Source organism: Caretta caretta, chromosome 14 (genome assembly GCF_965140235.1).
Source record: "Caretta caretta isolate rCarCar2 chromosome 14, rCarCar1.hap1, whole genome shotgun sequence".
NCBI lineage: Eukaryota > Metazoa > Chordata > Testudines > Cheloniidae > Caretta > Caretta caretta.
The window spans coordinates 7,039,695-7,520,059 of NC_134219.1; the positions used below are offsets into that span (position 1 = coordinate 7,039,695).

General features: G+C 40.5%; 3 protein-coding genes and 2 long non-coding RNA genes across 12 annotated transcripts; 2 read left to right on the top strand and 3 right to left on the bottom strand.

Annotated features, from left to right (window-relative positions):
* The first annotated feature begins 4,771 nt into the window (after positions 1 to 4,771).
* LOC142069239 (uncharacterized) lies at positions 4,772 to 29,539 on the top strand. The gene is made up of 3 exons (XR_012665038.1): positions 4,772 to 4,859; positions 5,985 to 6,045; positions 27,451 to 29,539. It is a non-coding gene; the product is annotated as an uncharacterized LOC142069239 (long non-coding RNA).
* A 17,036-nt stretch (positions 29,540 to 46,575) lies between these two features.
* On the bottom strand, positions 46,576 to 73,397 carry AXIN2 (axin 2). 2 transcript variants are annotated; one of them, XM_048817470.2, is made up of 10 exons: positions 72,574 to 73,397; positions 65,917 to 66,057; positions 58,760 to 58,862; positions 56,431 to 56,571; positions 55,644 to 56,131; positions 55,253 to 55,432; positions 54,709 to 54,939; positions 53,922 to 54,017; positions 52,481 to 52,648; positions 46,576 to 48,378 (listed from the first exon to the last, which is right to left on the bottom strand). In XM_048817470.2, exons 1-10 carry the CDS (start codon positions 73,395 to 73,397, stop codon positions 48,252 to 48,254), a joined length of 2,499 nt encoding a protein of 832 aa, XP_048673427.2. In that variant the 3' UTR covers positions 46,576 to 48,251. The 2 variants fall into 2 exon arrangements, with proteins under 2 accessions (XP_048673427.2, XP_048673426.2); XM_048817469.2 differs by having other exon boundaries at positions 55,253 to 55,435.
* A 24-nt stretch (positions 73,398 to 73,421) lies between these two features.
* Positions 73,422 to 435,362, bottom strand: CEP112 (centrosomal protein 112). Of its 7 annotated transcripts, XR_007352397.2 has the most exons (28): positions 434,740 to 435,356; positions 432,833 to 432,951; positions 428,792 to 428,982; positions 427,111 to 427,280; positions 412,822 to 412,918; positions 409,930 to 410,004; positions 394,023 to 394,070; positions 393,816 to 393,893; positions 367,057 to 367,143; positions 361,118 to 361,217; positions 359,168 to 359,286; positions 356,277 to 356,420; positions 344,740 to 344,894; positions 344,249 to 344,378; positions 342,419 to 342,511; positions 341,325 to 341,384; positions 333,504 to 333,583; positions 285,040 to 285,175; positions 276,598 to 276,705; positions 256,612 to 256,794; positions 219,216 to 219,446; positions 186,283 to 186,345; positions 181,368 to 181,517; positions 151,850 to 151,939; positions 135,972 to 136,073; positions 132,364 to 132,428; positions 130,874 to 130,928; positions 73,422 to 73,551 (listed from the first exon to the last, which is right to left on the bottom strand). XR_007352397.2 is itself a non-coding variant. In XM_048817463.2 (27 exons), the coding sequence occupies exons 1-27, from the start codon at positions 434,796 to 434,798 to the stop codon at positions 73,524 to 73,526; spliced, it is 2,961 nt and encodes a 986-aa protein (XP_048673420.2). In that variant the 5' UTR covers positions 434,799 to 435,356; the 3' UTR covers positions 73,447 to 73,523. The 7 variants fall into 7 exon arrangements, 6 of the variants coding, with proteins under 6 accessions (XP_048673420.2, XP_048673422.2, XP_048673424.2 ...); XM_048817463.2 differs by lacking the exon at positions 130,874 to 130,928 and having other exon boundaries at positions 73,447 to 73,551; XM_048817465.2 differs by lacking the exon at positions 130,874 to 130,928 and having other exon boundaries at positions 73,447 to 73,551; positions 434,835 to 435,355.
* Positions 435,363 to 435,831: 469 nt separating this feature from the next.
* Positions 435,832 to 443,096, top strand: LOC142069019 (uncharacterized). Its single transcript, XR_012664873.1, has 2 exons — positions 435,832 to 436,778; positions 442,387 to 443,096. It is a non-coding gene; the product is annotated as an uncharacterized LOC142069019 (long non-coding RNA).
* A 4,559-nt stretch (positions 443,097 to 447,655) lies between these two features.
* On the bottom strand, positions 447,656 to 462,947 carry APOH (apolipoprotein H). Its single transcript, XM_048818103.2, has 8 exons — positions 462,878 to 462,947; positions 460,193 to 460,369; positions 459,265 to 459,361; positions 453,940 to 454,016; positions 451,545 to 451,733; positions 450,678 to 450,857; positions 449,458 to 449,655; positions 447,656 to 448,497 (listed from the first exon to the last, which is right to left on the bottom strand). Exons 1-8 carry the CDS (start codon positions 462,936 to 462,938, stop codon positions 448,433 to 448,435), a joined length of 1,044 nt encoding a protein of 347 aa, XP_048674060.1. The 5' UTR covers positions 462,939 to 462,947; the 3' UTR covers positions 447,656 to 448,432.
* Positions 462,948 to 480,365: the final 17,418 nt, after the last annotated feature.

Sequence of the window (480,365 nt, forward strand, 5' to 3'; positions counted from 1 at the left end):
ATCTAGCACTGCTAACTGTCCAAGTAATGATTAGCCAGAGAGACAATGATCTAATACCGATTGATGTGGAGGCCAAGATAATGTAATTGAAAAACTGAGTCAAAGGTGCCGCAGTATTTCCCCTGGTGCTAAACAGCATCTTTTGGAAGACAGTCTGTTCTGACTGTGACAGGCATGCATAGAATTCCAGAAAGAAAATCCCTCTTCTCCAACAGAAGGGTAAGCATTGTATTTCCAAGCTGCTTTCTTCCAGCACTTCTAACCAGCAAGGGCTGAGATCAATTAACTTACACTGTGTTTTCTGGCCAAACTTCTCAGCTGTTACGGTGCTGTGCAGTCTACAAAGTGTGTGTGTGTGTGTGTGTGTGTGTGTGTGTGTGGAGGGGGGGGATATACAAGTTCTGTCGGGATAGGAGAAATGGTTCTGAAAAGAAATAAATCTGACCCAAGTCTTCACCCAAACCTGAAACCCAAGCCACTTTCTCTGGAAATCAAGGAACCATCCAGAGGCATTGTGCCCATATGATAGCTCCTCCACCACCTCCTGTTCCAGGCTCCAGTGGAAGGGGAATGCCCAACGGAAAGGGTGTGTGGCTGGGGTAGCCCTACATTCTGGCAATCCCCGTATAGCCAGGTGTGACGTAGTACTGCCCTGACGCTACCCTGCTGTAGACTGGAGACTGCTTCAGCACTTGGATTGGCCCCAACCCTGAGGTGTGGAGGGGCCTGTAGTGGTGGCTTACAGCTACTCTTTGCATCCTCCTCTAGCTCCTGCCATAAACACAGCTCCGAGGGATCAGAGAAGGTCCTTATTCCTGGCTAGGATAGGATGAAGAACAATGATGGGTTTAGGTCAACATTTTTGGGGCAGGATAAAACTCACCTTAGCTGCAGGTGTGTTCAGTTTTCTTCTGCGGCTGCTGTGGCTTTGCGGCTCCCTAGTGGAAGCCCCATACGTGTTCCCTACTGTCTGGGGCTTCAGACAGCTGACCCTGCATGCAGCCTGCATCTGACAGAGCTAGGCTGGCACCTGAGCAGGGATTTTTGAAAGTAAACCCAGTTATATTCAGAGTTTGTTCTCTCATTTTGTGGAATGGGGCAGACTGGACCTGAGGGGCCATTTTAGCTGATTCACTGAGTTGACAGTGCAGTGGAATTACCAGCTGACAGTGGGAAAAGCTGCTCCTGATGTATTTCTAACCTGGGTGGATGTCGGAGGTACTAGGAAGCTCGTAAGGGAGCCGTTTTTTGTGAGCATTCCAGCCCAGTTGTGCAACCACTAGAGGTTTGGGTTGATGATGACTGTAACTTGGTGCTTTCAGTTTGCTACAGAGGTTCATTCAAATACTTTCAGCAGTTTGGACCTACATGGATGGCAGAAGCTCCAGAGTTTTACAATAACAATAAGGCAGAAGGGAGCGTGTTGAATGGTTTTGATACAGAGCCATAAACCAATCCCAGGGTCCACTTCACACCAGCCCCAAGGTTCACTCAGAATATTCACAACCCTCAGCAAGTCTTTCAGTGAATCTGGATGAAGCTTCAAGTTTGTAATGAAACCCAACATTTTGCATGGCTTGATTGCTACATTGCCAACATTTTTGCACAAGTCTTGCTTGGATAAATGTCTGAAACTTTTACCGTCGTATTAGCACTGGCTTTTGAAGTTCACTCTCGGGCAGATTAATTCAAGATGCTTGGGATCTGGATGCAATGGGTTGGATGGGGCTCAGATGCAGCAGTGAGAAAAGACCAGTTTGGGAGATATCAAGAGAGAGAGGTGTGCTCTTCTCTATCTTGTTCATTGAGAAAGAACATGGAGCAACAACCCATCTGTCCTGGATGGACTGGGCAGTTTGGGTTAGAAAGACCAATACATCTTCCAAGGGCAGCCCTGTGTGTAGCAATAAGATCTAGGAGTCCATGGGACAGGGCTGAATGGAAAAATCTATTCAAGGGGATTAAAATGCTTTGAAGTTTTAATAGATCAGGGCTATGTTTTGGTTTAATTCAATTCACCCTTAAATTTGCCCCTAACTGATATAAAATAAAACCAAGAAACCCACCTGTGGTATGTACGAATCAGCTGAGAAGAGATTATATATATATATTTTTTTCACAGCCTTGACCTTCTTTAGTGTGTGTGCTTATTTGTACTGCTGAGCAGAACTATACAATAACAAATATAACAACATGAAGGGGGCATTTCTGAATGGTTAGCAACATCTGCAGCCTTGCAGGAATGTGTCAGAGAGTTAATTATTGTGTTCAACTGTAATTCTATCATCCCTGAACATAAAGTAGTTTGTTTGGGGTTTTTTTTTTCCCCCTTGCTGAAGATAAAGGAGTTAAGTTTAATCATTAAATCTCCATCTTGTTCCATGTAGGTCAGGCACTGAACCTAAGTCAGACATTATAGCATTTAGCAACCTTATCTCCTTTACAATAAAGAGCAAGCAGGAAGCTGACTGTGTTGTATACTTTATATATATAAAATTTATTTAAAGAAAAGCCATCTTAAAAATGGCTGGGAAGGAAGGAGATCCTCCAAACAGCTGCTTCGGTAAACAGGATGAAATCAGATAAAGAAATTACTGTACAAATATTGCCTCATCTCCAAAGCTCAGAACTTTTTTTTTTTTTTTTTTTGCTTTTGCTCTTTTTTATCTTTGAGAAAGATAATGAAAGAGGAAGCTTGAAACCACATTTCCATTGATGTTTGAATACACAACTGCTGGATTTAAGAACTGGAGGAGATCAAAGAGAATGGTTTTCATTCCGATAAAATTATACCAGTTCTGGTACAGGGTGATGGGCTCATTTATGAACTCTGAGTCAAACAGTTGTTAAGGAACCTTTCTCTACGTTTTTTCTTCTTTCCTTTGCTAAGCACTAAATGAAAAATGCCTGGAATTCCTAAGAATTAATTAGGAGTGTAGCTAATAATGTTATAATAGATACATAGTAACATTGTTCATCTCTTTTAGAATACTGTCTCGGAGAACAAAACATCTGTACAATCGAAGGGGAATAGGAATGTCTGTTCTTTTGCTACTGTGTGTTACAGTTCACATGATATGAAAAGTTAAACAGTACTCTATTATAAAAGTATATATTCTGAAACCATGCTGCAGTGATTTAATTTTTTATTAACACATAATCTTACATTGCCAAAAATATGGTAAGGTTTAAACTAATCAAAATGCTTTCCCTTTTTTTGGTTCCACAGCAAATGTGTTTATTATTGAATGTTTAAAAAAAAATCTCAGTTAAGATCTATATAGTATGCAAAAATGACATATCCATGGTGGAATGGGAATTTTAAGAGCCTCCTCTAATATTAAACAGGCAGATATCCCACGCCTGTGCAAGGCTTTGTTGACTGCAATGGAACCCCGTACAGACATGGGCCTTTGTCAGCATGGAGTTCATTGTACAACTGGGGAGTAAGTCTTATATCGGGGTCCCTTATATTGCAGTCAAGGTAAAGTGTCATTTTGATTGAAAGCCTCCTTTATAATAACTTCACATTTGTATGTCCTTAAGGATCTGGAAGTGCATTAAGAGCTTTGCTTACTCAGGAATGACTTCACCCACCACTGCAATGCAGCCACCTTTGGAGTGGAGTCTGGCAGCTGTTGGTAAGTGTGACGCTACCAATCAACTTAAGAAAAGTAAAGAAGATTACCCATATACAATTTTACCCATATACAGTTTTAAAATATAGGGAGAATTGAGGAAGGCAGCTTATTATTACTTGAATTTGACCAAAATTTATGTTCTCAGTTTTTCTACAATTGCACTATTACTGGAAGAGTACATGCCTCCAGAATGCCCCCTGTAAATTACAAGACAATCAGCCTTACCCAGGGTTAAGCTGCTCATGAATGTGGCCCACAATATTGGTGATGATATATTCCTAATATGAGATTTATTTAGAATATGTATAAAAATACATGGACATAACTTTAAACATGAATCAGAGTGGAGACTATGTGAAGCTCTTACCTCTTTGTCATGGGGTTCTGTGTAGAGTGTCCCTCTACTGAATGTTGACATTGCTAGCAGGAGCAGCAGAATCCTATACTGGGCTCTGGTAACTTGAATGGTTTAGGTTTCTCCTTCAAAGTAGCAAAATAAAAGTCCAGAGATGATCGGGGGGGGGGGGGGGGTTTGAGATAATATCTTGTGGAAATTTTCTTTCCCCCTTCTTAAATTTCAAAATATGAAATTTCATAAAAACGTCAAGCAGCTCTATAGCTGGTCAAAAAAGTAGGGGAGGGAGACTGAGAATTTCAGCACAATTTTTCTAAACTTTGACATTTCATCTGGGTTTTAAAATTCAAAAAATTTTGACTGGATCCTATGAAAGGTAAAATGAAGAAGGAACCTGGTGCTAAAATGTGATGATCTGAGGGATCTGTCTATGTACAGCTTATGAATTCTGGTTCATTTCATGAAATTACTGTATCATTGAATGCCTCAAAGTCTAGTAAGTCAACCATGGGCTGACAAGGTCTCTGTCCAGTGTCACACTAGAAGAACCTACGGCACTAACAAAAGAAATTGTTAACCTTAACGCTTGTGCTCTGGCAAGGCAATGGATATGCTAAGGATAATGTGGTTTCGAGAGGAACAAACGCACAGGCTTTTGGAGGGAGACGGAACTTTTTTCACTGTGGGACCAGTCAAAGTCAAAGGAAACTGGCTGGAAGAGAGCAAGCAAGAGAGAGAGAGAGAGAGAGAGAGAGAACGGACTCATGTTCCAGAGGAGAAGCGTCCGAGAGGGGGGACTTGCAATCCTGAAAGGATGCTAACCCAAATCCTGAGGAACACTCCAGATTGGTGAGGAAGATAAGGTAGGGAATGACATATAGATGTTCTATTGCTTTCTCTAGAGCTGTACGTTTCTTCTTTGTCTGAAGTAAAGAGTGATCTATTTGGGAACCCTGTTAGCAAAGTCTGTGTATTATGTGCTTCAACTATCCCGTGTCCCCGGAGAGGTTAACTGTAACCCAGAGTGCCCTGGGAAAACATGTGATTAAGCTACTGAGGAGTCTGGGGGAGCTGGCACTAGTTTCAGGATCCAGGCAGTTGGTCCCTGAGGTCTCAGCTCTCAGAAATGGGGGGCTAGACAGGGGATCTGCACCACAGGAATGTGCTTAGAGCGGGATTCAGCTCAGACTCAGGAAGCTTAAAGCATACGGGTCCAGCATATTGGGACCCATACACAGCAGTCTGGTAAGAGTCCGGAAGGGGAACTCGACTAGAACTGTGACATAAGCCTTTCTCTTCTAGGTCACTACTTCAGAGCCAGCCTAGGTCTGGAGTCAACTGTTTTGTCCACTGAATGTCTGTTCAAAGGCTTGTGTGAAGTGAATTAGTGGTCTTCACTCTGTATCAAAATGTGCCATAAGCAATCAGCACCCTGGTAGACTCAGAGAGGCCAAGGGCTGAAATGGGCCATGGAGAAGGAATATCCTCTTACCTTTCGAGGATCTGAATTAAAGAACATTCCCAATTATATCAGGATGTAAATGTATAGAGATATAATGTCTGATGCCTGAGGGTGTAAACTGACTACTAAATGTTTATGATTCGGAAGAAACTTCTTCAGTAAGCACTTTCTGACGCATCTGGCATTGGCCACTGTCCTTGACAGAACACTAAACCAGATAGACTTGAGTCTGATCCTGTCTGGCAATTCATGTTTCTATGTCCCTCTAATGCAGGGTTAAGGAAGAGATGCAGGGAAAAATTTGTGCTCGCCTACCTGCTTCTGTGAATAAACAGGGTTTTCTGATGGTAATAAAAACAAACAGAGCATTTTCTTACATTAACTTTAAATTTTCTTGATGTTCCATTGTGGAGAATCTGGTAAAAAATACCCTGTAGATGCAGCCCTGCTGGTCTGAGCACCTTCCTTTAGTTTTTCTGTTAGTTTTTTTTTAATTAAAATCTTAAACAGAATTTGTTTCTTGCAGTTTTGCTGCTGCCAAGATACTTACCAGATGTGGCATATGCCTCAAAGGAGCTCAGAACTGGGTAAGCTCCTAACCCAAATTATTTTACTTGCCATTTCCTTTCTTGGCAAAAGGCCCCATATGAGAGCATCTTAAACCGTCCACTAGAAAGGAAAATGTTATATAGCTTTAAAAATAGTTTGTGTCTGGGCTGGGCATGGAGGGCAGCTAGTGTAATTATAAATGGTGATTAACAAGATCATGCCTGCTCAAGTCACTTGTGACTTGCTGAATTCAAGTTAATGACCATGAAATGCATTATTAATAATACTCGGGCCAGCTGCTAGTACTATGAGTGACATATTTAAAGTAGCCAATGGAAGCCAGTAAATAGTATCATATGTTAACAGTTAAGAGCTTAAGCCCTTCGTTGAAAACTTTACCCCCATGGTGAGTGTTTGAAGTTTGCATTCTGCCTTTTTAATGTTTTTAGAGGCTTCTTGCATTCAGCTCTTTATAGCTTCAACTTTCCAGCTTATTTTTGGAGCTTCAGACCAAGAACTGGGATTTGGAAATAGCGTTTGAGCCTGTGTGCAGTGACCATTTTAAATGGCAGATGGGTACATTCATTTTGCCTAACTTGGGAGCCAATTGAAAACTGTGACTCAAACTTGGACCTGACTAGGCTTGGATTCCGCTCAATAGAAGGTGAAGAAAAGAGCAGCAAAGTGATAAAAATTAAATGGGAAAACCATTTGGCTGAAAGAGCTGACAGAATGAAAAATCAACAAAATGTGTGGAGCAAGTACAATTCATATCGTATGTTAAGACACCACCTAACAAATCCATCAGGTGGTTACATTACAGGTGGGAAAAGATTCACAAGCTAGAGTTTTGCAAAAAATTAATTTGAAAGGTTTGCAGAAAGCTCTGACTTCACAAGATTCACCTCGCCCTAATTGAGCTTGTGTCTTCAATGACCTACTCCTGTTTCTATCTCCATGTATATCATTTTAATGTCTGTCTCTTCAGTTCCCCCACATCTTCTTGAAGGTTTTTGTCCTTCTCCTTCCTTTGTGTTCATGCAGCTCTCTCTGTTTCCCGGCTTACGTGGGTCAGAAGTACCAAAGCATCAGGAGAACGCTTATTAATGAGACCTTTCTAGCTTGATTTTCCTTTTAGCAATGCATCTGAACTTCAGAGTTTAATCTGAACCAAAGTGCCCCCAGCTGAGGGTTGTCCATCATCACTATCCTGGCCAACACCTGAGTTCTAAGGGACCCTATCTAAAGCAATGCATGTGGCATCCCATCCAGCTCCCTCCCTCTTTTGAGCATGTCCAAACATCTCCAACTCTCCATGAGCCTGACACTGCCCTTCTCTCCACTCCACATCACCTGTTAGGCTGCAGTGAAACACACTTGCCCGCACCCTTTTTGTGAGGCCCTAGAGTGCCCTACATGGAGACAGCAGGTGCTCGGATGTCATGACGGATAGATGAAAGACAAGGTGGGTGAGGTAATGTCTTTTATTGGACCAGCTTCTGTAGGGGAGAGAAACGAGCTTTCACGCTCACACAGAGCTCTTCTTCAGCTCTCAATGGGTGGACAGATAGCAGGTGGAGCTGAGACCCAAATTTCCAAGGGCAAGAAAGGACAGTTGGTGTCTGCAATGGCCTGCTATTGTCATTGTATTACAGCCAGCCAAGATTAGGGTCCCATTATGCTAGGTGCTGTAAACCTCGTAAGAGACAGCCACTGTCTCTCACGTTAACAGACAATGGGCAGGATTGGAGGGAAAGAGGTATCGTGACTCATCCCCTGTCACACAACAAATCAATGGCAGAGACAGAATTAGAGCCTAGGTGTTTTGTCTCCCAGTCCTGTACACTATCCACTGAATCATGATTCCTCTCAGAACCCCCTTCAGGCTATGGCTGACTGGCTTGGCTGTAGAATTTGCAGGGTAAGAGAGAAAGAAAGAGTAGATCCCTCCCTCTGATAAGTGCTATACTTTCATCTTCTCTTTTTCCTTTTCCTCACATTCTCTCCTATTCCTTTCTTCTCTCTGCCTTCCTCTTCACTCCTTCATCTCCCCTTCCCTCGTGACCACATTATTCATTCCCTCTGTCACCACCTCTCTCAGTGTTCTGCCTTCCGTTTGTTAAGGCCAGTCCTGTGCAGAATTTCACTGGACTGCTTATTCTATGCAATGCAGAATCACGCAGGATGCAGTGTAAAATATAGATGCACAAGTGGACAGATTAATTCTGGTGAGCAACTCGACATGAATGCTACAGGGAAGCTTCATAAGTCTGTGGACCCGTTTGTTCTTACGAATGGTCCATCCTGGTTCACAGCTCTTGTATAAGCTGTTGTTAATGGTAAGAGCTTAGCTCTGAGAATGAAGGAGACTCAGTCGATTGCCAGCTATGTGCCAATGAGCATAGACTAACTCAGTGAGAATTTCCTGGACCTCTAGCTTCTGTTGTGGCCCCATTGCCAGCTACCATCCCTGATTTTGACCTATTGCTGGCTGTCGTCTTGTCTGGAAGGCTAGTTCTTTGGAAGCAATGATGAATCAACAACATGGGTAATTTTCTGGAGCTGTTACAGCTCATGAAAAGATATTGACCTTCCAGTTGTGCACATTATGATCACTTGCCAGAGAATGCAAAATACAGTCCCTCTGAAATTCAGTATGAGCTCATCAACATTAATGTTGCATGAGTTTGCAAGCAGATGGCAGGGGACATTCAACTAGTTGGAATGTACTCTATAGTAGTAGACCAAACTTGCATGTGGCAAACAGCTGAGCTTTGGCCTGAGGTAGGGGATACCACTCCCAACTTAACAGCACATAAAGAATGTGTTTACATCCACGGCTATAACTGAACATGACTCAGCCCCACTCTGCAATGACGTAGGTCAAGAGCTAACTTTTTGGGGACTGTAAAACTGTATAATATTAACATCTAATAACAAACACCGTATTTTTACATTCATGATCGCACTTTTCATCTTGAAGGATCCCAAAGAGCTTTACAAACTGTCCAGCGATGTACATTATTACATATAGTACTGTGTATACAATATTGTTGAAGGGTGATAGCCACTTAGTTAAGAGTGCAACCAGCCTCCATTATATACCATTATTTTAGCCCCCTCTTTGTCCTCACCCCCTCCAACTATGGCTTGGGAAATTTGTTTGACGTGAAAATTGTCATTTTCTACTTTGAAGGTGAAAAATAATTTTTCTACAAAGTTTGAGGAAAATCTGTCAAGCCATTTTTGAGTTATTGGTCATTTTAAAATACCCTGATTTTGACTATTCATTACCGATTCTGTAGTGTCTCTGTGTCTCCTCCTTGCTCAGAAATGCCCCACTACCACTTCAAACTTTGCATATAGTGAAATCTTTCCTTATAATTATGTATTTAAAGAAACTGGGTTGCACCTGAGCAGTTATTCGTTACGCTTGTTGTGGCTGGTATTGTGATGAAATATGCATTTCCTTGCACTTGATAAGAATGTGCCTGTGTTTATTATGTAGGCCAGCGGCTCTCAACCTTTCCAGACGACTGTCCCCTTTCAGGAGTCTGATTCGTCTGGTGTACCCTCAAGTTTCATCTCACTTAAAAATGACTTGCTCCCAAAATCAGACCTAAAAATACAAAAGGGTCACAGCCACACTGTTACTGACAAATTGCTGACTCTCTCCTTTTTACCTTATAATTATAAAATGAAACAATTGGAATATAAATATTGTACTTTCATTTCAGTGTATAGTATACAGAGCAGTATAAACAAGACATTGTCTGTATGAAATTTTAGTTTGTACTGACTTCGGTCCTGCTTTTTATTAGCCTGTTGTAAAACTAGACAAATATCTAGATGAGTTGATGTACCCCATGGAAGAGCTCTGTGTACCCCTAGGGGTACTCGTTCCCCTGGTTGAGAACCACTGAATTAGGCAGTGTAATTGCTCACTTCTTTGCTTATAAGAGTTGGGTTTTGTAGTTGATGCAGTAGATAGATGATGTAGTAAATAAACACTTAGCAACCTTAACTGGTTGTCGCATTGGTAGCTTTCATTTTTGGAAGGCATGTACTGTATATATTCATCATAAGGTAAAATGCGTTCTTGGGCAGAAGGCTAGCACAAGGACTATATGTACTGTGTGCATTTATACGTGTCCATATAAAAATCACATTGAAGTGCAGCCACCTCTGGGGTGGAACAGAGCAGCTATTCAGCCTCGCAACATTGCACAGCAGTTTAGGACACAGAGTAAAGAAGATTGTGGTATTCCATTGAAGTTGCAAACAGGATTGTAAATGGATAGCTACTCGGGGTGGTATTATCATTGACCCATTTAGTTTGTGGTAGCACCAAGAGCCCTCATAAGGCCTGTACAAACAGATAGTAAGACATTAAACTCCTACCTAATGCAGAACTATTTTAACCCAGAATGTCTGGACATTGGCTTTACGTCTCAAACACCATTATTTTCACGGGCCCCTAACACCAGGCTGAGCTTTTGGTTCACTACCAGCACAAGTGGAGGAGTGTCATCTACAGTTCTGAATCACCAGCACCATTTCCTTTGCCCCTTCTCCACCCTATCCCTCCCCCCCCCCCCCGAATATTTCTTGGAAGTCTCCCAATCATGCTCCAGATGCAGCTGTTCAAGGGAGCGCTAGGCTGGAATCCTGCCCAGCTGACGCATAGCTGCACAAGGAACTGGAGTGGGGAAGAGAGCCCCCTCCCCCATCGTGTACCATTTCCACTGGACAATACAGTGCAAGACTTTCCCCTCTAAGTCTAGCTGGCAATGCCCTTTGCAGGGGCATCATTTGCTTTGGGGCAAGAGGGGCAGTTGCCCTCTGCAACCTTGGTTTGCACCATCCCACCAGATTTTTCATAGGTCTATATGGTCCATTATGTTGTCCACTCCTCCCCCTTCCTCCCCCCCCAACATTGGGGGATATAATATAACCACATTAATGTTCTATATGCTGACACAGTCCCCCTCCGCCCAGAATTTTTCTAGGACGTGAGCCCTGCCCCTGTGCCATCCAGTGAAGTGGTATTTCTGAGCTTGCCCAATATCCTTACTGGCCAACCCCCATGTTAGCAAACAAGGGATGCATGAGCCACAGCTTCATCTCCCCTTCTCACCATCTTCTTCCCAACAAAGGGACGGGGGGGACTCATTTCCTTCTATCAGCAAACGCCTCCAAAAATTCATTGCAAGGGGGAAAACATCAGACAACTTGCCCATTCTTAGCCTTGTCACCCCCCCTCCCTGACCCCCTTCTATATCAAACACATTCCAGCCATGCCTGTCTGCTGCTACAAAGCCGGCCAGCTTAATAATTAATAGCATGGAGGGTTTACAATAATTAGCCACTGGGATGTTTGCAGTACAAAAGGGGGACCAAAGGCAGCATGGGTTCCTGCAGCGTCACAGATGCCATGGTGACGGGTGCAGTATAAAGATATAGATGGAATAGAATAGCCTTGGAGAGGGGCATGCCAAGAGCACAGCCATGGGACACATGCACAGCACAAATTCATGCAGGAGGGGAGCAGATGTCCACTGTTCCCCACCTCAAACCCAGCACTAGTTGGACACAGGCGCCTCTGGAACTGGGCTCAGACCTTGCATCCAGGTTGGGCATGAGGAATCCATTCCTCACATCTCCCTCACAGTTTCTGTGGGACTTGGCCTTCCGGTCCAGGCTCAGGACTGGGTTATATATTATTATTTTACCAGGCTTGGCACCTCCCGGCTCTCACCAGATATAGGGCCTTAGGCTCAGGAGCACAAGAAACAACATGGACATTTTGTTACATTCCTTGGGTTTGCCTCAAGCTCGAGTAGAAGCGGTGCTTGGCACGGCAGCATGCTCTTGCTTTCTGAGTCTAGTTGGGACGAGTTGGTCATTGACGCATTGGGGGAGGAGCAGGAAGCCCAAACCGTTTGTAGGCAAATGGCAACTTAGACGACGTTTGAGAAGCACTGAGCTTGATTCGCCCCATGTTGCTTGGTTTAAGTGCAGTTACACCAGAGTAACGCAGAAGTCACGGTGGCGAGTCAGACCCACTGTTTCCATGGAAGCCCAAAAGCATGGTAAGACTACACGAAAATAGAGGTTATCAGTATCACCATGGTTTGGATTAGTTCCTGTCATCACTTCTGTGTCCCCTATTTCAATGAACCAAGACTCCTTCCAACCACCGATGCTCCAACAGTCCTTATGTCACCCCTGATCCCAGCTGCTTTTTATCCAGCTGGTTAATAAATAGGACAATCTTAACATTTCATTTATTTTAAAATTATTTGAAAGGTTGCCCTCGCTGTGGGAGAAGAGGCCCAGATGTCCTCAGTACAGGCTCTTCCAAACCTCTTAAAGACAAAAAAAAAAAAAAAAGTGTATGCCAAGTGAGCCTCATTAAAGTACAGACCTTGTCCTGTTTAGTACAGATCTTACCATTCTCATTTACTCCCTTACTGTATGCTGGTCCTCACCTGCTCTTCCCTGTCCTCCAAAGACCTAATGTTCCCCGCACCAACTATCCCATCGAGTATCAATGTCAGATCACCATTGTGAAATCAGATAGCGCTATCCACACCATGACTCTGGATAAGCCCCTCATGGGGAAGAGATGTACAACATTGTTAATGTTAAGAGAGGCTCAGCCCCTTGCCTGTAATCCCTTTATTATTATAGATTAGTCTTGAAATACTTACCATGACTCTTAGAACATGGATTCTCTACCTGAATGTCTCAGAGCTCTTTGGAAGCGTTAATTAAGCCTCATTCTATGAGGCAAGTCAGTAATGTTTTGCATATGGGTAAATTGAGGGCACAGTTCAAAAGGTCAGTCCAAGATAACACAATATGTCTGTGGCCGAGTCAGGGAACAGAATATAGGAGTGCTAATTTCTCTAGACAATGTTTCCTCCTAAAAGAAGAGAGACCAGTTCTAAAAATCAGGAACCAAAAAACAGCTCAGAAAAGAGGAAATAAAGTTTAGAAAATGACACCTTGAACAAGCTATTTGGAAACAAAGCACAACAGTTAGTTTAAAATTAAAATCTGCTGGTAGGAATACGTGGAATAGGTTCTGTTTCAAACAATGGAGTTTGAAATGAGGGTCAGCACTCAATGTTAAAAATGACCAGAAGGATTTTCAGTGCAAAATTATAATCACCAAAGGTCACAGAGCATAAATAGAAAGACTGTAGAAAACGTAAGAGAGGGGATGAGGAAAGGGCACTTAGAAAGGGTGTTGGCTGTGTGGATGCCGATCTGCAGCCGTACTCCGAAAACAAGTTTTGTTTAGTTAAGCCCCAAGCCTAACAAAGCTGAAGGTTCAGGGTTTTGCCAGTTCCAGGTTAAATTGTGACCATGTCTCTATTGCCCATGCAAAGCGTGACTGGGTTTCAGAACTACTGGGAAGCAAAAGGATGAATCTGGCTCCAGTGAATGAAAAAACGCAGCCTAAGCTGGGAATGAAGCTGCTAACCTAAATGCACCAATACTTACCTACAATAAACAATGTCACCCAAGGCCCCTCTCTCTAAACAAAAGATGGTGTTTTTCTTTCTTTCCACACTTCTTTTCTCTCCTGTTGATCTGTCCCGTTCCACCAGGTTTCCCAATAAGCCCAAAAATTTAGGGAAAGGAATGTGATCTGTCTATGAACTAAAGACCAATTGATGTAACTGATTGTTTTGATGAGGAACGCACACGCTTTGAAGTGGAATCTCTGCATGCGGATTTGTAATCCGCTCTTCTTCACTGAGTAGCTTGGGGGGTACGGATGGGGAGAGCTGCAGAAAGAGAAGTGTGTTTAAAACAAAGTGGAGTCATCCTCTTCCAGAAAAATGAGAAATCTTCAAGACCCAGGCAACAAAGTTGTAGCACTGAGGGAAAATAACATGGCAACTGGCAATGGTGAGAACCAGGAAAACAGGGTAGTCCACCAGTAAGGTTTAAATAATTACTTTCAGGAGATAGGAGACCTAAGGGCATGGAGGAAAAAGAGGAGTTGGTAAAGGTCTGGAGTGAACCACGGGGCTTTGGAGCAGAGGGGACAGGGATGCATTGGGAATCTAAAAAGAGAGAGAGATTATGGGTCTCAGTAGCAAAATAAGTGCTTATTTCATGGCACTGGCTTTTTGTTCCCTCACAGAAATCTAATTATCTCTCACACCAACATGCTTAATGAATGAACTTGTACTCAGGTTGCTAACCTGTGTTGAAGCCCATAACACCACATCTACGCTGCTATTGTTACCCGAGCTAGCTAGATTAAAGCTACAATCACACTGACAATGTGGATGTAGACTCTGGTTGGGAGCAGGGAACTTTGACTAGCTTCTCTAAGGTGCCATACACAACTACAACCCATTACGCCTACTGAGCTTAAGGTACTTATTAACCCTTCAAAAAACCGAGATGCGCCCCAACCAAAACCCAAGATGTGACCACCCCTGATTTTGCATCTTAGGGTCTCTTCTTAAAGGAGATAGGAGAGAAAAACAAAGACATGAAAATCCTAGACAGTGTGAAATATCCTTGGGTAAGAAAAAGGGGTTGGGTGGAATACCTGTCAGCAGCCAAGCAGGGCTTTTTATCCCACTTCACTGCTTCTTGGTTATGTAGGAGCCTGAGTGTACAGATACCAGTGAGCACATGTCTATATGTGAGTGGTCTATTGACTGACTCTTGCCTATTTACACTATTGTAGTACCACCCTAAAACGCTGCTGGTGGGAGTCGTATATTTCCAAGCGTAAGAACAATAATAACCATTTTGTATTTCTTTAACTACTTTAGGGCTACCCTTGCACAGTTACCACTCTCATTGAGTTCAGGGACTGCATAAGGGCAGAGTTTAGCTCTTGGAATTAAGGGCAGCTGTGCAACCCTTTGATTGTTGTTTAAAATTGAGTGAACAGGCATTATAGGAAGGAATGCTTTGAGTAAATGAGTATTTTGATCTGTATTGTAATGATGATGCCAGCACAGGCACTAAATGCCTGACTGGCCCCAAAATTACCATCACCTTCCAGACTTAATTTTTAACAACATCGTGACTTTTATAACTCCCTCCCAAAATATATGTCCACTGAAATCACACCAATAATGGTGGATTACAGGGGTGTGACTATAGATAATTCATGTCCCAAGAAAGCTAGTTCTACTGATATTGTTCAGAAATAGTTCATTTCCTTAGCTAAAAAAAAGGGAGAGGTGTGTGTGGAAAGAAAGCAGTAATTGAAAGTCGAGCCCACTTAAAATAGCTTAGATCAAAATCGAAGAATTGAAGCTTTTTTTTCCATTGCAGAAATGATTTGGCCTTGAACCATGCAGACCTTGCTTGCTATTCTGCAATTGAAAAGAGTCTTTTGTGAGGATTTTTTAAAATAATTACTACAAAGCACTTCAAGTGGAATTCTGATTGTTGTCTCTTTCTCATTTCATGCTTTCATGATACTTTTGTTCAAGGATGAATCTTTTATGAAATGTCTGTTTTAGGTTACACCCTCCAGAACCTTATTATTTGCGTTAAAAAAAACAAAACATTTATTTGTAAGGTTTATGAGACATGTTTACATTTGGGCCATTCGGAATAGCCCTGTGAGTTGATTGCAGTTTCAGCTGATGTTCAGCTGGATTTGCATCACCAAGCTGTATGCGCAAACAGCAGTGAGTGAATACATGGGCTTGTTCACTAGATTTCCAACGCTGAGTGACCTGCTCATGACAGCACTAATTAAGAAGCAGTTGACTCTCTCTTTCAAAGTGAAAATGCTGTCAGCAGGAAGAGGAGAAATATCTTTCCTCTGGTAGACAGGTGGTTAGCAGGACAACTGCTGGACAAAAGCTGGAGGAGAACACAAAGCACACAGACTGCCTCTTTACATAAAATGAGACACAGATCTTTGAAATGTAAAAGTTACGCAGCGATCACCTTCTGCAATGAGTGGCAGAAAAATGCCTTTAAGACAGAACCAAATCACACTTCCCTGATTTTTCTAAGGCATCTTAAGGACCTTTTGATCTCACTGAGGTATTTATTATCATAGTCTATTTGTTACGAATTGTGGCGTTGTTGAGAGCCAAAGTGAATTAACTTTGTACTAAAGGCTTTATAACAGAAAGCCTTTTGGCTTTGTAGCATATAGTGCCTTGGAATGCAATCTCTCATCAGAAGGGGTAAAAAGGAAGTAGGATCATAAACTTGGGAAGAGTCACACCTCCTTAACAATGCCTCAGAAGAACCCAGTACCTAAATAATGCAGCTTTGGCTAATCCATTTATAAAGGTGTAATCAGCAAATTAGTTTTTGGTGCCAGTCACAGCAGTGGCTTCTTTTAGACAATGTTTCTTAGCTACTGGCTGTGATCTGATTCCCTCCATCCCTGTTTTTCACACCCACACACCATCTCCTTTCAACCCACCACTGACCCACAATAAAACGGGGGAATTGGTCTGGCTCCACCTCAAGAAATGCTGACTATGGGGCAGGGAACGCAGGGCAAAATTCTCCCTTTGAATCTGCATTGGTTCAATGGATAGGATGCAGCAAGCACATACCGCGCGTACACACACACACACACACACACACACACACACACACACTCACATCTTTGTGTTCAACTCAATGGCTTCCATTGACTTTGTGTGCAACTCCCCCCACCCCCGCCCCTCCTACATCTCTATACACAGAACTTCAATGAGAGTTTCAGGAAGCTGGCAGAATATGCCCTTGAGAGCTGCAGTGTGGCTTGGAGAGGAGAGTCTGGCACACGTATAGGGCTGTGCAAACTCTGCAGGGTTCAGTTCACAAAAGGGTTCGGCCAAATGACCTCTGCGATTTGGGTTTGCAGGGGCTGGACACGCGACGTATCTTTGCAGCTTCACCTGGCGGCTCCAAGATCAATTCAATCCAAACTTCAAGGGGAGCTCTTCAACAGCTAGCCCTGCTTTATCCTTTTCCCGCCGCAGCCAACCGTCAGCAAGGCCCAGGACCCACCCTTTTTCTTAAATATCTTGATGGGGCTGGTTGCTGGGGGAACCATTTGAGGCTTGGGGAGGGGAGGGGGAGAGAAGATGGCTGAGGGAAGGTTCACTGGGTCCCCAGTAGTGGGGGCAGTTGCCCTCAGTCTGTTTTCACTGAGCAGGGGCCGAGGTTCAGGCGTGTGTCAGAGCTGGAGCCCCTGACGCGGCTCCACACCGCTCCAGCCCCAGGAGGCCCGTGTGGAACGAGTGGGTGGCTTCAGTGCCTCCTGGATACGCCACTCGGTCATCGGTGCTGGGGGCCAAGTGCGACATACAAGGGGGTGTGGAGGCTTCTGCCAGAGTCTATGACCTAGGTAACATGCCCAAGGAAGTAGGATGCTTGGGCGTTGGTGTGCGGGAAGGGATGTCAGGCTGGGATGCTTGCCGTGAGGGGCATGTGGGAGATTATGGCAGCTGGGTGGTGGTATCAAGGATCTTGTCACTTCTGAGGGGTCAGGAAAAATTAAAAGAGGAGGTGCCACCATGTCAAGGTTCCTCCCCCACTCTGAACTCTAGGGTACAGATGTGGGGACCTGCATGAAAAACCTCCTAAGCTTATCTTTACCAGCTTAGGTCAAAACTTCCCCAAGGTACAAAATATTCCACCCGTTGTCCTTGGACTGGCCGCTACCACCACCAAACTAATACTGGTTACTGGGGAAGAGCTGTTTGGACGCATCCTTCCCCCCAAAATACTTCCCAAAACCTTGCACCCCACTTCCTGGACAAGGTTTGGTAAAAAGCCTCACCAATTTGCCTAGGTGACTACAGACCCAGACCCTTGGATCTTAAGAACAATGAACAATCCTCCCAACACTTGCACCCCCCTTTTCCTGGGAAATGTTGGATAAAAAGCCTCACCAATTTGCATAGGTGACCACAGACCCAAACCCTTGGATCTGAGAACAATGAAAAAGTATTCAGTTTTTTACAAGAAGACTTTTAATAAAAAATAGAAGTAAATAGAAATAAAGAAATCCCCCCTGTAAAATCAGGATGGTAGATATCTTACAGGGTAATTAGATTCAAAAACATAGAGAACCCCTCTAGGCAAAACCTTAAATTACAAAAAAGATACACAGACAGAAATAGTTATTCTATTCAGCACAATTCTTTTCTCAGCCATTTAAAGAAATCATAATCTAACACATACCTAGCTAGATTACTTACTAAAAGTTCTAAGACTCCATTCCTGGTCTATCCCCGGCAAAGACCCAGCATACAGACAGACACAGACCCTTTGTTTCTCTCCCTCCTCCCAGCTTTTGAAAGTATCTTGTCTCCTCATTGGTCATTTTGGTCAGGTGCCAGCGAGGTTACCTTTAGCTTCTTAACCCTTTACAGGTGAGAGGAGCTTTCCCCTGGCCAGGAGGGATTCCCAAGGGGTTTACCCTTCCCTTTATATTTATGACACACCTCCAGGCAGCTAGGCCCAAATCAGTCTTCCACAGCGAGTGTGTCGCCAGAAGAGGAGTGGACTGGAGGCGTAATGGGCATGCGATGGGAAAGGGAGGAAGCTGACTGAGCTTGGCCCACTGTAGGAACCCATTTGGCACATGCAAAGGACTAGATCTGCTGGGGGTGCCCATCACGAACACCATTGTCCCCTCTTGCAGAGCAGAAAGAAGGAAGGGCTCCTGCTCTGGTGAAGGCTCTGCAGCGTGGGTGTTGTCCATCCAGCTTAGTCAGGTGCAGTGTGGTCTGGTCCTGTAAACTGATTCTGAGCACACGTCTGGGTCAGTTTTACTGACTTGTTTTCCTGGGTCACCTGCCTCCACTGCTCTGCTGTGAAGCAGCACCAAGCCTCCCACTAAATCACAAAAGAGAAATAGTAACTTTCTGTACTAACACAATTTAACTTTGGCCAAGTCTTCAGTGGCAAGAGTTGAGGCAGTGTATTCTAGTGGCTAGATCAGAGGTGGGCAAACTATGACCCACAGGCCACATCTGGCCCACAGGACCATCCTGCCCGGCCCCTGAGCTCCCAGCCAGGGAGGCTAGCCCCCGGCCCCTCCCCTGCAGCCTCAGCGCATGGCCAGCACTCTGGGAGTTGGGAGGTGGTTGGATAAGGGGCAGCAGGTCCCGGGGGGCAGGGAGAAGGGGGCGGTTGCATAGGGTGGAGGTTCTGCGGGGCGGGGGGCAGTCAGGGGATGGGGAACAGGACGCATTGGATAGGCATGGGAATCCCGGGGGGGCGCGGCTGTCAGGGGGCGGGGAGCAGGGCGGGTTGGATAGGGGGCAAGGTCCTGGGGGGCGGTTAGGGGCAGGGGTCCCAGGAGGGGGCAATCAGGGGACAAGGAGCAGGGGGGGTTGGATGGGTCAGGAGTTCTGAGGGGGGCAGGCAGGGGGTGGGAAGTGGGAGGGGGCAGATAGGGGGCAGGGGCCAGGCTGTTTGGGGAGGCACAGCCTTCTCTACCTGGCCCTCCATTCAGTTTCTCAACACCGATGTGGCCCTCGGGTGAAAAAGTTTGCCCACCCCTGGACTAGATAATGGTACTCAGGAGACATCCGTTTTCCCCCAGCTCTGTTACTGACCTTCTGCAATTCACTCCATCTCTGTGTACAACTGTTTCCTCTTCTGTCATGTCTATTTAGATTGCAAACTCTTCATGGCAGGCATGAGTATGTACAATGCAGCGTCTCTAGGGCTAATGTAATATAGCCAACATATAAATAATATTAAACAACATAAGGATCTCAAATGAGTTCGTTCTGTTCTATTAACTGATTCCTGCTTTTAACACATTAATTAATAAATGTTGGTCCAGATTCTGCTCTCACTTACACCAATGTAAATCTGGAGTGATGCCAATGGCCTGCATGGGGTTATTCCAGATTTACACTGGCGCAAAATCTGGTTCATCACCTCTGTTATTTGGACCTTAAATGCAAAAGTTTTTTCCCTGAGCTCACTAGATGGGCCCCTCGGCTGTCTTTAAAATGGCACAGGCGTGACTGCATTCTTTGCATTTTTTCATTTAGTTTACAACACATTGTTATTAGAATAGTGGTTATTTCCTAATACCCTGCTCAGAATTGTGAAATTTAAAGTGATTACATATTTGCACTTGCCAACTATGCAGTAGCATCTTATGTGAAATGTTTCCTAGTCACTGTCTGCTGCTATGTTAGAACGGGGAAGGGGGGAGGAGGGGAAAGGGTAGAGGGGGAAGCAATTGGGGTGGGGGAAGAAGGGGGAGCTAGTGCAAGAAATTGCTAAACTAGGAACAGGGTCACAATATGCAATATATCCATGTACATCTCGGGTGGGGTTTAAATGGTGCCTAAGGGAGTTAGGCACTTATACCCACATTCCCCAAGGTATTCAGGAGTTGCTCCATCAGTGTTGCAAGGCCTAATGACAATATTTTTCAAGGTATTTAGATGCCTCAAGCTGAAGACAGGCACCTCATCTTTCAGGACCTAAATACCTGTACAAATCTGGCCCTAAGTCTCTTACGTGGCTACGGCCCATTTCCAAAAATGACAAAAGCACTTAGTGGGACGTAGGTGCCTCTCAATGAGACTTGGACTCCTAAGGCCTATGTCCTCAAAGGCATTTAGGTGCCTAAGTCCCACTGAAATATTTTGGAGGATCCGGGCTTTAGGGCTTACAGTGCCGAGTGAAGCAATGGCTAAATACTTTTTAAAACCTGGGCCTTAAAATCCTTAGGCTCCTTTCAAAATCCCAGCCCTAGAGGGTACAGTCTTGGGAATTTCCTTACAATAATTCTCCCAGGTGTATATAGCCCACTTTGACTCTGAGCCCCGTAACCCCTGTCTAGTTATGTTTTGGGTCCTGACCCTCCAGTCCCACAGGAGTAGTGATTACTCACATGGAGCCCAGGTCTGTCACCCATACTTACTGAGTTTCCCTTTGGAAAGAAGAGGCACAAATTCCTCCCAGGGCTTTATGGAGTGCAGCACATTCCCTGCTGCATGGCTAGCGTGTAGAGGTGGTGGAGCCATTGCTCTGCCTATCCCTTCCCTGCCGGCTGTCTGACACTGTTGGTCTCAGAAGGCATGTCTACACTGCAATGCAAGCCTGGGCTCAGACTCAGGCATGAGGCTAAACCTCCCCATTCTGTTTACACACCAAGTCTCTCAGACTTGGGCTTGGATCAAGGGCCCTAGGACCTTGTGAGGCTGGATGGTTTGAGCCAAAGTCAGACTGGGACCCAAAGTTCAAGCCCTATTGCTTTGCATGATACACACAACCCCCATACCCTCGACACAGGTCCTGGTCATTCCCCAAAAGTATCCCACAATCCCGTGGGCCAACTTCCTTTGTCCACTCTATCCCAAGAATATCCCGTCGACTTCAGGGAAATGGAAGCAGCCTGCCGTGGTATAGTACAGCAGCTCAGTGAGTCAGTGTTTAACCCTCTCAGAGTCTTTTGAACACCCAGCTGCAAACACACCCCCATCAGAGAACCATCTGTGTTTGCAATGGAGACTGGACAGAAGAAGACTTTTGCAAAGCACGTAGCTTCATGGACAGGGAGCACAGCCAGATTTTGGTAAATCTCTGGTGCAAGGTCAACAAAACAGTGGACTTTAGTAAACATACCAGAAATGACCATGTTTGTGTACCAGCACATAGCGAAGAAGCTGGCAGCACTGCAAATTTACCAGACCGGTGACCAGTTCAGGGAGCAGATTAAGCAGTTCAAGACTATGTACAGGAAGACCCGGGGCCAGAACCTCACCTCAGTGGGTGGTGCATAAGGACATGATCAGCCGGATTGGCACCTTGCTGGCCCTAGAAACCAGCACGGGGCCTGATGGGAGCTAGCAGTAGGCTCCGTGTGAGGACAGTGAAGTCACTCTGTTGCTGAAATTGGTCCCAGAGGTGGCTTTGGAGCAAAAGCAGTAGGGGCTGTTTGATGCTCCCCCTGATGCGGTTCCTGAAGAAGAAACAGAAGGGGCAGCAGCCAGGCCTAAGCCTAGTAAGTTTCTGGCTCCATTTTAATGTTTATTAATACGATATTGGGAGGACTGTATGCCACCAGCAACTTGACTCCCCCGTCACCTCCCCACCCCCACCATGTGAAGTTGACAATGGTGACTAGGAAATGCAAACAGTAAAAACACCTGGAAAGTGAATTTTTAGTTGAGAACGCACAGGTTTTTGCTATGGCATTCCTTAAAAATAATGACCTTACGTTGCCGTGCCTGTAAGGACGGTGCTTTTTAATCACTCAATGGAGTAATGAGCTGCCTGGAAACAGTGAACTGAGTGGGAGAGGGAAATGCTCTCCATTTAAGAATCTCGTCCATTTCAGTTAAAGGCAGTCCATGCAGTCCATAGGTGACAAAATCATTTGTGCCAAGTTTGACTGGGATTTGAAATTTTGTCCAGAAGTGACTGGAGAGGCGGGCAGATGATGGAGAGGAGGAGAAGGGGGGTAAGGAGGATGGCTGTTGCGTTCTGTATGTTTGCATGTAGCCATAACAGACCATGTGATTTCTTCATGAATTCTGACCCAATCCCAGGTGCTGATAGCTGCAGGGCTTTCCTGATGTTGGAGTTCCTGATAGGTAGTCAGATTTTGGGGAAATGCGTATTTCCCCCGGCAGCCTCGGTGGCTGATCAGCCCATTCCACTCACAGACGTGCTGTTCAAGTTACTATATGTTGGAATACTTCAGCTGCATACGCTGCAGGTTTCCCACTGGCAGCTTGGAATAACATCTCCCTTTGCCAATCGGACACCACGAGAACTGTTATGTCCCCCAAAAGGAGGAAGGCCTGAAGTGATAGAAAAAGCTTTGGTAGCATGGGAACTGATGGCACTCCCTCTCTTCCCTCCCCCAACCCAAGAAGTTCTGCAATTTTTAGAGAACAAAAAACTGCTTTGAATGTATAACAGACCGTTGTCTCAGCACGTCTTTCACTGTGATTAACCAGGCTGTGTCCAGGGAGTTTCTGTGGTTTGTAACATCTCTCTCACAATATACTGAAGGTCAGTTTGGAAAAGCAACATTTTGTGTCCTTGAAATTCCACAAGGATTTTTTCTGTGCTCCTGCACTGCACTATTGGAGACAATAACCCTCCATGTCTTGTCCTGTTCCAGGCCCCTCTGCCTCTACTGGCTGCAGTACCTCTAGAGCTCACCCATACTGCAGCAGAAGCCTGGACCAACATACTTTCATGGACCAACCCAAGAGGAAGCGTTTCCATGATGAACTTATGTTTGAAGTTCTGGTCAAGGCCAACAAGCAGGTCCAGAACCAAAGACAGAGGACTTACAGATGGAGGAAAGGCTGAGGCTGGCTGCACAGCCTGAGATCAGGGTTTCAGGCACTTGTTTTGCAGTTCCTGGAATAGGAATGGTGGCCAAGGGAGGAGGACAGAGTTCAGCAGAAAGAACTGTCTGAGCTAATCTCACCAACAGCTGCAACAATACCAGCTCCTGCTGCATCACTTACGCCACAGCCTGAGTCCCCTGTGCAGTACCCTGGGATGCAGTCCAGAAACAGCTTGGCAAACTCCATGGCAGCTTGGCCCATATAGTTGGGCCCCCTGAGGGGCCAGACAGGGCAACTTTGCCCCATGCAGCCCTCCATATCGACCTCCTCTGTGGATGCCTCCACCCTCTGCTCCTGGTGCCAAATGTGCAGCAAATGGGGAAGGAAAGGGAAGGAAAATGGAGGGCCAGGAGACGTGCAATGATAGAACGTTTCTGTCTCGTACGTGGTTTCACTGTTTGCACTTGTTCATGCACATGCCTGATTGCCTCAGAAACCTCTGCCGCCCCTTTACCCACAGTCAAATTTCCAGCACCAAACTGGTTGGCAATGGACTGGTAGCAGTCTGGGGGAGCCAGATACCAGACAGTTATAACAACCCGCTTCTGGACTGGGATGGCTGCCCTAGTGTGTATTGCTTTAAGCTGGAGGGTCAGGGCAAGCTGCTCACAAAACTTGAGAACTGTAGCTTTCTTCATGCTAAACATCTGGGCCAACTGCTGGTCTGCATGAAAATGTGGTCCCACCAGTCTGTGCTTGTGACCCTGCTCCAGAAGTGCCGGCCCACATAGGAGGCATCGGCGGATATACTGGCTGTCACAAACAGCATCAGCCAGGCCAAGACTGCTGTGTCTGTGTTCTCCTCATCCTCTTCCTCCTGATCCATGATAAACTCTGTCAGTTGCCTTTGGAAATGCCACTGAAATGCCCACCAGCATCTTCCAGGCGCTCTGCCCGTTTCCTGACACAGGAGTGAAAGCACAAGCAAAAGACGTTCTTCAAAAGAACTGCACGGAGTGTTCCCGGTGTGGGCATACGGTGGATTTATAGTGGCATTATGATATTTACTGTCTTATTACCTATCCCTTTGCCAATGGTTCCTAAGGCTATGTCTACACTACGCACCTTTTAACATCACAGCTGTGCCGCTAACAGGCGCACAGTGCAGCCACTGTTTGTCGGAGAGAGCCCTGCCGCCGATAAAAAAACTTCCACCCCCAACGAGCCGTAGTAGCTTGGTCGGCAGGAGAGTTCTCCCACCCACAAAGCGCTGGTCACACGGGCGCTTTTCATCAGTAAAACTTTCGTCGTTCGGGGGGGGGGGAGGGAAGTGTTTTTTTCACACCCCTGAATGACAAAAGTTTTACCAACAAAACTCCAGTGTAGACAAAGCCTAACATTGTTAGCTTTTTTTGACTGCCGCTGCACATTGAGTAGATGTTTTGAGAGAACTATCCACGTTGACTCCAAGATCTTTTTCTTGAGTGGTAGCAGCTAATTTAGACCTCATCCTTTTATACGTATATAGTTGGGATTATTTTTTCCAATTTGCATTACTTTGCATTTATCCACATTGAATTTCCTCTGCCATTTTGTTGCCCAGTCATCCAGTTTTGTGAGATCCCTTTGTAACTCTTCACAGTCTGCTTTGGACTTAGCTAGCTTGGAAACAGGCTGGAAACTTTTACTCGTTCATTAGCCCAAGTGAAGTTAGTGGCCTACTAGTGTGAATCAGCACTACTCTCATTGGTAAGGATTGTAGAAGCAAGGCCCAGGCTGCTAAAAATGACTGAAGCTAATTGGAGTAAGCCTATTGTTTTAACTTTGCAATGATACTGCCCCATTGGTGAGACTTCCTCTGAAATACCCATTCCCTGGGTAGCTAAATACCAGAACAATGTCAACAAATTGGACAAGATTCAGAGAAGAGCAATAACAATGATGAAAGGGCTAGATTGATTTATGAGGAAGGATTAAAAGAGCTACATATGTTTATCTTGGCTAAATGATGACTAAGGGTGGGATATAATAATCATCGGCAAGCATGTGAAGGTATAAACACTAAAGGGGGAGAGGAATTATTGAGAATGGTTCAAAATGGTGTGGGGAAGGGGGGTGATAATGAGGAGTAATTGGATTAAATAAAGGAAAGGATCTTTGTGGCTGAAGAGTTGGAAAAAATTCTTCACGGTTCCATCTATTTGTTGTGGAATAGTCTCCTAGGAGAAGCAGTGGAAGCCCCCTGACTTGAGTCATTGCAAACTAGACAGGAGGACCCAGTACTGGGGAATGTAATGCAGGGAACAGACATGGGGGATTTCCAGCTTTAATTTCTATGCTTCCAAACATGCCATAAAAGAATATTTAGAACATTTGTATCCAGTAATTAAATGACTCTTTGATGTGGGGAAAAATAAGGGGGGAAATCATAATTGTACAAATTATCTACATGCAAAAATTAGGAGGCAAGAAATAGAAACCATTCAACAAAGCTTCCCAAGGAAAATCGTTATGGAGCCCTCAAAGATTGTCATGAAATCCCTTTTCATGCAGCAGGAGCATGAAGCATAATATAACTGACCTTGTGCATATGATACTGCTTATGAGTCACAATCTCTACTCCCTTCATGACTAACAGTGGCTCAGGATTTAGTGGGAATCAAAACAAAGCAATTAGCAGATTTCTTGTTGCCCTAATAGCCTATTATTTGTATGACACGTTCTCTAACAATAATTTATACAAAAAAAAGTTTTCTCCATCATAATTGTGAAAGAAAAAAATCATAGCAATCATATGAAGAGCGCAACTCCACATTACAAACAAGAACCATATGTTGACTTATCATGGGAAATATGTAAATACAAGCCTGAGCTGATCCGGAGCACATGTTGTTAGTCATGAAGCAGCTATTTAAAATTCCACGGCTGGATCATTAGCTTCACAGTATCCTTTGTAGAAGACAACAGAGAGCAAGTAATCAGAGTGGCACTGGAAATATTCTCCTCCAAAGACATTACATTTAACTGTGTTTTATGGGATCCATCATTTTTGTGATCCATCAGCTGAGTCAGACTGAGGTGTCCTCTGCCTTGGTTAGCAAGATGAGTTTCATACCTTCTGAGCCATGGAGTAAGAATGAAAGCCCTGGATCAGAAAACCAAATGCTCTGTGGGTGATTAGATTTTTAAGAACAGCCAGCCCCGCTTGAGTGTGTAACTGGGGGGAATGGGCTAATTCAGGGAATTGGTAATAGGCCTTTGACCTCTAGCTCATCAGTTCAAATCAAGCCTATGTGAAATAATGTGGTGACTCTGAGTACAGGCTCAGAGGCAGGATGGTCCAGTGTTCGAGCACTAGCCTCCGACTTGGGTTTACATCCCTGCTCTGTCACTTAGCCTTGCTGTGCCATATTTCCCCATCGTCCAACTGGGGAGAACAGCATGTCCCTTCTTCCCGGGGTGTTATGAGGATAAATGCATTAAAGATTCTGAGTCACTCAGATGCTGTGGAGGCCATGCAAGTTGATCAATAAAACCATTCACCTGTATTCACAGCTAGCTTCTTTGTGGACAAGATTCCACTTTACAAGCTCTAACTGGCACCATGGTTGCCTGTCTCAGCCAAGTAAAAGGGCCACAGAAGCTGTGTTGCCCTTCACCCCCAGAGATGAGGTCGGGGCTGAGACCTGTTCGCTGAGTGGCGTGAGGGCACTTTTGCTGCTGCTGCTGTCTGTGCGCTGCATGAACTGAGGCCGCCAGTCTCCAGATCTGTCCGTCTAGCATCTCTCCCCAATATGGAATTCCCTTTTGAAAGATCTCGGGGGCAGTTCAGATTTTACAGCCCATAAGCAGACATCAGTGAAGCAGGCGAGCAATCTGTGTCTGAGGCTAGGGAGATTTGCTGTGTGACAGCTTGTGGTAGAGTGAGTCACTGTCATTTTTTAAGAAAAACTCGTATTTTTTGTTTTCAGACTTTTTTCACCAAGTCAAAATGTGAACACAATTCACTTGAGCCCAGATCCTCCAAGGTATTTAGGCTCCTAACGCTCATTGATTTCACTGGGAGTCAGGCACCTTTTGAGGGTCTGGGCCTTGGTCCAAAGATCAATTAACTAGAACCCCACTCACCCACTTTCTCTCCCTCCCCACTCGCAGGACACAAAGTTGAGGATGACGGAGGGGGAAACTACTGCCAACAGCTCAAACCTCGGAGAGGAACTTCAGAGCAATCATTCTGACATGCTGAGCCCCTGAACATTAACAAGGCACTCAACTGATGACCTCTTCTCTAAGGCACAATCCTGCTCACCTTACTCTCAAGCAAGTGGTGCTATTAAAGTCAGCAAGCCAAGTTCAGTCCTGGTATAAGTGGGCGTAATTCCATTGAATTCAATGGCCTGGATAATCTCCCTGGGATCTAAGCACGAAGCCTCACGCTGGGTGAGTCCTACCTCCATAGCACTTTCTCCACCATCTTGAGTATAAGGCAGAGGGCCCTCTGTCGTGGCGCCCTGAGTGCAGGGCCAGGGCTCACTTTGTTCTGTGCCACTGGCACTATTCCCCCTGAAAAAAAAAAAAAAAGTTGGGGAGAATTGAAATTATCAAAATCTTGTCGGAAAGAGTGAGAGCTAGGAAGAAGCTTAAAGGAAGCCATTGCTATTGATTTGGGGAGATAACAGAAGGTTGACGGCCATATGAAAGGGGGAGAGAAAATCACAACTCTAAGTACAATAACCAGTGAGAATGAAGGGAGCAGCTCTTATGTTCACACCACAGGCCAGATCCTCAGCTGGTGTAAATCAAGGCAGCAGTGACTGAAATTCTGAACTTTGAAGTCAATTAAATGGTACAATTTACACCTTCTGCAGGTGTGACCCACAGATTGTAGTGGGCTATTTGGCAGATAAGGAGCGCACCTGCAATTTCCTCTCTTCCATCATCAGCTAATTGTTCTTTCTACTGTTCTTCTTTGTTATTTGTATTGCAGTAGTGTCCCCTATATCACAGAATCATAGAATATCAGGGTTGGAAGGGACTTCAGAAGGTCATCTAGTCCAACTCCCTGCTCAAAGCAGGACCAGTCCCCAGTTTTTGCCCCAGATCCCTAAATGGCCTCCTCAAGGATTGAACTCACAACCCTGGGTTTAGCAGGCTAATGCTCAAACCACTGAGCAGATGCTGTCCAAATGCACAGCTCCTGCCACAAAGAGCTCACTGACTAAGCAATAGATGAAAAGTGTGGTGGAGAGAGAGGAATAAAAGATACAATTGAAGACTATTTATTTATGGAAAGTATCAACTATCTTCAACTGGCCCTTGATCCAGACATCAGCCATTGGCAATTCCTTGTAGGCCTCCTCGCAGAAGAGGATTTTGAGGAGGGGGCAGTGGCACTGGGGTCTAGCTCAAAGAAACCATCAGGCATAATGGAGAGCATAGAAGAGAACAGTAAAAAGTTCCAGGTTTAGTTTGGGGCACTCTTGGCAAATTTTCTCGTAAATACGGGGAGATCTTCTTGGGTTTGGTTTTTAACAGAATGATCTTTTAACAATTATTCAAACCAAAGGACAGCGAGAGTGTAAAGTGTGTGTGTGGTATTGATACTTGAATTTATTAAGCATCAATAGCATGCTCAATGCTTTAAAAAGAGAAGGTACGGGCACGGTCTCTAGCCCAAAGAGCTCGCAGTTTAAGGCCTGATCCCGCAAACACTTACACATGCGTTTAATCGAGATGCCGTTCAAGTTTAATCTTTTATTTTCTTTCCAAATTTGTTATTGTGCTTGTCTTGTTTTTTTTTTGTTTTTCTTTTCCCTAATATTGATCTTGTTTGCTATTCAGTCTTGTAATTTATCACGAGTCAATGAGTACAGCTTTATAGTCTTTTTTTTAATTATTGCTTTATAGTGTTTTACAGGGTTAGAGCTGATCAGACAATGTAAAGCTTGGTATAATTGCTGATTCATCATTTGTATTATTACATACAAAAGAATTATGCTAAAAGAATGTTATTTAGGTTGTGAAGTCAACCACCTGAAAAATATGAAATGCCTAGTTTACAGTTCCTGTGCAAACTTAACTTTGTCCCCTTCTGTGTTCATTCTGTGCCCTGTTGGTCCCATGAAAAAACTAGCATGTGATCATGTAATTAAAAACTGTATCATAAGGTATATGAACAATGGGCAAAATTAATACTGATCTGGCCACTGCAAATCTGGGAGCTGCTAACTTTCAAGTGCTTGACTTTGCCATTGAAATAATATCCTTTTAACATCTTTTGTATGTCATTTCCTAGGTTTTTGTTTGTTTGTTTGTTTTAAGAAAAGACTAATTATATTCTGTACAACCCTCTCATTGTGAACCCTTAGTACTGCAGTATCGACTGCTACTATTTGAGATGCAAACATTAGTGGACACCAGGAAAAGGATGCTATCCCAGAGGGGAAGATGGGCCCTTGGTGCCGTATGCTGGGGAGGGGGTCCAGTTCTCTCTCTACCAGGAAGCAGAAGCTCCTGTCCCATGTGGTATTTCAAGAGTCGGGGATGGGCTGCTGGGGCCATGTGCCAAGTCTGCAGAAGGGAGTGATCAGGGTATGAGGGACCTTGGGTGGCCTCTCCACACCCACACATACCTGTGTTGCTACACCTGATCCAGCAGCTCCCAGGCATTCCTAGTGCAGTGGGCTGATGCTGCTTTAGTGGCATAATGGGCCTCCTTAAACTGTCCATATTCAGGTATTATTTTATCATGTTGCCAACATTTCATGAGGAATGCAAGCAAGAGAAGGGAAATGGTATTTGTAATAGTCTATAACTCAGTCAAAGGAGAGGGCAATTTCATAGGACAAAGAAAAGGCATTTGTCTGGCCCCAGGGCTTTCTTCCTGCAGAATTTCAAAGGCCAGTTGCAAACAAGGGAGGTGTTAGAGCTTCTCATAAAAAGGTCATAAGAATCTTTTATAAAGGGAAATGTTAGGAAACCTACATCTGGGGGTTGTTGCCAGCTCCCCTTATAATTGTGACTGCTCCGTTAATCCTGAAATGCCTTGCTCATGTCTGTGTGGGTTTTTTAAATTCTATTTTAATGTCATTTGCTTTGAAGAGAAAAACAATGTCATTCTGAGTGAAGAAGTAATTCACACTGTCTTCAAACTAGCAAAAGCAATTAATCTAACCAGACCCTTAATTCATGTAGATAGAATGGTGTCAATAGTGCTCCATATGGCCTAAAGCAATAGCACCTCAGGCTGAGCTCCCCAGCTAATTAGGGTTGGGTGTGGCCAGTACTTGGATGGGAGACTGCCAATGGAAGCTCTGTAGAAAGTGGTGGTGACTCAGTAGTTGATACTCTGCCTTCTGAACCAGCTGCGTTCCACCCAGAGGTAGCTGCATGACCCTAGAAGAAGTGATGTGAGAGAGTATCTGTGTGTGTGTCTATATATATATATATATGTATGTGTGTGTCTGTGTATACATGTGTGTATATTTATATATATATATATGTGTGTACACACACACAAAAACACCTATATTCACCTCTAAATTTACCCACTGACTTCAGTGGGGCTGGTCCACCCTCACCATTCTCTTTGTAAGATTGGGCCATAAACTCTGAGATGCACACACCTGTATATCAGTGTCCAGTGGCCTTTATATTAATTGTAGAAAACAGAGAATTTGAAAATAAATGGTTGAAACTGATCTCTTTTTGATAAGAACAATATATTTGTTTAAATTTTCATGTTTTCTATTGAGAGGAAATAATCATAGTTCTTTCTTTTTTGCCCTCCCTTTTTCTTCTTCCATGTTGACAGCTTTGTTTCACCAGGGAATGTTGTAAGGAACATTGTTTAATTTTACTTTATTTATTTGCATTTTAAACAACCACAGTAAAACCTAAATGCTCCCTGGAAAGCTTTATATTGCATGCCATCCAGTCCCATGACATATGAAATGCTGGGGGAGTTTTGCTTGTACAAAAAAAGCAGGAGTGAACCCTTAGTGAGAAGCAACAAATGTTCCTGGGGTTTAAAAGTAAAAGGTTATTAATAACAAATTTAATTTGGCCCATTCTCAGTTGGGGTGGAGGATAGGAGACACTGATTATGCTTTTTAAGTACAACAGGTATTTGGAGACACTAAGAAATATAGCTCTCCAGATCACCAAGAGTTTTTCTAGAATCTGTCGTTTAAACATCTTTGACAAACTGAGCTACAAAACCAAAAATCTGTGTGCAGATGAAAGATACCCGTTCTATTCAAGTAGACTTGCTTTGTGCACTGCCCACTACAATACCACCACTGTTGTATAATTTTAGAAATATCTCCATTTCTTTCCTATTTGATTATCACATTTGTTAAATGTTTAAAAAGAAAAATACCCATCTTCATTAAAGAAATGCTTTTAGGGAAATCCCTTAAACTCCCCCACCTCACCACTCTGGCATTTGAGAGTTTCTACTATCTGATCTGATCATACAACAAAGGGAGAGGGGCTAACCTTTGCAATTAGCATGTGTCTGCCTCATTTACTGATTTGCCTTATGCTGTTCCAATTTCAGTCTTGTGATGATTATAAAGAGCGGGTGGATGTGGGAAAGGAAAGGTGTCTCTTGCTAGGTTCACAAAGACAGATCTCCAACCCTCAGTCTCCATTTATGACAAACTTGTGCCTGTATTTTGCAGGTACAAATACTTCCATGAGCAACATTTAAATAATCTAATTCCTGCTCATGCACAAGTGTTAACATTTAAAGCCACAGTCCCACTAAATCTGGCAAATTTTGTGCTAACCCTTGCCAATGTGCTGGCATCGGACCGTTTAAAGAGTATGCACAAGTGTTAGAATTCTGAGAAGGTGTTTGTGCTGGCTATATCCATGCAGTCCCCCAGCAGAAGATGTCCCCTAGAAAGTCATTCTGTCCTCAATATTCATGTGGCTCGGTGTATTCTGAATTTTAGACAGAATTGCCACTCCAAAGTGAGAGGCCTTTTCCCATAGTAACTATTTTAACAAAGAAGCAAGTCAAAAGTTTAATAATGCAGAAAGTGAAGCAACTCAAATTGTATCCAGAAAAAAATCCCTGGTTTTATTAAAACATCATTTTTCCTCTTGATTGATATTTAAGGGGATCAGAAACAGGATTTCAAGGCGGTATTTAAAATCATCCTGACTGCTAGCTTAATATATTAGTGCACCTGTGTTTCTCATCAAACGTGCTACCAAAAGATCTGGTTAAAAGGACTTTGATCTGACTTTAAATATCCCCAAACATCAGGAACTGGAGGTATTTTAATCTGATTTTACTGGAGCTGCACTGTTTTAGGGAAAACAGAACCCAAAATTAAGTTCATATTTTTCCATCAATCCCTCCCTGCAGTTTCAGTGCTTTTTTTTTTTTTTTTTTTTCCCCTGAAGTGGGGCTGGCAAAGAGCAATCTCTTCAGCTCTTCTGCTCACACAGCATCAGGTGGGGAGGTGACAGTGAGCGCGGGGCATCTCTGGAACACAGTCCTGCCATTAAGGCATAGATCAGAATAATAACTTTAATTGAAAAGGATACCATTTTACCTACACATACAAAGGTTCATGTTGTAGCCTTCCGTCCTTTCTTAGTCTTTATGTATTTTCTGCTCAGATTGTTAATTCTTTGGGGAAGGAGCCTGCCTTCTTATGTGATTATAAAGCTCCTAAAACACTTTCATTGTGCACTCTTTCTCTATCCACATTGATGTAAATAAACAATATTAATCGTTGTTAGCTGGTCAACAGAACAACATTATACCACTCTCCAATTCTGGGTCTTTGCCTTCTGTGCTAAATCTTGAGTATATAGGGTCGGATCTCACTTGAACCAGTTTTACACCATTATAGTTGCATTGGCTTCTCCTGACTTACTCCTGATTTATATGGTGTAAGAGAAATCAGAACCTGGCCTCAGTACTCCCCTCCCCTCCTCTGCCCCGCCGCCAACTAGCTTAAAGAGAAGTCACAGAAGTGGAGAGACCTTCACAGATAGATCACGGTTTCTTAAACAACATAAATGCTTGCAAGCTATCGTCACAATGAAATTGAGTAGAACTAAACCCAGTTTGATTCAAACTAACATCTGTTCCCTTATTTGCACTGTATTCTCTTATCTCTTTGTTATGCTTACACAAGGGAAGACTGGATTCTGATGCTACCTTATTATCAGCACTTTCTCCTACACATTGTTTAGACAATGACCAGGCCAGAGCCTCAGCTGGGGTAGCTCCAGTGATTCAGGGTTGAGGATTTGGCCTTGAGAACAGACCTTATGTTACCAATGCTACCTGGTCAGCAGATGTTTCAATTTGTTTTGGTTTTTATGTGTACTCTGATTCTTTTCCTAATACACCTTTTAAATCTCTCCTGACATGATTTTTAGGCCTATGCTGGGTGGATGGCAGCCTCTGTCATTAAAGACAACGTTTGGGTGGCTCTGAGCCTTGTTACCTCCAAATATATTCAGTTAGGCTTAAGAATTCTGTGTAACATGTACAACTTGTAAGCTTGTTTTCCAGGACAATGCAGGATATTACCAGGTGCTCATATGACCCACAGTGTTCAGATACTATAGTGATAGCTAGCTAATTAGATACTCCTTTCACTGGTATAACTCCATTGACCTCTTGGTTAAATAACTTTAACTCATACTATTTGGGTTGAGTATAGCTACCGTATAGAAGGTCTAGTTGATGCCACAGTCACAACCCTAGCTCTTAAGCAACCAAAGCCACCATAATCGTATTACACTGGTGCACGGCAAACTCCATTGCCCCCTTTGTCCATTTCCAATCTGAATGAAAAGCCCTGGATTTCATGGAGGGCTTTTTGAGCTAATCAGATTGGCTAAATCAGTGGATGCCAGATACAAGTAGATAATAAGAGGAAAGAGGTGCCTACATATTACAGTGATGAGACAAGATAGGCTGAATGATCAATTCCCACCAGAGACATTGCAATCTTTTCTTTTCCCCATGTCCCATTGTTTGATGAGACAAATGGATATAATGGATATAAACTGGCCACTAGGAAATTTAGATTAGAAATTAGACGAAGGTTTCTAACCATCAGAGGAGTGAAGTTTTGGAATAGCCTTCCGAGGGAAGTAGTGGGGGCAAAAGATCTATCTTGCTTTAAGATTAAACTCGATAAGTTTATGGAGGAGATGGTATGATGGGATAACATGGTTTTGGTAATTAAATATTCATGGTAAATAGGCCCAATGGCCTGTGATGGGTTTTTAGATGGGGTAAGATCCAAGTTACCCGGGAAAGAATTTTCTGTAGTATCTGGCTGATGAATCTTGCCCATATGCTCAGGGTTTAGCTGATCGCCATATTTGGGGTCGGGAAGGAATTTTCCTCCAGGGCAGATTGGAAGGCCCTAGAGGTTTTTCGCCTTCCTCTGTAGCATGGGGCACGGGTCACTTGCTGGAGGATTCTCTGCTCCTTGAGGTCTTCAAACTACAATTTGAGGACTTCAATAGCACAGATATAGGTGTGAGGTCTTTTTTAGGAGTGGTGGGTGAAATTCTGTGGCCTGCATTGTGCAGGAGGTCAGACTAGATGATCATAATGGTCCCTTCTGGCCTAAATATCTATGAATCTATGAATCTATGAATCTATGAGACATTAATCAACAGTTTTGTTGTCAGGGAAGGGGGGAGGGTAGATAGTGACAGCAAAAGGTGTTGTTATGCCAACAGAATTGTCAGTTCATTATTGAAGGTAATGTTGATGTCATCCAAATGTTTGTGTCTCTTGAGAACTTGTAGTGAATTCTTACCAGTGTTTTGTTTAAAAAAAAAAAAGGCAATACTGGGAGTAAAAAACCATATTCCAGGCCTGTTCTCTTCCTGAAACCCTGCTCAGCCGTCTCTTGGATATTGTGCTATACTTTTGAAAGTGATAAAAAAAACCCAAAAGATAAAGCATATAGGTAGAAATCAATAGAGCCTTTAAACATTGCACAGGGAAAAAGCCTGCACTTTTCTGTTTTCTTTCTGAACTCTGTGAAATGCTGGGAAACTGTTTTTAATAAACAAGAGTTCAAACAGTGGGGCTCCATAGCCAACAGTCACGCCTTAAACTCTAAACTTTACATGAAAACTCTCAGATCCCTTTGAACTTTTTTTTTCTCTTCTCGCTGGCAGAGGACTCCAGTGTTTATGCATTTTTTTGAGATTGCTGGTGGGATCATGAGGAGGGTTTTAATATTTTTTTAAACAATCTCCTGCCTTCAGAAACCATTAATGCCCACTAAGAAACATCAAGGCATCGCTTTGAAGTGCCTTCTGGCTACAGCCCTCTTACACTCTTTGGTTACTGTGCAATCAAATAATTAAATGGAGTCTCAAAAAAAAAAATCTTTTACCTGGTAATTAAACACCCCATGTTGGACAGTTGTGAAGGTTTTTAAAGGCAGTGCAAATCTACAAAGACTCTAAACACAAAGGCTCTACATGCTACAATAAGTGACTAGTTGCTTTTGCCTTATTTTGGCAGTCTCACATAGGGAAGAAAAGTCCCAAATGACTTCTCCTTCATCCCCCAATGATGACCAGCTCACTGTAGTAACTCTCAAAGAATACAGACAGACAGACCAATTAATAGTCCCAAATTAACAATAATGAACTTTAAAAAAACCCATTTTCATCAGTTTGTTTTAGGGCTGTCAATTAATCGTAGTTAACTCACGCGATTAACTCAAAAAAATGAATTGTGATTAAAATAATTAATCGCTATTAATCTCACTGTTACATTTCTATTGGCGTCTTATTGTTTATTAAATATTCTTGCTGTTTTTCTACATTTTCAAATATATTGATTTATATTACAACACAGAATACAAAAAGTGTACAGTGCTCACTTTATATTTTTTTACAAATATTTGCACTTTAAAAATGATAAACAAAAGAAATAGTATTTTGCAATTCACCTCATACAAGTACCATGGTGCAATCTCTTTATCGTGAAAGTATAACTTGCAAATGTAGATTATTTTTGTTACATAGCTGCACTCAAAATCAAAACAATGTAAAACTACAGAGCCTAAAGTCCACTCAGTCCTACTTCTTGTTCAGCCAATCACTAAGACAAACAAGTTTGTTTACATTTATGGGAGATACTGCTGCCAGCTTCTTATTTACAGTGTCACCTAAAAGTGAGAACAGGTGTTCGCATGGCACTTTTGTAGCCGCGTTGCAAGGTATTTACGTGCCAGATATGCTAAACATTTGTATGCCCCTTCATGCTTTGGCCACCATTCCAGAGGCCATGCTTCCATACTGATGATAGTCATTAAGAAAATAATGTGTTAATTAAATTTGTGACTGAACTCCACGGGGGAGAAATGTATGTCTCCTGCTCTGTTTTAGCTGCATTCTGCCATATATTTCATGTTATAGCAGTCTTGGATGATGACCCAGCACATGCTGTTTGTTTTAAGAACACTTTCGCTGCAGATTTGACAAAACGCAAAGAAGGTACCAGTGTGAGATTTCTAAAGATAGTTACGGCACTCAACCCAAGGTTTAAGAATCTGCAGTTCCTTCCAAAATCTGAGAGGGATGAGGTATGGTGCATGCTTTCAGAAGTCTTAAAAGAGCAACATACTGATGTGGAAACTACAAATCCCGAACCACCAAAAAAGAAAATCAACCTTCTGCTGGTGGCGTCTGACTCAGATGATGAAAATGAACATTTGTTGGTCTGCTCTGCTTTGGACTGTTATCAAGCAGAACCCATCATCAGCTTGGACACTTGGACATTCTTCTGGAATGGTGGTTGAAGCATGAAGGGACATATGAATCTTTAGTGCCTCTGGCACATAAATATCTTGTGACACCAGCTACAACAGTGCCATGCGAACTCCTATTCTCACTTTCAGGTGACATTGTAAAGAAAAAGTGGGCAGCATTATCTCCTGCAAATTGTAACCAAACTTATTTGTCTAAGGCATTGGTTGAAGTAGGAATGGGTGGACTTGTAGGCTCTAAAGTTTGATGTTGTTTTATTTTTGAATGCAGTTTTTTTTGTACATAATTCTACATTTGTAAGTTCAATTTTCATGATAAAGAGATTGCACTACAGTACTTGTATGTGGTGTATTGAAAAATACTAGTTCTTTTGCTTTTACAGTGAAATATTAGTAATAAAAAATAAATATAAAGTGAGCACTGTACACTTCGTATTCTGTGTTGTAATTGAAATCTATATATTTGAAAATGTAGAAAACATCCAAAAATATTTAAATAAATGCTATTCTATTGTTTAACAGCAAGATTAATCGTGATTAATTTTTTTTAATCACACGATTAATCGCAATTATTTTTTTAATCATTTGACAGCCCTATTTTGTTTGTTTTAAAATAAACAGTAAGGAAGAAAAACATGGAGATGTGATTTGGCTGTTTTGTCATCTGGGTCATTCCTGCTAGAGCTGGGTCCAAGCCCGTCTTGAAAAGCAATGAAGTATAGATCTGGATGTGAATTATCTCCTAACATTTAAGGTGGGTGACTTAATACATTAGAGAGACTACCATGAAATCCTGCATATGAATGTCACCAAAGTTTGATGGTGATAGGATCAAGCCTATTTGTTTAGGCCCATCTCTTTCTAAAGGGCATGAAAGAACTGAAAAGGAATTAAATGACAGGTCCAAAAGATACTGGGGAATGTCAAATATAGAGGGTGTGTTGCTATTTAGAAGGCGTCCAGTAATAGGGGCCTTTCAGGGTGAAAGAGATTCATCAGGAAAATTATTTCTCTTCACATTACCCGTTGAATTAAGCTTTATGAAATTTGCTGGTTTAACTTCCCAAGAGTTTGCTGAGAACATTTTCTCTAGGTCTAGTCTAAACTGGCTCGTTCCTCCCTGAGTTCTGCTTTGGGCTGTGAGTGAATCGTAACACAAAACTCAATCAAAATGTTCATACCTGCTTTTCTGCTTCTGTACCACAAACGCTGCCCAGTTTAACCATTTAATCACATATTCTGAAGTTGAATACCCTCGCCACATAGACAATGGCCTCTCAAAACCTTTTATTATCTTCGCCCTCTTCCATGCACCTGCCAGTTTTTCAGTATTCATCCTGTAAAAATGATGGTGCACAAGAATATGTGGTTACTCGGTTTGTATCCTACAAACCGAGTAACCACATATTCTTGTGCACCATCTACTAGCACTGTATCTATTTACATATATACATCTATAGAATAATCCTATAAAGTAAATTTCCTTTTCTCCTCCTCTGGTATTTTTCTTAATCAGATTTTTGTAATGAAGTTACACTTCTTGTCCCCTGTGTTATTTCTTTAGGATTGTTCATTTCCACTTTCACTGTGTTCAGTTTCGTAAATGAAGTTGATAAGTAAATTCAAATGAAAAGGTAGCCCACTGCTATCTTAAGCATTTCCAACAAAAATGGACTCAAAAAGGGCTGGACATTTGTATAGATAACAAAGAAAATCCCAAGCTACAACAGTACGGATTTTTTTAAAGGCCACATTTTTGGAAGCATTATAAACCTTATGGACATAAGCCATAAGTGACAAGGGTTAGGAAGAAACTTTCTCTGTGAGCTAGTTATTCAATAGCCACCTACTCCCAGGCATACTCTTATGAAGCATCTGGTACTAGCCACTGTTTTGGACTATATGCCCATGAGTCTGATCCAGTCTGGCAATTCCATGTTCCTTAACAAAGCAGGCTAAGCATAAGGGATGAGAATGGTCTGAAGAATTCTGGGTGACAAGAGCAAATCTAGGGAACTTAGCACAGTGCCAAGCTGATCTCAAATGCTGTGGTAGCACGTGGGCAAAGAGGCCGTCTTTAAAGCAGCTGGGGGCCTACGCCATAGAAGCTTTATTGACCAATTTCAACCTTGCTCCCGGGAGTCTTTAGAATCTTGCTGTAATGGTGTCATAGATGCCTAGAAGCTCACATTATCATACAGGTGGGCAGCTGCCCTCTGTGCTAGCTGTATCTTCAAGGGTAGCTCTAAAAGATACTGCTGTATGGGTATCTGGGGCACACTTGCCCACTGAGAGGTACGATAATATGTGCCTCACCCCCCATAGATAAAAAATCCACTTCTGGCCACCAATAGCATCAAGGAATCCAAGAGCAATCCAAGGTCTAAAAAGCTCCCACAGATAGAGAACCCCTTCAACAGCAATGAAAGGCACCATGCCCAACTTATCATAAAAGTTTTCCCCTTACATACAAGATCTCTATCTCACTTGAGCTGAGCTCCAGCAAGCTTGTTCTGCTTTGGCCGGGCATTGAGAGAGCAGGATACACCATGCTGCCAGCCAGGGCAAGATGGCAAGCAGCCATAGAGCTGCTTCTCAGCTGCATAATGTCTGCATCATAGGCCAAACCGTCTCAATATCTCCCACAGCAGCCTCACTGATGGGGTGTCCAAGAGACTAGAGATTCACCTGAGGCAGAGGAGCAATAGTGCAAAAATCAAAATTCCCCAAGAGTTAATTAGCTCCCCGCCCTACCCCAGGCAGCTCAGCAAAACCTCATGAGCAGCTGCGTGACCAGTTGCTGACAGATCTGAAAGAATCAGCATGGATGCCTAACCTATGTCTATCGCTAGGAAGAACTCATCGACCACTGAGAATAGTACAGTCTGTGTGCTATATTATTTATGGGGGCCACATAGACATAGATATAAAATAAAGATCAGGATCAAAGAAATCAGAAGATGCCAGATGACAAAGATGCTGCCCTGCAACCTTCATCAAAAGGAAAAGAGATCAACAGAATCAAGCCTTGGTTTCTTCAGCATAGACCTAGCCCATCACTGATTTGAGGGACAATGGCTCCTCTCCTTCAAGGTAGAGATATTAACGATATCTACCAAAAATGGGCCCAGTGCCTCCTGCCCTGGCTTTACTAGTCAAGAGGGCCAGTTGTCCATTTCTCCCTGCACTTCTAGAACCTCTCTGAAAGAAAATGACCAAAACATAGTGAGCAGGGTTAAAAGGCCATGAAAGGATGGAAAACTCTCTGCCCAGCCGGAGATAATGTATGTTTCATTTAACCTCTTCCAAAGACAGATCCACCACAGCCAGTCAATCTGACCAGAATCTTCCTGGCATTGTCCCCAAAGTAGATTGAAGACTCTGCTCAGTGAGAAATGTTCATCTCGCCTGCCAAGAGAAAGCAGTCCAGATTCTCCAAACACTACACTGCCTGGAACAGGTCTGCTGACAGGGTCCTCACCAGCTGTGGCACTGGAGGATTTTAGCAGCCAATCTCCCTGTACAGCAGCCAATCTGGTTGCCACCACAAGTGGTCTAACTGCCTTCCCATATTCTTCTTCCTCCAAATATACCAAGGTTGCTTCAGAGGATGAGACCACACATTGAGTCATTGCACCAGTGACTGAAGACAATGATTATTATAATGTCCTACTAGGCCTCTAAGGTATCATCCCTTAGAGGACTCTGAAACCCAGTTGGCTTCGTTAACCTCCTTGAGTGTAACAATTAAATAGGACCTTTGCCCTAATCAGAGAGGGTGCCCATGACCTCGTTTTGGAAGGAACAACAGCTATAGATGATCTAGTAAGGTGCTGTTGCTATCTGCGGAAGCAAGTAGCTAAAAGTGTTCTGACTACAGATTAGAAGGATGAACTGGTAGCATGTACATTATGAGTGAACCTGTGGCTCTCTCAAAGATGAATGAACTGTAGGGTTCAGAAGCATTCCAGACTCCTGCAGGGCCCAAGACAAATGTTGAAAGCTAGAAATCCCAGAGGTTCTTTCTGTTTTCTGAAAAATTTCTTCCCATCAAATCTTATCAAGTAGAACCACTGAACTATGGAAGGTGAGAGCTAATGGACTGCCTTGCCAATAAATAGATTCTCTTGTGAAGGAGAAGAGGTGCATTGCCCAGGGAGGTCAGCACAGACTGTCTTAAACTATGCAACTACTTCAACCTGGTGTCCAAAATTAACATCCTCTCACTACATGATTTCTAGATCCCTACAGCCTAAATGTATCAGAGCGTTCACATAATCTCACAGGGGAGTCTGTAATTTTAACGGCGCATGTAGTTTAAAGGTGAGGAAATGCAGGTCAGGCCTTTTTAAACCATTATTATTAATGCCCTAATGAAATAAAGTGTAAAGGAAGAAATGTCTGGGGAGCCAAGGAGTACAATGCTGCCTAGGACAAGAAGCAGTCAGTGCCCACATATTCATCAATGAAATCACTCACAGAAATCGAGGCCATCACCAGTGCCCTGTGGAATTCAAAGAACCCAAACTAGGGCTGATTTCAATACCCATAACTACTCTGATCTTTTTTTTTTTTTTTCTGAGGGTTGGAGGATGGTGGGGCGGGGGGCGGGGGGGGGAAGAGAGAAAGGCTTTGCTTTAAATAGTTCTTCAGCCAGTCAGATCCTCCTTTGTGTGGGTGTTTCCTGGGCTATATGATTAATAGAGAAAATGTTTGAGAGCGCTGGAATATGATTCTTATTTTAAAGACACAATATCCCTGGTATTTTTCTAAAATGAATCCAGGGTTTCTACTGTTGTGAAATGGATGGATGTGTGTGTTTGATTTAGATTCATTAATGTGATTTTAATGGAAAGTGAAAGAACAGAGAATGAAGCTCCTACACGAGCCAAGCAAAATGTGAACACAATATAGCTTTCCTTAGCTTAATCCAGGGATACATCTGAATCATAACTTGAAGGGAATAAACGGCTTTAGAAAAAGACTTAATGAAGGGGCGGAAAAAGAAGGGTGAAGGGTGGGGAGAGTTGCAATGTTATTGGTGGCGGGGGAGGACATTTCCACAGTTAGCGATAGCCTCCAGCCTGATAGTTGCCCATGAAAACGCAGGCAAATTAACCACTACACGCATGGAACTTGCCTATGGGAAGTGGGAGGATAAAGTGAGGAAACCCCCATGCCCTGGGTCATTTTAAATGGGGAAAGGATGCGCTTGTGCGTAAAGCATAGGACAGAAGGCTTGGGAGGTCTTGGTTCTTCTATTCCAGACTCGACTACAGAGTGGTGGCAGGACATTGGGCAGGGCACGTACCCAAGCTGGGCTTCAGTTACATGCCTCATCAAATGGGGTTAGTACTGATCTACCACATAGGGGAGAACTGTGAAGCTTAATTCAAGGGCCTCTGAGAGTGGCCAGTGGATGGTACTGTGGAAAACCTCTAGCAAATGTCCTGCTCCTCCACCTCCCCCTGCTGCCTGCATGATGCTGAACGGCTGATCGTCGACAGGCTGGAGGTGCTGCCGGGGAGGGGGAAGGAGCTGATTGGTGGGGCCACAAGTGGGTGCTGAGCACCCACTATTTTTTTCCTGTGGGTGCTCCAGCCCCAGAGCACCCATGGTGTCGGCGCCTATGCTCCAGAGCTAAAAGCATGCACTCCAGTTGAGCTAGCGAGCCAATGCTATTGAGGTGAGGGGACTGTAACAACTCATAGCCTATGTGGGGTCAGCACAGAGGGAAACCTGTAACACACAGTCACCAGTGGGCTACATAGCCACCTAAAAATACATGCTATTTGCACACGGCAGAACAGATTGGAACACGCGTTTAAATTATACATAGTCACAGCTCAAAGAAGAGCCTGGTTACTCACACTGGAAATACTGTCTAATGCAGTGATCCTCAACCATCACAGACCAAGGTGTTACCATGTTTGTAATGGTGTTGCACTATCATGGGTCAGTTTCATGTGCTGATTTTCTGCTGCAAAGCAACGCGCTGGATCATGATTATTTTATATTTGGCTAGTGCATGTTCTATCCTAGCTGCTGGAAGAGCATCAGAAGTTTTTCCCTCCTTGCCCCTTCGAGGCAGGGATGCTACATTTTTTTCACTGCTTTGCTTCCTGTGTCAAACAGAATGGAGAGCGCTCAGCTTTACTGTTTATCTGGGCCTGCAAGGGAAGGAGCACCTGTCTAATGTGTGAGGCAGTTCATGACGTGCCGGACCATCTATCTCATGGCTGATCATTATCAGCAGCTGTTGCCATTGTCACGCACCTGAAAAAGCAGGCTTCACTGCCAGAGGATCCAAGGAACATTATGCCATCAGTGAGAACATGCCCCCTGTGACCAAAAGCCACTGTCCCAGCATCAACTGACCTTCTTGAAGGGTAACTCCCAACACTACAACCACAAGAGAAGAAAATGGCGAGGCAACACAACTTAAATGGGTAGTGTGGAAAGGCCTTTAACTGTGTTTTAGTACCAGATTAAAGCCTGGAATCATATAAAGCCTAGGATCATAACTTGGTTATTTAGCTCAGCTATTGGAGACCGTTATGGTTCTATCTACACATTTTAATTACGTTGTAACCAAGTTCCTTATTGTTGTTGGAACACAAATCACCTTACAGCAGGATCATAACTCCCTTTGAAGTGCTCTTGAGCTACAGACTGGGACAGTTGCCCTGGCCACACCACCAATTATAAACCACACTGTAGTTTAGCACGTTCTGGTTTTACCTACTTCACTGGGGTGTCACAAGGTTTAATGAATGTTTAATTCTGGCATGAGCTAAAACAGAAAAAAGCTCCGTGAGTTCTAAGTATTAACATGATTTTAGTTTGTAGACCAGTTGTGTCTGCACCATGTATTCTGTTGGCACCATATCTGGGGGATTGTTTGTGTTTGCAGAAAAATGTTTCATACTAGACGCTACCCCTTTGGGAACAACCCCACCCCTCCGCCCCCACAAAAAAATCTGGCCATGGAGGGTGGCTATAGTAAAACAGTTTGGCTAACTAGCATCAATGACTTTTCAAACCAGCCCAGCACCTACTTTGGACTGGCCTTCGGCAGGAGCTTGTTGGATCAGTTTACCAGTCAAATACATTTAAGAATAAGGGCTTTTCTACACAAGAAAGCTGCAATGGCATAACTTGAAACTGCATTTAAACTGATATTGTTAAACTGCAGAAGAAACACCTACTTCAGTAAGAGCAGCTTATTTTGATTGAGTTAAACCTGTTCTTAATAGCCTTCTTAAGCTAAACCAATGTAAGCCACTCTTATATCCTGAGAGCATCTGTCTTTGGTATGTCTATAAATCAGAGGTGCGCCTGCAACATGGGTAGGCAGCCCCATGCTAGCTCTACTGGTACTAACATAGCTAAAAATAACAGTGTTTACAGCAACGTGAGGTGTACACACCCACCTGGACCCTAGGTACATACTGGTATTGATTGTCCACATCTTCACTGCTGTAGTTAACCATGATAGCTAGTTTAAAGCTAGCATGCAGAGGCCAACCTGAGTTGCAATCACAGCTTTGAAGGCAGCACAGACAAGGATGGATGGTTCCATCATTAGGGCACTACCCTAGGACTTGGGAAGGTTCGGTCCCTGCTCTGCCACAGACGTCCTGTGTGATCTGAGGCAAGTCACGTGGCACCTAAATACCGTTAAAAATCTGGCTCTTATCAGTGCCCCCTCTGTGCCATGGGAATAGCATTTCTGTACTTCTCAGTGGTGTGGTGAGGTAAAGCTTGTATGGCACCCAGCGGCCAGTTTAATGAGATTGACTTAATTTCACCCATTAAGTTAGAGCAGTGCAACTTTCTCATGTAGACAGCCATGTCTCATGCTGGTCTCTCATTTCATGGTCACCTTTGCGGCTTGGTTCTCTGCACCCCATGACAAGTTAAAACAAGGTTTCTGAACAAGTCAAAGTAGCTGAACACTTTCAAAGTGTCACATTAAGGTGGTGTCTAATGATCTCCACATCCCACTTATAATTGAAACAGAAGAGTGTTCACTTTTCATTCATTTTTAAAAGACTATTCAAATACCCTTTCATCTCCGCTAAACAGCCTGCCATGTATTTGAAGCCATTTTATTTTTTGTGCCTACAGACATCTGGAAAAAAAAAAACGGAGGTGAGTATTTTGGAACATTGATAAAAAGATGCAAAGGCTTGTATGGCAGTGAATGACTTCAAGCAGCCTCAAACACATTTATCTTCCCGAGAAGAATTAGGCACAGTGTGATTCATTTTAATAGCAGAAGAAAAATATTACTGTACCATGCTTAAGTTCCTAACTTTTGATGGTAGAATGGGGAAGAGGAAGGAAAAAAAAAAACCCATCTTTCTTCCCCTATGTTGCTGAAGTCTCCCTACCCATCCGTTATGTCCAGCTTATCAATTAAGATGAACCCCATGAACTTCAAAAAGGTGTTTAATATAAAAGACACCATGCCTTTAAATGTGCAACACCACCTGCAGCTTTTTGATTTTTTTAACTGAAAGATTCAGTTCTTAGTTCTGTGTACTCGGTATGAAGTTGAGCCCTTTGATAGAAGTTTTACTGATGTTTTAAATGAAGTCTTTTCATACACACAAAATAACCCAGATACTTTAAACTACATGGGAGAAAAAAAAAAAAAAAAGAGGGTGGGGGAAAAAGCAATAGGTGCCCCAGGTATATCAAAAAGAAAAAGATTAACACAACGGACCGAAGGCATTCCCATGATCACTCTTCAAGAGTTACTTGTGTGAGACTCAGAGGCCTGTCGGTGATTGCTTGGAGTTAGATTCATCCTTGGTGTAACACGACTGAAGCCAGTAACTTCCACCAGGGATGATGAATAGGGCCTAATGAGGCTTGTTCATCCCTAAAACAAGTTTCTGCACCATAACGTTAGAGAAGAGGAGCTTGTGGTTAAAGCATCAGACAGGCACCCAGGCAATCTGGATTCAGTTCCTGGCTGTCATAGGCTTCTTGTGGGAACATGGGGCAACTCCCTTGGGCTCCTAAATCACTGAGTGAAAATCTGTAGGATTTAGGCAATGAGATTTACCTGGAGGAGGATTAAGTTACAGCAATCTAAGGCCACTTTACTCCTGAATGAGACATCTACACAGGGGATTAATAGGCTTTAATTGATGCAGGTTGACTTCACACCTTTAGTTGATTTGCCTTAACTTTCTGGAGTGTCCTCCCCTCTCCCCCCATAGACATGTCCTTAGACTCCTAAGTGCTCATGTTACTTTTGAAAATGGGACTGTGTGTGTGAAAATTTTAGCCTTTAGCTCTTACTGCATCTCTCATAAGAGTAATAGTTCCTCTCCCTGACTCTTTGTCTGTCTTGTCTATTTAGATCGCAGCTATCCAGGGCAGAGATAGCCCATAAATACAATGGGGATCAGAGCTCAGGCAGAATGGTAGAAGATGCTACCATCATTCAAAACCATAAACCTAATACATTACAAATCAGACAATATTAATTTGAAAAATATAAAATTTTAATAAAGGCTACATCTCTTAATTACAATAATTATTGTACCAAGTAATTTTCTTTAAATGAAACTCTTTATAATGCATAATTTACAGTATAAGTAGAACGAAATGCCATCGCAAAAGTCATGAGTACAGGACTTGTAATAAAAGGCATAAAATATATTTATACATAAACCCCTTAAACAAACAAGGGAAAGCTTGAACCCTGAATATAGGGCAACACATGGCAAAGTAACACCATGCAGGCACAGGTACTGTACTGAATAAATTTTAAAACACTAGAGATAGTGTATTATTATTTCTTCGACCATACATTTTCTACAATATATACAGACGTATTATACAAAATAGCAATGGCAAACAGAATGCACAGATTAAGTTAATCAACACAAAACCCAAATGTAGAAATGCAAAGTCTTTCTTGGAAAAGGGTTGCTTTGTCCCAACACACACACACCCACTCACACGCGCACACCCACTCACACACGAGGAAGCTTTTCAAAGTGTTGCAAGGAGCTTAGCCCACAACTCCCATTGGCTTGAAAGGGTGTCATTTAGGTAAGACGGAAAAAAACCGCATCGGAAAATTCACCGTCATATGTGAATGTAGTTTAAATACAAGATGTCCTATCATTGAAGTAGAATACCAACAAACAAAAAGATAGCGAGCTATGTGGAATACACATCTGGGTTTTAACCTGGCTTTTGCAATGTGTCCTTTTGGTGTGTTAACACGTAAATGAAAACTGTCTGGCTTCTCTTACAGCTTTCCTCCTAGGTTTGGGATTTGCTACAGTCTGCCTTGCAAAAGATAGGCACTGGACATAACATGGAGTCCCACACAATGAGAGTAACAAAAAGAAAAAAACCTCACCACCCAGGGACAGAAACCAATCGCTGTTACTATATTGCATCTAACATATTTAACACTTAAAGACCTTTATTACAAATTAGAGCAGCTTGGATTAAAATGCACCAAATCTCTAAATGAGTGAATGGCAGGACAAATTTTTTTTAAAATTATTTCTTTAGAAAAGAATTTTATCTTCAGTTGGAGAAATATTGGGCACAGTATAATTCCCCCACCCGAATCCCTTTAAAGTGGTAGAAATTATTAATGCACTCCTATAGCTGAACTCCGAAGTTGGAGCTAGTGGGACATAAAAAATAACCCCTTCAACACTTTCCCCTTCTCCCCCCCACATCCCCTCTTTTCACCATTGTTAAAGCAGCATATCCATAAACTGGACTTAAGGGAAAACAGACTGTTCAATAAATATCAATAAGGATTACTGGTAAGGTAAGCTATACACAGTTTCTCTTAGTCCATAGATTTCAGATCCCCAGGAAGTCATATATTATGTATGGAAGTCTCTCAAACGTGGGCTGCATCTTCAATAGCCAACAGTGGTCATGTTTTTAATAAATAGTTCAGGGTTTGTTTTTTTTAAATCATCTCAGTACCCAACTCACGAATAATAAATGCCATTTCCCGCCCCCCCCCAAGGCTAATTTGGCAAAATCTTCATAGGCCTCACTTTTTCTTCTTCATTGGTTCAAAACTTTCCTTCAGAAGTTTTTGTTGTTGTTGCTGCTGCTATTGTTGTGTGTCCAAAGACATCTTTAGCTTAGGGTTGTGTCAAGGAAACACAGTTGCCATCAATCAATCCTCTCTACTTTCCCAAGAATCCTTCCTTCATACATGGGCAGAATTGTGTCGTCTTCCCAAATTTCTTCAAAAACTGCACCACAGTCAAATTCGTCGCTTGCTTTTTTGAAATAATACCTGAGGGAGAAGGGGGGGAAGCAGTTTAAATAATGAAGTGTTACTTTACAATTCTTTTTAGATAAGAGCAGCAAACATTTCCAAAGGGTCCGATTCTCCTTTCACGTGAGTGTAACAAGATAACTGACAAAGAAAACTGGGTCCAATACCATTAAAACCCTCCATAACTCACAAGTGATCTGTTCGCATGCATCTGCCAGTATTCGATTTAGAACGGATGCAACTACAGCCAGCCAAGCAGCTCTGAAGAAGAGCAAAGGAATGGAGTATACTGCTTAATAAAATAGGGCACCACAGGGACAGTGCCTTGAACAAGTTATACGTGTTGGCAGCAGATATTTTTAACAAGAGAAAATAAAAAGCCGAGCAATCTCTGGCCAAACATCTTACTTAACAAAATAAAAAACTAGTTTTTGTTCTCCTTTCTTTCATGCATAAATTCTGGAGCACAGTATGGCACTGAGAAGCTTTTATTACAAAAGGCTTTTTAGGAAAAAAAACCACAAAAAAAACGGTAGCTCAAAGTCTGTAACGTGCTTTCTCCAAAACAAGACTATGTATGTGGCATTTCTCCCTTCGTCCAGTTTGTGAAACAGGGCACCTTGCATTTAACAAAACTAAAACCATGCTTCCACTTTTAAGTTACAGATATGGCTGTGTTTGTTCTCTGATGCTTCGTGCTGGTCGCATGCAAAGAGCAATCTTGGTCAAGCTTGCAATATTTGACACTGGAAGGTCAAGTAGAAGTGTCCTGCATTCCTTCTCTTTTGCTCTGGGTCGTTAGATCATGAAGCCAGTGCTCACCCAGACAAAAAGCGCCCCCACCCCTCTTGTGTCAAACAGTAAGGACCCCTCTATTATCCCGAATTAGACCGTTCAGCTTCTTGATTAAAGGTTCCTTTTATCCCTTTTCTAGCATTCTTCCTTCTAAGGCTGCTTAATTGCATATGCACAAATGAAGGGCTTCCATTCAGAAGGTTAGCATTTAAGGAGCCTGCCCGTCTGCTACCACACACCTCCTCCGATCTGCCCTGCTCTCCAGATCACAAAGTGCTTTTTAAAGAGAGCGTATCGCCAGCAAAAGAAAATCCTCCTCAGATAAGATTTAAAAAAAAAATAATCCCCTGCTCTGTAATTTTTCAAACAAGGTGTTGAAGGGTTAAAGGTCATAAAACTTTTATAGGAGAATCCCCCAAAAATTTGAACTTGGATTTTTCACTTTATTAAAAACATGGATTGGGCAGTTTTAGAATAATGAGTTTGCTATAAAAATAATATTTAAAAACTAAATACCCAGTAACAATACGTTTTTAATTTATTTTTTAAGGTGAGCTAATTAGGTAGGGAGAGAAGAGGGGTGAGTGAAACAGCTATATTTAGTCAAGGTACATTTACTTTTCAGTCATTCCCAGTTGGATTGATGTACAGCATTGTGTTTTTAATGGTTCGGTCATGAAAATGGTTCTTATTTAAGTTCTTCATATACAGCTTGAACCTACACTCACTAAAGTCAATGGCAAAGCTCGCACTGACTTCAATGGTGCAGGTCAGGGCTGTAATTCCATGAGCCAGTAAGCCCAAAACAAAACCAAAAGGCAAAAACTGTGAATGAGTTTTGAGGACTTTCTCCCGGCTTTCCCCATCCCCACCCCTCTTTCAGAGGGCAGCCTGCTTTCCCAATAACTTCCTCCACAAACAAACTCTGCTGGTGTTTACTAATTTTTTTTTCTTTGAACACTGCATCTTTATTTAAGAAAACACGCTATGACCTTTTACATAATTACAACCTTATTTCAGAGACAGAAAGAGAGAAGGGGAAGAGAGAGAAGCAAAGCAATATCCTCCCCCACATCATCTTCAAACAAGTTGCTCTGCCCTTATTTGCTCACAGAAATGGGCTTTCCATTCAAACATGTTTTATGTGGCAAGCTTTGCTTCTTTTTCCCCCCTGACATCTGGCACCAATAGAATCAAGTAGGCCTGTGTTGCTGTTCTGAACTGCGGCCATGTTGAGATTACCCGACACCACCCAGTTTGCGTGTGTGTTTGTTTTTTGTTAACGCCATCAGTATTATATTTATTTGATTTTATTTATTTATTTTTAAGAAAAAGACTGAAACAATGTGCTGGGTGAATATCCCGCTGCATAGTCGGACACATGACTTTGGCATTGAAAAGGGAGCAATAATAGAGCTCTTAGGTACCCATGTTGCAAACTGATTCAATCAATAAAGAATTTTGAGAGTCGACCATTTATGCACGTCTTTGTGCATTAAATGAAAGGCAAAAGCTTCAAAGACATGCTTATTAAGTGTGCCTTAAAAAGAAATCAATGCCAGATGTGACCAAAGCAGTCTACTTACTGACTCCCCAGCACAGAGACACACACACTACTCTGGGTAGTACGGCCCTCTTCCCTGAAGGTCACCTGCAGTTTCACTCAAAGTCCAGCCAAAAGTCAAAGCTTAGATCAAAATGATTCCCTGGAGGTACACACATTTGTGTAATTAGTTTCACCTTGTGTCTGTGCAAGATAAAATACTGGGCACCTACCCAAGTTCCTTTTATAAATTTCTGTATTGTCTTTACCCAGGTGTAAAGGGGAGAGATCTAAGCAAAACATTGTTTCATCCTTGTCAGTCACTTAAAAACATTTTCTAAAGTAATTACAGTCTGACAAGGCACAAATAATTGCACCTGCAGGGGCTTTAAGGCCACAGAAGTTTTAATATCATATTCAAGCACCCTAGCATCACAAGAAAGAATTTCATAGGAAACCGAATGAGATGTTCTGGAGGCACTAAATGGCTGCTGAGAGAACGGGGGTAATAGGAGAGACATCCTTTGCACTGCTTGGTTGCCAGTTCACATCCAGTTGGTAGCAATTACAAGCTGTTGCCATCTGATGGCAGTTGGGAGGGATGGGGAATATGGATGTCTCAAAACCCCAGCACCACTGGACAAGCATCCACATAAAACAGAAAGCCACCAGGTTGAAGATTCACTGGTGAAGCCACCTGGGGAAAGTTGTTGTATTTTGACATTTCTGTGACTTCTGTCTCCAGAGGGCGCCCTCTGGCACCTTGGAGGAGTGCCGAATTCAAAACAAAGTTTAAAAATACTTAAACCTGGCTGTTTCCTTTGTAGAGATGAAAGAGTCTCGTTGACCGACAGGACATGGTCAGTTAATTGCTGATCAGATCCATTTGGCTAGTACAGTAAAAATAACTGAGGACAAAGCCACTGCAATTGGAATGAACGTTACAAGAAGGCAGCAAACGGGAAACCGGCTTCTAAGCTGCAGATACCAGATACAATCTTAGACCATTAGAATTCCTTATATCCATATGGATGGCTATAAGGAGGAGCGGGAAGATAGGGTTTTTTTTAAGTGTCATTCAATGGAATTCATCCTCCAAGGCTTGGTATTTCTAGCTGAAAGGAGTTTAGAAACAGGCCAAGAGCATCTGCAGGTTGTTAACTAGGTTGAAAAGAAAATTCCTGAAAGCAACTCACATCCCCAACCCCAGAATGAATCTACCTTACTTATATGGATGTTCTGCCAAAGGAGGCCATGTATCTCACAAATATTAACGCCCCTGTGAAGCTGAGAAGTGCCATTACCCCCATTTTACAGGTGGGGAATGGAGGCACTGAGAGATTAAGCTCAAGGTCCGGCAGGAAATCAGAGGTAGAGGGAACTGAACTTAGATCTCTCAGAGTCCCAGTTCAGCCCCTTAACCACAAGAGCATCTTTCCTCTTTGCGGGAGTCAGCATGCAGGCAATAGCTGCCTATGACCAATCAGTGTTCTCTTATGCAGTTCATGGGGGACAAACGTCGGGGGGAACATCAGCCAAGCTGACTGATCCATGAGACAAGGCCAAGTTCAGGCAACATAGTACCCAAGCCTGCCTCTCTAAGCCACCCTGGCTTTGGTGGGGGAGTTGGAAAAGGACAGAAGAGAGTTCAGTGAGCCAGTGCAGCCAACCTCCCAGAAAAGGTGCTGCAACTTTTCCCTTGTGGGCGGGTTTACAGAAACATATTTGCTGGTTATTTTAGTTCATAGTCTCAGCAGACAAAAGAAACCACGAGATTCTTACCTATAATTTCCCTTTTTGCTCAGCTGCTCTTTAAAGTGCCCAAGTGTCAGGCTCTGGGCCTTTAACATCCTCCTGTAGGGTATTTCTTCTCCACAGAAAAAATAAGTGACAACCAACTCGCTGGACTGGGAGGCGTGAACCACTGGGAGTTTCTTTGGCTCTTTGTGACTGCAACAAAAAACAAAGCATGTTTCTCATTTGGAAACAAAGACATCACTGCAGTCCAATATTTCTACTATAGACAATGGCAACCAGATTGATGCCGGGATCAATTTGAAAGTCCGATGCAATGAAATCAAACGTATGTGCCATGTTTGTATAGCACTTAACACAACAGGGTCCTGGTCCGCTTCTAGGCGCCACGCTAATACAAATAATAAGAGGATCTCTAAGCAGCTGAGGCACATTCATGAAATATGCCGCAGAGCACACCTGTGCAATAGGGAACTGTTTCCATTTTATGGATGAGGGGCAGCGATGACATGGTCTGATGAGGATCAAACAGTAACCCCCAGTGCTTAGGGCTCTAACCATTATGCTAAACACATTTCCATTAAGCCAAATTAACTATTTGCATGTCTGGTCTTCGAAGGTCACAAAGACAACTCGCACCATTTTCATTCATGCAAACTATATGGCAGAGAACAACAGTTTAGTGTTTTGCTCCTGGTATACACTCGTTAATGGGTGTTGTTGGAATTTCAAAGCCTGCCATTCAAAAACTGCTCAAAGCACTAAGATTACTTGTCCTGAATGCACAGGTAGCATTACTGTAGCTGGGAACAACCAGGCAAAAATAAAGTGGACCTTGTCACTTGAAATGAGGAACACCTAAGAAATAATAAAAAAAACACTACATAACAAAATAGCAACAGTGCAGTGAATGCCAAGGAGCTAAATCCAGAACTACTTCTGAGGCAATGTATACTTGGCATGTCAAAAGGTCACAAAGTGTTAGTCCACAGTAATGTAGTCCTCCTAATTTGTTCTAAGTCTTTGTAGAGTGGCTTCAGAAAAAAAGCTCCTAGCAAAGACAGCTGGTGGATTTAAGGTCAACCAATTAAAAATGAAAGAAAGACTCTAGTCAGGTGGCTTAGTCTGGACTTCAAACATTGCTCATTGCTTAAGATGAAGAGGGTAAAAAAGAAAATTTTAATTATTTAGACCTCTCTGTAGCAGATTTCTTGTTAAAAGAACCATCCTGTAATTAGACTAATCCAATCTTTGTCCACTTTACAGGAACGCAAGTTAAAAAGAATCAGAAACAAGATTTGAAAATATCTTTTTTTTTTTTATAAGAGAGAACAAAAGTATGTTTGAAAGACTAAACTTCAGATATAAAGATGTCTTCTATTTTCAAAGTGCCATCCATTTAATGCAAGTATAATTAAAGGCCATGGAAATACATGTAATGTGTGTATATATATATATATGTACGTACTCTTCTGTAGTTAGACTTGCATTGCAAAAAGGGGCATTTCCCCCCTGAACAGCAGATGTGTGGTTTCGATCCCTCTGCTGATTTGAGGTTGAACATCTGAAGTTGGGGGATAAACAAACAAAAAAAATTAAGTTAAAATACATCTTCTTAATTGAAGTCTTCTGGGGTATTAAGTTTCCTCTTTGCATCAAAACACAATCAAAGGAAGAGTTAAGAATGCTATGGAATAATTTACCCTTCCATATCCAAATGCATGATAAACAACCTAATTCAACACTTGGTATGTAGCTGAGTTAGTTCTAGACAACAAATTATATCCATTGTGATAGTGAGAGGCAGAACGTGGAATTCAAACTATTGAGGACTGGGAAAAAAAAGGTCACTTTTGGGGCTTAGTTACGTTTTGTTGCAATGCGCCTTCCTCACCTCCCATTACAAATCTGGAGCTCTTCCTACACTGGAAGGCAAGGCTACATGCACATCACATAAAATTTCTAGCCATCTGGATGTCTACTGTTAGCTTGCTACGTTCACGTGCCTACCAGCCAGTAATGCCCCTTGGGAGATGGCGAGGAGCCTGAAAGGAAGAAGGAAACAAGCAGCCTGAAAGAAGGCTCCTCCATTCCATTCCTAAAGAAAGCTATATTGGCGATTCACACCCATTCCCAGCAGGGGGCGTCTGCCTATCAGAGAGAACCAATAAAATGAGGCACTCAGGGCTGGAAAAGTTCAGGAGACTTCTCACTCTCACTCCCCCACCCCCCTGCCATTCCCCTTTGTAAGTTACCTTTGTTTCTGAGGCTTGGACACTTCCGCTAGCCTGCGGCAGGCTTCCTCCAGCTGGGCGAGAGTGTTGGGCGGGGTCAGCGGAGGCATGGTGGGATCCTGGACGAACGGGTGGGCAGGCTGTGCCCCGCGTGGGTGACTGTTGTTCCCCCAGAGGTGGTGGCGGGCCATGCGCTCACTGGGGATCCCTTTGGTGGACTCCAAATTGTAGGCCTTCTTTGTGCTTTGTGTGCTGGGGGGCGGAGTGGGGTAGGGGAAAAAGAAGAGAAGAGGAAAGGAACCGGCTTATGAAAGCTGGAAAATATGACTTCAATAGCAGCTCCTATTCTGCTCACTCCCTCCCCAAAGTCTGTCATAACATGAAAAGGGTTTACTGCCAAAAACATGACATTTTTGTGGTTTTTCTGGTTCTGCAGAATGGCTTTTATATTAAACCGGAGGAGCAAAGAGTCTCATTTGTTTTTAGCGATTGTAAAAATAGACAGCCTATGTAATATATAAATATTTACCGGGAGCGATATTGCTGTAGACGGCTGTATATTTACCTATGAGGCTTGTGCTTATTTTGTCTCTCGCTCTCCAGCATCCACTGCCAGACGTTCTGTGACCGATCTGCCTCGCCCCCAGGTAGCTGGAGCCCGGGCATTACGGATAGCCCTGCTTCCCCGGCCGGCAGGGCGACGCCATCCATTACTTTGCCATTCCTCTTCGTCAGCGAGCCGGTTCTGCTAAGGATGAGACACCAGGGACAGGATTCCCCGCCCCCAGCAGGCATCGTTAATATCCTGCACTCGTGTCATGACCACACTTCCCAATGGCCCTGTTTTTAAGGGGCTAATTCCGCATGGTTTTCTGCATCCATCCCACCTCCCTCTTACTGAGAAATACATTTTGAAAAGGACAAGTAGCTCCTATGGAGAAACTCCTGTAACTTACCCAAACTGCTCCAGCGGAAGCTCTGTCCCTTTTGAGTGGCTCTTGCATTTTGAATGGCAGTTGTAGTCGCTGCCCCCAGGACAGAAGCACTGGACCCGCTGTGCTGCCTCGGCTTCTATCTGCTCTTTAGTCTTGGGGATAGTGTGGTGGTGGATGTAGTGGTGGTGGACGTGCTTGGTGGTCTGCTTGGTGATGAATCCTTTACTGATGAGGCTGCAGGCAGCTGGCGAGGCCGCGCTTGGCTGTGGCTTGCCCCCTGGGAGGCGTTCCGGGGAGTGGGAGCGGGGGCTGTGTCGTCCCATGCCGGGTGACTGGCAGCCGGGAGTCTTCAGCACTCGTGACAGATGGTCATCCAGGATCGCCTGCGGGTCCTCCTCATAGCTGCCGGATGGCAGGAGAGTGAGTGGGTGCTGCTGATGCGGAGTGGCTGCTGCCTCCCGATTGGTCTGTGTGTTGGCAGGTAGCTCTGATCCCTCCTTCTCTTCTTCCTTGAAGGTGCAACATTAGTAAGAAATAAATAAAAAGCACGGGGTGCCAGCTGCCCTGGAGCAGGGGCTCTTCCCACTAGGTTAGCAGGGAAAGCAGAGCTTGCATTGCAGCTGGACAGTAGACACACAGGTACTAAGGACAGACCATTAAAGCATGCAACATACAGCTTGCAAAGGAAAGCGGTTTCCCCTTACACGAAGTGCAGGCAGGCCACGCCACTCCCTCCCAACCCCAAGAAAGATGTTGGATCAGCAAGCTACAAGCACCACACAGGCTCCAGAGGGGTTAATCCTCCTACCTCTTTGATTTGCTGTAGCCTCTCCTCCAGACTATCCATCATTTCTTGCTCTTGCTTCAGCTTTTCCAACCGGGATATCAGTTCAGCAGCAAAGGTAGCTGGTTCCACGGGGGTCATTTCCTTAGGAAGACGGTGGGTTCTCTACGCAGAGCGGGGACAAAAGGGATAAACCATGTTTAGCAGGCAGCGCAAGCTGCAGAAGCTTAGCTGGAGCAGCATTTCTGGCCCCGCTATGCTTGTTGTGTCTCCATGTTTGAATGAAGAGACTAGCGCAAGTAGGCATAGCCTGCTCTGGATTTTTATGAGCTAGTGCTGTGGCCTCATGGAGTGACATCCTTCCCACTAGCGTTCGCCTTCGGCGGGAGCAGTTGGTCGCACTCCGAGGAACCCCGCTTGTTCTCTCTGTAGTACAACCAAGCCCATCAGTAGCTACTCTGAAGTAGAAAATCTTCAAAGACTGTTGTCAAACATCAAATAAAAAAAAAAACCCTCTGAGGTGGGAGGGAGAGCCTTTAACTGAAGGAATAAAGTGAGTATAAACAGAAAGGAGTTGGAAATTAAAAAAAAATAAGATGGGGGAGAAAAAGGGAGAAAAAAAGTCAAACGGTTGCAGATCAGAGAAGTGCTGGTAATTTATTTCCTGGCTACACACTGGGCACCTTTGAGGTAGTGTTGTCTCAACAGTGTCCTAGATCTCCCTTCCCACCCCCCCACCTCTTTGTACAGAAAATGAAGAAAGCTGCTGCAGGCTAGTAGTGGTATGCTGCTGAGCTTGGCTGCCTCAAGCAGCTCTATCAAGGGAAAAAGGGAACATCTCCAAATCAAGTGCAGAATACAAAAAGGCAAATGAGAATTGCTGCCAAAAGAAGCAAACATGGGAGAAGAGAGAGAGAGAGAGAGAAAAACCACCCCCCAGAGTTCTTCCTCCTCCTTCCTGTCATCTTCTCCCCCAAAACACACCCCGCTCTTCACCCTCACCCCTAGTTTCCCTCTGCCCTTTTTTTTCGGGGGGGGGGGTGGGGGGAAGGAGGGAAGAAGAGCAGAAAGCTGAACTGCAACTCTTTCACATACTACCCACCAGATGAGGCAGGGCCTCTCTCCGACAACCACTTAGCTCCAGAAATGATGCGAGGGTAGAAAAAGGCCACTCTGCTGGAAATTGTCACTCTTACACAAGCAGGCTCTATTCAGTCCCTGATCAAAGCACTGCCTTACAGAGAAAGTCGATTTGCACGCCCTGGGACAAAATAATCTAATTTACAAGCTCAGGCTACAGAACTTCCTTTATAGAAGGGGGTGAAGAACACCCTCCCCCCCAAAAAATAAAATCCCCATTCAATCCAACATACCCCCACACACACCAGAAACACTATCTAAAATGTCTTGCTGCTTAAGAAAGAAGAATTTTGGAATATTAATCTCAAGACAAGATATGTTTCTACTTGTCTGTGTAAACAGTTTATTCACTGCAAGAACCAGCAGCACCTTCCTGAAGTCTGCACTGAATTAACAAGTCAATGAGTTAGTTTTAGGAGCAACACAACTAAAAGAACTGGATTTCCTCAAAACCAAGGCACAAAGTTGTTTTTTTATTATTATTATTATTATTATTATTATTATTATTAGAAGGCACATACTGGCTACCAATGTTTCTCTTTTGGGAAACCAGTAAATCCTATTAACTGCCAAATGTGTTTTTGAAGTCTTGGGGCAGTACAGAAAAAGCAAAGCACAACCGTCATCAGAGCACAGAAGGTGTGAAAGTGGTCCGTGTGTGTGTGTGTGTGAGTGTGAGAGAGAGAGTGTGTGTTGGGGGGGTGGGGAGGGGAGAAAGTACCCAAGCAGCCATGTCCATGTCTGTACAATCAACCAGATGGGTCGTTCCCAGCTTGAACCTAGAAAGTGAGCTCTACTCAATAATCCAGAGAAAGGCAAAAAAACCTTACACACAACCCACCCAGTGACCTATGCAAGCAAACTTTTCAGGAGTGTTTTAAGCTGATGTTTGGGTTTATATGTTTACAGAATAAGCCCAAAGACCTCAAGCCAATGGCAGTAAGAATAATAAACCAGGTCCCTCTCCATTTCTGTAGCTCTGTTGACTCCAGCTGAAGAGCTGACCCATCTATTAGCTTCTCTTCTTGAGGCTGTCAATCTTTGTATTCAGAGACAAAAGGATGCAACAAGCTGATGAGAAGGAAGTCATTTTCCGGTCTTCCCTGTAAACCCGCAATGATTTCTCCCAGACTCTTCCAGGTGTTGCAATGTCTAGCATTATTAGAGGGCCTTCTCTCCAGCCATTTCTCAGAGGACTCTGCATCAAACTTACCGGAAAATGAGGTAGAGAAACTTGACCATTGGCCTTAACGCTACGATGCATTTCCCTCTGGAGCTGCTTCTTGCTCCCAAGTCTATAAGGAGGGATTCCATCTCTGCAAATGGAAAGATAAGTCACAGTCAACCAGGATATCCTAGGCTTATTTATTTCAACTTATTATTCTGTAAGTCAATGGACCATTGCAAGTACTTTCCAAAACAGAAGACAGAATGCAAAATTATCTGATCATTTTACTGTTCCCAGCAAGCCCCCTCCATGTTCTTTGAAATAGTCTAAACAGACTGAGGGGCCTGATTTTCAGAAGTCCTGAGCACTGAGGATGCCAACTGAAGTCAATAAGTCTATGGATGTTTAATGCCTCTGAAAAAAGAAATCAAGCCTAAGTCACTCTGCCTGGATGTTCAGTAGCTGGGCAAGAGTTGTAGAGCAAGCTACGGCCCCAGTCATGTAGGCAGCTGAATGTGGACAGATCCCTGCAGTCCCACCGACTTCAACAGAGCTCTGCCTGTACACAGACTGTACCGGACTGGGGCCTTACAGTAATAGGTTTCACACACTCATTACACTTGTTCTGTATGTCACCATAGATTGTAGGCAGTTTTGGGGGAGCTTCTTAGGTCTAAAGCACTTCATAGATTGCCAGCATTCTGCAGATAAAAAATTATTGGTCACAAAGGGCTTCCCCCCCCGGGTGGGACCCAAGATGCCTCTTCTAACTTCGGGGTGTCATGCACAACCCAGTAAAGTCATTACAAAGTGCAACAACAGAACACAGGCCCCTAAAGCTATGGGACATCATTCTTCTTCTTGGCTATATCAGCCCATTGGGATAAAGCAATAAAAAAAACCCCAGAACACAAAAAAATACCAGACCAAGTGAGAAGAGCTATGAAAATTGCCATCAAGACAACAAACAATTTTTCCTCTAGCAATGAGGTATGCTGTCATCCAGCCATGCAAAGATTTACCCACATTAGTATTAAGAGTATAAAAACAGCCGTACTGGGTCAGACCAATGGTCCATCTAGCCCAGTATCCTGTCTTCCGACAGTGGCCAATGCCGGGTGCTTCCGAGGGAATGAACAAAACAGGTAATCACCAAGTGATCCATCCCCTGCCACCCATTCCCACCTTTTGGGAAGGGGTGTTTAGGGACACTTCAGAGCATGGTTTTGCATCCCTGCCCATCCTGGCTAATAGCCATTGATGGACTTATCCTCCATGAATTAATGAACTTTGAGCCGGGATAGTCCAATGGCTGAAAAGCATGGCTGCTAATCATGAGTTTCTAGTTTCAGATTTCCCACAAATTTGAGGAGCAACCATAGTTTTTGTGCTCCAGTCTCTCCACCCCCTCAAATCCATAAGAGATAATACCTCCCTATCCAACACGGTACTGTAACACTTAAGTATTAATATTTGTAGAGTGCTCTGAAGTCCTTGGATGTAAGGCCTTATGGAAGGGTAGACTATAAGCTCCACTCAAAACCAGTTGAGAAGACTACACTCCAGAGTGCTATTATGCACTTCTCCCGTTCTGTACCATCTCCCCTCCCACACAACCCCTCTTTTCCTCCCCCCGAAAAAAAACCCCAAACCCTCATATCTCTCTCACACACACCCCATTTTAAGATCTACCACCATTATGGTAGCATGGCACTTCCCACTCTCACAACAGTGAAAGGACTAAGGCCAAGATTTTTCCAAAAAGTGACCAGTGATTCTTTTCATGTGCAGGTGCATGCTTCAATTTGAAGGGGCCAAATTTTCAGAAAGTGCCAAGCATCTACCCACAAGGGGATGGGGGGGAGGGGGGACACGACATGGTGGAAATCAGGCCCCATTACAAAGCGACTAATTCACAAGCGATATGGAGTAGCAAAGACTGAAGAAAAAGGTCAAACCAGTTTATTGTTTGAAACTTTGGAAAATCCAGACAGAACAGAGCATTGGTCAAGGGAAGAGACGTTTGGGGCAATGATTTAACAGGGTGGACAATCATCACTGGAGACGGTTATGTCACAAGCAAAGTGAGTTTAGAGTGCTCCGTTCAGTTCCTAATGAAAATCTGCCCTCAATTCTGCCTCAGGGAGGTCTCTGAAGAAGAGCAGCAGCTCAGGCGCACAGCCCCATTTGGGAACACACTCTGAAGAATCACGCATAGCATCTGTCTGCACGGTTCCGTACCACGACCAGGGTTATCAGTCATTATCGCAAGCAGTAAACGTTTATGCTCATGATTAAAGAAGGGGCAATAAAACTATGAAAATATCTATTGAACTTGGCTTGGAGGCCCTCCCCCTCGCAACAACACATGAGTACGGGTTGGGTTGTAGCCAGGTTGAGCAGCAGTTATGGGGGCAGATGGGGAAGGATGGGAGAAAATAAAAACCCAGGTCAATGCTCGTCACGTGGATTGGATGAGAGGGATTTTGTTTTTTTGAGGGTTACCAAGGTGAGGGTGTTTTAAATGAGACTTTCCATACAGAGGAATTAAAGACCCCTGCATCTTTTCCATCAGGGTAAAACCGTCTGCCTTCGTATTATTAAGCAGCATGTCAGGTATCCACCTGCCTGGGCTAGTACTGTACATAACACACACACGGAAGCCTCCACAAACACTATTCCAAATGCAACAAAATGGATGGAGGCGAGGTGGGGTGGGGTAGGATAGGGTAGAAGATAAGCCTGCCCTGCAACATCCCTGCCTGAAGTCCACGAGTTCAGGGCTCCAATGACAGAGGAGATAGCCGAGGAAGGGAACGGACCCACTGTCTATAGTATTGTTCCCCTCCAAAATCAGCAGAAACATGCAACCAGAACTGCTCACCCCAGTCCTGCTTATCTTGGCCACGGCACTCTGTGGCAAGGGCTAGAAGGACAGCTCCACTGCCATGTCTGACCGATCCCTCCAAACGCTCAGGGCTCCGGTTTGGGGACTACAGCCTTTAAAGGCCAGACCTCCAGCTCCAGCCCTGGGGGCAGTAATGGGAGGATGTGATGGAAAGCCAGTTGGAATTTACAGAGTTGCAGTTGCTTCCCTTGGGGACGTAGCTCCTACCAAACTGGGATGATTTGCCTCATAGTAAACAGGCATCTCTCACTTATCAGCCACAAAAGGGGACTGTAGAGCAGAATTTCCATCTACATTTAGACGTGCCTGGTTTGAGTTGGTTTAAAGTTAACCGCTTTTGAGTCGTGTCATGGAAGCCAGCACCATTTTCAGTCAATAAGCAGCCAGGACTTTCCGAGCATGGTACCTTTGTTCTTTAAGAGCAGCCCAGGCAGCTGTCAGACAACGGACAACAGTGGCTTGGAAACGAGCATACAAACACCTGTCTAGCCACTGTCAGGCTCGTTCAGAGCCGCAATGAGATAGCTGCAGGTGGAAGGCAACAAAGGGGCGGAGGGTGGGGTGTATACGGCATGGGTAACTCCAGAAAAGGTACGGAAAAGAGGACACCAACATGGACTAGGGAGAAGGGGGCCTGATTCTCTCTTCAATGCAGTTGCACGAGTCAGGATCAGCTCCTTGCTCACTTCTGTAAACACAACTCATCAGGAGAATTTTACAGCTTGTAACAAGGTGCAAGATACAGTTTTTAAAAAAGGAAAGACATTTCACTGAGATGGTAAGGTTTCTTAGCAGCCTTGGGAGAATAAGGCCTTCTAAAGAAGGAAGAGAGACAATTTTGTAGTTGGTTTGATGTCTACTTTTAAAATGTAGGCCTTCCACATACAATGGGGAACAGGGGACGATGCCAGGTTTAAGGGGGAAACAAGAATGGGCAATCACTTATTACAGGCAAGACATGCAGCTGGAGTTGGGAGTTTACAGCCAGCTTGGGTGCAATAAGAAAAAGATATTACAGAAAAATCTGAAGCTGAAATGTGTATAGACCACAGTGACAACTAGAAAGTGCCTTTTATTTTAAAGGGTTAGGCTTCGCCAGATGTTACAGTGCATAGCACAGGGTTACTATTTGGAGCGAGGAGGGGGTGTTTTGTTTTGTTTTTAAAAACAGAGTTCCTCAGATAGGTCATTTCAATATAACCTTCTCTTCCTCCAGCAGTAAACATTTGCACTCACATTTCTTGGCTACTAAAAGCTGTGGGCTGAGGAGCTACAGAGTTTAGGCACTAAATAGTATAAACATTTCAGCTACCCAGCCTGGTGCTAAGCCAATCTCTTTCTGGGGGAAACACTAGTTTGAAATCTTCTTTCCAGTCAGCTGCCATTTAAACTGAGCCAATTATCTTAGCCTTTTGACTCAGATGTGCCTGGCCTAACCTGAATGTAGTTTTACTGCTGCTTTGAAATATCAGACTCATGCGCATATGCATTCACTCCCATCTTCATTTGGCAACGGCTCTGAAACAAGCCTCTGATCTTGCCAACATCAAAAGCCTGGTTTGTAAGATAAGGTAATATTTGAAGTTCGCTCAGCAGCATTCCCCTGTGTCCAAAGTAAATCCATAAATAAGATATAAGCAAATAAAAAGAAAAAAATCCCTTTCCTCTTCCCCTCCCCCAATCAAGAAAGGGAAATTTGCATGATGCTTTGTGGCTATTACAAAATTAGATTTATACTTGACATTTAAAAAACAAAACTAAAACACACAGGGTGTGTATTGTTTGGTAATTTTACCTCTAGTTGCAATTCAATAGAAGATTTTTTATAAAATTAATACCTCACTTTACTGGAATGACTGACGTAGGCTTTATGGGACAAATTCTGCTCTTATCAGTATAAACAGGGAGTAACTCAACTAGGAGCTAATTTACATTTTCACTGGTTTAATAGTAAAAGTGAGCCATGTGTTAAAGAGGGAGAGCTACACACTTGCAGCAAGAAAAAACCACCAAGTCACAGCTTGTGACAATGATGGTAATTCACCCAGCAGAACTTTTTAGAAAGACTTCAGAATCTCTAGCAAGGTCTGTTTTCTACATAATCCACGGCAGAGAAGAGAACTAATCCCAGACATTTTATGCATGTTACATTACAATATTGGCAATAGTTGCTGAAGTTTCTGTAGAGGCAGCTTTACTTACACCAGGCCTTAGCTATGGTAATTTTGTAAGGTTAGCTATTCTACCGCCCTGCGCGCACGCACACGCTTGAGAGAAAAATTAAACACCCCCCACACACCACCACTTCCAGTAGTCGGGCCATTCCCACCCCCACAGAGTAAGTATGGCTAGAGGGGGTCTTGCACTTTCAAAGGTTCAGGGCCTGGCTCAGTTTGTAGCAGGGACTATTACTTTTCTAGGTTTGTCTCGTAACACCATGTAAACCTGCATTCTATTGAAATCCACACATGCCCCCTCTACTCTCATTCTTCCCCCCGCCCCCCCAAAAAAACCCTTGAAGCTCCCAGCAGTTTAATCAGCCAAGCTTCCCCAAGCTCCTCACAGTCTGCATTGGCTATTGTTATGGCAGGAAAAAACAGCCAGGCTCCTTTCATGCACTGCTTTATGGGGAGCTCCTATTCACTTGTTCAAGTAAATTTCAAAGCGGCCTGCTACCCTCTTATCCCCTCTAAGCTCCCCTAGACTAACAATAGGCTGAAAGCGATTCAGTTAAGCCTTTCATCCACCATGCACTTTATTTCTCACTCAGTGCTCTCATCTGTATAAGGCCTACAATTGGCATTGCTGTGAAGAGAGGGTATAATCCTAGCCCTGTGAATCCCAAGTGACCCTACATTGGTCCAGAAATGACTAACCCAATGAATGCTCTGTTGACACATGATCACATACAACTAGAGCCAGTAAGATGAAATAAAGAAGTCACCCTATGATTCAGCTCTTTTATTTAATGCCAATATTGCTCAATAAGAGAATCCGGTGGGACAACAAGCTATTTCTTCCATATCATCAGTTCAAAACACACATGTGCGTTTAAAAAAACAGCACATTTGTTTGTGCATCTAGGATGTTTTGTAAAAAATCTGCTCTGGTTTCCATTAAAGCGTGTGTACATCATCAGGCAGCAGACTGGTGACTTTAAAAAGCCAGCAAGCAGGTCGGGGGGGGGGGGGGGGGGGAATATACACTCTACACATCCAACAGAGACATTGAAGGAGTTGCATTTATGAGATTAAGGCCTTGAACACACTATTTTATTTAACAAACACCTTTTCCAGAGGACTTGGTCCATTTCGGTGGCGTGACCTGCACTTCATTATATTGCCTTTCATTAAAGGATCTCAAAGTGCTTTACAGATATTAATGAATTAAGTCTCAGTACACCCCCATGAGGAAGGAAAAGTATCATTATCCCCATTTGAGAAGTTAAGCAACTTGTCCAAGGTTATACAGCAAGTTGTGGCAGAGCCCAGATCTCATGATTCTCAAGCTTGGTTTTTAGCCACAGGACCATCCTTCCTCTCCTCCACAGGCTCTTAAAACTCTTGACATTTTAATCCATAAAGCTCCATTCAAACAATTCTCTGAAAGATCGTAATGTGCAGCTATTGTCCCTGGAGGTCAGTAACCCTGTTAGTGTTCGCAAAAAGGAAAGGAGTTCTTGTGGCACCTTAGAGACTAACCAATTTATTTGAGCATGAGCTTTCGTGAGCTACAGCTCACTTCATCAGATGCATACCGTGGAAACTGCAGCAGACTTTATATATACACAGAGAATATGAAACAATATGTTAGTGTTGATTCTGACATTACTGGTGAATCCTAATTACAGAAAGCAATTCCTGTAGAAAGTTTTGTGTTTGTTTTTTTTTTAAATGACAATGGTTTGGCCTTCAAATAAAAGGTGTGAAGGAAATATAAATACATTCCATGTGTTAGCAGCAGTATTTCTATTCTATTCTTTCATCATATGGGAGAACACACATTTGCTCAGTTGAGGATTAAAATGAGAATTGTTGCAAAGTGGCAACAAACAAAAAGGGAAGAACTACCCACCACTGTTACTGCACCCAATATCTGGGACAACCGAGTAAATAGAGCGATCAGCAATACTTCTGGATGACTTAAGATGCCTTCCAGTGATTTCATCCAATGGAAAAAGTGGAAACAGTATTAAAATGATAGAACCGTCATGCTGGCAAGTCATTGTGGCACATCAGCAGTTAAGTTTTCGAGAGGTAAATTCCAAAGGACTTTGCTAAAGTGGAATACTTACACGCTACTGTCCGTCATTGACATGGAATCATCAGTCAGGGCATCACTAGATATTTCGCTATCATTTGCGCTAGTTGCTGGGGCAAAAACATAGCCAGAATTCACATGGTATGGGTTAATAGGATCGTTCCTCTTGAATGACCTAGGGACAAGCAAAATAGGGGTTGCGTTATTTTTACATCTGAAAAAAGTACAGGTTAGCATCATACTCATGGTTAGTGTGCATGTAAGACACAATGAATGTCTTTAAAAGCTATCCATCCGCTGTTTTACGTCCAGTAGACACTCGGAATGCTTGTGTTCTCACAGTCCACAAGAAGTTTATCTTGACAGCTAACACAGAGTTAAGACTGACCAAGAACTACACAGTCACCAACCATTCTCTACATAAAACACTAACATCAAGCAGGTGGCTGAGCACTCTGGACAAGATTTTCAAACGCGCCTAAGGGATTTGGGACTCTAAGGGTACATCTACACTGTAGTAAAAAGCCCCAGCACTGAGTCTCAGGGGCTTTGGCTGCAGGAATAAAAATAGCAGAGTAGACATTCAGGCTTGCGCTGTAGCCCGAGCTCCGAGACTCCATCCCCTTTGTAGTGTTTCAGAGCCTGGGCGGCATGCCACCCGTCTACACTGCAATTTTTAGCTCCGAAGTCCCACAAGCCCAAATCAGCTGACACAGGCCAGCCTCAGCCATGCTGCAGGTCTTTTTTTGCTGTGTAGACATACACAACATCCCATTTTCAGAAGTAATTTGAGGCCTGATTTTTAAAGGTATTTGGTGCCAAAAGATATAGTTAAGCACCTAGTGGGATTTTCAAAAGAGTGCTTCTGAAAATCTCAGAAGCACCAAAATACCCTTAAAAATCTGGCCCTTAGAGCACAGAAAGTCATTCGGGCTTGAACCACTAAATACCCAAGACTCTTCCAAAAATAGGATTTAGGTGCTTTTGAAAATGTTACCACCTCTTCTTTCAGGCATCATAGATAACTGACTGGAACCATTGACATCAGACCAGCTTTAGAATTACTAATAAATAATAAGCACTTATACAAGCCATCTTAACAATATGATCTCAAACTGCTTTTACAAAAGGTGAGTGGCCTGGTGCCCCCTTTACAAAAAGGGAAACTACAAAGCCAGTTTTCAAGGAGTACTCTAACTTTTGGTGACACCTCAAGGTGCCTAGGAGTTCTGAGTGCTTAGTGCCAATTAAGATCAGTGCACCATTGGGGAGGGATAAAAAACAAACAAATAGCCTTGGGTGTCTCAAGTTGGGTATCCAAAAATGGAGAAATCAAGAATTAGCAGACACTTCCGTAAAGTCTGACCTAACACGTCTGAGGTCACAGTATTGCAAAGCTAGGTGGAGAACCCATGTGCCCTGATCACCTAATCACTGGACAATGTTTAGGTCAAAATGATTCCAACTTTTAAGAGTTTAAATTCAGTTACAAACTTTTCAATCTGTGGTAAGTGGTCTGTGCCAAGGGGTTTTCAGAGGTATATTTGTTTATATATAAATGCAGGTCTTGGCTGTTAAGCTTTTGAGTTTGTGTATCAAAGCAGAACCTCATTATCTGATAAGGTCTACTGATTTTAATAATTAGGGTCACTTACACAGCACTTGGGGGCCTCAGGAACAGGATAGCATGCTCTGCAGGTTTTTAAATGGTCTTTCAAACTCCCCACCCCCACCCCAACGCTTCTGGGATTGGATGAGGCCAGCTTGATTTAAGTGAGCAGCCCAGCTGCCTTAATGGAAAGCAGCACTTCCCCTCCTGCTAGTATCTCTAGTCCCTTTGTTTCATTTGCCCCAGTTACACACTTTCGACCTCTTCAGTGGTCTTAACTCAGTTCTCTCACAAACAACAAGTTTTCCCTACTCCCCTGCTGTGTTGCATTCCTCTGTTTCACTAGCAAGGGGAAAACATGAGCCTCTGCAAAGGCTTAAGCAAAGGGGGTGGGGGGGAGAAGATGGGCCTCTTTGGTATGAGAGCCCTACTGCAAACAGCATGACTGAAGTTCTAGGCCCCGGTTTCAGGCTTGAGCTTTGCAGGAGGCCTTGTTGCAAAGAGTCAGGTATTTAAGCACAGCTGGGATTACATTCTTTTCCAAAGCATGCTAAGTCATTTCAATGGGAAGATCAAGACACTTTTTTCTTAAGTGAAAAAAAAAAAAAATAGAAGATAGTAAGGAATGCCACAGGAAAGAAGTCAAGTCTTAAAGATAAATTAATTCCACATGCTGTGAAAGCCAAGTTATCCTACCACCACCACCACCAAGAAAAAAAAAGAAAAAGAAAAAGAAAAAAAAGTGTCCTTTTAAAATAATACAACCCCCTTGCTAATACAAGTCAGCTTGTAAGGTTCCAGTGACGTTCTTTAGGCCGCTGCTAGTCTTTGGTAGCTCACAGAAAGGCTGAAGGCTCTACTTTTTATCACTCTACTGGAAACTGTTTAATGTCTTGCTTCTACAAAACCCAGACCCATTAGGCTTATTATTGTAAAGTATTCGGTTTCAAGATGCTCACCATATGTACTGAAGCAATCCTGCTTTTAAGTGAGTCTTAAGTACCGTCCTTTTATTTCATGTTCAGTGTCGCTATTTAATCATGCTAATACAGAAGCAATTAATCATTATGCTGCAACCCTATTAAAAATCAGTAGTGCTATCTAATCACTTAATAGAAAGATGGTTCAGTGTGTGTGTGTGTAAAAGCCCTTCTTCATCTCTCTAAAGTCAGCTTTTAATCTACCCTATGTGAATAAAGTTTAACTCATTGATGAGTACTCCAAAACCAACCCCTCCTCCCCCCCCAGACATACTGAACCGCTGTGCAAGTATAATTAAGAATGTCACCTTTCAGAACTTGGTTAACACACACATATACTTTTACTTAGTCTTTAATCATCTTATTAAAAAAAGGCAGAAAAAGATTCAGAATAGCTCCATATAGAAATTCCCATATACTTTAAGAAAACTGATTAGGGCTGTTTTTTTTACGATTAACTTTTTAAAAACTTGACCACACTACAGTAATTGCACCCATATGCATCAAGTTGCCTTCAAGGATTTTAAATTCCTCTGGAAAGTGGAGTTCTCTGATGCAGATTCTGCACATACACAAAAATCTTCAAACTCAATATGCAAAGTGTTTTCAGCTGTCAGGTAGCAGTTGCTCTGGAGCATCAAGGAGAACGACTGATGTTTCTCAGTCTATTCTTATCTCTTATCTTGATGAGATGACACACAGCATGTAGCTCTCTATACATTATGTTAGGCAATGGGTGAAAATCACAGAGGGATTACAATGCGACTAGACTTTATGGGGCTCTTTTCTGGATCCCCTGTTAGAACAATGCAATTTAGGAGCACTTTTGGCTTAGGTGCTGGAACTAGGGGTACTGCAGCACACCCTGGATTGCAGTGGTTTCCATCATATACAGGGTTTACAGTTTGGTTTAATGGTGCTCAGCACCCCCACTATACACATTGTTCCAGCACCCCTGATTTTTGGTGAGCACACACACAGTCAACCTGTGGCTCTCAGAAATAAAAAGCAGTCTGGCAGTTTAAATCAAAGACTTACACACTGAAAAAACACTCAAGCAGTGTTTTTTCAAGGCAAGACTGAATCTTACTAAATATTTTACTGAGACACAAGCATCACGGCACAACAGGGGTACAAAACCCCTTAAAAATATACATATTAGCAAAACAATGTTAATCACAGCTTCCATGCTCGAACTGTAGAACACTGCTTCAAACATAGCTTTACAATGGCATCATTTACTTTGATAATTGAAGCCAAACTTGCTTCCAATAACTTCACACAAAATGAGCTCCATCAGCGAGTTCTTTCAAAGGACAGGAAGCACTTTGAGCCAGCAGAGGGCCATCTGCGAGCCCAAACTTATTTAAAGCAAGGCCAGTCTCACTGATGTTAGAACAGAGAACTTAATGGGAGGCAGATGAGTCCACCTTGGATTGAATAAAAATACATTATAAAGGCAGCACTCTAAAGTTCCATGTACGTAAAACATATGCATGATAAATTCAGAACCAAATACAAATAATGGTCAGATTCCATCTTACATTCCTGGGTCCAACACAAACTCAATGGTTTGAGGGTCGCAGTCTCACAAAAACCATTAGACACACATCTAATACTTTTACAAAGTAGTGCTTCAGGGGAGGGGAAAATTTGAAACAAGCTCAAAGTATTTATTATACATCAGGAGCCCACATACATAACCAATAAATACTTAATACACACCAAATTCCCTTTTTTTTCCAGACTCTAATCCTATATTTTGTCTTATTATTTATACTTAAATTAAAATTTATTAGGAGATAGTGGCAGATGTAGGCAGTTACACAGGATTCAAAGCACTACCCAGACTGTCCCGCTCCAGGATGGAGGTGTGGTTTGGCCACCACTCAGTGAAGACTCTTCTTTACCAAGCTCAAGTTCCAATCCTAAATGCAGTGAATAGTGATACACAACTCATCCATGCACCCCAGAGCTACCAGCTGGCAAGCCGCGCACACACCCACACCTTTGAACAAGGATAACTTGGAGAAGGGGAAGGAAACAGGTTTCCTGGCCTTTGGATTGGGAAGAATCTCAGCTTGACCTCCCCCTCTGCGTTCTCCATGTAGTCAAGAGATCTTGATTCAAAAGCTATTGAAAATGCAAGAGAAGGTGATCAAAGCAGATACCATCACCTCACCTCCGGGGGCAGATTTGACATCTAAGTAGCAAAAAATATGCTTCACTTGAAAGAGCTGCAATCTCAAGGCATGATGGCCATCAGTACTCCTGGCCAGGAAGGCAACACTAGTCATGGTTATGAAAAAGTTCTTGAGCCAGAAGCAACTGGTAGAATGTTAAATCCATTCCCAACCAGGCACTGAATTCCAGTGGAGACCAAAAGATAACAGAACATCACAACTCAGCACAGTTTAGTCCTGGAGAACAGTAGATGCGGAGCTATGACACTTGGGCAAGAGGGCGAGGCTCTCAGCACTTTTATGTCCCCACAAATAGGCTGCCAGTTAGGCTCTCAGAGCAGCAAACTCCCTCAAATGGAAGAGCACTACAGCCCCTTCCCTCAAAAAGGACAGGTTTCAGAATAGCAGCCGTGTTAGTGTTAGTCTGTATTCGCAAAAAGAAAAGGAGGACTTGTGGCATCTTAGAGACTAGTCTGTAAGGTGCCACAAGTACTTCTTTTCTTTTTCCCTCAAAAAGCTGGTCTCAAGAAGAGACAAGGGGCCAAATACTGCTCTCAGTCAAACTGATGTACGATGGAGGATAACTCCATAGATCACAGAGGAGTCGCTCCAAACGTACACAGGTGTAAGAGAAGAATTAACCCCCCAGTCCCTGGATCCACTTTGATCACCACAGCCAGGCTGCTGCAGCCTCTCTGAAGGGCAGGAAAGGAACAGAGAGATGCCCTACAACCACCCTCAGAATACAACTGAAATAGAAGCCTGAAGCCCTTTGATGTCCATGAATCACAGAAACTGCTCTCAACATTCCTGTAAACCAGATGTCAAACACTTACCACACTGAAAAACAAACTCCTTGCATCTGTGCTAGCAGACAGAGCATACAACTGAAAACAGATCACTTTGCCCCAGATCTTTATTCAACAGTTCACATTAATGGAAAGGGTGGGGGGAGGGAAAATAAGTTTTCAGAAGACAATTTTAGTCATTTGGAATATGATCATGGTCATTTTGTAAGGGGCTACTTGCCCCTCACTCCACCTTTTCAACAAAGCATACAGCAAAACGAAGGGCTCAGTATCACAGAAATCTCTCTGCCTAAGTGCATAATGAAGACTTTGCCTCTGGTATCGCATAACAGACACTACACACTCTGAACTTGGCATTAAGACACAGATCCAGCTTTTAATAAATTTAACTTCAAGCACACTGCCAATAAGAGAATACCAGACCTACTATAACCCTATTCCTGGAATGGCTACATGATGCTAAGATCTTATGCTCTTGTATACAACTGACTCAAAGCCATCTGGAACGGCTTTGACATGATACCAGTAATGAATGTGATGCGAGAGAGATTTTATATTACATATACAAACTTTACATGTATTTTACTAGGTAGTAAGTGCATACATTTCCTGCTCCATTCCTACACAATTGCATTCCATGTAACCAATCAACTTAAGTACCGGTTAGTGGTGAAGTTGGTGAACTAAGGTTTCATTTTTCATATGCCTGTACAGATGCTCTTTACCGTTACACATCATATGTTTGATAGTTGCTGCAATAATTAATGCATCTAGTTGCTATGAAGTTTTTGGTGTATAAGAACTGAAAGACAGCCAATAAGTTTTAACAGCACAATACAGTGTTTCTTCTGTTCAGAAGAGCAACAAAAAACCAAATACCTGAATATTTAAGGTTGAGATAAGCATCTATGTTGAATCTACCAATGGCATGCTTAACTAATAGGATTTCTGGACCATTTTTAAACCTTTTTTTTTTTGCTTATGTTGCTAGCTTTCTGTTTTAAAACCATCTAAGACTGAACACCCACTTCTCAAACCTTTTAAAGAATAATAGTCTCAAAGTAATTAAAATCAAAACAAAAGGAGATTTCTGACATAGCGTTTTCTTACCTGTATCCATTCTCAGCCGTTTCTGTAGCTCTGACACTTGCTGTAACCCTCAAAGTCTTGCTGGATAGCCCAACTACAGAAGGCAAGATTTTGTTTTTAAAGTCCACACAGCTCCATTCTTCTTCTTCATTCAAGGTTGGGAGATAGCCACAGACAACTTTTAAGCTCCCCAGTCCATTGCTGTTAATATAAGCAGGATTCTCTCCCCCACTCCTTACATATTCGAGGTATATATCAGAAGTTAAAAACATCTGGTAAGCATTTTCCTCCATCACACTCTGAATTTCAGTCTGTGCCTGATCAAACATTATAGAATCTATCTGCTGCTTCTTGATACTATCTCTTATATAGGTCTTAGTGGCAGGCTTGAGCTGCTTGGAGACAATGCTGTTGTTCTCAATGTACCTTTTGTATATAGCTTTGGCTACTCTTAAAGTTTTGGTATCCTTAAGGTCCATCTGCCTGAAGCCATTGCAGGCAAACCAGAAGTCTAAGGTATCCACACATTTCTCTCTTTCCAGGAAGGTCCGAAAAAGATAGGCACCATCTTGATCCCCCAACAAGGAATGCAGGGATTTGGTCCATCTTGCCAGAGGGGAGTCTGGAGATGCACTGCCTTCCGGCTCTCCAAGACCATCCTCATTCCTCCTTGGGTTGGAAGAAATTGACAGGGCCTTGAAGCTTTGGTTTTTCATGACAAACGAGCTTGCAGGCTGTTGGCATGGTGTCTCTCCTTCCTCGCCTGGCACAGGGGGGCGGGGGGCGTCTTCCCTGAAGCTGCTGCTGGGGTCTGGAAGGTGAGTCAGCAACACAGCACTGCTCATGGCTCCACGAGTTCTTCTGGTAGGGTTTTTCCGCCTCCCTCCCCCTGAAGTTCCTCAGCAATCTGCCTCTGTCTCTGTGTGTGTATGTGTGAGTGTGTGTGTGTGAGTGCGCGCCTCTCTCTCAAGTCAGCAGGAGATCCTCTGAGCCTCCTTTCTGGAAAAAAAAAAAAGAAAAGAAAAGAGTATTGATCTAATCAAAACCAGATCCACCCAACATCAAAGACAAAAAGTAAACAGGCTTTTCAACTCTTCAGTCAAAAAAAAAAAAAAAAGGCAACGCAGCTATCTACAGTGTTAATCAAAAGTATCAGATATGCTTTTCTGAACTCCCAGCGCACTTTTAACTTCGGGGGGGGGGGCGGCTGGAAAGGAAAAGAATTAACCCTTCACTTACACTGCATATCTAATCACAATTTACAAAACCCGTCTCCAGGGAAGACACCCCTCTTTACAAAACTACAGGTCACCTTCTCCCCTCTCAGTGATAGCATCAGACACACAAACTTGGCTCTGTTCTGCTGTCTGCAGGGTAAACCAGTTTTGCGCACACACAAATCCCCCCCCACCCCCCAATTTTGCCTCTTTTTTGTAGATAACTCAAGGCAGGGAACAAGACGTGCCTTTCTCGGCATCTGGTTTCCATTTTACCCCCCTCTCCTCTCACTCCTTAAAAATTTAGATTATGATCACCAGAAGCCCTTCTAGCACAATGCTGAATGCTGTTTTGGAACGGCACGTTCAGAAAGACTTTTTTTGGGGAAAAAAATCACTACAATGTTTCATTTTAAAAACAGTTCTGACTCATTTCAGAAGTTAACTACAACCTTCCAAAAAAAAAAAAAAAAAACACCAACCACACACCTCCCATGGATTTGGAGAAGTTAAGCATATGCACTTGTTAAAAGTTTGAAAGAGAGAAGAAAAAAAAATCACCAACCCATTTGCCTCCAAAGGCTGACTCACTAGTGACTTTTTTTATTAGAACAAGTTTCCATCATTAGAAGGTAAATGTGAAATTAACTAAATCTGGCTATAGGTTTCAAAAAAAAAGATCAATAAAAAGTAAACACTCACTACACGGTTGCAGAATGATTTTTAAAAGCTTCTCTACAGTTTTAATAAAACCTGCTTCCATCCAATAAAAAGCTGGTTTAATAAGCATGTGAAAGGCTCTCAAACTAATCAGAAAGCGTGAACTGAGTTCCTGGCTTTTTTCTTTGCTGCACAAACCCAAGCAGAAATTCACACACACATAAACAAGCAGTTCAATATGTCACCCCTATTATCATCAGTCTTGCAATATCGAGTCCCGTTTGCAGAAAAGGAAGAGAGAGAGAGAGCCTCCTCCTTGTCTATAATGTACCTGATTGCTGCAGGCATCCCGTGCCTGGGCTCTCATCTCCTCCAAGCTCAGCCCCCTGCTCCCCACCTTAAAGCAAAAATAAATACACCCAACCACCCCTCCTGCAACCAAAAAAGAAAAAAAGAAAAAAAAGAGACCCTCCAAAAATAAAAACTAAAGCAGGGAAGAAACAAATCCAGGAGGCGCCAAGCCCACAAAGGACAATCCTGCCAAATAATAATAAAAAAAACCTGCTCCAGAAATGGCGACGGGCAGAGAAATGAGAGGTTGGAAAGAGATCTTAGAGAGAGAGAGAGAGAGAGAGAGAGTCCTAAGCTACTTGCTTCCTCCGAGTCCTGTGCAACAACTGACCCCTAACTAAGCGTGCAGCGCCTCTTTGGAGTTCACAGGGGGTGCGGAGGGGGTGTGGGAGGGGTATGGAGAAGGAGGGGGGGAAGAGGAGAGAGAGATCTCATTCTCACCACATCCACCTTTAACAAAAATGCATCCTACTATGTCTGCCTCCCTTTCCCCACCATGCCCATAAAATAAAAGCTTCGCCCCTCTGGCAGATAAAAAGGCACCGAGATCTCGATTTTTTGCGACATCATTCAAAAATAAAATAAAACCCACTCCGGTGTCAGCCCAGCCCGGCTTGCCCATAGCTAGCACATAAATAGCTTTCCTTAAAACTTCAAAGCCCCAGCGAAGAGCACATCAAAGCGCCCCGGAGAGGGAGAAGAGCGCGGGGGGGCCGCGCGAGGATCACACATACCTTCTTTTGCAACTTACCATTGATCCCCGTAGTTCTCTCCGCACCGCCGCCGCTCCGTTCCTCCTTAAAACAACCCCCCTCCCGCCCCCCTGCCCTTTCCCACCAAAAGTAGCCGCAGTGTTGCGCCGCTTGCCCCCCCACTCCCCCCTATATTTTCTTCTTCCTCCTCCTCCTCTCTGGCTTTGCAATAGCATCTGAGAGCATTGGCAGAAGCAGGCTGCACGGAATGTGTGAGTAAAAGCAAAAAGAGTTCAGTGTGATCCTCTCCTTCTACCAACCCCCCCCTTTAAAAAAATACAAAAGATCTGATCCCTCCCTCCTTCTCCTGACCCCCCCCCCCTTCTTTCAACTCAGGTCCTGTTTCAAGCAGTCATTCCATGCACCAAATGTCCTCCAGGCTATTCCAACAAACACTGAGCTGTGGGTTTAACTGTGCACATCAAAGTGAAGAACCGAGAGAACGGTCCTGCAAGGGAGATAAGCGCCTTTCTGCAACACCTCCCCCCTCCCCACCACCAAAAAAAAAAAAAAACCAACAACCCCACATCACCCACCCCATACACGCCTCAGCTTCCTGTTGCACCATTGCGCCAGGGACTCCCGTGGCAGCCTGGCACACAGCCGGAGATCATTCTTTTCCAAAGGAGGATTTTATTTTATTTTTTTATTATGTTGCGCTTTTTTTTTAAACGAAAGCTTTTAGACTTGGAATTATTTTTTTTCCCCCATCTCTTGAGTTGTTACTAAGTTGCCAGGACCTTATCAAAGGGAAACAATCTCCAGCCAACTCCCCCAGGCTTTGGAACGTCAGAAGTAAGTGATCCTGCCGCCCCAATCGTGTTATCCCTGCAATGCTCCCGGAGCTGCCGGAGCCTTAAAGGGACAGGCAACCCCCCTTTACCACGGCGGCTGCCGGCTTTAACCCGTTCCACGCTCCGTCAGCCTGCCTACCCCTCCACGCGCTGCGTCTCTGCTTTGCCACCAGCCAGACAGGTATCGGTTGTTCTTGAACTCTCGCCCCCTTGGACAATGTCAACCAACAGCTTATTGCATTTATTTTCCTGGTCACCTTTAGTTCGGGAGGAAACTAAATTTGAAATTTTTCTGCGGTATATATATGTGTATATATAAACTTAAAAAAAAAAACAAAAAAAAAAAACCCTGTTTCTATTAAGAGAAAATGGGTCCGTTTTAATCATCCAAATGCCTGTTTTCAGGCCGCATCCTAATTAAGCAATATCTGATTGTAATATAACTGGCACATAAACTGAACTCTGGCTTAAGCTGTGTTCACATCCCTCCCTCCGCATATGTGAAATATTAAACAGGCACAGAATGGGTTTTTTTAACTTTATACAAAAGGCTTCAATTAGAGATTGGACCCCAAACCTGTATTCCTCATCCAGTCCCCCTTCTCTCCCCCAGGCTTAGCTCTTGCATGACACTTCATCAGGAGGTCTCAACACACTTTATAAAGGGAGGTCAAGTAAATCACGACCCTCATTTTGCAGATGGGGAAAGTAAAACGTACAGGGAGGTAAAGGGACTCACCTAAGGTCACCCAGCAGGCCAGGGATAGAGCTGGGATTAGAACTCACGTCACCTGAGTCCCACATTATAGGCTACACTGACTCCTTTCCCCCCTTACTCAGATATGTTTATTTTGGGGGGAAGGGCAGAACCAGAACACCCCTGTCCTAAGTGGAAGGGCCAGTCCCATTTTCAATGTGAACTTTATTGTTGCAGCTTTTAGTGTATTGAAAAACTTTTCCTGTCCCCATCTAGGTAACACAGAATGCATATTTCAGATTTTTTTTAACAGAATGAACAAAAGCAGGCAAAACTTCCCTCTGCATGGCCAAAACAAGGCAACTGGTGTTTTTTCCTTAATGGCATGAAGAAACTTTGTAATCGGATTTTCCTTGTTATTTTTTAAATTATGATTCAGCCCAGAGGCCCCAAACAGGTTCACTCACAGTGCTTTGTCCCAGTACACACAAAGGCAGAGTCCCTGCACAAAGAGTATATGATGTAAAGTCCTCATCCTTCAAATATTTATGCATGTAAGTAACTTTACTCACGTGAGTAGGCTCAATAGGACTATTCATGTGCACTGAGTTGCATGCATTATTACATGTACTTATTTATTTACAGCAGTGCCCCAGCTCTTAAAAAGGACAGTCCAAGGAGCTCACAATCTAAGGAAAATATGTTATGGTCAGAACGTTCCTATATGCATCAAGGGCTGAATTTTGAAAAGTGCTCAGCCCCCATTTGTTCTCAGTGGAAAAGGCTGAACATCAGACCACTTGATTTAGATGCCAACATTTTTGAAAATGCACGTGTGCAGAGAAGTCAGTGTCTAGAATGGTGACTGCTGCAGGGCAGGGCTGGCACTGCAAGGCAATTAAAAGCAGCACATGGGCTATGCTTTTCAAACACCAGCTTCTTTTTTGTGAATGTAATTTATGACAATCCCTTGGAAATGCAAAAGCTACATGCAACCTGTTATTAGCCTTTCAAACTAACTTTTAACTATAAGACTTGCATCTCTCTCTGCTCTGCATACATTCCCCCTCTCCTCCCCAAAGTATACATAGTGGAGGCAAGGCAAATAGCAATTATGTAGAATTTCCATCAGCCTGTCTCCAGGACCCGGAGTCTGGAGCAGTCTTTCTCGTTTGTTCACCATCAGTGAACGCCACTGGCCAGATGTAAACAGTAACTGGTGCATTTTTGGTTAGGTTTGGGAGTAAGTGGGGGAAATACGATGGAAACAATGCTGCTAATACAGAAACGTACTTTGTCCCTGGAGGGTTCTTTCTTCAAAACGACCTTGGGCTGGATGCCCAGCTAGTGCATATCCACTGAAGACAATGGGGCCAGATCCCCACGGATGTTAGTTGGCATAGCTCCCTTGAAATCAATGGGGCCGGATCCTCAGCTGGTAGCTCCATTGAAGTCAAGAGCCACACCCCCAGCTGGTATAAACAGGGAGCCTCCTGGCTGTGTGCCAATGAATACCTCCTGAGGATCTGGCCGCTTATTTCTGTAAAATCAAAGCTAACCAACGAAGCGTGTCATTGAAGGCCACACTAGGCTTTATGGGCCAGGGGAAAGATTTACATTTCATGCCGTGGTGGGAAAGCTGGTGGAACCCTTAAGTTGTCTCTAATGTTTGGGTTTAATTTACAGACCTGAAGTACCAAGTGCAAGGGGCAAGAAAACATTATAGGCAGGGGACTAGTCAGTGGTGCATATTTTGGGGGCTACAATCAACACGTGGCACTGGGGTATTTGGGGGGGATAATCAGCCTGAGGAGCTCCGGCATTTTCTGTGCGGGGAATAATCAGTGAGTGGGGTGGAGGAATGGGGGTGCCATGAGCGCCACGCGGTGGGGGGGGGGGCGTTTATTTCTGAGTTGGGAATGGATGATTACACACACACCCCTCCCCTCCGTGCCCGTGCATGATACTTTATCTTAGTGCCTCTCTGCAGGTCCGAGGGTGTCAAAGAAAAAACCCTGGGGAGGGGGGGAAGGGGAGGAGCGATCTCCCCCAGGGGGCATGAGGTTTGACAGCTCTAGTTGGATCAGGCAGCTGGTGTGTGTCCCTCGGACACTTCCCATTGGCCCCTCGCCCTCCCCCGGCTTCTCTGATTGGACAGTCAGCGGGGCGAGAGCCACATGCCGGCGATTGATACATTTGCAGTCGGGCGTGCGGGGGAGGCGGGGCTGGCGCTCCCTTTCATGAATGAGTCTGCTCCTGGCAGGTGGGGGGAGGCAGGAAGAGGGTGGGTGCTGGGCGATCCCTTGCGATCGGCGGGGAAACGCAAAGGCCAGCCGCTATAAGCAAAGCGTAAGGTCTGGGTGGGTGGAACCTGGAGGGGCAGAAGTATATATGGGAATCCTGCTCTTCTCTGCAGCCCTGTTGCAGGAGGAGTCCCAGGGGAAGGTGTGTGTGTCCCTGGTTTTAAACATCAAAGAGGCACTGCCCATTTCATCCGTTTAAAAAAAAAAGAAGAAGAAGAAGTAAAGACTGGGAAGCAGTTTGAAATAGTGCACCTACCCCTATGCTCCCCTGTCAATTCTACAATCACACCTGTTTCCTTAAGGGCCTGAGAGAGGTGATATCTTTCATTGGACCAACGTCTATCGGCAAAGCTTCTGAGCTCCACCAAGCTCTGCTTCAGGTGTGGGAAGGGTAAGGAGTATCACAGCTAAATGCAAGGTGGAACAGATTGTTCCTTACGGGCCTGGTTTTCAGAAGGGGAGGGATAGGATACAGAAGGACCTAGACAAATTGGAGGATTGGGCCAAAAGAAATCTGATGAGGTTCAATAAGGATAAGTGCAGAGTCCTGCACTTAGGACGGAAGAACCCAATGCACAGCTACAGACTAGGGACCGAATGGCTAGGCAGCAGTTCTGCGGAAAAGGACCTAGGGGTGACAGTGGACGAGAAGCTGGATATGAGTCAGCAGTGTGCCCTTGTTGCCAAGAAGGCCAATGGCATTTTGGGATGTATAAGTAGGGGCATAGCGAGCAGATCGAGGGACGTGATCGTTCCCCTCTATTCGACATTAGTGAGGCCTCATCTGGAGTACTGTGTCCAGTTTTGGGCCCCACACTTCAAGAAGGATGTGGATAAATTGGAGAGAGTCCAGCGAAGGGCAACAAAAATGATTAGGGGTCTGGAACACATGAGTTATGAGGAGAGGCTGAGGGAGCTGGGATTGTTTAGCCTGCAGAAGAGAAGAATGAGGGGGGATTTGATAGCTGCTTTCAACTACCTGAAAGGGGGTTCCAAAGAGGATGGCTCTAGACTGTTCTCAATGGTAGCAGATGACAGAACGAGGAGTAATGGTCTCAAGCTGCAGTGGGGGAGGTTTAGATTGGATATTAGGAAAAACTTTTTCACTAAGAGGGTGGTGAAACACTGGAATGCGTTACCTAGGGAGGTGGTAGAATCTCCTTCCTTAGAGGTTTTTAAGGTCAGGCTTGACAAAGCCCTGGCTGGGATGATTTAACTGGGAATTGGTCCTGCTTCGAGCAGGGGGTTGGACTAGATGACCTTCTGGGGTCCCTTCCAACCCTTATATTCTATGATTCTAAGTGGTGGGCACCTGACAGCTCCCACTGCCTTCAGCTGGACTTGAGGATGCTCATCGTCTGAAATCAGGCCCTGTGTTAAAGATCCCGCACAAACAATGAAGAAACGGGCAAAGGGCCCAGGCCTGCAAGCACTTACATATATGAGTCGTCCTGTGGAAGACAGCTGCGCTACTCCGCTAAGTTACCTATGTGCTTATGAGTTCGCAGCCCCAGGCCCTAACTGATTATACAGAGGAACCTGAGAAAATTATAGCAAGCGTGGTCAAGCCGCAGAGCAAACTGGAGGGAAAAAAAACAAAAGAAATATATATTTTTTTCTCTAATCTCTTTCACTTAATATTAGATGATAGTTGTGACAATAGTAAGTTAAATTATGCTCATTAAAGTGAGAGTGTCCCTGTAAGAATCTTCCCAGACAAGGCCTGCATCTTTTCCTCTTCCCTTTTATACACTTTAAAAACACGTTTTAGGTTTGCAATATCTGTAACTAATTGTATTGCTAAACAAGCTATTTCCCTTGACCTGTGGTTTTGAGACCTTTGCATGGCTTCCTCCCAGCCCTGACCACCACCTCTTGGAAGATTACAAATAAGTCAATGAAGAGCCCATGTTCCAGTGGCCCTAGGCCTGAGCTATAGGTCCAAGGTACTAAGAGATTGGTGCCTCTTGAAGAGCGCATTTGTTGATTAGCTATCTGCTGGCTGAATCTTGAATAGCACAGGAACCAGGTATCTAACACAGTCACATATTAATATATGCATCTCCTGGGCATCATGGGAGGTGGTTGGTGTCATTTCAATTGAAAACAAAATAAAATTTAAGGGGATTTCCAGTTTTTCCACCCTGGAAGTTGGAGTTCTTCTATCCACAGGGGAGGTACAGCAAGCTTCTCTATGGCTGCCCCACGGTTGTGCTTCAACTCTGAGCTGGAGGAACTCTCTCTACAAGACATGTGGTATTATTATTATTATTTGTTGTGGTTAGTGCTGAGTCATGGATCAAGGCCCCATTGTGCCAGGCACTACAAGCATATAATAAAAAGATGGCCCCTTCCCTGAATCGTTTACAACTCTTGTCTCATTGTCCATTCCAGTGGTGAGATTTTCGATGGGGACACCTGTTGATTAGGGATTAGACTGAGATCACCAAAGTCTTTTCACATAAGACACCAAACAACCATCAGAAGGTAATAAGTAGCTTCTAGATACCTATCTCCTGGACTGACTTTGAACCAGAAATTCGGACATAAAAAGCTCTCTCTCCTATTTACTAACTCTTGTGGTTAAATCATTCACAGGGGAAGAACTGGAGCTCTAAGGTCGTACATGGGTAACATCCATTTAATTATCCAGACTATATACTCTAGTCTGATTGGCTGAAACAGCATCACGTGCTGTACTAGAATTCTGTTCTAGTGGGTTCGAAGCAGTACAAACATCTGAGAGACAAGACACACACCCCCTTTCAAAGAATTCTCCAGGCATCATTTTCACAGTTTAGCTTCTCAAAAATGCAATTTTTGTAAAAGTGTATTTTAAACAAATAGTGGCCATTTTGGTAGACAGCCCTCATGTAATAACGCTGCCCTTGCCCTGGAAATGATACCTGGAGGGTGATACAGCACAGGGGCCAATATACAGTAACACAGACTTGGGGTTTTGTTTTTTTTTTATATCACTTGGCGCTACTTGACCATCATTGTCCTCCAAAACAGTCACCGTGGGCCACATTTGCAAAGAGACAAGCACGCTTTTATGCATGCCCAGTTAGGGACTCAGTTCCCCTCCAACCTCAAGCTGGAATTGGGCTAGATGGGCCAGGTAACTTGGGAAACTCTGAAAGGTTTTACAAACATCTTAGTTACCACATCCCTCTCCCCCTAAAACCTGGACAGTTGGACTCATCATAAAGAAGGTAGCTTGGTGTTAAGGACAAGCCAGAATATTGGAACCTGGGAACAATCCTGCATGAGTCATGCATGATTTGCCACTGTTGGGTAATGTGAACATCCCCAAGTCATGTCGATGAAAACTTTGTAACCTTATAATAAAATATTCTCTCATTATCATCTGTGATGTGTAAACATGCTGGGTACATATACTGCTAGCGTATACTTGGAACTAGACTGATTAAATAAATAGGCAATGATGGGTACAAGTAGAAAACTTCCAGAGTTTCCTTCATCTTTACCAGTATCTGGCATTGTGGAAATCCTTGTTTATAGCCTACAGGAAAGCTTCAATGTTCAGGTAGCTACTACAGCTACCAAGGAAACTGGATATCTTTGATTTTTCCTGTGATTCACCAACCTACAGTTGAATCTGAATTCCCACACTGAACAGATAGCAAAATTAACAATTTATATTCACTTCATAGCACCTTACGTCCTGCATTTTATATAACGCCACAGTGAAAGTGTCATAAAGTGACAAAATGGGCTGTTTAAGCAGTGGCAGCCAAACATTCTAACCCCCTCTGACATTATGGACATGGCATTTACATCTAGGGCAAAGAGCTTGAAATCAGCTTATGGGAAAAAAGGGAATTTTTCCAGCAAGCCTCCTTGGAGCAGAGGGGAAAAAATTTTGTAGGGAAAAATATTGTACTTCTTTAGGAACTCAAGTAGTTGATCAAATCAGGTTTCTTCATCTCTGCTTTCAGTGGTTCTGTGTAATGCTAGCAATGAGGCCAAACAACAGTCAGAGGGCCCATTATAACACAAAAATGTTCTAAACCATTGTGTAAACTTTCCCTAGTTAACTTTCAGACATTTGCTCCATCAATGTCTTCTCTGTCCACAAGGCAGTTGCTTCGTTGGTGTCTCACTCTGAAAGAGATGTCTCCAGGTAGTTGCCTTCCCGCATAAAAGTAGGTCAAATGCCACTAATGCTGAATCTCAAAAGACTACACCAGTGCAGTTCTGGTCAGCTCTCCTAACCATAGTTATTTATGGGTATAGTCAAACTAAGAGATCTAAATTTGGTCGTTTTAAAAAACTGTTTCCACCTTGGAATATCCCTGTCTGTGATGACATATTTGATCAAGCTGCTTCTGGCCTCCTAGAATTTCTAATGCCTTGTTGCATTTCTCAGCTCAAACCTAGCTGAAGCTGTGCACCTGCTCAAGGACAACTTGATTAGTTCAGACACCTCCCAGTATCGTTGGGAGGAGCAGTTTTGTGGATGTTTCGCAAGATGCTAAATTAGACCCTAGCTCTGATTTTCACAAAAGCAATAGAGGACAAATTATTAGCCAGACCCTCATCTGGTTTAAATTGTGTCATTCCGTGATTTACACCGGCTGAGGATCTGGCTCATTTTTGTTTAGAAGAAAACACATAACCAGCATCCTAAGCAATTGCCTTTTATGGCCAGCATTCGTTTTAAGTGTTTTGCACCTTGTGCTTCCTGGAAAGAATAATGATGTGAAGAGCACCACTGCACAATCACATCTTAAGGCTTTGAGAAATAATAATACCTAGGTCTTATATAGCACTTTTCATCCATAGAGCTCAAAGTGCTTCGCAAAGGAAGTCAGTGTGAGAGATATGGCAGCTTCCTGCAATATCTTGGACAACTCTTACTGAATTCAGTTCAACCTTATTGAATTAAGTTTACATACCATTGTGGGCCAGTGATTGTACATAATTCCCTGGAGGATGGAAACCACAGCTTCTCCAGGAATTAAGAACAGTGGAGGGGTGATTAGGCAAATTCACTCAGGTTGTAACACCTCTACAAAGGTACCATCTCCTAGGGAAGCTTGCCTAGACTAGTTCAAACTGGATTCTCCAGAGGCCAACAGACAAAGGGCTTTTGGATAAATAGCCTGAGTTTAAATCATCTCAGGGCTTGCTTTCTGATCCAGTAAACGAAGGAGACCTTCTGTTCAAAAGGGGCCCCAATGATTCTGGGAAAGACTTGGAAAAACTTGATCTATTCATGTGGATGCTTGTTCTGATCTAACAGAAAATGAGTCAAAGGGGGCTGGCAGTTCATAAAAGATGTAATCCTGGAGGCTCAACATGAGGCTATTCCAAGGCAGAGGCACAGGAGGCCAATGTGGCTGCCCAAAGGAGCATATTTGAGCTATCTAAAAACCAAAAGGGATACATACAGGGCATAGAAGTAGGGGCATGTCACCAAGGAAGGTGGGACATAATATACCGGGACTTCAGCAAGGCTTTTGACACAGTCCCACAGGACATTCTGATAAGTTAGCTGGAGAAACGTGGGCTTGGCAGAACTACTATTAAGTGGACACATAATTGGTTAAACAACCGCAAACAAAGAGTAACCATTAATGGAATGATGTCAGATTGGAGGGAGGTCTCAAGTGGGGCTCCACAGGGATCTGTTCGGGGTCCGGTGTTGCGTAACATCTTTATTAATGACCTGGATGGAGGACTAGAGATCAACTTTGCAGAGGTCACAAAGCTAGGGGGCTTACCAACACTTTGGTGGCTAGAGCTAAAATTCAGATTCTGATAAATGGGAGAACTGGGATATACATGATAAAATTAAATTAAACGAAGACAAATGGAAGGCGCTGCACTTCAGGAAGACAAACCAAATGCAGAATGGGGGATAACTGACTTGGCAGCACCACTGCAAGGATCTGGGAGTTGTGGTGGATCCCAACCTCAACATGAGTCAGCAATATGATGCTTTTGCAAAAAAAAAGCAAATACAATTTTAGGTTGCATTAACAGAGGCATAGCATGCTCTACTTGGTGCTGGTTAGGCCTCAGCTGGAGTACTGGGTCCAATTTTGGTCACCAATGTTTAGAAAGGATGTAGAGAAACTGGAAAGGATCCAGAGGCGAGTGACAAAGATGATCAAAGGGATGGAATGCAAGCCATATGAGCAAAGGCTGGAGGAACTGGGTATGTTTAGTTTGAAAAAGATGAGATTAAGGGACAACATGATAGCGGTTTTCAAATACTTGAAAGGCTGCTATAAAAAGATGGAGAAAAGTTGTTCTCTCTTGCCACAGGGGGCGGGAGGGACAAGAGGCACTGGGTTCAAACTACAGCCAGTGATTGTACATAATTCCCTGGAGGATGGAAACCACAGCTTCTCCAGGAATTAAGAACAGTGGAGGGGTGAATAGGCAAATTCACTCAGGTTGTAACACCTCTACAAAGGTACCATCTCCTAGGGAAGCTTGCCTAGACTAGTTCAAACTGGATTCTCCAGAGGCCAACAGACAAAGGGCTTTTGGATAAATAGCCTGAGTTTAAATCATCTCAGGGCTTGCTTTCTGATCCAGTAAACGAAGGAGACCTTCTGTTCAAAAGGGGCCCCAATGATTCTGGGAAAGACTTGGAAAAACTTGATCTATTCATGTGGATGCTTGTTCTGATCTAACAGAAAATGAGTCAAAGGGGGCTGGCAGTTCATAAAAGATGTAATCCTGGAGGCTCAACATGAGGCTATTCCAAGGCAGAGGCACAGGAGGCCAATGTGGCTGCCCAAAGGAGCATATCTGAGCTATCTAAAAACCAAAAGGGATACATACAGGGCATAGAAGTAGGGGCATGTCACCAAGGAAGGTGGGACATAATATACCGGGACTTCAGCAAGGCTTTTGACACAGTCCCACAGGACATTCTGATAAGTTAGCTGGAGAAACGTGGGCTTGGCAGAACTACTATTAAGTGGACACATAATTGGTTAAACAACCGCAAACAAAGAGTAACCATTAATGGAATGATGTCAGATTGGAGGGAGGTCTCAAGTGGGGCTCCACAGGGATCTGTTCGGGGTCCGGTGTTGCGTAACATCTTTATTAATGACCTGGATGGAGGACTAGAGATCAACTTTGCAGAGGTCACAAAGCTAGGGGGCTTACCAACACTTTGGTGGCTAGAGCTAAAATTCAGATTCTGATAAATGGGAGAACTGGGATATACATGATAAAATTAAATTAAACGAAGACAAATGGAAGGCGCTGCACTTCAGGAAGACAAACCAAATGCAGAATGGGGGATAACTGACTTGGCAGCACCACTGCAAGGATCTGGGAGTTGTGGTGGATCCCAACCTCAACATGAGTCAGCAATATGATGCTTTTGCAAAAAAAAAGCAAATACAATTTTAGGTTGCATTAACAGAGGCATAGCATGCTCTACTTGGTGCTGGTTAGGCCTCAGCTGGAGTACTGGGTCCAATTTTGGTCACCAATGTTTAGAAAGGATGTAGAGAAACTGGAAAGGATCCAGAGGCGAGTGACAAAGATGATCAAAGGGATGGAATGCAAGCCATATGAGCAAAGGCTGGAGGAACTGGGTATGTTTAGTTTGAAAAAGATGAGATTAAGGGACAACATGATAGCGGTTTTCAAATACTTGAAAGGCTGCTATAAAAAGATGGAGAAAAGTTGTTCTCTCTTGCCACAGGGGGCGGGAGGGACAAGAGGCACTGGGTTCAAACTACAGCATAGCAGATTTAGATTATATCTCAGGAAACACTTCCTAACTGTAAGAACAGTAGAGCAATGGAACAGACTGCCTAGGGAAGTCGTGGCAGCTTCTTCACTGGAGGTTTTCAAAAGGAGGCTGTATAGCCATCTGTCTTCAATGGTTTAGACACATCAAATCCTGCATCTTTGCAGTGGGTTAGACTAGATGATCCTCGTGGTCCCTTCTAATCCTCTGAGTCTAACAGCTGTTATGAACTTGTGACCACAGAAGGACTGACCACTGTCCAGGCCCTTATTGGAGTTGGGCTGATCTCTGTTAAGCTACGTAGCATGTGTGCAGGTTTTTTCTTTGTTTTAGTATGTTTTCTCTGTAATGCTTTCACCCTAAGAATAAATGTGCTTGCTTAGGAAAAGCTGCATGATAATTTACATCTAATGGATAATTATGCCATTTATAGCCTCTGAGGAGAAGGCAGAGCAGGCCTGACTGTGTAGTCAGACTTGCAGGGGAACTCACGGTGTGGGGGGGGGGGTGTGCTGCGCAGCCTGGAAGAATCCATCAGGAGTAAGAGAGATGCATGTCTCCATCCAAAAGAGGTGACGGCTGAGGAACAGGAAGCCTTCAAGCATGTGCCCTTGCTGGATAGAGGGGGAATATTGGAGCAGTTGCCCTATGCACTGTTGCAAAAAAAGCAAACATCATTCTGGGATGTATTAACAGAAGTGTTGTAAGCAATACACGAGAAGTAATTCTTCTGCTCTACTCCATGCTGATTAGGCCTCAACTGGAGTATCGTGTCTAGTTCTGGAAGCCACATTTCAGGAAAGATGTGGACAAATTGGAGAAAGTCCAGAAAAGAGCAACAAAAATTATTAAAGGTCTAGAAAACATGACCTATGTAGGAAGATTGGAAAAACTGTGTTTGTTTAGTTTGGAGAAGAGAAGACTGAGGGGGACATAACAGTTTTCAAGTACATACAAGGAGGAGGGAGAAGAATTGTTCTTCTTAATCTCTGAGGATAGGACAAGGAGCAATGGCTTTAAATTGCAGCAAGGGAGGTTTAGGTTGGACATTAGGAAAAACTTCCTGTCAGAGTGGTTAAACACTAGAATAAATTGCCTAGGGAGGTTGTGGAGTCTCCATCATTGGAGATTTTTAAGAGCAGGTTAGACAAACACCTATCAGGGATGGTCTACTCTAGATAATACTTAGTCCTGCCACGAGTACAGGGGACTGGACTAGATGACCTCTCAAGTTTCCTTCCAGTCCTATGATTCTATGAACTGTGACAGTGAGTATCATTATCCCCATTTACAGATGGGGAAACTGGGCCACAGGGAGGGTAAGTCACTTGCCCAAGGTCATCCAGCAAAACAATGGTAGTCAAGACTTGAACCAAGGTCTCCTGCATCATAGTCAAGTGGCCATCCACTAGACTACTTCTTCCACCTTAACAGGGTTTTTAAGCCTAGTTCTACTCATGATATTTTATTAAATTTATATTTTATTGATTCCCCCCCACTAAAAATAAGGAGAGAACAAACAAAAAAGACTAAAAGAACAAAAATGGAAAGGGAGGGAAAGGAAATGAAGTAAGTGGGGCAAGAGAGTGGGAAGGACAGTGATATCTTGGTTTCCATCCACTAGGAATTAACCAAAGATTTCTAAACAGTTGTACCAAATGTTTTCAAATTTGCCTGAGGTCCCTTTTCTCTGAAACATTACCTGCTCTTTAGCTGCCAAGTCAGCCAGCTTACTCTACCAAGCTTCTATCCATGGAGGCAGTCTGCTCTTCCAACTAAGCTATATAAGTCATTTAGTTACAAGCCCTGCTCTAGAGAAGTAACTCCATTATCAAAAACAAAGAATGATCGAAGTGAGTGTGTGAAACCAAGCAATGAAACTTGTCCCTACTTGGTATATTTTGTGGGTGTATACAACATAGATAGCTATTATTTCACCATGGAATTTGGTGCTATGTATTTTCTACTAATGAAAAATATTGAAAAGTTGGAGTATATCTATAGCAGCTGTTTTTCTTCCCCTGAAAATGCCTTCTGTTATCCCTGTTGAAGAAGGTGTGATGGGGAGTTCACTCCACATCAGCCTCTGAAGGGGTTAAGGTGGCTAGGTGCACTGGGAAGACAGCCAGACCTAACTGAACAAGAAGCACAGAGGAGTAGGAGTAGGTTGGATTATAAATCCAGGAAGTTTGCCGCAGAAAGAGTCTGCAGTTGCTCTCTGGGCATTGTAGGGAGAGGGAGTATAAGCCCTCTCCACCGCAGAGGAGCTGTGGGGAAAGAAAGCCTGAGAGGACCAGGTAGGAAGAAGCCCAGGGAAATAGCAGCCCAGGGTAGGACTATGCAAACCTTGGCTGCTTGTTGGGCTGGAAGGGAACCCAGTGTAGAGGGTTGGCCTGGGTTTCCCTGTGAGGTAGGGAAAGTGGCAAAGGAGTGTTGGAGACCCCAACTGGACAGCTGAACTGGAAAGACTTTGTTACCCTCGAAGGGGACGACTATATAGTGATGTGGCCGGAGGGCTGAGTTGTGAAGAGAGCGAGAGAAGGGTCACAGCTTGAATAACTGACAGAAGAGGGCACCAGACTGGTTGAGAGCTGATCCTTAGATCAGCCCTAAGGAGGTACCACCTGCAGGACATGAATCAATTCACAGAAGGGCATAGGCTGTGGACAATATAGCCGCACTGTTTGTTGTAAAGTTCATCTTGTTAAGAGAGAAGTAGCTTGGCCTTCCAAGTTCTGCAGTAAACTCAGCACTCCAGCCCTTCATCAAAACACATGAGAGACATAAAGTGCCTGGCACGTCCATCAATCACCAGGTCATTTTATTCTCTATTTAATTAAGTCAAAATCTCTGGAATCAGTTTATGTGTTGTAAATAACCAGTGCCTGGGTTAGACAGGCAGCCACCTGGGGCTGCAGACTCAGAAAGAGCAGCAAAATGAAAGCATCTCCCACCCCACCAAAAAGCCACCAGCACAGGTGCTGGCTTATGGAGTCCTTGCTCTGTCCCCTGTGTGACTCCCCCTTGACCTTTCTCTCCATGATGCCTCCTCTAACCACCTGAAATACTGAGACAGGGCCCAGATGCCTCTGCTGAGCCCCAGGGCTAATAGCATGCCACCTGCTTCCATGGTGTAACATTGAGCATGTTGGCTACCACAGTACATATTGGAAAATTTTAAGCGTACTCTCCTGCCTCTTACTAGCTGGTATGCACAATTACATCCAGCAGCAGGGGGCACAACAGGGAAACTAAGCCTCAGCAGAGGCAAATGCCCCCCAGTTGGGTCATTTCATTGTGCATGTATCTGGAAAGAGTGTGCGACAGAGGGGCACGTGGGAAGGAGAGATGCTCTTCACGAGAGCTGTTTGCATGGCTGCGAGGAGTGTCTACCCTGTTAGGTCAAGGAGAAATGCAGTTGCCTGCCTAGTGAGCTAAAGTCTCTGTTTAGGATGAGAAGTTTTGAGGCTGGAAGGGGAAAGATGAGTGTGCTCCTAGCTGCTGACTGTCTCAGATCCTGTCCATCCTCAGCTCTCTAAACCCTTGTCACCTCGCCTCCAGTGGTGACAAGTATCCTGGCTTTCCTAGGTCCCATAAGGCAGGTCAAAACGCTCCTGCACAATCCCAGTTGTGCCAAGCTTCTCTGTACCTTGTTGTCCCCACCTGACAGAGAGAGAGAGAATGTGTGGGTGTGTGAAAAGGGTAGAACTATTTACTCTTCCCACTTTTGTGAAGTGTATCGGGATCTCTGGATGAAAAAGTGCAGGGTGTGAACCATTATTAAAGAATGGTACATTTCTGCATGAGACTAAAGGAAAAAGAGCAGCCCAGGGAAGAAAAATGACAGTAAAATCTAAACCGAAAAGCTGTGTTATTCACACATGATGTCATATGCACTGTCATATGCTATGCAAGCTTCAGTATTCTGACTGGTGGTCATGTTGATAACAACATCAAAGGCCTGCAAGTAGTTCAACAGAAGTGTTGGGAACAGACTTGATCAAAATAAGAGGAAGGCCCTGTATATAGAAGACATGAGGTTTGCATCGCACATGTGAGCTAATACCTTTGAAGTTATTCCTTCCTTCCTTCCTTCCTTTTTTTTTGGGGGGTGGTGGTGGGGGGAGTTAGTTTCACATCATTAGTTTAATAAGTGCAAACCTGATTATCTGTATGTATACTCTCTCTTTCTCTCTCTCTCTCTCTAAAGCAGTCAGTTTACAAGTGAAGAGCATTAAACATGCAGATAGACATTTACAGCAGAGGAAAAAGGATTATGAAAGAGACTCAAATATAAGAGAAGGAAACACACAACTAGATTTATGGGATTTGAAGTTTGTTTCATAAGCGAACATACCTTTGTTACTGAGTCCTACCAGATAGGTCTGATACATTTTTCTCTTACTATAATCCTTTTAACACTTCCAGCCCCCAACACAGAGACATTTTCCTTGACGTTTTGTTGAAAACATTCCCTGCTATCTGCTCACTCTTGGCCGCATTTTTAGACTTAAAAGGGGCACCGTATCATCATTAAACATTCTATAGCAGCTGATAAAGCACACAAGCCCTTTGCTATCTATTAACATTTTTGAACTGTTTCCTTCACCTGTGTGGAATATTGATTGGAAATGAGGTTTGGGGACAGAATGGGGAACGAAGACATTTGTGACCAAGTTTCCATGATTCATTCATTCATGTACTCCTCCCCCAGACACAGACTAGCTATTTAATACACTTAACCCATTTAACTAGCTTCTTATTTTACAAGTAACTACTATAAGATGAATTCTTCAACCCTTATGACAAACACCACTCAAGTTTTGGCTTCAGTAGGACTATTTGCATAGGTAAGTGCTACTCCACTGGAGAAAGGGGTGCAGAATCGGGCTCTATGCTAATACTAGCTAGCTATGCTACATACTTTCTGTTCACAAGGTAACAACCAGTGACTGAACTCTCCATCTTGGGGCCAAATTTTGCCCTTGAGCGTGTCCACTTGGGTTCCATTGAAGTGATGTGCTCCACATGCATAACCAAGAGCAGAATTTGTTGCTCGCCTGACGTGACCCAAAGGCCTTTGAAGCCAGTGAAAAGATACCCATTGACTTCAACGGGCTTTGGATCAGGCCATATGGCTGCAATGGCAGAGTGGTATCCAGTGATTCTGTTCAACAGGATAAATAACTGAGTCTTGCCTAATTGGTGGCAGGTACTATGAGTTAAACCTTTGGAGACTACAGACATTCCTGGCCACTTTAATTCCTGGAGGATCTTCACTGACTCCAGTGTATTCCCATGAGGCATAATTTTGGCTCTTTGGGTGCAGATGTGCAAAGGAGACTGTCTCTTTGAGTCTGGATCCAGAACAGTTTTAAGCTGGGTTATTGGTTAGGGTTCAGTGCCCACCAAAACCTCACAAGTTGTTTTGGAGAGATTACAGCCCCAACTGGCAACTAGATCATTAGGCCGGGCATCTCGAGTGGAGGAAATCTCATGTAATCAGCGCTTGTGAAATTTCCATCATGTTATGAGGGCTAAAATCATCTGTCTTTGTTAGGTTTCCGATGTATTCAGAACCAGAAAATAGATCCCTAGCTATCTGGATCTGACCTGAAACAAAACCATGAGCACAGTTTCAAATCTGAGGTTTCCCCTTGATATTCAAAGGCGTTTAGATCCACATACCCTGTTCTAACAAGAGGACACCGGATTTTCTGCTATTAAAAATTAATACATTTTTAAAATAAATCTGTGTTCCCATTTTATCCTGACTTAATGGAGCACTTCATGAAACAGCGAGAATTTGGCAAGAGAATTGCAGTAGGAGAGCAATGGCAAGTCTAAAGATCAGAAGGTAAAGGGAATGCCATTGCCAATGAGGGGCAGGAAGGGACTAAGGTAACATTCCATCCTGTTTGTTCATGGAAACAGGAACATATTTTCCATGCATGTTAAGGGAAAGTGTTCTTATGTGCATAGTGCAAGCTGAGGCCTGGCTTTCCTTCTGAAAGGGCTGGACACCCTGCCTTATGGAAGGGTGAATTTGTTCTGTTTGGTAACAAGAAGGGTCTGATGAGATCTTGGCAAGATTATGGAGGAAGCGAAATATATGATGTGTTACTAGCCTTAACTGATGTGATTTGATGCTGCACTATAATCCCTTTTGTTTGCCGGCTGGCTTCTATAGCTGTGTAAAAAATGGTTACTTAAAAATTCAGCTAAGTCTTACTGAAAATCACAGAGAGGAAAGGAAATCCAAATGTTTTGAGTTTAACTATTAAACATAGTTTCCAGCTCGTGTGCTCAGAACTTGAAATTAAACAAATGAAAGAAACATGTTCCAATGGTTTTATGTAGGCAATAATGTCATTAACAGGAAATAAAGAAATTGGGCTTTGCAGTTGCAGCATAAAACTTAACCCTTCCTGTGCTGGAACGGGTGTGTTCACTGCAAAGAATCAAGAGGCCTTTTTTGATCATGAATAGTACTTCTTTAGCACCATCCATCAAAGTCTTTTACAGGCATTAGGGCAAATTTCACGCCTGTGCAAAGGACCAGCACAATGCCTATCCTCTACTTAAGTGCACAAAATAGGGCAAAAGTGGGGTTTAATGGGTCCATAGACCTGTGCGGACCCTCTTCACAGGGTGAACTTCACCCATCATATGATTTCGATCTCATAGCATCCAGATACGATAGGTAATCCTTTGTAGACAGGAAAACACACACTGGGAGGATAAGTAACTTGGCTCAAAGACATGCAGCCAGTCATTTAGAATTGGGAATGGAATCTAGGCCACCTAGGGTGCAAGTGCTATGCTTTAACCATTACGCCATGCTCTCTGCATCTTTGGGCCTAGGCATCCGGCAAAAAGGCGTGAATGAGATGTAGCTGCGCAAATTGTCTTCATTTCAGTAAGTTTCAGTTTCCAGTTGACTGTTTGATCATTTAAAAGCTCCTTGATTAACTGTGAACCTCACCAAATGATGGCGAGCTCCTGCATGGGTTTTGTAAATTATTGTTTTTCATGATTGAACCATCCAGGTACATTAGCAATGGTCACTGACATTCAGGAATAATTAATAAATAAAATGGAGAAATAGTAAGCCTGCTGAATTTGTTTAGAATGATGGTGGTGAGCTAGCTCTGGCCAGTCTACACAAGACTTGTGCTGATACACTGAGGCGGTCATATGATGGGGCTGATATTTGGTACAGGAAAGCCAGCAACTTGAAAAATTGTGAGGATTTCTAAACGTGCTGGTGCATATCCCATTTTGACTAACTTCTGCCAATGGGCGTCCCAGGTGAGTGCCAAAGAAGATGGAAATTGAAGCATATCTGGACAAACAGGATCCTGACAGCCAAAGGATGATATTGGAAAGATATTGAAAAGATGAGGGGCCAACCATCAAGTTCTATCTAACAGGTTTTACTGACTGCAGGAAGACTTCTGGATGTTAAGGAAAGGCCTTTGCACGGTTGTTTGTAGGGACCCTATCAAATCTCAGAACCCTAAAATTATACCTGCTGTCTGTGTTTTGTTTTGTTTCTTCCTATCTATTCAATTATTGTTAGCTGATATGATATGGAAATGTACAAGGCACCAGCCTGGAGAGCGCCTCAGAGCGCTGGAGTCTTGTCTGATTCCAATAATCTGCCTTCTCACAAGCCAGACCAGCAAGGCATCATTAAGATTTTTTTTTTTAAATTAGGCTGTAATTTTCACTTACTAAGTATAAAAAGGAGTGAGTAGATGACCACTGCAGAAGCAAATCCTCCAAGTGGTTCCACAGAGCAGACCACTGCATGGAGCCCGTTGTACATAGCTAGTTGCAAGATCAGCACCTTTATCTGGAACAAAGCATGTGCTGTTGGAGAGATCACCAGGAGGAATATCACGGGCACCTCTCAATTGAAGGAAGTGCCAGGAGAACAAAGAGGACCTCCCGCCCCCCGCCCCAAAAAAATAAAAGATAGTGGTTGGATAGTCCTGAAAAAATGAGCTGGTAAAATACAAAGTGAATAAACATGAACAGAGAGTATCATATTGCCAAAGGGCAGGTTCTCCCACCGTTGAGGAGAACACGTGAAATGTGCTGAGTTCAGGAATTCTGTAGGCCTGATCCTGGAATCAGAAATATCTTGGCTAATCCTGCTTGCGCTCCATAGAAGTTGAATCTACTAAACACCTCTTGGAATCTAACCTCTTGTGGCTGATGCTATAAATAATTCACCTGGACAGTCTGCCTTAGAAATGATGGGATGACAGCAGCGACCCTGAGTCTGTGCAGACCAGTATCAATTAGTAGGAGATTATTGCTGACCCGCAGCCGGCGTGTGGCCTTACGTAGTATGTGAGAATGTAGTAAAGTTCCACACTAAACAACAGAGGATGGCTTGATTCCACCTTCACAAAATGTGTCACTGGCAGGTAAACCAAAGTGGATTAAATATTATCTCTTCTCTACTTATACTTGGAGCCGAGGGAGGGTCCCTAACTACTGTAAAAACAAAGGCGGACTCTTTTGGATAACTGGCCACTGTTGATGATAGAATTTGTGTTGTAAAAATCTGACACACATACACCCCTCTCCCCCCGAATCAAAAGGAGATGGGGGTCGGGCTAACGAACCTCATTTAACCTAAATCATCACTCATTCTGGTTTCTAAATTTGCATCTTCAGACAGAATGAACTTGGTTAGATCCTGGGGTTAAAATCCTAGCCCTGTGGAAGTCAAAGTAAGTTTTGCCATTGACTTCAATGGGGCTAGGATTTCATCCTGGACCTCTAGGGTCAGAAAACTGTGCTGGCCTTTCATGGCAGTGGAAACATGCTGCTGTGGGGCCAGCTGGCCTACTTCACAGGTGCAACAAGGTCTGGGGACTCAGTTATAAAGCTGCTGTCTCCCAACGGTTACAACATGATGCCATTTTGCTTTCACTCACTACTTGAAATGAGGACAGTCTTACTGACTTCAGTGGCAGTTTTGCCTGAGTAAGAATGGCAGGATTGGGCCCATTGTCAGCACTAGACAGTTCCTTCCATGTTGAAGGACTGCAAAATGGTAACAAAAGGTTGCACAGCACTGGGGTTGCATTTCCCCCACGACCACCCCAGTTTATCTCAATTCTTCATTAATTTCTTACATGGCCGATGCCCTCCCTGCCAAAGCCCTATTGATTATACAGAAGGTATGTTCTTCCCCTGCGGAAAACCTTCACTAAAGTCTTAAAAGCGAGGTTAAATAATTAACATTGGCACTTTTGTTTCACCTTTTCAGTAAAGCTAGGGGAAGCTTGGTAAGTGTTGAGTCGATATATCCCCAGACAGGACACACAGATTGCTGTTTGGACATATCTTTTGTTAAGAATCATCGATTTTTTTTTTTAGTGCAAACCATAATATTGAGAGGGAGAGAGCATCCAAAAATTGTTTTAATACCTTCTTTACTGCCTATGATTTCTAATACATTCTTATAAGGCTGGAAATCATTAACCCTCTGTAGCTGTTCTCATGTGGCAGGAGACTGGGGACTTGATTCTCCTTTGTTACAGACTACAGTAATGTAAATCAGGAGTAACTCCATTGAAGTCAATGGGCCACACACCAACTGGACTGAAGTGATGTAATTCCATTAAAGTCCATGAAGCTACATTGATTTACAGCATCTTAGGATCTGGCACAATAGTGTTACATTAGGGGTAAAACTACAGAAAAATCAGACTCTGGGTTTTTCATCCCTGTGTTTTGAATGGAGTTGAAATTAATACGCCTTTTGTTTTCTTTAAGAGCAAATTTAACCTATGTCTCTTGTTATCTTGCTCAAATAATCATTGTGCTTTGGCATCATTGCTAATACCACTGTCACCACCTTGGAAACCACCAACTAAATGTTCCTGCAGCATTTCAAAGTAGAATCAAATAGGTGTTCCTGTAGGGCCTATAGTAACTTTAAAAACAAACATTCCCAGACTTGGAGTGGTAGATTTTAATTTAAAACCAGATATTTGGAACATGGAGGATCCCCCCCCCCCCCCGACATGGTTTATTTTAACTAGATCTGACCCAGTTTTGATCACAACAACATGCATTTAAAAGGTAGTTTAGCCCTCGCTCACATTGGCTGGTCAAGCAATGTTCTACATTATTTTTTGCTGCAACCGCATTTAAGGTTTTTTTTAAAAATGTGATTGTACGGCATTGAAATCGTAAAATGAGGTCTAGTGGTGAAAGCACAGGACTGTGACTCAGAAGATATCTGGTTTATATTCTAGGTTGGACCATTGACTTGCACTGCAACCTCTGTGTGCCTCACTTCCCTCCTCTGTGCAATGGGGATAACAATAATAATCTCAATCTTAATGGTTGAAAAATGCCCTCAGGCCACCAGACAGAAGGTGCTATGGTCATGCAAAGCATTATTATTAATTATCGTTCTATTCTGCTATTGTAGGTATTACAGTACAGGACATGGGAATTTAAGCTCATCTATTTATAGCCACTAGGTGCTTAACCACAGCTTGCTAGAATATTCTGAGCAATCCAGATGTGAAGAGCTTTGGTAGATCGAGCAAGTGACATATTTGAAAAGGTTGCAAGAAGGGAAACATTTGAAGGTTCGTCTCATTTGCACAGTTTGCGGGCACAATGAATGCATCAAAGACTAGAAAGACTCTTAACATTAATAATAAATTAGTATGTATTTGTGTTGTGGTAGCATCTAGGAGCTCCAGTCATGCATCAGGCCCCCACTGTGCTAGGTGCTGTACAAACAACAAAAAGATGGTCCTTACACAAAAGATTTTACAATCTAATCCCACCACCACCCAGCAAACCCTTGCTACCTACACAGAGTTTACTACCATGAATAGTTCCACTGAAACCTATAGTAGTAATGTTCTATAGATGCCAACAGCTGTGTCTACACCAGCCTTCATTGTGAAAAGCTTCCCACCAGTAGTAGCAGTGGTGAGAGTGCTAGTGTAGACAGGACTTCAATTGGCAGCTGTGGAACTAAGCACCATAAAATCTAAACTGGCTCCACGTAGGTCTATGTGACAGAGTGGTTGAAAGGGCTGACACTTGGTCCCACCATTAGTAAAGCTGCACCAGTGTTAGAAATGGAAGGGTGGTGGGAAAGAGGGTTCTTTAGATAAAAGCCTAGTGTAAAAAAGTCTGAGCCTATTCATAAGAGTAATGAAGGCCCCTTCCAGGCTCCCTAAAACCACCCTTTACCCTCCCCAGATCCCTCCAGTTTCCTTAGTTTGTACAGTATGTAAAATGTTCTCTTGATGGTTTTTAGACACTGGAAAAGCTCTTACGGTGCTTGTTACAAAGGCAAATTCTAATATACGCTCTCCCTCACGCCCACCCCAAAAAAGGTGTTCCTATAAACTGTTCAGTTAATTAGTAATTACTAATTAGAAACGGTTAGATAATACAGTGATGGGCACTGTAGAAAACCCTACAACAGAGGGATAGAAGATGTAACCTCCTAGATCCTAACTGTGAATTTTATTTCTGCAATTTTCTCTTACTGAGAGGCATTTGTTTTGAGAAATGATCATTTATATTTGGGGTATCTCTGTCTTCTAAAAAGCACCAATAGCTAAAACCCTGTTATAAGTAACACCAGGAGCCAGCACCCGACAGGAACAGAATAATGCAGAGCCTAGGGGCTGGAACTATGGGTGCTGGGAGTGCTGCCGCACCCCTGGGCTTGAAGTGGTTTCCGTTATATACAGTGTTTACAGTTTGGTTCATTGGCTCTCAGCAGCCCCGCTGTACAAATTGTTCCAGCCCCCCTGCAGCAGAGGTGGTGTAAATCTAAACTATAATCCAAACTGCAGTTCTCAAGGTTATATTAGTGATACATTTATGGGCTTGTTTTCCTCTGGCTGCACATATAACTTCCATTAATGTTAATGAGAGTTATGCACGCAATTCCCATGCACACTGAAAAGAGAATGCTCTATTGTCTTTATCATGCATGAAAGCTTTAGCTTGAAAATTATGGAAATATAGGTTTCCAACAGTGGAGAAGACGAATGGCCCTTTTCTCATGTCATTTGCACCCCATGTATTGAGGTTTTGCGGTCAATTAAATGAGAGCTGTGTAATATGTCTGTCATTCAAATGACATGGAGTTGTTCTTCTCTGGAAAAACTAGTGCATCTTAGGTCAGACAAGTAAGGTGGTGGCAGTGGGATATACGTGGTCCTTTGGGGTGGGGAATCCTGGATGTCTTGCACCAAACTGAGTAAGCAACCAAAGTTACAGGCACTGTAATTTTCCAAAAGAACTATATTTTGTGCAAATCTAAATTTGCAAGTCAGGGCTTGCTGTGGGCATCTCCTAACATATCTTTTAATGTTGGGTCTGGTTCATTTCCCCCCATCTGTGTAACTGACAATAGACTCATTAAAAGCACACTAGAAATGCTAAAATCACTGCTTATTATTCCAGATGTAACTTTAGACAACAACAAAAATTTCATGGACTTAAGCAATGTGCCATTGTCCTGTCATTACACAAACATGTACCTAACATCAGAATACAGAGCAGCTTATATGAACCTGTTTCCAGTTAATAAAGAATGCACTATTGGTACAGATTAAAGACTAAGGCCTTGTTTACACTCTGGGTGCTACAGGGACACAGCTATGCTGCTGTAACCCCACAGTGTAGATGCAGACTATGGTGATAGAAGGGCTTTTTCCATTTCTGCAGGAATGCCACCTCTCCCTGAGCAATGGTAGCCAGGTTAATGGAAGCATTCTTCCATCAACCAAGCTACATCTGCAGTAGGCATTATGTCTGCATAGCTGTGGTGCTCCCAGATGGGACATAGGTACTATGGTGCACACCCCGGAGCACCGTCACTATGTCAGCCTAAGGCAATGTCTACACTGGCAACTGAACGACAAAACTTTTCTCTTTCAGAAGTGTTAAATCCCCCCTCCCCCGAAAGACAACGCAAATGCCGCTCGTTGGGGGTGGACGTTTTTTGTCGTCAGGAGAGCTGCCAAACAGCGGCTACACTGCGCGACTTTTAGCTGCAAGGCTGTAACAACACAGTCGTGTCGCTGTGTAGTGTAGACATAGCCAGTGTTTTAAGGGTAGATCAAGTCTAAGTTCTTAAAATATATTTCAAAGTACGTCGTTTCCACAGTTCCTACAAGTTCCTATCTGCCATTGAAGTACATTATAATGACACTCCATGTGAGATGTCTCACATTAGACCACCAATTAATTGTTGATGTGTCAGAGATGATTGTTAGTAAAATGGGCCAGATCTTTATCTGGTGTAAATCTGAATGGTTTCATTGACATCAGTGACACAGAGGTACAGTAATTTATACCAGATGAGTATTAGGTCTGTATTTTCAAGCCAGAATGGTCATAGTATGACTAACAACAATGAATACGATATTAGGTCAGTAGAAATATTAACTAGAACAATTGTGGCCATTTATCCTGGAATGTGCTGAATAAGAATCTATGCAAAATATGTACTGGGCCTGATTCTTCTTTCTGGTACCTTGGTGAAAATCAGGAAGTAAAATTCATTAACATGAGTAGAGTTACATCAGCGCAAAACCAGTGAGAGAAGAGATTTTTAAGGCCTAATCCAAAGCTGCCAAAGTCAAAGGACATCTTTCCACTGATTTTTCATGGGCTTTGAACCATAGGCTCTTGGTGTTCCATCATGACAACATAAGGTGCAAATCTTGAAATCTGTGCCCAACTGCAACAAACCCAGTATAGGCAACCACTGGGTGCCATTGGGCAAGTCTTGAAATCTGTGCTAAACTGCAACAAACCCAGTGTAGGCAACCACTGGGTGCCGTTGGGCAAGTCAGTTTCTCTCTTGTCTCAGTCACCCCATCTGTAAAATAGGGATAATGACTCTGACCTCCTTTGTAAAGCCCTTTGAGATCTATGAATGAAAAGTGCTATATGAGTTAAGGTTTGGTTGGGTCTCTTTTTTGTTTGTTTTTTAAATGATAGAGATGGATTTTCTACAGGGCTGATCCCTTCACACTGTTCCGAATGGTTGGGCCAGCCTTCTTTTAAACACCTCAAGCAATGGAGGAGTGTTATCACAGTGCTACATTCTAAACTTCCAGAGGACAGAAGAATGAGCCAAATGGGTTGGTGACAACATTCATAAGAAACATCATTCACCTCAGTAGAAAAGCTTTTTAAAATGTGGATGAACATGGTTGGAATAATACAAATACTTTTTTCTTCTTGTTTTGGTGTCTTAAGTAATCCAAAAGAAGTCAAGTCTTTGATCTTCTCTTGGCAATATTTTTCTTTTTTAAATCTAGGATCTTACAGTTTGAGAAGAGCTGCAGTATACTCACAACAGAGCCTATCAATACGATGTGGGTCTGAACAAAAAAAATTGGTGTCAGGTTCTCCATTTGGAGTGTTACCTTAAGCTTTGAAGTTTGTAATGATTCAAAAGCATCTAGAGCTGCTACAAATGTTAATAAAATTAAAGCCATCTGAAAGTGAGGCTTGCATGGGCCTTTGAAAGCAGGTCTGTGATCAGTTATTACCCTCAATTACCTTGTTGTCCACTCTTTTAGCTTGAGGTTAAACTCTTAACACCTCTCTTTGAAGTGGTTATCCTTTTATCTATGACCAGACTGAGGAATTTTAAGGGCAATAATCAATGAGAGCTTCATGAGAATAGGAGAGACAAGGCAAAAGAAAATAGAAAATAGGTGTGAATGTCTCTTTAACGGCTTGCTGGAGCTTTTGGGGGGAGTTAAGGAGTGGACATTGTTCTCTGTGATATGATCTTTTTTTTTTTTTTTTTTAATATAAAGGGGGCCCAGCAATTTCCAAATCACCACTAAAAATAAAGCAAAAGCAATAATTGGGGGGGAGAACAGAGGTGAAGACCTCATCAAAGGAAAGGGGGGAAAAGTAATGAAGCACAAAGATACAATTAAAGTATTGGCTTAATCAGAGCTTTGATGTCCGACATGGTACATAATTCTGTTAAAGGGGGCAGAGAGAGCAGCCTGATTCTCCACTCACTCACAGCAGTTTAAGGGCCCAATTCAGCAGCACATCTTTATTCAGCAAGGCACTTAAGGAAGTGCTAGGGTCCCAATGACAAATAAAATGCTTTGCTGAAGAGACATGGACTTAAACGTACAAGCTTTACTGAACCAGCGCCTAAATAAGGAGTAACAATTGAAATCGATGAAGTTATACCGGTGATCATTCTGAAGTGAGTCATTGGAGCATCAAGCTATTGAGACATCAAGAAAAAGAGAAATGAGAAAGATCTGTCCCCAGAAGAGGTAGTTTGCATCTTTCTTCCTGGGCCCAACTCGGCCATAGAAGAAAGCCAGTTATCTAGAGAAGAACAACATACAAACAGGTTTCAGAGTAACAGCCGTGTTAGTCTGTATTCGCAAAAAGAAAGGGAGGACTTGTGGCACCTTAGAGACTAACCAATTTATTTGAGCATGAGCTTTCGTGAGCTACAGCTCACTTCATCGGATGCATACCGTGGAAACTGCAGAAGACATTATATATAGACAGAGACCATGAAACATACAAACAGACTCCACACTGTCTCACAAGGGCCCTGCGGATCTGGCAGAAGGACCTTCTTGTGCGCATTATGCTGTTTAGGAAAGAAAAGAAAGCAGCTAACTAATGGTTACACATTTCATTTTTCAGCCCCTTTTCCTTTAATCCCATTTTGAATGCCTGCCTACACCAAAAAGATTAAAACACAGAGGGAAATATCTGTAGAGCTTGCACAGATTTCCCCCTCTAAACCCCAGCAAGATTTATTGAATGATCTGTTTTAACTTAAAAGAGGAGGGGGGAGGGAGGAAGAGCCAGCAGCAGCACTAAATAGGAAGGGGTTTGTGTTTGAAGCATGCTGCTCGCTAGCACAGTGAATCCATTTTGTTGTACTTTTGTCCCCTTGATGAGTGCAGATATTATTACTAATAATACTGGACGAGAGAGATCACATTTTGCTTTTGTTGCTACATCATTATAAAACATTTGTATCACTGTAGCCCCTAAAGGCCAGACCCAGGGACTACATGACAATCCCTGCCCCAAAGAGCTCATAGTTTAAAGGACAAGATATAACAGGTGGGCGAGTAAGCTGGGGAACAGGGGAACAAATAGAAGGGGATGTTGGCAGTTCTCATTCATACAATAGCAATGATCACAACGAGCCACCTTCCTAGCCGTTGTCCCTTCACCAACTCTGTTCTAGTTTCCTCTTTGTCTCAGAGTGGCAACATCCCCCTGTACAACATTTTCAGCTAAACCTCCCATCTCCTAAAATATGTCATGAAGCTGCAGTGGTGCTAGGAATACACCTGTCTGAAGCAGAAGAGCTCATGGAACAAAGATCAGACACATAACTTTGATACTTTTTTTTCTTTTTTTTTTTGCCTGTGCGTTTTTCAGTTATTAATTCTGTTTCCAGCAATGTACATTTTCCCGGTTTTCAGTGAATGATTTTTATAGTGAGTAGGCAGTGATCTGTTAGGTCAAAAAGACAGGCAGAATCTCAGTTTGGTTCATTCTCCCTATGGAGGAGAATGTTCCAGGGCTTGGCCCTATAACAAAAAGCATTCTGGGAAAATTAGCTTCCTCATGTGGGACTGAGAGTGTAGGGTGGAGGCAGGAACTCTGGAGACTCTCCAGAGTCTGGAGAAAATGACTGAGTGACCTGCTGGGAGGGTCTTGGCCATCAAGCCCTGGCCTAGGGAGTCATGTGGGGAGTGGCCTGGTGAAAGAGTAAAGTGAGTCTGGGGTAGAGAGGACATGCTGCTTCATAGTTAAGGGTCTCCAGGTTGGAAACCTCCACCTCCAGGGAGACCAGTGAGGGGCAGATGGGATTACTGAGCCCGGAGAGAGAACAGTAAGAGACTGAGTACTTGGGTTGCTCCCTATGGATGTGTTTTGCTGATTCCCTAAATGGGGAACGACTGTAATATGGGGTTTGGCCGGAGGGCTAAGCCTTAACTCACCCATCTGCCAGGGGGAAGTGACAGACTGTCAACTGGAAGAGGGTAAGCTGAATCATGTCCAGAGAGGTAAGAGACCTGTTTACACAGTCCAAACAGAGTTCTCTGAAAGGAATGTGCATGCTGCAGGCTCCAGCAGCCATTTTGCTTTTCAGGAAGCTACACATGTATTGTCATTTGCTACCAGATTTTACCAGGCAACAACCTATTAGAGTTGAGGAAAAGCATTTTAAAACTGTAGTAAATATGAGCCCAATCCTGCAGCCCTTATTCACCAGAGCACTCTCATCGCAGGTGAAATTCACTCCTGGTTAGAGGGCCTGCAGGTCTACATGCCGCTTAAACCCAACGCGGATGAAGAGGGATTTAAGTGGTGCACAGGCCTTTGTGCTGGCAGTAGAGCGTGTTGACAATGTTGTGCTGAGACTCTTTTCTGACAGGAAATGTCCATTTGACAAAATGGATTTTTATGTGAAAATATTTCCATTTTTGTGGATAATTTGAGGGGGAGGGGTTGTAAAACAACCAAACTACGTTCTTGGGGGGTTTTTTTCCACAAAAACAATTGTAGAAACATTTAGACACACTGCAAGTTTTTGCTTTAGTTGATGTTTTTCACAGGGGGAAGAAATCATTTCCTGACCAGCTGTAGCCAGCGCTCTACAGAGGGGTGAATTTCCCCCCACCCCATGTGTGTAAGGGCTTTTTGCCTGAGTGAAGGCTGCAGGCTCAGGCTCTCCATCAATATAGGGTGTCTCACTGTACAACACATCTGCTCCAAGTTAGAGTTAACGCTACAAAACCCCAAACTTTTTAAAAACAAGTTAATTATTTTACATACATAAAAACTGCTTTATAATGTGATTAGAATGCCCCTGGGGGGACATAGAACAGAACTGTATGGTCCTCATCTACATTCCTGTTAGCAATCTTGCTATTCAGCTTTGCTTTTTTGATACGAAAAAAAATATGGTTTTAAAAAAACAACCCATAGGTTAAAAAACAAAATGAGAAAGTAATTGTAATGTGTCCTTTATACAGAAATGGTTTTGACACATTTAAATAACTGTGTTTCTTGTATTTGCAAGTGAAAATGGTTGATATTTAGGGTGTTTATGACTGAAGGAGGCCTTAAAATATTGTAATTATTTTTAGATTTTGATAATTTTTTAAATCTTTGACATGTCCCTACATGGCCTTTTGCTTGTGGAGAAGGAATCTATGGGGCACAGATTCCCCTCTATTCTGAGCAAACACAAGTGATTGATTGATTGATTTTTAAGACCAGAAGAGACCTTTGTGATCATCTAGCTATTAACACAGGCAGCAGAATTTCACCCAGTAATTGCTGCATCAAGCCCAGTATTGTCGCAAACACAAGCCTTGGGATTGGTGTGGAGAGAAAAGGCTGGCAATCCCTCCAAGGGACTAAAATGAGGTTGTGTTGAAACATGACCTTGCGGAGTGGTGTTATTGAGCATGATGTTAAATACAATTTAGAAGCCAGTGTAGACAGGGGCTGTAGTGTTTGGTTTTAAACATCATGTCTAGAGTGGTCTAGAAAATGGGGGAGGAGAGAGAGTGTTCCCCCAGAAAATTTGGAGTTTTCTGTGAAAAATTCAAAACTGATATATTTCAACTGAAAACATTTCAATTCTGACATGTTGACACGTTGCCTAATGGGAGCTGTAGTCTGGACACGTCATGCTCCCATTCTCCTCTATAGTCAGGCTACCTAATTGGACTACATCTTCCATGATACACCACTGTCTCTCATCTTGGTAAGGAGGGGTCTAGGTCTCCATGTTGCTGAAACTCCCTTCCCTCTTCAGGAGCTGTTTTCAACATGGCTCAGCCAGTGCACATTAGGGTGGGGGTGGGGATGGGGCAGAATCTCTGGCCCAGATTCTCAACAGTGCTTAGGCATTGATCTGCTCTGCACCATGTTGCAACACCTAATGTGACCAGCTGTCTAGTGAGAGTTGGTGCCTAAGAAGGGGATCCAATTCCCCAGAAGCCAGCAAGCTGAGAGGCACTGCCTAAGCTAGCCAGGTGTGAAATGCTGAGGAGAGGCACCTGAGTGACTGATGGGCCCAGGGATAGATACTGCCCTTTGCTTAAGATCCTCAGCTGTGAACCCTCTCCTGGAGTTAGGTACTTAAGCCAAGCCAGCTGCTTGTTCACTGTGGAGAGGCATCAGGGCTTTGGTGGCTTTGCTGAATGCCAACCGGTGGAAACCGAGACATCTAGGGGACTTAGGCTCCAGCGACATTTTCAAAGCTACCACTCAGCGGCCACCTAACCCTGTAGGCACCTAAGCGGTGGACATATGTGCCTAAAGAGGCAGATAGGCACATAAGTACCTTTGAGGATCTGGGCCTACAACAGACTCTGTAAGATCCAGGCAGATTTTAAGGTGATCTGTCAGGTTGTGGGGCCAAACCCCTGATTCTTTCAAGGGGGAAGAAAGCCATGCCACTCCACTGAGAGAGAGGGAATCATGAGGGGAAGCTTACAGAACTTAAGGTGCAGCCATGGGTTTTCCCATGAGATGCGGTGAGGCAATCTGAGCCCTAACGTCAGTATACTTCATTCCCATGCGTCTCAGCATCAGACACACTTAACACTTACCCCAAGTTACGTCTCACTGAAAGAGGGAGAGCTCCATTACACGCCAGGAATCGCACAGCCAGACAGGAGCCGCAGGCTAATGAAGCTCAATCCCTTTCCTTTGAGGTTAGCTTCTTTTTCTCCCCACCCAAAATAAATGGTCTTTTCCTGGGTCTTTCCTTAATGGTTCCCTGACCCCCCAGCACACACACACTTTCCATAAGGCATGTGATATATCTTTTTTTCTTCTTCCACTTGATTTAAAATAGGAGCGATGGAGAGAGAAATCCTTACAATTTGCCTCGGGTGTTCATCTCTGAAATAAATAATCCCGTTCATATCACACCCATACTACAATACCCATTTCCCTCCTTAAGAGAGTCAGTCTTGCTCAGTTGACAACATCTTTACCTCTAGGTCAAATGAGTGTGAGTTCAAGACTGAACTGACCCAGTAGCCAATACAATTCTAGAGGGCAGGTGCCAGGAGATCATCTTAGCCCCAAGTTGCCTCTTGCAGCTCACAAGCACTTGTTCTTTATGGGTTTTATCCCATTTATGTTTTAAAACATCTCTGGGAACGCTGTCTCATTTACCTATTCAGGCAGGTCATTCCACTCTCAAGTTACTCTTGTAACTCTGATATCTGATCCATCAAAGATGCTGCCATTTGGATGAGATGTTTAAACGGAATCCTACTCCTATGACGTCTGTCCTTCTTTTAAAAGAACAGAGGAAGAGGGTGCCAGCCTCCTGAGAAACACCCTGCCTCTCCCAGAGGGATAAGATCTAATGTCCAGGGCTACAGACCACATTAGCTATTACTGAGCATTTGTCACATATTTGCCTCAGCACTCCTTTTGTGAAGGGCTTTGGGATGCCATTCAGGCCCCTCCATTAGGAAGGGAAGATGCATTCATTCTCATGCACCCTCAGCCTTCACCCTGTTCTCAGGATCTGCATAAAGCCTAGGGCCAGCAGGGAAAAACATTCCGCATGTTTCTGACCAGCTCTGATCAAGGATGAATGCAAGAAACTTACCAAGCTCAGGGGCAGTGGCAGCCTGGCACGTCCTGCATCCTGTTGATGCTGAGCATCCCCCTTCCACCGGCGTCTTCCTCTGGGAAGTGTATTGAGGGAATGAGGAATATTCCTGCTGGTGCCACAGCTCTTGCTGACTAAGGAGATCTTTTCCAGGGGAACGGGAATCCCCTCCTCTCTGGAAGCAGTGCTACCCACTGAAGATGTGGAGTGTAGCACATGCAGCTGCATGATTATAACAGTAACTAGCAGCATGGGGTGCGTGCCTCCACTGATAAGTGCGCTGCTGCGCAGCCAAGTTACTCAGGCTGGTGGTGAGAGTGAAGCCTACGAACGACACGCGGAGGTAAGCACGGCACTGGCGTGATGGGAAGAATAACAAGAAGGTGCACATGGGGCTTGGGATCTGCTTCCACCCAGAGCTCAATGGGCTAGTGCTTACAGTACTTATTGCCACAGGGCACCTCCTCTTTCACTTGTGCTGGAGTACAGGGCAACTCTGCTGTGCCCCAGGCGAGAACTTGGGGGGCTCGGGGGAGGCTTCTGCGGATGGCGCTGAAATAATGCTGTCCATTAACAGGACACAATCTTGCTCCTGGTCTGTTCCATGTTGTGCTTCTCATGCCCTCACCTTGTCACTGTTCACTACACACAGGATGCCAATCAGCACTACCAATAAACAGCGGTCCCCAAGAACTGGTGTCTCAATGTGGTATCACTGAAAACTATGCAGATAAATTATATCCATTCGTACCAGCTGGAGCTTTGAAGCAGGAGGATGGTGTTACTCAAAGCTGGGGAGTGTGCTGGCACATCCCAGAAGTGGCTGCATGGGAAAAATGTTTTTTGTTTGTGACCAGCTCTAATAAAGGACGAATGCAAGAAACTTTGGGTGAAGTGATCCTGGTGGCAGCTTGACTTTCAGGGTCTGATCCAGTTCCCATCGAAGTCGATAAAAAATTCCTATATCTAACTTGTTTGGGCCCTCAGTTTGTAATGCTCTTTGACATGATGAAAGCTGCTCTGTTAATAGTGAACACAGAGCATCAGGTTTACTACATTGAGAATCAGAATATACTTTTGGCCTTACCAAGAGTGCAGCAGGGATGGAGCCATAGTTCAATAGTCAGAACACAGTCAGGAGTTCTGTTCCTGGTTCTGCCATAGATCCACTGTGCCCTGATCCAACGGACGTCAAATGGGCTTGGCTCAGAGCCCGTGACTTTGGGCAACTCACTTAGGCACCAATTCACAAAAATATTTAAGCATGTACTTAAATGCTGTCCTGGGTAGAGATACTTTCCTGGACCCAAACTTCCATCCTTTATGGGTAGTTCCATTGAATTGATCGGAGTAAGTGTAGGAAACTCAACCTTCATTTTCCCATCTGTTAAAACAGGGGTGTGTGATATAATATTACTTTGCAGGGCGGTTGTGAGGTTTAGTGACTGTAAAGTGTTTGGGGATCCCTGAATATGGGGGGGAAACATGCTCATAATTGATCATACAAAAATTGTGTTGTGGAATATTTTTAAATGGAAGTGCCAGCTGCTCCTTAGCCAAACTGTGCTACACTGAGTCCCCAAGGACACTCTTCTGAGGCTGGGAAAGGCTGGGGATAGAAAAGAAAATCAGATGTCATAAATGTAACCATTTCCCCCCCCATGGGTGGGTTTTCAAGGGGGGACCCAGGACCTGAATTAAAGAAACCTCGTTAACAGGCTATTCATAATAGCCACAGTGGAAACAGCACAGCTGCAGCCCTGAACTGAGAACATAACCCTAAGAACACAACTAGTGATATGTCAGTGTAGCAACTGGGAGAAGAAGGGGAAAGAAGGTGGTGATGTTGATAAAATACTTTGTTAGAGAGAAAATTGGATTAGTGGTGGTAGTCTGGCCATGAGGTTCTTTGGGATGGTGGAAAACAAATCTTGTTCATTTGCCCCCTTTCCCCCCAGCCCAAAGAAGGCCTTGCAGCCAAAACATCAGTCCCTCTAATCTTATTTTCTTTTTTCTAGCATTTATTTTATTAACCCCTTTTCTTATTTAACTGCTATGAATAGCTCAGTGGGTAGCATCCTTCTTAGAAAGTGAAAAACCTCCTTGGAGATGCAGTGCAAGAACAGAAATGCAGACAAACTTCCAGCTCCAGCGCTTAAAAGAAAAGCCCTTTCTGTAATCCTGTCTGGTGAATCCTGACATTGTACACCAAGGTAGCCATGATTTCCAGGTCCCCTTTTTAAAACACGTACAATCAAGGAATTTATCGGCCGACACGCTAGGGAACTGTTCCAGCTTCTTTTAAGCTCCCGTGGGCACACAGAGGAGATTTAACAACAAAAGAAAATCTGTGCTTTTTGATGGAAGAGCAAAGTGTCAGCTTAACTACAGTCCCACTACAGAATCCATGCACTGTAGTATGTCACCATCACTGAAATGTGATGCTATGGGCCAGATCCTCCAGCAATCTCAATTAATGCTATACTGAGCTCAATAGAGCTATGCTGATTTACACCAGTAGAGGATCTGTCTCTCATGTCTGATGCTGCATTCCTTGAAGTTCATGGGAGTTTTGGGGTGGTCAGAATTGGTCCCTAAATACATGAGCACTTCTACCTTCCCCCCTCCCCCCTGCACAAACGCACACCTATTCCGGCAGTCCGAGCCAACAATCAGCATATCAGGCTATTTTATTATTTACATAGCACTGTATAGCAGGGCTGAATGAGGATGTCCTTTTCCATGATGGCTTCCCTCTGGCATACGTAGAAGATTATATAATAAGATTGCACACGGTAAAGCCAACTCTCTGCAGGCCTTATTCTGCTTTAATACAGGGGATGACCCATTGTGTACTAAGACCTAAGTGTTCTCACTGAAGTCAATGGTAGTTGTGGCTACAACGTGCTTTATCTATTCATGTCAGACTAAAATTATACTTGAAACATTCTCCCCGGTTGTACATATTTGACAATGGTGTGCCATTTATAAGACACAAATGAACATGTTTAGGATTGTACATATCCAAGGGCATTTATGGGACAGATTCTGGACTCTGCTGCAATAGTGTAAATCCAGAGAAACCCCCATTGGCCACTGTGGAGTTACATATGATCTATGCTGGTACAAACAAGAGCAGGCATTTGGCCCTCTGCTAAAGTATCAGGTACAGTGGCCCCGGATCCTGCTTCCATTGAAGTGAATGGCAAACCTGCCCTTGAGTTGAGTAGGAACAGGATCCAGCCCTTTGTGATATTTGTGTGTTTTTCCTGCCAGCTGTGGTGCAGTGGTAAGTGCATGTTTAATTCAGTCACCATTCATGGTGTAAGGAGAACAATGAATGCGTCTGAGAGAATAATTGCCTCACTGCAGGAAGCTGGAGAGTTCAAGTTGGTTGGCACCTGGACGTTGAATCAGGCCTGGCTCCGATTGGCTATTGCCAGCTCCACAATGGTACTGAGCTGCTGGGGAGAGGGGTGCTTTCAAAGACACACAGCATGTTAACGCTGCCCACTGGAAAAGCCTTTTGCCAGGAATTGCTACAGCAAGCTTGAAACCCTGAGATCCAGGGGTTGGATCCCAGCATCCTTACTCCTGAAGGGCTGGCCCGAGTGAAAACTAAGGCCCTAATCCTGTGAGAGGCTGAGTACTTTCTGTGAAAATGTTAATCCTTCCCCTACTTTCATTTACAGCCGAGCATGCTCCCCGCCCATCCATTTCCCTTATCCAGGGCCCCATTCTACCCCCTGGAAAGAGATTCCCCTTTACAAGGTGCAGGGAAACGCCACGTTTCCACAGGCTGAGTTTACCCAGCCTCCTTTTGTCAGAGAGGGTGGGATCTTGCTCCCATCTGGGGGGCAGACATTGAATTTGACTCACTAAAATGACCTCAGAGCTGCATGGAATTTGGGAGGCCCTCAGAGGGCGGGAGCATCCATATGGAGGGTCCAGGATCTTGGCATAACTCCCAACTGCCTTGTGGTCCCTGCTGGCAGCTGTACTGAAATCCCACCCCCTCCACCACCACCGGACAAAAATGTGAGTGGCACAGGCCACATCTGCAATATATAAAAGGCTGCGCCCAGAGAAGGAACCATATTTCGCCCCAAACTTTGTGCACATTACTAATTATTTGTTAACCTAGTACCAGATATCACATTGTCGACCACATGATCGTTCATGCAGGGCTCGGATGGGGTCAGACTTTGAGCCACAATAAAGAGATGCCGACAAACCCGTTGCTCAAGTCCTGGCCTATGCTGTGTAAGGTCTATAATAACCTCCTACAGCTCATGCCTCACGGCATCGAGTGGAAATGCAGATCTATTTTTTGAAATAGGCATTTCAAAGCACTAGCAGCCGATCTTCATGCCATAAACATAATCTGAGGAGATGATCTCTCAAGACAGAGCTCTCTTAGACAGTGCATCTTGAGGGGCCAGGAGAAGCAGACAATTAGGTTTGTAAAAGGCTTTGAGAGTCGCAGCTGGAAGGTGCCGTATAAGCACAGAGGGCTGTTGTTAATTATTATGCTAATATATTGTGGGGTCAGGGCTTCTGAACTACACTATACACCAGTGTGTCTCAATCTTTTCCACACCGGGGACCCCCCCCCCGCAGTATCCTTTCCCCATCTTGTCAGGATCTAGCTGGAACTCTGCTCCCCTTTAGTAATATGGGAAAGGCAGGGTGATCAAGACCTCCACCTTAATCACCTCTGCTATAGACTCTTCCTTACACAGAGCTCCACCAAATTCGCTAGACATGGTTATAACACCATCGGTAGCTGTGTTTAGTATGGATGAAAATTTTGCTATAATATTGTTTGGAAAGTGTTTTTAGGAAGTGATACTGTACTATGGTGCCAACAGCAAGGTGGTAAACTCATCTCAACACAACCAGGTTGACAAACGGTTAATAGTATCTTCCTTTAAAGCCTGGGGCGGGGGGGGGGGGGGGAATGATCAAAAGGACCTAAGTCCAATTTCACAAGTGACACAGGAGCCTAAATCTCATTGAAAGTCACTGTGACTAAGGCATTTTTGAAAGTATACTCACTGTCCGCACAACAGAAATAACGATGGGTTTGAAATACAAGTCTGAGCAAAACATGATAGAATGCAGACAGCTCTTGGCTGTGTAGGCAAAAATAAATATATAAAATAAAGTAAAATAAAATAAAAATTGTAGTCATGTCAGAGAATTCTGTTTTAGCCTAAATATCTGCCAGGCTTGAGCCATGGTTCTCTGATATACTTATAACAGTTTGTTTTTCCTATCTACATAAGCAATAAAACATGGTTTGGCAGGAAAAAAAATGAATTACCATGGGGTGAATTGCTAGTGAGGAGCAGCTTGCATGGTGTGGAATGGCTGTTAATCTTATCTGTGTGTACAGTTTATATGAACGTTAAAGAACCAAAGCAGAGGGCACCAGCTGTTGCATTGTCTCACAAATACTCAGTCCCAGCATGGTGCTCTCTCTAAACTCTACGCTCTCACGTTAAACACAAATACTTTTCTGTGGATAGGCATAAAAAACGAACTGAAACATCAAGTGATCACTGATAGAAAGACCTAGCCTTAAGACACAGTTTTCTCCTATCTATCCAATGTCAGGCAAAATAGACTGACGAAGAGATTGGATGTAGAGATCGAGCTATAAAATTTGGATCTGGATCCAGATTTTGAAATCCCTTCCTGCCTTTGATTCAGGAGTTTTGGCTTATTCCATTTGAGAGGGACAGAGTCAGTCATGAAATTCATATCTCGAGTCCACACGCCACAAAGCATTTGCCTAGGTACTTCCCTGAACTGAGGCCAAAAGTTCAGGAGAATTCAGACCTGGGGTCTGGGTTCAGTCCCTTCTCTCGTACTTAGATGTACCAAGAACCATCCAGCTGACAGGTTTTGTTTGTTTGGATCGTTACCCATCTCACCATTCATACTTGCACTCACTTAATTACTCAAGGTGTTTGGATTTGCAGGAGAACATTAAGTTGTGAAGAGTTTCTATCAAAGAGGCCTTAGGGCATTCAAATCTGAGAGCTAAAAGTACCCAACAGGCATCAAAACCTGTAGCTGTTTTGAAAACACAGCTTCAAACGCACACTGGGTAGGGGAAAGGCTTTAACCTGACTGACTGGTCAACAATGCCCTCTCTGAAAGAATTCACTGTTACAAAGCCAGGCTGGGTGCAAGGTCAAGGACTGTGACCTTTCAGAGCATAAACAACAGAAGGAGCTGCAGGAAGTCCCTTGGCTGACATTTACAATGGAAGGTGATTTCAAGAATATTTTAACCACAGTTTTTGGGTTGACACCATGGAATTACTCACCATACTTTGAACTAGTTCCAGAGAGAAATTCTTCCCCTACAATATGCTTTATGGTCTGATCTCCAATCTAGTTTTAATTGTCCCGAGCAATGGAATAGTATATATACCTGATGCTTTAAAATGGCCAAAACTGGAAACAATTATGAGACAAATCAGCTGGGAGAAATAATCAAAACTCAAATATGTGAAAGATAATTGGGAACTGTTTAGGAACATTTTACTAGATACCGAAAAGCAACAATTTCACAATGTAGATAGAAGGTTACACTGATTATAAAACAGCCCACTTTAAACTCAATGTGAAAGCAGCAATAAGGTTTTGTGGATATATATGTATATACACACACACACACACACACACGCACGAGAGCAATGAATATAAATTAGAAGGTAAAGGTAGAAAATTGACAAGGGAAGAAGGAGAACACAAGGAGAAATCTACAAGTAAGAGGGAGTTTTTTAAGTATATCAGTAACAAAAAGAGCCTTAACAATGGTATTGGTCGATTACTAGACGGAAATGGTAGAATTGTTAATAATAATGCAGAAAATAAGTACTCAGTAAACATTTCTGTTATGTGTGTGGGGAAAAAACACACTGCACTGGTGCAGCTTTGCCGCTGTAATGCTTCAGTGAAGATGCTACTACATCAACGGGAGAGCTTCTCCCATCGGCGTAGTTAATACATCCCCACGAAAGGTTATAGCTATGTCGACAGGAGAAGCCCTCCCGTCAGCAGAGTGCTCTCTACGCTAGGGCTAGGTCGGTATTACTACTTAACTGTTTCAGAGTAGCAGCCGTGTTAGTCTGTATTCGCAAAAAGAAAAGGAGTACTTGTGGCACCTTAGAGACTAACACATTTATTTGAACATAAGCTTTCGTGAGCTACACGACAAAGTATCTGTCCCAAGGGACTACAATCTAAGGGATTTACCATCAGCAGCTGAGGAGGCAGGACATCTGGATCCTATTCTACAGTGCCAGTGACTTGATACATGGTCTTGGAGAAGTCACTTCCATCTTCTATACAATGGGGTTCATATTTACCCACCTTTGTGAAAAGCTTTGAGGTCTATGGGTACAAAATGCTATGCAAGTGCAAAGTGTTATCACTTGCACAAGAGAAATCTCATTGTGTATGGCTGAGGGCTGCAGAATCAAGATTAAAAGATGCTTCCTGGAAATTTGTGATGCAACCAGCATTTACTGTTGTAAGTTGATAGTGTAGGTCTGGCCTAAGGAGGATGCAAAACAGCAGCTGCTAAAATTAGTCATCTTTAAATCAACAGGTCCAGATAATTTGCATCCAAAGAGCTGGCTGAGGAGGTCTGTGGACCAATAATGTTGAATTTTAAGGAGTCTTGGAACACAGGGGAAGTTCCAAAGGAGTAGAAGAAAGCTAATGTGCCAATATTTAAAAAGGGTAGACAGGTTGACTTGAGTAGTATCCCAAATTTGATCCTAGACAAAATAATGAAATGGCCGATACAGGACTCCATTAATTAACATTTAAAGGAGGGTAATATAATAACTCAATCAGCATGGGCTTGTGGAAAACAGATCTTGTCAAATCAATTTTATATAATCTTTTGTGAGATGACAAGTAATGGTGTTGATATAATAAATTAAGATGTCTGTAAGGCTTTTGAGTTGGAACTGAATGACATTTTGACTAAAAAAACTAGAATAATGCAAAATCTATATGGTACGTATTAGATGGCTTAAAATGATGGAGAAATATCAAAATGCAACTGTGAATGGGGAATCAAATGGAAGAAAACATAATTACTCCAAGTTGGCAGATGACGCAAAGAGTGGGGGAGTGGTAAATAATGAAGAGGACTTGTCATGGATACAGTCCAACATGGATCACTTGGTAAGCGGGGTGCAAGCAAACAACCTGTGTTTCAGTATGGCCAAATGTAAGGCCATACATCTAGGACCAAAGAATGTAGGGCATCCAAACAGAATGGGGAACTCTATCCTGGGAAACAGTGACTGAAAGAGACTTGCGGGGGAGGGCTGTTATGGTAGATAATCTGCTGAACATGAGCGCCACTCCCCCATGTGAGGATGTGGCTAAAAGGGCTGATCATAGAATACCAGGGTTGGAAGGGACCTCAGGAGGTCATCTAATCCAACCCGCTGCTCAAAGCAGGACCAATCCCCAGTTTTTGCCCCAGATCCCTAAATGGCCCCCTCAAGGATTGAACTCGTGACCCTTGGTTTAGCAGGCCAATGTTCAAACCACTGAGCTATGAACGTATAAATAGGAAGATTGAGTAAGAGTAGAGAAGTTATATTACCTCTGTATTTCATAGAATTGTAGGACTGCAAGGGGCCTTGAGAGGTCATCTAGTCCAGTCCCCTGCACTCATGGCAGGACTATTATCTAGACCATCCCCTGAAAGGTGTTTGTCTAACCTGCTCTAAAAAATCTCCAATGATGGTCAATTTATTCCAGTGCTTAACCACCTTGATAGGAAGTTTTTCCTAATGTACAACCTAAACTGCCCTTGCTACAATTTAAGCCAATTGCTGCTTATTCTACCCTCAGAGGTTAAGGAGAACAATTTTTCTCCCTCGTCCTTGTAACAACCTTTTATGTACTTGTAAACTGTTAGCATGTCCCCGCTCAGTCTTCTCTTCTCCAGACTAAACAAACCCAATTTTTTCCATCTTCCCTCATAGATCATGTTTTCAAAATTTTTAATAATTTTTGTTGCTCTTCTCTGGACTTTCTCCAATTTGTCCCCCTCTTTCCTGAAATGTGGCGCCCAGAACTGGACACAATAGTCCTGCTGATGCCTAATCAGTGCGGAGTAGAGTGGAAGAATTACTTCTCGTGTCTTGCTTACAACACTCCTGCTAATACATCCCAGAATGATGTTTGCTTTTTTTTGCAACACCATTACACCGACACTGGTGTGACTGCTCCTGGAATTCGGTGGTCAGTTCTGGTAGCCACAATGCAAGGAAGATGTTGAAAAACTAGAAAGATTTCAGAGAAGAGCCACCAGTATAATTAAAAGATTGGAAAGCATGTTTTATATAGTGAGAGACTTGAGGAGCTCATTCTAGTTAGTTTATCAAAGGTAATGTTAAGGGATGATTTGATCACAGTCTATAAGAACCTACAGAGGGATCAGAAATTTAACAATAGAGGGCTCGTCAACATAGCAGACAAAGGTATAACAAAATCCAATGGCTGGAAGTTGAAGCTAGACAAATTCAGACTAGAAATAAGGTGCACATTTTCAACCATGAGGGTAATTAACCATTAAAACAATTTAGCGGGAGTTGTGGTGGATTCTCCATCACTAGCAATTTAAAAATCAAGATGTGATGTTTTTTCTAAAATATACACTCTAGTTCAACTACAGATATTGGACTTGAAACAGGAATTAATTCAGGAAAGTTCTATGCCCTGAGTTATGCAGGTCAGCCTAGATGTTAACAATGGTCCCTTTTTGGTTTAAAAATCTGTGAATCTAAGCTTCCGTCACTTCCCTTGGGGGATATTCCACTGTCTTTATATATATGAAATTCAGGTTACCATTCTAAATTACTTAGGGATTTATTGTTGTAAATTAAAAGAAAGTTGAAGACCTGTACTTCCAGTCCACTCTGCAGCCAGCACTCTGAAAGCGCCTACTCCTTGCATTTCAAAATAAGGTTTTCAATTTCAGTTTGGCATTTCTCAAACTTGTTCCACACAATGACCATCTGGCTGAAAACCAGCATCTTCTCCAACAGCAGCAGTGTGAGGTAGGGGCCCTACAGCTCCAAATCCTCTGGCAGTTTGCATCCTGCTCTAATGCAGGTTTAATAACCAAGTGAATACTTTTCAGTAAAAATCTGCACCTTTCAGAGACTGAACCAGACCAGAGAACTTTCCTTCCCCAGCTGAAGGAGCTAGCTTTTAAGTCTGAAAAGCAATCCAGCCCAGAGATGAATTAGGGACGGCACAACCCTGTATCCTTAGGCATGTCAGCCTAGGGTGGGCAGCCATTTGGACATTTCCAGATGGGAATCCTACCCCTAACGAACACATTTAATGCTCACACATGGTCTCTGGCTGCTCAAACCCATCTGTTAAGATGGCATCATGCCAACTTGCTAGTTGTTTGGATCTTTTCAGTCGGGGTAATGTGCCAGGAAGTGATGGGTTTAGTCAATCTGCTTAACACCGTGAGCGCTGCCTCAGTGGTCCCATCTACACTACAGTTTCAACTGTCTGTGGGCCACACATTACAAGATTGCGTGCATCAAATTTATAACAGGGTTTGGTGTTGCCTGCGGAGATGTGACCGAGCCATACAACAGGTATGTTAGGGAGGATGTGCTACAGCCCTTATTGGTTCCCTATAAAAAGTTAAACACAGTTTGAGCCCATCAGCGTACAGGCAAAACCAAACCATGAGTCCAGTCCTAGCAATACATGTCTATGTGATGTTGTTCCCACCTGTGCAGCCTCCCCTTGACTGGTTGCAGGATTGGGCCTCAATTGTGGGAAAACCCTGGGCATCCCAACACTACATTCCATTTATAACAGATGGGATCTTTGAGGAGGGGCCTTGTCGTGGGGTAAATACAGCCCATTTCCCCCCTTTTGGGAGGGTAAAGGGGGGTTATAGCCCTACAGCTAAGTCCACCTGACCATCTGTAGCCTCAGGGCAGTACGGCCTAGTGGCCAGAGTCAATATGACTGCCATTCCTCACAGGGCTGTGTGGCCTAATGCCAAAATCAATATGGTTGCCCTCTCTCACCAGACTGTTGGCCTAATGGATGGGCCAAGGGTAGTGATGTCCAGGGTAGGGGGACTGGGCCCTCCTTACTCCACTGAGTCCCAGCCCAGGGTCCTGTCAGCAGCAAGCATACTCACGACTGGGTCAGCGGGGATCCGATGGAACACACTGACCTAGTTCATGGTCCTACAACCAGATCACTCCCTAGTCCCCCTGGATTGCTTCCTACTCCATCTTCCAGTGGTGCAGTCCACCATTCTCTGGGGCTCTCCCAGGGTCTCCGGCCCGTGAAGCTTCCGATGGTTCTGACACCTCCGGGGGGTGTCCATAAGTAGCCAGGTAGCTGCCCAGATCTCAGTGGACTTGATCCCTGCAGTCTGTATGTATATAGGTTGCGATGTGCTTTAGGATCTCCCAGGAGGGAAGGTGCTATAGACATGCAGAATGTGGTTATTTGGAGGAGGATTCATTTAACTTTGAGAGAGAAATGTTGGGGCATATACAGGCTCTGGTTTATCCTCATATAAAGGCAGAGTGCCAGTCATGAAATTCAGCACTAGATTCAGAGCCCCTCTCAGGTCCCAGTTCAGCAAAGCACTTAAGCACATAGCTAAGAGCTTTGCCGAATAGGGATGGATTTATGCACAGGCTTAAGGTTAAGCATGTGGATAAGTGGTTTGCTGAATTGGGGGCCAAAGGTGCCCCATTAGATTCAAGCCAGCTCATCCTGCTCTCTTTTGTTTCCTGGCTGCCAAACAGCTAGTCCCCACTTTTATTGTTACAGGGTGGGGGAGAGGGAGAGCCCATGATTCTGCAGGTGCTTATTGTTTTTATAACCCCCAAAGTATTTGTATTACAAACTGTAACAACACTGCTGATTAATGGGATAGTTTATGCCTCCAAAAGAGCTGTCAGGAAGTATCATGTAAAAGATCTGCAGAATGGCTCCAAAGGAGGTGCCAGGGGACACTCTAGCCATAATGAATGGCTTAAAAAATGTGAAAATGGGTGTTTTGTGAAAATTGTTTATAAAATAGAAGTGCTGAGGCTGATGGCCCTGGAGACTGAGGTACAGCATGGACAGAGGCCGTGTAAGCGTCCTCACAGGGCCCTGCTCTGTGGCTCAGAGGGTAGTTCAGTTTCAATCACCCATTCAAATCTCCATTCTCTGAGATTTCAATAACCGGAGGGCTGGTTTGTGCCAACTGTGGTGATGGGTTCCATGACACGGACACTTGTCCAGTAAGGACTGGACCAGCCAGGCACGTCTGTAACAGCTTAGAGCAGAAGGAGTGGTTGTATATTGTTCCATGACAGTTTTCTCTTGTGTGTGGTTTTTTTGGTCCCCTGGTTTTAATGCAGTTTAAATACAGCCACAAAAGAGATGCCACTATGGGGCATATGTGACTCCCAGCTAAACAGAAAGCCATGTTGTTATAGGGGTGTGTATTCCTGTGTCTGATACCAGCCAGAAGGGTTGGCCTACGACCTTATGTTTGAAAAGCTAATCTTACAAGAGAGTTAGAGGCGCATGTGCTTAAAACAGAAAGCAGCAGGCTAGATTTGATGAACGCTGGAGTGAAATACATGCCATTGAACTAAGTTTCAGTGAATTCGCTTTTCTTCTTTGGAGTGAATGGTGAAAGGATCAGCCTGGCACGAAGGAAATGTCAGCATCACCTTGGTCTTGTGTGACGAGGAGCGGAGGGTTGTAAATACGATTCCGTGGTACAGACTCTGTGCAACACACCGCGTTTGTGTGACTTTTATGACAGAATATCGTCACAGCACGAAAGTGAGAATGAAACCAAACAAAGAGGACAAGAAGGGAGATTGCATGGTATGTCCAGTGTGTATATCCACAAAGCCCATACAGTCCTGGGGCCTTAACATTTTAATTATACATTTTACAAGGGCTCAGTATTGTTCACTGGAAATCACGCTGCTGGAGAGGTGACCTTTTAAAGTTAGAAGGATAGTTTTAAGCAGCCTCAGGCCAGGTCTACATTACAATATTTTGTTGGCACAGCTATGTCGGTGAGGGATGTGAAAACCACCCCCCCCACCCCCCCCAGCGGCCACAGATACACAAACCTCCCCAATGTAGACACAGCTATGTTGATGGAAGAGTGCTTCTGTGGCATAGCTAATGATGTTTGGGGAAGAGGTGTTACTATGCTGACAGAAAAACTCCATCTGTTGGCATAAGCTGCGTCTACACTAGGGGGCTCTGCTGGTATAGCTATACTAGCAAAGCATTTGTAGTGTAGACAAAGCCATTATCTGCAGCTCCTCTCTCTTCCAGAGCGAACTTCAACTGCCCACTACTGGGCTCAGAAATTTTTTTTGTATTAAAGCTAATGTTAAAAAAATTATGTTAATACATAGGTTGAGAAAAGAGCGTCTGTACATCTGGGTATAGTGCTTATATTATCCACAAATACAGAGTTTGTTTTTAAAAGTCATAAGATACATAGAGTACATAATCAGCAATAACCCAAATTTAGGTGAATAAATTTAAGAATACAGTTTAGATATTAGCATCCAAGTATTCGGGTGCGTCACTCATGAGAAGTTGTACAGAGATTTGGTTGTGAGTATCGATGACTGGAGATTGTCCCTCATTAATTGAGAATTAGGGTAGGGTGTCCATTTGAATTGAGCTGTAGCTCATGAAAGCTTATGCTCAAATAAATTGGTTAGTCTCTAAGGTGCCACAAGTACTCCTTTTCTTTTTGCAAATACAGACTAACATGGCTGTTACTCTGAAACCAATCTATCAAATAGGGCAGTAGTCCAATCCCTGAATTGGGAGTGACTTCTTCAATAAACTGGACTGTCCCCTTTGACGAATTTTCTTCCCAAACCAAATTAACTCTTGAGGCCTGATCCAAAGCCCATTTAAGTCAATGGAAAGTGTCTCATTGACTTCACAGAGTTGACGAAAGCAGATAAGATATAAACAAGAGACACAGGGTGACCAGATAGCAAGTGTGAAAAATCAGGACACAGGGTGCGGGTAACAGACGCCTAAATAAGACAAAGTCCCAAATATCTGGACTCTTCCTATAAAATCAGGACATCCTGTCACCCTAAACAGAGCAGATGGAGTGGAGGGGAGTGAGACATTAAATGCGTGGATACAATTGGCTTCCTCTACCCTGCTTCACATCGGAAGAGATAGGGTAGAGAAAGAAAAAAAAAATGAAATCAAACTTTCACTCCATGGAGTTCCCAGGGATAGTTTGCAAAAACTGTTGATTAATTTGGCTTCTCTGGGTATGTTGCAAATTGGTGCTGACTGCACTCTCCGTCAAGGACTGGAATTTCAAAACCATTTCCTTGAGAGTTCCCAAAAGACTCATGACAAGGCTGTCAGGCTTGCTCTGCTGGCTACTATCAGTGCTCCATCTTTGTGGTGAGATTTCATGTCTGACTAATGGGACCCACCTCGCAACTTTCATACTGTTAATTGGAATTAAAAAAGAGGAAAAGCACACACTGCACAATTACCTGACAATGAGGTTCTTGGCCCTCTAATTCTGCCATTTTTGAGTGCTCTTTGTAGCTGCTTTTACCACCTCATTACCTTGTAGCTGGGGTGGAGCATTTCATTTAATCTTTCCGTAACTTCTGTTTCCTTTTGGGAAATCTTTAGTTGTGCAGAACTGTCTACTGTTTGTATCCTAATTGGTGCTGGGTTTTTGATGCTTTGTGCTGAGTCATGGAACTTCAGACCAAAGTTGCTCAGAGTTTCTGAGAATTGACTCTACAGACCTGACAGCTGAGAAAACGGAAGACTGTTCTTTCATTATTTCTGGCCTAGGCACACATGGGATGTGCTGGGAATCATTCAAAAAGGCCTGATTTTGTGAAAATTCCACTCGGATTTGGACTCTGTGTGGGGTTTGGATAAATCCACATAAGCTTTGGTGAAGCCTTTGAACTCAATCATAGAAGTTTTTGAACTTCATCCATAGCTACTTTTAACTAGTGGTGTCATTGCAACTATATACTAAATTAACAGGGGCTTTGAAACCCTAAAATACTAACTCCTTAACACAGATTAACAGTTTTGAGCTATTACAGGCAATCATGCTAGAAGAAATAAATTATCAGTGCGTGGCGCTTTCGGAAGATATGTCTACACTGCATTTTAAAACCCATGGCAGCAAGTCTCAAAACCCAGGTCCTACTGACCCAACCCCTTCCCTGGGCTTCAGAGTCGGAGCCTGAACATCTACACAGCTGTTTTTAGTGCTGCAGTGGGAGCCATGCATGCTGGAAGGTAAAGAGTCGGGCTGTCAGAGTCACTCCTTTTAAAATGTAGTGTCGACATACCCTGAGCGTTTTATCTGATTTAAAAAAAAGGAGTACTTATGGCACCTTAGAGACTAACCAATTTATTTGAGCATAAGCTTTTGTGAGCTACAGCTCACTTCATCGGATGCATACTGTGGAAACTGCAGAAGAGATACCGTGCCCTCAATGACCTTTATCTTTCGAGGAGCCAACTGAGGATCAGGTTTCTAACAATGTAGCAAGCCATTCTGTAGTTAAATTTTTTGGTGATTTACCTCCTTTGGTGTTCAGAACACTTAGAAGAAGACATGAAGAAGGCATTTAGCTGAAACATTTGTCTACAGATTTGCTTCATTCATTCGTTTTTAAAATTCACATGGTGGCAGTTTAGTATTTATTTATCTGAACACTGAACACAGGTGTGAATGTCCGCAACTCCCCAGTGAGGTAGCGCAGTGCTATTATCCCCAATGTACAGAGGGGAAACTGAGGCACAGAGTACACTAGACCTCATGCACGTGTATGTATTGCAAAAGTGAACAGGTGGTTGAGCTCAGCTGGAACAGTAAGAACATAAAAATGGCCATACTGGGTCAGACCAAGGGTCCATCTAGCCCAGTATCCTGTCTTCCGACAGTGGCCAGTGCTAGATGCTTCAGAGGGAGTGACAGAACAGGACAATTCATCAAGTGATCCATTCCCTGTTGTCCAGTTGCAGCTTCTGGCAGTCAGAGGTTTAGGGACACCCAGAACATGGGGTTGCGTCCCTGACCACTGTGGCTAACAGCCATTGATAGACCTACCATCCAGGAACTTATCTAAATCTTTTTTAAACCCAGTTATACTTTTGGCCTTCACAACATCCCCTGGCAACAAGTTCCACAAGTTGTGACTATGCATTGTGTGAAGAAGTACTTCCTTATGTTTGTTTTAAGCCTGCTGCCTATTAATTTCATTGGGTGACTCTTGGTTCTTGTGTTATTTACCCATTCAGAAATAACTTCCCTATTTGCTTTCTCCATACCATTTGTGATTTTATAGACTTCTATCCTATTCCCCCTTAGTCGTCTCTTTTCTAAGCTGAATAGTCCCAGTTTTTATACTCTTTCATCAGATGGAAGTTGTTCCATGCCCCAATCATGCTCTGTATGTTTCCGAATTCTAATATATCTTTTTCGAGATGGGACAACCAGATCTCCATGCAGAATTCAAGGTGTGGGCATAACATGGATTTATATGGTGGCATTATGATATTTTCTGTCTTATTATCTATCCTTTTCCTGATGGTTCCAAATATTCTCTTAGCTTTTTTGACTGCTTCTGCACATTGAGCAGGTGTTTCAGAAAACTATCCACAATGACTTTCTGAATGGTAACAGCTAATTTAGACCCAATCCTTTGTATGTATATTATGTTTTCCATTTTGTTGCCCAGTCACCCAGTTTTGTGAGATCCCTTTGTAATTCTTCACAATCAGCTTTGGACTTAACTATCTTGAGTAATTTTGTATCATCTGCAAACTTTGCCACATTGCTAATTACCTGAACAGCACTGGTCCCACTACAGATCCTTCCTGCTATTTACCTCTCCACTGTGAAAACTGACCATTTATTCCTTCCTTTGTTTCCTATCTTTTAACCAGCTACTGATCCATGAGATCCCTCTATTAGTCAGGGGCATGAGGCATTCTTAGTGGAGGGCACCCTGAAACTTACTATCCCCCTTTAGAGCACATGGCAAAACCTGTCTAAAAGTCTTCTTCGTTAGGAGAGGAGTGAGGTGAGGTGAGGTGTGGTGGGGGAAGGGAGATCTCAGGCTTTGTGGGCTGGAGAGCACTTTAATGTTGGCACTGGATCAAAGGGAGTTTGTAATCTTTGAAAGCACAGTATTACATTCTTTATGCACTCAAAGCTTGGGATAGGAGCAGTGATTATGCTAATTTATTTACATATGTAAGTGCACACACACATGTACAATTTAGCACTTCTATCTTCTTTCCATCTGAAGATCTCATTGTGCTTTATAAACATTACTTTAGCCTCTCAATCTCTTGGAAGAGGCGACTGTTCTCATGTTTAAACAACATGCCGACTGAGTCTGTGGCAGTTCGGAACAGGATCCTGCTCTCCCAGTTCTGTGCCTTAAACACAAGACCACCCCTACCTATAAAACCAACTATGGAAAAGTGTTCAGAGTAACAGCCGTGTTAGTCTGTATTCGCAAAAAGAAAAGGAGGACTTGTGCCACAAGTACTCCTTTTCTTTTTATGGAAAAGTGAAGTACCATCTACTATACTGGGGGGAAGCCCAGTCTTACGTATATATTTGAGAGAGGCCTGTTTGGAATATGTTTCCACTGACCTATACATCCACGTCTGTACTGAAATGTCAGCTCATTCAACACCAGTGAAGCAAATTAGTAGAAGACAAGTCAGCGTACCAAATAAATGCCAAGAGACGTAAGGATATTCCTGAATACAATTAAACACAGCCCGCATAAAGATTCAGGCTCCAACTTTTTTGAGGGTGTGTGTTCATGAAATACTAACGGGGCCATTAACTTAACAAACATGAGCCGCCCCAATCATTCTCTTATAAATCCTCTGGCTTATTTCCTTGTTCCAGGAAGCCCTATTTGAAGAAAGGGACTTTATTCCATTTTATGCAGAGATAATGGGTGTCAGTGTCAAGAGAACAAACCGGTTAGTTACGAAGTCCAATTTGTGTGTTGTAGGTTTTGCTCCTTGGTCCACTGACGTTCATATTAAAACTCTTATGGGTCTTCAGCTGGGCCAAGCTTTTGCCCTTCAGAGTAACCATCAATCAATCAGTCCAGTTACCGTGCTGTTTGGAATCCTTAGTATATGCAGCCCAAAAGGCACTGAAGGGATTGTACAAGTACAACTAGAGTATATAGGAAAACTTTACCCTAATGCATAATCTTGAATGATTTCCTTGGTCCTTGAGATACAAATGTGAGTATCTGCAATGTAGCCGCTGTGCTGTGTTGTTGATTTTAAGTATTAGAGCACACCCTGTTGTAACCCTGTGCATTTTACATTGCATTTTGCTGGGCAGAGGATTTCCCGCCTGTTGAAGTAGTGGTGGAGACATTTTAAATTTATATTCTTCCCCTCCCACTGAGCTCTAGGCCTCTAGAACATATGGAATAATGATGAGTCAGCCTAAGAAGGGGCCCTTTTATATACATGATATTGTTTCAGGCTAGCATTTTCAAGTGTCTAAATCTCACTGAAAATCAATGTGGTTTGGCCCCTCACCTCCCTTTGAAAATCCCAGCTTTAATGTTAAATATATATTGGTCCGTGAGAACAGAAACTCCTGGTACTATCAACAATAAAAAGTTCAACAGATGTTGGGAAGTGGAGAGGTAGGAAGGCTAAGCAGTTTATAATGCTGAAGTGTAACTAATGAAGGCCTCAGGCCTGATTCTGATACAGTTTACACTAACACCATTTTAATTCAAGTGTAGCTCCACTGCCTTTAACAGAGTTACTTCTTTACTTTACTACTAGAGTAAATTCTGATTTACACTAGAGTAAGAGAGATAAGAACCAGGCCCCACGCCTCTAATGCCAGTGGCTAAACAACTGATCAGCATGTGCTATCATAGCGTACAATGCGGCACTTATTGGCAGAGATTGGTTCATTAATGGCTATTGGTAGAAATAAATTGATCTGTCTGATGGTTTACCACCACCTGTTCTCTGATTGTTAATATCCCTTTGATTATTTCAAAGATTTTGAGTATAAACGTGTCAAATGAAAATTCAAGTTCCTTTGCTGTGAATAACAGAATTATGAGAAGTCACACAAAATTCTCCATTCCCCCATATTTTATCAGTGTCCCCTTGAAGCAAGAAAAGCACGCAAAATCTGGTAACCAAGCATAGCAGTTCATAGGGTAAAACCTGCATCAAGAGAAAGATGGGGATCTGAAATACTCACAAATAGGAAAGCAGGTGCAGTACACAAGACCTGCACTCCTTTATGTTATGGTCCGCTATAATGAAACATATTGATCATGTTGTGGCAACAAATGGTAAAAAAAAAAAAAGACATTTTGAAATGCAGACTTGGTGGTCCAGCTTATACATTACTCCAAATTCTCAAACTTCACATATAACGACTGTGTAATTGCTCTGTAAGAGACTGATCCTACAAAGTTATCTGCGTGCTCTCATGTGAGAGCACATTTGCAGGATTGGGCCCTTAATCAGTCCCCTCAATGCTTATCATCCATAAAAGTAATTTCAAATGTAGGAAAAAAAGTTTTACTTAATTATCTTCTTTTCCTGGTTTGAACTGACCAACTTTGTGTCTTTCACGGGCTTTATCAAAGAAGCCGCCAGCACAAGAGTACATTTCATTTTAAGTGCGCTTTAGTTGGTGGATTTAAAACTGATCATGCATTTTAGTTTCAGTAACTTGCAATTTCTGCACTCTTTGATAATGCACTTTAAAGAAAAAACCTTCTTTAATGACAAGGTTTAAAAGAAATGACATTTCTGAACAAAATATCAAAGCTGAGAAAAGACCGTTCTTTTTTTAAAAAAAAGAAAGTATGAATTAAAATGACCTTGTGTTCTGAAACTTTTTCATATGATACTTGATGTTCTATCTTCTCTTTCTACCATCAGAATGAGACCTAGTAAAATTCATTAGCGCCTAGTGCCTTCAGTGAATTGTGATTTGCATTAAGATAATTTTAAAAATCAAATCCCTGCTACATTCTCTATTAAGACTGCTTATCACTGCGGCTGTATATGTTTTTTTTAAAAAAAGAGATTACTGTAACTTTTAACACTACAGATATTAGTGACCACAGATATTTTCTTCCGGTCACAGTAAGTCTTCTCTGTTAGGAGCACAGCCACTTCTCAGTTTGAAACAGCATGAAACACTGAAGTTGTTTGCATAGGATATAGGCAAGTAGCAGAAGAGCTTCCGTTATGCTGGGGGAAAACAAAACAAACCCTTACAACTAAAGCTCTGTTGTAGAACAAAGCAAAGGGGTTTGATGGTGCGTGGGGGTTCTATCCCTTTTCTTCCAACTTTAAGAGAAATAAACATTTGTTACATGTATCAGAAGAACTGTAAGCGGCAGTGAAACAAAGTTTCACCTTGATAAGGGCAAGGACTCCCTCACCACAGGTGAATGATTTGATGTCTTTTTTTTTTTAATTATTTGTGTGATTTTTACACAGAATTAAACAATCATCTTTTCTACTGAAAAAAATCAGTAAAATAATTATGCACAAATACAGCCGTAATCAAGCCACAAAGAAGCCTGTTTACTGTGTGGTAATGAAATCAGCCACTTTCAGCTGACAACTCTTTTGCTAGAAAGTGAACCTCGGGTAAAGGGCCTTGACTAGCCAGTCAGCAGTAAGAGTTACAAGCCGTGAAACCAACTGTTACCTGATAGTTAATTACATCCCGGTGTGATACTTCTTGATCATGTACCAATTACAGGGAAGGCACAAACCTCAACTTTTTTTAAATGTAAGAAATGTTTAAAAAAATTATAGCAATTCATTTTATGGGGTGAACCCCAGGACCTGGTTTAGTTTACCGCTGGCCTCCATAGTACTTTCTCCGTAAGGGGAGATCATCTCAATTCTGAAACACTCAAATTGACCACTTTCTGCTTTTCTCCCTCATTCTTAAACTGTTTGTTGAGATCATCACTGATGTTAGCAACCCATTTCCTTAGTACATAATGAAATTCAGATCTGCATTGTTAGTCTACTCAGGGATCCATGTGCAACGGAGGTTATGTGCATTAGTTTCGCTACTCCACTGATTTCAAGAGCCCTATAACCACTCTGATAGGTGCAAAAATATTAGCAGCATGCTAATCATCACTCATCTCATTTCACTTGTGCTTGGGAAAAGAGGTTTCATCACAATAGATGCTTCTATTTCAGATCCAACACAAAGCAATTTACAAAAGCTAATCCACTCAGTTCAGAATCTGCAACTCAGTGAACTCTTGAAATTTCTTCTGAAGAGCTGAATTAATGTTGCCATATGTCTTTCTGAGTAAACAGTTTTTAATTTTTCTACCCACAACAAATTAAATGTATCTTGGCACATCACTCCTAGTAAAACACACCATCGCCCAAGGCAGCGCTTAGTGGCACCTGCTGCATCACTTCTCTGATGATCTGAGAGCTCTGAAGAACCTTTATCCATAAGCAATGGGATCACTAATTGATTCAGAGAAGGTAGAAAACCTATAGCTCAGCCACAGATGGGCACAGGCCAGGACCAGCCTCACAATTAACAAAGCACCAAGCAAAGGTGGAGAGGTGATGTGTGGAACGGGAGGGTGAAATCTGGCAGAAAGTTGCCTCTCCCAATGGTCCTGCTGCCAAGAGGTGAGGGTGGGTGTAATCTGGTCTGCCAACAAGTTTCCTCCCTCATTTATGTAGATGCCAGAAGGGAGATGATACTGGAGCAGCCTGTGAGCTGAGGGCTCAGCATGTATGCCACAGTGCCCCTAGAGGTCAGTTGCATGGCTGTTGCTTAACAACACAGCCCTTTTCATCATCAAATCTCTTTACAAATAGCAATACATTAATGCTCACACCACCCTTCTGAGGAAGGTATCCAAGGATTATCATCACCATTTATCACTGACAGGGAGAAGTTCAATAACTTGCCCAAGGCCATTGTCAGTAAATTCTTGTCTCCATATCCTGTGTCCAGACCACTAACTGTGTCATGTTTGCCAGAGATACACAGAGGGAAAAACAGCTGGTTTCTTATATTCCCCACTTTTCAGTTTGTGGATTAAAACCAGCTAGTAATGGCCATTCTTGAACAATATGAACAACAGAAAAGAAGAACCCAAGTTTACAAGCTGATGAGTGCCTCCAGGTAGGTGCTGTGTGCTCTCAGCTTCCATTACTTTCAATGTCTCAGAGCCTATAAGCACTTAGGCACCTGCTAAGGTTTAAGCACATAAGTAGCCCCAGTGACTTCAATGGGACTACTAAGATACTTAAAGTTAAGCACATATGTTTTTGCAGAATAGGGGCCCTTATTTGCCTCTCTTTTCAAAATACACCACATAATTCAATGCATTTTCATAGAAAAGAACCCTGTCCTGTGGCTGCCTAGCCTGTGTCATGCCTACTGATGGCCATTAATCAGAAGAGTGACTAAAGGCAGCACTTGTGAAGTTTCCATAGTTGGAACAGGATTTTTCCCTGTGAATACATCACGGTATGTAAAACCCTCACAAACATCATGACTATTTCAGCAAATGAAATGTTCAGGGACCACAAACAATGTCAAAACAAAAAAGTACAAAAGAATATTTTAATATTATGTAAACATATGAACATGAAAACAATGTAAAATATGTTTTTAAAATATACTGAATAATAATAATAATAGAAACATGATTTTATCATGTATAAAATTGAATAAAAATGATATTAGGAAGTGATAGCAAAACCAATAGTCGAGGGAATTTAGTTTCGCAGTAAGTAAATTGAGCACACACAAAACACAATATATCAAAATTGTAAATCTGTAATAAGATAATGGTAAAAAATAATTCAAGTAAGATACAACTCAAAAAACTCTAGCATGAATGATGAATGTGCTTTCATGAGCTTAATTACATTTTCTGTGCTAACAAAACAGCCACTGATCTCACAGTTTAATTTACAAGATCCAAATCTTCAAACCTGCTGAAAGAAGTCCATTTGTCACTTGAACAATTTCCTCTGCTCCAGCAGTTACCTAAAATTAAAATGTTCTCCTTAGTTATATCTTACTATTATTTGTATTAGAAAGTGCTCATAGGCATGAATCAGGATCAGGCCTGTTTATGCTACACATTGAACACATATATATATTACATTCAGTCCCTGCACTGAACAGCTTATCAAGTATCCTCAAACACTGCACAACATTAACAAAGAAGGGTCTGCTAATGAATCAGTGTGAAGATAATACTTCCCTCTGCTCCCCCTTGACTCCCTCCAAATGACCATGAATTTAGTCTTGTGAAAGATTCTGGCCTGATTCTCTGTTAACCACAGAACAGGCTGTAGCAGTACAAACTTCTCCAAACTAGGCTGCCAATGTGGTTTAACCTTAGGTATAGCCATTGGAATACAATAGTAAAGTTAATTTTCCTACCCTTCTCCTCTATTAAGAATGGCACTAAAGTCATTACACACAAGCCACATTCAAATGTGTTATTCAACTTTTGGTCAGTAGTGCCCTGGATCTAAACCTATGACTGGATCTATAAACCATTACCAATCTTTTAGCCAGCTAGTACTCTGTGTGAAAACACTGACTGGCTGTCTCAGTGGAAACTTTTGGGCCAAAAGCATTGCTGTGTAATTCCATTGCTCGCAAAAAAAATACACTGAATCAATGTTTATCTGACAATGGCTCCTATAATACCAGGTACAGAACAAAAAATCTCAGGGAAACAATGTGAACACACACACACACACACCTGTACATATTTTATCATCAGTCTCAGTTATAAATATCCAGAATGTTAAGAAGTCCTTTTAACATTCATATTTTCAGACTAGTTTTTATATCTTACATGGTTTTCATTAAAATATCTGCTATTTATATGTGCACATCCTGTTCTTTGCAGAAATCCTGCTGTGAGATATACAATTATCAATGAACCCTATAAGGCCAAAAAAACCTCAACGACCTTGCTTGGAAGTTTCCTTTTTCCCAATCATCCAGGTGAATCATTTACTGTAAGGGCACAGAGAATCTTTTTATTGTTGTTGCAACACTTGTAGTCATTTATTTTGGATGGTGTACATGTCTGAAACAAAGCTAAAGATCCTGTACTTTGAAGCTGTAAGCTGTAATATTCAGAACTGCATCATCGTTTTCTATCTTTAAAAGAAGGCAGCATCACCGCAGACCTGCAGCTGTGCACTGTTTCATCATGAACATGGAGGCAAGGCCCAGACTTGTATTGCACCTGCAAGTTCTCTAATCTTGCTCTAATAGCACTGACTAAGCATTGTGGTTAGAAGAGCTGAGTAACTTCTCAAAGACAGCTTGTTTACTGAAAATAAGGTTCTTTTTAAAGTGCAACCATATTTAAGCATTTTAATTAAGTGGTAAAACTTCAATAGCTGAGACCCACAGGTGTGAAATGGTACAAATTGAGGAGAAGACACTCATTTACCTTCTGGTGTGGTACACATTCAGTTCTTCTTGTAGGACAGATGCTCTCTTCTGCAGAAAGTTTACCTACAAAATACAGCCCATATGAAAGTGGAGTATAAAATCTTAATGAATCAATTGGTACTTATTTCACAGAGGCTGACTTTACTGTCTAAAGCCCAGTTTATGCTGGCGAGAGAAATCTCAATAGCACCTTAGTCGTGAGCTGGATTTAAGCAATGATGCTTGACCGAAAGTTGCTAGTGTGGTTTCCCTGGCCTGTGTACTCACAGCATTAATCCTGCACCCTATACACTCAGTCAGAAGCCAAAACAGCCACGATAACTTTTTGGACTCAGAGCTATACTGGATAATGTAGCATGTGGACTAAACATGGGACTGAGAATCTGAGTTTTAATCCCAGCTCTGACGCTAAGTCAGTTCACTTCTCTACCTCAGTTTCCTTATCTGAAATATTGTGAAAACAACATTCCACTTTCTCACAGGGTGTGTGAGAGAATTAATGCTTATATTATGTAGCACTATCATGTTAGGACAGCTTACAAAGAGCTCATGGGGGTGGGCAGTGAACAATTGTGCAATGCATTTTAAACTTTACTAAAGTTTTAGAAAACTTTGCTGAGCAGTGAATATTTGTTCATTTTTAACAGTTCTTGGTTTGTCACCCCCCCAGGAACAATTAATAATCCTGACAGGTGTAAGGATTCCACTGCCGTTCTCCTCTGATGTTTTCAGACTGGAATTTCAACAATTTTCAAAGACAAGGACACCTGTGCTTTAGAAGAGAACCCTGCTTACTGAATGGTTTGTGACTACTGTATACTGCTGCAGATGAAGCCAGCAGCTACGTGTTTGTGCGTTAACACCCAGTTTTAGGAGTCTGGAGTTACTTTTAGTCCTTTGAAATGCTGCTGATCCTAAAAGAAGCCCTGCAGGTGTATATCAGTTTCAATTTTAAAAAACAATACTCACTGTAAAGTGAAGTATTCTTATATCTGTTCCAATGGAATGCTTCCTACCAGACAAAGTTAACAGTAAACTAAACTTTTAATTGGCCTTTTACTATCACCTGGAAATAGATCATCCTGGTAGATCCTTAACCCTTTATTGGTCTGCAATGACTTTAATCAGATTAAATATCAGTACCACTGGAAATTCCTTTACATGCAATAAATAAATATCTGCAATCGACTATTAACTTGTGTCACCTTTAGCATGTGGGACTATAAAGCTCTCTCTTATGGAAATGTCATATTTCTGTTAAAGACAGACATTGCCAAGGGAAATTCCCATGCATAGCAAAAAATGTTACAAACTAACTTTTATAAACAGAGAATGTAAGTAAATTAAACTAACAACCATTTCCAGGGAGAGAGATGGACGATGTGGTTCTATTTAATATCTTATGTAAAACTATAAGCGGTTTTATGATTTTAAGTAACGACCTCATTTCAAACAACATTTTACCAAATAAATCCAAGCCAAAAAAAGTTGACTTCTGCACAAAAAAAACTCGCTTAACAACTCAGATAGCAGTTTAACCTTTCATTCCCCCCCCTCCCAACCTTTGGCATTTCATGAACATATGCATGTCTTGGCATTTCAAATGATTCCACATGGATTATGAATGGCTCCTGAAGGATTCTGCTATCCAGAGTGGAGTTTGTACATCACATCACCACCATACACAGCGTACCCTTATAAACTCAAAGAAATGTAGGGTGGAAAGGATCTAGAAGTCATCTAGTCCACCCCCGCGCTTAGGCAGGACCTAGTGTACCTAGACCATCCCTGACAGTTTTTTGTCTAACCTGCTCTTAAAATCCTCCAAGATTTGAGATCCACCATCTTCCTTTGTACCCTATTCCAGTATTTAGGATGTTTTTCTTAATTTCTAACCTAAATCTCCCTTGCTGCAGATTAAGTCCACTTCTTCTTGTCCTGCCTCCAGTGGACACGGAGAACAATTGATCACAGTCTTCTTTATAACGACCCTTAACATGTTTGAAGACTTATCTGTTCCCCCCCTCAGTCTTCTTTTCTCAAGACTAAACATGCCCAGTTTTTAAAATCTTTCCTCAAAGGTCAGGTTTTCTAAACCTTTTATCATTTTTGTTGCTCTCTCTGGACTCTCCTCAGTTTGTCCATGTGTTTCCTAAAGTGCGGCACCCAGAATTGGATACTACTCCAGCTGAGGCTTCACTGGCGCCTAGTGGAATGGAACAATTACCTCCCATGTCTTACCTACAACATTCCTATGAATACAGCCCGGAATATCAGCCTTATTTGCAACTGCATTACATCAGTGACTCATACTCAATTTGTCATCCACTATAACCTCCAGGTCCTTATCAGCAGTACTACTTCCTAGCCAGCTACTGTGCATTTTCCTTCCTCAAGGCAGTACTTTGCACTTGTCTTTATTGAATTTCATCTTGTTTCATTTGTTACGTTAATTTTGAAATCTAATCCTGTTCTCCAAAGTGCTAGCAACCTCTCCCACCTTGGTGTCATCCACAAATTTCATATGTATATTCTCCACTCCACTGACCAAGTCATTAATGAAAATATTGAATTCTGCTGGACCCAAGATTGACCCCTGCGGGACTGCACTAGATACACCCTCCCCTGTAGACAGTGAACCATCGTTAATTGTGCTGATTATGGTCGTTCAACCAGTTCTGCATACTCCTTATAGTAATTTCATCTAGATCGCATTTCTCTTATTTGCTTATGAGAATGTCATATGGGGCTGTGTCAAAAGCCTGGCTGAAATCAAGATACATCACATCTGCTTCCTAACTATCCACTACCCAGTAGCCCTTCCAAAGGGGTAAGGGTTTTTTTTTTTTTTTTTAAACATGATCAGTCATTGGTTTAAAAAAATGACATTTAACAGTTTGTCTTCATCTTTACTATTCTTACTTCTAGGGCTGCAATTCAGATTAATTTACAGTTTCATATATTTTAAGACAAGAAGGAACCATCTAGTTTTATCTAACACATAACACAGGTCTTAGAATTTCCTGAGTTAATTCCTGCTGCAAATCCAAACTAAAATGCTGTGTGTACCAAATCAAATGTCTTTGACAAGATATTATATCAACGCTATTACCTTTATCAACCAAACTTGGAATTAATTCAATGGACTTTTGAGGCAGTACCTAAAAAAGCAAAGGGCTGCTTTATTATACAGGCTGCAAAGGAAACAAAGAGTCCCCCAGGGCATGGCGAACAGAGTTTCTTCTGAAGAAACACTGATAATAGATAGTTGCTAACCATACTCTGTCTTCAGCAGCATATTCTTGGGAAAGAAAAAAAGGTAACAGTTGCAACATCATTGCTGACTTTATTTTCTACTTTCAGCTGGCATTTGAGGTAAATCCCGTGGATCAAGAGAGATGACTCTTTCACTAGCGAGATGAGGGAGATGGGGAGAGGGGGATCCTAGCAGAAAGGTGATGGTGTGATAAGCATCTGACTCTTGCCAGTTTATCACTGACCTCAATCCAATATTGCCAAATTTAATGCATTCATAGTTTCCTTTATAAAAGAGATGAGTGTTATTTAAACCCTAGAATTGGAGACAATTGAGTGCTGATATTTTACCTGAGATTTTAAAGATGCAATGGTGTCTTCGAGTTCCTTTCTCAAAGATGCTGGCATCAGACCTTTGAGTTTGGTTTCATATTCTTGTCGTATGTATGTCACCTGAAATTGAATAAAGAGATTTAAATGACACATAACCAATTTGGGGGGAGGAGAGAATCTTCACAGCCAACTTCTTCTTCGAGCAGTGTTTCCCAATTTGGAGGCCAGAACAAGACTAATTGGGGGTGGGGGGCAAGGGAGGGTGAGGACACAGAGGAAGAAAGCTGTAAGAACGCAGACCCACCATTGCACACAGACACTGCAAGCATGCTGCCACCTTTGCAGGTCAAGTGGTAGGCAGCTCCTTAATGTCACCAACCTTCCCTCTCTGCTTCTGCTGTGCCCTTTATGCAACCAGCTGTAGTTCTCATTACTCAGCTCAGCCTTGTATGGCACCAGTTACCATCCCCAGGGCCATGCAGAATTCTGGTGAGTGGAAGAACAGGGAGCGGGTTCTGGGGGGTGGGTGGGGCAGCGCGGAGAGGAGAAAGTGTCCCCAAAACACATAAAAGAGCAAAAGAGAAGAAAGAAGAAAAGAAGTAGAGAGAAAAGAAAACAAGAAGAAAAAAGAGGGTATATAGAAAAGGAGTGAGGAAAAAATGGGCAGAAAAAGGAGACATAGTAGGGGCTCTGTTAAGAACTGGTGTGAGAGGACAAAGGAAGGGCCATGTGGCTATCTCCCTCTAATCCGTCCCTGGGAAGCTTTAACGAAAGCACGGCTGGGGACTGGGCAGAGGGCCTCATGCAGTAGCCACTGAAGTCAATGAGAGCCTTCCTGTTGACTTCAGTGGGCGTTAGCTCAGGCCCACAGGCATTGCTTGTGTCTCACTCCTAATATATGAGACAAAATAACTCTGTATACAGAATTTTTTAAAAAACACTTCGAAGTTAGAAAGTTTTGTAAGGAGCAACATTTTGTGTCTATGGATGTAACTATGTTTTATTTACAGCTTGGCATTTCTTGGACTTCATTCCAGGACTATTAATGCCCTCCAGCTAAGTGATGCACTCAGAATAGTTTAATGACTTGTCAATCCCCATCTAGATATTTTGAGGATCTTGTCTTACTTATTATTACACGGAAAATTTGCAAGACATTCCTTGCCCTCTTCACAGCTCATTTTTCAGTCAAATTCATTGCAGCAGAATCAAAATTGTTGATCTACTATTCTTCTAACCAAGCTCTAAAAGTATTAAATTGAGTAGGACCAAAACCTGTCTCCTGAAATGATTATTCTTTTTTAAAGTAATTTCTAGGCACATTATCTGACACTACAGCAATCTCCATATGCTTTTGCTTTCTGCTTGACCTTTCCCTTTTGGCTGCAATGAATTCAAGACTCTGCTGGAGATTCAAATGCTCAAAGAGATTTCTAAAATGTTTGGACTTGGAATGACTCTGTGAGCATCTTCAAAAGACCAATGTGTGATCTCCTTACACATGATTTTGGGTATATATCAAGGAAATATTACCACCCTAGCAGCTCATCCCAGTATACTTAAAAATATCACTATAAAGTTATGTCTCCATTCGAACCATATAGAGAATCATGAATTGATTTTTGTCTACATAAATGATCACCAGTCACTGAGGGATGGATTCAATACCCATTGAAATCAACAGAAGAACTCCTTATTGGCTTCAGTGGGCATTGTATCAGGCCCTTTAAATATGAAAGGGTGTGTAACTCCCCAAAAGAAATAGCTGCAAGAGTGAAAAAAATTATTTTTGAACTTTCAAAAAGAAAGTGTGATGAATAAAGGCTGAAGTAAAGGAGTTCCATACTATTTCGTTTGGGGTTTCTGACATAGATATGCATTGCTACCATGACATCTTTGGTACCTACCAGCAGTGTCCATAACTATGTCATATGCACTTTAGGACTAATTTATACAAGTTAAGGAAAGAGCAGAACCAGCTGCAGTCATCATTTTCTAATTATTTATACTTAATTTCCCCCTCCTTTTAATTATAAAGTATTATAAACAATCCCCCACCGAAAACTGACTGGGAAAGGGCATTTCAAGAAGCTTGGTTGTAAGCAAAGAATGCAGGAGACCCATGTCTCTCATTGCCTAGGGCATGCTGCCCTGGTGCATTGTTTACATAATACTCTTGAGTCTCAGGGGAGTTTGGTTGATGATTGTTTTATTCAATAGTTTTGGATCATTCGTACTTAAAGACCATGCAACTGGATGGAGGATTACAGCAAGATATCTTTGCAGATGTCTACAATAAGAAGAAAAGTTTCAGGTGAATATAAATAATCATAGAATCTTAGAATCATAGAACTGGAAGGAACCTCGAGAGGAAACTTATCTGAATATCTGCTTTTTTGGATAGGTACCTACGTGTCTAATTCGGATCACATATGTCTATTGTGAATTTAACACATTACACTAGCCAGTCTGATAGTGAACTTCCTTTAATCTTTTGTTTGGGATTTAGCAATCACATTAAGCTGGGGGAAATGTAAGCTTACTGTGTTGCTGTATTGCTATCTAATACAGAGTGTTCATAATAGTCAACTGGCTAACGATGGCTGACTAACAAGAAGTCTATGTCATGACACATATTACATGGTCTCAGCACCAAAAGTAAAATTAAGTCTTTTCCCATAAACTGGATGTTCTTCTTCATGCACCTAACCAGATGAACTTGGAAGGGAATGTATCAAATATGGAGAAGGTGAGTGGACTCTTTAAAATATATGGGAATGCAATAAGGAGTATCTAGGTTAGGCAAACTGCAATGCTCATTCCCACTGCAGTGATTAGGAAAACAGACCTAAGAGATTTAGAACACATTCCTGTTTGAAGATGGGGAAATGGAAAATATTTGAACATTACTGCACTCAAAAGTGAAATATCATAGTGGAGCACCACATGTACATTTGCAAACAGAAAGTAAATGACCCATGGGCTCATTTTATTACAGGGTGGTAGACATTTAAAAAAATGGACATGGTTGTTGTAGAGATGTTACAATTTAGGATTTTTGGGCATGAAAATGATAATTTCTTAAGCACAAGGACTTGTTAATAATCAGCCACCTTTATTCAATGACATCATCACTAAGTGGTATTATATCAACATAGATCAACTGGGAGTAGGATTGGGCCTTATATTTTCCCACTATTGTTGTATTCACTAACATCCTAACGTAGCAAAGCACTTAGACCCTGATTCAGCTTGGTCCTTGAGCATGTGATTAGTCGCACTAATCAATTCAACAGGACTACTCACAACTTTAATTACCTTGCTGAATCAGGGCCTTAAGTCTGTGCTTAATTTTCAACATGTCAATAGTTCCACGGACTTCAATGGGACTAGCCACCTGCTTAAAGTTAAGCAAGTGCTCAAGTGCTTTGATGGATTTGGGGCTGACTTCACCAGTGATGGATAAGAGGAAGTTCACTGCCAGACTGACTTCAAAATTTTCAAATGGAACTTCCTTACTGTGCGTTCACACACCAACACACTTCACACTACTCATGTTTTAGCAACAAAATGCTTTAAATTTGCCAGGAAGTTTTGCCATCAGGACCACAAATCAGATTTTACTTTATTTGAAACTGAGATAAGTTTTGACTTCCAGCTTATTTGCAAAGAACACACATGTTTAAACACTTGACGACTAGATATAAATTAAGGCTCACTTAAAGCACCGATTTTCTCTTTCTTTCTTTCTTCCTTTTTTTTTTCCTTTGGAAAAAGCAAGTCTTGTCAAATATGTATTATACATAATATAACTATCAGTAGAAGGGAATAAAATAGATCTTATGAAAGTTTAGGAGAATTCTGTGCAGAAATGCTTCTCACGTACCAGCAAACGAAGAGACCCCCGCAAAGCCCTTATGTACATAGACAAATAAAAGTTTTTCTTGTGAACTAATTGTAATCTATAGTGTCATGCAAATATAAAGAAATAAAAGAATTGTTTGATATGTTTGTGTGTGTGTGAGAGATCAAGATTTGTATTTTTTAAAAATAAAATAATAGCATAAGTGTATCTAAGTTATTTCTGTGAGTGCTTTAAACATTATGAGGTATATGTACTTTGCCAGGATAAATATCCTTTGAGCCAAGAGCTGATTTAGGGTGGAGTTCTGGATGCAGCAGAACATGCATATTTGTGTTCATCTAACATGTGTTAGACATGTTCTTGGTGAGAGAGGAGAAGAAACAGACAGCTAGAACTGCTAAATGTTTTTATTTTTGGAAGTTAAGAAAAAATAAAAGCTATATTTCACCAATCAGGCAGATTGTGCTGGACAGCTTTTCTAACTCCATATCTAAAGATAATATAATAATGGTGAAATTCATGCACAAAGCTTGTAAAATTGGGGATGCAAGGTCCAGGGAAAGGAATCCCATGGCCCCCACTCTGCAAACAGACTGTGGGATGCCAGTCCAGTCCTTCTGTTACCATCATTTCAGCCTATGGGAATAGTGGCTGCAGAACCTCTATGTCATTCACGAGAAAATTCCTGGTCACTAGATCCATGCAAGTATGGCTACCCAGTTCTATTGCCAGTAGCCTTTTGCCACACTTGCATATTCAGGGACACCCTTCCATTGTGTGCAGGCCCCATTGCAGTCTCCCTCTCCCATCTGCATTGCCACACCATAGATATATAGTGTTGTGACTGGTCTTGCACTAGCCCATGGTGGGGTAAATTTCACCGTACTGAATTCTGGCAGAAATTATGGTCAAATTCTGCGACAGGCCTCTTCCAACCTGCTTATTTTTTACCAGTATAATCTTCAAGTGCAATCTAACTGCATGTTTTCACAAAACGGTTATTCACTTTTCACACTGTAATCCAGCAAAGGCTGAAGAGAGCTGTTCCCTTCTGAGGAAGATAATTCTTTGAAAGTCACAAAGAAATAGGTAGCATGCTTTAGAATCCAGATACACATTACTAAGTTGGCTGGAAGGAAATTCTTGAGTACTATTTAAAAAAAGAGAGCGAGACAGACAAAGAAAGAAACAATCCCTGGTAGCTGAAGGATTGTTTGGGGCTGATTCTTAGAATGATATCTTTCTGGACTTCAGTGAGAAGGTGTATGCACCATTTTGCAGTGAAAACTAATCTGCAAAATATTAGACCCTAATATCATGGTGAAGAGGATCTCCCAATAAATTCATTGCTAAGATAGTTTGTCGAAAGTATATTACTTTCAACTATATTCATTAATAATTGCACAATGGGATGAAAATAAGATCCCAGCTGTTTCCTGTCACATTGTGCAAAACATGCTAATAGCTGTTGGCTGAAGTTACTAACAAGATTTACTGACCCAAGAGATTTAAATAGATCATGGTGAAAGTCTAAATTACTTCTTTATAACTAACAGACAACATATAGCTGAGTTTGGTGTACTAATTTTGATGGGGGGGTGTCTATATTTTTAACATTTATTTTAGACCATGGAAAAAGGACTGAAGAGTGTTTTTTTTTTGTTTGGTTTGGTTTTTTGTCCCTAAAGATTTGTCTTTTCTTTTATTGACTTGAGTTGCTTACCTAGGACCCATCAAAGCTCTGTCTCCTCTATACCCTTAAAAGATTTTTAAAATTACAATTCTTCATCCCTCAGGAGGGCTTTTACTCTGTTGGATGGGACAGCTCCGTTTGATTTGGTTGTGCTAGGTTTTCTTTAGTCATGAGAAAGCCTTTTTTCTTGTTCATTTCGATGAGCTGATTTAATCTTTGATGTCAACAGAAGCAATTAAAAGCTATATTTGCCACAGATAGATAAAGTAACCTTTGGTTGGCCACACAACAAGTTAAGAAAAACATAAGAGCTGAACCATCCCCACACTCTCCAATATGAAATATAGGAAATGCTGAATTGCATGGCATAAAATGATGCATTGTCATAATGAGTCAAGACAAACGTCACAGGAGATAGACATTTTGTTTGGCTGTGTATGTGAATTATCCAAAACTAAGCCCTTCATCCTATTCCAAACCCAGCAACTTTTTCTACCCCATATGACTGCCCACCTCCGACAGACTACACTTAGCTCTTCAGTATCTAAGTGTTGTTATTACAATGCAGCCCCAATTTGCAAAATCCTGGATATGTGAAACTCACAATTAATCACAAGTTGGTCACCTCCCTCCCTGGCTGTAGTGACCGATTTTCTGTTCCTGCAGGGAACAAGCTCTGAGGGAAACAAAGCTGCTGTGCGGTGAAGCTGCTCAGAGTCTCAGTCAGCCTCGGGGAATCCTGCTAGCTCTCTACAATCAGAGGCACCCGATTATCCAGACGCCCGATTTCATTCAGGTTTCAGGTGTCCTCCGACTCTAAAAAGATCTTAATAGAATCTAGGGTCGATTGCAGATGACGATCCCAAATTGCTTGTCTTGGACCTGGGTTGGAGAGTGCCAAATTCTGGGCTACTCAAGGCACTTTTGGACCCAGAGCCAGACCTGATTCACAATGCACTAGAGTACAAACATTCTTCCCTATTTGGTTCACATACTCTCCTATTTCAGGGATAGGAGGTTGGAGTTACTACCTTCATTGTGAAATGCATGCTGAAATGTGGTTCCTACAGATTTAAAGAAACACGACGATATCATTTGACGACACTATTCTTAAGTTTTCGTTAGTAATAAGCATTAACAATTGCATAAATTCAATTCAACGGAAAATAGTAGAGCAAGATCAGACAGTCCTGTTTTTTTGGCAAATATGCACCATGTTGTTCTATGACAATAAAATAAATTCAGCTACAGAACCTACCCGGCTCTCACAATTTCAATAAAGCATAAGGTGATGGCATAGCCAACCTTTGTGTTTTTCTCTCTTTAGCTAGTAAATCATTTGAGAGTCCAAAACATCTTTTGCCTCTCTGTTTTACTAACCCTTAAGGACCACCAGTTATGATGTACTGCTCAATGCACAATCTAAGCTTTCTGCTCTAAATCAGTTTCTTTCAACCTGCATCCAAGAGACCCTATTACTTCAGCGGCTTGTATTTCAATATCTTTCTGTTCTTACCCCAGATCCCCCACCTGGAAAATCCTCTGTTTGTAGTTAAGCACTAAAGGTCTATATAATTCATAACTGCAAAGGAAGAGAAGCTAGGCAAGACTTTAAAAAACAGCCAGCTGCATATGTCAAGAACAGCATTCTTGAGATTACATGAGCTGGATAGGAATAAAAGCTTTTGCTGTCAACACCACAGAATAACAAGGAATGCTGTGGTTAACAAACTCCCTCCACTGCCCCCCCTCCAGCAGGGGGCCTCCATTGTCTCTGTTGGAATGTTCATGATCCCCAATTCCTTAACCCCTCATCCAAAGGACTCTCACTCTGGCAGAGGACTGTTCCCTTCAGCTCACATCCATGCTGTTCCATAAACTGGCTGGAGAAGTCACTGTTACGTGTAAGGGGGAAGCCTCAGCAGTGCTTCCAACACCCGCTGATCCGGGGAGCAGACAAATAGAAGTCGAAACTAGCTCATCTTCCGTGCTACTGACCAGCACCACTGGTCCAGCCCTACAAACAAACACCATTAATTCCTGGTTTTGTTAATAGCAAAGAATTTCTAAAACATTATCAAGGTAATTACTCTGAAATACAGTTTGAATAAGATTCTCTGACACCACCACTGGAATTTATTCATGTGTTACAGCTTTACTTTCCATCTTGTGTTACCTGCTGCATAGTGCTTGCCAGTGTGGAACAATTCAATGGTTTAAGCGTTTGAGCTTGCAAAGCACGGAGAGCCCTCAGGCCTCACTGATGTCAGCTGGAGCTGAGGATGTTCGGCAACATGCAGGATCAGGCTCTATATCTGCAGACTGCCTAAAACTTTCTGGCAAGGCCTTTGTAGATAGTAATCAGAAATTACTTCTACAATCACAATTTCCTCGCCTTTAAGGAGCACGGTTTTTACAAGCAAACATATTGCCTGTTCTTCAAAGCATCACCGTTGGTAAGATTCTGGTTCTTACCTACCTCAAACATTTCACCATTTCTGCTTAAATTCCATGGTCAGTAGAGAAGGTAAAAATTGCTATACTTGTTCTATTTCTCACAAAGGAGACTGATTAAAAAGGAAACAGCGTACGAGGGTAAAAATGTAGTAATATTGAAGGCCAGCTTATGGCTAGTATCTTGTCAATACCAGCCTTTATCAAACATCGGAAATATGAATCTGTACTGCGTTAAACTCCAACCAGGCAGCCCCATCCCCTTGAAGGAAGGCAGACAAACCTTACTAACCTACCACACAACTCTGGGTTCCTACCCTCTTCAAACCACTGGATAGGCTCAGAGGTGTTTCTCCTCACTTCTTTCCTTCTTCTGAACCTAAGCTCATTTCTGCAAGAAATACCATTTCCCCTTTTACTTCCCCTCATTTGACTATTTGCCTTACCATGGAACCTCTAATCTGCTTTCTCTGAAAGAACACAATTCCTTCATTTATTTCTATTCAAGCAATCATCTAAATCACATAAAATAACTTACTTTCCCCACAAAAGGGAAGGTCTCCCTTTGACTCATCATTATTTAACATGCAAGATGCCAGTAACTGACATTTTCAAATACTGTATGTATTTCTTGCATCTGAGCGCAAATGTTGCTACTGTTGGTAAAAATTCTGTCTCCTTTCAACTATTGACACTCATCTCCTATTTCTCTTTTCAGCAGCTCACTTCATTCCAATAGTCTCATTGCCATGGAGTGTACACGCCTTTGTACTTTTCTGGGAGACTGTACTTTTTACCAGAGTTAATACCTGATTATTAACCTCCCCACATATACCATCAGCTTCCCCTTTTCCTTTCCAGAAATGGCACTGTTGGTGCAAGAACCTCCTCCCCTGCAACTTTTGCCATATGAAACAAGTTTCCTGTATCTTTCAACCCCATCGATATACCATCTTCTTTCAAATCCCACCTCTAAGTCTGTTTTCCTGTGCCTAAACTTCACTTTCTTCCCCTTCTGCTCTATAGATATTATGTATAACAGCATAATTTGATAATATTACTATTATCTAATACTTAATTCTGTAATAATTTAACCTGTAAAGTATTTTATGAAACACTGTTATGGGAAGATGCTATATAAAATAAGTTTATTATTTGTTCATATACCAAGTTATTTCTTACAATTGTCTGGGGAGTCATTACAAAATTCAGGGCCTGACTCATTTTGAGCAGACTCTGACTCATGCTGGGTCTTTGACTGCTGCTGAGAGTCTAGGAAACAATGGATGGCAAGAGTACTGATCAACTGCAATTAGCAAAGAAGTTGCATCTTTTACTTTTAAACACAAAACTCGCCATAGTAATCTATAGCTGTGTCACCTTGAGTTTAGATTACTTCAGCATGCTCTATGTAGGGCTATTCCTTAAGAACATTTGGAAATTCAAGGTTCAGTTTTGACCTATAAAGTTCTAAATAGTTTGTATCTGCCATCTACCCAAGGGACCTCTTCCTTCATAGAGTACCAGGACTACTGCAATCATCTGAGGCACTGACAGGTGAGTCTACACTCTGATCACTAAAGCCTCAATTAGTTTCCCCAGTGACAGCTGATTGAGTAAATAGGGAGGATGTAGCTAATCAGACAGGGAAACAGGGTGAGTTAAAGAATTAACTGGCCCACCATCCGACTATCTTGATAAAAGGGAGGAAAGAAGCACTAGGGGGAGGAGGACAGGATTACGGTGCCCAGACTGAAGGAGATCCCAAGGAAGAGAGATCTCTTTTCCTCCTAAGGCCCGATGAAGAGAAACTGAAGATCAAAGGGATTAGCTGTTGTGTTGCACTGTACAGGTGCTGGTGGACGGGACTTGAATAAATTATAGAGTTGACACTAAAAAATGAGAGTCTGAGCAAAACCTGGGCAGGCCAAGGATGGGCAGGGGGGATGTGAACCCCGTCAGACTGACCCTTCATACGATCACACAGGAGACAAAAAGATGAGGTGATGAACGAAAAAGCTGAGTCTTCTCTAGATAAAATGCCAAGCACAGTCTCAGCTCTAACTTGCAAAGTCACTGTTCATCTGCATTTGAATGTGGTTTAGGAAAGAACACTGGTAAGTAAATCATTTGGGTATCGTGAAACTGAAACCACTTTTGACAAAAATTCTGGATGTGGCAACGTTGCCTTTGAAAAACTGCCTATATGGGAACTCTGCCATTAAGATGTGCAGTTCACTTACTCTTCTTGGGCATGTTATAGCAACAAGGAAGGCTGTCTTCTGGGACAGAGAACAGGCTGCCAGGGGCTCAAATGGAGACCCTCTTAGGGTACGTCTTCACTACCCACTGGCTAGGCGGATAGTGATCGATCTCTCGGGGATCGATTTATCGCATCTCGTCTAGACACAATAAATCAATCCCCAAATTAATGCTTGTACTCCACCTCGGCAGGAGGAGTAAGTGGAGTTGACGGGGGAGCCGCTGTGGTCGATTTGCCACCGTGAGGATGGCCAGGTAACTTGAACTAAGATATTCAACTTCAGGTACGCGAATAGCGTAGTGGAAGTTGCGTATCTTAGTTTGAAACGCCCCTCCCCCCCCCCAGTGTAGCCCAGGCCTCAGAAATCTCACTACCATGAAGTTTGAGAAAGATTTTCTTCTCTTGGATGAGAGGATGAAATGCCAAGATCGCTGCTAAGTGGACCCTCAACGAACTGAGTGACATCAAAAATGTCCTGAATGCAGGCTAGCATTGGTTGAATTCTGTGAGCTAGCAACCAAACTGAAAATCACTTCCACTCGGCCAAATGAATGAACCTAGTAGACTGTTTCCTACTATTAAGTAGCACGGGTCGAACAGCTTACGAACATTGTTCCTCCTTGTCATCTAGCCACACAGCACACTTGCTATGCCAAGTCTGACCGTGGTGCTGAGTCAGTAGGTCAGGATAAAGAGGAAGAGATATGGGAGGTCAATCCAACAGATTAAGGAGGCCAGAGAACCAACACTGTCACAGTCAAGGCACTCCATGAGGTGCTGCTTGAGGTGTAAGTCCCTCACCACCTGAACATATGCAGATGGTGCACCTTTCTTTAGTGCGCCCTTTTGCCAGGCACAACAAAACACCACATCTGGGAATCACTACTGAGGACAGCAACCCATGCAATGGAAAATGTTTAAACTGTGGTGATGGCATCATACCAGGATAACTATCGATCATAGCTGACTTCTACTAACTAAAACTAAGGATACTACTAAACTATCTAACTATTAACTATACACAATAAAATTCCAGAAAGACTGAAACAGAGACGCGTAAGGTAAAATACCACACAGAACGCTACAATCTAGTCCTGGGCAGTGAGAAGGAACCAAGGTGGGTCGGGGTGCTGCCCTTAAACAGCTAGGGGAGGGGCTATGGGTCCAAAGTGTGTGAGCGCTGACCCACCCCCCACAGGTACTGCTAAGCTTTGGTGCACTGGGCACGTGCACATCTGAGTGGGATACACGTCTGCAACCACTTGAAGAACCAACATTTCAGAATGGTGCATAATAGCATTGTCTGTGAACAAATACATTAAGTTGGCATGGCAACTGAATGTGGTAAATATCCAGCAGTCATAAAATTAACCAAGTCAGAATAATAAACATTAAACATGAAAAATTCAATAAATGCTGTTGAATCACAGCTCTCAATGATCACTTCTGTTTTCATTTTGTAATTTGGAATAAAATGAAGCAGCTTTGTTTTGTTAAACAGATTTCACTCCAAATACCTCCAACACAACCCTAACTCATCTCATTTCCCTCTGCCTTTATTTTAATCAATTTGAGAAAATGGAAATTAAAGGCTTGGAAATCTGTACTGGCACTCACCCTGACTCCCCTTAATAATATTCATGAATTGTACATAATTGATTTTCTGTCTGAACAGCATCTCTCTCCTTTAAGGCTCTTTTTGCAACATGATTGATGCTTTTACCCTTGAGGATGACTGCTATGGTTTAAACATCTTCAGTGTTGTACAGTAACCGCTGTACTACAGTGCTCACGTAATTGTGAGCATAAGGTGATCTTTTAAAGTTTTTCTTCCTCCTTCCTGGGGTACAAACTTCACCCAATGTCCTTCCCACTCCAAAATCTTTGGGAGTCCTTTCAAAATGAAAAAGTAAATGGGAGCAACACTCTGAAATGGTTTCTGAGGTAGGGTTCCCATGGGAGAACTTCTCAGAGGTCAGTCTACTATAAGCTTTTTGTATATTTTGCAGTGTGGCGGTTGCCTTTTTAAGTTTTTTTTGAAGAAGTGCAGATATTCAAGCCAGAATGTGACTGGGATATCTACCACAGATATTTACATAGGCCCCAATTCAGCAAAAACACTTAAGCACATGCTTACGTCCACCCATATTTAGCAAAGCATTTAAGCATGTGCTTAACTTGAAGTATATGCTTCATTCTCATTGAAGTCAATGGGATTTGAGCATGTGCTTACATCCCTTGCTGAACTGAGGTCATACAAACGATATAGGGACGGCTGCAATAATGATTCAGCTGCCACATTTATAGAAGCAGTGCGATACAAGAAACAGAATACTTCTCCAGTAAAGTGAAGGATGCAGATCTTCCCATTAGAGAGCTTGAATGTATAGGACAATGTTGAAACTATGCATTTATCAAAGACAATTAAATGCTGCAACACAGAACAGACAATATGGGAAACTAATCTAAAATCAGAAGTCCACATATTACTGGGAAGCAAGAAACTTAGAGCCCTGTTTTAGGAAGTGGTTCTAGTTATTTTCTACATTGGAATGCTTCCTGGATTTCCCAAGAACTTCTCTAGGGTTGTTTTAACGGTGCAGGCACTCCTATGAGGAAACCTAGTATCTCCAATATTCTGAGTCAAATTCTACTGACCTCTCATTAGTTGCCCACCAGGAATAAAATTTTAAAATGTCTCAAGTGGTTGGGAAACTTATATTTGGAATAAATGTTCAATATTTCAACAACACAAAAGGTTAGGCATGAGGTGCCCCAAGGTTGCACACGAGAACTAGTGTTTCTTAATGTATTTCTCTGTGAACTGGAAAATGGGGTGAATGACAAAATTTATAGATGATGCAAAATTTCGATTAGTCAAGATTTAAAGAAGACTGAAAACTTTCAAGGAATTTAATAAAAGTAGAGAAATGGGCAACATGTCAGCAGGTGAGAGACTCAGTGTTGAGAAATGCAAGGTAATGTACACTGGAAAGAATAAACTGAAACATTCAGCCACATTGTTGAGTTCTAAATTAAATGTAACCACTTAGGAAAAAGACAAAGACAGTGCATGACAACCTCTGTTCAGTATGCAGTGGTGGTCAAATGCACAAACAAAATGTTATGGTGCACAAAGACTAGGACAGAAAACAATATGGAAAATATTATAGCACTTTAAACAAATCAATAGCTTACCCTCTACTGGGATATTGCATTCAGTTCTAGTTGCCTTAGTACTTTGCAACCGTAATCATCTTTTTACAGCTTTTTTGTGTGGAATGTGTGTGTAAATATTGTATCTGTCTTGACCAATCTAATAAGGAACAGGTTCATTCTTTGTAAGGAACAAAGGGTAAGCTTAGTGAATTCGTCACTCACTTCTGGAGACTGCAGAGTTATAAGGATGTCCCTACTGAAATAAGACAAACACGGAGCACTAAAATGCCACCCAACAAGCCATAACAAGAACCAGCTTTTCATTTTTAATTAAAAGCACAACAAAGTATTTGTTTCATGTCTCATTCACTTATTTGTTGTTGTTATAGAATCAAAACACAGAATTTTCCCTTTTAATGAAAAACAGAAGCCGTTTAACCCCCACCCACTTCCTCCTATTATTTTTTTTAAAGGAGACATGTAATAGCCCAGAAAACTGCCCTTTGTAATGGTGCCAAGGCAAATTTCAACCCTTTATGCAATGCGGCATCGAGACAAGAATATTTGGTAAGCGTAGGAAGAAAGTTCCAAGTAAGGGCCTTGAATATCTCAACTACCTAACTGGCTGATCCTAGGCTGTATACCGTTATTGCCCCTTCTCTGAACATGTTTATGGGTAGTCTGGCCAAGGAATGACAATGAAAAATATATCAAGATATCCATGTTACCATTGAGTTTCTTGGGAGAAAGACTAAATTAAAAAATTAAAAGGAAAGACTCAAAAAAACATTGTAAGATGAGCAACCTTGTAAGATTGAACTCATTCAACAAAGTCTCAATTGTTGATTAACTTACTGGGGCTAAGAATCAGCATCTTCCAATGCTAATATATTAACAAGTTGCAGAAGCAGCTCTGGACTTGACGGTGCAAAAGTCAATGGGAATTTGGCTTCTACCTCAGGTCTGAAAATGGGACTTAGGATCCCAATTCAGACATTTCTGAACATTACCCAATGCTTAGAAGAACAAGTACAATTTTGGGGAACTCTTTTACAAGGAAGATATAAAAGAATTAGAAAAGGAATGGAAGTTAAGAGTGGACATTACTGAGGTGTAAAGTAGAAGATAAATACTGAAGGTGAATGCCATAAAAACTGCTAGAAAGGTATAAACTGAAACTAAGAAAGGAACAGGTATTAAGGAAGTTCCTAAAAAACTTTTTATTCAGGAGGACATGTGTGGAATGAACTAACAAAGGCACCAACAGAAACTGCAACTATAAAGATATTAATACGTTAAAAATGAGTGAAAAACATACTGGAAGAAAAAAACAGCTTAGGGTAGAAGACTAGGCAAACAGTTTGACACATCTAGAAGAGATGCTTGAAAACACTATTTAATAGTCGGAGAGGGACCTAGGACTCAAAAGAGCTGGGTTCTGTTCCAGACTCTGCCACTCTCACTATACCACAGTGGTCAAGTCACCATAGGTCTGTGTCTCAATGGACCAGTCCCCCATTTGTAAATAGAACAATAATACTTGCTAATCATTATGAATTTTTTGAGATATTCTGATGATGATTATCCCGAAATGTGACTATGCTAGGAAGTACAGATATGGGAACAGAAAGAATGAGCCATAGGCACTTTGGTACTAAATCAGGATCTGAAACACTGCACAAGTGTTTACAAGTCAGTACAGAAAAAGCAATAGAGACAAAGGGAGATTCTACAAACTCATCTCTCCTTACATCAGGTCAGTATTCTTTGTGTGAGCACATGATCAAAGACTGGGATATGTGGATTTGTGCAATCTCTACTACTTCTGTATTTTCCTTCATATTTCAATTTACAACATGGTTCTAATGCAGGCACATCACTTTACATTTCAGTGATAATTTTATGTAACAATTCTGATAACAGTATTAGATTAATTTTCCCAATCTGTACATTACAAATAGTGAGCTTTGCTATGGAGCAAACTGAGGAAAAATGAACATTAGGAATCTCTGATTTCACAGACCATGTCCAGAATAACCTTAGCAATGCTAATCATATGGAATCATTTACGTACAATACTCTAACCAGTGAATGCATAAGATCTGCAATAAACATTATATTTATCCCAAGTATTGTCAAATTATAACTCTCTTAACAGAAGTAATGAAATAACAGGTTATAGTAATACCAGAAACCTCCATTCAAAACAATATTATTGCCTAAAAAGCATAATTTAACAGGTAAAGTAGTTGAAACAACATCTTGAAACAAAGAGCATTGGATAAATATTTGCTCCTGGGGTTCAGACAGTTTAATTCTCTTTTATTAACAAAAACAAAAAAGAAAGCTAGAGGAAAATATGGTAGGAGAAGATATGCTTTTCTCTTGCAGCAAGATATTAATGTCAAATGTAGAGTCTGTTTGCCCAAGCAAAAGAAATCTAGTAGGACAGTACTGTTTACCTGTTCCTGTGTCTCCAACTCCTTGTGCTGCAGCTTCTTTTCTGTAGATCGTACCTGATTGCAATAATTTTCCATTTCATCTTGTAAAGCCTGAAACAATATCAATCAATACAACACACACATTAAAAATTAGAAGATGGAAGGAAAAAACCCCATATAATTGTGTTCAGTTGGTAGCAAAAGTCATGGGTATTGTATACTCTTCAATCTTAGTTTTCAACACTATCAAGAGAGCCACTGACAAACTTATTCGGCCACCCTGACTCTCACTTAGCGCCTTCCTACACAGGTAGTTCCACTGATGACAACAGGACTACCAATGTAGGAGTAAGGGTAGCAGAACTGAGCTCTCTCATCTATTTACAAGTATTGCTAATGTTCATCAAGTTCCCCTTATTCTTTTATTTGTACAACCTGTGTTTTGTTTGTAATGATTTCATGGTGCACCAGCACTTTGACTTAAGTAAAAAAAAAAAAAAAAAAAAAATCTGCTGTCTCAGGAACCATGTCTTGCATCTGCAGTGGAAATGGATTCAACGTTATCTGAACTGTAAGCTCCTTGAGACAAGGCTTTACCTGCTAGTAAAGCACATAGCGCATATATAGACAAATGAGAAATACAAATCCAATAAATAATTATTGCTAATAACAATGCTAATTTAGCTGATCTTTGTCTCGCTCTTAAATTATCACAATTTTTAATAAAATCAGATGAGACACATTCATTATTTAAAAATTTATTATTTATTTGTATTGCTGGACCTCAGGACCCAACTCTTAGACCAAGGCTCCAAAGTGCTAGATGATATAGGAACACACAAAAAGACAGTTCATGTTCTAAGGAGGTTATAATCAAAATATGATAATTCCAACAACTAAACAATTAACAAAAAGGTTTGTTAACGTTATCATTAAATGTTTCAATGCACACTGAATATTTACTTATTAAAGCTTAATTATAGGCACCTGTTTGAACCTGGGCATTGGTACCTCAAGAGTCGACTTGAAGCAAAGTGCACAATGCTTATGCTAGAGAGACACCTTCACAGAGGTGGTGATGGGAGTGGGAGAGAAGCATTTAGGGTTATCTGTAGAAGACTAGGAAATGGGTACACAGCTAGTGTATCAACTGAAAAGTATAGAGCAGGGTCAGGACTGTCTCTGAAAATGGAAATTTAGATCTGACGACACATAATAAATATAATTATATTGACTTTTAAAAATCTAAACAGCATGGACATGCTACTCTAAAGTCTGTAGTAAAAGAGAGATCAGCAAACTTGTGTTCCCTTAATGCATTTTGCAGAGCATGTGGTATGGTATCACATGCTACTCAACATGGAATACCGATAAATAAATTGGAATAATTAAAGGTACTTGCAGTACCAAAGATTTAACAGAAAAAAACTCTCTCTCTTTTCCACAGCACTGAAATACTGTAGTTTCAAATCATTTACAGGATAAAATTGCTATTCAGATAAGATAAGAGGACTACTTATGATAGATCTTGCATTGTTTTGAAGTGATGCCAGGCGTTAACTTTAAAGTATTAAAGCTATAAGACCATTACATATTCTGATGCCAAAAAGTTTAACCAGACCCAGGAATGAACTTTAAGCCTGCCCAGTGGCTTTTACACTATCATTTTTGCTAGATAATGTTGAAAACCAGTCTTTGTAGCCAGTCTTCTGTGCTAAACAGGTCTTGGAGTACAATATATATACATTAATATCCTGAAAAAAATTATTCATGTAAGGTGTGGTTTGTTTTTGTATTTCTGATATGGCAATTTAAAAATAGAGCTATAACTTACGATTTAAAAAAACAAAATTATGTCATACTATTACACGAATTTACTGCAAAAAGAAGGGGGTATTTTCATGTACTAGAAAATCAACCGAGACAGGCCATGAACAGGCAATGAACTTAATGAGTATTGTTATTGATTTCAATGGGATTGAGCATATAGAGAAATTTGTTTCCCTTTTCACTAAAATCTGGAATGTCCAATAGCCATATCTGTATTAGCTGTCTGATATCCTACGTACAGGATTCTACCACCATTTTCAATTGAGCAACTAATATCATCCATCTAGCATGTCATGGTGAAAAAGAGAATTAGGGAATTGTTTGTACACTGGAAGGGATCCTCAGCTGTGCTGATGCCACCCACTCACCACATGTATTTCCTTCACTCAGAGCTGCCAACCTTTCTCTAAATGGAAAGTTTCATTCGTTTGGTTTCTGTGGTGTAAAACAGCATGTGCGTGTGTGTGTGTATTGCTTTATTTTATTTTAGTCTTTGAGAAAAATACATCTTTCCATTGGATTCCACTAGGAAAGTCTGGAGCAAATAAATACATCCACCAAGACCGTACTTATAGCAAACACAGCAAAACGTTGGCACCATAGAAGAGAACTTGTAAAGTGCCATCTCATCCATCAATTTCCCCCTTTAGACTTTGTTATTTTTTTTTTAAATGCACACCAATATATTGTGCAGAGGGCGTACAGTGAAAAGTGCATGACAATCTGAGGATATGTGGGTTTAACTAGCATACATTTGCTTCTTAAAATGTTGTAAATTCTATTCTACTCTAGATAAAATTACCATTAAACAATTATCCAACATAGAATGTATTGTGTGAGTTTACTGACCATTCCCATTATCTATTGTAACTGTCAGCCCTTAACATGCTTGGGTGTTGGAGAGACATTTAGCTCCTCTGTGAGAGTCCGGTGAATTCATCTAGCACTTAAGGTTTTTGAGTGGGGTAGAGTGCGAGCCAACTCCAATACTGGTCACTTCACAGCAGCCATTGTTGTGGAGCAAGGCTGCTCTCTGAATGATTCCGTTAGTACCCCACATTGCATGGGAAGTGAAGCATCCAGAAGGAAACACCAGATCAAGATAATCAGCACTATTTCAAAGCCCATCCAAAAAAATTAAAAAAGTGTGGGGTTGGAGGAGCGAGATCCTTGCATACCAATATCTCCAGAGAATAAGAATGACAGATAAATAACTTCCCTGTGCAAGATTCTCATTCCTACAGAGTAAGAACCTTGATGGATATCCCCCAAAAAAACGGAGTGTAAAGCTGCATAAAGGGTCAATGAAAAGGACACTTCCAACAGCATAGACAAGGAGGCTTTTATATCTACTCTTACTTTCCTATGCCAAAGGGAGATGTCTCCAACAATGTTACTCTTGGACTATAGTTAATAAGATTTTTGAGACACGAACACTTCAAAATGCAGACTATCGATGCTAGAGACTTGAAGCCGTATCACCTTCTGATTACCTCATCGTTGTGAACTATAAAATGTTTGGTTTGATAACTGGCAAGGCGACTTTTGTTAAAGTATATACTCAGATATATGCTGCTCCCAAATGAGAGTAATGTCCCTCCTCCTCTGATATTTAGTAATTACACTCAAAATTCCTTTGAATGTCTAAAACCTCATATTTAATGAGAACAGCTTGGATGCAATGTCTGCTATTCAGTGCTGCCAAGTTTGTATTGCATTTTGAAGCCAGCCTGACTGAGTCACAAGGAAGTTAAAAAAAAAAAGGGGGGGGGGAGGAGGACTATCCAAAGTTTTACTGAGTGTGCGACTCAGAGTAGCTATGAATCCAGGGCTCACAAAGCTCTTCAATCTACCTCGCCTCATGCAGGATGCACTTAAAATGTATTAAACAGTTGACAGCTTATCCTGGGAGCACTGTATAACCTCTCTTTTGGAAAATTAAACACAGGATTAGGGTTCAAAAGTCATTATTCAGCCAAAAATATAGCTGTAGTGCACTCACCCCAGTTACTCAGCAACACAACGAGGGATTTGTTTTATGGAAGTATAAACTTTTATGTTACATCTTCAAAATGCAAAATTCTACCCATGGAATACCGATGCCTACGTTTAATGAAAAAAATCCAGTCTTAAGTTTTGAATCACAAAGGCACTTTCCATTTTTTCCAAATGGAAAACAAAAGCATAACAAATTAGGATTTGTCTGGACACACAAAGTTTGCTGCAAACTCGGGTGTGACTCTACCCCACACTAGCCTGCCATGGACTAACTGTCCATGTGGACTCTGTTGACATGCGTTAACAGTTTGTTAATCAGTTAAACTGTTCAAGGTACAAAATTCATCCCCTTCTCAGCTTTTCTGAGTTGGCTTACATCACTGCTGTAAAGACAGTATTTTTTCAGTTATACTGGCTTTCAAATGCAATGTAAACATGTTTGCTGTTGAAAGTCTACACCATACCTGACCTTGGAAGTGCTTTCTGTTGGCCCGAGAACAAAGAAATGAAATGTTTTGCTTTCCAACCCAGATATCCTACACTTTGAAAAGCACTTAAAAATGTAAATGAGATAATAAGCTCTACTGCAACAATGTGGGTGAACTACAGCTGCGGAAAAAGGCACATATATTAGATTTATTGATAAAAATGGGGAAAAAAACTATATATTGCAAATGTTTTTGATTGTTAATTAACTGTTCATAAGATGCAAAGAACACGCTAAATTGATAGTCATGGGCCTGATGGAAGAGAGGAGGGACTGTTTTGTGGTTAAGGTGCTGATCTAGGCCTCAGAAGATCAGGGTTTAATTCCTGGCTCTGGCAAGTCGCTCAGTGTCTCCGTAGCTCAGTTCTCCTCCAGCTGTAAAATGGGGATATTAACACTGCTTTCACTAATACCTGTGAGACACTCAGATACGATGGGGATATAAGCAGATAGATGGAATGTGAACAGAATATTATGGCTTGGAAAGGCTTTTTTATTTTTAACCCCCACGAACATGGCAGAGCCAGCACAGCTCTGAGCTGGATTACACTGTGGCTTGCATGTCACCAACAAAACTTTTAACTAAATTTTCATTTGGAAGACCAAATCCACTCTTGGTAACTGAGAACCGAGTTTGGAGACAATAGGATTACCAATTTGAAAGTAAGAGCAGCACTTGGCCTACTGGTGGGTGACATTTGAGACCAGAAAAATCCAATGACTTAAATCAGAGGTTGCAATGGTGACAGAATTTGCTGGTTTTTTTAACTTGTAAACCATATAGTTTTGACTTGAAGTCACAGACATAAATATGGATGCCAGTTCTACAAAGTCACTTTTCAGACAGAAACACACAGTGAGGCATTAGTTACAAGGTTTAGTTGGAAAAATAAAAAAAAAAAGACCTGGAAGGATCAAATGAACAAGCATACAATGATGATACAAGGAGGTTTTGGGTTTTTTTTTCTTCATTTTTAATACATGAAAAAATGTTCTGCTCGTACTTTAACTATAGGAAATAGTTAAAGAGAAAAAACTGTGCATAAAAACACAGTCTTGGAAGAACTGAACAGGCAGAAACCAAAACTGTTTTGACCTATTTTTGCATAATGCAAACTATTGGGGATTTAACTGCTGCAAAACTATTGTATTTTCTTCAGAAACCTTCAACGAAAATTATTTCCTCCTTTATGTACGTTACTGAGCACACAGGCCTTCTTCTTGCTCCAACTAAAGTCAATGGCAAAACTCAATGATTTCAGTGATACAGAATTGGTCACAGTGAACATGGTATGTGCTGTTCCTCCTCTTCAATATTATTAGTTGAATAAATAAGGAGAGGCTTGCAGGGAAGGGAAGACTTTTAAAATGTTCTCCATGCAAGACCTGCTGGTATTCTAATCTTGAAGAGCAGGGTGTTAAACTCAAAAGTCATTGTTCATCAAGATCAGATTAAGCCTGGTAGGGGCATATTCTCTTTTTGATATACATGCATAACTCTTATTGGCTGTAATAGCAGCTATGCATGCACATCAAGAAGAGAACAGACCTCAGTTCTTATGATCAGTGTAGAGTAATACTAATAATAGGGGTAATCATAGTTAGTCCTTTTCATCTTCAAAGGGCTTCACGTACATTACCCAATTAATATAATTAGTTAATGAAAGATGCAGTAATAAAGACTACTGTAATTACCTACTGTTGTCTTAATTATCTCACTAACAATGCCCACAGAAGAGTGCTTCTACTTTACACCCTCAAAATCTGTGCCAACAACAATACTGGAGTACAGGCCTCCTTTTGAATATCTTTAATTCAGATTAAAATCATTTATGGCTTTTCTCTCCACTAACGTGTGAAGAAAAGCCTAACTCTGGAAGCTTGTGGAAAATCTATACAAACATGAACACAAACTACACAGCATTTTGTTCCAGAACTACAAATGTACTTGTAAACTATCTAAAACTGTGACAAAATAGCAATGACCCAACCCTGAGCCCTGTCATCTGTATGTAGAGTGGTAGGTCAGGAACAGTCTAAAGATCACACAGGCAAGAATTCATCTTCTAAGTTGGGTGGTTTCTCTATTTATTTATAGAGGCCAACTGCAACTCCTGAAAAATAGTTGAAAAATAGGTCGAGTTTATCATCACAAGTAATCTCAGGTACTCTCCAACTAAACTTCTGCCCCATCTCTCCTTTTAAGTAATTTTAGTCTTTGTTAAAATATTCCCTGATTAAATAAAATTATGTGATTCTGTGGGTGATATTACATTACAGCAGGAGTTATCAGACTTCATTGCACTGTGACCCCCTTCTGACAACAAAAATTACTACATGACCCCATGAGGGGAGAGTGAAGCCTGAGCCTGCCTGAGCCCTGACGCCTCAGGTGGGGAGGCCAAAGCTGAAGCCAGAGCCCCGCTGCCCTGGGTGTGTGTGTGTGTGGGGGGAGGCAGGCAAAGCCCAAGCCCAAGGGCCTAGGCCCCGAGCGGGGGGCCTGTAGCCTGAGTCCCGCTGCCCAGGGCTGAAGCCTGTGGGCTTCAGCTTTGGCCCCGAGCAGTGAGGCTCAGGCTTTGGTTTCAGCCCCGTGCCCAGGAAAGTCTAATGCCAGCCCTGGCAACCCTATTAAAATGGGGTCGTGACCCACTTTGGGGTCCCGATCCACAGTTTGAGAACTGCTGCATTAAAGGTGGCTGGGCTTATTATTATTAAAAAAAAACTTGGGAAAATGTCATTACAGGGACCACTGCTGTGCTTCTTGGGTCACAAAAGTATAGCTTTTTTTTTAAAGGGACAAGGATTGAGATTTGGGTCAGATTTTCTGCTGGTGCAAAATTGATGCAGCTCCATTGATTTCAATAGAGTTTTTCCCATTTACACCACCAAAGAATTTGGACCTTGGTTTTTCCCCCTATTGTTCTGCATTCCAGTGCATGATCGTTTCAAAACCTCTGTGCTCAATTTCTGTCTTGTTTTTGGTGTAAAGGAAAGGAAATCTTATGGTTTTAACCTAATACATATGTATGCTGTTCACATATGGCAAAATTCCTTTCTGGTGGGAACTTTTTAGCTGTTGTTGCAACACACCATATATCTAAGAAATTCTGCTTTGATGTTGAACTATTGCTACACTACTCATTAGGCTACTGATTCAAAATGAAAGGCAACATTTCTGTGGTCTGTATAAAAATAATAGCTTTGTTTTCACAAACAAAGCTTCCCCCTCACCCTATATCCAGTGGTTAATATTATTGCAACTGAAAAAGAAACAAAATTCATATTATTCTGCTCTGAAAATAGTTTGTAGGTTTAATCACTTAAGTTATTCTTACAGACCCAGATTTTTAGAAATATTTAGGCTTTGTAGCGCTCAGCGTTGCAATACCTAATTGAGTTAGAAATCTAAACCCCTTTTGAAAATGAGATTTAGGCACCTACATCACTTAGGTGTTGCAACACGACCACAGCAACACCTAACTACCTTTAAGAATCTGAGCCATAGTCTATAAATAAAATTTGAATTACTATTATGTCTATACAGATAGCTCTGATGATTTATTGTACACCAGGGATAAATATTAAAACATCTGAAACAATATTTTACATTTACATAACACCTTTCTTCCATGGTTCTCTCAGCCTTTTATGAGCAATTAAGCCTCATCACCAATGTAAGATAGACAAGGATTACATACCCTTTACAGATAGGGAATTGAGGCATCGGGAGTAACTGACTTTCCCGGGTCCTGCAAGACAGCGGCAGAGCCGTGAATAGACTCCTGGAATCCTGATATCTAATCTCTTGTGCAAACTACTAACTAATACGGCTTCTCACTGATCAGACATCAATCACACCATGGAATGAAAACACAAGTGTTAACCAGTTAATCTATTTTTTTCAAAAATATGCTCTCCATAGTCTTATATGCCTATAAAAGACCCCCAACATATTTTCTCAGTCTCTGCTACCACCATGAAAAACAAATTTCTTTGGTCAAGAATTAGACAGATTTTCAAAAGAGCTCTGGATTCAGCAGCTCCCACTGAGAACAATGGCTAGATTCTGAGCAAATCTGAAAATCTGGCCCCTTTGCTGATGTGCCAACGTGGAAGCGGAGAGTGCTTGGAAATCTGGCCTTAGCTGTGACTCTTGAATGCTTTTTAAAATTAGGCAAGGGCTCTTTTCTGAGCTTGTCAATACTGCTTCTTACATTTGCCCATAGGAATTGCTGTTGTGTAATGCAAGATTCCTCCCCCTCCACTTGATCATACCACTAGTGTGCAGGGAGGGAAAATAATAAGAGCAACAGCGTCCAAGATCATGCTTGTTCTCTGTAGTAGCAGTGAACGGTGAACACCAAACCACCCATGAAAGAGAGAGATTGTTTACTCTAAGTTTTCTTGAATATCTAAGACCACCCTGTTTTTATGTTTCAAGACTTATATACAAGTCATGGAAAGGAGGAGAAGGGATGTATCAACAATACACTATATACTTTGGCTCTTGCGCAGCTCAGTCCATCCTTCAAATTTCATCTGGGAATCCAAAGCGGTGTCTTCCAGAGTACTCTGAATACTCTTGATCAAGATTTTCAACATTGTTGGTTCTAATGATGCAAACTCATGTACCATCGCATTCTTTCTCTCAGATCCTGGTTTGTGTATTTTCAGCATTTTCTGGAAACTTTTTGGTTTTGCTCACCCAACTTTTTAGGCCCTGTTTCAGCAAGGTATTTAAGCATGAACCTAATTCTAAACATGCAAGCAGTCCCAGTGAAGTCAACAGGACCACTGGTACACTTAAAGTTAGGCATGTGCTTTAAGTACCTTGCTAAACTGGGGCCTTAGAGCTTTTCATGCTCAAGGGAATCAGCTTGGAACGTCCAGGGTGAAATAAGGTAAAATACGTCCAGGAAAGGTATGAACTCAAAACAGTAACATAAAACAAGATTTTTTGAGGTGGTGGTGGTGGGGAATGACAGGGAGATTCAAAGAGCAATAATAAACTGGCTTTTACATGTCCTTCTCACTGACCTACAAAAAGCAACAAACAGTGGTATTATCATGTGAAAACACCGTTTTGTCTATTACCAGAACGCATTAGAGTTGTCATGATTAAGATATTCGGAATGCTTGTCAGCGATCAGACTCCAGTTACTGCAGTATTTCTACAGGAATATCTTGTTTGTATGCTTTAAAGCAAGTCTTTCCCAAGCTGCATTAGGATCATGGTCAAGAGTACTCTGGGAGAGTTTGGAGGTCAGAGGTCACTGAAAGGAAAGTCAACTACTTAATTTCTTTTCTGCTTTCATTTTGAGGGATGTAGGAGGAAAACACATGGTTTTTCATATATTCTAGATAAAATAGATCTTTTAAACCCAAAGATACCATGACATCCTTAGCATACACTTATGAAGAAAAAGTTCAAAACTTCCAATTTAAACCACTTAGAATGAGAGGATTTACCAAGATTCTGTTGAATGTTCAGCTGACGCATTGTCAAAAACATTTATCACATAACCTTTTGAAGTTTCTTAGCTTCCCTCTAGTTATTAAAGCTTGAATTGCAGAGTTCGTTATCAACCTCAGAGCACACATGCAAAGGTATTTTTTAAAATCAGCCTTTCAGTTTGATTTCAGGACCATTAAACAAAATAAAAGTGTCCCAATCACGCTAAATATCTAATAAACTATTTTTTATGCTGAATGTGCATAAAGGTAATGTGTGACTGATCCACTAGATAATTTTTTTTTTCATTAAAATCATATAAGTAAAGGAAGCTGCAAGGAGTCTGTCATTTTCATAGCAGATTTTCTGTGAAGCCCCGAAGTTAATTGTAAGCTTTTGGTATATGTCAACCTATGCCATAAGCATACCTGGAATATAGCATCATTGGATATATATCAGTGGAACATTACTATTGAGAATGTTCATTAATAACTCACACTATCATGAGATGTTTCAGCACACGTTGGATTTCTCCTAATATAATTCAAAAAGAGCATATATCAGGCTCCTATCAATGGTTCTGAGGTGCTCCTGCCTTATGATAAAGCATATTTATATACCACTTGCTAAACAATTCATTCTTTAGACAGTGGAACCTGATCTTGCAATATATTGAAGATCCTCAACTTCAACTGATTATAATGGAAGTTTGTGGTACTTAGCAGCTTACACATGGCAATCAGCATGTTGCACTGGCCGCAATGTTCTTTACAACCTTCTTTTAAAAAAGTATTCTCTGCTGTAGATTCATGAAGCCCTGATGTTTCAGAAATTTTCAGGAAGCATCTTATGATGTTTTGCTCCTTTTCTAGTCAATATTAAAGGTTCAGGAATTTCTAATCAATGGGCTAATTTGCTTCTTTGTAAGTATAAAATTAAAATGTGGTACTCTGTGGGGCAGATTATTAAACTATCAATTACCACTTTCATTGTCCCTGTAGCCATAGGAGCAGTATTTGTTGGATAAAATAACACTAGGTTCCACTGCACACACAAAAAGATGAAAGTATGAGCTTAATAATGTTTTTACACCTTTCAAAGTAACCTTAATCAACTACATTAAGTTGCAAGGCAAGCGGCTGCTTTTTGAACTGAACAAGAGCTAGCTTGAATCAACTGAGCCTGCACCTTCAATATATGCTCTGGGATGTGAAAGGCAGCAAAGTAATACCTTTTAAAAATTATATCTTTAAGCCAAACCTGCAATAGTTCTTGGCAGCGTAGGATATACAGGAGTTTAACTCAGAAACTCTTTTCTTCAAAGTCTTTAATGAGACCCAGCCCTATTACATTTGTAACCACACTTGATAATGCAATTGCTCCTATTTAAATAAATGGGTGGAAACAGAGCATTCTGAAGTTTAATTTTTTTTAAATCAGGTTGAGATGAAACTCATTTACTTAAAAAGAAAAAGAAAAAATGAAAAAGGTAAAAAGGTGGCCCTCTGCAGCTGGTCAAATAGATTACTATTATCTAATCTTATTAGCCTGAGGAAAAAGAAAACTGTTTTTCAAGTATACACTTTAGAGAGCATTGGCCGTCAAAATATTTTTTAAGACATGCTAACATATTGATTGGAAGTAAGCTTGTCCCCAAATCTGTCTGATCTAGTTAGTAACACAAAGTTATGGCAGAGATGATTGTCAGCATAAATTATATGAGCAAGTACATCTGCATTTCAAAATCCTTTTTTTGGGGATTTATGTAAAAAAATTAAATGAAGGGGAAAAAAATCTACTACAGATTTTTTAGATTTCTTTCCCAGTATTTCAGCGATATAGAATACTTGCTGCAAAATAAAATAAAAGAAACAAAGAACAAGCCCCCATGAAACGGATACTTTTAAAAGTCCATCTTTACACGGCTTACATCCTAAATATAATTGTGCATAAATTCCAAATTTCCTGTATAATTCCTTTTTTGAAATTTGCCACACCAATGCCAAAAGTATATTTCATTTCTTGACTCTAACCTATCCTTTTTGGGTGAGGTTATTAAGAAGGTTGTAGCAAAGCAAATTTGGTATCACTGGGGTCCTAATAATGTTTTAAAAGTCTTTGCTGATCTGGCTCTGAGCTGCACAAAAACTGCACTAGTTTCATTAGCTGATCTTCTCCTACTGATGGACAAAACTCTGTGTCCTTGCTTATTTGCTTAGATCCATCAGCAGCTTCTGATACCACTGACCACACAGCTTTGCTGACTTCCTTGTAGACCCTGACTGGAATCGACAGGACATCTCTTCAGTGATTTGTTCTTTCCTTTTAAAGAGTTCCCACAAGGTGGCAATGAGACAATTGAGCAATTGCCTAAAGGCTTTCTTATGTGAGGTTGTGCAGGGACCTTTTCACTCATACGTCATTCAATATATATGTAAGGTGAGGTGATGTAGGCAGCACTACTTTATCACTGAACTAAGGTGTGGTGTGGTCTATTTGCTGTGCCAGTGCTTGGCTGGCATAAGGACTTGCAGTTCAGCCAGCTTGCTGTCATCCAACTTCAAGCAGACAGAAATGATACTGGCAAGACGAAGGAAGCATTTTGAAGGCATGGTGGAAATCGTGTCTTTTCACATTATTGACGTGATTCAGACTCCTTTAGTCCAAGAGATCTGCTGTCTGCGCGTGTTTCTGTGTCCCCAACTGGTGGACAAAACCACCTTTTTAATTTGTATCTATTGTGACCATTTCATAGAATAATAGAATATTAGGGTTGGAAGGGACCTCAGGAGGTCATCTAGTCCAACCCGCTGCTCAAAGCAGGACCAATCCCCAACTAAATCATCCCAGCCAGGGCTTTCTCAAGCCTCACCTTAAAAACTTCAAAGGAAAGAGATTCCACCACCTCCCTAGGTAACGCATTCCAGTGTTTCACCACTCTCCTAGTGAAAAAGTTTTTCCTAATATCCAATCTAAACCTCCCCCACTGCAACTTGAGACCATTACTACTCGTTCTGTCATCTGCTACCACTGAGAACAGTCTTGAGCCATCCTCTTTGGAACCCCCTTTCAGGTAGTTGAAAGCAGCTATCAAATCCCCCCTCATTCTTCTCTTCCGCAGACTAAACAATCCCAGTTCCCTCAGCCTCTCCTCATAAGTCATGTGTTCCAGTCCCCTAATCATTTTTGTTGCCCTCTGCTGGATGCTTTCCAATTTTTTCACCTCCTTCTTGTAGTGTGGGGCCCAAAACTGGACACAGTACTCCAGATGTGGCCTCACCAATGTCGAATAGAGGGGAATGATCATGTCCCTCGATCTGCTGGCAATGCCCCTACTTATACAGCCCAAAATGCCATTGGCCTTCTTGGCAACAACGGCACACTGTTGACTCATATCCAGCTTCTCGTCCACCGTAACCCCTGGGTCCTTTTCTGCAGAACTGCTGCCTAGCCATTCGGTCCCTAGTATGTAGCGGTGCATGGGATTCTTCCGTCCTAAGTGCAGGACTCTGCACTTGTCCTTGTTGAACCTCATCAGATTTCTTTTGGCCCAATCCTCTAATTTGTCTAGGTCCCTCTGTATCCTATCCCTACCCTCCAGCATATCTACCTCTCCTCCCAGTTTAGTGTCATCTGCAAACTTGCTGAGGGTGCAATCCAAGCCATCCTCCAGATCATTAATGAAGATATTGAACAAAACCGGCCCCAAGACCGACTCTTGGGGCACTCCACTTGATACCTGCTGCCAACTTGACATGGAGCCATTGATCACTACCCGTTGAGCCCGATGATCTAGCCAGCTTTCTATCCACCTTATAGTCCATTCATCCAGCCCATACTTCTTTAACTTGCTGGCAAGAATACTGTGGGAGACCGTGTCAAAAGCTTTGCTAAAGTCAAGGAATAACACGTCCACTGCTTTCTCCTCATCCACAGAGCCAGTTATCTCATCATAGAAGGCAATTAGATTAGTCAGGCATGACTTGCCCTTGGTGAATCCATGCTGACTGTTCCTGATCATTTTCCTCTCCTCTAAGTGCTTCAGAATTGATTCCTTGAGGACCTGCTCCATGATTTTTCCAGGGACTGAGGTGAGGCTGACTGGCCTGTAGTTTCCAGGATCCTCCTCCTTCCTTTTTTTAAAGATGGGCACTACATTAGCCTTTTTCCAGTCGTCCGGGACCTCCCCCGATTGCCATGAGTTTTCAAAGATAATGGCCAATGGCTCTGCAATCACACCTGCCATCCTTTAGCACTCTTGGATGCAGCGCATCCGGTCCCATGGACTTGTGCTTGTCCAGCTTTTCTAAATAGTCCCGAACCACTTCTTTCTCCACAGAGGGCTGGTCACCTCCTCCCCATGCTGTGCTCCCCAGTGCAGTAGTCTGGGAGCTGACCTTGTTTGTGAAGACAGAGGCAAAAAAAGCATTGAGTACATTAGCTTTTTGCACATCCTCTGTCACGAGGTTGCCTCCCTCATTCAGTAAGGGGCCCACACTTTCCTTGACTTTCTTCTTGTTGCCAACATACCTGAAGAAACCCTTCTTATTACTCTTAACGTCTCTTGCTAGCTGCAACTCCAGGTGTGATTTGGCCTTCCTGATTTCACTCCTGCATGCCCGAGCAATATTTTTATATTCTTCCCTGGTCATTTGTCCAATCTTCCACTTCTTGTAAGCTTCTTTTTTGTGTTTAAGATCAGCAAGGATTTCTCTGTTAAGCCAAGCTGGTCGCCTGCCATATTTACTATTCTTTCTACACATCAGGATGGTTTGTCCCTGTAACCTCAATAAGGATTCTTTAAAATACAGCCAGCTGTCCTGGACTCCTTTCCCCCTCATGTTATTCTCCCAGGGGATCCTGTCCATCAGTTCCCTGAGGTTGTCAAAGTCTGCTTTTCTGAAGTCCAGGGTCTGTATTCTGCTGCTCTCCTTTCTTCTTTGTGTCAGGATCCTGAACTCAACCATCTCATGGTCACTGCCTCCCAGGTTCCCATCCACTTTTGCGTCCCCTACTAATTCTTCCCGGTTTGTGAGCAGCACGTCAAAAAGGGCTCTGCCCCCAGTTGGTTCCTCCAGCACTTGCACCAGGAAATTGTCCCCTACACTTTCCAAAAACTTCCTGGATTGTCTGTGCACAGCTGTATTGCTCTCCCAGCAGATGATTGAAGGGTGATTGAAGTCTCCCATGAGAACCAGGGCCTGCAATCTAGTAACTTCCGTTAGTTGCTGGAAGAAAGCCTCGTCCACCTCATCCCCCTGGTCCGGTGGTATATAGCAGACTCCCACCATGACATCACCCTTGTTGCTCACACTTCTAAACTTAATCCAGAGACTCTCAGGTTTTTCTGCAGTTTCACAGCGGAGCTCTGAGCAGTCATACTGCTCTCTTACATACAATGCAACTCCCCCACCTTTAATGCCCTGCCTGTCCTTCCTGAACAGTTTATATCCATCCATGACAGTACTCCAGTCATGTGAGTTACCCCACCAAGTCCCTGTTATTCCAATCACATCATAATTCCTTGACTGTGCAAGGACTTCCAGTTCTCCCTGCTTGTTTCCCAGGCTTCTTGCATTTCTGTACAGGCACTTGAGATAACTTGCTGTTTGTCCTGCTTTCTTAGTATGAGGCAGGAGCCCTCCCCTCTTGCGCTCTCCAGCTCGTGCTCCCTCCCGGTATCCTATGTCCCCACTTACCTCAGGGCTTTGGTCTCCTTCCCCCAGTGAACCTAGTTTAAAGCCCTCCTCACTAGGTTGGCCAGCCTGCTTGCGAAGATGCTCTTCCCTCTCTTCGTTAGGTGGAGCCCGTCTCTGCCTCGCACTCCTCCTCTTTCTGATACGCACCTTCTTCCAGGTGTCTGAGATCAAGTTTCACTGGTTTTATTGTCACTGTCTTTTCCACTTATATGCACTCCCAATCAGCTAAGACAATGTCATTATTTTTCTATTAGAGATTAATTCGTCAATACTTGTACAATGGTCCTAGAAAAGACTGCTCCTGCTATTACAAACTGGTCTGCTATGACAGTGAATTCTGAGGGTAGGTAGCCTATCTACATGCCCATCCCAAATATATCTGCCTCATCTTCTGAATCCCACCCCGTCACATCGTCTAATGACAGACAGTAAATGCAGTTTAATTTTTTAAAGGAATTACATTTTACATAAATATACAGGGGGCAAAGTGAATGGAGAAGGTGTCAACCTTCATCAAAGGACAAAGAAGATTAGGGTACAGATACTGGGAACAAGAGTTAAGATATGGTGGAAAAGTGCTTAAAAGTAGGATAGATATGTTTGTTGTGGGATGAAGGAGATCGGTGGACAGTAATCTATGAAAGAGGATGGATTTATAGCAGCTCAGATGAGAAAAGAATTAAGAAGAGGAAAAGCGTATTTGTTTACAATAAACTGTATCCTGAGCTAATAAAGGCCTTGAAATGTATCTGCTGTAAGCACCCCAGACCTCTAAATATATTTAGCCTCTGAGGCGTTGATTACCTCCTAAAAAAGAAACACACTCAAGTTACTATCTAAGATTTTGAAAATGAGAAAAAAGTTTCCAAGCCAGCGTCTTCACAAAGGTAGAAAATGTTACAGAGGTTAGAATGTTTGAACAATGTTGGATCAATGCTAAGTGAATTACTGCGAAACCTACTTAGCACATATTAAGCAAAACAGGCCCTTTTAATTTTCTCTTACTTTTTATGTATGTATAGTACCAAATATCTCTAAGATATAGATGTCATTTTTTAAATGCAAAAGCATTAAGAACAACAGAACAGGTCAAGTGCTTAAGCCCCACCAGTTTTTCATTTGTGCAATTACATTTCATAGGCAACTTTTTAAAGAAACAGAAGGCAAAACTGCAACTAAAGAAGCCAATAAAGTTTCAGATCATTAGAGACGTGTGCTGGCAAAGCTGAACTCACAACAGGGCCAAACTCCACTTGCAAATGTGAATTTTATAGTATACAGGAAGGAGAGGTGGTTTTTGGGTAGAGGGCAACAGGAATGAAAAAACAGTATATAAAATAAATGGAAGAAAACACTTAAAGTGAAGAACATTAAGACTGACAACTCAGACCGCACTATAATCTCTGCGCATCCATCTCCTTCTGTTTTCCGGTGTCTTTTTCTGGTTTGCAAGCATTACACTACTGTGGGTAAAGGCTATATGGGTATTCTGGTAGAGCTGAGGAAACACATAATACCAAGGGGTGAGCTGACTATGGCTGTTTGGCAAATAGTCGTGGTCAAGGGTGTTACCAGGTATGCAGACAATTAGAACCCGCTGATATGATTCAAATTATTACATAGCCTCTCGTAATTACTGCTTTTACTCTGGTGAATTGCAAGTGCTAAACTGTAAAGGATATGAATTATATTAACTTTAGAAACAAAAATATAAGGAATCTAAATATATCCCTATAAGGACAAACTGTCACTTCCCCCCCCCCCCCCCCCAAGGCTAGAGGAAACCGTTACATTTCCCAGCTTCTCCCGCAAACCATCTCTTAAAGGTTGGACTGTTCCATAGTGTACAAAGGTTCCAACAGGTGTCTAACATTTGGTGATCTGAATTTTTACTTTACAATTTCATTCAGCTTCTCCCTTACCTGTTAAGAAGCATCAAATGAATTTACTTTTCATATTTTCTCTCATTTGTATTTCTATCTGATCTTCAACATATTATCTTGGAAGTAAACACTAGGCCAGATAGTGCCTGGTGTCTCTTGGCACAGAATCGATGGGGGCAGTCAATTCCGGGGTATCCTCCTCCTCTCAGTAGGGACACTTCCCTTCATGAGACTTTGCAGGGATGAAAACTGCATGTGGAGAGGGGGTGGAGACAGGGTGAGGCTGTCCTTGCATACTTTTTTCCTTGCAAGTACTGTACTATAATTTGGAAAGTGCCTTTATTCTAAACTCCACTCACATGAGAAAGTGGAAGATATATGGCAGCTAAGGCTGCTCTCTTTTAGTATTTCCTTGTAACTAATCCTTTAATGCTAACGGGACTATATGTATTTCCATTTTGTATAGAAAACAGAGCTATATTTATAAAAATAAAGGCAGTGCCTTCCAGGAATGACAAGACAGTGATACTGGCCACTCACTGCTGATATTAATGTTACGTCTTAAAGTACAATGGTCACCATTAAAAATTTACCATTGGTCAACAGTTACCACTCAGTGGCATTACAGATGCAACAGTTCCCCGATCTATACTTAAAAAAAAGAAATTAGCATAATAAACAATAAATATTCATGTTAATAAGGATCATTCTATTCTTCTATGTATTTATCATTTCAAGAAGAATGGTTTGTTCTCTTTTGTCATGTTTTTTGTTTTTTAGTAAGTTGCGACTAAATTCACGAGAACTTTGCATGCACAGAAAAGCCTGCTGTAATACTAGATTTGGTATGTTTCCTGCCCCTTCCTACTAGATCTATTTGAGGTTCAGAATCATAAGCAGAACTATTGTGCCAGCAGAAAATGCTAAAAGGGAATCTGAATATTCCTAAAATCAATAAAAACTTTAGCAAGACATTTTTCATGCATGAAGTTGAAGTCCTCGGTGACCCTCCTCTGCTGATATGCATTCATCAGATACCATCATGATTAGTCAACAAAGGATCACAGCCTATATTACTATGAAAAAGCTTGCAAATAATTTGTTACACAAAATAACATTGTAAATTGTGCATGTGTGTTGCATGTCTGTTTCTCTTTTGGAATACTCCAGTGTAATATGGTATTAGTTTATCTCACCCTTAGGCGGGTACAGTTTGTATATATAAAAAAGTATTGAAGTAGATGTTGATAACTAAACCTGGCCCGTATGTTAATTTGCCAAAACCTATAACTTGTGTTATTTTGCCAAGCTTTCAAATGTACCTATGGAGTAATAAATGTTTGTGACCTTATGGAAAGTTTGCTTTGAAGATGTTTATTTGCTTCAGCAATCTTTTGCTGGTGAGTATACAGTTCATGCATATTGTGTTTCCACCTACACTGCCGGAAGAGCCTCCAAGTTGAGGCAGTTCCAGAAGAGAGAAGGAAGAAGGCAGGATTCCAAAAAGTAATTGGAAATGGAATAAAGAACAACCCTTGGAAAGTCAACAGAGTGCTATGCACAGACTGTTTTACAGGTACCTAGCATTTGGAGAACATTAGATACTTTATCTTTTTTTTTGTAAGCAAAGTCACAGACTTTTGAGCAAGAGTTCTTCCTCTCAGTACCTATTCCTGATACAAAGGCTGTCTGAAACATGGTTTCTGGGTTCCCCCCTCAATTCTTTCTTTCCAAACCTAGCATTCTCCCCAGCATGTGTGTCCCAGTGCTCTGTGGGAGAGCAGATCCTCTCTGAAATGCAGGGAACAGACAATTGACCATTCTATTATTTTCCCCTGAGTGGCAGCTTTTAAGAAACTAATTTCCTTATATCACAATTTTTAAAACACTTTTTTTCTACCCTTCTTTACTGGTTCATTGGTTAAACTGTTACATGTATCTCAAGCATATTATTTTAGTTAGTAGCCATACAATGACTTTTTATTCACATACTGCTAATAGCTTAGGGCCAAAGGCACTCCAATGGTTACACTAAAGGTGAGTTTGGACCACAATATTTAAATCTTATGGTTTTAACTACTAAAAGCAGTGACCTTCTGGGTTCTTTTACCTTTCTTTTCCCATTCTTCCATGGTACAATTAGAGTGTACTAAGCCATTAACTAAAACTGCAACACTAGCTAGGCAGAATTTTATATTTATAGGTCTTTTTCTTATCTTTCATAATCCTTGCACTGGTAGATACAATTTTGGGTCCTCCCCTCCCGGAACTGGCAATGAATGAAGAGAACTTCATGTCATGCAGTAGGAAAAGCAAACATTGAAGACGACAACAATAATGCAAGAGAAAGTGAAAATACAACTTCAAGAACTGCTGGAGAATAGTGGAGTGCAGTTCAGATAGTAGGCAAGTACCAGTTCTAGCCTTTGGTAAAACTTGTAAGTATTATTTCGCTGTTGGCCATGATAAGTTTTTCATTGTGTTGAGACATGAAAAGTCAAGAGAAATGCCAGAGAGCAAAGCTAGCTGCAGGAAAAAAAGATGACTCAGTTCTTTGTCTCAGAAAGCATGTCAATGACATTATAAAGTGCTTACAGATGCTCAGCAATTCAGATTGCCTGATTGGCTGTACATTTGAAACCATGTCATTCTGAAGAGAAGATACTGTGCTGCATGCAATGGAACATTTTCTTTAACAGGAATGTGTATTACTGTGAAAGGGAACAGGGAATTTTTTAAAATTAAAATGTCAATTAAATTAGATAATTGTGCTTTAAAGTGAACTTTTATGTCAACCTGAAAGAACCTCTGTTTTCACTCTGACACGAATCATAGAATTATAGAATCATAGAATGGTAGGACTGGAAGGGACCCTTAGAAGTCTTCTAGTCCAATCCCCTGCACTCAAGGCAGGACTAAGTATTATTTAGACCATCCCTGACAGGTGTTTGTCTAACTTGCTTTTTAAAAATCTCCAATGATGGAGATTCCACCAATCTCCCCAGGCAATTTATTCCAGTGCTTAACCACTCTCACAGTTAGGAATTTTTTCCTAATGTTCAACCTAAACTGCCCTTGCTGCAATTTAAGCTCATTGCTTCTTGTCCTATCCTCTCAGGTTAGAGAGAACAATTTTTCTCCTTCCTACTTGTAACAACCCTTTATGTGCCAAGACAGACTTTTAAGACACCCAAGACAATAGACTCAAGGCAGTCGCATAGCTGAAAGATAGTTCATTCTCCCAAAAACAATAAGCTTAGGCCAAATCCTTAAGTCCACACTCAGGCAAAACTATTACTTATGTAAATGAAAATATTGACTGAGGAAAGACTTCAAAATGTGGCCCATCATAAAGGCGAAAACAGAAAATCCTTGGGATACTCAATAAAACCTTTTAAATTTTACTCACCACTCCATAGGGGATGAATAACTTTCTCTGCTGGGAAAAATATCACTGGGTCTTTTTCTCATGATGTTTTGAAGGATGATGATCACAGGTGAGCAGCAGATAATGTGACTGAGCTGGTAAATTTTATAAGGCTGAGGTTCAAGATTTGATGGTTTTGGGCTTGCAGTCTGTTCAAATACTATATTCCTTGCTTAAAAAACACTGCAATGGTATTATTATTAAAAGACTGAAGTTACAAATTTAGAAATACAGTTCCAGAAAATGATGTGTTATGACTAATAAATATCCTGTACAACTATATGGGGCTCTATGTCAAATTGCTCATTAGGGCAATGTTTAGCTACAAACGTAATTTAAATGGACTTGAGACTCCTTTAGATAATCTTATTGCATATTCATCTCAGAAAGAGACTTCTAATGATTGACAGAATTTGGCATGTTTGTGGATGTAGAACCACTAAAAACAATAAAACATATTCTAACCAGATGGCTTACAGAAAGGAAATCAGTGTCGACTGCAGCAGATGAATTGTTGATCTTTTCTTATGGGTAAAGATAACAGAAACAACAACATTAGCTAACTTACAAAAATCACAGTAAACTTTACACATAAAAATAATTATGAATAAAGTGGTTTCTCACTGGATGAAGAACAGAACAGGTATGTTATGTAGGATACTCAAAACACAGATACTCAACAACATTACAATCCTACTGCATCAACGCACATCAGATAAGAAGGCAACTCAATACTCATTTGACATAAAAGAAGTCATAGGGTACAAAAAGCTGTGATCAATGTTTTCATTTTTGCACTAAACATTGCTTGCATTTAGTAATTCTTTCATAGCTTGCCAGTTACATCATCGTCACAACATTCTGAACCAATGACCATGACATTTTCATCTCCTTAGGCACAAAGAGCATCAGAGGGAATGGTGAACATGTAAAGTGTTCCAGTGTTCCCAACGACATTTTAAAAAAACAAACAAACAAACCACAGTTGGCAAACTTGTTGGCATACTTAACGAAGGGACAAAGAATTGAACTCGATGAAGATTCAACTACCTTCTCACTGCTGACGGTAGACTCACCAAAATAGGTTTGAATCACATTGCAAGTTTCCCCATACAGCTCCAACATTAACCTGAAGAAGGGCTCTGAGAAACATAAAAGCTTGTCTCTCTCACCAGCAGAAGCTGGTGCAATAAAAGACATTACTTCATCCACTTTGTCTCTCTAATTGTTGGTAACTGTGCTTTATCTGTTTCCTGGGCTATTGAATGAGCACCTTTCATGGCTACCTACAGTTCCTTGGCAGAAAAATTTGTGGACAACTGACTGCAGTTCCGATAAAAGTTTTCTCTTAAAAATAAAATGTTCAGACAATTAACCAACTTTTAAAAATAAAAATAGTCATTTTGTGAAAGGAGTAATTTGAGTATGAAGCAAGGAAAAAGTCCTCCTAAATAAGTCTCTCAAAAGTGGCACATTGCACAAGTGTAAATCTACTTTACTAATATCCTCCCAAACCTGATGAGTTTGTCCTCTTCGTTATTGATCATTTGGTATTCTGGAAATAAAATCACTGAAACAGAACAAAGCCAGAGGATAAATGTCCTTCAGCTTTAAAACAGAAAACAGCTCAGCTTACCCTGCCTGAAAGTTTTCTTTCGATAAATGCCTGTTTCACCTCAGCATTTATGTAGCAGCAGGAGATCATTATTCAGACACACCATTTGCTTCCATGGGCTTTCTTACAAAATTAAGCAAAATACTTTGAAAATTTCTTGTTTCTTAACTGTGCTTCCGACATCTAATTTTCAGGGAAAACTTCCAATAGTAGATAACAATTAGTGCTACAGGTGACAAATGTGGCTAACTAATGAATCAACACTTGCTAAAACACTTGGCAGATTATATGATAGAGCAGAAATAGTTATGGCTTCCAAAGTACCCGTCTCAAAACATACAACATAATGCAACCTAGCAGCCTCCTTTCTGAGACACATTAATTTTGTAGTAAACGACCTTGAATATTTTTCCTTTTCAAACCACTGAAGTTGTCACAATTCTCCATTAAGTTTGACTAGATCTACTAGAATTTTGGAATGTGTATATGTTGTTGATTTTATATATTTTTTCTGTTAAAAGGATCCTGACTGTTTCCAAACTCATTCCAATGACAGGACACTACATGTAGATTTAGTGTTGCTTGGTTCCTGAAACTTGCCTCATAGAGGCGAAGAATGCTCTTGGGGTTAAGGCACTGAACTGGAACTCCAGAGATCTGGGTTCATCCCTAATACTGCCACAAACTCACTGTGTATCTTTGGGCAAATCACTAAATTTCACTGCACCAGTTCCCCAAAGCATTAACACTTTCTTTCTCCCATGCTTTATCTTGTCAATTTTAGATTGTAAGCTGTTTGGGGTAAAAAACATCTCTCTGTGTTCATGCACTGTCTATCACAATGGGATGCCAGTTTTGGTTGCAACCTCCAGACACTATCTGGAATATAAAGAAACACACAAACACACACTGGCTTGCCCTGAACCTCTGACATTACAGAGTGCTACAGTGAAATTCTAAGATGTATGCAGAAGACAAATGGACAGAATGGTTTAGGAGGGTTTTCCATAGCTCACTGAGGAGCTTAGACATGTTTCTTATAAAAACATGAAACATTATTTACTTAGCATGGCTGATAAGAAAACAGAACTACAGGAAAAATTAGCATATTCAAGAGGTTTTAAAAAGCATGGCTGTTCCAACGTTCAGTATTTGTGACAGGTTTGTAAATACTACAGGTACATTTTTGCCAACTATGTTCTGGAAATAAGGTGTCAGGCGCCCTAACAAAAATATTCTGAATGCTTTAAATACCCTAAGGCTTAAAATAATTTGTTTTATTTTAAGAAGGAACCAAACATGAAAGGGCAAAGGAGAAGGGAGGATTATCCAAATAAAAAAAGAAGGGCATTCAGCCAGCCATGCAGCCCTGTTGCAGAATGTTATAAGATGTGCAGGAGTCTTGGGCTAGAAGGCAGACTCGGAATCCAAGTGCTAAGCCCACAGACTCAGGGCTTGTCTACATGGGGAAATGTCCGGCATAGCTATATTGGAATAATTATTCCACTATAATTTTACCAATATAAATCCCTCAAATAAAAGTGAACAGTGTCCGCTCAGGGACCTATATCAGTATAACTATAGCAAAGTAATTATTCTGGTATGCCTGGAAATTTTCCTGTATAGACATGCCCTCAGACTAACATATGCATCAGAGACAATTCTTTTCCTGTCCCCAGATGTGACAACACCCAGGAAATAAATAGTAGTGATGCAAACAATATATAATGTGCACAGAGGTACATACTATTTTTTAAAAACGCTACTGTGTTCTAAGTACAACCATTTCTGTCTTGGCCCCATATTTATAACTAAAATATGCTTCTGCATTTTTTTTCCTTAAAGTAGTTAAGAGACACTGAAGGAAAATGGTCTTTTACAATTATTGAAATGAAAAGATAACGCCATAAGACATTATTTCTTAGAAAACCCTGGAGTCCCATTTATTAACAGACAGCAATTCGGTGCAAAATGGGGTGAAATACAAACTGAGTGTTGCCCTGAAATATTTTGCCAACAGATCACAACATGCTAATGAGATTTTGCCCAACCATATGAATATTAATTCAGGTGGATAGAGTTCTCAACAGAAACCCTGAGTCAGTGACAAAAATCTACATAAAATAAACGTTCCTCCTTATAAGGAAAACAGAATATATTTTTTATTCAATTCTACCTTTCCCACTTTGTGCTTTCCAGTCTTAATGTATGTTTAGAGCCAATTTTGTGATGTGGAGACTCCACCTAATCATTAATTGCCCCCCCTAAAATCCTTGAAAAACAATTTTGCAGCTCTAAAGCACTTTCCTTAAAAGCATCCCAGAGCATTTCACAAAACATAAGGAATTAAGGCTCGAATTTCAGAAGTAGCCTAAGAAAATAAGGTGCCCAAATCCCACTGAAATTCAGTAGGAGTTAGGTGCTTAACTCCCTTAGGCACATTCTGAAATCCCAGCTTAAAGCCTCACAAAAACCTTTGCAAGGTCGGTATTATCCCAATATATATCTGAGCATAAGCTTTCGTGGTGTTTGTAACTCTAGAATTCAATTTCTTCGTTAATCTGCCAGAGCCCAAACTAACTGACTTTAAGGGCACAGTGCTTAGGTTTTTTGGGTTGGATTTTTTTTTTTTTTTAGTTTTAGCAAGGGTTAAAATAAGAGTTAGGAAGTTTGGGTTAGGAATAAGAGTGGTCCTAGGAGAGTATCTGTGCTTTATTAAAAAGAAAAGGAGTACTTGTGGCACCTTAGAGACTAACAAATTTATTTGAGCATGAGCTTTCGTGAGCTACATCCGATGAAGTGAGCTGTAGCTCACGAAAGCTCATGCTCAAATAAATTGGTTAGTCTCTAAGGTGCCACAAGTACTCCTTTTCTTTTTGCAAATACAGACTAACACGGCTGTTACTCTGAAACCTGTGTTTTATTAATGGCAATCCATTTTTTTGGATTGGTATTAACATATGATTCAAGCAACTGGTGATTTTCCCAGTTTGTATATTTTTATATTATTTTTATATAGTACCTAGAATTATTAGGATGGAAGGCTTTTATACCTCATGTGATATACACAACACACATCCACACAGGCTGGGATTTTCAAAAGGGCATAGGGGGAAAAATACAAGCGCATACACCTATATAAAATGCATACATCCCTTATACATGTAAAGATACATACACAAAGTTATCATTGAGGAGATAAAAACACGACAAAACACAAATCACAAAAGACAGTAAATGTTTTATGTGCAGACTGAATTTAAGTTCTTTGCACAATAAAGCATCAACAGATCTTTGATGAAGCTATTTATGTCAAAGTTTAGGCCAAAATTAGGCCAATACATCGATAATTAGTCACCTAAATATATAGTCCCTATTTCTCAGATATTCAATATCTTATCAGGCCCCTTTCATTCAGGTGCTTAATGTTAGACACTGAATTCTGAAAATGTTAGCTTAATGAACTTGATTACCCTACAAATCATAGGATGTGAACATGACCTTGTAACAAGCTGGCCAAAGGACTCTCTGCGACACCCAGAATTTACTGGCAGTCGATTTCCCAGTATAGGCAAAACAAACAAATAACAGTTCCTCAGTCTACTTTGGCTTACAGCTCCCAGGGTCTTCCTCCCCCTTTTTACCTCTTCTCACTGCTCCTGGTTCTTGCAGCTCTCAGGCTCTGAGGAGTCTCTTTCTTCCCCTCTAGGCCCAAGTGCCCTCTTTTAACCCTAACTGGGATCAGCAGACCAGGCACACGGTGCACAGGTTCTGCTTCCTCTTAAAGGGCCAGTGGCACCCTGTGACAGACCTAAAGGTGAATTGCGCTACTATGTTGATGGTATAAAGAAAAGAAGATTGATTAGATGGATATATTTATAAAATAAGGATATTTTGGTAGAAACTTGGTAGGATAGTAGACAATCTAGAATTTAAGGAGAAATGCAGAATCACTCCATAAAAACCTTTTGTTTTTTAGACTGTGGGGAAGGTACATATAAAACTTTACTTTTAATGACGGAAAATGTTTTCTCTTTCTCTGTCAATTTCACTTAATTTCTTATTTTGTGTGTCTGACCGAAGGTTTTGTCATCATCACTGGAAGCAAATTCATCTACTGTGACATCCCCATTTGGAAATCACTCAAGTGATCACTCAAGAAACATCTCAGAGCAACTCAGACTCTCTTCAAGAATGTTTTTCCTTTAAAAGGTAATAGTAATTGAAAGGTCTCATGTAATTCAATTCAAAAGGGCATAGGGGGAAAAATACAAGCGCATACACCTATATAAAATGCATACATCCCTTATACATGTAAAGATACATACACAAAGTTATCATTGAGGAGATAAAAACACGACAAAACACAAATCACAAAAGACAGTAAATGTTTTATGTGCAGACTGAATTTTCAGCAAATTACACTGTTAAACTTATGGCAAGATCAAGTAATTTATTTTACCAATCTAGTAAAAATGGAAGGATGGGAAATAATTGAGTGACTACTAAATATCAAACATTAATAATTGAATAATTGTATGACCTTCTTAATGTGAATCCTTTACTGTGTGTGCATTTATCATATATTTCATGTTTCATCCTCATGAGCAAAAAATATAAAATGAGAAAAGTATGGATAATGTAACCAAAAGGGGCCAAAGGGGAGTTCTGCACTGTGCTGCAGCGCTGGTCACCTAATTCCGATAAAGGAGATTGCAATATGTCTGTTCCTCAATGTTTGTTTCAATCAACAATGCTATTTGTAGCAAATACCCCTGTTTCTGACAAGTCTTCTGAAAAATTTATTACATATCATCTATAAAATGCTTCTTTATCTCTCAAGCTCTTCTACCTCACTATATATTATAATGCAGGTGAAGTGACAAAGGCTAGATTTCTAAGAGACCCACTTTCGCAAATGAGCAACTTTATGCTCTAAACACAAATTGGGGGCTAGGGCCTTTATCCAGCAGAACACTTGAGCACATGCTTAACCCTAAGCATATGAATAGTTCTGAAATGTGCTTAAGTGATCAGTGCTTTAAAAGCCTCTTTTCTATGCCTCCAGGCATGTTTAAAAGCAGGTCTCCTTGATAAGAAGTCTCTGTTTGGACATCTGCCCTCATGATAAGGCTCCTTCAGTACAAGGGCTTTAAAAGAAGGACTTGTTTCCAGTGCAGTATTAGTAATGCTAAAACAGACCTACAGAACTCTTGGTAACACTTGGAAACTTTTCTCGCAAACCAAAGGACTCTCATCTCATGGAATATGCTCGCAATGTGAGATCCAAAAAGTTCCTGAGGACCCAGCGCTGCAGCACAGTGCAGAACTCCCCTTTGGCCCCTTTTGGTTACATTATCCATACTTTTCTCATTTTATATTTTTTGCTCATGAGGATGAAACATGAAATATATGATAAATGCACACACAGTAAAGGATTCACATTAAGAAGGTCATACAATTATTCAATTATTAATGTTTGATATTTAGTAGTCACTCAATTATTTCCCATCCTTCCATTTTTACTAGATTGGTAAAATAAATTACTTGATCTTGCCATAAGTTTAACAGTGTAATTTGCTGAAAAGTAACAGATCCTCAGAAGAAAATAGATAAGCATTTTGGGAGACTTTTTTTTTTTTTCAACATATGCCATTCTAGGGCACATAATACATGAGAATTGTTTAATATATGCATATTTCTGATGATTTAGAGCACCCTTTGAAGTCACAGGGTTTCTTGTACATTCAAAAAGTCACTTTTAAGATGAGAGATTCTTGATTAGACTACTACTAATACATAGTTTTCTTCATTTAAAAATAAATTATGTTCCAAAAAATTGTAACATGTGCCTTAACTATACTTGGTTTGGGGGTCACTGAGCTAATAAGAGCTACTTGTAATAATCAGATTTACGTAAGAGATTACAATCAACATCTATATACTAACACCATTAACAGAAGAGACTAGAGAATGATAGCAAAGAAAACTTTCCTCCCTTTACACAAACATACAGGAAAAATATCATGAAACAATTTATGAAAACAAAGTGAAAGGGAACATTGTGTAGACAAGATAGCAATGTCAATGAGAATTTCATTACGCAAATTGTTAAAATATGGAGTACAAGATCAGCTGTAGCCTGGTTCTGATAAGTAAACTTCTGTAGAGCTCTCTCATATAGCCCAAGCCCCTTCCCCTAGCAAAACAGCTTTTTTGTTTAATACAAACAAAAGCCTTTCTTACAAACATAGGAAGAAGAGGTTTCTCCTTTTAAACTATGTTTATTTATGAATTTTAGGTGCAGACCCTCACAGATTAAATGTTGCTAGGTTCAGAAACTCATCTGCTGTACTCTGTTCTAAGGGGAGGAAAATGCTTTAACTAGAAACTTCCTACCATCTGAGCATCAAAAACCAGGAAAAATGCACTTCTGCTTATGTAAACATAATTTCTGAAGTCACTGGGAATAAGGCTATGTCTCAAGATCAGATTTTCAAAGCTTAAAAAAGAAAAGAAAAAAGACTGGAGAATTTAACTATTATTTTTATATTATGCAGAAATATAATGAAAGAGTTTGGTACAAAAGAATATATATTTAAAGATGTGCTTAATTCCATTCCTATTCAACAAACCCCTTAAGCATGTGCTGAATTTGGCAATGGATATGTTGCTGAACCAAGGCCCTAATTCAGAAGTTGAGCAAGTGGGCCAGATTCTGAGCTAGTGCAAACTAGTATAGCTCTTCTGAAGTCACTGGGGCAGTGCTGATTACAGCAGCTGTAGATCCGGACCATTTATAAATGCATACAGAATCATGCTGAAAACATGCTTAAATATATGAATGAGTTTATATGAGAATATCTTAAACTAGGTCTCCAAGAAAAAGAACAGGGTAGTTTCAAACATTTGCTTCATGTAAATGGATTGGACTTGCCAAAAAGTGACTTTTTATGCAGGCATATGAACTGCTAGAGGAAAGTTAGATTGAGTCACTGGATACATCAAAGTCAAAGTCCAGTGAATGTAATTACTAAATGCTGTATGAACAAGAATGATACCTGCATTCATTTGCCTACTGCCATGATTTCAAATTTTAATTACACAAAAACAGCTACTAGCATCAGTGACTGAACTCCGCAGATTACCTTGATTGCTCTGTCATTATCTCTAATCATCTGCTGCTTCTCATCTTCAAACTTTTGTACAACATCCTGGAGCCGCCTTTCTGCAGCAAGCTGCTGCCGGCTGCTCTCCTCTGTCAGAGAGGAAATGGTTGTCTTAAGTTCAGCTACAATCTAAAAAGAAAACAGCATGCTAAAACTCCTTGTTCAGTGAGAGGTATGTATTTTGCATGTATTTATACTTGACACAAGAATGGAGTTGGCAAACTCCACTGTGCAAACTAAATATTTTAAATTAACATATTACACACTGGCAAGCATGAAATTCCACACAGAGGAAAGGAATATAATAAAACTGTGAATGGCATAAAACTGCTGAACACAAAATATTTGGAAGAGTTTTCCACTATAACATTCCATAATATTTACTCCTCAGAACAAAGCACATCTGTGATCTCAAACATATAAGATGTTTCCAGTTTTCCACTTCATTGAAATGACTTGTTGGGATTTTTAGCAGGGCTTCAGAACTTTCTACAATAACAATATAAATAACAATATAACAATCAAAGAACACTGAAATAAACATGCTAATAGCTCTTTGTCTGTTTGAAAGGTATATCATAGTTGATACTGTAGATAAGAAAAAGTTGTACTTTACATACTTCACTGAAATGTTAAACTCGACAGGGCATCCCTGTGTTGTTGGGAGTAATGTATTTTATTTAACAATAAATTTGAGGTCTGGTTCAATGCCCATGGACTTTTTACATGAAACACCCATGATTTGTTGACTATCTGAAATCTAGTTGTTTTACCCTTTTTATCACTGTAGAAAGCCATATTAAGCCACACTTTGGGGGCATATATTATAGAAAGCTATGCTTAGACACACGTGGCCTGATCCAGCAAAGCAGTTAAGCACATGCTTAACTTTAAGCATGAGAGCGGTCCCATTGACATCAATGCAACTACTGATGTGATTAAAGATAAACTGCTCTATTAGGGCCATAGAGTCCAATCCTGAAAACACTTAAGCATATGAATAGTCCAGTGATAATATGGTCCAGTAGTACTGTACTACTCACACATGCTTCAGTGTTTGCAGGACTGGGCCCCTAGACTGTGAAGAGACACAACTATTTTAAGGCCACACTATTTAATTTATTTAGGAGAAAAACTGGAGCTTTCAGATGTATATCTGATAGGATTATAAATAATGTTATAAAATATTTTTAAATAAAAATATTGGAATCATGGGGAGAGGCGAAGGGAAGTAATTTTTTGAATGAACGTATTGTGAATTCATTTCCCTACAGTTTGCTAATGGATGAAAACCAGGAAGTGAGATAGACTATAAATAAAAAGTGAAACTGATCCTGCCAGTTTCAGTCACAGTGGACAGAAATGCCAAAATATACAAATGACATAAACTGCAAAATTAACACTTCCTATCTTGTTAATAATCTAAACTTTTATCAGTATCCAGTTTCATATGGACAGTATCCCTTTGAACCCTTATTTAAGTGACAACTGATTAGACTTAATGCTTTCATAATTTTTAAGGGGCAAACTAACTTGTCCGTAAAAACATAAGGGCACGGATATTGGAGGAATCTCTAATTCCTGCATCTACATGAGCAGGGAACATTATGGGGTATAAATATCAGTAACTTCTGTAAAATACAAATGTAAATTAAGAGAAAGGCAATATCTATCAAGAATGATAAATGATCAAAAATGTTCTCCTTTATGTGGAAAATTAAGTTTTACATTATTTGGGTATTATTAGGTGCCTGCAGTAACAAGGAAATTATCTTTGAAAAGGTAAAAAAAGATTATAAATGACCAGATGATATGGAGCAATATAAGAACCTACATAAGAACTTGCTATCCAGTCCTTTAGAAATGTTCAATTCTATATTTAAATACTGAGATAACGTTTTCTACCAGTAAAATCAATGGGCACAAATGTAGAGCTAATTTGAGCAAATACAACTCCACTAAAAGTTTACAGTCTGAATTCAGCAGCAATATAAATGGTAGAGTGGGTCAGAAAATTAGCACCAAACTGGCATTTACGGGGTATTTAAAATGGAAGAAGAAGAGGGTGGTAACAAATGTAAATTGCACTCGTTTGACAGAAAATACCAAATAAGTATAAATTATATTATTTTGCCATTTACAACCAATGGGTAGTTATATCACTATGTATCTGCTGAATTTTGTCCATTTTATTTTGGGTAACAAAAAATAATAAGTTGGTTAAAATGCAGCAGTAGGAGAGGAAAGCACTGACATACTGGTAGACTTCCTCTACTAGAAGTTTACTGGATTAAGAACCTGGACATACATAAACATTTTAAAAATGTTTTAAGAAAATCTTGACAAAAGTTGACAGACAAGGAATGGCTTTGGGCAGTAATTCTCAGGGAAAAAAATCTAATTGTTTATTCTGTATAAACTTCAGAGAGAATTTCCGGGAATATCTTCTTTGTGTGGGTGTTAAAAGTGAATATTCCAAGAGGCCACAGAGAGTAAGATTAGGCTGATGTCAGCAACATAACCAAATGAAAGTTACAAATGACCTATTATTAACATTAAGCTACAAAAAATATATTCAAACAACACTAAGGGTCTGATTCAAACCCACAAAAGTAAAGGAATTCAGAATGAAATCCCATCTTTAATTCTACCATTGTGTCAAATAACTGTAGCATACAATGTACGGTCTGTAAAATCAGCCACTGTTTAGAAACCCCTTACAATGGTTGTCACAGAATCACCAAAAGTAGAAATGTAAAAGATTGATTAGGTCATCTAGTCCAACTCCCTGTAATAAAGGACATTCCTTATAGTATATTTGTTAATGCAATGTCCAGTCTCATTAAATGGGTCTCAAACCACTTATCTTGGGAGACTATTCCATAGCCTAATAAATTTCATTACTATGAAGTTTGTCCTGATCTTCAGTTTAAATTTTCATTATCTTAGTTTCACAGTTTTATTCCTTATTACTCATATACTCTCTTTGTAACATCCTAAGCTATTTCTCTCCCTCCTTGATGTTTATACCTTTACATATTCAGAGCTGTTTAGATATCCCCCACCTGCCATAGACATAGCAAGGTATTACAGAGTTAGTAGCTAATGGAACTTTAAACTCAGGCCTGAATTTCTTTACATTGATGTCAAACTTTCTGGATTATATCTATCTATTTTTGAGGTTTTCTTTTTATTTCTCTTCGTGGTGACATAACAAATGCAAGAGGATTTTATAAAAAGACTCTTAAGGAAGTTTTTAAAGTTGGCATTCTAGTCATTCATCCCACTTTCATGTAAATGCATGCACAGGAAATATGCATTTAGATTATATTAGAAATGCATATTATTTATCTAGACATAACTATATAAAACATATTTACAAAGTTTTTTGATAAATGTATAGTGCCCTAAGTTTTTAGTGCAGCAGACTTGAGAGTCCTATCATATCCCACCACGGTATTTATGTCCACAGTTTTGGTGATGTTACTTTGAAAAGAAAGACTTTTGAAGGTAAAAATTCAGACTCATTATTATTAATAAACTGCAACATGTTTCTGGCTTAACAGTAAAAGAGATGATTTGAAACTTCCATGTTACTGCCTAGTATGTGGAACCTTGAAACATTCCTTATATTTGTTGGCATTAAGGGAATATTTGACCAATATTACTTTTGCTGAGAATAAACCTTTATAACCAAACAAGTCTTAATTTGTAGTTGTGAGACTCTTGCTTCTCAGAGAAGAATGATGGCTACATGCAAATCCTCATGACAGTTTTTACACTATTAAAATTTTAACCTTCAATTGCATCTACATATTCTATCATTGTCTAAAACCATGCACTAGGAGCATTTTACTGGTATGCTGTACCAATATACTACACTGGCTAAGTGCTCCTACTGTTGGCGCAGCTTATACGGACAAAGCTGTGCTTTTCCTGGTATAGTTTATTCTACCACTACCTCCTCCTGCACCAAGCAAAGGAAGCTATACCAGTAAAAGCGCAGTTTTGACTCTGTAACTGCATCTACACTAGAGGGTTTTGCTGGACTAGCTATCTCAGTCATGGGTCACACCTCTTCACTCCCCCGATCAACCTAGCTGGTCCAGCAGAAGTCTGCAATGTAGATGTAGCCTAGGTTTCAATTCCATGCACAAGTTAAAATGAAGGTTTAAAGTTCTCAAAAGCAATTGTGAAGAATTGCTTACGACTGCCATTTTTTTGATTGACTTTAACTGTAAGGGTAAATTGAATATATATTTTCAGTTCCCACGTCAAGGGTCATCAAAAAACCATTTTACATTAATGAACAAAAACTCCCTCCATTAAGAAAAAGCAGTTAGCTTTTATGTCATGATGTAATCTAGAATTCTTTTAAAATGTTTTGGATGTTAAAAAGCTGTGTCAGCATTCAGCAAAATGATTGGATTGGTTAAAGCCCTACAAACGGTGAACATCAAAACTGCATAGTTGGGCTCAAATCCTGTCATCAGATACGTGGCCAAGAACCACCTTGTAATAGCCTATACACTTTATGATTATGCAAGCAACCTTTGCTGTTTTTACAAGATGCATGGTTATGCAGGCCTGCATACAGGGCCAATTTTACCTGAGTTCTCATTAACTGGCAGTGGGAGTCAATGGTGCTCATGCTCCCGGCAGGATCTGACTCCCAATAGCTAAGAAACAGCAAGCTTAAAAAAAGGCTTTAACTGATCCATTTAATTTTCTGTTTTTTTTTTTAAGTAATAAAATTTGGGAAAGGCAATTGATATTTGATTTTGGGGGAGTAGCAGGGACATAAGAAAAATGAAGTTCCAGAATAGAAGTAAATACATTTTTCATTTCCAAACCAAGCTTACTAATTTGAGGTTTTTGTTTTCATGTTGCCTACCTGTGAAGATTTGGCCAACTTCTGACTGTATTCCTTTTCAATCTGCTTCAACCTGCTGTTGGCCTGAAATAGACACACACACACAAAAGGAAACCAGATTAGCTCAGATGAAGAATGTGTACAGACACTTTGCCACTGACCCCTACGCTTGGCACCTCATCTACATGCCTATCACTAAGCAGCTGGGATCTGTGCCAATTCCAACGCCCTTTTGTGGCAGCCAGAAAACCACAAGGGCTTGTCTTTGATCTAGGGCCAACTATTCATCACTTAAAAGAGAGGAAAAATTGTACCTCTGCTGCCAATTATTAGAAAAACATAAAGGCTTCTACGGATAAAAAAAAAAGGAGGAGGAGAAAGAGAGAGAAGTTTATCAGGATGACTTCATCTCTGTTTGAGGAAAAAAGGGAAGAAAAAAGCCACAAGTTCCAGTGGAAGCTGTGAGGGTTCAGTGTGACATGTATTATATGATTTCATGTGCCAGCTGATGTCTGCAAGCTCCTTTTGTCAAATCTTACATTCTTTTTTAAGACTGCTGCTATTAAACTGAAAATCAAACCCAAGATGCATCAGAACCATTTGGGCCCTCTGACACACAGCTCTTTCCACCTTCTGGCATATCTTTCATATCTCAAAGATAAGGAATAAAACAAAATTGGAAACAAGGCCACTCTTTTATCACAGGTAATTGAGAAGCAGGTGTAACTGTAATCTAATGAAAAAAAAAACACAGCTTTTAAATTCACCATTAGTTTTCATCCAGACTAAGGACACAATTCTGAAATGGGTTGGAGTTTTAAAAGCCATTGCTGTACTATATCCAATAGACCTGTCTCAAAATGTTTCCTCATAAATGTTCTGTTAATGGTTCTCGTATTCTGGGTTCTAAAATCTGAGGCTAAACATCTGAGAAAAATGTATCTTTCAGTAAAAGAGTACTCTGAAAGCTGAGTTTTGAAGCAAGACTACGGTGAGCAGCCTTTCAAAGTGATCTTATGCAAAAAGCTCTGTTCACAACACGACAGAGAACAGAATCCATCACAAAGCCCTAATGCAGCAGCTGGCTCTGTGCAGGCAGACCCCAGTGTCAATGTGGAGCACTGCTGAAGCCAACAGGGCTCTGTATGGGCGTAGGGGCCCTGTGTGGATCCAGTTGCAAGACTGGGATTTAAGGCTCCAAATCCTGTGAATGCATATGCATGTATCTTCACTCAAGTGAATTGTCTGATTTACTTCAATGTGACTACACATGCTTAAAGTTGCAGACATGCGTAAGTCTGCAAGATCAGAGTCTTAATGAATATACATTAAAATAGTACAGAAAATGTGAAACAGTTATTCTAGTAGAATATGAAACCTTTAAAATCAATGCCCTTCTAAATGCTATTTTTAATGTAAAATATATTAGTCAGTTAAGAAAATTTATATTTCACCAAAATATTTCATTTTTAAATCCCAAATTTCTTCAGATTTAACTAGTTCAAAGTTCTAAGATGCATAGATGTTTCCATATTTAACTATTGCATGGTATGAAATACCACTGCTCTAAAGGACCATCAGAAACACTTTTCTAGTGAATGAGTATAATTTTTAAGTCCAAGGGAGATGAGAATGTTACCATTTAATTGAAGGACTAATCAAGTATTCTATATCATGATTGGATACGCTACCTCTACATCTGTGCCTAAGATCCTATTAATTTCTCTAAATACTGTACTGTGTTCCTGAAGTGAAGTAAACGAAGATTCTGAAATAACAGGTGAATTACATTTAAAAGTAATCTGTTTATCTAATTTAGGTCATCTACTGAATATGGGGTCCGCTCAGTCCTAGTCAATATATGACATAGTGATAGGTTAATTGTAGAAGAATTTGTTGTGTGGAAGCATCTACATCACACAGTTTGTTCCAATCTACACTTTTTTCTGTATTTAACACTTTTTTCCTTAATAGTCTTCTGGTTTCAGATCACTTATTGCCACACTGTGCATCATAAAATTATTGTAACTGGCTGTTTATCTTTAGGGCAAATTAAAAAAAATACTTACAGTAGTAGAAAGATTAAGTTACTTTTTACTCTTAAAGATTTTTCATACATACATACATACATATGGATAGTGTGTGTGTGTGCGCGTAGAGAGAGAGAGGTGTTAGCAAGACAGTGCAAAGAGTGTCACATTACTCTTGTGTTCACTCTTAATCAGCCTGAGACTGGAGGACTTCATCTCTCATACAGTCAACTTTATAACCTCTTGAACCCAAAGAAGAAATCTTAATAAATAACACACACAGCCACACATACCCATAACCTTCACAAACATATTAGAACTTGTTAGTCCACACTGAACCGAGCTGGGGCAGCCAGTTTGACAAACAATGACCAAAAAGATCTGAAAAAGAAACTTGCTAAATGTCAAGGCTTTACTCCTAGCAGAGTAAACCTCTATAATACTGTTTATAGTAACCTGATTTAAAATTAACTATTGTATTTAATTTTTTAAAACTAAAGACATCCTAACAGCTTTAATAAGATGGAATCAGAAGTGAAAACCAACCCTTAGTAGCTCATTTACTGCTTTTCTTTAAATTCATCAATTTACCCCACATTTTTATATCCATGTTCAAGCCTAAACTTTCTCTGAGTTTTCCATGTTGAAGCCTAAACGTTATATCACACTGGTCAATCAAACTGATTTTTTAAAAAAACTTATGGTGACACACTGGGGATCCACTTCAATTATCTTATGTTAGTCCAGAACATATGACACAACCCCATGTTGCACAGAACCTGCACCCATACTCATTTGAGATCTTTGACTATGGGATGTTGCTTTGTAGCCTGGGAACGCAAATCTATCCCTTGCCAACACATGGAACATGGCTGTGCAAAAGCGCTTTTACTTAGGCTTTGTGCAGGGTAATTTTACTATGAAGTGCTTACATATAACTATATGTAGAGAATATAGTTTAGGATTGAAATTAAATGTATTGTGACAAATGAGGACACTAAAAATGGAATGGTGAAAACAAGCATCAGTTTTCACGGATTGTTTCAAAACTGGGTCCAATTGTCATAATAGCCCAGTTCTATCATGTACTATGTGAAACATAAGCTGCTTCTGTATTTAGCATATTTTCTCACTTTCAGGTGATATATATTTCAGAAACAATGATGAAGAGGAATCAAACTGGGTAACAACCCTTTGGACGGTCAGACTGTATTCATTAAGGTCTAACTTCACAGCAATGGACAACAGGGTCAATGCAGTTAATGGCCCTAAAACCTAAGTTTTTATGTGCTTTATATAACTTCTGTAATTCACATCTGGCTGAAACATCAGCTATTATGTGCATTTTCATAGTAAAAGGGCTTAAATTCAATAAGCCATGGTAGTTTTTGTTTAGTTTCACATGTTTTAAGACAAACTTTATTTAAAAATGACTTTATTATGAAAACGTTATATGCACTTAGTTTATATTACCAGTGTAGAGTCTTGCAGTAAAACAAAATATTTTATGGCCTTGTTATAGTTTTTCAGCTTTAAAAAGCAACTGTAGGTTTGTAACAAGTTTTCATACATCTATAATCCATACTGTTTATATCCAAACTATAGATGCTACGTAAACCTGTACTGACTTCAATGGAACATCGAATACAAACAATTTAATAGTATTAGAACCAGAGCCTCCATTATACGATGTTTAAAATATTGGATACTATGTGAATGAAAACTGAATTTTCTTTTCTTTTCATGAAATACAATAGTACTATTAAAAATAAAGGAACTTAAAACGTAGCAACCAATTATGGGAACATACTCCAGAAAAGTCCAAAAAACACTGTGCGTTACCAAAATCTTTCATCTACTTTTCAGTAACATCATTGCTGATAAACAAGATATTTGTGTGTAAAGAGAAAACAACTTTTAATCATTCCATTCTTCCTGCCTAACTCACTCAATAGAACTATGGTCCTGTTTTAGTGGCATTATAACCACTTACCTTGTGGTCCATTCTGATTAGACCTAGGTGGACTTTTTATTTTTTTTCGCAAATAAATGAGAGAATGAGAATGAGAAAATAAAAAGAGTGAGACACTACAGCCTGACAGTTATGGCACTCACCTAAGATGTAGGAGACCCAAGTCCCTGCTCCAATAACAATTTAATTATTTATAAAATGTGGTACAGCTTCAACAGGAGAGATTGACAAAGACTCACACCAAAATATCCTATAGATTGTGTGGCTTGGACACTCTTATGCAATATAGTAAATCCAAGTTCAAATCTCTTCTCCATATTAGGCAAAAGGGGGGGACTGAATCTGTGTCTACCACATTCCAGGATAGAACCCTAACCATTGGGCAAAAGGTTATAAAGGAGGTCCCCGTCCCAGAATTTTATGAATTACTCCTTTGCTTTCATAAGAATGTCAGTTCAAAAAGAAACGTTTTGACCTGACTTGATATTGTTTTTTAATTCACCAAAACAGTTAGAAAAAAATGTTTGTCATTTGATCCAAAATGAAGCTTTTTGCCTATATTTTGGCATTAGCAGCAAACCAAAAAATCCATTATTTGCCAGCTCTAGTTCTGACATCATAAACACTAGATTATAACTCTCCTGAATGAGTCAGCAACAGAAAGTTACATATGTACGTCAAAGTTTCTATTTATAAACAAATATCTTAATGAGCAAAAGCGGAGAAGAAAGATAATAACAAGTAGAGTTGGTTCTGGTAAAATATATCTTTTAGTTTTCAAATGTGGCAGGGTTTCTATGAAATGTTAAGGCTCCTACCTCTGCCTATAACAGCAAGAAATTCCAAGTTTATGATTTTGTCCTTAACTCACCCTGTTTTGCCTGGTTACTGCAGAACATATGGCATTCAAAATCTCCCACTGTTTGGAGACATCAACAAACCACATGCAAAACAAGGTCGGTTAACGATCAAAAGATAAGGTATACAGGTGTAGCGTGCATACTTAGGGTCATATACTGCCTTCAATCCATGGAAGTCATACTGATGCCAGTGAGAGTGGCACAAACAGATTAAAGGATATATATTGCCTACAGGTTTCAGAGTAGCAGCCGTGTTAGTCTGTATTCGCAAAAAGAAAAGGAGTACTTGTGGCACCTTAGAGACGAACACATTTATTTGAGCATAAGCTTTCGTGAGAATGTATCTGATGAAGTTAGCTGTAGCTCACGAAAGCTTATGCTCAAATAAATTTGTTAGTCTCTAAAGTGCCACAAGTACTCCTTTTCATATTGCCTACAGTTTTTTCCTTCATCCTCACAGACCCAAAGATTCTACTTCTAGGCAAAGAAAATGAGGTGGATAAACACTGGTTTGTTTACTGCTAGCATGGCTAAGTTATTCAATCATCACTCAGATAATATTTCAATGGTGGAATAAAGTGCAGGACCTCACTGCATATCTATGTCTGCTTTTTAAAATCTATTTTCATCCTCCTTTAAGATTCCTGTGCCATGCAGCAGGTGATAGTGTCTGGGATCATCTACACTAGCAACTCTAGCTTTTTAGCTCTGAAATTGATCTTCCCCATGATGGCATGTGAAGACTGGCTGTAAGCACCCAACCCTGCCGCCAGAATGTTCAGATTGTCACCAGCAGAAGACAAGCAGCAGCTTTTAGAGCAATCAGAAGAGGCAACATAAGCATTAGCAAAAGCAAACTGCATTGAGGCAATTCTCTTGCATTAAACTATGAAATCAATCACTTATTACATCGAACATTACAGGGATTTATTACTATATTGAGCGATCCTATTCCTCTGTTACAAACTCCACTGTGAAGTACATTTATGGGCCCTAATTTTCCATTGTAGCTAAGGAGCTCTTGATGCAAGATTGGTGGGGGCAAAGGAGAAGGCACTGGGGATGCAAAGACCACCCTGTCACCTTTGCACTCCCTCATTCTTTCTTTCCCCTCATCCCCAATCCTACGGCTGAAGATTACTCAAATTTATGTGGACTGCCAATGAACCCCAGGGATCATTTCAGAACCTGTGGACCTGCTGAGAATAAGGGAACCCAACTAGATTCCCCAAGTCAGCAGCTGGGAGGGTGAAGAAGAAGCCACTCTAGCAGCCACAGATTTCCCATATCCAGTAAGAAACCTTCGCTAGGGCTGCTTTGCACCAGTACAACTGTGCAAAGCAGCCCCAATGTAGCACTATGACATTCGATTAGATAACAAATAATTGGGGCGGATGGGGCAGAGACAGCAAAAGGCTATTTGGTGAGAGCTTAGTATTTATATTTGAAATACACATTTTTCTAATTGTGCAAAAAATCCTATCCAAACATTAATGCGTCGTCATCTGTTTAGAGCAGTGTTTCTCATATGTGGCCACAAGGGGCTTTTCGTGTGGCCACAGCCTCCTGGGCAGTGATGGGGGCGGCGAGGAAGCAGTGTTAACAAACATAAAAATATCACTTTTCACAGAAACAGACTTATTACCTAGCAAGTCTTTAAAAAAAAAAAAAGCCGCCCAAAAGCACAAGAAACAACAACAAAGAAGACAAGAACATGCAAAACACATTATTTGTTTATATTCTGTTTAGGTCCAGTAAAGAACAAAGACAACTGTACGTTATTTTTATTATTGAGTCTGCAATAAAAACCTACATAAGAAAATTACAATGATTTGGACATGTATATTGCATGTTTTTTGTTTTTCCTAAAGTTAATGAAGTATTTTAGGAAAAATTGTCAGAGCGGCCATCAGCAAGAATTGGTGGCCACACTCTAAGGGCTCCAAAAAAATTCTTGAAACACCCCTTGGTTTAGATGGTCTTGAGGAAGTTACAATGTGGACTATCCTAAGGGAAAGGGAGTCATTACTTCAGATAACAGGGACTACAGACTTAAATATTATCGCCTTAACAGTAGGACTAAAGTAAAATTCCTTTGTAAAGTTGCCTGTAGCTTTATAGTATTCGAAATGTAAGTAGTATGAATATAACCAAATAGACTTTCATCCTATTAATTTGCACCTATCATCATGGTCACCTACTAACTGCTTCAGTCTGCCAAATACTGTTTACTGGAATGACATGACAGAAATCTGCCATTCATTTGCCGTTCTTTGTAGCTTGTAAATCTGGTCACTTGTAAATATAGTCTAATTTGTACATGAAGACAAAAGTATTATTTGAAATGGTCTCTACACAAAGAAAATCTGAAATAATTGGCCCACTCCTTCTCTTACTTGAGTGTAAAGTAAGAGTAACATTACCGATGTCAAGAGAGTTACACAGACATGAATCTCACGTGAGACAATCTGACCTCAAAACTGTATTTAGTAAATACATGGCACTTGGCATCTTCACAGAGCTTTCTGAATACTAACTAACTGATCCAAACCCACATGCTTTCCCCAATTTATAAACCTGGAAACTGGACAAGAAGGTAAGTGCCCCAAGGCCATGGAGTGAATCAACGTCCGAAAGCATCTTTAGGTGCTTCAATACCTTTATAAATCTGCCCCTAGATCTCAATAGCTCCTGGCTTCCACTCCTAGACTATGCTTCCAGCATCTATTTTACAATATCTCTTTACAAAACAAATTATAGCTAGATAAAAGTGAAGTAAAAAAAAGGGCTATGCAAATGACTATCAGTTAAGTCACCTGTTGGTTTTCATTGAACTATTAATGACTCAAAATCCATATGTTATTGCTTTTATGAAGCATATTTCATTTAATAATTTTCATTGCCTAACTTTTACTTTTTTAGTCACTGCCAGCAGAGCAACTGGTATCTTTCTATGAAGAGAAATAGATGTCAATTAATTGATTGGCTGACATACCATCAAATTATTACAAGTCACTATTACGCCAAGTCAGACATAAGAACAGCCCATTTTCTTTAATTCTTCCCACTCCATAAGTATTCTTGTGGACATCCATGCCAAGAGGTGTCAGTTTCCTGGGATTTGATTTTCTAGCATTCTGCAGAGTGGTCTGTCATTAATGAATGCACTGTAGACAATCAGAGTACAGAATCTGTCAGAAATTGGCCTTTTCCAAGGTATAAGGATATCGCATTCAACCGTACAAGCAATTTCGGCAACACCTACAATTAAGAACAAATAATGAACTGCTGCTAAAATAATAATTTGCTTTATGCTAGTATTTCCTATTTACTTTTATGAAGAGTATGATAAACCACAACTTCCCAGTGGTTATGGGCTCAAGGAACTCAGTGAATTCTGTAGGGGCTGAGCACCTTCAACTTCCACTGAAGACTATATGAGCTGAGAGCACATAGCACCTACAGGACTTGATGGAACACACTGCAGAATCAATGTATGTTAGAGCAATGATTTTTTTGAATTAATAAAAAAGAGGTCAGATAGGCATAAACAATATCAATGCAAATCTTTCAGCCTTCAAATAGTGACTTCCAGATAAAAAAAATAGTGGTATATAACTGAAGTTTTAATTACTGTAAGTCAATTTAATGGAAAACAAATTAGTTGCTGCAGTAAAAATAAATACGATGGCTAAGAGGTTATGATATTTAAAGATTTAGGGTGAAATCCTGCCCCTCTTGAAATACATGGGAGTTTTGCCATTGATCTGGGCAAAGATTTCATCCTTAGTCTCTCTTTAAAATACAGATGATTTAAAAGGACAGCTCCCCTGAACTCTAGAGGGTGTTTTATGTATATATATCCCAGTGCACTGACAGAGAAACAGGTTTAATTAACTAGTTTAATAAACTAGCTTAGAACTAATCACTTTTCAAAAACTAGTCAAATAATGGTCACATACAAGTTGATGCTCACTAATTAGCTTGACAGAAGTGTAAGCAAACTTAAAACAAGAAAAAAGAAGTGGGGGAAGGGAGGAAGGGGAGAGAGAAAATGAAAACTTGCTTCAGGGAAGAAGCAACTGTTCTCTGATGTGCAGCAAAGAATTTAACATCAAAGAACTAATGTAAATGGGGCCCATTTACTTAAAAAAAACCCCTCCACCTTCTGGAATATTTCTATGAGTCTGACAGCTCTATGCTTTATACCAAAATTCTATATTGCATAATTTGACAGACGTTAAGGGAAAATGACCCTATGATTGGTCAACTCAAGCAATTTTGGTTGCTATTAAGTATATTAAAACACTTTGTACATGATCTGTTTAACTTTTAGAGATTAGCAGATCAGCTCTCAAATTCATCTCACTTGTATGTAAAACTTTACTTCAGTTTCAAACATTGGAAAATATATTCTCTCAAGTGTTTTAGTTGTTATAGTAGATTATTTTCTACACTAATTTGCGTTTCCTTTTTACTCCTCTTTCCACCAATCAGATAACATATGATATGGAAAACTGAACATCTGTGTAAAAGTGAAGATAGCAGACCCAGTTCAAATATGTAATTTGAGCTACCAAAAAGACCATTAAAATTGTTCAATATCCAAAACGATGTTAACAGAGTAATTAGTCAAGTACCAAATGACCTCAAGAGCTCTGAAAGTGAATGATAGAAATCCCAATCTGTCATACCCACAAATCCTATTAATATTCTACTGTAATTCCACGTTAGCAGATCTATAAATCCTATGGCATTTTCTTAATATATTTATGGAGGGAAAAACCCCCTCTCGTTCATGTGCTAAGCACTTTTCATGAGGAAAAAACAAGAATGAACAGAAAAGAATTTGACATTCTACCTGTTCTATGAAGAAATGCCTTTCTGCACCAAACTACAGTTCCACATTTAATGGGGGTCAACTAAAAAAAACAAAAAACCTAGTGCAATTTGTGCTTAATGAAAACTCAACTTCCTCTACTGAATTCTTTCCAGTGCTTTATGCCTGAAGAGTCTATCTGACCCAATAGAGTATTTCTAACCATTATGCAATTAGAGGGGGAAAAATAGACATTGAACCCTTTCCTAATGCTCATGAATTACACGCTTCTACCACAGTCCAAATGCTTCAGGTATATGAAACCAAGTTAATATGGTCACCGGAGTTTATTACAGACTGATCCCCAAAAATTAAATGCTGTACTGCTAAAATGAGAATACTATGTCCAAAATTTTAGCTTTTTTTCATTTTTTTTTAGAATAGTTAAAGAATCATTCATCAAAAAAATCACAATTTTATAGACCATTCTCCGCCTTGAATCTGAATAGTAAATACTGTAATATACACCTTCTTAAGATTCTAAGATTTCCTTTAAACACAGTAGAACTGAAAAGTAAGGAGAGGACATTTTCCTAATTTTTCTGAGAACAGAATACAATCAAACAAATCAACAGTTCAATGACAATGCCATTAGTTCTTTAGGAAGTTGGCATCCATATGAGTTAATCTTGTCACCTCCATTTACATGAGTTGTCACATGGACTTTGATTTGACTCCTTGAATGAGTAAGCAGCACATCTCATGAATAAGAACTAAAGGACTGGATCTAAGTTCTAAGCAGTTTTAAATGAAAAAATGTTTTTTGGTATATTCAGAGTTGTGCAATTTTAATGAGAAATTCAATCCCATCAACTCTCTGGGCCTCTCGGAATTGATGAAGCTGATTCTGATTCAGTCTGACATTGCTAGCTTGTTCACTTAGCTGATTCAAACATGCCCTCTTTATAATAATACCCTAAATTAGTCAACAACTGCCATATATTTACTTGACACAACAAAACAATACCCAGCATGTCTATATAAGCAATTTAGTGAGCAAACAGCAAATTACATTTACCTGAATCATTTGAAAGACACGATCTTCTATAACTAGACTGTGCCAAAAATGTTATGGAGGTGGTTTGTGCATTATAAAATACTTTCCCTTCTTCTCGCCAATATCCAAATAAGATGAATGGTCAAACACTTTGGCTTCTTCCTTACTCTTCAATGAGTGACAATAAATCAGGAACTGCCAGGAAAATAATTCCATCGCCATGCTAGAACTGCACTAGTAAATTCTGAAAAAATGGACAATAGCAGGAGCCTAGGGCATGACGTCCCTTTATAAAATGGGACATCAGGTGTGGGTGGTAGTACTTTAATTGCAGACACAGAAACGTCTTTCCCAATGCTTACCAGTGAAACGACCCTTAGATGACACCCCCAGAAGATTGACAGATTTCACAGTTACTTTACCTACCACTGAAAGACCCTGAAACAGAAAAGAAACCTATATAGGGAAGTCCAAGGCCCTTTATCATCCATAGCCCCCCAAAATAGGTAAAATAAATGTCCAAGCTCTCCCTACCATATTGAAAGGCAAACCCCTGTGCCTGTTCTAGTTTATGGAGTATACCAAGGGGGTTAACCTGAGCCTGAGAAGGAACCAGAATTTATCAATATATATTGCCAAAGAGCCACAGTAATACATCAGCAACCCCCCATCAGCTCCCCCACCCCGCTCCCAGCACCTCCCATGCACTGGCAGCCCCGCCAATCAGCGCCTCCCTTCCCGCACCTCACGATCAGCTGTTTCGTGGCATGCAGGAGGCTCGGAAGGCGGGGAGGAGCGAGGGCACAGCAGGCTCAGAGGAGGGGGCGGGAAAGGGTGGAGCGGGGGCAGGGCCTGTGGCAAAGCCAGGGGTTGAGCAGTGAGCACCCCCCAGCACACTGGAAAGCTGGCGCCTGTAGCTCCAGCCCCGGAGTTGGTGCCTATACAAGAAGTTGCATATTAACTTCTGAAGAGCCGCATGTGGCTCTGGAGCTACAGGTTGGCCACCCCTGGAGTATACTATCAAACTACTCTTCCTCAGATCTTTATTCACCATTTCACAGGATAAGCCTGTAACATGCCAAGGTCCTTAGCAACTGAGAGCATGGAATGCTTTGGCAACAGATTGTAAAATATGGTGAAACAGTGTACTGAACTGGAGTCAAGTTTGGAAGGGAAGGATTATTATTTTTATTTTTAAGAGTTTGGGGTTTGTTTTCACTGAATAAACTGTGAGAGAATTAGAGACTGAAGTGGCTGTCTACCTGAAGTCACTGCTGCGTATCTTAACTGTACCTAAATCTCGTACAGTACAGTTAGTGTTTTCTTACTTTATTCATCTCTTGTTGTAGACTATCTAGACTCTAGTAGAAGTATAAGAGAGTTTACAGATAGTATGGTATGTTTTCTATTTGAAAGTTTTAAAATAGGGCTGTCGATTAATCGGTTAACTCACACGATTAACTAAAAAAAGTTAATCGTGATTAAAAAAATTAATCGCGATTAATCGCAGTTTTAATCGCACTGCTAAACAATACAATACCAATTGAAATTTATTAAATATTTGTGGATGTTTTTCTACATTTTCAAATTTATTGATTTAAATTACAATGCAGAATGCAAAAAAAGTGTACACTCCTCACTTTATATTATTTTTGATTACAAATATTTGCACTGTAAAAATGATAAATAAAAGAAACAGTGTTTTTCAATTCACCTCATACAAGTACTGGAGTGCACTCTCTTTATCGTGAAAGTGCAATTTACAAATGTAGATTATTTTTTGTTATATAACTACCCTCAAAAATAAAACAACGCAAAACTTTAGCACCTACAAGCCCCCTCAGTCCTACTTCTCGTTCAGCCAATCGCTAAGACAAACAAGTTTGTTTACATTTATGGGAGATAATGCTGCCCACTTCTTATTTACAATGTCACCAGAAAGTGAGAACAGGCATTCGCATGGCACTTTTATAGCCAGCATTGCAAGGTATTTACGTGCCAGATATGCTAAACATTCGTATGCCCCTTCATGCTTCGGCCACGATTCCAGAACATATGCTTCCATGCTGATGACTCTCGTTAAAAAAAATGTGTTAATTAAAATTGTGACTGAACTCCGTGGGGGAAAACTGTATACCTCCTGCTCTGTTTTACCTGCATTCTGCCATATATTTCATGTTATAGCAGTCTTGGATGATGACTCAGCACACGTTCATTTTAAGAACATTTTCGCTGCAGATTTGACAAAACGCAAAGAAGGTACCAATGTGAGATTTCTGAAGATAGCTAAAGCACTTGACCCAAGGTTTAAGAATCTGAAGTTCCTTCCAAAATCTGAGAGGGATGAGGTGTGGAGCATGCTTTCAGAAGTCTTAAAAGAGCAACACTCCGATGTGGAAACCACAAAACCTGAACCACCAAAAAAGAAAATCAACCTTTTGCTGGTGGCATCTGACTCAGATGATGAAAATTAGCATGAGTCGGTCCACACTGCTTTGGATAGTTATCAAGCAAAACTCGTCATCAGCATGGACGCATGTACTCTGGAATGGTGGTTGAAGTATGAAGGGACATGAATCTTTAGGGTATCTAGCATTTAAATATCTTGCAACGCCAGCTACAACAGTGCCATGAGAACACCTGTTCTCACTTTCAAGTGACACTGCGAACAAGAAGCGGGCACATTATTTCCTGCAAAGGTAAACAAACTGAACAAGAAATCAGGACTGAGTGGACTTGTAATTGCTGAAGTTTTACATTGTTTTATTTTTGAATGCAGTTTTTCTTTTTACATAATTCTACATTTGTAAATTCAACTTTCATGATAAAGAGATTGCACTACAGTATTTGTATTAGGTGAATTTATTTAATCGTGCGATTAATCACAATTAATTTTTTAAATCGCTTGATAGCCCTATTTTAAAACATTTTGGTATGTAACCTATTGCTTAAATCAGCCTCTGTACCAGATGATTGGAGGATAGCTAATGTAACTCAATTTTTTAAAAAGGCTCCAGAGACAATCCTGGCAATTACAGGCCAATAAGCTAACTTCACTACCAGGCAAATTGGTTGAAACTATAGTAAAGAACAGAATCGTCAGACATGTAAATGAACCAATATATTGAGGGAAGAGTCAACATGGGTTTGTAAAGGGAAATCATGCCTCACCGATCTATTAGAATTCTTTGAAGGAGTCAAAAAAGCATGTGGACAGACATGATTCAGTTGATATAATGTACCCAGACCTTCAGAAAGCCTTTCATAAGGTCCCACACCAAGGCTCTTAAGCAAAGTAAACAGTCATGGGCTAAGAGGGGATGGATGGATCAGTAACTGGTTAAAAGACAGGAAGCAAAGGCCAGGAATAACTGATCAGATTTTACAATGGAGAAAGCTAAGTAGCCGAGTCCCCCAAGGATCTGTACTGGGACCTGTGCTGTTCAACATACTCATAAATCATGTGGAAAAGGGGGTGAACAGTGAAGTGGCAAAATCTTCAGATGATATAAAATTACTCAAGATATTTAAGTCCAAAGCTAACTGTGAAGAGTTACAAAGGGATCTCACAAAACTGGGTGACTGGACAACAAAATGGCAGATGAAATTCAATACTGATAAGTACAAAGCAATAAACTCTGGAAAAACATAATCCCAACGACATATACAAAATGAAGGCGGTCTAAATTAGCCGTTACCACTCAGGAAAGAGATCTTGGAGTCATCATGGATAGTTCTCTGAAAACATCTGCTCAATGCACAGCAACAGTCAAAAAAGCTGACAATGTTAGGAACCAGTAAGAAAAGGATAGATAATACGACAGAAAATCTAATCATGACACTACATAAATCCACGGTATTCCCACACTTTAAATACTGCATGCAGTTCTGCTGCTCCATCTCAAAAAAGATATATTAGAACTGAAAAAGGTATAGAGAACGGCAACAAGAATAATTAGGGGTATGGAACATATGAGGAGACAGTAAAAAATAATTGGGACTGTTCAGCTCAGAAAAGAGACAAATAAGAGGGGATATGATAAAGGTCTACAAAATCATGAATGGTGTGAAGAAAGTGGATAGGGAAGTATTATTTTCCCCTTTCCATAGCACGATAACCAGGGGCCACCTAATGAAATTAATAGGCAGCAGGTTTAAACCAAACCTGTGGAACTTGTTGGCAGATGATGTTGTGAAGGCCAAAAGTACAAATTAGATAAGTTCCTGGAGGACAGGTCCATCAATGGCTATTATCCAAAATGGTTGGGGATGCAACTGCATGTTCTGGGTGTCCTCTAAACCTTCAATATGCCAGAAGCTGTAACTGGATGACAGAGGATGGATCACTTAATAGTTGCCCTGTTCTGCTCATTCCCTTTGAAGCCTCCGGTACTGGCCACTGTCAAAAGACAGGATATAGGGCTGGATGGACCACTGCTCTGACCCAGTATGGCCATTCTTTTGTTCTTATATTAATCTTTATGACTTTATAAACACATGCTATCTGTGAATACTCTTAGAGCTTCCCAAAAAGATTCTAAGTATCTTTATTAATGCAAAGTGTGAGAAAACCTAAATATAAGGGTCACTGCCAGCTCCACTTATACCACCAACACATTTCTAGAGTGAATAAAGTCACTAGCTCAAGTCGTTTTCTTAAATACTACATGTTAACACTAGGTAGTAATGTCATTCAAATAAATGAAGCCCATCACTGGCTCATCTAAAAGCTAACCTGGTATGAGTTCTACAGTAGGCAGAATCTGTCAGAATTTGGGGACACATACTCATCTGAGATAAGCTGCCATAGCCACACTGACATCAATGAAGCTATACAATTTACATCAGCTAAGAATCTGACCGTTGGTCTTTATTAACATATGGTACATGAGTGAAAGGCTATTGGAGAGAGTACAGAAAGATTACAATATGTTTTCTAGATGAGTGTGACAGACTCTCACTTTCAGCTACGTTTTGAGGCAATAAAAAGCAACTTTTAACTAGAAGATAATGATTAAAATAAAAAATCACAAGTCTGCATCATTCTGAGAGGGGTTTTTATTACATGAACTGTAAGTATTAAAAAAGCGGGGTTTGATGTCACAGTGTAATAACAGGTTTCAGAGTAACAGCCGTGTTAGTCTGTATTCGCAAAAAGAAAAGGTGTACTTGTGGCACCTTAGAGACTAATCAATTTATTTGAGCATGAGCTTTCGTGAGCTACAGCTCACTTCATCGGATGCATACTGTGGAAACTGCAGCAGATATTATATACACACAGAGATCATGAAACAATACCTCCTCCCACCCCACTGTGGGAGGAGGTATTGTTTCATGATCTCTGTGTGTATATAATATCTGCTGCAGTTTCCACAGTATGCATCCGATGAAGTGAGCTGAGGCTCACGAAAGCTCATGCTCAAATAAATTGGTTAGTCTCTAAGGTGCCACAAGTACACCTTTTCTTTTTACAGTGTAATAAATAGCCATGTAGAAAAGCCCTACGGTTGGGAAGCAGAGCCAAAACCCCCCAATGCCCATGATCTGAAGTAACCACTGTTCCTTAGTGAGATTACCTTGGATTACTTTTAATAGTTTCAGATAAAACAAAAGCCTACAAAAAAGAACAGTAAAACTTCATGAGCCAGAAAGTGCTGCACATGTTTAGTCATTGGGGCTGTAAGTCCAGCAAAATCCTAATTAAAAGTAGACTGGAATACATTGCTCAATCATGAAAGCAATTAAAAAACACAAACAAGACTTTTGGAGACATTCTCAATGTTTAATTATTTATCTGTGTTCCGTTCTGCAGCTCTAGGTCAGAATTAACTCCTCTGAACTAAATACTAAAAAGAAAACTCTTTTGGGGATTTGTACCTCATTCATTTTCAATCAAACACCCAAATTCATTTCAAATTCACACAAGAACTGCAACAGTTTCACCTAAATCAGATTTTCTACAAGTTAAACACCCCTCCTACACTCAGATGTGATTGTGAAACTACTTTGATCTCTATTCCCAAATTTATTGCTCTGTGTAATCCATGACAAAATATAACGTGATTTACTGTATCTCTGTATGACAGCCCAGCAGCTGAGAGAACTTAATAATTTAGCATAAGAAAAAAAACCTTCTGGCACCAAAATATACAAATCATAATTGAGTCACTTTAGTATCATATTACAATGAAGCATATGCAGGCTGATCATAAGAACTTCAAAACAATTATAATTCTTTCTCACCCATTTAATAACGGTGGTTTTTATTCCGTGACATGTTCTGCAGCTGCAAGCAAGTCATTTTGGAACACTTTTGTTTTTTCACATTAAAGACTATGTAGGGCTAATAACATCATTTTACCCACTCCCTATTTCTCAACCATCCGCTTCCCATCCTCCCGCTTCTAAAAACAAAAAACTGCAAAATTTCTCAAGTTAATTCCAAAGAAATGAAGGATATCAGTGACAGTGGAGACAATGCATACAAATGCTGCACAAATATAAATGTATGGGGCAAACAGATGCTTTGCATTAGTGTTCACTATTAAATAGAAAACTATATTAAAAAGAAAACCACAGTGAATAATTTAGATAGCCAAATGAATATTTACCAAGCAAGAACACATTGTACAAATTCCATATGATAAAATGAAGAGTTATTTGTTAAATATCAAATGCAGAAAGCCTAAAAGATTAGTGTGCCTGCTACATTACTCTATGGAGTAAAGGCAGCACTCAAGAAGAATAGAGAGATTGCAGAAAAGCTAAATGACATGTGGGTTCACTGAAGTTTTGTTGCAGCCATGTTGACCCTAGGATATTAGAGAGACAAGGTAGGTTAGGTAATACCTTTTATTGGATCAATGTCTGCTGGTGAAAGGACCTGAAGAAGCTTGAAAGTGTGTCTCTTTCACAAACAGACATTGGTCCAATAAAAGATGTTACTTCACCTACCTTGTGTGTTTATCGTAGAGGATGTTGGGGAGATATCTACCCAGACTTATTTATTCCACGTAATAAAGATGAAAGATTGTCAGATGGTGAGATGTCAAAAGAAGAGATGTTGAAGCAAAATGATAATTTATCATCAGATCATTCATTTGCAAGATCTACACTGAAATCTGTGTGGCTCCATACAAGCATGGGGTCCACTCACAAGGAAGAAGTTACAGGACCTGTCCTCTAAATTACACTACCATCAGTTGGTATTCATTCAACAATTTTGAAGGAATTTAAGAATGAACTGGCTGAGCTGCTAAAAAGAACAATCTTGCATCTCAATCAGCTACTACACTGGAGAGTAGCCAATGTTGTCCTTATCTTTATAAAAAGAACTAGGGTGATCTTGGGAATTACAGACCAGTAAACCAGGCAAATTACCTGAAATAATATATTATAAATAGAGAAAAATGGCAAGACAGGGTCAAATCACCACAGCTTCTGTAGATGAAAACTGCACCTCTCCAAACTCTCAGACTTCTTTGAAGGAGACAACAAAATAGTGAATAAAGGAGAAGTTACAGAAATAATTTATTTGGACATTTTAAAAGACTTTGATAAAGTCCTTGATAAGAGACTCTAAAGGAAGTCAAATAGTCATAGAATGCCAGGTAAAGTTAGTGTATTAGAGATACTGGTTAAATAGGAAAGGAAAAAGACACAGGAAAAAGTAGGAATAAATAGTCATTCTGCAATATGAAATTATTAATTGAAAATCAGCAGTGTAATTTGTGATTAGAAAGGTCAAGATTCATATATCAACCCTAATATTTTCTGAACTGAAGTGCTTACCGATATATGTAAAGGATGGAGTTTTGAAATTTCAGACTAGATTTCCAGAAAGGGCACCATAGGAAGTGTGTAAAGATAATGCAAAGAATTGTGAAGAATGTGTTCCATGATCTTAATATTAACAAATCAACAAATTTAGACCAGGTTGCTACTTGTTGAGAACCCCACCCTCCCAAAACCAAACAAGTTGAGTAATATGAGATGGAGTATATTTAAGCATGTTGAGAGAAAGGTCCTATGATAAAGTCATAAGGCTATGTTCAGAAGTGAAGCATAAGGTAGTGCAAGTTAAATTCCCGTTAACACTTGCTTAGACTTAATTATAATCTGTTGCTCTGCAAGTGAGTTTTAGGCTTTGTCTACACTACCACTTTTGTCAGTACAATTTTGTTGGTCAGGGGTGTGAAAAAACACACCCCTGAATGACATAAGTTTCATTGGCGAAAGTGCTGGTGTGCACAGCACTATGTCAGCAGGAGAGCGGCTACACGGGAGACCTCACAGGAGCGCAGTTGCAGTGGTACAGCTGTGCCGCTGTAAGGTCCGTAATGTAGACATACTGGCACAGGACTTCTTGAAGTGTATCTTTTTGGCTTAAATATTCTCTCATACTTGTTCATTTAGTCTTACTGTTCTTTTTCTTGCTTCTTCCTTTTTTCCTTAGGGGTAGATATGTCTCTTGAGATGCCAGTATGGTAGCTTAAGTGGTTTCATTCTCGTTCTAATTATTTCATTTCTTTTAGGGTACTATTTGGCTTCCTTTTTATTTTTTTAAATCACCCTTCCTAAAATTTAGCACCATAATGCTAGCTTTTGGCACAACTCTTCTCACCTGGGTATCATAACTGTGGGGTGGTCTAAGGGCTCAACTTCTTGAACAAATTCTTGTGTGTGCATTTTAGAAATAAGTAAAGAGAGCCTCTCCTTGTGTGCTCCACACACAGGAAACATCCACTGAAATTAATTTAAATGTTATTTGCTTATTCCCATTATTGTTAATTACACCTCCTTGTAGTACCCTAAACAAGTAAATGCTTTACATCGACAGAAATGAAACCTTATAACTGTCAACGGTTCCTCCATCTAGCAGCACGTTTTTGACAATGGTCCAGACAGAATATAACAAAGTCCCAGAACATCAGTGTAATTTTCAGTGCTGTGGTATCATTTGTGAATTTAAAGTGCTGTTTGTCCTCCTGCCTAGATCAGTAATGACGATGTTCAATAAAACTGGCCCTAACGCTGATCACACAGTACCCTAGCACACAACCCAAATATAAATTATTACAAATGACATTTATATCATTACTCTTTGTTAATAGCTCTCCAGCCAGTTTTAAATCCATGTGGCAGTGTGAAGTAGGGCAAAAAATGATTTTTTTTTAAAAAAAGAGAAGAAGGTATTGAAAGCACAATCCCACTATGTATGAACAAACAAGACTACTGCTCTGAAATATCTCCAGTAAGTCTTTGGGATAGCGCCATAAATGTTGTTTAGTCTCACTTGAGTCAAGTACCACTGAGAGATTATTCTCTAATATTATTTTTGAAGTTTGGTGCAGATTGAAGACTTTTCCAAATGGCTTCCCTATGGTATGATGTAATTTCATTTTTAACAAACTTTTTTCCCCTAGGTCTTTTAAGTTTTGGAAAAGACACTTTCCCATCAAAGCCAAAGCTTCATGCTCACTTTTGGTAGTATAAATGTGTTAATTCATGAATCACTAAGCTAGTATGTTGGAATTGCTCCAAGGCCATATTTAAGTAAACATACACGGATTGTGCAACACAACTAAAACAAGAAAGTTATTGCTCAGGAACAGTAAGGCAGACAAAAAGAAGTGATGTACTCAAGAGATATTACATGTTACAGAACAACAAAACAATAGGGTTATACCCAACTCCCTTTGGTAAGAGTTACAGAACATTTAAATTCCATATGGACAGACGCAGGCAACAGCATCTATACAATGCAGAACCACTTCAATACTTCACTATATTGAGAGGGAATATATATATCTTCAAGTTATGTGACTGATGTAATTGCCCCCAAGAGTAAAATCAGGGTGTCAGTGCAATGAATGGTTAATTTGGTTACTCATATCAAGGGAGATTCACACTACATCTTCATTATGGTCACCAGTGTCTCATTTATAAAATTCCTTATATAACAGTCTACTGATCTTAAGGCCACTCACTGTAGATGATGCCATCTCTAGTCTCTGCCGAAGCCACACTGCTCTGATTTGGTTGCTCGGAGATGCCCCTCCCTGAGAGCGAATGGTAAAAGAAATGGGAAGGTAGGAGGGCTATAAACCCTATTTTCGCTAATACTCTAACAAGTTCTATCACATAATATCAAACGACATATATCCATTTCTAAAAATCTTTTTGCTAAAAGGTATTAAAGGAGCTATTTAAACATAAATTATGCCAATGATAGATAAACTGCAGCAGAAAAATACCTAGGTTACTTAACAGTAGCAGTTTATGATTATATTGCCTATGCAGATCTATGCTAAATAACAGCTGTTAAAAGCAGTTACCCCTAGATAAATCAGCATATGCACCAATGCTTGCACCATCTAGTGAAAAAACTGCTTTTATAAAGGAGGTACAATGCCCCATCCTCAAGAAAGTCCTGTCCAGCATGCAGTCTCTGAATAACAGGGACTGGTTGAGTGGCGGTGTGCAGGCAATATATTTGGGGAGCTTCACTCATTGGAAAGCAAACCTATTTTTCTCCTCCAAGAAATTGCGTCTAAGTATCCTTATTCTTGGAGGCTAAATTAATCTGGGGAGAAGGAATGCTGGAGATGCAGAGATTATCTGGAGATGTACCTGTTCATTGTCTAACTCATACATAATTGTGGCAATGAACTGGCTCTTAGGCAGCTCCAAGCATTCCTCCTTAGAAGACTCAAGGTTGTGCTAGAGTGCTGGAGAAGATGAAAAAGCCACGTTAGGTTGCTCATTGCCTAGATGAGGGACAGCTGAAAAATATCAGAAAATGGCTACCGAAGGAGATGAAAGAAACAACCAAGGACAAGCCTGGCAGAGGTTAATGGCTGCAGGACCATAGCCTCACTATGCTAAAAAGGAAAATCCCATCAGTCACTGCAGATTTTAGAGGTGTCCAGATAATAATATGGCTCAGAGAGGAAGTTCAGGAATTTTTTGGTGGCTTATGGATGCTTTGAAGTTTGCCCAGAGTAAAATCTCATCCTTCTTTTTGCCTAATAATTACTAATCACACCAAAACAGAGAGGTATCGTGCTTCATTAAGAAGTAATGGAAGAGATGCCAATGACATAAATATTTGACAGGGAGAAGTAAACACCAGAGAGAAAAAATATCCATAGCAGAATGTCAAGAAGTTAATGCTAAAGCAACTAATGACAGCAAATGCTTATACTACTGTTCTCCAGTACCTCCCAGTGCAGAAGGGGCATAAGGTACTGGAGGGCCATCATCAGGTTGGCCAAGAGATGTCTATGAGAGATGCAGTACTCATGGGTATTGTGGTCTCCCTCTGGCTGGTACCCTACAAAACTGTTCACCAAGGTGACCCCAGGGATGCCAGTAAGCCCATTGAGGGGACGGATTGGGAAGGGTCCCCATGGATACGCATAACTCCTTGATATAGGGCATCTGGTGCGGTCTGGAAGATCCTCTTCAGAATACTGGCTTAGCGGGGTGTGATGGTATGGTGCCAAAGAGAGCCCTATATCCCGCTGAACCAGTATTCTGAAAAGGATCTTCCAGACCCCACCAGATGCCCTATATCCAGGAGTTATGCGTATCCGTGGGGACCCTTCCTCATCCTGGGCTGAAAGGGGGAACATCAGCTGTAGGCTAGATGCCAGAGGTCCAGTCAGGGTTCAGTCCTGGAGGACTCTGGTTGCAAGGTGTCTGACCTGTACCAAGGAAGGGGCTTTCACAGAGGTCTGTAACAGGGGAAATGCTAGTTCCTCTGGAATGAAAAGGTCCTCTGGGGAAGAAACCTGGATGGAGCTGGAGAGCTGTGGTATCCAGAAGCCTGAGTTCTCAGGACTGGAGTCTGGAGAAAGGGTCAGTGCTGAGATGTTGAGCACTGTACGGGAGAGGCGTGTAGAGGAACTTCTCTGACCTCAGAGCATGTGTGCATCTCGGTGCCAAAAGGTGTCAGTTGGTACTGAGTTAGACAACTCCTTGTGCAGTGTATTAAAATACCTCTCTGCATGCTACTTCTTGTGCAGTACTGGTGGCTCAGTACCAGAATTGGGTGGTGCCTCAGCTATACCTCTTAAGGGATGTGAGGTCTCCTTAGGGTGGGATTTAAGTGGTGACTTACTCCTCTTCCTTGCTTCGCTAGTAGGGGAAAGAGGCTTCTTTTTTTTTTAAGCTGTCCTAGCCTCTGAAGGTGCTCCTGGAGCTGCAATAGCCATCAGACTGACCTGGGATGTTGAGGCCAACATATGGGGAGGGAGAGAGGAAGTGGACCTCACTAGGGCTAGTGAGCATTCCATTAGAAGGAGCTTCAGTCTAGCCTCTCTCTCTTTCTGAGACCTGCCTTTAAATCCCATATAGACCTTCCATTTTGACAGTAGTGGGTGTCTCTAAGGCAGTGGAGGAAGCTCAAATGCCTGTCACTACAGGGAAAAGACCTGTGGCAGGTCTGGCATGTCTTAAACCCTGGGGTTTTCGGCATAACCTGGAGTGCTAATACACCAATAACAGAACTGAAAGAAAAAAGGGAGGGGGTAACGCCCGTTCTAAACACAACTGTGTAAAACTAAGAGAGAAATAAAATAACTGAACAAAATGCAGGAAAAACTAAGAATAAATCATTATATTAAGGAAGGTGGAAAGCTGAGATTCAGTGGACACACAATTGCTCTGTCTCAAACCACAGGCAGTTGAGAAAAAAAATGAACGCTGGCAGGTCCACTTCTCCTTATATGCTGTCGTTTGGGGCATGAGGTGCTGCTCTCCGCAGGCACAGGCCCACAGACACTGCTTTGCATTCCCCAGTCAAGAACACACAGGTGCATGTAAGCCCCATTGTGAAGCACCCTTAGGGACTTATATATACTCGAAGAAAAAACAAGAGCTGCCATTCCATGAAAGTTTTTTTCATCAATGACGCAATGTTTTTGGAAAAGGACCTTAAAATACAAATATCATTTTTGTTTGAACTTTAAAAAGAGAATGGGGGAGGATGCTGATGGGGGGAGCTTCTCTCTGCCCAGAATCCCCTTCTCAAGGATCAGAGAGCTGGAGGAGCAACGGGGGAAGAGATCTTTGCTCTCTCTGACCCCCACATTAGGGAGCAGCAGCAGCAGGAGGGCAGCAGAGTAGGGCAGCAGATTGTTCATTTCCTCTGATACCTTGCAGGAGCAGCAAGAGGTCAACTGAGAAGCAGAGGAGGAAGCAGGTTGCAGTAGAAGGGGCAGGGTTGGGGATTTTCACTGCCTAGGGCTTGCTCAATTGGGGCTAGGGGTTAGCAGCAGGAGGCACAAGGGTGTAGGAAGGGTTTTTCCATCTGGTTCTGCTGTTCCCAAACTACTGTGCTGATGCATTTTCCCCCACCATCCAGCAGATTTCAGGAGAGACCAGTCCAGTGGCCATTAGATTTCATGGCCAGCAAACCAAGGTGGCATTCCCTCTTCAGTGAGCCATTTACGGTCTGGGGGAGGAATAGCTCAGTGGTTTGAGCATTGGCCTGCTAAACCCAGGGTTGTGAGTTCAATCCTTGAGGGGGCCATTTAGGGATCTGGGGCAAAAATTGGGGATTGGCCCTGCTTTGAGCAGGGGGTTGGACTAGATGACCTCCTGAGGTCCCTTCTAACCCTGATATTCTATGACTCTATGCTGGACCAGGGTTCCCTCTTGAGGAACTCCTAGGATCTGCAAGAGCAGAATTTGTCTCCATTAGACATTAAGGCAACTAAAAGGAAAGGAAAATCCAACGCAAAAACTTTTGTTAAGGTTGAAATTATATATCTGTTTTGAATGCATATTACCTTAAAAGATTAGTGCTTAAAAATAATTCTAAATTTCCTGAGTATCTAAGTTTAAACATACATAAAATCCAAACATTTGAAAGTATGGAAATTCAATAAAATTTCCAAAACTATCTTAAATGCATCCCATTAGCAATGCTCTGAAGAAATCAGAAAGGCAGTGTACACTATCCACCATATACAGTTTCATTTTATCATTGACCACATCGGCATACTTTAATCATAATGTTTATACCAACTATGGCCTTTTTTATGGTCAGATACACTCCACAGGAAAACACTGATGTACAAATTCTGTATTAGACAAATGGCATATTCCCTGGCAAGGATTTCTCTTTCCATATAAATGGGACAATCCTGTAAGGTGATGAAGGTGCTCAGTACCCAATTGGATTTGGCTTTACAACTGAATGTGCGAACCCAATGATCCAAGTGTCATTAAATACAGAGCTAATAAGTTAACAAATAGAGAGATGAAACCATTTATCTGTGGTGCACATTTCTGAAACTCCACCTGCAAATTAAACTGCACAGGAGCAAAAGCTGTTCAAAATGTAAACAGCACGCTGTACACCTCAAAGTTCTTAGAGAAAATCCTTTTTACAAAAACAGCATGTTACAAAATAATTATAAAAGAACACAAAGATCGGAAATGGCCATCTCTAGGGACAGAGTTAAGTAAGTATGGCATCTTAGATGAATTTACATATGTTCAATGTTTGTGTTTCTTGTAAGCTTAACCTTATCTCTGAATTTCCTGGGTATCTAACTTTTATTTAAACTCTACCATTCTTGACAGATAATATGAACTCAGAACACTGATATGTGCCTACATCCTGAACTTCATCTTAACATAGTTTACAGAGTTAATCCTGTTGGAGGTATATTTCATGATTGTAATAGCTATAAAATACAGGACTTTATAAGCGTACAAAAGAAAAAAAATTCCAAACAACTGTTACATCATTTAAATCAATAAAACTGAATTGTGCTGCTTTGGCTGAGTTACCTGCCAGCTCACATGCCCAGCTCCACAAACTGAACTGTTTCATAACTGTATTGAAATTATAGCTTTGGTGCGAGAACCAAGCAAAACATATCTCTGTTTTTCCTGTGCTTTTCTAACAGACTACTATAAAGCAAGCATCCTTGAGGCAAAAGTGATAAATTACGTCTGATTTTAATGAAGATACATGTTCCTGCCTCATGATATCTATCAAGTAAACAAAAAGTAACTGTGAATAAGGATACATATTTCACCAGATCCTCAAGATACATACAACCAACCATCTGTCATCCGTGAAATCTATTTACTTAACTACTCACAATTGCCCCCAGCAGTGTAGTATCTGAATGGCTCACAATTTTTAATTTATTTACCCTGCAAGGTAGGGATGTGCTCTTATCCCTTTTTACAGCTGAAGAACTCAGACACGGAAGCCCACATTTTAAAAGGTATTTAGGCATTGCTCTGCTCAGCATTGCCAGGTCTAAGTGACTTAGACCCCTATCCCCCATTTTCAAAAGTGAATTAGGCTTTTAGGAGCTGACGTTGCATTGATTTTCACTTTCTCCAGAGTCCCAGGCTAGCACTTTACTGGACTATTCTCTCTCTTCGTGGCTCTAACTTCATCTTATCATTTTAATTATCATATGTGTTACACAGGGTGTGTGCACACAGACACATACTTCCATTCTGGAATGAAAGTAGCAGTGAGAAAGAAACAGATAGACAGTCCTTAAACCTGAATACATACTTGATAAAAGGAACCAAAATGTCTATTAGACTCTAGGAACGCAGTCAACAAAAATCTCAAGATGGAAATTATTCAAATGCAGGGGGAAAAAACCCTTCAACTCCACACTATATGTATTTTTATGTGTATCAAACATATAAATGTTTTATGAGTTAGGTTCAGTGTTCCAAGGTTGTTTCCTTAGAGTATTGTTAGCATGTCTACTGGTCTGTTAGGGTCATGCTTTCTGAATGCTCATTTTCTTTGCCAAGAAAATACCACAGATGAACGTTACAAACAGCTATGTTAGCCAAAATTCACATCTGCACGCACTTAGAAATGCAGCTTGCCTCTTTCTTTTAATAATTTCTGGCAAACTTGAAAATATACACAAGCTTTCAATAGTATGTTACACCTGGCTGACTAGTGTTTATGCCATAAGTGTTGTTGATACAACCTATAACATCTGTCACCCTATTGCTGAAATTAGTCATTAGTGCAGCCCACACAACGGTAGTAAGCATCTCTAATGTATTTATTTTTAAACACCCCATGTCGAATATTTTTCATATGTGGGTGTAATTTACAATGCAAAACAGTCATCATATACTATAATAATATAATGAACTGACACATAAAATATGTTCAAGAGGAAGCAAATAAAATCTGTACCTTAAAACTGTGTCTGCTGGGTGGCGGAGCTGTTTAATTTTTTAACCAAATCAGTACAATTGAAATGGTCCACTTCCCAGAAACAATCTTTCATTACTTTTGATTACAGAAATTTGGGTAATCTTTAAGGTTGTGTTATGTTTGAGTGTAACAATGGATGTCATGAAAATAAACGAAGCCACAAGTACATGACAAGCAAGTAACCATTTCAGCTCTCCATGCTAATGTCTTGGACTCCTTGCCTGATTTATGTGTAACATGGCTATTCAGATTCTAACTGCAGTAACACTTTCTGTCCTGAACTATTATGGTGGTGTTGTGCACTGCGATAAATGGCTGCCACCTTTCACCTCAGAGGTGGCTGAATTTCAGTAATCCATTATGTGTATGGTTAGATTGTGCCTATTATGCAAAGGCCTGTGTTAGAGGTGCCCCAACAGAAGCTACTGGGAAGCTCACCTGCTTCAGTCCCCCTTTAGGAAGGAACAGTGTGAGCCTACTCCTGGTCCTTTTTGCATGGTTACACTCATGCTCTCAGGATAGTAAGGGACTGAACTCATGACTGCTCCCACTCATACAGCAGGAAGGGGACGAGACTAGCTGAGCAGAAGTTCATGTGTCCTCCCCTTAACTTGTGCAGCTCTGCAATGATCAACCGCAGTTTAACCCCTGCAGCGAACAGGACTTTCAGAATCTTGTGGGGAAAAGGCCCATATAACTAAGTGCTCAAGCCTGAAAATCTATTTTTACACCATTGTCTTCAATATTACTACTTGTCTGAGTAAGGGTTCACAGGATCAGATCCCAAATTAGCAAGAGCACAAAAAGGTATTAAAAATCTCTTTCCAATTTAATAGAATAAAAGTAAATTACATAATTAAAATATTTTAGAGCATCTTCAGGCAAGAATAAATATAACAAAAGAGCCTCAGAAAGGGCCTGATTCTGACCAGCTACTCCACAGGTGTGCGCAAGCAGAGGGGATACAAGTTGCTACTCCTCCTCCTCTTACTGTGCTGGGGTTTTACAAATTTAGGCCACGTCTACACTACCTGCCGGATCGGTGGGTAGTGATTGCTCTATCGGGGATCGTCTAGTGTAGATGCGATAAATCGATCCCTGATTGCTCTGCCGTTGACTCTGGAACTCCACCAGGGTGAGAGGCGGAAGCGGAGTCGACGGGGGAGCGGCGGCCGTCGATCCCGCGCCACAAGGATGCAAAGTAAGTGATTCTAAGTCTATAGACTTCAGCTATGCTATTCTCGACTCCTTCACAATGATCAGTAGAACGAGCCAGTTATAGAGGAAGGAGCAGAGATGGAGGGTGCTGCAGCAGACACACTGACAGGAAACCCCAGGCAATGCAAAGCACCCTATTCAGTGCTTTTAATAGTGCATAGAGCAGAATTTCCCCCAAAGAGAACAGGCATGGAAATGTCAAACAGAGCTGTGATTTCTCTGGGATAGAGATGGTAAGCCAGTTCCAAAACATTTACATCTCTAGTCGCTCAGGTTTCGGAAAAACACCTCACAGCGGGGTTACATGAAAATAATGCCAGCTACAGAGTAAGGTCAGTGGAAAATTATGGACTTTTTTTTCCTTTTTGTTCCATAACAGGTGACTTGTTTCTTTTCTTTACAATGTGGGTTACACAGTTTCATCTGGCTGCCGATAAGGACTTTTTCCAGGAAGCACAATATTTTATCCTTCCTATTGATTAATCTAATTTTAAGATGAAATAATTATAAACAGATAGTTACTGTCAGCTTCCCACGTTTAAAATTTCACTTAAGTACTATTCCTGAGCAACCCTATAGTCATCAGTGGCTAAAATACTCTAATCATGAATTAAATACTTCTAAAATACACTGAAATTAAAATATTAATTTCTTTATCTTGGAAGGTAAGATGAGACTGTATGTGACTCTGAGTAATAGAAATACCAAAATCTATACAGCCCGAACAAACTAAAACATGTTTACTTAATTATAGAGGGCATCATTTAAAAAAAACACATAATCAGAATTACATATGAGGGCCTGCCATGTACAAACTAATATAATCTGTATTTAGACCTTCCCTATGCTAATAAAGTGCCATCATCACCCCCCATTTAATCAATACAGAGAAACTGGCAAAATCCCCTGCTTGTTTAAGTTTACCATCCATGTCTGGTTTGAACAGTAACATCTCATTAATTCCCAGCCTGGCAATTTGCAATACAAAGTTCAATGGACCTTAAGTATCAATTAATCATCCATCCGCAAGAGGAGCCTGAAAAATAAAGAACGTAACATCTCTTCTACATGAAAATCTTCCTGGTAGCAAGCAACATCAAATTAATCCCACATGTTTCATTACAAGGGATCACATCTGTTCATTCTCATGAGCAGGGTGCTATCAATAAAACTTATTCTCTTAGACCCTTTTTTCCCCATTCTGCATCATTGTTACTGAGAAAGCAAAAGTATGTGAATGAAATGCCTCGATAAATTCTCTTTCTTCTTTAAGGTCTTCTTCACTGAAATTTTACAAAACTTTTCCTATTGTGATCCTGATCAGGTGAGTGCCAATCCATAAACCCCTGAAACCAACACACAGAGAAATCAATATTGCACAGTATATAAGGCCACATGGGAATGAATACCTTCACCTAGGAAAGGAATGAGCCTCTGACGGTTTGGATGTTCATATGATCTTTTCCAAACCAAAACCAGACCCACGAAACCTTCTGAGGTTCACCTAGCAGTTCCTGGCACCATATATAATCAAGTAAATGGAAGAACATAAACCTTAGAAGACAAAACATGAACAAAAACAAACAAACTTTCCTTTCATTTTCTTCCATAACAACTTAAAGGTAACAAGAATTTGCTAAAAAATTCAAAACCTCAGAAGAAAAGTTACTTTTTAAAAGAAGCAGCATGTGGGCTATTATTAAAGTTGTTTTTCTTTTCTTTTATAAAAAGATCTCCAATCCCAAACCCCCACTTGACTTCAATTGTGTCAAAATTTCATTTCAGTTCAGTAAACACTATCATTTTCACTTTTCAGCTGAAAATGGAGATCTCCTCCAAACTCCTTTGGGACCTGGTGGCCTCTTTGCAGAGCCCTGAGCTTGGGAGATGTGCAAAGAGGTGAAATAGGGTAAGAATGAGTAGAGGTAGTTCATGGTTGCTTGCACAGGAATATGCAAAACTTCTTTTCCTCAAAAAATAATTTTGGTCTTTGTTTCCCCGCGCCCCAAGCACATTATCTCCTGATCATAAATTAGAAATGAAGAAAATAGGCTAAATGATACAAATATTCCCTTAAAATTTAATGCCATCTAATGTAAATTAAAATTAGAAACGTCTACATGTAATTTTATTTGGAAAATGAAAAAAATTCAACTGAAAGTTTAAAAAGAATATTTTTGACAGTAATGATGATTCAAGACTATTAAATATATTTTCCTCTGAAGTGTTTAAGGATTATTTGTAACTTTAATTTGGGGATGTAAAGAAGTTAACTTTTTTTCTTTTGCTATACTATTAATGTAAAAAAAGATCAAAGAAAGAAAATAATTGAGATTCAAATTCCATTTTTAAGCAAAAATGACAACGTCTTCATGAGTTAATATTAATCCTTTAATTATGAATTTCAAAGGTTTAAATACTTTCTGTGACCTTGGCTTTAAATAATTATGCCAAGTGGAGCTTTCCTTAAATTCAAAAAAAGATTCTGAATTGTTGATCATAGCCATTTAATGGCTTCAGGCTGGCAGATTTCCAACATAATCCTCAGAATGCTGTTTAAAATTACAGACCAAGAACCTGATGCAGGTAAATGAAATGTCAATATAACAAAAAGACTGTTTGAACGGTATATGCATAGTCTTATTTTTTGTTGCTGCATATCATTTTGTAATAAAATGTGGAATTTATCACACTAATACATGTTAAAATATTTAAAACAATTGTATGCTTACATACACAAATGGCCTATTTTAAACTTCAAGTAGTTTTCATTTTAGTTTAGCACAATGTTTAAACATGTCCTTTGATGACAATTCTTTTCTTTTCTAAGGAACTGAAAATATTATAAAATAAAATTTAAAGGCTGGTGATCTTTTCTAGAGAACTGTATGCTGATTACTCCATTAAAAGCTGCAGCAGCCTAGGTAAGAATTTATTCCTACTAAATAAGAATCCAATAATGGTGATATTTTTAAAACAATAAAAAAACAAACCTCATTACAGAATAAGACTCATCTTGCAAACCCTTATCAACAAGCTTAACAATACTACCACAAATAAGTGACAATTTAGTGAGATTACTCACAGTAGAAAAGTTAAGCACATACACAAGTGTTTAAAGGAACAGAGCCATAGTTATTTAAAAGGCCAGGCTCATTAGTTACTACTCCATCTGCATTAAACACTTAATCCTACAAACATGCACATGAATAACTTTAATCATATGAATAGTCAGATTGACTGCAATGGACCTGAATGAAGTTACTCACATGCATAACTGTTTGCAGGATCAGGCTCTATATTTAGGCTGGGATGTGCAAAGGAGCTTAAAGAAGCTAGTCACCCATATCCCATTGAAACTTGGTCACCTAGCTTCTCTCCTTTGAAAATTTCAGACTTCAGTGTTACTCCTATGTATACTTAAATATCTAGCAATATATATTTTCTGACTTGGTTCTTATGACTACATACTGGCAAAAGATATGAAAGATTCTGCTTTAATTTGGAAGTACAGTCACCAGTACTGTGAACTGAATATCTTCAAGATTTGTGATTCAGTCTGTGCAGCACCAAACAAACTGGACCACTCCCATGAACAGTCTAGATTTCACCCAGGACATAGAGGTTGGATCCAATCTCAGATGAGTAAATGGATACAAGGAAAGCTGAAATATGTATATGTAAGTTCCTTAGTGCCAACGAACCAACATCCTAAGGGAAATGGTGATGATGTTAACTGACAACACTGGTAAGCGATCACATAAATACGTCCAAAGGACAGGAAATAGAGAAACGTACATAGCAATTTTAAAAAGAATTTGTAAAAATGATATTGAGGAAATTCAAAATACCATCTTTTTAAGCATTACATTATTTAAAATGTCCAGAGATTGTTGAATACAGTTTTCTAAAATATTAGTATCATAACATATAATTAACCATTTTTATTTCTAAATCACATAGCCGTGAGGTTTTCACACTTCTATCAGATTCCATTTCTGTGTGTTCCTTTCCTTAAGTATTCCAAATCTTGCTGATTTGTATCAAAAACACCTACCCAATGCTGAATGAAAGTGAACCCTATAAAAAGGAGTCAACATTCAGCCAAAAACATCCATACACTGAGTCATACTGTGAATGAACTGGTTGAGCATAAGGTGGGAGAAAGCACCAGTGTGTTTTAAAACATTAATCCACATACTTAAACATTTCATGCACCTCTACCCAACCTTCCCTCCTCCCCACCCCACAAAATTGATCTCCCCTTAAACTGTATTTTGACAGAGCAAAGTACATGGATTAATAAAGTAGGATCTCCCTTGTCAACCCCGTCCTAATCAAGGAGAAGTGATAAACCCCATCCTGGATTGAAGCTGCATTTCAAGTCATGCTGTTATTCTGGTCTACCATTTCCCTCTCCATAAACTACTGTATACTAGATTGGTGTTCTGATCCTACTGCTACTTGTGTTAGAGTGTGGCACTCTGCTGGGGAAGAAGTCTAGTCAAAATAATAGTAATTATCATCATGAAATCAGCATTTTGTTATCATAGAAGCCTTTCATTCAAGGACCTCAAAACTCTGAGCCCCTCCAGCCCTAAATGCCACAGGACTTGACAAATTCTGATCGGTAGCAGTTTCCTTTATTTAAGTGACATCACAACTGTTATTGATCTGTATAATTTGTTATAGTGTGTGTCACTTCGGATACATTGTCCCTCACTTGCTATGACCTAGCCAGGTTTGTGTAGTAACATCATGTGAATCTCTTACCTTTTCCAATGTCATCTCTGTCTCTGCAGCATGTGTCCTTTTCAGCTCTAAGGCCATCTTTTCCGACTCTGCTTTAAGCTTATTCACTGCAGTCTCGTGATCCCGAGCAGCCCGCTGCTTTTCTTCTTCCCGCAGAAGACTAAGCTCTACCAACTGTTGCTTCCGCTGAGCATTTACCTGAATAAGCTCTTCTCTCAGCTTGTGGATTTGGGCCTCCATATCATGGATAATCTTAAATTAAAAAAAAATAATGGAAAAACACTTCTCGTATGACTTCTTTGATCAGACTGTCAGCTAGGATAGGGAACAAGCTAGTAGAATTCCCTTTCTCCCCTCCCATCAGCATTCATCTGCACTTTAGCATTCTCTTTCTCTCTTTTACCCTGCCTTTGCCTTCACACACAAATGGGAAAAGCTTCCTTCTGGCCAAAGTTTGGATGGAGGCAACAATGCCACAGCAGCCAGCAAGAAAAGCCTGCTTGAGGGCCAAGGCAGAGTTCCAAACTTAGTACCCACTCGCCCTCCCTTTCACTCCACCAGAGAATCAACTTTACCATTCATTTTGTTCATTCTTCCAATCCTGGCTTTGCATCTTCTCCTATACTATTTCCTCTCAATCTCAGTGTGCCAAGCTCCTGCCCTCTCCTTATTAAAATCCCTTCTTAAGACACTTCTTCAGTAAAGTCTGCACACACAGGATGCAGCTCCAGGGCTAGCTAACACTGTTTGTGAACCTGTCAGGCAGCTAGAGGATACAAACATGTGATGCCCAAGGCAATTTTTTTTAGTGTATTGAAAACAAGATTTTTCTGTATTAACAGGATTTGGGTCAACCAGTACTTCACCCACCATAAATGAAAATCACTTGTAGCTGATAGCTGCTGAGTGTAAACCATATTCCTGGGTAGGGTAGAGCATCTAAAAGTGACAATAACTTGTATCAATTTGAAACTGACAGTCTTTGGCAAGGAAATTGTAGGAAGATGGACCTGGATAGTATTCTAGATTTAGTTATGATCTGATAAAGTGCTCATGACAAAGGTTAGCAAGGGCAGCACAATTAATAGAAAAATACTGAGCTCAAAACTAAATATAACAGTCCTACCATTCATAAAACCACCCTCATTAAAGACATCCAATCCAAGACAAGAAGAAGAACAAAAAAAGGTAGATATCAAAAACAAAGTAACGCTCAGTCAAAATCATGACTGACCAAAGCAGCTTTGGTGTATGATATGAAGCTTGGTAAATTTGAGTTCTGATGAAAAGTAAGTTTGAAAAAGGAGCATTAACTGTGAGAACTCTGCCACTGATTTCCAGGCACTGAGAGGCAAGACAACCCAACAGACCCCAATTGTCATGAAAGAACACAGACACTTAAACAACAGGGCTCTAGCCCTTCTAAGACTTACAGCATGGTCATCAAGGCCTAAAAATGAAATGAACAGGTAGACAGTGCAGACAATGTAGCTAAGTATATTGACTTTCCTGAATTTGAAGACAAGCCATTGTGTTCTGAACAAGATGAAGCACCTAAAGGTTCCTCAAGGGCCACATACAAGAGAGTGCATTATTGTAACCCAGCCTGGAGATGGCAAAGACAGGGGTCTGCATTTGAGAGGAAAAATGACTGTCCCCCTGACCAACTGCTAATAGAAGACGACACTACACAGGACCATCATTATCTACATACCAAGAAGCCATAAAGAATTTAACAAAACCCCAAGGCTCAGAACTACATTGATAAAGGTGCAGGTGCAGTCTTTCTTTTCTCTGTGAATTCCCCAAACTAGCAGCAACACTTCCATCATGGCCAGATTCATTCCCAGCCAATTCATTCCCATGCATCTCCAAATCTTGGTTAGACTTTAAGAATGCACAACAACAGATGACAGAGGTTGATGAACTGCCAAGACTCTTCTAACCATGTCTCAGGCAAGGGATAGCTTTTTCAAAAGTAGCAGAGTGACTTAGGAGCCTAAGTCCTATTAGGTGCATTTGAAAATTTTACAGAAGAAAGGTCCTCAGATGCAATAACAGACTACCCTGATTATAACACAGTCCTTACAGCCCAGGATTTAGGCTTTGCGCAGCTCTGGCATTCAGAAGATGGAAATTACAAAGCCATAGTACTAACAGTCTTGTAGTATTTACTGGGAGGCATTTAATATGCACCTCTTATACGTAAAAAGAGAAGGAGTACTTGTGGCACCTTAAGAGACTAACCAATTTATTTGAGCATAAGCTTTCATGAGCTACAGCTCACATCAGATGCATCCGATGAAGTGAGCTGTAGCTCACGAAAGCTTATGCTCAAATAAATTGGTTAGTCTCTAAGGTGCCACAAGTACTCCTTTTCTTTTTGCGAATACAGACTAACACGGCTGTTACTCTGAAACCTTATACGTAACTTATTTAACTAATGTTTGGGGTCAAATTCAGATGTGACATACAAAGGGTGCAGGTTATATGTCTGTAAGTAGGCTTTAGGGGTCTAAATTGTTCTAACTTACACTTGGGAGTGGCTGAAGGTATAAGTTACGGTAGGAGTTGCTACTTTAGATTTACAATTTCTTACACATTCTTCAGTTGTTTTTTCAACAATCCTACTCTTTCCCAGCCCCTCAGAATGTAAGAATGTATATTACTATGATTTTTCAGTGTGAAAAGTACAAATAGACTTACTGTAATCATCTTGAAATTATCTATTTGAATTCAAGATTCTACAGCTAAAGTTTGGTGAGAAGCTTCATAACAAGATTGTATTATAAACTGTCCAAACAAATTCTGAATGGCATGGAATGCAAGTTATTTCTTTTAGATCTCTATTACTTTTCAAATACTTAATTCCCAAAAGGTGTGTGTATGTTACAAGTTTATACTGTAGTATCTACAATCATCTAAATAAATTATGATTAACATTCTTTCATAATATCTGAGCTCTATGTTAGCATGTAACAAACTCTGAAGAAAAAGGAAATGCTTCATTCACAAAAGTACTAGACAATCTAAGTACATTTCTATCCAAAGTTGATAATTACATCGTAAATACTGCATTGTGCATTGGTGTACGCCCCCAAATTCATTATGCTAATATAAGTATTAACCTTTCTTGGAAAGTTGCTATTCAAGACCGTTTTTTGTTTACACACTTTCTTGATTATTCATTGAATTATTCCATATGTCAAAGTTATAAATTTTCTGTGCATGTGTGGAGAGAGAAAAATACATCGCGCACGTGCGCGTGTGTATAGAAAGTACTTATCTGTGTGCAAAAATATGACCTACTAGCTACACATGTTAACTACATCAGCATTATTTCAAACACATGATCAATATAATGCAATCTGCATCCTTTTCTGTTCTTTTCCTCTGTACATGGTTAACTTTTTAAAATTAAATTTGTATATATACTAAAACAGTGTACAATCTATCATATGCCATTTATAATTATTTCAGAAAATCATTATGGCTTTGAGCTAAAGCTAAATTTTAACAGAGTACCTGGCTTTTATTTGAATTAAGAAATGTTACATTGACCAAAATAGATGGTTTTCATTTCTATAGGATTTTGGTCTTTGAGTTCTTGATAGACATATGCAATGTTTATTTTTAAATGCACTGCTCTATTATAAGGCCTGCCTGGAATTTTATTGATTATCTCAATGTATTACTTTTTTCCCCTTAAAAACAAACGAAGAAAAACCTTTAAAACATTACATCTTTCAAACAGCTCCTAAAAAACAAGAAAGTGTGTAGGATTAGAAGCCAAGGCTAACCTGGAGGATTCCAATGAAAATATATTCATAAAACATACTGGGAGCCAAAATGGAGGCCTGGCAGGTTCCAGTGTCATGTGTGATTGTTCCCTGTACCACGCGGTCCTATATCCGATCATTCGGAAATAAAGGCATCAGCCAACTTCGTGGCACAAACCAAACTTTTTGTTCTACAGGGAAAGTAATGGTAGTTAATATGCGAAGGAGCATTAACGTTGGATCGAAGAGATGACAAAAGCAGATTTGGGTCTAGTAGCATAAAAAACTGGAGACGGGGATGAGGCAGAGAAATTAATTAGATTAGAGGAGATTTTTGGTGCAGTGTCACTACTAGTAAGATGATTTAAAGCAACATCTAATCTCTCCAAACTGACTCAAAAATCTTAGATTGACAAGAACTGTCTGTGTTCCCACAGTTGCCTTAAAGCAACCCACATCCTCAAGCTGGGGCTCTTTCTCTCTCACATCAACAAAGTCACTGGCAGTACTGGATTACAAGAGAACCACTTGCTATGAGAGAGAGAGAGAGACACACTCATGTAAACACACGGATCTTAAAACTATCGCAGGAAATGAATGCAAAATTTTACAGCTTTAAGGAACATTTAGCTATGGTTTGATCAACTATTATCAAATATTAAGCATAAGGAGATTAGCCAAAGTTAATAGAAGCAAGAAAAACTAAAATGACAGAGAAAGGTATCTCCAGCACTTTCTGCATTCAAAAGACCATGAAGGGGAAAAATTCACACAGCGCAATCAGCTCACTTTGGCAACAGCAGAAAACCAACAACAGTGCAATTATAAAATCTTATCCCTCAAAACTAAAATCTGAAGCCACACGGTTTTCTCTCTTGGTTTGCCTGTAAGATTTAGTTGTGGTTGGTCCTGCTTTGAGCAGGGGGTTGGACTAGATGACCTCCTGAGGTCTCTTCCAACCCTAATCTTCTATGAGTCTATGATTCTAAGATCAAATCCTATATTCTGAGTACCGAATTTCTAAACTATTAGCCTAGATGGTCAGGCCTATGTCCATCAACTGTGCCTACAGAATTATTTGCAAGGCTCAAACTGTAAAGAGGATGTAGTTAGAACTCCTATCAGAACTACAACAATTAAGATATACCATTTATTTAAATATTTTTGGATGTTTTCTACATTTTCAAATATTTTGATTTCAATTACAATACAGAATACAAAGTGTACAGTGCTCACTTTAGATTTATTTTTGATTACAAATATTTGCACTGTAAAAAACAAAAGAAACAGTATTTTTCAATTCACCTAATATAAGTATTGTAGTGCAACCTCTTTATCATGAAAGTTGAACTTACAAATGTAGAATTATGTACAAAAAACTCTGCATTTAAAAATAAAACCATGTAAAATTTAGAGCCTACAAGTCCAATCAGTCCTACTTCTTGTTCAGCCAGACAAACAAGTTTGTTTGCATTTGAAGAAGATAATGCTGCCTGCTTCTTGTCTACAATGTCACCTGAAAGCGAGAACAGGCGTTCACATGGCACTGTTGAAGCCAGCGTCACAAGATATTTACATGCCAGATGAGCTAAAGATTCGTATGTCCCTGGATGTTTCAACCACCATTCCATAGGACATGTGTCCATGCTGAAGACGGGTTCTGCCTGATAACAATCCAAAGCAGTGTGGACTGATGCATGTTCATTTTCATCATGTGAGTCATATGCCACCAGCAGAAAGCTGATTATCTTATTATGGTTTGGGTTCTGTAGTTTAGGCATCAGAGTGTTGCTCTTTTAAGACTTCTGAAAGCATGGTCCACACCTCATACCTTTAAGATTTTGGACGGCACTTCAGATTCTTAAACCTTGGGTCAAGTGCTGTAACTACCTTTACAAATTTCACATTGGTATCCTCTTTGCATTTTGTCAAATTTGCAGTGAAAGTGTTCTTAAAAGGAAAAACATGTGGTGGGTCATCATCCGAGACTGCTATAACATGAAATATATGGCAGAATGCGGGTAAAACAGAGCAGGATAGATACAATTCTCCCTCAAGGAGGTCAGTCACAAATTTAATTAAAGCCTTTTTTTTAAACCAGCATCATCAGCATGGAAGCATGTCCATGGTGGTTGACTAATGAAGGGACATATGAATCTTTAGTGCGTCTGGCACATAAATATCTTGTGACGCCAGCTACAACAGTGCCATGCGAACGCCTGTTCTCACTTTCAGGAGACACTGTAATTAAGAAGTGGGCAGCATTATCTCCTATAATCTAAACAAACTTGTTTCTTTTAGCAAGTGGCTGAACAAGAAGTAGGATTGAGTGGATTTGTAGGCTCTAAAATTTTACATTGTTTTGTTTTTGAGTGCAGTTAAGTAATAAAAAAACGACATTTGTAAGTTACACTTTCATGATAAAGAGATTGGACTACAGTATTTGTATGAGGTGAATTGAAAAATACTGTTTCATTGGTTTATAATTTTTACAGTGAAAATATTTGTAATGAAATATGATATAAAGCAAGCACTGTACACTTTGTATTCTGTGTTGTAATTGAAATAGATATATTTGAAAATGTAGAAAAACATTCAAAATATTTAATAAATTTCAATTGGTATTCTATTGTTTAAACAGTGCAATTAATCACAATTAATTTTTTAACTGCAATTAATTTTTTTGAGTTAATCACGTGAGTTAACTGTGATAAATCAACAGCCCTAATAAGGCCATTATGCTTCTGTTTAAACTCTGCTCAAGGAAGGAGAGAACACGAAGTAAACATGTGTAAAACAACTGGAAATATATAGCATGATCTTCTTAAAAGAGTGGAAGTTTTACCATTAACTTCAATAGGAGAAGAGTCAAGTCAATGCGGAACACTTTTGAAAAATCTTACCTAGAAAACCTAAAAGATGTTGTGATGTACCTGTATACAAGGTATGTAATGTATCTCTTTCAAAATACTATATTATTTCAATGGCCTGATCAAAGAGCAATGAAATACATTATTAGTTTGCAATTTCATCATCAAGGAATTGAAGAGTACTCTACATATTCATTAGTATATTCTACATTATCTATAAATATTGGAAGTTTTTTTTTGTTCGAGGATTATGAGACGTGACTGATTTGGTCTTGTAAAAAGTGTACAGAGAGCCTTCAGGGCTTAAGCAGAGTATTTGTCACATTGGCAAAGAGTCCTGTGGCACCTTATAGACTAACAGACATATTGGAGCATAAGCTTTAGTGGGTGAATACCCACTTCGTCAGATGTATGACATGCCAGAAACGTTCACAGTAATAATTAGAAAATATCTTAGAAAAATTATCAATAACTTTTGAAGTTAAATCAACCCTACTGATAAAGGCTCTGTGTTTCATGTCATTTAATGTATTCCAAAAAACATCAACTTTGAACATATTCAGCCCTTTCTTTATCCGCTTACTAGAAGGGAAGGCAATATAAAAAAAAACACAAGCAGCTATTACATAGAGTTGGTTAGCACATCATACCACAATATAAAAGACTCCAGTTCAGAACTGACATCTGAAATTCTGTAACCTCACTAGGTCTTAGCACAAGGGGTGGAAAGAGAGAAAATAATGATTTGCAACTCTAGAAACTGCTGCTACTGTGTCTATGACTATCTCACAGAGACTTTGCTTGCCTTCTCCTGGTCAGGTGTTAAACATGTTGCCAATTCATCTTAATTAATGGCCTCTGTTTCAGAGCATCCTAGAATCAAAAGAGCGATAGTATTACTGGCCAGAAGTGAGGAATGCCACAGAGTTGTTTGTGTATAACCCAACTCGCTGAAACATTGCATGCATAGTTTCTTCCTCTTTGTGTCTGTTCCTGCTCAGTGCTGTATCACTTGGAAGAAAATTAAAATTCACTTATTCATTAAAACAATTCAATATACGAATTGTCAGCTGACTCTGTAAGGAGGTATTTCATTTGTTTCTACAGCATTGTTAAGGTGCTCTGATACACAGCGACAGATGTGGTAGACAGAGTGCTGCTCATCACACAGTAGATTGTTTGTAAAAGGCATAGCAAACATGGCCAAAGAAAAGAAGGTCTGAGGTCAAAACAACCCTGAGTAAAGAAGTGGAATATAATACATACCATAGGACCAAAGTCACAGGCTGTAATCTGACAGAGAAAATGTCAGTAATCGACGTACTAATGATGTTGCTCTAATGCACATAACTGCACAGGGTACATCCACTGACAGGACAACATTCTTCTAGAGGAATATGGAATAGTCTGTCCTGGTCAATGTACCAAACCATAAGATATTTAGTGCTAAATATCCCAGAAATGACTTCAGTTGAAAATAGGAGTTTACAATGACAATTTGAATGGCCTCAATTTGCTTTATTAAGTACTGAGATATAGTTAGACATCGTAACATTGTTCTCAACTACCACCAAAAAACACGCAATGTATCAGGCACAAGAGAACTTTTAAAAAAAGAAAACAAAATGCCATTTGTTTGCAGCTATCGGTAAATACAGAGTATATCCATAACAACTTCAAATGCAATCACTTTGGTTTGTGTTTAAACCAAAATTGGTTTATATAAAGCAAGTCTTATCACTACGGTTATCACTCATCATTCTGGGTTCACTAAGTGATGCTAAAAAGACTAAAAATCTTATTCCTGTTGCATGGACTCTACCTAAATAAGGACCTTTGGAACCAGGCCAATGAGCCCAATCCGTGAATCCTGCTGAACTCCATTCAGTACTTCAGGGGCTAAGGGCAAAGGCGACTTTATACTATCTTTGCGACTCCTTGATCTTACAGCCACCTGAAAGCCATTTGGCCTTGGTGCAACTTAGAGCAGCTTCAGGGCTGCTCTAAAGTGCATCCAGCTGTCCATAGTCTCAATGGATAATGCCACAGTAGCTGTCCAGGCACATCAGCTACCCTGGGGCTGCAACAATAGGTGCAAGGGTGATCACTGCTGTTTTATAACACTTGCACTTTCCCATGTGCCAGAGAAATCTTCCATGGTCTGGTTAAGCTAAGTTTGTGGCCTCTTTGTACCATGAGAGTGACACAAAGGGGCTGCAGTAAGGCTGAGGATCTGAACATACATGTTTAAACTACACTCTGTTTCTGTTCTGAAAATGCACGACTTCTCAAACTCCAGATCATTTGGTTTAAACAATTTTGAATTGATAATAGTTAAATGATTAAACTTAAAGAACTGATTTGAATGCCATATTTTAAATATGGCTTCATAATTAACTTATTATCTCCATTTTAATCGATGGTGTTTAAAAGACTTTCTATGCTAAGTTAATAAAACTTCCACATATTTTAATTGAAATTATCTACTTTTACTTGTGACTGGTAAAATTAGAAACTTGTCAATAGGACGAGCCCTTTAATACAGTTATGTATCCTGAAGCTTCTTATCTATCTATGAGAGATTGTACTCTTCAGTTATGATGGTACTAAATAACCTATCAAAGCAACAACAAATGAAAACCAGGTGGAAGGAGTTGATGGCCCAAGAGACAGCCTTGAGCCATTCACCTCAGCCACTCAACATAATTCCAAGGAAATTTTGTGTCAGGTTAGTTCAGGCGTGGGCAATCATTTTCAAAGGGGGGCCACTCCATGAATTTTAGTACGTCATCACGGGCCGCACATTTCTACTACATTAACGGAGGGGATGAAGGGTCTGGGAGTGGGCTTGGGTGCAGGAGGGAGCTCCGGGCTGGTGCAGAGTGTTGCAGTGCAGGAGAGGGTGAGGGCTCTGGGAGGGAGTTTGGTGTAGGAGGGGACTCCGGGATGGGTATTGGGGTGCAAGGTCTTTGAGGGAGTTTGGGTGCAGGAGGGGGTTCTAACCTGGGGTTGGGGTGCGGGAGGGGGTGCAAGGTGCAGGCTCTGGCCAGGAGGTGCTTACCACAGATGGTTCCCGGCCAGCAGCGCAGCAGAGGTTGGAGGGAGGGGGCTTGTGGGTCTCCGTGAGCTGCCCGTGCCTGCTAGCACCACACCTGCAGCTCCCATTGGCTGGTTTCCGGCCAATGAGAGCTGTGAGGGCAGTGCTGGGGGTGGGGGCAGTGAACGGAACCGACTCCCCACCCACCAGGGTCGCGCAGAGACATGCCAGCAGCAGCCAGCTGCAGCCACTTCTGGGTTAGCATGGGGCCATGGCAGGCAGGCAGCCTGCTTGAGCCCTGCTGCGCCACTGGCCGGGAACCGCCTGTGGTAAGCACCTCCCGGCCTGAGCCTGCACCTGGGGCCATGGCAGGCAAGCAACCTGCCTGAGTGCCCCGCTGCACTGCAGGACTTTTAGCAGCCCAGAGATCGTGAGGGGGCAGCCAAAGAGCCTGGCGGGCTGGACGGAAATGTTAGGCGGGCCGAATCCGACCTGCAGGCCATATATTGCCCACCCCTGGGTTAGTTACTGATAATATAAAATGAAAAGGGGAGAGCGAAAGGGGAAGGAAAAGAAAACAGGGATATGGATTTCTTAAAATTGGTGATAAAGTTTCAGTTGCATATTTAGAAGATATACCCACAATATAATGCCCAGGTAAATGAACCCGATTTCTTGAATAGACATTTGACTTCCCATTTCAGTAATAAGATATGTCTCATTGGAGAGCTGACAGGCTCTTTGCAAAGGAGTGTAGTCTCCCATAGATAAAAGTAATCTAACTCCTAATCATTAAAGGTGAATACAAATAAGATGGTGACCTGAATGAAGTGCAAATGCACAACAATTTAAGGTCAAATAAATTCATTTTAGCTCCTAATAAGAACAGCCATTCTGACCATACTGGGTCAGACCAATGGTCTATCCAGGCTAGTGTCTTCTGACAGTGGTAGGTGCCAGATGCTTCATAGTGTATAAACAGAACAGGGCATTTTCGAGTGATCTAACCCCTGTCATCCAGTCCCAGCTTCTGGAAGTTGGAGGTTTAGGGACACTTGGTGCATCGGTTTCAGAGTATGGTTGCATCCCTGACCATCTTGGTTAATAGCCATTGATGGACCTATCCTCCAGGAACTTATCTAATTCTTTTTTGAACCCAGTTATACTTTTGGCCTTCAAAACATCCCATGGCAATGAGTTCCATAGGTTGACTAAGTGTTGTGTGAAGAAATATTTCTTTTTGTTTGTTTAAAATCTGCAGCCTATTAATTTTATTGGGTGACCCCTTGTTCTTATGTTATGTGAAGGGGTAAATAACACTTTCCTATTCACTTTCTCCATAACATTCATGATTTTATAGATCATATACTCTCTTAATCATCTCTTTTCTCAGCTGAACAGTCCCAGTTTTTTACTTTCTCCTTGTATAGATGCTGTTCCATGCATCTAATCCTTTTTGTTGCCCTTCTCTATAACTTTTCCATTTCTAATATATCTGTTTTGAGATAGGGCAACCAGACCTGCACACATGGATGCTGACTAAAATTACCAAGAAAGCCGTGGCTTCTATAGAATATTATCTTTCACTGCCATCTAGGTTCTTCAGGACTAAATCGTTTAGGATTTTCACCAACACTGCCAATAAAAATGGCATGACCAATACCAACTGTTCCCTAGCAGTACCAGTTCCAGTGAGTACTACCACAATCTGATCCTTCCAAGAAAACAGTGAAGTATAACCAGAGGTGAATAGTGACTAAAACTCCATTACAGAAACACAAGCAGGGAACGCATGTAAAGCACCACATAAAGTTAAAAAAACCCAAACCCTACAGGAAATGCTGCTTGTCAGTGATACAGTCAGAAAACCACAGGAACACTTTTTCCTTCCTTCCCATGCCTAGAATGAAACTCTCTCTACCATATAGAGAAATTCCAGTGCAAACAAACAAACAAAAAAATGCTTAATTGTGTATTGAATTTCAGAACAGAAGATCTTAGCCAAATTTCTGTTCCATAACTCATTACTTTATTCAGTAAGGTGTAGAAGTGCTACAGAGAAAGACTCTGACGGAAGTCCACTATGTCACTCAACTTTCATTTACCAAACTTATCAGGAAGCAGGGTTGTTAAGACTCAGAAGGAACAGAAGTATGTTGGCCAAGAAAGATGGCCTTGAGGGATGTAAAGTGGAAGAAAATAGGATTCAGAAGGAGTGAGGGGATAGAGATATGCTAATCTACAGGTATTTTGTATACGTATACAGAAGGCAGTAATAATAGTTGGCATTTACATAATGCCTTTGATTGAAGCGTCAGGCCCCTAAGAGAACATGAACAAACCAATCTATCCAACTTTACATACTAACTTCTGATGTGTGATGAGATGGTGGGCCAATTCAATAAAATCAGTTAATATCTTTATCACAGCAGCTTAGACATGTCTCTTCCTTCTCAGCTCACCAACTCAATTATAGCAAGTATTTAGGAAACATGGTAACACTTTTTAAAAAAATGAAACATACAAAATGCTCTTTAGTAAAAAATGTCGATAAACTGTTTCTATGTTGGGGGGAGTGGTAGCATGACAGAGTAGTAGTATCAAGAGGGAAAAACATAGTAGTATTGTGCTAGGTAATACCATATAGAGGGATGAAGTCCTGTATCTTATTGTATATTGTAATCAAAATATCCAAATTCTCCTCCTAAAATTATCATCAGGTTAACAGTTTATGAGTTTTCAGCAGCAGTTCAGTCCTTGTCGATCCAAGCAATAAGGACAGAAATGTTCTTGCAGGAATGAACTCAGTGATCACTGAAGGACCCTAAAATCCCAAAGACACTCTTGCTAGAGGAATTTATTTTCACCTGAAAAAATGTGAAACTACGCTGTCTATTCAGCTTTTTGGTCCACAGTTATTGCTAATCCTAACAACACAGAGACTGTGTGTCCTCACTGTCCAATGCAGAGAATATTTTCCTATATTGTGCTCTTATCCCTCTCCTCCTGTCCTTCACCACCAGCAGGAACTACATTCCTCCTTCACCAGAGACCACGGCCCTAACTCCCCAGTCAAACACTGGAAAAGTCCTTTCCCCTTTCAGTGCAGACAAAAGACTCCCCAACCCCCCAAACAAACCTTGCTACTACTAATTCTTCTCCATTCCTGTCCTGACTTCCCGATGCAACCCATCTCCCTACTGGTAGTTCAAAACATAAGGGACTAACTCAGAACTGGGTGTTGTGGGAGAGTATGAGTCACCATCCTGGGGAGGAGGTTTAAAAGCATTTCAGAAGCTGGACAAGTTTTTTTCTCATTCACTTTAAAATAGCTTATAGATACATCTTAATCTATTAAGCTATTCTTCTTTGGACATTTTAACGATGCTTTCATTGAAGTCAATAAAGCTTTGCCATGAATGTCAAGGAGAATAGAAGCAGGCTGTAAGCTTGTAAGCATAGCAGCATTTGTGACATCAAGAATACCACTGAATACTGTTAGACAGGTATTCAAAAAGTCATTTTATTATTTAGCCTGAGTTTGTCTTCAAGAACTTCTTCAGCCTTTTCCAAACAATCAATTGCCTTTAACAGACAAAATCGCTTTTGCCCAGTATTTGTGCTCATGTAAATGTACTTTTCTTTGGAGTTTCACCAAGAGAAAACGCAACCGTTGCACAATGTTTTTGCTTTAGCATATGTGTGGTTAACAGTAGCTATATTTTACCCTAGAGGTGGTTACTTTTCAGTGGAGGGATGCAGTAATTCAGATGTTCACAAAACAGTGTTCATAGTTTATAAATCAGTTTGTATAATGTAAAGCAAAGCCATGCTGATTAATCTCGATGGTGTAACAGAAGTGTGACAGGTTCTCTACAATCACAATCACTGCCGCCCCCCCGCCCCCCCCCCCAAAAAAAGTTATGTCAAAATAGGACAAATTGCAACCATATTTTGGCAAACACTTTGTTATTAGCATTTAGCTTTAGTGTTCGGATAAGAGGGAAGATCCTCTCATGGATCAATAACTGCTTAAAAGACAGTAAACAAAGGGTAGGAATAAATGGTCAGTTTTCAGATTGGAGAGAGTAAACCATGGGGCTTCCAGGGACCAGTGCTGTTCAACATATTCATAAATGATCTGGAAATAGGGGTAAACAATGAGATGGCAAAGTTTGTGGATGACACAAAATTACTCAAGACAGTAAAGTCCAAAACTGACTGTGAAGAGTTACAAAGGGATCTCACAAAACCGGGGGACTGGGCAACAAAATGGCATATGAATCAATGTGAATAAATGCAAGGTAATGCACACTGGAAAAGATAATCCCAACTATACATACAAAATGATGGGATCTAAATTCACTGTTACCACTCAAGAAAGAAACCTTGGATTCATTGTGGATAGTTCTCTGAAAACATTTGCTCAATGTGCAGTGGCAATCAAAAAAGCTAACAATGTTAGGAATCAGCAGAAAAGGGATAGATAATAAATATCATTATGCCATGGTATGCCCACACTTCGAATACTGTGTGCAGTTCTGGTTGTCTCATCTCAAAAGATAGTAGAACTGAAAAAGGTATAGAGAAGGGCAACAAAAATGATTAAGGGGATGGAACAGATTCCATGTGAAGAGAGATTAAAAAGATTGGGACATTTCAACTTGGAAAAGGCAACTAAGGAGGGATATGACTGAGGTCGACAACATCATGAATGGTGTAGAGAAAGTGATTAAGGAAGTATTATTTACTCCTTCATGTAATATAGGAACCAGGGGTCACCCAATGACATTAACAGGCAGCTGGTTTAAAACAAACAGAAGGAAGTACTTTTTCACTTAACACAGAGTCAGCCTATGGAAGTCATTGTTAGGAGATGTTGTGAAGGCCAAAAGTATAACTGGGATAAGTTCCTGGAGGATAGGTCCATCAATGGTTACTAGCCATGATGGTCAGGAATGCAACCCAGTGCTCTGGGTGTCCCTTGCCTCTGACTGCCAGAAGCTGGGAATGGATGTAGGGGATGGATCACTCAATAATTACCCTGTTCTGTTCAACCCCTCTGAAGCACCTGGCATTGGCTGCTGTCAGAAGACAGGTTACTTGGCTAGATGGACCATTGGTCTAACCCAGTATGGCAATTCTGATGTTCTAGCAAAATCCCAACTCCCAGTGCAGGGGTTAATACAGAGGCATTTCAATTATCTCTCAACATGATCTTAGTTTTTTTCACCTTTGCAAATGTCTCTCTGACATCTCTTTTAAAAATGTCTGGTGGGACTTGTAAAGTAACGTGTTTTGATGCTAACTTACATATTTCCTCCATTAATTTTAATAGTATTAAGCTGCTTACAAATGTCAAAGCTCTTCCGTGAGATACTTTAAATTGACTGCTTGGAAATTGTATATGCTCCAAAGACTGTTTAACTACTTGTTGTGAATTTGTTAAAGGTGCATCCATAACTTCTATAACACGTCGTCTGTTGTATATCATCTTTAGGGCTGTCAGTTTTTTACCATCCTACACAGTGAACAGAAATTTACCCCTAAGTAACTCTCTCTTCTTTTGTTTCTCTTCTCTTGCATTTTATACATAGACCCAAGAAAGGGCTATACAACTATATACATACACAGAGAGAGAGATGCACATGCTGCATCTTGTCTTCCCTTGCTCTGCACCTTAAGCATTTTCTTGAAATGTGATTGAACCGTTGACAAATGAAGAGCAGTAAAGAGAAGTCATCACCTGCTTAGCTCCCTCTCTTTTCAATTCATGGAAGAAACTATCCAAAGCATACCTGTAATGAAACCTTCTTTCAGAACATTTTAATAAATAATTTACATTCTAATCTGTTTACTAGCTCTACTTTATATACCTGAGTGTCAAGTTTCCTTTTTATGATAGTGATACTTTATTTCTTCTTTTCAATAACACCTTTAAAGATGAACACCTATTTGCCACAAAAGAGCCCAATAACCAAGTTGTCAGTTAATTACTAAAATTAAGACCTTTATCCAGCAATACATCAATATTCTTCAGTCACCTCCACATAAGATACATCTATCTTAAAATTAGTCTAGATTCTTATTAAAACTTTTAAAAACATCTTGGATTATTATCTATTATCACAGTTAAAACCATATAATTCTTCACATTTTAATGTTTTCTCACAGAACAGCAATGAAGCAGCACTGGGAGTATGCATTTTAGAAAAGGAGCCTGCGAGTTTCTATTTGTAACTGTTTTTTTTAATACTTTTGTTCTCCATTAAAAGTCAAAAATATACAGATTGACTCTGCTAGCTACTTTGTTTTATTAGTTTTTAAATGTGCTTTACAATTCATTCTAATATTCTATTTGAAGCTCTCACGTACAGTAAAGCTCAGTTAACATCTCTGGCTCAGTTTCTCCATCTCTAAAATGGGAAGTTGATGACTAGCTTCTTTGCTAGTAAAGTATGTTGTTATAGCAAGTGAGCATACTTTTCTCTCTGAAGGTGATAGGGAATTAATGCTCAGATGTTCCTAACGATTTCAGGCCAAGATTTCACATAAGGAGGCATATAAATAGACACAAAGCTATTTTCGAATATTCCAACATACTGCATGTTTGTGCTGCTTCCCTTTCCAACTGGACCTCTAAAATGTTGATTTATTAGATTTTGTAAATTTGCTGTAAATATAGAATTCACAGATTTAAATACCATGGATTTGGAGATTACTAGAGGACCTTCATTGGAGTGAGCCAGCACAGATTAAACATATTGCTAAATATAAGTTGTGTTTGGCCCTGAGAGAGGGCACTGGTTATACTGCCTGTGAGAAACCAGCTTTCCTTCCTTGCCATTGGCTAATGACAAAGTAGTACTGTCAGCTATACTAAAGGAAAAAACATACCCTACCCATTTATCCACTTAGCTGCGGAAAAGTTGCTTAATGGCGGACTGGAAGACAAAAAGATAAATGGATGTAAAATGGCAAATTCTTGAACGTTTTAAAAAGGAAGGACACCCTGGGACTTCTGCTTCAAAAGAAATAAAAAGTACAGACAGCTAAAGGGCTTTGGTGTCATCTTTTTTGTGCTGTAAATCATTTAATCAAGAGGGACATACTCTCTTTTTGACAATAATGTAAGCAGGTGGATGTGAAACTGACTAATTAAATATTTTGGGACTGCTCTCCCTAGTTAGACATTAGATCCAGAAGCCACAGCAAGGGAGCAGTTTTCCATCAGTACATGAACAATTCCAGTTAGGAGACTTACATATCTCAGTGATGGTAGTATTTCTAAGACATTCAATAAACGCTTCTTTTGACCAGGAAATATGCCCCATAAGATTTCCGGGGACTGACACACCTGCAAGGTTATAACAAGTTTGCATAAAAAAAATTGACTGAATTAGACTGAGGCTATTCAAGCTGTTCTGTTGAAGATTACGCAGTCTTTAACCAAGCATGGAAGCCTCATTCTGAGTCTGGTGAATGGTGTTACAGATGTGCAAAAAGCCGTTTCGTCTCAGTGGAGAAGCCTTTATTCCATCCTGGTTCCTACACCTGCTGGGGGCATCAGTTGGTGGCTCCTTTATGGTTCTGTGAGCACAGGTGTTCTGCTGGCAGAGTTCACAGACTCTCTCACACATTGACCTTAAGTGTGCCAGGCTGTGGCCTCTCTTCCACCTTTTCTGGAACCTGCTCTTCAAGTTTTGGCTGCTCTTCTCCCCTCACCTTTTTATTTGTGGTCCTCCTATCTGTGGATACACTATGTCCAGAGATTTCCTCATAAACCTCTTTCTGGCACTTGTCAAGCAGGGCATATATGAAGAGTCCAGCAGAAGCAGCTCAATCACAGGGATACTCTCTGCGACTGTAGTGCCATTTCCACTGGACTCATATGTACAAACATCCAGACAGAATTCTACTGCACAGCATCTACCGATGCACTACTATTCTTGCACTCTTTGATTTATTCCGTGTATTCAGTCAACTCCCATTACATTTTCTAATTGATGGGTGGATCTTTGTGTCCTTGAGCAGACGCGTCTTCGGAGGGCCTGTCTACTGAACTAGAAGTCAAATAGATCCACTCTAGTTAGAATAGAAAGAATTTTTTTGTATATTGTATTTATTTTACTATAGCCTGACTACTCCTGAGCAGATGGCCAAGAAGTTGTGGTCAGATGTTTGGAATAGTGTATCATCCCTCATTTAATTCTTCGTTTCGAGATGACCAGGGAGCTGAATGAGCAGTTGGGGGAGTGCTTGGAAGAAAAACACTGGTGGGAGTTGGTATGTCAAACAGAACCAACGCTTTTCTGTACTTAAAATAAAACTATGGTCCGTTGAGGGTGTGTCCATTTGTGCTAATTTTCTGAACAGCTCCCAAGCCCTGGATAGACACTTCATCAATATGAGTAAATAAAATAAACAATGAGAAGTATGTACCATATTTGTACATATTTAAATCCAAAGGCATCTGTAGAGAACAAAAATATTGCTGAATACAGTTTTCAGATAAAAAATGCAACAGGGAAAAATGGTGATATCTCAGATACCACTCCGTGGTTTATGTTGGCAAATGGCAACCAATGCATTTATTTTTTATAAAGAGATTTCGTATCTCTCCATAAGCATGCATAATTTCTGCCTGAACAAATGCCACTGTTATAAAGAAAAAGCCATGATTCTGTCAGTTGGAAGCTCTGTGAAACTGGAGTACAGAAAAACGAATGTAGTCTTCCATACAGATTACGTCACTAGAAGCTAGGACTGATTAATGCTTCATAATTTTTTCTCTCAATCTCCAACACAGAAGGAATCCAAAGAAATATTATTTATCAAAACTAAAAGTTTGTTTTAAAATGCTACTTGCACAATTTTACAAAAGATACCAATCTACTAAGTACCTTAGCACAGTAGTCAGGTAATGCTGGTACTAATTAATTGGCACCATTTTTTTCTTCTCCTCCTCCTTCTTCTTCTCAGAATCTCAGATGATGAAACTGTTTTTTTCTTTTATTGAACCAGCTTGGCCTAGACTAGCTTGTCCCGCAGTGACATGTATATTGAATACAAATCAGACAGCATAGCTTTAAATCTGTGTTGCAGCTCTCATTTCCAATTCGAGAACTGTACTATAATCATAAGCTTCTGGTGGATGAAAGGAAATCAGCTCTCTGAATATTAGCTAATGCCACATTTGCAAGTCCTGAAGAGATCTGTGCTGTTTAAAAAAAAATAGATCATTTCTCGTGAACCTATATATATGAATCGCTTTGTACTGCTCGACTGATAGAAGCGATGCCTGTGCTGGGATTAAACCCTTTTCATCATAAAACCTCATCTGGTTCGGAGTCCAAGTCCATCAAACCTTTTCCCTTTAAAGTCCCGCCTTTGATTCTACATCAATTTATTCAAACCGCAGCTGGGTGGCTGAAAACGAAAGGACAGCATCATTTAAACCAACCATGTTCCCAACTTGAAAGAAGGGCTATAATTAAAAAAATGGGCATAAAAGAATGGAAATGGGATAATATTTTTTAATGGTAGTTCAAAGGCCGACAGATGTCAGAGCCTTTGAAGATGTCAGTACACTGAGCAAGAAGTTGCCATTAAATAGTTTGCCTGAGAGGTGAAGCAGCTTTTTAATGACTGAAAAAGCCCTTGCAGACACATCCTTGTGTTTTTAATTTGTCAGAGTTTCTGCAGTATTTTCTGATTAATGACATATGATTATAACTGCATAGCATACATATTTTTATACTTGGTTAAATGAATACTTTATTCCACATTCCTCTAGAGCTAGATAAGAATAGGGAAGCTATACTAGAGAGTCCAAAACTATTCGGATTGCTTCAAATATTTATGGTAATTTGATGGGACTGGCCAAATACAGTTACTGTGTGTTGCCAGCTTTTGTTCTTTAATGGTGATATTACTAATTCTATCATAATTTGCATAGTTAGATGGGATGTGACTACACTTTTATACCCTTCATGTGCACTTAACCATGTGTGCCTTCAAAATTAATTGATGAACTAAATTATGTCAAATCAAAACAATGTTTGAAAACCTCTTCAACTTACCCTAAAAATGCAAGAGCTGTCAGAGTCCTCAGAAAAGGGAACGTTATTTAGGAAAAAATAGTATTTCTAGCAAGCCACTTATTCCTTCCTATTCAAAAAGAAACAACTATTTTAATTAATGCTGATAAAATCCTCCGCTTGGGTGGAGAACAAGCTATTGAAATATCTTTCATCTCCCTTAACAAGTGCATATCATTCATGCTGTAGAATTACCTTAATAACCATTGATAACTGTAGCTCATTATATCTGCACACAAAATAGGAACACTTCCCTCCACTCCCAAGTGTAAACTGACATCTTTAGTGCACTAGTACTTTTGTATTAGTCTGCCATTCTGTTTTTGAGTAGCTATGTGTTTGAGAGTAGGACATCAGGAAGCATAAGCAAATATAGCACTGCACTGCGTCACACCCTACAGCAGTTATTCAGCAATTAAAATAAAGATATCATATCGGGGCAAAGTTAATTCACTGTCCTTTCTCCTCTGAAGACCCAAATTCAAATAATGAATTAAATCACAAATACATAAGAATATGATGACTCATATTACTTAATGGATATCTGTTTAGATCACAGAAGCACAATGTCAAGACTGAAACACTGGTACAGTTGTGTGACATCTCTGTGTGTATGTGTGTGGGGGGGTATTAAACCAGCCCCTCGCTTTCATAACAACATTTAAGGTATTTCATAAATTAACATGAGTATTTATATTATATCAAATCTGTACCCCTTTAGGAACTTCCCAGTAATCACTACACTGTTGAACCTGGCCACTACAAACTTCACAGCGATAGTGGAGATAGGTCTTAGCTACTCCTGCTCAGAAGGCACAAGTATATACACTATTAAAGCTAAGGAAAGCTGTTAGCAGTACATACCCTGTTACAAATCAAAACAATGTTAAGAGAAAGTGAGGTTTGTAAAGCTAAGTATGGAAATTTGGAAATACCAGATTTATGTTTTCCTGAGCAACCTTATGTCTGACCCCTTGTGCATCCCACCTGTGCACTGAATGAGACAAGGGTCTTGTGAGAAAAACAACATGTGATCATGTTAAAAAGTATACCATAATGCATATGGACAAGGAGGCAGAATTAAGGTACAAGCATCTGTAAATCTGAGATTTTTTACCTTCTGAGTGCTTGACTTTGCAACCTAAGGATCTGCCTTCTGATAGCACTTTTTAAAATGTAATTTCCAAGGTGCTGTAGTTTTTTAAGGGAAAAGTAAATTCTGTTATGTACCATTATAACACCCCCTCCCCCAAAAATCATGAATCACCAGCAGTGTTTGAACCCTACCCTCTACCACTTGAGCTACAGGACAAAATACATTAGCTGGCAACTGACACAAGGTTGTTATACCAGGCAGAGTAAAAATGGGCTACTGGGACCATCTGCTGGGGCGTGTGCGCGCACAACACACACAGCCTCATGAGAGCTTGGGGAGCTCCTGCCCATGTGCTGCCCCCAAAGGGAGGGTTGGGACTATGAAGCAATGTACCCCACCATATGGGTGTGGTTAAGAGAGTGGAGCCAGGCACAGCTCCCTCCCACACTGAGTGCTAGTGCTGATCTGGCAGCTCCCAGCTGTTCCCAGTGTGGTGTGCGCTGTTGCTTCGGTGACTCTTTACCACATACATGAGCAATTATAATTTTTGCCAGCATCTCAAAATATTCTCAGGAACATGTGTGAGGGAATGGAAATGGCAATTTTTACCAGTTTATAATCCATCTGACCCTGAAAGGAATTTCACAACAAACAAAAAAAACACTTCTCCAGCTATAGGGCTTTCTCCCTGTTGAATTTCAAAGATGTGCTACAAACATCCACGGTATTAGAGCTTCTTACAAAAAAAGGTTGCAAGAATCTTTGTAATAGGGACCGAATGGCTAGGCAGCAGTTCTGCAGAAAAGGACCCAGGGGTTACAGTGGACGAGAAGCTGGATATGAGTCACCAGTGTGCCCTTGTTGCCAAGAAGGCCAGTGGCATTTTGGGCTGTATAAGTAGGGGCATTGCCAGCAGATGGAGGAACGTGATCATTCCCCTCTATTCGACACTGGTGAGGCCACAGCTGGAGTACTGTGTCCAGTTTTGGGACCCACACTACAAGAAGAAGGTGGAAAAATTGGAAAGAGTCCAGCGGACAAAAATGACTAGGGGACTGGAACACATGACTTATGAGGAGAGGCTGAGGGAACTGGAATTGTTTAGTCTGCGGAAGAGAAGAATGAGGGGGGATTTGATAGCTGCTTTCAACTACCTGAAAGGGGGTTCCAAAGAGGATGGATCTAGACTGTTCTCAGTGGTAGCAGATGACAGAACGAGGAGTAATGGTCTCAAGTTGCAATCGGGGAGGTTTAGGTTGGATATTAGGAAAAACTTTTTCGCTAGGAGGGTGGTGAAACACTGGAATGCATTACCTAGGGAGGTGGTGGAATCTCCTTCCTTAGAAGTTTTTAAGATCAGGCTTGAGAAAGCCCTGGATGGGATGATTTACTTGGGGATTGGTCCTGCTTTGAGCAGGGGGTTGGACTAGATGACCTACTGAAGTCCCTTCCAACCCTGATATTCTATGATTCTATGATAATGGAAAGCATTAAGCAATCTAGAGGTAGGGTTTGACCACCAGATCCCCCTATAATGAATTGATTCCTTCCATTAAGGGGCAGTGGTACACATACACCAGCCACTTCATTACAACAGTATGAATTAAATTCACAGTATGGAAAATTACAAATTTTGCCATCATAGATACTAAGGTCAGAAGGGACAATTATGATCATCTAGTCTGACCTCCTGTACAACGCAGGCACAGAATTTCACCCACCCACGCCTGCGAAAAACCTCTCACCTATGTCTGAGCTATTGAATTCCTCAAATCGTGGTTTAAAGAGTTCAAGGAGCAGAGAATCCTCCAGCAAGTGACCCGTGCCCCATGCTACGGCGAAAAACCTCCAGGGCCTCTTCCAATCTGCCCTGGAGGAAAATTCCTTCCCGACTCCAAATATGGCCATTAGCTAAACCCTGAGCATAAGGGCAAGATTCACCAGCCAGATACTACAGAAAATTCTTTCCTGGGTAACTCAGATCCCACCCCACCTAATATCCCATTACAGGCCATTGGGCCTATTTACCATGAATATTTAATTACTAAAACCATGTTAACCCATCATACCATCTCCTCCATAAACTTACTGAGTTTAATCTTAAAGCCAGATAGATCTTTTGCCCCCACTGCTTCCCTTGGAAGGCTATTCCAAAACTTCACTCCTCTGATGGTTAGAAACCTTCGTCTAATTTCAAGTCTAAACTTCCTGGTGGCCAGTTTATATCCATTTGTTCTTGTGTCCACATTGGTACTGAGCTTAAATAATTCCTCTCCGTCTCCGGTATTTATCCCTCTGATATATTTATAGAGAGCAATCGTATCTCCCCTCAACCTTCTTTTACTTAGGCTAAACAAGCCAAGCTCCTTAAGTCTCCTTTCATAAGGCAAGTTTTCCATTCCTTGGATCATCCTAGTAGCCCTTCTCTGTACCTGTTCCAGTTTGAATTCATCCAAATTCATCATCATCAATGGCAAACTGATATCCCACCCCACACAGAAGTTCAGTATCAATAGAACACTATACCAGCCTCTGATAGAAAATATTCTCCTTTAAATAGGATTTTAAGCATGTGAATCAATAATGATAATTTTCTTCAGAAGGCTCACATTTAGCTGCACTGAAATGAAATACAGAAGTTTAAATGTATTGAAAAACTAGTGTTTATGAAAACATTATAAGGGATCTCAAACTTTTTCACAGTATGTACCACAGTTTAAAAGAAAATGTCTTGCATGCACCTGTCTTTAAAAAAAAAAAAAGATGACATAACAAACCCTGCTTTTGACAGCAAAAGGAATTGCTGAGATGGAAAGTATTTAATGTATATTTAGTGTCTTTTGATTAGATTTGGCACACAGAAATCAGGAGGAGGAGAAGCCAGTAACAAGTTACCAACAGAACTATAAGAGCTAACCAGCTCATGTGCCATGAATACTGCTCATTATACTAATCATCATTTCCTCATTGTTACCATGTGTTCCCACCATGTACTTATTGTATCCACCTGTTATGTCTTATCATACACTCATACTATAAGCTCATTGGGGCAAGGACTGTCTTATAGTTATGTGTTTGTACACTGCCTAACACAATGGTCCTCGATCCTTGAGAGGGCCACTATTATTTGAATTTCTGTAGTGCTTAATCACCAGCAGTCCATAGACCACAGCTTGCAAACATCTGATTATTGCTAGAAATTACAATAAAAACCAGAAAGCCTATGTAAGTCACATAATGACCAATGATTCCTATATTTGATATGTTTTTATATTCTTTCACAAGGGTTAATCTTTGTTTTATTACAAAATAGCAATTCAGTTAATTTTAACGAACAGATGGTCAACTGCTATCAAAGTTAGATAAACACTACTTTTGTACTATCCATTAAGTCTACCATAAAACTAGAATTTAACTTATGAATCCATATTTGCCTCTAGAGCAACATAAAGTTGATGACTAGCTTGTTTGTTAGTAAAGTATTTTATTATAGCTAGTGAACATACTTTTCTCTCTGAAGGTGATAGGAAGTTAATGCTCAGATGTTCCAAACAATTTCAGGCCCAGATTTCATATAAAGGAGCATATAAATAGACAGTTATTTTCAAATATTCCAACTGCTTGCCTTTCCAAGTGCATGCTTTCTCTCTTTCTCTCTTCTATATTCACTTTACAGATGTCAATACACCAGAAAGCACAGACTACAAAGGAATTCAAGCTGTCAGAAAAAACTTTAAAAGAACCACATTACCAGTATAAAAGAGTGGAGTTCACTGTTCCTGGAATTTTCAGATCTGTTTCAAGTAAAAACACTGCATCAGGTTTTCTGACTAAATCGCGGCTGTTTTTATAAACTCTGTAGAACTCTTTTAAAGGCCTAAAATGAAATATTTGCTATCAGGCCAATTCTTTTTGGCCCCTAAAGTTCCCTCTTAAATGTAATATTTCAGGAGGGCTTTCATAAATATAAATACAAGTGACTATGAAATACATTATTTTAGTTTGAAATATATTGTTTTCCTCCTTAAATAGAAGTCTACAGTCCTCTTGACATCAATTTCTGTCATTTTGTCATGAAAAACACTCAGGTATTAAATATCTTTCACATCAGGCATCCAGGCATGATTCCAATTAGTGCTGAATAGAAGACAAAATGTCAGCCTAATAAGCTTCAATTTGCAAACTCTTTGAGCATTTGATGATATCAACACTTAGCCAACCACAGCTTGCATTGGCTTCTTCTTCACATCACCTTCCTTGTCACAAAAAAGTCTTTCACATCTACGTCAACTGCAGACATTAACAATGTCAGTCATTGGTCTGATTGAGCTAAAAGATCCAAAAATGACTCCCCAGTACATCAAGGGAGAATTGTGATGTGCACAATATTTCCTCAAAGCTAATTTGCTGCCAACATGTATAGTAATGGGGGAAGAGGGCAGTCCACTTTAAAGTCACACTGTGGAAAAAAATGTTTTTTTATTTTTTCTTATGAACTCTACACCAAAAATGTTAAATCACTGCCAGTGTCTCTGACATTTTTTCAGAAGAAAAGAAACATTAATTATTAAAGGAACCAATAAATGACAATCACTTCTTTAAAGGTGAGTGGACCAAGATGCGGCTCTACAGTTTAGTTCATAGTGCAACTATTCATTATCTTATTTTAAGACAATGCATTTTTATAAGTCCCTAATTATTGATAAAATGCTTTCCTGGATACAGAAAAGACTTACTAAAGAAGTATACATGAATCAGCCAACTTGAACACATATGTCTAACACAAAATGCTTCTCCAGCCCAAAGGCACTGAATCCCAGACAGAAAACATATGGAATGTTCTTTGCAAGATATTTTCCTTTTGCAGAGCACAAGAGCCCCATCTCATAAGGTCAAGACTCTGATCATGGTGAAGGGGAAGAGAAGCAGAAGACAGTGACTGAAAAAAAGAGGGGATGAATCTGACTGAAAACTGGGGTAGCGATGGAACGGTATGCATAGAAGCTGACCTTGGGTCAGAAAGGAAGATGGTTAGCTAATGAACAGGGAATGTAAGGATGGGCAGGGATGTCCTGAGGCTAGGAGGATAGAGCTGAGTCAGCATCACCCATTACAGGTGGCATTTGCTTGAGCAGAGGTGCCAAAGTAGGGAGGTGGCTTTGGATATCTGTCCAGCTGACAGTGGTAGAGTTGCTAAACGTGAGGCAGAAATTGGACCTTTTAGGGAGTTGCTAAAACATGCAGGAGTGTGGTCAGTGGACAAGTAACTGTAAAAAGGATCAACAGTAAGTTATTGGGACTGACATCTGTGCCAGCAGCATCTTCTTCAGAAACACTTAACACCGGTCACACCATCTTTGCCTTAGCTTCTCCCAATGAGGTGGAAAGAGAGTAAACTGGATGCTAGGTTTCCCTCTGGGCTGAAGCAGGATGCTGCCTGAACAAAGGATTGCTGAGGTTCCCACCATAGTGAAGTGTGCCATCAGCATCTCAGTTGTAATTTGTTGCTGGTTTTCCACTTGCAGCTTTCTCTATAATACTTTAATGTGGGATTGTGTAGAGCCTTATGCAAGATCTCATATTTCCCAACTGACATATCTTCAGCCAAACTGTGTCAGCTACAGGAGAAGGCAAGACTTTTCATTGGTTTTGTGGTTTCTCTCTCCCCGCATCTTGAACCACATAAAAGAGAAATATAAATAATTGTACCTCTAAAACGTCTATTTATTACCTCATCGTAAAAGTGCCTATTGGACCCACCAGTGATACTGAGTAATAATAGAACCACTTTATGATCTAAGTCCTATTTATTACTTGAAATTAGGAAAATTAGCATTCATATGGATCCTATTGTCTTAAGACAGTGACACTGCCAGAAGAAGTGATGTTAACATTCTAAACTATAGATTGTCATTATTTCTGACTTGGTGTTTCACTCTTTCATTTGGTCTTTAAAATACCTTCGATTTAGGGTACTGTCATACAAAGCCTTTAATTGGGAGATTATTGGTTCAAATTTGATCTATGGTAGTAGTGAGTGAACGTTATTAATATCTGGCGATCTAAATGGGCAATGTTAAAATGATTTCCAGGCTCAGTCCAGTTTTTAGAGAACAAAAGAAAAACCACAAAAAGAACAGGAGGACTTGTGGCACCTTAGAGACTAACAAATTTATTTGAGCATAAGCTTTTGTGAGCTACAGCTCACTTCGCCAGATAAAAGAAAAACCAGAGTTCAAAGAAAAGTGCCACTGACACTAGCATGTCCCCTATTTGACTATCACAGTAGATAGTGCAGGACTTCAACATGAATCTTGGTCTGCACCCTCTCATCTACAGACAGTCCTCTCCAGGCATTCAGTGGAGCTGCTTGGAGAAGCTTCCATTGCTGCTTCCCATATTGTTGTAGCTGTTCCCTGAATTAGCAAAGGATTTAAACATCTCTCTGCCCAACACCTTCCATTAGTACTAAAGTTCACAATTTAAAAAAAGAAAACAAGCCTTTGTCCTGGTTATATTCACTGAAAAAGTACATTTTCCAAAAAAATTAACACAGAACTTCACAAAACTGCCAAACATTTCTGCTTAAGCAACTTTCTTTGCCCAACAAAAAAGTGTTTACTAAACCAGTAACCCTTATAATCCTTTGGAAATGTCAAATTCCTATCATCAAGCAAGCAGTATTTACAACATACAAAAATAACAGCTTCTAACATGGTCTTCATTAAAAATAACATCCATAATGCAACGTTAGGGCCTGATCCTGACAACTGCTGAACTAATGAGAGCTGAGACTTTATGGTACCTCAAGACTGAGGCTACAAAACTGCAATTTGACTGTTTCCTGTGTTTCCTGTGAAGGGAAAGCAGTGGATGTATTGTTTCTTGACTTTAGCAAAGCTTTTGACACGGTCTCCCACAGTATTCTTGTCAGCAAGTTAAGGAAGTATGGGCTGGATGAATGCACTATAAGGTGGTTAGAAAGCTGGCTAGATTGTCGGGCTCAACGGGTAGTGATCAATGGCTCCATGTCTAGTTGGCAGCCGGTACCAAGTGGAGTGCCCCAAGGGTCGGTCCTGGGGCCGGTTTTGTTCAATATCTTCATAAATGATCTGGAGGATGGTGTGGATTGCACTCTCAGCAAATTTGCGGATGATACTAAACTGGGAGGAGTGGTAGATACGCTGGAGGGGAGGGATAGGATACAGAAGGACCTAGACAAATTGGAGGATTGGGCCAAAAGAAATCTGATGAGGTTCAATAAGGATAAGTGCAGGGTCCTGCACTTAGGACGGAAGAACCCAATGCACCGCTACAGACTAGGGACCGAATGGCTAGGCAGCAGTTCTGCGGAAAAGGACCTAGGGGTGACGGTGGACGAGAAGCTGGATATGAGTCAGCAGTGTGCCCTTGTTGCCAAGAAGGCCAATGGCATTTTGGGATGTATAAGTAGGGGCATAGCGAGCAGATCGAGGGACGTGATCGTTCCCCTCCATTCGACATTGGTGAGGCCTCATCTGGAGTACTGTGTCCAGTTTTGGGCCCCACACTACAAGAAGGAGGTGGATAAATTGGAGAGAGTCCAGCGAAGGGCAACAAAAATGATTAGGGGTCTAGAACACATGACTTATGAGGAGAGGCTGAGGGAGCTGGGATTGTTTAGCCTGCAGAAGAGAAGAATGAGGGGGGATTTGATAGCTGCTTTCAACTACCTGAAAGGGGGTTCCAAAGAGGATGGATCTAGACTGTTCTCAATGGTAGCAGATGACAGAACGAGGAGTAATGGTCTCAAGTTGCAATCGGGGAGGTTTAGGTTGGATATTAGGAAAAACTTTTTCACTAAGAGGGTGGTGAAACACTGGAATGCGTTACCTAGGGAGGTGGTAGAATCTCCTTCCTTAGAGGTTTTTAAGGTCAGGCTTGACAAAGCCCTGGCTGGGATGATTTAACTGGGAATTGGTCCTGCTTCGAGCAGGGGGTTGGACTAGATGACCTTCAGGGGTCCCTTCCAACCCTGATATTCTATGATTCTATGATTAGCTACTTTTGCTCTCAGATCTCATTCTCTGGCGTACACTTTGGACTACACAGGGGTTCCATTAACAAACTGACAAGCTACCATATGCCAGTAAAATTTGCTTTACCACAATGTTTTTGGCATTCCTACAATTAAAAAGCACTTAGAAACTGCAAAAGTGTAGCAGCATATCATAAATATTGTAGTAATTACCAATTTTTTGTGATGACTACTATACCTGACCACTGAGAAAAGATGCTGCACAATGGAACACAGTTTGAAGAGAAAAAATATTTAATATTTATATAGCAGTGTAAGACAGCCTCCATCACAAACAGCCTATAATCTATTATTATTATTTATCTGTATTACCACAGCACCTAGGAGCCATAGTTATGGACCAGACGTGCTAGATGCTGTACCACAACCAAAAAGACTGTCCCTGACCAAAGGGCTTACAATCTAAGTATAAGACAAGAGACAACAAATGCAGACAGACAGATAGGGAGGTACAAGGAACAATGAGATAATATCCATCAGCATGATAGGCAGTAGTCTCAGCACACCAAACGCTGACCTCATGTTGTTTTTTTGAAGGCAAAGAAGAGTTTTAAAGAAAGATTTGGAGGGTAATGCGTTAGAATGAAAGCAGCAAGTGAGACCATGCCACCGATTTATATAATTGTAACATTTTCCATATAATTCTTCGTTCTATTCTTTGTACATCCTAACACAGTTTGTTGTTTTTGGTTTTTTGACTGCCACTTGTACATTCAGAAGAGGTCTTCACTACATTGTCCATAGTGATGCCCAGGCCTTTTTTCCTGAGCTGATACAGTTAACTTAGAACCCAACAAATTGTATGGGTAATTCACATAATCCTCTCTGATGTATGTATTACTTTGCATTTGTCAATGCAAACAAAAGAATGAAAATGACAGAACAGAACGTGTAGAGGAGGGAAGATGAACATTATAATAAAGGGAGATAATGTGGTGATTATGTTGCATATGAAGTTTGACATTACTATTTTCATTTATTTGGGGCTTTTTAAATTTCAGGACACGATAGGAAGAAAGAGACATAGCAGATAGTACTGTAAAAAAAGCTCAGCCTTGGAAAGGTGAGTGAAAGTAAAACTAAAGGATGGCTTTGAAGGAGAAAAAGGTGTATGGTACACCAGAAGAGGATAGTTACTCCAAGTGCGGGGGACAACATAACAAATTTATGAAGAGTCATTTGAACTGAGACATAACAATCTTGTATACAAAAGCCATATCTATTTGCATGCAGTAGAGATAATGAGAATAATTGGAATATATAATGAAACTTTGTCCAGCTGATTGATAATATGGAGCTCATGTTTTAAAACTGGGAACCTAGACTAACCAGGTTTTATGCAAGAAATAATAATTTCTTCCCCATTGGATGTATTGAGTAGATAAAAGAATTACCCACGTGATGTACTTTACCTACTACACTCTTTGCACTCCCTAATTCTCAAATGGAATTTTATATTCCATCTTAATAATTTAACTACACATATAATTTTTTTTATAAAAAAAGACAAATATTTTACAAAATAACAATTATGGTCCAATAAAAACTGGCCAATTTACATCTTCAAGTTCACATGATATAAATAGGAAGTCCATTATTATGTAAAGAACTCCAGCTCAGGATCAAGGTACATATAATGTGATGTACTAGTTTCTATGGCAACTACTTTCCTTTTTCTACATATTGTGGATACAATACTAAGTACAGTGAATTCTTTAGTAAGCCAGTTTAACATTTTTAATGAGCAAATTGTAATTTACACATTTTGTTGCTTTTCAAAATTTTCTTTAGTAAAGTCTAATAATTATTAAAGTTAATTTTGAGCGCCAAAAAGTGTGCTATTTGCTACAGCAGGTAAAATCACTGTTCCTGCCCTGAACATATCATAGTCTAAATTCAGACATGATGTAACAGGTAATGGTCATAAATAGACCAAAAATGGGAAAGGGGAAAGTAAACAACAAGCTGACAATCATAAGACTGCACAGTCACTTATTAAGGCACACACACATTCTGATGGTTCCATCAAATAAGGGTGGAGAGGATTGTTTGTAGCATGTTGAACAGATTTTGGGAGGACATCTAATAAATAGGGGGTAGCCTAGAAGAAGGTACAGAGACAAGAATGATAGAAAAGTAACTGATGTTGCAAAACTGGTTTCATCTGAGGAGTAAAGAGAGGCAGTACATGGGAGACTAAGGCCCTGATCCTGCAACGAATGCCCCGTGGGCAGATCCCTGATCCTGAGCTAAGGCTCACTGGCTTCAATGGGGCTCCATGTAGCTGCAGCTCTCACACAGAGCTCATTGAAGGACTGAGGCCTAAATTTGAACTCTTATCTCTGTTCAACAGTAGAGGCTTATTGTTAGATCTTTTGTCTGTGTCAATAATCTCCATCCAAACTTCAGCCCTCAGCCTAGAGTGATACACATCAGGAGAAAATTTGTGTATGTCCTGGAACAAAAACTGGTGAAGTATCTAAATTAGCATTAACAATCATGTTAGTCAAAACGTGGTAAATGGCAATCAATTAACACATGGTACCATGTAGCCAAAAACTTTAGTTTTAGAAGACGCCTAAACGACAGCTATTTGGTGCTGAGCTCTTTTGAAAATCTGGCCCTGAGCCTCCATGCAACAGCCAACGGAAGTGGAACAAACATATATATGAATTCAGCCTGAGACCCCACCTGCCTCATTGTCTGCAGGACAAGGTACATATATGTAAGGCAAAGAACAAATCTTCTCATATCTAAGATGTTTTCTGATTACAGAGGAGCACAGAGAATCTAGAAAAAGAGCCAGTTATCTAAATTATCTGCTCAAAACAGTTTTATAGCAGTGATTCTCACTCTTTCTCACAGAGTTTAAGGTGAGAATGGATCACCAGATCATCCAGTTGAGTTCCTGTATGCCTTGGGACACCAACACCCGCACACCAAACCCAACAGTGGAAATGAGACTAAAGTAAATGAGACCCACAAGAGACTAAGCTACTATATGCCACAGACAGAGAACAAGACAGGGAGACCAGTGATCAAAGCCCCTGCAATGCAGGGCAATGATTAAATGGGATATACCCATTTGCAGTCCACATTTTAATGTAGGGATTGTCCTGTGAACCAGATGTCCTCCAAGATATAACTGTGTGAACCACCTCCCATCATATGGACAATGGAAAATAATCCCTGAGCAAACTATAGTAATTATTTACATTAAAAAGAAACAGATTGGGAAATATTTGATTATTTTTGCCTTCTTTTAATGAAATTTAGTAGGAGAAAGGAAACAGAAAGAGCAGTCAGCACCTATCTGCAGACTACCAGCAAGTGCTCCACATACCAAAGTCTGAGAATCCCTGGTTTACAGCATGAGACTCTCTCACATCTTTTCTTTTTCATTTGAAGTATAAATCTGGTTCTTATACTTAAGGGATTATTACTATAGCACCGGAGAGTTATCAGTCTATTCATATATATGTTCATGTAGTTTTGTTTTTTAATTCAGGCTACAAAACAGAATTTTCTATCTTTTCTCTAGCTGATAAAAGGCCTTCATCATATAATAATGTTATTTCAGGAAGGCTGCGTACATTGGAAGAGACAATATTTTTGGGGGAGGGAGGATCCTTTATTTAAGTTAAGTTGTCAGGCTCAAAAAACATACAGCCTAACTCAGAAAAAAATAAATGCAGAGCAACAGTTTCAGCATGGGAGAGAGTTGAAAGATCATTTGTTCAGAGGCCAATGTAGGAATAATTTAGGAGAGAAGTGGTTTTAAAGGAAAGAAACAGAGAAAGAGCTCAGAAGACAAGAAGTGGGAAGCTGCCCCATATGTAGAGGGACACCACAAAAGGCCATGTAAATCTGCAAATGGCAAAATGGGACAAAGGGAGGAGTAAGGACAGGCACTGGGAAAAGTGCAGAAAGCAACAGAGGGAGTGGGAAGAAGTAGAAACAGAGATTTAGGCAGAGGTGAAATATCTTAGTCATTCTTCCTGACCACCCTAGCCCATTTCTGCTTTTATGATGTCTTTCATATATGGTGTGTTTAGACTTACATACCTACAGAACTAATCTGTTATTCTTTTTTCCTGGCAACTGATGGGCTGGAGACTAACAAACCTCTAAATTATGGCTACATTAATTTTATTGCAACTCAGTGTTTTGAATAATTTTAATATACTATTTTATTGTATTTAAATTACTATTACAGTGACCAATGGTGATGAATTGTGCTTCAGTGTTTGAATTGTTCTTGGCCCAGTTAAAAATGGAAGAAAATGGTGGACCTGCACATTATCACCTGGCAACAGAAAGCGGAAAAAGACATCAGTTTCTTCAGCCCCCTTTTTACAACATGACAGTAAAGCAAAGCATTCAGTTTGAAATTAAGTGGGGATGTTCCTTTTCTCCCTACCCAAAAGGTCAAATAGCCAAGGAACAAGCATTAAAATTATATAACTTTATACAGCAACTGGAACTCTGCAATGTTAGAGATGGTAAGGGTATATGTCATAAGATGGGGAAAGAGTGACATTAATTTGATCAAAGAAGATTGTGCAGTTGGTATATCAATGGTACCTTGGTTAGGACTAGATATTAAGATTACTAACCTCATAATCCAATCTGGCCTACTGAGGTGGAAGATAGCATAGAACATTTTCTGTTGTTAGAAACAATTTGTTTCTATGAAATATGATTTATTATTTTCTACTATCAGAAGAGTTTTGTTTCTGAAAATCTCATTTTCTACCAAGAATTAATACAATGTGTTGTGAAAGAAAATATACATTTAAAAAAAAATATTCAGTGAACTACCATAAACCACATTTTGGAAAATTTACTTAAGGTATCTGTAAGGAACTTCTGAACAATATCCAGAATCAAAGATAAAATTGAAATGCTAAACTAAAAACACAATTTTAATTATATATATACACAATAATGTTTTCCCTTAAAAATACAGAACTTTGGATTTAAAAATATCTATATAACAACATTTTTTGCAGCTCACAGAAAATAGAGGATTTAAAGGAAAAGACTATAAGAACACAGGATGGTACACAAGCCTTCAGATTCTTTTGACTTTTATTGACCCATATGACAGGTTTCAGAGTAACAGCCATGTTAGTCTGTATTCGCAAAAAGAAAAGGAGTACTTGTGGCACCTTAGAGACTAACCAATTTATTTGAGCATAAACTTTCGGGAGTTTCCACAGCATGCACCCGATAAAGTGAGCTGTAGCTCACGAAAGCTTATGCTCAAATAAATTGGTTAGTCTCTAAGGTGCCACAAGTACTCCTTTTCTTTTTATTGACCCATACGTCATTTTACTCCTCCTCAAGCATTACAACCCTAGGTGAAAAGAGCAAAGAAACCCTTCTTAAAAGATATTATTTGAGTACTAAAATGGAATGTAAATGCCACATAAAAATGAAGGGAACTGACCAACAATATAAAACATGCTATCCCTTTAAATCAAGATGCTTTACCCAATACCATGCTGAATTTATAATACAAGAACCAAACGTAATAATTTTCTTCTTAATTAGAATCTAGAGACCCACCTAAAATCTTAAATAATTCTGGAGACAACGCTTTTTATTGACCAGTAAAGTGTTAATATAGGTTCACATCTAAAATTGTATCTCTCTTTTGTATAGTTATCTTTCACCATAGCTGAAGATCTGACTGAACTTAGACACCTTGGAAATGCAATAAAAATAGAAAAAATCTTTTCAGTAATTTTGCAGAATACATTCTTTTCCAGAGATCCATCAAACTGTCAGTCACTGATGATGTGGTAAAAGCATCTATTTCAAAAATATGCCTCTTTACATAAGGAAAACTGGTACTTTTACACAACCCAGCAATCATGTAACAACTAGGTTCTCCAGACCAAAAGATTCAAGAAATTACCAATTTTTGGATATTCTGATTATAAAACTATATGAAACATCTAGCAGTTGCACTTTTTGTTTAGCTAAAGAAAATGGCCTCTTCTGCTGTGTTGAAGCAGGTTCATACTAACGTAGAGAAACTAAAGACATATCAATCCAGAAATATGATGCCATTTTACAATTTTATGAAAAAGTCATATCTATATAATTTACTTATCCCCGTAGCATTTTTGTTTAGAAGTGTTTCATAAAGATGCTGTACGTCAGTCCCATAATAGTCCAAAAACATGTATTTTGGGAGCAAAAACGGAGTGCTGGAAAAATACAATAAATGGCAGGATTCAAAATTCCACTGAAGACACCGGGAAGTAATTTTAAATACATATTATCCCCACCGAAAAGTCAAATGTAAATTTTAAATACCTATGTATTTTATAGATGAAGGCATTAACATTTATCCAATTAACATTTGATTTATTCACCAAACTAAATAAATGTATCTTTAAAAGTGGTAACAATTATCAGACAGATGATTATTCTGTGTTTGATTAGAAACAGCTGCCCTAGTCAAGGCAAATGTATTTTCTCTCTTTACTAATACTGCCATGACAGCAGCACTCATATTGTAGAGATATTCAAAAGAAAAAACTTTTAAAAGACTAATTTTTTTGCCATTACTATCTCAACTCTCCATCATTTAACATATCACTTGTGATAGCATCAGCATTTCATTTTAAATAACAAGCACTCCCAAACTCCATGATGCCAAGCTTTGCCACGAGTGAGCCACAATCTAACTAAATAGGTAGGACAAACATATAGGACATCTCAAGATTCTTTCGGAATTTATTATTCAAGGGTTACAGTCCCATCGTATCTACACACAATAGTACAATGGTAATGAATTACTGTAGGTACATTACATAATCCTGCATATTTATAAAACTGATTTTTATACTTAGTGATATTGAACACATCCTGTATTCACAGTAAGTACTGAACTTCTTGGTATTCCGGCAAATGCCACTGCTTGAGAATACAGTGTTAGGGGTCCAACTGAGAGAATGATATAACTTCGAAGGGATACTTGCAAAGTAACTATATAGTTAAGTGCCAAAAGACTGGTTCCTTTAATTACTTAAGTTTTTTATCCATCATCAAAATAAGTGGAAAAAAGGATAATGTTTAATTCTACTGCAGTCTTCTGAATTTCCTGTTACTGAGCATGCCCACAAAGTCCCTCCCTGTTTTACATAGAAAACAATAATGGTACAAATGGAATAAATCAATATGGTTTCTGTAAGATATTTTCCCCCATAGACTGTTGTTTATCAGATATATTTATATTTACTCAGTTGTTGATTGTATGGATAATGAATCTTTCAAATATAAAAAAAGAAATTAAGAATTAAATCCATAATTTCATTTAGTTACAATATATAGTAAAGGTCAGAAAGAAATATGAGCAATCCTAACACAAATTAAAATGAAAAGGACTTATTGCCAGGATCTTATATCATGTGGGGAAGAAGCTGATGCGCGGAGACCATATGGTGGTTATACCTTCCATACAAAAAAGCCCATTTTGGTATAAAATAATCAATTAATGATAAGTAATTCTAATGCAGACCAGTAAAGTAAAAATTACTTTCCCTTTATTCATTTAAATAAATGTTCTACTCTGAATTTTTAAATGTATTCACTGCAGGCCTTTTATAACATATAGTCTTAGAAAAATACACCACACACACACTCACCCATAAACACACCCTCACAAAATAAACAGAAATCCCCCCACATACATCCAATAAGATTTTTTGAACTGAAACTAATAAAGATCATTTTTCATGCTGACAGTGCACATTTCATCCATAAGTTTGAAGAGTCAAATGCTACCACAGCTGGGGGTTATTCTGCCAAATGGCTTCCAACAGTGACCATAGAGATGGAGGATGGGAGGGGTGCGTATGTGTGTGTGTAGGGAAATAGCAAACCTGATGGGAAGCAAACCAAAACCCAAATCATCTTATCACTGATTATCTGACATATGCAATCAAACATACAATGCAAACATGGAATACAAAATTATTGAGAAATAAAGAAAATTATTGAGAAATTTCTTGAAAACAAGAAATTTGTGGGTTACCTGCAGAGATTTAAACAAAAAAGCATATGAATGAATCAGATCTATTTCATACGGATTTATCCAGGGAGGAGGAAAGGAGGGGTGAGTGTGGGGGTTGGAGGGGAATAGATACCTTTTTTCTTAAACAAATCCATCATGAAAGAAAATGAGACAAGATTATAAATAAGAGGCCGAGTTATAGCGCACCATGGGATTTTTAATCTGGCTACCTGTGGTTTTCGCAGTTAAAGCTTTATTCAGCAGTGGAGGAGGGGGGTGAAAAAAGAAAAAAAAAATCACATTTATATGTCAGTTTCACAAATGATCAAACAGCGAGCATTAACAACAATGCTGGAAAACGGAAAACGCTGATTATTATATATATATTTTTAATAAGCATACAGCTTTTCAAATGTTATTGATCATTACCTGTGCATCTCGTTTCCGGCATTCTTGAGTTTTATTCTCGTGCTCCATCATGGCAGCGCGGAGCTGTTTTTCCAGTTTTTCAATTTCCCGTTCGTGATCTCGGACCAGGCAATCCTTCTCTGTGTTGTGCTGCTGGAATAGGTGCGTCTTCTCCTGTTCATGCTCCAGCTTCAGCTCTACTATCTGATTGGACAATGAGGAGTACAGTTCATCAATAGAACATCCTTGTCGTCATGACAACTCGTCTACAGCTTAATTTCCCCCCCTAATTTCATCAAGTTGGCAATTGTATTTTTACGTCATTATTACCTCACCTTTTTAAAACTACATTTGGCTTGAAAGAATTTCTCCAAATAATTTTAATATTCAAGACAACTAAGCAAATCCGGTGCATCCTTAACCAATTTGTTGGTACAAATGAGGGAACGTTTAAAAAAAAATAAATCATTCTCGCATTCTGTGTATGTTCCCTAAGTATCCTGCTGTTGCTAATCAGCAGTAGTAAGGATTATAAATGGTTAATAATCAGTCTGCTCTCCTCTTCATTTAAGTATACACACAGACAAAAAAAAGCAGCAATTAAATCTTTTCAAGATTTCTTTATGATTTCCAAAATCAAAGCTCAATAATCATCTGGGTTATTGTATATACAGTTGTCTTTTTAAAACAATTATAAAAAAAGCAAAGCTCTATTATCTCGTTGTCAGCTATGGTATACCAACATAAACAGATGTATGTGTTCCAGAAGGGGACCTGCTGTGCAGCAAGCTTGCGCCATGATTTCATAAAAAGCATTCTATTCTCAGGATCCTTTCCCAGTCCACACCACACTGGATACTGTGACCTTGGCCAGTCTTAGCCTCTCCGTGCTAGACTGAATGGCAGCCCGAGACCAAGGGCCTGGTTGCCGCAGCTTTGATACTAATCCTCCCAGACTGTGCACAATGGCACCCTACCTGGCCTGCAAACTATAGCCAGCTAGGCTGCCTTTGAAGCAGGTGATGAATAGGGGACTGCAGGAAGCCAGCTTCCCTAGTGAACTCCAGGCCACACAGCTGCTAAGAACAGTCACTTGGATTTTTCTTCAGTTTTGGTGGATTTCAGGAAGGGAAAAAAACGCCGTTATCAAGAATATGTTGGGTTATTTTCAGCGTGAGAATCCTCCTTCAAAAAAGCTAACAGTAGGAGTCTGCTCAAAATCGATCTTGTTTGTGTATGGAAAGCGCCCAGGCACCTGATCTTAAAGCTACAGCATTCAATTCTGGAAACATGCATTCTGCATCAACGTTAGCTGTTCCGTGATTTTTGTTTTGTTTTATTTTTGTTCAGTTTCAAAACCATTCTTGCAAATTGCTCATCAGTGTATTATGAATTTAAAATTTAAAACCTGTTTTCAACTCTGGAGCTCTCTGTTATATCCTGGGGTGTGTTTCATTATCAGAAAAGGCACAAGCAAAAGTGATATTTTAATATTTTAAATGTGTCTGCATCTTTTAGTAAAAAATAAAGAGCTCATTTACCCATGGGTGCAATCCCAGAAGGAGTTTAAAAAAACATTAAGAATATATTATGTGTACTTGACTTGGAATCATTATACAAAGTGCTTTAAGTCAGCCTTGTGTCAGAAGTTTGTGTACATGCTATTTTCTTTTCAAACATTGTGAATATCTATGCCCTTGGTCTCTTTAAATGATAGTTATTCTTACTTCCTAAAATTTATCACTATCCAATGTTTGTCTGAATTTTAGAAAAATGAAGTTTTTACATTTTAAAAGTTCTGCAAATACAAAACTAATACCTGATGAGAAATTACACTTGCAAGAGAGACCTTTATATGTCTATTCACCGTGTATATAAAACTCCTGACTGTATTTTCCACTGAATGCATCCGATGAAGTGAGCTGTAGTTCACGAAAGCTTATGCTCAAATAAATTGGTTAGTCTCTAAGGTGCCACTAGTACTCCTTTTCTTTCTCTTTTCCTTTATTACTTCTGGATTTCTCAGATAATCAATTAATTTAGCCTTTTTGGTTTTGTTTTTTCCACTTCTCCAACCAAGCCACAGAAATAGATGGTCACATCCCCATTTGTGATTGTATTAAAATGGTAACTATAACAAAATCAGTTTTTCCCCCAAAAACCACACATTTCTCGATTTACTATATTTATATTATGCCTGTAAGATCCTTTTAAAAAAAATTAGAAAGGACTGTCCCTCATATTTACAGTAGGGGTGTCCTGGAGCAATAATACAGTTTTAGATATAGAAACAATGTGAGTGTGAGGAGAGTCATTTTATAAAAAGCAATTTGGTTGCCAAAAACTTCCAAGAGCAAACAACTCCCTGTAATTCTGATTTTTATTTATTTTTTTAAAAAGCTTAAAACTGTGGGAAGTTCTCATATCTACCTAATAGCCTTTAATAAATAATAATAATTATTGCATACTTGCAAGGAAATATAAGTTTCATTAGCAACTAAAGGTACTTCCTTGTAGTTTGTTTTGATTATGATTTATAATATGAAGTGAATAACTGAACAGCTATTTTACTGCACAAGTGGATCCTCCTTGATCACCCTGTTCTCCTGAACATATTAAGATTTTGATTACACTACAAGTGCTACTCCATTCCTCCTCCCCTCTTATCTCTCTTTTTTTAATTTTGATGTTTTTATTCATAAAAATGGAGATTTAATCTATACCAGCAAGAACAAGAACACCATGCTGTTTTTCAGCAATAACCCAACTCCCTCACCAAGATAAACTGCTTGGAAACTGTATTAATGCTTCATAAACCAGCATGGGGTTCCTACCACTATGTACTTCATCTCAGTAGAAGCAGATCTTTATTTTTCTTCTTTCTAATATTGGGTCCTTTCCTTCGAGGCACTGAGCACATCCTATGAAGGGTACAGCACAGTCAAGTCCTTCAGAAGTTCTACGGGTGTTGAGGGGCCTCTGCACCTCAAAGGAAGTGTTCCACATTTAAGGGTTTTGAACCCTGAGTGCAATATAAAGGCAGGTCAAAGCATGAACAACAATTAACTGGTAATTTTAACAGACTGTTCTTTTTACAAAATATTCTGACAATTGATTAAAGGGTACGGAGCTGATGATGCCATGCACTGCAGATAAACAAGCAACAGAGAATGACACAAAAACTATAGAAGTGGACATCACCTGAAGAAAGACTGGAACATGAGAAAAATCAGAGGCTAAGGGAAACATGCCAGGGATCACAAATGTCTAGAGGAGACTGACTGTAGGAATTGAGGAACTGAGGTAAGTGCCCTATCACCGCATTCATATTTAATTACATTACATACATATTGCACAGATGCTTCCCTATTTCCCCCCAAAATTATCATCACACTACATTACTTGCTAGTAACTGGAGTTCTCTGAATAAATGGTTTCTACGCTTCTGAATTCTTACTCTGTGACACATAGTTTTCATTTAATAACTTCCAATTGTCGGCATGTTAAACACTGGAGGTGTGAAATCCTGGCCCCATTGTAGTCAGTGGCAAAACTCAAAATGATTTCACCCTATATTTTAAAATCTTTGTTCACTGGTTGAAATTTAATAGTACTTCCCTATCCCAACTTGTCAGAGAAGGGGAAGGGAGAAAAAAGGAAGCAATTCTTAAGTACCAGCCTGTTACTAAAAAAGAAAAGGAGTACTAGTGGCACCTTAGAGACTAACCAATTTATTTGAGCATAAGCTTTTGTGAGCATCCGATGAAGTGAGCTGTAGCTCACGAAAGCTTATGCTCAAATAAATTGGTTAGTCTATAAGGTGCCACTAGTCCTTTTCTTTTTGCAAATACAGACTAGCATGGCTGCTACTCTGAAACCACCCTGTTACTAAAGATTAATCTAGTAACTGTGACAAGTCATCCATTGATCAGTGAAATAAAAAATTATTGCTAACCCTAAAACATAGTATGTGACCATCTTAGGCAACAATGCATGGCATTGACAAACACTGCTACTTATCAGAGGTGGCCTAATACAGTGGATGACAACTGTACTCATGACATTTGGGGATATTGTGGTACAGTCTCTTAAGAGGAGAGTTTGCCTAATAAAGGTAATTTCTTGGAGTTTGTCTACACTAGGCACATTTTTGAAAAAACTCCCACAAATGCTAGCACTCACTCAACTGAACTGGTCTCATCAAGCTTAGGTAGACAGCCTGCTGGCTGCAGAGAATGTTTTCAGCATTATATACATTGGAAATCAGAAGTCACAGAGCTCCTACTGCCGCTACCAATTGTGGATGTTTAAAAAAAAATCTCTAGTGTAAACAAGATCTTCTACAGGTGTTGTTTTGACGACTCAAACTGTACTTGGTTTTTCCCAGAAAAGTTAAGCTCATGAAGAAGTGGGAACTGTAAAATGATTTTCAAAACCACATTGGGAGGGACCTGGAGTAAGTTACCTGTTTAAGTGCCCCTTTGAAAACCTATTGCTGTCACAATAAAGATTTCACACTGAAGTATGAAAATTCACTTAAATCTACAGATCACAACTGAGGAAATAATAAAATATATCATGATCTGTCTATATATAAAATAGGATTTTTCTAACTATTGTAAATATATTAACTTTATTTGTGAGCTTGTCTCTCCCTAAAATAAAAATAAAAGTTAGTGGTATTTGGCACATCCATAGAGTTTCCCATGAGGTTCTCAAGGTGCAACACAAACAGAAGAATTCAGCTTTACAACTAGTACCTGAGGTAAGTATAATTACCCTCATATTACTGAATATGGAAAATGAGGCACAAGGTCATACAGGTAATCTGTGACAGATCCAGACTCAGACATCAATGGTGGCAGTGAAACCCCACACCTCTGAAACACAGGCCATTAATTTAGGTACCTAAATAGGGATTTTCTTAAAATCTATTTTTTAAAATATATATATATATATAAATACATATACATACATATATTATATATATGCTTCACTATACACATGAAGTGTGATAATATCTCAAAAGCTGTACACCTTTTGTATGTTGTTTGTGTGCCTGTGTGTATGTGTACACACACTCATTTATATCAAATAGTCACATAAACATGTACAGTCTGAGTGGGTACATACATGATGGTTTGGTGTGTTATAAAGATTTTATCAGTAGGCGTTTCAGATGATTGCATTTTGTAGGGCCAGGGAATCCGACAGTGAGTTATAAAGTCATCCTAAACTAGTGACAACAAAGTCTTTATATAAAACTGCATCATCATGTAGTGTGCATGTAGCACACAGAAGCTCTGTAGTCAATCTTACGAAAGTTTTAGAGACTTAAAATATTTTATTGGGGGTTTCTTTTTAATTCCTTAATTTGTAAATCAAGTGCCTTACTTCCCATGACTTCAATTGTACAGGGCTCTGAAGGTCTTTGATATAGAACACCATTTAATCTCTAATACCTTCTGGCTTGTACACATAGAAACAAGTACTGTGTGTTTCACTAGAAAGCTAGGAATTTCAGCTTTCTAATGATACAAAGCTCCCATTTTTAATCCAACAAGATGCCAGATATTGGACTTTAAACCTGTCACTGGTGGAGGACTGAATAATGCTCATCATGGACTCTCACTCAGTATAACTTTTTTTGGTTGGGATAGGTGTCTGTATGTGTGGAGGGGAGAATTCTTCATTTGCGGGGGGAAATAGTTATACTTTTGTAGCAGATGAGTTTAAAGATAAAAATAGGGTCTTTTAACACCGCTCAAAGGTTAGGAATCTGGATTGGCAATTTCCCAGGAAAAAATAATTTCAGACAGGGAATTGATAAATACTGGTTTAAACCCAGTATAAACCAGGAAACTGGGAAAAATAAAATTATTATTAGAAGATCCGAATGAAAATTACTGAGAAATATTTAGCAATTCGATAATAGTTTTGTAGAATATCTCATTTAAATAATATTGAAAACTGAAATATGAGTTCTGACACGAATAACTTCCTTGAGAAAATACCAAACCACAAGATATACAGACATTCCAATGTTTGGTATTATATTACATATATTAGAATTACCCCATATTGCAGTTTTACTTTTTGCAACCCAAAATTAATCTCCAAATCTACTGCCTTATGTAACCACAATTTGAACTAAACTAAACCTAAATGTAATGTGGTGTACATTAACTAAACAATTTTTAACATAGAAAATGCCTTAAACTGGGATTAACCATGATTTTACTTAGTAAAAGCCACCTCTGGTAAATACCATGCCATCCTTGTTTGGAATGTTAGGAATAAGGAGGGGAGATGAACTTAGTGGGCAGAGGGCAAATGAGGCAGTAAAAAAAAGCATGATTATAGAACCCTATGATAAATAAATATCAGTTGGTTCTGGAATATATTACAAAGCAGCCTCGCCATGACCACATACATACATCACGTATAACACAAACACACAGTTGTTACATGTTTTACCTAACATTTTACTGCAGTGCCCAGCTCTCTAATCAACACTACCCAGTTTTCCTGTATTTTCCCCTATGAAGTACAGGAGGAAATAATCAACTGCCAGGTAGAGGTATTTTCTAAAAAATATCAGCTGTTCTGTATAGGTGCACTTCAGACGAACTAAACTGCACGACACCATCATGTACAGTCTGTGTGGGTACGTACATGAACTGTCATGAAGGCCATCAGTTGCCCACGGCACACAGCAGAATCATTTGCCCCTCATTTCACATTTAGGCTGCTGAAGCCACCTTGTTAAATGGTATACCTACAGAAATGCAATGTTGTTGCAGCCATGCTGGTCCCAGGATATTAGAGACACAAGATGAGTGAGTTAATATCTTTTATTGGACCAACTTCTGATGGAGAAAGAGACAAGTTTTCGAGTTACACAGAGCTCTTTTTCCAGACCTACTGCAATGCCTGTCTCTTTCACCAACAGAAGTTAGTCCAATAAAAGATATTACCTCACTCATCTTGTCTCTCTAACAGCTAAAGAGACACATTTTTATTCACAAAGACTCTTCAGAAATCAGCTATAGGTTTTTTAATATACTTTTCTGCCTGCCTGCCTTGATGTCCTCCTGTGGGGAGTGAATTTCCAAAACTGGTTTCATTCCCCAGTGAATTGGTCAGGCCATGGGTATTGAAGCTGTCTCTCCCTGTGTTACATTACATCAATATAATGCTGTGTTGAAGTTCAAAGAGGCCACATACACCCTCTGTCTCAAACCCAGTTTGCTGCTGCCCCAAGACAGTCGATGCAGCCATGCAGTCTGTGAACAGAAATCCTGGTTGTTTCCTTTGAAACACTGTACACTGACCTACTGAAACTCTCTGTACTTAGAATGTTGCTGTACCGAACTTACTATGCACATTTGCACTATCCTTGTTTAGAGGCTGAGTTGGGGATCTTGCCAGAGCACTGAGAGAATTGGACTGGCTTCACTATGTTACTGTCTAAATTATTAATATTCATACAAAGATTGATTGAATACAAGGAGGTGCCCTCCACTCGCTCCTTAGCTTGATGTTAACTTAATGTCTATTAGTCCTGTCTGTGAAGTTGAGCTATATTATGAGGCCAAGTATAAAGCTGATATTTATTCTTGAAGAAATTATTCCTGAATGTAGTCTGGACAGCTGTCATTCATGTGTTAGTTAGGATGGCTTAAAGGGAGAGTTTGTGTTTCCTGGATGAATTTATTAACTGCAAATTTATGCAGCTTATTGCTGATGACAAGAAAAAATTGCAAGTCTTTGCTAACTCTTTCATTGAGCCCCTGTAAGGCACTGAACTATGCTTTAATGCTTATGCTTTAATTCTGTAGATAAGGAGGAAGGAACAAAGCTGATTACACAGTGACAAGACCAACACAGCCACATACAACCCCTAAGACCACCACCATATAACAGGAAAAACATTATGCATGCACTAGTAATGCATAGCCCAGGAAGTATGGGGTGCCATGCCGTGCACTCTCCACCTGCTCGGGGTGGGGGAGACCAAGAGCAGCCCCCAGCCTGTGTCCCTGCCCTCCAGCCCCTCCACCCTGGGCAGATGGTGTGTCTGTGGCTCCTCACAGCTGTCTGGCCGCTCAGCTCTTTCCATGCCCAGGCTGAGGCTCTGAGGCCCCCATTCCCCAGCTGGAGCCCGGTCAGGGTAAGAGCCGCACAGACAGCTATGGGGAGCCACGGACCAGCCACCTGCCCTGGACGGAGGGCTTAAAGGGCAGGGACACGGGCCGAGGCTGCTCTCAGTCCCCACACCTTGGGCAAGTGGAAGGTCCATGGTTCCTGGCCCGCTCTGGCTTCCAGCTTGGCTGAGGGCTGGACGGAAGGGGCAGGGCCATGAAGGGCGGGGGCCCCTTGCCCCCCCCACACTTTTGTGCAGGCTCCACTGCCGCCGCTCGCAGCTGCAACTAAAGTCATCAGGAGCTATTCTTAAATATATGAGTGCTATATAATGTGAAGTACTCTGAAAAATCTGGTCCTAGTAATCTCAACTGGACTCCCAAAATCAGTAGAAACATTTGACTGTAACCTCTTGTGACGTCATCAACTTGACAGGCCCGTTGTGAAGCTAAATTAATGTTTCTGAAGCATTCAGATACTGTAGTGATGAGTACCATACAAAAGCCTATGAGGAAATTAATAATTCTATCTTCAGAGTAGGCTGTTAATAATTTGTAGTAAATAATGCCTAGGGTCACACATTGAATAGTCAGGAGAAAACAAAATATTGAAAAGCTGCTCATTAAATTAGCACCGCCCATCCTGTGCACTGAATGAGACAGGGTTCCTGTGGGAAAAATAGTATGTGACCATGTAATTAAAGACTATCCTAATGCATATGCACTGACACTTCTTTAAAACTCCTTTTTACTAGCTTAATCAGCACTTCTCTGCATCCCTCTCTCTAATTTATCTAACTTACGCAAGTTAATGTCATGCCTTTTAGTGAGAGAATGCACCTCATTTATTTAAACTCAACCTACTCCTTTGACTTTCTGCACATTTTAAAGTAAGGAATGTTCATGGGCTGGCAAAATTCTTTTACAGATGTCTTGAACATGCTACGTGTATACACATGTACACACGCGCGTGCATGCACACACAATTATATAGCAAAGCTTTCATCAAGATGTCCTGTTTCTTTCCTGTCTGACTAAATGGAACAAAAAGACAATTCTAATTATTCCTTCAAAAGTTCTATAGAAGTCAGAAACCAACAACAAAAGTAGCATGAAAGGATTTCCTGAAATACAAAGAGATTCTTTAACAATCAGGTAATACTTTTTCTTGCTTTCCACTTTACTACAGAAGTGTGAAACTCTTACCATTATAGAATGGTTCCAGAGCAGTTAAAAAAAAAAAAAAAAAGACAAATACTGTTCAAACTAACCACGCAGAGGGTGTCCAAATGTACAAATGACTCCATTTCACTATGGCAACAGGTCTCAAAACTTTTTCACAGTATGGTCCACATTTTAAAAGAAAGATTGTGAATGGGAGAGAAAAAGTCCATGAAACAAACCACATAACATCCAGCTGGCAACTACAATAGTTAAACAATTGCTTTACACTGAAAAGTAAAAGTCTCTGATATACTGTATTCAGTTTCTAGTATTGCAATCGGACAACTGGGAAAAAAGGTTGCTCACACATTGTTGTGTGACCAACCAGACCTCCAAGGACCACCAATCAGTGTTCCATGGACGAGCAGAGGCCCAGGCACCACAGTTGTGAAATGCTGCTCTGTAGAAAGCCTAGGAGTGAAAGCTGCCCCTGTGCACAAGGTCTCTGTACCACTTAAGGCCTATTTTGAGGAACAGTGGGACATAAGTGCCGCACAGGACTTGAGTTGTCTCTTTGCACAGGAGTAAGTTTCACCTTATATGCACTGCCTTTATGATGTGGCAGTTAATTAAAATATGACAGACTGAAGTACAAAAGACTAGGTGGGTCTATGTAAAATTCAGAAAACTAGCTGGAAAATACACTGAAGTGGGAAGACATAGATAAGGTAAGAAAACTTACAAGCAATTTTGATCTGGGAGAAGCAAATCCACAACATGAAATAATAATGTAGAGCCTCCACAGATCAATATGTCAAAGGAGAACAAAAATGTTTTTACCTATTTTTTATTTTCATTATTATTTATATTGAGAGAAATCTTTTGAGAGGTGTAAGATCCTTGGGTAAAATGAAAGGGGAAATTATTCTTTAAATGAAGAGACAGTGAAGCAATGTAATTAAAAACTATCAATAAAGATACGAGTAGGAACTAATTTTACACTGCATCTGTTTTTTGCCAAAAGTTATAAAGGTTAGGCATGGTCCTCAGGTTTTCTTGCAAGTTAACTACATGGCCCATGCTGTTGTAAAGTTTGGGCAAGTCTGCTTTCAAGTATCTGTGGCTCATACTGAAGATGCTTTCAGCAAAGACAACAGGTAGTTAAATATGCTTTAACTCTAGGGTTTTTTTGTTGTTTTTTTTTTTTTTAAAGAAAAAGCTTCTTTCCTGTGCTGAAGGTCCCTTGAAGCCTGACCATGGACACTGCAACCATTTCAAAGGCAGGAAAGGCTGTGGTCTTCTCTGTGGTGTCCAGTGCCTTTGAAGTACCCATGACAGCTGCTCCCAACAGATAAGAACTTGGGGGTGGGGGGGGTGGGGGATTAATATACTTTAAAATACACCAGCTGTAAGTAGAACAAAGCTGAGCTAAAGTATATTTCTTAAAAAAACCACCAATTTCTCTCTACTGAGAGTTCCCTCAACAGATACTTCAAAAGAGAGTACTTGTGGCACCTTAGAGACTAACAAATTTATTTGAGCATAAGCTTTCGTGAGCTACAGCTCACTTCATCGGATGCATTCATTTTCCACTGCATGCATTAGATGAAGTGAGCTGTAGCTCACGAAAGCTTATGCTCACATAAATTTGTTAGTCTCTAAGGTGCCACAAGTACTCCTTTTCTTTTTGCGAATACAGACTAACATGGCTGCTACTCTGAAACCTGTTAAAAGAGAGTGACGCTGTGAATCAGCTGAAGCTGAAATCAAGAATGATGTGTGGCCGACACTAAACATTGCAGGTTCCTAGGATTTCTCCTAAATTCTTTATTAATTTTAAGTAAATTAAACTGAATTAAAAATTAAATAAAACATGCAGGTATTATTTTTAAATTACTACAAATTACATTCCAAATCCAAAAAGGAAAGAATTAATCATCCCCAAATTGGAAACCTTTCTTTTGTAAGTAAAATTAAAAACTACAGAGTACGCAAATTCTAGGAGATACTAGCATATCCCATATACGGGAAAACTGGGCTTTCAGCCTCAAGCCTCAGTAAGAGGCAGATCTTTACACATTTGTGTTGTCCTTACTCACAGTACTAGTCTCTTTGAAATCAATAATCAATGGGATTACTTGTAGAAGTAAGGACCACTACTCATTTAAGATAAAGTTGCAAGACCAGGCCCTACGTGCTCAAGTTGCTAGACAGTCAAATGTATATTTTTCTTTCCATGTATCAATTCCATTTTACAATAGCAATCAGACACTTGAGGCACAACATTTCAAAGCAATTATTTCATTTTTCAGATACTTAAGTTATTCATACTTTGGCCTGTTATCTTATTACATGACCTGAGGCATGCTATAATCATCCAAAAATGCATTACCTGTTCTATCTTATTGCTCAATTAAACAGTCAACTTTAATCAATATTTTGAAATATAGCTATTTATCCCTAAACAATGACAAAAGATATATGTCCAATAAAACAAGGCAAGGGGAAGGCTGCTTTCAAAAATGGTATGGAATCTCTCCTGATTATAAATAAAGAACAACGCAGAGGAGTGACACAAGCTATGGTAGAGATCACCAATTTTTCATGTTTGCGTGGTTTTAAGGAATATTTACGTGACATCTGAACAGATATAACAGAGAAAGCTAGTAGGGGATAAAAATGATACATTTGAATATTCTACTGATGTTCTAGTAGCTTGATGCTTAATACTCTTTCCTTAGGTTTCAGTGATGTTACATAAAACGCAGATGTTCTTTTGATACAACAAAAGTGGTAGCGAGCCAAAACAAAATGAAACAACACAAGACCTCCTCCTAAAGGATACTATTCATAGAATCATAGAATCATAGAATATAAGGGTTGGAAGGGACCCCTGAAGGTCATCTAGTCCAACCCCCTGCTCGAAGCAGGACCAATTCCCAGTTAAATCATCCCAGCCAGGGCTTTGTCAAGCCTGACCTTAAAAACCTCTAAGGTAGGAGATTCTACCACCTCCCTAGGTAACGCATTCCAGTGTTTCACCACCCTCTTAGTGAAAAAGTTTTTCCTAATATCCAATCTAAACCTCCCCCACTGCAGCTTGAGACCATTACTCCTCGTTCTGTCATCTGATACCATTGAGAATAGTCTAGAGCCATCCTCTTTGGAACCCCCTTTCAGGTAGTTGAAAGCAGCTATCAAATCCCCCCTCATTCTTCTCTTCTGCAGGCTAAACAATCCCAGCTCCCTCAGCCTCTCCTCATAACTCATGTGTTCCAGACCCCTAATCATTTTTGTTGCCCTTCGCTGGACTCTCTCCAATTTATCCACATCCTTCTTGAAGTGTGGGGCCCAAAACTGGACACAGTACTCCAGATGAGGCCTCACCAATGTCGAATAGACGGGGACGATCACGTCCCTCGATCTGCTCGCTATGCCCCTACTTATACATCCCAAAATGCCATTGGCCTTCTTGGCAACAAGGGCACACTGCTGACTCATATCCAGCTTCTCGTCCACTGTCACCCCTAGGTCCTTTTCCGCAGAACTGCTGCCTAGCCATTCGGTCCCTAGTCTGTAGCTGTGCATTGGGTTCTTCCGTCCTAAGTGCAGGACCCTGCACTTATTCTTATTGAACCTCCTCAGATTTCTTTTGGCCCAATCCTCCAATTTGTCTAGGTCCTTCTGTATCCTATCCCTCCCCTCCAGCGTATCTACCACTCCTCCCAGTTTAGTATCATCCGCAAATTTGCTGAGAGTGCAATCCACACCATCCTCCAGATCATTTATGAAGATATTGAACAAAACCGGCCCCAGGACCGACCCTTGGGGCACTCCACTTGATACCGGCTGCCAACTAGACATGGAGCCATTGATAACTACCCGTTGAGCCCGACAATCTAGCCAGCTTTCTACCCACCTTGTAGTGCATTCATCCAGCCCATACTTCCTTAACTTGCTGACAAGAATACTGTGGGAGACCGTGTCAAAAGCTTTGCTAAAGTCAAGAAACAATACATCCACTGCTTTCCCTTCATCCACAGAACCAGTAATCTCATCATAAAAGGCGATTAGATTAGTCAGGCATGACCTTCCCTTGGTGAATCCATGCTGGCTGTTCCTGATCACTTTCCTCTCATACAAGTGCTTCAGGATTGATTCTTTGAGGACCTGCTCCATGATTTTTCCAGGGACTGAAGTGAGGCTGACTGGCCTGTAGTTCCCAGGATCCTCCTTCTTCCCTTTTTTAAAGATTGGCACTACATTAGCCTTTTTCCAGTCATCCGGGACTTCCCCGGTTCGCCACGAGTTTTCAAAGATAATGGCCAATGGCTCTGCAATCACAGCCGCCAGTTCCTTCAGCACTCTCGGATGCAACTCGTCCGGCCCCATGGACTTGTGCACGTCCAGCTTTTCTAAATAGTCCCTAACCACCTCTATCTCCACAGAGGGCTGTCCATCTCTTCCCCATTTTGTGATGCCCAGCGTAGCAGTCTGGGAGCTAACCTTGTTAGTGAAAACAGAGGCAAAAAAAGCATTGAGTACATTAGCTTTTTCCACATCCTCTGTCACTAGTTTGCCTCCCTCATTCAGTAAGGGGCCCACACATTCCTTGGCTTTCTTCTTGTTGCCAACATACCTGAAGAAACCCTTCTTGTTACTCTTGACATCTCTGGCTAGCTGCAGCTCCAGGTGCGATTTGGCCCTCCTGATAACATTCCTACATGCCCGAGCAATATTTTTATACTCTTCTTTGGTCATATGTCCAACCTTCCACTTCTTGTAAGCTTCTTTTTTATGTTTTATGTTTATATTCAGCTTGGTGTTTACCCTAATACTGGTATTGCTAAAGAAAGTCATTTAAAATATTAACTAGAAAATAGGTTTAAATACTGAACTTACTTCTTGTAAGTTTTTCTTCTTTTAACTTTAGCTTTTACTTTTGTGACCCAGATATCCAGAAGCCCTGAATATTGGAAGCACCAAGGTACAAGAGAAAAAATTGCTCACTGGTTTTTCAAGCCATGACATTTTTAAGAATTACTGTTTTCCTTTGAAGTATGACAAATACAGTCAAGGATTTGTCAGGGAAGCATATTTACGCCTTTGGTATTTCCAACCGTGTACATCAAGAGAAAAAATTACCACTGGTCTCAAGTAACAGTAATGTGGTAACATCAGTTTAACTTTTGGCAAACTGCAGACTAGCGTACAGTACTACAGATTACGTTCTTAAAGCTATGGAAATAAAATCTGTGTGAGCATTAAATGCATATTTTCCTTGCAACTTTTAAGAACCATGCACAGTGGGAGTCTGGAGAATTACATATGGCAGAGTCCACCAAGCATGTAACACTAAACTGATAGGAATGAAGCGTAAAAGAAAACTGCACCAATTTTTGCTAAGCACAATGTTCTGAAAGGCCACATGCTAAGAAGCATCCTCCCTACATCTAAAATGCAAAAAAATTTCACTCCAGCTCCTTTATGTCACTCTGATGGTGTAAAGAGGTCATTATAACTGCTGAAACCATCCCCAAAGAATATTCATGTCCTACTTGAGCAGACCTACTGGAAAGGATCTATACCAAACACCTGCAGCAATCACACCTGATGTAAGAAGGATGCTGGGGAGAAGATAGCATAGTTATTCTTGGCTGAGCATAAGTTGGAGCAGTTAGTCCTCACACTTCCCTAATTTACACTGGTGGCCAGGCAGGTCCCTTGGACAGATTGCAAAGGTGGAGAGAAACAACAGGGGGATTAAAGCCACCTTTGGCCCCTATTCCATTCCTGCGACGAGCAGAGCTGTGGATGAACATAAAATCTGTCCCAAAATCTTCATTTCAAAATGAACTTTTTCAAGTATCTTTGGCATTTCTGAGCTACTTTACTGAAGAGCAATTTACTAACACTAGCATATCAGAATCCAATGTATGGGATTGTGAACTAATTTCCCCCATTTTAATATGAGCTTTAAAATGAAATCTAAAGAACAATTTAAATTAGTGAATGATTAATTAATGATCTGATTGCTAAGCCAGTATGAAAGCAAGATAAACTCTGGTCTGCAGTTTCTGAAACTGTACTCCAATATTACTACTGCGGAAATTAATGTTGCCTTTTACCAAGATGTCACACAGCAGGTGTTAGGCTACATAATGAAAAGAGTAAAAAATGGGATACCCACTATGGAACACTTACTGCTGAGCATAGCACTGTTTACTTGAAGAAACCACCATGCTCAGCAATGCAGGATTAGTTCCAAAACTTCTAGAGTCAAATGTGACAACTGTTTAAGCAGTGCCCAGCAACATCACACAACTAGTTAAAGACGGAAAGTGATCACAGACTTCAAGTAACGAGGTATAACAGTCCCTCCCATTTTTATGACATACTATCTTGGTCTATAAAGGTGAAGTAGTAAAAATAATCTTCACACTAGTCAATAACAAAACCTATTCAACTGGGAAACACAGAGCTTTGAGATTTTGTTTTGACTTTTAGATCAAGGGTTATAAGATCTTCAGACTGTTCTTAGAGTTGACTTAGAACTCTGTCATAACAGAAAAGTAGCCATTTAAAGTCAGCAGACCAACGGTCATTGCCACCCAACTGTACCAGTGGGCCCGGAAACCTCATGTTAGTTCATCTTACAAAAGGCAAAGTATGTACCTTAAACAGATACCAAGATGAAGTAAAGCCTTCACTCTCCCAAGACGACTCTACTATAGATGGAGCACAGTAGCAATAACTATCTAATCATAATTGAAAAGTTGGATAAGGCATCCAGATTACAATATGTCAAACTACCACATAACACCAAAGCTTGAATTCAAACATGACCTTGGACTAAAGCAATTTCGTCTGACAATACAACACGATCTTCTTTACTTTTGTGAGAAAAATGATCTGCTACTGCTTGTGCTCCTGAAGATTTTGATTTACTACACATAGCCTGGTTGCTGCTGTACAGAGTTTCATCTTAGTCTATATACACTAATTTACTCCATCCCTAGGCTTTGGTTGCATGCAACTTCCTTGCTATCTTATTTGTCTCTGTAACCTCCTTAATCATCAGATCAAGCTTTTCCCCACTAATGCAAGTAACCTCTGCAATGGTCTTTGCATGTGTAAGAAACAAAAACTTATTCCCATGCTCTACTAGCAATAGGGTAAACACATCAGTGCTCCCTATCCATTTACTACAGGTAGCTTTTAATTGTGATGGACAGGAATTGTGACTATGCTTTTACTGATGAGCTCTGTACAAACAGGAGTCCAACTGTGACACAAAATTTGAATAAAAAAAAAAGTGGAACCCTGACTATTCCTGAACCATTGGTAAAATAAAAATGAGAGAATCATAGGTATTTATAGCTATAATTGTTCCAATGTGACAATATAAAGCCGTCATACCTGCATGTTACTATAGTTACATTATATGTGAGTCAAACCCTTCACAGTATACAGTGACATCATGACTGGTAACCATGACAATTCTGTCTGGGGATGTGTCAGACTCTGATTTGAAACCATCTAGTCTCTTTAATTCAATTTACCATCAAAGTGACATATCAGAAGCATTATTGTTCCACCCAAGCTCTGGACAGGACCCTCCTTCAGGACCTAGTAAAGCTATCCCATCCCTGAACTGCTCAACCCAGAGACCCTTCTAGATATAGTGAGGCAACCCAAATGTCACAGAATCATAGAACTGGAAGGGACCTCGAGAGGTCATCTAGTCCAGTCCCCTGCACTCATGGCAGGACTAAGTATTATCTAGACCATCCCTGACAGGTGTTTGTCTAACCCGCTCTTAAAAATCTCCAATGATGGAGATTCCACAACCTCCCTAGGCAATTTATTCCAGTGCTTAACCACCCTGACAGTTGGGAAGTTTTTCCTAATGTTGAACGTAAACCTCCCTTGCTGCAATTTAAGCCCATTGCTTCTTGTTCTATCCTCAGAGGTTAAGAAGAACAATTTTTCTCCCTCCTCCTTGTAACAACCTTTTACGTACTTGAAAACTGCTATGTCCCGCCTCAGTCTTCTCTTTTCCAGACTGAACAAACCCATTTTTTTCAATGTTTTCTAGACCTTTAATCATTTTTGTCACTCTTCGCTGGATTCTCTTCAATTTGTCCACATCCTTCCTGAAACGTGACACCCAGACTGGACACAATACTACAGTTGAGGCCTAATCAGCGCAGAGTAAAGCGGAAGAATTAATCCTTGTGTCTTGCTTACTCCTGGCTCCTTACTCCAGAAGGATGTTCGCTTTCTTTGCAACAGCATTACACTGTTGACTCACATTTAGCTTGTGGTCCACTATGACCCCCAGATCCCTTTCCGGAGTACTCCTTCCTAGGCAGTCATTTCCCATTTTGTATCTGTGCAACTGATTGTTCCTTCCTAAGTGGAGTACTTTGCATTTGTCCTTATTGAATGTCATCCTATTTACTTCAGACCATTTCTCCAGTTTGTCCAGATCATTTTGAATTTTAATCCTACTCTCCAAAGCAGTTGCAACCTCTCCCAGCTTGGTATCATCCGCAAACTGTACAAGTGTACTGCCATTATCTAAATCACTGATGAAGATATTGAACAGAACCGGACCCAGAACCTATCCCTGCGGGACCCCACTTGTTATGTCCTTTCAGTATGACTGTGAACCACTGATAACTACTTTCTGGGAATGGTTTTCCAACCAGTTTTGCACTCACCTTATAGTAGTTCCATCTAGGTTGTATTTCCCTCATTTGTTTAAAAGAAGGTCATGCAAGACTGTATCAAAAGCTCTACTAAAGTCAAGATATACCATGTCTACCGCTCCCCCCTGTCCACAAGGCTTGTTACCTTGTCAAAGAAAGCTATCAGGTTGGTTTGATACGATTTGTTTTTGACAAATCCATGCGGTCATTTATCACCGTATTATCTTCTAGGTGTTTGCAAACTGATTGCTTAATTATTTTCTCCATTATCTTTCCGGGTACAGAAGATAAGCTGACTGGTCTGTAATTCCCCGGGTTGTACTTATTTCCCTATATTTGGCACTATATTTGCCCCTTTCCAGTCGTCTAGAATCTCTCCAGTCTTCCATGACTTTTCAAAGATAATCGTTAATGGCTCAGATATCTCCTCAGTCAACTCCTTGAGTATTCTAGGATGCATTTCATGAGGCCCTGGTGACTTGAAGACATCTAATTTGTCTCAGTAATTTTTAACTTGTTCTTCCCCTATTTTAGCCTCTTCTGATCCTACCTCATTTTCACTGGTATTCACTATGTTAGACGTCTGATCACCACCAACCTTCTTGGTGAAAACCAAAACAAAGAAGTCATTAAGCACCTCAGCCATTTCCACATTTTCTGTTATTATTTCCCCCCCTCATTGAGTAACGGGGCCTACCCTGTCCTTGGTCTTCCTATTGCTTCTAATGTACTTGTAAAATGTTTTCTTATTACTCTTTATGTCTCGAGCTAGTTTGATCTGGTTTTGTGCCTTGGCCATTCTAGTTTTGTCCTTACATACGTGTGTTAATTCTTTATATTCAGCCTTTGTAATTTGACCTAGTTTCTACTTTTTGTAGGACTCTTTTTTGATTTTTAGATCATTGAAGATCTCCTGGTTAAGCCAGGGTGGTCTCTTCTCATACTTCTGAGGGCTGAATGTGTTGCCTCTGCAATACGTCCTACTCATGCCAGCCTGGAAACACAAACCTGGGCAGGGAACGGAATCTAGGTTTCCCTCATGGAAATACAAATTTGTATTAGCCCAAAAATCTAGATAATGGATTACCTGCAGCTTATGGAGCTATCATATCATTGCTGTAAATCAGAAAGAAGTCCTTTATTTAGAAGATAATAATGCTGCTGCAGCCCATAAAATGGCTCAATCCTCTCAGCCCCCAAAAGGTTTTACTGAAGAGCCAGAGTAGTTGTGAAAGGGAAAGGAACAGAAAAATAAGAAGCTTCCTACAATAAGCAGAAGCAAGCTATTACATCCTGTAAGCCAGAGAGTTACTGTAACTGCCTATCAAAATTAGGCATTGGAAAGGCTTATTACATCTTTAAAATGATAATCTATCAAAACCACTTAAATAAGAATCTTTTCTAAAAACATAGCTTGTGCCAAAAAATGAATAAAAATATTAAAAACAAGACTAGACTAAAACTAAATTATCTAATTTTTTGATAAGAGAAAAAATAGACAGGGGCAGTCAAGCCATTTTATTTTTTTTATAAATGCGTTTTTTATTTTTGTAGGGCTGGGAATCCTTTAGGAAACAGTCAGTGCCCAGAGATAGAAAAATAGATGTAGAGGAAACAAGGAGCTTTTGTATTTAATGCATGGCTTTGCAAACAGAGTAGCCAGCTTTGACAGAAAGGAAAGCATGCCAACATAATGAGCGAGTCAGACCAAGAGTAGGCTGGACGCTGGAACTGACTACATAGAAAAGACAAATGCCACCAAATAAAAACGTAGCTGTGTTGGTCCCAGGATACTGGAGAGACAAGGTGAGATAATATCTTTTATTGGACTTGGATATTGGATAATAACTTTTGTTGGTGAAAGAGACACGCTTTCTTCAGCTATTTGTAGCTCAAATGCTTGTCTCTTTCACCAACACTAGTTGGTACAATAAAAAATATTACCTCACCCACCTTGTCTCACCAAATAAAAATGGCAGACTGACCTGTTGCTCATATCTTTGTTTGAGTTCTTCAAACTGCCAAGAGAATTCTTTTGACTGCTTTTCACGGAGAGATTTTGATCTGCTTAGATCTGATTCCACCTTTTCCATCTACAAGGTAAACAAAGGGAATATTTAGTTTTTCAATGCAGAGCTTCAAAAACATTTTGACACATTTTTGATAGATGATGGTTAATCAAAGACGTAAACATAAAAGTCAATAATAAAAAATCCCCATTTGTAAGGAAATGAACATATCAGTATGTTGAGGATCATTATTTAATTACACAAATATATCACCTATATCACCTGTTTCTGATTAGCATGCAAGGTCTTATTTTTCATTCAATAGTTGTAACATCCCACAAAAATCAACTGAATATTATATATACATGACTAAAAATACTTTATTTAAAAATATACTGCTTGTTGAAAATTTAGTGAAAGTAATGCTCTGAGTTGGATGCACAAACTATACATTTAAAATACATTTATCTTAAAATCAGTAAAGAACTTTAAACGAGAATTATTTGGCAGCAAGTTCTCTGAAAACAGTCATTGCCTATGAATAATGAGTCACAGATTCCCCTATATGGTAATAAAGGAAGCAATTTCATAACTCAGTTAACAAAGGCTTTTGTATCAAAAGCACAACTATCATCTCTGTGTCACGTGTCCAAGGTTTATGTACATACAATACGATACCGCACTTCTTACCCACCAATTCCTTTTAGATCTAGTTCCTAACCTAAGTAGCAGTACCTCCCAAAAGGGGGCAGAAGAGAGAAGGGGAATATAGCTATCAGGAATCCACTTTCTGCTGCAAGTCCATCAGCTATACCAGAAGAAAAACAACAATGAATTTCTGTACCCCAAGCTAAAATTCCTATTTGGCCTAAAAGAGTGCCCATAGATGTATTTGTCACTGGGCTCAAATCCCACTTCTAAGCCAGATAAGGAGGAGGAAAGTGATCACTAACAATGGGGAAGCCATTTTAATTAAAAGTTATCTCAAGTAAAGGGAAAGATGCATGGCCAGGAATTGTTTTCCCAGATATAGGAAGGGGACAAACTGCAGCACTGAGGGTGAACAGAGGTCACTAGGCTGCAGGCGGAGCACAAACAGCAAGGCCTCTCTTCCATGTCCCCCGAGTAAGCCCTTAAAAAAGGAACCTCGGTTGCTATCACCACCTTCTCTCTCCTCCCAATCCAGTTTAGACCCATCCTTGTAGCCCATTATTTCCCCATCTCACACATCAAAGAAAGGGAGGCCCCTTAGTTTTCCCCAACTAAACTTTACAAAAATGAAAAACTAAAGCAAAATAAAGTCCAAAATATTAACAGAATCATCTTTTTAATATGAAAAGGTTATAAAAATTGACACAGAAAGTATATACAAATAAAGTAATATATTAGATAAACTCTACAAATAAAACAATATGTTTCTGTTATTTAATCTCTAGCACAGAGTATGCATATTGGCCACAAGTGCAATGAGGTTTTTGGTTCTCATTTGCAATCCCAACAAATACTAGAGCCAAAATATTGTCACAAATTCTGTTTATTCATTTTTTGGCAGTTACTATTTGGCTTTGTAAATACTTTTCTTTTGTGAGTGATGTGTATACAGTGCTTTTAATCTAGACTTCTATAAACCAGTCTGATTTTTCTCCCTTTGTCTTTGTTGTAGCATGCAATGTATGCTATTAAAATCAACTGGCTAACACTTGAAGAAGCATGTATGAAAATATCAGTTATATTTATACCCACATAAACACCAATAAATGAAGTTTTGTCACAGGACAGCCACCTAGGTCAGGAAAAAACAAAACTGAGTTTAAAGTTGAAATTGTTTCAGTCACCCATCTAATGGACATCAGATGACTTAATAACCATGAGCTTATTGAAAAATAAGAAGCAGATTGCAAGTAATTTCACAAAGTCATAAATTACATGAATAAATAAACCAAATATCAATTATACTAACTGATAATACCAGACCCCACTCCATTTGTTACTTCCTTAATTAACATTATAATGAAAAGAGGATTTCAGAAGTTTAATATTTACAGTAACTATTTTCAGAATCCAGTGTTGCTATAGTTACTACAGATTCCATTTTATGATGTCGGTAGGTCATTCTATGCTCTATCCAACTAGGAGAAAGCAATAGCATTTGCTCCAATATTATATCACTTTGTCTTTGGAAGAACGTATGTAGCTTATTTGAGAATTGGGTGCATGTGTGGAGGGGAAATGAGAAAGGACGGGTGAAAAGAGAGCTTCAGTATTGTTTCTCTGAAGTACTACTTGAAGCTTAGTCACTGTAGCATAGTTTCCTACGTCTTACATTATCATTTGCTCTTTATGAACTTGACCCCAAGAGGTTCATAACCTGCAAGCCTCACTGAAGTCAATGAGAGTTTGAAGAGTTCAGTACCTCTCAAAAACAGTCCCTATATTCTGAACTGCTTGATAACTTAGAAGTTTAGAAGGCATGACTGCCACATGCTATCAACATTTACAACATGGTTTGACATGTCTTAGCTGAAAAAAAAATAGCCTTGAAATACTTGTTATACAGAAAATTGTGCTACATGCTTAATAAACTGATTTTCTCTGTCAAGAAGGAATGTTCAATTGACATCTGAGTTTTCCAGGTTTATAGGATGAACATATAGGGCCCAATTCTGCCACACTTGTCACACTGGGTAGTACAGTACCTTATTCTGAAAGGAGCCCCACTGAAAGTAAAGGAATTAGTCAACTTGTGTAAATTTGGTATAATTAATCCCACAGAGCTATGTTAGAAACCCAGGGGTAGACTGTGCTACTTGAGCACCTCAGAGTAAGTGGTGGCATTGTGTTTCAGAGTGACCAGACCGCAGCAGCAAACCTCCCAGCCAGGGTTGACAAACTCAGGATCACACTACCGCACTACAAATAGCTGTGTAAACCATGCTGGAGGCTTGTGCTCAAGCTCTGAAGGCTACGGAAGGGGGTAGTCTTCAAAGCCCAAGTTCTAGCCCAAGATGCAACTTCAAAGTGCCATCTACATAGTTATTTTTAAAGAGGTAGCTCAAACCCCGCAAGCCAAGTCTGTTGACCTGGGCTGGGAGGCTCACTGCCAGGCTTGCAGCAGGCTGTGTACATGTACCCAAGAGACTGGAGAGTAATTTGTGACACCCTTTTGTGGGGTGCACCATAATCCTCTCCAAGTGGCCAGTCAGATCCACTGGCTGGAGCTTGCATAGGAAAAATCATTGCTCCATCTATTGTCCGTTCCCTCTCTGCTCTGAAGGGAAGCATTTGGCACACAGCCCTTTGTTCTCCCCCCTAGTGCCAGAGCTGCAATTCAGGCAGATCTTAAGTGGCCATGCAAGGGAAAGGGGGACTCTTACTTGCTTCTACTCCTCTATATGGTCACAAAAAGCTTGGCATGAGGCTCTCATTAAACAGTAAATCCAAAGAAGATCATTCTTAGTAGATGCAACGTCCATTTAATACTCTCCACCAAAACTCTCAAAAATACTCTAATTTTTTTCTGCTATTAGAGACTACTTTCTAAGTAATATCATGATCCTTTGAAATATGCCCATATACTTTGCTACTTTCACTTCAATTCATTTCAATCTTTCACAGACAAATCACCAATGGTAAATGGGCACTTGTGTTAAGGATTTTTTTTTCACAATCATCAATTAAAAAAAAGCACATTGAAAATGTCAGCGTTAAACCAGAAATTGTCAAGGTATTTCAAGGCAAAACTGTATTATCAATCTAATTCTTACCAATAAAGTAAAAGAAATAAACAGACATTCTACTGTGCCTAATTAAGCATTTCAAAAGCAAATGGGCACCATTTGGGGAGGTGGGGGGAGCTAGTTAGATGGCTGGAAATTTGCTTGAATCAAAGAGTTGCCAAAATGCTGATTCTCCCAAAAACATCAAGTTTTACCACAACAATCATGTGGATCAAGTGTTAATAAATGATGTCCAGATGCAGACGTATTTCTGTTGTACTGTGAGCAAAGTAAGGTTAGACCATACATTAATGGAATTCCTATTATATTATCAACAGTGTAAGTTCTACACACAAAAAAAATTCCTTTGTCAAAAATCTTCTCCTAAACCACTACATAAACATTTACTCAGACAAGCACAGCACAGCTCTCACATATCAAATAATTTGCATAATACTAAAATTTTATAATAGACATCAACAATCAATAGACTACCTCCACATCAGGTAATACTTATCAGCTCTAAATGTACCTATTTGTTCATTGTGTGCCTGATATCCATAGGTGTTGATAACCTACAGCTCTCACAAAATCAATGGGAGTAAAAGGTGGGTAGCACAACCTCCCCCTTTGCCCACCCTACTGGCCCCAAATGGTTCCTATAGTTGAGGTTCAATGGAGTCAGTCCAGATTTACACTGGTTTAATTGAGTGGAGAATTTGCCTCAATACATTTAATTTTTAACATTAAGGACCATATTCTGATGCTCTTATTCATGTTGAATAGTACCTTACTACTTACAGAAGTCACAGACTACTCATGCTGTAAAACTACTCAGAATTCTGCCTTAAATGAATAATATCTGAAATATTCATACAGACAAAATGTTTAACAGTTGGTCAGTTCAAACAATAAAAATGTGAAGTTTTACTGCCTATCTAGTTCAAAAAAGAACTAGATAAATTCATGAAGGATAGGTCCATCAATGGCTATTAGCCAGGATGGGCAGGGATGGTGTTCCTAGTCTCCATTTACCAGAAGCTTGGAATGGGTGACAGAGGATGGATCACTTCATGATTACCTGCTCTATTCATTCCCTCTGGGGCACCTGGCATTGGCCACTGTCGGAAGACAGGATACTGGGCGAGATGGACCTTTGATCTGACCCAGTGTTGCTGTTCTTATGTTAAAAAAAGAAATTCTCAGCTATGAACAAATTTCTTTAAATTAGCGTATCATTTTACACAGTGTTTCACTATTACAGTTTTTCATTGCTTAACCTTAGCGTGTTGAGTGTCTATGAAACTACAATATAATACCCCGATGAGGGAAACAACAATCCAAGTCAGTATGCAAAACACACAAAAATTAAACAAAGACTCTGATACAAACCAATAAGATCATGGAGATTAAAAATTTTGGCTATTGCTTAATTCATTTTCCCAGGCCTAAGTACAACAGCACAAAGTAAATTACATCTCATACTGCACTGGAACTCCTGTAATAACCAAGCACACCGATAAGCCAAATAAAGAATGTCGTGTAAGCATTTGTTCTGCAGTTCCTCACTTGTGATGGATTTCTCTCATCATTATGTCATTTAACAACCTTGCTAATGTCTTACATATCAGGTGGAAAATGCCGTAGGTGGTGGTGGTTTTATGTACCAGACACAGGGAATTCTTCCATTTTTTCTCTCTCTCTGTCCCCAAAGTTCCATCTTGTTGTGAGTGTGTCTCAGGTGAGGAGAACTTCCTCCAAAATAGGTCTACACTGACAGCATTATTACAGCAAAACAGCAGTAGCTAGCACTAGACTAGTGACACTTCCTAAGTTATACGTCAAATGCAGTTATCTAAGGCAGGGAATTAAAAGGATTTGGTCTTTGAGTCATTCTTTCTTTGTCAGTAAAAATCAGTTCAATACTGAGCAGAAGCCATTATCTGCATGCCCCAAACTGTAAACTCCCCAGAACAAGGCAGGGTTTTCCTATATATTTATTCAACTGCTAATACAGAGAGCCCCAATTCTGTTTCAGCTCTCTGGGCGAAACCATAATACAAATAATAAAGAAAGAGAAGATCACAATGATGACAACAACTAGGGCAGCCTGCTATAGTGACGAGGATATACAGTCAAATTTTCAATGAGGCATCCTAAACTACTCATTTTAAAACTAGCAACTGCAGAAAATAGAGGGTAAATGCATGCGGGTGAGACTATTTGCCTACATGAATATAGGGTTTTGCAGCACCAGTCAGAAAGCTCCTCTGACAATTTGGCCATTAACATTTTCTCTCTTTGGTGAATTAAAATAAATCACAAATATTTTACTGTCTTAGATAGCTTCTATATTTCTTTCTCTACCGTTGTTTCACACCATGATATCTGTTTAAGAACAAAAACAGTCAATTGTTGAGCACTATCCACCAGTTCCATTCAGTAAGATCACAGAAACCACTGTTTGTCATAAGGCAGTCTCTCACTACAATTCAATAAGAATATAAAAACTGCCATACTGGGTCAGACCAATGGTCTATCAGCCCACTATCCTATCTTCACAGTAGCCAGTTCCAGGCGCTTCAGAGGGAATGAACAGAACAGGTAATCATCAAGTGATCCATCCCCTGTCACCCATTCCCAGCTTCTGGCAGACAAAGGCAAGGGACACTTCAGGTTTTGCATCTCTGCCCACCCAATACTTTGGATGAAGCTGAAGGTATCATGAACCTGGACTGAGGAGGCATCAGTGAATGAAGCCGAAAGAAAGACCAGTTTGGTTATCTTAAATACATTTTCTCTTTCTGTATTTAACATACAAATGGAATGGTATACAGCACATAGAAAATGAAAAAAATACATGGCAATTTTATGGAATTCAGTAAAATGTATTTTTAAATTTCCTGGAGCATTTCAATTTTTTGTTTCTTTTTCTTTTTTTAAAGGAAATTAAAAAAAACTTGTCAAATGTCTTCATGATGAATATATTTTCAGGATTATTTTGGGAAAACTTTTTCTTGAAAACAAGTAAATTTCTGGCTCAATGAAACCATATCTTCAATAAGAATTAAAATACATTTCTCACTTGGAGCAGAAGTAAAATTTATTTATTTAAGTAATCTTGGAGGAACTAAAGGAGAGATTCAGATTAGAGAAAAATGTAGGACAGTGACTTTGAAATTTTAGGGCCGGTTTTATTGCCCTCATGGGTCTAGTTTGCAAAATAAAAGTTGCCCTTTCAAAACAGACTCACGGCTTTTTTATTTCATAATTCCATTATCGGCTCTCCGTACAAGACTTTTAAAACAGAAGATGCCTTACAGCTCTGCTGCTTTTACACTGAAGACTTTGCAAGAAGCAAAACCAGCATTTCACAACAAAAACAAATGTTCAAAATATAGGCTGCATGCAAAGCACTACTGCTTTGTTTCTCACCCATATTTGGTACATATCACACCACTAATATGAATTTAAAAGTTAATGATTTCTGAATAACATATATATATCTGAATAGTATTTATCTCAATTATGTTTATGCTACATTTCATTTCAGTTATCGGTAATTATTTGTAAAATGTTTACTCCTTTTCCATCATTTTACCAAATCAATTTCATACTGAAACAATACAGTAAACAAAAAAAACTTCTCACATAAGAATCTCTCTGCGCTGTACATGGATTATGCAGAAGCAATCCCTTTAAGCAGTTGTAAAATGTTGATTCTTATAGTATCATACATTCGTACAGCTCCTTTCATCCCAAACAATGCTGAAGCACAAATAATATTTTACAGAGATCTACTGATGGCCAGAGGTGGCAACTGCAACAAGACCACATCTTCCACTATTTCTATTGCTCTCCAATGCAAGAGGAAAGCCTCAGAACTGAAACAATCTCTATTTTATAGAAGTGTTCACCAGGATGCTTTACCACCAGTTGCCCCTTAAATCCATTCTAAGTCTCATGCTACATCATCCTGTAATAAGAAACAACTGGATTTTCCCATTAAAGAGGCAAGTTGCAAGGCAGAATGGATCAGATCAATTCACTAGACTGAGATACCATAAGCATTTTTATGACATTAGTAGGCCACTCCATGTACCTGTGTCTCCCTTTATTTCTCATCCCTTCCCACTCTACTGTTCCTCCTAGCTCCTTCGGGCTAATACATTAATCTAGTTTGTTCTGTAAAATGACTAGCACACTAAGTAGTATGTAAATAAATTATCATTAATAGTAATTTTCAAGTGGGGAAAAACGCTTTTGTTGTCATCTGCTCATCAGTGACCACCATCAGAATGAGCCTGGGTCTGTTCTTATTGAAACCATTGCAAAATTCCCATTAATAGGAGAATGACATGTCCCTAAAAGAATAGCCAGAGAGACAAAGTTGAAAAAGTGGGAAAGTATAGACTTTGTTCCATAAAAGTATATAAACTAACACATTTTACTCTGAATCCTGGAAAAGCTCTAATCAGTAATACAACTGTAGACAGCCATGTAACAATGACAATCCTGGCTTTCTTATAAAGATGAATCAACTGCTAACAGCCCCCTCTGACTTGCTAGCAAAGTCACTACATTGTGAAAGATTTTGATGTAGCACTATCAAGTGAAACATGTTTCTGGCATTATAAGATCAGAATATGCTACCCTACTGAGACAGAGAGTTTCAGAAAGGCTGGCATTGTGACCTTCTCACCTGCTGTTTCATTTCAGCATAGACTTTTTCTGAGTTCAACTCCACCTGCCGCTTAAACTCCTCCAGGGCAGCATCTGCCTGCTGGGCCTGCAGCTTCTGTACCTCTGTCACCCGAGTCAGCTGCTCCTCCTTCTCCCTAGAAAGTCACAGAAAATTTTCAGAGTTCAAGTATCAAATAAAAGAACAAGTGTGCTGGTGTAAAAGAAAGGCCTTTAACCCTATCAGTTTAAAATAGTATTCAGGTTTCAATTTCCTGTCCCAGCTTATGCCAAACTTTCCTCAGTAATACTTTGAAGAACAGAACAGTAACCTGGGTAAGAAGTCTAGAATTATTTTTCACTTTCTCTTATTGGATTTAGCAAGCCTGTAAATAGTACGGATATCATGAAAGCAACACCACCTTCAAAGCCCTCAACTAAGTCATGACAGCTTAAATAATACAGCTTTATTGTGCCACATATAAACTCTTTCTTTAATCTTTCCTTCAATAACTATAATGTATCTTCCACGGATATTTAAATGAAAAAAATGCTTTACAGTAAGACTACATTGTTCCATTAACTGACCACGATCGTGTCCCCTGTACATCTCTGCCAAGGGAGACACGGGATTATTCAACTGCCTGGCATAAAATGTTAGTATCGAGAACATGAGGCACATGGTACCTGCATAGTCATATCTAGTGAAAACCCTTAATACTATGTTTCAGAATAGCAGCCATGTTAGTCTGTATTCACAAAAAGAAAAGGAGGACTTTTGGCACCTTAGAGACAAACAAATTTATTTGAGCATAAGCTTTCAGGGGCTACAGCTCACTTCATCGGATACATTAATACTATGATACCTATTCAGCCTTTACAGAAGTGACAGGAGTTAAATTTCCAAGTCTTATTATCCCAAGGCACTATATCTTAATATATCAAAGAATGAATTACTATTTTTAGGAGTCTGTACACATATTTGCATTGTTGTTTTAAAAATATTTACAAATTATCAAGATGTAACAAAACTATCAAGATATACATATGTAAATATATGTATATAAGCAAAAAATCATATGCATCTGCCACTGTACTGACATATCACTGTCCTAATTAGTAAATAATTTTTACACATTTTGATGCAAACTTTTAAAAGGAAGAAAAATAAGTTAATCGGAAATGTTTAAGGATACTACATTTTAAATATCAAAGGCTAGATCATAGAAACACCTTTTAGCATACACAGGCATAGCATGGTGGCATAAATGGCAACAGAAAAATAGTTAAAACAAGGCCTGGATCGAATAGTGGTTCTGGTTGACATTTTCATTTTATACACAGGGATAGCCCCTTATGGTGAATATCCCATTTCTTGACTCAAATGATTGCCATTAAAATCAGACATGTTAGAAATGGAAAAGACCAACTAAGTTATCTAACCCATCACCCTGCCAGCACTGAGCTCACTATACACCAATAAGGAATCTTTTAATAAAGGTCTGGGAACTGCCAATTCTGATATGCTGGAAGTTGTTGCATTCACATCCGCTTCTACTGCTTTCATAACACACTTTGACAAAGAAAGCATCCTAAATCTTCGCAAGTTGGAGGACCAGAAGAGGATTCTATCCTCAAAAAGATCAAATAACTTTTGTAGATTATGGCTAAATACACACAGAAAACTAAATGGTGATGTAACACAAAAATATATTTGAAAAAATACCCTACATTTCTGCTGACCTGTACCACCGTAAGAGAACTCAGACGTAAGGAGACTGGGAATTCTCTAATATAGAGCATACCTATTTTCCCCCCCTCCATGTAAAAAAGGAACTGGGGACAACAAAAAGACACACATGCTAATTTTAATTATGATGTTTAGTTGGATTTTCTCACAAAATACATTGGAAATATCCTGGTGAAAACAGTTCTGCCATTTTTCTTTGTCAACCACCTTAGCCTTTTCATGCTCTCGCCGTAATATTGTTAGCTGGTAATATATAACCCTTAGGCAAACATTCTTTATGCTCAATGCCAAAACATTTCCATTTTCTAGTTTCCTTTTATGGACTGCGTAAAGATGCAATCCTCTACATGAATTTAATGCACCACATTTCCAACCCACTTACATACCAGTAGCTTGTTCTTTTCACAAACAAGCAGTACCAGCTGTTTTTTCTTTATATAAAACATTGTTTTATTTCTGTAACAGTCCCTTAATTTAACCTATGAAAATTAAATATTGCTTCTTGGTTACTTTTAAAACTATGTACATATTAAGTTGGCTCAACCTCCTTTGCATTCCCTATGATCTTGTCTGAACAATGTAGGTCTCCCCGTATTCTTTTACACTAGCACACTTTTCTCATGTTTCATTAAGCCAAAGTTCTTTGGAGTGATATATACTTAATGGCATTTCCTTTGTTTTGTCATGTTTCACACTTTAAGCAGAAAAATAATAATGATGATTCATAACATTTGGCAATTCTATGGTAGCTTCCACCCAAGATTCTCAAAACACTTTACAAACATTATTGGATTACTCTCAAAATATTGCTGTGAGGAAGGCAGGGAGCACCATTTTTCTGATAGGAAACCTGAGGCACAGCAAGGTCAGGCAACTCGTCCAATGACACAGCAAGACAGTAACTGAGCCAGGAACAGACCTCAGAACTCCTGACTCCTAGTTCTATGCTTGAACTACTAAACCATTCTCCCTTTTAAAAGATTACACACAGATAAGTGGCACAAAACCAATATATGGTTTTATCTCTCTGTAGATTCAATGTGCAGAGGGAACTTCTAGGTTTTAATTTGTATCATACCATATGATAGTCAGGAGCTATGGGTTTAATGATATTTGATACAGTTTACAATTACAAAAACACAGGCAAATTTCTCAGAACTTATGTACTGAGTATAGCTCAATTGCCAAGAATCCTCCTGCACTATCACATGACAGTTGAGTCATGCATTGAGCCAGATACTTTACCTTCATATCTAGACCCAATCATCCCCCTGAAATCCATGCACTGACAGGGGGCATCTGCATGTAGAAATTGGGGAAGGAGAAGGTTCAAAGCAGAGATAAGAACATGTATCATTCCCCCCTCTTCCAGCCCCATTGGGATTCTACAAGAAAATTAATGCAGTATAGGTTGAACTAATTTTCCGCTGGGTCCCTGTATGCTGTAGAACCTCTTTAAAGTGAGGCAACAAAAGCAGACAAACTGGAGAGATCCTAGCAGAATGCCACCAGTAAGGTGCTGCTCAGGAGAACTAATTTAGAGGAAACATGGCGAGGGGAATCTCAATGTCTTTGTAATCCTCCCCAAGGCCCCTACCCTAGGTAACTCAATCCTGGGAGACAATTTACTCTTCCTGTCCATCTGAAGCCTTAGCATCAATTCCAGATAAAAAGTAAACTCAAACATGCAGCCTATTCAAACATATCCCCACTGATAATTGACAAGAGACAACGGAATTAATTGTCTAGCCAATAACGTGATAAAGTTAAATTTAAAAGGAGGTGTCAGCAGGGCCAGCTCCAGATTTTTTGCCATCTCAAGCGGCGGGAGGGGGGTGGGGGTGGTGAGGGGAGACAACCCCGATTGAGCTGCTGCCGAAGTGGAAGGGAGGGAATTAAGGACCCGCCACCGAATTGACGCTGAAGACCTGGACATGCTGCCCCGATAACTGATGGAGTGTTGCCCCTTTCTATTGGCCGCCCCAGGTACCTGCTTCCTTCGCTGGTACCTGGAGCTGGCCCTGGGCGTCAGTCTTTATGCTATTAAAGAACTTCCTAATTGGTTTTCATGCATCCACTTTCTTGAAGACTAGAGTTTCATAGTGAAATATTATGAAATAAATGCAATGAACTCTACTTAACCTTTAGAAATCTGATTTTATGTACGCACCTTCCTTTCCTTCAAGGATTTAATCCCATGAACTGATACAACATGCTCATTATAATCAGGAATAAGACTTCATTTTTTTCAAGGGTGTGGGCGTCAGTACTGTCTACTTGTTATGCATTTAAGATTTATATTGGAGCTTAGAAAACATGTACAACAATGGACTGTGGTTCACAAATGTAAGAGCAGCTTTATTTTTTCCCCCAGACATTGAGCAGTGTGCCTTGCATGAAGCACTAAAATATTCACTTTGAAGATTATTTTTTCTGTTGTACTAGTTGTGGGGCCCAGTACAATACACTTACATCACTCAAATCCCCTAAAGCTGAGCTGGCATGAATATAAAAAAAAAAAAAGGGTGAATTTACTCTTTGGCCCCAATTTATTTATAAAAAAGCAGCAAATTCCCCTTGTGTCAGTGTATAAAGGGTAAGGCAACAGAATTAGCAGTCTTACACAAGCACAAATTATCACAGTTAAAGTTGACTATGAAGACTAGGATGGCAATTTGAGAAAGAAGCACTGTGAAGTGTATTTATAAATGGAGTATAAAATGTTTTTATTTACTTTTCCTTACTGCTTCATCATAATCATTTCCCTCGGCTTCTAGAATGTCTTCCTGGAGAAGATAATCAAATGCAGTAAGCTATTACAGTATTACAAATCATATCAATGGAAAACAGGGGTGGTCCAGTGATTTACATGAGATAGAATAACCCCGAGAGGCTCTCTCAGATGTAGTATGAACCAGTATTATTGTGAGTAAGGTTCCCAAGGGCCTTTGGATGCCTACCACAATAAAATAAATACATAAATAAATAAAGTCAACACTGGCAGAATGGTAACCTAGGGTAGGGAAGATAAGCCAATCTATAAACCAGCCATTCCCAGCATAAAGAACCCACCAAGCACAAGTCTTCCATTCATTATGACATTTCAAAATTCTCTCTCTCTCTCTCACACACACACACTTATATATGTATAAACACTTACAAAACATTCCTGGGTGATTAATTTTATTCCCTACCCCCACTGCTCAGCACACGCACACACTCAATCTGTAATTTCTAGGGGTTTTCGGTAATATTGAAAATTTGTAGGTCATAACAGTCCTTAATGTTTTCTTGTTAAAATGATACCAGTCAGTCAGATTCATGACTATTTAAGTTCTTTGCCAAGTCCTCTTATATTTCTGGCAGCTGTGGAAACCCACTTATAGGGACTCAGCGGCCTAATGCTTATAAAGTTTGGTGAAACCTATAAAAGGAGATGAAGTAATCACTTTGACAAAGATTTATTTTACAGAAGAGTACGTTTTCCTGCAGCCTAATGGCACGGGCACAGAAGACAAGAGTCTGAAATATCCAGTTTATGAGCAAGGTGTATGTACTAAAATTCAGCATGAAACATGCCACAGTAAGGCAAAATTGCTCTCCCTTTCCATGCTTTCTATGCCAAAAATATTTGTGAAGACAGTATTAACATACATGGCTTCATTTACAATCCTGAGATTTGTCATGTGCCAGCCACTTCAACTTCCTTAAAAATAAAGAAAAAGAATTTTTAAAAGGAACACATTAGCATAGTCTACCTTCTGCTAAGTATTCCTGCCATTTAAAATTGATGTATTTGGCTAACCTAGGCATTTGGCAACTACTGAAATCACTGAAAGCTTTTTCTATGGAAGCTAGAATAATGCCCATTATGTTAATTTTGGGATCAGATTCTGACTTGGATTGTGTGCCTGTTTAAGGGCATAAGAGTGGATTAAGAACCCAATTTCTTTCCCAGTGTGTGATACCATGACTTTAGGTTCATGCCACTAGGTGTAGGCAAGGCTATTCACCCATTTACACTATCCCTGGAGCAGCTGAGTGAGGACTAAATGGAGATTCCCACTCACTGTCATTGGAGCAGATATAGTGCAGGTGAGTAATAATTTACCGATGGTGTAGGCCAGAAGAATATTACTACTCCCCAGCAGCTAGGAAGATGCAGAGGATGGACTGTTAGTCAGAAGTATGACACCTGAGTCACAGTGCCTCCTAGGGCTGTTCCTGGAAGGTGAGGGCTTAGGAGCCATCCGTTTGCTTAGGGCCACAATCTAGCCCTTAGTTACTGATAGTCACACCAGCTACAATATGGATAATGACAGGAACATTTCATCATTATTAGTTTCTGAGAGTGGCATGCTGACCGCAAGCCGTAACAGCTTCACAATCCCAGGGTAGTTAAAAAGAAAAAAAAAATTTAAAAATGGTCACAAGAAAAGAAAACAATGTAATTTATAATGCCCAGGTATCATTGTGGAGTTGCACTGAAGCAAGGGAGATTTAGGTTACGTATTAAGAAAAACTTCCTAACTATAAGGATAGCTAAGTACTGGAACAGGCTTCCAAGGGAGGTTGTGGAATTCCTATCATTAGAGATTTTAAAGAACAAATGAGACCAGTGGTTCTCAAACTTTTTTTTCATGGACCACTTGAAAATTGCCGAGGGTCTCGGCAGACCACTTAATGATCTTTCCAAATGTTGTTTGTACCGGTAGCTAACTATTGTAAAGCTAACTTTGGATAAAAGCACTATATTAAAACACCCTTAATAATAATTTATATTTTTTTGTTCTACAAATAAAAGCACACAACTCATATTTTCATATCAGCAGTCTTACCTTTCTAATGTGATCGATGTGCCCTCTCTCCCCCTTCGCAGCAGCCCCTGAGCTGGAGCTGGGAAGGAGGGGGTAGGTATCTCCCTCTTTCCCCCACTGCAGCAGCCCCTGAACTGGGGCTGAGAAGGAGGGGGGTATCTCCCCACGACAGCAGCCACAGAGCTGAGGCTGGGAAGGAGAGCCGTCTGTCCCCGGTAGCTGCAGCCCTGGAGGTGGGGAAAGTCGCCTCTTTCTCTGGTCGCCGCAGCCCTGCACATCCCAAATTCCCCCCACCCCCTCTTCTCACCCCACGTCCCCTCCCACCTACCTCCTATTCCCCGCAAGGCCACCATCTCACTTTTCACGTGTGTCTTCTCCAGGGTCAAGGCACTTAATTAATGGAGCCATGCCTGTGCGGATTCACTAATTAGGTGGATGGCCCCTCATTCTCTCATGTGCGACCGCCCAGATGCACACCTTAGAAGGAACTATCTGCGGACCACCTTTAAATGGAGCTCATGGACCACTGGTGGTCCACAGACCAGTTTGAGAACCTCTAGATTAGATGAATACCTATCTGGGATGGTCTAGGTATACTTGGCCCTGAATCATCATAAAGAACTGGATTAGATGACCGCTCAAGATTCCTTCCAGACCTATGAATTTGTTATTCTTTTCAATGCAATTGTCCTCATGATTTAAAATGTCTTTCCTACCAGAAGAATAAAGAGAATTTCAGACGGGTAGTAAATATTCAATAGTTCATTCATTAAAAGTGTATAAAAAAGATTGCATTTAATATATATTTGGTTTCTAACATATCTCAAATACTTTTGGAAACTTAATGCCTTTTTGTTTCAAATTTTCTTGTTTTTCCCCCTATATGTATTAAAAAATAATGCAACTTAAACAGCTCTGGGATACCACCACTATAAAACCTACTGTTTCCAGTTTGAGTTATCTTACCCCAGTATCAACGATCTAGAAAGATCTCCTCTATCACCCCCACCCTTTTGTCTTGTGCAGTGTGGTCTAAAATGGCCGGGGGTGGGTGGGGGGGGGGGGGGAGGAACTGCCTAAAACCTATTGTTCAACTGCTATGTCACACACTTCAGTGCCATCCAGGTGCAGAAAAACAGCTCAGCTAGACGGAGAGGGGAAAAATTGCCTGAGTTCAAATACAGCACTCCCCTCAAAACAAAAGGAACTTCTCAGTTAAAGTTCCCAAGCGGTTTCCTAACCACCTTAACTCTGCCTAGGCTCTCACTGAGCTGTAACAGCATCGGGCAAATACAAATTTGGCTTTTGTGGCAGATATTTACGAGCCCTCTTTAGAAGAAGTCTCGTTGTTATGTAATAAGCATTATGCAAACAATGTGCACTTAATTGGGTACTTAACGGAAGCACCCCATATGTAATAAGTCTTCTCATGCAGCTACCCATTTTACGTTCAACTATATATTAGCTTCTGTTCATTCCCTCTGAAGTACCTGGCATTGGCCACTGTTGGCAGACAGAATACTGGACTAGATGGACCTTTGGTCTGACCCAGTATGGCCGTTCTTATCTAGGTGGCCATGAGCAGCAGATCTAGGGGGGAATTCTCCACTTTCCCTCACCACTCTACCTCTGAGTGGCCAAGCAGCCAGAAAAAAACATGCAAAGCTATTTTTGAAGAATATATTGGGTGTGAGATGAACACCATAAACACAGAGCAATATGGTTACTTGCACAGAGAAAAATTTGGCTGTGCTGAAAGAAGGTCGATTTACAACTGTCTAATGAGATAATGAAAACCATGGACTGCAAGCACTGTGTGCAAACACTGACTGCCCCACTTGTTAAAATCCATTTGATATAAAGCTTAAGTACATTTGTAAGGAGAAGTAGATTTTAAAAATGAATCCTATTTCTCTCTCTCACCTAAAACACTCAACCCATATACAAAGTCCACATCTGCTAAACCTGTGGTGGCATAACACATGTCATTTATACATGTATCTACCTATCTCTTCCTATGACATACATCGAAGAACATGGGTGATAGCTATATTAATTTTTATGAATGTTATATTTATATAATCTGTGGGTTTGATGTTTGATGGTTTGCTTGTTAAGTATGAAGTCAGTTAACTTCGTTCCTGCAAACAAAGCTAATGACTCTAGACAACTCTAATTGCCTTGTGCTCAAATGGACAATATAGGAAATCCAAGGTTGGAAAATTATCTCTGATCCCCTCTGGAGAAATTCACAAACCACTATGGACCAGGTTCTGGGAACTCTGAAATGGTTAAAAGACAGCCTGTGAATTCAGAGAGAGCCTCTAACAGAGAGCGGGTCTGCAGAGATGCAGGCTGAACCTCAGACTCAGCAGGGGTGACTGGGAAAAGTGGAACCTGCCTAAATGGGCAAGGAAAGGATAAGGTTAAGAGGCATGTAGATTCTTTTTACTTTTAACCCTTTTCTCTCTACTTGTGATGTTCCTATGGATGGATAAATCATAATTTATTTTGAACAAGCTGTTTTCTGCCACTGCTGTTACCAGCCTGGGTCACAGGTCCTGGAGAGGATTCCATCGCAGGGGGGAAAACCAGCTGGATCTGCTGTAAGTAAATACAGGTGGTAAACATGAGGTTCTGTCGCCTGTTGATACAGTCTAAAACTGAGATGAACCAAGGGGCTCTACTCAGAGAGGTGCAGAAGTAGGCCTGTAACCTGAAAGAAGTGCCCCCAGAGAGACTTTCTCTATCCTTATTCTACAGCTAATTCATAGAATATCAGGGTTGGAAGGGACCTCAGGAGGTCATCTAGTCCAACGCCCTGCTGAAAGCAGGACCAATCCCCAATTTTTGCCCCAGTTCCCTAAATGGCCCCCTCAAGGATTGAACTCACAACCCTGGGTTTAGCAGGCCAATGCTCAAACCACTGAGCTCTCACCCCCCCAAATTTGCATATAACAATTTAACTGGATGTATGAGGGAGACTGCACAAATGGGTGGACTATTTTGCCAACTGCCGCCCTCACAAATCAACACAAATCTCCCAGCACAATCTCCCAGACACAAATCATCACAACACTGCAACCAGCATTCACAATTACCCCAAATACATAAGCACAGCACACACACCTCTCATTCACCATCTACACAACTCTCCCCACACAACACAATCCACACACAAATCAAAATAACCACCCACACAACACCACACACAACACTCACTATAAACTCCCAACAGCACTCTGAAGCCTAGAATGTTGCGTCAGTGGGAAGCAACAGAAACTGCTACAAGCATGGTTGACAGGTCCTTTTGCTTGGAATATCATCAGGTTCATTCATCACTGGGCTTCACAGTTTGTTACCATGCAATTTTTAAGTTCTCAAACATTTTTTTTTAATCACTTGACTTTACACCAGTGTGACAGCACAGATTTTCAGCTACTAGTAGATATATAATGACGTATCCTGTCAATGAATGCAGGGTCAACGTTAAAGTGACTGTGGCCCTCTGTGGGAGAATAGTGAGAACTGAATTTTTAAGTAAGAATTTCCTGATTTTTTTTTTAACATGTAAATTCTCAAGGACTGAGTACAAACATTTAAAAACATCACGACTCTTCTGTGAAATAGATACCATTATCCCCATTTTACAGATAGGGAAAATGAAAAAGCACAGAGGTTAAGTAACTTGCCCAATATCACACAGATAATTAGCTAAAAAAAACCTTCTCTCTTTTTTAAAAACAACTGGATAACGCTTCCTTGACAATGGACAAAACCTTTATGAGTCCCACTGTCAGGTATCAGGGTATGCATGATTGTGGGTTTATGGAGGGTACAGCTGTGGAAAGAGCTTTAAAATTTAATTGCATCCATTTTCTTCCGTTTGTAAAAACAAAGGTATTTTAGTTGTGCATAAGATTACGAAGAAATCAACGACTCAAATAATAATAAAATAAGTAATTAAAAGAGCAGAATATCCTAGTTTCAAGAACTTATTCCTTAACATTGTAAGTTTCTGCTGCAGCAAAAGCCATCCAATAGAACTCAAGTCTCCTTTGCAAGTCTCAATAGACTATGCAGGCATTTAATATGGAGATTTACACTTACTTACAAACTTACAAATGCAGTCACTAAAGTCTTAAAGCATACCTGAATTCCCAAAACATCACTTATGATTTCAGACAGCAAAAAAACTGTGCAAGATAATGGTTCTTCTAAATACATACTCTCCACGGTGCCATTCTCAAATTTAATCTGTACTTTCTTCAAAAGGCAGAAGTTAAAAGCCTTACTGTGTGATATTATCAGCTGTGGTATTTACGGCATAAAATATTGAAACATATGAAATTACCAAATACAAGTCCACCCACTGCTTACTACATACTTGCTCCCCAGCAGACAAGTATTCTATACACTCTAGCTAGTAACCCCAATGTCTTGTTCAAATTCTAACTTGAGTAGTTAGACTCAGGTGCAGTATTTGTTTGAAACTCTATTCTTGCTCACCTTCTGTCCTAAATTGCATTGCTGTACACTGTTAAACCAATGCTTTCATATTCCCCGGAGAATATAGTTCCATGTACATAGTTAAAATTTTGAAGTGTTTTGGGATCTTTTAAAATGAAAAGCACTACTGAATGCAAGATATTGTAGGCAGGTTAATATTTTTATTGTTAAAACCAGTTCATCATTTTACTGTATATTTTCTAGTTTATTTAAAGGGTGCCAGTTTTTGGAATGAGTGACAATATTGCTATATTTGTGGTCACTAACATTTCCAGGCATATTTCCTAAGGTGTTGTATCTAGTTAAGTATGAAAGTGGGTAACGAGAATTGACTTTAAATGCCTTCTATAGCTTCAACGGGATCCATTCTTTATTGTCTATCCAGTGCTACAGTGCCATTGGTTCAGAGCTTAAACAGTCACCTTGGTCCACCTCCTGGGTAAGAAATAGCTACTAACCTTTGTTCTTTGATATGTGTTGCACGTGTCCATTCCACTGTAGGTGTGTGCACATCCAATGCACAGATTGTGACAAAGTGGGACTGTTCTTAATGTTTCCTCTGAATAGTGTGGGGGTGCCTCAGTTTCCCCATGGCAGTTCTTAAGTATCTAGGGGGTGGGGTAAGGGCGTATGATCATTGCAGAGCCCTAGAGGGCAGGTGTGTGCAGGGGTCTGGACACAGAGAATGGCCGACACCCTGTTTCCTGGCAACTGATGGCCTGGGCCCTTCCCCCGTGCGAGGTGAGAGCTAAAGGGTTGGAGAACTAAGGAATCAGGTGACCTCATGGCCCGGGAAAGGGACAAAGCCCAGAGGAGGAGGGGCTGGAGGGAGTTTCAGTTTGGGGCTGGCCGGGACATGGAGTGAAGTGCAGACGTGGTTGTCTGGCTCACTGCCCCCCAAAATGGACCCAGCTGAGGGGTCCTGTTCTCTGCACCTGCAAGCTCTGTTTTAGACCATGTTCCTGTCGTCTAATAAACCTGTTTTACTGGCTGGCTGAGAGTCACGTCTGACTGCGAAGTTGGGGGGCAGGACCCTCTGGCTTCCCCAGGTGCCCCGCATGAGCGGACTCGCTGTGGGAAGCACACGGAGGGGCAGAGGATGCTGAATGCTCCGAGGTCAGACCCAGGAAGGTGGAAGCTGTGTAAGCAGTGTGTCCTGAAAACAGGCTGCTCACAGAAAGGAGACTTCCCCAGAGTCCTGACTGGCTTCATGGGGAGCAGTTCCAGAGCATCGCCCAGGGACTCCATGACACAGATGTCAGAGATTTTTTCCCCAGTGGTACCTTTCAGGACGATCCAAGTGCCCCCTGCTGCCTCTCACCACTGGGCACAGGTGTAGAGAGGAGGCACCCCAACCCCCTCAGTTCCTTCTTACTGGATAGACTCCGGTAGAAAGGGGAACGAATGGACATGTGTAACACATCTTATGAAAAATCGTTACAGAAAGATTAGCAACCATTTCTTCTTCTTTGAGTGATTGCACAGATCCATTCCACTGTAGGTGACTGACAAGCAGTTCGTTCTGGAGGAAGGCTCGGAGTCTACCTGAACAGGAACTAGAGGACCACACACCCAAATCTGGCATTGTCTCTAGATTCAGCGGAGATGGCCTAGTGTGAGGCAAAAGAAGGGACTGTTGACCAAGTTGCCGCCTTGCAGATGTCCAAGATGGGCACGTGAGTGTGAAAGCCTACAAAAATGTCATGAGACCTGGTTGAATAGGCTAATACCCTCTTCAGGGGAGTCATGTTAGTCAAGTGGTAGCATGAAATCTAAGAATAGAAAATCCAACAATAGATTCTTTGGGAGGACGCAGGATTGCCCTTCATTCTGTCTGCAATTGCGCTGAACAGCTGCAACGTTGACCTAAATGTCTTAGTCTGATACAGATAAAAAGCCAAAGCTCTTCTAATGACCAGAGAATGGATCTTTTCTTTGTCTTTATGTGTATGAGGCTTTGGAAAGAAAGTTGGTAAGTAAATTGCTTGATTAATGTGTGTGGCACTTTGCACCTCAAAGCAGCACCCTGAAAGCCCCATATTCACCCCGTCATATAATTATCTCTCTCATACAAAGCATGCCATGTTAGATATCATACAAAAAGTCATGATCTGCTGAAACCCATTGTTCTGTCAAAATACGTATATTGTTAGTGAATATGAAGTTGAGACTTTTCTGTATGATTATTACTGATTATAATATGTTGTACGTTTGAGAGCCTCCATTGCTAGTTCTCCAGTGACAACGAAGGAGGTAACCCACTCCCAGGAGGGTGTTAAACAACCATTAATCAGCAGGGGAGTTGTAATCAAGGGATTTACAATGCTGTAAAAGGTCTGCGCAAGCATCACACAATGGGAGATTGCTCAACTCTCTGAATCAGCAAAGTCCACTAGCCCAGACATGTCCTGGTGTTTTCCAGGCACATGGACTGAGGATATAAAATAGGGGACAGTGCTTCTTCCTCGGCGCTAGTGAATGGGAACAGTGCCAAGAGACCTGTGCTGACAGAAGCACTCCACACCAGTGCCATGTCCGACTAACGTCGCTCCAACTCTGGTCTGAATGCGGCTTCCATCAACCTGAACCTTAGCCTAGCCTCCCTGTCCTTTTTCGTACGAGACTTGAGCTGGCGACAGATCTGGCAATGCTCTCGTACCTGAGCCTGAGCCACTGATTCCTCCAAGGCAAGATCTCAAAAGAGAACTTCTTGCTTGGTTCTAGTACGAGGGGAAGGTAGCTGGTGACTCTGGAGCAGATTTTTATGATGCTTATCCAAAAAAAGGCAGATTATGGTGGATCTGGGGATGACCTGGAAGCTGGTGGAAAATCCCAAGGGTTCCAGAAGGGCCACTGGTACTGGACTGGGACCCAATTATGCCCAGGCCAGCAATCTTTATGTGACTGCCAACGCTGGGGATGAAATGGTGTGTGATTGTTTCACTCCTTCCCCTGTGAGTACTGAACCGATGTCCCAGCAGAGTTTTACAGGGTCTCCACCTAAAATTCCAGCTCCCCCTCCCCACATCATGCTGAATTATACATAGAATTCTGTACTGTTTCTTTTTCTCTGGCAATATTAAATGGCTACATTTCACCCAAGAAGTGTCTGTGTTTTAAAGATGGATACAATGTTTTGATAAATTAGTCATGTGTTTAAGTACTTAGCTAAATCAGGGTGATAATGCCCAAAGGAGAGATGAAAAGGACCCAACACTTGGATCGCCAAAGGAAAGATTTACACCATTTCAGTGATTCAGGGCATGAGACTGTTCCCATTAAAGCCACTGGCAAAACTCCCACTGATGTCAATGGAACAAGGATCAGGCCATAGTTTTGTTTTATTCTTTACAATCAGCTGGTAAAGCCCACTTGGAAGAATGCAAGATCAGAGTCAAACATGAAGATGTAACAGAGATCATAAAGCACAGAATGTTAAGTAGCTATAAAATCCCAAATTTAAAATTTACCCTGCTCAAAAATTTTGAAATTATCCAAAAGAAAAACATAGAAGTTCATGGTAGAAGATATTCCATAATCTGCTGTAAATATTTTCTTGTCTATAAACAATATATGCACAAAATAACCATTAGAAGATTCACATGTATCACCATCTACCACAGATAGCTGATATTTTATCGTATTTTTCTAAACGAAAAATAGAAAGTAAGGCCCTAATCCGGCCATCTGATCTGCATGGGAATACCCTTTTGCCCTCATGGAATCCCATTAATATTAATGGAGATCCATGTAAGTGCAGGAGTTCCCCAACATGTATCCAACTGCAGGATCAAGGACCAACCAGTATTTCAGATTGTAGGGGTGGAGTATCTGTTGGAAAATAAAGATCTCTTAATGATGGTAACTTTATAGACCAGCTTCTCTTTAATTCAATCTTTAAAGATGCAGACTTTTCAGCTGCATAAAATAATAAATACTTAGGATATCATATGCCTTCAGAATTGAGGGGGTTAACATTCTGTACTGTTTATTGTAAAAAAATAATTCTTCATTTTTATGAAGAATTCTCTGAAACACAAAAATACAATTTTACTTTTCATGCTTTATTACATTTAATAAACTGTAATAATGAAATAATAGCTTTTTATATAAATTATACATTAGGTTTAAAAAGCTTGCATCTTATATGTGGTCAAATATCTTCTTTTAGAGGCAGTTATTACCAGCAAACAATGAGGAAACTATGGCTATCTTTTACAATGACAAAGCTCAAACATGTGGAATATATGCAGAACCACTTCTTTTTGGTGTGGAGAGAAAGACAGACAGTGTGAAGTCATTCAAGCGGAATGATAACTAAACCAAAGCCGGATCAAAGGAATGAAGAAGAAAGGCTGAAATGTGAAGCTGAAATATTTATTGACTTCAAAACATCATCCCTGTCCTGTCCCTGGGCACTTTAATATTTTGAAGCTGCTAGAAAGCATTCTAACTTGTATTCTAACTTGAAGAGAAATAAAATAAAAATATGAAGTAGACAATCTTATTTTTTATTCTGATTTTAAGTATATATGGGCTTGTCTAGCTGAGAAAAGCATGAATCCCACATATAAAATGTTTACAGTTTGCATAATTTGGGATGTTAACATCAAAAAGCTAGTCTGCATTCTTTCAAGTATGCTGTGACAAATGAATGATATTTAGAATACAATTATTTTAAATGCTTTTTTCATAAACTGCATGTACTTGTTTTACATAAATCATGAGGTGATATTAACTAAACCTCTACATAAAGCCATTAATGTATTTAGAATAAATATTTCATATGTATAGAAACACAGTTATGAGAAAGAACAGAAATACAATTTAGTTATGTTCAGCAGAAATGCCTTGTAGATTAATTAAGGAGATCATGATTAAATATAATTACTACTATTATTATTTGTATTACCACAGTACCTAGAAGACATAGCCATGGTCCAAGGGGCAGTCATTGTGCAGGAAGGCTATACAAACACAGAACATAAACACAGTCCCTGCCCCAAAGAGTTTACAATCTAAGTATAAGAAAAGGGACAGCAGATAGATACCAACAGACAAGGGAGTAAAAGGTAACAATGCGTGAATATTAGTCAGTATGATAAGCAGTGGTCTCAGCACTAGGGATGTAAATACCGTTAAAAGTTAACCGTTCAGATGATTAAAAATATGTCATTTAAACTGTTAAGCAGCTGGGACCGATCTTGTTGGGAGGCACTGCTCTGGCAGGGTGGTGGGGCAGTGTAGCTGGGCCCGCACCACCAACCGCGGGGCCGCAGGTGTTGGCGAGCCAGCCAGCGCAGGGCTGCTGGGGTCAGCCTGGAGTTAACTGTTAAAGAGGGTTAATCAGTAAGAATATTGTTCACCAGTTAACCTTTTACATCCCTACTCAACACACCAGCAGCCTAAGCGTTGTCAAGATTTTTGTAGGCATCACAGCAAAGGAGAGTTTTAATAAATCTTTTGAAGAGGAGTAATGAGGAAGCTGTGCAGATTTTTACATGGAGCTACTCCCAAGTATTAGGGGCAGGATGGAAAAAAGCACAAAGGTGGTTGTTTGAAAATTTAACAAGTAAGCAAGAGAGGCTGGCATCATGGGCTGACTGGAGGCGGGAATCAACATCTCGATAGTGAAAAAGATAAAAGGGAGAGCGAGGATAGACCATGAAGGCCTTGAAAGTGAACTCAAGAAGCTTATATTTGAGAAACAGAGAAAAGGGAGCTAGTAAATGGTCAAGGCTACAGGCTAGGCAAATGGTATTTGCAGCAGCATTCTGCATCGATATGAACAGAGCAAAATTGCATTTGTCAAGTCCAGACACACGGTGGTTACAGTAATTGAGAGACAAGATGATGAGAGCCTGGATGAGAGAGTTAGCTATGCGGATGGATAGGAAATGCCATATTACTCAGATGTTATGCCAAAAGAATCTGCAAGATTTAATCATAGGTTGAATGTGAGGACCTAGAGAGAGGTCCAAGTTGAAGCTGATGCCCAGGTTACAGCTGAGTGACAGGCAGGATGGGAATGCTGTCCATAGGTGATCAAGAAAGGAGAGTGCGGGGAGGGCTGAGTTGGGGGCAAGATTAAGAGCTTTTAGCCATATTGAGCTAGATCTGACAGATGGACATTAACAACAAGATGTCAGAGAGCCAGGCTGTGTTTTCAGTTTGGACAGGAGACAGGTCTGGAGCAGAGAGGGAGATCTGAGAATCACAGGCATTTGAGACAGTAGTTGAATTTGTATTAGTGGATGAGATAAAGTGTAGATAGAGAAAAGAAAGGCACCAATGACACTGTCTTAAATCACTGGAATCCAAGGACTGGTTCTTTTTATCTCTTGCCTTTGGATATCATAGCCTCAATTCAGCAAGTTATTTAAGCACATGCCTAACCGCAAGCACATGAGTAGCCCCACTGATGTCAATAGACTACTTTCATGCTTAAATCAGCAACTTTTAAAACCCAGCACAATTTATATCATCATCCCAAATTCCAGTCATGTAATGGTATAAAATACATAATCTGTGCACTTGTAAACAGTGTGATGTTAGAAACCTTAATGGGACAGTGTATTTGGGAAAATTATATTAAAAAGTATATTAAACAATATATCATAAAAGGTGAATCCCTTTGAACTCCCCAGACACTGCCACATTTGTTCATGGTGAGTTTTCACATGGTTAACTCCATGGGACAGATCCTCAGCTGGTATAAAATTATCCTACCTCCATTCATATCAATGGAGCTAGGACAATTTACACCAGCTGAGGATCTGTCCCAGGGGGAGTAAGAGCTGCAGAACCCGGCTAAATATTTTCAGTTTGTTACTCTGATGTTGCAAAATGTCTTTCAAAGTACACTACTCCTAGTGTATTATTTGACCAAGAGGTGGGAGGAAGAAATTGGAAGAAGTTCAAAAACTAGAAATATAGTAAATTAAGGAAACTGGATACTTTCGTTAGACTGGTTTTCATTGCTATCCGACTGTTATAACACTACGACACATTCAGACCCCACACATTATAAGGCAATATTTTAATTTTAGGCTTCAAGTGACATACAATGCTTCTTATGCTTCACTCTTTTTGTCACTACTGTCATTTCACAAATTTGATGTGCCATATTTTGTAATCATGCCGTTGTGTTATATATGGACAAAAGATGAAAAATGCACGTCTTCTGAAAAAAGTGTCATACTAGAGTTTTCCTTTGAATACAAAATTCACTGGTACTAACAGGCCACTGGAAGATATGGGAGAGAAAATGACCAGCTACAAATAGTTAATAGGACTTTTTTTTCTTTTAAGCTAAGACTGTTAAATAAGGTTACCACATATTTTCTGTCCTCTGCTCATACTTTACATTGTGCCCCCTAGAGTGAGGGTTATGTCAGCATGTTCACTATAGCTAAAGGAATGTTTACAATATGCTGGAAACTTTGACTGATTCTGTGCTAAATGGTTTCAGATGCTCTAGCAGAGGACAGAGTGAGGAACAGCTTGTTGTTTTTCTATTGATTCTTTGGGTGGGGGAAAAGCTGTTTTAAAAGAGAACATTATATTCAAAATGTTCAGCCATAGGTTTTAAACCACAAGGATTATTTTTCTCAACATAATACAAATATTTATGCCAACACAACAGTAAGTAATTTTTAATCAACAAAAGCAAATGATTAACTGGATGAACATGAATACAAATTCTTAACAATGCTCTTTATTGCAACATTTGGAATGAAAGACAATGCCCTCTCATATTTCTTTAATTATTTCCTGCTTTAAATATACTAATAGTTTTTCCATTCCTACAGGAATTCCTCCAAACACACATGAATTCCTCATTTTCAAGTAAAAATGGAATTAACTACAGGAAAGCAGTGACATTTTGAGCAATTATTTTGAAAAATATTAAAACAAAAAATATAAAGCAAATATTTAGTCTGGATTTAACTAAGAAGAAAACTCCCAATTAAAGTTACAACTCCATTTACACCTAGCTACCACTTTATACCTAGTTGCTGTGCTGATGTCCCTCTGAATAGCTGATTTTACACAGCACGTGCTATTGTACCTAGGTACAACTGGAAGCCACCACTCTGGAAAACTAAACTATATTTCCAAAAATTATTCTTCCATGTCACAATGGAATTACTCAGGTTTTTCATTTTTAAAGGATGTTTATTCATTTTTAATCCGTTCTTGCTCATATCTTATCTGCAGCCATAATTATTTCATTATGACATCACAACAATCTTCACAACCACCAACTGTGATATCATGGAGACAACGATGGATTGCAATTTGGGAATATGTACCAGTGCCAGAATGTTTTTTGTTCTTTTTTATTGACTTTTTTGGTTCCTAAATTATTTTGATTTAAACCACTTGGGACAAACAAATTCCTAAGACTCACTGCAAAACATAGTTGCCCTAAAGTTACCATTTTTATACACAACGAAAGGCTAATTTTGGTAGTCCATGTCTAAACTTAACCGTCAAGACAAAATTATGTAATAACTGTCTGAACTAAAGAAAAATAGCTTGGATTATCACTATATTTCTTCACCCCTTCTTCTTTCTATCTTCTTCCATCATCCTTTTTCTTCTTTGTGTATACGTGTTTTTCTTTTTCCTTGCTTTCAAGCTATTTCTCTCTTTTCAACTCAGGGGTGTGTGCGCACTTGGGAGTGTGCTCTATTTCTCTCGGGAGGCATCAGCTTTATGTGCCCCTCATCATTTTCATTATATGTATTTATCAGGACAAGACTAAAGAAAGGCATGTAGTGGATGACTGTGGAGCTCTGTAGGAGAACAGTCATCGCAAAAGATGGAAGACCCTAGGTAGAATTTCTAACGTCTATATTTGACAGAAGTTTCTCTGAATCTGAAGTGAAGAGCAAGAATGCCTTTCAAATAAAGCAACATTTTAGCCTACTCTTTTTAATTGAAAGAAAGCCATGTAGCCAAGCATGATTCCTGAGAGTCACTGCTGACACCAAAGAAAGATAGGTTACACACACACAAAACCTTAATTTTTTGAGAGTTTTGTCTCTGCCTACTTCTGTCAGTGCCCCCACTGCACCAACTGAGCGGAGCATTAACAAACCTCAGGAAATCAGTGCCTGTTGGGGCCATGCTAGCACAGCATCGAGTGTTCAGAGCTGGGTCTATAAAATGATCACACAGGCCCAACCACCTTTGTGCCTTCTGTTAAGCCACAGAGTCCCAAAAGACAAACTCTGTAGGAGATGGGAAAGAGAGGAAGCAGTCAGAATGCCTTTAGTATTATCATACTAGCTAACGTGTAACATGTTCCAACAGACAGCTTCATCCATTTAGACAGGCACTGAATGGAAATAGCATTCCCTTTACAGTGGTCCCCAAAGGCTACAAGTAGTCTAGGTGACTTTTTAAAAGCACTAGCCCTATTCACATAAAAGCTCAAAGCCCACTTGATATCTTGGGGATTCTAGTTTGCCATGGGTCAGAGTGTAGTTTCAGGAAGAATACCCATGGTCTCATTTCGGAATAACTCAGACACCACTTTTGGCAACAATTTAGGTTGAAGATCCAGAATAACTGAAATGAGGAATAAACTATTAAAGCTTACAACTGACTGACACTTCTTGCAGATATTACTGCAACTAAAATTCTGGTTTTAGTTTCAGCTGGAATAAAGAACACTCTCTCAGGGGTTCAAAAGATGAGTCCTTCAATCTTGTCCATACTAAGTTGGGGATTGTCCATATTTAGTTGGGGATTGATCCTGCTTCGAGCAGGGGGTTGGACTAGATGACCTCCTGAGGTCCCTTCCAACCCTGATATTCTATGATTCTAAGTTAAAGTCCTATGTCAGAACAGGCTTGCTGGGAAATTATAAATCAGTCCTTTCAGATATCTTGTGACAGTGTGGGATGATTCAAGATAGTATTCAAGATTTATTACCCACTGGTAAATAGCATGCTGAGCTGCAAGGCAAGTACAGTTTGATACAGGAAAAGGCAAAGCTAAGAGACAAAGTATAGTAAATAACACAAAACAGATATACTGAAGTATGAAGTGGAGACAGATTGTTATTTGCTGCTCACAGAAACACCTTTTCCACTTCTTATGTAATATATCAGGACTAAAACGGACTCCGTTGCACTTCTACAAGAGCACCAACAACACCTTGTGATTCAAGCTTTGAGGTGAAGTGACTTCAGAGTGGAATACATGATATGATCAACTTCTTGTGCTAGCAGGCCCAATGATACTGGTAGGAGATATGCTCCCCGCCCCCATGATCTAAGAAATCCGTATACCAATACCATCTGTTCCATGTGAGGGCAACCAGTATGATCCCAGATGAGATTTCTTGTTTCTACTAAAATTACAATGTCTCAGTAAAATTGGTGGAAAGATGAAGAAATTCCTTGCTTCAGCACAGCAGAATGAGACAGTGATAGTATCAGTCCATATCTATTCTGGAGAAGAACTCTGCATTACTGTTTATGCAAAGATGTCTATGGATCAAGATCTATGAACAGTGGTTTCAACGACCACTCATGTTGTCCTTACAGTATATGAATGACTGTATATGAATACAGTATATGAATGACCTACTCTCACATTCTTTTTGGGTGCTGGATGTAGAGGTATAGAAAGCACTTGATGATCAGGGTACCAATCCACTGTCTCCCAAACTAGAGGTTGGGATCACTTTGTCTGCTGATGTAACACATGGCTTATTTGATGTCTGTCAGCAATTAAACATCAAGCCATTGATCAATCACAGAAAAGCTTTTAGAGTGCAACTTACACATCAGCTCTTAATTTCAGACTATTTATGTGGAGTTTGGTCTTCCACAATTCATCATTCATAAACTGCCAGATTCTGGAGATGGGCTCCCAGCCCAGACTGGATACATCTATGATGATCACAAAAGATCGATATAGTGGACTGAAACAAACTTCCTTCAACACATTATCTAAGAGTTCCCACTGACAAGGTTTCCAGAGAATATTTGGAGGAATTCTCAGAAGTACTCCCATTTTATCCACAGATGAAGTAAAATTTATTGCCAACTAAACCAGTGTTGTAAGGGTCTCATTCATTGTGAGCACTGTCAGGGTTACTCCGTTAGCGCCCTGCTATCCCTTCTTGGGGTTTCACTGAGTGCACTCTCACTGGTTTTAGACCTCTGGCTTTTACCTCTCCTGGGGTGGAATTGTGAAATTCGCCCTCTCTTAGACCAGGACCTGGGTTACTGCCCTCTGGATATCAATCATACTTATTTCAGAAGACCCAAGTAAGGTTTGGACCCTGCTGTCGACTTCTATCCAGGAGCCATGATCACTGGTTAGTACACAGGGACCCCACAGACTTCTCAAGCAGTATTACTTAATAGTAACAGGAGGCATGCAGTATTCAGAGACATTGGTTAGAAATAACGCAAGAAGAGACCTAGCCTTATGGGTCTTACTGAACCCTTTAGCTGCTCCTGCCCTAAATACTTAGGCCCCGCCCAGAAACAGCCAGCCAGCCAGCCTTGCAGTGTCTACCTCTCTCTCCCATCTTTGCATCAGTCTCGTGGCAATCTGACCACTTCCCTCTTTGCTTTCTGCCAGTGGCACCTTTTAACCATATCTTTTAATGGGTCAGGCTCTTTTGATACATAGGCAATTTAGAATTTCCTGATGATAGCCCCACTGTTCACCTAGCTCTCCAAAGCCTGAGATGTCTTATCTCCTAGTGTTTGTTTTGTTTCCCGCAGCTCTGATCTAACAACCCTTTAAGTTCAAATAGGTAGCAATACAAAACTGCACAAGAAAACCAGAGTCACACAATATTCATAAGAATAATGCAAATATCTCCCAGTTCATCACAATTAGCTACAGGTTTAGAATCTCCCTGAATTTAGAGGATTATTCCTCAGGAGGACAGTTTGGCAAATATCCATAGGAGAAAATGCTTTGTCCATGCCAGAAACAATAAAGGAAATTAGCTAGGTTGGTACAAGAGTAGGTTGGTCCCAGTTTATGTAGAGCTAGGTACTGAAACAGTGCATATGCAGTGGTGAATGACTATTCCAAAGCCTAGTGAGACAGAGCCTCAATTCACCAAGTCAGCTAATACAGGAATCTATGAACGCCTTGATACCCGAGTCTGTCTATCCCCTTTGCAAGGTACTTCCTAAATAGCCTTGGGGATTCAGAAAGGCTTAAGGACAAAACCTTGTATTGGTAATAGCTATCCCCAACACAAAAGCAGAAGTAATGCTCTGAGAGCCATTCTGAAAACAACATGAAAGTAGCAACCTTTAAGATGAGAACACTGAACAACACTCGACAGAAAATTGTAGAAATGATGGATGCTCATGTCAGCATGTGGAAGTTAAAGACTGTAACGAGGCTACCATAATGGGACACAGGTCATCTCTCTTTTTCAGTATAAGGAAGCACCATGAAGTGAAAGAAACCTTTTCTTCTGTACTGCTGAGACATTTCCATTGCCTCATTCTTAAAAGAATCACTTCTGCTCTTACCAGAGTCTCATTGGAAGGATAGCTAAAAAATAAAAAATTATACATATGGCGTGGGCTGGAAGTTGGCAGGAACAGAACTGGATTCTATATCCAAGCTGAACAATCTCTAGTGCTCAGTTATCAAATAACCTAAATTGCCAACCAATTAATATTTGTTTTAACTATATTTTTATACAGGCTACCTGTTAGTTCCAACATTTTTAATCATATTCTATAAATCAGGAAAATACTGATACCATCAAAAGACCAATTAATTTTGTTAGAAAAAATACCTCTTTATAGACCCTGAAATGTTAGCAATACTGAACTTTTAGTTTAGATAGCGAAGTGTATATGAAAATGAATCTCATCATAACTAAAGATGAAACAAGGATGCAGTGTTCTGTTCTATCAGATCAATTTTAAAGTCAGATTCAAGGCTACATCAGGAATGAGTTTGGATTTGACAGAGCTGAAATTTCACAGGCAATTTTCATCAGATTTTGAACAAAACCTCAACAGAAAAATCTTTTTCTGATTTTGGAGCCAACCTACAACCAAAACCAATTAGCCAGGGTCCCGATCCATGGATTCTTATCAGAAGTGCAGTCCTAAAATTCAACGAGGTTCAGACTGGTCAGAAGTTCTGAGCTTTAACCACGCCCTACTGTTAATTAAGAAATATAACCTCCTGCATTTCTACATGAAATTTTCAAAAATCCAACTTTTGCAAAAGTCATATGTTTTATGCAAAATGTATAATCAACATACAATACTACAGTTTCTGAATTATCACTTAAGAAAAAAGAATTAAAAACATATTGCACAAAATTTACTTCTCTATTATGCTGATGAAAATCCAAAGTGCAAATCTCAAAGTCAGTGTAGTTATTCTAGATTTAGCCCAGTATAAAATGGAATAGAATTTTGTCCAGAAACTCCAAAACATAAACAACAAATATCTGAATAGTACAGGTTAAAAATTTAAATATAAAATTAACAATGATTAAATATTTATTGAAATTTCCATGGCCATGTCCCCTCAGTTTTTTGGGGGAAATAATATTGACTGAAAGAATGTGAGGATATTCTGGTATGTCATCTGAAACAGATCACAAAAAAAGTTACAACAGTATCAGCATGTTTTAGTAACTGCTGTTTAAAAATGCAAGCCTGTCTGTAGATGGGCTTTGTCAGTTTCTGGAAAGTATAGCCCCCAAAACAGTGACATTATACAAAGCTCTTAGTTTTAAACAAGATTGGATGAAGACTAGACAGGCAACAGAGAAAAGAGGTGTTGCTAGTTTCTTGTGTAAACAAACAATTTTATGGAGTGAATTTAAATGAGCCAGCTGGTGAACATTTGCTCTGTATCATCAGCACTTGCAAAGTGCTTAGCCTTGGCTCTCCAGACAGGTAAAAAAAAAAAGGGAAGAAAAAGACAGAGTAAAGAATGTCATGAAGCACTTAACTAGACCACTTGCATGTATTCTTTTGACAGTTGAAAAAATGGTTACCTACCTTTCATAACTGATGTTCTTCGAGATGTGTTGCTCATGTCCATTCCATTCTAGGTGCGCGCACGCGCCCATGTGCACAGTTGTTGGAGAGTTTTGCCATACAGGTATCCATAGGGCCGGCTGTGGAGCCCTCTTGAGTGCCGCGCTCATGAGTAGGTATATAAGGCACCACCAGCCCTACACCCTCTCAGTTCCTTCTTGCCAGCAACTACAACAGAGGGGCAGGAGGGCAGGTAATGGAATGGACATGAGCAACACATCTTGAAGAACAACAGTTACAAAAAGGTAGGTAACCGTTTTTCTTCTTCGAATTCTTGCTTACGTTGATTCCATTCTAGATGATTCACAAGCAGTATCAATGGACGTGCGCTCGGAGTTCACGGTCTTTCAGCTTGCAGCACTGCTCTGCCAAAGCCAGCATCGTCTCGAGCTTGCTGGGTAAGCGCATAATTGAGACGCGAACGTGTGGACAGGTGACCAGGTAGCAGCCTGACAGATTTCCTGGATCGGCACCTGCACCAGGAAGGCCACTGACAATGCTTGTGTCCTAGTCGAGTGTGCTGCCACAGTCGCCGGCAGAGGCACCTTCGCCAGCTCATAGCCGTAGCAGATGCAGGCAGTGATCCAGGATGAAATCCTCTGAGCAGAAACTAGGCAACCTTTCATTCTGTCTGCCACTGCAAAAGACAACTGCATTGACTTACGGAATGGCTTTGCGCTATCTATGTAGAAGGCCAGTGCCCTCCTGATGTCCAGGGTATGCAGCCTGCGCTCCTCATTTGACACATGAGGCTTTGGAAAGAAGACGGGTAAGTGTATTTCCTGGCCAGCATGAAACTGGGCAACAACCTTGGGAAGAAACACTGGGTGCAGTCGCAGCTGGAGCTTATCCTTGTAGAAAACCATACAGAGCGGCTCCGAAGTGAGCACCCTGATCTCAGACACCCTGCTGGCTGACATCGCAACCAGGAATGAAACCTTCCAGGAGAGAAGCAGGAGAGAGCAGGGGGCCCCCATGAACCTCGACAGCACAAGCTTCAGGTCTCAGCGAGGGACAGGATCCCGGACGTGCGGGGAGAGACGCTCCAGACCTTTCAAAAACCATGCCATCATGTTGAGAGCAAAGATCAACCTGCTTTGGAATGGATGATAGAAGCCGAGATTGCAGCCAGGTGGACCTTGATCGATGACAGGGACAAACCTTGGCGTTTGAGGTGCAGCAGATAATCCAGGATCTCCTGCAGTGGGGCCTGCTCGGCCCAGATACACTGTTCCGAGGCTCAACACGTGAACCTTTTCCATTCGGCCAGGTAAGTCGCTCTGTTGGAGGGTTTCCTGCTACCCAAAAAGACCTGCTGAACACGGGATGAGCACACCGTTCGTCCATACTTAGCCATGCAGTTGCCAAGCCATCAAGTGCAGTGCCACCAGGTTCGGGTGCAAAAGGCTGCTGTGGCTCTGGGACAGCACACCTGGCCAGAGGGGCAGCTGCAGCGGGACAGCTACCGAAAGGCTCAGCAACTTGCCAAACCAGTGCTGGCAAGGCCACGCGGGGGCCACTAGAATAATTCTCTTCCTGTCTTGCTTGATCTTCACAAGGGTCCTGTGAATCAACAGCACTGGCGCGAAGGCAAACATCAGCGCCCCCGACCATGGAATGAGAAAGGTGTCTGATAGGGAGCTCCTGTCCATCCCCTGGATTGAACAGAACATGTGGCATTTTCTGTTCTGCCTGGACACAAACAGGTCCGTCTGGACAGTCCCCCCCACCACCACCTCTGGAAGATTATGCTGGCCGTCAATGCCTGCGTCTGCCTGCTGATGGTCGCCGTTGGAGACTGGTGTTCGGAGTGGTAGGATCGGTGCTGGTATCAAGGGGACTGGTGCTGGGGCCGGGGAGACCGGATTCACAATGGAGAGTGCTCTCATGGGGCAGACGACCAAGATCTGAGCCAAGAGGATGACCGGTGGAAGGGTGAATGGTTCCAGTAGCACAGAGACCGGCAATCTGTGTCAAGATGGCGGGTACCGTAATCGCAGTGCCGGTGACTGAGGGCGAGGCCCAGAGGATCTAGGCTGCGACACTGAGATGTAGAGCGCTGCCTTGAGGGGTCTCAGCAGTTGGCTTGCCCTTTGCAGTTTCCAGGGGCACAGACAAAAGCCTCTGCGCTCTCAGCACCGGGAGAGCTTGGGAAGGCGTCGATGCTGCCAGAAGTTTGGATCCCCTATCGCTCCCGGGATTTGGTGGTGGATCCTTTAAGTGACTGAGGGCCACGACCAGGGAGGCATGTCCACATGGTTCTGGAGTGGCAGTGCAGCCCAACCTGGGTCCTTTGCCCAATGCCCCCTGGACCTTCTTGCCCAGTACCGGGTAGCTGTGCTTCTTCATTTTCTTTCTGGACACCGGAAACAGGGAGTGGTGCCGGGTGGAGCCCGGTACTGGGGGTGTGCTGTGCACCAAGGCCAAGGTACTAAGCAAGACTTGGTGGGACGGCTTGGAAACTGGACGAAGGGCAGCCTCCATAAGGAGAGCCCACAAACGAATACCCCATTCTTTCCGAGTCCTGGGTCAAATATTTGTACAAATACGACACTTGTCCTTCACATCTAATTCCCTCAAGCTCTTAAGGCAGCTGCTGTGGTGGTCACTTACAGGCATAGGCCTGTTACAGTCCACACAGGACTTAAATCCCAGAGACCGGGGCACATCCCGTCTGGAGTGAAGTCCCTGCTGGGACTCCAACTTCTAACTACACTTAACAAGTGCTTAACACTAACTACTATAAACAACTATTTACAAGGCCCTAAGGCTCGAAGTCAGAAGACACGAAACCACTAGTCCTTGCTATGCGAGGATAGGTACTCAACTAACCACCACGGGCAGAAAGAAGGAACTGAGAGGACATAGGGCCAACGACGCCTGATATACCGATGCATGAGCATGGCTCTCAAGGGGGCGCCACAGCCGGCCCTATGGATACCGCTAAGGCAAAAATCTCCGACCACTATGCACAAGGGTCCATGCACATGCGCACACACCTAGAATGGAACTGACATGAGCAAGCACTCAAAAAAGAATGTGTAGTTGCAAAGATTGTACCTGTAGAGGCAATGTTACAATACTCTGCTTCTCCCGTGTCATTTCTTTCAAATTTGTTTTCTTCAACCATGTATATTTGTAAGATCAGAAGAAGTGAAAAATTGTAGGAACATTATGATTTGAGTGGTACAAAGAAAATAATGTTAATTGGTTCATCAGGCACTCAGTGGAAGAGTGGAAAAGTGGAAAAGTTTTGGATCAGGACCCATGACTGTTTCTGGGGCATGTAAGTAACCACCACTATATTCTGTTCATGAGGGAAGCAGCTACAGTACAAAAGTTGGCAATGCCAAAATTACACTGTGAAGAGAGAAGGTCTGAAGTCTAAATTTAAGGTTCTTATTTCCACACTTTCATACACACCTATAAAATAGTACATAGAGACTCTCTCAAGGTGAAAGTTCTATGTGGCTGTGCAAACACAAGCATATTCTGGATTCCAGACTATTATTGCAACTCGTAGATCTGATCCCTGGTTAGAAGATGATCTCAAGATATGCTTTGTTTAGATCTTGAAAAGGCAGCATAAATACTAGCTCCATGGTTTATATAACCCACTCCACCTTATTCTTTCCTTTCACCCCTAGTTATGTAAATATACTTGCAGTAATTATGGGCCTGGAGAAGAACAAATATCTGGAAAATGTCCTTCAAGGCAATTGCCTTCATACAGACTCAGAATGCTCCCCTTTAGTACTCAAAGAATTGGAGCTCATATCATTGATATTGCTTCTCACCTTTATTCTTCTGATGTCTTTACAGCAGAGGTTTTCAAACTTCATTGCACCGCGACCCCCTTCTGACAACAAAAATTACTACACGACCCCAGGAGGGGGTACCGAAACCTGAGCCCACCCAAGCCCCACTGCCCGGGGTGGTGAGGCCAAAGCTGAAGACTGAGCCTTGCCGCCCCAGCTAGGGGGTGGGAAGGGGAAAAGCCAAAACACAAGGGCTTCAGCTCCAGGCAGGGGGCCTGTAACCTGAGCCCCACTGCCCAGGGCTGAAGCCAAAGCCTGAGCCCCACAGCCTGGAGCCAAAGACCTTGGACTTTGGTCCCGGGCGGTGGGGCTCAGGCTTTGGCTTTGGGCCCAGGCAGTGGAGCTTAGGCTTGGGTCCTGGGCCCCAGCAAGTCGAACGCCAGCCCTGGCAATCCCATTAAAACAGGGTCATGACCCACACTGGGGTCCGGACCCATAGTTTGAGAACTGCTAGTTTACAGAATATGGATAATGTCAGCATTCCAATGTCATACCCTGTGGTGTATCCCCATTCTGCTACTTCCATTTACACTTCATAGATTTAATTTCACTTTCCTCTTTGAAGCCTCGTGTCCATTTTTAAGCTGTATTTTGTATGCCAGTATGGACTGATGCCAACCCTTGAAGTACGTTCATTTTTACTGGCAGAAAGTGAATAATTGGCACTGGACAAAAGTAATTTTAATGTGAAATCCTTGGCATAGCATTGGTTATAGATCCTACCCTAACATCAAATTGTCAATATTTGAATTTTGAATATAACTACGTATTTATCAACCACGAGAATTGTATTTTTATACTGAACATACAACACCTCTGGAGTTCCGAGAAAATACTGTGCCTACCTCATTTTAATCAGTTTCAATAAAATTCTTAATTAGCGTTCAGTTTTTTAAAGAAGTTCTTGCAGTCAGGAAATTTTTTTTCCTTAAATGACTACTTCACACAAATTTTTTTTACAAGACTGGGAACGTAATGGTCTGGAGTTTACCATGGTATTTAGCACCAAGAGAAACAGTACAAAGGAAAGGTAAGAGTTTAGTGACATTTTATGGTTACAGGAATATAGTTCATCTTGCTCTTTATTGTGAGTAACACACTGTTGATCTTGACAGGTTCTTAGTAAGTATACCCCATCCTGGAAAGAATAAGTAACATTTCCAACGGACGCATCAAAAGGACTAAAGCAGTCAGTATTTTGGCATTTTTGATCAAAAATCATTTGCACATCAGAAGTTATTTTTGTAAATAAATTTTTTGCTAGAAATATAACAAATGGACATATTTTCTCCTACCAGCCAAGGCAAAATAGTTTAAAATACTGTAAAGTTCATATAAGAACATAACATAAGAATCGCCATACCGGGTCAGACCAAAGGTCCATCCAGCCCAGTATTCTGTCTACCGACAGTGGCCAATGGCAGGTGTCCCAGAGGGAATGAACCTAACAGGTAATGATCTAGTGATCTCTCTCCTGCCATCCATCTCCACCCTCTGACAAACAGAGGCTAGGGACACCATTCCTTACCTATCCTGGCTAATAGCCATTAATGGACGTAACCTCCATGAATTTATCCAGTTCTCTTTTAAACCCTGTTATAGTCCTAGCCTTCACAACCTCCTCAGGCAAGGAGTTCCACAGGTTGACTGTGCACTGAGTGAAGAAGAACTTCCTTTTATTTGTTTTAAACCTGCTGTCCATTAATTTTATTTGGCAGCTCCTAGTTCTTATATTATGGAAACAAGTAAATAACTTTTCCTTATTGACTTTCTCCACACCACTCATGATTTTATATACCTCTATCATATCCCCCCTCAGCCTCCTCTTTTCCAAGCTGAAAAGTCCTAGCCTCTTTAATCTCTCCTCATATGGGACCTGTTCCAAACGGCTAATCATTTTAGTTGCCCTTTTCTGAACCTTTTCTAATGCCAGTAATCTTTTTTGAGATGAGGGGACCACATATAAATAAGACAAGTAGAATAAATGTATTATAATAATGTGTGTAAAAAGGAAAGATTCAGTTTCAGAAAAAAAATTAGACTGTGTATATTATAACATTAAGGAAATGAAGCATAGTCATATTGAGTAGCAAAGATTAGGAAACAACTTGATACTGTATTTCTTTATGAACAATAACTGCTGATTATTTCTCTTAGTTTAAGGCAGGGGTCGGCAACCTATGGCACGCATGCCAAACACGAAACATGAGCCAATTTTTAATGGCACGCTGCTTTGTGCCCGGGTGCTCATGCTAGGGAGGGGGAGAGGTAAAAGCAGAGCCGCAGCGTGCTCTCTGCTCTGGGAAACTTGGGGAAGGGGGTGAAATCAGGGCATATCCCATCCAGCCCCGTGCCGTGAGACGCTCAGGGCAAGGGGCTGGGAGCACCCCCACGACCCCAGCCCACACCCCCAGCCCTCTGCCCTGACTCCTGCACCCCCTTCACAAACCCCCAGTCCTCTGCCCTCACCCCTGCACCACCCCCACACCCCAGCCCCATTCCCTGACCCCTGCACCCCCCCACACACCCCCAGCTCTCTGCCCTCACCCCTCCTCACACACCCCCAGCCCCATGCCCTGACCCCTGCACACACACCCCCAACCCCAGCCCTGACTCTGGCACCCCCCACACATACCCAGCCCCCCACACCCTGACTCTTGCACCCCCCACATCCCCACTCACACCCTGAGCACCAAACAGGAGCTCCAGAACACACACACACACACACACAGCCCATTCCTACCTGCATCCCTTGAACCAAATGGGAGCTGCCCAGGTAAGCGCTCCACACCCAAACCTCCTGCCCCAACCCTGTGCCTCCTCCCTCATTCTAACTCCTGACCACCCACAACACCCCACCCCCAGCCTGCTCCTTCACCCCCAGCCCTGTTCTCAGTGCACTCCCACCCTCATCTCAGTGCAGAGAGAGGAAGAGAATGGCTAGAACCAGGGAGAAGGTAGGTACCTACTCTATGTGGACAGGGCCGGGACTCCAGACCAGCAGCGAGCAGAGCGGGGCCTGTAGCCGGGACCCTGGCTGGCAGGAGCCGGCGGACAGAACCCCAGATCGACAGCGGGCTGAAACGCTCAGTCCACTGCCAGTCTGGGGTCCCGGCCGCCGGCCCCTTGCCAGCCAGGGTCCCGGCCGCAGGCCCCGCTCAGCCCGCTGCCGGCCTAGGTGAACGGAAGCCCAGGTCGGCAACGGGTGAGCGGGCCGGCAGTGTAAGAGCAGCATTTTAATTTAATTTTAAATGAAGCTTCTTAAACATTTTGAAAACCTTGTTTACTTTACATACGGCAATAGTTTAGTTATATAATATATACACTTATAGAGAGAGACCATCTAAAAAACGTTAAAATGTATTATAGGCACGCGAAACCTTAAATTAAAGTGAACAAACGAAGACTCGGCACACCACTTCTAAAAGGTTGCTGATCCCTGGTTTAAGGAAAAAACTTAACTCATTTAACAAAACTCAGCAATAACACTTACAGGCTAAGGAGTACTCTTCACTAAAAAATTGGATTTAAACAAAATTATTCATTTTTAAATCTAAATAGGCCACCCCTAGCCTGAGAAGTTCGACCGTAACCAAAAGCATTATTTTATATATGGTGATGGTAATCATTTATATAGTGCCGTAAATTTACATGGAGCTTTGAACACAGTCTCCGCCCAAATGATTTTATAATCTAAGACAAGTGGCAAAATTTTCAAAAACACGTAAGAGTCATAGGAGCCTAAGTCCCACTGATTTTCAACAACATTTAGGAGAGTAAGTGCCTAAGCACTTGTCAAAGTTGGAGGTACTTTTGAAAAATTTACCAAAAAGACCAAATAAAACAAAAGAAGATCCTCCACAACCATACAGGAAAGAGCATAGGCACAGGAACAAGGGTTGCAGGGGGTACTGCAGCACCCCCCAGGTTTTACACGCCTTGGATCCCGCACCCTGGGTCCTGCACCTTGCTGCTGGCCCCGCATCTAGGGCTGTTCTCCCAGCCCCATGTCCAGGGCTCTGCACGCACTCCCAGCTGTGGCTCCAGCCTCAGCCCTCTTACCCCTGACTGAGCCACCTGCCTTCGAGAGCCATGACCCTGCTCCCAGCCACAGCTCTGGGGTGAGGGGCGGGTTTTGCGGACAGGAGTGGGGGGGACACAAGGTAAAAAGTTTTGGGACCACTGCTTTACAGTTTTGTTGGCTTTCAGCACCCCCGCTATAAAAATTATTCCAGCGCTGGGAAAGGGAAGAGAGATTGTTTGATGTGCGCTTATAAAAGACAACGGTAAGAGCTCAGAGAGGTTGCTTGACGGATGAAGCAAACTAGAGAAATGTGGTCTAGATGAAATTACTGTAAGATGGGTGCACAACTGGTTGAAAGACCGAACACAAAGAGTAGGGAATAACTAGATAGGTGGTAGTACTGCTTAAAAGGATCTGGGGGTTATAGTGGATCACAAATCGAATATAATCCAACAATGAGATGTAGCTGCAAAAAAAGCTAATATTTTGGGGTGCGTAAACAGGAGGATTGTACATAAGACACTGGAGATAATTGTCCCACTCTACTCAGCACTGGTGAGGTCTCAGTTAGAGTACTGTGTTTAATTCTGGATGCCACACTTTAGGAAAGATGTGGACAAACTGGGAAGACTCCAGAGGAGATCAACAGAAACCATAAAAGGCTTAGAAAACCTGACCTATAAGGAAAGGTGAAAAAAACTGCATGTTTAGTCTTGAGAAAAGAAAACCAAGGAGAGACCTGATAACAAGTCCTCAAATATGTTAAGGGCTATTATAAAAAGGATGGTGATCAATTGCTCTCCATGTCTACTAAAGGTAGGACAAGAACTAATGGGCTTAATCTGCAACAAGGGAGATTCAGGTTAGATATTTGGAAAAACTTTCTAACTATAAGGATAGTTAAGCTCCGGCATAGACTTCCATTACTGGAGGCTTTAAAAGCAGGCTGACTTAACCCCTCTAACAGATGGTGTAGGTTTATTTGGTCCTGCCACAGTGCAGGAAGCTGGACTTGATGATGTCTTAAGGTACTTTCCAGCCCTATATTTCTATGATTCTATGAAGAAAGGACATATACTTAGAAAAACTTTCTGACATGCTACTGAAAGGTGATTCCACCACTATACTGCAATGTACTGTAACAACCAGAGTATCACTTGTGGTAGTGTGCATGTTACATATAAAAATTACTTTGCAGGATAACAATAATAAGGATTACAAACAAGCTTGATAGTCCTCAGGCCTTTGTCATGAACACTAACTAGCTGTATGTCTTGGGGAAAGAATCCTTAAATTCTCTCCTAGGCTTAATTCTGGCCAATGATTTCCTCTCTAACCACTTTTCTGAAGTTGCAAAGACTCGAACAGAGTTATACAAATAAATTAATGGGAGTTGGGTGCCTGAATACCTGTAAATATCACTCCCAAAGTGCTTTAAAAATTGTCAAACAATGGCCACAGCAGAAAGAAGGCACATACCAAATTAACAGTAACAGTAGTCCTTGCAATCTTTCTCACACTTACCAATCCATAATTGGCCTCCTAGACCTCTGTCATAACAGTTCAGGCCCTCCCATATCCGGTCAAGCCTCTACCAGCTGCAGTAGGCCAGCTATTTTGAAATCCATAAGAGGACTGAATGCTCCCTAACACATTAAGATTAGTGCTTTAACTGGCCCCCTTGCAAGGGTTCCCTGCATCACCCCACAAACTTAGAAGGTGTACTGACATGATTACAGATAGGAAAAAACTGAGTAGAACAAATCAATGTAAATATAGAAACCAACAACCCTATGCAAATATATAGCAATTAGCACAGTAATATCAGTCAACAACGACAAGTAACCTAGAAGGTCCCTAACTACCTTGTACCGTGCCTTGACAGAAAGACAGAGTGGACTGGAAAAACATACAGGGGTAAGACAGGGCAAGAATCAGTACCTCTATTTTGAGCCTGATCTTATGGACACTAGGGGCATCAGCCACTCGGTGAGGCTGACCTGCATACTGATCAAGAAAGGAAAACTGGTACAGTGCTGCTGCTGTAGCACCTTCTACTCTCACTACTCAGGAGAAAAAAAAACGAGGAGTACTTGTGGCACCTTAGAGACTAACAAATTTATTTGGGCATAAGCTTTCAGGGGCTATAACCTTCATCGGATGCATGCAGTGGAAAATACACTAGGAAGATACATATACACAGAGAACATGAAAAAATAGGTGTTGTCATATCAACTGTAACAAAACTAATCAATTAAGGTGGGCTATTATCAGCATGAAAAAAAAACCTTGTAGTAATAATCAGGACAGCCCATTTCAAGCAGTTGACAAGAAGGCGTGTGTAACAGTAGGAGAAAAATTAGCATGGGGAAATAAGTTTTTACTTTGTGTAATGAGCCATCCACTATAATCAGTAGGCTACACTGCATCATTTCATTTATCCTAATCTTCTAAAACTCGTGAAATACTATAGTCAGCTTTATTTAGCATTTTGGCAGTTGGAAGAGATCATCTGCAAATATTAGTATAGTTTTTCTGTTTGATTTTGGGCCTGATCCTAAATTTCCATTAACTTCCACTTTGGATTAGACTCATAATACATTGTTCTCTTTATGTTTGCTACCCTCCTTACTTCCAATCCTCAGAAGCACTTTTGGGTAACAAAGTTTTAAAATTTCTTCAATCTGAATTTCCAATTTTACCATAGATTTTTAGGATACTTGTGTTTTTTAGTTAATAGTTTTAATTGTGTTATCAGAATATTTGGCATTGGGAATTAGAAGGAACTAAACTGAATTGTTTTTACTATAAAAGCTAATAAGCTAATGCACTGATGCAGTTTTAGTCATGAGATGGGAAATAGTGATGACAATGCAATGCACCAAGACTATCAGGTCTAGGGGCATCCTTTACTGACAGAGTTTGGCCAGAAAGAAACCCATGGCAGACAGAGTGTGTTCCAACTCTACAGTGGGGTTGGATTTTGTGCGGGAAGAACTTCCTATAAAACCTGGGGCAAGACGCTTAGTCTATCATCTCTGCCTCAGTTCACCATCTGTAAAACTCCCCTATATCACAACGATGTTGTGTGAAGATAAGTTCATTAAAAGATGATGAGTTGCTCAGATGTTATGGTGATGTAGGCCATACAAGTATTTTAGATCAACAGGTGTCCAGATTATCAGTGGAGAGACAGAGCAGGGCATTAGACTGTTGTGAGAAACTATTCAGGCGACAATTTAGTGTTACATGAAGATAAGTAAAGCAAATTTTCTATTTCTCATAGGGTTTTTTTCCCTTGCATATAAGGCATTTTCATTAGTAACAAATGTACAGAGCATTTTTCTTCCTTTTTAAACGTCTGTGCTTACTTGGCCCATAGCTTAGAATGTTATAAATAGTAATAATACCTTTTCTCTTATTTCCCCTGACATTATTCACAGTAAAAATAACTAGAACCATGAGGCTTTAGCCTATTAACACCCACCTCCAATAACATACTATTATGACGCAATCAGCATAAACAGACCAAGAAAACAATCCCTTTACCTAAATAATTAAACAGATACTAAGGTTTTGGCTATAGAACAAACAAATTTACATTACCTTGTAGAAAAAAACCCTATCAATTTCAGCTAGAAGGAGATGGCTAAGAAGTAGAGCCTGTATTACATATAAATTAAGATTACCAGGACACTTGTAGCAGTTTTAAATATTACAGAGCAAACCGTTTGCTAATGTATGTTTCTGACCTCAGGTATTTAGCATAAATCCATGAAAACAACTTGAGTGAAGTATGATCTAAATTTGAACTCAGTAGAAAACTGCATTAAAACTACGGCAGCCTTATTTAAAGTGTACTATATCTTTAGATTTGCAGAAGCTTACTACTCCACACTCAGTCTCAAATCACTTTTACCATGAATTTACCTGGATGTATTTGAAGCTCTGCAACAACACTGCCTGCTGTCACACCACTAAAAGTTTCCCCAAATGCCTACCATTTCCTTTTCTATGCATTTCCAGTTGACTAGCGACTTAAGATGTAATCCTGTGGCCACTTCAGAATCAAAGTGCATCCAGATCAAAGAACTCTATGCGAAAACACTGACACATCTTGTGTGTTCTGAGCTGCAATCCCACAAGGCATGGTTTCTATTGAAGAGCGTGAATTATTTTTTTTCCTGTCTCAAGGGGAGATAGGGTTGTTTTATAAAGGTTTACTCTCTCTCTCTTTTAAGGGACTAGCTTGTAATTATTTACTTTCATCCCAAAAATACTCAAAGAAACACAGCAAAACAAAACGTTTCTCATATAGAAATCTAACATAACAGTTGGATCTTGCTGATTTGTACTGAGAGCTGGGACACCCTATTGTAAGTTACTGATTTTTACAAAAGCGGCAAAGAGTCCTGTGGCACCTTATAGACTAACAGACATATTGTAGCATAAGCTTTCATGGGTGAATACATGCATCTGACCAAGTGGGTATTCACCCACGAAAGCTTATGCTCCAAAACGTCTCTTAGTCTGTAAGGTGCCACAGGACTCTTTGCCACTTTTACAGATCCAGACTAACACAGCTACCCCTCTGACACTTGATTTTTACAAATGATCGAGTAAACATAAGGAAAAGACTCTCTGGCAGTTGTAGAAAAAGATTCACACTTCCTAATATTTTAAAATATCTAAAAATAAAATTATGTCAGATATCGAGAGTCAAGGAAGTGGCTTTAATTTGTGGAAGTGGAGTACTCACTGAGCCTTGCAGAGTTAACAATGAATGAGCTTTCCTCAATTCAGGGCATGTGCTCAATCTATCCCCACCACTCACTCTCATGGGCACTTGCTCCTCCAGAAATATACTGAAGCCTGAGTACTGGATCATAACAAGAGTCATAATACGTGTTTTACACCTCTTACTTGTATGTTATCCAACCACAGTTTCACACCATCTTTCATACCTATTACCACAGGCTATCTATAGACACAAGACAACACAATAGTTTCCAAAGCTATACCTTTCAACCATAAGAGCTTTGTAGCTCTTTATGTTATCCAGTAAATGAGGGGCCATATGGGAACACCTTCACAGGCAGTATGAAAACCAGAGGTTGTGCACCACAACCAGAATTAAAACTAGAAATATTTATGTAGGCAGAATGTAGATATTCATATTGGACGTAGGCAAGGACACTACACTGTTGTGAAAAGTGTATTTGAATCTTTAAAGACCGAAAGCATTCAGTAGCATTTTTCACCATTTTATCTTCATCCAAAAGCACCTTCAGAAACAAGTGTTACACTTCATGTTGATATCTATTCAATGACAAAATCACTACCATTCACTTTAAATTAATCCTAAACAACAGCTCCCTCTCTTCTGACCTTCAGCAGGACCTTGTGTACAAGCAGGAATGCATACAGCAGGTGCCTCTTTCAAGGGCGGAGAAAGGTGAGTGCGAGCAAGTCCAGGCTGTGATTCAGGAAAGAACAGAATTACTGACACTTCCTGTTGTGCCATGTTGCGAACAAGTCTATCTGGGGTAATCCCCACCTTTGGAAGATGCTGATCATGACATCCGGGCAGAGGGACCACTTGTGGTTGTGAAAGGACCTGCTAAGATGATCGGCCAGTTAGTTCTGAGAGCCCGGAAGGTATCAAGTGAGCAATGCAGAAGTCCCACAGCTTGAGGGCTTCCCAGCACAAGGGACAGGGGTGAGTACCACCCTGTCTGTATATATAGAACATAGCTGTTGTGTTGTCGGTCAATACTGATACACATCTGCCCTCCAGATGTCAAGCAAAGCGAACCACTCTTAGCTCCCTGACGTTGATGTGCAGCGACAGTTCTGTCTGGGACCAGAGAACTTGAGTCCCGAGTCTTCTGAGGTGCGCCCCCCATCCCATCACTGACACATCCGTGACTAGAGACAGCGAGGGTTGGGTCCTGGAGAAGGGCAGTCCCATGCACACCGCTTGTGTGTCAAGCCACCATAGGAGGGAATCAATAGCTGGAGGAGTAAGTGTGACTATCTTGTCTAGGAAGTCTCAGTTTGGCCCGTATACCAAGGCCAGCCAAACTTGAAGGGATTGGAGCTGCAGCCCGGTGTGCTGTATTACATACATACAAGTGGCCATATGGCCAAGCAGCTTCAGGCAATTTCACACTGTAGTAGTGTGGTATCGTCTTAAGTTCTCTATGATGGTGTCCACGGCCAGAAAGAGGGTTTTCAGAAGGAATGCTCTGGCTTGGTCGGAGTCTAGGAGAGCACCGATGAACTCTATCCTCTGAGTTGGGGCTAGAGTTGACTTTGCCACATTCAGGATCAGGCCGATCCTGTTCAATGTCAACAGAACTAGGCTCACGTGGTCCTCCATTTGTGCCCTGGAGTGGCCCTTGATTAGCTAGTCATCTAAGTATGGGAATACCTGCACCTGCCACCTCCACAGGAAGGCGGCTAGGACTGAACACCCAAGGGGCCACCAAGAGGCTGAAGGGGAGAATCGTAAACTGATAGTGGGTGTTGTTGACCACGAAGTGGAGGAACCACCTGTGGGGCAGAACTATAGACACATGAAAGTATGCATCCTTCAAGTTGCGGGTGGCGTACTAGTCCCCAAGATCCAGGGAGGGAATAATGGAAACCAGGGAGACCATGTGGAACTTCATCTTCTTTATGACTCTGTTGAGGTTTCACAGGTCTAAAATAGGCCTGAGCCCACCCTTGGCCTTCGGGATGAGGAAATAGCAGGAATAGAACCCCTTACCACTGAACTCCGGAGTTGCAGGAGCGTTTGCCCCTCCCGCATGAGGAGTTGCTCATGAGAAGGGTCACTGAAGAGGGACAAGAAAGGCAGGAAGGAACAGAACTGGAGAGAATATCCCAATTCTAGCATGTTCAAGACCCATTGGTCTGAGGTGATTTGCGACCAGGCATGGTAGAAATGGGATAGATGATTCACGAAAGGGCAGGGAAGGATTCAGGATCTGGTCTGGTGCATCACCCCCGGGCGCACCCTCAAAAGTTTTGCTTAGGGGTTGAGGACTGCCTCGCCAAGCCCTGGCCCTGGTTAGAGGAGGACTGAGGAGGTCTCCGGTGATTATTCCTGCCCTGCTTCCTGCTGTAATCCTGCCTAGGATGAGCACGGTAGAAGTGAGGGGTAGGCTGCAGCTTAAAATGTTTCCTTTGAGGGGCTTGTGTATGAAGCCCCAGAGACTTCAATGTTGCCTGTGAGTCTTTCAGGCTGTGAAGCTTAGAGTCTGTTTGCTCCAAGAAAAGCCCTGAGCCATTAAAGGGCAAGTCCTGAATTGTCTGCTGAACCTTGTGTGTGAGGCCTGAAGCCATGAGCTCCTTCTCATGGCTATGGCTGTTGACATCATCCAGGTTGCAGAGTCAGCAGAAACCAGAGAGGCCTGCAAGGAGGTCCTCGCAATGACCTCTCCCTCTTCGAGAATGGCAGCAAACTCTGATCCTGAGTCAGACGGAAGCAGCTCCTAGAACTTGGACAGTGTATTCCACGAGTTAAAAGCTGTAATTGCTGAGTACCACCTGCTGGTTGGTGGTGCGAAGCTGAAGCCCCCCTGGTAGAATACACCTTCCTGCCAGAGAGATCCAGCTTCTTTTCTTCTTTGGACTTGGGAGTCGATCCCAGTTGCCGTTGCCTCTCCTTCTTGTTCACAGCCACCACAACCAATGTGCCCGGCTGAGGGTGTGTGAAAAGGAATTCATAGCCTTTTGAAGGCAGAATGTACTTCCTTTCCACCCTTTGGCAGTAAGGGAAAGAGGCGGGCATTTGACACAGTGTTTTGGTAGTATTTTGAATTATCTTAATGAGGGGCAAAGCTACCTCGAGGGACCTTCAGGCACCAGAAAGTCAATTGTAGGGTCGGTCTCCTCCGACACCTCCTATATCTGCATGCCCAAATTTTGAGCCACCTTTCTGAGCAACTCCTGGTGAGCTCTGTTGCCCGTGGCCAATAGTGTGGTAGATGTGCCAGCCACTGCCTCATCAGGGGAGGATGAGGAGGATGCCCATGGGGGCACTGGGTCCTCCTGTCCCTCTGGCTCGTGGAGATCATCCTGCACGATGCATCTTCCGCAGCGCCAGGAGAGGCGCCGGCTTCCGGCCCCATGCTGGTCACCACTGCAGCCTCTGTGCTGGCCAGGGCACCAGTCTCATGGCTTTGCATAGGCTCCTGGGCTACATGTGATGATGGAGCGGCCTGTGCCTCTCATACAACTGATAGCGATCTGGACCCTGTACCCTGGACATGGTGGCAGGCCCACGGGGTCCAAAAGGGCCGTTGAGCTGGCACCTGCCACTGCGGTGGCCACGGCATCATAGGCAATGGCTGCCCCTCCTCCTGTCTCAATCTGTGCTGAGAGCAGTGAGGGTTCTGCGTAGATTCATATGATTCCACCTCTGAGTCCGATGATGATTCCAACGTTGGTGACCAAAGCAGTGCAGAGCGAGACGGTGCCAGGGAGTAGTGCCAAAGTGAGGGCAAATGGTGCTGCATCATAGATGGCTTGCCCTTGTAAGGCACAATGCTTCTTTGTGGTGCCAGGGGACTGTGTTTTCATAGCTATAGGGTCCCTGGACACCTCAAAGGTGTCCGGGGTGGAGGGAAGATCCAACTCTTCCACCTGAATCTCCAGCACTGGGGATTCCACAAGAACCGGACTCGACAGACCTCCTGCAAGGCCGGAGTTGATGGTGCCAGCTTTGTTGAGCCGGAGCAGGGTGTCTCGGTGCAGGATGCATCCCGTTAGCAACTCCTCGCTCCACTGCTCTAGTGGGAGAGCGACCTCTGTCAGTCTTCTTCTTGTTAGGCACCAGTATATGGGAGCAGTGCCAGGCACTCGCACTGGAGGTGGTCTTCGGCGCCGGGGAGTGGCGGTGCCAAGGGTCTCCGGAGCCCAAGTCCTTTCTCAGCGCTGCAACCTCTCTTACACAGGTGGCACGCTCTGCACCTAAGTGCTGGGCTTGGGGTCAGACGGTGCCTGTGTTGGCGGGGGGTGGAGGGCTGACTCCATGAAGAGCAATTTTAGCCTGAAGTCCCGATTCTTTTTAGTTCCTGGGAGGAAGCCTCTACAGATTTTACACTTCTCAGAATTTACACTTCATACAGGAGTCGGGTGGGTCTCCTCCGGGCATAGGCTTTTGACAGGACCGACACGGTTTGAACCCGAGACCGAGGCATACCCCGGTCCCTGGGAGGGGATGAATGTGGGGGGGAGGGGAATCCCCAAGTGAAACTTAACTTAACTAACTATAAAACTACTGAAACCTAACTAATCCTAAGTTAACTATTTACAGATACAACAAGAGAAAGTCCAGTAGGGGATCGCTTGCCATAGCAAGAGAAGAGAGCAGCTCCATTGACCGTAAGACTGGCAGTAAGAAGGAACTGAAGAGACAGGGACCTACCTACACCACCATGAAGGCGCAACTACAGGGGGCTCCACAGCCAATCTGAAGGGTACCACTAGGGGGAAAACCTTTCAACGACTGTGCACGCGGCATGCACACACCAACTTGGAATCGCCATGAGCAAGCGCTCGAAGAAGAAACAATTTCATTGCAATACATTTAGGTGAAAATAGTTACAGTGAATGTGCTCCCCACACAAATACAAAAAGATATAGAGTATAGACAACCGAAAGTTGGAAGTTCTAGTTTAATAATGTATTGAGCATTTTGAACTATTCCCTGTTTATTTCAAATATTTAAGGGATTATCTAAATAAAGATGTATAGACTTCTGCTTTGTGCCTATTCTTACTGTATAAAACTGACCGTGCAGTTTTTAGTAAAAAACTTCTGGTTTGTTTCAGAATAATCTTTGCTTTTTTAAGAAAATTATTTCTGTAACTTTGAAATAGTTAGGCAAAAAATAAATTGGGCTAAAACATATGGAAATAGTATTCTACATAATCAAAAGAGGAAGAAGCAAAACTTGTCACAATTGCATCTGCTGTGTGTAAATCATTCATACACCCAGAAAATACTGGGTTTGTTGTACATTGAAAATTTGATCAAGATGAAAACTCAATTCAAAACTTAGTTGGTGCAATGTATCTCTTTTCAGTGCAGTGTGTGCCAATTCTCTACACTATTTCAGTTACCTTTGAAAAAAGGAGAAAGAAAGATTACTTACTATTAACTGTAGTTCCTCGAGAGAGATGCCACTGCACGTTCACACTAGTAGGATGCACTCCTGGCACCAGTAAGCTTCAAAAACTTTCTAAAGCAGTGTCCCCACTGAAACTATAAAAGCACCACCTCACAGAGCCAAGTATTTGGAGATGAGGTTTCTAGAGGCCATGTGGTCCCCTACTGCCTCATTTCCTTCTGTTAAACCCCAGAGTCCTTTGGAGAGTAAAACTCTGAGGAAAAGAGGAAAGTGGACATAACATGAATATATACAGGCAACACTCAGAAAAAAAAATGGTTACCTACCTTTCGAAACTGTTCGTCAAGATATGTTGCTCATGTCCATTCCATTGTACGTGGGCACGCGTCCACATGCACTAATGATGCCTGCACCGATGATGCGTGCGCCCTAGTTGAGTGAGCCATCACGATCGCTGGCAGGGGCACTTTCGCCAGCTCATACCAGCAGCAGATGCAAACCATGATTCAGGATGAGATTCTCTGGGTAGACACTAGGCAACCCTTCATCCGGTCCACGACAGCAACACGTGAACCGCTTCCACTTAGCCGCATAGGTAGCCCTAGTGGAGGGTTTCCTGCTGCCCAGCAGGACCTGCTGGACACCGGCGGAACACTGCCGTTCTTTCCCGCTCAGCCACACGGAAACAAGGACATCAAGTAAAGCGCTGCCAAGTTCAGATGCAGCAGGGTCACATGGTTCTGGGACAGTAGACCCAGCCTTAGAGGAAGCTGCAACTGGGTGGCTCTGTCCTGCTTCACCTTGAGCAGGACTCTGTGGATTAACAGCACTGGCAGGAAGGCGTACATCAATGCTCCTGACCACAGAATCAGAAAGGCATCCGACACGGAGCCCTTGTCCCTCCCCAGCAGAGAACAGAACACATGGCACTTCCTGTTCTGTCTGGATGTTAACAGGTCCACCTGGGGAGTTCCTCACCTGCGGAAAATTAGGCTGACCACCTCCGGATGGAGTGAGCATTCATGGAGAGACAAGAAGGATCTGCCAAGGCGATCCACCAGGATGTTCTTGGTTCCAGGCAGGTGTGCAGCCCGCAAATGAATGGCATGCCACAAACAAAAGTCCCAGAGGCTAAGTGCTTCCCTACAAAGGGCCAAAGACCCAGCACCGCCCTGCATGTTGATGTAGCACATTGCAGCAGTATTGCCCGTCAGGACCTGCACCACCAGGCGAACTGCTCTGAGCTTCCGGACATTGATTTGAAGGGTTAGGTCGTGTTGCAACCAACGGCCCTGGGTATTGAGCTTGTTCAGATGGGCTCCCCAGCCCAGATCAGATGTGTCTGAGATCAAAGTGAGCAGGGGGGCCTGGGGTGACGAAGGGGACTCCCTGCAGCACTGACTTGGGATCCCATCACCAGTCCAGAGACGCGAGGACATGGCTCAGCACCGCAACCACTCAGTCCAGGGGGTGCCTGCTGGGAACGTAAACCGAGGCCAGCCACATTTGCAGGGCCCTCAGATGAAGCCAGGCACGGCTTACCATGTAGGTGCACGCGGCCATCAGTCGCAGGCACATGTGGGCCATGGTGAGCAGTTGGCTCTAAGTCTGACATGACCGGACATTTTTAACTGTAAATGTCTTCAGCAACAGGTTAAATTAAAAAGCACTCTCCCAGTTATTCAAAAGGAACATCCATTAACTTTGTCAGCTCCAAGATCCCAGATCAGGACAGGTTTTCTGACTAGTGGAGATATCTTAACTAGTCCTTTGAGGAATCTTATAATAGTGGAATGGCTGAAGAATTTTCAATTGCCAACCGAAAACAGTACGTTGAGATGTCAATAGATCACTTTGAATGGTGACAAGGAAAAGCTCAGACTTCAGGTATAATACATAGTCCAGAATAGATAAAATTGGGGCACACCTGGGGACAGGTTATCTGTTGCCCAGAGATAAGTTCTTTTCCATTGCTCAGGAAAAAAAAGTTACTAAACTTTTCTGTAACCTACTCTTTGAGATGTTTTCTACATATCTATTATACTGTAGGGGTGTGTGCCTCTAGCTCAGTTGTCAGAATTTTTCTCCCTCCATGGTACTCATTGGGGCAGCTCACACTGCACGCAGGTATAAAGAGTGGAGTCACCTCCAACCACCACCAGGTCCTTTTAGACAGAAAACTCCAATGCAGAGGGGTAGGAGGGCGGGTTGTGGAGTGGACATTTGCAACACATCTTGAAGAACAACAGTTATGGAACAGGTCGGTAACCATTTTTTCTGCTTTGAGCGATTGCACATGTGCATTCCACTCCTAGTGACTCACAAGTCATGAAAACAGATGATGGGATCAGAGCCTTTCTAAACAGGGACTGAAGGACAACTCGTCCAAATCTTGCACCATGTCTAGCTTGCAAACAGGAAAACAAGTCCAAAATCTTTTTTTTTTTTTTAAAAACACAACTAAAACTTACTATCCTAATATACTGAAGACTAATCTAACTATATAAACACACACTATATTTACAAATGCTGGGAGAGAGAGAACTGTTTTGGTACTGAACAGAGTTCCGACGACCGTCACAGGCAGTAAGAAGGAAATGAGGGGTCTTCGGGGAGGCTTTGCCCTTTACACCTTCATGCAGTGATGCACGGCAGCAATGGGAGCTTGAGCCACCAAATGGATACAGCTGAGGGAAAAAGTTTTCAATGACCCTGTGCTGGGCTCACCAACACCAAGACTGGAATGCACATGTATAGTCACTTGAAGAAGAACTGTGCGTTAGGAGGTCAGGTGACACTGTTATATGATGATTTAGATTGTAAACTCTCTGGAGCAGGGACTGTCTCTTATCTATGTTTGTACAAGTCCAAAACAATGGATCTCCAGTCCCAACTGGGGATCTATGGGTGTCAATATAAATTATATATATAAAATGATATGGGGGCTTTCTCATGACTGCTCCAGAAGATCTCAATACCATCCCCTGCCTGTCAAATCTAGAGTACTCAGAAGGATACTGGCCTAATCTGATTTTTCTGATCACCAATAAAAATAATGTAACTAGTAGAGAAGTATGAAGGAGATCTTTGCTTCAGTCCAATAGAATGCATCAGATACAGTCTCTGTCCATCTCATTCTGAAGCAAAACTGAGCATGCTTTGCAATGAAAGATTTCAAATTTATCCAGTTCTTTCTCTTTTAAATCAATAGGATTATTTACAGATTAAGGTACTACTCAACACTATTAAGAATGACTGGCCCTAAATTAACATTACATGTCAACATTTTCAAAAGTGGATGTCTCAATATGCTGGAATGTTCCAATGACCACTTAAGAACATAAATAGCTCTTTTATTACACCTAAGTGTTGATTTGAGAATCCAGTTATCAGATTTAAACAGCCAATTAAATAGCTCAATTTGGAAAAATCGTCGCCCACATTAAAATCTAAACTCAGATGTACAGCATGTCTCTTCACATAGCTTGAAAAATTCACGACTGAATTAGCATGGCAGTGAATTTTCAAGACACATAGCATTTCAAAGTACACATCAAAGATTAGAATCTAGGCCTCTGACTTTAATTTTGGCCCCCTGTGCTTAGACTCAGATACTACACTTTAGATCAGACACTACAAAAGGTTTACTCCACATTAAATGAGGTAGTCTACTTTGTTCATTAATCATTGACACAATGGGCTACTTAGAGTGTGAAAAGCTGTCATACCAGATGTATTATGTCAAAACAATTGAAATGTAGGTTTTAAACCCAGATTCTGCCTTCAGATACAAGGGACAAATCCTGGAAAATCACTTACTAGATGCAATATGACACACAAAATGAGCTCAAATACAGCATCTTAGATCCGAATCAGCCTTTTTAAATCTAAGTGATACAATTTCTTATGATTCTTTCCTGAAAATAATGTTAGTGTGCATTTCCAGTAGTCACTTTTTAGTGAAATAAAACGGATAAGTTAACCTGTGCCTTCTTCCTGCATAACACCTCTAAGATCTGGTCTTTATTCTTAGTCCATACAGCTAAAATTCTCATCCAGGTCCTCATCATCTTGACTACTGCAACCTCCTTCTCTCTGGCCGTGACAAATTCCATCTTGACCACTTACATCCTTCCAAAATGGTGCTGCACAGATTATTTTCCTGGGCCATTGCTTTGACTAACCCTCTACTGGCTCTCCATCCTCCACCATATCTAACACATATGATCTGTCTTCATTTTAAGGATTTCATGGCATATCCCTGCCCTACTTATAATATCTTATACAGTATCAAGATGTCAATCCCTGGACCCACTGTGCAACTGATGCCTACCTTGCCCACCAATTTGTAAAATTTTTCAACAGGCACCTTCACACTTTCTCCCATGATTCCCCCTTTTGAATGAGAGGAGCTCCATATAGAAATGTGCAAAGGTACCACATTTTCCTTCTTCAAATCCCTCCTTCCAACTCTCCTCTATCATAATGCCTACTACAAACTCAACAACGGAACAGAAGGTGTGTGTCATGACGGCTGCTATCATGCAGATTGGTATTGTTCCTCAAACTCCCCGAGTCTATTTGTTGTATCCACCTGTTGTCTTTCATTTTATACTTAGATTGTAATCTCTTTGGGACAGGAACTGTCTCTTTTTTATATCTTTCAATCTTATATACTTATATAATGCCCCTCACTGCAATATCTGAGCACTTCCCAATCATTAATATATTTATACTCACAAGAGATCTGAAGCGTAAGGAAATACCGTGGGGGGTACTATTACCCCCATTTTACAGATGGGGAACTGAGGCACAGAAACTAGGTGACTTGCTCAAGGTCACAAAGGAAATCTGTAATGGTACAGGGAATTGAACCCACGTCTTCCGAGTCTCAAGCTAGCATCTTAACCACTGAATCCTGTTTGTACAGTACTTAGGAACTTTAGGAACTACCACAATACAAATAAACAACAACAATACATGAACATTTCAATTGTAACCTGATCCCCCTAATAAATGTCCACAACAACTAATCTTCAGTAAGGAATATGGACTGCAAACATGTCAGTTCTAAACTGAAGCTGGTTTGAGTTACTTAAGGGGAATAGAGCATCTGAAACCACTAAGTTCTATTTTGTTACATTCCTATCACTTAAAACCAGATGAACTGATTTTTTTTTTTTTTAATTTTTACAGCTGACTAATAAAACCCTAAAAATAAGGTTTTATAATGGAAAGCTGACCCAAACTAAACTATAGGAGTGTTGTTATAAAACACAAAGCATATGGTCTACTTACTGAATTTGAATAAAAACAGAGACATTTAAAGAAAAAAATTATTCTTTATCACGTCTCACTTACTTCAAAGCCTCTTCCAGTTTGCGAATTTTCTTTTGAGCATCCTCTCTCTCTTTATCAAGGTCATTTTGGAAGCCATGAATCTATCATTTCAAAGAAAAAATTTACATTTTAGCTACTACAGCATGTGATCAACAGAATGATTAAACATTATTTCAATTTTGAACTCAACAAATTAGTTTCATATAGGTTTAGATAAGAAGTTGTTGAAATATAATCAACATATGTAACGTGATGTTTCCATAGTTCAAACAAAGTTTGGGGACAAAATTAGCAGCAGGCTGAAACTATCAGAATATAACCTTCTCTACTAGTGTGATTTTTCTTCCTGTCCAAAGAATGTTAAACTTCTAGTGTTAAAAATACAGTAACTGTATTAAAAAGAACTAGTTTTTTCTTCAGTATCAATTGCCATATGAGGATACTGAGAGATCATGAAATAAAGGGTAGATAATAAGAGAGAGAGATTTGTCTGAACCATATCTTTGCCTAATAGCCTAGACAGAAGTTCCTACTCATTGACTTGTTTTGAATTTAAACTTACAATGGATTTTTATAAAGATGATTTTTTCACAAAGCATTTTTTTAAAATATGATTAAATGGGTTAACAAAGTTACTTAAGCATACTGGCCACAGTATAACATACATTCAGATACTATGGCATCCAAGAGCAGTTGCCCCGGGGAAAGAAAAGACACAGAGGAAGAAGAGAACTGCACTACTCTAGAATTCTTCACCCTCATTGAAATAAAAAGTGAGAGTGATTCAACAAGCATGTGAGAAAGACTGCATATACTCTCAGCCACATTCTTCAACAAGCACAAGATAAGTCAAGGTTTATTAATCTGTTCTCATTTTGAAATTCTTGGGTACTGTAATTTTGCAGCATATGTGAACTGTGCATCTCACCGAAACACCCAAACAAATGCACACCCATTACAGTTTACAGAATCTTTAACATAAATATAACTCCCTCAGTCAGCCAATATATGTATATACTTTTACACACACACACACACACACACACACACACACACCTTTCCTCCTGTCACATGTACAGATTCCAAAAGATGTGTACAGACACACATGCTTACTCTATCTTACAGGCCCCATTTCTTCTAATTTCGTCTTTTTTCTCTTTTTTTAAATCTATTTAGATTATAAACTCTTTGAAGCAAGGACTGCTTTAAATGTTTGCACAGCACCCAGCACATTTTGGGTGCTATTATAATACAAGTAGTAAATAATAATGATTTTTTAAAAAGATTACTGACTTCTGGGAGCAACCAAGCTGACAATTTTGTTCTTTTAAGTCCTTACATGGTATAGATCCTAGCTATCTGAGATCACCTCTCTCCCTGTAAACCATTTCTGAGCTCCTAGGCTTTTTCTAACATGCCCTACCTTTTAGTGTCAGGTGGCTAGTAGCAAATTTTAATCCATGGAGGGTTCTTTACTCTGATTCTGTTGGACCAATAGGGGGAAGTGAGTTTCAGTGTTTGTCAACCTTCCAGGCATGGTACAAAGCACATCTGTTCACATTGGTTTTTGCCTAAGGCAGGTTAGGTGTCAAGGTTTTGGTTTGGATTTTTTTTGTTTTTTGTTTTTTTTAGCACTGCTGAGGTAATAGTGTAGAGATCCTTGTGACAAAGATCGTAGTAAATTTAGGGGCTGTTCTTCTAGCACCCAATTATTTGCAGCATGATGTTTGATTCATATGAATATTCTCAGAGGCTCAGGAAATAGGTGCACAATTTTATGCATACCTAATTGAAGAGATTGCATGGTTCTGCATAAATTATTATATTTATTGATGGTATGTAAGAATTGATATTAGGATAAAGTGGGCATTAAATATTTGTTAATTTCAAAGTAATGAGTGTGATGAAATTACATCAGAGAGAGAAAAAGAACAGATGGAGCAAACAAATAAAATTTGGTTTATGAAGTACAGAAGTCTAGAGTGGCATTGAGAACATTTAGAAGCAATACATGTGCCATCAACTAAAAAGTGTTGTGAACATGTACAAATGATGGGAAGTCACAGCTCTGATTCCACAAAGCACCTCTGAAGTTCAACAGAAGCCTCACGGGGAAAAAAAGAAAATTCAATAAACCCCCACACCCTATAAACGTCTACAATATGAACCACAGGAATCCAGTACATTTTAGCTGATTACATATTGCAAAAGTATTTGCACAATATGATCAGAAATCATATCTCTAGAAAATATCTAGGCAAGAATCTGTGTTAGTATCAATGACCTTGAATGTCTGTAACAAGATGCAACTGACACTCTCCAACACAGCATACTGATATCTCAGATGAAAAACAAGAAAGGAAAAACACAGTTAAAAAGACTCACTAATAGAAAGTTTCAGTACAGAAGCTAACTGTGTGGAAGTCTGAGTATTTAGCTGGTTTGGAACATTCTCAGAGACAGAAGGATTTTCCATTAGGGTGATCGGAAGTCAGTATTTACTGTCCTAGCATATTATATATGTATAACAGCTGTCTCAAGAACTGCTCTTGATAATATTGTATCACAGTTACTACACTTAGCTGCCTGTTTGGAATACAAGCAGATTATTTGTAAAAAGCAGGTGTTTCCTTTACTTGTAAAACCATTTAGCCTAACCGGTTCCTGATTTAGTAGATTAGTATCCTTAATCAAACAGTGACATTTAGGTTTATTACCTATTATTTGTTTGATGTTCAAGGATCTTAACAGGGAATAGTCACCATAGATCAATAAAGGTTATTAGATAGTGGTTATGTATTTAAGCCAACAGATTATACCTGATAATGCATGCTTCCTTTACTCAAAAACAGGCTATTGTTTTTAGAATTTTATAGCCGAATCTGCCCTCTATTTTATGGGCATATGTAAATAACATGGTTCACATGTATTTTTTTGTCTCATCTCAAAGATTTTCACAGTACACAGTTACATTAAGGCTTCTGAACATGTGAACACCTGTACTGATCTCTATCAAAACAAAAAAGTTTTACCCATGTTGTTTATCATCACACAGTTGTATAATCCATCCTGAAATAAGCTTTATTGTATCTATTTCAGGAGTCAAAGGGCATATTCTCTAAGGGATGGGATGACAATAGTTGTTCTTGACCTGAAGCTCTCAAGAGATATCACAGAGATAGAAAGACAAAAGAAAGCTGAACTGAAGAGACAGTAAAAAATATGAACATGATAGGAAGTAATAATTCCAACTCAAATGTGTATATATATGTATATGTGCACACATATATTTTGACCTGGTTCTACATCAGTTTAGATTTGAATTTTTCTTGTAGCAATGACAATTGTTTTAGTAATCATTAATAATTTTAAAAGAAAATTGTGTGTGCCATTTAAAAATAAGACTCGTTTATTACATGTAAATAACTTCATTAATATATTATTAATTTTGCAAAGTCACGCATTCAAAAGTTAGGCCGTTCTAGTAACACCACCCACCCGCCACAACAGGCGGGGGAACTTGATAGGGCCAGCGGTGAAGAGGGCCAGCCCCACAGCGAGAGAGAGAGAAACACACTCATTGAAGCTCTTCCCACCCTCTTGGAGTCTTCTGGCACCCACTGGCCAGTTGTGGGAGAGTGGTGCTGATTGGGCCATATCTCCTAGCTCTAGGGATTTTATCTGGAGCCCAGGCCATGTGGAGCCTCTTCCAGCTCCATTCCTTAGAATTAAGGTTGCCTGGGATGAGACACTTTGCCAGTGGGTTTCCAGACATATTTGCTGACAACAGTGGAATGCTGAGACTCAGGGAACTTGGGCTCCATTACAGGCTCATCTACCCTTTCCTCCTAAGCCTGATCCCTTCTGCCCCATCCCCTCTAACCAGTCCCAGTCCATATTACTCCACTGGCTCCTCGTCCTACTCCCATTCTCCTCACCTAGCCAGGCTCAGTCTCCATTGTTCAGGCTTTTGATCCAACTGCCAGTCTATTTGCTCAGCAAGTCTTAGTCCACCCCTGCAAGCCCCCCGTCCCCATCTCCTCCTCTCCCATTTGCTATCGCCAGTCCTCCCCAACCCACTCCTTGTTTCCAGTTTCTTCATGTCCAGCCAGTCCCAGTTCCCTCCCTGACTTCTCCATTCTGGCTCTCCCCCTGCCCACAGTCCCTTTCCCCATCTCCCTCCACAGGCTTTTCATCCAATCTCTGTGTCATCTTCTCACCCCACACCTCCAGGTTCCTTAACCCAGTCTCTTTGCCCAGCCAGTACCAGTTCTCCCTGACATCCCAGCTCCTTCTCTCCTCTTCTCCCACTCTATCGGTTCCTAGTCCCAGTGTCCCCCTTAGCTCCTCATCCAACCTGTTTCTCCCAAACCACTGGCTCTCCGGTTCCCCAGTCTTTTCTCTCCCTAGCTCCCACACATTGCCTTGCCAGTCCCAGTCTCCATCCCCAGCTCCCAATCTCTGTCTCCCTGCCAGCCTCCAATGCCAGTCTTAACTTTCCCCCCTCCCCCAGGCTCCATGTTCCAATCTTTTCCCTTAGCCCTCCCACACAATGCCCTAAATCCAGGTCTTGTACCCTCTGAATTTGAATCATACAACTTTCTCCTCCATACTGCCTTGCAGGGGGAATAAGAGCACAGAAGAGACAGACTCCTCGCTCTCAGTTCTGGTGCCCAGACCTATCCCTTACAGGAAAAGTTCAGCTTTGCCGCTGTAGCCCTGAGCAATATGCTCAGTCACCTTTTAGGGATGGCATAGTCCTGTTCTGTCACACACAGGAGCTGAGAGTGGATTGAGCGTGCTCAGTCACTCTGTGGGGATAATGCATGACCAGTCTAGTTAGCACTACAAGAGGTTTGAGCATACTCAGTCAGGATGGAATCTCTAGATTAGGTTACACAGAGAAAAAATATAGATCCAACATGGCTACTCCTCTCACAATGAAATCTTGTTTATCACTCTCAGACTCTCACTCTCCCCTACTGGAAGGAATTATCCGGTGCAGCCAAAGACTTGTAATTCCAGCATAAATATTCTGTAGCCAGATACTGTCCAAATTATGCCAACCCACCTCGATTTTGACCTTCAACATTCTCATTATTAAATTCTTGGGTCTTTCTTGATGAGCTAACTTTACCAGACTGAATTATGGGGTTTTTGCACATGCAAATAGAGTCTAGAATAACACTGAAACATTTCCACTTGTGATGCAAGACAGGATTTGAATTTTGGGCATGTCTATGTAAGCGGGGGAATAGTCCCGCTATTCTGGGGAACCTTCCTGGCTTCTATACTACCCCAGTGAAGTGAGCTAGTGAAAGGATTTGAGTCCTCACTCCCACTTCCTTTACCCAGTGGCCTCCCTGCCCTTGAGGACTCCCCTTCCACTCTCCTGTCTGGCAGAGTCCTCGTAACCCCAACAAGGATGGGCCCAGGATTCCTGGGGGGCTCGACCCCCAACCCTGCTGTGGTCACCTAGGACAGGGGCTAGGGTGTCCCCACTCCGGGGTACTCTCTCTGCACTGGGAATCTCTCTGACCCACTGACCATTACATACAATTTAAAGCAAATGCAAGTTATTTAATCAACAATTAATTTTAAAAAGGATAAGGAAAAATGGGAAAGGTTAAAGGAAACACATCACCCCGCTCTGTGGCAGGGAACATCACAAACAGTGTCTCTGGAACGTCAGGGCAGTTCACAGTCTGTTCCTTGTAAGTCCCAGGCCTTCTCAGGGCCTGGCTGTGCTGTAGGGATGCTGTGAGTTGGACACTTGTTCTGGTGGTGGCCACACGCTCTCAGGCTCTAAGTGTTAGGACCCTTCTTCCCAGTGTCACCCCCGCCCTGTCAGGGTTAGGATCCAAGCCTGGCCTGCAGAGCCGCTTGGCTGAGGCATCTCCCTGTGCTGGGCCCGCTGCCCAGGGTCCCCCTTGGTCTCCCCCGCTGCTCACCGCACCCAGCTCCAGACTGCTCCTGCCCCAGCTGCACCACTCTGTCTCTGCACTATTGCTGCTGCTCTGCCTCCAGCTCCCTGGGCTGCTTCTTTGGCCCCTCTGCCTCTGGTTGCTGCAGCTCAGCTTCAGGACAGGTATGTTCTGCAGGCTGCTTCTGTGACTCTGCTCCCAGCACTGACCTGCTTCCTGGGCTGCTTTTCTGGCCCCTCTGGCTCTGGTTGCTGCAGCTCTCCTCCCAGGGCAAGTCTGCTCTCTCTGGGCTGTGCCTCTGGCTTTGGGGCTGCAGCTCTGCTCCCAGGACACGGTCTGCTCTCTCTGGGCTGCTTTTCTGGTCCCTCTGGATCTGGCACAGCTCTGCTCCACAGCTCAGCTTGGGCCCCTGCTTTCTCCTTAGCTCGGCCCCACTCTGTCTGACCCAGGCAATTCCAGCTCACACGAAGAACGGGACCTCCCTGGCCTCCTGACTTTCTGATTAGCCTGCCCGCCCTGTCATTCAGGCTGACCTGGAGCACTGGCCTCTCCCCATTGTTCCTGGGGGCTGTCAGTCTCAGGTTCCTGATTCCCCATCAACCGTTCCCCCTTTTTAGTACTGGGAGCTAGCAACTAAAACACCCCCACTGAATGTTAGTAAGGGGGCAACAGTCCCCTACATAGTCCCACAGTCTGGACTACAGGGGCATTAGGACTAGCTTAACGCAAACTAGGTGTGAATTAAAAAGTATCTATTTTGCATTAATGTACTCCTAAAAGGGGGAGCACCTTTTAGGACTATGTTAACACAAACAAGGTATGTTTTAGTCACATCCCCACAGGGTCTGCACATTGCAGTTACAACACAACATGCTACTGCACACTGCAATTCGCACCTCTGTACTGAATTGTAGGGCTGTGAAGATAAGCCCTAGTGTCACTATAGGTTTCAGAGTAGCAGCCGTGTTAGTCCGTATTCACAAAAAGAAAAGGAGTACTTGTGGCACCTTAGAGACTAACAAATTTATTTGAGCATAAGCTTTCGTGAGCTACAGCTCACTTCATCGGATGATCTAGCAAACAATGCATCATTTAGATCCACTGTTCCTTTTGTTATAAGTAAATGAAGAGTAGTTCATTTGTAGCTGTTTTTCAATTCATTCACAGTATGAGTTTGCCACTAATGCTTAAAAAATAAGCCATGGAAGTCATGGAAGTACACGTTTATACATACATTCTGTTATTAATCACTACAATAGCCAAACACTTAAAGAAAAGTCACTTAAAAAACAAAGTCATGTGGAATAATTAACTCTTGCAATGAATGATTGTTTCATGTCAGCACCTTTGATATTTAAGTACAAAAATTTGTACATATTGGCAAAGTGCTGCAAGATTAAATATGCTCTATAAGTATTAAGCACTTTCTTTTTTTTTTAATTTCTGCTCCCAAAACACTACCTCTGGAAGATGATAGAGCATATGTATGGGTACAGGTAAAATGTACAGTAAGTATTTGTTGGGAAAAATGATAAAATATCAATAGCAATTTCAAACTCCCTCTCTCTTCTACTAAAGCAATAGCAGAGAGTGAAAAATCACAGTAAGAACAAAAGTAGTACCTAATAGGGCCCTGTCTGCATCCTCTTCACTGGGGTGAATTTCACCCTAAGTGAATTAAATACCAGGCATTAATATGTTTCAAACCACAGACATTATACTTCTGGAAAACATTTTAACAGCTTAAACCTTGTTTAAAAGCTGCTTATTACTAGACAAGCTTTTAGGTTTCATCAGTTACATACCCCCTTTCTGCCCAATATTCACCTTTTTATGGATTTGTGGATTTAAATCATTAGCTGCTGCCTAAGACATCTGCAAGTACACATAACATTTTCATTTTTCCTTCAAACTTTACCTTTTTTTCATGAATCCGCTCTAAATGAAGTTTTTCCTGTTGAAATTTGTGTTCTTGATCCTGCAAATTGAGGAAATTATTTTTAATAAGGAATCACTACTACTTTAAACAGATTATTATAATTCAAAAGCAGCCCTTACCTAGACAAAATCTGGACATTTTACTAGAGCGCAGTATGGTCTATATCAACCAAAGTGTCCAACTTTATTTCATAATTAAACATTAATCTACGAACAATTTTAAGATGTTTTATTTTAGTTCAAAAAATTACACAGCATTATTACTAATACTTGATTAGCATGGGGTGTCTCCAGACTACCAGGAAGACGACACAGGTTCAGCTACAGGTCTCAGGGCTTGTCCACATGGCCATTTAGAGCACAGCAACCTAATATGCTGAAGATTTACACACTGGCTTGCTAAACAGTAAGTATTTGTGTAGACAAGCCCTTAGTCCCTAGCTTCCCAGACTAAAATAAGATGGGAGGCAATGAAGTTAGACCTTGATGAGTGCAAGAGGGGAGAAAGAGTGCTTTCTCCTTGCTTTACAACAATTCACCCTATCAGATAAAAATGTTGAAAGTTTCCAAAGACAGTAGTACATAGTCATCCTGTGCCATCAAAATGACTACTCTTCCCCAAGTAAGGGTAGAACATGATGATATGTGGGGAAAAGGAGATACCCAGGGCTCCAACAGGGATGCACTGTAGGTGCAGGGAAGCAATAGTCTGAGTATCTATGAGAAGATAGAAAATGTAACTGAATTGTTTCACAATTGTTACAGTTCAACAAGTTTATGCTAACTTTTACAAACAGATACTGCTATTAAAGACAGAGACAGGGATTTCTTTCAACTTTGTATTTCTCTATAATCCATTGATACACATTTTTATATCAGTTCAACACACAGGAAAACAAGACAAATAGCCAAAAGAATAAGAACAAGTTCTACTCTGTTAAGTGTAGAGGGATTGGCTCCTCTGATTTCCAAGAACTCCAAAATATATCTTAGTTTGGCATTCTATTCATACAAATCTTAGGAACAATTAAAAAGGACTCTTCATTTTTCCTGAGTGAAAAATTCAGGGCTCACCCTCAGCTGTTGCTGCCTTTGATGTTCTGATTCTTGTAACTGTTGTTTTAATTCAGACACCCTCTGTTCTAATTCTTCAATCACATCAGATGCCTGTAGGGATTTAATAGAAAAGTGAACGTTTGTCTTGTAGTCTTTATTTGCGCTATAGAAATAACTTACTCTTTCCCTTTTCAAAGTTGCATTAAAAAAGTAGAAAAAAGATAAATTTGGAAAAGACAATCTTTTTCAACACAAGTCATATGTAGTTCATTTCTATTTGTCCTTAAAAGTGCAGATGGGACTATAGTCCAAAATTATAAAACAAAAATAAAAAACAAAACAAACAGGCTGCTGATTCAAGAAAGAAATTTGAAAATAAAATGGAGACAGTCATTTAGCATTTCCTTATCATAGATCTTAGCATTCCAGTATTTCAGACCAAAATCTGGACGTCATGTTTGCTCTAGGTTAATCAATAGTTTAGGTTTCAGAGTGATAAACACTCATTTTTTCATGATCTGGGTGCATATAAATCTCCTCACTGTATTTTCCACTTTATGCATCCGATGAAGTGAGCTATAGCTCACGAAAGCTTATGCTCAAATAAATTGGTTAGTCTCTAAGGTGTCAATAGTTTAGAATACTCTACAGTTTTTGAAATTCGCTATTTTTTATAATATATATTTGATGTGAATATGATATAGGCTAGATAACCGATCACAAAGGCTACTTATAAAAAACTATTTTCGTACATTTTTGTGCTGATTATTTAAAAGGTTATTAAAAGGCTGATTATTTCAAAGATGTATGCAACAAAATGTTTCATGAATAAAAACAGGACAATATTTTAATGTGTACCTGAAGAAAAATATTTTTCTTTATAACTCTTTTGGTAACAAATTTCCAAAGTGGCCTCATCCAACTCTCTAAGCTTTGTGTCAAAATTTGCATGTCCAAGTTTTTCAGCACCTAAAACCTTACATTCATACATCCAAAACGAGAGCTCAGCTAAATGGTTTACCATTTAACTCTCTCAGGAGGAATGTGGCAATTTTGAAGTATATTACACACAGAGACATCTTGCACAGAAGTCTTGCATATTACTTCTCTTTTGTGTAGTTATATAATGCACAAGAGTACAGATCGCATACAAAACAATACATATCCTAACCCACAATGCCCTTTGTTAGTTCCCTTGGGAGTCCCTGGAGGCCATCTGGGCTCACAAAGGCAGGCAGGCAGGATGTACTCCCTCATACAGGCCCCCACACTGCATTACTTCTCCTTCATGAAGTCTTCTTCCCCAGCTTGCCTTCTCTCCTCTTAGCTGTGCTCTTCCTCTCTTTATATGCCTCCTTTCCAACACCTGGCTTTCTTTGTTCTATACTTTGGTTATTTTCCATTGCTCCTATTTTTCCACCTCCCTGCAGAGGGGTAGGATAAAACCAGTTTTCCTAAGCTTGAGTCCACCCAGTGTTCCAAGTTGTTTTCATCTGAAGAGAGGTCACTGAGTTCTAACAACCCTGCACTGTATATGGTCTAGGAGGATGTGACATGGTCATACATGAAGGGGTGGAATCCACTTACATATTGAGGCATTCAAAAAATACAGCAATTTCATAGCACAACTTCACAATATCAACCAAATTTCATAAGTTCTACAGACAGACCCCCCAAGCCATCAAGAAAGTGAGTAGCTCCTTTGAGTAAAGTTATTCACGTGTCTTAATATTTGCACGATTGAAGCCTTACAGACCATTTTGAAAATTTGTCCTCTTATGTACATAATTGACAGGCAAGCATTTTTATACCCATTATTCCTGGGAGGTTGTAAGTCTGTAAACATACCTTAGCTGCAGAGAGAGCATGTTCCTGTTTCATAAAACTTATGTCAATATCATATTTGTTTTGTTGTTGTTGAATATTCTGTTCATAATCTTGTATAATGCGATCCTTCTCTTTCTGAAAGGAGTTACATCTACAAGTATTAATAAAGGAAAAATAAAATGGAAATTTTGGCACTTTATTTGCTTTATGTAATTTTTGAAGCTTTATGTAATTTTGCTTTATGTAATTTTTCAAGCTTCTGCAAAATTCTACTTACCCACCTAGTCCTCTCAATTGATAAAGTGTAAAATAAAATTGTACAATGTAAAATATATTTGTTTTTTTCATGATCATCATCTTGGCGAGTATCGAACAGTGGTTTTTGCACCTGGGTCGCTAAATTTTCATGACAATTTCCAAAGGCTGAATTACTGAGCACTGGTTTTCTTGTAGACAGAGAGTGATGTTTAGTTTTGGAATTGCTTTGGTTTAAACTCTATTTTATTAATTACCTTGATTTCATCTCTTGCAGTTCAGTGCATACTGCTTGGTAGCATTGCTCTAGATCAGTCTTTTCTTGAGATAATTTCTGACGCTGTAAATTACTATTTTCAGCCTCTACAGTCAGCTGCTGGACACGGGCCTCCAGTTCTTTGACCACCTGGTTCTAAAAGAATAGGTCATTGTTAAGAATAAATTAGTGCACACCCCTGTTGTTATTCAACAGCCTAGAGCAACTGTGGTTCTCTGGTGGTCCAGAGAAACAAGAGTTATAAAAGCAAAGCTGTCATCAATCAGGACAGTAAATTCTATAATGTATCAAAGCTTTCAAAATATACATGTTTCAAACAAAGTAAAGTGTAACCTCTGCCCCCAGACCCAAACTGGAACAATACTTGCACTAGATTTCTATAGATTAAAGTTTTTATAATATGAAGCAAAACAAACAGTTTAAAGAAAAAATTTCTATTAAGGATAATGTATCTTGAGCTATTTCATACCTGTCAGAAACAAACACCACTATGATCAACGACAATATAGCCTGCATGTAAAACCAAGCCCCTCCCAAAAAACTTGCAAGACTAATACCAGTAAACATATATATATTTTCTTTATTTGTAGTCCCTTTCAAAAACAAACAAGTCAGTTGGTCAGATAAAGCCTTTATTGTGTTGTTATGGAATCCAATTCATTTAATTTGTACATTATATTGGCACCAAATGTTTACTGTAATAAAATACTTATTCAGTTACTAAAATGAAATCATGGCTAATGCCTGTTCCCAATAAATATACTGAGAGACCAAAGAATTGAAGAATTCAGGAGTTGTTCATTATTTGCAGTCAGTCTCTTTTAGTGTCACATCCAAGAGATTGCAAAAACAACATGATATAGCAGCTGATAAAAGACATTTTCCATACATAAAATACTGTTTCTTTGTATATCTGAGTGTGCTCACATATGCGTATGACATACTTTGAGATATACTGATAAGTGCGGCATAAGGGGGCTATTAAGAGGACTGGTTATGATATACATATTACAATATTCAATAATGCTTGACACATTTTTAGTAAGTCTTCATATCAATTTACAAATATTAACAAATACCATTCACAAATACAATCATCACCCCATGAGGTAGGTGGTATTATCCCCATTTAAAAAATGGGAAATTGGAAGCACAGAGAGACACACACCCTGGCTCCAGGGGACGCAGCAATCAGGATCTGCCCTAGAACAAAGGCATTCCAAATTCGCTGCCTGCTTCCCTCTATGTTTACCTCTCCTTATAATGAATCCCTTTTCAATAAATTATAAATGTACACTGAATATTTTTGTGTTAAACACAATTTCATGACATTCAGCATTTAAAATAAAAATATCTGAGAATTCCAAAGAATATATATTTTTTCTCTTCTCCATTCTTTCCTAAAGTAACCTTAGTGTATAAGGAAATGAGAATAGAATTCCTGAGAAGGCAGAGGTGGGAAAATAAGACACAGCTGCCTTTTCAGGATGTTCAAATCAAAGTTATTTTTATATTAACAAAGGTTTGGAGGTGGGGGAAGGGAGAGGAAGTGGAAGAATATTTTCACCCTCTGTTAAAGGAAAGTAAAAACTCAAACATCTGTCAACTCCATTCAAGTTTTGTAGTATATTTAAATATACCTGGAGACATTTCTGACACACTCATGCAATCAGAATAGCATTACTCAAGCTTTGCAAAACAGTCTAAAACACACCAAACTTAACCATACACTTGTATTGCATTTTAAAAAGACTCTTTCCATCAATGCAAAGCCAGCTGCAGGGTCTGGTTTGTTTAGACAACAAAGAAAGTCAAGTATATTTTACTTTTAAGTTACAGGATTTGTCATGTAGCTAGTGGAGATTACTATCTTGTTTTTGACAAAAAGCAGCTTTCAGACATCCTGTACCCAATAGATTGAACTATATGATAAAATAAGGAGGATATCCCACTTTGCCAGCTGGGGGAAATTTGGCAAGAAAAAAGTTATCAACTTAATTGCCAATGAGAACAGTGCCTTCAAAGATAACTTAAGATGTCAAGTGGGGCAGAACAAAGCCAATCCCCTAAGAAGCTTGTAGCATGCAATGAAACTATGTTACAATGAACATGGAAAATCTGCATTGATGACTGTAAGTTTTAGAACAGATACAGTAGTAGTTTCAAATCAGGGTAATATCTTTTATAAATTGCATGAAAACAGTTGGCACTTTTTATTATGTACATGTAGTATTAATAAGAGCGGCTTTCCTTCATCTAGTCTGTATTTTGGCCAATATGCACCTTAATGAAGAGCACATTTAAGAATATTCCTGAATCCTCTACTGTGGCTGATAAACTGTTCAATGTACTGTGGGCATTCCCCCATAATCCAGCAGCTGTTGGATACAGTATGGGTCACTAGAGCTCCTGGACTACACGGATGTTGCATCTTGAGGCTGCGCATAGGGAGTCTAATGCAAGATCAGGACCTAAAACAGTTGTCAAAGAAGCAGCTACATCAGAGCTCAGAATTTGGCCCTTTAAGCAGAAGACTATATTAAACTCCATCCAATCAATTTTGATTGCTTTCACAATCTAGATTTGTGCACTAATCTAATCACCATGGGTATTCATATTATACCCCATGGTGGATTTCACACTCAATTTCCAATCAAGAATCATTAAGGATCTTCCAAACTATTAACTTGTTTTGGCCCTCCTTAGTTTTTTCTACAGATTTATAATTTGAAATTACTGTCACCCATTCCTAAGGAATTCCCTCTTTCTCCTTGCATTCTCACTTATGAAACCTGTCTATCCTCAAAACATTTTTAACATGACAAACACTAAACCATGTCATTGTAGAAAATGCTATCACCCAAATGTTTAAAAAGAAGACATAAAAGCTCTAAATCAGAGCCTTCCTCTGGGTCTCTCAATGCATTTTGAATTATCCATTTAATTTACACTATAAACTCCTCAGGGTAGGGACTGTGAGTTCCTCTGGATCTTAACAAAAATTAATAAAAAAAAAACTCAGTCAAGATTAAGCATCAATATTCACCCAAAATATTATTTAAAATGTTAGGAGGTGAAGATGCCTTTTAGCAGCACAGCGTATTTCTTACTACGAAATATCACAAATTATGAGATGCAACTATGAAGGGCCTTTTACCATAAATAGTCACAGTCTAGTAAAATATACAGCATGAGAGTTCTGGGGGGAAGAATTTAAGGAGCAACACTATGCTTTCAACTCTTTGAAGTGGCTGGTTGTATTACACAGGTGATATTCAGCTTCTAGAAGAAGACCTCACTCTTCAGGACCTCAAGTTGGCTGACTCATATTACATACCCCCAAACTCCTCCCCCAAACATTCTTCTCTGAGTTGCACAGATGTAAGTCCAGAATGACTCCACTGATTTTGATGATTTAGACCATTAACTCATCTTTCAACTAATCACTTGCACAGTGTGCACACATTCCCAGCCCCTTCTCTTTTTCCCAAATATCCTCCTACATATACACTTACCACAGGACAACTGCTATGGATAATGGTAAACTAAGGTCTATGGCAGAGATGGCTGAAAATATGAGCGAAATGGCTACTTATGTAATAAAACTAATGCCAAGAACTCCTTTACATAAAGCTTTCATAAAATGCTTCCATAGCTAGTAATCCATTGTTGCTTCAGGTTTTATAATTGATGCTAAATCACACACACACTTCATAACCATTGCTATCTGCACTAAAGTATATATTTTTTTCCAATAAATAAATGTTTCCCCCACTAAAACAAACACTTGTATTATAACATTGACAAGAGTTATATCATTCAGCCAATTCACTTGTTCACAATAAATGGCACTCCTGATGATATGAAACGCCATGAAAAATGAAAAAAAGTCTAAAATAACAAAAAAAGAGAAACTAATTTTCAGTGACAGTCTAGTCTTTCATCTTAAGCCATGCCTTGAACTCTACCTTGTTTAATTATTAAATCAGGAGCTGCTCAGCAAGATCTGTCTGCTTTTGATGGTTCTTAAATTCAATCCTGATGACAGACTGTGTCCATTTTTCTCCGTATTTACTGTTGCCTATGACAAGGTTTGAATGCTAATTTTTCAATTCAACATTCATTAATGACACAATAAAGTGTATTTGACATTGCCCTTTAGCTCATTCAAACTATCAATTTTCTTTAATGTCTCATCTTGATGACAAAAGTACAAGATACTTCTTTGAAAGGGACTTGTTGATTTTTGCTAATATTTACTTTATAAACTGTGTAGTGTACAATAAATACAGTTCACACTTGACTTTCAAATTACCTGCCTTTTAGTATTTTAACAATACACAATGTGTTCCCCGGAGGATTTTAAGAATTTATGTGGAATTCGAATGAACTCTTTTCTTCTCCAAGTGTGTTAGAACACATCTAGACGAAGGTTAGTTGCCTACTGCTTCTTTTCTTGGAGGATTGTCTACCACTGCTAGACTGAGCAAAGAAAGGTTACCCCCAGTAACTGCTGGTGTTCCAATACACTGCCTGTATAATTCCACACTTGTGGGTGGGGACTATCCTTAATGACAAAATTAGTACCCTCTCAAAAGCAGCAACTATTGCTTCCACACACATACTCCCCCATGGAGCTGAACATTTGAGGCATGGTTATAAAAACTACCACCCCCAAACGTATAGTTCCTTCTACATACTCAAAATCTATAACCAAAGGCTCTAAAGAAGCTGCCTCTTTCTTTGTGTATTGCCTGTACAGACCTACACTTCCAGAAGATTAAGTAATAGTACGTACAGTACTCCAAGCCCAGATTCTCCCAGCCCACCAGCTAAGCCAGCTATATGGGCCATTTGACTTTAGCAAAGCTTTTGATATGGTCTCCCACAGTACTCTTGCCAGCAAGTTAAGGAAGTATGGATTGGATGAATGGACTATAAAGTGGACAGAGAGCTAGCTAGATCGTCGGGCTCAATGGGTAGTGATCAACAACTCGATGTCTAGTTGACAGCCAGGTATCAAGGGGAGTGTCCCAGGGGTCAGTCCTGGGGCCAGTTTCGTTCAACGTCTACATTAATGATCTAGATGATGGAATGGATTGCACCCTCAGCAAGTTCGCAGATGACACAAAGTTGCGGGGAGAGGTAGATACGCTGGAGGGTAGGGATAGGGTCCCATGCACTACTATAGGCTGGGGTCCAACTGCTAAGTGGCAGATCGGCAGAAAAGGACCTGGGGATTACAGTGGACGAGAAGCTGGATATGAGTCAACAGTGTGCCCTTGTTGCCAAGGTGGCTAAAGGCATATTGGGCTGCATTAACAGGAGCACTGCCAGCAGATCAAGGGAAGTGATTATTCCCCTCCATTCAGCACTGGTGAGGCCACATCTGGGGTACTGCATCCAGTTTTGGGCCCCCACACTACAGTAAGGATGTGGACAAATTGGAGAGAGTCCAGTGAAGGGCAACAAAAAGTATTAGGGGGCTGGTGCACATGATTTATGAGGAGAGGCTGAGGGAACTGGGCTTATTTAGTCTGCAGAAGAGATGAGAGAGGGGGGATTTGATAGCAGACTTCAACTACCTGAAGGCGGGGTTCCAAAGAGGATGGAGCTAGGCTATTCTCAGTGGTGGCAGATGACAAAACAAGGAGCAATGGTCTCAAGTTGCAGTGGAGGAGGTCTAGGTTGCATATTAGGAAAACCTATTTCACTAGGAGGGTGGTAACCTAGGGAGGTGGTGGAATCTCCATCCTTGGAGGTTTTCAAGGCCCTGCTGGGATGATTTAGTTGGAGTTGGTCCTGCTTTGAGCCGGGAGTTGGACTAGATGCCCTCCTGAGGTCTCTTCCAACCCTAATTTTCTTTGATTCTATGAGCTCTCCACCTCTTGTTGGTCAGCCAGGAGCTGACTGGCCCTCGCTTTAAACCCTTTCCTGGTATTTGGAGGCTTCTTTCCCCCTTTAGCTGCCTTACCCTGCCCTCCCTCCCTGTTGTCATAGTTTAGGAGCCATATTTTCAGGATCCTGTGGGTCTCATCGATTGCCTGTCCTGTGATCAGAAGGAACTTTTTCCCATTGGACCAAATTGGCACAGGCCTAGTGGGCCTTTTTGCCTTCCTCACAGCATCACAGAGGCACAGTTAAAAAGAAATAGGACTTTGGAATTTAATATTAAGAATTTATAAGAAGAAATTTTAGTTTTGTCACAACTTGCAGCTCATCTCCAAAGTGGAGAAAGGCTAAAAGGGTCAGCTCCCATTTCACTGGGGAATCTTGTGTCTCTGCGAGAAGAGGAGACCTCAAGTCTTCACAGACCAAGGTCCCCCTCTGGGACTCTCTACCCTGTTTGCCCCCTGGATGATGGACAGCAATAAATGTGGCAAGCTTCTTCAGAAGTTAAATTGCTTCCTGACAAGACAATAAACCACATCCCCCACCCTGTTGATGAAATGCAACATGTCACAGTGGTATTGTCCATCAACACGTGGACCACTTTTCCATTAGGTGAGGAAGGAAAGCCTTGAAAGCCAAGTAAATTGCTCTGAGCTACAACTTTTCTATATTCATATTTTTACAAATTTCCATAGACATTGCCGATCCAGGTGACTGAGAAGGAACAATATAAATGGATGAGAGAATGGAATTTTAAAGAGGATGGCACAAAGTGGGAACTAGATGCAATAGTCTTTTTCTATGTCTCAAAAACTCACTGATTTGAAGGAGTTCAACTCCATGTCACTAAGAAAAATGACAGAGCTGTTCCCAAGAGGTGGAAATTGAGGGCTCATCAGTATATCCTTTAAGGTGTTGTTTAGCTGAGAAGGAGGCAAGGGATGTGCTAGCGGAAGAAAGACTTTCTGAAGCTTCCTAGAAATGTTTGTCTATGGGAGTTTCCAAGCATGAACTTTAGGAAGATGACTCGGTTTGGAAACAGTAGCTCAATGAAAATAAGCCTTATATGCTACTGGACAAAAGCTTTAAAAGGGGCGGGGAGGCAAGTGACTATTTCAGCACCTAGTGGTAGGGCCATTCAGGAAGTCCCTGTCTGACTCTCTTATCCTGGTTTCACGTTCTCTGACCAACATTCTGCTTCTGAATTCCAATCGAATTATAGTGGTTACATGCTCTTATATTTTATGTTTAGTATGAAGAAAAAGTGAAGTGCAGTAGGTATCTGCTTCCCAGAGGCCACTCCAGCTACGAAGAAGGCGCCCCCTGGTATGTGACAGGGATGGCCTGGGAATCCTCCATTGAGATCTCCAGGACACCTTTTCATGGAGGTACTCAGCAATCCTTTGCAGAAGGTTTCTGCCTTATTTCTTCCAGCACAGTAGAACACTTTCCCATGCCACTCCAGTATTAACTCTGCTGGCATCAGTTCAGTACACAGCATAGCAGCATAAGGACCAGATCTGTACCCACATGGTTGCAGCATCTGCTCCCTTGCCTCCTCAGCTACAGATAGGGTGACCTGGGAAGACAGGGGACGTTTTCATTACAACTGCTTGTACCGCAAACAATAGAGCATGTGATCCCCCACCCATGGTGATTTCCAGGTCCCTCAATCACAGTTTCCCTAACATGCCAGTGGTTTGAGTGGCAGAAACAGGAGTTCATCTCAGAATCTGAAAGCCTAGGGTGACTGCTACCAGCAGCATTAAGGGAAAGAGGGGTGGGCTTCCTGTGTTCTCTTGTGGCCACAACCCCCATCCCCAAGAGCTGCCTTGCACAAAGACCACAATTTGGGAGGCTTAACATGGTCCCTGGTCTGAAAGCAACATCTATGTTGCTGAGGGGAGAAGGAATTGTCCACCTGCACTCCCAACAAGGGTTCCCACAAGTTGCAGCACAAGACTTGTCGCCCATACCACTGGGCCATACTCACCATGGCTGGAACACCTGAATAGCTACTGGTTCTGATTAGGTTCTGGCTTGCACTTGAGTGTAATAAGGGGAGTGACTTTTAAATAGCAACCTTGTACCAGACCCAGAGAATGCACTGACAATGGTTGCCTTGTGCTTTCCATGCCTTCAGAACATCCTCCACACCAGCAGAGAGGCTTTCCCAGATTAAAAGACAGAAAAGGAGAATGCATGATGACATGTTCAATGAGATAATGAATGCCTCCAGGACAGCTGATACAGAGCTCAGAGCCAAGAGGATTTCATGGTCGGAAAAACTGGATATGGAGAGCATCCCAGGAGCAGGAGTGTGCCACGCAGGATGAGATGCTGTGGATTATGAAGGACCAGTCAGACATGTTGAGGCATCTGGTTGAGCTTCAGAAAAACAGCTTGAGGCTACACTCCCCTGCAGCCCCTGCACAATGGCCTGCAAATATTGACCGGGTCCCAATCCCCCTCCCCCAAACATTCTAAGAAGCGGGTGGGGAGGAAGGTGCAGTATCCCCTCCACTCAACACTGGGGGAGTGTACTAAGAACAAAAGGTGGCCATTCAAAGACCTTTGATGGGTAAGACTTCTGTGCTTTCACAAACAAGCTGACCTGGTTTCTCCCCTCCCAGTTTTATCACACTGTTTACCCAAGGTTAAATTATTTTCCTGTTCTTTCAGTTTTTTCATGTTTGTGCAATAAAAGTCAAATTTTCAAGAATGAAATACTGTTTGTTTATTCCTAGCATTCGGGTAGAGGGAGGGGAACAGGGAGATACAGGAAAACTGATGCAATTGAGGAGATGGTATGGGAAAGCACAATGCAGATAAGCAGCGAACATTACTGTGGCTCATTACTAGAACGGGTTTCAAAGCCTCCCAGAGATGCAGCGCTCCTTGCTGAGCTCTTCTTATTGCCCTGCTATCTGGCGGCTCAAAATTAGCTGCCAGCTTATCCACTTCCATGCCCCACCTGTGCAGAAACTTCTCTCCCTTTGCCTCATAGTTACTATGGAGCACACAGCAGGCAGCGATAGCAATGGGGATACTGCTTCCAGGTCCAGTAAGCAAACTGCTTCAGCGATCCTTTAAACGTCCAAAGTCATATTCCATCACCATTCTGCACTTGCTCAGCCTATTGTTGAACCGCTCCTTACTACTGTCCAGGTGGCTGGTGTACAGCTTCATGAGCCATGGGAGCAAGGGGCAGGCTGGATCTCCCAGCATCACTACTGGCATTTTAACATCATCAATGGTTATTTTGCAATCTGGAAATAAAAGTCCATGATTGCAGCTTTCTGAACCAATCTATGTTCCTAAAAATGCGTGCACCTTTCCTGACCATGCCATGTCGGTGAAAGGCCCCCTGTGATTCACCAGTGCTTACAACACCACTGAAAAATATCCCTTTCAGTTTATGTATTCTTTGGCAAGGCAGTCTGGTGCCAAGATAGGGACATGCGTGCCATCTATTGTCCCACCGCAATTAGGGCACCCCATCGCAGCAAAACCATCCACTATGTCCTGAACGTTGCTTCTCCACTGTCAAAGCAATTCTCATTTTAGTGCTGCTGTGCTTCAGGGCTGAGGAAAGCATTGCACTAAGTTCCTGGAAAGTGCCCTTCCACATTCAAAAGTTCAGGAGCCACTGCTCATTATCCCATAGCTGCATAACGATGAAATCGCACCAGTCAGCGCTTGTTTCCTGGGATCAGATATGGTGCTCCACCATGTTCAGCTGCTGTGTGGCTATCAGCAGCAACCTGGCACTGTTTTGCTCTATGGCTTGCATCAGGGCTGCATGAATAACATTGCAATGTTCTGAGCGGCAGCTCCTGTCTCAGCTCTGGAAATACTGCCGGATAAGGCACGAGGTGTTTGTAATGCTCACAACAAGAATGCACAGCTGAGCGAGGTCCATGCTCCTGGGGCTATGAAATACATGTGCCTAAGCCAGACTTTCAAAAAAAGGTGTGAAAAAACATGGGTTGTTTGCCATTGATATCATGGGAGAGAGGAAGGGAGGAAACTGCATCGAGGGAGGTCGAAGCCATGGTCCCACCCTCTCCCCATGACAATGATTTGGTCTCATGCGGCATTGCAAGCCCATCCCAAAACCCCATTTGGCTAGTTGAACTGTGGAATAGCTACCCACAGTGTAATGCTCTGGGCATCAATGCAAGTGCCGCTAGTGAGGATGCACTCCACCAATACAATGTATGGGGTGTGGACACACCCAACCGACTTAATTACTGCGGCGGATGAATTTTCGACTTAATTTAAGTCGACTTAACTTTGTAATGTAGACATGCCCTTAGAAGTACCCACTTACAACTCTTAGCATATTTATTAGGTAGCTGCATTAATGGATTTCAGTGAGTTTCGCCCAGGCTTTACATTGAAAAGATAACTGTGATGGTGGATCTCTAAAGATGAGCAATTACAAGGAGATGTGTGATGACTTCTGGAATATCTACCCTTAAAAGATGTACCCTGAAAAAGGATCATGCTATTTCTATACTTGCTGCGTTATATGGGCTCATTACGCTAACTGAAAAAAATAGGTAATGTCAAAATGGAAGCTTTTCATTTAACATTTGTTTGTTCTAATGGAGTAATTCTTAAAAATACTTTTAAGGACCACACATACAAAATCCCTGACATAAAGCACTAATAAAATGCCTTGGACACATTAAGCATTATCAAACAACAACAACAACAGATTACGGTTAGGCTTATATGACAACCGGAGTAGCTGAGCCAAATGAGTGTCAACCACTTTTTTGGGTGTAAACCAAAAGACCTGGAAAATAATAGGAAAAGTTCAGCTTCATGAACAGGGAGAAGCAGTAGATAGGAGGAGGAATGGTGAGAAAGTAAAATTAATAATAGGAAACATTTTCATAAAGCATTTACAGTGTGTACTCAGACTTTTTATTCCAGTTAAAGAAAAGAAAGTTGGTTGCCTACTGTAATGAAAGGGCGCTCTCAGTCACATTCCTTATAAATGAATAACTTCAACTAACAACCTCCATCACAAAAAATACAATTGTTATTAGTCTCAGCAGATAAACCAAGGACTAAATAAAGATGGAGACTGAATCATCTTCATTCCTAAAGATTATCCTCCCTCCAGATCAAAGGCACATTAATGGTTAAGTCTGAAGAATTTTCCATTTGAACTGTCCCCACTCCACTGGATTTTAGCTTCCAGTGCTACCAATCCAGCACCTTTCAGAAACCCTAGAATTCACAACTTTACTTTTGTTAAAAGAAGTAGGGAAGTGAGATTCAAGCATCTCTAATCCGATTCTGTTGGAAAAAAATACCTGCCTAGGCATTTGAAATGAAATAGTGTTACTTCTACTATCTCTTTGATGAAGCAATGTCACAGCATTGCAGCATGGTCGTGCAGGGCTGTCAAAAATGTTTTTCAGCCCCACAGTTTCTATGCACCCTTTTGTGGAGGGACAAAATAAAAATAATTCTTATCTGACCTCTTTTCCCAATACTTTCTGATACACTATGCCTTAAGAAAAATGAGCATTCCAAAATGCACAGGTGCACAAAACCTGAAGATTGCAATTCATATTTGTGGTCATGATCTAGATATTAAAAACTTACAGTTGCTTTTGTCTGTGCCAAGTACTCTGTCTCCATTTTACTAAGACGTGCATTTGTGTCCTCAAGCAGTTCTTGGATATTTTCTGTGTGTTTCTTCTGAAGATCAAATTTTTCCTTTTCCATTTCTGCCACAGCGTTGTGGAGCTATATTTAAAAAAAAAATATCACCAGGCTATTCAGTGACTTATAAAACTGTACAGCTGACTTTTCTGACCTTTAGAATAAAAATCTTATTTCCCCCCTTATTAATACATGATAAGGTTTTCTGGATCACTGCTCCAGAACTAAAAAAGGAAAGAATCTTAAGAATGTATACACCAACCAATTTATATTTACCTTTTACAGAATATTGAAAATATATTTGTAGTTTTTGCCATTAATTTTGTTGATCCTGTACTCATTTTAATATTGAAATTGAACCACTTACTAACCTACAAACTTAGTAAATTTTCTACTGTACAAATAATATGCTCTCCACAACTACTTTCCTTCTTCTAACAGTACGTCTCAAAATGTATGAGATTGGGGACCCTGGAAACAAAACTATCCACTTACCTGAATTAGAGAGTGTTATCTGTGACACCAGTCTGAGCTACCACACTATACTTCCCAACACATTACTTCCATTCTAACAGTAAGTGCACCCCTTTCTGGATTAAGAGCTTGAGCCCAGATTTGTAAAGGTATTAAGGAGTTGCTGCCCTCAGCAGTGCAACACCCAACTGATTTAAAAGCCAAAAATCTCATCTTAAAAAGGACTTCAATATGATTTGGCACCTAAATATATTTAAAAATTTGGACCTTCAAATCTAAATTGATTAACAAGTCACCTTGTTGCTCAGGTTTCAAACATGCCCATTTCACTCACAATAATGACCTAAAGAACATGCAATGTCACACAAATGTGGGTAATGACACTAAAATCTGTTAAAACCATATTAATTTATACATATTTATTTTTTAAATAAAAACACCACAGCAGTGGTCAGTCTCCTTGTCAGGTGCCTGAAACATACTGGAAATGCTGATCTTATGATTTTTATGCAAATGTACGCAATGATGCTATTCATCAGGACCACCTCTTCATAGAGTCTACTGTGAAAGTGATAATGTAAGTCTTCCCCAGAACTGCCAGAATGAAAATTGAAACTATATAGAGGGGGAAAGTAGGTGCTGGAAAAATCAATCTATTTTTCATTTGCAGGAAACTTGATTGTGGTTAGCATGCTTTAAAAAATAATCTGAAAATAGAAATTATAAAGTACCAATCCTTACAGACAGGAATATGAAAATGACCACCAAAGTTAAGAAAACTAATGGATACCCATTATAGGACAGTCCTTGTAACAGTTGCTCAAAAAAACTTCTTACCCAAACAATGCATGGAACTCCACATAATGAAAGCAACTAACATGATTTTATCATTAGCTCAATATTTATTACTGGGAGAAAAAGAACTTGATTTTACGGCTATCTAGGTCTTCTTTATTAAAAATTTGGGACAGATGAAAAAAGGCCTTTTCAGTAAGCACAAAATCAGAGAATACCTGATTACACTTTTTTTAAAGTAAATGTTACATGAAGCAACATGTTTTTTTGACTCTAAATCATGCTGGAAACACAGCCCCTAGTTTGTTCTACAACGCTACATCAGCAAAATATGCTGAGTCTCCCATCAACAACTTGACTCCTTACACAACAAAGGACAGTAATGACATGACTTTGCAAAGGTCAACGTCTATTCAAAGGGAAAAAAGGACCTAAGAAGGACAAGATGAAATAACTTTCATATACACTATAAAAATATTCTACCTATCCATCTTTATTGTATTGTCTTGGAACACTGAACTCTCACTTTTTTTCCCATGGGGTAAATGGTGCCTTTACACCACTCCTGTGTTTTTAGTGGATATAAAATTAACATAGCATTTTTGTTTGCATCCTTGTTTGTGTTCTTGTATCATTGATGACAATGACAGCTTTGGGAATAGCACTTGCTAGTTAACTGTCCATGCAGAGCAAGTATGATGAACTCAGGGTCAAAATACTGTTTTTGTAAGAAACAAAACATTGAGCATTCTTGCCTCAGGTTCTTTGCTATCGGGAAAAACAATGTTTATGAGCAAGTTTTCTTCCAAAGCAAGAAGAAAAACTAACAAGGCCTTTGGCTCATATGTCCAGGTGCCAAGACATAAAATTAAACACATCGTCTCTGGGAAGGGAGGCACCTCGACTTTGGGGCGACCTTCCTCCCGCTCCAGTGAGTTAGCAGCACACTGCCTCAACAATACTGTGGCAAGGCTGGAGCTGTACTGTGATACATCTGTCTCAGCACACACTGATGCTGCCTTAAGCCTAAAAGTAAATAAAACTTTTATTGAACAATTTAAGTGTCACTGCACAAATAGCTGTTCAAAAGAGTCATTGTGGTGTGGGCAGCCACAGTTCAACAGATAAAAAATCCACATCAGGTAAATTGTGACCAGAAGAATGTGACGGGACACCTTCCTTGTATACTCAGACAAATGGATTTGTCAAAAGGAAAAGACAGGGCTTGCAGATAGCCTCCAAAGAAAGACTGGGATTTGCTCGTATGTTTTGGAGGACTAGGTGTAGTGATGGTGGTGGATACAAATTAAAATGGCAAAATTTTGTAGTAGGTCAAATTTATAAAGATCTATTTTAGGTGAAAAATATATTAAGAAAAACCGGCAACATTACTCTAAAGGTGATCACAGAGAATGCAGAAAAATAATTTCAGAAGTAGCATGTGTCCCTTTTAATTTTTTAAAATTAATCGTTATCAGTATGATGAATTGTTCATTTGATCTTTCCACATTTCTATTGAATGAAGACTTCAGACTTAAAGCAAATAAAGTGTTATCCATTACCCTTTTCTCCCAGTCATTGTTCAAAGAATCTGTGCTTTGCTCACACAACTTCTTTAACTCCATAATCTGCTTTTCCTTAGTCTCTCGGACAACTTGTGACTCACGAACAAGGGTCTGAACTGTCAAAAAATAAGAAAATAAACCAATTCAAGAGATGCCCCCTTCCAATACTGGCAGCAATGCAATTAGATAACTCCAGTCTTCCTTTCTGGTATCACTTTCTGATATCTTTGTCTTTTTAAAAAATGATTTTGATTGTGTGATAACGTCCTTACAAATGTAACACTTAAATTCAAAGCCATAAAACTGGATATTTAAACCAATATGGGATGCTCTCTTTCCACTGTGGTTTTGTTTACTTATAAAATATTTCCTGATGACTTCTTTTTCTCTCTGTGAAAATATGAATATACAGAATTCTGTAAAACCTTCAGTAAGTATATAACATAAGCAAATTAAGTACCTAAGGAAAATATAAAAACATTGCAACTCTAAATACCTTGCATCAAGATTTTATGCACTGCCAATTATTCTTAAATGTACCAGAACAACAGAAAAACAGTAGCAGTTTACATGGAATTCTCTCAGAATTTTCAAAAGTGTCTAGGGATTTTGAGTGCCCAACTAAAGCACCTGAAAAGATCCTGATTTTCAAAAGAACTGGGCATCTACCCTCTGAAAATCAGGCCCCATAAAGATATGTCACATTTGGCTCCAAAATATTGAGGCACTCAAAATCATAGAATCGTAGAATATCAGGGTTGGAAGGGACCTCAGAAGGTCATCTAGTCCAACCCCCTGCTCAAAGCAGGACCGATCTCCAATTAAATCATCCCAGCCAGGGCTTTCTCAAGCCTGACCTTAAAAATTTCCAGGGAAGGAGATTCTACCACCTCCCTAGGTAACGCATTCCAGTGTTTCACCACCCTCCTAGTGAAAAAGTTCTTCCTAATATCCAACCTAAATCTCCCCCACTGCAACTTGAGACCATTACTCGTTGTTCTATCATCTGCTACCACTGAGAACAGTCTAGAACCATCCCCTTTGGAACCCCCTTTCAGGTAGTTGAAAGCAGCTATAAAATCCCCCCTCATTCTTCTCTTCTGAAGACTAAACATCCCCAGTTCCCTCAGCCTCTCCTCATAAGTCATGTGTTCCAGTCCCCTAATCATTTTTGTTGCCCTCCGCTGGACTCTTTCCAATTTTTCCACCTCCTTCTTGTAGTGTGGGGCCAAAAACTGGACACAGTACTCCAGATGAGGCCTCACCAATGTCGAATAGAGGGGAACGATCACGTCCCTCGATCTGCTGGCAATGCCCCTACTTATACAGCCCAAAATGCCACTGGCCTTCTTGGCAACAAGGGCACACTGTTGACTCATATCCAACTTCTCGTCCACTGTAACCCCACTAGTCACTTTTCAAAATTCTTGACATAAAGATTTAAATAAACCATAAAGTAGGGCTGGACTAAATGCACTGAATAACTAAATTGCTCAATTCTCCACCCAGAGCTTAAAACTAATCTTGAACTTGTTACACAGTTCCAAATTGATTATTTTCAATTAGTTTTAGAATTCATGTGCCACTGAACCTTCTACTTCTGATTGGGATTTGAGATATCAAAGTATTTCTATCACAAGAAACACTGCTTATGTTGTATTTTAAGCCCCTCAAAAACCAGTAAGCACTAAACCTAACAAGAACTTGCTGTCTCTTGAAAAATGTAGTATGGAAAATGGAGCGCAAAGAGAATCCAATGAGCATCTTAGTCAAATGACAAATTATGGCCACTCTTTGCCAGCAAACTTATGCACACAACTCCTACTGCAATTCAACAGGAGTTGAACATGTGCACCTAAAGGTAAAATGCGGCCCTTAGTCATTAATGTATATAGTACCACTACACAAAAATAGAAAGCAAAAAAAAAAAAATTCTCATAGTATCACCTTTCTTCTCTAGCTTCCTAATAGTCTCCTCAGCTTCATTCTGTTTAGTTTTGTAGAGGGTCTTCAATACCTCAGTTTCATTATTCTTTCTATCCAAAATCTGTAGTAGAAATTCACAACACTTTAACAAACCTGTGCTTGCAAAGAAAAATATAACCCACAACCAAAGAACAATATCATATATGTGGATATATAACCGTGGAAGAGTTTTGCGCAGTCAAGAGATGCTCTGGCCTCATGGAAGTAAGGAAAAGTGTGACATTATCATTTCCACAGTAACCAACTGCAATGGTTATAAACAGAGGATGAATTCAGATGGGAAGCAGGCAACAGCAGGATATGAACTTCTCAGGAACAAAAATACTATTTTATTGTAAATGTCCTTATTAACAAAGAAAAAGTAAAGAGAAAGAGAAAATGTTACACAGACAAGTAACTGATTCTGAAAAAGAATGATCTTCACAATGCATCAAGATTTCACAGGTCTTGAACCTTGGTCCACAGGGTTCCCAATTGATTAACACCTGCCTGCTCCCACCCAGTGGCTCACTACTAACCAATTGAGCAGAAAAGACCATGAAACCTGAAGTTACATCAGAGAGGGTTTCCCTGGGTCTGACTGGAGGAACACACTGAGCTCTGATTGACATGCCTATTTAAATCCAGAGGAAGTTATCCATACAACTGGGTTCTACCTGGCTGCTACACTGGACCCTGCCTTCTTGCCTGACTCCTGAATCCTGCCTTCTAACCTTGGCCCTGGTTCCTGCTTCCTGGACCTGTTCCTGTTCCTGTCATCCTGTTCTGTTCTTGATTCTTGCCCCCAGTCTCTGAATCTGGCTCTGACACTTGGCTTAATACTCCAACTCCTTGGCTTGATTCTCGGACTCTAGCACAGAGAGGGGCAAACTATGGCCCACGGGCCACATCCGGCCCACAGGACCCTTCCCTCTGGCCCTTGAGCTCCTGCCAGGGAGCGGGGTCAGGACAGGCTTGCAGAGGAGCCAGCCGAACTCCCCGGCAGCGTGGTGACCGGGGCTAAGGCTAGCCCCTTGCCCCTCCTCTTTTGCTCCCCTCCCACCCTGCCTCCCTCACAGTCACAGTTCCCCCAGCACCTGGGCAGCGTGGCTGCAGCTCTGGCCAGGCGGCACGGCTATAGCACTGCCAGACCTGGTGCTCCAGGGCAGTGCTGTCAGGGGGAGTTCCAAGGCAGGGGGAACAGGAGGGGGAGGCGAGGAGCAGGGGAGATTGCAGGGGGATGGTCAAGGGGCCTGGGCCCTGCTGCCAGGGACAGGGGCAGAGCAAACCATGGCCCCACTCCACCTCCAGCATGCTTAGCCCCTATCCCCAGCAGCCAAGCCCAGACAGGGAGCGAGCCCTGCCTGACTGCCAGGGAGAGCAGCCAAACGAGCAGGGGAAATGCAAAGGGAAAGGACTGAGCCCCCCTTTCCCCCACCCCACAGGTAACGTGGGGCGGGGAGAGCAAGGAGGGTTGGATAGGGGGCAGGGAGGCCCCAGGGTAGCGGTCAGGGGGTGGGGAGCAGGGGAGATTGGATAGGGGTGGGGGTCCCAGGGGTGGTCAAGGGGTGGGGAGCAGGGGAAATTGGATAGGGGATGGGCATCCCAGGGGGATGGTCGGGGGCAGAGGTGTTTGGATAGGATGCAGGAGTCCCGGTGGGCAGTCAGGGGTGGGGAGCGGGGGGGGTTGGATAGGAGTGGGGGCCAGACCACGCCTCGATGTTTGGGGAGGCATAGCCTCCCCCAGCCTTCCCTACCCAGCCCTCCATATAATTTCTGTACCCAATGTGGCCCTGGGGCCAAAAAGTTTGCCCACTCCTGCTCTAGCGAAAACCTTTATCTCTGACTCTGGCTCCGACCCTTGGGTTGACTCCCCAACTCTTACTCCTGCTTCAACCACTAGACCCAGCATCTTTCATAGAATCATAGAATATCAGGGTTGGAAGGGACCTCAGGAGGTCATCTAGTCCAATCCCCTGCTCAAAGCAGGACCTATCCCCCATTAAATCATCCCAGCCAGGGCTTTCTCAAGCCTGACCTTAAAAACTTCTAAGAAAGGAGATTCCACCACCTCCCTAGGTAATGCATTCCAGTGTTTCACCACCCTCCTAGTGAAAAAGTTTTTCCTAATATCCAACCTAAATCTCCCCCACTGCAACTTGAGACCATTACTCCTCGTTCTGTCATCTGCTACCACTGAAAACAGCCTAGAGCCATCCTCTTTGGAATCCCCTTTCAGGTAGTTGTAAGCAGCTATCAAATCCCCCCTCATTCTTCTCTTCTGTAGACTAAACATCCCCAGTTCCCTCAGCCTCTCCTCATAAGTCATGTGTTCCAGTCCCCTAATCATTTTTGTTGCCCTCCACTGGACTCTTTCCAATTTTTCCACCTCCTTCTTGTAGTGTGGGGCCCAAAACTGGACACAGTACTAAGATGAGGCCTCACCAGTGTCGAATAAAGGGGAACGATCACGTCCCTCGATCTGCTGGCAATGCCCCTACTTACACAGCCCAAAACGCCACTGGCCTTCTTGGCAACAAGGGCACACTGTTGACTCATATCCAGCTTCTCGTCCACTGTAACCCCAAGGTCCTTTTCTGCAAAACTGCTGCCTAGCCATTTGGTCCCTAGTATGTAGCGGTGCATGGGATTCTTCCGTCCTAAGTGCAGGACTCTGCACTTGTCCTTGTTGAACCTCATCAGATTTCTTTTGGCCCAATCGTCTAATTTGTCTAGGGCCCTCTGTATCCTATCCCTACCCTCCAGTGTATCTACCTCTTCTCCCAGTTTAGTGTCATCTGCAAACTTGCCGAGGGTGCAATCCACACCATCCTCCAGATCATTTATGAAGATATTGAACAAAACCAGCCCCAGGACCGACCCTTGGGGCATTCCACTTGATACCGGCTGCCAACTAGACATGGAGCCATTGATCACGACCCGTTGAGCCCGACAATCTAGCCAGCTTTCTATCCACCTTATAGTCCATTCATCCAGCCCATACGTCTAACTTGTTGGCAAGAATACTGTGGGAGACAGTGTCAAAAGCTTTGCTAAAGTCAAGGAACAACACGTCCACTGCTTTCCCTTCATCCACAGAACCAGTTATCTTGTCATAGAAGGCAATTAGATTAGTCAGGCATGACTTGCCCTTGGTGAATCCATGCTGACTGTTCCTTTGTCTCAGCCCCAACACAATATAATGTAACAGTAAATTTAATAGTGTTGAAGACAATCCAAGAATGTAAGCATAAATTTTATTGATAAACGCTCAATAATCCCTCTGGGATCCCACCAAGGAAAGACCACAAACACAGGGAAGAAAAAGTAAGATGCAATGTTTTCTTTATAAAAGAATTAACACTTCGGCATTCAGTGGGTAAACAATTTTTCTCTTTTATTTTAAAATACTGTAAGACATTGTCCCAAGTGACCCTGCTGTGTCACTCAAAAAAAATATAATTGGTTATTCCAAAAGTAAAAGCAAGGGTAGCATTTTTGGGCCTTACCCTGTCTTTTGGTAGTACTACATTCTCTATGGGGATATAGTGTGCACACTGATGACCCACTCCAACTTCCTCTCCATGTCTGACACCTTTAATAGCATTCAGTTGTTTTCTTTTTCACTCCCAGCAATACATCTGCCTGTACCCTAAATATCACATTAAAAACTCCCTCTCCCCATTATCTTACCTCTGAAACTATTTATATATTTGCTTGCAATTCCTTTACTATGTTTTGTGGGTCCTTCCAAAGACAGTACACTCTAATGGAGATTTACTATGGTGTTCTATGTACACTGGAATCTACAATCCAAAGGCAAAGACAACTTTTTGTCTATCTTCATTGTCCATAACCAGTATTTGGTTATACATAAACATTATATCTCTATACTCTGATCCTTCAGAAAATCACCAGTTCTCTCTGTCTAGTCAAGTACTTTGATCCTATCAGACTCATTAGCATAATTTGCTTTCTCAGTCCCACCTTTGCTGATCTTTACTCCTTGCACTGATATCTCAACCTTCTTCCCTGCCTCCACTGAATGAATCTGGCCATCCCAAGAGAGCACTACTGTTGGAGGCAAGCCACAGAAGGAAAGCAACAGATATGTAGGGATATGGAAGCCTCTCATCTGAACTTCCTTCCTTTCCTTAAACCATCAAGACTATTTTTAAAAAAAATTTTACTCTTTTTTTCTTTCCACATTCTCATAAAAAAGATTTAAACTTTAGTTGTCTTGATATGTTGACAGCAAAAGACAATCCTATATAGGTATTTGTATTTATAAAAATACAAACACCTCTGTATTTATAAAAATATACTTATCATTGAAATTGTACAGGCAAACTAAATGTATAGTACTGTCTAATCTGAATATTAAAATAAAAAGATGTATATTTATGTAAGTTCTCATGCTTCTGGATGCAGTTTAAGACACTATTTTAATGAATATTATAAACTGAACGTTAAACTTAACATTTATGTTTCAGTTAACGTTAAAACATTTTATAGTAATCCTAAAAACCTCACATCAAGCAGAACACTGCCACCCCAAAACAGAATGTTACTCTCTCCTACATTAAATAATCTTGTGATTAAAGAATTAATGCAACACTATTGAACTTCTTCTGAAACATATCCAACATGATAAAACAACTTCAAAAGATGGAACCTTGACAGCAGTTTGAAAAAAACAACAACTAAGGAGATGAGAAAGCATCTCAACTATTCCTTATTCTTACAAAGCTGTTTCCTTTAGACTCTCATCTTCACTAGCTGGTTACACTTACAAGCTTTCAGAACAGATGAGTCAAATATGCACCTGACCAAATATTAACATCCTTTATGGGAGTCTTTGATGTGTCATAGTGTTGTGTCAACTGACTTCCTCCAAGCCTGTGACTCAGTTTTGAAAAACAAAACTGAGACACTCAGTAATGCTAAGCCTAAATTTGGATAAGGCCCCACGAATCTCATCCTGTGAGGTACTGAGCTCTCAACTCCCATTAACTCCTTGGAAATTAAGGGCGATCAGCACCTTGGAAGAAGCACTGAGTATCTCAGAGGCTGTGACCTTATGTATAAAAAGCACGATACTGAGATAAACAATAGAGGCGATGACAGTCTTTTTAAATCATTTGCAAAGTGATGCTTTGCAACACAGTCAGAAGAAACCCTACGTAGCCCAAAGTCACCATTATTAGGTGACAGTTTATTGCGGTGCAGAATCAAAAGTAAAACAAAAGTTTGATGAATTAAGGGTGAGCTGAAGTGTGAGCGAGTTCAACAGGTTGCCACTCTTCTTATTAAACCAGCCTACTTTTTCAAGCACAGCGTCAAAAATAAAACAGGGAAACCAAGGTCCGGTTACCGTGCGGATAAACAAATGCATTTGGGAGACTCATTTAAACAATTAAAATGAAAAGAAAATGTTCAAGGGACACTGAACTTTACACTAAAACCAATAAAAGCCAAGGGATACAAATTTACAAACACAATGCTAGAGTTAAAGCTGGAGCTTCCAGAACAATAATCCGAAGGTGGTCTTGGTTAATGATAAAATCACAGGGTTTCCAGCTTCACTATCAGATGAAGCCGCAAAAGTTGCTGGGTTGTGAAGCAAAAAAATGTTCTTCAAACCCCCATATTTGCAGTATCATCACATAGCACATACAATAACTTTTCACAGAGACATTTTCCTTTTCCAAGTTCATGCCAGTATTGGAGATCTCCCTTTCAAATCAATTTTTGCAAACTGCAACAAACAACAAAATCTTATTTTAAAGGAAAATGAATGTTAATCTGAAAAAGCTAAAGAAATTAAATTCAGCTCTGAATTATTTATTAGGAGCATATTCGATAGTATACAGATTCATGAACTGTACATCCCTCAGAAGTAACATCCAAACATTTCTTACCTTCTGAACATCAGCATCATGCTTCTGCTGTAATTTAAGCTTTTCTTCATGAAATTTAGCTTCCATTATTTTTGTTTTCATCTCCAGCTTTAAAGGAAAAAGTATCTCATAGTTATTAATTGACTTTCAGAATAAAATTATATTAAGGCCCTTCAGTGATTATTTACTTTCCATAATTAGAAAACTAGTCTTTTGCTTGGGGGGCAGAGGGTTTGCTACTCGATAAACGATACAAAAAAATTCAGGTACATTTTTTTAAGTGTTTTCATACCATTTATTTCATACAAACATTAACAGTTTCAATCTGCACCCACTGTTTAAAAAAATTGTAGAAGATTTTAGCTGGTGAAAGAAACGACAATCACTGTCCAAAAAGCTAAAATTATATTTTTAAACAAAACAGTGTGAAAAGAAAGTTTTAATATTTCTGATAATACACATAAATCATGCTAAAAGCTCGTATTTATTAGGCAGGTGTTTCTCCAATTTATACAACGGATTTCCTTCATCTCTCACTCATGTTTATTTTTGTAGGTTTCTATTATTCACAGATCTTATATTCCGTACACACTTCCTTTTTTAAAGATTCTTTTACTTACAAAATCATTAAGATTATTGCTGGAAAATCAGCAAGCTGGAAATATCTTGGTTTTGCCTTTTTATTTGTTTATTATAGTTTATTTAAAAGCTTGCATGTAACATACCAATGATATTGCTGTTCATTGTAAACAGGCCAAGTTGTTCACGTAAGACGACAACATGATAATTTAAATCTCTCATACAATTCTGACAATGCTTCTCAAAGGCCATAATAAAAATGTATCTCCATATATCATAGCTCTTTACCAAAAATCTTTCTAAAATGACCAATGATACTTTGGACCATACTATAGCTCTCCCACTTAAAACTAGTTACTTCTGCTGCTCAGGGAGTGATGCAGCCAGAAAGCTTCCCCCAGCATAATCAACCCTACAACCTCCTTTGTTCGTAAGTGACACATCAGGATGGGGTATGGGTGACAATGGCTGGCCAGCAGAATGTTCTCTACTGGACTGTTCCCACTAGCACACCTTAGACCAACATTTAAGCTGTTCTAAGAGATGGTGAATTGCCACCACTCTCCTCAGACAGCTGAATACAGGATCCCAGCCACCTTCCCTCCACCCTCAGCTCCTGCACAGCTTGGCTGGACCAAAGATCTGGCCTCTTGTGTTTCACCAAGACATGATGGATAAACTGTATTATATACAAGAATATGATTGAGATCCCACACGAGCCTTCAAGAGCAGAATTGGGCCAGGTGTGCCCAATCAGCTAATTAGGCTTTAAACGGGGAGTCTTTTGGCTGGAGGCAGCTAATTAGGAACAGGCTCATCTGTGCAGCAACAGGTGGGACCTATAAAGCCAGGAAGGTAGCTACAGACTGGGTCAGCTGCTGAGAAAAGGCAGTCACTCCCTGGGGAGAGGGTTTTTGGAGCTGGTACAACCAGACACAGAAGGGGAACCAGAGCGTAGAAAGCAGTCCAGGGAAGGAGCATTGAGGGCAGAGAAAGGAAGCCCAGAACTGTTGAGCTGAAGGTCCCTGGACAGGAACCTGGAGCAGAGGGCAGGCCCAAGTTTCCCCACCAGCCACTGAGGGAGTGGCACTGGGGCAGTGAATGGGAAGACTGCCTAGGACTGTTGATGGACAGATCCCAGAATGGGAACACTGAGTGACCAAGCCAAAGGGCTAAGTGACAAAGAAGATGCTGCAGGTCCTGGAGCAAGAGGAGCTGCAGACCAGAGTGATGGCATGCAAACTGCAGATGGGGCACTGGCCTCAAGAGCTAATCCCAGAGTGATCAGGAGGAGGCACCATATTGGCAGTGAGTGGAGCACCCCGTGACAAAGAAGCAAATTCATTATTCATTAAATTTATTGTTCTGTATTTTCTTTGGTTTATATAAACACAGTATTTCAAGAATTGATCTAATTTATTTTACGTATACAAACATACATGTTTAATACAAACACATTGCTATCAGTTCACTATAACACATAGCTATATCAATATAGATATTTTTAAACATCCACATGCCAAAAGATCACAACTTTACTGCACTGAACTTAACAAGAAAACCCTATGGGCAATAGATCCTGTCAACAGCTGAAAGTAGGAGAGGCAAGGGCAGTAAGCCCTTCCATCAAGGACTCTCCACATTTAAGTACCAATACATCTAACTGTACTATGCCTAAGCAGGACATCTAACCCAAAGCCCAAAATAGGTCTGCAGTCCTATATAAGCTACTATGCCAGAAAACTTCTCCAAGTCTTTTGCCAGCAGATCCAACTCTTTTCAACACAGATGGGTGGACTGATATCTAATCCAAAGGAAAGGAAATCTATTCCCCTCATTTTCCAAGTATCACAGACTCTTGTATTCTCAAGATAATCAAATGCTTAGACATTTCATAATATGCACTTGTACCACATGTATGTTAAATATGCCCTCTCACTGGCAGCCAGTTTTCTCCAATTAGCAAGAGTGCATTGTAGCTCAATGTATGAATTCCAGCGGAGTTTCCTTTCAAGTATAACAGGACCTGGCACTTCTTTGCAGAAAAGGATTCTAAACTTCATCTGGAGAGGACTAGTGAAGAATGTATCCAGATATATGGTATGAAAAACTCTGAAAATGCTTGCTCAAAATAAGAGAGAGAAGGCTCATTACTCAAGGACAGAAACACTATGCTGACAGCTTGTGCCACACACTATCAAAGAAAATGCGGAACCACCTGATCAACATCCTCTAAAGCAAACAAGGAAAGATTAAGAATGAGCTCTCAAAACTAGATACTCTCATAAAAAACCAACCTTCCACACAAACTTCCTCATGGCTGAACTTTACAAAAACTAGACAAGTCATTTACAACACACACTTTGCTTCTCTACAAAAGAAAAAGGACACTAAACTACTACATGCCACAAGGGGCCACAACAGTTGTTCCCTTAACCCTCCCAGCAATATTGTTAATCTATTGAACTATACCCTTAGCCCAGCAGAAGAATCTGTCCTATCTCAGGGCCTCTCCTTCTGCCCCTTCACCCCCACGAACACGATACAGTTCTGTGGTGACCTAGAATCCTATTTTCAACATCTCCAACTCAAAGAATATTTCCAGCACACCTCTGAACAACATACTAACCCACAGAGACCTTCCTACCAACCCTACAAAAAGAAGGATTCTGGGTGGACTTCTCCTGAAGGTGGAAACAACAGACTGGACTTCTACACAGAGTGCTTCCGCCGACATGCACGGGCTGAAATTGTGGAAAAGCAACGTCACTTGCCCCATAACCTCAGCCGTGCAGAACACAATGCCATCCACAGCCTCAGAAACAACTCTGACATCATAATGAAAAAGGCTGACAAAGGAGGTGCTGTCGTCATCATGAATAGGTCGGAATATGAACAAGAGGCTGCTCGGCAGCTCTCCAACACCACTTTCTACAAGCCATTACCCTCTGATCCCACTGAGGGTTACCAAAAGAAACTACACCATCTGCTCAAGAAACTCCCTGAAAAAGCACAAGAACAAATCTGCACAGACACACCCCTGGAACCCCAACCTGGGGTATGCTATCTGCTACCCAAGATCCATAAACCTGGAAATCCTGGACGCCCCATCATCTCAGGCATTGGCACCCTGACAGCAGGATTGTCTGGCTATGTAGGCTCCCTCCTCAGGCCCTATGCTACCAACACTCCCAGCTACCTTCGAGACACCACTGACTTCCTGAGGAAACTACAATCCACCGGTGAACTTCCTGAAAACACTATCCTGGCCACTATGGATGTAGAAGCCCCCTACACCAACATTTCACACACAGATGGACTACAAGCCATCAGGAACAGTATCCTCGATAATGTCACAGCAAACCTGGTGGCTGAACTTTGTGACTTTGTCCTCACCCATAACTATTTCACATTTGGGGACAATGTATACCTTCAAATCAGCAGCACTGCTATGGGTACCCGCATGGCCCCATAGTATGCCAACATTTTTATGGCTGACTTAGAACGCTTCCTCAGCTCCCGTCCTCTAATGCCTCTACTCTACTTGCACTACATTGATGACATCTTCATCATCTGGACCCATGGAAAAGAAGCCCTTGAGAAATTCCACCATGATTTCAACAATTTCCATCCCACCATCAACCTCAGCCTGGACCAGACCACACAAGAGATCCACTTCCTGGACACTACGGTGCTAATAAGCAATGGTCACAAGAACACCATCCTATACCGGAAACCTACTGACCGCTATACTTACCTACATGCCTCCTGCTTTCATCCAGACCACACCACACGATCCACTGTCTACAGCAAAGCTCTACAACACAACCGCAAATGCTCCAACCCCTCAGACAGAGACAAACACCTACAAGATGTCTATCAAGTATTCTTACAACTACAATACCCACCTGGTGAAGTGAAGAAGCAGATTGACAGAGCCAGAAGAGTACCCAGAAGTTACCTACGACAGGACAGGCCCAACAAAGAAAATAACAGAACGCCACTAGCCAATCACCTTCAGCCCCCAACTAAAACCTCTCCAACGCATCATCAAGGATCTACAACCTATCCTGAAGGACGATTCATCACTCTCACAGATCTTGGGAGACAGGCCAGTCCTTGCGTACAGACAGCCCCCCAACCTGAAGCAAATACTCACCAGCAACCACACACCACACAACAGAACCACTAACCCAGGAACCTATCTTTGCAACAAAGCCCGTTGCCAACTGTGTCCACATATCTATTCAGGGGACACCATCATAGGGCCTAATCACATCAGCCACACATTCACCTGCACATCTACCAATGTGATATATGCCATCATGTGCCAGCAATGCCCCTCTGCCATGTACAGTGGCCAAACTGGACAGTCTCTACATAAAAGAATAAATGGACACAAATCAGACGTCAAGAATTATAACATTCAAAAACCAATCGGAGAACACTTCAATTTCTTTGGTCACTCGATTACAGACCTAAAAGTGGCAATTCTTCAACAGACTCCAACGAGAGACTGCTGAATTGGAATTAATTTGCAAACTGGATACAATTAACTTAGGCTTCAATAAAGACTAGGAGTGGATGCGTCATTACACAAAGTAAAACTATTTCCCCTCCTACTGTTCTTGTAAAGTGCTGGAAATGGTCCACCTTGATTATCACTACAAAAGGTTCCCCCCGACCCCGCGCTCTCCTGCTGGTAATAGCTCACCTTTCCTGATCACTCTTGTTACAGTCTGTATGGTAACACCCATTGTTTCATGTTCTCTGTGTATATAAAATCTCCCCACTATATTTTCCACTGTATGTATCCGATGAAGTGAGCTGTAGCTCACGAAAGCTTATGCTCTAATAAATGTGTTCATCTCTAACGTGCCACAAGTACTCCTTTTCTTTTTATAGAAACACTTAAATTACCTTAGGTAGACTAAAGTTTCCAAATCCTTTTCCATTTTAGACAAAATGGTTAAACTATTCTTCCCTGACAAGTCCCAAATACTCAGCTTTCTCCATTTCATTTACAACATTAGCCAAACAGTGCAGAGAAGGTGGAATTTTCAAAAATTAGATGCCCAACTCGCATTGGCAGAAGGGTGCCTGACTTCATTAGGTGCTTTTTAAAATTCCAGTGTTTTTCTGACTTGCCTGCTCTGCTGACAACATGTGTGATGTCATCACCCGATACTGGGGAACTCCACAGCAGACACAAAAGTAAAATAGGGAACCTATGTTTCAAATATTGAATTACCAAGTTTTTAAGGTGCAATATATTTTAATAATTAGTAGTATCAAGATTTTATTTTGTCAGGGAAGGGTGATTTTATTTTTAAGTTTATCTTTGAAGTGAGACTAATCCTGCATTCATACTGACTTGTTGGAAAAATTGTGGTAATAATATTTAAGATTATGAGTTTGATATTCAGTTCTATGTCCATGAGGCATAAGTACAGCTGTATTATCTTCCACAGCCATTTTGAAACCATTAACTCAACTGTTTAATGTGATAAACATATCTCAGTAAAAATCTCAGTAAAAATATTAAAATTTTAGAATTACTGCCAGCTTTTCACTTACATAGAGCTGCACAGTGGGCCAGTACAAAGACTATACACCACTTAAGTCCTTCGTATGTCCTATTCTAAGGGCTTTTAGAATAATAGGATTTTAATAATTAATAGGATTTTAAATTGTGTATATGCCTGGGGCAAGCCTTAAAGCAGGGATGAACTTTTACCCCGACACACTTTTATCAACGATTTGGTAAATATAAAATTTAAGGATGACACAAAGATTGGCATAATGGCATACAGGTCAGTCATATAGATAGGTTTGGCAGGATTCAATTTATATTTGTTGGCAAACCTCTATTTTGCCACAACATTGAAATCAACCAGAAAAAAATCAATTGGTAACAGGTGTCATGCAGCCTCCTCCACACCTTGCACCTGAGGGATTGGGTGTCACTAGCCCTGCAGTCATAGCAATGAGGGAGAGGGAAAATGAGAGCAGAGCTGCAGAGGGCTCCCTGTGTTGCCACAGGGCCAGTAACACCTGATTCCAGCAGGCGCAAACTGCAGGGAAGGCTGAGACCCCGGGGAGGCATAGCAGACACCCCTGGCCAGGACTACAGAGAGTAGGATGAGTCCCTGGGTACAGGGAGACCAACCCGCTGCTGAATGACTCGGTCCATGAGAACAAGCTGTTCAGCAGCAGGGTCTGTGCTCAGACCTCCCCACACCTTGCACCTGCAGAGGTTGGTTGTCACCAGCCCCACAACCACGCAGGAAGCCCTCTGCAGCTCTGCTGTCACAGCCCTGCTGTTTCACTCACCAGCCAGGAATGTGGAACCATCCATGGTAAGTTTCAGAGTAGCAGCTGTGTTAGTCTGCATCCGCAAAAAGAAAAGGAGTACTTGTGGCACCTTGGAGACTAACAAATTTATTTGAGCACAAGCTTTCGTGAGCTACAGCTCACTTCATTGGATGCATCCGATGAAGTGAGCTGTAGCTCACGAAAGCTTATGCTCAAATAAATTTGTTAGTCTCCAAGGTGCATCCATGGTAAGGAACTGTTCAGAGGCACCTTCTGGACAGGGCTCATCCTCCTCTTTGCAGTCCTGGCCATGAGTCTCTGCTATGCAGGGCCAGGACCTGAACCTTCCCTGCAGCTTGCATCCCAGTGTCTTGGATCCCTGGGCTAAGCGTGCATGAGGCAGGTGGGAGCAAGAGAAGAGGCTTTTCCCCTAAATTTCAAATACTCTTATCTACTTAAAGAAAGGAATATCTCTGAAATTTAAAATGTGCTTAAATGAGTCAAGTTAACTGCAACGTTTACTTACTAGCATGTTCATCTCCTATCACTAAATTAAACTTAACTTCCTGGTGATAGCTGACTGTATTTCCGTGCCAGCTCCTCTCATCTACCATCAGTTTCTGTGTCTTAAATTGTGTTATACTTTATAGGTTTAATATATATTGCAAACACAAAATATTATACAAACAATGTCATGGTAACCCTTTCATGTGTTTCAGAAAGAAAGCAGATGAAAATAATTTAGACCTCAGTGCATTCATCTTCATCAGAAAAGCAATTGTTGGTTTATGTACTGATGTCCATGTACACTAACAGCTTACATATGAATTCATCTCCTTATTCCTAATTAAGAGATAGCTTAGAACAGAAAGTACATGATGCACTATCCCTGAGATAGAAAAATAACTTAATTTTTGAGTAGATATTTATCCATAGCTGAAAAGTTTGCAATGAAGTGTGAAATTTATCCATTGCCATAGCCTGAGTATCATTCCTTTGGGTTTCTGTCATTGTTTATTCTCCTCACAGAGACTATGAAGCAATTAAACCCTAAGGCCATGTAAACATTACTGATGTCAAACATCTGTGCTGCCCCTGTTATTTAAAGCCATGGAGGGTGATACCAACAGAACAGCTTTTAAGTGCCTAGGCAGACTTTCCTTTCTTCCTATTTTCAAAAACTCATCAACAGCAAACAATTATGTCATCACACCACCGTAAAGCATTTTCAGAAATGTAGGAGTTCTGTGTAAGCTTGAAAGCTGGTGTCTCTTACCAACAGAAGCTGGTCCAATAAAAGATGTTACCTCACCCACCTTGTCTCTCCATTTTCAGAAAGGCAGTTTCAGAAATCTGAAGTAATGCAGTTCATAATGTAAACCTCTTAGTGGCCATCCTATTACTGCCATAAGTATCAGTTATCTAGGTGCTTCCCAAATTTTTCATGTCACAATCCCAGCATTTATCCTGCCACTATTTTTTTTCACATGAATTTGCAGAAGTAGTACAATCTGTTATATCTGTTTAATTATCCGATATATAAACATATCACTATGCAGATCAGCCATGTTATTTTGTGCCTGGGGCTCAGAGATACTTTGAACTCCTATTGATCACTGTTTGCTTGTCGTCACTGGACTAATCACCTTCAGGCCAGAGGTGGCATCTTGAAGGTTTAATGTACATCAGTGTTTTTGGGATATTTGCCAAAACCTCTATGTTCACTTGCCAGATTTTTTTCAGTGAGTGTGTGTGTGGGGATGGGTGGGGTGAGGGGTAAACTGTAAATTCTAACTTCAAAGTTAGAACAAATAAAGTAGGGCAACTTATTTTTTTCTCAAGACAAAATTTTCAACACCTGCATAACACCAAGACAAAAAAGGAATTATTAATCCACAATGATTAATAATCATATAAAAAGAAACATAACAAAACTTAATTCTTTACCATGTAATTAGTAAACTTCCTACTGAATGCCATTTACTCAACTCTTAATACATGGGGCTAAGTAATAATAAACAATAATTCTTTGCACATATAGTGTTTCATCTGGATAACTGAAGTGCTGAATCACTGTAGAAGTACTGCACTGCACTTGGTTCTCTTGAACAACAGATTTTATCTTTTTAAGTTATAGACGATTGGAAGTCTCCATTATTTAGTATTAGATACTATTTTCACACTTTTAAAATTATGCCTCCGAACAGTTTAATATCATGTACAGTAATTACATTCCATTTTTCGCTTCTTGTGGCAGACTGATGCCCCACCAATCTCAAAATCTATGCTGCTGCCCACCTCATCTTTTTGTGTTCATGAAATGGAAAGAAAGGAACAATTACCATATATTAAGAAAACTAGGGCTGAAATCCTAGCGCCACTGAAGTCAACAGCAAAACTCCTGTTGATTTCAGTGGGGACATGATTTCATCCTAAGAACTTTAAACTTGTGCATGTATCTCATAGAAGACACAGTACAGTGAAGGAAGTAAACAAGAATCTGTTTCCTACAGGGCCTGTAGGAAGAATGTCCAGAGGTTGTAATATCCTATGGGGAAATTCAATTATAATATATTTTCTGCGGCAATTCATTACCTACTCTCCTTAGCTATTATGACTGTGTGTAACAAACATATATGGCAAAATTGGTTTAAACATGAACTGATGCTAGCAACAAAAGGTCAAACTTTTTTTGCACCAAATTATCAAGTATTATTAGGTGTATTATATATTTATTAAACTACTGTCTGCCCATTCGGAAACACTTTCACATTTTCAAGGTTTTATTATTTTTTTGTTTAATTTTATATTTATAAAATAAGTTTGTACCCCACTCCCTTATTTTTAAACAACGAAGATGAGTAACGATAATTGTCCTCATTTTATTCCCAAAAATAAACTGAGGCAGGACAGAATGACTGACCTGCCAAAAGTCACACAGAAAGCCACTGGCAGAAAAAGGAAACTGATAAAACCTTTATTTATACTGGTTTATTTATCCGTAATTTATACAATTAGAGTATAGTTTATTGATGCATGAATTTCTCTTAAATTCTTAGTACTGAACTGTTGACATTACAAAATAGTTATCTACTCCGCTTCCATAACTATGCACTCATAAAATACATGAGAATAGCAGAATAAAGTTCCTCATTTTCAAATTAATCACATATCCTTTCTTATAACCCAGTATGTGTGTCTGTGAGATAATATATACATGAATAATGACTTAAAAGGAAGGATATAGATAGATAAAATGTTTTTTATATAAAGCAAGAGTTAAGACCATCCTTTTTCACTGGTAAGTAAAGGATTTTGTAGCGCAGTACTGCCACTTAAACCTAAAGGGATTTCAAGCAGAAAATACACATTAATGGTCTTTATGGGGGAAAAAGGGGGATAGGGGATTATTTTGGTGTCATACACTTTTTCCCCTTCTAACAAAATACCTCCTTTTTTGGCATAAGTTTATTTATCACTCTGACTGTATTCTTTCCAATAGAAATACAAGACCTGAAACATCCTGAAGCCTAAAAGAGGCAAGACATATTAACAGAAAAATTTCCTGCAACACAAAGAAGTGCAGTGAAAGTGAGACTCGTGTATGTCAAGAACAAAATCTCAACCATGACCACAGCACAGACCTTAGCTTAAAGTGCAGTGGAGCGGACTTCTTTGCAACTCCAGCATGGCGCTCTAAGGGTGCTTTGTACATGAGAGCTGACTGATCTTTAGGCCTTAAGCAAAAAAAAAGCTACTCTCTGCAAGAGCTGTAAGAAGGTCCACAGCCTGTATCCTTTGCCTAAACTATTTAGGATAAAGCTGTCTGAAGGATAACAGGAGACAATCTCAAGATTTAAAGAGGGGGGCTGCTTCAATGTAGATGATTTTACATATAATATGTTAAAATTCCTGTGAGGTTAAAAACTACAGTATGTCTAAGGTTTCAGAGTAGCAGCCGTGTTAGTCTGTAACGGCAAAAAGAAAAGGAGTATGTCTAAGCTGCACCAGCAGTGGAATGAATGACTACAGTAAAGCTTACATTGCCACACCAAACTACTCTGCAAATAATTTATCAAGGAACAAGATGAAGGTATCCTTGACAAAGTTGATACTCTGTTGGAAAGTCAGGTTTCCTTCACAGCTAAAGACTTAAGGAGAAGTCCTTGACTTTGTGTAACAGGCTGATCAAGCCAAATCATACCATATCTTTTCCTCCTGGGCCCCCAGAGTATCTAATCACTAACCTACTGGTGCACCTCTCAGAGGTTTGACTCATTCCATTTGATGAATCTGTGTTTCTATATAAACAAACAAGCCATCTGAGTTTAGCATATAGATTGTTTTTTGCTATATGCAAAATTATTTTTTTTCCTGTGTTGAGGGTACTGTGCTTCTCCATTGTTGTAAATTTTTGAATTTTCCAAAAATGATTCTTTTAGAGAGCACAGATTTTTTTTGCCTATATTTCTACTTGTTTTAAATTTATAAAACTATCAGATTTTCAAACACATTCTACAAATTAAAGGAAGCCATAAATAATATTCTTCCTAATAGAACATAATGCACAATAAAAGCAGCTTTTCCATCTGGAATTTGCATTAACCTGGGGCATTTTTCTTATAGAATCATAGATACTAAGGTCAGAAGGGACCATTATGATCATCTAATCCGACCTCCTGCACAACGCAGGCCACAGAATCTTGATGTTTTTCAAGTGATATCAGAAAGTATCAGTACAATTAAAAAAACCTCTACACATTATTTCATTTACTGACAGAACTCACATGGTACTATAACGTTAGATATAGGAAGATATTAAAATTAAATTACTTAAAATACATATTTCTGTTATAGAAATAATTTTTGGCAATTGTCATTTTGAAATCATAGCTATCTAGTTTTGGGCTTAACCCTACAATTCTATCTGCATAGACAGAAAAGCTTCACAGATCTAACGGGTCTACCTCAGTGGTTCTCAACCTATTTACCATTGTGGGCCGCATCCAATACTACCTGTATGGTCCTGAGGATGTCACATGGGCCGCAGCTGTGTGCTGACTGAGCCGCAAGTGGCCCACAGGCCACATGTTGAGAACCACTGGTTCTACCTACATGGATGGGACAACTCATCAAGTTAAGCATGTGTGTCAGTTTTTGCAAGACTGGTGCCATACCTCAGCAAAAATAAAACTGCTATTAAGCAATTTTAACTACATTCCAAAATCACAATAAAAAGAGCTGGTTGCTTTGCAACTCCTTTTCCATATAATTGCATTTTAATAATTTATAGTTTTCACCAGGAAATTAAAAGAAGAAAATTAAAATTTCACTAGGAAAATTTTGGAAGGTTTAAAATTTTCATTGTCAATTCAAAAAGTAAGGGCCACATATATTCATTATTTATATGGCAGCATATGGAAGTTTTTCATTTTTAAAATTTTTGTAAAGGACATGTTTATACAATACGCAATGTGATAGACACTCAAATTATGAATTAACCAGACATGATTTTTAAATGTCCCAAAATAAAAGTGTTTGCTCTAAAGTTGATGTTTTCAATCTGCCATTATTTTCCCAAACAAGAAAGTATCTAGTATATTTCTCCAAACCAATACCAAAGGGATTTTACATCTTTTTTGTACTTATAAATTAATTAAAAATTTAGAGCCATTGTCGCTTCATAATTTACATGGAGAGCTGTTTCATGTCTTTCAAAAAAGAAAATGCCATCTAAAGTTTTTGTTTTAATTTTTAATATTGTCAGATTTCCACTTTAAGGGACATTTTTTTTTAAGTGAATGATTAGTTTTGTCCCTGATCAAATTTAGTCATTTAAAATAATTGTATTCACAATAGCACATCATATTAAATATTTTAAGAAATTCTTAAATGCTGCAGTAAAAGAACATTCAATAGTTTTATTTGGAGTGACAACTGTCCTACTTCTTATACATCATGAACATTCTCTGCCACTTGTAGCGAAGACACTTGAGGATCAGTAAGTGCCAAAAAGCCTGAAATGTTTAATGGTCAAAGTTCACATACAGTAGCAAATCTTGATAAACAGAAAAAAAAATAGAGTTCTAAAATGCAACAAATTGCATCCTCTTTAGTGCTTAAGGTTCCAATCCTGAAAGTTGATCATGCAGGTGGAATCTTGTGCCCACACAGAATTTTATTGGCTTCAAAGGGTGACAGAGGGAAAAATCAGTCCAGATTGCAGGATCAGGGCCTAAGTGAAAGTTCCTATTGTACTCAATTCTGCCAAGTCCTGAGTTCCCTCAACTCCCATTGAAGTGAGTGGCATTTGTGTGTGCTCAGCCCCCTGCAGGATCAAAGCCATAGTGAGTAGAGGAGTAAGCAGACAATTATCCCTCTGCCTAAATCAAGTTATTTGACAGTTCATCTGTCACCCCAAACACTAATTAAGCAACAGAAATCCCAATGATTCATCGATGTAGCAGAAATTAGAAAAACTGTAATAACCCAGTTTCTATGCACTAAATATACATACAACTGAAACCCACAAATTTGCTTTTCATTGTTTTCTAATGTGTATTCCATCCATCTCTGAGTCTTTGTTCCATTTCATCCATATCGGTATCTACTAAAACATCCAACTATTGTCACTACATTCATTTTTCACAGTTTCCACATTTTGACCATTATATTGCAATTTCTTTTTTTTAAAAGTGAAACCAAACAATTTATTTGTGCTAAATGAATGGAAAGAATGTATTCAGAATACATTTTTTTATACATTGTACCAGCTTAGGCTGCTAAATAAGCATTCATTAGTGCTATGTTGCGCTACTTTCTCTGTACTCTGTTTTGTTTCTACCAAGCAATACAACATTTTTGGCTGTTATGCCAATATATTCCTATAATATTCATCTTATACCATATTCTCTAATAGTCTTTTGAACATTTAAAATAGTTGTTCAAACTTTGTTTTTGGGAAAATCACAATTCATCTCAGAATTTCCACTCCATTTTTTTTATTATAGAAAAATTATATTGATCTGGAAAGTAAATGTCACTTACGTGGCACATACAGCATTGTTAAAAATCTATTACCAGCAGTATCAATATTAGTAAATTATAGAAGTTAGAAAGTCAGTTTGGAAAAATGTTTCTCATCCTGGCTGTACATTGCCTGTAGCTCTATTATTTCTGTGCCATTCCAATCTAATACTAAAATAAGTTTTTGGCTTTACTAAGATCAACACTGAAGGGTTAAAGCACATAAAAATGAGATTTCAGTGACTTTGAAGTCAATAGGACTACTTTTGTAAGTAAAGTTTTGTGGAAACTTAGTGGATCAGAAATCACATGAACAAGAGATATAGTTTTGTAAAGGGAAATCATGCCTCCCCAATCTATCTGAATTCTTTGAGGGTGTCAGCAAGCATATGGACAAAGATGATCTAATTGATATAGCGAACTTGGACTTTCAGAAAGCTTTTGAGAAGATTCCTCACCAAAAGGCTCTTAAGCAAAGTTAACAGTCATGGGATAAGAGGGAAGATACTTTCATGCATCAGTAACTGGCTAAAAGATAGGAAACAAAGGGTAGGAATAAATGGTCAATTTTTACAGTGGAAAGAGGTTAATAGTGGAGTCACACAAGAATTTGTCGTGGGCCTGCAATGTTCAACATTTTCATCAGTGATCTGGAAAAGAGGGTAAACAGTGAGGTGGCAAAGTTTGCAGACAATACAAAATTGCTCGAGATGGTTAAGTCCAAAGCTGACTGCAAAGAGTTACAAAATGATCTCATAAAACTGGGTGACCGAGCAACAAAATGGCAGATGAAATTCAATATTAATACGTGCAAAGTAATGCACATTGGAAAAAATAAAGACCAACCTATACATAAGCCATAACAGGCTTTGTGAGGTTCATCACAGCTCCTTCCCTCCCACTCTTTTTACTAGACTCAGCGGAATTGGACAAGCCTACATATGATCATCAGCCGCATTAAATGCCTAAATAGGAGTCCATAATTTATTGATTCTGCATGTCAGAAATTCTAAAAAAGGGCACCGAGCCATGCATATACTTTTTATGTACTTTGGCCTTGTCTGCTCACACTCTTGTATGAATTTAAAATAAACTAGTTTAGTTGAAGTAGTAGAAACCCTATATACACATTTTTATTTTGGTGTACATTATTTATTCCTAATTAAACATAAGGTAAACGTAAGGGTTGCTCTACTTTACGTGGTTAGGTCGATGTATGCTGAGTTGCATCTAGGTAGCTGTGAAAGTGTCTTCATTTAAATCTGGCTCCTGCCAATGTAAGTGCTTCTCTATGCCAATGTAGTAACACCACCTCTCCCACTTGTGTAGAGTCACAGTAAATATAATTATGTCGATGCAGTGTCAGTGGACACACCACTTATGTCAACTGTTACAGGCTTTCAGGAGCCATCCCACAATACCCCAAACTGACAATACAATTGATACAAGTACTCCTGGTGAGAACGTGCACTGCTGACACAAGGAGCCAAGTGTTCACACACGCAAGCAATTTAGTAACTGTGGTGGCTGTATGCCAACGTAAGTTAGGTTGACATAATTTTGTAGTGTAGACATGGCCTAAACAAGCCTGGTTTAAATTGAAATAAAAGTGTCCACACAGCCTTTTTCACTGGTTTAACTAAGAGTTTAAAATAACGTCTTAATTTAAACCAGTACAATGCCACATGTAGACAAGTCCTAAAAAAAATACATCATAAGAACAGCAATTTAATATAACCCACCACAAATCCCGTGCTCTTCAAAAAATTCCCCACCCCTGAAATCACAGTTCCCCCCATACCATTTTCAGGTGCTGGTGGAAAAGGATGAGCCTCACAGTGAGCCCTCTCAATCTTTGGATTTGTGCTATTTTGGATTAAAAACCAAAATGAATTCGAAAGCCAGGGGTCAAACTATTCAATTTAGGTATGTCTGGAATAAGCAAGCTTCCTAAACCTTTCATAGAAGGTGGCCCCTGAAGAGCACTCTAATGGGCTAGAGAGGGCCCCTTCAACAAATTCCTAAAGCTCATCAAGAGACTGAGGCACTCACCCTACTCCTGTACATTTCATAAGGTCTGCAGGAGTGAGGCACCTGTCATGCGGATACTGTGAAGAGACACAGGAATATGCTACTTTCTGCAATCCTCAGGCTTTTCCCACCCACAGGTGAAACAGTAGTATTCAATAATAGAGATTAAAACGTGTGTATGTAAGTCACAGCATAATGATTCTCCTAATTTGAATGTCCATGTATGAGGAAAGAACAATACAACAACAAAGATCAGCTTAAACCTTTTCGCCCAGGCTTCAGGCTCTTAAGGTTCCGCATGTGTGTTGTGTGTTTTATTTTTATTCTATATAACTTTATTCTTTGCTCATTTATTCTATATAAACAAAACACACACACACACCCACACACACCCTATTATAATGCTCCGGAAAACAATGCTGACAGAGTTTATAACATTCTTGGCAAAAATGACAAAAATATCTATTTTTAATTAAGAGAAAAATGTTTACTCTGTGATGTAGCCCAAAGCATAGCAATTTTAATTTTACATTTTTAAAAGCTCAAGTTAATTACAAGAGTCATCCTTTAGAATGCTGTCACCAAATTAGTTTTTATTAATTGCTCTTAATCAAGTATGCATTAAATGTCTAATTCGTATGTTTAAATATTTTCCCATGGAATAAAGCTATTAAGAGGAAGAATCAAAACCTTTAAAAAGTTCATTCACACTGACCACTTCATAAAACTAATGAAAGGAGAAGCCAGTCTGGTGAGTCAAACTGCCAGACTTAAGACCATATCTCGGTCCTCCAGCCAGCCTTCCACTGCTTGATGCATTTTTTTCCTTCACTCTTGTTCAATGTCCAAATCCACTGAATTATTTTTCTATCATTTTCATCTTTCTAAAATGCTTTGTTCATTTTTCTTCTATAATTCTCTCGCTTCGTTAACTTCACATTTTTCTTATCATTGTTCTCTTTAATCTGAGTCTCAGTTTCTGTAGCCCTCCATTTCTACTCACCTGTCAACCCATTTCTTCTCTCTCCCTCTTGAATGAGGGATGGACTCTACATTTGCTAATCCTCAAAATGCAGGTCAAAGTGTCCACAAGGTGACAGAGTTACTCCATTTTCAACATCTCAAAACCTGTAGACATTTAACTATAAAAATGTCACAGTAGCATGGTTATTATACCTAGATGCAGATGAATCATTTTTTATATTACGGTAGTACCAAAAATGTGCTAGGCTCTGAAGAGAAACAAAGAAAGTCCCTGCAATAAGGAGCTTATAATTAGGGCCCTAACAAATTCATGGCCATGAGAAGCACATCACAGACTGTGAACTCTGGTCTTTTGTGAGCTTTTACCCTATACTGTATAGATTTCATGGGGGAGACCAAACTGTGGGTCTTGATCCAAAAGGGAGTTGCAGGGGGGTCACAAGGTTATTTTAGGGGGTATTGCCACCCCCCTTACTTCTGTGCTGCCTTCAGAGCTGGGCAGCCGGAGAGCAGCAGCAGCAGCAGCACGGAGGTAATACCATACCATGCCATCCTTCCTTCTGCGCTGCTGCCTTCAGAGCTGGACAGCCGCAGCATGGCAGCTGCTGACAGAGGGCCCAGCTCTGCAGGCAGAAGCGCAGAAGGGTGGCAATACCATACTGTGCCATCCTTACATCAGCGCTGCTGCTGCTGCTGGCGGCGGCTCTGCCTTCAGAGCTGGGCTCCCGGGCAGCAGCCACCACTTTCCAGCTGCTCAGCTCTGAAGGCAGCAACACCGCCAGAAGTGGCGCAGAAGTAAAGGTAGCAGTACCGCAACCCCTGCTACAATAACCTTGCGACACCCCCCCACACACACACACACACACAACTCCTTTTTGGGTTAGGATCCCTACAATTACAACTCGGTGAAATTTCAGATTTAAATAGTTGAAATCATGAAATTTACAATTTTTTCAATCCTATGATCATGAAATTGATCAAAATGGACCGTGAATTTGGTAGGGCCCTACTTATAATCCAATTGTACATATGATACAACAAGTGAGATCTACCATATGCCAACGGAGAAATCAGAGGATGATTGTTACAAAAATAAGTTCACACAGTCACTTAGTTGAAAAAGGGCCATTTCTTGTACAGAATACATTCCCCAATAGGTACAAAATTCTCCCCCATCACCATCCTCCAATTTCTAACCATTAAAATCCCCTTCCAGGGAAAAAGTTCCCCTTCACCCAATCCTCCACGGCTGTACAACTACCCACCCATTCTTCAGCTCTCCTCTCTCCTCACCATGAACTCTCTCACCATGCACCCCACATGGCAAACCAGGGTAAGTTACCCAGCAAACATTCCATACCTCCCAAGGAAAATTACCCACTGCCCTCAACACAAGTTCCTCTCATCACCACATCATTTCTGGATATCAGAGCCCCCAGACCTCTGTATTCCCCACCACACTCACCCACACCCACCAGCCAAGCCGCCTACATGAACAGACAAACTGACAGTTTCTCACAGGCAGAGCCAAAACACAGTAGGTGGGGAAGACACCTGCGTGGTCCTTTTTAAGCCCAGCACAGCACACAACAAAAAGTTTAGCACAGGAGTCCAAGATCAAAACATGAAATGTCAGAACTACAACCATAATCAAATGACAAACTGTAAAAACTGAACTTTTCTTTACTTCGAGAGACAAAGGTGGATCAGGTAATATCTTTTATTGGACCAACTTCTGTTGGTGAGAGAGAGAAGCTTTTGAGCTACACAGAGCTCTTCCTCCAGTCTGAAAAAGGAACGACCAGCATCATCGCAAACTGTAAGGTGGAACAGATTGTTTAGCATAAGTAGTTAGCATATATTGTAAGGGATCCTTCAAGGTAAAGTGGCCCATTAACACCTCTGCAGCCATAGGCCTTTGTATGGATCAAAAGCTTGCCTCTCTCACCAACAGAAGTTGGTCCAATAAAAGATATTACATCGTCCACCTTGTCTCTCTAAGGCCTGGTCTACACGGGGGCGGGGATCGATCTAAGTTACGCAACTTCAGCCACATACTGAATAACGTAGCTGAAGTCGACGTACTTAGATCTACTCACCGTGGTGTCTTCACTGCGGTAAGTCGACAGCTGACGCTGCCCCGTCAACTCCGCCTGCAGCTCTCGCTCCAGTGGAGTACCGGAGTCAAAGGGAGAGCGCTTGGCCGTCGATTTATCGCATCTAGACTAGACGCGATAAATCGACCCCCGCTGCATTGATCGCTGCCCATTGATCCTGTGGGTAATGTAGACAAGCCCTTAGGCTTTGTCTACACTGGTACTTTCATCATTAAAACTTTTGTTGCTCAGGGGTGTGAAACAGCAGCCCCTGAATGACAAAAGTTTTAACTACGAAAAGTGCTGGTGTGGATAGCGCTTCGTCAGCGGGAGCTGTGCTCCTGGCGAAGAAGCTTCCGCCCGAAGTGGTTTTGTCACCGGGAGAGCTCTCTCCCGGCAATAAAGAGCAGCGACACAGTGTAACTTATAACGGCGCAGTTGCAGCAGCAGAGACGCATTTTTGTGAGGTGCACAGTGTCGATGTAGCTTTTATATCCTGGAACCAACATAGCTACAACTACACTGCATACTTCCCTTCCCTGTCTCACAAGTCACATATCAAGCTTCATAACATAATTGTTACACCCAACATAGCCTTCGATAATTGCCTCATCTACAATCGAGTAAGCAGCACTATAGAGAATATAATGAGACTTCCTTCACAAGCCCTGTAAATACTCTTACAGTAGAATTCGTGGTTATACTATAATAACCTTTAGATTAAAAGAATAAATAAATAAAAGTTTGTCTCTTGACAAATTTTTTTATTGCAAGTTATTTGCATTCTAGTAACATTAGAAAAGCAGAATGTTAAGTGACTTAAAATATGCTTGCTTCAGATCTGCTGAGCATGTACTGAGTTTAGATACCTTGCTTACTGGGGGGAAAAATTCTGTTGTAGAGAGATAATAAAGACAACAAAGATAAAAAATGTTCTAGCAAAGAATAAAAAATGTGAAACTGAAAAAATATGGAATAGAAGAAATAATTAAAGAAACAATTAAAAAAAACACAAAGTAGTTCCAAAATGAAGTATTTTATGTCAAGTAAATTGATTGGGGGTTACCAACAACCACTAAAATAATAGTAGATTCATATAAATAGATTTGTTTTCTACTCCACAAGAGGTTCAAAATCAAATTTTAGCAACATAATCAGTTTTGTGTTTTTGAAAAACATAAATAAGGACTTCACTCCTTTTTTCACTCTACGGGTGGGTGGCATTCAGGATGGGTGGAGGTGAAGTTCAAAGGGAGCTTGCCTATTTCTCAAGATAAACCATTCCTGCCATCTGTTCTCAGTTGCTCTGAACTGCTGAAAACTGATCTGCCCTTGTTTTGTTGCCTCTTCCTTGTCTGAATCCAAGATTTTTCAGTGATGACAGTTTCCCAAATGGTTTAATCCATGTCAGAAGCATTGGGGAAAAAACTACTACAAACCACTGCCTGATGATGCTCACATTTGAACAACTCTGTGATGTGGTTATCATTGAAAACGGCCATGTGTTTGGCATTAGAGAGTTAAAACAGGTGCAGGGAAGGTTTATGAATGAAGGGCTAAAGGTTAAAAACAAAAAACCACAGTTATTTTATTTAATGCTCTCCCCTTTTACCACAAAGAAGTTGAAAAAAAGCTAAATCTTTAGAAAAACTTTCCTTTGTACAGCTGTACAGCACTTTTCTGTTAATATATTCCCATACTCTAAATGAAAAGGCCTCACTTTTAATTGAGCTTCACAGTCAAACTAAGAAGAAAACACATTTAAGCCTCCTGGTTAATAGTAAGCATATGGTGATTGTGAAATACTTTCAAGTTAAAAATAGTCCACAGTACAGTACCATAAGCAAAAGGGACTGGATCCCCCACTGTGTGGTTTGCAGGAGACTTTGCAATTTCAACAGAATCACTTGTTGAGTGTTTTACAGAGGCTCTTAGTGTGAATTCCTGCTATTTGCATGAGTTCACAATATTATTCAGCTGACATAAGTGTGCTTCTGATTATTATTATTATTTTCTATTCCACTTTTAATGAAACCCTGTCTTACCATGTCCTGGCACAATTGGTGGTTTTGAATACTGCCAATCCAAAGGACTAGGCAATACCAAAGCAAGGCAGGAAAAGTGACATCTACACAAGCCTGCTCAGTGTGATCGAGTATCAAGTTGGACTAGTAGTTGTTGATGGGGAGCAGCTTTTCAGATTAATTCCCTCATTAGTCATGGAAGTGTTGCCACCCAGTCTTGCTCTTCCTCATGTCTAGGCCAAAGGTTTTTTTTTCTACTGATTGTTTTAGGATTAGCCATCATGTACATATAAAGTTAAGCATCAGAGGGTAGCCGTGTTAATCTGTATCCACAAAAACAACAAGGAGTCTGGTGGCACCTTAAAGACTAACAGATTTATTTGAGCATAAGCTTTCGTGGGTAAAAACCTCACTTCTTCAGATGCATGAAGTGAAAGTTACAGATGCAGACATAAATATACTGACACATGAAGAGAAGGGTTACCTCACAAATGGAGAACCAGTGTTGACTGGGCCAATTCGATCAGGGTGGATGTAGTCCACTCCCAACAGTGGATGAGGAGGTGTCAATTCCAGGAGAGGCAAAGCTGCTTCTATAATGAGCCAGCAGTTCCCAGCCCCTATTCAAGCCCAAATTAATGGTGTTAAATTTGCAAATTAATTTTAGTTCTGCTGTTTCTCTTTGAAGTCTGCTTCTGAAGTTTTTTTGTTCAAGTATAGCTATTTTCAAATCTGTAACAGAATGTCCAGGGAGACTGCAGTGTTCTCCCATTGGCTTGTGTTTGTTACCATTCCTGATGTCCGATTTGTGTCCATTTATTCTTTTACATAGGGACTGTCCGGTTTGGCCAGTGTACATGGCATTAATTAGGGCTTGAATAAGGGCTGGGAGTGGCTGGCTCATTACAGAAGCAGCTTTGCCTCTCCTGGAATTGACACCTCCTCATCTACTGTTGGGAGTGGACTACATCCACCCTGATCGAATTGGCCCGGTCAACACTGGTTCTCCATTTGTGAGGTAACTCCCTTCTCTTCATGTGTCAGTATATTTATGTCTGCATCTGTAATTTTCACTCCATGCATCTGAAGAAGTGAGGTTTTTACCCACGAAAGTTTATGCTCAAATAAATATATAAAGTTAAGACATTTCTAAGTTTTATTGTTCTTATAAACATCCAGTATTAAAGGGCAGGAGAACTGATTGTTTGCAGATGATGGCCCTACCCTTTCCAACTCTGGCTAATAGATTTGGAGTTCTATGCAGTTCTAAGTATTTATGGATAGTTTACTGAATTACGTACTTGTGCTTTAAACTTTCAGCAGTGTAGTTTATAGATTTAAAATTAAGTATGTGTAAATCTTTTTTTGTTTTCCATTTTTTAAATATGTCATGGAATTTGCTTTCCCCCAACTTGGTCCACTGGCTCTGGAGTCATTAACTTTCTGGACAATGTGCAAGGCCCATCTTTTTACTTATGAATTTGGGGAAGGACTGCTGAATGGGGGCAATTTGTTTCATTATATTTACTGTTTTTGTCTGATGCTCATGTAATTATTATGGTGAGCTGAGCAGCTTGCTATAAAATACAAGGTATTTATTTTATATAGACAATCTTTACACGAGAGAGCCCAGAGCATAGAGTAGACTGATATTTTATAAACTCAAAATAAATGAATAAAATATAATAACATCAATAGGACTACTAAGATTTGTTGAGAAAAGCAGGATTTGGCATATTAAGGTAAAATAAATACAACATGAATTTTAAAAAGGGGGTGAGGGAAGAAAAACATTTTATAAGAAAAAACCTATCAAGTACGAATGTGCAGATTTTTAAAAGCTAACCTAGTTCACCTCACATTTACAAGGGAATTTATTTTAGTCAGATGAAAGTGGTGTTCTCAAATTTTAATACGTTGCTTTGAAAAAAAATTGTATATGCAGAATAGGTTTCATGTCCATCATTCTAGTCATATAATTAGAGTTCTGCTGTACTGTTTGTAAGGAACATTACTGCATGGAGGGGTGGAGGAGCGGGTATCACAAAACAATTATCATGGGGTTATTAAGCAAAACAGTCCATTCTTTTTTGGGCCAGGATGTTTACAGGACACATTTCAAGCTATACACCAACTCACAATGTATTTTCAAACTTCTTAGAGAAGCCACAAAAAATTAAGGCATTCCATGTAGAGCACACACACACAAACCCAGGGTGTGGAAACACAAAGAACCACAAAAAAATTCAAAATGAATCTTAGATGCAATAAATGAACAGGTTCACAGCTTTCTCCCTCTTTCAGGGCTCAAACATGGTAGTAATCAGATGTTTATTCCAGTACCAGAATGTCATCTTAAAAAGCAAAGATCTCATTACATGCAAGACCTACCCAAAAGTGACCATTTCCTCTTAATTATTCACAAACATATTCTAAAGAAAAAATTACTAGAACAGCATCCAATAATAAACGTTCAAAAATAATATGGAATCAAAACTGGAGCAAAAAGCAGGTGGATCTAACATATGCAAACAACAAAGGCATTGTTTTTCCTTTGATATAACCTGAAAAGATCTGGACATGGATACAAAACATCTATCATCTCAGAAAATGCCAACCATTTCTGATGAAGGATAATAAAAGAAACATAGTTGAGAAAAACTGGATTTATACTAGCTAAGGTTCTAGACATCACTGGTTAACAATCAATATCCTATTTATTATAGTGTCATTAAGAACTACCCCCTCCACCAAACAAGGGGTGAGGTTTTCTGTTGGACCAGCAGGAGATGGACACAGTAGAGCTCTTTTCAGGTTTTAGAGGGTGGGGGCACATAGAAAGTATGCCTTCCTGGGCACACAGGAAAAGCATGAACAAGGGTAGGTGATTGTGACCAAGGACCTCTTGATGGCAACTGGCAGAGGGAACAGGGGTGCATAAAGTTTACAGGCATCCCCTGGGTCTGGTATTTACATTCTAGTTCACCAAAGTGTGTCATGGAAGATTTCTCCTGAAAGCCTGTGTCACAGTGGTCATCAAAATTTTTGAGAAATGTATGCATGGATAATATGTAAGGAGATCATGTATATGTATATTCAGTGTGCTTATTGTCTTGTATTGTAAGACACAATACACAATGGTTAGCTAGAGAGAAATGTTTCCTTCCTCCTGGTGGAGTCTGTGGGTCACCTGTCTTATATATGTGTATGTATGTGTATTACAATACAAGACAATAAGCACATTGAATCAAAGGCTAGTAAAGAACCTCAGGGGACTTCAGAAGGAAAATTAACAGGAATAGATAAACAGCAGGGTGACAATCCTGTTTGATAAGTGAAGAAAAAAAGGACTGGTCTGATGTATCTGGGGTGCAGAAAGATGCTCTGGCATCCTTGATTCTATCCTTCATCTGGGAAGGCAAGTTGCCAGTGGGCTAATCTCATGAAAAGAATCTCAGCCATCCTGAAAAATGCTCTGAGAAAGACTTTGAGATAACTAGTACCTTATTAGACAAGAGGACATCTTGTTAGTTTAGGCTCTAAAATGTAATTTCTGGTACTACATATCACCCTGTTTCCAATGTTTCTGTTTCCTATCATTTGACTCTGTTCTTTGTTAAATAAACTTGGTCTTGTTTTTACTATACACATATCTAAGTGCTGTGTGTTAAGCAGAGATGGGGTCTAAGGTATAGCTAGTAAGCTGTACTGCACTGTTCCTTTGTGAGCAGGTGTAATAATTCTGTGAGTGTTCAGTGGATAAGGAGCTGGATAAGACAGGGTGATGCTCAGAGGACTCAGGGGTTGCAGTGTTCCTATTGCTAGCCTGCATGAGGGACAGCAGAGCCCACATGGTCTGAGAGGGGAGCACCTGTGTTGCGTGTGACTGGGACAGTCAGGGAGCTGACCCCTGGCAGATACAGACAAGGCTTCCCTAAGTTAAGGAGAGGTGGTAGCAAGGTGCCTGAGTATCCATGGGCAGTATTGCAGTGATACCTCTCAAGCTCTGATTGACCTGTTCAGGGTAGGCAGGAGCAGCTGACTGGTTCATGCAGCTCCTCCTTCTTGGGGAATAAGAGGCCTTCTCCTGAGTGTGAGCTACAAGCCAGCACACAAAGCATGCACTCACCGAAACTCACCCTGTTTTGTAGTTGTCTGGCTAGAATTCCCTGGTCCACCATGGGCCTAGCCAGATTGCCTTTTCAGGGTCAGGAAGAGGAAGGGATTTTCCCATTGTGTAAAATAGGCCAATATCCAAGAGAGTGGAAGAGGAGGTTATCTGTTTGCTTTTTAAAACTCTCCCATGCCAGCCTGAGAACCTGTTTGGTTAGTTACAATTTAAAATGGAAAATTATAAAAATGTTTCAACTAGCAGTGAGCATCCAGTGCAAGCACATCCAAGCACAGCATCCAGGAAGCCAATGGCATCTGACACAGTTGGTCTCAGGGCAGTGGGTAATTGAGTCTCACATAGACTGAGTCACCTCTATCTGCATTTCTCATCCCACACACAAATGGTCTCAAGCATCAAATTCCCAGTTACAGGCCATCCAGGGGTTAGGCACAGGATCAGCAAACTCAACTATCCCACACTGGACTCAAATAATTGCCTGATAGCTCGAGGGCAAAGGGGTAGAGTAGAGGAGACAGTTGCCATCCCACGCACTCCAGTCTGTTACTGAAATAAATAAAATTTGCAGCCTGCTACTTTTATCCCACACACCATGTATATCATCTGATGCATGGCCTGATTAATAAAAATTGAATACTGTAACCTGCACAAACAAAACAACAACACGAAAACAGAACTGTGGGATATTTAGGCTGATGTAATGTACAAGTTTTATGGATCTCAACTCTTAGCTGAAGGTTTGGAAGTTTAACCCTCAGAACACTAATAGTTTCAAGTTGCTAGTCTAGCAGCTTCTTAGGCTGACAGAGCATAATAAAATGCACAGTATGTGCCTACAGTCTCCAAGTCGCTAACATGCATCAGTGAAATAGAATATGTACAGATGGAATGGCAAAGATGTCACAATAATATAGATACAAGCATGTCATAAAAAGATTTCCCTGTTACAGTATTAAAGGATTTGGTTTTATAGTACAAGGAATAATGTGCCCCACATTGTACATAATAAGACTGTAAATTCCATCCAGGAGCTCTGGTGAAGATATCAGCCATAAGAGCAAAGCTTGAGTGCTTTGTTCATCTCACCAGAATCCATTATACCCCTAATTTATGTTCATAGGAAGTGGTACATTATTTAATACATTACAGATTTTCAGAAATAATTCTCACAGCCTGAAGTCTCTTGTCCACCTCCCACATCCCATGACACCTTCCTCAGATTCTAGTAATTGGACTAATCACGTGGGGAAAGTTAATGATCCGTAAGTCTTTGCAGGACCAAAGGAAATTAACTGACATTTTTAAGGGCTACCAATGTACAATTTTTCTTTAAATATTGAAGGTGTCATTTTTTCCTAAATTGTTATAAAATAATTTATTTGCTTAGCACAAACTCAGTGACCTTGAAGTAGATTGTCTTAAGCAAGATTTCCAGTATATCCATAGTTACATTGGTATACATATACTGTTTTTATCACATACCCTTTCTTCTTAGAAAGAACAGAGATTGCTGATCAAAACATCACTTATTTCACTAGAATGAATTTTTTTTTTAGGACATTTAAAGATCCAGATATTTGAGAAGTATCTTACCTCTTTTTCATGCATGCGAAACAGGGACTGTTCATCACGAAAAGTGCTAATTTTTCCCAAGCCTATTTTGGGTGTCATCTATTGAATGAGAAAGTTCATATTTAAAAGTTCAAAGCATTACCTTGAGGAGAATCATTCTCAAGTGAAAAATATAAAAGGCAACATACAGTCTACCTCCAAAAATCATCAAGGGAATATAACACCTACCAGAGACAGAGGTATGGGCTTCTCTCGCAAATATCTTGGATTTTCTAGCTGGAAAACAAGACATCGTACAACAGCAGCTTACTGACCACATGACATAGCTTTTCATCATTATTTCTTATAAAATAACTTTAAAAAACTATGGCCAAAGATTTACAAAAGTAGATGTAAATACAAATATACTTTGTTAGGTTCAGTGGAGTTAATCTGGCTTTCCACTGGTTAAACAGAGAGAAAAATTCAATGTAGTGTTTTTTCCAAAAAACATAATTGACTACGACTACACAAACAACGATCATACATGGAACTCACTGTAAAAAGAAAAATTCATTAAAAGTACTGTATAATTACAGCAGCCCTTTCAATCACAAACTTTAAGAACTGCATTTGAAACACTGTGCACAAACCACTTCCTCTATCAGACAGCTATATCTCACTTAATTTTCTCTAATTATGAGATTCAAACATCATATCACACAGAATGCATAACATCCAGGAAATGCTTTCAAGAATATAAATCTGTCAAATGTGGTATGAAGATTTGGAATGAAAATGTGATTGCAATACACATCTTACAACATTAAGTCCTTTATTTTTAGAGAAGATTAAACTGATCTATCAGGCATGGCAAATACGAAATATATCAAGAGTGCTTGCCACTTTTTTGAATTTATAAATGAAAGAAGGAGACTTAATCTCTCTGTAATTTCAATCTGACACAGTATTCTTCATTTCCTGTCCTAAAGTATTATGTTGTATTCTTATGTGCTGCTGAAGAGTTGTCATATATCACCCCAGAGGTGGCTATAGTTCAAAGATGCACAATGTGAGCATACTTTACACACACAGTAATGTTTTTAAACTTTCTAGGTTCCATTTGGATGAAAAGTGCTATATACATTCAAGATCATCACTATAGCCAAGCCAATAGTTTAAAACATTTAAGCTTTTTTCTAAATAACCCATCACTATTTACCTTGCAGGAATTTATTATAGCAGACCAACCAGACCTTCTTTTAAACAAAAAGTTACCTGTATTATTTAATGTGCATCACTGTATTTCGGAAAGAAAAATCAAAGTTCAACTTTTTACAATGACCACATTCACTTACTAAAATGAGGACATTATTTCCTTGCTATTCATTTTCATCATAAAAACAGTGATTGTACATTTAAATAAGTGCAGTAAGGGCTTTCCAAAAATATTCCAGCATAATGGAATTGAAGGGACATCATCATCTTAAAAATTACCAAGGAAGTTACCGATTCACATTGGGTTGACAGCAGATATGAACAGACAAAGGTGAACAAAAGAGACCATCGTATCCTTGGTGTAAGGAAAGGAGATAAAATGAAATTAGTGTGGTAGAGAAAGTGAGAGGAAACAAGGGAGAAAGAAAAGGAAAGCAGGAGTAGACTGAAGGATGAGGAGAAAAGAAAAAAGAGCAAGCACAGAAGTTAAAAAAAATAGGCACCTAACAGAAGGAGCAGGAGAGGGAGAGACAAAAGCTGCAGCTCCATAATTCTCTACTAATGTCTTGTCCCTACCCATAACCTCACCCTGCCAAATCCTTCCCACCAGCATGGATCTACGATTGAGCAGAGAGCCCTCCATAGATTCAAAGGGAGAAGGCACTCTTTGGCCCCCTAGCTACTTTCTGGGGGCTGAACCTACCTACTCTAAGCCTCAATTAACCTCAAGGAAAGTTATGTGGAAACTAGGAATGCAGGATCCGGCTTCAAGGGTGTAAATGCTTTTTAAACGTCCCACACTTTGCACATAAATTGTAAACAATTTTTCTTAGCTTTTTAAAGATAAAAGTTGTTAAAGATTTACAGCCAATTGACATAATTTATTTGGGCATGGAACGCAATAATTTTCAGCCTTGCTTAATTTCAGCACCACTTTGAATAAGTAAGGTATATGCTAGTTGTTTATAAAAGGGGGGGGGAGGGAAATGTGGCTCTAATACGTTCTATGGCTTAAGTCTTAACATTTTCTGATTTTGTAACAGCAGCCAGATGTGCTTTGAAGTTAAATGTTCCCATTTTGTTACTTGCTGTGGATTATATCCACTTAAAATGATCTGTAAACATTTAATGTTTCAACATTCATTCCTTTCATGCTAGTCTTCTGCAAAACTTCTTGTTCTCAAAATTATACCACATTAAAGGAGGAATATCACAGTGAAGAGTGGAGGAAAAACTTGTATTTGTGAGAAACATTCAGATTTAAAAATAATAAGTCAAAGGTCAAAGACAAATCAAAATACATATGTATGATGCAGAGGGTTTACCGTGTGTCAAATAGTAAATCACATGACAAAGTTTTTTGGGTATGAAGCAAGTAAAATACATCTTTATTTGACATACAGTTGAACTCTCATTTGCAAATACCCTTAGTACAAATTGAATTTTCAGACATTTTTTGTAGAAAAGGTTTTGGATCTCTTCTATTCTGTCCATTAGTCAGTCAAACAATTATACAGGCAACATATCATGTTTCGTTTTGTGAAGGTTGGTATTGTCACTTTAAAACACTTGAGCCCTCATAAGCCAACAGTTCGATGGTGGGAAAGCTAAGGGGGCACCCGTTTAAAAAACACTCAGAACAAAGGGGGCGGGGGGTGGAAATTATGGAAACTATCCCCTTTTTCAAAATTAGTAGAGCTGCGGGGCACAGCAGAAAGTCAGCACCTCAGCAAGAAAGAGCAATTCAGTCAAACACTTTCAGCTCTATTTCCGCCAATACCTATCATTTAAAGCAACCGATACATGCTACGGTGAAAACGTCAACACACTTGATTAAAAAGGTTATTTTCTGTTTGATCAGCTGATAAAGATAATCCACTTTACCTCCTTGTGCGCTATCACTCTACAGTCCATGACCTTAAGAAAGATATGGTCTGTATTTCATTGGGTATTAAAATTACTTTTTATACTTCTATAAACAAAAGACACGTTAAATCTGGTAAAAGCTTTCCATGGCATGTTTCATCCATTTACTAAAACGTGTTTCTACACCTCTTAATATATTAGTGACATTACTACCTATGGTCCTGAACCAAACCCACTTAACATTAAAAAAAAAACAGGGGGCTTCCATTCACTGATTCCACTGAATCAGGCCCCAATTACCTTATACAAACCAACATTCTCATTACCAAATATTGTTCTAAACTGGACACTGTTGTCAAAAGGTCAATATAGAGAGACGCTGTATCAGCTACACTGTGAAACCTTACTCATCCTTTTTAAGTCATCAATATGACAAAGCACAGAGAACCACAGCTGCAAATAAACCCTACATAAAACCAGATGACGCTGTTCAGTGTTTTTGCTAAATATTTGTATACCAACATGTACATAAATAGTGACATTTATTTTTATTTTTTACTTCCTATTGCAAGATACTGTTGTATAAAAAACACCAAAGTACGTATTTAATTTGGGTTTTGCTCTGGAATTTTTATTTAATGCCTGAAATATTATCCCACCCTAGCTCGGTCACGCAGGACAGTAAGATGAAGTAAACACACGTGCGTATACATATACTACATTACCGCAAGCATGTGCATCCAGTAGTCCTCCACTTCCCACTACCTCAAGCAGGTGAGTAGGAAAGGGAAAGACAGTGGATGGAACCAAGGCTCCATCTCTGTAATGCATTAGCCAACAGAGTGGAGCTGGCATGATGGAAGAACTAAACTGCACTAAGGAGATTTCCCCCAAAAGCAAAGAGGAAGCGGGAAAGGAAATTGTGATTTTGAATATTGGCTCCTTCCACAGGGCTTCTCCTGGGTACGCACAGCCGCACACCATTCCTTATACTTAGTTTAGCATAAGGCTCAATCTAACCCTAAATATATAAAATTATAACCAGGGTCCCTATTCCTCTTAAAAAGCAAATATCACAGAAATGGCTACATATCAGGACTCAATCTTCCCACTCCTCCCTTGCATCATATTTTGTTTTTTGGAAGCTACTTATTAAGCAATACTTTGAAAACTAAAATAATACAGGATTTATTGCAGTTCAATACTAGAGTTGAAAGGCATCTTTTTAGATTTAGGAAAAAACATTTGGAACAGCAAGCTTGCCACACATTTCCCTGTAAGCCTCTTCAAAGAGAAAAACATGTTTGGTTTTCAAAACAAAGATGGAAAAACACACATGAAAGAGTTAAGAACACTTAAGATTTTGAAATGGTAAACAGCTAAACTGAACCTTGACCGGAGTACTTACTTTAATCTAACAAACCCAGTCAGCCAGCATGTTTGCTACAGAAACAAATGCTGAATAGTTTCAGGAAATTTAAGTATGGATATTCTTATCTAACATTGTGATTTGTAGTGAAGTACACTTTAAATTGCTGCTGGACTTGAAAACGGTTTGTCAGCATGAAAGTTGAATTTATTTTTTGAAGTCACACCACCACTTGTAGTTCACTGTGGGAAAGTGTTTACAGTGGTGCTGCCCTCCAACACCACAATATATATAGTAGGTATGTTTACAATAAGCAACAGAGAGAAACTACGAAAACCAAAAGAAAAACAAAAGAAAGGACATGGCTTGTATAGAAATGTTGAGTTTAACTGGAACAGAGAGACAAGAAGGAAGATCTGAGCCAAGTACCCAAGAAACTTCAGATATACATTGCACTATTGCTGAAACCACCCAAGAATTCACCATAATTTTATCTACTTTAAACCTGTAGGACAGCTATATTCCTTCTGGACAAAGATAGATAGATCTTTGATGCATAGATCTTCTTTGGCAGCCAGTCATTCCTGCCCCTCTATCACAGCCAGAAGAGCCTCTAGAGAAAGAGATACACAGTGCCCTTGCCCCCAAACTCCCAGGACTAAGCGCATTCAGCCCAAATTACCCCTTCTACAAGAGGGTGCAAGTGCAATGGACTTGAACGGAAATTGTGTCCACATTCGGCAGGGCTGACTTTGATCCACTGTTTCTACAGTCCTGCCCAGATGGAAAGCAAGAGATTATGGATCAGGTTTTACATAAGACTGGTTAGACTAAAGGTCCATCTAGCCCAGTATCCTGTCTTCCGACAGTGGCCAATGCCAGATACTCCAGAAGGAAGGAACAGAACAGGTAATAATAAAGTGATCCATCCCCTGTCGCCTATTCCCAGCTTCTGGCAAACAGAGGCTAGGGACACAATCCCTGCCCATACTGGCTAATGATAGACCTTTAGATTTTCAAAATTGATTTTGAGTGCCCAATTTCATACACCTTAAAGGGGCATAATTTTCAGAAAATGCAGAGCTCCCACTTCTGAAAATAAGGACACTTTCAGACTTCTCTATTTGGGCACTCAAAACCTGGGACAACCAAAACCACTACATATTTTGGAAAATCTCGGCCCAGATCTTTGAAAATATGAAGAAATATAAAATGTATTCAAGTAAAGAAATTATTAAACATTCATCCAGCTATTACAGAATTTAATGGATGGTTCTCCTATCAGAGGACTTCATTTTACTGATCAGACTAGGCACTTTATAATGTGGGTTTACACATGCTGTAAAGCAGCAAGAACATTTCATTTTAGATGTGTTTCCTGAAAGATGCAATGCACTAACATTTTAGCATAAATTTCAAAAGAAAATTATGTTAATCACTTAATTATAAGACCTATTGTACTCTATATACATAGTATAATAATTATATTTATAATTATTTCAAATATAAAACAATTACACTAGTCCTCTACACCAAATGCTGCCCCACCAAGAACACCGGTTTAATTATGAGCTCTATAAGCATTGTAGAGAAACACATTTATCCACAGGAAAAATGAAAAGCCTCACATCGCTTTCCAGCTAATTACTTTGAGGAACCTAGGAAACAGTCTTGCTGGACTCACAAACAATTTATGTTTAGTTTCTTCAAGAAGAAAAAAAATTAAGCAGTGAATCCTAAGTCATTTTTCTATCCCTTTCTTCCACCGTCCAACCTAAGAAAATTTAATGTAAATCACTGACCAAAGAATTTCTTAGGCAGGAGTCCTTTTTAATTCTTTATCACAAGAGAGTCTTCCACATGAGAAATTCTTTGGGATAAGACTTAAAATCAAGGTCCTGAGCTCTTTTTATTAAACATCCCACGGCATAGCACTTTTGATAAAAGTTGGGAGTTAATCCATTTTTAGTTGGATAAATTCCAATGCCAAAAAAAAAAAAAAATCAAATCATACCTTGCCTCACTAAAATTCTCTTCCAATTTCAATTGGATACAATATTTGTGTGCATTTCCTTTCCTGAACTATTGTGTTGTATTTCCATCACACATTACAGAGCCACCATAGCATACTTTAGAATTGGCACCACTCAGTGGTAGATGAAATGCTATCTCAGGGATATGATAAAGCCTATTTCAGTGTTTACAAATTGCCTTGCAGGCTCTGGATGAAAGACGTTACAAAAGTATCCACTTGTTAATATTAGTTCAGTTCTACTGTATAAATATTATTTCTCACATTGATGTTTTATTCTCCATATAGATTCTCTCACACAGGAATTCTTTTCACTCTAGAAAGTTAACCAACAACTTTGCTTACATCAGAGAAAAGCAATAACATTTTTTCCAAAGGTAATATAAACAGTTACTTTATATAGCAAACTTCTTTTCCTTTAAATTAAATGTATTTTACTCTCAATCAAATAAGCAATTTTTCTAAAACAAAACTAAAAACAAGGTCTGATCATTCACAATTTATATTAAAAATTGAGAAAGAATATCTACGGTCTTTAGGCTGCTGTATACTTTAGACTTAAAACAATATTTTTAACAGATTCTAAAATAAGTTACAAATGACAAAACGAGTTCAAAGTAGCTGCAACATAATTGGAGATTTGAACTCAACTAATCTTACAGAAGGAAAACTTTTTTTCCTTCAAAACAGCAATACAGTAGATTTTTTTTGTCTGCATTACTAATTCAACTTCAAGGCAGCAAAACTTAATCAAGGACAGTCCCATATCAATTTAGATAAAACTCAACAAAGGCTCAGAAAGAGACTATTATAATGTATTTAAAAGTCATTTTATATTAGTGTTCCATTTATGAAAGGCAAAATTTATCAAGATCAAAAGCCTACTTTTCAAATGTGTCCAAACATGACTAGAATCTAAAGAGCTAAAATAATATGTTTGATAGGGATATTTAAGTATGCTCTAAGACAAATGGGGCAATAGCGTTACTAGCAAGAAGCAGCAAAATGGTTAAGCTAAGCAATGTGACACTTTTTGATACAATAGACGTTTAAATATTTTTCTTGTAGAGGAAGACATTGTTGATATCATAAATATACTTTGAAGCTTTCATATCATAACACTTGTTAAGCATTAACCTCTCCATTTGGTTCAGAAATCATAAACACTGACTTCCCTAAACAAAGCATTTCATGATAGTTCTGATAAGAAGCAATATTCTGCAATAAAAACACATAACCACATGTTAAAAAATAAAAGTAGAGTCAATCAGGCCCAGGAATCAAAAACATACAAGTCAATATTTGGAAGCAGTGTTAAATTTCAGATCTGACTTTTTAAATGTACAATTGCAAACACAATCTAAATTCCATATTCTTCCCTCATAACTAGACACAACAACAAATAAAATGGCAAATCTGCTAAAACTGTACAAACAGTCAAACTCTAGATAAGAATTCAGACTACCAGTTTAGACATAACAGCCAGAAACAACTAGTTACAGGCACTTAGCAGCTCAGCATCAGGCCTTTATTTATTGCTCCTATATTTATACATACTGAGAACTTATATGTTGATAAGATAGAGATGAGGATACTTTCCTTATCCTGTCAATAATTCCTCGTTGGGAAAATCAACCCTCAGGCCCATTGGAAATGGACTCTCAGGAAACAGCTGCAACATATAGGACCATGTTCCTTCTCTGAAGCAATCCTCACACCACAGTGATCCATTTCTTTACAGTCTCAAGATTATTGCAAGATGCGCAACCTGGCGGTACTTTCAAAAATGGGTAGAATGCAAGCAACTTGGACATTTAATGGGGAAAGCTGTTAGACAGGCCACACCAGCACTTATTTTGCGCTCCATTCCTGCTTCCTATTCACTTTCTTGTGCAGTCTAAGGTGTTTGTTATGTTCTGCAAAACCATAAATGGTCTGGGTTCCAGTTACTTAAGGGATAACCTCTGTGTGTGTGTGTGTGCGCGTGTCCTGAAATGGGAATTATTTTCTGGGTCACTCTCTTTGTCAGCTCATTAAGTTAAACTCTTTGTGGAAGGCAGCAGGGTGCTTCTAACACCTCTGGAACCTATTCCTTCAAGTGGTCTGGCAGAGCCAAAGTGTAGTTAGATTCAGGGCACAGTGTAACATTTTGCTTGTTGGTGCCTAGATGGCACAGAGATGGCAGCAGTGGAAATAGGAATCATTTCATTTCAACCCTCCCAAGAACTGAGCATGCTACTCTTGGAGGTCTCCTAGCCTGTGGATCAGAGAACATGCTCAGGAGCAGAACTCTGATTGCTCAGTATAATGCCACTAAACAAGCATGCTGGCCCTGGGTAGTAGCGTTTATACAAACACAGATGACTGGTAGTTACTCATTTGTAAATTGACCTGATAAAGGAAGAGTAATATTCAAACTTCTCTAAAAGAAATATCGAGCATAGGGAAATGAATTTCATAAAGCATTTGAAAGTATTTTCTATCAAGGTAATTTAAGGTGAAGGAGGATTTAGAATAGAAAATACACTATGTACACTAAAGCAAAAGTTTTGGAAAGCTTCCAGTAGTCTCACTCTTCTTCTCAAGCTACAGTTGCAAGCCAAAACACATTGCCAGCTCTGGCAAGCCAATGATTTCTTGCTTTTCTCCCACCAGACATTTAAGAATACAAACTGGTGTCCATTATGCTTCCTGACTGCCACCTCATGAAAGTCATTTAAATCTGTTTTGGTACTGAAGTGCCATAAAGCACTCTTGACTTGTGGATCTATCTTAAAGAGAGACATTCAGAGAAAGATTATTTCAGAGGACATATAAATTTAAGCGCATTGAATATTGTAATATTTATTTATTTAGGCCCTACTTAAAAACCCCATAAGAATGAGAAAAAGCAAAGGCAGGCCGTTATCCACCTGTAACTTCTCAAATGTTTTACAGAGGAGTATTATACTTTTGAGTAAAGAAAATGTATACAATCTTTCAAGAGCCAACCGAAGGGAAAGGTTAGATTTCATGAATAAACAGAATAAGACTTGGATTGTACATAAGGCCTCATACTCAGGGTATCCTTAAAACATGTAATAAAAGAATGTCAGGGTACCAATAGTGCAATGGCTGTGTGGTCAAATTCCTCAACTTGTGACTACCACTCAATAGTTCTTTATTATCTGTATTTTTCTTTAAATAGAAATGGAGTATATTAGCCAGTTACGTCTTTGAAATCTCTTATTTCACGTACAGAACCATAAGAGCTCAAAAGAAGGAACCTGCCTCATTCAAAAGATGACATTTCCAGTACTGCAGCATCTTCTGCACTGACCCGCATGCCATGACTGCATAAGAACAAATATGCTAATCTATTTGTGGAGAAATTAAATATGTTCTCATATATTAGAGTTAGAGAATGAGATGGTCTGTGCATCATTATGTTGTTGTGTTTTTGTTTGTTTGTTCACTCTTCTTCTTATGTTGCCATGGTTAGAAATGTTAGAAAGCCTGTATGAAACCATATGAAATAAGAAGTCTTTTAAATATCTTTTCGGAAACATGTATTATAATATTTAGCACTTCTACATACTTTATATTTTAAAAGCATTTTACGAATATCAAATAATCCTCACAACAGCCCTGAACGGTAAATGTATTTAAATGTAAGTTGTATATATAATGTCTGCCACTATTACTTCCTTTTGATAAGTCCTAGAACAGTGGTCCCCAACCTTTCTTGTGGGAATAGTCTGTTGCAGAAGACAAAAAACTGCGGTAGACACCCTGCCGCTGAAATGCCATCATCCGAGAAGCGGCAAGGTGTCTGCCGAGAAGCGGCAGCGGCAAGAAGTGTCGCCGCCAAAATGCTGCCGGGAAACAGCAAAGCTTCTCGGTGGCATTTCAGCGGCGGGGTGTCCTGCAGGTGCACAAAAATGCCCCGGCAGCCACCATGGCACACATGGGCGCCACCGCGTCGTGGGCGCCGCGTTGGGGACCCCTGTCCTAAACCAATAATCCTCCCTTTTACACTCAGAATTCCCAGAAATTCCTTTGCTTTGGTATCAATCTTATTGTCAGTGTTATAACTGAATCTGCAATTAGAAATTAGTTAGCATATCAAATTAAACAAACTTTCCAGGAAATCTTCTGTCTTTAGCACTGTCCAGTCCTTCAGTTAATACGAATTTCCTCCTCCCCACCACAAAGAAAAGATTATTAAATTATATTCCTACAGGTTTACGTGGAGGGAATATTTAGTTTTGAATTTACAGTGGTGCCGAGAGGTTAAAAAAATGTATTAAAACTACATTCTGCCCCTAGTTAGTATCAGAAAGTATGATTATAACTAGGGCTGTCAAGCGCTTTAAAAAATTAATTGCAATTAATCACACTGTTAAAATATAATGGAATACTATTTATTTAAATATTTTTGGATGTTTTCTACATTTCAAATATATTGATTTCAATTACAACACAGAATACAAAGTGCTCACTTAATATTTATTTTTGATTACAAGTATTTGCACTGTAAAAAAAACTACAAGTATTGTAGTGCAAGCTCTTTATCATGAAAGTTTAACTTACAAATGTGGAATTATGTACAAAATAAACCGCTTTCAAAAATAAAACAATGTAAAATTTTAGAGCCTGAAAGTCCACTCAGACCTACTTCTTGTTCAGACAATCGCTCAGACAAACAAGTTTGTTTACATTTGCAGGATATAATGCTGCCCACTTCTTATTTACTATGTCACCTGAAAGTGAGAACAGGTGCTCTCATGGCACGGTCGTAGCCGGCGTCGCAAGGTATATACGTGCCAAATGTGCTAAAGATTCAGATGTCCCTTCATGCTTCAACCACCATTCCAGGGCACATGCATCCATGCTGATGATGAGTTCTACTCGATAACAATCCAAAGCAGTGTGGACCGACGCATGTTCATTTTCATTATCTGAGTCAGATGCCAATAGCAGAAGGTTGATTTTCTTTTTTGGTGGTTCGGGTTCTGTAGTTTCCGCATCAGAGTGTCGTTCTTTTAAGATTTCTGAAAGCATGCTCCACATCCCATCCCAACCAGATTTTGAAAGGCACTTGAGATTCTTAAATCTTGGGTTGAGTGCTGATTTCTTTAGAAATCTCACATTGGTACCTTCTTTGTGTTTTGTCAAATCTGCAGTGAAAGTGTTCTTAAAATGAATCATGTGTGCTGGGTCATCATCCAAGACTGCTATAACATGCAATATATGGCAGAACGCAGGTAAAACAGAGCACGGGATATACAATTCTCCCCCAAGGAGTTCAGTCACAAATTTAATTAACGCATTATTTTTTTTAACGAGTGTTATCAGCATGGAAATATGCAGTCTGGAATGGTGGCTGAAGCATAAAGGGCCAAACGAATGTTTAGCATATCTGGCACATAAATACCTTGCAATGCCGGCTACAATAGTAGGAGCGTTGCCAGCAGATCAAGGGAAGTGATTATTTCCCTCTATTCGGCACTGGTAAGGCCGCATCTGGAGTACTGCATCCAGTTTTGGGCTCCCCACTACAGAAAGCATATGGACAAAATGGAGAGAGTCCAGCAGAGGGCAACGAAAATTATTAGGGGGCTGGGACACATGACTTATGAGGGGAGGCTGAGCAAACTGGGCTTATTTAGTACTCTTCTGCAGAAGAGAAGAGTAAGGGGAGATTTTATAGCAGCCTTCAACTACCTGAAGGGGGGTTCCAAAGAGGATGGAGTTAGGCTGTTCTCAATGATGGCAGATGACAGAACAAGGAGCAATGGTCTCAAGTTGCAGTGGGGAAGGTCTAGGTTGGATATTAGGAAAAACTATTTCACTAGAAGGGTGGTGGAGCACTGGAACGTGTTACCTAGGGAATTGGTGGAATTTCCAACTTTAGAGGTTTTAAAGGGCCGGCTTGACAAAGCCCTGCCTAGGATGATTTGGCTGGGGTTGGTCCTGCTTTGAGCAAGGGGTTGGACTAGATGACCTCCTGAGGTCTCTTCCAACCCTAATCTTCTATGATTCTAAGAGTTCAGCATTATCTCTTTGTAGGCTCTGAAGTTTTACATTGTTTTGTTTTTGTACACTTTTTTAGTTCAATTACAACACAGAATACAATATATATGAAAATGTAGAAAAAATCCAAAATATTTAATAAATTTCAATTGGTATTCTATTGTTTAACAGTGCGGTTAAAATTGCGATTAATCATGATTAATTTTTTTGAGTTAATCACGTGTTAACTGCGATTGACAGCCCTAATTATAACTTGTTAAACATCCAGAGACTGAAGTTCCCCAACTATTGGCTTAAAGGTGTATGTTATCTCATCTAATCTATCTAGATATTCATACAATGAACTTCTCAATAGTCTTCAAATGCCTGTTAATTTCTTGTTATTGTTCCCTGCAAGGAATTTCTTGTATAGCATCAACTACTACTGAAAAGGCTGTCTGGAAGTTTAGTATTCAGGTAATTGCATGGTGTGTAATTTGGAATCTTTTAAAAATGTATTTTTCAGAGAAGTCTTAAAATGGTAGAAATTGATCTTTTATCGCTGTATAAAAGTTGAGTTGCTCTCAGGGCCATGAAAGTGCATTTAGGATCCTTTCGTTGATATCCCTTTTAGATTTGGAACAAGCAGACAGCTAGTGAACTGGCTCAAGGTCAAGTTTTTCCTCTTCTAGGAAGAAGAAAAGCAAGTGTGCAATTTGAATTTAGAATGTCAACAGGCACCAAAGCATGAGAGATAATACTGTGAAAAAGAAGCAAAAAAACAGAAGTTCTCTGTTATCAGTTACATTTTTACTGAAGAGAACTATACACCATGAATGCAAAACACTGGCCAAGATTTTTAAACACGGTTATGTCCATCCGTGCTGGACACAGCATAAGAAAAATAAGCAGCATTCAGACATTTGACCAAATGGAAGATAGACTAGAAAAATGTTATCTGAACTCAAATAAACAATATTTTAAACAAAGAGTTCAGGTTGAAAGTGTGTTACAGCTGAACCCTTAAAGGGGCCTTATTTTCAGAGGGTGGTGCTTGGTACTTTATGAAAATCAGGCCCCTTTAAGGTGTTGCGGCAAAATACCTTGTTCTCCTCAATAGGCTCAGTTCTTTTTAGCCTTGGAGACTCAGGTTTGGGGCAAGGCGAATCCTTATAGGTGGCACAGGGTCCTGCTACTCCTCTCCTCAATCAGTCCCTTGTGCTTGTTTTCCTTCTCTTCTGAGGAGCAAGTGCAGCCTCCCTACTGAGAAGTTTTGGTGTCTTGCTGCAAACAGCCTACTGGCAGCTTCCCTGCTCCTCTCACTCCCTCACCCTCCTCCTCCTCCTTCTAGCCAGCAGAGGGTTTAAAAAGGTCCCAAGTAGTTGGAGTCAGCTGAACCTAATTGGTTCCCTAGCAACCCCTTTTCCAGCTGAACCTTATTGCCCCCTGGTTATCTCTCCTCAGTGGGTAGGGAGGGGCCTTTTAACCCTCTGGGACTAAATACTACCCCCCTTTTGTAGCTGTTTGTCCTGGGTTTACCACAGTGTCTCAAGTTGGGCAGCCAAGAACAGACACCAAAAATCACCAGTCACTTCTGAACATCTTGGCCATAATTTTTTTACATGAGTAATGATCTGATGTTATAGTAATATTGGAAATGGATCTCTTAATAGGAAGCATATTGCCTGTGCCTCTGCCAGTCACTTGCAGTTCAGTGTTCGCTCTCCCCTGTTCCCCTTTTATGCCCTTTTTCTATTCCCTAGCCCTCTATGCACTTCTTCATCCCATCTCCATACATCCAACAGTCTCCCACTCCCTCCTCCATCACTTACCCAGTCATTCCCACACCTCTTGCTCAGCCTAGCCTGCTGTAGCAAAGCCTGGAGTTAGTGAAAGGTCCATTTTATATTAGCAACTTTTGAATTTTTATACTTTTTTTTAAATATTGCACTGTACACACCCAAACAGCTCTTATATCTTCGTTGTTCCTGAAATAATCCCAAACTCCTCAAAAAAAAAAATTAGAATTGCAAATGGCACCCTGAGCAAGGCCAAACACATTTATAGCAGTTTTGAAGATACGAGTAAAAAAATATTAGAAAACTTTTTGAAAACTGAATGACAGAAAAATTCTTCAAACATTGTAACTATAACATTCCTTTCCCAATTTCTTCCAAACTCTCTAGGAAAACTCTACTCTGGGATGAGATAACACATAGGAAATTTCAGGGGGATGGACTTCTCTTTTGGTAAAGTCATGGGTTTATATGAAGAAGCTTCAGTATTAAGTGTGGAGTGCCCATCACCACTACAGAACACTGAACCCAATCCTCAAATCCTTACTCAGACAAAACCTATACACTAATTATACTTCTGTCCAATAAGTACCCAAACAATCTTCTGAGAATCTGTCTCCACAGAAATAAATACAAAGTGGAAAAACTGACAAAAAAAGGAAAGGGTGGGGGGGGGGGGAACTCAAGTGGATGAAAACTGGATGATTCCAGGTCCACTAGACTAGATCCATAATCCTAATCAAATTGGAGAAGGGTTAGACAAAATATCATGGGAGAATATTGCTATAAAGAGTAGGGACTTTATCAAATCCCTGCTGTTCAGGGATGAGTGATGAGATAGTGAGGAGTGTAACTGAAGGAATGAAGAGAAAAAAACCTCAATATGGTAGCTATCTTAAATCAAAGTGGAATCTAAACGTGTTCAAGTCTAGAAAACTTGAATTCATTGCTAAAGATTAACAGAAAAAGATCAAACCTGACGTGCTAAATCTGTATGCACACATAAATGTACAAAAAAATACAGAATATTTTAAATACAATATTGAATTGATTTTAACAAACAACTCCTTACATCCTATTTATAAGAAATACATTAATTGTCTAATTGTATTTGCCTCATGTATATTGTAATGCCAAAAATATACAGCACGTTAAAAAACTATTAAAAATATGTCTGTGTCCTAAGGAGAGATGACAGACTGAAAATATACTGGCTGGAATATTTTAAAGTGTTAATGTCCTATCTAAATGTTTTAAGCCCAATTAAAGTCCTCCTAATGGTAAAAGTGGAAATAAAGAACAGAGAGCCCTATCATCTATTACTGCCAACATCCAATAAATACATATGCTGAGGTGGTCTGTGGAACTTGGTGGAGAGAGATCTCCATCTGGCCTCATTTTCAGAATGAGGTATTCTCTTTCACAGATTTCATTTATGTGATGAAAGATGATTTATCTCACAAGCTAAAGTAACATCTGTCATCATTCAATGTTGTAACAAAGTACAGTATTTACAAATATGGTAGGAAGCCACGACTGAACAGGAATATCGGCCTCAATACAGGCTGCAGGCTGCTTTACAAGGTATTTACGCAAATCACTAGATTTACATCAAGGTAGAGGAGCTGAGCCTATGCCAGCTTCCCTTAAAAAAAAAATCTACAGAGAGGTGTTTTTTAACAGTTTCTTCTCTAAATGACATTTATTCGTGATTTATCATTCAAAGTGTCATGATTGCTTCCAAGTTGTTTCCATCTCTAAAAGGACTGGCCAAGTTATTGTTTACTATTTCAAAAACTGAGACTAAATTACCAGATAGCTTTCATTTGAAGCCAATAAATAAATAAATAAATAAATAAATAAATACACTGTTTATTTTACCCCAAGATTCCAACTATTGAGACGAGCTTCAAGATCACTGTCATCCAAAGAAATGGTTTTTTTGTGTTGAACTTCCTGGAATATGAAAATGGAGATATTAGAAGAGCAGACAGATATACAATTTCAAGAAACTTTTAGTTTAACTATACTGCCCTCAAAGGAAAAAAAAAATATATGGTCCCATATCAAAAAGAAGAGTTTTGGTCCCCCTTGAAAACTCACTTTCCCCTTCTGAAACCATCCGTCTGGAATTGGGCTGCTGCTGTTCTTGGCTTCAATTCAGGTAGCTCCACCACCTACCTGTTGCTAGATAATTTGTGCCTAACGCTGCTCCCTTTCCATATTCTCAGAATGTAACAAAACAACAAATATAACTGCATTACAAAAGCAGAAAGAACACACCCTCTCTCCCCGCACCCCGCCAAGCAGGTTTCCAGAGTGGAGACTAAAGCTGGCGGGGAATTTTTCAATACATTTTTCTGTCAAATTAGCATTTTCTGTCAAAACTGAAACTTTTGATGGAAACTTATCCATTTTCACTAAACTTTGGTTGGGATGGTTTCTCAGGTCCAGAATGGAATTTTTAATCAACATCAGAGAGATAGCAAAAACCCATCCCAGAATAGCTAATAGCCTAATGGTGAGGGACACACACCTGAAACATGCAGGTTCAAGTCCCTGCTCTATCTGATTCAGAGCAGTGACTTGAACCTGAATCTTCCACATCCCAGGTGAACGCCCAGTTACTGGGATATTCCTATGCTGGGGGGGGGGTGTGAGTTTTTCTCTCACAGTTTTCAGTAAAAGTTTCAAAAGGTCTCAGTTTCGTTCCATGGTGGATGGGAAACAAAATGTCAGAACCTCAGAATTTTTCATGGAACATAATTTTTTTCCCTGTCTGCCTTAGTGATGATCTCCTTCACAGGGAGTGAATTTACAAGATGAGACCAAAATCCACCTTTCCGCAAGGAACTGAGGTATGCCTAGCAATACCCCAAAACAGAGCTAGGTGGGACTAACTCTGACGGGGAACAAGCACACTGACCAGCCACAAAGTAGAGGAAGACTGAAGACAGTGAACTGTAGTATAGAAGAGAGTGGTGATACTGGGCAGAGCAGCCCAGGAACAGAGCCAAGAGGAGCAGCAGACCAGCTCCAGACCAGAAAAGCAGTTTCCAACACTGAGCAATGACTGGTGATTACTGTTGCTTTAGGCTACAAATGTCTTTCACAATGGGTTTCATTGTAGCACAACAGTAACTAATTATTTTATTTAATGCATTAAAAAGACTTCAAAAAAATTATTCCAGACATTTCTATTTCAGTTCTATAATAGAAGTTTAATTGTAGTAAACTACAGTAGTTCGAAAAACAATGCACGGAAGCACGAATTATGATGTCTCATTTGGTTTTGTTAACTAGAAGTTTTTTAAGATCGCATGCAAGCTTCTCTTTGTTCAAAAACGTGTTCTCATTCAGACACCATAACCATGTAGAGATGTGAGCTTTTAGTTCAAGGAATGAACACACAATTGAGGGAGTTCTTTACTTCTTAAGTAAACTCCCTGATTCCTCTACCTGGGACTGAATTATGCCAGAACATCTGCACATCATAGACAATAACATGCTGTTTGTTCCAGGCAGCCAAAACAACCAAACTGTTTGGCAAAGCTAAAAAGAATTATTTTATTTATAGGCTTTTCTATGGCACTCATCACAGAGGTATCTGAAGGCTTGGCTACACAGAGCTTTAGTCACACGAGAGGTGTAAATTCAGTCTGCACTAGCATGTTGCACACTGGCCCACATTCTGGTGTGCACTAAAAGTTCCCTAGTGCACACTAACATAGTACTGTTTGAAACTGGACTACATTAACACGGACCAAAGGAACTTTTAGTGCGCACCAGCAGGGTTCACAAAGGCCAGTTAGCATGCAACATGTTAGCGCAGACTAAAATTTGCACCACTTTTGTGGAAACTAAGGCACTGTGTAGACAACCCCGAGATAACGAAGGAAAGCAAAATGAGATGGCGTGACTTGCTGTGCCACCAGCTTCCTGTGTGACTTTTGTCTAGGCACAGGATCGAGACCTCCTAAATCCCAGCCCAGAGTCTTCAATGTAAGACCATCCTTTTCTTTTATAAAATAGTGTTTCATATTAAACACTTATGTTGCTTCAAATAAAGCAAATACTGGGCAATAAGACACTTTTTTTCAAGTGTCTAGCACCTCTACTAAATTGAAAAACGTGTCAATTACATATGGAATATGATATCACCTACAGTCTAGAGATATCACATTTATGAAGGGAAACAGCATACATATTGACAACTGTATAGTTTCTTAGCAAGAACTTTTGTTTTTAAATTGCTTGTAATTGACATATCATCAAATATTTAGGACTATAAAAGATTCTATATAAAGTCTGTTTAGTCTCTTTCGTTAAGCCATAGTGCTGGTTGTCTAATACTGGATAAAACAATCAGTCCAAAATTAAGTCCTTCAAAAAGGTCAACTATCATTAAATGCAGCCAAAAAAGCCTCAACAGTTTTCTTTAATCTATTATTGAATAATACAAGATGACATCAACAGCAGTTAATTTGCCAAATTGTTTAATGGGAACAATGCAGCTGACCAGCCTTGTTCTTCACTAAATCAGGGTCATCCACCTAGGACAAAGTGCAAGTAATCAGTGTGCATTTTTTTTCTGCAATTGCAGAGCACCTACTTTGGTGAGCTTCAGTCCTTCCCACTGCTGTTTGCTACGTTTCTCTGCCCACACACAGGGATGACTTTTACAATTAGAAATGACAATTTTATAGGGCTACATAAAAATAATTCACTGAAACAAGATCAAATTTATTACAAAAAAGTAAAAAAGCATCTTACAGGTGTCTGCACAGCATGGTTGTCCTCATCTGACCGGTGAGGTGGACTCACAGAATGTGACCTTAATGCTAGCTTCCCATTATACTTGTATCTTTCCCTGTCGTCACAAAACAGTAACAACCAAAATATAAAGAATTCACATCTAATACCATACTGGACAGATATCTTGATCTCAAAATATTTTTAAAGTAATAGATACAAGAGAAAATACTATGTGAGGTTATACAGATTAAAAATAAATTGGTTAACTGAATAAGAGGGAAAATTGTGTTTTTGTAGCATCTAAATTGAAGCATTTTAAAAATAGTGGATTTGGAATGAATTTCTCAAATACTCTTCAAAAATAAATTCACAATATTTAACACATCATGTAATGCTGTGTTATTGCAACATGTTTTCTTTGTTTTTCCTTGTTACATAAATATGGATGTTGGGTAATACGACAATTATTAATTTAGCTAGAATTTTATTCTTCACAATTGTGTACATTTTAATCCATTTACTCCTAAAGAAGATTTGCACTGGCTCAATACTGTTAGGTTTTATTTTGTAATATTAAAAGATTGCATTTTCTAAAAATACCCAGAATTTGCTCCAGGGATAGTGTTTTTAACATCAGAAGACATAGCCTAAAGTTGGTGGGGAAAAAACTTATTTGGAAGTGAATTGTTGATAATATAGAACATCAGAATTCTAACATCATGCACACAACTTCAATTAGACTTGTGATCCTAATTCCCCTAGGTGCTTTTTGAAAATCCCACCCTAAACTGATAATTACATTGTGCATTGAAGATACCTACCAAATTCCTGGGTCTCTACATGTTATACAAAGTAATAACTTTGGAACAATTTCCTAAGTTCAAGGAAAAAAATAAGAAAAGGCTCCACATAATTAATGATGACTAAAACATTTATGGCAGTGGAATAATATTCAGAAACAGAAAGGCTATATTATGAAGCAGCTTGTACTATTGGTGAGATAATTTTCAATTGGTGTCACGAGTAGGGTCACAGTGATATGACAATTATCTTCCATTTATAGCACATTTTATCAGAAGGATCAAAGGGCTTGATAAAACTATACATAGAAATCACTTCATCCAACATGGAAGGGAAATTACACACCATCAGTTATTCTTCTTTGAAGGTATCATTTGATTGGATCCCTGCTCTTTGGTCTCAGATCTCTTACATGAGACAGGTTAGAGTTCTGCTAGTTCTTCAAGATTTTTAACTCCTTATGGCACTGGCAGTTCAGCTCTATTCAGAGCCCAACAGCTGGTAATTCAGTGCCTCAAGAACACTGTTTCAGTTCTTTGATGAGCAGGAAGCACAGAGTTCCCCAAACCCAAATGTTAAATGTGATAGCTGACAAAAGAATATTTATGCTGTTCAGACAACCACTTGGGACAGGGATGGGACACTCTGCCAGTGGGTTTCACAGATATTTGCTGAGAGCAAAGGAATGGTGAGACTCAGAAGTCTTGGATTCTATTCCAGGCTCTGGAAGTCTTGTGGCACAGACTTTTCTACCTGCTATCAGTTACCCCTTTAGCTCACGTGGGAGAGATATGTGTGGTGGAGCTAAAGATTCCAACCCTGCAGATTACCCATGTGGGTGTTAATATGATGCCACTTGATGGAATTTGTATGTTCAGTTTCCTCTTTCAAAAACCTAGGAAATTACATACAAAAAAATTCTTTAAAAAGAATATTACTATGGTTGCAAAGTCAAGCACTCAAAAGCTAGGAAATGCCAGAATTAAGGTTGCCTGAAACCCATCTGATGAGAAGGGACATAAATGTGAAGACTAAATTCCAAATCTTAAAATCTTACATTTGGTCTGTGTTAAATTACAGCTATGGAAACACGGACATCCAAAATATTGATAATAAAGCAATTACAATCCTTTGAATTATGAGGTTATAGAAGAAGTCTGAAAAGATCATGGATAGACGAAGTAACCAACAAAAGGGTACTGGAGATGACTGGAACTCAGCAAATGCTAGTCAGAAATGCTATGAAAAGAAAGATTCAATTTGCAGGGCAAATTTTAAGAAGTTCAGCAGTTGATACATGTTATGGGCACTGGAAGAGAAAGCGGACGACAGAAGAACACTAAGCAGAAAAAGATGATCTTGGTCAGATGAGGTGGTATAAATGATGGATCAAAAGGATTATTTATCCACAAATTGATTAGCAGAGGATCACACAGAATGGGCTACCATGGTTGCAAACCTCCAGTAACGGAGATGCCACATAAGAGGAAGAAGAGTGTAAGCTTAATTCAGCCCCCTATATGTGTGCTTTATGATACAGTCTTTAATTACATGATCGCATACTAATTTTTCCACAGGACCCCTGCTTCATTCAGTGTGAATGATGGACCTTCTCTGGAGCTGAATAAGGGCTGTCTTGTCTGTAGGATCCCTACCTGATTTGTTACAGAAGCTCGGAAGGTATGCAGTGAATGAGGCAAGGGTCTGCAGGAAGAGAAAGGGCAGTCTTATGATAAAGACAGTGGAATGCTGCCCTGGAGAACTGACTTCTTTTCTTGCTTCTGCCACAGAGTTCCTACATGATGCCAATCAAGTCACTTAAGACAAACTTTTCAGAGGTGGTCATTAATTGTGTATGCCTCACATACTGGATGCGCAACTTGACATCCTGCAATCTGATTGACAAAAGGGCCGAGCACTCACAACTGCAAATAAAGTCAATGGCAGCTACCCTCTGATCATATGAAGTGCTATATAATGCTAAGTACTCCAAAAAATTAGGTCCAAGGTGTCTTTTTACCTTAATATCTCTTAGCCTCAGTTCTCCTTCTGTGAAATGGAGATAAACAATACCGCCTCATCTCACAGGGGTCTTGTGAAAACAGATTCATTACTGTTTATGAAGCACTCAGATAATATAGTGGAGAATGCCACAGAAAAGTCCATGAGGAAATTAATAATTCTGTGTTCAGAGCACCCTATGAGGCAAGAGTCCTCTGGAAAAAAAATTGTATGTGTTAATTTAATTAAAACTATCACAATGTATATGCACAAGGGGGCTGAATTAAGGTTGCATGGCAGCTTAATTAACATTTGGGAAGTCTTCCGAGACCCTAAAATGAAACTGCTTGTGAAATTCTTCCCTCTTACCCTTCCCCCTCCCCCGCGGTTCAGAAGGCCTGTGCAACACTTAAGACTTCTTAAAAGAAGTGGTACATTGGGCCGTTGCATGTCTTTTACATAGAGTTTTCTATGATAATCGCAGTGTATTACTGTTACTCCTGCAAAGAGTAGCATGGCATTTTTAACAACACAGTCAGTATCTCTATACAAGAAAGACAGAATACTAAGCAACTGAGGGCCCACTAACAGCAGTCAGACACTAATTCATCACTAACCAAGAAAAGATGCACACCCCATACTTATTCATTACCATCATTTCCTGCAGTACAATATGAAGCAGAAGCCAAAAAAGACAAATCGAACTTTTGAACTACAACCAACACTCACAACAAACATTGTCCTTTTTCTGAAACTATTACACATCAAATTCTTCTGCCCCAGACAAGTTATTAGGGTAATCAAAATATTTTAATTGTGCCCCTAACATTTGTTAAACCATATTTTTTCATAACATTTTACCAAGCTGCTAGAATCATAATAGTTAGAATTGAAATGCCCAGTTTTATAATTTGTCATTTCTTTGCACAAAAATGTAGTGCTTACACATTTGTGTTTCTTAATTATGATTCAAGAGTTATAAATATGGTAAAAAAAGACTTAATTATATCATGCAAGATAAAAATGTTCCTGTTTTAGTCATCTAGCAGTATGAACGTTCAAAAGGTGAAAAAAACAGTCAAATTTATTTGAAAAGAGAGACTTTAAATCACAGTTGCTGTCTGAACCTTATACATAATGGAGACCAAAAACATCATTTATGACACTTGCATTATGGAAGCCCTTCATAGAGAGCTGTAGGCAAAATTTCTATCCTGTTTTAATAATGTATTAAAACAACAAAAACCCCTTTGTTTAAAAATTAAACATTATTTAAATATTAAACATTCGATTTTCTTTTAATTGTTAAACAGATTACGAAAACAAGTTAGAAATGTATGTACTGTCTATTACACAGAGCTCCCATAAGGCCCATGTCACAAATGATGTCAGCTTAAAGTAACAATATCCTCTGCTTTTTTAAAAGCATACAACCCAACTTCCACAGCTCATGACTTCTTGCCATAGGAATGCCTAGAGTATCAATACAGATCTTGTATGTGGTGCTGAAATAAATGTTGCTCTTTCAAAGGTTATTATACTAGGAAAAACCTACAAAACAATGTGCTGCAGTGTTCTTATCACTGTAAGATCAAATACATGGACTATAGATTGGGAGAAAAAAATATAAACAGAAAATTAGGAAAAAGACACACAGAGAAAAAACTCTCCTTTAAAACCGTACGTATATTTCCAGGATAAGGTCTAAATACCACAGGAAGGAATAACCTTTTGATATTGCAGTAGTGCCCAGAGGCTGCAATCAAGATCAGGACCCCACTGTGACAGGTAATGTATGAACACAAAGGGAGAAGCAATCCCTACCCCAAAGAGCTTACAATCTTGTTTGATTTCTTACTATCACTGAAGATGAATGAATCCATAAGATGGAACTCTGCCTGAATGACTATTTCTAGGCCCTAGTACTAGCCCTGGCCACGCCGAAGAACTATGGCAGCTCACAAATAAACACACAGAATAGAACATTTAAATTCAAGTGAGAGCCACAGAGAAGGCACGAGGGCAAAGGAAGAAAAAAGGTGAAAATAGCAAGATCAGTGGTTATACACCAAGGATTGTGGAAATTTTAAGGGCTCTTATCTTTCCTCCTCTTTATTTCTCATAGACAAGACAACAGACGTAAGATTTTAGAACAGACCCAAATGCAGCGAAGTAGGTTATTTGGTAAACAATTTTGAGACAGGCATTCTAAACATAAAGGGTAGCACAGAATAAGGTATGGGAACTGTAAGAGAAGGAAAAGAAACAAGCATTGAGACTGGCATCACTAAGGAGCATAAGAGCGGAGGAAAAGCTACAAGAGAGAGGGTCAGAAACACAAGCACATGCTGACCATTGTAAGATCTAGAAGGCAAGGACAAGAAGTTTGAAATTAATGTTAAGTTTCATGGGGAACCAGTAATTTAAAAGGGTAGGAGTGGAGAGTAACATGGTCAAAGCAATGGGCCAGAAGTGTGTTTCACCAGTTTCAGTTCATGTCAGCCTCACTTACTGGAGGGGGTAGGGACAGTCCTGAAAAGGACAAGAGTGCAGTATTTAAGCAAGAAGATGATTAGGGCACTGACAAGAACTTTGTCCACCAGAGAAAAAAAAGACAGGGTGTATTTTTAGAACAAATCCGTGGAGTAAAAAGTGTCAGAATTGAGTCACAACCTGTATATGTGAAGGAATGGGAGAGATGAAGCTAAGTCTCATGTTATGGGCTCGAGTCCCAGGCAGAATGGCTATAATCTATATCATAATGGAGAATGGAAGTAAAGAATGGAGGATCTTGGAGAAAAAAGTATAAGGCTGGCTTTGGCCATGTTACGTTTGAGGTTATAGAGAAGAATCTTTCTATGTACAGCACAAATCCATTCACATAAAGATAAAAATATATCCCCTTAATCAACGTACCTACTAACAAATGGCCACGTACTATTTAAGTCAAGTTAGATTATTAAAATACCTTACATTCTTTACCTCCCAGCAAAAAATTCAGCTGTGAGTTATGCCAAGAGATGCTGAGATGAATTAAGAGTTTACGAAGAGAGACACAATTGTTGGATGTACAGTATAAATTAGTCACTTCTATGAAAACTGAAACACAAACCAACTTTCCATGAGGAAAACAGTCCCAGCTTTCATCTAAGCAGCAAGGAACATTGAAATGTACCAACTGGAGCGTACCTTTCTTCTGGCATCAGTAAATATCAATAAAGTGTGAGGATAAACAATAGCAATTGCAGTGCACTGAATGGTTTGGATAAACAAAAGCTAGGAGGAAAAAGAACAAAAGGAATATAAAAATGCAAAGACTGTCTCCAGTGATTCATAACATTCCTACCCTTAACAGAATTTTATTCTGCCAGGATTTATTTTATATTGCAAGACAACAAATCTTTATGTGTATGTAAATCTATATTTTATCTCAATACAGGCTGTTTCTTTTCAGGTTATGTGATGGCTAGATAAAGCTTCAGGTTAAAAAAAAAAACAACCCAGATGTCATGTTCAATCTTAGCCACAAAAGATTACTCAAGTATTTTAAAACTGGAAAAATGTGTTCAGATATACTTTAGGCACCTCTTAGCTATTTTTAAGTGGACCTTTAAAAAGAAGCAGCATTGCTCTGTTTTAGAAGTAGAAGCTTTAAAAAGGGCTCTCTCTAAGTGGGACTGTTGCTTAGCCTTAATCAAACCATACAGGACATAAGGGGGAGTCCCTTTGCAGTTTTCCCTGTTCACCTCTGGAAGTAGTAGACAAGGGTGCCATTTCCCCCTTCTCTGCCAATGCAGGTGGACAGGGAGTGGCCACAGCCTTGATTCCAACCTCATCACCCCAAGCCAGCCAGGACAGTGGACTGGCATGGGAATAGGAAGTAATTTTCTACTGATAAAGGAGAGTAGCAAATGATTTCCTACGAGGAACCAGGTGGGAGAACATGTGGGTTCCTCCTAGAGTGGTGCAACACAACAGGACTGGGTTTAAGGCATAATCTAGACATCTATAAACAAATAAAATCTACTAATTCAGTTTGAAAGGTCAGATTTCTATTAAAATCTAACCATGCAATACTAGTTTAAATCTACCTTCCCAATTTTTGAAATGAAAACCTTTTTTGTCCCATCGAGTCCAGCATTACACAATCCCACTCTGGCGGGAAAAAAAAAATCTGACAATCTGCATTTATTTTACAAGTGTAACAGGTAAGTAGGCTCCTACGAAAAACAGCCATTTCCATAAGCAAAATAGCATATACACACAGAGTACAAAAACAACAGAGTACGGCAGGCCAACAAGTGCTCTTTTACTCTGATTTTTAAAAGGGAGGTGGTAATCTTGGGTTATGTTACTCAAACCGGAGTTTTAGTTGCTCTCAAAACCATAATTCATAAACATATTTCTTTGACATAAATGGCTTATTTTTTAAAATGTCTTCAGAAACTTCTACAGTCTACCTGGAAGAATTAAATTACCAATAGTAGGATAACAGAATATTCATCAAAGCTAAAACATACTGCTTATCCACATAGGTCACATTAATAAACATTCTCTAGTACAAAGAAAAGGAGGTTTTGCTTTATGACATAGAATGGAACAAGCTCGCCATCTGCTGGCCATTACAATAAATTGCAGAGGCACTAAGAACACTGAAAAAGGTTCACACTTTTAATATTTATTTACTGAGGACTGACAGCATGTTCACCACTGTAAAAACAAAGGAAGACATGGTCCCTGCCCCCAAAGAGCTAACAAAGAAATACAGACACATTTTACGTCAACTATTCCCATGAAATATTGTTTCTTTTTACAGATAAGGAAACTCCATTTGGCCCTTCCTTACCCCTTGCATAGCTCAAATGTTTTAAATATTTTCTCTTTTGTATTCAGTTTATGTGAAGTGGAAACTCGCTCTTTATGAATTTAACACGTAACTCAGAAGAAATGCCAAGTGTAAAAGTAACCCAGGTTTTCTCCTCCATTTTTTTCGTCTTCAAAAATTTAATGAACAAATTAAAGTTTTTCCCCCACACACAACACAGATGTGTTCTTTCAATGATTACCCATTTCTAGAAGTTAGTATCTTATGCTCTTGATTGCCTGCTAGCCACTAGCTGCAGACTAACACTACACTGCCAAAGAACACTGTCCTGCTTTACAGGACAACATGGTTTTAAAGCACTTGGAAGAGAGGAAGGTGATCAGGAACAGTCAACATGGATTCACCAAGGGCAAGTCATGCCTGACCAACCTGACTGCCTTCTATGATGAGATAACTGGCTCTGTAGATATGTGGGAAAGCGGTGGACGTGATATACCTTGACTTTAGCAAAGCTTTTGATATGATCTCCCGCAGTGTTGGGGACCCCAGGGCATAGCCACTAGTTAAGTCGAGGGGATGGAAGGCCATAAGGGTCGAGGAAGTCTCCCTGCTCTAGGCCTAAGGGCTTCTTGTCAACCCCCCTTAACGGAACTCAGGCCTAGCTGGTTTGAGTAAGCCCTTTTGCTCTTAAAACAATGTTGCAGCCGCAGATAACACCTTATAGTATAAGGTTTGCTGACGCCAAGTTAACAGGAGGAGACAGCTTCAAGGCCAGACAGCTTCAAGGCCAGACAGGATGTGCTGGTTGTTTAAGTTGCTAGGAATGCTTGTTAGAGGTTGCAGGAAATAAACATTGTTGTAACCCATATAAGGAAGGCAGAGTATTTGTGCAAAGCTTTGATTGGCTGATGTGTAGTGCAGCAGCATTAAGGAATATAAAGTGTGTGTAATGACCTGCTCTAATGTGCAGGATTTGAGATTTCTTTCCCTGTACCTTTCCTTGGAATTCCAAATAAACTTTTCTACTTCTCCACCCCGTTGTGATTATTGGGTAACGCACACCGGGCAATGAACCCCTGCTGTTGCTTGCCTCAGGCACGCTCTGCCGGCAACAGCACTATTCTTGCCAGCTAGTTAAAGAAGTATGGACTGGATGAATGGACTACCAGGTGGATAGAAAGCTGGCTAGACTGTCGGGCTCAACGGGTAGTGATCAACAGCTCGACGTCTAGCTGACACCCAGTATCAAGCTGAGTGCCCCAGAAGTCGGTCCTGGGGCCAGTTTTGTTCAACATCTTCATTAATGATCTAGATGATGGGATGGATTGGACCCTTCAGGAAGTTCACAGGTGACACTAAGCTGGAGGGAGAGGTAGATACGCTGGAGGGTAGGGAGAGGGTCCAGAGTGGTGATGAGGTTCAACAAGGACAAGTGCAGAGTACTGCACTTAGGATGGAAGACTCCCATGCACTGCTACAGGCTGGGGTCCAACTGGCTAAGTAGAAGTTCAGCAGAAAAGGACCTGGGGATTACAGTGGACAAGAAGCTGGATATGAGTCAATAGCATGCCCTCATTGCCAAGAAGGCTAAAGGCATATTGGGCTGCATTAGGAGGAGCATTGCCAGCAGATGGAGGGAAGTGATTATTTCCCTCTATTCAGCACTGGTAAGGCCACATCTGGAGTATTGGGTCCAGTTTTGGGGCCCTCACTACAGAAAGGATGTGGACAAATTGGAAAAAGTCCAGTGAAAGGCAACAAAAATGATTAGGGGGCTGGGACACATGACTTATGAGGAGAGGCTGAGGGAACTGGTCTTATTTAATCTGCATAAGAGAAAAGCGAGGGGGGGGATTTGATAGCAGCCTTCAACTACCTGAAGGGGGGGTTCCAAAAAGGATGGAGCTAGGTTGTTCTCAGTGGTGGCAGATGACAGAACAAGGAGCAATGGTCTCAAGTTGCAGCGGGGGAGGTCTAAATTGGATATTAGGAAAAACTATTTCACTAGGAGGGTGGTGAAGCACTGGGATGGGTTACCTAGGGAGATGGTGGAATCTCCTTCCTTTATGGTTTTTAAGGCCCGGCTTGACAAAGCCCTGGCTGGGATGTTTTAGTTGGGGTTGGTCCTGCTTTGAGCAGGGGGTTGTACTAGATGACCTCTTGATGTCTCTTCTAACCCTAATCTATGATTCTATGAAAAGTGGCTTTGAAAAAAATTGTCATAATGGAGTTCCACATTTACTGTCACAATTAATATTTAATTTGCTCAGTTTAGAAGTAGAATGAGGCTTATTTAATTACCATCATGGGAAACACAGATTGAGATCTGAAACTTACGTTATGCTCTTTTTGCATCATGTATCTTCACTTGCTATAAAGATTACGAGGCCAAATGCTGCTCTTTACTTACACCCATGAAACCCTGTTGTCCTCGGAGGGTATCCTCAGTGTTGTCTGTGCAACTCTGTTCTCTGTGGTTGCACAGGCTTAACTAGATGCGTAATCTGGGCAGATGGCCTGGCACTTAGAATTTAGTTAACAATTCTTCTGCTGATGTGAAAGTCAGAAAAAGCAACAGTTTCATAATGCCTGAACTGGGTTGATTCTACAGGGAGAACATTAGTAAAAGGTTTCCTCCCTCTCCCCTCTAAAGTTAGCAGATATAGTAAGTAAGTAAGCAAGCAGATACCTGAATACACACAGAGACCAGCTCTAATGAGTAAAGGGGGATCATTTTTACAATCACTGAACAGACTGTTTGGAACTTTAGAGGGATTCTCAGGTACCAGATGCAACCACAACAGCTGCCAACTATGGTCTAGAAATATATCTTAGTGTTATGTAGCCACACAGGAAAGTAAGTGAGGTAAAGACTCTCCACCACCACACATCCCCGTGCAGTTGCATAGGACCTATCTGGATCTTGGGTACAGATATGGGTAGAGAGAAGGGGTTGCGCTCCCTGATATTTCACCCTGCAAGCAAGTTGGAGGAAAGAGAAAAGGTAGGCTGAAAGTAGATGGAGGTATGGGCTCCAGCCACATCACCCACAAGTTGAATACCAGAGTTGGTTGGATGCAAGAGAGGAGGAGTATGCTGCATCTTGTACAGTGCTAACGAAACCTGTTTCAACACCTATTCAGCCCCACTCTCAGAACAAAAGGGGAGCTACAGAGGAATCGTGTCTCAGAGGGGCATCTCTAAAGCACAAAGCCTTTCTGGTTCTATTTTTAGGGTGACACAGCCACACACCACCCCATATTCAAGGGTGGCCAAGCCTAAAAGTTAATCTAGCCATATGTATTTTATTTTCCTTTGCTATTTAGACATTTCTTTTTGGGAAGACGTGTCAAGATGTTTGATCAAACCTAGAGGAGTAACATGGTAGTGCCGGGACTCTCATGGCAACTGCTGATATTCTAACTCTGTGCTTGGCATCTACACTCAAGATAAGAAATCCATATCAGTGAGCATGAGTGAAGGCAACTGAAAGACCAACTAAGAGTATCAAATGTGATACACGTGTTATCTCAGGTTTAATGGACATTAAGACATACCCAAATTTTAAGTCACTGTTAGAAGGAAGTGAAGCCATCTGGTAAAATGTTTAGCCCCTAAGTGACTGACTTAGGAGCCAAAAAATCACGTTTACTTTTCTATAGACTTTCAATAAGACTTCTGAAAGTTTTACTCCTCACCTATCAAATTATGCCTGGGTTAAAAAAAAATGTAGCCTCCACAGGCAAAAACATTTGAGTAAGATGAGAGAAAAATAATGGATTTAAAAACCAAAGGCCCAGTGTTGTGCAAATGAATGAGAGGTAAAATACTGAAATCTTCTAGCAAAAATGTCAGATTCGACTGTGCCTAGCATTGAGCACCTAAATCAACAGTTAATCATCTAAATAAAAATGATGTGGGTGCTCAGTGCCTTTGAAAATTGGGTATCTAGGGTGAAATCATGGCCCTACTGAAATCAGTGGCAAAACACCCACTGAAATCAATGGAGCCAGGATTTCACTCCTAATTGTAGCAGTTAGTTAGTAATTTGTTAGTCTCTAAGGTGCCACAAGTACTCCTTTTCTTTTTACTCCTAATTGTAAGTATCCAGACTTGAAAATTTTGGCCAATCTTTGCTATCAGAGCACAGCCCACCTTTGAACTACTGCACTGATAGAAAATGTCTGCTAGCAGAACACAGGAGGATGTTCCACAGTCTTACACAGGATTTATACACGAAAGAGCTGCTTAACAGAGCCCCAAGAAAAAGACTTCAAAAAGACTGCATCTTTAATAATAAAAAATAAAAAAGGGCTAGCACACAAACAGCATAATCTAAAATGTCATTAGAAATGCCTCACATACAAAAAGGTCTAAGTAAAGGAAGATTTTATAAAGTGATCAAAAACACACTAAGGGGGAAAAATCTTTTAAGATTAAAAGAGGTTTTTCAAAGGACAAGTAGAAGTGGTTGTAAAATTTATGAGGCAGCATTAAACTTCAGTTCCAATTTGCAATAAATTATTCACCATAAAAATATACATGTGAAATAAAAGTTTCTTGTGCACTTTTCTGTTTGTTTAGCAGGTTTTATATTTATTAATTTGTGCTGGATCAACTGGAAGTGATAAAACTACACCAGCTGACATCTCAAATATTACCTCACCCTCATATGTATGGTTAGAGGAAGAGCTACAGATTTAGGGACAACTGCAGAAGAATTTGCAGTTTGCAGAAGAATACAGGCCAGGACAGCATGCTTCCTTACATGCATGAATTAAATATTTAATATTAAATAAATAAGGGAGACTTAAGTAAATATATCTTTCTAACAAAGAACATATCAATAAAACAAATCCAAATGGCATTTCTAGTCAAAACATCACATTTGCCAAGGTAACCAATTTGCTAAAAGAGGAACGTAAGTTTTATATTTAGTTCATTAAGGAAAGTCAGGTTAGGCACCCAGAGATCTGACAGCTGATCAATACTCTCAGCAACTGCAAGTGTCAATCTGGAGACCTCACTGTAATTCAGAGAGCTGTTCCCAAAGCTCCGAAAGTGATTATATTAAAAAGTTTCCTGCAGAAGTCAACTCATCAACTGTTTTTCCATATTACTAGACTATCCCTCACATCAATAGATGATTTGTTCCTTTTTCACTTCCATTATTTAGTTAAAACTATTTTCCAGTGTCATGGACAAAAGAGATTTCACACAATAATAAAGAGGTCTATTACTAAATTATATGTCAAAAAGCTTGGAGCACAAAACAAACTGAAGACAGAAGTAAGATCAACACAATATACACATCTTGTTTAATTTAACATAATGTCATAAGATGATTCCTGTTCTAAACCATGTATTTTGATCAGTAATGTCCTAAATAATTGCCCAGAACCAGTGTATTCCCCAAGATCCCGAATCTTGGGAGACCTGCAAGAGAAACTGCACTGATTTCAAGGCCTCTCCTTGACTCTGCCTGTGTGACTCCACTGGATCTGCCTACTTCCACCCTAAGTCCTAATCAAGGCATCCAAAGTTAACTCCCTCTGAGGCCTTGGATTTTTCGGTTCAGTGTACCTATCTGTCAAATTATGTAAAATATTCACTTACACTCATCACAAGAGTGTTGTGAGGATTTTCTGATCTCTAAAGGGTTTGAAGAATGCACTTATCAGAAGTGGAGTATGCACCCTCCACCTATAGTTAAGGTTGACCAACACTTTCTATTAAAAGACCCTGCTTTCAGTTGCTTATAAAAAACTTTGCCAAACTTTAACCATTCAGGCTGAAATTTTCCTTGCTGGCTATCTGCTTTAGGTTGAAGGTTTTGTTTTTGTTTTTTTAACTTCAGCAAAAACCGTTCAACTGTTTCTCAGAGCAAGACTAGGAAAAACAAATTGTTCTGCCCATGGGAATAAAAATTCTTACAATCATTTTGCTGAGAAGTTCTAACACCTCCATGCTTTGGATCAGGGACTTAAAATTGGCAGAGAGGACACACTGGTGTGAGGGATGTACCTTTTGCCATTTCTGTGATCTCCATCAAACTGCCCAAACATAGCCAAATTATAAGCTTCCCAAAAGTTTCAGTTTGCACATGCTCAGTAGAGACTTGTTAGAGTTTGGCTGCTAAATTTCCTAAGAGTCTGCACTGAGCATGCTCCGAGTCCAGGGCTCCTCCGGAGGGTAGGCTTTTCCCTGCAATTGCTCTTCTTGGCTGTGGAAGGCCACTGTGGAGCCAGGCACAGGAACCGAAAACAAGGAGACTCTCTCTTGTGCTTCTCAATGCTCAGGGTACAAGGAGTAAGAGGAAACAGAATGATTTGAATACCTGGCAAAGGGAGGTAAGGGAAGAAGAAGGAGGATTGTAAAAGCCAGAGAGTGGGAGAGAGGAAAGGGCAGGAAGACTGAATTGGAGCAGTGGGGGAGAGGGGAATAGTTTGTGATCATGTAATTAAAGATTATCATGGTGCTTACTCACAAAGGGCCAAATTCACATTGTATAGGCAACCTTAATTCTGACATTTCCAAACTTTTGAGTGATTGACTTTGCAACCTTAACGTTCTTTTAACATATTGTTATTATACACAAAAAACTAGCACTTTACAGTAAGATTATGTTCAATTCAACATGTTAATAAGCATTATTTAAAGTTCAGATTTTTAATTCTTACCTATGGGCAAGTGGTGATGCTACCAAAGCTGACTCCTCTCTAGAAGAGAATTTCCACGATTCCTCCAGTTTCGATTCACTTGTTCCTAGTTCTCCCATGACCCAGTCAGGTAAAGCTTCTGGGCTCCCACTCTGTGCTCTCGTTGAATTTGGTTCATCAAAATAGATTGACTATATTTAAAAAAAATTAAAGATACAGTAAATCGGAAAAGATTAACATTGTAAGATCTAGACTTTTAAAAAAAACAGGAATATATGCACCCTTCTTTATCATTATCATCACTTGCTTGTGGTTTGGTAGCAGCATAAAGAATGCAATTCCATTTCCACTACAGTCAAAGGGAGTTTGCCAGTAAGTTCAATGAGTGCATGAATGGATGCTTAAAATAGGGGGCCAAGAATATTGAGTCCCGGATATAAGGGAAAATAGTTATAAGTTTACATAGCACTTATTATTACCACAGAACATCTTTGCACAGCCTGTATTACTGATAGCTAACAAAACTGTTCTATGAACAGTGTCATAAATTGCTAACTAACTCTGAAGAGCAGAACCAGGCTTAGTTACATACCATGTTAGTGACCAACCTTCCTGCACTAATCCAGCACCTTATGATCCAGACCCGATTGCCTCTTCCAGTAGTAAGATTCACAGCCCAATCCTCCAACCCCAGCATTCCCATTACCTTGGGGCCCTGCTCAACATGAAGCCATCCTCAACACACACAGAGAACATTGTTCTAAAACATTAATTATTTTTAGGTTTTGACATTCAAGTTGGGGAGGGAAGAGGAAAGAACAAACAAGGAAAAAAAAAATCTTTGGATGGCCTAAGAGATCAGAGATGGTTAGTTTAGTATAGAAAATCATCAATATTTTCTCAATCCAATAATCAATTTATTATTGTTTAACCCAAACATATATCAAATCAAAGAACACTTCAAAACCAAAAATTGGGTAGCAATACCGCTGCAGTAATGCCTTTCATCCAATAAGCTAAACGCATTTTACAATACTAATAAATTAAAGTACTGATTTTCCAAAGTGCTGAAGTCAATGGGAGCGGCAGAATGTTCAGAATTTCTAAAAGTCAGGCCCTACCCTTCACAATGCCCATGTGAACCATTATCCTCACACACACTTTTTTTTTTTTTTTAAACATAGATGTAGAGTATTTAATTGATTTACCCATCTAAGTCTGCAACAAAGCCAGGAATACACCAGGACATCAGATTTCTAAGCCCTATGCTTCAAGCACAAAACTCTCTTTCCTTTCACAATACCAATTTGAAGTTCAAGACTAGCTTTGAAAATACTGACTGTGTCCCTTTAAATACATTTTATGTTATCTGTAAATATCAGTTAGCAACTAATCAGATACAATCAAAAGGGCATCTTTCAACACTTTCTGAACTTCTGTTTTATTTGAAGAAGAAACAAAACAGGTCACATAAAAAAAATTCACAAAGACCTAGAAATCTGTTTGCCAACTGCAGTTATAAATTATTAAGGGACCTATGGTACAAGTGGTAGGCCAACACTCACTCCTTGCAATTCCACTAAAATCACTGCAGAATTTGATTCCGTCTGTAAACAAAAGTGAATACTTAAATATATAATTTTTAAACTACATTTATGAACTAGCCAAGTTTGTTCTCCATAAAAATGAAATAAATACCCACCATATATGAAGGCAAGGTTTTCAGTATTCCGGGTTCAGGTTTATGTGTAAAAGGGCCTTCTAGAACTCCTCGTTTCAGCATATGCAGCAACAATTTTGCATACAAGTTCCGATTCTTTCTACCCATAATTCCTGCACCTGCTCCTGAGGGCTCACAGAGTTTTTTAATCCAGAGTGCACATCTCTGACGTTCTAGAAAAATACATTCCATTACAATAGACTTTATCAGAAAACAGAACAAACTTAAGAACAGCAGAAGTTAAAGAACCACAGCATAACTTTGTATATGTCTCTCTCTTCAACCAAGAATTTAAGTTTTGCACAAAGGAAGTTTTAAGGTAGAACATGAAATTTTACAAGGATGTGTATATTTTTCATAGAAAGGAACTTCAGGTCAAATAAAGCACAAACGGAAAAACATAATTTATCCACTAGAAAAATCACAGAAAAACAAAATTGAATTCCGTACTAACTTTAAGAGGAGTGCCATAGAAATACTTCCATGCTATACAGCTCAAAACATACATTTTAAATTCAGTTTGGAAACTTATAGACAGCCTGTGCAGTCAGATCATGAACAACTAGTGTTATGTACTCCCAGAGAACTACATCACTTAATAGTTTATGTTGCTTTCTGAACCAGCTTCAGTTTCTGAGTTGACTTAGGGTACAGTCCCATGTACACTGCAGTAATCTAATCTTTCTATGATCAAAGTAGTAAGGTTCACATCCAAAAGAGAGTCTCAATCTCCTAGTCTGTCATATAGGAGTTAAAACCCTCCTCAACACTGTGGTTTGTGATATTCTAATATCAGCTTGCTACCCAACAACATCCCAAACGTGCACACTCTAGCTACAAATAGCAGGCACATATCCTCAAACAAATATAATCTTCACCATGATTTCTATTTGCTTACCCCCAACATTACCAGCAGCATCTCAACCCCATTGAGTTTCAACTAGCTAGTTGTCATCCATGCCCCCAATTCATCCAAGTGAGACTCTGAGCCAAGTGTTTGGCAGCACTAGCTGGGTTATGCACAATAGAAAAGTTGAGTATCAGCTGTGTACTAAAAATACTGCAAGCCATACCCTCCCAATGTCCCCATGTACATGCTGAACACGAAGGGAGAAAAGATTGAACTCTGTGAAACTCTATATAATAGCATGCTTTAGGTATGAAGAACAATTTTCCAACACCACTCTCTCAAGGTGGCCAGCAAGGAAAAAATGGATTCACCCAAAAGCAGCCTTGCATTCTCCCGTGCAATCCATAGGCAAACCAAAAACAGCTCACAACTGAGGACAACTGAATCATCCAGCAGTATCAACATACACACACACTTGGTATTCATCCATCACTAAGAGGTTATCTTCTACCAACTCAATTCATTACCTGTTCCCAGAAATGTACAAAAATGACAAGTGTCAAGGAAATCTGATGCTTCTGGATTATCACAGCTCTTCCCATATGCTACCAAATATGGAAGATTAAATACTAAATGATAACCAGACTGCCAGGATCAAACGTTGCCTTCTTGAGCAAAGACGACAGACTAACCTCCTTAAGAGAAGATGGCACCCTGCCCTCCCTCTACCAACAATGAGCTTCGTTCTTCCCTGATGACATCTGCCAGTCAGGAACAAGGAGCCAAAGAAAAAAGTTCTCCCAACACCTTCAGTCTCTCTCAGTAAGCCAAATGTAAGGTCACATCTGAGAACAAAGAACGTAAGCTATTCTTACAGGATAGGGGATGCTATCCAGGAAGCAGTGACGGACAAAGACTTGGGTCATGGTCGATAATCAGTTAAACAGGAGTTCCCAGCATAACATTGTGGCCAAAAGGGGTATATAATCTTTCAATGTATAAGCAAGGGAATATTGAGAAGAAGTGGTGAGGTTATATGACCTCTGTATTTGGCACTATTGCACCTGCTACTGGAATACTGCATCCAGTTCTGGTGTCCACAATTCAAGAAGGGTGTTAATAAATTGGAGAGGGTTCAGAGAAGAGCCTTATAGTGAGAGACTCAACAAACTCAGCCTATTTAGCTTATCAAAAAGAAATTTAATGGGTGACTTAGTCACTGTCTAGAAGTATCTACATGAGGAAAATATTTGATAATAGAGGGCTCTTCAATCTAGCAGACAAAGGTATGGCCAATGGCTGGAAGTTGAAGCTAGACACATTCAGACTAGAAAGAAAGCATAAAATTTTAACAGTGAAGATACTTTATCATTGGAGCAACTTCCCAAGTGCTGTGGTGGATTCTCTAACACTGAGAAGTTTTAAATCAAGACTGGATAGTTTTCTAAAAGATTCTAGTTCAACATGGCTATTGGACTTGAATCGGGAGTTAACACAGGGAAGTCATATGGCCTGTGTTATGCAGGTCAGACTAGACGATCACAATTGTCCCTTCTGGCTGTAAACATCTATGAAACATCATTGGCCTAAACTCATCCATATAAAATTTATCATTCATTCCTTCCAAATCCAGCCCCCATCCCAAAATCCTCTCATTTTTCTGTCACCAGAAGTTTCTTTGCAGAGGTACGCGAGTCAGCCAAGACATGAAGCCAGTTTGTTTAATTAAGATGTATATCACCCAAAACAAAAAGTGTAAAATAATTCACAAAATTATTTATGACTGTTAAGTAGCTTCAACCAAGACCTCCCCCCGCCCCCCCAACTGCCCTAGCAGTTTTCCCCTCCTGCTTAATCTATCAACCAAAGCAGCCTGTGAGGGCAAAGCTGGAGAAGAAGGCTCCTAGCACCCTTTATTGATTGCTGAAGATAAGAGATTATTAATACATACTATCAAACCCTAGTAGGAACAATATTTTCCCTCAGGACTTTCCAGAAGAGTTCTGCTTCCATTAGCCTTTTCAGGACAAACCATCAAAACAGCCCTTCACCTAAAAGGAAAGGTGTGTGCCAGGCTCAGAACATGAGATAATGGTGGATCCATGAAAACGGTTTAATTTTCAAATGGACAAAAAGAAACACATTCCAGAACTAATTTCTGTAGATTCATATTTATGCTTAGTTTACAGGGTTCTATTATTATATAAACAATTTTAAGTATTAGTTAGTCTCAATTCCAGAGAAGAATATTGCCTCTAATGTCTGCTTCAGAGGTAAAATAATAATTGTTGTATTGAAAGTAATCTGATTACAGCATCATTATTTTGAAATGCTATGAAAACCTACTTCTGATCATGTCAGATCCTGCAAGGTACTGAGCATCCTCAACTTCTATTAAACTCAATGCGAGCTGAGGACTGTCAGTACCTTCAGAATCATGCCCTCAGTTGCAAAATACAGTTTGCATGAGCATTAATATTTTATCATCCAATTTAAAAGCCTGAGACAGTAGCCTTACTCAAACAAATCCTTCCATGGAAGACAAGACAACCTGTGGAATTCAGAACCATTAGTGTAAACAAAGGTTTGCAGAATCAGGCCCTTAATTTGAAGATTATAAATCAACTACATATTATTAACAGGAAGTAATCACTTAGCTCATAAAACATCACTCATTACCTGACACTTGTACTATTAGTTTAAAAAGTTCCAGCGCTGGATTTATTTATTTTATGAACATAATTGGATCTTGACAGATTGGTCTCTAAAAAAATGCTTGCAATTTTATAAATGGCATAATCTCCAAGTCAAAGCCTATTTTAATTTTAATTTCCACTGAATTCATTAATTGGAAAATACAGGAATTAATATATTTATGCAAAAGTACATTTACATCATCAAAATAAGAAGGATGAGCTTGAATAAATAGTATTAACAAAAGGTGCTTAAAAGATAACCTAAAAATCAACTTTAAAAGTTGCGCACATATGATGATGCACTCTGCAACATTAGGTTTGTGGTACTTAATTTGTTATTTAGCAGACTGCATTACACGTGCATACAGATGTCATTATTTTACACTCGAGAGTCATAATATACCAAGATTCTGTAGTAAAACTAGAGTATTTCTGATTGTTATGTTTATTTACATGCAAATTTGTAGCACAGTTTACCTGATTTATGTGGTAATTTTAGCACAAACGGCTTCATATCTACAACATAGTGATCAAATTCCGCATCCAACTTCTCCCATGTTTCCTCTTCACTACTCATTGTGCACTTAACAGCCAACCTGCAAGATTTAAATTGAAACAGAGAAATTATATAAAACTTCACTGTTCTATAGATTAATATTAATGTACTTAATGTCTAAATGTAAATACTCACTTTTTGAGCTACTTAAAAAAAACAAAACAATATGGCTATTTCATTGGCACTAAATTCATTCACACACATACAAAATAGCAGATCTCTGCAAAGAGCTAACACTCAGGATAAGTTTTTCAAACAATACGTTTGTTTGATTTTGGAATGCTTATTGGAGGGAGAACAATAACCACACATAAAAAAAGCATTTGGCAAGATACAGGTCATAAATAAACCCATCTTATTACTCCCTAAAAGCTATTAAACAAGATAATATTCATCCAAAAAATAGCTTTTCTTGCTTGGAAGTCAGTGACAAGATACCACTTACAAATGAAAACAGCGTGGAAAGCAGGAAGAACAACGTTACAAATAATATTTTGATAAAAAGTTATTTGGGAACAGAAGATATAGCTAAAATACAACACTCAGTTGTACATTTTTAAAAACACTGATTTACTTGGGGGTTAGGAGAGAGCCATACAAATGTCTTTCCTCCAAATTATCTATCCCATGATTTATAAATTCACTGGTTTCCCATTCAGGAGATTGCATTTTACACCATCTCTATATATTTTAGGCTGCCGTTACCATGATCATTGCTAAATGTAGGTGTTTGTAGAATTGAGGCCTATGTACATACTTAACTTTAGACACACCAACAAGTCCCACTAGCCTTTGGGTCCATTGACAGTGAATAAACTTAAGTACATGCACAGATATCTTTGGAGAATCAGGGTTTTATAATCCAATTCACTATTTACATCTTCAGCTGAGAGGGAAAGTCTCCTCCCTTATATACTATGTATCTCCCGGCGCTAACATTCAATAACATTCCATATCAAGAGGAAAATGGATTTTTCCTCCCTCTTTCTTTTCCTTCAACTATTTTTATGAAACATATACCATCATGTAACATTCTAATCTGGTATTCCATTTGTGCTGAACTGAAATTTGTAAATGCATATACTAAGGTTGTTATTGCATTTAAACTGAACTGAAATTTGGAAATGCAGTGAGCCAAGGATTCCTGTTATAGTTAATTTCTACCTCAATTTTAAAATAATAAAAATTTTCTACATTACACTGTGAGATTATGCTAATTGCAGTGTTTTACAGGTAGTCCATGGCTTGCTGTTCCCACTCGAAATTACACAAATAAATCACTATATATAATCAATTCAGCTTCTTATACCACACCCATCAGTGATATGCGAGACCCTTTGCCTTACTCAACATTCAATAATTTTCCATCCAAGAGTGGGTTGCCTCCATTTCCTCATCTATATGTTCTATCATTTAAGTCTCGTTATACTACATACATTACAACTCTGAACTATTTGCCTCATACTAAACAGCTTCCCAACCTTTGTTAGCAGTTGGACAGATAAATCACTATACTTATCTTACTCAGCCCGTCAACTTTACAGCCACAGGAACAGGTTTCCTTTGCTACCTCTTCCACACATCCCCAGTTTGCATGATCACTTTAAGCAACGTGACACCTTCTGGCAACCTGTGCCCACCTTCCCGCCCGCTGCTAAGAACTTTGCGACCTAGCCGCCATGCCCAACCCTGGAAGGTGGCAGCAAGGAAAGGAGCGATGCTATTTCCCCCCTCTCCTCTCAGATTTATTTTTTCTACAGTTTGCAGCGGGTGCCATGACGACGTGTGATTTCCCCCACGATTTCGAGAGCTTTCACCCCCTTCGTACCCCGCTGCTGGGATTTCGCCCGTGGGGGAAGGCAATTTCCCTCCATCGCTCCCCTCCATCCGCCTGCTGGGCCACGACCACGCGGCGCCATTTACCTCACGGTCCACGACGTCGAGGCTTGGGCCCAGCCCCCGCCGCGCTCTGGGGGGGTCTCGCCAGGGGGCTCCCAACGCTTGCACAGCACCCAACGGGGGAGCTGCTGCAGCAGGAGGGGAGATCAAGGCCTGTTCTAGGGGGTCCCTATGCTGGTCTGGGGGGAGTCTCAGGCTGGCGGGCCCCCTGCTCAGTACCCCCCAGTCCAAGGGGATGGAGCGACCCTCTCCCAGGCACTGCTGGGCCTGGCACCCCCTGCCGCGGAGAGGACGCGACCGCTGCCAGCCTAGGACCCAGGCTAAGCAGCCAACGGTTCAAACCAGCCCCACCCCGCCGCTCCCGGCTGCCCTGAGTGGCAGGGCCCCGGGCCCGGCTTCCGTTTCCGTAGGCCGGGCTAGGCCGCGGGGGTTGCCATAGCTGCGACGCTGCCGGGGCGAGCAAGGCCCCGGCTGGGCCCCGAGCGCGCTGGGCTCTGCCGCAGGGGGAGGGGAGGCTTTGCGGGAGGAAGCGGCCCGGGGGGGAGAGGAGAGGAGAGGAGAGGAGAGAGGGGGACGTTGGGGGGGGGGGTAGTTTGGCGCGGCTGTGTTGGGGAGCGGTGGTTTACGGAAATGCCGGGGCCGGGCTGGGGGCGCTGTCTGGGAGGAAGGCTGTAATGGCGGGGGCGGTTTGCGGGGCTGGCTCGGGGTGGGGCAGTGCTTCATCGGTGCCAGGGCTGAGCCCCGCCGCCTCGCGGCTCGGCAGCTCCGAGCCCTGGTACCTCTGGGCTTGTGCCTCCGTTCGGAACGTAAAAAAATGCCTTGAGCTCTGGCACCCCTTTCCTTGCAAATTAAGCATTGGGTGGGGCGCTGTGGTGGGGGAGGGATGAAGTGGGGGGGGGGCTGTGTCAGGGAGGGGGACTGTGGTGTAGAAGGGGTGGTTTGTGGGGCTCTGCCCGGGTGTGGCGCTGGGTCAGGGCAGGGGGGGCTGTTGGCGGAGGGATGGTTGTGGGGGGACAAAGCTGTTTAGGGAGTTATCTTGAAAAGTGTGTTTTGTGGGGGCCAAAAGAAGGGGTTTGGGGGGCGTGGAGTGGCATTGCTCGGCAGGGAGCCCTATGAAAGGGTTTAATTGAAGGGTGTGTGGGGAGAATTATTTCATTTTGATTTATGTTGGGATTTGTGCACAAAACACATCTTTTAGGCTTTATGTGTCTGAATAAATCTCTTTAAGGTGACTTAAGTAATACATTGTTTAAACACAATTAAAATGGCATACCAAACACATGTACCATTTTGAGGGGGCCTTGTTTGTAGTGAAGCTGTTTTGTGCTTGTGAATGCCTTGAGGGAGGTTTCAGTTGGGTTTTGTTGTTTTTTCGCTGTTTTCATTCTGCCACATATACGTACTATGGTTTCATCTTAGGTCTTGATGAATACAGGTCTCTCCAAGTAGCTCCAATTGGGTGTAAAACCCCACTCCTGTAAATATACAGAAGACTAATCCAATTTAAGTCAGTGAAACCACTCACTTGATTTTAGTTTTGTACATGTGTAATCATTTGTAAGAATCCACATATTGTATTTGAGGATTTTTGAGCAGTGGGAGGAATTAGTTTAAAGGTTGAAAAGTTATTTACATGTCTACTTTATTTTTTGAGTATTGTTGTGGGGGCTTGATTAGAATCTTCCATAGGTAGGTGAATCCTGTCTCACCATCCTTAAGAAATGTTGCAAAACCTTCTTTGATGAAGCCTTTCTATCAAAAGTGACACTCATAATACTAATTATTTCTTCTATTCCCAATTCCCTAGCAACCTATTCTCCCCCTGAAACAACAAACAAATAATACATTTTTTTTAAAAAAAAACCTCGCAGAGCAGAATTTTGACGGCAGAAAGGAAGAAATGCCAGAGATTCCAGCCTCCAGGAAGTCCAGTAAGATCTTCAGTACTGTGACTGATTTTATTGACAGGTACTCATACTATGGTGATGGGCAGAAGAATGAAACCTTAAGGCTTGGTCTGCACTACAGACTTACGTTGGTATAACTACATCGCTCAGGTTTATGGATAATCCACCCCCCTGAGAGGTTGGTATAACTGCATCAAACCCCCAGCGTAGACAGTGCTATGTCAACAGGAGGTTTTCTCCCATCAACATAGCTACCGCCTCTTGGGGAGGTGGAGTACTTAAACTGATGTGAGAGGCTATCCCGTCTGCATAGGTAGCGTCTTCACTAAGCGCTTCACCACTATATGTGTAGACAAGCCCGATAGATAGATAAAAGGTCTGAGAGAGAAGTTGTAGAGTCTCTTGGTTGGGTGGATGATAGCTGGGGTTTTGTTTTTTGTTTGCTTTATTGAGCAATATCCTGATAACTGTCAATAATGGGGGGAAATAGTTTTTCTGTGTCATTTTGAAATTGAAGGTCAACAAAAAATAGATCGGGCTTTCGGCAATAACAAACAATATTTCTGGCAATTCTCCATTAAATGTCAACATTGCTGAACATTGTTTAATTGCAAGTAGTGACTAGAACAAACAAGCTTCTTATATGCTGTTGAATACTGTTGCTTTTGGTCAACACTTCCAGTTAAACTGCATTCATATATTTGAGTTAGCTGTAGAATTCCCTTTCTGAAGACTTTAGGTCCTCGAATAGGCAGTGTTTGTGTTCTCCAATGGATAGTCTCTAAGGCTACACCTCCAGTTTGGTGAACTGGTATCACCAAAAGTAGTAAGTGGTGTATGGAACTACTGTAATTGGGAAAAAAAATCTTATTTTTTGCCAGTAAGATTGGCAAATCTTATTATTTTATTTCTGTTTTTCTTCCTAAAATTCCCCCCCTCTGACCTTGCCGTACACAAAGCAGCTAAAATATTTTTTGTTTAGAGTGAGTAAACACTTTCAGATCATGACTAATCCTGATCCATATGCACCAATACAGCAAAGAAGAATTTCTTAAAATACTGTAGCAAATTTTTCTCGTTGATTTCTCAGTTAATCTTCAGAGGAAATAATTCTGGATTAAGGTTCATTCAAAGATAGCTATGGCAACTACACTAGTTACCTTGATAGATTGACTGTAACTCCTTAGAAAATTGCATTCACATATTTGCATAGAGGCAGTGCAAAAAACACTGATGGAGTCCATCTACCCAGGCTTCATCTCTTGGTGCAATCTCATGAGCAGACTACAAAAGACTTATACTCTTTAATAAAATGATTTTTTTAATTCTGACTTTAAAATAATTATAATGACAATTATTAATCTTTTTATATTTTAAAATAATGGACTTGTACTTTACAGAAATAGTGTTGGTGAACTGGTTGGCCAAAGTGATCAAATCAAATGTAGAGACTTTCATCTCTGAATCACCTGTTGAAAGCCCAGATTTGTAATGGCAAGATATGAAATTGATTGGTCCAAGTCAATTCAATGCTTAGGTGACAAATAGCAATAAGAATCCTTGTTGGCAGTCTAAGGAGAAAAGCCAAAGGCTCAGTCGACCGAATGATGACAAACGTGTAACCCGAGAGCTGGTTCTTCCAGGACAGGGTTGAAGCACGCTGACATGGGAGCATGGGGAAGCTTGCACTGCCATTGATAATACTGTACCAGTTTTGTTGACAAATTGAGAACTTCAAGCTCCAGATCTGTCAAGCAAGCTAACCTGTTTTGCGAACAAGCTACCTGCATTTGGCTTTTACATATGGGCCACATTCTACTTGTATTTTGCCCACTACTGAGCTTCTTGAAATACAGAATGTACTAGTAGTCTGAGGGGCAAATGTAAACATGTGGATGTGTATCGTTTAGAGGGTCACTTAAAAGATTCATGGAGGAAGCAGGACCAGTAATGAATCTACCAGTCCTGTCCAGGAGTAATGTCCTGAGAGAACAGATCCACTTTGTTAGTATGTTCAGCGTTTGTTTAACAAGGTTGAGTGATGGAGGGCACCAAAAAGGGAAAGAGTCTTCTCTAGTAGAGAGTGTATGCAGTGAATTCACAATTACATAACTTCTATCCAAGAGAGAGAAATGTTCATACAACTACCACAGCTGTCTCCTGCAGAAGTTACTGCTCTGAACAAGTTAGTTGATATGTGTTGATGTTTGCTGGCCCTCCAGAGGAAATAATTCTAGAAGTACAGTTGTAGAATACATAAAAATCCCCAGAGTGAATACAGAACAAAATCACAATTTGAATTGTAAAATGCGTTCATTTACATAAAATGCAATTCAGTGTATTTTCATCTAATTTTACCATGCTATCTTGTCTTTGTAACAGTGTCAGCAGGTTACCGCAAATAACATAAGCACAGCTTAAGGCGTTCTTTCAGTTATCTGTAAAGAAAATGGCAGGCTTCACTCACTCATTCCAGGCTTCTTGGAAACATCTTCTAGTTGCACTCCATTTTTTTAAAGTCTTCTGTGCAAACCTTTCATGTCTGAAATGTTGTGACTCACAAAACATTTCACCACTTCAAAGACTTATCAGGTCACATTATTTTTTTCTTTGAGGAGAATGGTTAATAAGTACAAAAACATGAATATAACTCTTAAGGACAATGCTTATGCATACTCTGCTACAGAGGTTTTCAGCCTGTGGTCCATGGACCCCTGGGTGTTTGCAGACTATGTGTCTGCACATCCATTCAAAATTTTTAGGGCCTGCAAACGAAAAAAGGTTTAAAACCATTGCTCTAATATATCCATCTTGAGAGCAGAAAGGGAGGCAGGTGATGTGATCAGGATTCCCACACTGAAGGGGTAAGTAGAATTCAGGAAACTGAAACATTTATTAACAGTGCCTAGAAAAAACATTATGACCCAGGAGGAAAAGGAGTGCTGCTGATGTGTAAAGTACAAAGAAACTGGGAGGAAACAAAGTAGTGTTTCATGGCAGCCCAGCAAACTAGTCTCTAACCATATTCCAACTTTGCAACCTTTTAGCTGCTGAAAAGTTTATATTAAACTGTCAGCATCTGTGCTAAAGCTCTATCCCAAGTTTTGTCTACAAAACATCCAGACCAGATTTTCAAATAAGGTGGGTGTTTGCCAAATAACATAGATGCCAAATTAAAATGATTTTGAATATTTTGTCCTGTGACTCTAGAAGCAGTATAAGATGGTATAACATTACATACACACACATACATACAAACTCTGTTATATTTATGGAAGGTTGAATAATATTATTTCATGATAACTGCCCTATTACGTATAAAGGAAGACAGGAACTGTGTAATCACAGATCACAATAAGAAATGTATCTGATGTATAATATTGAATGGTAAAAGCTTATAAAAAGAATTCATGTCCTTCTGATGTATAAAGGTTTTTTTTAAAACTAGAGTTCTGTAGGTTGGCTGTAATGTATCTTTTAATATTAAAATGAATCTAGTATGATGTTAGTTGGGTTTATAAGACTTTACTGGTCTATAAAGTTCTAGAGTAATTTAATTGCTGAGTGTTTCTTTTTCACAGACACAGACCAGACATTTCTTGTTACTCTTCATAGGAAATCACATATGCTTCAGCACAGTTAACTGCAAATATACCATCAATATTATCCATCATGTTTAATATGCTGAAATTCTAATTATTTTCTCTGGATGGGGACATAGGAATCATTGTATTGGATCAAACCCATGATCCATATAGCCCAGTATCTTCTCTCCAAGAAATCCTACAATAGCTAAATGTAGGGTGATCTGCCCCTTCCCCATGAAAGTCTTATTCTACTCCCTAATTGTTAGTGTCTTAAATATCTTCCAAATTTTTTTGTTAACAATAAGTATTATAACTGGATATTCCCGTTACATGTTCTGGGTGCATATAGATGCATCTGTAGTTGTGGATTTGGCAAATTCTAAATTTGCCACAAAAACAGATCACAAAACAACCCTTGAATATATTCTGTAGGTAAATTTGTAGTAGAACAATTATCATGATCTTCAGAAGAGCTGTGTTTTCTCCTGTTTGGATATTTTTTTGCCATATTAAGTCAATGCCTAATTTAGTATAGATCAGATAAATTTCTAAACATGCCTATGTAAGCTGATGGAAGGAAAAATAAAAGTCCCAAGTATAGGTCACTTCACATTCCTTTCTTCAGGGATTGCTTTATTTTCAAAAACAAAATTCAAACCAAAACAAATGTTTCAAACTACCAGATTAATAACCCCTTGAGGATTTTCCAGCTTCAGCCAAGTGGGAGAAGCTAAGACATGCCCTTTCCCTGTGATAGCCTTCTTTGGAACAGCTTCTTTTCATTTATACCCCAGCAAGATGTGATAGGCAGGAAACCGGTAACCCCTGATATGTGAGAGCACCTTTACACTTGTCACAGCCTATCTTTCCATAACTCATATGAAGTACAAAGAAAATTGAAGATACCATTTTCACAGAGTATAGTGTGTTCAGAGTACAGTTTCTTTATTTTCTAACAAGACTCTCATAATATCCACTGGTTTATAATACATCTGCATATTGTAATTATGATGTTTCTTTACAAATAAGAGCCTTGTCAATTTCTGTTGTTTGTAGTTTGTGCATTAGAACTTATCTTCACTGTGCTTCTTATCCTCTGAGAGTTAATTATACAGTTTCTGGAAAAAAATTATACAAAACTATCTTATTTTAAAAGTTTCCATTTACCTGTAGCTGAAACATTATTCACAGGGTCAGTATTTCTGTGGAATATGTCCATCTTTCTCCTTTTCTCAGAAACAATTGAAATGCATAGTGGTTTTTTTCTCTCAAAAAATATCATGAGTTGTTTGTAAATTTGGGATTGGGATGTGGTATAAATAACTTTAGCAAACAACTAAACCGTAGTAAGATTTATAGAGAGATTTTTCAAATAGGAGTTTAGTTACCTAAATATTCTGTGGATAAGGTGAAATAAACTATGTCCCGTAGTTAAGTTCACACACACTAGGACATCTTATTTGGGTAATTTAGACATAATTATTCTTAGTTTAAAATTGTCAAGTAGTTTGGGACATTCTCACATCTAACTATGTATACACTCTTCTGAAAGGTTGAGAAATGAATGGATCAAAGTGACAATGTGTGAAAGCTAACGTTCAAATAATGTGATACTCGTGATATAATCAGCACTGTTGCTAATGTATTGGACTATCAGAGCATATTCTGTTGTGGTGTATGAAAGTGCAGTTCCTTTGATTTCAGTGGAGTTCTGTCCTATTACAACAAGGCAGAATTTGCTCATAGGTGCATGTAACAGGAGATAGGATATGTTGTAATAATTGGGGCCTGACAGGCCTGCTGCAGTTGAGTTCAGCTGTAGGGAAGTATATAAAAGTGTATAAAATGTTCCAGTCACTGGTAACAAATGTGAATGGGGAAAGGTACAGAAGAGACAGAGAAAGACTGGGTTCGTCTAAACAAAAAGGCCTACAAGGACTGTGTTGAGATCATGTCAGTAAACAGAAAGAGTGTGGGATGGGAAATCAATGGATCAAAATTGGTGTATTGGAAATTAGACCTAATTAGTAAGCCAGATAATGACGGGATGACCTATTGTGCCCATCACTCTCTTTGTGTCAGAAACAAACAAACTCTTTGGAGGAGAATCAAGCTGGCAGGCTGTGAGACAGGTGGACCAGAAGGAGAGAGCTTTACTACCATGGCTGACACGCTCACTGTCCCCTGGCATCCCTGAATTCACCATAACACCACTGGTCCTTCATTGTCCTGATCTTGAGTGACAACCTGTGTGGAATGAGCCAGACAGAAGAACCCAGATGACATCACCAGCTCCAGTTAATTCCCAAAGACCAGCTGGGATGAGAGACTTGTTTCTCCACCACCCAACTTTTCTTCTCTTCCTTCTCTCTCTCCTTTTGCCCTCTGTTTTGTAAGAGTCTGGCTTAGCCAGTCAAGACTGCATCTTTTGCAACACGGCTGTGAGCCTTAGACAGCTTGATGCTGCCAGGAGTTGGAGAAACTGTCCCTGTGTTTCTCTAGCAGCAAGGTTGCAAGTAAGAATCAGCACAAGAGACAGAAGCTGAGTTTTCTATCTTTGCTGGCCTTTTTTTCCTCCCCTTTTTTGTGTTTTTTTTTCATATTCTAGGAAATGGATTTGGACTTGAACAACAACAGCAGCAGCACTTCAACTAACCTTTTCTCTTTTCCCCCAAAAGGGCTGTTACAACCCTCTTTAATAACATCTAAAAGACAGTAAAGCGGGCTTTTCCTTTGTAAAAAAAAAATCCTACAACTAAAGGAGAAGGGAATAAAGAGCATATTTAAAATAAGTCTGACTTCATGCTTTATATTTCAAATGCTTTCACTGTTTTTCCTTTTTTCTATGTCTTTAATAAAAGCTGAAAAAGGTTTTTAGTGGTGCATTTGCCAGGAAACTAAGTGAGCCAAGGTCTCTGTGCTCAAAATCCTGACCCATGTTTAACTGTTTAGTGTTGTACAGTAACAGGGTTATGTTAACACCGTGGGTTCTCTGGACCTATCTATCCCATGAAAATTAACACAACAGACACATGACCTCACCTAGTGCTGCAGAGCTCTTCTGTCAGTCCACCTGTTGGCAAGAGTTGTTGTCTTGCATAAAACAGCGAAGTAAAGCTGCTGGCATTGCAGGGAAGGCACAGCTTGTTACTTCCACCAAGATACGAGAGAGAGAGGCTTTTGCTTTTGGTCAGAGGAATCTGGAGAAAGACCGTGTTCTGCAGGAAAGCCTAGGAACAGCGAGGGCGAAAGAGAAAGCTTAGGCTGGGTTTTATGTTCTGGTGATTTTGTTTGAGCTGCTAGTACGGTCAATCCCAAGAAGAGATTCATTGTCATCTTATGTAGTATGCATAACCTTTATTTGGAGGACAATGGGAACATCCAGCTCTTACCTGCAGTGCCATAGTCTGTACCATGTTATACAAAAGGGTTTTGAGTCGCATGCTACCATTAATAAATCTCTTCTGACAGCTCAGTAAGACTTTAATTCTCATGTCTACCACTTGAAATAGGGATAGAAAACAATAGTCTTTACGTGGATTGATCTGTCCATCTACTCAGTTACAAATATATCTGTTCCCTGCTGAAAGTGGTCAGAACTGCTCTGGTATGTTGCTGTTGTCCTAATAATACTCTGTATTTCTTTCATACACTGAGACTTATTGTAGGTAATTAACAGTGGTGCACACAGAGATGTTTTCCAGTTGCTTAAAATACTTTGCTGCCACTTGCATCTGTATAGTGTTGAAAATGTTTGTATTAAAAATTAATAGCACTATACAAGGAAGATATAGTTATAAGAACAGTCTTCCCACTCTCTGCATATCATAGTCAAATTTGCCTGGGCCCACTTGATACTACACCCACAGGGTTTTCCCATTGTATCTTAATAGAAGTTGGCGCAGACCTCAGATGAGCTCAAAATACTTTATTTAAAAAATTATTTCTATTACACATCATAAATTACATAAGGCAATCCCGTTTGTAATTAAAAATACCATCCTTTCTTCTCCAAGTCGTACAAGTTTAACAATACAAGAAGAATGACATTTCCACTGCACAGAGCAGGTGTTATATGATAATTTGGTGCCCAGGTATACGTAGGCATGTCCTTGTGCGCACACACATTTTGTAAGTATGTTTGAATATTTTCCTTGTTTGCTGGTACATATCTAAGAGTTAAATGAATACTGGTTGGTATCCTATGTAATCAAGAGTTTCATCAGCTTAGCTACATGAAATGTTCAGTGGATTTCACCAGAACTGCTATTGATCTTGTTACTGTCCTGCACTGTATCGTAAACTGGATGGAGTATATAGTCTACTAAAAAACCAGACTACAGACCAGAAATCATAATCTTTACTTAACTTGTTTATGTAAGAATTTTTTTAAGGCAGACATTGTGTAATTAGTTGCAGTGTTAAAAATTAACTATTGCATAAAACAGAATCAATAAGATAAATCAATGTAGAATATTTGTTTCAGTTGTATAGCAGGTAAAAGCTAAATGGTTTTCTGATTTTTAATGTTGGGGTTTTCAGAAGCGTCTAAGAAAGCAATACACCCAAATCGTGTGGAAATTTAGGAACTCCTTTTAGTTTCTTTTGAAAATTGTAGCCTACATGTGTGTGTACTGTACAGCCCTGGGAAATGAACACTTCCAATCATCATGCAGACTGCTTGCTACTGAATAGCACTGAGTTCCTGTAATATACTTTCTCTTACAGGGCAGGTGGAGTTTTAAGACTCCAGAACTATGTGCAACAGAGTAAGAAGAGCATTACACGTTCTCACCATGAAAATAAGAAAAGAATAAGAAGTTGTGAGATAGTTACTAGCCTTTGGAAACCAAATAAACTCCTTATGTAACAGAAAATGTATTTTTAGAGGAAGTCTCTTCAAAACAATTTGCATTAGATTCTTCTAGGACAAATACTAGAGTGACATGTTTACACATGACCATTTTCTTTCCTAAAGATTCACTTGCTACAGCAACTGAGGCTAGAAAGTTTGAGTATCTCATTCTTCCACCATTGTAAAAGAGCTCCAAGTAAGCTCGAAAGCCTGTGTCTCGCCAACTGAAGTTGGTCTAATAAAAGATATTAACTCACCCACCTTGTCTCTCCAATATTGTGGGACCGACACAGCTCCAACAACACTACATACCATTATGAGAAGTACCACAGCATGCTAGTTTCTCATTCATTTTCCATAGCACAGATCATCTCTGTGACATGTCAGTCCATATCCTTTATGAAAATATGCTTATGATATGAATGACATAACTGAGATATACTTTATGGAAGATGGCTCATGTGAGATATCATTGGAAAGGTTATGATTTACTGAATGCAATTATCCTATTTGTATGCTTGGATCGTTTCTGTATCTGAAGTTAGGAATATTGACTATGTATCTGTATTTCAACTATCTACTTTGGGTTATGCCCACTGATAACACTTCAGGTACAACAATGGAAAAGCCAGACATGGGCGGATGGCCTGTCAGCGAGGACAATGGACTGTGAAAAGTTTGACCTTCCTGTGGCCGCTCCATATTGCCACTGATTCATGGATGCTGTGATCCTACAGAGTCAGGTGGTCTTGTCACCTGATACTAAAACATTACCTGGGACTTCTTGTAATTTTCCACTGTAAGGGAAGAGGGGACAAATTGGGAAACAAAGGATTCCTGCCTTAGGTAAATCCTATTTAAGGGTGGGAAGGAAGGCAAACAGTACTCCTCCTCTCCAGGGGTTCTAGTCTGAAAAGGAATATAACTGGAACTCTGAACCATAGAAACTTTGCAAACTGCCTGCAACGTTATCTAGGGTAAGAAATACTATTGTAACCAATTTCTTTAGTGAAACTACCTTAGTTTGATTGTTTGATTTCATTTGCTTAGTAATCTGATTTGTTCTGTTTGTTACCCCTTTTACCACTTAAAATCTGCCTTTTATAGTTAATAAATTGTGTTTAGTTTATTATTAACCCCAGTTTCTGTAATTTCTAATGGGGGAGGGGGGACCAGACAAGAAGTGTGTACACCTCTTTCCACATTGAGAGAATGGGTGAATTTCATAATATATTTTGGGTCTGCGCTCCAAGGGAGTGGACATCTGATTGCTGGAGCAAGTCCCTTACACTGAGTCTTCCCAGAGCTGATCAGCAGCTGGGTGTGGCCCTGCCTGTGTGTGTGTTAGTGGCGGCTTTAATAGCCTGGCTCAGCAAGACAGGTTAAAGGGGGCTTGTGCTGGCAGAACAGGTAGACTCGGAGGTTATTCAGCACAACAGGTGGCTTCCCAAGGGGTCCATCCCATCACAATCTCAACCCTTGAAAATCAACATGGGTAAAGCTTTGGAGGAGAAAACATTATTTCCTCACAGAGTTTATCCCTTATAATTTTGTCAGGAACCTGTTTTTACCTCCCTATCCCCACGCTGGATCACTGGAGACTGGGTCACTGGGCCTGCCCAGAAATATTGAGGATCCCGGGGAAGCTGTGGGAGGTTAGAGCTATCTGCAAAGATGCCTGGTGCCGCTGCACTTTTTCTGGCTCCTGATGCTACTCCTGCTCCCTACCACCAGAAACTGTAGAAAGGGTAGTCCAGTCTGAAGCTGTATCATCTTAGCCAGAAGAATCTCTGCAGGGCCAGAAGGGGGATGATGGATATCATCCCTGTAGATCCTGCCCTAGCCCAATCAGTGTCTACCCTCTTCCCCGCTATGGACCCTGAAGCTGCAAAGAACTCTTTCTCTGCCTCAAGGGAAGGACATGTTTCCATAGGAGTGTCTGACACATTTATGTGATCTGCACAGAGGGGGCCTTCTTTCATGGGCTCATCTGGGGTGAAAGAATCCAGGCCAATTAGAGTATGTGCAGAGAAACATACTACAAGCACATGTCAGAGATGGTCTAGGTATATTTTGTCCTGCCTCAGTGCTGGGGACTAGACTAAATGACCTCTCAAGTTCTCTTCCAGCCTTATACTTCTGTCATTCTACTCAACATGAATAAGGATACTATGGACAGTCAGGGGCGGAACTAGACAGAGTCCTGACTGCCAGTTTTCTCTAGCCCCTGGTCAAGGGCCTCCCTTTTTACTAAGCACTGTCCCTCCTCATTTGAATTTTCAGACTACTGCTACAGATTAGAAAAGGGAGGGATGGTTTTATACATGTTTGCTTTGAAATCAGAATGTAAAATGAGTAACTTGAGAAGGTTGTTTTCATACTTAAATTTCTCATGTTTAGTTAAAAAGGCACAATAAGGAAATAAGAATATCAATGCCACAATATCAGAGGGGTAGCCCTGTTAGTCTGTATCCACAAAAACAATGAGGAGTCCGGTGGCACCTTAAAGACGAACAGATTTATTAGGGAATAAGCTTTCATGGGTAAAAAAACCACTTCTTCAGATGCAATGCCACCATTACCATTCAAAGACACTTTATGAGGAAAGGTACAATACTGTGTAGATACAGGTTTCAGAGTAACAGCCGTGTTAGTCTGTATTCGCAAAAAGAAAAGGAGTACTTGTGGCACCTTAGAGACTAACCAATTTATTTGAGCATGAGCTTTCGTGAGCTACAGCTCACTTCACTGCATCCGATGCATGAAAGCTCATGCTCAAATAAATTGGTTAGTCTCTAAGGTGCCACAAGTACTCCTTTTCTTTTTGTGTAGATACAGTTAAAACTGACTGTAAACGATAAAAAGGAAAGAGCTAGAGAATTTGACTAATGACCAGGTAATATTAAAAGAAATAAGTATCCACTACAGCTTTACTGAAAAGTGACTACATTGGTGTATGGCCAGAGATGTGAGAACAAATTACAAGTACATGAAAGAGTGTAAACACCAAAGGAGAGGTATTGCTTCAGATGGTCTGAAAGGGACTTGCAAATAAGTGGGAGAGGAAAGTGAGCAAAGGAACACATCAGCTATATATCAAGAGAGAATTTGTAACAACATTTTATCTTAGACTGTGAAATAGACTGGCAATGAGAGTATACTGTTTGTAGGGGCAGGGAGGAATAAACTCCTTGGGACCTCCTTTCCACTTTTACAATTTTGTGGTAATAAAACATTTAGTTAACAGAACTATGTTGTTATTTTGAATTCACTTCAGGCATCACATGGTGTCAAATCTGCTGGATCCGTTTTCCAAAGAGATTCAAAACGACCAATTTCTGTCAAAAACATGAAGTCACAAATCTAGATGAGATTCTTTAAAATATATAAACAACTGAAATAAGTTACAATCCTGAGGCATACTATGTAGTAAATTTTTGCAGTACTTTAGTGGAGCCATAGAAAGATACCTTTCGAGGGCCCATTTCAGCAACAGCTGCATCCATCATCTGATGCTAATGCAAGCCATGCAAAATATGAGAGCAGGCATTTCCACACTGAGCATATGGTGGGGTTCTCTCTCTCCCCACATTTTCAAATGACATGAAGCTTTAAAGAGGAACTTTTTGTGGGGGGAAATTTAATACAAGAATAACTTAAATACAAAGCACTTCCTCTTGCCACCAAACTGCCATATTTCCCTGACTGCTAATAAAGTTAGCAGCCAGAATCTTTCAAACTATTTCTGTTTGAAATATTTTGCATTTGCAGCTCAGCTTCTGCAGTGAAGCCATCGATCACTTTGTGATCCTGATGTCAAAAATTCATAACTGGATTACCAGCCCGTGATCCCTCCTCCCCACAGTTCCATGCAAATCCTGAATAAATAGATCCAGCATAAGTGACTGCAAGGATGGCATTCTTCCCCAGGAATGAATACAATGTTCCAGGGTCTCAAACCCATAAAGATGGTCCCTACAATCCTCCTCCATGGAGAGTTTTGACCAGTCGACTCATGAAGTCACAGATTCACTGGCCATGGCCCTGTTAGTTTTTTATCCCACCCAAATCCTAGACAGCCCTGCTACAGACAAAGCTGCCACAGAGCACTTCCCTGACATAGAAGACTTTTGCTGGGCATACTCTCCATAGCTGGGACCACTTCTCCCACTGAAACCTTCCACTACTCTTCTCCAAGCCAAAATGCTTTAGCCCTCAAGTGAAAATACCACCCATATCATCAAGGTCTTATCACTCTCCCAAGCTGGAAGCTCTTGTGCAATTAGCCTGGTTCATACCTTTGAAACAGGAAGGGACTGTGAGTTGGCCATTTATACACTGAGTGGGTATGGTATAGCCACACTTTTCCTCTTTATTTTTGCAGAAAAAGAAAATAGTTTCAGCATGCTGTATTCCTTCCTTGAGGTCTTGCTGAACTTTTATCTTCCGGCCATTGTATAACACTGTGGCTTTGTTAACTGGTATTTTACACGGTGCTGAAAAACAATTAATTTGTAAGTGGTACTTCTGAATAATCAGAGCTCTATTTAAAAACTGAATGGGCCAGGTCTTTTGAAGAAGATACAGAAATAACATTTGGAGGTAAACCACCACCATGTGGCCCATGCAGGTCTGTCCACTTGCCTAGCTAGGTGGAGTTCAGACCCTGTGTGGGATATTCGATAGTGGGCTAAGTGACTTTGAAGCATGCTTAGGTGTTTTTGAAAATCCCGCCCTGTGACTTATTGCAGTATGCTGGTTTAGATGAATACGTGTACTTGATTAATGTGGTTAATTGCCTGGTTTCCATAGGTCAGTTGTGAGTGTCTCTTTACTTCGGAACATCCAAATAAACGGCATCTTTGACCCTTTTCATAATTTAGAAGTGTGAATATGTTTCAAATGGTCTAAATATTGATGGAAAACAAATTAAGTGACATAATCACAGAAAATGTTACTTCTGATCACAGTAAATGGGGGACACTAGTGAGGCCAGGTCTACACTAGAAAAGGTTTACTGGTGTAATTATACTGGCAAACCCTTCTAGTGCAGGTACAGTTTACTCCACCATAAAACATGCTTTTGGTGGTATAGCTTTTACATTGAGGTTTTTGCCAGTATAAAAACGTTTCTTTAAAAAAGGTGGTGGGGGAGGGGGAAGTGCCCCTAAGCAACAATGCAACACCAGCAAAAGTTTCTAATGTAGGCCTGACCAGAGTACAATGTTTTCATTCAGTTATGAGAAAGATGAGGGAAAAGAGAAAATTCAGATGTAGTGGAAATAGGTGCATGATCACTGAAGTCTATTCAGTTGTATCCTCTTACACGAGGTCAGATTTTGAAGCAGATAATCATTTCATGTTTTATTACAGACCCCAGTTTGAAACGTTTGTACTTTCTGCCTTGTAACAGTGGCCCATCTCAAAACAAAGACATCTCCCATGATGGACAGCTACACTTTTAACACAATACAGGTCAATAGATGGTTTTTAATACAGAGTATATATATATTCATACCTTTACATGATGGCTTGGTGGACCAGCGACCTGTTTTTTCACACCTTGATTCCCTTGGTCCATCTAGCACATAATGAGGCTGGCAGCCATAATCGACGCTCTCCATATAATGATAGGTTCTCCGGACTGCAAAATTTACGAATCCATTTTCTATCCCTGTTGGATGTGGACATTGTACATCTGTTGCAGAAAAAACAAAGCTGCATCTGTTGTGGAAGTTTAAGACATGTTGTATAGTGTGGAAAACATGGTAACCTTGAAACTTTCTTTGGTTCCTCTTTCACACAGATACACCATGAGAGAAGGTGAAAATGTTGGAAAGAAAAAATATTATTTTGTTTAGAAATATTTTCATTATAATCTATGGATCAGATCCTAAAATAGTGGAATTTGGCACAGGTCCACTGAAGTCAATGGAGTTATGCGAATGGGGTTACCAACTGGAGTAACTAACTGACAGTCTAGTCCTTTATTTCTTAAATTGATGAAATAATTCACCTCTAGTGCTTGGTTAGTGCAATATGTTCATGAGCCAGATTTTGCTTTCATACCAGTGGAAGTTGCTCTTGATTTGCATAAACTTAACATCATAAGTTATAGTTACCTTGGAGCAGCGTTTTGTTCTACAAAATGTGGCATCTTGAGGTCATTATCAGCACTCTGCTTTCATTCACGATTCTGCCTTTCAGAATAGGGTGAATTTTAGTCTATCCAATGTATGAGTTAACAGGTTGGTATCTTTTTAAGATAGCCCATTTTAAAAAAATTATTGTTCATGCTATTTCATACATGTTATTCTAAGAAGCTTTTAAAATAATAAAATAAATAATAATAATAAAGTAAATTAGTGATAATATATTTACTTACACCTGCATTCTGGGATATCACTCCAGCTCCCATTGGCCATACAAGTAGCGGTTTCATTTCCAAACAACGCAAAAGATGGTAAGCATTCAAAACGGATAATATCTTGGAAGACAGACTCATTTCCAGGCGTTAGCTTATGGTAAGAAATAACTCCGAATTCAGGAAGTGAGGGAGGAGGACATGTCACAGCTGGAAAAAACAGAGCATCATTATTCCACATATGTTATAAATCTAGCTCAGTGATACTCAGACTGAATCTCCAGAGCTGCAAGTGGCTTTTTAATGTGCCTCCTGCAGCTCTTTGCAGCACACATTAAAACACTGTGTGATTTAATTATTAACCAGTCTAGGTTATGAACCAATTGTTGTTGATAAAATAATAATACTTGGTCAGTTATTTTGCTGTGAGAAATAAATAAAAAATATATATACACACACATGCACAGATACACACACACACTAAATATTTCCCATCATACTGTTTAAATATGAATATATAGTACTATAGTATATGAAACGATGAATTCACACTACGGTGGCTCTTTTGGGTAATGCTGATAGCTAATTGGCTCCTGAACCACTGAGGTCTGAGAATCACTGGCCTAGCTGTTACCGCTGCCTTGAGGAACATCACACAGAACGAGCACTATGCCCATCATGGAATTATGTACATCATCACAGAGAAATATATTTGCCAAAGCAATAAGATTAAAAGGCTTAGTGGCATCAACATTTGTAATTCATGGATTGCTGTAAAATTTTACAGATTATATAAAAATACATAGACCATTACAGCATATTGTTAGGATATAGATATTCAGGCCTGTCTGCAAAAGCCTGTACTTTAAGAATTTAGGTGTATTCTTATCACTTGGCTAGTTCCAGAGGTATAAAAGAAAGAATCAAAACCACTGTCTGCCAGTGTAAGGGCCTTCTCTTACTGTGACTGTTTGTGGCCCTGTGCTTAGGCTCAGGCCTTTGGCTAAGCAGCAGAGGCAGCCATAAGCTGGGAAGCGAACATTCACATCCTCACATTCCAAACTAGTCACACTGAAATAAGGTGCTATTCGGCTGTTAGGAATACAATCCTGTCCTGATAGTTCCTATCACCTTCAGAGAAAGGGAAGTGCCTGGAAAATGTAAAAGGAAACTTAGTTTGATAGCATCCTGTCTGGCAAGAACTCACTTATCAATAGCTGGGATGTGAAATCCTCACTTCTGTGTCGTCTTGTCATTGTAGTTCCCACTTTGCTATTGTTTGTCTGTATAATCTCTGTCTGGTTCTGTGATTGTTCCTGTCTGCTGTATAATTAATTTTGCTGGGTGTAAACTAATTAAGGTGGTGGGATATAATTGGTTACATAATCATGTTACAATATGTTAGGATTAGTTAGTTAAATTTCAGGAAAATGATTGGTTAAGGTATAGCTAAGCAGAACTCAAGTTTTACTATATAATCTGTAGTCAATGAGGAAGTGACTGGGTGGGGGTGGGCATGGGCACGTGGGTGTGGGGGTGGGCATGTGGGTGTGGGAAATGGGAGCAGGGAATGGGGGTAAGAAAATTGGAATCATGTTTTGCTAAAGGGGGAAATGGGAACAGGGAATGGGAGTAAGGAAGTTGGAATCATGTTTGGCTAAGGGTAGGAATGGGAACAGGGACACAGGTGTAAGGCTCTGTGGTGTCAGAGCTGGGAAGGAGGATACTAAGGAAGGGAACTGGAATCATGCTTGCTGGAAGTTCACCCCAATAAACATCGAATTGTTTGCATCTTTGGACTTCGGGTATTGTTGCTCTCTGTTCATGCGAGAAGGACCAGGGAAGTAAGTGGGTGAAGGAATAAGCCCCCTAACACATATTTGTACTTCTCTCATCAAAGTGTTCTATGTCTATGAAGGGTCAATTATGGCAAAACAACACCTACACCAGAGTTGCAGGGTTTCCCGAATATCCTAATTTCAGAGAGAGGGAGACTGAAGCAAAGAGGATAAGTGACCTGCCCACTCCCCAGGGAATCAACATCATCTCCGCTCTAGTATTAGAATTCAGGAGTCCCAGACTCCCATTCTATTAAACAGATTATTAAACTACACTTCTCTTACAATGCACACATCAAAAAAAAAAAAAAGAAGAAGAAGAAGAAGAAGAAGAAGAAGAAGAAGAAGAAGAAGAAGATCCCACCATTATTTCTCTCCATGTCAAAGATAGAAGGTCTGATTCTTATTTACACTGAGTTCCTCTACACTGCTCTGGCACTGCTAAGAAGCCTTGGAGTGGATGTAAATATATTTATGCCCACTTTACGCGTCTTTAAAAGGCCAAAACAACATAAAGAAGTCTTGACTGTAAATAAGAATAAGGCCCAGAGAATTTCTTTTATATATGGGAAACGTACGTTGGCATTCAGGTAGTTTTCCACTCCACTGTCCATCTGCCATGCACTGGCTAGTGTTTGCTCCATAGAGAATGTATCTGAAGAGAAAGAGACCCATTTATAAGCAAGCTTTGAGACCATTTGCATGTAGCAGAATTGAAATAATCTTTACAAGAGGGACTGGTACTTCTCTAAAAGAAACCTAGCAAGCAGATATGCACTGCACCGTATGGTCCAAATCCTGGAATCCTTCCCTAGTTCAAACACCCATTGACTTTAATGGGAATTTTGATTAAAACCTGAAAAAATTGGCTCTATACTAACACTGCAAGTTTCCAAAAGGCGTGGTTTCACAATAGGAGAAAACGAATATGAGGCCGATGCCTTCCACATTCAACTATATATAGTATTTGACAAATTGGTTTATATAATTGATTAATACGGTGTATACATGCACGTAAAGAATATTGATTTGTCATTAATACAGTGGATGGTACAATAAATGGTTTCTGGGGAGCAATGCTCAGTTATCTATGACAAGTACATTGATTCTGTTTGTCTAAAATCAGATACTTCAGGGTAGACACCATAGACACCAGTTAGACACCAGTTAGCCCAGTTTAATTCTCATGAACATTCCCTCTAATGTCCTTATCTCCAGACTTCCATGATTATATTAGTGAAAGTACTTACACTGAGTTTTAATGAAATGCTCATCCTGTTTCTGTCATTTCTATATTACACAGCTGGAAACCAGCAAATTATCATTAGCAAAATGAAGTCCATCAATCAAATCCCATTATTATACTGAATGTCAGAGTTGCCTTTATTTATTGCTTGTTATACTGTGTTTCTCAGAGGAGCAGCTTGAATGAAATCATTTACACCAGTGCTTAATTTGTAATGAAAGAGGTGCCGGGGTTCAAGCAATTAGCTGCCAGGGCTCAAGAATTTTTTTTTACATTCATAACTGATGCAGCAGGCCCAGAGGTGCCGGGGCTATGAACTGCCAAGCCCAGAGGTGCCAGGGCTCAGCCCTGGCACAAATTAAGCCCTGATTTACACACAGAAATGAATTCCAGGCTGTGCTTCAGCCGTGAATGTCACAGGTGAAAAATATTTGCTAATGAATTATTCCAGTGGAATGAACAAATGAGGTGAGATACATGTTTGTCTGACTATTGTCCAGATATCTTTGTATCTGTAGTCTTAGATGGATACCTTACAAAGAAGTGATACCTTTATGCTGTACTAGTGTTATGGTGATACAAGAAACAGTGTGTCCATCAAAGTAACAGCCATGTGACAGCTACAACTCCCCAGGCTACTTTCCCATGGCCTCTTCCCAACACCTTCTTTATCCTCACCACAGGACCTTCTTCCTGATGCCAGATAGCATTTATACTCCTCAGTCCTCCAGCGGCATGCCCACACCCACACCCACGCCCACGCCCACGCCCACGCCCACGCCCACACCCACTCACTCTCAGCTCCTTGCACACTCTTGCTCCCAGCTCCTCGCACACACCTTACGAACTGAAGTGAGTCCTTTTTAAAACCAGGTGCCCTGATTAGCCTGCCTGTCCTAATTGATTCTGGTAGCTTCTTAATTGGCTCCAGGTGTCCTAATTAGCCTGCCTCAGTTGGTTCCAGCAACTTCCTGATTGTTCTGGAACAGCCCATTATCTTACTCAGCGAAAAGGGACCTGCTTAATCTGGGGCTAATATATCTACCTTCGATCATTCCCCAGAGGCTGGGGTGGGGAGGCTTCTGCCCACCCACTTCCTGGATCCCAATAGGATCACTCTCCTGTAGCCATCTGGCCTGACCCTGTCACAATACACACACGGCTATGCAGAGCTCCATCCACCCTGCCCACATTTTGGTTCTCATTTCCTCCTATGCCCCCTTCTTATAGCATAGATTCCACAGAATCCTCTCAGCTTTCAGCTCTTATGTTTCATTCCACACTCAGCTTCATGCCTTTCTCATGTTGCTCCCTCCTGCAGAAGAGTGACTGTCCTATCCATCTCCAAGTCTGTCCCCAAAACTTACTTGTTTCATTTGGATACTGATCTTAGACACCTGGTCAACACTATTCTCCCCTCTGACTCTCTCTCTTTCTCTCTCTTTCTCTCTCTCTTTTTCCACTGAATGCATCCAATGAAGTGAGCTGTAGCGCACGAAAGCTTATGCTCAAATAAATTTGTTAGTGTCTAAGGTGCCACAAGTACTCCTTTTCTCTTTCTTCTGATACTTTTAGGCTTTAAGCTGTTTAGGGAAGGATCTCTTATTTCCATGTGGGTTTTTTTTTCCATTGTCAAGTATACTGTAATGGGGGCCATCACCCCAAAATCACCCAGGTGACTTGGTGCAGCATTGCCATTGTGTCTGCCTCAGTTTCCCTGAGTGAGGGTTTTAATAAAGCCAGTGAGGCTTGTACATTGAACAGCACCCCTTCAGGGGTCTAATTTATTCAACCCCAAAGACAGAACCATCATGTAAATAGGCCTCCCCCTCAGTATCTGTAGCAGGACAGGGAGGAGGCTGAGTCAGCCTTTGTCTGTCAACGCTAATTATGTCCAAGGTTCCTTATCTGTGAGGCCTTTGTGACCCAGAACCCTTTTCTGGAGTCAGGGCTGTCTTGTCATTAGCTGGGGGAGGGTCTCTCCTATTGCATCAAACTTCCCACAGAGGCTGACCCTCCCCAGGATAACATAAAATTCCTCTTTTCCCCAGGCTTTTGTTGCCCAGTGAACTCTTTCAAAGTAGCCAGGTTTCTCTGAGATTTGTCATTCATAGTCCCTTCTTGTCACAACTACTCCCACCCAGGAGCATTTTTATTTGGTTTTCTTTGCTGGTGACCTCCATCACCAGCTTCCCCTGAGAAGCCTTCTCCATAGACATGTTCTCCTACTTTCTGGGAACTGTTCCTCTCCCCAGGAGCCTCTGTTCCCCTAGCTAGCCACCACCAGGCATAGCTTCCTTTTATCGCACCAGAGTGCTCCCCTCTGGTGTAATTAACTGCCTCTCAGAACCTCTCAGAGGTCAGCACAACTACTGACCACTTCGGGGGCCAGCTGCCCTCTGGCACACACCCTAAGGTGCTATGCAAATAATAAAAACATTGGATACAAAGTGCGCTGATGACATACTAATGATGCAGCACGCACTGAACAGCCTATTTTGTGTGTTGTTTATTTTAGAGCCAGACATTCAGCAGGCCTCCTTAGCTGAATCCACAAAAATTGTGAGTGGATCCACTGTGCAGTCACAACATATAACTACATACTTCAACAAGTTGCTTGATGGGTGACTGCTCATTTGCACATTGAAAGCGTGGTTAGGTATATTTTGTTAGGATATTTCTTTTAAACTTTGTCTACCTACATTTTTTTTTCACGCAAGTGATTTGTTTCTACAGATTTCTTCCATGTTTTAATGTTACGCGACAGCACTTCAAAACACGGGAACAGCTCTCGCTGAAACACCATTTTATATATCGCTCAAAGTGCTGTTATCAAACGTCTGTCTCTGTATTTTCCTTAGCCAATTCCTTTGAATTTATTCTAATCTCCAAAACCGGCAGCACTTTTTCAAACCAGACAACCCTGGGTAAAAGTGTATTGCACTGCTGCATAGGGAGACCAAATTAGGGTTAACCTCGAGTTTTCATTCACTGTTCAGGGAAAGACATAGAAGCAATATTGTCAACCCCCAAGAGCCTAGATTGTTATGGAGCGGTCTCTGATGCAGGAGTTCATCTCATGCTGTATGAAGGGGATTTACCAAGGGGGGAGAAGGTGGCACAGAATTTTTTTTTTTTGCATAAAATCAGCCCTGCCATTTGGACTGGTTCCATTTCTGTGAGTCATTCTCTTGGGAGTAGCAAAAGCCCCCGCTAAGCTATGGCCAAGGTTAAACAGGGTGTGAGTGAGAGAGAGAGAGAGAGAGAGAGAGAGAGAGAGAGACCTGTCCTCCACACCAATTCTTGACTATTTGGGGCACCTACCAAGTGAAGAATTTTTTTAATCAGTTGTTTAGCAGCTCCAAAAGCTCTGACACAGTCATTTCCATATGACCTTGTTTCCCACATTCTCAATCTGAGTGATGCTGTCTGGAGATCACTTTGTTGATTTGAATTGAATATCGTACTAACATGGGGACTGAAATCTGCCCTATTTCTTTGTCAGCTCAATTCATGGGGTCTCAATGTCCGCTCTAGCTGTCATCCCCCTAATTGTATCTTCCCCAGTTTCACTAAGGTGGAAGATACAATCCTCATCCCATTGAAATCCAGGGGAATTTCAGCATGGACTAACAAAACCAAGAATTGTTCTTAATGATCCAATCCAACATCCATTGAAGTCCATGGGCAGACTCAGTGGGAACAGGTGGCCCCTAAGTGATCATGTACATCATTCTGTGTTATTCTGGTGGAAGCATCAGTCATTCTGAAATTTTTTGCCATTATTCTCAATCCTTTCATTGATTTTTCAGTTTTCCAAGGCTATCGCAGATTTCTTATTAATTAGGGGCTCACAGTTTTCTTGTTTTAATTTTTCAATCCAGCTTGCAGTTTCACTGGCTTTCGCTTATATTTGTGCATTTTAAATTGAGTTATTTATCCTTCCCATGAGCAGAGATCCCTGTAGGTGCACTGATTGTCAGGATGAGTTGGGGACACTCCAAGGAATGGATGATGACTGCTTTGGGGCCTGAATTTTTCAATAATGCAGACCACATTTCTCAGTAGCTTCCTTATAACTTTGAAACACTGCTTTGATCTTCCTTTGCCTTAAACTTGCTGCTTGGGTTTAGCCTGATCATCTTATATAGCATGCAAGGTGGAATTATTCTCCATCACATAACTCCTCTATGTTATCCAGACTTGGAGATAACAAGAAAGCTGAATAAGATGGATGTCTATGGGAACCAATACTGGGGATTTTGAGAATAATAAAACCAAGACACTGTGTTTCTAGAAATACTTTATGTGGAAAGTGCAACAATTTCCTGGTTTAGTTCTTTAAAAGTATGTTCATTTTATTTACTATGTATTTTAAATACTATCACATTCCATAACAAAGTAACTCTGTCAATGTCCACAATGGGTGTTTAACAATTTCCTCTGAAATTTCTGCTAGTGGCTTCGATGATAGGCTACCTAACTACATGGATCATTCGTCTAATCCAGTATAGCAATACCTATGTTCACCATCATAATATATGAAATGTATCATTTTTATTTCTGTAGCTTTTCTCAATTAATAAAACCAGAGGATCTAGTTTATTACCTTTCTATGTTGAAGTTATTTTTAACAGCATGGTGAGTGAGAACTTACCCTGGTTCACATGAAAAGTGTATCAAACTTTGATAGTTCAAGTCTATAAAATGAACTATTCCATTTCTCATGGGTTCAGGATAGGGACATTTCTTTGCTGTTGTTTAAAGATGAGAGGATAATATTATTTCATGATATATAAAATAAAGCAGTCACAGTATTTAGAGCATTTAATGACTAGTGTCATTCAAGTTTCTTCACTTCTTTGTACACATTTTCATCACTCTATACATTTTATATTTGAAATCAAAACACATTTAAGATAGTTTCAAAGTTCTTAGTAATTAAATTAGCTCTGACAATTGATTAAGGGCTATGCAAAGCATGTGATATAAATAACTTGTCTGTGATTGAAGTCAATAAAGATTAAAGTTGTCAGGGTCCATTTAAGTATAATGGAATTTTGTAAACAAAAATATATTTCTATAGATGTCATTAAACTCAAAACCATCAATATTTTACTTACACGCTTTAAAACAATAGAATAAATGAACGTTCCAATTTTAAGGATGAAACAGCTGAGTTTAAATTTTGGTTATAAATATCATAAATAGTTACAGTTTTCAATGTATAAAGAACAACTCCACATAATTTCAATCTAAACACCTTTTATTTTGGATTGAGGGAATCAACAACAAGAAACAACAAAAGTAAAGCTCTCAATAGAGAGTGAAGTGTGCAACTCCTATCTAACAGCAGCAACCCAGAGAACAAAATAGCTGCTTACTTTACAATCTAAGAACTCAACTTTGCACTCAGTTCTTAGAATGTAAAGGCAAGAACACAGAAAATAAAGGCATCACAGCTTTGTAGCTAGATATATCACATGAACCATAAAAAAGCCTGTCAAACCAATGCACAGTCTATCAGCAGCAGAATATAACATCTAGGTTATATTTATGTATTTAAGTATTTATGATTTACTTACGTATACATCTCATTGTATTGATAGGCCATTTACCAGACCAAGGGCAAGTATACTTCCTTGAGCCACTCTGATGGCTATAACCAGGATCACAGGTGTACATAATTTCTTCACCTCTCTCATATATTCTCTTGTCTACATCAATTGTAGCAAATGGCACTTCACGGGGCTTGGGGCAAACTGGAAGAAAGGAAGCACTTTACAATAAAAGGCTTTAGTTATATATATAAAATCCTGGGCAGAGGATTTTTGTTTGTACAATTCAGAAAACTCAAGCACAGAGGTCTTCTACTCAGCTCAAAGGCATTTCTCCAGTTGTCTTTCTGTAACTGTTCATAGATCAAAGAACCACGTGATGGCACCCAGTGACACCTTTCAAAATAACAACACCCCCATCTTCGCTCTGCTGATCCTCCCAAGATAGTTTTAAGATGACAACACCCTGAATAATTTATCTCCCAGACAGAAAGAAAAGAAATAAGAACTGGGGGGCAGGAAGAGGGGTGCACACAGGGCCAGCTCTACAGTTTTGGCCGCCCCAAGCAGTGAAAAAAACTGCCACCGCAGCCCCAAAGGGGAGAAGCTGCTGCTGATTTGCCACCCCTTTGGAACTGCCCCCCAAGCACCCGCTTGGAATGCTGGTGCCTGGAGCTGGCCCTGGGTGCACACAGAACCCCTGGCATGGGCGGGAAGAATGGAGGACCCTGGGAAGGGGGGCTCACCCAGAACCCCTGCCACGGATGGAAAAAGGGCGACAATTGTATGGGGGAGTTGTTGGGCATACAAATTTACCCTAATTGTGAGCTCAACTGTGAAAAGCAAGTGAAAGTTCATAAAATGTCACAATAACCTACAACAACAAATGTTGATAGGAAAAGACACAAAAAAGAGACAGACTGAATTAGTCCGAACAAAAAGACCTCCTGATATAACTACCAGGCATGATCTTAAGACAGGCCTTGAAACAGGAAAAGTGTGGAACCAGAAATCAAAGAACCAAAATTGGTGTGTCGGGTATTAGACCTAATCGGTAGACAAAATAATAAGAGGCTGGACTATTCCTCCCCGTCATTTTTAAGAGTCGTACAAAGAAAACACTTTGGAGAGAAAAATTGGCTACTGGTGCAAGTTTCACCATTATGGTTGCCACCCCCACCATCTTCTGGAACCCAGTCCCTTTTTTCATCCTGACCCTGAAAGAGGTCCTGACCAGACATGGCCAGAGAAAGGAACACAGATGACATTGCCACCTCAACCAGCTGAATCCCAACCATCACCTGGGATGTGAGACTTTGTTTGTGTGTGTGTGTGTGTGTCTGCCTGTCTGTCTGTCACACAAACACCTTTGTGTGGTCTTGTCCTTGTCTCACCCCCTTGTGTGTTCTTTCCGTGTCTCTCACACCCATTCTTGTTCGGCTTTTCCTTCCCCACATTATTTCTTCAGTTTCCTAGCTCTCACCTTTTTCCTTCTAATGAGAGTCTGGTTTTGCTGGCCAAGACTGCATATTTTGTAAAACTGCTGTAAGCTGTGACCCGAAAAAGACACCCAAAAGCAATGCCCAAAAGAGCCCGAATGCTTGTCCAAGTTTGTCAGGGCTCAGGGTGGCTGATAAGATCATGTGCTGTGCCAGTGTTTTTCCAGCAGCGAGGTTGCAAGTGGGAGTCAACACCAGAGACAGATGCTGCATTTTCTACCCTCTCTATTCGTTTCTCTCCCTTTGAGTGTGGGTTGGTCTTGTTTTATCTTCTGAGAAATGGGCTCAGACTTTAACAGCAGCAATCATACAGTTCCAGCCTATCTCAATTAACTTCTCTTTTCCACCCATAGGACAGTTACCATCTAAGAGACTTTCAGATAAAGGGGGGTTTCTGTCTAAAGGAAGTGGAAACAAGGGATGTTATAATGAAAGTCATATTTAATACTTTACATTTCAAATGCCTTAATGGTTTTAACCTTTTATTAAAGATACAAAAAAGGAAAAGATTTTTAATGGTGTGTTTGCCATGGTACTAAGCAAGCTGAGGTATCTGTATACAAAACCCTAAACCTTGTCTAAAACTCTGTAATGTTTAACTCTTTAGGTCCTTTATTCTGTCTAAATTAACACAACAGATGGGACACACAGTGCCCCTGACATGTGGCAGAAGGTGAAATGGGGAGCCCACCCAGAACCCCTGCCATGGTGGGAAGGCAGGGGTATGTGGAGGAAAGAAGGAATAGGGGCCCACACCAAACCCCTGGAAAGGGGGAGTATAGGGGACAATGGTATTGGGGAGTGGGAGACAGGAGATACACAGAGCTCCTGGCGTGTTGTGAGGAGAATGGAAGATCCTGGTATGGGGGTGGAGGGATGCTATGAGGACACAGAGAAGGGGGGAGTGGGACGGTTGCAGGGAGTCCCTGAAATAGAGAATGATGGTAGGATGGCACACAGGAAGCTGGGGAGTCGGGGGAACAGTGAAATACAAGGAGCCCCTGATATGTGCAATGCCATACGCTCAGCCTACAGAAGCAGTACAAGGTGATAGCATTTTTCTTGAAAACTAATATTTTGGCCAGACTTTTCCAACTGCTTGAGAACACCCAGAGATTCCGCAAAACCCCCCTCACCACCAAGGTGCTCCCATCCTCACCGTCTATCTACAACACAGAACATTATTTGCTATGCAAAAGTCAAAGATACTTACCATGTTCTGCAAGAGCACCGTGTGCTAGAGTAACAATCCACAAGAACAGCACAGTGGGCATTGCTGCGAGTTCACAAGCCTCCAAAATGACTCTAAACTAGCTGTTTCTTCTCTTAAACAAAGCAGACAACCACAAGGTTTGTAAATATTAACTCTTCATGTTTACTCTGATCTAGTAAATAGAAGATAGAAGATTGCTGGCAATACAGGCAGAAATGTTCCTCTCCTGCTTGTTGTTCATGTATTACAGGAATTCAGACAGTGATCGATTCTGAAGGTCACTCATCTCTGCCTGATGGTTCCCCCGGATTTTGTCCTCTTGAATTTGTGTTTTCAAGAAAGTAGGCACCAACTAAGTCATCTCCCAATCTTTCAGGGCCAGTTCCTTATCAGGTGTAAATTGATGTAGCTCCATTCAACAGTGAGGAAGCTGATTTACACAGGCTGAAAAAAAAAATCTGGGTGATACTGGCTGACCAGGTCATGCTAGAGAGTATTCAGGTCAATTCACTTGTGTATTAGATCAAAGTGATTGTAAACGTACTTTTGGGTGTTTAAACTTCATAAAACTAATGGGATGTTACTTGTATTGTTTTTGCTTCTCTATTCCTGTCATAATGTAATAGGAAACATTTACTGGGAAAATACTCGTGAAACTAAATTACACATTGAAGAAATCTTGTGAAATGCTCATGAAGGACTCTATGGTAAGACTGGTACAGTGATCCAGGAATTCACATTTGTTACTGCCTTGGGGAAATCTAATTACAGAATATATCACCAGTTGGGCGGGGGGGTCTTCCTGGTTTTCTGACAGTCTGACCTGAGACTGGCACTCACAGTTGTGAGCCACTCCAGACAGCTTGACAATCTGGCCCTCAGACTTTTACTCTGCATGGGAGAGGGTAGCCCTCTGTAACAGAACAGCTTGCCCTGTGGGCTGGAGAACCTCGGGTTAAGCCAATCCTGATTATGGAATGAGCCCACTTTGCGGGGAATCAAGCAATTCCCTATAAAAAACAGAAGGTGGCTGCAGTGAACGGGGGAAGCTCAGGGAGTTGTAGTGATGCTGGTGAACACTGTGGTTGCTGAAGAAGAAAGGAGCTGGGACAGGATGATTCCTGAAGGACCATAACACCAGTGAGCTTGGAGAGTAAAGTGGTGAGTGGTGGTTCACAGAAGACAGGGAAGAAACCCTGACTGTGTTTAGGAATGGACATAAGAACCCAAGCAGGGAGGAGTGATTGGGAGACTCAGACTGGAATGGAAGAAGAGCCCTGGGAATGAGAGAAAATCCCAGAACAAAGTATGGAATTTTTTTGTGTTGGACTGAGCTCCAGTTTAGGACTCTGGTTTGTTGCAAATTTGTTCTGGTATTAAACTAGTCCCAGACAGGGGTACTATTAACCAGAGAGCCTCTGAGTTTTTAAAGGGGCCTGAAGAGAGGAAAAAGAGAAGCTGGGAGTCTGCAGAGACAATCCCGCTCCCCTGGCCAGGAGGGAGTGCTAAATAAGCAGCAGTCCTGTTATACCATCCTACTGCATATGGTGGTCATGCCAGCCAGACACCACTGCTAGTAGCCAACATAGTTCTTCCTTTCCTGTGCAATAACCATCTTTTGCCCCACAAAGGCCTAAGAGTAGCTCAGAATGGGAACACAATGGAACAAACACTGTAAGACAAGAATCTTAAAATGGTGGTGGTGGAGTGGGCTAACTTATTCAATATACAGTGATCACAGATCAATTGCCAAATTCTCAGCAGGTGTAAATCATGGTCGCTCCTCTGATTGTGGAGCAGAGGATCAGTGACTCCAGAGCTACACTGATTTACACCAGGTGAGGAGCAAGCTCAATAAACTTCTGGTGTAGAAGTTTTAGCTAGTTCTCTCTTGAGGCAACCTCTCTTCAGCTGGTGGAAACTTTTCAAGTGCAACCGAAATAACACTGTAATCTCTTTCACGCGTTGACATTTCTAATCTAAGAAAAGTCCTCACCCCTAGCAGCAGCCTGACTCACTTTGTGCGGGGGAGCATGGGGCCACAGACAATTGCCCTGCTTGCTACCCCCTAACGCGGGCCCTGGCTTTTATATGCAGAAAAACAGTTCTTGTGGCATAGATGGGCCATGGAGTTTTTATAGCCTACTGGGGGGGGGGGGGGGGGCTTAAAAAGAAAAAGGTTTAGAACCCCTGGTATAAGGCAGGATTTGAACACTCCGCTGGTGGTGGCTTTGCCCACCTGTTTGGGGAAGGTATTTCACACATACAGAGTAGCCTGGTCACAACTGTAGGACAAGTAGACAGATGGAGCATGGAGTCTGGCATCAATGGCATGCTGGAGTATCTTTGGGTGTGATGTTGTGCGGGGCTGGGCTGGGTCTATACACACACTCTAACCAATGTCCGTTCTGAAACCGTTTAGCCTTTGTTTTTAAAAAGCGTCTGTTTGCATTTAAAATATAAACTTTGACCAGAATATTAAATAATCAGAAACATGCGAATCTCTTCAGATTGAAAGTGTTTTTAACAGTTTCTGTGCTTTGGCTCTGAGTGCCTTGCACAAAATATTTACCAAACTCACACAGTCAAAGGACAAAGTGCAGCTTTTCAACCTCTAACAAAACTTGACTCCCATGAGTCTTTTCTCCTATTTACATTATTTATTAGTCACAGTTTTTCTATTCCTTTAAAAAAAATATTGACAAAACATCTTTACCCTTGCCAAGACCTATGGGAAGATGAGATGAGCTCTAAACTTTTCCTTTTTGGCTTAACACCTTGCCAGGCTCTAGCTACTATTGATGTTACATTCTGACCTATGTTTTAAAACAACACAGGAACACGAAGGCCCAACTTGCCTGAGTCAAGAGATTTCACCATTAGTCAATCTCCATGTGAGCATTTCCCATAATGATCACCAGATGGCATAATGTACTCGATTGTGTATCACACCGCTATAAGCATGAGCTGAAAAGCTTTATATGCTGCTTTAAGACAAAAGATGCAACAGAAAAACAATGGATTGAATAAGTTTCAGGTTAACTGGTATCTTCATAGATATTTGAATATCCACACCAAATGGTCCCATTTCCTATTTATGAATAGATCTTTACCATTCCCCTGCATATCAAACTGAATGCAAAATGTGAGAATGCAGTCAATTCCATAACAACTACTGATACTCACTTCTGAAGCTCTTATTTAGCTTTTTATTTTGCAGCAGCAAAGAAATGTTAGAACGCATGCATGTCACACACAGGAATATTTTCTTCCAGTCCATGGGAATGAATAGTTAAGGAATAAATGTTGGGGTCGGGCTTACATGGCTCCTCTTGGCATAGAATCAGCAAGCCAATCAAGCTAAAGAAAAACTTTTTTCTCTCTGCATGTGGAGGATAGTCTTTAATTATACATGTCATCTAAAGCCCTGATCTTTCTTGCCATCCCTTTAGCACATAAATAACTTTATGGACATGAACATGAACAGCAATTTACTTCATGTGCACAAGTATTTACAGCATGCGAGCCTAAATTAAAGACAGCATGCCTGCCACAAAATGAACAGGGGAATATGCTTCCTCAAAGAAAGAGCAACTTGTTTTCCCCTTTTGGCAGATGCCTAGGGACTGAATACTTCCTTGCTATTTGTTTCATGCACCTTTTGTGAGCAGGTCCATTCTCAAGGTTATGTTGATCTCTTTGTCGAAGTGGGCTTTCAGTTTCTCAAGGAGAGAAACAAAACCAGGATTCAATCCAGACCACGAGTGTAATTTTCCTGAAAAGGTAAAAATGAAATTAAGTCGAGAATTCAGGAGATTTAAGAGGGTAAAACGGTCCCTTTTGGAAACTGTAGAGCTGGTGTTTAGTGGTTCTTCAGTTGTTGTTTGATCCCTCCAGTTCATAGGTATATTCATTTTTACACGTGAACATAAGAAGATATTGAGCTCAATAAAATCTTGTGCAGGGGTTTGTTTGGTTTCCTTTTCTTGAAATAAACACAAAGGGCCAGGTCGCAACCCCTTTCCCCAGGCTGCCAGAGGAAGAGAACTTCAGAAAGTTCCAGTGACCTGTGCAGGAATGGTGAGATCCAAGGCCTGGTCTCTGCAGTGAGCACAGGGTACAGTGCACCCCAGTTATTAGCATTACTCATCATTAGGGCTCCGTGTCTGTCCCGGAGGTTGTGGAAGTCACAGATTCTGTGACTTTCTGCGACCTCTGTGACTTCTGCAGCAGCCAGCGGCTGACCACAGGGCTGCCCAAGCAGCTGGCTCCAGCATCAGTTGCTCAGGTGGCCTTGGGGACAGCCACACTGGCCGCTGCTCGGGCAGCCGGGGGCAGCCACTCCCCAGGGACCATCCACAGCTGAGGCTGCTGGCCCTGGCCTCCCCAGCAGTGCCTCCCCCTTGTGGTGCCCCTCCCCAAGATTTAGTCCAGGGTATTTATAGTATAAGTCAAGGGCAGGTCATGGGCAGTGAATTTTTGTTTATTGGCTGTGACTTGTCCATGACTTTTACTGAAGATACCTGTGACTAAATCGTAGCCTTACTCATCATAACTCTTTCTAGTTACTGTTCCAGCCTGTTTTAGGAGCATTGTAGATAGCAAAGATATTTATGGGAGAGGTGTCCCATCAGGAGCCTAAATAGCATACCCAACCTGAAAATGCAACTGGGAAAGGGGGAGGGAGAACTGAACTGTGATGTGACAGTTCCTGCTATCTATGAACTTTTCACAAGAATGTCTGAGTTTCTATAATCTGTGTCTCCTTCTCAATGGTCACTATATTACAGAGTGTGCTATGCCTACGACCCTTCCAGTCTTTCTTGGCGTGCACTTCTCTTAGTGATAGGCCCTGGCCCTCCATTTTGCTCAAGGGGAGCCCCACAACTGTGATACTGGGTCCCTGACTTCAGCACCTCTGTTTCTCACCATTGCTTCTTCATCAGGTCCAAAAGAGCTTGGAACCGCATTGGAGAATTCCCCTTCTGGGAGCTATGCAACCAGCAAGTGTTTGCAGTGACACAGACAGCCTTTTCAAAACAAGACATTATTAATCAGTGGGAATGCAGTGCTCAGGGATATTGGGTTAAAATGGTAAAGAAATGTCAAATCACATAACCAAGCCAAGGGAAGCAGGCAGGTTAGGTGAAAGTTAAGCGGGTCCCTCTTTGCACTGGCCTGGAAGACAAACGGTATGCCTGCAGCAAGCCTCCCTGAACCTCCCAATCCAGGAGATCATGTTCCTTATAAAAGACCCTTCACACCTATGACCTCTGTTTCAAGTACCAGTCACACTTTTCACATATGTTGCCCCAACCCCCAGTTCATATAGAGGAGAGGTTGTGGGCAATTGCCTACCCGTATTCCAAAAAGTCCCATTAGCCAGTCATCATTAAAAGTTAATGGTCTGGTCTTTGGTCTTCATTCTATCTCTAAGGCAACTTTAGTCATATGTTGACAATTTGTGATACTTCATTCATGTCAACCCAGACATGTCTCAGTGACCCACATCCAGTCCATGAAACACTTAGGAGAGTGTCTCTGGAAGGAAATTAATCCCTCATGACCGAGTTGGTAGCAATATGAAAGTGCTTGTGTAAAAGAGTTATATATTGACAAATATATGGACATTTCCCTTGTTCTATACAATAATTAAAAATAAACTCACTCAATTCTGTACCAATTAGGACTAGTCCCATTTTCTAAGCATCAGCCATCATTTAATACATAGCTTGACACCAATTGGTCCAAATTTGTACATTAACTATCTTCAACTTCTGCAGCTAGGCAAAAGTCAAGTCGTGCAAAAGTCAAGTCATGCTTGTTCAGTGAAGATCTCTTTCATTTCTTGGGTGAGTGTTTAAACCAAACATGCAGTAACTAGCACTGACCTGACAGTTTTTTACTTCATTGGTGACATACAAATAGGGTCTGTATTTCATAAGTGGCACTAAAGGAAATGTTCTCATTAGCAGCATAATTTAGGGGCAAATTCTGCTCTGGGTTACACCACTGTCATTCCAGAGTGGTCTTGTTGAAGTTATTCCACCCTTCCAGTGGTGTAAGTCACTCCAGAATTTATTAGTTCAGCCTTACATCACTTCAGGCAGCCTCTGTTCAACCAAAAGTGTAGAACCAAAGAGACCAATTATTTTACCCTTTGGCCTGTGGTGTAAAGGGGCTGTAAAAACAGCGCAGGCAACCACTGGTGTCAAGAGATTCCCTGGGTGGCATAGAGCTCGCACAATAATGTTATGGTGTTTGCAAGCATGAGGCTGTTCTATTCTGCACTGTGGCCAGACCCACAGTATGGGGAGGCACAGAGCCACTTTTCTCCCTTCCTCCTCTACCCTGTAATAACTCTGTAAAGCAGTGAGATGTGAAAGGATGAGAACAGAAAGAGATACAAGGACAATGGAAGAGGAGAGAGAGAGAGAGAGGTTAAAGCACTTGTTTGGGTTTGCGGGTGGAGAAGCACCACATCAGCTCTAAACTTGCCTCTTCTTTGCCCCTCAGACAAGACTAAAAACCTGACAACATGCTCAAGATTCCCTTCATGGTTCGGCACCTGCTCCCAATGATGTCAGCGGGATATATTCCATTGATTTCAATGAGAGCAGCATCTGGCCCTACCTGTATGTATTGTATCATGCTAGAGCCTTGTTAGCACACTGAACCAATACAGGGATCAGATCTGGCCAGCAAGTTCTCCAAGGAAAACACAGTGCTGCAGGAATGCACTTTACAGTTGCAGTTTTGGCTTTTGACCACTTTGTGGACCAGTGGCACCTGACCTATTGGTTTTTGTCCGAGTTTCTAGATCACCTAGAAAAAGGGTTCGATTGGCAAATAAAAGCACTGGAAAAAACAGAGATGCAAAGTGTCAGTCGCTCTCAGAACTGATACATGTAACTATTTGCTCATCTTCACCTTGACATAGGGAGATGATTTCACATGAACATTGATATCTCGGTTCTCTCTCTCCCCAATAAATAGATAGCTAGGCTTTATAGTACTAGGATTTAGTGCTGCTCTTTTATTAAATTTCTTTGTGCCAGAATTGTTAGTTTTTGTTTTTCCCCAGTAACAATTGTTTTTGAGTTTTTTATGTTGGCTACTTGTTAAATTTTAAGATACTGCCCACAGCTGACTTGGCAAATGGCCAAAATATCACAACAGCATCCAGCTTGCCGTACATTTACTCACTGTTATTCTTTGGTTTCCCAAAATGGGTGGATTATTATTTTAAAAATCAGTAGCTGAGTTGTTGTTTGACTTATTCACCCAAGTTAAGAACATCAGCAAAAGTCCATGTGTCAGAAGGCAGCCTATAATCATTGCTATTTGGCTGTGTCAGAAGCCTCTCTTAGTATCAGCAGCTAAGTCTATGTAGATGGAAGCCGTTGATTTAAGATCTCTGTTAGCCTCTGGGTATTATCTGTTATATTATTTCTGGGCACAACTCCAGAGTAATCTAGGTGAATAAATCTGCCCTCTGTATCATTCAGTCTCTGTGCTTCTGACAAAGCACAGTGATATCAAAGACCTGATTCTGCTCTCCCTCTAGGCCAGGGCCTGATCCCAGACCCGCGGAAGTCAATGGAAGCCTTTCCAGTGGCTTCCTCTGAGTTTTGGATCTGCCTCATACAGCGCGTCTACACAAGTGTGCTCCATTAACTTTAATGGTATTACTCCTTATTTACAATCGATGTGAGATGAGAAACATGCCCCAAATCTTTATGATCAACACAAATAGAAATGTAATTGTGATTTTTGTCTTGTGTCTTAACCTCATTTTAAATGTTTTTGAGAAACCAGTGTAAGATCTCTGGGCCAGATCTTCAGCTGGTTTAGACTGGCATGACTCCACTGACTTCAGTGAAGCTACACTGTTTTATACCAGCTGAAGATATGGATCTACGCAATTAGATCATGTTCCCTGAGTGACTTACCATGTGAGATTTACCCAGGCAAGCAGTCACCTGGATGGATAACCTTGGGGAAAAAAGCATATGAAACCTCTTCGGCTGCAGGCATTTCATAGTAGTCCAATTTGCAGGAGCAAAAGTCCACAGAATCAACTCATTAAGGATCTAAGGAGAATATGCTTAGTGCTCTGAAGAAGGCTTATTTCTAACCCAAATTTTCTCATAAGGCAAAATTGCAGAACAATTCAAAAGTTTCATATTATTTCTTCTCCCCCTCCCACCTCCAGAATGTGACGGAGGTTACCTAGGAGGGACCTCAGTCCATTAAGACTTCAGATCTCCTCTTTTCCTATAGGCACAAGGTCCACCAGTGAAATCCCATGGCTCATTTTCCTCTGGCCCTTTCAGCCTTACATGCTCAGTGACCCCAGACGTTCAGAAGTTTTTTGCTAGTCCTGAAGCTTTCATGAAACCTGGCTCCATATCTGGTGAGGCATTGCCTGAAGGTCTCAGTTGGTGAACGCCATGCACTCTCAGAATCTGTCCTCCTGAAATCAAGCTTCAGATTCACCAATGTCATTATCGACACCAGGAACAGGTTGTCATGGTTCAGGAAATCTAATACAACTTCTGAGTCATGTGTGAGATCATGAACCCTGTCTGTGTCTTTATCAAGCTGCAAACTCCATTTCCAATGTGACACTTGTTTGCCTTCACTGTTGTCCTTTTACCTCCATGTTGGTCAGGAATTCCAAGAGGTAGCAGTCGAGGGCTAACAACAGAGTCATGACATCTGGATGGTCCACTGTTCAAAAAGAAGCACTATAGACAATAGGCTGCCTCCTACTCATGAGAACTAATTTATCAGGTGAGCAATTGCCTGGCAATTAAGTCAGTTGGTAGGGTCTGTGGTCACCTGTTGAGGCTGATCACGGAGTCACCTGACAGAGTGTTAAAGAATATGTAAAGAAAGACCAGGCATTCCATATTTTGGATAAGAAGCCATGTGCAGGAAGGCAGAGTGGAAAAGAAGGATCCTGGACACCTTGGAGGACTCTAGCCAATATCCAAGGAACTCTCCAGAGATCTGTTCCTTGGGGCCTGTGGTTCTCAGTCATTGCTTCTCTGGCCTATAGAGTCTCTCCCTCTGCTCAGGGGTTTTACTGCCCTCCTCCTTGGGGCCTGTGGCTGTCAATTCTGGGAGTTTCTCTCAATTGGGAGAGCTTCTTTATCTATGAGCACTTCCCTGTAATGGTGCCCTGGTGGTCTTTTATCAGGCCCAGGTGCTTATGATTCAATTATCGGCCAAGACAGACTCCTTAAATTAACTTGTTATGGGTAGTCTGGGCCCACTCCCAGACTTCAGTTAAGTGAATTCAGAGCTAAATGGAGAACAGATCTGAATTGTAATAGTACAAATAAAATACAGAAAACTCTTATCTATTAACATCCATGATGGAGGCAAAACTGAAGACAGCAAGATTGTACTGGGCTCCATATCAGATGACAAAAAGCTGGCACAAATACCACTGGCAGATAAAGAACTCTCTGAAGTGCTGGCAATTCAGCACTATCAGTTCAAATGAAAATCATGTTATAAAAAACCATCTAAGTAAGTTCAAACATTTAACTGAATGAAAATTTATCAAGTCCGATTAGAAAATAAACTGGTCTCTTATCAAGCAGCTAACAGACCATCCATACCAGGGAGGGAGGAAAGCTTATTTAAAAATAAATGGATACTGGTGATATTTTCCTGTATTTAAAAAATGGCATTTTCCTGAAATGAAGCCAGGTTATGGAAACACAGATAAGATTGCCTCCAAATAAAGAAACACTCTTCTTTCCATCAGCATATCTGATTCTGATCATTTGAGAGGTATTTGAACACCAGAGACTAATTTGGCCTGCTCTAATTTATTTCAAAAAATTTCCTAGCAGACTGCTATTCTTGGTAGGTGTTAGACCTTCTTTCATAAGCTGAAATTCTTCTACTGGTGAAGCTATGAAAGTTCTAAATCAACCTCTCACTTAAGGAGATTGAAAAAGTGATCTCAGAACTGAAACCTTAATAAAGCACCAAGTCCTGGTGGATGTGCCAATGACTCTTAAAAACAGACAATATTGCTGCTTGACTGTTTTAATATTTCCCCTTTGGAAAGGCTTTTGGGTGAATTTCTTTGAATTTTGTGCACAACAGAAATTCTTTTTTTTAATGCATTTAAGAGTTTTAGTAGGTGATTTTAGCGCGAATGATAAGAGTGAAAGGTTAATTTGACTTGAGCCAGGCGTGCTACTGGAAAATCATGGTGCTATGCAAGCTCACACGATGTAGTTCATATCTGTTCAGTACAGTAGAACCTCAGAGTTATGAACACCAGAGTTATGAACTGACCAGTCAGCCACACACCTCATTTGGAACCAGAAATATGCAATCAGGCAGCAGCAGAGACAAAAATAAATAAATAAATAAATAAATACAGTGCAGTATTGTGTCAAACATAAACTATTAAAAAATTAAGGGAAAGCAGCATTTTTCTTCTGCATAGTAAAGTTTCAAAGCTTTATTAAGTCAATGTTCAGCTGTAAACTTTTGAAAGAACGACCATGTTTTGTTCAGAGTTATGAACATTTCAGAATTACGAACAACCTCCATTCCCAAGGTGTTTATAACTATGAGGTTCTACTGTATTCCATTACTAGATTATTGCTGAACAACCTCATAATTGTGCCTAGCAGCATGGTACTGTTGTAGTGTGGACAAAGGGGGAGTAGGAAGCTATGCCAGTAAACTCATTCCAGTTTGTAACAATCACAAATCTGTCATTTCAGTCTAGTTGTGGTGGTAGAGTTTTTTGTGCTGTTCAATCAAAACTATATAAGCAGATTTAATTCCAGGTTGCCTCAGAAGTGCGTGGGTGTTTTTGGAGGAGGTGCAGATTTGAGGTCCACTTCAGACACCTCTGATTACTGAGGAAGAGAGGGTATGTTCTTTCCTTAGAACTATGATGTTCAGAGATCAATCTAGAGCCAGATTTTCAAAAAAAGCTCTGGACCAGATTTTGAAAAGCTCATAAATGGAGTCAGATTTTCAAAAGACCTCCGATCCTATTGAGGCACTAGAGCCAATTTTCAAAAGTGCTCAGCAAATAACATGTATTAAGTCTTTCTGAAAATCCAGTCAATTATTTTGATACCTAAATGGGAACAAAGGTCTTCTGAAAATATAACCCACTTGTTGGTTCTCAGCCTTTCTGAAAATTCTGACCCTTATGTCTAACCCATCTCACCACCTAACCACATGTTTGCTGTAATTTTGCATATAAATAAAATGTTTTGAAAAAGATGTGTGATGTACTATAGGTCTGTTATCTTATCCAGACTTTGTTCACAGTACATATAGATGCTAAAATGCTGTCAACATTTTAGCAAACAGAATGTACAGTAATAATATTCTGCAGTAGTTCTGATTTTGACAAGAATAGTTGTCAGCAAGATTATTGTAAATTTAGTTTTTCGGGCTGCACAGTACAAAAAAAAAAAGCAGACATAAGCACTTTGGGAAGAGCAGGTGATGATATATGCTGGTATGTGCACGCTAGTCATAATATGTAAAACTACTCAGAATTCACGTGTGTATTTTTGCTGGTAGATTATTTTACTTTATATTTTCTTTGCATTTATGGAAATGGACTAATTTTTCGACTAATTTCTGCAATAAACAGAATCCTTTTAGTTTACATGGACACTAGCAGAAAATCAGGCTGAATAAGAGTCTACTGGATGGAAATACAGAAAAAATCTATGTTGTAAGATCCAGGATAGGTGCAAAACTAAAATAAATATAGCTCTTGGCTTATAAAAGGTGCCACAGTACTTCTGGAACAAAATCAGTTGGCAAGTGACTATGAGACATCCTCTTTTTTGCTTATTAGAAGATGTGTCTAAAATGTATGCTTTTCAAATTATGCTCATGTTTTCTGGAAAAAAATTATTTTAAAGACATATTTTATGTGGGAAGAAAGTCTGTAGCTTGGAGCACTGTGTTTTATTTTCTGGTAAATGGCAATTATTGTTTGCTAAAGTTTCTTCGAAGGCTGAGTGGTAGGGATATTTCCTTTGTTATGATGCACATTAACCTACTAACTATTTCTCAGGTTTAATCCATAATACTATACATTTATTCAAAGGACAGAAATAGTTTCGAAGGTTTTCAGGATATTTATTTCTGTTCTCCAGGAACCTCAAGATATGGTAGGGGCAGGAATGCCAGAAATGGCTTTTTAAAGTTGAAAATATTCCAACAGGGAAAAAAACTTATTTCAAAACTTAAATTTAGCAAAGTTATAGCATCACTAATCAGCTAAAGATCTTTATGTAAAGAAAGCTTTGAGGTCACAGTAAATAGAAGTAATAAATGATTCAGCTTCTAGATAGGCAGAAAACTGATAGTCAATCATTTTCACTGTGATATTAATGATGATGAGGACCACTCAGTCATGAACCTAGTTTAGGTCAGCAATGTCTCTTTCACGCTTTCTCTCCACAGAACAAGTGTGTGCATGTGTTGGCTAAGGACTTAGTAGACACCTTGTGCTCATTTTCTAATTTGCCACTTCATGATTTGGTTGCAGTGTTATTGTAGCTGTGTTGGCCCCACAATCTTAGAGAGACAAGGAGGGTGAGGTAATGTTTTTTATTGGACCAACATCTGTTGGTGAAATAGGCAAGCTACATGGAGCTCTTCTTCAGGTTTCTGATTTATAACTTTGGACCAGTCAGTTAGGGCAACTGCAGTTGCCCTAATCCAGATTTAAGTGGCCCAGTTTTCCTACTGAGTGAAGACAGTGCTAGTTGTGCACCTCTTAAACAGGATTTACGGATCTAACTTTAAGCATCCAGATTTGGAAATGTAATTTGGCATGAACCAGGGGCTCAGTTTCCTCATCTGTAAGATGGGAATAATATTTTCCTATGTACCACGGGTCCTGTGTGTGGCTTACGCATCAAAGGGTGAGATTCACCCAAGTGCAGAAGGTCAACATAAGGCAGTGTCATAAATATAAAGGGAAGGGTAAACCCCTTTGAAATCCCTCCTGGCCAGGGGAAAGCTCCTCTCACCTGTAAAGGGTTAAGAAGCTAAAGGTAACCTCGCTGGCGCCTGACCAAAATGACCAATGAGGAGACAAGATACTTTCAAAAGCTGGGAGGAGGAAGAGAAACAAAGGGTCTGTGTCTGTCTGTATGCTGCTCTTGGCCGGGGACAGAACAGGAATGGAGTCTTAGAACTTTTAGTAAGTAATCTAGCTAGGTATGTGTTAGATTATGATTTCTTTAAATGGCTGAGAAAAGAATTGTGCTGAATAGAATAACTATTTCTGTCTATGTATCTTTTTTGTAACTTAAGGTTTTGCCTAGAGCGGTTCTCTATGTTTTGGAATCTAATTACCCTGTAAGATATCTACCATCCTGATTTTACAGGGGGGATTTCTTTATTTCTATTTACTTCTATTTTTTATTAAAAGTCTTCTTGTAAAAAACTGAATGCTTTTTCATTGTTCTCAGATCCAAGGGTTTGGGTCTGTGGTCACCTATGCAAATTGGTGAGGCTTTTTATCCAACATTTCCCAGGAGAGGGGGGGTGCAAGTGTTGGGAGGATTGTTCATTGTTCTTAAGATCGAAGGGTCTGGGTCTGTAGTCACCTAGGCAAATTGGTGAGGCTTTTTACCAAACCTCTGAAACCTGTCAATTTACCAAACCTTGTCCAGGAAGTGGGGTGCAAGGTTTTGGGAAGTATTTTGGGGGGAAAGACGCGTCCAAACAGCTCTTCCCCAGTAACCAGTATTAGTTTGGTGGTGGTAGCGGCCATTCCAAGGATAACGGGTGTAATATTTTGTACCTTGGGGAAGTTTTGACCTAAACTGGTAAAGATAAGCTTAGGAGGTTTTTCATGCAGGTCCCCACATCTGTACCCTAGAGTTCAGAGTGGGGGAGGAACCTTGACAGGCAGCATGTTGTAATTCCCACTTAAGTCTTCCAAAAAGGATGTAAAGGGGATTTAATGGATACATATGCCTCGGGCTGCCCCTGTGTACCTTTATGATGGTGTATTTCTACTGAAGTCAGTAGAATTACACTAGCATAAGTCTACAGCGATGGAGTGGTGAATTAGGCCCAGGATGTGAACTGCAGCCTAAGGTTTGTAAAGAATTTTGAGATCCTTGAATGAAAGCAGCAAAAGGAGTGCACAGTAGATTTTTTTTTAATATTATTCCATTAAGCCAGAAGAGTTTTCACCTTTTATTTTAACCTACCCATATTTAAAATACAAAACTAAGTTTCTTAAATAAATAGGGTAACCCCTGTTTTGTGGTTCTGCATTCCTCTCCTCCCCCTTTTGATTCTTCTAAAACAAATATTTTAAGACTGTATTTGTCCATCCAGACCCCTGTCATGTCCATTATTTGTGTTTCCATGAGTATAAACAGTTGTGTAGGCCAGATAAAGGAGGATCATGTGGTCACAGCTGGAAATGGCACTGGGTCTAATTCAATAACCATGCAGCATTTTTCCTACATCTTCTTATCTGCAGTATAATGGTAGCACAGGAAGTGAAACAATGCACTCTAGATTATATTTGCAAAACCACCACTGATTTCATTTTTGTCATGTACTTCTTCTCCAGAATAAACAAAAAGACATACAACTGGCACAAGCTTTTATTTTAAAATTAACACATTCAGCTGTTAAAAGTGATCATTTGAACTATAATTTATTTAATGTCTGTTTATACATTATAGTTGTAGGGCAAAATCCTGCTCACTTATGCATGCAAAAGTGCTACTGCTTTCAACAGATTTGTGTAAATAAGGCAAATAGGATTTCATGCCTGATTCTGCTGATGTTGAATTTAGTGGAAAGTTTTCACTTACTTTGGTGTGAAGAAAAAAAAATCAGGTCCTTGGCCTATATATAGTACACTGAATATTCTTCTGCTACAGTTACAAGAGCAGCTGAATGCTAGCGAGACACTCAGTTTTAATGCTGCTGCTTTACAGCAAACACACAATATAAAATGCATAGTCTCTCCTTGCATGTGTAAATAGAGCATGCCATTAAGCACCTGTTAAGCTTTAGAGAGAAGGCTTCAAAATAGCAGTGAGATGACTTCGTAACCTGTTCTGAACAGGTCTTCAAGGAGTCCCAGTAGAGAGCATCTAAGCCCCTGTAACTGCCAACAGAGCCTATGCTAAAGATCTCTAGGTACCTTAACATCTTAACAAACCTAACTAAAAACCAAATGAGAATGCAACAAAATTATACAACAAATTAAAAAAACCTACAGCCAAACCCACCATATCCCATCCAATTATGTACCAAACTTAAAGTCACGAAGACTCCCTTTCTTTCCTTCTTCCTAGTTTTCTTCTTTAATTCATTTCACATGCTTTGATATAATGTAATTTTCCATGTAAACTGATAAATTAGTTTGGTTTCATTACTTCAGGGAAAGTTACACTTACTCTATGGATGCAAGGTCACATGCCAGATTAGGAACAATAGGAAAACTTGACAAGGGAAGACCTAGGCCCAGATTTTTAAAGGTATTTAGTTACTGCTGTGCTCAGCAATGCCGAATTGATTTCAGAGCCTAAATCGTATTTCCAAAAGGGATGTAGGCACTTACAAGCCAAAATCCCAAAAATGATATTTAGGCTTCTAAATCAGTTATACACTGTAATGCCGAGTACATCAACACCTAACTACCTTTATAAATCTGGTCTCTTACCTATTATTTGCAGAAAAGTCTAGATAAACTGTTTTATAAAAGTCTAGATAAACTGATAAAGGTAATTAAATGTTTAGCTGAAGATAAAACTTCCAGAAAAAAGGTGATGGATTTGCTGTGCTGTTCCTACAATGAAATACGGTATTAACATTAAATGTACAAAAGACTGTTAGATGTCTATTCCCCTTCTTCTCATTTCTTCATATTCTGGCCTCAACTTTTATCAGGCTTTCTTCTCTCTGAATCTATTTTTTTATTGTTACAGTATACATTAAGGCAAGGTATTTAAACAAGTGAGTAGGCCCATGAGATTCAGCAAGGTATTTAAACGAGTAGTCCCATGACAAACCTCACAGGGACTGTTGTCAGTGAGCAATCTTTAAACATATTTTAAAACCTAAAGAAGTTTCTCAACAAAAGCTTCACTGACCTGCATGGAAGGGTGGAAGAATCTTTCAGGTTATTTAACACAAACAAACAAACCCATATCTTAAAAGAACACTGTACATAAATGTTAGGAACCCTGGAAATTCCAAGATAAGATTAAAATTTACGATAAATAAACAAGAAAAAATGAATATTTAAATACACAACTAATAGCTACCCATGAACCTCAGCTTTGCCCCTGAAGTGCCACAAACTAGGTACAGTACAATAAGAGTATGCGCCTGATTGCAAGAGGTTCAGAGTACTTGCAGATCCCTGCTTCTACACATGGAAGGAGCGTTCACCAATTCAGAAAATCAGGCCCTACTGCATTAATATTTTTGTGGTCATTAATGAGATAATTTTAGGTAATGGATTAAAAAATTATCCCCAGTTTCTGGTTGTCAAGATTCATGCATTTGTTTACTTTCTCGTCTGTTTGTATTTTTCTAGTGGTGGTGTTTTGCTTCATAAAGTGGAACCTTAACTTGGAATTTCAGAGCTTTCTAAAGCTTGTAGTTTTGGAGAAAGATATAACTTCCTCTTATTTCAGTTTATTTATTTTTTTTGCCAGAGGTAACTAGAAGATTCTTTCAACCTTAACTCCACATAACTAAAGTATCTGCCTGAGAATATATATTACACATATTTGTAAATGTTTATATATATATATATATACACACCTGTATTGGACTGGGATAATACATATTACACACATTCACAAAAATATATATATGCACGTACATGAAAGACTCAGAAGCATTTGTACACAGTATAAATATGATTTAGGTCTTTGGCATTGATCGGGTGTTTGATATATGCTATGTGCACACATATGGGTGTAGATGTGCCTTGTGAGTGCACACAGAGGTGCTCTATTGGGAATATTTGAGTGTCCAGGTATTTTGGGTGTGTTTGCGTATGTTATAGTTGGAGCTGTGTGTTGTGCAGGGTTTTTGTTGTGTGTTGGGGCGTTGTATTGCTTGGTTGTGTGGTGTATTTGTTAGGAGCATTATCAGAGGTGTCCTGCTGTGTGTTAAGCATATTGTAGGGAGGTGTTGTGTTGTGTGGCGCACTGTGGGTATATGGTGGGTGCTGGCTGCACTCTCTATATGTGTTTGTTACATGATTGATGGTGTGTGCACTGTGTATGTTCTTGTTCTAAGAGGTAGTAGGTCCCATCTGCACCGTGTGTTTGTTGGGTGTGTGTGTTTTAGTGGAGGTGGGGTCATGTGTTGTGAGAGGCAGCAGATACTGGCTGCACTCTGTGTTTGTTGTAGTAGTGAGGATAGTGTGTGTAATATAGTGTGTATATGTACTTTAGTAGAAGTGGGCGTTCTGTGT

What these genes read in the sequence shown, in the direction of transcription:
- CEP112 (XM_048817463.2), bottom strand. Translation starts at nt 434,798, where the DNA reads ATGGAGGGGAGCGATGGAGGGAAATTGCCTTCCCCCACGGGCGAAATC. An exon ending in AAACCTTGCCTTCATATATG is followed by an intron (nt 427,281 to 428,791) that starts GTGGGTATTTAT and finishes TTTTAAATATAG; the next exon opens with TCAATCTATTTTGATGAACC. An exon ending in TTGCATCTTTAAAATCTCAG is followed by an intron (nt 132,429 to 135,971) that starts GTAAAATATCAG and finishes TGTATTTTGTAG; the next exon opens with GTAAACTTTCTGCAGAAGAG.
- APOH (XM_048818103.2), bottom strand. Translation starts at nt 462,938, where the DNA reads ATGCCCACTGTGCTGTTCTTGTGGATTGTTACTCTAGCACACGGTGCT. An exon ending in CGGTGCTCTTGCAGAACATG is followed by an intron (nt 460,370 to 462,877) that starts GTAAGTATCTTT and finishes CCTTTCTTCCAG; the next exon opens with TTTGCCCCAAGCCCCGTGAA. An exon ending in AAAACTACCTGAATGCCAAC is followed by an intron (nt 451,734 to 453,939) that starts GTACGTTTCCCA and finishes TGTTTTTTCCAG; the next exon opens with CTGTGACATGTCCTCCTCCC.
- AXIN2 (XM_048817469.2), bottom strand. Translation starts at nt 73,397, where the DNA reads ATGAGCAGTGCTGTGTTGCTGACTCACCTTCCAGACCCCAGCAGCAGC. An exon ending in CTTCCGCTGGAGCAGTTTGG is followed by an intron (nt 55,436 to 55,643) that starts GTAAGTTACAGG and finishes TCTCATCCTTAG; the next exon opens with CAGAACCGGCTCGCTGACGA. An exon ending in AGCAAAAAGGGAAATTATAG is followed by an intron (nt 48,379 to 52,480) that starts GTAAGAATCTCG and finishes CTTCTCCCTCAG; the next exon opens with GTATTATTTCAAAAAAGCAA.